Below are 576,716 nucleotides of genomic sequence, written 5' to 3' on the forward strand. Positions count from 1 at the left end.
CATTTCCTGAGTTGTTTTACAGATATGAAACCCCCCACCAAGTGGAAGATGTTAACTATTTAATGACTGTGAGCACATAGCCCCTAGACCTACTGGAGCCTAAGGATTCATAACGTCAACCCCTGTGACATTGCCCTGTTATTCACCATCAGCCAATCAGAGAATTGTGCAAGAGTTGACAACATACCCTGCGACCCTCCCTCAGCTTGCCTTTAAAAATGCTTTGCTGAAACCCTTTGGGGAGCTCAGGTTTTTTGAGCACTAGCTGTCCTGAACTCTGCTTGGTGCCCTGAAATAAACGCTGCACTTTCCTTCACCACAGTCCAGTGTCAGTAAATTGGCTTTACTGTGTGAGGGCGAGTGAACCCAAATTTACTTTGGTAACAATACTATAACATGTATGCATCTTAAAAAAATTATGCTGAGTAAAAAAGCAGAACCAAAGAAGAGAACATACTGTATGGTTCTATTTCTTTAAAATTTTAGAGAACACAAGCTAATTTTTGTTTACAAAAGCACATCAGCAATTGTCTGGACAGGAGGTGAGGTGGGAGTGGGGTGAGGGTACAGAGGGCAGGGGCAGGGGGCAGGGACTGTGGAAGGCAGGAAGGAACTTTCGGGGGTGATGGATATGTCCATTATCTTGATTGTGGTGATGGCTCCACTGTTACATACATAAAATTTACCAAACTGTACACTTTGAATATATGCAGTCTATTGGATGTCAATCATACTCAAGAAAGTTGTAGAAGAAAAGAAAAGAAAAAGAATCACCCTCATCTTCTACCTGCTGATTCTTAATAGATCTGGGCCTGAATTCCAGCATCAGTGTTTTTCCTCAGCTCCTAGGTGAGCCTGAGGCATGGTGAGGTTTAGGACCGCTGGATATCTGAGCTGCTTCCTGGTTCTCAGATTCTGTCTCTTTGGAATGGGAGGATTCCTTGGTGGATACTAGGAAAGTATTTTCTTGCCCGTGTGGAGTCTGGCACCTTGGTAAAACCAGGAAGGAACCCCTCCTTTGCTGCTGGTTACTCCTGCCTCTCTTCTCATGCTGGGACTCGGGGCTGATGAGGTCTATGTGGTTTGTTCTCCTGGAGGTTCCTGTCTGAGTTCCTTCTGCTGTCCCAACGTATGTGATGCTTGTTCTCAGGCCGTGTACTCTACCCCAACCCACTCTGGTCCCATGACACGATAAAGTGTCAAAAGGGGTCACCATATCTCCCCTCATCCCCATGCCTGTGCAGGCCATTTCAGGTATGTGCCACCTTGCTCAGATGGGGCAGTTCTCCAGGGCAGCCCATGGTTCCTTCTTCTAACCAGTACATTTTCAACAAAAGGAAGCAGTTCCTGTTTAGAGCTCTTCTGAAGGCTTCTAGCTGAATTTTCTGGTCATCCACACACCACACCACACTTCCCAGAGCATTTCCACGAGTGTCAGCTGCCTGCAAGTCCTAGTGAGAAGTGAACCCTCACTCAGTGTCAACTTCACATTTCGTGTGTGGTTCTCTTGGAATCTCTCAGCCTCCGAAGCTGCAGACCAGACTGGGTGACTCTGGCAGGGAACAAACCAAATGCTAGTCCGTAACTCCCAAGAACTTGGCTCTTCCCTACAAAACAAACTCCTCACCTCTCTCTAGACCTCTTCATGTGGAGAGCAGGGCAGGTTAACATTCAGATCTGGCAGCTGTGCCCTACTAGTAAACCCTGCTCTGGGTAGCTACTGCCATCTCTTCTCACGTAAGAGATGTTCTCTGACAGGCCCTGGTTCATCTCCACACATCAGATCAAGTCCTTCGGTCATTACATTTCTCATTTCCCCCCAGTTCAGATTCCTCCATCATAACACCTCACATTCCATGACAAATTGGGGATGGTAGGAGGAGGGTAAGAAGGAGGGGTAGGAGATACATTTTATTCTAGGGACAATGGGAAGCAAGCCATTGACATGTATTGAGTAAAGAAGTGACATGACTTAGTTTACCCTTTACAAGGAAGACTTTGGCAGCTAGCTGTGTTTCCACACTGGTTGAGGTAGGATTGAAGTCAGTGGTATGAGCAGCATGTGGAAAAGATCTTTCCAGACCAATATCTAAAGGTCTACCTCATTCTTTTTTAATTTCTGGGGGGAAACTAGGGGTCAGAAGGGATTATATTAACACCAGCAACAAAGGAATGAAAGGTCTAGGAACATGCCTAACGAGAAATAAGAAAGCCCAGGTAAAGTAGACTATGGGACTTTGGCGACAAGCATAAAACAACTTTATAAATTCAGAGATTATGTCTAAGTGGAAAGATTCAATATTGCACATTCTCTCACGGAATATCTTTGGCCTTTTTAAAAAAAAATATTTATTTATTTGGATGCATCAGGTCTTAGTTGCCGGGTGTGCGATCTAGTTCCCCTACCAGGGATATAACCGGGCCCCCTGCATTGGGAGCGGGAAGTCCCTATCTTCTGCCTAACTTTTAACCTCCCATCTGTTCAAAACTCTGTCCTGAGGGGTTCTGATGGGAGGCTTTAATAATTAAAGCTTTACTGCAGTTATAGAAAAGTCCAGACTGAGGGGCAAATAAGCAGCCGATTATCTGGTGTTAGGGGTGGGGGAAGTTAGGTGCTCGTGGCGTGCGTTGGGCAGTTTCTCTAAGTCCAGAGGCCGGAAGGAGACCGCGAGCCCCGCAAGCACGAAGCCCGAGTCCCGCTCCGCGCCTGGAAGAGTCCGGGGTTGGGCTGGGCGGGGAGGGCAGCTGGGGCGGGGCGGGGCGGGGCGGTGGTCGCTCTGGAGGCGGAGCCGGGGCGGAACACACAGTCAGCTGATTCTGTGGCGCGCGCGCGTGCGCGCGCGCACCACGCTCCCTGCTCTCCCGCCGGGGAAAAGACGTCCGGTAGCGGGGCGGCGGCTCGGGCATACCCGGCCGACCGCGGAAGAGAGCAGCTGAGCAGCCATGGAACATCGCGGGCTGGGGTGGCCGAGGCTCCCCAGGCTGCTGGAGCTGCTGGCGGCGCTGGCGGTGCAGGCAGTGCGCGCCTCCGCCATAGCCGCCGCCTCGCCGGACCTGAGTCTTTGGCCCATGCCTCTCTCCGTGCAGACCACCCCGCGCGTGCTGCACCTCTCTCCCGACAACTTCGTGTTCAGCCACAGCCCCACTTCCAAGGCCGGTCCCTCCTGCTCACTGCTGCAGGAGGCGTTTCGGCGGTGAGTGCGCCCGACGGGCGGCCGGGCGGGAAGGGGACCCGGAGACCCCGGGACGGGGAGGGACAGACCACCCTGGGACGCAGTGCAGGCGCGGGGTGGGGGGGAGAGAGGAGGAACACCTGAGCGCTTCTTACCACCTGCACAGCCATCCAGCCGCGCTGGCGCTCTAATCTCCATTTGACAGGGGAGGAAACAGTCTCCGAGTCGGCCAGTGACCGCACCAAAGTCACAGGTCTAGAAGATGGCAGAGCCGGCTCGAACCAACACGAACTGAAACCCAAGCTCCTTCCCTTCCCCTCCTGCCTCCTAAGGAACTTCCTGGGTGCTCTGCAACCCTGCTTTGAGTGCGGGATACTGAGTGGAAGGAGTACGTTGCTCAGAGGCAGTGGCCGTGTTCGCCTCGGAGGAAAGAATGGGGTAGACGGAGAGGAGGGAGGGAAATGGCAGTTTATTTGAAGGGAGTTCTGAGAGGAAGATGAGTGCTTAAAGCTTGGGGACCAGGGGTTCCCCAAAGTTGCTTGTCATTTATAGGCCATCTCTCCCCCTCCCCAAATCTGGTTACAATTCAGACGGCAGAAAGTCCGTAGGTTGGAGCACTGCCCAAACTTCCCCTTCCCTTCCCAAATCTCTATTCCATGCAAAATGCTGGATATTTTCACCTAACTACTTTGATATGGTCGCTTCGCTGCAGTATCTGCTTCTCTTTTTGTTTCCCAGAAACGCTTATGTGCTTGCTCTCCCAGCTTCTTGTTTAGATCTTTACCACCTCACGTTTCCACAGCCCTCATGTCTGTAAACCCGTTGGCCACAGGGTGAATTGTGTAGTGAGGAGGGAGCCCACAGTGCTAGCTTTTTGGGGTTTTTTTTGCTTTTTTAATGAAATTGATGTAAAGTTGATTTACAGTGTAGTGTCACAACGCTAGCTTTGCTAACTGCACCATGTACAAGACAGATTACACTTGGGGAGATGTTTCATTAAGGCTCACTCTGCGACCTGTGTGGGCAGGACAGTCCTGAAGGTGTTCAGTGCCCCGAAGGATTGTAATTTGGTGCTGGCAGTACTACCCCTTTTCTCCCTCAGATTTTGGTCTCTGTTCGTAGAGGTCGTTATAGTTTAATTGTGCCTGCAGGACACCAAGCAGCTGGTGGAGAGATGCAAAACTAGTTTAATAACACCTGCTGGCCCCAGGTAGGCCTGGAGCTTAGGCTTAGGCTGAAGAGGCTCAAGAAGTTGATGGCAGAGAAGGGGTTTCTTCTCCTTCAGTTGTGTACCATTAAAGGGACATTGTTACCCTCAGTTTAGATGCATACTCCAATGAGCCTTTGGTGTTGAATCTGCTAACAGGTCAGAATGGCTAGAGTCTGGATGAAGAAGTAAAATCAGGGTGGTTGGTTGCCTTGGGATATTGAGAAGGAAAAAGTACCTGCAGGCCATCTAATGGAAGGTCATGACTAGGAAATCTTTTAAAAACAAACACACCATATTTGCTTTGGGACTCAGTTCATAAAATTGGATTTTCCTTCTGTGCCATCCTGCTAGTAAAATAAGGACTCGGTAATAAGCTGAAGTGATTTGAGTACGCCAAGAAAGCGTGGAAGACTTAAGTTAACCATGGTTAGATAACCAGAACTTGAATCAGCTGTGAGATGGTTTAAAAACAAATCTTGGCATCTCAAGGCAGTGCAGGTAATTATCTGAGGATTGCCTAACTAATTCGTGCCATGTGTGTGAAGCAGCTATTAATTATACCCTGCATTGTTAGGAAGCAGGTTATAAAACATTAGCCCTATATGGGGATATATGTATAGCTGATTCACTTTGATATAAAGCAGAAACTAACGTAAAGCAATTATACTCCAATAAAGATGTTAAAAAAAATAAAACAGCCCTTATGGCTAGGACTTGAAAGCATTCAGGTGAGCATTCTAGGAACTCAGGAGGGGCAGTATCTGCGTCAGGGTAAAAGCATGATAGGGTTGTTCTAGAAGCTCTGGGGAGCACACAAGTTTGTTCAGATTCTCGTGGCTCCTGTCTCCTGAAGAGCCCAATTTCTATCTCAAACCCTGCTTTGAAACACTATTCATTTTGCAGGCAGAGTTCTGTCTGTTTGGTACATGGCTGCTTCCTCAGCTTCTAGAGCAAGATCTATCACATGCTAGTTACTCATTTTTTTAAAGAACAAATAGCTTTGCACCTTCAGTTCCTGAAAAGCTAAATTAACCCACATACCTTGCACACTACTGCGTCAGAACCCTTTGAGTTTTCTATTAGAGTTTTAATATCCAGAGCCAAGATTTTCCTTATTTGGGACAAGCCAGCACCTAAGTCACATCTCAAAGCCGCTGGCAGCTTTAATTTCCCTTAAAAGTTTTTTTAAAAAATTGTGGTAAAATATACATAAGATCACTATCTTAACCTTTTTTTTTTTTTTTGTGGTATTCAGGCCTCTCACTGTTGTTGTGGACTCTCCCGTTGCGGAGCACAGGCTCCGGACGCGCAGGCTTAGCAGCCATGGCTCACGGGCCCAGCCACTCCGCAGCATGTGGGATCTTCCCGGACCGGGGCACGAACCCGTGTCCCCTGCATCGGCAGGCGGACTCTTAACCACTGCGCCACCAGGGAAGCCCATTAACCATTTTTAAGTATACAGTTTAGTGATCTTAATTTCCTTTTGAATTTGTCAAGGTTTTCCTACGAAAAAGGTCCTCAGCATCTTCATCTGTTCCACTGTCTTACTGGTTAACTTCCATACACTTACTTCCCTGGAAAAACACAAGATGGTCTTACATATAAGTAGCATACACAGCCTTCTGGCTTATCAAAATCTATTAAATATCATAGGTTTTGAAGCCTGTGTGATATTTTATCTTCTAGCACCTTCAAATGTTTATTTAATATCCTCTTTCTCTGCTATTCGGGTACCAGCAGAAGGTAAGTTTTCAAGGCCCTAGTGAGAATTCTGTGGCGTTTGTGTATTAGCTAGGATACTTTTGTTAGAAGGTAACAGGAACCCTGACTCAATCTGGCTTGAGCAAAAAGAAAACCTATTATCTCATGCACTATGGAAATATAAAAGCAGGCAGGATTTCACGGCTAGTTGGCCAAGTGGCTCAACAGTATGATGAGGAAATCCGTATTCTTTCCACCTCTGCTCTGCCATCTTTGGTGTGGCTGCAACTGGTCTAGGTATCACATACAGAGAAAGTTTTCTTCTTGTGGCTCACTTAGGAGAGGAAGCATCCTCCCCCCGTCCTCCAGCCCCTGTCCCATCACTGGTCAGAATTGACTTGCACACCCAGGATTATTAGTTTGATAATTAGTTCTTAATGGGGACTTCATAGGAGTCACTTGGGATTGTGGCAGGGGGACTTTTAAAATGTTTGTGCCTGGATCATGCTCTCAGAGATTCTGATTCTGAAGGTCTGGACATCAATACTTGTCTGCAAAAAGCCCTCCATGTCATGCTAATGTGCAGCTTGGGGTGAGAGCCTCTAGTTGGACTGATATAGGGTAGCAGGGATTTGCGGAGTCAACGACAGTGTCTGCTACTACATATGTATTTAAAACTTTGCTACAGTGCTTTAAAATTTTGTTTGAATTTCTCTCTCACACAGATATTATGACTATATTTTTGGTTTCTACAAGTGGCATCATGGCTCTGCTGATCTTCGTGTTAGAGTGGAGTTGCAGCAACTTCAAGTCTCGGTTGTCCTGGACCCAGAGTGTGACACTTTCCCCAAGATCTCTTCAGATGAGTCCTGTGAGTACCTATGTCATGTGAATGTATTGTAAACAAAGCTGCTTGTTACAGACTCGAGTGCTAGAAGCTGGCTCCATGCCATGAACTATTGTGAGCCCTTGACCAGTGAGTTTATAACTCCTTTTTTTTTTGTGCGGTACGTGGGCCTCTCACTGTTGTGGCCTCTCCCGTTGCGGAGCACAGGCTCCGGACGCGCAGGCTCAGTGGCCATGGCTCACGGGCCCAGCAATTCCGCGGCATGTGGGATCTTTCCAGACTGGGGCACGAACCCGTGTCCCGTGCATCGGCAGGCAGACTCTCAACCACTGTGCCACCAGGGAAGCCCTATAACTCCTATTTTTAAAATTACCATTAGGGGACTTCCCTGGCGGTCCAGTGGTTAAGACTCTGTGCTTCCACTGCAGGGGGCCCAGGTTCGATCCCTGGTCGGCAAACTAAGATCCCACATGCCATGAGGTGTGGCGCAAAAAAAAAAAAATGAAAATTACCATTAAAGTCTGATGGCAAAACGAATGCATAATTGTTGTAGGAAATCTTTAAGTACAGTAAGTGAAGAGGAGGAAATAAATTACTCATAACCCCAGCACTCAGAGTTAACCACTGTTATTTCAGATTATTTTTTTTTGCAGAGTGATACATTTAAATATTTTACATAAATATAAGCATATGATAAACAATGGCGTGAAAAAGGGGTAGTTCTGTACCTGTGGCTTTTCTGTTTTGCATAACAATCCATTATAAACATATTTCACTAAATATTTTTCTGTGACAGCATTTTTAGCAACTGAATAATGATCTAGCAACTGTACGGATGTGTCAAAACTTACTTCGCTTATCCCTGATTTTTGGGCGTCTAGGTAGTTTATTTTGAAGACAAGTCTGTGCTTATAGGCATGCTCTCTTTTTTTGGTGGGGGGGGGGGCTGTGTTGCATGGCATGTGGGATCTTAGTTCCCTGACCAGGAGCTGAACCCCTGCCCCCTGTAGTAGAAGCATGGAGTCTTAACCACTGGACCGCCAGGGAAGTCCTGGCATAATCTCTATTTCTAATTTAATTTGACACAAAGATAATGCAGAACTGGGAGGGGTGAAGCGTTTCATTTTCTTTTATATTTATGTTGTATTATATATGTTTCATCTTCATTTATATTGATTGACAATGTAATCAACATTTAGCTACATGATTCTTTTTGTTTGCCTAAAACATTATTCTCTAAGGCTTTTTCTAAATTGTTCTAGAAGGAATAAACAAATGGGCAGCCCTTTTCCATAGAGTGTACTGACTGGGAATAATGTGGAATTATATCAAGGAATCAAAGAGCAATGGGTGATATAAGATTAGTGCAGACTGGTGCAGTGTCTGCTACCACCTATGTATTTAAAACTTGGCTACAGTGCTTTAAAATTTTGTTTGACTGGTGAGTCAGGTGTAAAAATAGAAAGGAAAATGCATATCTTAGAGAAAAGAGTGACTCCTTTGTTCTCAGACTGCCTCACAGACAGTTAAGTACATCTCTTCATCCTCTCAGTAGAGATGAGATTTCTTAATACATCTCTGAAAAATAACTTAATTTCTCTTCAATTCTGTAGCTGTCCTTAGAAGAGAAACAGGGTGATGTGCCAACATTAGCCATGTGATTTTACTTGACAGTCAGCACTCAGACACTTTATTAATTAGGTTTTGCAATCTGAATTGAGAAATGGTCATTAAATTACCAAGGAATCTTTGGTGACAGGCAATAAAGTGACATATTGTAAATTCCAAAAAAATGGAACATATCGAGGGTGGGGAGTTATAGCCTATCTTCCATTCAGCTTTGCAAACCCTCTTTATTCTGAAAGGGAAACTGCTGGAGACAAGCTGCCTGAAATTTTCTGGTTAAAGGATAAACTAGTTTTAAACTAGTTGATGATGATGATGATAAAAGTAATACACACAAATGGAAATAACAAGATATCAACCGTTGTCCAAGAGTATGAGGAAATCTTGGAGAAAGGGACAAGTGTTACAATATCATCATCAATTAAAATAAAAATATGCATACCCTCAGAACCAGAAATAGACTAATTTCTACCGTAGAGAAATAATTACATACATCAAGAATGTTCCATGCAGTTTGCCTGCAATGATGAAGATTTATAAGCAAAACTAAATGTTCATCACTAGAAGAATGGCTAAATATATCTTGTCAGTTGACACTAGAGAATACTATACAACAATTAAGAATAAAGCGGAGTTATAAAGAACAGATGTGGAGAACTTGCAAAGATAAATTGTTGAGTTGGACAAAGAAATTTATATAATGTGCACAGGAGGATGCCATTTATATACCAGCATACAAAAGAAGGCACACATAAAGCAATACTGTATTTTCTTGTTACATGTATGTGTATGAAAATGCCTAAGAAAAGGCCTGATATTTCCTCTGAGGAAAATAGGGGGAGTTGAGTGGGCATCTCAAAGGGGATTTTAGCCTTATCTCTAACATTTTACTATTTTAAAAAGAGGAATCCATTACTGTTATTTTTATGTATACCTTTCAAAACCACAGTGTGGTGCAAAAAGTACAGAAAGGGATAACTGAAAAAATAAGATGCCTCCTATCCTCCGTCAGGGAGGTAATCACTGTTAACACTAAGAATTTGGCTCTGAAATAAAAATTGAAATTCTTTAGCTTATTTGTCCATATATTTAGAAACCAAAATCTCCTTCTAACTGCTTTATATCTGCGGTTTTTTGCGTTGAATTGAATCAGAATCCTTTTAAATATCAGCCCGTCCTTAGCTATTGAAAATAATTGGCATCAGGTACATGCCACATGTTAATGTTTTTAGATAACTCTTTAGGCTGACTAATTCCAGGAGACCTCAAAACTGTAACTTGGCAAAAACTGGCTTTTAAACAGTGACCGGTGGAACGGTGAGCTCTGTCTAGGTAGCTAACTAAGAATTGGGTATAGAAGGGGAGAATTGTGGTCATAATAGCTATAGCATTCTTAGCCTGGCCTTTAGCTAACTCAAGACTCTCTTCTTCTGATGGCAAAGGCTACCTTGTCAGAAGACTGTCACCTGATTTCTGGCTGTTGATAGAACGGTTTTCCCTACCTGTAGCCAACTATCGTGGGACAGCCTGGGGTGGTCAGGGGGGTGGAGGAGGAGGATGCAGCCCAGATACGCTATTAAATCATTAACCTGCTGTCCTTGAGTGTCTTTACCGAGGCAAAGTCTGCATCTGTCACACCCCTTTAGCTTTCGATCTCTCTGTGCCTTCTGGTGCTTTCCTTTATCTGTGGATGATTCCATCCCAAACCTCTGCAAAGACTAAGATGACTATTGGGGCAACCTCAGGCAGAGTATGATTTCAAGGATTGAGAGATTAGTGCTCCCTTTGCCCAGAGGCAGCCAACTGAAGCCCCGTTATAGATGGATGTGAACTTTTTATTGAGTGGGACAAAGCTGAATTAAGCTATAGTGAGTTAAGAAGTGAGTCTTGGGGCTTCCCTGGTGGCGCAGTGGTTAAGAATCCACCTGCCAATGCAGGGGACACGGGTTTGAGCCCTGGTCCAGGAAGATCCCACATGCCTCGGAGAAGCTGGGCCCGTGCGTCACAACTACTGAGCCTGCGTGCCACAACTACTGAGCCCGCGCGCCTAGAGCCCATGCTCCACAACAAGAGAAGCCACCACAATGAGAAGCCTGCGCATGCACCAGAGTGGAAGAGTAGCCCCTGCTCCCCACAACTAGAGAAAGCCCACACGCAGCAACAAAGACCCAAAGCAGCCAAAAATAAATAAATAAATAAAATAAAAAAATAAATATTTGAAAAAAAAGAAATGAGTCTTAAGGAAGATTTAGGATAATATTGGGGGAAGGTAGGTACAGGGCAAGTAGGGGAGCACAGGGAGAGAAGGGACAGAGTAGAGAAGACTCTCTGGCCTTAGAGGGAGTGGAAGATTGAGTGATACTGGAGGCTTCACCAAGGAATTATGGGCACTGGGGAGTTTTGCACTTTTGACTTAAATTCTTAGGTTAAGTAGGACCCTACTCTGTAGAGGGGTAGTTGGAGAGAATAACTCTCCTGCAGGGGAAAATGAGGAATCATGGAGGTGACACCCAAGTTCCTGACTTGAGCAGATCAGCTGGTCGGAGTGGGGTGCGCGATGAGCCCAGAGCCCGACAGGTGAAAGAGGGAAGAGTTCAGAGGGGGGCATGTGGAGTTAAAGGAACCCATAGGACTCCTAAGTGAGGTTGTACAGGAGGCAGTTGGACAAACAGGTCTGGAGCTCAGGAGAAATGAATGATCCAGAAATACCAATTATGTTTAGGGAAATGTGTTATTGAGGGATTAAAAACAAACATTTTTTTCCTTCCAGTTTTATTGAGATATAATCGACGGCACTGTTTAAGGTGTACAGCATCATGATTTGACTTACACACATGAAATTATCACAGTAAATTTAGTGAGCATCCTCACCTCATATAGATACGAAGTTAAAGAAAGAAAAAAAATTGTTTTCCTTGTGATGAGAACTCTTAGGATTTACTGTCTTAACAGCTGTCATATACTGCATCCAGCCCTGTTTACTATATTCATCATGTTGTGCATTACAGCCCTAGTAACTTATTTATCTTATAACTGGGAGTTTGTACCTTTTGACTGCCTTCATCCAGTTCCCTCTCCCCGTACCACCCGCCTCTGGTAACCACAAACCTGATCTCTTTTTCTATGAGTTTGTTTGCTTTTGAAGTATAATTGACTTACAACACCATGTTAGCTCCTGTTACACAACATCGTGATTCGATATTTCTACACATTTCGAAATGATCACCATGATAAGTCTAGTTACCATCTGTCACCATACAAGAAACATTTTTTTTTCCCCAATACAGATACTTTACTTGTGAAAGGACCAGTGGCCTCGCTCACTGCCAACAGAGTTTGGGGAGTATTACGAGGTAAGTTCTATGTGGTTTCATTGTTATTTTCTAGTAAGGAAATATTTTCAGTGGCCGCTTTGGGAAATGAAGCACAGCAAAACTTTGCTTCCTTGGACCCTTTATAGAATGATTTGTTGGGTATTTCCAAAACAATTTCCATTAAATATATACCACTTAAAGCATATGGGAGAAAGATCATTTGACTTTTTAAAAATGCTTAAAGGTTATTACATTCATAACGTTGTAATTCATTGATGTTCTTGGGACTATAATTTTTTTTTTTTACTGGTTTTTTTTTTTTTTCGGTATGCGGGCCTCTCACTGTTGTGGCTGCTCCCGTTGCGGAGCACAGGCTCCGAACGCACAGGCTCAGAGGCCATGGCTCACGGGCCCAGCCGCATCGGGGCACGAACCCATGTCCCCTGCATCGGCAGGCGGATTCTCAACCACTGAGCCACCAGGGAAGCCCTATAATTTTTTAAAATTTGTTTATTTTATTCATTTATTTTTGGCTGCGTTGGGTCTTCATTGCCATGTGTGGGCTTTCTCTAGTTGCAGTGAGCAGGGGCTATTCTTCATTGCGGTACGTGGGCTTCTCATTGTGGTGGCTTCTTTTGTTGCAGAGCATGGGCTCTAGGTGCGCGGGCTTCAGTAGTTGTGGCACGCGGGCTCAGTAGTTGTGGCTTGCGGGCTCTAGAGTGTAGGCTCAGTAGTTGTGGCGCACGGGCTTAGTTGTTCCACGGCATGTGGGATCTTCCCGGACCAGGGCTGGTAAGTGGATTCTTAACCACTGCGCCACCAGGGAAGCCCCGGAACTATAATGTTTATAGAGTTATAAATGGCTCTGACCTGCTCTGATTAAGCAATTTTGTTTTATCATCAATTCTTGCTTCCTTCAGTAGTAAGCATTTCCCTTCTGCATTTGTTTACACATTCAAACAAAAGTATACTCACATATTTTTTTCTGAACCAACCTATTAGTGCAGAAGCGTAAAAACAAAGAGAATAATCATTTTCCCAATAAAACATGTCCAACTGTCCATGTAGTGGTGATGTTTTCAGCTTGATATGGTAAGATGCTAGTGATGTAGATGCAGCATAGATGCATGTGCCATCGCATGTGAGAGTCCTTATCAACTCAGCTTGGTTCTTCTCCACTGTCTCCTCATGGGAGTTGTACTTGATCTCATCACCAGCTTTCATCTGAAGCCACTGGGGAATGGGACGATTCTGCCTCTGTTTCTTGGCCAGGAATCATTTGATCCTGGGAGTCTTGTGAGAAGACAAGGTCAGGAGCAGAGTCAATCATACACACCATGATGGCTGAGAAAAGAAGAGAACCCTTCCCCCATTTTAAATTCCTGTGGATTTAGAAATATAACAAAGTTTGCAAGAATAGCATGAAAAGATAAAAATATACTCTAGAGTGATTGGAGGTAGTGGGCAGAGAGGAACCTTAAAAGCTTTTCCTGTGACTTTCAGTCTGAACTTCAAAGTTCAGGCATTGGGACATTTATTTTTGCTGTTCAAAAGCTGCTCTTACCTCTTCTTTTAAGTAGATAAGATTTTGTTGTACTGGCTTCCAAATTAGTATAGCTTTGAGAAAGGAAAGTAATTTTCTTTAATGTGAGCAAGCCAACCAAAGTTATTAAAAATAAAGAAGGCTTTGGATTTGACTCAGGTTGAGTGTTATCTAGAATAAAATGATCAATGTTACTGCTATATGTTTTGTAGTCATAATAATAATGGTATGATTATAATCATTGTTACTGCTATATGTATTATAGTCATAATAATAATGGTATGATTATGATCTTATTTCAAAATATGACATGAAAATAACTATAGATGTTTACCGCAAATGTAACTACAAACATTATCATGTAGATCATTTACATATAATGTTCTGTGATTTTAAGCTTTTGTCGGTCTGATGTGCCTGTCTTATCTGGGGCCTGTTAGGGAAAACAGAGCTTTATTGATGTTTGCCCTGATCCACATCAAAATAATAGGACTTTTGAGAGCATTTTGTGAATCTAGTCCAGGAAGGCCTTATTTTCTGTTTACTGTCACACTTTGAAAGTAACAAACGTGCTCTAAATAATAATTGAGTGTGTTGCCACTTAACAGAAAATTCCACAGTTATTCCTCCTGGTATGGGCCTGTATTGGGGGTGGGAGGGAGGCGTAGCAAAAATGACTTTGAACTTTTTATTCTTTCCTATTTCCTATTTTTTTTGAGGTATAATTGACATAACATTGTATTAATTTCAGGTATACAACACAATGATTTGATATTTGTATATAATGCAAAATTACCACCACAGTAAGTTAACATCGTCACCACACATAGTTAGAAAAATATTGTTTTTCTTATGATGAGAACTTCTAAGATGTTACTCTTTTTAGCAACTTGCAAATAGGCAACAATATTTTTTAACTATAGTCACCATGCTGTACCTTACATTCCCTAGGACTTATTTATAAATGAAAGGTTGTACTTTTTGACCCCCATCACCCATTTTGCCTACCCCCTAGCCCCCTCTCTAGTAACCACAAATCTGTTCTTTATATTTATGAGCTTGGTTTTTGTTTGTTTAAGATTCCACATCTAAGTGAGATCATTCAGTATTTCTCTTTCTCTGACTTATTTCATTTAGCATAATGCCCTCAAGTTCCATCCATGTTGTCCCAAATAGCAGGATTTCCTTCTTTCTATGGCTGAATAATATTCCATTGTATATATATGTATATATCACATCTTTATCCATACATCCATTGATGGACAGGTTGTTTCCATATCTCGGCTATGGTAATGCGGCAATGAACATAGAGGTGCATATATTTTGGGGCTTAGTGTTTTGTTTTCTTTAGATAAATATCTAGAAGTAGAATTGGTGGATCATGTGGTAGTTTTCTATTTTTAGTTTTTTTTTTTCTTTTTGCACGGGCCCCTCTCTCGGGGTAAACCCATTCCAAGGCGCCCTGCCCTTCACAAAGAAAAGAGAACTCTCCCCGGGGCTCCTGCTGGCTTCTCCGGGATCGGTTGCGTTACCACACTTATTTTTAGTTTTTTGAGGAACCTCCATACTGTTTTCTGTAGTGGCTGCACCAATTTACATTCCCATGAACAGTGCATGAGGGATCCTTTTACTCCACGTCCTCACCAACCCTTGTTACTTCTTGTGTTTTTGAGAATAGTCATTCTCACAGGTGTGAGGTGAAATGTTACTGTGGTTTTGATTTGCATTTCCCTGATAGTTAGTGATGTGGAACACCTTTTCATATATCTATTGGCTATTTATAGGTCTTCCTTGAAAAAATATCTGTTCACATCTTCTACCCATTTTTTAATTGGATTGTTTGGTTTTTTTTGCTATTGAGTTGTATGAGTTCTTTATATATGAACCCCTTAACGGATATATGATTTGCAAGTATCTTCATCCTTTGGTAGATTGCCTTTTCATTTTTCTTGGAGGGGGGAGATAAAGGGCTGTCCTTCCTTCCTTCCTTCCTTCATTCATTCATTCTGCACTGGGTCTTAGTTGCAGCACGTGGGATCCTCTTTTTGGCATGCGGGATCCTTAGTTGCAGCATGCACACTCTTAGTTGCAGCATGCATGTGGGATCTAGTTCCCCGACCAGGGATAGAACCTGGGCCCCTCTGCATTGGGAGCATGGAGTGTTACCCACTGGACTACCAGGGAAGTCCCAGATTGCCTTTTCATTTTGTTGATGATTTCCTTTGCTGTGCAGAAGCTTTTTACCTTGGTGTAGTCCCACTTGTTTATTTTTGCTTTCGTTTCCTTTGCTTTTGGTGTCACATCCAAAAAATTAAATCTTTTTAAAATGTTTGGTAGAATTCACCAGTGAAGCCTTCTGGTCCTAGACCTTTGTTTGTTGGGAGATTTTTGATTACTGATACAATCTCCTAGTAATCAGTTTGCTCAGATTTTCTGTTTCTTCATAATTCAGTCTTGGTTAAGTTTTCTCTCTCTAGGAATATATTCGTTTCTTCTGAGTTGTCAGATTTGTTGGCATATAGTTTGTCATAGTAGATTTAAAAATACTTTATTGCTAAAAAATATTGATCATCATCTGACAATGTAGAGTTGCCACAAACCTTTGATTTGTAAAAAATGCAGTATCTGTGAAGTGCAATAAAATGAGATATGCCTGTATTCTTTTTTTAAAAGTTTATATATTTTTAAATTTATGGCTGCATCGGGTCTTAGTTGCGGCACGCGGGATCTTCATTGTGGCATGCGGGATCTTTTGTTGCGGCGTGTTTGTTTCTCTCTAGTTGTGGCATGCAGGTTTTCTCTCTCTAGTTGAGGCACGCAGGCTCAGTAGTTGTGGCGCGCAGGCTTAGTTGCCCCGCAGCATGTGGGATCTTAGTTCCCTGGCCAGGCACTGAACCCGCATCCCCTGCATTGGTCCAGTGGATTCTTTACCACTGGACCACTGGGCAAGTCCCTATGCCTGTATTTTTAGGTTAAAATTTTCCTTGGCAATATAGTAGTCAGCTAGAATGATGAATTTTGGTAAAGTCAAGGCCAGATAGAGGAGTTGGCCTGTAATATAGAGAACAATCCACTTGAATAAAAAATAGTCAGGAGATAGTCTTTGCAGGTATAAATAAAACACTGTAAGTTGGGCCTTTATCTATAGTTTCATGGTGTTTTCTGAGCCTCTTTGCCCTCTGTTAAGTTTAGGTACCTTCTAAAGTGCCTATAATTTATGATAAAAATTCTTTCTTACAATGCTATAAATTTATTAAGGAACTGGCATTTTTAAAAATTTTAATTTAATTTAATTTAATTTTTTTAAACATCTTTATTGGAGTATAACTGTTTTACAATAGTGTGTTAGTTTTTCCTTTACAACAAAGTGAATCAGTTATACATATACATATGTTCCCATATCTCTTCCCTCTTGCATCACCCTCCCTCCCACCCTCCCTATCCCACCCCTCTAGGTGGTCACAAAGCACAGAGGTGATCTCCCTGTGCTATGCGGCAGCTTCCCACTAGCTATCTATTTTACATTTGGTAGTGTGTATATGTCCCTGCCACTCTCTCACATCGTCACCGCTTACCCTTCCCCCTCCCCATATCCTCAAGTCCATGCTCTAGTAGGTCTGTGTTTTATTCCCGTCCTACCACTAATCTCTTCATGACATTTTTTTTTCTTAGAGTCCATATATATGTGTTAGCATACGGTATTTGTTTTTCTCCTTCTGACTTACTTCACTCTGTATGACAATCTCTAGGTCCATCCACCTTGCTACAAATAACTCAATTTCATTTCTTTTTATGGCTGAGTAGTATTCCATTGTATTTATGTGCCACAACTTCTTTATCCAGTCATCTGTTGATGGACATTTAGGTTGCTTCCATGTCTGGGCTATTGTAAATAGAGCTGCAATAAACATTTTGGTACATGACTCTTTTTGAATTATGGTTTTCTCAGGGTATATGCCCAGTAGTGGGATTGCAGGGTTGTATGGTAGTTCTATTTGTAGTTTTTTAAGGAACCTCCATACTGTTCTCCATAGTGGCTGTATCAATTTACATTCCCAGCAGCAGTGCAAGAGGGTTCCCTTTTCTCCACACCCTCTCCAGCATTTGTTGTTTCTAGAGTTTTTGATGATGGCCAATTTGACTGGTGTGAGATGATATCTCATTGTAGTTTTGATTTGAATTTCTCTAATGATTAATGATGTTGAGCATTCTTTCATGTGTTTGTTAGCAATCTGTATATCTTCTTTGGAGAAATGTCTATTCTTCTGCCCATTTTTGGATTGGGTTGTTTGTTTTTTTGTTATTCAGCTGCATGAGTTGCTTATAAATTTTGGAGATTAATCCTTTGTCAATTGCTTCATTTGCAAATATTTTCTCCCATTCTGAGGGTTGTCTTTTGGTCTTGTTTATGGTATCCTTTGCTGTGCAAAAGCTTTTAAGTTTCATTAGGTCCCATTTGTTTATTTTTGTTTTTATTTCCATTTCTCTAGGAGATGGTTCAAAAAGGATCTTGCTGTGATTTATGTCATAGAGTGTTCTGCCTATGTTTTCCTCTAAGAGTTTGATAATGTCTGGCCTTACACTTAGGTCTTTAACCCATTTTGAGTTTATTTTTGTGTGTGGTGTTAGGGATTGTTCTAGTTTCATACTTTTACATGTAGCTGTCCAGTTTTCCCAGCACCACTTATTGAAGAGGCTGTCTTTTCTCCACTGTATATCCTTCCCTCCTTTATCAAAGATAAGGTGACCATATGTGTGTGGGTTTATCTCTGGGCTTTCTATCCTGTTTCATTGATCTATATTTCTGGTTTTGTGCCAGTACCATACTGTCTTGATTACTGTAGCCTTGTAGTATAGTCTGAAGTCAGGGAGCCTAATTCCTCCAGCTCCATTTTTCGTTCTCAAGATTGCTTTGGCTATTCGGGGTCTTTTGTGTTTCCATACAAATTGTGAAATTTTTTGTTCTAGTTCTGTAAAAAATGCCAGTGGTAGTTTGATAGGGATAGCATTGAATCTGTAGATTGCTTTGGGTAGTAGAGTCATTTTCACAATGTTGATTCTTCCAATCCAAGAACATGGTATATTTCTCCACCTATTTGTATCATCTTTAATTTCTTTCATCAGTGTCTTATAGTTTTCTTCATACAGGTCTTTTGTCTCCTTAGGTAGGTTTATTCCTAGATATTTTATTCTTTTTGTTGCAATGGTAAATGGGAGTGTTTTCTAATTTCACTCTCAGATTTTTCATCACGAGTGTATAAGAGTGCCAGAGATTTCTGTGCATTAATTTTGTATCCTGCTACTTTACCAAATTCATTGATTAGCTCTAGTAGTTTTCTGGTAGCATCCTTAGGATTCTCTATGTATAGTATCATGTCATCTGCAAACAGTGACAGCTCTACTTCCTCTTTTCCTATTTGGATTCCTTTTATTTCTTTTTTTTCTCTGATTGCTGTGGCTAGAACTTCCAAAACTATGTTGAATAAGAGTGGTGAGAATGGGCAGCCTTGTCTTGTTCCTGATCTTATTGGAAATGGTTTCAGTTTTTCACCATTGAGAACGATGCTGGCTGTGGGTTTGTCATATATGGCCTTTATTATGTTGAGGAAAGTTCCCTGTATGCCTACTTTCTGCAGGGTTTTTATCATAAATGAGTGTTGAATTTTGTCAAAAGCTTTCTGTGCATCTTTTGAGATGATCATATGGTTTTTCTCTTTCAGTTTGTTGATATGGTGTATCACGTTGATTGATTTGCGTATATTGAAGAATCCTTGCATTCCTGGAATAAACCCCACTTGATCATGGTGTATGATCCTTTTAATGTGGTGTTGGATTCTGTTTGCTAATATTTTGTTGAGGATTTTTGCATCTATGTTCATCAGTGATATTGGCCTGTAGTTTTCTTTCTTTGTGACGTCTTTGTCTGTTTTTGGTATCAGGGTGATGGTGGCCTCATAGAATGAGTTTGGGAGTGTTCCTCCCTCTGCTATCTTTTGGAAGAGTTTCAGAAGGATAGGTGTTAGCTCTTCTCTAAATGTTTGATAGAATTCGCCGGTGAAGCCATCTGGTCCTGGGCTTTTGTTTGTTGGAAGATTTTTAATCACAGTTTCAATTTCAGTGCTTGTGATTGGTCTGTTCATATTTTCTCTTTCTTCCTGGTTCAGTCTCGGCAGGTTGTGCATTTCTAAGAATTTGTCCATTTCTTCCAGGTTGTCCATTTTATTGCCATAGAGTTGCTTGTAGTAATCTCTAATAATCTTTTGTATTTCTGCAGTGTCAGTTGTTACATCTCCTTTTTCATTTCTAATTCTGTTGATTTGAGTCTTCTCCCTTTTATTCTTGATGAGTCTGGCTAATGGTTTATCAATTTTATTTATCTTCTCAAAGAACCAGCTTTTAGTTTTATTGATCTTTGCTATTGTTTCCTTCATTTCTTTTTCATTTATTTCTGATCTGATCTTTATGATTTCTTTCCTTCTGCTAAATTTGGGGTTTTTTTGTTCTTCTTTCTCTAATTGCTTTAAGTGCAAAGTTAGGTTGTTTATTTGAGATGTTTCCTGTTTTTTAAGGTATGATTGTATTGCTATAAACTTGCCTCTTAGAACTGCTTTTGCTGTATCCCATAGGTTTTGGGTCGTCGTGTCTCCATTGTCATTTGTTTCTAAGTATTTTTTGATTTCCTCTTTGATTTCTTCAGTGATCACTTCGTTATTAAGTAGTGTATTGTTTAGCCTCCATGTGTTTGTATTTTTTACAGATCTTTTCCTGTAATTGATATCTAGTCTCATAGCGTTGTCGTTGGAAAAGATACTTGATATGATTTCAATTTTCTTAAATTTGCCAAGGCTAGATTTGTGACCCGATATATGATCAATCCTGGAGAATGTTCCATGAGCACTTGAGAAAAATGTGTATTCTGTTGTTTTTGGGTGGAATGTCCTATAAATATCAATTAAGTCCATCTTGTGTAATGTATCATTTAAAGCTTGTGTTTCCTTATTTATTTTCATTTTGGATGATCTGTCCATTGGTGAAAGTGGGGTGTTAAAGTCCCGTACTATAATTGTGTTACTGTCGATTTCCCCTTTTAAGGCTGTTAGTATTTGCCCTATGTATTGAGGTGCTCCTATGTTGGGTGCATAAATATTTACAATTGTTACATCTTCTTCTTGGATTGATCCCTTGATCATTATGTAGTGTCCTTCATTGTCTCTTGTAATAGTCTTTATTTTAAAGTCTATTTTGTCTGATATGAGAATTGCTACTCCAGCTTTCTTCTGATTTCCATTTGCATGAAATATCTTTTTCCATCCCCTTACTTTCAGTCTGTATGTGTCCCTAGGTTTGAAGTGGGTCTCTTGTAGACAGCATATATATGGGTCTTGTTTTTGTATCCATTCAGCCAGTCTGTGTCTTTTGGTGGGAGCATTTAATCCATTTCCATTTAAGGTAATTATCGATATGTATGTTCCTATTACCATTTACTTAATTGATTCGGGTTGTTCTTGTAGGTCTTTTCATTCTCTTGTGTTTCTTGCCTAGAGAAGTTCCTTTAGCATTTGTTGTAGAGCTGGTTTGGTGGTGCTGAACTCTCTCAGCTTTTGCTTGTTTGTAAAGGTTTTAATTTCTCCATCAAATCTGAATGAGATCCTTGCTGAGTAGAGTAATCTTGGTTGTAGGTTTTTTTCCTTCATCACTTTAAATATGTCCTGCCACTCCCTTCTGGCTTGTAGAGTTTCTGCTGAAAGATCAGATGTTAACCTTATGGGGATTCCCTTGTGTGTTATTTGTTGTTTTTCCCTTGCTGCTTTTAATATGTTTTCTTTGTATTTAATTTTTGACAGTTTGATTATTATGTGTTTTGGCGTGTTTATCCTTGGGTTTATCCTGTATGGGACTCTCTGTGCTTCTTGGACTTGATTGACTATTTCCTTTCCTCTATTAGGGAAGTTTTCAACTATAATCTCTTCAAATCTTTTCTCAGTCCCTTTCTTTTTCTCTTCTTCTTCTGGGACCCCTATAATTCGAATGTTGGTGTGTTTAATGTTGTCCCAGAGGTCTCTGAGACTCTCCTCAGTTCTTTTCTTTCTTTTTTCTTTATTCTGCTCTGTAGTAGTTATTTCCACTATTTTATCTTGCAGGTCACTTATCTGTCCTTCTGCCTCAGTTATTCTGCTATTGGCCCCATCTAGAGTATTTTTCATTTCATTTATTGTGTTGCTCATCGTTGCTTGCTTCCTCTTTATTTCTTCTAGGTCCTTGTTAACTGTTTCTTGCAATTTGTCTATTCTATTTCCAAGATTTTGAATCATCTTTACTATCATTATTCTGAATTCTTTTTCAGGTAGACTTCCTATTTCCTCTTCATTTGTTAGGTCTGGTGTGTTTTAATCTTGCTCTTTCATCTGCTTTGTGGTTTTCTGTCTTCTCATTTCGCTTATCTTATTGTGTTTGGGGTCACCTTTTTGCATGCTGCATGTTCGTAGTTCCCGTTGTTTATGGTGGCTGTCCCCAGTGGGTTGAGTAGGTTTCCTGGTTGGGGGGACTAGTGCCTATGTTCTGGTGGATGAGGCTGGATCTTTTCTTTCTGGTGGGCCGGTCCACGTCTGGTGGTGTGTTTGGGGATGTTGGTAGCCTTATTATGATTTTAGGCAGCCTCTCTGCTAATGGATGGGGCTGTAGACCTGTCTTGTTCTTTGTTGGGGATAGGGTGTCCAGCACTGTTCGTTCCTGGTCCTTGAGTGAAGCTGGGTCTTGGTGTTGAGATGGAGATCTGTGGGAGATTTTCGCCGTTTGATATTGCGTGGAGCTGGGAGGTCTCTTGTGGACCAGTGTCCTGAGGTTGGTTCTCCCACCTCAGATACACAGCCCTGGTGCCTGGCCGGGGCGCCAAGAAGCTTTAATCCACACGGCTCAAAATAAAAGGGAGAAAATATAGAAAGGAAAGAAAAGGAAGGAAGGAAAGAAGGAAGGAAGGAAGGATGGAGGGAGGGAATGAAGGAAGGAAGAAAGGGAGGAAGGAAGGAAGGAGGGAAGAAAGGAGGTAAGAAATGAAGGAAGGAAGAAAGCAAGAAAGGAAGGAAGGAAGGAGGAGAGGACGAAAGGGAGGAAGGAGGGAAGAAAAAAGGAAGAAAGGAAGAAAGAAAGTGAGAAGACAAAGTAGGATAAAGTATAGTTATTAAAATAAAAAATAATTATTAAGAAGAAAAATTTCTATTAAAAAAAACCCAAAAAACGGGTCTGTCTAACCCTAGGATAAATGGTGAAAGCAAAGCTATACAGACAAAATCTCACACAGCAGCGCACACATACACACTCACAAAAAGAAAAAATGAGAATAATAGTATATCTTGCTCTCAAAGTCCACCTCCTCAACTTGGAATGATTCGTTGTCTATTCAGGTTTTCCACAGATGCAGGGCACTTCAGGTTGATTGCGAAGCTTTAATCCGCTGCTTCTGAGGCTGCTGGGAGAGACCTCCCCCTCTCCTCTTTGTTCGCACAGCTCCCGGGGTTCAGCTTTGGACTTGTCCCTACCTCTGCGTGTAGGTCGTCCGAGGACGTCTGCCCTTCGCTCAGACAGGACCAGGTTAAAGGAGCAGTTGATTGGGGGGCTCCGGCTCACTCAGGCTGGGGGGAGGGAGTGGCACGGGTGCGGGGCGAGTCCGCGGCGGCAGAGGCTGACGTGACGCCGGCAGTGGTGGGCTGCACGGTCTCCCGGGAGGGGCGGTGTGGAGAGTGACCTGTGCTCACCCACAGGCCCCTTGGTGGCTGCAGCAGCAACCTTAGCGTCCCACAGCCGTCTCTACTGTCCGTGCTTACAGCCGCGGCTCGCACCCGTTTCTGGAGCTCCTTTACGCGGTGCTCTTAATCCCCTCTCCTCGCGCCCGAGGAAGCAAAGAGGCAAGAAAAAGTCTCTTGTCTCTTCGGCAGCTCCGCGCCCGTTTCTGGGGCTCCTTTAAGCGGCGCGCTTAATCCCTTCTCCTCGCGCCCGGAAGCAAAGAGGGAAGAAAAGGTCTCTTGCCTCTTTGGCAGCTCCAGACTCCAACCGGACTCCCTCCCGGCCAGCCGTGGCGCACTAACCCCTTCAGGCTGTTTTCACTCTGCAAACTCCAGACCTTTCACTGGGATCCGACTGAAGCCGGAACCTCAGCTCCCGGCCCCCGCCCGCCCTGGCAGGGGAGCAGACAAGCCTCTCGGGCTGGTGAGTGCCGGTCGGCACCGATCCTCTGCGGGAATCTCTCTGCTTTGCCCTCCGCACCCTGTTGCTGCACTCTCCTCCACGGCTCCGGAGCTTCCCTCTCTGCCACCCGCAGTCTCCGCCCGCGAAGGGGCTTCTAGTGTGGGGGAGTCTTTCCTCCTTCACGGCTCCCTCCCACTGCTGTAGGTCCCGTCCCTATTCTTTGTCTCTGTTTATTCTTTTTTCTTTTGCCCTACCCAGGTACGTGGGGAGTTTCTTGCCTTTTGGGAGGTCTGAGGTCTTCTGCCAGCGTTCGGTGGTGGTTCTGTAGGAGAAGTTCCACGTGTAGATGTATTTCTGATGTCTGTGTGAGGAGGAAGGAGATCTCCACGTCTTACTCTTCTGCCATCTTTAAGCTGTCTGCCTGGCATTTTGTTTTATTAAATCACTATTCTATTTTGTGTTTATCATTCAGACAAAACCAAGGGTATGGATACAATGAAGTAAAGCATTTTTATTAGATGGCACAGGGATTTTTTTAAACTGAGCTTTGATTTTAGAAAATATGATACAGGGTATATGTATAACATTTAATTTTATTTGCCTTTTCTGGTTATGGTTCTGTGTATGGATAATACATCTTTTATTGTCTCTTTTATAAATGAATGCAATAAATTATAAATTTTACTTTCCCTAGGTTTAGAGACCTTTAGCCAGTTAATTTATCAAGATTTTTATGGAACTGTAAGTATGATTATTATGTTACTAACATTATTGGGTAGATGTAATACTACAGGAAAAATATAAACTTTTTAGCTACTTATTGCTTCTTGAATGTTTTTTCTCTCCAAGTGTGTACCTTATCTGGTAAATGTACATTTCACACTTTTTTTTTTTGGTTTTAAATTAATCTTTTATCCAATACTTGCGTAGATAGGTATAATTTATTTATTACATAAATAAAATGAGTTCACATTTTATCTAAGACAAAATAAATAAAATTTTTCTTTTGTCTTTTAGTTCACTGTCAATGAATCCAACATTGTAGATTCTCCAAGGTTTCCTCATAGAGGAATTTTAATTGATACATCCAGACACTTTCTGTCCGTTAAGAGTATTTTTAAAACTCTGGTAGGTAATTATTTTATTTTAATCCACTGTCTGTTCTGAAGATGTGTCCTTTAATGTTGTTACTTTACGTTGGTTACATATGCTGTTGTGCAGGTTGGAACAGGGGATTCATTTTCCATATACTAAGTATAAGTACTGGGCTTTCTTCCCTCCCTCCCCTGGGAAGTATATTTCCTCTGCTGAGAAGTGGAGGCTCCCTTAGGGAATCACTCTCTTGCTTTCATTGGGGTGGGAGAGGGGCTTAACCAGTGTTTATTCAGCATTGTTAAGAGAAAGACTCAAGTTTTAATAGTGCCCATTGGCCCTCTGTGAATCATTTGTCAAATTATGGGTCTAGACTTCTGGTTAGGAATATATATATGGTCATTGTACCTCTAGTTGGCTTTAATTTTGTGATCTCCACTTACTTTTTTTAAAGTGGCCTAGAAAGGAATCTGAGAGCAGCTTCATACCTAAGGAAGTGTTCCAAAGGAATATGGAACTTGAGGTGGTGGGAGCTTGGGGGCAAGGTGGACATTAACTATTTTCTCTTTTCATTGGTTCATCCCCACCATCACTGCCAGTTTGTAGGGCTCGGGAGGTTTTCTTGCCATGTTGTTCTGCACCTTCACCTGATCATTTATGAACACAGTATGTTATAATAAAATTATTTTTACGTTTACATTAAAACGCTGAATTTCTTTCTCCAAAGGACATTATTGTAATTTTTATGAAAGAAATATATGCTTAGTGTAAAAAGTTTGAGTATAGATATGCATAAAATAAGTAGCGATACCATAAGTTCATTTACCAAAGATTGACATAAATTTTTATGTCCCATTTATCTCATTTTAAACTTAAAAAATGAATATCTTAACGTATAATATGACTTCTTTGTTTTACTGAAATATAGTTGACATACGGCATTATGTTAGCTTCAGGTGTACTAAATCATGATTTGACATTAGCATACATTATGAAACAATCATCATAAGTCTAGTATCCATCTGTCCCCATACAGAGTTATTACAATATTATTACATCCCCATGACTTATTTATTGTATAGCTGGAGGTTTGTTCCTCTTAATCCCCTTCACCTATTTTCACCCACCCCCTTACCCTCCTCCCTGCTGCCAACCACTCTCTGTATTTATCAGTCTACTTTTGTTTCATTTTGATTTGTTTTTTAGATTTCACATGTAAGTGAGATCATTGATATTTGCCTTTCTCTGTCTGATATATTTCACTTAACATAGTATCCTCTAGATTTATCCATGTTGTCACAAAGGCAAGATTCCATTTTTTTATGGCTGAGTCTTCTCTGTGTGTTTTTTGTTTGTTTGTTTTTCGGTACGTGGGCCTCTCACTGTTGTGGCCTCTCCCATTGCAGAGTGCAGGCTCAGCGGCCGTGGCTCACGGGCCCAGCCGCTCTGCGGCATACGGGATTCTCCCGGACCGGGGCACCCCTGCATCGGCAGGTGGACTCTCAACCACTGCGCCACCAGGGAAGCCCCATAGTTCTTTTTTGTTCCTTTCATCATCTTTTGCTCTCTTCCCTTGCCATGTGATGACTATCTTTAGTGTTATGTTCAGATTCCTTTCTTTGTGTGTATACCTGTTAATAGGTTTTTGGTTTGTAGTTAACTCTGTGTGTGTGTGTATGTATGTGTATATATATATATATATATGTATATATATGTATAGTTTTATATACATGATTGTTATATATACATGATTATTGTAAGTTGACAATCTCTTAAGTTCAAACATTCTAACAACCCTACGTTTTTACTCCACCTCTCACATTTAATGTTTTTGACATCATATTTTACATCCTTTTGTTTTGTGTATCCCTATGCTACTTATTGTGGATATAGATGATTTTATTACTTTGGTTATTTAACCTTCCTACTAGCTTTTTAGATGATTGACCTACTACTTTTACTGTATGTTTGCCTTCAGCAATGATATTTTTCCTTTTGTAATTTTCATATTTCTAGTTGTGGTCTTTTCTGTTTAGAAAAGTCTTTTTAACATTTCTTAAAAGTTGGTTTCATGGTGCTGAACTCTTTTAGCTTTCACTTGTCTGTAGAACTCTCTCTCTCCTTCAACTCTGATAGTCTTGCTGGGTAGAATATTCCTGGTTGTAAGTTTTTTACCTTTCATCACTTTGAATGTGTCATGCCACTCCTGGCCTGCACAGCTTCTGCTAAAAAGTCAGCTGACAGTCTTATGGGAGTTCCCTGGGAAGTAACTAGTTGCTTTTCTCTGGTTGCTTTTCAGATGCTCTGTCTTTAATTTCTGCCATTTTAATTGCAATGTATCTCGGTGTGTTGTCTTTGGGTGACCCTGTTTGAGATTCTGTCTTCCTGGACTGTGTGTCTGTTGTGTTTTTTTTTTTTTTTCCCCCAAGATTAGGGAAGTTTTCAGCTATTATTTCTTTTTTTTTTTTTAATTAAAAAATTTTATTTTATTTTTTATACAGCAGGTTCTTATTAGTCATCAATTTTATACACATCAGTGTATCCATGTCAATCCCAATCTCCCAATTCATGACACCACCCCCACCCCCCTGCCGCTTTCCCCCTTTGGTGTCCATACATTTGTTATCTGCATCTGTGTCTCAATTTCTGCCCTGCAAACCGGTTCATCTGTACCATTTTTCTAGGTTCCACATATATGCGTTAATATATGATATTTGTTTTTCTCTTTCTGACTTACTTCACTCTGTATGACAGTCTCTAGATCCATCCACATCTCAACAAATTACCCAATTTCGTTCCTTTTTATGGCTGAGTAATATTCCATTGTATATATGTACCACATTTTCTTTATCCATTCATCTGTCAACGGACATTTAGGTTGCTTCCATGACCTGGCTATTGTAAATGAACATTGGGGTGCATGTGTCTTTTTTGAATTGTGGTTTTCTCTGGATATATGCCCAATAGTGGGGTTGCTGGGTCATATGGTAATTCTATTTTTAGTTTCTTAAGGAACCTCTATACTGTTCTCCATAGTGGCTGTATCAATTTACATTCCCACACATAGTACAAGAGGGTTCCCTTTTCTCCATACCCTCTCCAGCATTTGTTGTTTGTAGATTTTCTGATGAAGCCCATTCTAACTGGTGTGAGGTGATACCTCATTGTAGTTTTGATTTGCATTTCTCTAATAATTAGTGATGTTGAGCATATTTTCATGTGCTTCTTGGCCATTTGTATGTCTTCTTTGGAGAAATGTCTATTTAGGTCTTCTGCCCATTTTTGGATTGAGTCATGTGTTTTTCTATATTTGCAAATGAATCAATGGACAAAGGGTTAATCTCCAAAATATATAAACAGCTCATACAGCTCAACATTAAAAAATGTATGATACTGCTTTTTTTTTTTTTTTTAAACATCTTTATTGGAGTATAACTGTTTTACAATAGTGTGTTAGTTTTTCCTTTACAACAAAGTGAATCAGTTATACATATACATATGTTCCCATATCTCTTCCCTCTTGCATCACCCTCTCTCCCACCCTCCCTATCCCACCCCTCTAGGTGGTCACAAAGCACAGAGGTGATCTCCCTGTGCTATGTGGCAGCTTCCCACTAGCTATCTAATTTACATTTGGTAGTGTATATATGTCCCTGCCACTCTACCACTTCATCACAGCCCACCCTTCCCCCTCCCCATATCCTCAAGTCCATGCTCTAGTAAGTCTCTGTTTTATTCCCGTCCTACCACTAATCTCTTCATGACATTTTTTTTTTCTTAGAGTCCATATATATGTGTTAGCATACGGTATTTGTTTTTCTCCTTCTGACTTACTTCACTCTGTGTGACAGACTCCAGGTCTATCCACCTCATTACAAATAACTCAGTTTCATTTCTTTTTATGGCTGAGTAATATTCCATTGTATATATGTGCCACATCTTCTTTATCCAGTCATCTGTTGATGGACACTTAGGTTGCTTCCATGTCCTGGCTATTGTAAATAGAGCTGCAATGAACATTGTGGTACATGACTCTTTTTGAATTATGGTTTTCTCAGGGTATATGCCCAGTAGTGGGATTGCGAGGTCGTATGGTAGTTCTATTTGTAGTTTTTTAAGGAACCTCCATACTGTTCTCCATAGTGGCTGTATCAACTTAGATTCCCAGCAGCAGTGCAAGAGGGTTCCCTTTTCTCCACACCCTCTCCAGCATTTATTGTTTCTAGAGTTTTTGATGATGGCCAATCTGACCGGTGTGAGATGATATCTCATTGTAGTTTTGATTTGCATTTCTCCAATGATTAATGATGTTGAGCATTCTTTCATGTGTTTGTTAGCAATCTGTGTATCTTCTTTGGAGAAATGTCTATTTAGTTCTTCTGTCCATTTTTGGATTGGGTTGTTTGTTTTTTTGTTATTGAGCTGCATGAGTTGCCCATAAACTTTGGATATTAATCCTTTGTCAATTGCTTCACTTGCAAATATTTTCTCCCATTCTGAGAGTTGTCTTTTGGTCTTGTTTATAGTATCTTTGGCTGTGCAAAAGCTTTTAAGTTTCATTAGGTCCCATTTGTTTATTTGTGTTTTGATTTCCATTTCTCTAGGAGATGGTTCACAAAGGATCTTGCTGTGATTTATGTCGTAGAGTGTTCTGCCTATGTTTTCCTCTAAGAGTTTGATAGTGTCTGGCCTTACACTTAGGTCTTTAACCCATTTTGAGTTTATTTTTGTGTGTGGTGTTAGGGATTGTTCTAATTTCATACTTTTACATGTAGCTGTCCGGTTTTCCCAGCACCACTTATTGAAGAGGCTGTCTTTTCTCCACTGTATATCCTTCCCTCCTTTATCAAAGATAAGGTGACCATATGTGTGTGGGTTTATCTCTGGGCTTTCTATCCTGTTCCATTGATCTATATTTCTGGTTTTGTGCCAGTACCATACTGTCTTGATTACTGTAGCCTTGTAGTATAGTCTGAAGTCAGGGAGCCTAATTCCTCCAGCTCCATTTTTCGTTCTCAAGATTGCTTTGGCTATTCGGGGTCTTTTGTGTTTCCATACAAATTGTGAAATTTTTTGTTATAGTTCTGTAAAAAATGCCAGTGGTAGTTTGATAGGGATAGCATTGAATCTGTAGATTGCTTTGGGTAGTAGAGTCATTTTCACAATGTTGATTCTTCCAATCCAAGAACATGGTATATTTCTCCACTTATTTGTATCATCTTTAATTTCTTTCATAAGTGTCTTATAGTTTTCTGCATACAAGTCTTTTGTCTCCTTAGGTAGGTTTATTCCTAGATATGTTATTTTTGTTGCAATGGTAAATGGGAGTGTTTTCTTAATTTCACTCTCAGATTTTTCATCACGAGTGTATAAGAGTGCCAGAGATTTCTGTGCATTAATTTTGTATCCTGCAACTTTACCAAATTCATTGATTAGCTCTAGTAGTTTTCTGGTAGCATCCTTAGGATTCTCTATGTATAGTATCATGTCATCTGCAAACAGTGACAGCTCTACTTCCTCTTTTCCTATTTGGATTCCTTTTATTTCTTTTTTTTTCTCTGATTGCTGTGGCTAGAACTTCCAAAACTATGTTGAATAAGAGTGGTGATAGTGGGCAACCTTGTCTTGTTCCTGATCTTAGTGGAAATGGTTTCAGTTTTTCACCATTGAGAACGATGTTAGCTGTGGGTTTGTCATATATGGCCTTTATTATGTTGAGGAAAGTTCCCTGTATGCCTACTTTCTGCAGGGTTTTTATCATAAATGAGTGTTGAATTTTGTCAAAAGCTTTCTGTGCATCTTTTGAGATGATCATATGGTTTTTCTCTTTCAGTTTGTTGATATGGTGTATCACGTTGATTGATTTGCGTATATTGAAGAATCCTTGCATTCCTGGAATAAACCCCACTTGATCATGGTGTATGATCCTTTTAATGTGGTGTTGGATTCTGTTTGCTAATATTTTGTTGAGGATTTTTGCATCTATGTTCATCAGTGATATTGGCCTGTAGTTTTCTTTCTTTGTGACGTCTTTGTCTGTTTTTGGTATCAGGGTGATGGTGGCCTCATAGAATGAGTTTGGGAGTGTTCCTCCCTCTGCTATCTTTTGGAAGAGTTTCAGAAGGATAGGTGTTAGCTCTTCTCTAAATGTTTGATAGAATTCGCCGGTGAAGCCATCTGGTCCTGGGCTTTTGTTTGTTGGAAGATTTTTAATCACAGTTTCAATTTCAGTGCTTGTGATTGGTCTGTTCATATTTTCTCTTTCTTCCTGGTTCAGTCTCGGCAGGTTGTGCATTTCTAAGAATTTGTCCATTTCTTCCAGGTTGTCCATTTTATTGCCATAGAGTTGCTTGTAGTAATCTCTAATAATCTTTTGTATTTCTGCAGTGTCAGTTGTTACATCTCCTTTTTCATTTCTAATTCTGTTGATTTGAGTCTTCTCCCTTTTATTCTTGATGAGTCTGGCTAATGGTTTATCAATTTTATTTATCTTCTCAAAGAACCAGCTTTTAGTTTTATTGATCTTTGCTATTGTTTCCTTCACTTCTTTTTCATTTATTTCTGATCTGATCTTTATGATTTCTTTCCTTCTGCTAAATTTGGGGTTTTTTTGTTCTTCTTTCTCTAACTGCTTTAAGTGCAAAGTTAGGTTGTTTATTCGAGATGTTTCCTGTTTTTTAAGGTATGACTGTATTGCTATAAACTTGCCTCTTAGAACTGCTTTTGCTGTATCCCATAGGTTTTGGGTCGTCGTGTCTCCATTGTCATTTGTTTCTAAGTATTTTTTGATTTCCTCTTTGATTTCTTCAGTGATCACTTCGTTATTAAGTAGTGTATTGTTTAGCCTCCATGTGTTTGTATTTTTTACAGATCTTTTCCTGTAATTGATATCTAGTTTCATAGCGTTGTGGTCGGAAAAGATACTTGATACGATTTCAATTTGCTTAAATTTGCCAAGGCTAGATTTGTGACCCAATATATGATCGATCCTGGAGAATGTTCCATGAGCACTTGAGAAAAATGTGTATTCTGTTGTTTTTGGGTGGAATATCCTATAAATATCAATTAAGTCCATCTTGTGTAATGTATCATTTAAAGCTTGTGTTTCCTTATTTATTTTCATTTTGGATGATCTGTCCATTAGTGAAAGTGGGGTGTTAACGTCCCGTACTATAATTGTGTTACTGTCGATTTCCCCTTTTAAGGCTGTTAGTATTTGCCCTATGTATTGAGGTGCTCCTATGTTGGGTGCATAAATATTTACAATTGTTACATCTTCTTCTTGGATTGATCCCTTGATCATTATGTAGTGTCCTTCATTGTCTCTTGTAATAGTCTTTATTTTAAAGTCTATTTTGTCTGATATGAGAATTGCTACTCCAGCTTTCTTCTGATTTCCATTTGCATGGAATATCTTTTTCCATCCCCTTACTTTCAGTCTGTATGTGTCCCTAGGTTTGAAGTGGGTCTCTTGTAGACAGCATATATATGGGTGTTGTTTTTGTATCCATTCAGCCAGTCCGTGTCTTTTGGTGGGAGCATTTAATCCATTTCCATTTAAGGTAATTATCGATATGTATGTTCCTATTACCATTTACTTAATTGTTTCGGGTTGTTCTTGTAGGTCTTTTCCTTCTCTTGTGTTTCTTGCCTAGAGAAGTTCCTTTAGCATTTATTGTAGAGCTGGTTTGGTGGTGCTGAACTCTCTCAGCTTTTGCTTGTTTGTAAAGGTTTTAATTTCTCCATCAAATCTGAATGAGATCCTTGCTGAGTAGAGTAATCTTGGTTGTAGGTTTTTTTCCTTCATCACTTTAAATATGTCCTGCCACTCCCTTCTGGCTTGTAGAGTTTCTGCTGAAAGATCAGCTGTTAACCTTATGGGGATTCCCTTGTGTGTTATTTGTTGTTTTTCCCTTTCTGCTTTTAATATGTTTTCTTTGTATTTAATTTTTGACAGTTTGATTATTATGTGTCTTGGTGTGTTTATCCTTGGGTTTATCCTGTATGGGACTCTCTGTGCTTCCTGGACTTGATTGACTATTTCCTTTCCTCTATTAGGGAAGTTTTCAACTATAATCTCTTCAGATCTTTTCTCAGTCCCTTTCTTTTTCTCTTCTTCTTCTGGGACCCCTATAATTCGAATGTTGGTGCGTTTAATGTTGTCCCAGAGGTCTCTGAGACTGTCCTCAGTTCTTTTCATTCTTTTTTCTTTCTTCTGCTCTGCAGTAGTTATTTCCACTATTTTATCTTCCAGGTCACTTATCCGTCCTTCTGCCTCAGTTATTCTGCTATTGATCCCATCTAGAGTATTTTTCATTTCATTTATTGTGTTGCTCATCGTTGCTTGCTTCCTCTTTATTTCTTCTAGGTCCTTGTTAACTGTTTCTTGCAATTTGTTTATTCTATTTCCAAGATTTTGAATCATCTTTACTATCATTATTCTGAATTCTTTTTCAGGTAGACTTCCTATTTCCTCTTCATTTGTTAGGTCTGGTGTCTTTTCATCTTGCTTCTTCATGTGTTGTGTGTTTTTCTGTCTTCCCATTTCGCTTATCTTACTGTGTTTGGGGTCTCCTTTTTGCATGCTGCAGGTTCGTAGTTCCCGTTGTTTTTGGTGGCTGTCCCCAGTGGCTAAGGATGGTTCAGTGGGTTGAGTAGGTTTCCTGGTTGGGGGAACTAGTGCTTATGTTCTGGTGGATGAGGCTGGATCTTGTCTTTCTGGTGGGCCGGTCCATGTCTGGTGGTGTGTTTGGGGATGTTGGTAGCCTTATTATGATTTTAGGCAGCCTCTCTGCTAATGGATGGGGCTGTAGACCTGTCTTGTTCTTTGTTGGGGATAGGGTGTCCAGCACTGTTCGTTGCTGGTCCTTGAGTGAAGCTGGGTTTTGATGTTGAGATGGAGATCTTTGGGAGATTTTCGCCGTCCGATATTACGTGGAGCTGGGAGGTCTCTTGTGGACTAGTGTCCTGAGGTTGGTTCTCCCACCTCAGAGACACAAGCCTGGTGCCTGGCTGGGGCGCCAAGAGCCTTTAATCCACACAGCTCAAAATAAAAGGGAGAGAAAATAGAAAGGAAAGAAAAGGAATGATGGAAGGAAGGAGGGAGGGAGGGAATGAAGGAAGGAAGAAAGGAAGGAAGAAATGAAGGAAGGAAGAAAGCAAGAAAGGAAGGAAGGAAGGTGGAGAGGAGGAAAGGGAGGAAGGAAGAGAGGAGGGGAGGAAGGAAGGGAGGAAAGAAGGGGGGAAGGAAGGAAGAAGGGAGGGAAGGAGGGAAGAAAGGAAGAAAGAAAGGGAGAAAAAGTAGAATAAAGTATAGTTATTAAAATAAAAAATAATTATTAAGAAGAAAAATTTATATTAAAAAAAGAAAACAGAAAAACGGGTCGGTCTAACCCTAGGACAAATGGTGAAAGCAAAGCTATACAGACAAAATCTCACACAGCAGCACACAGATACACACTCACAAAAAGAAAAAAAGGGGAAAATAATAGTATATCTTGCTCCCAAAGTCCACCTCCTAAACTTGGGATGATTAGTTGTCTATTCAGATTTTCCACAGATGCAGGGCACTTCAAGTTAATTGTGGAGCTTTAATCCGCCGCTTCTGAGGCTGCTGGGAGAGACCTCCCCCTCTCCTCTCTGTTCGCACAGCTCCTGGGGTTCAGCTTTGGACTTGGTCCCGCCTCTGCGTGTAGGTCGTCTGAGGGCCTCTGCCCTTTGCTCAGACAGGACGGGGTTAAAGGAGCAGCTGATTGGGGGGCTCCGGCTCAACTCAGGCTGGGGGGAGGGAGTGGCGCGGGTACGGGGCAAGTCCGCGGCGGCAGAGGGCGGCGTGATGCTGCACAGGCCTGAGGCGCGCCGTGCGTTCTCTCGGGGAAGCTGTCCCTGGATCCCGGGACCCCGGCACTGGCGGGCTGCACAGGCTCCCAGGAGGGCCGGTGTGGAGAGTGACCTGTGCTCACACACAGGCCTCTTGGTGGTGGCAGCGGCAACCTTAGCGTCCCACACCCGTCTCTACTGTCTGTGCCGACAGGCGCGGCTCGCGCTCGTTTCTGGAGCTCCTTTACGCGGTGCTCTTAATCCCCTCTCCTCGCACCCGAGGAAGCAAAGAGGCAAGAAAAAGTCTCTTGTCTCTTCGGCAGCTCCGTGCCAGTTTCTGGGGCTCCTTTAAGCGGCGCGCTTAATCTCCTCTCCTCACGCCCAGGAAGCAAATAGGGAAGAAAAGGTCTCTTGCCTCTTTGGCAGCTCCAGACTCCAACCGGACTCCCTCCCGGCCAGCCGTGGCGCGCTAACACCTTCAGGCTGTTTTCACTCTGCCAACTCCAGACCTTTCCCTGCGATCCGACTGAAGCCCGAACCTCAGCTCCCGGCCCCACCCGCCCTGGCGGGGGAGCAGACAAGCCTCTCGGGCTGGTGAGTGCCGGTCGGTACAGATCCTCTGCGGGAATCTCTCCGCTTTGACCTCCGCACCCTGTGGCCGAGCTGTCCTCTGCGGCTCTGGAGCTTCCCCCTCCGCCACCCGCAGTCTCCGCCCGCGAAGGGGCTTCTAGTGTGGGGGAGTCTTTCCTCCTTCACGGCTCCCTCCCACTGGTGTAGGTCCCGTCCCTATTCTTTGTCTCTGTTTAGTCTTTTTTCTTTTGCCCTACCCAGGTATGTGGGGAGTTTCTTGCCTTTTGGGAGGTCTGAGGTCCTCTGCCAGTGTTCGGTGGGTGTTCTATAGGAGAAGTTCCACTTGTAGATGTATTTCTGATGTCTCTGTGAGAAGGAAGGTGATCTCTGCGTCTTACTCTTCCGCCAGCTTTAAGCCGTCTCCCAGCTCTTATTTCTTGAAATACATTCTCTGCCTCTGTCTCTCTTCTCCTTCTGGAACCCCTTTAGTGTGTATTTTATTATCCTTGATGTTGTCCCAGAGGTCTCTTACACTATCCTCATTTAAAAATTTTTTCTGTTCAACTTGGCTGATTTCCACTACTCTGTCTTCTAGTTTGCTGATCTGTTCCTCTCTATCTATAAATCTATTATTGATTCTTTCTAGTGTATTTTAAATTTCATTTACTATATTCTGCAGCTTTTTGGTTCATCTTTATATTTTCCAACTGTCTATTAAAATTCTGTGTTCATTCTTAGGTTCAGTGAGCATCTTTATGATCATTACCTTGAACTCTTTTTTGGGTAGATTGCTTATCTCTACTTCATTTAGTTCCTTTTCTGGAGTTTTGTCTTGTTCTTTTGTTTAGAACATATTCCTCTGTGTCCACATTTTGCCTAATTCTCTGTTTATTTCTATGTATTAGGTAGGTCAGCTACATTTCTCAATATTGCAGAAGTGGCCTTATGTAGGAGATGTCCTATGGGGCCCAGCAGTGCACTCCTCTGTGGTCACCAGAGCCACCTGTAGGGGTGTCCCCTATGTGGGCTGCGTGGGCCCTTTTGTTGTGGTACGGCTGACTACTGTGAGTACACTGGTAGGCAGGGCTGGCCCCTGGACCAGTTGGCTGCCAGACCCCGCCTCCTATGTTGACTGCTGCCCTGTGAGTGGGCAGAGCTGGGTCTTGGGGCAGCTGGCTATGGGGACCAGGGTTCCTGGGACTGGTGCTGGCCTGTTGGTGGGCAAGTAAGCCCCTGGTGCTGATAGTCTAGAGGGAGGACTCCAAAATAGCACTTGACAGCACCACTGTTCTCGTGGTACAACAAGCTCCCTGAAGTGGTTCCCTCCAGTGTCTTTGTTGCCAGGGGGAGTCCCAGTTGTCTCCTGCCTCTCTGAGAGGCTAAGATCAGCAAGTGGGTCTGACCCAGGCTCCTTACAAATTACTGCCTCTGACTTGGGACTCAGAGCCTGTAAGATTTTTTTTTTTTTTTTTTTTTTTTAACATCTTTATTGGAGTATAATTGTTTTACAATAGTGTGTTAGTTTTTCCTTTACAACAAACTGAATCAGTTATACATATACATATGTTCCCATATCTCTTCCCTCTTGCATCACCCTCTCTCCCACCCTCCCTATCCCACCCCTCTAGCTGGTCACAAAGCACAGAGGTGATCTCCCTGTGCTATGCAGCAGGTTAACCACTAGCTATCTAATTTAAATTTGATAGTGTGTATATGTCCCTGCCACTCTCTCACTTCATCTCAGCCCACCCTTCCCCCTCCCCATATCCTCAAGTCCATGCTCGAGTAAGTCTGTGTTTTATTCCCGTTCTACCACTAATCTCTTCATGACATTTTTTTCCCTTAGAGTCCATATATATGTGTTAGCATATGGTATTTGTTTTTCTCCTTCTGACTTACTTCACTCTGTATGACAGACTCCAGGTCCATCCACCTCATTATAAATAACTCAGTTTCATTTCTTTTTATGGCTGAGTAATATTCCATTGTATATATGTGCCACATCTTCTTTATCCATTCATCTGTTGATGGACACTTAGGTTGCTTCCATGTCCTGGCTATTGTAAATAGAGCTGCAATGAACATTTTGGTACATGAGTCTTTCTGAATTATGGTTTTCTCAGGGTATATGCCCAATAATGGGATTGCTGGGTCGTATGGTAGTTCTATTTGTAGTTTTTTAAGGAACCTCCATACTGTTCTCCATAGCGGCTGTATCAATTTACATTCGCACCAGCAGTGCAAGAGGGTTCCCTTTTCTCCACACCCTCTCCAGCATTTATTGTTTCTAGAGTTTTTGATGATGGCCAATCTGACCGGTGTGAGGTGATATCTCATTGTAGTTTTGATTTGCATTTCTCTAATGATTAATGAGGTTGAGCATTCTTTCATGTGTTTGTTAGCAATCTGTATATCTTCTTTGGAGAAATGTCTATTTAGTTCTTCTGCCCATTTTTGGATTGGGTTGTTTGTTTTTTTGTTATTGAGCTGCATGAGTTGCTTATAAATTTTGGAAATTAATCCTTTGTCAGTTGCTTCATTTGCAAATATTTTCTCCCATTCTGAGGGTTGTCTTTTGGTCTTGTTTATGGTATCCTTTGCTGTGCAAAAGCTTTTAAGTTTCATTAGGTCCCATTTGTTTATTTGTGTTTTTATTTCCATTTCTCTAGGAGATGGGTCAAAAAGGATCTTGCTGTGATTTATGTCGTATAGTGTTCTGCCTATGTTTTCCTCTAAGAGTTTGATAGTGTCTGGCCTTACATTTAGGTCTTTAACCCATTTTGAGTTTATTTTTGTGTGTGGTGTTAGGGAGTGTTCTAATTTCATACTTTTACATGTAGCTGTCCGGTTTTCCCAGCACCACTTATTGAAGAGGCTGTCTTTTCTCCACTGTATATCCTTCCCTCCTTTATCAAAGATAAGGTGACCATATGTGTGTGGGTTTATCTCTGGGCTCTCTATCCTGTTCCATTGATCTATATTTCTGTTTTTGTGCCAGTACCATATTGTCTTGATTACTGTAGCCTTGTAGTAGAGTCTGAAGTCAGGGAGCCTAATTCCTCCAGCTCCATTTCTCGTTCTCAAGATTGCTTTGGCTATTCGGGGTCTTTTGTGTTTCCATACAAATTGTGAAATTTTTTGTTCTAGTTCTGTAAAAAATGCCAGTGGTAATTTGATAGGGATTGCATTGAATCGGTAGATTGCTTTGGGTAGTATAGTCATTTTCACAATGTTGATTCTTCCAATCCAAGAACATGGTATATTTCTCCACCTATTTGTATCATCTTTAATCTCTTTCATAAGTGTCTTATAGTTTTCTGCATACAAGTCTTTTGTCTCCTTAGGTAGGTTTATTCCTAGATATTTTATTCTTTTTGTTGCAATGGTAAATGGGAGTGTTTTCTTAATTTCACTCTCAGATTTTTCATCATTAGTGTATAAGAATGCCAGAGATTTCTGTGCATTAATTTTGTATCCTGCAACTTTACCAAATTCATTGATTAGCTCTAGTAGTTTTCTGGTAGCATCCTTAGGATTCTCTATGTATAGTATCATGTCATCTGCAAACAGTGACAGCTTTACTTCTTCTTTTCCTATTTGGATTCCTTTTATTTCTTTTTCTTCTCTGATTGCTGTGGCTAGAACTTCCAAAACTATGTTGAATAAGAGTGGTGAGAGTGGGCAACCTTGTCTTGTTCCTGATCTTATTGGAAATGGTTGCAGTTTTTCACCATTGAGAACGATGCTAGCTGTGGGTTTGTCATATATGGCTTTTATTATGTTGAGGAAAGTTCCCTGTATGCCTACTTTCTGGAGGGTTTTTATCATAAATGGGTGTTGAATTTTGTCAAAAGCTTTCTCTGCATCTATTGAGATGATCATATGGTTTTTCTCCTTCAGTTTGTTGATATGGTGTATCACTTTGATTGATTTGCGTATATTGAAGAATCCTTGCATTCCTGGGATAAACCCCACTTGATCATGGTGTATGATCCTTTTAATGTGCTGTTGGATTCTGTTTGCTAATATTTTGTTGAGGATTTTTGCATCTATGTTCATCAATGATATTGGCCTGTAGTTTTCTTTCTTTGTGACGTCTTTGGCTTTGGTATCAGGGTGATGTTGGCCTCATAGAATGAGTTTGGGAGTGTTCCTCCCTCTGCTATCTGTTGGAAGAGTTTGAGAAGGATAGGTGTTAGCTCTTCTCTAAATGTTTGATAGAATTCGCCTGTGAAGCCATCTGGTCCTGGGCTTTTGTTTGCTGGAAGATTTTTAATCACAGTTTCAATTTCAGTGCTTGTGATTGGTCTGTTCAAATTTTCTATTTCTTCCTGGTTCAGTCTCGGCAGGTTGTGCATTTCTAAGAATTTGTCCATTTCTTCCAGGTTGTCCATTTTATTGCCATACAGTTGCTTGTAGTAATCTCTAATAATCTTTTGTATTTCTGCAGTGTCAGTTGTTACATTTCCTTTTTCCTTTCTAATTCTATTGATTTGAGTCTTCTCCCTTTTATTCTTGATGAGTCTGGCTAATGGTTTATCAATTTTATTTATCTTCTCAAAGAACCAGCTTTTAGTTTTATTGATCTTTGCTATTGTTTCCTTCACTTCTTTTTCATTTATTTCTGATCTGATCTTTATGATTTCTTTCCTTCTGCTAAATTTGGGGTTTTTTTGTTCTTCTTTCTCTAACTGCTTTAAGTGCAAAGTTAGGTTGTTTATTCGAGATGTTTCCTGTTTCTTAAGGTATGATTGTATTGCTATAAACTTCCCTCTTAGAACTGCTTTTGCTGTATCCCATAGGTTTTGGGTCGTCGTGTCTCCATTGTCATTTGTTTCTAAGTATTTTTTGATTTCCTCTTTGATTTCTTCAGTGATCACTTCGTTATTAAGTAGTGTATTGTTTAGCCTCCATGTGTTTGTATTTTTTACAGATCTTTTCCTATAATTGATATCTAGTCTCATAGCGTTGTGGTCGGAAAAGATACTTGATACGATTTCAATTTTCTTAAATTTGCCAAGGCTAGATTTGTGACCCAATATATGATCAATCCTGGAGAATGTTCCATGAGCACTTGAGAAAAAAGTGTATTCTGTTGTTTTTGGGTGGAATGTCCTATAAATATCAATTAAGTCCATCTTGTGTAATGTATCATTTAAAGCTTGTGTTTCCTTATTTATTTTCATTTTGGATGATCTGTCCATTGGTGAAAGTGGGCTGTTAAAGTCCCCCATTATAATTGTGTTACTGTCGATTTCCCCTTTTAAGGCTGTTAGTATTTGCCTTATGTATTGAGGTCCTCCTATGTTGGGTGCATAAATATTTACAATTGTTATATCTTCTTCATGGATCGATCCCTTCATCATTATGTAGTGTCCTTCTTTGTCTGTTGTAATAGTCTTTATTTTAAAGTCTATTTTGTCTGATATGAGAATTGCTACTCCATCTTTCTTCTGATTTCCATTTGCATGGAATATCTTTTTCCATCCCCTCACTTTCAGTCTGTATGTGTCCCTAGGTCTGAAGTGGGTCTCTTGTAGACAGCATATGTATGGGTCTTGTTTTTGTATCCATTCAGCCAGTCTGTGTCTTTTGGTGGGAGCATTTAATCCATTTACATTTAAGGTAATTATCGATATGTATGTTCCTATTACCATTTACTTAATTGTTTCGGGTTGTTCTTGTAGGTCTTTTCCTTCTCTTGTGTTTCTTGCCTAGAGAAGTTCCTTTAGCATTTGTTGTAGAGCTGGTTTGGTGGTGCTGAACTCTCTCAGCTTTTGCTTGTCTGTAAAGGTTTTAATTTCTCCATCAAATCTGAATGAGATCCTTGCTGGGTAGAGTAATCTTGGTTGTAGGTTTTTTTCCGTCATCACTTTAAATATGTCCTGCCACTCCCTTCTGGCTTGTAGAGTTTCTGCTGAAAGATCAGATGTTAATCTTATGGGGATTCCCTTGTGTGTTATTTGTTGTTTTTCCCTTGCTGCTTTTAATATGTTTTCTTTGTATTTAATTTTTGACAGTTTGATTATTATGTGTCTTGGTGTGTTTCTCTTTGGGTTTATCCTGTATGGAACTCTCTGTGCTTCCTGGACTTGATTGATTATTTCCTTTCCTATATTAGGGAAGTTTTCAACTATAATCTCTTCAAATATTTTCTCAGTCCCTTTCTTTTTCTCTTCTTCTTCTGGGACCCCTATAATTCGAATGTTGGTGCGTTTAATGTTGTCTCAGAGGTCTCTGAGACTGTCCTCAGTTCTTTTCATTCTTTTTTCTTTCTTCTGCTCTGCAGTAGTTATTTCCACTATTTTATCTTCCAGGTCACTTATCCGTCCTTCTGCCTCAGTTATTCTGCTATTGATCCCATCTAGAGTATTTTTAATTTCATTTATTGTGTTGCTCATCGTTTCTTGCTTCCTCTTTATTTCTTCTAGGTCCCTGTTAACTGTTTCTTGCAAATTGTCTATTCTATTTCCAAGATTTTGCATCATCTTCACCATCATTATTCTAAATTCTCTTTCAGGTAGATTGGCTATTACCTCTTCATCTGTTAGGTCTGGTGTGTTTTTATCTTGCTCCTTCATCTGTTGTGTGTTTTTCTGTCTTCTCATTTCGCTTATCTTACTGTGTTTGGGGTCTCCTTTTTGCATGCTGCAGGTTCGTAGTTCCTGTTGTTTTTGGTGGCTGTCCCCAGTGGCTAAGGTTGGTTCAGTGGGTTGAGTAGATTCCCTGGTTGGGGGGACTAGTGCCTCTGTTCTGGTGGATGAGGCTGGATCTTGTCTTTCTGATGGGCAGGTCCTCGTCTGGTGGTGTGTTTGGGGATGTTGGTTACCTTATTATGATTTTAGGCAGCCTCTCTGCTAATGGATGGGGCTGTAGACCTGTCTTGCTCTTTGTTGGGCATAGGGTGTCCAGCACTGTTCTTTGCTGGTCCTTGATTGAAGCTGGGTCTTGGTGTTGAGATGGAGATCTCTGGGAGATTTTTGCCGTCTGATATTACGTGGAGCTGGGAGGTCTCTTGTGGACTAGTGTCCTGAGGTTGGTTCTCCCACCTCAGAGACACAAGCCTGGTGCCTGGCTGGGGCGCCAAGAACCTTTAATCCACACGGCTCAAAATAAAAGGTAGAATAAATAGAGAGGAAAGAAAAGGAAGGAAGGAGGGAGGGAGGAAAGGAAGGAAGAAAGGAAGGAAGAAAGGAAGGAAGGAAGCAAGAAAGGAAGGAAGGAAGGTGCAGAGGAAGAAAGGGAGGAAGGAAGAGAGGAAGGGGAGGAAAGAAGGGGGGAAGGAAGGGAGAAAGGAGGGAAGGAGGGAAGAAAGGAAGGAAGAAAGGAAGAAAGAAAGGGAGAAGACAGAGTAGTATAAAGTATAGTTATTAAAATAAAAAATAATTATTAAGAAGAAAAATTTCCTTTTAAAAAAAAAAAAAAACAGGAAAATGGGTCGGTCTAACCCTAGGACAAATGGTGAAAGCAAAGCTATACAGACAAAATCTCACACAGCAGCACACACATACACACTCACAAAAAGAAAAAAAAAGGGAAAATAATAGTATATCTTGCTCCCAAAGTCCACCTCCTCAACTTGGGATGATTCGTTGTCTATTCAGGTTTTCAACAGCTGCAGGGCACTTAAAGTTGATTGTGGAGCTTTAATCCGCCGCTTCTGAGGCTGCTGGGAGAGACCTCCCCCTCTCCTCTCTGTTCGCACAGCTCCTGGGGTTCAGCTTTGGACTTGGTCCCGCCTCTAAGTGTAGGTTGTCCGAGTGCGACTGCCCTTCGCTCAGACAGGACGATGTTAAAGGAGCAGTTGATTCGGGAGCTCCAGCTCACTCAGGCTGGGGGGAGGGAGTGGCACAGGGGCGGGGCGAGTCCGCGGCGGCAGAGGGCGGCGTGACGCTGCACAGGCCCAAGGCGCGCTGTGCGTTCTCCGGGGAAGCTGTCCCTGGATCCCGGGACCCCGGCAGTGGCGGGCCGCACGGGCTCCCGGGAGGGCCAGTGTGGAGAGTGACCTGCGCTCACACACAGGCCTCTTGGTGGTGGCAGCAGCAACCTTAGTGTCCGACACCCGTCTCTACTGTCCGTGCCGACAGACGCGGCTCACGCCCGCCCGTTTCTGGAATTCCTCTACACGGTGCTCTTAATCCCCTCACCTCACACCGGAGGAAGCAAAGAGGCAAGAAAAAGTCTCTTGTCTCTTTGGCAGCTCCACGCCCGCCCCTGGGGCTCCTTCAAGCGGCGGGCCCAGGCAGCAAAGAGGGAGGAAGAGGTCTCTTGCCTCTTGGGCAGCTCCAGACTTCTCCCGAACCAGAGCCTGTAAGAGTTTAAATGTGTTTTGTTTTGTTTTTTAATTGGAGGATAATTGTTGTGTTAGCTTATGCTGTGCAACGAAGCAAATCAGCCACATGTATACCATATCCCCTCCCTCTTGGACCTCCCTCCTGCCCTCCACATCCCACCCATCTAGGACATCACAGAGCACTGAGCTGAGCTTCCTATGCTAAATAGCTGGTTCCCACTAGCTATCTATTTTACACATGGTAGTGTATTTATGTCAAACCTAATCTCCCAATTTGTTGCACCCTCCCTTTCCCTTCCCTATGTCCACATGTCTGTTCTCTGTCTATGACTCTATTCCTGCCCTACAAATGGGTTCATCTGTACCATTTTTTCTAGATTCCACATATTTGTGTTAATATATGATATATTAATATATATATATATATATATATAATATATGATATATATATGACATTGGTTTTCTCTTTCTGGCTTACTTCACTCTGTATCACAGACCCTAGGCCCATTCACATCTCTACAAATGACCCAATTTCTTTACTTTTTATGGCTGAGTAATATTCCATTGTGTATATGTACCACATCTTCTTTATCCGTTCATCTGTTGTTGGACATCTAGGTTGTTTCCATGTCCTGCCTATTGTAAATAGTGCTGCAGTGAACATTGGGGTACATGTGTCATTTTGAATTATGGTTTTCACAGGGTTTATGCCCAGTAGTGGGATTGCTGGGTCATATGGTAATTCTATTTTTAGTTTTTTAAGGAACCTCCATTATGTTCTCCATAGTGGCTATATCAATTTACATTCTCACCAGTGTGCAAAAGGGTTCCGTTTTCTCCACACCCTCTCCAGCATTTGATGATGGCCATTCTGACTGGTGTGAGGTGATACCTCATTGTAGTTTTGATTTGCATTTCTCTAATAATTAGTGATGTTGAGCATCTTTTCATGTGCCTCTTGGCCATCTGTATGTCTTCTTTGGAGAAATGTCTATTTAGGTCTTCCGCCCATTTTATTTATTTATTTATTTATTTTTTGCGCTACGCGGGCCTCTCACTGTTGTGGCCTCACCCATTTCAGAGCGCAGGCCCCAGACGTGCAGGCTCAGTGGCCATGGCTCATGGGCCTAGCCGCTCCGCGGCATGTGGGATATTCCCAGACCGGGGTACTAACCCGTGTCCCCAGCATTGGCAGGCGGACTCTCAACCACTGTGCCACCAAGGAAGCCCCCGCCCATTTTTTAATTGCATTGTTTGTTTTTTTGCTGTTGAGCTCCATGAGTTGTTTGTGTATTTTGGAGATTAATCCTTTGTCAGTTGCTTCATTTGCAAATATTTTCTCCCATTCTGACGGTTGTTTTTTCATCTCCTTTATGGTTTCCTTTGCTGTGCAAAAGCTTTTAATTTTCATTAGGTCCCATTTGTTTATTTTTGTTTTTACTTTCATTACTTTAGGAGGTGGGTCAAAGAAGATCTTGCTATGATTTATGTCAAAGAGTGTTTTTCCTGTGTCTGGTCTTACATTTAGGTCTTTAATCCATTTTGAGTTTATTTTTGTTTATGGTGTTAGGTAGAGTTCTAATTTCATTCTTTTACATGTAGTTGTTCAGTTTTCCCAGCACCATTTATTCAAGAGGCTGTCTTTTCTCCATCATATGTTCTTGCCCCCTTTGTCATAAATAAGGTGGCCATATGTGTGTGGGTTTATCTCTGGGCTTTCTATCCTGTTCCATTGATCTATATGTCTAATTTTGTGCCAGTACCACACTGTCTTGATTACTGAAGCTTTGTAGTATACTTTGAAATCAGGGAGCCTGATTCCTCTAGCTCCATTTTTCTGTCTCAAGATTGCTCTGGCTATTTGGTGTCTTTTGTGTTTCTATACAAATTGTAAAATTTTTTGTTCTAATTCTGTGAAGAATGCCATTGGTAGTTTGATAGGGATTGAGTTGAATCTGCAGATTTCTTTGGGTAGTATAGTCATTTTCACAATATTGATTCTTCCAATCCAAGAACATGGTATGTTTCTCTATCTGTTTATGTCATCTTTGATTTCTTTCATCAGTGTTTTATCATTTTCTGAGTATAAGTCTTTTGCCTCCTTTGGTAGGTTTTTTCCTAGGTATTTTGTTCTTTTTGTCATGATGGTAAATGGGATTGTTTCCTTAATTTCTTTTTCTTTTTTTTGGTAAGATGTTGGGGGTAGGAGTTTTATTAATTTATTAATTTATTTTCGCTGTGTTGGGTCTTCGTTTCTGTGTGAGGGCTTTCTCCAGTTGTGGCAAGCAGGGGCCACTCTTCATCGTGGTGCACAGGCCTCTCACCATCGCGGCCTCTCTTGTTGCGGAGCACAGGCTCCAGACGCACAGGCTCAGTAGTTGTGGCTCACGGGCCCAGTTGCTCTGCAGCATGTGGGATTCTCCCAGACCAGGGCTCAAACCCGTGTCCCCTGCATTAGCATGCAGATTTTCAACCACTGCGCCACCAGGGAAGCCCCCTTAATTTCTTTTTCTGATTTTTTTGTTAGTGTATGGGAATGCAAGAGATTTCTGTGCATTAATTTTGTATCCTGCAACCTTACCAAAATCATTGATTAGTTCTAGTAGTTTTCTGGTGGCATCTTTAGGATTTTCTATGTATAGTATCATGTCATCTGCAGTGAGAGTTTTATTTCTTCTTTTCCAATTTGTATCCCTTTTATTTCTTTTTCTTCTCTGATTGCCGTGGCTAGGACTTCCAAAACTACATTGAATGAGAGTGGTGAGAGTGGACATCCTTGTCTTGTTCCTGATCGTAGTGGAAATTCTTTCAGTTTTTCACCATTAAGAAAGGTGTTTGCTGTGGGTTTGTTATATATGGCTTTTACTATGTTGAGGTAGCTTCCCTCTATGCCCATTTTCTGGAGAGTTTTTTATCATAAATGCGTGTTAAATTTTGTCAAAAGCTTTTTCTACATTTATTGAGATGATCATATGGTTTTTATTCTTTAATTTACTAATATGGTGTATCACATGGATTGGTTTGTGTATATTGAAGAATCCTTGCATTCCTGGGATAAATCCCACTTGATCATGGTGTATGGTACTTTTAATGTGTTGTTGGATTCTGTTTGCTAGTATTTTGTTGAGTATTTTTGCATCTATGTTTCATCAGTGATGTTGGTCTGTAATTTTTAAAAATATCTTTGTCTGGGTTTGGTATCAGGGTGGTGGTGGCCTCGTAGAATAAATTTGGGAGTGTTCCTCCCTCTGCAGTTTTTTGAAGAGTTTGAGAAGGATAGGTGTTAGCTCTTCTGTAAATGTTTGGTAGAATTCACATGTGAATCCATCTGGTCCTGGACTTTGTTGGAAGATTTTTTATTTATTTATTTTTTTTTAGTTTTTATTTTTTTGTGTGTGGTATGTGGGCCTCTCAGTGTTGTGGCCTCTCCCGTTGTGGAGCACAGCCTCTGGATGCGCAGGCTCAGCGGCCATGGCTCATGGGCTCAGCTGCTCCACGGCTTGTGGGATCTTCCCGGACCGGGGCACGAACCCGTGTGCCCTGCATCGGCAGGTGGACTTTCAACCACTGCGCCACCAGGGAAGCCTGGAAGATTTTAAATTACAGTTTCAATTTCATTACTTGTGATAGATCTGTTTATATTTTCTAATTCTTCCTGGTTTAGTCTTGGAAAATTGTACCTTTCCAAGAATTTGTCCATTTCTTCAGTGTTGTCCATTTTATTAGCATATAGTTGTTTGTAGTAATCTCTTATAATCCTTTGTATTTCTGTGGTGTCAATTGTGATTTCTCCTTTTTCATTTCTAGTTTTATTGATTTGCATCCTCTCCTTTTTTTTCTTGATGAGTCTGGCTAAAGGTTTATCAATTTTGTTTGTCTTCTCAAAGAACCAACTTTTAGTTTTATTTTTCTGTGCTATTGTTATCTTTGTTTCTATTTCATTTATTTCTGCTCTGATCTTTATGATTTCTTTCCATCTACTGACTTTGGGTTTTCTTTGTTCTTTCTCTAGTTGCTTTAGGTGTAAGTTTAGATTGTTTATTTGGGATTTTTCTTGTTTCTTGAGGTGAGGTTGAATTGCTATAAACTTCCCTCTTGAAACTGCTTTTGCTGTGTCCCATAGGTTTTGGGTCGTCATGTTTTCATTGTCATTTATTCCTATGTATTTTTAAATTTCTCCTTTTATTTCTTCGGTGATCTCTTGGTTACTTAGTAGTGCACTGTTTAGCCTCCATGTGTTTGTGTTTTTTACAGTTTTTTTCTTGTAATTGATTTCCAGTCTCATAGCATTGTGGTCAGAAAAGATGCTTGATATGATTTCAATGTTCTTAAATTTCCTGAGGCTTGATTTGTGACCCAAGATGTGATCTATCCTGGAGAATGTTCTCTGTGCACTTGAGAAGAAAGTGTATTCTGCCACTTTCAGGTGGAATGTCCTATAGATATCAATTAAATCTGTCTGGTCTATTGTGTCATTTAAAGCTTGTGCTTCCTTATATATTTTGTTTGGACCATCTGTCCATTGGTGTAAGTGGGGTGTTAAGGTTCTCTACTATTATTGTGTTACTATTTCCCCTTTTATGCTTGTTGGCATTTGCCTTATGTATTGAGGTGCTCCTATGTTGGGTGCATAAATATTTATAATTGTTATATCTTCTTCTTGGATTGATCCCTTCCCTTGATCATTATGTAGTATCCTTCCTTATCTCTTGTAACAGTCTTTAAAGTCTGTTTTATCTGATAAGATTATTACTACTCCAGCTTTCTTTTGATTTCCATTTGCATGGATTATCTTTTCCATCCCTTTTGTTTCAGTCTATGAGTCCCTAGGTCTGAAGTGGGTCTCTTGTAGACAGCATATATATGGGTCTTGTTTTTGTATCCATTCAGCCAGTCTGTGTCTTTTGGTTGGAGCATTTAATCCATTTATATTCAAGGTTATTATCGATATGTATGTTCCTGTTACCATTTTCCTAATTGTTTTGGGTTTGTTTTCTGCATCTTTTTCTTCTCTTGTGTTTCTGGCCTAGAGAAGTTCCTTTAGCATTTGTTGTAAAGCTGGTTTGGTGGTGCTGAATTCTCTTAGTTTTTGCTTGTCTGTAAAGCTTTTGACTTCTCCGTCAAATTTGAATGAAATCCTTGCTGTGTAGAGTAATCTTGGCTCTAAGTTTTTGTCTTTCATCACTTTAAGTATATCCTGCCACTCCCTTCTGGCCTGCAGAGTTTCTCCTGAAAAATCAGCTGATAACTTTATGGGGATTCCTTTGTGCGTTATTTTTTGCTTTTCCCTTGCTGCTTTTAATATTTCTTCTTTGAATTTAATTTTTGTTTGTTTGATTACGTGTGTCTTGGTGTGTTTTTCCTAGGCTTTATCCTGTATGGGACTCTCTGTGCTTCCTGGACTTGGGTGATTATTTCCTTTCCCATTTTAGGAAAGTTTTCCACTATAATCTCTTTGAATATTTTCTCAGACCCTTACTTTTTCTCTTCTTTTTCTGGGACCCCTATAATTTGAATGTTGGTGTGTTCAGTGTTGTCCCAGAGGTCTCTGAGATTGTCTTCAATTCTTTTTATTCCTTTTTCTGTATTCTGCTCCTTGGCAGTTATTTCCACCATTCTGTCTTCCAGTTCACTTACTCGTTCTTTTGTCTCAGTTACTTTGTTATTGATGCCTTCTAGTGTATTTTTCATTTCAGTTATTGTGTTGTTCATATCTGTTTATTCTTTAGTTTTTCTAGATCTTTGTTAAACATTTCTTGTGTTTTCTCGATCCATGCCTCCATTCTGTTTCCGAGATTCTGGATCATCTTTACTATCAGTACTCTGAATTCTTTTTCAGGTCGGTTGCCTATTTCCTCTTCATTTATTTGGTCTTGTAGGTTTTTACCTTGCTCCTTCATCTGTGACATATTTTTTTATCATCTCATTTTTTTTTTTCTGTGGTGGGATTGTGTTCCTGTGTTACTTGGTTGTTTAGCCTGAGGCTTCCAGCACTGGAGTTTGTAGGCCGTTGGGTAGAGCTGAGTCCTTGTGCCAATATAAGGACCTCTGAGGGACCTCACTCCAGTGAGTTATTCCCTGGGTTCTGAGGTCCTCTGTTAGTCCAGTGGTTCAGACTTGTAGCTCCCACCACAGGAGCTCAGGCATGACCCCCAGCTCATGAACCAAGATCCTGCAAGCCATGCAGGGCGGCCAAAAGAAAAAAAATGTAGCTGAAGAATAACAAAGAGTAAAAAAGAAAATAACATTAGAAAACTAACAGATATGTTAGAAAAAAATAAAAATATAAAAATATGGACGAAACAACAACTGGAAGGTAAAAAAGCAAAAAAAGAGCAGGGAAAAAAAAGCTGGAAAAGGCCTTGGCTGTGGGAGGCAGGGTTTAGGTGGTGGGCGGGGCCTATGCTTAGGACTCATGGGGCTGAAAAGGCCCTTTCGGGGGTGAGGCTTAGGTTCAGTGCAGCAGGAGGGGCCCAGAAGTGCCTCTGGCCTTGAGGGCGGAGGACCAAGTCTGGGACTGCAGCAGGCTCCCTGGGCCCAAGTGGGCAGGGGAAATGCTAGACGCATTCCCCGTTATCCTCTGATCCCGAGGGTCCCCCTCTGTTGGCCTCTCTTCTTCTCCCCACCCACTCCTATGCCCCTAGGCCCCATGGCCACAGGGGGCCCTGGAAAGCAGGGGACCAGACCTGGAAGCCCAAGAGGCTTCCCGGGGCCAAGTGGGCAGGGGAAATGCCTGCGAGGCCTCCCCTGATCCTCCAGGCTTGGGGGTTCCCCCGCCACTATCTGCCTCTTCCTGGCTCCTCCCTCCATCCCACACCCCTAGGACCTGTGAGGCCCAAGGGGGCCCTGGAGAACAGAGGACCAGGCCCTGGACCCCAACAGGCTTCCCGGGGCCTGAGTGGGCGGGGGAAACGCCTTCCACATCTCCCCTAATCCTCTGATCCCAGAGGGCCCCTCCCTGTTCACCTCTCCTCTTCTACTCCCTGCCTCTGTCCTACACCCCTAGGAACCACGCAGCCTGGAGAGGGCCTCAGAGAGTGGAGGCCCTGGCCCAGTAGCCCAGCAGGCTTCCCTGAGCCTGATTGGGCAGGGAAACAGTAGGCATGCTCCCCACTGATCCTCCAAGCCCCTGAGGGTCCCTCCAGGTGTGGGGACCCCTCCCCTCTCCCACCCACCCCTTAGTGCCTGTCCTGTCCGGCCTCCACTTCTCCTCCCCCCCTCATTCCCATACATGTCCTACCTGGTTGCTCGGGGTTTCTCCCATCTCCTTGGGTATCGAGGTCCCCCACCAACATCTGCCAGGTGCCCTAGTTGTGGGGAGATGCGAACTCCTCGTCTTCCCACACTGGAGGAGGAATCTATATACGCTTTTTTTTTTAACATCTTTATTGGAGTATAACTTTTACAATAGTGTGTTAGTTTCTGCTTTACAACAAAGTAAATCAGCTATACATATATATATGTTCCCATATCTCTTCCCTCTTGCATCTCCCACCCTCCCTATCCCACCCCTCTAGGTGGTCACAAAGCACAGAGCTGATCTCCCTGTGCTATGCGGCTGCTTCCCTCTAGCTATCTATTTTACATTTGGTAGTGTGTATATGTCCATGCCACTCCTCACTTCGTCACAGCTTACTTACCCTTCCCCCTCCCTATATCCTCAGGTCCATGCTCTAGTAGGTCTGTGTTTTATTCCCGTCCTACCACTAATCTCTTCATGACATTTTTTTTTTCTTAGAGTCCATATATATGTGTTAGCATACGGTATTTGTTTTTCTCCTTCTGACTTACTTCACTCTGTGTGACAGACTCCAGGTCTATCCACCTCATTACAAATAACTCAGTTTCATTTCTTTTTATGGCTGAGTAATATTCCATTGTATATATGTGCCACATCTTCTTTATCCATTCATCTGTTGATGGACACTTAGGTTGCTTCCATGTCCTGGCTATTGTAAATAGAGCTGCAATGAACATTGTGGTACATGACTCTTTTTGAATTATGGTTTTCTCAGGGTATATGCCCAGTAGTGGGATTGCGAGGTCGTATGGTAGTTCTATTTGTAGTTTTTTAAGGAACCTCCATACTGTTCTCCATAGTGGCTGTATCAGTTTACATTCCCAGCAGCAGTGCAAGAGGGTTCCCTTTTCTCCACACCCTCTCCAGCATTTATTGTTTCTAGAGTTTTTGATGATAGCCAATCTGACCGGTGTGAGATGATATCTCATTGTAGTTTTGATTTGCATTTCTCTAATGATTAATAAGGTTGAGCATTCTTTTATGTGTTTGTTGGCAATCTGTATATCTTCTTTGGAGAAATGTCTATTTAGTTCTTCTGCCCATTTTTGGATTGGGTTGTTTGTGTTTTTTGTTATTGAGCTGCATGAGTTGCTTATAAATTTTGGATATTAATCCCTTGTCAGTTGCTTCGTTTGCAAGTATTTTCTCCCATTCTGAGGGTTGTCTTTTGGTCTTGTTTATGGTATCCTTTGCTGTGCAAAAGCTTTTAAGTTTCATTAGGTCCCATTTGTTTATTTGTGTTTTTATTTCCATTTCTCTAGGAGATGGTTCAAAAAGGATCTTGCTGTGATTTATGTCAGAGTGTTCTGCCTATGTTTTCCTCTAAGAGTTTGATAGTGTCTGGCCTTACGTTTAGGTCTTTAACCCATTTTGAGTTTATTTTTGTGTGTGGTGTTAGGGAGTGTTCTAATTTCATACTTTTACATGTAGCTGTCCAGTTTTCCCAGCACCACTTATTGAAGAGGTTGTCTTTTCTCCACTGTATATTTTTCCCTCCTTTATCAAAGATAAGGTGACCATATGTATGTGGGTTTATCTCTGGGCTCTCTATCCTGTTCCATTGATCTATATTTCTGTTTTTGTGCCAGTACCATACTGTCTTGATTACTGTAGCTCTGTAGTATAGTCTGAAGTCAGGGAGCCTGATTCCTCCAGCTCCATTTTTCGTTCTCTAGATTGATTTGGCTATTCGGGGTCTTTTGTGTTTCCATACAAATTGTGAAATTTTTTGTTCTAGTTCTGTAAAAAATGCCAGTGGTAGTTTGATAGGGATTGCATTGAATCTGTAGATTGCTTTGGGTAGTAGAGTCATTTTCACAATGTTGATTCTTCCAATCCAAGAACATGGTATATTTCTCCACTTGTTTGTATCATCTTTAATTTCTTTCATCAGTGTCTTATAGTTTTCTTCATACAGGTCTTTTGTCTCCTTAGGTAGGTTTATTCCTAGATATTTTATTCTTTTTGTTGCAATGGTAAATGGGAGTGTTTTCTTAATTTCACTCTCAGATTTTTCATCACGAGTGTATAAGAGTGCCAGAGATTTCTGTGCATTAATTTTGTATCCTGCTACTTTACCAAATTCATTGATTAGCTCTAGTAGTTTTCTGGTAGCATACTTAGGATTCTCTATGTATAGTATCATGTCATCTGCAAACAGTGACAGCTTTGCTTCTTTTCTGATTTGGATTCTTTTTATTTCTTTTTCTTCTCTGATTGCTGTGGCTAGAACTTTCAAAACTGTTGAATAAGAGTGGTGAGAGTGGGCATCCTTGTCTTGTTTCTAATCTTAGTGGAAATGGTTTCAGTTTTTCACCATTGAGAACGATGCTGGCTGTGGGTTTGTCATATATGGCCTTTATTATGTTGAGGAAAGTTCCCTGTATGCCTACTTTCTGCAGGGTTTTTATCATAAATGAGTGTTGAATTTTGTCAAAAGCTTTCTCTGCATCTATTGAGATGATCATATGGTTTTTCTTCTTCAGTTTGTTGATATGGTGTATCACGTTGATTGATTTGCATATATTGAAGAATCCTTGCATTCCTGGGATAAACCCCACTTGATCATGGTGTATGATCCTTTTAATGTGCTGTTGGATTCTGTTTGCTAGTATTTTGTTGAGGATTTTTGCATCTATGTTCATCAGTGATATTGGTCTGTAGTTTCTTTCTTTGTGACATCTTTGTCTGGTTTTGGTATCAGAGTTATGGTGGCCTCATAGAATGAGTTTGGAAGTGTTCCTCCCTATGGTATCTTTTGGAAGAGTTTGAGAAGGATAGGTGTGTTAGGTCTTCTCTAAATGTTTGATAAAATTCGCCGGTGAAGCCATCTGGTCCTGGGCTTTTGTTTGTTGGAAGATTTTTAATCACAGTTTCAATTTCAGTGCTTGTGATTGGTCTGTTCATATTTTCTATTTCTTCCGGTTTAGTCTCAGCAGGTTGTGCATTTCTAAGAATTTGTCCATTTCTTCCAGGTTGTCCATTTTTTTGGTATACAGTTGCTTGTAGTAATCTCTAATAATCTTTTGTATTTCTGCAGTGTCAGTTGTTACGTCTGCTTTTTCATTTCTAATTCTATTGATTTGAATCTTCTCCCTTTTTTTCTTGATGAGTCTGGGTAATGGTTTATCAATTTTGTTTATCTCTCAAAGAACCAGCTTTTAGTTTTATTGATCTTTGCTATTGTTTCCTTCATTTCTTTTTCATTTATTTCTGATCTGATCTTTCTGATTTCTTTCCTTCTGCTAACTTTGGGGGTTTTTTGTTCTTCTTTCTCTAACTGCTTTAGGTGTAAGGTTAGGTTGTTTATTTGAGATGTTTCCTGTTTCTTAAGGTAGGATCGTATTGCTATAAGCTTCCCTCTTAGAAATGCTTTTCCTGCATCCCATAGGTTTTGGATCATCGTGTCTCCATTGTCATTTGTTTCTAAGTATTTTTTGATTTCCTCTTTGATTTCTTCAGTGATCACTTCGTTATTAAGTAGTGTATTGTTTAGCCTCCATGTGTTTGTATTTTTTACAGATCTTTTCCTGTAATTGATATCTAGTCTCATAGTGTTGTCATTGGAAAAGATACTTGATATGATTTCAATTTTCTTAAATTTGCCAAGGCTAGATTTGTGACCCGATATATGATCGATCCTGGAGAATGTTCTATGAGCACTTGAGAAAAATGTGTATTCTGTTGTTTTTGTGTGGAATGTCCTATAAATATCAATTAAGTCCATCTTGTGTAATGTATCATTTAAAGCTTGTGTTTCTTTATTTACTTTCATATTGAATGATCTGTCCATTGGTGAAAGTCGGGTGTTATAGTCCCCTACTATGATTGTGTAACTGTCGATTTCCCCTTTTAAGGCTGTTAGTATTTGCCTTATGTATTGAGGTGCTCCTATGTTAGGGGCATAAATATTTATTACAATTGTTATATCTTCTTCATGGATTGATCCCTTGATTATTATGTTGTGTCCTTCTTTGTCTCTTGTAATAGTCTTTATTTTAAAGTCTATTTTGTCTGATATGAGAATTGCTACTCCAGCTTTCTTCTGATTTCCATTTGCATGGAATATCTTTTTCCATCCCCTCACTTTTAGTCTGTATGTGTCCCTGGGTCTGAAGTGGGTCTCTTGTAGACAGCATATGTATGGGTCTTGTTTTTGTTTCCATTCAGCCAGTCTGTGTCTTTTGGTGGGAGCATTTAATCCATTTACATTTAAGGTAATTATCGATATGTATGTTCCTATTACCATTTACTTAATTGTTTCGGGTTGTTCTTGTAGGTCTTTTCCTTCTCTTGTGTTTCTTGCCTAGAGAAGTTCCTTTAGCATTTGTTGTAGAGCTGGTTTGGTGGTGCTGAACTCTCTCAGCTTTTGCTTGTCTGTAAAGGTTTTAATTTCTCCATCAAATCTGAATGAGATCCTTGCTGGGTAGAGTAATCTTGGTTGTAGGTTTTTTTCCTTCATCACTTTAAATATGTCCTGCCACTCCCTTCTGGCTTGTAGAGTTTCTGCTGAAAGATCAGCTGTTAACCTTATGGGGATTCCCTTGTGTGTTATTTGTTGTTTTTCCCTTTCTGCTTTTAATATGTTTTCTTTGTATTTAATTTTTGACAGTTTGATTATTATGTGTCTTGGCGTGTTTATCCTTGGGTTTATCCTGTATGGGACTTTCTGTGCTTCCTGGACTTGATTGACTATTTCCTTTCCTATATTAGGGAAGTTTTCAACTATAATCTCTTCAAATCTTTTCTCAGTCCCTTTTTTCTCTTCTTCTTCTGGGACCCCTATAATTCGAATGTTGGTGCGTTTAATGTTGTCCCAGAGGTCTCTGAGACTGTCCTCAGTTCTTTTCATTCTTTTTTCTTTCTTCTGCTCTGCAGTAGTTATTTCCACTATTTTATGTTGCAGGTCACTTATCCGTTCTTCTGCCTCAGTTTTTCTGCTACTGATCCCATCTAGAGTATTTTAAATTTCATTTATTGTGTTGCTCATTGTTTCTTGCTTCCTCTTTTTTTCTTCCAGTTCCTTTCTAACTGTTGTTTGCTATTTGTCTATTCTATTTCCAAGATTTTGGATCATCTTTAGTTTCATTCTGAATTCTTTTTCAAGTAGACTGCCTATTTCCTCTTCATTTGTTAGGTCTGGTGTGTTTTTATCTTGCTCCTTCATCTGTTGTGTGTTTTTATGTCTTCTCTTTTTGCTTATCTCACTGTGTTTGGGGGTCTCCTTTCTTCAGGCTGCAGGTTCGTAGTTCCCGTTGTTTTTGGTGGCTGTCCCCAGTGGCTAAGGTTGGTTCAGTGGGTTGAGTAGGTTTCCTGGTTGGGGGGACTAGTGCCTATGTTCTGGTGGATGAGGGTGGATCTTGTCTTTCTGGTGGGCAGGTCCACGTCTGGTGGTGTGTTTGGGCATGTTGGTAGCCTTATTATAAGTTTAGGCAGCCTCTCTGCTAATGGATGGGGCTGTAGTCCTGTTTTGCTGTTTGTTGGGCATAGGGTGTCCAGCACTGTATGTTGCTGGTCCTTGAGTGAAGCTGGGTCTTGGTGTTGAGATGGAGATCTGTGGGAGATTTTCGCCGTTTGATGTTGCGTGGAGCTGGGAGGTCTCTTGTGGACCTGTGTCCTGAGGTTGGTTCTCCCACCTCAGAGACACAGCCCTGACGCCTGGCTGGAGTGCCAAGAGCCTTTAATCCACACAGCTCAAAATAAAAGGGAGAAATAATAGAAAGGGAAGGAAGCAAGCGAGGAAGGAATAAATGAAGGAAGGAGGAAAGCAAGAAAGGAAAGAAGGAAGAGAGGAAGAAAGGGAGGGAGGAAGGAAGAAAGGGAGGGAGGAAGGGAGGAAGGAAGAAAGGGAGGGAGAAAGGAAGGAAGAAAGCAAGGAAGGGAGGAAAGGAAGGAAGAAAGGACGAAAGAAAGGAAGAAGACAAAATGAAGTAGGATAAAATATAGTTATTAAAATAAAAAATTATTAAGAAGAAAAATTTTTTTAAAAATATGGGTTGGTCAGAACGCTAGGACAAATGGTGAAAGCAAAGCTATACAGACAAAATCTCTCAGCAGCACACACATACACACTCAGAAAAAGAAAAAAAGGGGAAAATAGTAATATATCTTACTCCCCACGCCCATCTCCTCAACTTGGGATATTTCGTTGTCTATTCAGGTTTTCCACAGATTCAGGGCACTTCAAGCTGATTGTGGAGCTTTAACCTGCTGCTTCTGAGGCTGCTGGGAGAGACCTCCCCCTCTCCTCTTTGTTCGCACAGCTCCCGGGGTTCAGCTTTGTATTTGGCCCCGCCTCTGTGCGTAGGTCATCCGAGGGCGTCTGCTCTTCGCTCAGACAGGACGGGGTTAAAGGAGCAGCTGATTCGGGGGCTCTGGCTCACTCAGGCTCGGGGTAGGGAGGGGCACGGATGCGGGGCGAGCCCGCGGCGGCAGAGGCCAGCGTGACGCAGCACCAGCCCAAGTCGCGCCACACGTTCTCCCAGGGAAGCTGTCCCTGGATCCCGGGACCCCGGTAGTGGCGGGTTGCACAGGCTCCCAGGAGGGGATGTGTGGAGAGTGACCTGTGCTCGCACACAGGCCTCTTGGTGGTGGCAGCAGCAACCCTAGCGTCCCACACCCGTCTCTGGTGTCCGTGCCGACAGCGTGGCTCACGCCCGTTTCTGGAGGTCCTTTACGCGGTGCTCTTAATCCCCTCTCCTCGCGCCCCAGGAAGCGAAGAGGCAAGAAAAAGTCTCTTGTCTCTTTGGCAGCTCCGCGCCCGTTTCTGGAGCTCCTTTAAGCGGCGCGCTTAAACCCCTCTCCTCGAGCAGCAGGAGGCAAAGAGGGAAGAAAAGGTCTCTTGCCTTTTAGGCAGCTCCAGACTTCTCCTGGACTCCCTCCCGGCCAGCCATGGCGCAGTAACCCCTTCAGGCTGTTTTCACTCTGCCAACTCCAGACCTTTCCCTGGGATCCGATTGCAGCCCGAGGCTCTGCTCCCAGCCCCGCCCGCCCCGGCCGGTGAGCAGACAAGCCTCGCGGGCTGGTGAGTGCCGGTCCGTGAGTGCCGGTCGGCACCGATCCTCTGTGTGGGAATCTCTCCGCTCTGCCCTCCGCACCCTGTTGCTGCGCTCTCCTCCGCGGCTCTGAAGCTTCCCCCTCTGCCACCCACAGTCTCTGCCCGCGAAGGGGCTTCTAGTGTGTGGACACCTTTCCTCCTTTGCGCCTCCCTCCCACTGGTGCAGGTCCCATCCCTATTCTTTGTCTCTGTTTATTCTTTTTTCTTTTGCCCTACCCAGGTACGTGGGGATTTCTTGCCTTTTGGGAGGTTCGAGGTCTTCTGCCAGCGTTCGGTGGGTGTTCTATAGGAGCAGTTCCACGTATAGATGAATTTCTGATGTATCTGTGAGGAGGAAGGTGATCTCCACATCTTACTCTTCCGCCATCTTCTCTTGATACTCTATATATGCTTTTTAAGAGCACAGTCTGTTTTCTGCAGCCTGCCAGCTCATCCATATGCAAGCCCTGCTGGCCTTCAAAGCCAGATGTTTTGGGTGGCTCGTTTTCCTGGTGTTGGACCCCAGGCTACAGAGCCTGATGTGGGCTCAGATTCCTCACCCCTTGGGGAGAACCTCTGCAACTGTGATACCCTCCCATTTGTGGGTCATGTAGTCTGGGGTGTGGGTCTTGACCCCCCCTACCTGTCTCCTCGTGGTTTCTTTTTTATACTGTTAGTTGTGGGAAAATCTTTTCTGCTAGTTTTCAGGTCATTCTCATCAATTGCTCCGTTAATAGTTGTAAGTTTGGTGTGTCTGTGGCAGGAGGTGAGCAGGAGGGTCTTCCTGCTCTGCCATCTTGGCCACATCGTAAGGAGAAGGGAGGCTATAAGTTTTGTTTCTCTGATAGGGCAAATCTCTCCCCTTATCATTTTTCATCTTCTTCATATAGCCTTTTATATTTTTTATACATATTGTTTATTTCTCGAGTGTACCTAAAATCAGTGTCAATTTCCCCCCAAATTTGAGATTTTTTTTTTTTTTTTTTTTTTTTGCGGTATGCGAGCCTCTCACTGTTGTGGCCTCTCCCATTGCGGGGCACAGGCTCCGGACGCGCAGGCCTAGCGGCCATGGCTCACGGGCTTAGTTGCTCCGCGGCATGTGGGATCTTCCCGGACCAGGGCATGAACCTGTGTCTCCTGCATCGGCAGGCGGATTCTCAACCACTGCGCCACCAGGGAAGCCCTGTTTAATTAGAATTGTACTGTTAGTACTGAATTTCTTTCATCTGTAAGGAAGGGTTGGCACTCAAATCTCAGAATTGTGGGAATTATAAGTCCCATTTTTCCTCTGCTGCATTCCCAAACACAGTAGTAGTGGTAGCCAAGAACTGTTTTCCATTCTTGGTTAACCCCTAAATACTTACTGGAAATCTGTAAGCTTGCTCCCTTCCCATAGGGCAAAGTTATAGCTTACTGTTTAGAATCAATAAGAATTCTGTGTAGGCTTTTTGAAAAGCAACATGCCATGTAAAGAATATAAGATAAGGAATTTATACTTCTTCACATCCTTCCTTTGTTTAAAAAGGGAAGTTTAAAAGGAAACAGACACATTGGAAACAATCCTGGATGCAGATAAGTAAATTGGATTGTATAATATAACTGTGATATGTAATTTTTTTTCCTCTCTCCCCACTGGGTTTGTTCTCTTTATCTGTGAATCTGCTTCCTTTTTTGTTATATTCACTAGTTATATTTTTTAGATTCCACATATAAGTGATATCATACATATCTTTCTGTCTGACTTACTTAGCATATGCCCTCCAAATCCATCCATCTTATTGCAGACAGCAAAATTTCTTTATTGCTGAGTAGTATTCCATCGTATATATATATACACCACATCTTTATCCGTTCATCTGTTGATGGATATGTAGCTTGCTTTCATATCTTGGCAATTGTAAATAATGCTGCTACGAACATTGGGGTGCATGTATCTTTTCAAATTAGTGTTTTTGTTTTTTTCAGGTATGTATACCCAGGAGTGAGTGGGGATTGCTGGGTCATATGGTAGCTTTATTTTTAGTTTTTTGAGAAACCTCCAAACTGTTTTCCACAGTGGCTACACCAATTTATATTCCCACTAACAGTGTACAAGTGTTTCCTTTTCTCCACACCCTCGCCAACATTTGTTGTGTTCATTTTGATGATAGCCATTCTGACAGCATGAGATGATAATCTCATTGTGGTTTTAAGGTATATAAATTTTTAACATGTTTGCTTGCAGGATGCCATGGCTTTTAATAAGTTTAATGTTCTCCACTGGCACATAGTAGATGACCCATCTTTCCCTTATCAGAGCATCACTTTTCCTGGATTAAGCAAAAAAGTGAGTAATTCATGTTGTTGTTGTTGGTATACAAAAAAAAATTGGGGTATAGTTTCATTAGTAGTTTGCAGCTTAAATGTTTCTTCTTATGGATAGAATTGAAGTATAAAAGTTAGATATTTGGGGGACCTCCCTGGTGGTCCAGTGGTTAAGACTCCATGCTTCCATTGCAGGGGGTGTGGGTTAGATCCCTGGTCAGTGTGGCCAAAAAAAAAAAAAGATATTTGTGGTCTTAAATGTTTTTAATAGGCTGCAGCTGAGCATTTGAGATCCACAAAACTGTTGTGGATTTGTAATTGTTATGTTATCGTAAATGTAAACAGTCTCTAGGGGCTATACAAATAAAAATTTAAAAACCTTAATGAATGTAGGAGACCTGAAGCATTTGTGATTAACATTAAGCTTAAGTAATTATATTTACCAAGTAGTCCTGTATATTTGTTTTAAACAGAATTGTTTTGAATTCTATAAATGACAACTTCTTTTCTCTCTGAAAAACTATATGAAACAGGGAATCTTACAGATAACGGCTCCTTCTTGGAAAATAATGGTGGTCTTAGGAGTGTTCAGATTCACTGTATTATAACCCAGTGAAGCTGGGAGTGAGCCTCGATACCATCTAGTTGACTCCCCCTCTAGTACAAGGCCAGTCACTGACAGCCAAGAGAAGCTGTATGTCTCATCCAAAGTTGTAGTTAGGAAGAGGCAGAGCAAAGACCTTAAATTTTGTCCTCTGGCCACAATTCCAAAACTTTCTCCAAGGTTTTGATGTAGTTTGGGTTGAAATCCTAGCAGCACTCCTGTTGTTTGCTTTTAATATGGAAAACTTCAAACATATACAGAAGTAGAATTTAATGAATTCCCATTTCCTTATCAGTCAGTCTCAGTAATCAAGTAATGGTCAGTCTTGTATCACCTATACCCCCTCCATTATTTTGAAGGTAATCCCAGACATCATATCTTATTGATAAAAAGACCTGTTTAAAAAGTTATAGTTCATTATCACAGCTAAAAAAAATAGCAATAATCCAGATAGCTAGTCATTATTCATGTCTCCCCAAGTGCCTTTTTCTTTTAAAAAAAATTTATTTGCATTCGGATGCAAATAAGTTCCGTACATTGTGGTCAGTTAATGTCTGTTCTCTTTTATATATAGCTGCCCATCCTTGCCCATCTCTTTTTTTTCCTTATAATTTATTATTTTCATTGAGGAAACTAAGCTCAGTTTGTCCTATAGTTTCCCACAGTCTGGGTTTTGCTGGTTGCATTCCCAGTGTCAATATGTTCTTCCGTCTCCTGTATTTACTGTAAACTGGTGGTTAGATCTAGTCTTGATTCAATACAAATTGGATGTTGAGGATGGGGTAGGGCAAGACTACTTTTTAGAAGTTGAGCATTTATTTATATTTATATATTTATACCTTGAGAAATATGCCATGGTAACACCTTTAATGTACCTTTATCTTTAGTTACCACCAATATTGAGTTCTAATTTTTCAAGGACCTATATAGTAGGACCAAGGGTAATCTTTAAAAAAAAAGAAAAGAAAAGAAACAGGTCACTTATCAGAGCATCTTGGGGAATTTTTAAAGCTGACAGTAATTAAAGTGACTTTGAAAGACAACAGCTATGCTTTGTAATAATGTGTGAATTTTGATTCTAAAACTGACAAGGGCAGTGTATTCAGAATTTTCACTTCAGAGTCGAACATTTCTGTTTTGTCATACAGTTACATGAGGTTGAAACAGCCTGACGGTAGACATTGCTGAAACGAGGTGCTGGTAGAGATACACAGTCCTATCGGTAAATCTGGAATTAACCCAAAGTGTGCTGAGAGCTTATTGATAAGATACAGTAAACAAATAATTTAAATGAGTCATCCAACATCACATAAGACTATTTTATACTTTGTAATACTTGAATAATCTGCCAGCAGATAATGAAGTACAAACAGAGCTGTAAACAGTTCATACATTTTAATTTTAAGAAATATGGCTTTTACAGGGAAGCTATTCTTCGTCTCATGTTTATACTCCAAACGATGTCCGTATGGTGATTGAATATGCCCGATTTCGAGGGATTCGGATCTTGCCAGAATTTGATAGCCCTGGACATACACAGTCTTGGGGAGAAGGTAAGGAGCGTGTTTTCTGAGTTGCAGAAAATGAACATTTGAGGTCCTGCATCTCATGACTTGGTGTTTGCTCATTTTGTTCTTACTTGTGATTTGCACAAAGGTTGTGCAAACTATTGATAGTTGTAATTCAGTAACTATTATGTGTCTATTGTGAGCAAGTCACTATCTAGGCATTGCCTAAAGTATAAACACAAGGGATAAAGGAAAACAAGAAATGATTACAACAAGTAGAATGCATAAGTGAATTAAATATTACATGAATGAAGTAACACTTAAAATGCTTTTGAGAGATCAAAGAATATATGCATGTTTCTGGTAGAGGGAATAACAGGAAAGGCAGTTTAGCTGGAGTACAGTGCAGCAGAGAGTAGTTGTACTGTCGGGTGGTTAAGAACTGGCTCTGGAGCTAGATTGCCTGGATTTGAATCCTGCTTCTAGTGTTTATAAACTGAGTGACCTTGGGCAAGTCAGAACATCTCATCCTCAGTTTTCCCATCTCTAAAATGGGAGTATTAGCAGTAGCTATCATGTAATTTCTTTTTTGAAGATTAAAGAATGAATGTAAAGCACATACACCACACCTAGCATTTATAATTGTGCAATAAGTATTATTAGAATAGACATGGAGTACAGTGGGAAATGAGTCTGAAATAGTAGTGTAGAGGGCCTTGGGTGAGAAATGTGGGATTCATCAGGACACATGGAAGCCAGTTAAAGTTACAGAGTAGAAGAGTGACATGATGGGAGCCACACTTCAGGGAATCCTATGTGAAAGTGACAGATTGGAAGGGGGAGGGGATTGAAGGTCCTAGACCAGAACGGTGATAGCAGGGATGGAAAATAATATACAGAACTGAGAGACGTTCTGGAAATACAACCCATAGAACTTGGGCAACTGACTGACTCCAGGAGGAGAGGGACAAGAGACTTAGGAGGATGGTGTCTCGCTTAGAAGGAGTTTGGGGAAGACCATTTGGTGTTTGTTAGATTATATTTGAAGCGAAGCTAGGATATCTAATTGTGTTCAGCAGGGACTTTGAAATGTGGTTTGAAGCTCAAGACAAAAGGGGGCAAGGTTTAGATTTGGGAGTCATTAATATTTGAGATATTTGAAATGGGTAAAATTTCAGGCTGATGGAAAGGGAAACAAAAGAGGTGTACAGGGATAGTATTCAGGAAACAATTCTTCTTCTTTGGAAGAAATTATCATAGTAACTCTTAGTAAACACATTTATCCTTTTCTGTATAAAATCTCTTTTGGCTTCAACAAAATAAAGTAATATAGTCATGTGCAAAGCCGTGTCTTTGTGACTGAAATACTTTAGAAAAGATTCTCCATGTTTCCTTCCAGGCCAGAAAGACCTCCTGACTCCATGTTATAATGGAAAAGAGCCATCTGGGGCTTTTGGACCTATAAACCCTATTTGGAATACAACTTACAGCTTCCTGTCTAAATTTTTCAAAGAAATTAGTACCGTGTTTCCAGATGAATTCATTCATTTGGGAGGAGATGAAGTAGATTTTGACTGTTGGTATGAAAATCTGTTAAAACCCCCCTATTTATAAAAATTTGCATTTGAAGTAGGTGTAGAGGTCTCCAAATGAAAAGGGAAGATTTGGGGTAACATCTCTGTACGGTTTTAACTTGGCAACACAACTCGTGAGATGGTGGATTTCTGTAGAATGTCCATATGGGTGGTATGACAAAGTAAAAGCTTTTAGGAAGAAGAATTAAGAGGCAGAAGGAAATGAGAATTAAAAAAAAAAAAAAGACTAGGGCTTCCCTGGTGGCACAGTGGTTGAGAGTCCACCTGCCGATGCAGGAGACACGGGTTCGTGCCCCGGTCTGGGAAGATCCCACATGCCGCGGAGCGGCTGGGCCCGTGAGCCATGGCCGCTGAGCCTGTGCGTCCAGAGCCTGTGCTCCGCCACAACAGTGAGAGGTCCGTGTACCACAAAAAAAAAAAAAAAAAAAAAAAAAAAAAAAAAAAAAAAAAGAGTGAATAAGAATAGCTTTAGTGAAAGAGGGTAATGATTAAGTGGGAGAGATTTTTCAAGTAAAAGTCTTCTTTGCAAATAGCCTCAGATGGAGGGGAGAGGTGGGAGGTTAGAGAAAACCATTTTTATAGGAAATGCAGTGGAAAGCTAAGATAACTCATAATTAAGTTTTTAGGTTTATTTTATTCTACAAAATTTAATAGTTTTACATGTGTGTAAGATGTTAGGGATATATGCTGCTTTAAAAAGATTGGGCAGGGACTTCCCTGGCAATCCAGGGGTTAAGACTCTGCGCTTCCAGTGCAAGGGGCGTGGGTTCAATCCCGGGTTGGGGAACTAAAATTCCACGTGCCACACGGCACCCCCCCAAAAAAAAAGATTGGGCATATTGAACTTATAATGAAATTTTGATCACTTTTTGTTTAAGGGCATCCAATCCAGAAATCCAGGATTTCATGAGGGACAAAGGCTTTGGCAGAGATTTTAAGAAACTAGAATCATTCTATATGCAAGCGTAAGTTACTTTAAAGCCTACTTCTGTTTTTATTTCATCAATGCCTTTTGTAAAAGCTTAAGCTGTTATTTAGTACTACTTTATTTTTCATTTTCTCTCCACTCCTTGCCAAAGTGTAGATGTTATATTCTTTGTTACACAAAGTATAGATGAAAAATCATAAAGGAGGGAGCAATAGCCACTGTTTTCTTTAAATCAATAACATGGTGACTCGTATCCTTTGCAGTAACTGTTGAAACACAGGATAACCGTCATCTGTTCTAAGAACTCAGCTCAGAGGCGTGGCTGCCCCGCGAAGTCTTCGTCACCATCCATCCCCTGGAATTCAGTCCCTTTTGTCAACACCAGAGCATTTCTTTTGCTTTATATCTGTGCTGTCTCGTGTGGTAGCCACAGCCACATGTGGCTGTTTGTATTTAAAGTAGAATTGAAGAAAATTTAAAATTCAGTTCCTCAGTCACATTAGCCACATTTCAGGTGTTCAACAGCTAGATGAGGCTACCATACTGGAAAGTGCATATATAGAACATTTCCATCACTTGCATAAAGTTCTAGTAGACAGTGCTGCTCTATGCTAGGGAGCAGGAAACTTGTTCTTTGAAGGGCCAGACAGTAAATATGGGAGACTTCGTGGGGCACATATGGTTGCATACTTTTTTCTTTTTGCATACTCTTACTTTTTAAACAATGCTTTACGAATGTAAAATCCATTCTCGGCTCAAGAGCCATACAAAAATAGGCTGCAGGCTGTAGCTTGCCAACTCCTGCATTGAGCAAGCCCAGATTCTAGCCTTTTCCTGTTCAGCTTTTTGTGTGATAGTCTAATTTTTTTTTTATCCTGTAGAGCACCTGCCATTGTCTGAACATCAGGAAATATTTGTGAATTGATTGTCAACACTGTTGGAAGTTATTTAGGTGATGTCACAGGCTAGTTTGTAGTTTCCTTTATTCTGAGATGCCCATGAATTTGCAAAGATTGCTGTTATACACTTCCCTATGAGTTGCCCAATCTTCCTATTTTTGGGGTATGCTTAGCTCATTCATTATGCAATTGACTGTTGAACCCCTGTGCTGTGTCAGGTTCTGAGCCACGTGCTAGAAAGAAGGAAGCACATGGGTCGCCACCCAGCTTTAGCTAGTTCTGCTGTAAAGCTGTGCTATACTGAGAGGCACCTCTCAGTGCTGGAGTTCTTGGGATAAAAATGTGCATTCTTTACACATATTGGTAAGCTTGTGATCTGAAATAACTTTGTAATTTTTTTCAATGGTAGGGTTTTGGATATGATCTCAGCCATAAACAAGAACTCCATAGTCTGGCAAGAAGTTTTTGATGATGCAAGGAAGGTGAGAAGTATTAAGACTGCATTTGGTTTTGATAATATGAGAGACTTAATACTTTAATACTTCCTTGGATGGAAGGAACCTAATGAAGCTTCCCTGTAATGCTGGGGAAATGAGTTTACCTTTCCATTTGAGCTGTAACACTGAGACCAATGATAATGGTATTGATCTGATTTCTTCCATTTACTTCATTCTTCAGTGTCACCTCCTCATCTCCCCCATCTCCCCTCCTCCCCCGCCATCTCATTTTTAATCACAAATTGAAGTACTTTGAAGACCGTTCCTTTTTTTCAGAAGGGCAGAACAAACATAAATAAGTCTTTACTGCTGTTAAGATAGTTTTAAGTAAAATTGTCAATGTACACTTTTTATTTTAAATGGCATTTCTCTCTGACATACTTAGAATTCTTTATTTTCCTTTGGAAGCAACTGAGAATTTGCAAGCCCAGCTACTAGTATTATCTTTCCAGAGAGGTTGGTGGCATCCTCAGAGTTCCAAAGTACAATAGTGTGGTAGAAATGGAATGAAAACCTTTAATTCATTACACCTATATGGTATCACATGTAGACAAAGGTTAAATATCCAACCTTAAGGTTAATGAAACTTCTAAGTCCCTACAACAAATAGCATTTGATATTAATTCTAAGGAGAAAGGGGAAAAAGAAGGAAATGCTGCCTTTTTCAAGGATCTTAAAAGTTATTTTCTTAGCTACAGTGCCTTGGACTTTTAATTTCATCTACTGTAGTTGCGAGACCTAATAATATATATTGTGATTTGTGACTTTAATAGCTCATGCCAGGCACAGTAATTCAAGTGTGGAAAGTGGAGGACTATGCTCAGGAACAAAGTAAAGTTACAGAAGCTGGCTTCCCTGTGATCCTTTCTGCTCCCTGGTACTTAGACTGGATCAGTTATGGACAAGACTGGAAACAATACTATGCCGTGGACCCTCTTAGTTTTGAGGGTAAGTGAAGCAACCATCATTACTTGATTTGTTAGGTTTTTGTTTCCTACCCTCCCTCCGGGGAATCCTTACCTAGGTAGCATCTACCAACTATCCTCCCTTTTTATGTTTGACCCTTGATTTTGTTTGTGTGTACTTAAACAGACCAACTACAATATCATTTTAAACTCTGTGACAGAAACCACATTCTTCCCTAAATGAAAGAACTTCAAAAGTAGATTCCCTTAGATTTTTCTCTCCATTTTCACTGATAAGACTTGTTATCACTATGCATTTAAAGATGCCTGACTGGGCTTCCCTGGTGGCGCAGTGGTTAAGAATCCACCTGCCGATGCAGGGGACACGGGTTTGTGCCCCGGTCCGGGAAGATCCCACATGCCGCAGAGCGGCTGGGCCCGTGAGCCATGGCCGCTGAGCCTGCGCGTCCGGAGCCTGTGCTCTGCAATGGGAGAGGCCACAGCAGTGAGAGGCCCGCGTACCACCACCAAAAAAAAAAAAAAAGATGTCTGACTGCATTAACCTTGTATCTCCTACTTTGTGCTGCCTCTCCAACGCAAGACCACCTAAGCAGGGATCCCGTCCCGTTCAGTGGCTTCTGGGTTCTGAGGAGGAGGCACCCTTGGGGGTGGGCATGTCTTAGTGGTGGGGCTCCAGACTCTCAAACCCCTTCATTAAGAACAGTTATACTTCCCATCAGACTTTAATATAAAATTTCCTTTGAGGAAAAGTATTTTGCTGTTTAAAAGAGTTTCAAAACTGTAGGTCTATTAGGAATTGACATAACTGTTGCTCTTTTCTGAGAATCAGTCATAATTACTATAGATAGTCTCTTTAATAAAATGGTATCTTTATTACCAGACTGCCACATTAGTTAACATATGCTAACAAATACTATGTGAACCATGGGGTCACCCGTGGCAATAAAGTTGGCCACCTTTTTTTGTGCCACAGCCATGAATGTCTCCCAAGGTCCTTCCTAACAGGAGAGAAATGTTGCCCTAAGATAACAACAGAAATCAGCATTGCCTCTGTATATAGGCCTCAAGTTGCAACTACCTAACTTACATCAATGATTTTAATCTAGGTTCTCAGGAACAGAAAAAACTTGTCATTGGTGGAGAAGCTTGTCTATGGGGAGAGTATGTGGATGCAACTAACCTTACTCCAAGATTATGGTATGGAATTTAAGTGATAACATTTGAATTAAGGTGCCTGAGTTTTCCTTCTGTACCCAAGTAGGAAACCACTAGGAACTTCCCCAAGCATGTGGTTTGCTTATTTAAGAAATCTACAGAAAACTACATTGGGGCACATGTGGTTTAAATTTTAGGCCTCGGGCAAGTGCTGTTGGTGAGAGACTCTGGAGTCACAAAGACGTCAGAGGCTTAGAGGATGCCTACAGGAGACTAACAATTCACCGCTGCCGGATGCTCAGGTAAGACAGATTTATTTTTCAAGCTAGGATACTATTAAGTACAGGGTGAGTTTTAACCTTTTTTAGTGTTAGATGGCTTATTGGGTTTTTTTTTTTTTCCTATAAATAGAAATGTATGTCATCTAAGAGGCTGTGATTTAATTAGGAGAAATTGGGAACTATTTCCAGTACTATAAGGAAAAGATATGCTTGGACTTTAAACTGTTTTATAGATAAATTTTGCTGTAACTTAGCCATTATGAATCTCTCTTTTCAATAATTAGTGGTATGGTTAAGTTCCTTAAGATGGAGATGAGTTACATCAATCTAAAACATTGTTTGTACTTTACCTGTCCTACAGACGAGGAATAGCTGCAGAACCTGTCTTTACTGGATATTGTGACCACGAGGACAGAATGTAAAAATGAGCTGAAACATAGGGGAAAATGCCCACAATCATCTATACCACAGTCAGCTTGATAAATCATGTTTTTGAATAAAATCTTTTTATTGATTGAACCTCCATCTTATCGGACATCTTTCCTGTGAGAGCAGCTTAAAATCAACCAACCAAAAACCTCATGATATCTATTACTCATTCTATTCCAAAAGACAATCTTGACTACCGACAGTAATAACTTCCTAGATACACAATACAGTTCAAGTACATTAACCTTCAACATCAAAGCATGTTTCTCATTCTATAATAGAATGGGCAGCACCAAGTGCCACTGTCTGTTTCAAGTTCTACCTTTTCAGTTGTTCTTACTGAAAATGAAGTAGGTAGGTGCTCCTGAGTTTCTCTCCAAGGACTTAGGACAAGCCACTTCTCTGGCTGAGCAGTGTACTTTGGTCTTGAGGATTCATGGCTTGATAATTAGACAGCTCTAAGGCAAAGGTAGCTGAGCCTGATGTTAACGTTCGAAGCACAGTTGAATAACCCTAATTAAAATAATTTTAAGTCAGTTATCTCTGCAAAGTTAAGCCTCGTCTCTTCCTGCAGAACCTTTGACCATTGTCAGGAAAAATTTGGTAAGTATTGTGGATGACAGAAAACCAGTAGTGTGGGTATGCTTCAGAAGTATTCCTTGGTCCCAACATTTGGTAAAAAGACTCTGCTGGCACTCACGTGCCTGTCCTACCTAGCAGGAGAGGCTGGTGGGGAGGAGAATGAAACTTGCCTGAAAGCTGGCAACAGAAGAAGTAAGATAAGTGCTTGGGATGGAAAAATGGTCATTTAGGCTGGTGACACATTTTGGTACAGCACACCTCTGTGGAGGAATGGAAAGGGACACCCCCCACCAGCAATTTACATAAAAATGTCTGTACATTTAGTCACAAAGTACCTACCATAATTTCTGCTAAGGGAACAAATCCAATAACAACTTTGTTGTCCTGACGAGTCTGGATTTCCTGAATGTTCCCTCTTCTTTGTGCCAGATCTGCTAGGACAGGACTGAGGTAATCTCCAGGCACTGTAACCTCAAGATTCATCAGGGGCTCCAAAATTTGCTTATCAGCTTTCTTCAGAGCCTAAAGAAATTAAAGAATATTAACTCCTCTTCCTTAAACTGCAGATCAGATTTCTGTTATGAAGGGAAGATTTCATAAAAACTTACTGTCCATACTCTTAGCCTAGAGCCTCTAGCAAAAAGACATAAGCCTGCTTTTAACACTCTTTATAAGAAGTCCACAATTTCAGTATTTGCTTGTACATGCATGACAACAGTATGTCTGAGACCTCTTGTATGGTGTGTTGCTAGGGAATGCTTGGTAAAGTCTCATTATGTAGAGTACCTGTGAACATGTGCCCAGAGACAGAGGGAAAAGAAAATGGTTTTCCCCCTTCAAAGACTTATTCATATTTAAACCTCTTGTTTTTGATACCTAAAGTTATAGTCCATGCTACAAGTCAGGGCAATCAAGGAGGGAAATGAAGGAGAGAGCTAAAAACACAGTAAGTTAGTAGAAACACATTCTCTATTTGAAATTCTGAACAGATAAAGGCCAAGAAGAACAAGCACATGGAAAGGAAAGAGCATGGAAACTATAAAAAGCTAAAACAGCATAGGGCAAATAGGAAGTGGACGAAAACTGGCGAAGTAGCAGAGGTATAAAGACTTACTGGAGTCCTAGTCAGACGCTGTCTTTAGAACATCATTCCATCAGGCAAATTGGTAAACGGATTTTGGAGGGTGTTTGCGAGCACCATAACTACTGAGGGGTTTAATGTTAAAAGCTAACTTACTTCTCCAGCCTGCCAGAGTTAAAAAATAACAAAACAATTTCCTATAAATTCTAAGCCTCTGGTTGTCAGGTGGGATGTAATAAACTTAGATTTAGCAGCAGAAACCAGATAAAAGAGCTAGGGCTCTGGAATGTACCTCTCACCTTTATTTGGCTATGGCTGATCATCTCTCTCTGCTCACCTGCCACCACTCACTTAGGACCAGGCAGTATCTTCACCTATATTGTCAAGTAATTCTCTTCTGTCCCCGATACCTCACCACCTCCCCGCCTCCCCCGCGCCTCCTACCTTCAGGATCATGAAAAATGGCCAGCAGTATATTCTCTTTATCATTAGAAATTTCAAAAAACAGCACACATATATAGTAAAAACATAGTCTCAGTTCTTCACAGCAGATTAAGCCTTTAAAATCACTAACTGAAACAACTACAGAAAAATAGTCCTTGAAAGAAAACATTACTAAAAAATGACAGTCAACAGCAAACAAATATATCCTCTGTATTTTTGCAATTCTTACCAAAAGCTTTGTGCCATTTCATGCAGTGTCTTTTAGAACAACATAATGGAGTGGGAAAAGGTTAAAAATTAAAGAGAAAAAATGCTACAACTAAGGAAAGGACTGAGTTCTGTGTAACTGAACAGGAAGTGCTGTGCTTGTGGGTCTGTCCTTAGTCCTCTTTTCTTTTCACAGCCTTTTCCTTGGCAACATTGCCTAGGTTCCAGAGCATCAAGAACAGCTTCTACATAGCTTCCTCAAAAATTCTAAACTTTATCCAAGCCACGGTCTCTGAGTGCTCCAGCCTTGTACTCCACTGGTCTGCTCTGGGATAGTGTCTAAATATCTTATAGCAACCCAATATGCCCCAAACGGAACTCATCATTTTCTTTTCCAAACACTCCTGTCTGCTCTTCCCTCTTTCTGTTGATGGCATCACTACTCTTCAGTTCACCAAGACATACATCTTTGATTTCCCTTTTTCCACAAGTAAACTGTAAGATTTCCACTCCTGTTGCTGGTATCCTGGTTCAGACCTAGGCAATTCCCTGTCCTAGACTCTCTTCCCTACTCCAGTCCCTTCTGTATTCTAATGATTATACTGCTCTCTTCAAAAACTTTAAATTATTCACCACTGTTCTCAAAACAAATCTCAAACTTCTAGATGTAGTTTTTAAAGGTTTCTCTACAGTCTGACTCTGTTTTACTTTTCCAACCCTAATTTCACTACTCCCCTGCCGCCTTTCATATCCCCCTTGTCTGGAATGCTGCCCACTGTGCCCACATCTTCCAAAACATCACAGCTCAACAATTAATGAAACCATGTTTTGAAATAAAATGCCGACTCGAGAGTTAATGATTGGGAAATGTGAAGATGCAGAAACAAAGAACAGCTGTTGGGCTAGGGAACTGGTAACAATTTAGACTGTAATGTTGCCACATGGTAGAATCACCGAACTCCCAGTTCCCTGAAAGGTATAAAGGCCTGACACACATTCCTAAGTTGTTTGTACAGGAAGCAGACCCCTGCCAGAGGAAAACTGCTGACCACAAGCACATAGACCCTAGACTGGTTGAAACCAGAAGGCTGACTGATGATGCTTGAAACTTCACCTTGATGCCAACCAATCCCAGAATTGTCCACGAGCTGATCACACCCTGCTCCTTGAACACTATGAAACTCCTAACCCCTCCAGCGTGGATCACACAGTCTTGAGGGTGTTAGCCCTCTGTGGCCCCCTTTGCCTGGCAAAGCAATAAAAGCTACTCTTCTCTACTTCACCCAAAACTGTCTCCACATTTGTTCGGCACCAGTGAAGAGGCCGAGTTTCGGCAACATAAGCTTCTTTCCAAGAACCCTGCCCCAATTCCCCACGTCTCGGCTTTTATGGACCTCAGTCCATTCTATCTAATATTCTGGTTATTTGGCTATTTATTTCCCTTCTAAATCATAAGCTCCTTTAGGTCAAGAGGAACGTATGCATCCTATTTGTGCCCCTCTCAGTGCCCAGTGCACTATAAGCACACCACCAATGGCTCAATAAATATATGAAGCATCACTAACTTCTCACAGCAGAGAGAAGGAGCTTCCCCACTAGATGAAGTTTAAAAAGGGCCAGAGTATTTCCATTAGTAGTATTTAAAGTAATGAATTAAAAGATTAAGTGTAAGCCCCATGAAGTTAATTCTTGTTCTCTACTATGATCTTAATAAAAAGGGTAACCAAGGCATATTAGATTTTGAAGGACTGGCCCATATACGGGGGCTTGGGGTTAATTAAGAAACATTATATCATCTTTCAGGTTACCATTATTTCAAAACTAAAACCAATGTCAGGATAAACTAAGAATTACTGGAAGGTAAATGTTCTCAACAATTTAATCATGACCACTTTACAGGTAATATTTCTAACTATATGCTTAGGCAAACATTTAAATTATTTTTGTAAGTGTAGTGTTTTTTCTTTTTAATCTAAAACTTTTAAAGAAGTATGAATTTGAACTTATATGAAAGAGCCATTAAAGTTCAGCCTTCCTAAGTCAGGGGCTTAGGGTATTTAACTTTATAATTATGGATTCAAATAAGACTATATAGAAAATCAGGTCTCAACCACAGTCCAAAACGTTAGAAAATGATTATAAAAGCAAGCGTTTTAATGCAAAATCAGTCACCAACAAAACTAGTATTGCCATAATGAGACGAATGCATGGAATCAGCATTCAGCACACTGAGGCCCTGGGGGTTAATCCAGCTCTGGTAGATTACTGGGGCAAGACACTCAAGGACATACCCCCAGGTAACCACAGAAGACCAGAGGGCTTTATGCTCTGAGAAGGAAAAATGCTTGTTTGATCTGTTATTCAACAGGACTTATCGGATTTCAATGATCCTTGATTAATCTTATTAGAACATGAACTCCAACATTGGAACCAATATTAGACCTTCAATGTCCTTTAGATTATAATCCATTTTGGGCCAAGCTGACCCCAGATATGTCTTTTACTCAAATCTACCAAGCTTGCCTCTATGGCTGTGTATCTGGGATGGGGAAAGCAGAGACACCACTTTAAAAAACTTGCCTCTTTGCCAAAATCAGAGGATATTTAATAACTATCTGTGTCAAACAGTAATTTCTTAGATCCTCTTTTGAATATAACCCTGGTGATTAAGAAATCAGAGATTCTCCATGGTAAATACTCTTGACTATAAGGCTCAGGATACAAAGACACAAGGTCAGGCACTGTGAGCACAGCTGTCTGTGGACTAGTGGTTCATTACTGTCCGGAGAGTCACCTTAAAGCAAAAAGGATTAGGACACTTCTATACCTTTTGTAGGCATCTTGAGACACAGGCGGAAATCATAGTTGTGGAGGTACCGGGATGAATTACCAATGAATGTAAAGTAATTGCTACATCCTGAATTGGGGATCCAAGCAATGGTCCTAGGTTAAGGGGGAAAAGATTTTATTAGGACTCAGTATACAGTGAGGGGTAAATGAAATGTGTAAAGAGATAGGCAGAGAACTTCTAGTTTCCAGTTCTGCATGTAAAAGAGCTTTGAAGTCATCACTTTGTTGTAAATAATAAGTAAAAAGCAACAATTCTTATTGAATTGGTAAGAGATGGGAGGACAAAGGGCAAACCACTGTCCCCAAGACTGGAGAGACAGGTGAGTGCAGGCAGTCACACCTGAACTGTAATTGATGAACTGCTTGAGGCTCGGTGTGGCCAAGTCAGAGTTAAAAACTCCAGGAGGACCCAGTCTTGGGGGTAGAGAGGGGCATAATTTTGTGAGCTCAAGCAGGTTCTCACAGTAAATATCAGATTCAGTGGGAGGGGGAACGAATCCATTCTGAAATACTCCAAGGCACTCTATTCTTAACAAGGCCTGCCCTCAGGGGAAACTAGTTAATTAGAGCAAAACCTGCAGGAATATTATCAGAGACTAACTGACTTGAGGGAAGTACCCAATTCCAGTCTACTGTAGTCATCCTGTCCCACCTAAGGGGGGTGAAAAAAACTGAGAAACACTTGTGCAACTCAGAGTCCAAAGGCACAGGCTGACTAGAAGACTGAGACCTAATCCTGGGACTACAGATGCTTCCCCTCCCCTTTACCTGACCACCACACACCGGTTTATAGCAATCCCTTACCCACTACATCACATCTGGCTATCAAGAAAAAATTATGGGATGAATTGGGAGATTGGGATTGACATATATGCACTAATATGTATAAAATAGATAAGTAATAAGAACCTTCTATATAAAAAAGAAAGAAAGAAAGAAAGAAAAACTTACAAGGCATATTTGAAAGGCAAAAAGCACAATTTGAATTTGAATACAGAGAGCAAGCATCAGAACCAGATGTGGCAGGGATGTTGAATGATCAGACTGAGAATATAAACAGCTATGACTAATATGCTAAGGGCTTAACAGGTAAAGTAAAGGGCATGCAAGAACAGATGGGCATGACAGCAGAGACAGAAGTCCTAAGAAAGAACCAAAAAGAAATGCTTCAGATGAAAAACACTGTAACAGAAAGGAAGAAGCCCACTGATGGTCTTATATGGGACACAGCTGAGGAAAGAGTCTGAGTTAGAAAATATATCAGTAGAAACCTCCAAAACTGAAAAGCAAAGTGAACAAAAGACTGAAAAAAATCAAAACAATATCCAAGGCTGTGGGACAACTATAAAGGTATGACATATGCGTGATGGGAAGAGATAGGGAGAAAACACCACCAAAGTTAGAAGAGAAGAATGAAACAATTTTTAATATTAGGAGGGATTAAATCGTTGAGTGTGATACTAACGCGTACTCTGATTGGAGTATCTTACCTTGGAGGCACGCACTGTGAAGGCCATTTTCAATGGCCTCTCGTGAGGCCTGTGAAAGGTCTTTGGCAACACTTGCTGCGTACTCGATGACTGGCAGAAGAGATGATGTTTCCAGTGATTTTGCTTCCAGTTCTACAGTCACAAGATGCCTTCTGTCTCCTAAAGTTCTATCTAAGGTGTCTGTAAACAAATCGAATATAGTACCTCAGAGATTTGTTCCAGAAAGATGTTAAGGTACCACAACTGGCAAAATTACAATCAGGAAGTTCAAGGTCTCATGGAAGGTAAAGCGGAAGAAAATATCAACAATGACACTAAATACAGTATAAAAATGTCAGAGTAAACAGTTCTACCAAGAAAGCAAGCACCTGCTGGGACTTTCCTGGTGGTCCAGTGGTTAAGAATCCACCTTCCAATGCAGGGGATGCGTGTTCGCTCCTTGGTTGGGGAACTAAGATCCCACATGCGGTGGGGCAACTAAACCCAAGCCCATGTGCTGCAACTACAGAGCCCACGCACTCTGGAGCCCGCATGCCACAACAAAATATCCTGGCGTGCCACAACTAAGACCAGACGCAGCAAAAAATAAATTAACTAATTTTTTTAAAAAAAGAAAAGAAAGCATCTGTTTCTGTGTTTACCAACGTTAAAAACTTGCTCTGAATCACCTACTAATATCGCTTTAGGACTTTCCTGGTGGTGCAATGGTTAAGAATCCGCCTGCCCACATATATACAATGGAATATTACTCAGCCATAAAAAGAAACGAAATTGAGATATTTGTAGTGGGGTGGATGGACCTAGAGACTGTCATACAGAGTGAAGTAAGTCAGAAAGAGAAAACCAAATACCGTATGCTAACACATATATATGGAATCTAAAAAAAAATAAATAAAATGGTTCTGAGGAACCTAAGGGCAGGACAGGAATAAAGATGCAGACATAGAGAATGGACTTGAGGACATGGGGAGTGGGAAGGGTAAGCTGGGACGAAGTGAGAGAGTAGCATGGACATATATATATATATACAGTACCAAGCGTAAAATAGATAGCTAGTGGGAAGCAGCCTCATAGCACAGGGGGATCAGCTCGGTGCTGTGTGACCACCTAGAGGGGTGGGATAGGGAGGGTGGGAGGGAGACGCAAGAGGGAGGGGATATCAGGATATATGTATACGTATAGCTGATTCACTTTATTATACAGCAGAAACTAACATGCCATTGTAAAGCAATTATACTCCAATATAGATGTTGAAAAAAAAGAATCCACCTGCCAACACAGGGGACACGGGTTTGATCCATAGTCTGGGAAGATCCCATATGCCGTGGAGCACTAAGCCTGTGCTCTAGAGCCCGTGAGCCATAACTACTGAGCCCATGCTCCACGACTACTGAAGCCCTTGCATTCTAGGGCCCACGTGCCTCAACTACTGAGCCCACATGCTGCAACTACTGAAGCCTGCATGCCTAGAGCCCATGCTCTGCAACAAGAGAAGCCACCGCAATGAGAAGCCTGTGCACCACAACGAAGAGTAGCCCCCGCTCGCCACAACTAGAGAAAACCCTCGCGCAGCAACGAAGACCTAGCGCAGCCAAAAAATTAAAAAAAAATTACTTCAGTGTTAGGGTGTGTTGAGGCAGGTGATCACACAAATTTTGTTATGCAGATTACACTTTTAAACATTTCTTATGTGACTGATATTCTTCTAAATACAAAATTTTTATTTAAAAGTAAAACAGTACAAACGGTTATCTAATGAAAATTAAAAGGCTTCACCCTGCCAACCAACAAACTTAAATTTCATACACTCTTCTAGCAATATTTTATGTATTGGGTTTGGCCAAAAAGTTTGTTTGGGTTTTTCCATAAGCTGGTACGGAAAAACCCAACAAACTTTTTTTTAAAAAAAGTATTTATTTATTTGGTTGCACTGGGTCTTAGTTGTGGCAAGCAGGCTCCTTAGCTGCGGCTCACCGGCTCCTTAGTTGTGGCATGAAAACTCTTAGTTGTGGCATGCACGTGGGGTCTAGCTCCCTGACCAGGGATCAAACCTGGGTCCCCTGCAATGGGAGTGCAGAATCTTATCCACTTGCACCCCCAGGGAAGTCCCTCGAATGAACTTTTTGGCCAACCCAACATTTAATGTTTATGATTCTTCCCCCAAAACTAGTGATCTGTTTTTAAAAATGAAAATAGACTCCCTCATTAGCTAACAACCAAGAGCTGTCAGTGAAACTGAGTGAGGCCCTGTGGCGCTCTGAGGCATGGAGGCCCTTTTGTCCCCCATTTTTTGAAGGCAAGACTCCAGCCTCCATGACCTTCCCTGAGTTCCAAAGGGCAGATTCAAACAGTTGCTAATCAAGGGAGGAAGCAGCCAAGAAACCACCTGAGGCAAGATTAAACGGACCAGAGAAGCTCCTCAAGATTAGGAGACCACCTGAGACGAGATGAAGGGAGTGGAAGCCCTATGTACACCCTGATGTTGTCAGAGACCCCACCTTTGAACCACTGTTATAAAACCCTCATCAAATCCTCCCAGGTTGGGACACATAGTTTTTCGAGGCAGGAGCCTGCTGTGTCCCCCTTTGCCTGGCAAAGTAATAAGGCTATCCTTTTCTACTTCACCCAAAACTCTGTCTCTGAGATTTGATTTGGCACCAGTATACAGAGAAGTTGAGCTTTCGGCAACATCACCAATCTCCAAGATTTTACTAAGACAAAACTGCTGCTGTATTTATGTGAGTGACCGTGGAACACTGACTCATGGCCCAAATTCAAAACTAAGAACTAATTATGCTCTATAATTCCTCTTCATAATTCCTTTAATATTATGAAATATAAAACTAACTTTTATATTATGAAATATTTTATACTTAAAAATACATGCATATGGGGCTTCCCTGGTGCCGCAGTGGTTGAGAGTCTGCCTGCCAATGCAGGCAACACGGGTTCATGCCCCAGTCCGGGAAGCTCCCACATGCCGCAGAGCGGCTGGGCCCGTGAGCCACGGCCGCTGAGCCTGCGCGTCTGGAGCCTGTGCTCTGCAATGGAGAGGCCACAACAGTGAGAGGCCCGTGTACCGCCAAAAAAACAAACAAAAAAATATGCGGAACCCAAAAACAAAATGAACATTCATGAAACCTAATACTACTAAAGAAACAGAATGTTACCAGTAACAGATGCAGGTATCCCTAAACAATATAGTTTACTTCTGCTTTGTTTTAAATATGTTATTATACTGCATGTGTTCAGAAACTTGCATTTTTCTGCTTCACATTTGTGGGTCATCTGGGCTGACACCTGGTGATGTAGTACATTATTTTTCACTATTATATAGTATTCTATGATATGAACAGAGTACAATTTATCCACTATGTCCACAAATATTTGGATTTATTTCACCTAAAGTTTTGTTTTATTACAATGCTATTATGAAGGTTCTTGTATCTGTCTCTCAATGTACATGGGTAAGATTTTCTCTAGGGCATATACCTACTAGTGGAACTGCTGAGTTAGTAAGGTCTGCACATAGTCAACTTCATAAGAAAGTTGCCAAACTGTTTTCATAGTAGTTATATAATTTACACTCCCACCAGAAGTTTTTGTAAAACTTTCCATTGCTCAACATCTCAGCAACACTTGGCATTGTCAGATTTGCATTCTTGCCAATTTTGTTGGTGTAAAATGCCATCTTGTCCTTTTAACTTGCATGATCCTAATCATTACTGAGATTGAGAATCTTTTTTTTTTTTTTTTGCGGTACACGGGCCTCTCACTGTTGTGGCCTCTCCCGTTGCAGAGCACAGGCTCCGGACGCACAGGCTCAGCGGCCGTGGCTCACGGGCCTAGCTGCTCCGCGGCATGTGGGATCTTCCCAGACCGGGGCACGAACCCGCGTCCTCTGCATCGGCAGGCGGACTCTCAACCACTGCGCCACCAGGAAAGCCTGAGAACCTTTTAATACGTTCACGGGCCTTTGGGGTATCCTCTTTTGTGAAATGTCTGTTAAATCTCTTTTGCTCACTTTTCTACTTGGTTGGTTGTCATGTTTTTAATGATTTTTTGAAGTTCTTTATATATATTCTGGATACTAATCTGTCAGTTTTACATGAAGCAAATATCTTCTCTCAGCTTTTGGCTTGTCTTTTTGCTTTCTTTATAGTGTATTCGAATAAATTCTTAATTTCAATAATATCAACTTTAGTGATCTTTTAGTTCATAGTTTCAACCTTATCTGGTTATAAAACAATTCTATATTGTCTCCTATATTCGAAGGTTTCCCTTTCATAAAGTTTTGGGGTTTTCTTTTTTTTTTCTTTTTTTGCATATATTAGCATTTATTCTATTTATTATTTTGTGCTCAAAGGGAGATTTCCAACTCTTCTTTCATATTTAGGCTTTTAAATTAACCCGGAATTGACTTCTGTACACAGTATGAGGTAGGAATCTAAATCTTTTTCCATATGAATAATTATCCCAGGCCCCTTTATTGAATATCAGTCCACCCTTTCTCACTGAGCTGCAATATCACTAATGTAAATCCAATTTCCACACAGATATGAGTCTGTTTCTAGGCTTTCTGGTTTGTTCCACTGGTATATTTGTCTATTCTTAGCTTGATTTGTGTCATCATGACTATGGCTTTATAATAAGTATTAATGTCTGATACACTTCTTTGGGTAGAACTGGTATCTTCATGATATTTAGTCTTCTTATCTACGAATAGTATGGTTTTCCATTTAACTTAGGTCTTCTTTAAATGTCTGTACATTTTTATAATTTTCTAGATGTACACAAATGGAATCTGCTCCTCATCAGGGACGTGATCATTAGTGATCTGACTGTCCAGTCAGGGTGTGGTCTGATTGCTGCAGCATCTGGTTACTAGTTTTCACCTTGTAACTAATAAGCAATCTAGAGTGAGACACTTGAAGACCATGCAAATATGCTGCTCAACAATGTACTCAATATTAAGCATTCACCATAATTACAAGATGATGATTTCTTATTCCAGCCCACCTCCTCAACATCTAACAGTCAGCATTTGGCACTTCAGTGTAAGGAAGAAGAGTCTCTTCTTCTTGTTGATCTATCATCAGTATGGACTCATGAATTCCAACTTTTTCTCAGTGGTCTATGATTATTGTTTGTAATTATTTTGGAGTTCAAATTAACCCAGATTAAGCCAGTGGAGCCTCTTCGGGTTGGTTCCTGTGTCCTTATGACACATCCCCATCATTTTTTTGAGTATTTCCTTTCTTTCTCAGATAACATGATGTTCTGTTGCTTATTTTTGATAGTCTCCTATTTCTTACTAATACTTTCTATCCCCTTTCTTATTTCTTCAAAAATAATTCTTATTTTATACTCAGCATATGATAATTCTAGTATCAGAAGCCTTTGCTGGTCTGCCTGTGATGTTTATTGCTGCCTGTGATGTTTATTGTTTCTGCTGCCTTTTTTGCTCCTTGTGCCTTTGCTCAAGGTTTTATGATTAAAAAAAAAATTTTTTTTGTTGGGGGGCTTCCCATGTGGCACAGTGGTTAAGAATCCGCTTGCCAATGCAGGGGACACGGGTTCAAGCCCTGGTCAGGGAAGATCCCACATACTGTGGAGCAACTAAGCCCGTGTGCCACAACTACTGAGCCCACGTACCACAACTACTGAAGCTCATGCACTTAGAGCCTGTGCTCTGCAACAAAGAGAAGCCACAGCAATGAGAAGCCCGTGCACCACAACAAAGAGTAGCCCCCACTTGCCGCAACTAGAGAAAGCCCGTGCACAGCAACGAAGACCCAACAGAGCCAAAAATACATAAATAAATAGACAGGTAAATTTATTAAAAAATTTTTTTAAATTGTGAGTTCATATTGCTTTGTGGGATTTTCTTTGAGGCCTGGATTGAGGATACATTTATCTAAAGAGGCCCTACATTTGTTTTCTCCAGGTTCCTTGGTATATTACCAATCCATGAGCACTTTACACTAAATTCTTCTCTGTTTGGAGTTTTTCAGGTCACACTGGTTCTATGAATTTAGGCTGAAAATGCTATCAGAAGCCTACAGTTACAAATTCTCAGAAATTTTGCCCCTTTGCCCCAGAGTCAGTCAGACAAGTTTCCTTGTCCTCTTCTTTTATGGAGAAGATTTTCCTCATTACTTCCATGAGAATGTGGCCCTCAAGTTCTAGGTTAGACATGACCACAGATTTCTCCAAGATAGCTAGTGGCTTAGGTGCTGGCTTATTTTCCAAGATTCCTGCTCTGGTTTCCTTTTTGGCCTCTGGAAATTTCCATTACATTCTAACCATCTCAGACATTAATTTAAAAGATGTTATTTATATTTTCCCAGAATTTTTGGGTTTTCCAGATATAAAGTCCAGAAAGAGAAATCATCATGTCATTCGCCCCTATATCCTGCTTGTTTAATTTTTCAAGTTTCAATGAAAAATAACCACCTGGCCTTTTTACAAATCGCTGAGTTGCTTAAAAGTTCCTAGTTATCCTAAACATATCTTTTCTATATTTTTTCACAAACCTGCTCATGTTTTCTCCTTGGGGGGGATAAGAATGATTGTCATGTTCTTTTGTTTAAGGGAACCAAATTGAAATTATCATATGTAGAAAAATCATGAATTCTTACATTTTGGGACAGAAATATAAAAAGTGCACTTTCTTAAGAATACCATCAGCACAGGATTACCATACTTATTAAATAGTGGAAATTATTTTCCACTGTTTTTTTTCTTTTAAAATTTTATGTCTTATTTTATTGAGATATAATTGACATACAGCACTGCAGGAGTTTAAGGTATACAACATGATTTAAGTTACACAGATCATGAAACGATTACCACAGAAAGTTTAGTGAACATCCATCATCTCATATAGACACAACATTAAAGAAATAGAAAAAATTTTTTTTTCTTTGTGATGACAACTCTTAGGATTTACTCTCTTTTTTTTTTTTTTTTTTTTGCGGTATGCGGGCCTCTCACTGCTGTGGCCTCTCCCGTTGCGGAGCACAGGCTCCGGACGCGCAGGCCTAGCAGCCATGGCTCACGGGCTTAGTTGCTCCGCGGCATGTGGGATCTTCCCGGACCAGGGCACGAACCCGTGTCCCCTGCATCGGCAGGCGGATTCTCAACCACTGCGCCACCAGGGAAGCCCAGGATTTACTCTCTTAACTTCCATTTATAACGTACAGCAGTATTAATTATCTTTATCATGTCATATATCATATCACTAGTACTTATTTATCTTATAACTGGAAGTTTGTACCCTTTGACTACCTTCATCTAATTCTACCTTCCCCACCCCCCATTTCCACTCACTTTATAGAGTAAAATTGACACACCAACTTCAAACTGTTATACTCCTTCTGGTAGTGAGGACTGGGATGAGCTGTCTACTTCAATGGCTGATCCCACTGCACACTTGCTTGATAAGTGGCTCAGCCAATATATGTAATAAATGAGTTGTAATGAAATAGAGCTATGTCTAAAACAAACAAATGCTAAAAAACAAAAAACACATACATAAAACCTGTCCCAACTGATGGAAGACACTAGTGACTATGAACCCTGCCTTATGCAACTAAACTAAGAGATTCAGAAAACAGATCCTGGAGAAAAAAAGAGCAACAGAACCAGCGAATTGTGAATGTTGTGAATTTGAAATGTTGTATTTTTTACCTGTGGCACGAACTGAATTTAGGATGGTCTCCCGGTATGCCACCTGGAGAGGCCCTAGATAGGTTTCCAGTCCATATTCCCTCTTGATTCGGTCATGAATTATCTCAATATGTAACTCCCCCATGCCACAAAGGATAGTCTGGTTAAAAGAGGAAGAAAACAAAGATCAAGGAAAAAATTGTTTATCACAAAATACTAATAAAGGTATATCAATATATTTTATTTTTCATTACTTACAAAATGAATTTCTTCTGTAATTTTTTTTGGTTCCTACATCAAAACACTGCTTTTAACTTTTCTGACTGAAATAATAAATCAATTAAAAGTAAATCACTAGGCCAACTTCTTATTCTTTGATGGTTGAATTATCAGCTGGTTAAGTGGTATCTAACTAGAACTATACTTCCCAACCACAAAGGTAAGTTCTGGCCAGTGAAATATAAGCATAAATGATGTTGGTAACTTCTGGGTTATGTCTTTAAGGGTAAATAAAGCCCTTCTCTTAATGAAGATATAGACAACTGTCTTGAAATGTGAATGAGGGCAACATCTTGTAAATGGGGGGAATAATCCCTCCCCCAAACACTCCCAACCACATGGCTATTTCCAACCATCCTGGGCACCTTACAGTTTTGTGGGCAGTTGAAACTTCCAAAGTAGCTTGGAACTTTACATGACAGAGAAATTGACTTTTATCTTCTTTGAACCAATGTTATTTTGGGTCCTTGTTAGAACAGTCAAATTTGCATCAAAACCAATCAAAACATGTTTTTGTTTTTAGAAAGCAACAAGGGTTATTCCTGAAGAAGGTCTTTGTGTATGAGAGAATATAGTGCAAGGAATCCACATTTGCCCCATTTTATTCATATATCATCTGTGTAGTGAGGCAGGTCTTTGTGTATGGGAGAATATAGTGCAAGGAATCCACATTTGCCCCATTTTATTCATATACCATCTGTGTAGTGAGGCATTAACTTTACCCTAAAGAGAGATCTGGCCCTTGCCTTCGACTACTGGGAAGTTATCTCTAGGCCAAGATGCTGCCTGATAGAAGTGTCTTTGCTTGTCTGGGGCCTTTGTCCACCAGATAGTCTAACAATGTGATTTATGATGTGGCTTTGGAATAGCTTTACCCATTTACAACCTAGAGAGTAAAGGTAGTAGCCCAAACCTACAGGAGGCACTAGAGATTAAATGTCAACCACATAGACAGTATGTGATTATGCCCTAATAAAAACTCTGGGCACGGAAGGCTTGGGTGAGCTTCCCTGACTGACAATACTCTATGCCAGGAGGATGAAGAAAAGCCTTGCATTTAGAACCCTCTCAGACTTTGCCCTAGGTGTCTCTTCCTTTGGCTGGTTCTGATTTGTTTCCTCACTATAATAAAAACTATAATTGTAAGCAACAACAACAAAAAACTATTTGGTATATGACTGCTATACTTTAATATAAAGTTAAAGAAGTAATTATTTGGAAAAAAGCCAGTTGTAGAATAATACAAATAGAATGACTTCTTATATATCTGTACATATATATTTGGAAACATAAATACTGTGTTTTATAACATTGCACAGCAGAAAAATGGATGTTTGGAAAAGTGTGAAAGGCTATTCACCAAGTTTTCACAGTGATTACCTATGTAGAATAGGATAGAGAGACTGAAAGGGAGACTTTAATTCTTTACTTTGTACACTTGAATGTTATTTGCTAATTAAAAAAATATATGTACTGGCATTTTTAAAATAAAAAGTTTCTGTTTTAATTGCTGTTGTAGCCTTCAGAATCAAACTAAATTGCTACCTCATTTAGCTGGCATTTGGGAAAATAAAGTACTCCATATTTTTCAGATTAACTAAATCAGTTTATCCTTTTTAAAGGCAAATTTATAATTTTTTAAGGAGATTTTTCTAGAATTTTATATAAACTCTACCCTGCCCCCCTAAAAAGAAGATGCAGAATGAATATGTGTTCTTCTACTGTACTATATAATATACAGCACAGTCCTGTACCTACTTTAGGACTCTATCTCCTCCCACATTGTTAGGCTGTAATCTATCACTTCTCACCCATTTTAGGTGTGCTATCATCATTAAAAGTATACCTTTGCATCCTCCCTTTAGAAAGCTGCTTCTATAAGTTTTTTAGCATAAGAGGCTCAAGGTTTTGTCTTGGGGTTGAACCTTATTTCAAAATTTCACAAAAGGCTGTCTTCTGGAAGGTAGAAATGTTGGAAAGTAGTTTATATAAGTAAGGTATAATCATACTGAGGAATTAGGAGAATTTAGCTTGACAGTCAAAATATAATCAGAAATTTATATTATGAGAGAACCAAAAAAGAAGGCTTTTTCTTTCAGGGGCATAGACCAATCAATGTTTTGGATATATGCACTTAAATACTCTCACACACACAAATGTTTTTACTGAAAGATTCTGGGGATTAAATAATAATATGCGTACTTGTCCAGAGTCAGGATCTAGCTTCACTTTCAAACTGGGATCTTCACGCTGAAGGCATTTCAATGCATGATCCAAATCTATAGGATAAACAATAACTATTATCTTTACGTTTCATTTTTTTTGATAAGGTACTATACATTCTAGTGGGAAAATAGATGAACAAGCAAATTTTGAAAAAGAAAATTTCAAACAGCCAGAAATGTTCTGTAGAGAATAAAACAAGGTGATGACATAGTGATGGGAGGTTACTTGAGATTGAGTGACCTGGAAAGACGTGTCCAGGATGATTTAGATAAAGACACAAACCAAGAAGAATGACATCACAAGTAAAATCCTGAAGAAAAAGAATTCCAGATATAGGAAATGGCTGTGCAAGGAATGGCTTCTATTGGAGAAACAAGGCGGCTACTGTAGCTGGATATTGGTGGACAAAAGGAAGAGTAGCATCAGATGAGGAGGGAGATGTGTGACAGGGAGCACACCATGTAAGGTATTGAAGGCCATGGTGAAGAGTTTGGATGTGCACTGGGAAGCCACTGAAGGGTTTAAATGGGACAGTAACATCATCTGATTATGTTCTGCAAAGGTTAAGGAACTGACAAAAAAAGCAAAAAAGACTTTAGAAACACAATAATAAGAAACTGGCAAAAGGAAGCTAAATTACATCATGAATAAAGAGATACTAATGTGATCACTCTATGATGAATTATCACACCAATGAGGAAGTAAGAATACAGCTAACCCTTGCACAACATGGGTCTGATGCGGGTCTGCTTATACGCGGATGCAGAATCAGAGGACCCAAGCATAGGGAGGGCTGACTGTAAGTTATACTGGGATTTTCAACTGTGTGGAGGGCTGGGACCCCAACCCTCTTGTTGTTCAAGGGTCAACTGTATGTTATTTGCATTAAATATGCCATCTAAAGTAAAGAGATACTTTGATACAATCAATTAACTGATATGCACATGCTCCCTCTTTAGACCTGCACTGTCCAAATGGTAGCCACAACCCATCTGTACAAGATATTACTAGTCTGAATTAACATTAGCTGTAAGTGTAAAATTCATACCAGGTTTCAAAGACTTCACATGGAAAAGAAAAAAGAAAGTAAAGTATCTCAATATTTTTTATATTGATTATGTTGAAATAATATTTTGATATACTGAGTTAAGTAAAATATATTACTAAATTAATTTTGCCATTTTAACTTTCTTTAAATGTAGCTATAAGGAAATTTTAAGAAGCGGGATGGAAAGACTGGAGCTTGGGTGCCTGATGACGTGTGGAGTCATCCTTGAACCCTGGGCTACCAATTCAAGACATATTTTATAAGAGAAAGAAGTGAACTTTTGTCATTAAAGCAACTGCTATTTGGGGGTTTTATGCTCTATGTAACCAAATCTAACAAGAAATGACAGCTGGAATCATGAGCTTTACTATATACTATACTAAGGAGTTTGGGTTTCTGCTATAAGTAATGAGAAAACACTGAAGTATTCTGAGCCAATATGCTAAAGAACAAACTATTTATCACTCAAAAAGGTCAAGTGACATTAAACATAGTATATAAATATCTTCACTGAGTTCTAGAAAAAAAATAAAGTTTGTAAAAATCAAAACAAATTTAAAAACTAGACCAATCATAAGAAATACTTACCAATAAATGTTCATAAAATTGAACTCAGTGACCTAAGAAACCTTTTGAGGTTAAAATTTTATCTAAATTATCAGAGCACTAATTAATTGATGCACCAAGATTATTTGTACCTGGCTGCTTAGCCACTGATGGAGGTTCTATGATACAGAAGAAAACAGGTTCTGGAATCTCCACCCCAGCCAACAAAAGCCTCTCTGCTTCATTGTTTTGTCTATGCTTCTTTTCTCCCTCCCTTTCTGCTCGACGACATGCAGCTAATGCACTGGACTTGGAGGAGACAATGGTGTCACCAGTGGCAGTCTGCAAGCAAAGAAGATGCCTTGGGACAAAACAGGCTATTGGCAAGCACTCAGCTTCCACTAAGGACCAGGAAAACCGAAGAAAAATTTTAAGGTAGCACTTCCCCTTCATCAGAACTTAAAAGAGAGACAAATTCATTAAGCTCATTATAACTCTGCATTGGTAAAGCTAATTTAAGTTGTAGAAGAATTCTGTCCAAAATATTGCTGTAATAAATTCTAACAATAAAACATTCATACACACAAAAAATACATTTAAAACTCATTTGGTAAAACAAATTTATCGTTGAACAAGAGACAAAAGAACGAAAGAGACAAAAATCCTTGCCCTTACAGAGCCTTCATTGGCAAAATATCTTCACTTTTTAACCTGATCAGTTATAAAGTTAGATTTAATTGTCTGCAATAATCAAGATAGGAAAAAAAACAATGAAAATAACATTATTTTACATAAACTTAAAACATAAGTATATATCCATAGTGTATTTATTTTACTTGGATTTAAACTTTATATGAATACAATCCATACTGTTCATAGTCTTCTGTAATTTACTTTTCTATTAAATGTTCGAGATTCAACTATGTTGATGAATATACTACAATATTCATTATTCCACTACTGATAGCTTTTGGATTGTCTATGGGCTTTTGCTATTACAAAATACCTACTTTTAATTAAACATTTAAGCTGTTATTTCCTAGAGAAACGATTTGGTCACTTACGTGTTTAAGCCCAACAGTCAAAGCAATGTTACCAGCAGTCAGTGAAGGGATTTCTACATGCTGGTCAGCAAATGGCAAAAGCAGACGACTTATTCTCTCCCTGTAAAACCATGATTTATATTAGTAAAAGTATATTTAAAGAAATGAGTGAAGTTTTAGAAAATAACCTAGGCTTCTACTTACGTGCAGTTTCCATTAATATTATGGATGGCCAATTGGGGTTTTATCATGCCTGAGTAAATGCGCAAAAATACCAGTGGGCCTCGCTGCTTGTCATGAAGAACTTTAAATGCCAGGGCACATAAGTCACCCTTATACCACTGCCTATAAAATTAAGGAGAAGTTCCAGAAAAGCCACTTTAAAATACAATTCCTATATATCTATACAGATCAGATCAGAATCACTGCACAAACCTAACCTTGATGTCCTCCAAAGTCTCCTCGTATCTTCTAGTTTAGCTACCAAGGCCAATTAAATAATGTATTATATACCTCTCTTCCTCCACCGGACTAAATTATTCATTGGAGATCGTACCATTAATTCCTCAAAACCAAAAACAATGGATTTTCTTCCAAATATTACCTCTATTAGCAAATAATTCTTGCCTAGATTTCCCTCCTCAAAAAATATACCTAGGAACATCACACCACTTCTTAAAACCCCATACAGGGTAAACAAATAGGTACTTCCTAATTACTGCTTTCACTCTCTCCTTCCACTTTTCTTCAGCTCATAGCCATATAAACCTACACTATAAACTTGAACTTGTCTACACAGCAAACACTTACAGAATGATGTCCTTAAATTGGGGTTCATTACTAGGTTTCAGAAAGTTTGTATCCCTCTCAAATTGCCACACTTTGCACATAGGTACATTTTTCTGAGGAAATATTTCTCCATATTTTCATTAGTTTCAAAGGAGTCCATGATTCAAAGTAGGTTAGACACTTCTATTATTAAACTTCTCTAATCTTATTCCTGTTCCCTCCAAATTTTAATTTAACAAATCCTTATATATAGAGTTGATCATATACTAGGCACTGTTTTATGTGCTTTATAAATATAGCTCATTTGATTCTTGTAACAATCCTATGAGGTAAGTCCTATTCTCTGAATCTTATAGATGAGAGGTTAAAGCAACTTGGAAGACCTGAGATTTAAATCCAGGCAGTACACAGTCTATGCTCATCAGCACATCCCCATAATGCCTCTCCAGTTGAGAGAGATGAAAAGTGACTCAGGTCCTAGTTAATAGGATCAAAGTTCACCTCTGTCTGCCATTTGGCACAAAACTCACTCAGATTTTAGAGGATTTATTACGAAGGACAAAGCTGTTAGTGACACAAGGAATAAAACAATGGACCTTTCCTTACAGTCACAAAATATTATGAAAAATCTTGAAATCCAGAATAAATATAAATGTATCTCTAGAATATTTATCAAACACCCCCAGTATACTACTTTTTTTTTTTTTAACTAAGATGGCAGGGTCAACACTTATACTTTTACACAGCAAAAAAGCCATAAATTCTTATTTAGCTCCATCTGTAAACACAGCAGGTTACAAGAGATGATGACAAATACCCCTTCCAAGTAAAAATTACTATGGCTCTATATTATATTATTTAGAATAATATTCTTCACCAATGTTATTCAAAAACTGTGATTCAACTACTCTCTGTGAAACATGACCTATTTGTCTACCTGTCTTTTCAAGGCTATACGATTTTAATCCATGCACTTGCATACTTACAGAAATTCATAGTTGCGTTCTTCAGGTGAAGGCAAGTACATAGTAATAGCATCTAACAAGGGCTGGACCCCTTTGTTTTTCAGGGCACTTCCACAAAGCACAGGCACTGCTGTCTGAGCCAGTGTTACTCTGTGTACTGCAGTTTGTAGCTGTAAAGCAGAGATATAAATGTTTTATGTGTAGTATTCTGGTCTCGACCGAAATATCCCAGAATTAGATGCCTTCCCTAACCAACCATGTAAAATATTATTCCTCAGCACACTTCCATCTTTCTTTATGGCCTCATTCTTCTTTATTTTTCATTGTAAATAACATTAATCACTACCTGGTATATTAGATATATATTTATTAGTTTATTATTGGTCTCCCCATTCACTAGAATGTAAAAATCTATATAAGCATTATAGTAAGTCCCATAAAGATACTGTAAATCACAAGAAACTAGAAAAGTACTTAAAATAAAGTAGATGCATAAAAATATTTCTTGAATAAGTGAATTAATATACTTGCAATTTAACCTCGATAGTCTACTAGAGGAACTAGTTAGAAATTAGAAATATAAATGAGTTAGAAAGTTAAATGAGTTAATTTAATAAATTAAATCCACATTAAATAAAATCCAAAGGAAGATGAAGTATCAAAGTAGAAACAATTTTTAAAAGACCTCAAAAACCAAGAAAAGCTTAGGTGTGCTTGCAAGCTATTGATAAGAGAAACGGTGGGTCAATTTAATTTTAGATTGTAAGCTCTTTGAAAGCAGAAATCATTTTATGTGACTATTGGGCACAATAAACACATTTAAGCATTCGAATACTAAACAAGAAAAAAATTCAAACTTACAGCATTTCATTCAAAAGAAAAGAAATAATTTTTTTCACCTATAACTTCAAATGGCTCAAAATTAATCTACAGATCTTGTGTTTTTCTTTACTTCTTTTCATGAAAAATAACCAAGTGAATTTGCTGGGTTCATCCTGGAGCCCACTTAAAACACTACCACTTAAAAACACTTTTCATGGGGGAAGGTTCCTGGCAGAAAAAATAAAAAATGCCTTGAATAAATCTGTCATAATTCAAATACTACCAGTATTTTACTGGCCCATTCTCTGGTTTAATATATTTCAAAAGAAAACCAAAAAAAGGGAAGACCTGGAATAAGTTTCCACTAACAATTAAAACAGATTCAGAAAAAATGTTCTGAGAAAAATGACCATTATAGTAGTCCGAAAGACCAGTAGATCAAAAAAAAAATTCTATCTGTGATTTCCCTAATACTACTTAGTGAAATGATCACAATGAAGGGAAAAGGCTGCAGTAAATGAACAATGTCTTCTAATTTTTAACAGTGTTCTCCTAATTTTTAAGTCCGCATTTTCTAATGATATGCAAAGTTGAAAAAAAAAACCCCACCTACAATAGAGTAATCAAACCACATCCAATTAGTAAAACTTGATCAAAGTAAATGAATAATAAAATTTACCTTTTCAGCTGGTAGCAAATCAAAATTCTCACTAAATTCTCCTAAAACCAAGTCAGCAAATTCATCATCCAAATCTGCAACCTATAAAGAAATGCTTTAGCTCTGTAACTTGCATTCATCATCACAACTATTAACTTAAGTCTATACACCATAAATATTCATTACCCAAATATTTCAAGACAGCTACATGATCTAACTTTATCCAGGCCAAGGAACTCTTCACATCTTCTAAAGAGATAAGGAGTTTTTCTTTCAAAGGAAAGGAGATTGAAAATTGAAGACACGCTCTCATGAGTTTCCTAAACTCATGGGAAGCCAGAGCCAGACAGAGCACCTCAATAAAGTGTGTTACCTACTCAGAGCGCTCAAAAGAAATAAAAAATTCACAGCTGATAGCCAGTGATAATATATACAATGAATTGCTGTTTTTAAATAGATTTGGGGGGGGCGTGTCTTAGTTCATAAAAAAGAGATTCATTTGGTAATCCTCTAATATTTTGAATGTTCACCAGATCTCCAAGACATTCAAAGTAAAAGGACTGAACTTGTTTATAATCCTTCACTGAGGGAATAAATTTAAGTTGAGGGGGTAGTGGTATCATTTCAATAGTAAAAATGTAATTATCTAATTCATGTTCATTTCATAATCATCTGCTTATATGACAGGAGAATTCAACTGACAATAAAATTAACAAGAGTTTCAAAAGTTTATAATAGTAAAAGGGAGCAAAACATTCAAACTTGGTGAGAAAACCACATTTTTAACAGCAAACTATAGCAGAAATGTACCCAACCATCTTTCCAAAAAGCAGCAAATATGATGGTTAAGCATAGCTTCTGGAATCAAACTGTCTGGAAATGGCTCCACTACTTACAAACTTGTTCAAAAAAACTTTGGTCAAGTTACATCACCTCTCTTTGTCTTGGTTACTCGTGGAGATAATACTAGTACTTATCCTATGGTGCTACTGTGAAGTTTAAATAACTAATTCCAATTATGCTTCCAGAATATATATCAAAGTTCACTGTATTACACTTTACATATTCCATATGTAATTTTAGATGAAATTTCACAATAAATAGTTTTTAAAGTTTCTAAATATTTACACAATTTTAAGCTCAAAGTATTTATTTTACTTGTTCAATTAAGGCATTCCTTGCTTCCGTTATCTCCTTCAGCAATTCAGGATCACTCATTTCCAAGAGGGGTTTTCTCTCAAAGTCTTTTCCATCGTCTGAATTGGGATTCCAAAGAAGTTTTTCTTTACTTACTACATCCACCACTCCTTTGAAAGTTTTGCCTTCACCAATTGGTAACTGTAAGTCAGAGTGAGATTAACATTTTGTTAAATGATCACTAGAACTCAATTAGAACTGCACTAGTGATAGAACTTATCTTTCCCCATCCCCCGCCAAATGTTTCTTATCATTATTGCCATAATCTATACCTATTTTTATTTATATCCTAACTCCTTCCAAAAGGATTTGCGATAGCTTCAAAAATGTATATAATATGCCACAATAAAATACACTGATGAGGAAACTGAGAAGGATCTGTTCATATTAATAAACCAAATATTAATCAACCAACCTGTAAAAGCAAAGGCTTTGCCTTTAACTTCTCTCTGATGCTTTCAACTGCATAGTTAAAACTGTAGAAAGTAAAATAATTTAAAATGTTAAGATACTTAAAACAGGATTTAAGAATGTACTCTAAAATTATAACCCTAAATTTTTCCTAACGTTCACCATTTAACAGTTTTCCACAGGACAACATCTTGTCTAATCTTTTAACATTAATTTCAGATAACAGTGATTGAGTATCTACCATAGTTCTGCCACACAGGTATTTAGGGTATTATTATTATTGTGAGCTTCATTTAACTAAAGTTTGAGGTTAAGTGACTTGATCAAGGTCACACATAATAAACTGGAGTTAAGATTCAAATGCAAGATTTGTGATTACAAGTCAAAGATTCTTTCTTCTAACAGTTATATTTGTTATCACACGACTACCCACTTTCTTCCAAGAGCCAGCCTGACTAATTTTTCTACACTTTTATCTTAGGCATTCTTCGTATCATATGCTATGCTGTTCATTTCTGTGCTAACACTAGGGCTGGCTACCTATGGAACGCATGACACATCTTTGGCACGCAGGCTGATCATTCTGGTCCCAATGTCTTTAAGAAGCAGCCTAGTATCCAGTCATCTCTTTCCCCATCATCACAGGTGCTGTCAGTCAGTATAGGCAGTATTTCCCTCAACCTCAAGGAACTCCAAACAGAAAAGGGTCAGAACCTAAGCCTAGCACATTTTGAAGGTTGCTGTGCTTTTACTAATCAAGACAAAAGTCCTCTAAACCAGCAGCCTTACAATTACTGTAGAGAGTTACAGAAATACAAAGCATACTGTGTGATATCAGGAGAGACACGGTTTATGTTTTCTTATTGCCACTCTCATACCACAGATCAGAATCTCTCCGTTTCACATTTCCCCAGCATCCTTTAATTCTTAATTCTTGCCCTTTCACATTTTCTCCAAATCCTTCATATATTCTTGATTGTCTGAATTCTGTGATCAGAACAACGTATCCATTTTGGATTACCACTCTGTAAGTCTGCAGTATTACCACTACATCTCAGCATTAACTCTTTTGCCCTATATGCAGGTCTCAAAACATCTACATTCTCCTCTCCTAGTTTCCTTTCACTGAGAGCATTTTGCCCATTAGCTAAAGAAAACCGGGGACAAGGAAGAACATCATTCTCTGAAGCAACTACAAGAAACAATTCTCTTCCCTCCCCCATTAGCAATGACAGGGAGCACCGTAACATTCAGCAATACAAGGACTCGACCATACAGCTCTAAATAGAAGCAATGGAATCAGCAAGACATCACTCTGTCAGGAGCCGAGAAAACAGGACAAAGCCTCTCTACATTAGAATCAGAACGATTCATCGTCTATCAGCTCTCTATTAATCCCACATTGTTACTTTACCTATGAATCAACTGCTCTGAAATTTTTTTAAAATGGGATTGAATTGGGATTCCATGGAATATTTACACTTTATAGGGAACAGCTGTTTATAAATTTAAGTTATAGTGCATTAAAAGCTCAAATCATATTCTTACTTAGATAAGCCAAAGAAACACACGTTAAATACCTTGCTCCAGTTTTGTCCATCTTGTTTAAAAAACAGATTCGAGGTATCTTGTGTTTATCAGCTTGCCTCCATACTGTAAGAGTTTGTGCCTAGAGCAAAGATAAGGAAATAAACCCATATTTGACAAAAATAACTATGTTACTACACATGGAATAAGCAGACCTAAGACTCTTATAACATAGAATTGGGCCCTATTCTAGCATAGAATTAGCGCCATTGCACACATACCTCTAGACCCACTCTTATGCTATCAGGTTAAAACAGTTAAGAAAATGATCACGCATGACTGAAGATTATGCTTCAAACTGAGAATACTTTGGGTGAACTAGGTTGCAACACAAAGGGAATAACAACTGGGAAGTACTGGGAGTCACAGAAAGAGGACTTAACCAAGAATTACAAGACCTACTTTTTGTTTGTCTTCACCTTACTTAGTAACGTCAAACAATACTGAACTCATCAGTTTTCTGATCTGTGAAATATGGACTTTTGCCTTAATTAATTCAGACAGTTGTGATGTAAAAAGAACAAATAGGAATGTACTATAAAACACCACTATGATAAAAATCGTGTATTTTTACTGTGAATGTCTGAACGTTCTTATAAACTGAAGAGGATTTAAGGGGGGAAAAGGAAGCCAATACCTGTAATTCTAAGTTACAAATCTCATATGCTTTTCTATTTGGCTTTTTTGTTGCGGTTAAACAAGTAATTTTAAATATTTGGCTTCTTTTAATTCTACTTTCTGTACATGTTAAATATAAACAGTTTGCCTAGTAGAGTCTAATAGCCCTGAAGCAGAGCATTAAAAGCCTAATGTGCTGACACTGTTAAAACAGAAGCCAGTTTGTCATTTGTTTTATTAAGTAAAATTTATATACAATAAAATACAGTTGACCCTTGAACAGTATAGGGACTAGGGGCACCAACCTCTGCAAAGTCAAAAACCACTTATAACTTTACAGCTGGCTCTCCCTATGTGCTGTTCCGCATCTGCAGATTCAACCAACCATGGATTACATAGTTCTGAAGCCCGTATTTAGTGGAAAAAATCCATATATAAGTGAACCCATGAAGTTTAAACCCATGTTATTCGAGGGTCAATACAGATTTACAGTTTATAGTTCAATGAATTTTAATAAATGCATATACTTGTATTAACTATTACCCCAATAAAGAGAAAGAACATATAGAACCTTAGAGATTTTTATGTCCCTCCCCCTATAGCAACCAGTTCTGATTTCTGCCACCATAGAGTCATTCTACCTATTATTGAACCTCATATAAATAGCATGGCTTCTTTCACCCAACATAATGTTTTTGACATTCATTCATGTAGTTGGGCATACTGGTTCAGTTTTACTGCTAAATTCCTTTGTATAAATGTACTAGTTTTTCTATCCACATGTGGATGTGCACTTGTGTTGTTTCTAACTTGGGACTGTTATGAATTTAGCTGCTATAAACATTCTGAACAAATCTTTGGTGAACAAATGTTTTCATTCCCTTGGATAAAGATGGAGGAGTAGACCTGCTGGGTTATAGGACAAGTGTATATTTACCTTTATAAGAAACTGCCAAATAGTCTTCCAAAATGGTTATAATATTTTACAGTCCCACCAACAATGTATAAGAGTTCCAGTTACTCCACATCCTCAACCACGATTTGCTATCATTCTTTTTAATTGTAGCCATTCTTGTGGGTATGAAATGGTCTCTGTTATTTTAATTTGCATTTCCCTAATGACCAATGAGACTGAACATCTTTTCATGTGCTTACTGGTCATTCACATGTCTTCTTTAGTGAAGTACCCATTCAAGTCCTTTGTCTTTTTTTTTTAAATTGGGTTGTTAAGTGTTTATTACTGATATGCAGTTCTTCATATATTCTGGATACAAGTCTTGGTCATATACATGTACTGTGAAAATTTCAGCACATACTCCCTAAGACAATAATATTCTCTACATAATCAACTGTTATTGCACTCTGGAAGTTTAACATTCATATAATATTTTATCTAACATTATAAATTTTCTCAAAGTCTAAGGCTTGCCTTTTTTTTTAAGTTTCAAGCACATAATTTTGAAGAGGTCCAATTAATCAACTTTTTGTTTTATGCTTCTTGAGTCTTCTCCAAGAAATTGTTACCTACCACCCCCTCCACCCATGCCAAAGTTGTTAAGATAATACTTTATTTTCCCTCTAGAAGGTATATGGATTTAGCTTAACACTATGATCCACTCCAAACTAATTTTTATGTGGGGGTGGGGTGATATATACTATAAATTTCCCAAGAAATAAACATATTAAAAAATAAAACAAAAATTCCCATCACCCCACCTGCCAGCTAAAAGTCCATCTACTGTTTTAGCAAACAGTAGCCTCCTGTATCACAAATTCAGAAACTTCCTATTACAGCATATTTCAATCTTGTAAATAATGCAATCTGAATGATTGTCAAATTTATGTAAAGAAGTTATAATGACAGGAAGGATGCAACCATTAGGAAATGAAACGACTCAAAGAAATAGAAATAATACGTGCATAATCAACCTCAGACATCAGTGTCAGGCTTTATATCAAGCAAATATCACTGTCTGTCAGGGGTCCTCAGGTGGGGCTTTCAATAACTGTATTATTTCCCCTCAAACTAGTACAATAAGTATCCACGTACTCTTCACCTAGATTCACCAAATATTAACATGTTACACTTGCCTTTTTTCTCTATATATAAAACATTATGTGTCTGGTGGCTGCGAAAATGTGCCACTTGGAACTACTATAAAGAGCATGATTAACTGATGGCTCCAACTGTTACCCTTCTAGATCTAACCACCGTGTATTCTCAAGGTGCACCTTCTTGGGGGCTGTTTCCAGCTAATGACTGAGCTCAGCAGAAGGACTAATGGAGGCCTATTCCCACAAGACATGGGCTCCTCTAACAGGTAACATTAGCTTGAGGACTCCCCATGAGTGTAGCCAAACCGTTCTGGAACTGTACTATAGCCTGAGACTCTTCCTGCCCCATCCCCCATCCTTTCCCCCCTCCTTCACAGGTGTCAGCCTGCCCTGTGGTCTGAATGTCCTCTCCCACTTCCCTCTTTTCTCCCTTATTCTTCGCAGGCATTTCCCCTCAATAAATCTCCTATACATCTAATCCGATCTTGGCATCTACTGATCAAAGTACCCAAACTAACACCATGTGTGTATGTGTGGGTGGATGGGAGCTGAACCATGAGAGCAAGTTGCAGACACCATGAGACTTCAATCCTAAATACTTCAGCATGTATTTCCTAAGAATAAGGACTTTTTCCTACATAATCAATTACAAAGACCACATTCAGGAAAATTTAAGTTGACACAATACTTTAATATATATATTACATATTCAAATTTCTGATTTTCCCAGTGATGTCCTTTGTAACTTTTTCTTTTTGATCCAGGATTCAGCCAAAGAGGATATATTACATTTAGTTTTCTTGTCTCTTTAGAATCCTTTAATCTAGAACAATTCCACAGCTTCACACCAATCCGAATTGTTCATTTTCCTTATGTTAAAACATTTTTTTTGAATTTCTGAAAAGTCTTGACCAGCTGTTTTACAGAATGTCTTTCAATTTAGATTTGTTTTTTTTCTCATGATTTGAGCCAAACATTTTTGCCAGGAATACAACATAGGTAATGTTGTATCCTTCTTAGTGCATCATATCAGGAGGCCCATGGTGTCAATTTGTCCCATTTTGGGGTATATTGATTTTGATCCCTTAATTAAGGCATCACTTTTAGTAATTTTAAGATTAGAAGAACTAATGTGGGTTCTATATTCAAGATAAAGCCAATCTTGAGATTATAAAACAAATGGAGTACCAGCTAAAGAGAGCATAACTGACCCCAGTAGCAAAAATTTTATTATAAACCCACTTTCAGGATTTATTCAAGGAGTTTTATATTAAGTTTTGGGAGAAAATCCTTCATAGGTCACTCACATTTCTGCATGTTTTGTCAGGAGAGGCACTGACTGCCTCTATTGTGGACTATCTTTTCAAAAATGTTTGTAAAGCGAACAGTTTAGAAAGATATTGTATCTCCCTTCAGAACAAAAGGTAGGTTGGCTTACAACCCTGGAAGATAATGTATCCCTTCAGAGCAAAGAGCAGGCACGTTTACTGCCCATTATAAAATACTTGCATTCTCTAAGCACAGGGTTCCACTGCAGCTGTCACCTGACTTCCCTTTGTCACCCTATGGGAATTAGGGCTTGAGGAACCAACACAAGGAAATGCTGATACTCTGGATATTGCTATTTTGGTGATTAATAAAGTCCTTCATCCCTGACTCAGAAATCTTGTGTCTTCTGCCAGAATCCATAAAACTATGGCACACTAACTTGTTAGCTTTAAAGTAAGAATCTGAGCCTCTTCACAGTTCTCAAAACTTTCATATTTCCCACAGAAAAGCAAACTTTACTTTCCCTTTTACTATGAAGTATATGAGATCATATATAGATCACATCTCAATATTAAATTCCAAATTCCTTTAATCATAATTGGATTTATATGAGCTTACCAAATAAAGGGTTATAGTTAAATCAATCTGATGCATTCTACTTTTTAAAAAAATGCTGTTCTATCTTCACTTTACTTTGACAATATTTTTTACCTCTACACCAGCAGAGGCATCAAACACAGCCACTGCACCATCTAACACTCTTAGGCAGCGCTCAACTTCCAAGGTAAAGTCCACATGACCTAAGAAAAAGATGAGAAATATAACACCTAAAATCTTTAAACCATCACCACCACCACCACCACCACGTGATCCAGCAATCCCAGTTTGGGTACATACCCAGAATAATTGAAAGGATAATCTCAAAGAGATATTTACGCCCCCATGTTCAGAACAGCACTATTCACAATAGCCAAGAGGCAGAAGCAACCCAAATATCCATCAATGGATAAATGGTGTGTGCGTATATATACATATATATATATATATATATATATATATATATAAATTTCTGTATATATACAAAATGTGTTACTTATGGGCAATGGAATACTATGCAGCCTTAAAAAGGAAGGAAATCCTGTCACAGGCTACAACATGGATGAAACCTGAAAAATTTTGCTAAGTGAAATAAGCCAGTCACAAAAGGACAAATAGAGTACGATTCTACTTATAAGAGGTATCTAAAGTAGTCAATCTCATAGATCTACAAAATAGATTGGTGGTTACCAGGATTCAGGGGAATCCTCTCTTTGTCCTCTCAGGGGAGAGGACAAAGAAGAAAAGTCGTTTTATGGGTATAGAGTTTCAGTTCAACAAAATGAAAAAGTTCTGGAGATCTATTTCACAATAATGCAAACATACTTAACACTACTGAACTGTACACTTAAAAATGGTTAAGACTATTTTATGATATATTTTACCACAATTAAAAAAACCCACACATACACAAACATAAAAGCCTCAAAATAATGCAGCGCCTCTGCATTGCTGAAAGAGCACTATACCTGGTGTATCAATTAGATTGATTCTGTACCCCTTCCAATCGAATGTAACAGCAGCTGATTGAATAGTTATGCCTCGTTCTCGCTCTTGAGCCATGAAATCTGTCACCGTGTCTCCATCATCAACATCTAACCAGGAAAAAAAATGACATAGTTAGGCTTAAAAGTATATTTTATAGGTCTTTGATATCTACCTGACATAATTTAATTTGCTTTAAGAAAAACTGTTCATAAAGTATTTGGTTTAATATTTAGAGCCCTTAATCATTCTGTAAATAAATCGTCATTCTAGAAAAAGATTTTTCAGATGAGTAATTTTTCCATAAAAATAATTTTTCTGTAATAACGAAGATTAAACTCTTTTAATATTTTAATTTTACTGAACCATATACTTCTTTCATTTTTTTTTCCTAGTTTAACTTTCATTATCCTGTCCTTATCTGACGTTCCTCACACCTGATGCCTTGACAGGAGGCAGAGTAATGCCATAAGAGCACAGACAGACCAAATTTAAATCCCAACTTTATCACTTCTCTACAATCTTGAGCAAGTTACTTAACCTAGTTTTAAAAATATGGCTAATAAAGCCAACCTTGCTGGATTGTTTTAAGAATGAAATGAGACTATATATATAAAGTACCTAGCTCAGTAAATGGTAGCTATATGGAATATGGTAGAGAAAAAAATTCCTCCAAAGTTAAATCATCTTTTACAAACCTTTCTCATTACTAAATTTTCCTTTTAGGATTTATTTATACAAATATAAAGTCTTCTATAGTATAAAGTCATGGATAAAATTTATCCTGACTACCAAAAAGGTCACTCAAATTACTCTGCAGTAAAATTCTTGAATTATGCCTTTTACTCTTACTCTTATTCAGTAAAAGAAATGACAAAGAGCTGATCTTTACCAATCAAAATTCAAGTTATCATGGACTTATACTATCACTGCTTATGTTAGCATTAAACCTCTAAAATGCTAGTTACTCCGTATCATTTTTGTGTGTGTACATGTGTGTATAAATATACATACACACACAAATGCACCAACAGAGGGGAAAATAGCAAGAAAAATGTATCTGTTAGCAACTCCAAATATCAATGTTAAAGAATTGTAGCAGTATTGCCAGTTATTCACAATATAACTAACCGAGAAAACAAGCATCATTAAGACAAAGACCAAATAACTAACCAGAGGTTCTAAATAAGGAGTAAGTTTCTAAGACACTCAAAAAATAAAAATTTGCACAAAGATAAAGATCTTTATTTCCTATTATTATTTTTAAATATAAATTATTTATTTATTTCTTGGCTGTGTTGGGTCTTTGTAGCTGCAAGTGGGCTTTCTCTAGATGCGGTGAGCGGGGGCTACTCTTCGTTGTGGTGCATGGGTTTCTCATTGCAGTGGCTTCTCTCTGCTGTGGAGAACGGGCTCTGGTCACGTGGGCTCAGTAGCTGTGGCTTGCAGGCTCTAGAGCACAGGCTCAGTTGTTGCAGCATACAGGCTTAGTTCCCCACGGCATGTGGGATCTTACTGGACCAGGGCTCAAACCCATGTTCCCTGCATTGGCAGGCAGATTCCCAACCACTGTGCCACCAGGGAAGTTCTCCTATTATTTCTTTATGATTACACATATGACTAATAAAATCAACCTTGGATCAACAAATTCTGCCACAAACTGGATAGTTTCTAGGCCTCTGGCCTGAACCAGAAAAGAACCTCAAAACACATCTAGTTTATGTGTGTGTGTGTGTATACATGTGTGTATATATATGTATCTCATATATATATATATATATATATATATTCCTAGAGAAGTCAGATTCATAGAAAAAGAAAGTATTAGGGTGGCTTCCAGGGGCTGGGCAGAGGGGGCAATGGGGAGTTGTTGTTCGATGGGCATACAGTTTGGGCTTTGCAAGATGAAAAAGTTCTATAGAATAGTTGCAAACAACGTGAATATACTCAACACTACGGTTAAGATGGTAAATTTTATGTTATGTGCTTTTTTAACACAATTTTTTAAAAAACTGTTTACTTGAAAATTGCCTGAACCCACCTCATCTGGACCCTCGACTCAAGGATACACTCAGGGGATATGAGGGAAGGATTCTAATCAGATCCGTGATACAAAAGAGGAAGCCTAACAATGTTCAGTGTTTTGCTGTTATTTCCCCATTTACACAACAATAAATTCTATGAGAAATTCATGTGCTTATACTTTTAGGAACCTATCATCATGAAGATTCTAATCGCGAGTGGTTTTCTCCTCTATAAATATTAAGTCTCAGCCAATTCCAAGGATCTAGAGAAATCGGTCTCAATAGAGTGCATTTCAAAATCACTGCAGAGCTTTTGAAAAAGACATTAATTTCTACTTCTGGTATTATGGACCTGATGACCTCCATGTCACATTTCAAAACAAACTGTTTCACCAGAGATAAAGAAAGGCACTTCATAATGATAAAAGGATTGATTCATCAGAGAAATATAACAATCATAAGTGTGTGTGAGTCAAATACAAGTTTCAAAATACGTGATGCAAAAATACAGACATCCAGGCCATACACAGATATGCTGAATCTTAATTTTCAGAGTGGAGCTAGGGCACTGTTATTTAAAAACAAAACAAAACAAAATCTTTAAAAGATACATGGGCATTAAATGTGCATGCCTGGTCAAGAACCACAGTTTTGGGACTTCCCTGGTGGTGCATGGGTTAAGACTCCATGCTCCCAATGCAGGGGGCCCGGGTTCAAACTCTGGTCAGGGAACTAGATCCCACATGCATGCTGCAACTAAGAGTTCCCATGCGACAACTAAGGAGCCCATCTGCCACAACTAAGGAGCCGGTAAGCTGCAACTAAGGAGCCCGCCTACCGCAACTAAGACCCAGCACAACCAAATAAATAATAAAATAAATAAAATTAAAGAAAAAAAAGAGAACCACACTTTTTGACATACTATAATAAAAAAGTAAATTCAAAACTTAGGTAAATTATACTATTACTGGGGGTTAAGGATTAACGAAATCTTTTCTTGTTCTGCATGGGAATTTGACCTCTGGTTAACTTTCTGGCTCTCTTCTCCTACAGCCCAGAAAACAAGTATGCCAACTGCATTGCTAGGCAACAACACACTTATGGAAAAAATAATTTCTGACTGGTAAACTACATCTGACCTGGGAAGAATTAATAATGAATTATAAATACCTGCTGAAGATACATAGCTTTAGGCTTCCCTGAGTGGGGTATGGCATGCCCCTTGTGGGAAACCAGGAAGATGACCTATGGAGCTGTAACAAGAGATGCTCGTTCCTACGGGGCATGAGTCTTCTAAGCTAGGGTGGCTCCTGTGAATCTTGTTACCTTGCAACTAAGCTATCGTTTTGGGGTGGCCAAAGAAGACAGTTCCCACATAGCTATGTGGACTGCTATAAGAACTTCTATAGAAAGAAACATTTATTGCTGGTCTGCTGGTAAGCTATGTTTCCTGTCTCACAGCTTTCTGAGTAGACCAGTGCCAATTATAGCCCAAGACAGTCTTGTGAGTCTGATTGTTTGATTGAACCTAAAAAGACCCTTTGGTGAGTACTGTAACTACCTTAACTTTATGCTGTGGTTTAGACAGCAGTGCCTCCATGCCATACTCAAGGTCTCTAGGTTGACTTCTTAATCAAAATATTTTCCGGCTTTCCCTGGTGGCGCAGTGGTTGAGGGTCCACCTGCTGATGCAGGGGACACGGGTTTGTGCCCCAGTCCGGGAAGATCCCACATGCCGTGGAACGGCTGGGCCCGTGAGTCATGGCTGCTGAGCCTGCGCGTCTGGAGCCTGTGCTCCGCAACGGGAGAGGCCACAACGGTGAGAGACCCGTGAACTGCAAAAAAAAAAAAAAAAAAAAAAAAAAAAAAAAATTTCCATTGATGTTTTTTCTAATGGGGGGGAAGGGTGAGAGGAGGAATCCATTCTAACCTCCCAGTGATCTTGTGTATCCAGAATAATACAATATTCTTTCTGTGGTGGTAGTTTTTCCTGCATCAATATGAGCCATAATTCCAATATTACGGATTCTGTTTAAAAGGGGAAAAATTAAAAAAAGACGTGTATTATAAGGTGGACATTACTAAAATTGTAAAACCAAAATATCTATGCTGCACAAATTTCAAAGCTGGTTGGTATTTCAACAATTTATATAATGGTGTAAAAACTAGAAAAATGGAAAACATCACTATCACATTACTCTGACAAAACAGCTAAGTAACAAAAGAGCTAACTACAATTTTGTGACTGTCTTATATTTACTTCTATGAAAAGTGTGCTGTTGCTACATTAAAAATTTTTAGCATTGAATTGAGACACAAAATAGCTTTTAAGATACATACCAATATCTATTTATAGTTAATTAGCTAGGGCAGGAAGTTACAGAAATTAGAGCATTCACTAAATGCTGAATTAAGCCTGTGTGAAAAACCTGTAACTTTTCATGGCAGCCTATGGAAAAAGACAATATCAATGACAGTACTTACTTAGCAATAGGAGGATTGATGATGGAATCAAGGGACTTGATATCATTTCCTATTAAACCTAATGGAAAGAGTGTTAAAATTGAACTGTTAAATTTAAAGAAAATTTCCTTTAATTTATAAATGAAAGAAATTAAAAGAATTTTAAGCAAATAGTAAAATTACTATTAAAGTAAATCCAATTAAAGTAAAATTCAAGCTAAATATAACACTCATTTACCTAAAATTTATTTTCTTGCAATCTCTAAAAAAACCTGTGGATGACAAAAAATCAAGATAAAGTTTTTAAACATCAATTTCTAGACTATATCCTTAGAAAAATATAGATTTACCCCAATCTCTGCCACCTGCTACAATTCTATAATGGAATTCTATAATAAACAGAATTTCAAAAGTAGAATTAATGTTCATAACAATAATCTTCAGGCACTAGTAGATCTTGAACCAAAAAAAAAAGCACAGTCCTGTAAACCTACATTGTCAAGGCTTGAAGAGCAAAGAGTGATACTCATATTAGCTGATAATGAGTTTTTGTACAACTTGAAACCTACCTTCCCTCAGCAATTCCAAGGACATGATACCTATAAAGACAGCCTGGGAGGTATCACTGAATAGAAGCTATAATAATCTAATACTTGTAGAAGGCCAACTTGTAAAAACTAACAGTATTTCTGGAAGAAAAAAAGTCCATAATGACTTACTCCATTCTTACCATTTATTCTATTAATACTAAAGAAACAATGCAGTTACATTTATAAATTTAATTTATACCTTCCTGCTATTTAAACCAGTTCTCCCAAATTTCTATAATAAATTATGATGACTTCTATTACATTTTGAAAACCTGATGGCAGTTTGAAGACTGAAAGATAATCTGTACTGCTATAGATAAATTTGTACAGCAAAAATATAGAAACCCAGATATACACCAATAAGGCAGAACATTAAATTCACATGCCTTTACAAGTCACACAGCCAACTGGTATTTTTACTCCATTATTCTCAATAACAAAGATGGTAAAGAGAACAGCTACAGAATGAAGCTACAGGTGACCCTTGAACAACACAGGTTTGAAATGTGTGGGCCCACTTATCCAAGGATCTTTTTCAATACATGCATGCTACAGTACACGATTTGCAGCTGGTTGAATCTGTGCACATGGAACTGCAGATGCGGTGGGCTGACTGCAAAGTTATATGTGATTTTCAACTGTTTGAGGCGTCAGCACCTGTAACCCCCTCATTGTTCAAGGGTCAACTGTAGTTTCTCTAAGTCTCCCACATGCTTGCTTACTTCAAACACAAGAAGCACATTCAGAATTACAGTAAAATTGACCTTTGAACAACCTGAAGATTAGAAGTGCCAACCCCTGTGCAGTCAAAAATCCGAGTATAACTTCACAGCCTGCCCTGTGCATACGTCGTTCCTCTGTATCCTCAGTTCCCCATGGGCAGATTCAACCAATTGTGGATCATGTAGTACTGCAGTACCCATTTAGTGAAAAAATTCTGCATATAAGTGGACTCTTACATGGTTGAACTTATATTGAAGTTCAAATCTGTGTTGTTCAAGGGGTAACTGTAGCCAGTTCCTCAGCCTTCAGGCTTTTAATAGCCATATTACCTAACCTGATCTATCCCAGATAAATATTAAACCAAACTACTCTTAAGAACCCTCAAAATAAATTATCCTGTTAAACCTCTATTAACAGACAATACTTTTGTATAAAAACCAGAAATGAACTAGGAAAATCAACATTTTACAGCAAGAGCACTCTACAAGTAGACTCACCTACTAAACCTCTGAGCCGACCCTTCTCTTTGCTCAGCTCATGAGGATGGACAGCAGATGAGGAACATAAGTCTACTGGTACCACCTCCTAGCATCTATCAGAATTCTCCAACTCCTAATAATCTCAAGGAAATAGCCAAGAAGTAAAAGGGAGCCACTGTTTTCAAAATGGTTGGAGACTCCTAATAAGGGAGAAGCTTGCAAATGAGAGACAAAGAGAGAGAGAGCGACAGAGAGAGAAAAGGGAGAAAGCAAGCAAGCAGTTTAAGTAAAATGAGAAGAATCTAACATTTGTACCTGGTAGGGAACTGTAATTTCTTCTAAGAAGCACATGTAGTCTTAATCTTTTTAGACTTGCTCTTATTTTAGAGGAACACATATTCTAGTGAGGAGAAAAAGAAACAATGTTAATTTTAGTTTAGCATAACTTACTACTGTAGTTTTAACATCATAATTATGCTTTGAATCTCCATATAGTAGTCTCAATTTATTAACTCCAATTCTTTTAAAAAGTGACAACACAAAATTACACTACAATAAAAAATAAGGATAAAAGTAATACTGCTTGCTCTTTTGAGCTGACCTTAGATGACGGCTCTCCTACACATGCAGCATTAGCATCACAGGGATCTTATCTGAAAGACAAATTCTCAGGACCCACTCCAGAGAAGAGAATCAGAAACTCTAGGGATGGTGTCCAACAATGTGTTTTAACAAGCCCTCCAGGTGATTCTGCCGGCTGCAGTCTGAGAACGACCCTAAAGTTTCCAGAGAGCCAGAAAGGTTAAATAAGGTTGCTAACCCTGGATACCTCTTGGTTCTCCTTTAAGACTATTAAGAGCTGGTGGGAGTCATGAACTCTGAAACCATTAGGTGTTTTCACCTAGATTTATAACAGCGGCTACATATTAGAATCACGTGGAGAGCTTTTAAAAAGGAAGGGAAGGGGCTTCCCTGGTGGCACAGTGGTTGAGAGTCCGCCTGCCGATGCAGCGGATACAGGTTCGTGCCCCGGTCCGGGAAGATCCCACATGCTGCCTGATGCAGCAGATACAGGTTCGTGCCCCGGTCCGGGAAGATCCCACATGCTGTGGAGAGGCTGGGCCCGTGAGCCATGGCTGCTGAGCCTGCGCGTCCAGAGCCTGTGCTCCGCAACGGGAGAGACCACAACAGTGAGAGGCCCATGTACCGCAAAAAAAAAAAAAAAAAAAAAAAAAGGGAAGTTGGAGTAACTATAGCATTTTTAAAAGCTCCCAAGGTATCTTCTCCTAATATTCCCACATAGAGGTTGAATGTTCTCCATCGATTTATCCCTGGACCACTAAATGCACATTTAACGGCTGTCAATATATTTGGAACTGTAGTTAACGTATGTAGTGATTTTGGGCTGCCACAATCTGCCTTTCATGATGTCACAGAATGCATACCTGTGCCTTCTGTATTATTTCTACATTAGTTACCAAGTTTCTGGCAATAAAACACTATTATTCTAAGCAAATATATTAAGAGTAGAAAAAAGACTCAGACTATTTAAATTTCTACTTCATAATGGCCAGGGTAAGACAGCATCACCTGTCACAGGGTGTACAGTCTGAAAGCATCAGAAATGAAAATACTGAAGAAAAACTGTGCAACTCCTTGGGCTGCTAATGACCTCAAAAATGGAATACAGATAGTCTCAAAATGTTGCACAGGTGATTTTAAAGTAGCAAAATGAATTTATAGACTAATGATAAGGCATACTTCTTGTTGATTACAGGTTCCCCCATACCTCCTGTTAAGAAACTGTTGATATACTAGTATATGAGATACACTAAACCTTTGGGGAAGTCTAGTAACTGAAGTTGTTGAAGTACATTTAATTTTACAAGAAAAACTTACGTTAATGTGCAAGCTGGATATTTTCTTATGATTCACTGCAAATATCCTCAGATTGGACATCTTGAACCTCTAAACTGTTATTCTCTGAAAAAGAAATATACAAAATTACAAAACTAAATTTATGTATTACATGTAAGACATATGTAAGTAAGGCAAATGTAATATATTAGGTAAAAATGTATTACTTTTAAAAAGTAGGAATAGTATTTTAGCTATCAAAAAGAAAATGCATAATTCAGAAAATGAAAGCTCAAACTAAACATGAGAATATGGTCCTTTATTCTTTCAACATCCTTTAACTCTTCAAAAAATTGTAAAGCAATATAAAACACTCTTCAAACAAAATCATTTTTGTTTTTGAAAATATAGATATTTTTCATAGAAGTATATTAATTACATTATTATTTAATGGTTTATTTTTAATGAATTATTAAAACATTTTAAAGATCTGTTTTCATTTCTAGTATCTGAATATCAATTATAACCCATACAAACAAAACTGTTCATTCTGACTCATTTTTAAGAGTGTGAAGGGTTCCTATAGACCAAAAATTTTTTAAACTTATTCCGGCACTGTGTTTCTTAAAGTGACTGCCCATGATTATTTTACGTTATAAGTAAAAAACAAAAACTAAACAAATGTTAGAAACAATAGCCAACAAAATCTGTGACCTTGTAGTGTTGCTTATGATGAAATTATTCACATAAAAATGTGAATTTAAGGAAAAATATTAAATAATTAATAGCGCAAGTAATTCAGTTGTCAGTCTTAAAAAAGTAGTACTCAGATCACTTAAGTGGGAAACACTGCTTGAATCCATTCTTGACACATACCTTTCAAGTAAACAACCTCATCTTGTCAATTCCCTACTTAAAAACCTGTAAAGGTTCTTTTTTTTTTTTTTTTTTTTTTTTGCTGTATGCGGGCCTCTCACTGCTGTGGCCTCTCCCGTTGCGGAGCACAGGCTCCGGACGCGTAGGCCCAGCGGCCATGGCTCACGGGCTTAGTTGCTCCGCGGCATGTGGGATCTTCCCGGACCAGGGCACGAACCCGTGACCCCTGCATCGGCAGGCGGATTCTCATTCACTGCGCCACCAGGGAAGCCCTGTAAAGGTTCTTAATACAACAAATTCTGTCCCTAACTACCTTCAAAGTCTTGTACTCTCCTACTCCCTACTCTATTCCAGGAACTCTAGTCAAAATTCCTCTAAAACACTGCGCTCTAACACCTTTGCATGTAATGGTGCCACTGTCTGAAAGCAGTCCTCAAATTCCCAAAGCCACACACCTGACAAATTTCTAGTCAGTATTCAAGCCCCCAACTTGGAAGTCTTTCCCAATCTCCTACAAAGTTTTAATACTACCTTGTCTGTGTTTTCGTAACACTTGGAACTTATATTTACTCATGACAAATATGTTATCTCCACTACTGGGAGCTCCCCAAAAGGTGGGATTTTCTACCAGCAGCCTAGCACAATTCCTCAAACATTTTTTGGACCTATAAAGTCATTTAGGGCCCGCCACTGATTTTCTTCTTCCCCATGGCTCAATGATTTTCAACAAAAATGGTTTCCTACTGGTACTATCAAGTGAGTTATTCTACAAGGCCCAGACCTCCTTAGGCCTTGGACAACACATGAGCGTAACCAAGCAGGGCCCTATGGGCCCTTCCCATAACAGACTCCTCTCCCATGTCCTCTGTCTGCCTCTTGTCTGTAGAAAAACTTTAGCCTCCCAAGTTCCAAAGAATAAATTTAATAAGAGAAGTGAGAAAGTGCAGAAATAAAACAGTCAAACAACACAAAATAATAATAGTTTAGCCATTAAACACAGTCAAGGACCTTTAGTTCCTCCTAAAGGGCTACAGAAAATACTCTGAGCCATGTCCTTTGAGTTATTTTGCAGATACTGAAATCCCCACCAGGTGGAAGAAGTTAACTATATGCTGCCCACAAGCATGTAGACCCCAGACCCGTTGGAACCAAAAGGTTGATGATGTTGACTCCCGACTATCTCACCACCAACCAGTCAGAAGAGTGTCCATGAGATGATCACACACCCCACAATCCCTGTCCCTCTCCCTATGTTTAAAACCTTTCCCTGAAAGCCTTTGGGGAGTTTAGGTCTTTTAAGCACCAGCTACCTACATTGCTTATTTGGTGCCCTGCAATAAGTGCTGCAGTTTCCTTCACCACAACCCGGTGTCAGTAGACTGGCTTTATTGTGCTCAGGCAAGTGGACCCAAGCCTGGTTTGGTAACATAAGTACTCACTAAAAACTGTGACACCTGATGGTATAAAAATGGCAAGTAATGAGAAAAAACAGGTAAATACCCATTCTACATTATCAACAAGTTACACGACCAATAAACAAAAGAATCCATGGACTTAAAAAAAAAATCAGTGGACTATCATGCCTGTAAGGCTTAATACACAAAAACAGGAATCACGGGACACTAAAGTACAATTACAATATACATTAGTATAAAAGCACAAATGAAGATGATGTTGCTGAGGATAAAGTAGGATAAAGTAATGTAGGAAAAGAGATTCTAAAGCATCAAGTTAAAATAGTCTGTTTGCATATGGTATTTGTTACTGTACTTAGTTAACTTCTCCTAAATTAGAAACTTCAATTTAGATTTGTGTCATATTCCCTGTTTCTTAAAAAAGTATCAAATATGAATTAGGCCAATATGTTCATTATTAATGTCAATCCCTAATGTCATCTTTGCTCTTTTTCTCTTTATATTGAATAGATCATCTCAAGCTATCTAAACATTCATTTTCACTACAGAATTTATGCCACACGTTCTAAAACAAGCTATTTATCTAAATTTTAAAAGTTAGTTCTAGCCTTTAACTTCATTCAAGAAAAAAGCTTGGCAAATCAGCTTTTACTTGCTAAAAAAAAATGCTCAGTAGTTAAAGATACTCTTAAATTTAGGTCAGCTGGACTGAAAAAGCTCCTTCCAATTCCCTGTTCATCTAACATTCATTGGAGCAACACAAGGAGTTGATTATTGGAAACATGAAAATGAGTAACACATGATCCCTATCCTCAAGAAAAATATTAGGTTTAACAATGCTGCATATCACAATAACAAACATTTCCTTCATAATACTTTCTGCATGGCTCTTACTACTACTGTACCTGTTCTTCCTCTTTAACACAAATAAGCTTCATTTTTTAACACCATGCAATTTATAAAGCAGCTCTCACATCTCCTGGCTTATTCTTCTAAACTATACCAATAAATACTGTCAAAGTTTCATACAGATCAAAGGAATACATTTTTATGCTTCTGACTGCCAAAATGCAAAGACTGGGTATCTAATATATACTTGTAGATGTACCAAAGTAGTGATGATACCCAACTTGGCTACTGCCAGTTACACAGGAAGACATTTTTTAAGAGACCTTTTTGCTGACATTGATCAGTTTAGGCCATTTTTATCCCACAATCACAGCTGAAAGAACAAATGATAACCAACATAGCGATAACTTTGCCTCGTCTATTTCACACAAATCAAAATGTGACTATTGCTTAACCTCTAAAACATTTATTTTCTATTTCTGATTCAGAAGGGAAAAGGGCATTATGGCTTTGAGAGTTGTAAATGAAAAAACATGAGTTCACAATTTAAACAAACCTATTAAAAATTTCTATAAACTGACAGGAAACAGGGTAAATCTCACACTGTTAAGCAAAAGAAATCAACACAAAAAAGTTCATACTATATGATTCCAATTATGTCAAGTTTAAAACAGGCAAAACTAATCCATTCTGTTAGAAGTCAGGACAGTGTGTACCCTTGGGAATGACAGTTACTAGAAAAAGGCACGAGGAGAGCTTCTCAGGTGCAGGTAATTTGATTTGAGTGCTGCTTATACAGGTATATTCAGGTTTTGAAGAATCCACTAAGAACGTTCATCTACAATATGCATTTGTCTGCCTGTCATAATTATAACACATCAATAAAGTCTTTTAAAGACTCTCTATAAACGTTTAATTATACCAGAAATGTCAAGTGGGCCCTTTATTTGTGGTGGAAAACGCCAGACTAGGCTTTACAGTCAGAGGACTTGCTGGAGCCCCAAGTCTTCTGTGATCTCTAACAAGTCAAGTCACTTCAAATCTGAGCCTGTCTTTTCATCTATCACATCACAGGATCCACATGAGAAGTAAATTCAATTATCAACAAGAATTTATTGTGTGTCTACCACTGCCTTCTAAGTAATGGGGTTAAAAGTAGTAAACAAAAAACAATCCAACAATCCCTTCCCTCATCCTGTCCCTATCCTAATCCGTGGATACAAACAATAAACAAAATAAATAAATAAAATACATAGCATCTCCTATGGTGATAGGTGCTACAGAGAAGAATTAAGCAGGAAAGGGGAACTGGGGCAGTAGTAACTATAAAAAAAGGAGCTCATGGAAGGTCTCAATAAAACAGTGATCTGAATCAGGTGAGGAAGGCAATACTAGGGAGAAGTGTATGCCAGGAAGAGAGATTACATAATTTACTATACTTGAAAATATACGAATGCTAGTTAGAATTAGTTCGGGTTTTAAAGGAAATAAGTCCCATTAGAAGATGAAGTCTTAAAAGAAAACGGCCTCAAATCCAAGCTCTAAGACTTAGGGAGACGAATAACAATGACGTTCCAGACCGTGAGGGTAATTAAGGGAACTTCAACGACCGTACATTAAAATGTAAAACCGACAGCTTTTCTCGGTACCACTAGAGGTCCACTAGATGCAAATCCACTCGGCACCGTCCTGGGCACCAAAAGGCCTAAGGAATTTGAGAAATTAGTCCGGAAAAACAAAGACATTGTCTTTCTTTTCTGGCAGCTGTTAAGGCCCAGTAATTTACTTTCCTCTACAGTAAGTTTTCATTCCTCTGCATCCTTCTCAATCGTGCACACATTACACACGGTGACAGGAACCAAGACCAGTCGCTTTCACCAAAGGCGCGAGAGAAAGGACCACACGTGGGCTGACACCGAGGTGAGGGGGCGGGAGGCCCTGCAGTCCTCGTGCTTGCCTGGCTGTAGCATCCTGTACGGTCGCCAGTGGCCATCGCGGGCCTAGGCACCCGGGAGTCACACGGCGCGGCCCCGTACCCACCTGGGACTTGGTCGCATTCCGGAGGCCGGCTTTTTCCCGCCGGGCTGGTGAGAGCCGAGGTGCGGGCTGCACCCTACAGTGCAAAGGCCTCACGTCAAGACGCCCTACCTCGAAGAACGACCTTACCCGTGAGCGGAACTTAGATCTTCTTCCCTCTGCCTCCGACGACGCCGCTTTTCACCACTTCCGGCGGTGCCCCACTCAAAAGCCGCCGGCCAGCAACTTCTGTCCTTCTAGCTGAAAGTTGAGAACGGAGGCTCGGAACGGTTGTGTGGCGCTTTCTCTGGAGTCGGTAGAGTTACAAGCGTCCCTTTCCTGTCGCGGGAGGAGCGGAGTCGGCTCGTGGGTCTCTAAGACCAGAAAATTGAAAGCTTCTTCGCGCCCCGGCTGCTGCACCCGGTGGCTCGGCGGCCGTCACCATGGTGAGGAGGTCGCCTCGGGAGCTCGCGACTTAGGGCGTCAGAGGTGGCGGGGCCTGGGGGCCCAGGGGCGCTGGGGTTAGCGGTGAGGGGTGGTAGGCGGAAGTGAGGTACAGTTGAGGGAATGAGAGTGGGGTGCGCTCCGAGGAGTGAAAACAACTTCAATTTCGGGCCATAGAGTGGGGTATTTGCCCGAGCACAGGCTTTTGGAGCCAGACAGGTTTCACTCTGTTAAATTCCTGGCTTCGCCCAAAGTTGTGTGACCATCAGTACCAGAGCCTAGTGATTAACTGTATACCGTAGGCTTTAATTCCGCATCAGTCCTAATCTCTGCCGAGGAAACCAAGGAATGCCCTGCCACCGGCCAAGCAGCTAATGAATTGCAGAGCCGGGCTTATAGCCCAGATCTGACTGCCAGACCCTTTGTCTTTCTTCTACACGTTTAATCTCTGTTTCTCTGCAAAGTGGCATTCCACATACCTTTTTCATGGTTGCTGCCAGGTGTTATGTGATAGCAGTTGAAAACACCACACATGATACCTAGTACCTTGTTTATTGTTACAAAGCGTTATTCTCCGTGCTGGAGTTGGCTTTACACCGTTGTTTTATTTTTGTAGTCTTAAAGTACAAATAGTCTGGGGCCGCGTGTTTAAAATAAAACAATATTGGTGTATAAAACAGGCACTTAAAAAGCAAAAGGGGATCCTATACATTGCTCATGAAACGCAAAATAGTACAGCCACCTTGAAAACAGTTTGGCATATGTCCACACAAAGACTTATATACAGATGTTTATTCACTAAGAACTGGAAACAACCCAAATATCCATCAACTGGTAAATGAATAAACAAACGGTGGTATATCCATAAAATGACTACTTGTCAAAAGAAATAAAGTATGGATACATGCAAGAACATAGGAGAATCTCAAAAGCCTTATGCTAAGTGAAAGGAGCTAAATGCAAAAGGCTGCATACTGTAGATTCCATTTACATTTCATTCTGGGAAAGGCAAAACTAGAACAATAGATATCAGATTGGACATGGAAAAAGAGGATTGACTTCAAAGGGGAACTTTCTGGGGTGTTGGAAATATTCTCGATTGTGGTGGTTACAGAGCTGTGTGGCTTGTCAAAACTTACAACTCTATATTTACACTTAAGACGGGCACATTTCATTGTATATATGTAAATTATACTTCACTAAAACTGAGTAAAATGTTAAATTTTTGAAAAGTATGATGATGATATTGAAAGACCAGATTATCGATGTTCAGAAGAGAGAGATCCTAGAATCAGATCGTCCCTTTTGTGGTCCAGTGGATTTTGGACAGTTCTCTTCAATGAACAGTAACTTTCACTGAGTTTATTACAGATGTAAATCCTGATGCCTCATATCATTCAGGATCAAAATTTATTTAACTTACATCATGTGATTAGGCTTAAGTGCAAGAGTTATTTAATCAAGTGAGCAGTGGATGACCTAGGACCTTCTATACTTTATATGCTACTCAAAAGAAAGTATTTTAGGATAATTCTGTCAGTGATTTTTTTAAAATTAAAGTAACACTTCTTGCCGTATTTTGTTATAGCCACAAAATGAATATATCGAGTTACACCGTAAGCGCTATGGATATCGTTTGGATTACCATGAGAAAAAGAGAAAGAAGGAAGGTCGAGAGGCTCATGAACGTTCAAAGAAGGCAAAAAAAATGATTGGTCTGAAAGCTAAGCTCTACCATAAACAGCGCCATGCTGAGAAAATACAAATGAAAAAGACGTAAGTGATCATTTATTTGTTGTACCAAGTTAGTCTTTTGAGTAATAATTATTAAAACCAATAATCCTGAATCTTTTTCATTCTTGGTAGTATTAAGATGCATGAAAAAAGAAACACCAAACAGAAGAATGATGAAAAGACTCCACAAGGAGCAGTACCCGCATATCTACTGGACAGAGAGGGACAGTCTCGAGCTAAAGTACTTTCCAATATGATCAAACAAAAACGAAAAGAGAAAGCGGTAAGCAATAAAAATTGAAGTCTTTATTTTTGTTGCCATTGTTCAGGAGAATTACTTAAATACATATTTGAGGTTCTTAGTTTGTTTCTTCAGTTAAATGGAAAAATGAAGTCCAACTATTCCCATTATTTAGATGTTGAAGTCTTTGTAAATTTCAGTTTATATAAAATGTTTAAGTAGTAAAAAAATGTGCTTTCTCACCATGAGAACATTCAACAGGATTTAAAATTTTTTTTAGAATGCCACACGTCTTTACTTTTAAAAAATTATTTAAAACAGCTTCTTATACTTGACAACTCCTAATGTTGTGCTGTTGTGGAGAAGGGTACAACTGCTTCCTGTTTTTGCTGCCCTGCAGTGCCAAAACTGGTTAAAAAGTAGAATAGTGGAAAGCATCCTAAGTGATTTGACTTAGGTAAAAATTAAGCAATTAAAAAAAATAAATACTTCTGGGTTGCACTTGGTGTCAAATTAAGTTAAATTCTGCTAAAAGCACAGAAAAAGACATAGATACTATTTTTAAACACCTGTGGATGGATTGACAGAAATCTAGGTATCAGCAGAATATGCAGTATCTGCATTTAAAGAACTTAGTCTCCAGATGGGATTTTTAAAATCTTATTGCTTATTTTTTGATATGTAAGTATCAAAATTAGAATGGTAGACTTTAGCACCAAAAGAAACTTTAGAGGTTATCTACTTAACCCCTCTTCATTTTACAGATGAAGAGACTGGGATCTAGGAGGTTGTAAATCACTCTTCACAGGCGCTTATCTGTGCAATGGTAGAGTTGCTTCTAGAACCTATGCCCTTAGTGATAGGTTCAGAATTCTTTCTACTGCCTTGCACTGCTTCCATTTTTTCATAGAATCTGCATTCTAGGGAGGTACAAAATATGGGGTGATGATTTCATCTTACTAGTAAATGTAATCTAAAAATCCCTTCAAGGTAGAAATATAAAGATATGTTAAGAGGTGGAGACAGTTTACAATAGTTAGGACGTGGAAGCAACCTAAGTGTCCATCGACCAATGAATGGATAAAGAAGATGTGGCACATATATACAATGGAATATTACTCAGCCATAAAAAGAAATGAAATTGAATTATTTGTAGTGAGGTGGATGGACATAGAGACTGTCATACAGAGTGAAGTAAGTCAGAAAGAGAAAAATAAATACCGTATACCAACACATATATATGGAATCTAAAAAAAAAAAAAAATGATTTGAAGAACCTAGGGGCAGGACAGGAATAAAGATGCAGACGTGGAGAGTGGACTTGAGGACACAGGATGGGAAAGTGGTGGGCTGGGACGAGGTGAGAGAGTGGCATGGACATATATACGCTACCAAATGTAGAATGGCTGGCTGGTGGGAAGCGGCCACCTAGCACAGGGAGATCAGCTTGGTGCTTTGTGACCACCTAGAGGGGTAGGGTAGGGAGGGAGATGCAAGAGGGAGGGGATATGGGGATATGTGTATACGTATGGCTGATTCACTTTGTTATACAGCAGAAGCTAATGCACCATTGTAGAGCAATTATACTCCAATAAAGATGTTAAAAACAAAAAAAAGGTGGAGACAGTCTTCCAGTTTTACCCTATTAACTATTTAGTAGTAAACTTAACTAGTTCCAATTAATTTCAGGCTTGTGAGGAGACAGTGCAGATCTCTAGGAAAAAATTGAGCCAAAATGTTGTTGGTTAAACAAAAAAGTGAATCTACTACTTCATACAACTAAAAAATATTTGACTTTTTATTCTCATTGTCTTTTACTAACAATATGCATTTTAACTGTGGTCTGTTTTAGGGAAAATGGGAAGTCCCTCTGCCCAAAGTTCGTGCCCAGGGAGAAACAGAAGTATTAAAAGTTATTAGAACGGGAAAGAGAAAGAAGAAAGCCTGGAAGAGGATGGTTACTAAAGTTTGCTTTGTTGGAGATGGCTTTACTCGAAAACCACCTAAATATGAACGATTCATTAGGCCAATGGTAAGACCCTGCTAGAGTACAGTGGCTTAAATATCAGTTCCCATGTTAAACTGGATAAAGTACTTGACAGTTTCCTGAAATTCCTAAAACTGATAGAAAAGAACAGGTTGAAAGATATTTTTAGGCTATTTTTGTTACTTTAAGTTATTAATGGAATTGGTTAGCACTCTTCCACTACTGTCAAGAATCTTGTCTTCAGCTTCATAGGAGATTTGAGATGAAAAAGAGTTTTCATTACAGAGATTGTCAGTGAATCTTGACTTTTAAATATGACATATTAGAATCTTCATTTTCCACAGTCATTTTACTCATTGAACAAGTGATCTACTGTGCGCCTGACACTTGTCTTTGAGAACAGTTAGAAAATGAGTACAATTGTTTTAAGAGTTAATTCCAGTTTAGTAAGGGAAGTATCTTAATGCTTTTGAAAATACTTAGTATGCAGTCATTGACAAAAGAGAATATTAAAATGGGACTTTAATTTCTGTTGACAGCAGTGATGGTCAAAACCAATCTCCTCTCCACCTCCCCAAATATAATTGAAGATATATTTCTGCAGAATCCCTTTAAACAGAATGAATTAATCTGCCCACCGGATACCAGCCTGCTTACAAAAACAGACAATCAGAGGGGAAAGTTGGCAGTGTTACTCTAGCTCCCAACCTGAATAATTTTCAATGAATTAAAATGTTGTCAAACAGCCTGCTTCTATAAAAAAAAAATAAGTTCTATTGGAACACAGCCGTGCCTGTTCATTTACATAGTCTATGGCTATTTTTTTCTACAAAGTTTGAGTACAGTATTTGTAACAGAGACCATGTGGCCTGCAAAGCCTAAAATAAGAGCTTCACTATATGGTTATCTACAGAAAATGTTCACCCATCCCTGGATTCCATCATGGACCCCTTATTTTGATTGTGTATTCATAATCTTCTAAATATATTTTGGTAATCTTAAGTTCTACAGGGAGAGAATATACTAGTCAAGCTGTTCTAGGCTTTCTGTAGTTTGGCAGATACGTTTCTTATTGTGAATTAATCATATGGCATTCTGAATGTTATGTAAGCTTGACTAATGAGTCTGTTACTAAGAATTTGATTTACTGTCATTTGCCCCCTTCCCCCCATACAGGGAAAAATCAAATTTAAGACATTGCAAAGTGTTGTGGCTCCTAAAGTGCCTTCACCCCAGAAGACTGTATCTAGGTGACTGGGTGAATCTGGTCTCTGTAACAGAGATCTCTCTGGGCTCTCTCCAGTTTTTGACCAGTATTAACCATCAACGCAAAGAAAGCTGACAAATCTTTCATCATGGAAGATGGCTGAAGTATATAGACTTGGAATCAAGATACTTAAATTTGATTCCATCCTCACACTATTTAGCCTGGGAACAAGTTATGTAACCTGCTGATGCTTGTTTTTATCGTTTAAAAAAAATAGGGAGAGTTGTTAAGGCTATCATGTTTAAATGGTGCTGTTTGTGAGCTCTAGCATAGTGCCTGGCATGTAACAAGTCCTCAGGAAGTATAGGTACCTGGACAGGAGAAAATCTGAATATGACGCTAGGTAGCTGTTCCATGGTGAAAACTTTTCAGAAGTACGTGTTTGGGTTTTTTCCCCACATACTTTTCCTGTAACTATTGGGTTTTTAGTCTGTAGAATTAATTCTGAGTATTTCTTTCGATGCCTTAAGATTAGACATTCAATCCTTTTCGGGCGGGGTGGGGAGATGATTGGAAAAGATAAGCAAAAAGGATCAATATTCATCATTAACATTTTCGACTCAAAACATTCTTGTGTTTGACTTACTAGGGATTACGTTTTAAGAAGGCCCACGTAACACATCCTGAACTGAAAGCCACCTTCTGCCTGCCAATACTTGGTGTGAAGAAGAATCCCTCATCCCCACTATATACAACTTTGGGTGTTATTACCAAAGGTACTGTCATTGAGGTGAACGTGAGCGAGTTGGGCCTAGTGACACAAGGAGGCAAGGTCATTTGGGGTAAGTACAATTTTGAATATGGGGCTGCTAATGTTATAATCCTTAGAAGTTTTTAAGTTGACAGTAAAGTACAGGGCAAATTTTAATGCAGTTAAACTCGATGTGAGTCAGATTTAAATCTTTAGGAAGAACACTGTAGAGTTATGAATGCAGTTCTTTAGTTTACTGGTTTCAGTTACGTAAGGTTTACTACATTGCTAGATATTTTTTTGATGCTTTTTATTTAAAAAGGTATGAGGAAAGCAGATGGGAAATTGTAATTGTAACTGAAAAATATTGGAAGAAAATAAACTGACCAAAAATGGGGGGAGGCAGACAGCAAACATTGTAGCCACAGTATTTCAGTAATAATTAAAACCTGAAATATGTCATGCAACAATTTTAAATTCTTTTTTCATTTTCTTAGTTTTCTGCTTTCAGTACCCAGATATTTCTAAACTTTAATGTTGTTTGAAACATTAATGTTGTTTGAAACTGTATAGCTTCTTGATTGAATCTTCAATATGAGTCATTGGCACATACTTCATGTTAGTTGACCTTGGTTGTTTGTTTTTTAAAAAATAAATTTATTTTTGGGCTGTGTTGGGTCTTTGTTGCTGCGGGCGGGCTTTCTCTAGTTGTGGTTAGCTGGGGTTACTCACTGCGGTGGCTTCTGTTGTGGAGCATGAGCTCCAGGCGCGCGGGCTTCGTTAGTTGGTAAACGCGGGCTCAGCAGTTGTGGCGCACAGGCTTAGTTGTTCTGCGGCATGTGGGATCTTCCCGGACCAGGGCTCAAACCCGTGTCCCCTGCATTGGTAGGCAAATCTCAACCACTGTGCCACCAGGTAAGTCCCTTGACCTCGGTTTTAAAATGGGTTAAATTGATCTGAAACTTAGTTAATACTTGATGCTTTTTCCAGTAAGAATTATGTGGAAAAGGAGCAATGCTCAGGTCAATCCATAAAGGCTTGTTAATATAACATAGTAACAGAATGGAGCTAGCCACCATTTATAAAAACAATATTGATATAAAAATTGTATGGAGAACTCAAGCTTGGTCTTGAGTGATTTCATTTTATAAAATCTCACTTATACTACTGTCGTCCAATTTTTCTTTCTTAAAAGTGTTAATTGTAAATAATTTGGGCAAAGATTATATGTATTCTTTAAAGGTAAATTTTATTAGCTAACATCCCTCCTTTCTGTTGTTTTCCTTAGGAAAATATGCCCAGGTTACCAACAATCCTGAAAATGACGGATGCATAAATGCAGTCTTACTGGTTTGACAGCAGATACATACAAATAACTCCTTATAATTATTGAAGACTACACACCAATCAGGAAACCATTACTCTGATATTTCTGAATACTACCAATCAGCCTTACATGTTTGCAGTCATCAAGAAAACTATTTATTCTACTGTTTAAAAAAAAAAAAAAGATTAAAATGGCCTAGTTTTACAAATTGGTCTTTTGTGTCTGTTTAGCGTTTAGATGTTCATAAAATTGCATGATTAAAAAATCAATTATAGAAATATCCTACTTCATCAGTATCTGCATTAATAAGTGGTACTAAGCAGTGTAGATCTGTCATTATTGGAAAAGCCAGTGCAGTCGAAAACACTTTTTTTTTTTTTTTTTTTTGCGGTACGCGGGCCCCTCACTGCTGTGGCCTCTCCTGTTGTGGAGCACAGGCTCTGGACGTGCAGGCTCAGCGGCCACAGCTCTAGGGCCCAGCTGCTCTGCGGCATGTGGGATCATCCCGGACTGGGGCGCGAACCTGTGTCCCCCGCATCGGCAGGCGGACTCTCAACCACTGTGCCACCAGGGAAGCCCCCAAAACACATTTTATCAAAGGTTTGTGCACACTTAACTGTGAGGAATAGGCCAAGAAACTTTTTGTCACATCTAAGACCTTACCTGAGGTCTCCTTCTCCTCACTGTAGATTATTAATCCTAAGAAATGTAGCATGAACACAGCATTTTAATGAAAATACTTTATAAAATATATGAGAAGGCATACTACACTATAAAGTTCAAAAGAACTTAGATAAAACTTTTTACCTCTAATTAATCCTTAACTTATTCCTATAGTAAGTCAGGAAATTAGTATTTTAAACATTTTTCCCCTCATTCATCATATATAATGCCATATACTTGGAACTGTATTTTCTACTCAAGATAGATACATGAAAAATATACCAACCAAAATGTTTATACTTTTAGCATTTCCTGTATTCTAAACTTAGGGTAGGGTATTTATATTTTTAGAGTGGTAAAAATTTAAGTAATTCCAGGTAAAATAGTTTTAAAAAGAAAAAGGCTGCACTGATGCCCTTAAAGAGAAATTTGCAGTTACTTAGATAATATTAAAAAGGTCATGTTTTAGTCAAAAGCACATTTGTGATTTATGTTTGTGACTTTGAGCTTTAGGGTGTCTATATATTATATTAATTTAAATCACATTGTTTTCAATTCTGTTTATTTTTTTAAGTCTGTCTTGAAAGTACAACCAGTGTGATTAATTGTGCCTTAAATGAAATCAGTGTCTAAACAAATTCAATATCTAAACACATCTTCACCAATGAACTTAGGGAAAAGGGAAGGAATTTCAAAACACAGACCAGGAAACAATCACAAAATATAAGTTTAATTACTACTGTTAAAAATTAAAAAAAAAAAAAAAATTAGAAAAAAACTACCAAGAAAACAAACGTAAGTACTTGAGTAAGTCTTGCTATTCTGAATAATGTAACATCTTTTCTAAATTGTATAAACACAGTAGAAGTTTTAGAACACACAGACACTAAGGAAAAGAAAGGCTAGTTCCTTGGAAATTACTATCCAGTAAGATACAATTACTTCAGGATAAAGGAAGCAGAATCTTCCTTACAATTAGATTTTAACAAATGATTTTGCCGCTCATAGAAATGGGGAATGTGTGAATGACAAGTTTTGGAGGGTGAAAGAAAATCTACTGAAGGTAAGCACTGGATACAGAACTGAGGTTTGCTTATTTTTCACAATCAAAAATAAGCAAGTTAAACTATCTGTACAAATAAAGCTTGATACTAAGTATGCAAACAGAAGCATAAACATTTGTAACTAATCACACCCATGAAAGACTGGGTAAACACTTCAAACACGGTATTGCTACTAGTGGACATACAAGGCAGAAATTTCTAAAGTACTGTTACACAGATGAGTAATGTTAGTATAAATTATTTACATTAAAATCTGTTTCAGTTTGCTGGTGTGACCAAACCTTAGAAGGTAATCCCTAAGGGTAAATCAGAATGTAAGAGCAGATATTTAGATACCAGGTTAAAGGCTCAATTCGATGCAATCATAAACCTTCAAGATATTTTTCTAAAGTCACTGAAACCATTTTAGGTGGTGTTCTGGTGGTCAGCTAAAAGTGAACCATTAATCACTAGTAGTTTTTATCCTTCCCTTGATAATTTTCTGTACTGAATGGAAACACCATGAATAGAGACACATTTTAAGTAGTAGAAGATTGACATTCTGTCATGCTATTTGATTTTATAAAAAATCATAATAGACCCTCTCACTGTTAAAAGTTGTAGAGGAACTTTACAATAAATTCTTAAATATATTTGTGATGTCTAGCAATTGAATAAACTTGAAAGTAGAACTAAAATTTTGCTAGTAACTGTCTCCTTTATATTACACAAGGAAATATATATGTATTTACACAAACTGAACTCCCTTCTCCACAAATAAGACTTCTAAACAAAAAAGTTCACAAAGGACTATAGAATGTGACTGGACACTTAACAAATAGACTACCTGGTTGAAATTGGATTTCAATCCTCTCATTCTCAGAGTTTTTCTAATGCCTTTTGCAAAAAGTACAAGTAATGTGATTAAGTTTCATTTAGATTCCTTACTGAGGATAAATTTTGTTATAAATTCTACACTCACTCACTGAGCATAGAACTCATTGTTACTGAACATGAAAGCTAGGTTTTTTTCATGGGACCTAACTTTTTTTCCTCTACCAACTATAAACTCCAAAATAACATTTTCTGTCAGAGATAACATGGACAAAAATTGGTGCTGAACAGAAAGTTTTGAAACTGCTTAAAATGCACCTACTGTTTAAACCAAACAAGTTTAACAAGTTTATACTGCGAGTCCTTAGTGGTCATATATGAATAAACATTTCTTTTTTATAAACCTCAGCAACTATATTCACACATCAAGAGTTGTCAGTGAGCTCAGTCTTAAACTACACCTTTTTAAAGAAAGTATTTTAAAGAGAACAATGAAGAATCCAAGTAATAAAAAAGTAAATGTTAGGTTTTAAAATCTATTTTAAATTAAAAATGGAAAGGTTAAGAATTTACTAAATCCTTATTTCCCTAATTGTGGTATTCACAAAATGTATAAAACAGCATAAACATTCAATAGATACACTAATATTAGGCATACTTATTCTTTCACTTGATTAGCATTTGTTGGGAAAACAAATGGCCAAAGTGCTTAATTTTTATTTAGAATGGAATAATCTGGCCTAACTGACCAAATAATTAAAGAAAATAGTAGAGGATACAAGTATTCAAAGTTTTACACGAATAAGGAGGGTTTGCTATTTTGTCTGCTAAAGATTTTTACCTCAACTTTAAATCTTCCTAAAATGCCAACATCCCAAAATAAAATTTAGTATCACCTGACTGTAGACTGAATAAACCTTCAACATGAATCCTTAGCACCTCAAATAATGACACAAAGTCATAACACATTTTTTTTCATGTAAGGACCAAGCAGTTTTAAAAACAATCTAAATGGCCTCAAAGCATTCTCAAACTTACATGAAAATTTGAGTACACATAATACTTCCAAAGAGTAGGACTGTTTTTAAGATTCTCTTTGGATACTAAGAATAACCATTTTGTTCATTTTTAAATAAATTATTATACAAAAATAAACGAGGATGTTTTTTGTTTTTAGTTTACCCAGGCAAAGGCAACCACAATGTACACACAGGCTAGACTGTAGCCTGTCCGCACAGAACAAATCAAGAGCGAGCAAGCCAAAAGGGACAAACGAAGCCTCCAATCTGATTTAAGCTCTTGTAACTATGGCTCCTAGGGCAGCTTATTCCTGCCATCTAGGTCTAAGATTGTGGGGCGCAGTTCCAAACCTACCAAAAATGGAAGCCAAGGGCATAAGCTGGCAGGCAGGCAAAAAGATCTTTGGACAGGAATCACTCCATGAGTTAGGGAAGTGAATGAAAGTGAGGGGAATATAATGAAGATTCCAGAATAAAGGCGGTGGCAGGCAGGATTAAGGAGAAGCCTTAGGAAGGGTTCTCACACTTCTAAAGTATACATGTTAACTGGGTGAGGACAAAAGTACAGTCCCCAGATTCAAATGAAATTTTAAATAATTATACGAGTGCCTACAGGCCAGAGTTAAATCCCTAGCAGTACTGTTAGTATCAGATGTTATCAAGAGTCAACTGGAAACAGATTTTGTTTGTGCCTTTCTACAGACACTGAAGTCAAAGGAAGAAATTGCACCTACAACTAAGAACTAAGAGGCCAAAATACCACCTTCATAAACCTTTGACCATAAATTTCCAAATTTGTGCTCTCATTTAGTTGAAGTTGCATTTATCTTAATTTACTGACATTTTTGTTTAAGCACGCCTACATTTTAAAAAATGGTGATTAGTTTTGAAATTTAAGATAAAACTTCTAGAACCTTCACCAAGATTACTATTAAAACCCTTAGTATAAAAGATTTCTGTGATCCTTACAATTGATGGAAGCCCTACTACTTTCACATTTTTAAATTTATATTTTCTGAAATATTAATGGTCAGATATCCCCAACTGCTAAAGAAAATACAGTATGACCTGGTTTCCCAAAATCGAAACATGGTTAATAAAAATTAAAAAAAATTGTATTTACACAAAATAGCCTGAAAAATTAAAAAGAACGGTGAATCCTAGGTCCTACAGGGGAGGGAAAAGCGGCATCATAAATAAGTTCAAATTGGAAATTTGGAGTTTTTGTCCTGTGCCCCATGCTATTTATTAACTACCATATTTTATGTTACAAAGAAGAGGATTTATCATCCGCATTTCTTCCTCATTCAGGTCAGCTTGGCTTTCTTCTTCGCAGGTCCTTTGTGCCCTTTGGCCTTTCTTCTTAAATTCCGCCTGTCGACCACAGGCACTTCCACTTCTATCTCCTCTGAACTGCTATCCACAGTCTTCTCTGTTGATTGTGTCAACTGATCCAGTTGCTCAGAAGAGGCTTCAGACTGCTCCTCTGACTGGTTCTTCTGTCCTGCATTCTGTGAAAATGGCACATCTTCAAGTTCAACCTCTATTAAAGAGCTCTGAGGAAGAGCTGGAGATGTTTCCTGGGTCTCAGCTACCCCCTCCTCACCCTGGTCTTCCAATGAGGCAGTAGTGTTGGGTGATACATTTTCAGGAATCGATTCTTCAGAAAATTCAGTTATCACGGAGTTTGGAAAACCACCGTCGGACCGTTCTTCATTTGGGATAGTAGCCACATTGTCTGAACTCCCAAAATGTGCTTTCTTTCTTGAAACTAGAGGCAGCCTCTCTTCAGTGTGCCCCTTGTCATCAGATGGGCCTTCATCTAGCAACATTTCTGAGTCAGTTACATGTGAGGGCTAAAAACAAAAAACCCGGTGAACAACTTTTGCAATATAGTTCTTACATAAATTATTCTCAGACACTAATATGCAATGACCCTGAACCACATTTTAAAGAATTCAGTACTCACTACTTTTGTTAATCATGTGCACATGTTCTGAATACAGCTCAATTTCTTCGAAACTGTCTTACATGATAATTTGGATTCATTACGTTCTTGCTTTAAAGATGCAATAAAAGTAATGATTTTACCTCAAAAAGTACTTAAGGCACAAACTTCATGTCAAGATTCTTCAAAACCATGAATCAACTCAGTTTTTAGTTTCCTGGTGTTACTGGAGCCAGAACCGAGAATCCTGGGACTTGACACTGTGCTTACCCCACTGAGTTTGACTATTAGGTGAAAGGTGAAGGCAGCGAAAATTTTATTCATGTAATTATGTGAGACACTAATAAAATAATGCTATACAAGAGTTTTTTACCCTTAAATTGGAATATTCAAAAGTAGAAATTAAATTTCCTTTTCGACATGGCATCTATATATACTATGGAATATTACTCATCCATTAAAAAAAGAATGAAATCTTGCCATTTGCAACAACATGGATGAACTTAGAGGGGATTATGCTTAGTGAAATAAGTCAGAGAAAGACAAAAACCATATGATCTCATTTATATGTGGAATCTAAAAAACAAAACAAAATGAAAACAGACTCAGATAAAAAGAACAAATGGGTGGTTGCCAGAAGGGAGGGAGTGAAGGGACTGAAAGAGGTAGGGGATTAAGAGGTACAAACTTCCAGTTACAAAATAAACCATGGGGATGTATGTAATATGTAGCATAAGGAATATGGTCAATAATATTGTAATAACTTTATATGGGGAACAGATGGTTACTGGACTTACAGTGGTGATCATTTCATAATGTATGCAAAATCAAATCACTATGTAGTACACATGAAATGAATATAATATTGTACATCAACTATATTTCAATAAAAATAATTAAATTTCTTTAAAAATATTCCATCAAGTTTCTCCCACTAATCTAATCTGTCTCCCTAATTAAAACAAAAAAATGACAGTACTGGTAACAGACTATGTAAGCAATAGGTATTCAAATACTTGGTAAATAATGCTTTATCCATTTTTCTAAGCATTTCCTAAATCTACAAAGTGAAACTCATTTTGTTACCGTAAGTCAGACGAATGAAGTTACAAAGATTTGAATTTAAAAAAACATTATTGATTGCATCTTCTTAAAACACCCAATGTAGTAAAATTTATTTTTCCTGAAGGACTGTACATGTTAAAGTAGAGGAAGATATATATCCCACACTGCCCTAGCCAAGTCACAACACTGGACACTACAACTATAAAAAATTTGGATATTTCTCCATTACCTTATCCTGTGCAACAGCCTCAGGAGATTTTGAAGATTCTACCACCAGTGGAACAAGATTCGTAGAGTCTTCACTGGAATTAAAAGACTGCAATTTTAATTCTTCACCTAAAACTTCGCTAGTGGAGTCCTCCTCTTCTGTTATAAGTGAAGTCTTAAGAGTATCATCCATTATCTCACCATTCATAGGCTCTGATTCAGATTCCTACACCATTGAGGGCAAAAAAAGTCAGGACAAAATTACAGATTAACTTACTTGTCATACAAGGTGGGTCTATTCTCAGTCGCCCTGTCATGCACCAGGACTCAAGATACATTCTACCATGTTACAGGACACAGGTTAAGGAACAGCAGAGTCAGTAAGAGACAAGAATCCGTAAGTACCCCAATTTCCCTCTGTTCTCATGGAGAAAAGACAGGACCAGGATGCTCTATGGACCCAGTGTGGGTCTGAGATTCAGCGAAGAAACCCTGCCTCCTTCTTCCTCTTCCTCCATATAGGGCAGTGACAGGAAGAACCTTTTCAGTAAAAAGCCACCAGAGAAAGTCTAGATTTGGTGCCAGCTCTTTACAGAACATCAGCTGTTCAGCACTTGGAATCCTTGGGGCCCCTGGGAAGTCACAGTTTAGCATGCCAGGGGGAGGAAGCACTAGCAGTCTTGTGGGAAGCTGAGTTTGGGTACAGCTTCTTGCTGGGAGGAGAGAGCCCTCAATCTTAGTGAGCTCATTCTCCAGTCAACAAAGGGTCATCTTTGAACAATCCTGCTCCTTAAATCACATTAAAATATGGAAAAGCGATTTGATAGCACTAAGTCTCCAATTTCTAAAACTCTTCCCCCAAGGTTTATCAATTTACAAGACTTTCATTAACATCTAATATTTCTAATTAATCCTAAAGACATTCTAATAATTAGAGATCATTTTATTTAATTATTATAAAAAAAATTAGAACACTGGGCTTCCCTGGTGGCGCAGTGGTGAAGAATCCGCCTGCCAATGCAAGGGACACAGGTTAGAGCCCTGGTCCGGGAGGATCCCACATGCTGCTGAGCCGCTAGGCCCGTGCAACCACAACTCTGAGCGTGCGCTCTAGAGCCCGCAAGCCACAACTACTGAGCCTGTGTGCCACAACTACTGAGCCCGCATGCTTAGAGCCCATTCTCCACAGCAAGAGAAGCCGCTGTAATGAGAAGCCCATGCACCGCAACAAAGAGTAGCCCCCGCTCACCGCAACTAGAGAAAGTCCACTAACAGCAACAAAGACCCAATGCAGCCAAAAATAAAATAAATAAAATAAATTTAAAATAATTAAAAATAAAATAAAAATTAGAACACTGATGCACTCAAATTTTAAGAAACAGACTTGGGCTTCCCTGGTGGCACAGTGGTTGAGAATCCGCCTGCCAATACAGGGGACACAGGTTCGAGCCTTGGTCTGGGAAGATCCTACATGCTGTAGAGCAACTGGGCCTGTGAGCCACAACTACTGAGCCTGCGCGTCTGGAGCCTGCACTCCGCAACAAGAGAGGCCGCGACGGCCTGTGCACCGGGATGAAGAGTGGCCCCCGCTTGCCACAACTACAGAAAGCCCTCACACAGAAACGAAGACCCAACACAGCCATAAATAAATAAATAAATTTATTTTTTAAAAAAAGAAATAGACTTGGCTGGATTATATAGAACCCCTGAAATCATATAATGAATGTTTTCCTAGGGGATACTGAAATCAAAGACTTAGAAAAATTAATCTGGCCAGAGAGTATAAAGAATAAACTGCACACAGAAGGTAATTATAATAAAACTCACAAAAGGACCAACTTTTGGTTGGTCCTTAAGAGAAATGTTATGAGAAATGTTAAAAGGAAGAAAATGAGAAAGATATAGCAAAAGTTTTTATTAAAAAAACCAGAATTTTGGTGAGTAACTACAAGTGAGAAGCAACAGAAGAGAAAAACTCAGTCCTTCAAGTTCTAGGTTTGGGAACAGAATGAAAAATAAGAAAAAGGAAAAAAGGCTCAATAGAGAAGTGATAGGAAAGAACAGAGATGTTAAAATTTAAGATGATAAAAGACATCTGTCTAAACAGAAATATTCAGAAGGCAAGTAATACTGAAGTCTGGATCAATATTGAAAGTCTGGAGTTATTGGTCAATCCCACAGAGATGACCATTCAGCCATTAGACTAGATGCATTTTCAAAAGAGAAGCATGAACAAAAGAGCAGAAAGTCAAGAACTGAGTCTTCTAGAATGTCCACAAATACAGGGGAAAAAACAGGAAGCAGAAGAGTCAAAAAGCAAATAAATAAAACCAAAACAAAACTTCAGAGAGAGGAAAACCAAGAAACCAAAAGACAACAGTGTTATAAAGCCAGGGGACTAGAGAATCCAGAGGAAGAGAGAGTAGTCAAACTCGGTAAGGAAAGCCACCAGAATTGAGTGAAAGTGTCACTGGTGACCTACAAGAGTAGGTACTCCCATGTATTGTTGGACAAAAGAAACAGGTTACATGAAGTATGTACAGTATAATCTTAAATTTAAAAAAAAAAAAACCACAAAAATATACATTCCCATAGACATCTAGAAGCATATAAATCCATTTTAAAAAATATGTGTTTCCCTAATTTTTACAAGAAGAGAAAAAATGCCATTTAAAAATACAATTTCATGAAGTAGAGGAAACAGGAGCTAAATTGGAGTAAGTTAAGGAAATAAAATCAGTAATGCAATTTCACTTGCTTAGCTCCTGGCTGGACTTGACGAACAGATAAAAGATTTTTAAAGAAACTTAAGTATGTTTGAAAGAAGAAATAAGGAACCTGTAAAAGAGGAAAAGATTGAAGATATTAAAGAAAAAGAAGGATAGGAAATAGATAAGATGAAAAAAGAAATGAAGCTAGATAAAGAGTTTTTTACTTAGTCACAAAGGATTTTCCTCCTTGTTTTCTAGTGGTAAAAAAAAATGAATTTAGTTATTTTTCTAGGAATTTGTAAATCAACTGTAGTAAAATACATGGTCTTTTCTGGACAACTAATTCTATCCTTCTAACCAAAATAGGGGTGCAATTTAGGTCTTGTTGGACATTAAGGCATTCTAACTGGTTTTATAAGGTAGACCTCTTATAGTCACATCATTTGTGTCACTCCTTAAGTATGTTTAATTCTACAAATTAATTTGTATTTTAAATACACTGAGGGATATTACTAAACAAACATCCTCTATTTATCTTTGCAATATGTCAAACTTTATAAACTCAGTTTGAAATATAAAATACTTGTAACTTTATCCTCTACCACCTGACCTTGCTTTAGACATATATGCTTTTTTTAAAAAAAATTTATTTTGGCTATGTTGGGCCTTCGTTGCTGCATGCAGGCTTTCTCTAGTTGCAGCAAGCAGGGGCTACTCTTCATTGCGATGTGCAGGCTTCTCATTGCGATGGCTTCTCTTGTTGCACAGCACGGGCTCTAGGCTCACGAGCTACAGTAGTTGCGGCACATGGGCTCAGCAGTTGTGGCTCGCTGGCTCTAGAGCGCAGGCTCAGTAGTGTGGCACACGGGCTTAGCTGCTCTGCAGCATGTGGGATATTCCTGGACCAGGGCTCGAACCCTGTGTCCCCTGCATTGGCAGGCGGATTCTTAACCACTGTGCCACCAAGGAAGTCCCGACATATATGCTTTTTAACATTAAATATAATTTCTACTAAGAGTCTAAAATACATCATTTTGCTTTTTTCTAACAATATATGACTAAGAAAGTTAAATTTTACTTCCATTCATTTTATTTAATAAGTGAATCTCCTACCTTTTCACCTTCTTGCTTTTCCAGGCCTGGCTGGGTTTCTGGTGCTGGTCGAACATTTTTATCACTACTTTCATCCTCAAATTCAGTCACACTCTGTTCAGGTTCTTCTTCCAAGAATTCTTCTGAGCTCTCTGATGTTCGTGCAGTAGACTCCAATCTACAAAACCAAAGAAAAACATTCTTACTTGTTTTATTAAAGATAAATATAAAATTTCAGGATTCCATTAATAAAGTAACACTTTAGAGAACCAACTAGGTGTTGTTCAGACAACAACTTCAAATTTTGCAGGCCCAAACCCAACCTCTTCATCTTCTTACAAGTTTGTTCTCTTTCCTACCTTGTTCTCCAGTTCGATCACCTTTTCAATTATGTAAACTAGACCTTTCTTTTACTCTGTCTATATTGATTGGATCTTATTCTCCTAGAATGAGCATACATCTCAGCTTACCTGGGACAGTCCAGTTTACAACTTTTGTCCCAGCACTGGCATAATTATGGGCATCCCTCATTTTATTGCACTTTGTTTTACTGCATTTTGAAGACACTATGTTTTTACTAATTGAAGGTTTGTGGCAATCCTGTGCTAAGCAAGTCCATTGAAGCCATTTTTCCAACAGTATTTGCTCACTTCATGTCTGTGTCACGTTTTGGTAATTCCCACAATACTCTGAACTTTTTTTGTTGTTATTATATTTGTTACAGTGATCTATGATTAGTGATGGTTGATGTTACAATTTTAATTGTTTCCAGGTGCCACAGGCTACACTCACATAAGATGACAAACTTTTTTTGTAATGAATTTTTTTTTATTGGAGTATAGTTTACTTACAATGTAGCATTAGTTTCTGCTGTACAGAAAAGTGAGTTGGTTATACATATACCTATGTCCACTCTTAAGATAGCAAACTTAACTGATAAATGTTGTGTATGTTCTGACTATTGCAACTGATTGGCCATTCCCCATCTCTCTCCCTCTCTTTGGGCCTCCCTATTCCCTGAGACACAACAATATTGAAATTAGGCCAATTAATAACCCTGCAATGGCTCTAAGTGTTCAAATGAAAGGAAGAGTCACACATCTCTCACTTTAAATCTAAAGCTAGAGATGATTAAACTTTGTGAGAAAGGCACATTGAAAGCTGAGATAGGTAGAAAGCTATGTCTCTTGTGCCAAATAGTTAGCCAAGCTGTGAATACAAAGCAAAAGTTCTTGAAAAAAATTAACGGTGCTACTCTAAGCAAACACACCAGTGATAAGAAAGCAAAACAGCCTTATTGCCGATATGGAGAAAAAGTTTTAGTGGTCTGACTAGAAGATCAAACCAGCCACAACATTCCCTTAAGCCAAAGCCTAATCCAGAACAAGGCCCTAACTCTCTTCAATTCTATGAAGGCTGAAAGAGGTGAGGATGCTACAGAAAGAGAGTCTGAAACTAGCAGAGGTTGGTTCATGAGGTTTAAGGAAAGAAGCTCTCTCCATAACAGTGCCAGGTGAAGTAGCTAGTGCTGATGTAGAAGCTGTATCAAGTTATCCAGAAGATCTAGCTAAGATTATGAATGAAGGTGGTGGCTACACTAAACAACAGATTTTCAATGCAGACAAAAAGTCCTACTGGAACAAGATGTCATCTTGGACTTTCAGAGCTAGAGAAGAGAAGCCAATTCCTGGCTTAAACTTTCAAAGGACATCCAAAATATATAAACAGCTCACAAAGCTTAATATTAAAAAAAAACAAACAACCCAATCAAACAATGGGCAGAAGACCTAAATAGACATTTCTTCAAAGAAGACATACAGATGGCCAAGAGACACATGAAAAGGTGCTCATGTGCTAATTATTAGAGAAATGCAAATCAAAACTACAATGAGGTAGCACCTCACACCAGTTAGAATGGGCATCATCAGAAAATCTACAAACAACAAATGCTGGAGAGGGTGTGCTGAAAAGGGAACCCTCTTGCATTGCTGGTGGGAATGTAAATTGATAGAGCCACTATGGAGAACAGTATGGAAGTTCCTTAAAAAACTAAAAATTGAATTACCATATAACCCAGCAATCCCACTACTGGGCATATACCCAGAGAAAACCATAATTCAAAAAGACACATGCACCCCAATGTTCACTGCAGAACTATTTACAATAACCAGGTCATGGAAGCAACCTAAATGCCCATTGATAGATGAATGGATAAAGAAGATGTGGTACATATACACAGTGGAATATCACTCAGCCATAAAAAGGAACAAAATTGGGTCATTTGTAGAGATGTGGATGGATCTAGAGACTGTCATACAGAGTGTAGTAAGTCAGAAAGAGAAAAACAAATATCGTATATTAACGCATATATGTGGAATCTAGAAAAATGGTACAGAGGAACCGGTTTGCAGGGCAGAAATAGAGACACAGATGTAGAGGACAAACGTATTGACACCAAGCGGGGGAAGCGGGGCTGGGGGGCGGCAGGGGGGATGAATTGGGCGATTGGGATTGACATGTATACACTGATGTGTATAAAATGGATGACTAACAAGAACCTGCTGTATATAAATAAATATATAAATGTAGCACAGCCACAGATATATCCACCCACTTAAAAAAAAAAGTTTCAAAGGACAAGCTGACTCTCTTGCTAGGCACTAATGCAGCTGGTGACTTGAAGTTGAAGCCAGCGTTCATTTACCATTCTGAAAATCCTAGGGCCATTAAGAATTATGCTAAATCTACTCCCTTGTCCTCCATAAATGGAACAACAAAGCCTGGATGACAGCACACCTGCTGACAACGTGGTTTACTGAATATTTTAAGCCCACTGTTAAGACCTATTGCTCAGGAAAAAAAAAATTTCTTTCAAAATGTGACTGCTCATTGACAATGTATCTGGTCACCCAAGAGCTCTGATGCAGATGTTCAATGAAATTCATGTTGTTTTCATACCTGCTAACACACCATCCATTCTGCAGCCCATGGATCAAGGAAGCATTTCGACTTTGAAGTCTTATTATTTAAGAATTACAGTTAATAAGGCTATAGTTGCCACAGATAAAGATTCCTCTGAGGGATCGGGGCAAAGTCAATTGAAAACCTTCTGAAAAAGATTAACCATTCTAGATGCCACTATGAACGTTCATGATTCATGGGAAGAGGTCAAATGTCAACATTACCAGGAGTTTGGAAGAAGTTGATTCAAACCCTCATGGATGACTTTGAGGGGTTCAAGAATTCAGTGGAGGAGGTCACTGCAGATGTGGTAGAAATAGCAAGAGAATCAGAATTAGAAGTGGAGCCTGAAGATGTGACTGAATTGCTGCAATCTCAAGATAAAACTTTAATGGATGAGGAGTTGCTTATTGTGTATGAGCAAAGAGAGTGATTTCCTGAGATGGAATCCATTCCTGCTGAAATGCTGTGAAGATTGTTGAAATGACAAAGGATTTAGACTATGACATAAACTTAGTAGACGAAGCCACATCAGGGTTTGAGAGGACTGACTCCAATTTTGAAAGAATTCCTACTGTGGGTAAAATGCTATCAAATGGCACTGCATGCTACAGAGAAACTGTCAGTGAAAGGAAGAAGTCAGCCAATCTATGTGGCAAAGTTCATGGCTGCCTTATTTAAGAAATGGCCACAGTCACCCCAACCTTCAGCAATCACCACCCTGATCAGTCATCAGCCACCAACATTGAGGCAAGACCCTCCACCAGCAAAACGATTACAACTCATTGAAGAAGGCTCAGATGACAGCATTTTTTTTAACCAATAACGTATTCTTAAATTAAGGTATGTACTTTTTTTTTAAACATAATGCTATCGCACACTTAACAGACTACAGGATTAGTGTAAAAAACTTTTATGTGCACTAGCAAACCAAAATATTAAGATTTATTGTGATGGTCACTGTATTGTGGTAGTCTGGAACTGAACCTACAACATCTCTGAGGTATGTGTGTATTAATAATGCCCCTTTCACTGGACAGGTACATGTAAAAGTATGAAATTAGAACACTCCCTAACACCATACACAAAAATAAACTCAAAATGGGTTAAAGACCTAAATGTAAGGCCAGACACTATCAAACTCTTAGAGGAAAACATAGGCAGAACACTCTATGACATAAATCACAGCAAGATCCTTATTGACCCACCTCCTAGAGAAATGGAAATAAAAACAAAAATAAACAAATGGGACCTAATGAAACTTAAAAGCTTTTACACAGCAAAGGACCATAAACAAGACCAAAAGACAACCCTCAGAATGGGAGAAAATATTTGCAAATGAAGCAACTGACAAAGGATTAATCTCCAAAATTTATAAGCAACTCATGCAGCTCAATAACAAAAAAACAAACAACCCAATCCAAAAATGGGCAGAAGGGGCTTCCCTCGTGGTGCAGTGGTTGAGAATCCGCCTGCCGATGCAGGGGACACGGGTTCGTGCCCCGGTCCGGGAAGATCCCACATGCCTCGGAGCAGCTGGGCCCGTGAGCCATGGCCGCTGAGCCTGCGTGTCTGGAGCCTGTGCTCTGCAACGGGAGAGGCCACAGCAGTGAGAGGCCCATGTACCACCAAAAAAAAAAAAAAAAAAAAAAAAAAAACAAAAATGGGCAGAAGAACTAAATAGACATTTCTTCAAAGAAGATATACAGATTGCCAACAAACACAAGAAAGAATGCTCAACACTATTAATCATTAGAGAAATGCAAATCAAAACTACAATGAGATATCATCTCACACCGGTCAGAATGGCCATCATCAAAAACTCTAGAAACAACAAATGCTGGAGAGGGTGTGGAGAAAAGGGAACCCTCTTGCACTGCTGGTGGGAATGTAAATTGATACAGCCACTATGGAGAACAGTATGGAGGTTCCTTAAAAAACTACAAATAGAACTACCATACGACCCTGCAATCCCACTACTGGGCATATACCCTAAGAAAACCATAATTCAAAAAAAGTCATGTACCAAAATGTTCATTGCAGCTCTATTTACAATAGCCAGGACATGGAAGCAACCTAAGCGTCCATCAACAGATGAATGGATAAAGAAGATGTGGCACATATATACAATGGAATATTACTCAGCCATAAAAAGAAATGAAACTGAGTTATTTGTAATGAGGTGGATAGACCTGGAGGCTGTCATACAGAGTGAAGTAAGTCAGAAGGAGAAAAACAAATACTGTATGCTAACACATATATATGGACTCTAAGAAAAAAAAAAGTCATGAAGAAATTAGTGGTAGGACGGGACTAAAACACAGACCTACTAGAGCATGGACTTGAGGATATGGGGAGGGGGAAGGGTAAGCTGTGACGAAGTGAGAGAGTGGCATGGACATGTATACACTACCAAATGTAAAATAGATAGCTAGTGGAAAGCAGCCGCATAGCACAGGGAGATCAGCTCTGTGCTTTGTGACCACCTAGAGGGATGGGATAGGGAGGGTGGGAGGGAGGAAGATGCAAGAGGGAAGAGATATGTATATGTATAAGTGATTCACTTTGTTGTAAAGCAGAAACTAACACACCATTGTAAAACAGTTATACTCCAATAAAGATGTTAAAAAAAAATAATGCCCCTTTCATTCTCAAAAATTTCAGTTCGGACAATAAATGATATAGTTTAGTTCTACCTGTGAAATGCCTTTCAAACAAATACGTAACTTTATTTCCATTCTCATCTTCCTACTTCAGGCCCAATTCTCTCTGGACGCTAACTTCCTCCCAACTCATGTTCAGACTTGCAATATATACATTCTTTAGTAAGGTTTTCAGAACTATGTTTCTTTCCTTTTTTTTTTTTTTTTTTTTTTTTGCCTGCATCCATGGCATGCAAGATCTTAGTTCCCCAAAGAGGGATCAAACCCATGCCCCCTGAAGTGGAAGTGCAGGGTCTTAACCACTGGACCGCCCGGTAAGTCACCAGAGTTATGTTTCTAATACACATATCTGTACCAGTGACAGTCCAACTCAGAAAATTCTGATGGTTCTCTATGGCTTGGAGAATAAAGCATACCTCCTTTCAAAGCCTAACATGACCAGACCCTTATACTTTTACCTCCTACTCGATGCTACCATTTACCTATACATCAGTTTTTCTTACCAACACTCCTCCCAGCTTTGTGCCTTTGCTCATGTTACTCCTGCAGTCTAGGACTGCACAGTGCAATACAGTAGCCACGAGACACTTGTCACTATTTACAGTAATTAAAGCTGAGTGAAATTTAAAACTCAGCTCCTCAGTTGCACTAGCCATACTTCAAGTGCTCGGTGATGAGCAAACTGAGTAGTGGCTGCCATGCTGGACAGGGAAGGGCAGACAAAGAACATGTCCACCATGACAGAAAGTTCTTTGAACAGCCCTGGTGTAGACCAGGGGTCAGCAAACTTTTCCTTTAGGTTTTGTGAGCCATATGGTCTCTGAACAACTATTCAACTCCGACAGGGTAAAGCAAAAGCAACCATAATAAACACATGAACTAATAAGCACAGATGTGTTACAATAAAATTTTATTTACAACAATAGGTGGTGGGCCAGATTTGGCCTATAGACCATAGTTTGTAGACCCTCGAACTAGAAAAGAAAGTCTTTTTTCCCAACTCTGCTTGTTGACTTTCTACTTATCTTTGAAGCCCTGGCACAAATGTCAAATTTCTCTATCCCCTCAATTAGAATCAATCACACCCTCCCCTTTGCATCCATAGAACTTTGCACTTCTATTATTATATCACAATCCACCTTGCAGTGCTCTTAACCTGTGTCACAGGTACAGATATGTGTATTAGAAACTAATAGTCGATTCTTCAAGGGCAAAGATGAAGTTTTGTTCTTCATAGTGTCTGAGCACTTAAGCATTTAGTCTCACTGTTACTATTTTATGAAAAGCAAAAAAAAATTCCACAATAATTCTGAGATGTTCAATTTAAAATGTACTGTTACATTCCCTTCTAAAAAGGGTATTACAACAAAATGTTGCTCAGTGAAAAAAACTATAATTATCTAAACTCATTACTCTTTTCACAAATTAAATATTTACTTAAATTTGACTTTAAAGTGATGAATTTTTCACTAAAATATAACATTTACATAATTATTCAAATTTAAAGTTACATACATAATGAAATTAGCAGAGCTACAGAATTCTCTACCTGAGTAGAATAATTTCACAACTAAAATGGCAACACTATGAATGGCTGACTCAGGAACAGTTAGCAGGACTATCAGAGCAAAAATCTAATTTAACTATAATATTGAAAATCTTGCTTTCTTTAAGATTCAAAGGAAGATGGAGAATAAGGTTTTGATCCAAGTGTTCTGTTGATTCAGCTGGCTATTAAGTTTCTGGAGGAGCTGACAGTACCGTTTATGGCTATCACTAATTTGTTATATTCTATAACCCAGTAAAATGAATTAGTTATAAAGTAAAATTGAGGGTTTTTTAAATTGACTAAACCTCAGCACTGCCAAAAACCATAGCTACTGTCAAATTCAAAGTTGACAATAATGACTCATTTGGGATAATATAATCACTAGAATATTTTCCTGGATTTTCACACAAGAGAATAAATCATGAGTTTATTCCACTCTCTTACTAGCAACTTCTCCCTATACCACTGTCAAAGTGACATTTACCAAGTGTAATCAATAATCTTGTGGAAGAACTCAAGTACAAAGTTCTACACCAAGGTCATTTACTACACAAACAATATAATAAACTTCACCTTAAAAACTAAATACTAATAATATGAAAATAAGAATGAACAAAATAGCAAGAGTAAAATAAACAATACTTCACTTGTTCACTGAAGCTGTAGGTGAAGTCTGGGGAGTCTTTTCATCTTCCCCTTGAGAACTACTAAATTCAGAATCCTGAAACCGTTTTCCAATCTTTGGTCGCTTTAGATGACTACTTCGAGTACGAGTGGAAACAGGTGTTTTACCGTGACCTGAGGAAAAAAATGGCAAAACTATAATTGATTGATTATGCATTCAAAGGATTACCTATTAAAATACACAGAAATGAAAAAAAAAAAAACAGAAATGCAAGAACTACGCTAGTTTACCTAAATCCCCAACATTACACACTTCCTCTCTGTCACTTCAGGTTAAGAAACCATGTCAGTGTCTTTTTCTAAATTATGAAATAACCTTGTCAGTATTCATTCCTCACATTTTTGTGTTACCTTGCTTGCGCTTTTTGCAAAGTGTTTCTGCATTTTCACTTAGACCCTCTTCCAATAATCTTGGGAAATAAACAAGGTAGACATTACTGTCCCTATTTTACAGGTAAGGAAATGAAAACAGAAAAGGCAAAACAGCTTACCTAACTGTTCACACAGCAAAATCAGTGGTAAAAGAACCCAGATCTAGATATTAGGGCTGGAGAAGTCTTCACTTTACTCTAAGGGACACACACACACAGACAGAGACATACACACTTAATTCTAACTGTCTCAAACACTTACTAATAGACCAGCTAAATTTCTTACCTTCAGAAGTACTTGCAAAGGCATCTTTTAGAGAATCCATCTAAAACAGAGATACAGATTAAAACCACAAGTTTTAGACCCTTTCTTCTCCCTATGGATCTACTTCATACAGTTACAAAGAAAATCTTTTTTTTTTTTTTTTTTTTTTTTTTTAGAAAATCTTTTTAATAGCACCTTTTGTACTCACTATTCATTAACTAAGAAACTTAGGAAGTAAAAAAGCTATATTATAGCTTCAGTTTATTATGAGCTTAAGAACTTAGGAAGCCATCTAATATGCTATAGTGATATACACGGGGGTTCTGAATGTTCTGTTCTTGGCTCCCTTCTCTTCTCAGTCCACATCCTCCTCCTATGTAACTGTATCTACCACCTTTACTTCAACAGCTATATGCTGATGAATCCAGATATACAATTTAATCTCCCCAACTTTTTCCCCAATTTTCAAAGCTCTATTTCCAGTGAAATCTCTCTCCAACGGATACTCCACCAATTTCACATTCAACCTGTCCCAAACTGAAATCTTACATTTTCCCAATATTATCCTCTATCTTGGTTAATGGCAAAAACAATTCAGTATGCCATGCCAACCAAAATCCTGTGAGGCAGTAATGCCTTCTTCTTGTCCCCCATTCAATCAACCACAAAGCCTGTCAACTTTGACTCTGAAGAATCTCTCAAAACTGCCCCCTCTTTTGTACTACCAATGCTTTAATTCAAGCATTTATCATCTTTATCATGAAGATGTACACCTTATATATGTACAATTTTTGTCAATTATACCTCAATAAAGCTAAAAAAAATTTATGTAGTTAAAATAAACAAACAAAACCACTTCCCCATGTGGTTACTGATTTCTAAAAAAAGATAAAATAAATAGTTTAATATGAAATATTTTCCTTGAATTAAAATATTAAAGTAATATAAGGAATATGAATTTCTAAAATGAAAAAAGTCTAATTTATATTGCCAACCTTATAATATGGTGAAATTTTAATACGTTCTCATTAAAATGACACATTTTAAATTATATGGCTTAATATAAAAGTAGATCATTGCTCTCACCACATGTATGAGAAGAGTAGATTTTTCTGCTTTCCCTGGTCTTATGATATCTGACCAGGACTAAAATGAATTTGAATATATCTGAGGAATTTGGAATGCAGTATAATAGAACTGGGGCTTATTCTGAAGTCTGAAATTCCAAAGGTAGAAAAAAAACCACAAAAAAACTGAACTCCTTATATATAGTTACTGTATCAATATTTATATTAGCCTTAAAAATGTTTTAGGGCTTCCCTGGTGGCGCAGTGGTTGAGAATCCGCCTGCCGATGCAGGGGTCACGGGTTCGTGCCCTGGTCCGGGAAGATCCCACATGCCGCGGAGCAACTGAGCCCGTGAGCCATGGCCGCTGGGCCTGCGCGTCCGGAGCCTGTGCTCCGCAACGGGAGAGGCCACAGCAGTGAGAGGCCCGCATACCACAAAAAAAAAAAAAAAAAAAAAAAAAAAAAAAAAATGTTTTAAAAAACTTTTACTCAAATAGTCAACGCTCATGCTAACTAAGACAGGAGAAAAGAGGCACAAATAATTCCCCAAAGCACTTGTGTCTTTGAAACGTACATGCATTTACATGGACATATTCAACACTCACTAAAAATATATTCAGATACCCGTGTACAAAACAAACATGACTGTATTAAATGCCACCAAAACAAAACACTGCATAAAAATAGACCTCTAGGATCCCATCAATGAACCTGTATTTTAAGTAATATCAAGTAGTTTCTAGAAAAGTACCTGGTAAGTCCTCTGGAATTCAGTAATGGGACCTGCCCTTCTACTTTCAGGTTACCTAGTATTTGCAAAGTATATTACATTCTACAAAGACCTAACATATATAGCCTCAGACTTCTCAAAATAACTTCATAACCTTTGACCTACTACTAATTCCACTTCTAGAAATTTATCTGTGCAAGGAAATAATTACATTTGCACAAAGATTCATGTATAAATGCGTTCATGGTTGGGTCACTTATAAATATAAAAAACTTAAGTATAAATATTAAGGAAACAAATGCTGATATTTATATATAATAGAATAGTGTACTATTTAACAACGATTTAAAGCAGTGATGACATAGAAAATGCTTACAATATTATGTTAATGGAGAAAAGCAGTTAGAAGCAGCATAAAAGAATTTTAAAAATGAAACATGCAGATACATGTTTCATAATATATATTAAGTACATATATAAAAATGTTAGTTGCTACATCTAAGGTAATAGAATTATAGCTTTTTATTTTCTTCTATATTATTTTATGTATTCCAAATTATTTTTCAAAGAAAATTAAATCTTAGAAACCAACTAACAGAAAATGCCAAGTAACTAATACAACAGAAGTTACATACGTCTGTTGAATGAACAATAACATTAAAAAGGTTAAATATTAGCTGAACCGCTTTTTTAAAAACAGCAAAATTATTATTTCCTGCAGTAAACAACAGTGTACCTACAGTTAGCTGCATCTCACTAGACAGACTGTCTTCAGCTCCTGCTTCATAGTCGGGAACAGATGCAAGACCGTATTCTCCAGACACAGGTCTTTTAGCTTCATTTTGAGAAACTGCTGTGTGTAAAAGAATTTTTAAAATTGTAAACCAGTTAGTGCCTGCTGTTAATTTTAACACTCTTTGTACTGATTTTTACAAAGCCCTAAAGAAGGGTGTTGAAAATCCAAGTGTGGGATATCCCCTTCACCAATATCTTATAATGAAGCCTTGCAATTGTAAAGAGTCTTAAACAGTTATCTGTATTTAGTGACTTCAAGGGGAGATGCATGAAACTGAGTACTACCTTTGATCCATGATGCCTATTCTATGCTGTTTGAGTAAACTATGTTTATTTCTTATCCACCAATTCCTACTGGACTACTGAGCTACATTCTACTGGACTACTCTAGGTCCTCTATTAGTGACTCAAATGTTTACATATAACAAAAATTCAAAGTTTAGAAAAGGTGGTCTGTTACTAGAGAGACCACATTACAATACACCACTACTCTGGACTACAAGACACAACCATCATTAGGCACTGCTTCTTTAAGTTGGACTTGTGTTCAAATTGAAAACATTCTTACCCGTAATTTTAAATGTTTCTCTTTGTAATGCTCTGGTGATTGGTATTCTCTGGTACCAGTGTCCAACACCTTCAACTTCCCAAAGCAGTTCATGGTCTCCTGGATATTTTTCAAAGTACTGGTTGCAAGCTGAAAAACACATTGAAAGTTTTCTAGAAATCCCCCAAATCAAATGTTTGGGCAAACAGAAGATGGAAAGTAAGCTGCCCAAGTCACTTAATGGGGCTAGCATAACTTTGATACCAGAAACACCAAGGAAACTCAAGAAAATTATACAGCAGTCTCATTTATGAATAAACAAAGTAAAGATGATAAACCTCACCAGTTGCGAAGGAAATATAAGATGAAACAGCAAGATTCCATTTTCACACCCATCAGATAATAACAAGCATCAGAAAAATAAGGGAAATGGAAACTCCCACGCTGCTCGTGTGAGAACAATTTTAAAGTGCTTAGGCAAGCTGAAGAAAAATATTTTATGATCCAATTCTACTTCTAGGTATATACTGTAATGACTTACACATATGTGGAAGAAGGCAGCTATAATGATCATTACAGGACTGTTTTAGGGAGCACAACCTCGGTGCCCATCATGAGGGGATATATGAATAAATTATGTATACAATAAAATACTATACAGCAACTACAACCAATGAACTACAGCTACATATACTCAACGCTGATAAATCTAAAAAAAAAGTCAATAAAAAAACAATATTACCTACAAAAGGATGTCATTTTAAAAGTTTAAAAACACATTAAACAAAATGATGCAGCATCTGAAAAAAACAAAATAATGCCATTTGCAGTGACACGGATGGACCTAGAGATTGTTATACTGAGTGAAGTAAGACAGAGAAAGACATCATATGATACCGCTTATATGTGGAATCTAAAAAAAGGTACAAATGAACTTATTTACGGAACAGAAATACGAGTCACAGATGTACATAACAAACTTACGGTTACCAAGGGGGAAAGGGGTGGGGGAACGGATAAACTGGGAGACTGGGTAGTGTACACTACTATATATAAAATAGATGATAAGAACATACTGTCTAGCACAGGAAACTCTACTCAGTACTCTGTAATGACCTAAATGGGGAAAACAATCTAAAAAAGAGTGGGTATATGTATAACTGACTCACTTTGCTGTACAGCAGAAACGAACACAACATTGTAAATCAACTATACTCCAATAAAAATTAATTTTAAAAATAAAAAATAATAAAATAATTTTTAAAATGATGCAGCCTCTGTGGAAAATGGTTTGACAATTCTTCAAAAAGTTAAACATAGAATTATAACCCAGCAATTCCACTCTTAGGTTTATATCCAAAAGAACTGGAAGCAGGGACTCAGATATCTGCACACCCATGTCCACAGCACCATTATTCATAGAAACACAGAAACACCATTATTCACAGAAACACAGAAAGGTAGAAACAACCCAAGCATTTATCAGTAGATAAATGGATAAACAAAATGTCACATACTCACACAATAAAAATCTACTCAGCCATAAGAAGGAATGAAATTTTGATATATGCTACAAGAAGGATGGAACTTAAACATTATGCTACGTGAAATAAGGCACAGAAGGGCAAATATTGTATGAATCCACTTATGTGAGGTACCTAGAATATGCAAATTCATGACAGACAGCAGAAAAGAAGTTAGAGAATGAGGGGAGAGGAGAAGGGGGATTATTGTTTGAAGGGTACAGAGTTTAGATTGGGGATGATGAAAAAGTTTTGGGTATAGACAGTGGTGATGGGGACATAGTACTGGGAATGTGGTTAATGCCACTGAATTGTACCCCTACAAATGGTTAAAATGATAAATACTATGTTATGTATATTTTATGACCAAAAACTGTTGAGGAGACACTGCTCTGGAAAAGACCCCCAGTGTTCTCCTTACTTACTGCAAGGGGTAAGTTCTCCCACTCTTTGGCTTGGTGTGACTTCTGGCTCAACAATCACCAAGAGGCGAACCCAGTTTCTGGGCAACACCTCTAACAAGGCAAATGAGGGAAACTTCAGTGCTATTTAAATTATATTTTGGGAAGTGTGAAAATCTAAAGTAACTGTTTAAATAAGAATATATAAAAAATAAATCTAAAATTATTTTTAAAAACTGTTTAAACTTCTTAAAATAAAAAAGGACAAGAAATAATGGTTTATAGTGTTTATAGACATAGACTTATGTGTGAAAACATGGGCAGGAAGGATATACACCAACTTGAGGAACCCAATTATCTCTGGGGAGGAAAGAAGAAAGGGGAATGGGATTAGGGAGTGGTCCAAAGAGAACATCAACTGTATCTACGTTTTGTTTAGGTCTCCCCAAAAATAAATGAAAACAAATATGGCAAAATCTTAACATCTGTTAATCTGGACACTGGATATGTGGATACAAGGATACCATTTGCTCACTTTTTCCCCACATATTTGACAATATTTCTCATGTTTTCTGGTTGTAGTTCCTATACTTATTAGGAAGGGAAAAGCTGGAGAAAACCAACAGACCACACTGAGTCCTTTGCCTGAATTTAAATAACTAAAATAGCAGAGAATACCTTACATAATACATAAACACCTATAATTCATTTGGTATTCAATTTTTTTATCATGAGAATCCTAAAAAAGGGTAATAAGAGAGTCTGCCTGCAGTAGATGTGTTTGCATTCCTCCCCAAATTTAGTAAAGCAATAATTAGACTTTAAGAGGAAAATCCATTTTCATATTATCCAAGGGTATACAGGGTTCGTTCCATTCTCATGTATGGGTCTACTGAGAAACTGTGATTCAAGATGGACATGCAACACTTGGCTCTTGTTTTATGGATTTCTGGTATTAAAAGGGGGGAAAGAAACTTAGAACAAAAATATTTTTTCAGTGGAAATAAATATCTGATGTTAGGTTAAAATCAATGGTAAATTATATTTTATAAAAGTTTTCTAATAAATTACTTTCCAGGTTAAATATTACTTCATTAAGAAAAGAGTAGTGCTATGGACTTTACACAAATGCAAATATAAATCCACTAATTGCTTTTAAAACACCACAACACAATATAATATATCCACACAATGAAATACTAAACAGCATTAAAAAAGAATAAATAGAACTACATGAATCCAAAGGAATGAATCTCATAATGATAAAGATGAATAGAAAAAGCAAACTACAGAAGAATTCACACAGTACATATTATTTATATAAATATAAATTTTATATAAAGTTTTTTATATATAAAAAGTTTATATAAAGTTTTTTATTTTTTTTGCTGTACTGCGCAGCTTGTGTGATCTTAGTTCTCCAACCAGGGATTGAAACCTGGGCCCTCGGCAGTGAAAGCACAAAGTCCTAACTACTGGACTGCCAGGGAACCCCCTAAACTTTTTAAATATGTAAAACAATATGTCATTGTTGGAGGATGTATACATATGTATTAAAAGTCTAAGAAATGCATGGGGAAAATAAATGCCAAATTGAGGATAGTGCTTATTTCAGGGAAGGAAGTAAGCTAATTGGATAGGACAGAAGTTCAACTTATATTGGCAACGACAGAAGTTCAACTTATATTGGCAATGATCCACTTCTCATGGATGGTACATGCTGGATGATACATGAGTATTTGTTACCTTATTCTTTATATTTTTTTGTATATCTGAAATTTCTTTTTTTTTTTTTAAATTTAAAAAGCCACCACAGACAACCCAAAGAAAGAATGGTTAAAGGATCTAAACAGACATTTTTCCAAAGGAGATACATAAATGACCAATAAGCACATGAAAAGATGCTCAACGTCAAATGCAAATCCAAACTACAATGAGATGCCACTCCACATCCACTGAGATGGCTCTAATAAAAAAGACAAATAATAATGAGTGTTGGCGAGGATATGGAGAAATTGCAAAGTTCATACAACGTTTATGAGAACGTAAAATGGTGCGGTTGCTTTGGGAAACAGTCTGGCAGTTCCTCAAAAGGTTATGACCAAGCAATTTCATCCATGCCTAGGTATGTACACCAGAGTAATGTCCACACAAAAACTACAAATGTTCAAAGTAACACTATTTGTAATATCTAAAAAGTGGAAACAATCCTAAAGTCCATCAACTGATGGTGGATAAACAAAATGTGGCATATCCACACAAGGGAAAATTCTTCAGCCATTAAAAGAAAAAAATGAAGCACTGATTCATGCTACAACATGGATGAACCTTGAAAACATTTATGCAAAATGAAAGAAGCTAGACACAAAGGGCTTACAGTGTAATTATATCATATAATTCCATTCATATGAAATGTCCAGAACAGGTAAATCCATAAACACAGAAAATAGATTAGTGGTTGATTGCTAGGGGATAAATGAATGGAGGAACAGAAGAGTAACTGCTAATTGGCACAGGTTTTCTTTTTGGCGTGATGAGAATGTCCTGGAATTAGACAGTGGTTATGGTTGCATAGCTGTGAGTATAATAAAAAACCACTGAACTGTACACTTTAAGAGGGTGAATTTTATAGTATGTGAATTATATTTCAACTTTTTAAAAGTTACCACACCCCCCAAATGCCATTTATGTGGAGGTAAGGGCACATTTGCAAAATTAAGCCCTACAGAGCCAAGGAATGTAATTTACTTAATATTGATATATGCACATTTAAAATATCCTGCAGAAACAAGTCAGAAGTGACACTGAGACAAGTTTAACTTTCTAAAAACTTAATCCAATTACCTATGTACATGAGAGAGGTCAGTGGATACCGCAAGCCAAGTGCATCTTCTGTAAAGGAATCAACAAAGTCCTCCAGCATATGAAGCCCAAAGTCTTTGCCTCTATACTTCTTTCTTACGAACATTGTATCAAGTACTGGCAGTTGGTAGCTTTGGGTAAGAAACGAGGCACATATGCTTCCTGCAGTCATAAAACAGAAATCCAACAATTTTTCACATTTAAAAGGCCACATATGTATATACATTTAGAGAACATGAGTTAAATCTAAAATTGGTTAGTTTTTCTTACATCAAGAAGAATGTTAAAGACACACGTAAGTTTTATAATATAAAATGCTTTCCAGCTATTACATATCATAATGTATACGAGATGATGAGAAGAGCTATTTATTTTACGTTTGCCAACAGTATCTCATTACAAGATAAACAACTATTACCATTTGATGAACTATATACTAGAATACATATCACTGTCCATAGACTTGCACAGCTTTAAAACTTATCAACTATTAAATTTTCAAATTTAAAGAGTATTTGGTGATTGTTTATAGTTTATATTATAATACATGAGGTATCTAATTCCAACCTTAGTATGTGAATATTCATCTTTTCCCTTTACTTTTTGCCTAGTGATTACAGTCTCATTTGTATCTATTTAATGATGGCAAAGAAATGAATTAGTTCTCCAAATTTTTAAGGACTATGGATTAGGACTAAATGGAAACATCTGTTTTAGAAATGGCTAAGTCAGCAATCTTTCTGCTGTGAATATACGTTTTAAAATATCTTGTACGTTTAAGGTTTAACAGGAGAAATGTTTGTAGTAGTAATTAAATGTCTCTCCTTGTTACATTACAGAGCTATTCTGATTTGTCTTTTAAGAACCCTGATTTGGGTTTTGACCCTCCAAATAAATGTGTAAGCTCCTGTAATGTATCTTAAGATAGTTTATAAGTTGAAGGCATCATGGTGGGGTGGCCCACTTTCTATTAATTTTAGTATTAATTCATAGTTAGCTATCAGTCAACATTCTACTTTTTTGTGCCTCAAATAAAACAATCTATTATTCTCAGTTACATTATTCACATGATTTTGGATAATTATAATAACGTAGTTCAAGAAAGTAACAAAATTTCAGGTAACAAACACCTCACAAATTAACTTTTACCAATCATATCATTTGATGAGTGGGTCAATATAACAAGGCTTTTTTTAGTTCAACCAAATAATGAATTACTTATGATTAAATTGGAGAACTTCAATCACTTTTTGCAATAGACTCTAAGACTATCAACTAATTTAAATTAAGAATAGTTAACGCACATTGCTACATACTTAGATCTTAATTGCTGACATTCAGTTCGGATACTGCTAAGGGTCAAAATGTCTTATATAGTGATTTAGTTAACAACATTGTATTATATACTTTAAATTTACTAAAAAGGTAGATCTTAAGCGTTAGCACCTCAAGAAAAAAAAAAAAGAAAGAAAATGGTAACCATATGAAGCAATAAATACATTAATTATCTTGATTTTGGTGAATATTTCACAATGTACATCAGATCATCAAGTTGTACACATTAAACATATACAACTTCAAATTATCAATTATATTCAGTAAAGCCAAAATAAATAAATAAAATTTTAAAGAATCTAACAGGTAGTCTTACCAACAAGCTACTGTGACCCTTATCAGTTTTTAATGCCTTAAAATCAGGGTTTTCTCCTAGTAACTGCTAGAAGTGTTAATGAAATCAAAGGAGACATTACTTTATAAGTAGCAGTAATTCAAAGGACAAAGCAAAAATGAGAAGAGAAAGCACTATCTAGTTCTCAATACCATCTGAGGATCTGTTGCTATTTACTATTGTGCGTGCCTCAGAATACCAACTATATGAAGTAAATGTCCCACAAATTAATTTTTTTGTTCTGTTTTCACACAAACATTCCTTTAAGTAGAGAAAAGGTAAAGTCCAGCATCTAATAGTGTTCAAATGGTCAATTTATGGAATAGTGCTCACAAAGTTTAAAGGTCTACCATTTACTCACCATGTACATATTCAATTCAAAAAAAATCATGCTAATTCTCTTTTGCCTACACCTTCAATACTTATTTTTGTATTTGTATCAGGTTCTACCCTGATACAAAAGCAATCAAATAAAGGGCAGAAAACCTCTGCCCTGTTACCAGAGGTTCTTCAGACACATCAACAGCTGTAGATAATAGCACAATTACTTAGTAAAGTAAAAACCACAACCTCCTAACTTAGATGAAGTTTTCATTAAAATAAATCTACTAATTGAAATAAAATTAAATTTAGCATTGCATATGGCAGCTTGAATATTTATATTCCTCAGAGTACCATCTTTGGCCACCTTCTTTTCCTACATGCTCTCTCTGGGTAATCTCACCTACTCTAAAGCCTTCTACCATTTATCCAAATGCTCATGACCACTAAACTGTTATTTCTGTAATACATGAGACTTACTACAAGATGAATGGAAGAGCTCATATAAATACAACAAAAAACACATGATCATCTCCAAAGACAAAATTCAGTACATTCATGATAAAAATACTCAACATCCTCAACCTGATAAGGGATCTATGAAAAACCCACAGCTAACAAACATCACACGTAATGGTGAAAGACTGGATGTTTCTCCCTAAGATCAGGAACAAGATAAAAATGTTTATCCTCGCCACTTCTACTCAACATGGTAAGGAGGTTCTAGCCAGGGCAATTAGGCAAGGGAAATTAAAGGCACCCAGATTGGAAAGAAAGAAGTAAAACCACATTTACAGATGACACGATCTTGTATATAGACCTTAAGATTTTCATCGTAAGAAATGCACTAAAAAATTATTATTTTAAAAATATTTATTTATTTATTTGGCTGCACTGGGTCTTAGTTATGGCACGTGGGATCTTTGTTGCCAAGTGCACGATCTTTTAGTTGAGGCATACAGGATCTAGTGCCCTGACCAGGGATCACACGTGGGCCCCCTGCACTGGAAGCACGAAGTCTTAACCACTGGATCACCAGCGAAGTCCCAGAAATCCACTAAAAAATTATCAAAGCTGATTTTTTTTAAAAGTTCAGCAAGGTTACAGGATATAAGATCAATATACAAAAATCAGTTGGGGACCTCCCTGGCAGTCCAGTGGTTAAGACCCCAGGCTTCCACTGCAGGGGGCACAGGTTCGAACCCTGGAACCCACATGCTACGCAGGACAGCCGAAAAAGAAAAATCAATTGTATTTCTATACACCAGCAATGAACAATCTGAAAATGAAATTAAGAATTCCACTTACAATAGCATCAACAAATAATAAAATTCTTAGGAATAAATTTAACAAAATACAAAACTTGTATACCGAAAACTACAAACATTTAAAAGAAATTAAAGAACACTTAAATAGGACTTCCCTGGTGGCACAGTGGTTAAGAATCTACATGCCAATTCAAGGGACACGGGTTCGAGCCCTGGCCCAGGAAGACCCCACATGCCGCGGAGCAACTAAGCCCATGCGCCGCAACTACTGAAGCCTGTGCTCTAGAGCCCATGCGCCACAACTATTGAAGCCCATGCGTCTAGAGCCCATGCTCTGACAACAAGAGAAGCCACCACAACGAGAAGCCCGCGCACTGCAACGAAGAGTAGCCCCTGCTTGCCGCAACTACAGAAACCCCAGGCACAGCAACAAAGATCCAACGCAGCCAAAGACAAATAAAATTTTAAAAAAAAGAACACTTAAATAAATGGAAAGACATCCCATGTTCATGGTTCAGAAAACAACATTGTTAAGATGTCAATATTCCCCAAATGGACCTACAGGTTCAAAATCCCAGCTGGATTTTTTGCAGAAATTGACAAAGTAATCCTAAAAATCATATGGAAATGCAAAAAAAAAAACAAAACACAAACAGCCAAAACAATCTTAACAAAGAAGAACAAAATTGGAAGACTCACATTTCCCAGTTTAAAACTTACAAAGCTACATACAGTAATCAAGCCAGTGTGATATTGGCACAAGAATAAACAGAGACTAACAGAATAGAGGTTCCAGAAACAAAACCTCTTATTTTGGTCAACTGATTTTCAACAGGAGTCCCAAGGCATTTCTATGGGAACAGAATAGTCTTTTTAAATGAATGGTGCTGGGACAACTCAATATCCCTCCCTATACGTAAAAAAATGATGTTGGACCCATCCCCCTTTCCTCAGACCATATACAAAAATTAACTGCAAATGGATCATAAACATAACTTTAAGTGCTAAAACTATAAAATCTTAGAAGAAAACATAGCAGTAAATCTTCATCACCTTGGGGTAGGAAAAGCCTTCTTAGCTATAACACCAAAAGCACTATACACCACCAAAAGCAAAAGTGACACATAAAAAGAAGATAATTGGATTTTATCAAAACTAGTGCTTCAAAGGATACCATCAAGAAAGTAAAAAGACAACCCAAAAAATGAGAGAAAATACTTTCAAATTATATATCTGATAAGGGACTTGTATCTAGAATGTATGAAAAATGCTTACAACTCAATAATAAAAACAAATAAAACCCAATTTAAAAATGGGTTAAGGATTTAATAGACATTTCTCCAAAGACATACAAATGGCCAACAGGTACATAAAAAATGTTCAATGTCACTAATCATCAGGGAAATGGCAAATCAAATGAGGTATCACCTCATACCTGTCAGGATTGCTATTATCAAAAAAATAAAAACAACAAAGACAACAAATGCTGGCAAAGATGTGGAAAACTGGAACCCTTGTATACTGTTAATGGGAATGCAAAATGGTGCAGCCACTATGAAAAACAGTACAGAGGTTCCTCAAAATATTAAAAATACAACTACCACATGATCCAGCAATCCCACTTCTGGGTATATATCCAAAAATAATAGAAATCAGGATCTCAAAGAGATTAACAATCCAGTGTTCACTGCAGCACTATGCACAATAGCCAAGATGTGGTAACAACCTAAATGTCCACTGATGGATGATGGATAAAAAAAATATGGTAGGGTTTCCCTGGTGGCACAGTGGTTGAGAGCCCGCCTGCTGATGCAGGGGACACGGGTTCATGCCCCAGTCTGAAAAAAAAAAAACAAGGTACACATATGTACAACAGACTAATACTCAGCCTCAAAAAACAAGTAAATCCTGCTATATATAACACGGATCAACCTTGAGGACATTATGCTAAGTGAAATAAGCCAGTCACAGGACAAATACTGCATGATTCCAATTATATGAGGCATTTAAAATAGTCAAACTCACAGAAGCAGAGAGAAGAACAACGGTTGCCAAGGTCAGGGTGAGGGGGAATTGGGGAGCTGTTAATCTATGGGTTTAAAGCTTCAGTAAGGCAAGTTCTAGAGACCTGCTGTATAACATTACATCTATAGTCAACAGTGTTGTAATCTACAGTTAAAAATCTGTTGAGAGTAGATCTTATGTTAAGTGTGCTTACCACAATAAAGATTACAAAACATTTTTTAAGATATATAATCTAGACAGAAAGGAGATTAGTGGTTTCCAGGAATTTCAGGGTAAAGGAAATGAGGAGTGATAGCTAATGGGTACAGAAATTCCTGAGGTGATGAAAATGTTCTCAAATTAGACAGTAGTGATGGTTGTACAACTCTGTGAATATACTAAGAATCACTTCAGGGTGAATTTGATGATATATGAATTATAGTAGGATGGATCTCAAAATAACTATTCTGAAAGAACCCAGACTAAAAAAAAATGTATATACTGTATGATTCCATTCCATAAAATTCCAGAAAAAGCAGGCTAATATATAATAATAGACAGCAGATAACTGTTTGCTTGGGGTCAAACAGGGGGGAAGGAAGGATGGTTACAAATAGCCACAAAGAAACTTTTGGGGATAACAGATACGTTCATTATCTTGATTGTGGTGATAGTATCACAGCTGTATAAATAAGTAAAAATACAACAAATTGTAAACTTTAAATATGGTCAAGTTTTTGTATGTCACTTATACCACAATAAAGCTGGTGAGGGGGAAGATTTTTTTTTAAAAGGCCAATTCGATTTAAAAATGGGTAAAAGGGCTTCCCTGGTGGCGCAGTGGTTGAGAATCCGCCTGCCGATGCAGGAGACACGGGTTCGTGCCCCGGTCCGGGAAGATCCCACATGCCGCGGAGTGGCTGGGCCCGTGAGCCATGGCCGCTGAGCCGGCGCGTCCGGAGCCTGTGCTCCGCAACGGGAGAGGCCACAAAAGTGGGAGGCCCGCGTACCGCAAAAAAAAAAAAAAAAAAAAAAAAAAAAAAAAAAAAAAAAATGGGTAAAGGATTTGAATAGACATCCCAAAGAAGACATATAAACAGCAAATACACACATGAAAAGATGCTCAACCTCCTTAGCCATTTAGGAAATGCAAATCAAAATGACAATGCCATGCCACTTCACACCTACCAGGCTGGCTATAGTCAAAAACAGATAAAAATAAGTGCTGGCTCACAATGCAACGCTTAAATGAAATGCTTATTTTTTCACTATTTTCTGTGCATCTATATACTTTTGCTGAACAAAAAGAATCATTGCTTTATATCATGTTTACTTTTTCTTAAATAGTTTATTTTCCCATGTCATTAAATATTCTCTGAAAACATTTTAAAAAGTATTGGCAAGGATGTAGAGAAACTGCAGTCCTGGTACATCGCTGGTGGGAATGTAAAACGGTGCAGTTGCTTTAGAAAACAGTCTGACAGTTCCTCAAAAGGCTAAATTTAGAGTTACCATATGAACCTGGAATTCCACTCTTAGGTATATGACCATGAGAAATAAAAACCTGTACACAAATCTTCATAGCAGCATTATTCATAATGGCAAAATCACAAAAACAACTCAAAAGTCCATCAAATGATAAAAGACAATATTAGAATATCCATACAAGGGAATATTATTTGGCCATAAAAAGGAATGAAGTGTTGATTCAAGAATGGATGAAACCTGAAAACAGTAGGCTAAACAAAAGAAGTCAGATGCAAAAAACTATTCTGATTGTATGATTTCATTTACATGAAGTGTCCAGAATAGGCAAATCTACAGGGACAGAAATCTATAAGCAGATTAGTGGTCACCTAGGGCCAGGTACCAAGGGAGGGGAGGGAATGGAGAGTGACTGTTAACAAGTACAGGGCAGGGTTTTTTTTGTGGTGACGAAAGTGATCGAAAATTGGTTACGGTGAAAGTTGTACAATTCTGTGAATATACTAAAAAAAATTGAATTGTATACTTTACATGTGTGAATTGTATGCTATATAAATAAACCTTAATAAAGTTGTAAAAATGTAAATAAACAACATAATTTATACATGTGACTCCAATAAACCATTTATAATTAGATTTTTCATATACTCCCCAAACCTGCTCTTCCTCCTGTTTACTAATTTTTCAGTAAATCTCATCACCATTATACCAGTGGCTCAGAGCAAAACATGAGATCTCATCCTTGACTCTTCCTTCATAGGCCATGTACAATCCATCAGAAACACAGCAGCAATAACTTCATAATTTATCTCGATTATGATGACTTCTACCCCCTTCTTCCTTGCCCAAGCCACCATCACCTCTCACCAGGGTTTTCTGCAATAATAGCCTCTTAACTAAAATAGCTCCTAACCCTGCCACCTCTCTTTCTGGTTTTCTACACAACAGAGCTACCTTTTTTAAAAGGCCAATCAGATTGTGTCACACCCATGCTTAAAATCCTCCACCGGATTCCTATCACCCACAGAGTGAAATTCAGACTCTTTCCTTGGCCTACTGGACGGGTCAGGATATGCGCCAGTCTCTCTCTGTCCTCGTATCACTCACTCCCTCTACTCTGGCCGCACTGGGCTTCTTGTTCTTTCTGAAACACCCTGAACTTTCTTCTGCCTCATGGCCTTTGCCTTTCAGTTCTTTGCCTGAATATCTCTTCTCCTGAAACTTCACATATCTCATCATTCCCTCACTTCCTTCAGAGGTGCTTCCCTGACTGCTCTATTTAAGACAGTACCCCCCAACACACACTCTATTCTTTTAATCTACTTTTTCTTCACAGACCTGAGAGCATATCGTCTATTTGTCTATTCACTGCTATCTCTTCCTCTTAAATGTAAGTTCTGTGATGACAGTTTATTTACAAAAATTGTATTACTATCTCTCAATTTCTCCCTCTTGCCCTTTCTCCTATTCACCCTCCTCCCCTTTCCCTCTCCTCCTTCCCTACCAATATGGCACAAAAAATAACTTTTGAATAAATGAATAAATTTCAACAGTACCATTCAGGATCTATGCATCACATTCAAGAACAGCTATTCTGCCACAACTGAATGACTCTCTCTTTTCATGGAATTACCATTTCTTCTTTGTCCAACCAGGAATCTGTCTTTCCTGACCTTCATAACACCTTCATAAAGCCATCAATGTGTGACTGTCTCCACAGAACACAACATAAAGTGAATTCTACACAAATAATGTGATTATCTTTACAGGAGAGATCTTGTCACACACCCCTAGGCAAGTACTCTCATTAGTCTTCATGCTTTATAAATTGGTTAACGTAATGTTAGCTGTTATAACAAACCAAATCTGGAAAGCTTAACATTAAAAAGTTTCATTTTTGTTTAAGTAACAGTCCCACATAGTTGTTGCTGGGTAGTGGACAGCTCTCTGACTCACAATCATCCAAGAACTTTTTCAGTTACCTATTGTTGCCTAACAAAACAGCCCACAATGTACTGGCTTAAAACAAAATTTATTATTTCATTATTTATCACAACCCTCATATGGTATCAGATGGGCCACTGGCACAGCTAAAGGTCCAAATGGCTTCACTCCCACAGCAGTAGCTAGCCGGCTGCTGACTGGAATTGCAGCTGGCCTTGCCAGCTGGGCACCTCAGTTCAATGTAGTTGCTTGAGCTTCCTCACCACATGGCGGTTTTGAGGTAGATGTGTTTCTTACATGGCAACTAGTCTCTAAGAGTACCAAAGTGGAAACTACCAGGCTTCTTAAGGTTTAGGACAGTGTCACTTGTGCTGCAGTCTCCTGGTTAAAGCAAGTCACAGGGCCAACACAGATTCAAGCAGGCTACACAAGGACATAAATACTGGAAGCACGGTTCACTGGGGGCCCTCACAGTAACACAGGAACTCACGTTCCTTCTATCTTGTGGCTTCTCCATCCCCTAGCTCTTCAGAATCTTTTGCGTTTAGCAGACAGATGAGGAAAAGGAATGCATCTTAACCACTCTGCTCTGATGTCATACATATCATTTCTCTCATTACCATGGGGAGAATTAGTCACACAGCCCCACCTACTTGTGAAAGCAACTGAAAAACATAATCCCTGACTGGACAGTTGCTGGCCAATGACAAGAATACAGAAGAGGAAGCACAAATATTTGGTAGGCAGCTAGCAGCCTCAGCTAACTTTCTGCTTTCTCTTATCTCCCAGTAGATTAATATTTCCTTTTCAACTTTCAGGAAATCAACTTTGCATCTCAGCAGATAGTACCTTTTGCTGGCAGACTCCTTTCAGTTATGTTTGCTTATCTCAGGCTATTTTCAGTAACTTATAGCCTAACACCAATATTCACAAATACACATACTCATGTTATACAATAGTTTTGACTGATCTCATTCACATTTTAAGATTACACTAACTTCTGTGGCCCACACAAATATCCACATCTCCCCCATGTGGTCCACCTTACATTTCTAACTATGTATCTCTACTTATATGTCCCATAGGAACACTGAACTTTACATATCAAAACTGAACTCAAGTATTACCAAATCCACTCCTCGTATATTCCCAATTTTAGTTAACAGCTTCCCACCTAGGCACCCAAGTCAAAACCCTCAAGATTCATCACTGGTTCCTCTCCTCCCTCCCCACCCCCCACTCTGTCCATCCAGAAATCTCCCTCAAATCTGTTCCCTTCTTTATCCCTATTGCCTCTTTCCTAGCATTGGTCCTTCCTTCACCTGGATGACTGAAATAGCTCTTTTAATCAAAGTCCCTGACTTCAGAACACAATTTCTTTATCTATCACCAAGTGCTACAAAAATTATCTCCCTAAAATATTTAACCATGATGCCCCCTAAATAAAATTCTTCGATCACTTTGTGCCAATAAGATGAAGTTCCAATGTTTAGTATGGCATTTAAGAACCTTCACCTCTCCCCACCCTACAAACCTTTTGGTCCCACCAGCTTGCTCAAGGTGGTATTATAAATACACTTTGAACTTTCATGATTCTGCTCCTTCTTTCACATTTATATTCCATTCATCTGTTTACTAAGAATTTTCCTTTTCTTTCCCCTTCTCTGCCTACTGACATCCTACTTATCCTTCAAACCCACTTTTAAATCTCTCTTTCTCAGAGACACCTTCCTCCAGGCAAAATTAACTGCTCCATTCTTCTGTGACTACTACTGTTGATACCTCAAATAAAGTACTTATCAAACTGAATTTTGATTAGGTAACTAGCTTTCTGTTTCATCCACTAGATTTTTGGTGCTTTGAAGACTGACCCCATGACCAGTCATCTTTGTGTCTCTACTGAGAATGGAATCAGCCCTACCTCCCCAATAAACAGAAACCTTATTGGGAAGTATATGCTTTTTAAGATGGTTAAAACTTGGCCTGAAAACAAAGTACCCACCTCATTTCCCAATGATATATTTCAGGCAGCCACAGAGTACAGTGGGACTCCCCCATGCCTTTGCTTACCATCTTAAGGATTAAGCCTAGACAGTCTCAAGGCCCTAAAATATAACCTCAACCCTTCTCAAACACAAATTTCCACTATGTTTTGCCTTTAGCTATATGTATTATCAATACCTATCATTTTATACCACAGTTTTGTTATTCCTTAAATAATCTTAAAACAGAAGGGCCAGATATCTGAATTTCAGTGAACAGAAAGTGAGTGATCTGCCCAAGAGGAGGTAAGATCATAGCTATAGCTCTCAGTAAAAACGTTGGAAAGTCATAAGGAAAGGAAGAGAGGAAAGAATGCTTCCACTATAAATTATTTCAAATGGAAATTACAAAAACCAAAACTATGTCTCCTGGTATTGATCATAATTCCCTTTAGAAGTGAATCAACAAACTGATTTTAAAGTAGCTGTTGATTAGATTCTGCTTCTCCCATATGGTTCTTGTGCTTTTCCAAAACATGAGTCTTCAAACTGGATCAAGGTGATTCACAGTTGAGGCCAAATAATATTTCCAAAATAGCACCTAATGGGGCTTCCCTGGTGGCGCAGTGGTTGGGAGTCCGCCTGCCGATGTGGGGGACACGGATTCGTGCCCCGGTCCGGGAGGATCCCACGTGCCGTGGAGCGGCTGGGCCCGTGGGCCACGGCCGCTGGGCCTGCGTGTCCAGAGCCTGTGCTCCACAGTGGGAGAGGCTGCAACAGTGAGAGGGCCGTGTACCGCAAAAACAAAACAAAACAAAATAAAAAAAAAACCAAAAAAAAACAAAATAGCACCTAATGATAGTGTCCTCCATTTTGTTTTTTTTTCAGCTTGTCTACACTAAAATGTGATATCTGATTTATACACATTTATATCTTTTGTATTTCTTTACATACGACAGTTAACAGAACTTCCACTGAATTAGCAAGTGGTTTTGTCTTATTTTTCATACCTGTATGAGATTTTTTTTCCTTAGCAGTTTTCTAGTTAGCACAGCCCTTTTAACAGGGGGACCTGATCATCACAGGCCCTGTGAGGATTTATAAACTTCATCTAGTTTTGTGGTAGACACTGATTAGACTCTGGGAATAGTTCCTTCTCTGATCATGTTCACTTCTTACTTTTAATCAGTTTTACATGTACATTGTTAGCGTACAACAGTCCTCTAAGATTGTTGGGAAAAAAACCGTCCTGTGACTGCTTCCCTGATCCACACATACAAACACACTTCCCATCCCCCAGAAACACACACTTTGGTCTTTTTTGGTATTTACCCCCATATCTCTAAGTAACTTACTACTTCTTGCTTTTTCCATTTTAGGCATAATCAACTGGCTTCCCAGTATGGAAGATGAGAATTTAGCTTTTATAAATTATAAATTTTGCACATACCCTACTCCTAATACACCATCACCAAAATTCCTGTACGTACCCTGCCCTATTACCCCAATACAGTAATTTATAATTTTGGCTAGGTCAATTTTCAGCATTTACATTATACACACATACACACACACACACACACACACTTTTGATAACTGAGCCATGTAGTATATCATGATTGTTTTCCTTTTCCTGCACTGCCTTTTTTTCCCTGCACTGCTTTTTGATTTGCCTTAATAATGGTTTATCACTCATTATTTAGTATTTTCCTCTAACTTACCCCCCAAAGTCTCCCACAACTGTAACATTTATCTTGATAAGTGCAAACACATCAGGTATTCCATATTCTTGAATCAATGACCCAGAGCTTTCTGACTTACTACAATCTAGATTAGTCAATCTCTAGAAAAGTGCTGTCCAAAAAAGAACTTTCTGCAATGATGGAAATGTTCTATATCTCTTCTGTTCAGTGTGGTAGCCACTAGCCACATGCAGCTACCGAACACTTACACAGTGGCTAGTATGACTGAGAAACTGAATTTTAAATTTTATTTCATTTTAATTAATTTTCATTTAAATAGTCACATAAAGCTAGTGGCTACCAATCTGGACAGAGCAGCCTCAGAACTATCAAAGAGCTGTGTTGTGGGGATATTTCTCTCCTTAGTTTCCTGATCTGGTATCATTCTTTCCTGATTTACTTCCTTATTTTAGTAGAGCATAAATTCTGTTAGCTTCCTGAAAAATGATGCATGAGAGGTAAAAAAATATATATAGATATATATATTTTTTGTAATTAACCACGTAGAAATTTCCTTCTGTTACTCTCATACTTCATTCATAATTTGGGTACAGAATTATATTGGAAATCACTTTCTCCCAGTATCTTAAAGGCATTGTTCCACTTCTAGTGTTCAGTGCAGTGCTGCTTTTGAGAAATCTAATCATTATGATTCTTGATCCTTTGTATAAATTCCCCCTCTCACTCTGTAGAGGCTTACAAAATCTTTTCTCTGTCCCAGATGTTCTGAAATTTTGCAATAATCTACCTCAGCATGGGCCTATTTTAATTCATTCATTGTGATGGATGTTCAATGGGCCTTTTTAACTTGGAAATACATGTTCTATAATTCTGAGACTTTTCTTGAACTACTCCATTGGTGATTTCTTCCCCTCCAGTTTCTCTGTTCTCTCCTTCTGAAACATCTAGTATGCAGACTGTTCCTCTAATTTTATCTTTTCTTTCCTATTTTGCATCATTTAGGGTTTGCTGTTGTTGTTGTTATGGTTGCTCTCCCTTCTAATCAACATCAACTTTATCTCCCTTTTACTGAGTTTTTAATTTTCAAGAGCTCTATGGACATTCTTTTAATATATCTTGTTCCCATTTATGAATGTACTAACTACTCTTACGTTCCACAAATATTGAGTTGTTTTGTTTGTTTCTGCATTGTCTGTCTCTTCCAAATTGCTTTCATTCTTTTTTGGTTTTGATCTCCATCTTTCATATCAGTGACTTTTCCTAACTAAGCTATTTGTTCATAGTTAAGAATGAGACATTAGAGACTTTCCCGATGGTCCAGTGGTTAAGAATCTGCCTTCCAATGCAGGTGTTACGGGTTCAATCCCCAGTTGGGGAACTAAGATCCCACATACTACAGGGCAACTAAGTCCGCACACCACAACTACTGAGCCCACGCACCACAACTAGAGAGCCCATGTGCTGCAACTACTGAGCCTGCGCACCATACTAGACAGCCCAAGTGCCGCAACTACTGAGCCTGTGCACCACAACTACTGGGCCTGCACACCGCAACTAGAGAGCCTGCGCGCCACAACTGCTGAGCCCATGCACCACAACTAGAGAGCCCTGCGCCACAACTACTGAGCCCACAAGCCGCAACTACTGAGTCCGCAAGCCACAACTACTAAGCCCACGCACCACAAGTAGAGAGACTGTGTGTTGCAACTACTGAGCCCACACGCTGCAACTAGAGAGAGCCTGCATGCCGCAACTAGAGAAGTCCATGCACTGCAACAAAAGATTTCACGTGCTGCAACAAAGATCCCATGTGCTGCAACTAAGACCTGACTCAGCCAAATAAATAAATGAATATTTTTTAAAAAAGAACGAGATATTAAAAAGTTGATCAGTGTGCAAGGTGGGGATTGCTGACAAAGACTGGCACCTTTCCCAGGGGAACCATTTAAACTGGTATTTTTAGAATATTTTTTCTCTTGGCCCAGTCATATTCCTCAAAGGGAACTTTTTTGCTCATGGAACCATTAAATAATATTGAAATAGATGGCATGTATTCACACATTTTGGTAACATCTAAAATTTCCATCTTAACTTTCAATAATTACAAAGAATGTAATTTCTAACATCTTATAACTAACTTTTTAACAACTATTTATCATAAAAATAACTTTAGACTTACAGAAAAGTTGCAAAAATATACAAAGAGTTCCCACATGCCCTTCACCCAGACTCCCCTAATGTTAACATCTTACGTAGCCAGAATACTATTATCAAAACCAGAAAATCAACATTGATAAAATACTATTAGCTAAACTACATACAGGCCTTATTCAAATTCTGCCAGTTTTTCTACTAATTTTTCTGTTTCAGAATCCAAGCAAAGATTCCATATAGTATTTAATGTTTAATGTCCCAACTCTGATCTTCAATAATTCCTCCACCTTTCCCTGTCTTTCATGATCTTGATACTTTTGGAGGTTACTGATCAGTTATATTGTAAAATAACCTTCAATTTGGCTTTGTCTAATGTTTTCTCATGATAAAATTGAGGTTATGCATTTTGGGCAAAAATACCTCAGAAATGACGTTATGTCCTTCTCACTACATCATAAATTGGGGTCTCTGATGGTGATGTGTCTCAATGTTGGTGATGTTAACTTAACCATGATCTATTAGTTTACATGGTGTCTGCCAGGATTTGCTATGTAAATTTACTATGTTTCCCTTTTCAATTAAACAATATTGATTAAAGAAAAAAACTATATCACTACTTTTTTAAATGTATCAAATGGACCCTAAAAACTATTATCAGGGGCTTCCCTGGTGGCGTCGTGGTTGAGAGTCTGCCTGCCGATGCAGGGGACACGGGTGCGTGCCCCGGTCCGGGAGGATCCCACATGCTGCGGAGCGGCTGGGCCTGTGAGCCATGGCCGCTGAGCCTGTGTGTCTGGAGGCTGTGCTCCGCAACGGGAGAGGCCACAACAATGAGAGGCCCGCATACCTCAAAAAAAAAAAAAAAAAAAAAAACCCAAACTATTATCAATTTGATAACTGTCATCATCCATTGAACAAACTGTTCCTTTACTATTGAACTAACCATTCTTAACACTCAAAAAGCTTACATTGTTCCTTCCCCACCCCTGACTTTCTATTTCTATTATATTTATACTACAGACTATTACCCTAATGTAATATATTTTTATACTTGGATTATATATTGATTATCTAATCATTCTTCTCTGCAAAAACATATCTGTATATAAAAATATATATTTTTTAAGTTTCTTGTGACCATAAGATTCTAAGCATCAATTCAAAAGAAATTCTGAGTTATCATTATAATAACAGTATATGATGGATCAAAACACAAGTATATTATACACTTGGGAAACTATTATACATTGGGAAAACTAATTATTCAGCAAAAAATAAAGTTTTATTGAAAATACATCTCAACGAAATACATGGAGCTTACCTTTTTTTTTTTCAGTTTATGAGTCCATGAACAAATATTACTTACTATCAGAATATGACAAGGTTCAGCATTACTCCTGTTCCTATTTTTTATTTTTATAGATTAAAATGCTTAATAACCATAGAACGGACCATAAAATATTATAGCGATGTTACTCAATTCTGCAAGTTCCCTTTAGAGTAATGTACCAGATATTACACAATGATCTATTGTTAAAAACTATTTTTAATGATCTGACATCTACCTAACCCAAGAAACAAACAAACTATACAGCCCTCATAGTAATCTCTTTATTTCAGGCAAAAAAAAAATTTATATACTTTCTTTAATTTCATTATACTGTAATAGGATTTGACCTCATAAACAAAGTCCCCTCTTATATATCAAGGTTATTTTTATGTTCCAATATCCCTATATACTGATTTGCTATTTTATTTTTAAAAATCATAAATAATAAGTGATATCATAAGGCTTTTATTCAACTACAAATATATTTAATAAAGATTTTATCTTTTTGCTACTGGTACAGTTTTTTCCTGGTATGTACATTAGGAATACTTCTATCACAAAGTGTTTCAGTATTTGTTTTGGACAGTTTTTTTTCAAATTATTTTATGTTTGGGTTTCCTTTGTAGAAAAAACGCTTCCAGACTGAATTAGATGGTTACTGATCCAAAGGCTAGCATAAGCACATCTAATTCCACTGTTCTCTGGCAGATGAGAGCCAGAGCTTAAAGCAGGAAAACACTGAAATAAATAGTAAGGAAGTAAGGCAATTAGTAGATAAGTACAGAAGGTGCTAAAAGGGGTAGACAAGTAGTACTTGGAAGCTCCAGCATATAAAACTGAGTTAACTACCAGAAAAAAGTAAAAATAGAAGCCAGGTCCCAAAGGAGTGGAGGAGCCCCCAAAACACAGAAAACAAAGAGGAGCCAATGCCTGGAATCAAATACTGATCAGAAATACTGAGGGGGGAATGCTATGCCCTTTCTTAACTGTATGTCTTTCATCTACAGATGCTCTAAATGAGAAAGTGTAAACTCTTATGTACTTCAAATGTCTATGAACTAGTTTCAAGTAGGAAATCCCGCTGCAGCCAGCGTGAGCAGCAAAAAGCCTCCAATTCCCATAGAAATTACTTGTATAAAATAAAGCATAAAGTAATTAAAACATATTCCAGCCCCAAACTTATGAAAACATTTTAAAAACAATAAAGTGATGCCTTTCATGCAATGCAGCACTAAGCTTCCATTTAACAAACATTATTATTCTGCCTCTGTATGATGATACCTTTCTGGAATTACATAAATTATTGGTTCTACTTCAAATTTATACAAGAATAAAATAGCATATTAAGGGAGAGTTAAAGTATTTACTAAACAGCAAAAACATTTAAAACTATAGATCTCAGTTTTTTTTATTGAGAAAAAGTGACATTCCTTTTACTGACTATATGTACTCAACATACTCATAATGACTGATGTTCTCATCATAAATGTGTACTAATTATACAATTAAGGTATTAGTCACAACTGTCCTTCAAATTAGCAGGAAATTTGGTATTATATTTAGACTGCAACTGACCACAAGAGCTAAATTTGGCAAGTGTGAAATATAAAAAGGACAGAAAAATAATGTGAGTATTCTGTGAAAGGTCTTTTGGCCAAGGTACAGAACAAGGCTGCCTTTGTTGTGTAGTGGTTGTAAGGTGTGGGATACATGTGTACATGGAGTAAGCAGGTTTGATTTTTCTGGCTCCACTAGCTCTAGGGAACTGAATGAACAGGAAAACAGGTAAAGCAAGATGAAGCTGCACTAGTGTTTCAGGAAAAGGGTATAGTTGGGTCTTAGGATCAGAAATCCAAACTTTACAAGATTGACTATTTCAAAGCTGTTTGGATTCTCTAAATATATTAAAGTACTTTGCTTTAGCTGCTTTACTATATCAGGCTGAATCAGCTACACTAGAAGAAAAAGGCTATGCATTTATTTGGTCCACAGGTAGACAGGGGATTTAAAATGAGCCACTAATAGTGATAGCAGCAGGAATCAAAGTAAAACAAGGACCTTTAAATAAAGGGAAGTAAATGAGAGGGAAAGAAGACAAATCTGAGGCTCAACATACAACTCTCTGTCCACATATGGGGAGAAATTTTCCACTCTGTCAAATGTTTACTTTTTTTTTCAAAAGACTTTCCTAACAATCCTCACTTATATAGAATCAAAGTACTCCCAAGAAATACTGAGTAAAATCTCAATTCATACTCTAGATACTAATTTAAAAGGGACATTGATATAGCTGGGGTCCAAAACGTGGGTTTACATAATATATATTTTAAATAACTTTTAAAGACTCACCTGTAGGCTTAACTGAATAAAACCCAATGGCCTCTCCTTTCTTCCACAGAATCTTAGCATAATCAGTACTGCTATGACACAGGAATGGGATCTCATTTCTCTCCATTTCCTGCTTTCTATAAATAATTCGATTCAGAACATACAGAACCACTCTCTCCCCAAGAGTTCTCACCTACAAAGAGATGAGACACCAGGCACAACAGTTAGCATCAACTCAGAGATGCAATTTACCTTGCTCCCTGCTTCCATACCTTGTACTGACATTCAAAGCACTTTGAATACATTCAGAATGATTTGTAAACCATTTTATTATCACAAAGATGAGACCAGTCATTCATACCAATAACAATCCATTTCTATGGACACAAATTATGCATGAAATAATGCCTCTCAGCAAAATTCTAAAACAGGCCAAACAGGTTTCCAATATACCAATCCCCAGCAGCATCTCCACGTTAGCAGTCAGTGCTCTCTTTCTGCTTCCAGCTGCCCAGATCCCAGGTCTCCCCCACTCTAATTGCTGCCCCCCACCATTTCTAGTGCTTCTTTTCACCCCATTCCAGCCTACACATTAAAAAAAAAAAAAGAAAGAAGGAAAAGAAAGTGAAAAAAGCTTAGTGTTACGCCCTGAAGACTTTAAAAACAATGATCATTTCATTTGATGAGCAAAGCCATAATTATGCTCTTGGGAAAGGAATCTCTCTCATCTTTTCTAGGTAAAATGGTCATTTAACAGTCATGTCTTTGTGGTCTAACTATAAGGAATACCTGTCTCCCCCTACACACATACACACATACCCCTCTGCCAGACCAGATGGGCAATGACAGGGGCACCAGGGCAGTCTGATGAAAACAAAACTTGGGGCAATCACAGAATGGAAACAGAACCTCACCTCCTACAGGCAGAGCTGCATGGTCACAGGGACACCCTCACCAATTGCCTGACATTGAACAGTGGGGTTTTCCCCATAGACATCTGCCACTGCTAAAAACAAGAGTCTATCCATGAAATCTATCCCCCCATACCCCACCCCAAGTCTCCTTAAAGAAAAACAAGAATGCCCTCTAATTAGGTGAGAGGTGAGAAAAAGCATTAGGCATACACACACTACTCTCAAAAACCTCCTCCGTAAGGAGTTTCCAATACCAAACATCACATGAAATGACAAAGCTCTCCAGCTTACAGGATATCCCATGCCTTCCTTGAATAGCTCTGACCAGAATGAAATTCCTTCTGATACTGAGCTGAAATCTCTTTCCCAAAGACTATACTTTGATATTCTGGATCACACAGTCTACAAATATTTGAAGACAGCCATGATATTCTCTTAAATTTCCTATCAAAGCTAAACAGAGGAAAAGACTAATCTAATATGATTTGGGATACTCTTGCCATTTCAGACTTCTCCCTTCAAATTGCTTCAGATCCCTAACATTTTTTTTTCTCTTCATGTTGGGCATGCAGATATTACAGGTATAAACATTGAAGATATTGATAAGATAATGGGGCTTTTCTGTATAAACTTAAGGTTTGTATTAGCTTTTCTGCTTTCCTTGATTTTACTTCTAATCAACTGAAGCCCAATCTTTTTCATATGTGCTGCTGTTTTAGTATGGTCTTCTTGGTATACAGTAGTTACATTTTTGAACCCATAGATACTACTTTACCTTTCTCACTAATTTATTTTCATCATGTTAGATCTTTCTTTGTTTCTTAATTCTGCCTTTATGGATTAGTTCTCCCATTCAGCACTGTGGCATGCAGAATTGATAAGTATGCCAACTATGTCTTCTTCTAAGTAACTGATAAAATGGTGACTAAGACAGAATAAAGGACCCAGTTTTACAGCATGCTACTGAGGACCTCCCTTCCACTACACTGTTTGGAACACTGAATAGACCACCCCAAATGGCCCTACTGATAAGCAAATTTACTGGTCAGTCTCTCCTAGAGACTGAGAACTTAAGCAACCACACCGAGATAATAAGCTTTTTCCCACCCGAAAAGAAAAATCAGAAACTAAAGTTGATATGGGTAACTACAGCTTAAGTAAACCACAGGTACTCATTTTTCCTCCCCCAATTCTCAGACACTTTCACATAAAATCAAGGAAGCCCAATCTAAGTGCCAGTTTCACCGTTAACGATGGAACTCTAAGGGTTTAATATAACCTGGTATACTAAAATGGAGAAAAGCTCAATAACTTCAAAAACTATCACTGTTTATGGGAAACATATTGTGAAATGGCCTCCTAAACACTTAAAATTACAGGATCTTGTTACCTGCTTAAGTCCCTCTCTAGAAGGGACAGATGTTTTCACAATATCATCAATAGCCCACCACTGATCAGCAAGGTAAAGTGCCACAGCTAAAAGAAAATAAATGATTGTTAACATTTAAGTCTTAAAGTACACAATATTACTATTTGGTAAGGTTTTCAAGGATACCCTTAAATATATCCATAGTTTACAATACAATGTGGCAGCCCCATTTATACCATTTTTATTGTATTTCACTCACTACACATTTAATTATAAGCAACTGAGAATTTTATTTTCCTGAATTTACAGTTTGAAATAAGTTTTCTTTTCAAAAATTCCTTCATGTAGCTATCTTTCAATAAATTTCTAATTGTTTGAAAAAAAATTCCTCAATTTACAAATATTAAACAAAACAGAGACCTGTGAGTGAGTCCTCGGGTGCAAAAAGAGCAAGAACTTTCTGGGTCTGATCTCCACCATAGAGAGGTACAAAGCCTACATTTGACAGGCTAATAGGAATCTGAAATGACAATTGATTAAAGATTAGCAAAGAGTCGGTAAGAAAACATCAGACAAAAACACCATGCTTCTACAAAAGTTTCAAACGTACGTTAATGCTAATTATATAATTTCATTTCATAGGAGATATTTCTAGTCTTTAAAAAAAAAAGAGCAAATCAGATAGACTTCCCTTTTGCAAGAGTTTTATTAACTTGGGGGAAAAAATGAAAGTCTATTTCAATAAATATTATTGCACTCTATGCATATGAATAAAAACAAAAGCATGATATATATGATCCATAAAGTTGTTAAATTTATCATCTGTTATTTAGACCACTTGAGGGGGAAAAAAATTCCATTTTCTAGTAAAAACCACTAGGGTAAATTCATTTTTCCAGTGAGATATATGCAATACTTTAAATTTTTTATGCTTTCATTAATCCAACGCTAATTCCCTACTTACACACAATATTGCCATTCAGAGAATTATAAAATACTGATGTTGGAAGAAACTTTAAAGAATTCTTTAAATAAACATCATCTTCCAGAAGAAAAAACTGAGGCCTAAAGAGGTTAGAGAATTTGCCTATCATCAAATTCACACTAGAATTCTAATAATTTCATGTCTAATGATCTATCAAAATATATCTCAGTTTACTAATTAGAAATTTTATTTTAATATTTTGGGAAAAGGAAGATTTGTGACACAAAAATGTGTAATGTAGTGTTTTGCTGATTTTTTTTAATTAAAAAAATTTCTAAAACAATTTCCAAATCTAAAGTAGACTTAATTGGGTTAGCTCAAATATGGTGATCAGTCTTAGCAAAACTAGTAAACTACTTACTTATAATTTTAAAGGCACAATACAAATAATAAGCAACTGCCTGCAAAGTTAGTCTTTTAAAAACTATCATGCTGCTGTACTAATCAATATTTATCCATTTTACTAAAAAGTCTTCTGATAAAATTTTCAAAAGTGATTAGTTAACACTTTAAAAGATAATAAAAGCATACTGATTTCATGTATAAGCTCAACTGAAAAGATTGATAAATCACTGCAGGATGCCTTACCGTAATATTGAGAAGAGAAAAACATTCAGGATTTTCAGGGTCCCCACACCTGAGATCTGACATGTAATCTTCAGCAGAATTTTCCATTTCCTCATGACTGCAATTATCCAGCATATCCACAGGGAACGCCATCCTCTTTAACAAACAACATGGGACAAAATGTTTCAGAATATGAAAGGCTATCTTCCAGTACTGAGAAAAAAATTTTTATTGTAATAGCACAGCATTTTATTGTAAGGAGACTTCTTTTTCTCTGTGCCAAGACAGATTACAACTTAAGCCTGCTAATCTAAATGTATGTCAGAAAGAAAACTTAAACACTCACTTGTAGTAAAAACAAGCAATGAAATAAGAATTAATGCCCATGCACCTATGGTCAATTAGTCTATGACAAAGGAGACAAGAATATACAATGGACAAAAGACAGTCTCTTCAATAAGTAGTGCTGGGAAAACCGAACAACTACATGTGAAAAATGAAATTAGAACATTTTTCTCACACCATTTACAAAAATAAACTCCAAATGGATTAAAGACCTAAATGTAAGACTGCAAACCATAAAAGTCCTAGAAGAAAACATAGACAGAATACTCTTTGACATAAACTGTAGAAATATTTTCTTGGATCTGTCTACTAGGGCAAAGGAAACAAAAGCCAAAAATAAAAAAAAAATAATAAAATAAAATAAATAAATAAATAAAATAAAATAAATTAATTAAATAAAATAAATTAAAAAAATAAAAAAATTAGGGCAAAGGAAACAAAAGCCAAAAATTAAAAAAATAAATAAAATAAAATAAAATAAATAAAATAAATTTAAAAATTAGGTCCCATAAAAAATGGGACCTAATTAAACTGAAAAGTTTTTTCACTGCAAAGGAAACCATCAACAAAATTCAAAGACAACCTACTGAATGGGAGAAAATATTTGCAAATTATATGACTGATAAGGGGTTAATATCCAAAATATATAAACAGCTCATACAACTCAATATCAAAAAAAACCAACCAATTAAAACACGGGCAGAAGACCTGAATAGTCATTTTTCCAAAGAAGACATACAGATGGCCAACAGGCACATGGAAAGATGCTTCACATCATTAATCATCAGAGAAATGCAAGTCAAAACCACAATGAGATATTACCTCACACCTGTCAGAATGGTTATCATCAAAAAAACCCACAAATAACAAATGTTGGAGAGGGTGTGGAAAAAAGGGAACCCTTGAACACTGTTGGTGGGAATGTAAATTGGTGCAGCCAATGTGGAAAACAGTATGGAAGTTTCTCAAAAAACGAAAAATAGGGAATTCCCTAGTGGTCCACTGGTTAGGACTTGGCACTTTCACTGCCGTGGGCCTGGGTTCAATCCCTGGTCGGGGAACTAGGATCCCACATGCTTTGCGGCACAGCCCCCCAAAAAATTTTTTTTAATTTAAAAATAAAAATAGGAGTAACATATGATCCAGCAATTCCACTCCTGGGTATATATCCAAAGAAAACAAAAACAGTAATTCAAAAAGATTCATGCACCCCACTGTTCATAGCAGCACTACTTACAATAGCTAAGATATAGAAGTAAACTAAGTGTCCATCAACAGATGAATGGATAAAGAAGATGTGGTAATATATACACAATGGAATACTACGCAGCCATTAAAAAGAATGAAATTTTTTCTTTTAAAGAATAAAAGAAAAAGAACAACATGGATAGACCTAGAAGGTATTATGCTTAGTGAAAGAAGTCAGACAAACACTGTACATTATTACTTTTACGTGGAATCTAAAAAATAAAATAAATGAATATAACAAAACAAACTCACAGATATAGAGAACAGATTGTTTGTTACCAGTGGGGAGAGAGAAACAGAGAGGAGCAAGACAAGGGCAGGGGATTAAGAAGTACAAACTACTATGTACAAAATAAGCTACAAGGATATATTGTTCAGCACAGGGAAATATAACCATTATTTTATAACTTTAAATGGCATATAATCTATAAAAGCAATGAATCACTATGTTGTACACCTGAAACTAATATTGTAAATCCACTATACTTCAATTTTAAAAAATGAATAATTCCTTAAATTATAAAAATAAATATGTATAAGGTATAGGATATAAACACACATACATACAAATATATCCTCATATACCTCCCACATAAAAGTCACTGTAAAAGAACACAACGGAACTTTTCAGAATGATAGAAATGTTTACAACTACATTGTAGTGATGGCTGCACAACCCTATAAATTTACTAAAAAAACCACGGAATTGTACAGCTGTAATCGGTAAATGTTACAGTATGTAAACTGTATCTTTCATGTAAACAGCTGTTAAAAAAAAAAAAAAGCCAGCACCTTAATGGGGAAAACTCTAAAGACTTTTTCACTAAAGTCAAAAAAAATAAGGACTTAAACAAAAATAAGAAAAGTTAAGACCTTTCTATTCAAATAGTTGAAATAAAAACTTTGTTTAAAAAAAAAAAGAAAGAAAAAGAAGGACTTAACTAATAAATAACATTAGATAGGTACTTGCTAATGCAATTAGACAAAAGAAAGCAATCAGAGGTATAACAATTGGGGATGTGCATGGCTTGGGGCAAGGGGAGACTATCTCAACCTCAATTCGCAAATAATAAATTTAATTGAAAAACCCAAAAGAATCAATGGAAAAGTTATTCCAAACAATAAGAAAATGCAGTAAAATGGTAGGACATAAAATTACATACAGAAATCAAGCCCTCATATATATAATAATCAGTAAGGAGAAGTAATAAATGGAAAAAAATGAAGTAAAAATAGAAAAGATAACCCCATTAACAATGGCAAAGATAAAAATAGACTTAAATTTAACAATAAACAATATATAACTTATATAAAGAAAACTATAAAACAGCATGCCTGAAGGAAGCAAAATGAACAACAGGGAAGACAAACCATGTTCTTGGAAAGGAAGATTCTCCATCATTAAGGTAGCAGTTTCCTCTAAGATATCTGTTAATTTAATGCAATCCTAATTAAAACATCTTCAGGATTGACAAGCTGATTATAAAGTGAATTTGAAAGAATAAATAAGAATAGCTAGAAAAATCCTAAAAAGGCAGAGCAATGATTGGAGAAAAGTTCAAACTCTCTAAGATATTAAAGCATGTTATGAAACTTCTATGATACAAGCATATATAAAACTTCTATGCAATACAGGCATATAAATAGACAGACCAATGGAGCAAGATAAAGAAATATACCCTAATGCCTATAGAAATTGCGTACATGATTACAGAGCTATTTCAATCAATGGGAGAAAGAAGCACTTTTTAATAGGTAGCATTGTTTCACTGGCCTTACAATATGTTTAAAAGAGAAACTAATTTTGCCTATTTTTTAACTTCTTATATCTGAAATCATATAGTATGCTCTCTATTGCATCAACTCTTTTCACTCAACATTATTTCTTTGAGAGATATAAGCAGTGCTGCATCTATCATTTAATTTGTTCCCTTTTATTGCTATGTAGTATTCCACAATACACATATACAGTTTATTTACCAATCTACTGCTGATGGGCATTTGGGCTGCCATGAGCATTCCTGCAGGAGTATTTCGGTAGATATACGTACTCACTTCTGTTTTTTTTCCAAGGTATAAAATATTTAATAATGCTTCGTTGATTTATGTTTTTTTAAAATGCACTCCTCTGTGATAGGCCTGCATACCCAGACTACCAATCTTACTAAAAGTAAGACAAGCAGATATTGTATGTAGTTTGATGTAATGCAACAAGAAAACTGGATCCAAATCTACCTAAGCCATTAGACAAACATGTGAAATGATGTTTCAAGTATGCAGCCGGCCAAACTTAGAATAACTCAGTTTCTTCAATATATATACAGAATAGAGTTTAAAGAAAAGAATGGAAACTAATGTAAATTAAAAGAAACTTAAGAGACATATTGATCAAATGCACTGTAGAGAGCATCCTGATTTGTGTATTCTTGAAAATTTCCATGAGAAAAAGCTAAAAAAAAAAAAACTTATGAGCTATGTCAACTGATCTACTAGTTCTTAAAGGAGGTACAAATAAAGCTGGTAAAGATTATCTTGTCTTAAAAGTTACCTGTTTTGTATTTACCCACAATAAAAATTGCAGAGCCGAACAGCTATATCTGTCAAAAACCTCAATTTTAATTTTTTAAAATTAATTAATTTATTTATTTATTTTTGGCTGTGTTGGGTCTTCGTTTCTGTGCGAGGGCTTTCTCTAGTTGCGGCGAGCCGGGGCCACTGTTCATCGTGGTGCGCGGGCCTCTCACTATCGTGGCCTCTCGTTGCAGAGCACAGGCTCCAGACGCACAGGCTCAGTAGTTGTGGCTCACGGGCCACATCTGGGATATTCCCAGACCAGGGCTCGAACCCGTCTCCCCTGCATTGGCAGGCAGATTCTCAACCACTGTGCCATCAGGGAAGCCCCCTCAATTTTATTTTATTTTTTTGCGGTACGCAGGCCTCTCACTGTTGTGGCCTCTCCCGTTGCGGAGCACAGGCTCCGGATGCGCAGACTCAGCGGCCACGGCTCACGCGCCCAGCCGCTCCGTGGCATGTGGTATCTTCCCGGACCGGGGCACGAACCCACGTCCCCTGAATTGGCAGGCGGACTCTCAACCACTGTGCCACCAGGGAAGCCCTCAATTTTAATTTAAAAAAAAATTTATAAATGGAAAGGCAGGAGAAAATAAATTGAAAAAATAAAAGTTACTCTTCTCAAAGGCGACCTTCATCAAATCTATTTTTTTTTTTTTTTTTTTTTTTTTTTTTTTTTTGTGGTACGCGGGCCTCTCAACTGTTGTGGCCTCTCCCGCCGCGGAGCACAGGCTCCGGACGCACAGGCGCAGCGGCCATGGCTCACGGGCCCAGCCGCTCCGCGGCACGTGGGATCTTCCCGGACCGGGGCACGAACCCGTGTCCCCTGCATCGGCAGGCGGACTCTCAACCACTGCGCCACCAGGGAAGCCCTCAAATCTATTTTAACACAACAAAAGTATTAGTAGGCAAGAAACTGAAAATCTAATGGAAATAGGAGATAAACACAAAAAAGACAGGACATATATTCTAACAGTTATACACAGTTAAACATATTTTTATGAATTCTGAAGATATGATAATGAGAGGAAGTTACTTTTTTACCATAATCTGAAATCTTGATGCTAAGAACTTTAAAACTTGATATACATATGATTGGGGCCCTGATTTGTATATATAAATTTATATACATACAAATATGTATTTCTAATTACATTGATTTTTAATTTTAAAAAATCAAAACCTAGAAACAGAACACATAAATTCAGTCCATCTGTTAGTAAATGTAAATGTCTAAATAAAAGGAGAAAGCAAGAAAAATTTGTGAACGATTTATGAAAGCAATACCGCAGAACTTCCAGCCAACTTACAAAAAGGAGGAAAAAAAAGACTGAATTTCAAGAGAGAACCATCAGGAGCTTATCTAAAAAAGATGTTATACTTAGAAAAGGATCATAAAATAAAACAGTAGCTCTGCATTGAAGGACGCTTATTTGTTAGTGTGGCAAATCTTTATAGCTCTATCAAAGTCAATATGCAAAAGCAAACTAAGGAAATACAACATTATGTTCTATAGTCAGATCTAACAATTATAGTGAAGATTAAAATTTAGACAAAACTAAAAACATGAAACAAATGGTCAATAGTGGGTGAAAGAAGCATAATGAGGACGCTAGTTAAAAGAATGTTAGTAACTGTTTTTGCTCTTTTGTAGACAAGCTCCCAGCTTTGTATCCAAGTAAAACATTCAAAAACATTTAATATACTATAGAAGCTCAAAAAGTATTAATATAAAAGCATTTCTGGGACTTCCCTGGTAGTCCACTTCAGTGGACTACCACTGCAGGAGGCGCAGGTTCAATCCCTGGGTGGGGGTGGGGGTGGGGCAGGGGACTAAGATCCCGCATGCCACAGCCCCCCCGCAAAAAAGTATTCCTCTTAAACCAACTCAAAAGACTCTAGAATATTAGCTACCAAAACAAGGTATGAATGAAACATTTAAAATTTTCATTTGCTAAGAGTAATCATGATTTAAAGGATAAACTGTAAATTAATATTTGAAGATTGCTGCCAAAAACTTGGTCTACAAAAGCATAGTTGATTACAATCACATAAAAATAATACAGTATTCTAGACAACGAATACAAAATGGACCCACAAGGAAGAGACTGACAGAATAGCAAGTTTATGGGGGATTGGTTTTTTTAATCTATTACTAAATTAACTTTCTTAGGGACTTCCCTGGTGGTGCAGTGGTTAAGAATCCGCCTGCCAATGCAGGGGACATGGTTTTGAGTCCTGGTCTAGGAAGATCCCACATGCCGTAGAGCAACTAAGCCCGTGTGCCACAACTACTGAGCTTGTGCTCTAGAGCCTGCGAGCCACAACTACTGAGCCCATATGCCACAACTACTGAAGCCTGCGCACCTAGAGCCCGTGCTCCGCAACAAGAGAATCCACCGCAATGAGAAGCCTGTGCACTGCAAGGAAGAGTAGCCCCCACTTGCCACAAGAGAAAGCCCACACGCAACAACAAAGACCCATCGCAGCCAAAAATAAAAATAAATAATAAATAAAAATTTAAAAAGAAGACACTGCTACAGATCAAAGGCAATATAACATGACTAAACTCAAGTGTAAAAAGAGAAAGTCATTATCCTTCATTCTTAAATCTTTTTAGGTTGAGGTTTTTAAATAGAAAAATAATCTCTTCTGGGCTAATTTTTATTATTTAAGATTACATATACAAACACAAAATGAAACAATACTATTTTCCTGAAATCCAATCATTTAAATACTCTGAAATTTACATAAAGAGCGTTACTGGAGGGAAAAAACTTCACTTAGTTAGAGGTTGTGATTTTTAACAATTAACTTTTATTAAGTGCCAGAACGTGTCAGAACTGTGCTAAAAGAATGCCATTCACTCTCATTCAAGCCTTGTAGCAAAGATATGTGGTGGACCCGACTAATATTCTTATTTTATAGAAAAGTAAACCACCTTGGAGAGGTTAATCATTTCCCCAAAGTCACATGGAGAGCAGGTGGCAAACCTGAGATCCAAAAATGGATCTGACATCCAAGCCCATCCTTACAGACAGAGTTAAATACTGGGGTACTGCATCACATTCAAGGCCCTTTAAGAGCATATTTTATAGTGAAAAACTTTAGACTTGGAGCACTAGAAATCTGGCAATTTCCAGATACATCTGACTTGATTTTAATATTGTTGATCTACAGGACTTTTTAAAAATCTTTTTTTTTTTGAGATTTGGAAGCGTAACTAAACAAATCCTTAAATCCATCATTTTTGTGGCAGCAAAGCCAGTTTAAAATGAATGTATTTCTTCTTCACTATAGAAGGAATTATTTCACTCTTTTCTCTCTCATCTCACCTCCAGGGCATCTCCCAACAAACTTAAAAGTTGTGATTTCTGGAGTTTCCCTGGTGGCGCAGTGGTTAAGAATTCACCTGCCAATGCACCGGACACGGGTTCGAGCCCTGGTCTGGGAAGATTCCACATGCCGCGGAGCAACTAAGCCCATGCACCACTACTACTGAGCCTGTGCTCTAGAGGCCGCGAGCCACAACTACTGAGCCCGCGCACCTAGAGCCCGTGCTCTGCAACAAGAGAAGCCACCGCAATGAGAAGCCCGCGCACTGCAATGCAGAGTAGCCCCTGCTCACCACAACCAGAGAGAGCCCGTGTGCAGCAGCAAAGACCCAATGCAGCCAAAAATAAGTAAATAAAATAAATAAATTTATTTTTTAAAAAGTTGTGATTTCTGAATATAGTTTAAAAACTACAGCATCAGTTTTTCATATGAAAAAAATTAGAAAATGTTTCCCCAATTCCAAAAGCCCAGATACACACACCTCTTCTAAAATATTTTTGTGTTTTCAAATCTGTCCTTAAATCTGTTACATTTATTACTGGTCATTCTCAGTGCTAAATTTTATTGGCTAAACAATCACCAATTAGTATCTAAGGAAGATGAAAGAACTAGAAATTATTATAAATTGGTAATAGCAGGTAACAATATGAATCCAATCAAATATACATTCCAATATAATTATTTGTACTCAATATGCAAAATCAAATATCACAGTCTTTGTCACGGTTATATGAAACTTCCTTTTGCAAAATATCACAATAATTACCTTGTTATTAAATATTCTATTCACATATTACACCAGAAAAAGTACTCGCATTGGAATCCTGTGACCTTGATTCCCAGGTCAGCTGTGCTAACCAGCTCTGTGACCCTAGGCAAGTTACTTACCCTCTTTAGGCTTCTGTATTCTCATTGGTAATGTGATGCAACTGGACAGGATAATCCTAAGGACCTTTCACCTCTAAATGTTTATAACTGTTTATTTAAAAATATAGCGGTTACTTAAGACTGTGTAAACTACTAGCCTTAAGCTGGTTCCGCTAGTTCATGGAGGCAAGAGAAGGGTAGTAAGGTTCTGGAGAGTAAAATATAGGTTGCTGTGAAAAAAATCAGTCACTTCTCTCTCTTTTTTGTTGTTTTTAAGCTTCTGTTCTATGTTACATAACTGTAAAGCTGTCAGATCAAATTCTGTCAAGTACTTTATGCTCTGCCCATGAGATGAACCAAAAGGCCTAACTAGATTCTACATGAATGAGAAAGCTTAATGTCGCCTTAAGCGAACTAACTCATCAAAAAATTTACGCAGAATGGACAATGAAGTGTAAAAAGTGTCCAAATTAATTTATAAATTAAGCAAATGGCATGCTCATTAATCCTGGATAACCTGTAAAAAAAATTAACGCTCACACCTCTTACATAAGAACTCTAAGATGCCCACCAGCTATTTTACACCCATCTTTTAATAATTTCATTTTTCCTGAAAAATTATCTATTTGCAAGAATGAATGTTCTTAACAAGAAAATATAACAGTTAAAAACCATATTCCTATTATTGTGATTTTTTTTCCCTATTTAGGGTTAATTACTGGATATCAACTATACTCTTAAAACAGGGAAATATATTTTTTTAACTTTAGTTCCTAAATAATTTCAAGATTCTTATAGATTATTGCTATTATCTGGGGGCTTTAGGAGGAGGAGAAGATCCAAAAAATTACGGAAATTTTAGAGCTGAAAGAGTTCTTAGAGAAAAAACAATTATCTCAACCAATCCAAGGCATGATCCTACCTCTCCCCAACACCGAAAATAGCTTAGGTGTCCCAGCAACATAATCCGCAAAGCTCTCAACCTTTTTACACAGAAGTCCTGTTTCTGGACATTATGATTCTCCTCTTGATTCTTTCCTTGTCTCTAACATCATAACCTTCCCTAACGAACCTAGCCCATGTACTACATCAGCTCAACTGAACTCTCTCCCCTACTCACCTTTTATCCTTCTATCCCTCCTACCCACACAAGGCCCTAATTCCTAGATTAACCCTTCTCTGCTCGTAGAGCTGAGTATTTAAGTATGACAAAAATGAAACCACTGAACAGATTGCTACAACTATCAACTCTCAGGTGGGCTCACTGCTCAGAAATCCTTTTCTATCTTCTGAGAGAGGAAAAAGATTTGATACAGGTAAAGACTACCTATAAGTTTATGGGTAATGGGGCAGGAAGTTAAATGCGGTTCATACCTGTTACCTCTTTTTATTTCAAGTAGAAAACAAAATCATCTTTTGAAGTAATAATCACTGAGCCAACAGTGGACTACACACCTGGTTCTATGTGAAACATTTCACATGTATCCCTGATAGAGTTTTTATCCCAAACCCATGAAGCAGATAATTTAATTATCTCATTTGTCAGCTGAGGAAATTAAAACACATAGCAGCAGAGTAACTTGTTCAAGGCACACTATAGTAAATGGCAAAGCTAGAATCTGAACCCAGGCAGTCTAGCTGTGAGGCCTATCCTTTTAGTTACCATGCTATGTCTGAAAGCACAGAGCCTTAGGACCCTAAGATGGTATAAGATTGCTTACACATATCAAGAGAAATCTTACCAGTTTTCTTTCCTCTCCATATCCAGAAAAATGGTCCTAGATCTAAGAAATCATTTAAAGATGAAGGTACTGGGTATCTGGTATGTTATAGGGCTTACAAAAGCAAAACCCAGTCATATGTCATAGAATTTTGTACACGTGAAAGGTAGAATATGTAGAATACTAGTTAAGGGGAGTGTGTTCTTGAGCCAAACTGCCAGGATTACTAGCTGTGTGACCATAGGCAAATTACTTGAACAGACAGAGAAAAAGGAACTCTGAGGAAGGAATAAACTGCAAGGGTAAAACTAATAACTTTGAATACATATTAAAATTTTTACATCTAAAAACAAAAAATTCAGAGGCAAACGTTATATAACCAGTATGACCCGCAAGAGTTAGGTTGCTTAATACAAATACAATGGTTTTTAAACTAAGATGCAAATAAACAAACAAGTGGCATGGACAATTCATAAAACAGGACAAACACCAAAAATGCTCAACTCTTAATTTTTTTAAAAAAGCCTATTGCATGTACTTTTAAAACTAATTTATGAAAAACATTGGTATATACTTACATGTTTATACAGAAGATGATGTGGAAGGGCATACATTATATTGTTATTGTTAACAGTAGTTTTTTGTTTTGTTTTTGTTTTTTTGCGGTATGCGGGCCTCTCACTGTTGTGATAAAAAAAATGTGGCACATATATACAATGGAATATTACTCAGCCATAAAAAGAAACAAAATTGAGTTATTTGTAGTGAGGTGGATGGACCTAGAGACTATCACACAGAGTGAAGTAAGTCAGAAAGAGAAAAATAAATACCGTATGCTAATACATATATATGGAATCTAAGAAAAAAAATGGTTCTGAAGAACCCAGGGGCAGGACAGGAATAAAGATGCAGATGTAGAGAATGGACTTGAGGATGCGGGGAGGGGGAAGGGTAAGCTGGGACGAAGGGAGAGTGTGGCATGGACTTATATACACTCCCAAATGTTAAATAGGTAGCTAGTGGGAAGCAGGCACATAGCACAGGGAGATCAGCTCAGCTCAGGTGCTTTGTGACCACCCAGAGGGGTGGGATAGGGAGGGTGGGAGGGAGACGCAAGAGGGAGGAGATATGGGGATATATGTATAGCTGATTCACTTTGTTGTAAAGCAGAAACTAACACACCATTGTAAAGCAATTATATTCTAATAAAGATGTTAAAAAAATTTTTTTAAGTTATACAAAAAAAAAAAAAAAGTGCTTATAACTGAAGCTTCCACTTGACTGACTACATATAGTACTACAGAATACATGCGCCTCTAGAACATGTCAGCTACTCTAGCCCTTCATGACCCAGCTTACTAACACTGTTTATCTCACAGGAACGGTCTACAAACACTAGGAAGGGCAAAATAAGAACTACTTAAATGAATACACCATAAAGTTTTGTCCTTCATTTCAACATTAGACAATCTAAATTTATTTTTTTTAACCTGGTTTCCTTACCATGTCACAGGTCTGATTTTATAGTGCTTAAAGTGAACAGGGGTTTGGTAGGAAACCTCAAGGACACAGGCAATTTTTAAAGACAGGAGTCCAAACAACATGCATACTGTTGTAGATATCTTTAACATAAAATACCACAGGTTTGTCTCATTTAGAACCACGAAGATGGATATTTTCATTTTAAAGGAAATACTCAGAACAAAAGGCAAAAACAAAACAAAACTTGGTGCTTAATTTTGGCATATGATTTATGAAATATTCTGCTGAGTCACAATCACCACCACCAAAACCACCCCACCCCATCCCCTAGTATTTTCACTGCACAAATAAATGTAACCAAGGGCTGCTGCTATCTGCAGAGTATCACCCCAACTTGGAAAAACAGCAGCCTCCAAACCACAGGCTAACCCTTCCAGGCTTCTGGAAGAAGACTCAGGGCCCCACACACCTGCTCTTGCAATCCTCATGCAAACTCAGGTGTGTATGCTTACCCAGGTCAAGTGAAATTGTTTTCTTACCTTTCACTGGCAGCAGTCCCGGGGGGAAAAAAGATAGTAGTAGCCTTCCTCTCTGGCTTCAATACATATTTACTACATAAATGAATGACTGAACAAAGGTTTGTATAAATAAACCACACACTGGTGCTAGGAGCAAGAGCTGCCACAGATGAAACACGTGAAATTCTGCTGCTAAAGAAGGAGCAATGGATAGTCTCTCAACAGGCAGAGACAGAAATGAAGACCCTCTAGTAAAGCAACTATACTCCAACAAAAATTAATTTAAAAAAAAATAAAATAAGAAAGGAAGACCCTCTAAGCAGATGGGAATGCTAAATGGAAGCCAGAAAGCATGCTGAGAATGGCAAGTAGTTGGATTCACCAACAGAGTTAAGGTATATAAAAAGTAGTGGTAGGTACACTAGGAAAATAAATTGACGATAGAACATAACAGGCCAAGAACACCAGACTAAAGAGTTTGGACTTTATTTGGCACACAGAAGGAGGCAATTTAAAGATCCTGAGCAAAAAAGAGACATCCAAGGCTATGCTTTAAGACAATTTATCTAGCAGCTGTGTGTAGGATGGATTAATAGGTAGAAATGAAGGCAGACAAGTTGAGAAACTCATGAGTTTCTCATAAGTTCCTTGTGCATAGTTCTTTTAACATACATATTACATGAGAGTGTGATTTACTTTTCTTCGTCTATTCTACCAGGCTCAGAACTCCAGAGAAGCATAATCCATTTTTCCAAACATATAAAAAGTAGGGATGAATCAAATGATCTCTGATGTCCTTTCTAACTAGTAACTTAGGTGTCTATGTTTGATTACTTAAAGAATGAAGATAGGAAATAATTTACAAAGGGGTGGATCATCAAAATTCATTTATAGCCACTTTTTATAATTCAAAATGTTTTCTGATGATGAAAGATCATTCACTGCTTGCTTACCTTGCACGAGGCATTATGTTCAACACCCTACACATATTATATCACTTATTCCTCAAAATGACCCTATGAGGCAGGTATTCATACATTCTTCCAACGAGGAGCCTCAGGTGTGAAAAGGTTGAGTAAGTTGCCCAAGTTCACACAGCTAGTAAGCGGCAGAGTCAGTCTCTAAACCCAGACAATCTCTCTCCAGAACCTGGATTTAACCAGGTTCCCAGGTCAAGACAAAAGGTCAGTATAACCCATAATGTATCTAATCATACAGTTATCATAGAATATATCAAGCATATTGTTCAGTCACTCTTTAAGTGTTAGATTTTTAAAAAATCTTGCAATATCCTCTCTTCAGACTTTAGATACTTGTTCTAATCACTATGATCCATCTTCGTCAGAATTTTTAAATGTTTACTACATCATAAATAGAAAGCCAACTGTTCTAAAATAAAAGGGAAACTTGAAAGCTGACAAAGTAAAATGCTTACCAAATATTTCTTTAACAAATTACTACAAAATAGAGCTAAGGGAAAAAACCGAAATTACAGTTTTTTATTATCCATTGCTTGAGATTCAGTTGATACTGGACTCAATATAAATTATGAGCAAGTTTTTTTTTTTTTAAGTTAAAGCAAAATGACCCTAGAATAGGGCATCATTATTAGGGTTCTGACTGTCCAGATGCAGAGATGGAATAGAATCCCTGCCCTCTTCATGCATCAGACAATGAACATCCACATTTTAAGAAAACCACACTGAAAAACTGGAATGCCTCCAGTGGAAAACAACCAGGATGGCAAAGGATCTGGAATCCACGGTACAGTAAATGAGGAACAGGAATTGGAAGAAATCAGTGAGGGCATGTCTTGCTGGGGAAGTCTTGGAAGGGAGGCAAGAAAGTTCCCTTCAAATATATGAAGAGTCAATACGCAGATGAAAACTTAAGACTTTTTCAACATATCTCTAAAGAGTAAAATAAATGGGCCTTCCCAACAATAAATTCTACCCACAAATGTATCACGCCGCATGAACACACAGACCAACCAATTAGCTGATCAAAGAGTACTGTTAGTACAGCTGATACATTCCAACTCTGGTTGGCGTAACATCTCTCTCTGCCCCATTGTAAATAAAGGCACAAGAACATCCTTGAGCCAGTTCTAGAAAGGAGAGCCAAGAGCTTCTAGACTTCAGTTGAGTGGTTATTTGTGTATGAAATTGTAAAATCATATGAATCATTTTATAAAATAAAACTATGCTTTTTGTTGTTGTTGTCACCATTCTGAGAAGCTACTCAGATATAAAAAGTTAGTATTCTCCAAACAAAATTTACTCAGAATCACTTCAATTTCTTTTTTCATGGTTTAGAAAATTTTATCAAGAAATCTCCTCAGCCTTGAAATTAATTTCAAAGACTTTTCGATATGCATTAACTTACAAAGCTAAATATCAAGACTTCTAACATGTGGTTGTTTTTTGCTAAATATAGCTCTATTTTCCACTCATATGATTAAGTAATTAATAGAAAACAGATTCTTAGTCTGGGATCCACAAAAGCTATAAAGGGGACTACATGAATTACTTTCAATTTTTCAAAAAACACGTATTTCCCCTACATAATACACAAAATAATGAAAACCAAAGATATTCTTGGTTTTAACTAGAATTCTACCAACTCAACTCATTTTGGTTATACTTTATCTCAGGTAAAGCAAAAGCTCCGACAAGTGGTAGAGAAATCACAATTTTAAAAATTTAAAAGTAAATCAGTGCTTTGAAATGTACCTCAAAAAAGTGTTGTACATGGCACGATGTGGGAAGAAGATAATAAAAAGGAGAAAAAGATTAGAAACACTGAACTAGATACCAAAAACAAACAAAAAAAAACCCAAAAACTATCCTAATCTCATTGATGATAACATTAGTTGTAGCTCACCTTTAGGAACATTATCACATTTACCTCCGCCAACATTTTGAGATAAGCCCTGAAAGCACTGTTAATATGTATAAGACTTTAGAGGGACTTCCCTGGTGGTCCAGCGGTTAAGACTCCGTGCTTCCACTGCAGGGGGCTCGGGATAGATCCCTGGTGGGGGAACTAAGATTCCACATGCCTTCCCATGTGGCCAAAAAGTAAAAAAAAAAAAAGACTTCAGACTAAAAAGTTCCTTATCAGTACAGTTTATTACTTTATCAATCATTGTACAACAGAGTCAAGCTCATTGACTTTTTCTTCACAGCTATTCATTCTTAAATTGGCTTCTCCCCTTATCGCTATACTTATATTACTTCTCTTAAGGCCTCCAATAACCTCTCAATTCCCAAATTCAAGGGATTATTTTCATTCTCACCCCTCCTGTCCTTATGACAGACCAGACCCAACTGACTATTTTCTGCCACTTAAAAGTTTCCCTCCTTCCTTGGACAACACTCTCTCTCAATTCTATTTTTTAGCTTCTTTCCCTCAGTTTCCTTCAACAACTGAACCCTCTCTCTCCTCTGCACAATCCATAAATGCAGGGGTCCCCCAACATGCAGTCTGGCACTTTCTTAAAGAATACAATTTACTAAGTTGATTTGTTCCCTATTTGCAAAAATCTTTGTGCATTTAGATTTTAAGGAATTTTTAACATTTTAATCTACAATACTTCACTAAACTACAAACACCATGACGGTGGGGTCTATTTGGTTTTGTGGTCCATAATATAAGACACTCAGTGTTTGCTGAATACTTGAAAGCTACGTTTGGTGTAACCTAAAACTAACATCTCATTGGAGCAGCCTGTAACTAAAATCATGCTTTTTTTTTTTTCTAAAGTATGTGCTAAGTCACAAACTTTCTGGCCCCCAAAATAGGTTGGCCTAGATGAGTAGATCCCTCCTACAGAGCAGAAAAACCCTAAGGTTTCACATACCAGCTCTAAAATTCAATGAGTCTAATAATTATCAGCTGTTCCCAGATTATCTTTAAGTCATCACACCTCTTCCTTAATAAATACAACCTTGAGTAATTTTGTTGTTGTCCTACTAAAGAATTGTGAAATACCCCTACTACCCATGAAACATGCCAAATTTAGTACTTTAATTTCAGGGTTAAACATACAAAGGATCAGAAGCCTAATGGTGTGGGATAAGAAAATCACTGTAAACACAATAATCGTGCAATTCTTTTTTTCAATTTAGAATCATAAAATCTTAGAAATGGAAATAAACATGGAAGTTTTAACTTCCTACTCAACCAGTGATCCTTTCTACAGAATCCTTGATATTTTTTGAAAACCAGCCCGAATACTCAATCCTTTTGTATTCTAATTAACTCTAAAAAGTAAATCTGGGCTTCCCTGGTGGCGCAGTGAATGGGAGTCCACCTGCCGATGCAGGAGACGCGGGTTCGTGCCCCGGCCCGAGAAGATCCCACATGCCGCGGGGTGGCTGGAGCCTGCGAGTCCGGAGCCTGTGCTCCGCAACGCGAAAGGCCACACTGAGAGGCCCGCATACCGCAAAAAAAAAAAAGTAAATCTTGGGCATATGACTGAACCTAACACACACTGAAGGCTTAACAAGGGTTAGTTAGGTAGGAGATAAGTAGAAAAATGTTAGAGGGGTTTTTTTTCTCTTTTCAATTTCTCAACCATTGGTATAATAATGTTCAAAATCTCAAGCCACATTAAAGATAAAAAAGCACACCAAGATCACTTCCAAACTCAGGTTAATTAAATACAAGAGTACCAATTCAGTGAACCTCTCTGACACGTGTATTAAGAGAATCAGTGTAAAGATATAAGGATTGTGTCTGACTACGTGCTGAACTTGCCGGCAGGAACAATCTCAATCCCTTGGGACCTAGCACAGGCCCAGTCAGGGCACAAGCAATCCTTAGCAGGCAATCTTTACTTCCTTAAGTTCTCTGAAACAAGACATCTCTCAGCTCATCTCTTGATGTCCAAGGTCCCTTTCACCTCCATAATTCTTCCCACAGAACATGTCATTAAGGAGTGGCATGACACTTCTACTAAGGATGGTACATGATATGGAATCATGTGTTTGCAGAGATGCTAAGTGAAAGAGTCTTCAACTAATCAGAAAAAAAGTTTAGAGTAATTTAATAAAGAGGATGACTCTCAAAAGCATGTAACTATAAAATATTTTGTTTTCTCCAAATCAAAGTTAAGCCTTTTGTTTGATGTATATTGTATCTTTATTAGAGAAATGATACCAGTTGTAATGATTCGAATACTATTTCAAAGGTCAGTCTCATTTGGAACTTGTTAGAACCTAAAATCCACAGGTAAAGCATGTTAGGTTATAATCACTCAAGCAGCAGACCAATGTTGCTACTCATATAAGCTAAGTTCCCTAAGCCAATCCTCATCATAAATTCAAAGAGAGGAGTTCACTGTGACAGCTACAAGCTTTCCGTGAAAGGCTGTGATAGTTTACCTTTACTTGTACTGGAAGTCTTATCACAAATGGACTTTTCCCAGGTTCCTCTCACCACCACATTCCCTGGTCTCCCCCCACCAGAAAAACCAAACAACAAACAAGCAAAGGTTTTTAAAAACCAAAAACTTAGTCTCATCTACATACCAAAAACTTAATCTTGTCCATGTTAGTCACTAAAAATCGTTCCTCTTGAGGGAGAAAAGCTAAATACAGTTTGCAAAAATAACCTGTACATCTTTTGTACATACATACATAAATGCAAGCAAACGATACAACGCACATCAAACCCAGATCCATTTTAGTGAATTCCCTCCAGGGCCCAAATGTGTGTATTATGCAACTGCCACCATTCCAGACTTTAATCCCTGTCTGTGATGCAGTGATAAAATAAAGATGACCGGAGTATAATCTACTAGGTACGTACGTATGTTTGCGAGGAGACAAGTTAAAACAAGAATTACCAAATTCTCTGGAACCGTGAAAATGACGGAAGGTGTAACAGTTCTAAATCACAACTTTTCCTTTGGGTAGTCTTTTAGCAACCTGTCCCTACCCCCCTCAAAATCCTCACACGAGAGCGTTTTCATTGAGGTTTTGAAACGATATCCCAAAGGAGGAAGGGATAGTGGTTATTTTAGAAGCTACTCCAGGTAGAACACTCATACCACTTTCCAGAAGCTGAAAAGCTAGTGAGATACTTCACCCCCTCTCCCAAAGGGCGATAATGGGAGTAAATGTAATCCAGATCCCTGAGCCATAAACAATCCAAAGCTTCACCCACTGATTTCCTAGGGCACAGGCCTCGAAACATTGCATAATGGGCAGCTAAGAATCAGAAAAAAAATGTAATGACCTACATTCTAGAACGGAATCTATACAATACCTATTCCAAAAGTGGTTAAAGGTAAGAGAGGCGGTCAGAGCATCCGTGGCTGAACCCGAGTCCAAACGCTTCCGCCCCACCAGCCACCAGGTCCGCTTCCCCCACGCCGAGGCGACCGACCGGGCGAACAGGCTCCAGGTGGGAGAGGTGGGAGGGGAGGGGAGTAGAGCAGGCACAACAAGCTGCAGCTGGGGAGCGGGCCGCGGCGGGCGGAGGAAGGAGAAGGAGGCATTCCCTCACACAAAATGGTGGCTCTGGAGTGGAGGCCGACGCACCTGGGGCGCGCCACACGCCCCTCGGGGAAGCAGGCCAGTCGCCCGCAGCTGGACGCGCGCCCCGGGCCCGGGTGGCCAGGCGTGGGCCTGCGCCGCGCCCGAGTCCTCGGGGCAGCCCGCAGCTTGTGGTCCGCGTCACCGCCCGCAGGCGGGGGTGCGGGGCCGGGGCCGGCGGGGCGCGAGGCCGGACCGGGCAGCCTCGGCCTGGGCCCGCGGCCCCCGCCCGAGACGGGCCGCGCACTCACCTTGGACGCGCCGCCGGAGCCCGGGAAAGGAGGCGGAGCCGCGGGAATGAATGAAGCCGGCGGCGGCTCGCTGGCGACCCCCGGCCGGGCCCGGGCCGCGCCGCTCGCGGCTTCCGGGGCCGGTACAGCCGCCTGCCCCTCGCCCGGGACGCCCGGCTCCTGGTCGGCGGGTCGGCCGCAGCCCACCGTGCCCTCCGCCAGCGTGACGCACTCGCGCCGCAGCGCCTCCAGCCTTTGCAGCCGCGCGGCGCCCGCGCCCACCGCGAATCCCCCCGCCCGCCCGCGCCGCGCGGCCCCTCCTCAAAGCCTGGGACGCCGCCCTGCCTCCCACCGGGCTCGCTGGTTAGGCGGGCTCCGGGCAGGTGCGGGCTAGGCCGGCCGGAGGGCGCCACGCGGCCGCCGCCCCGCCACCCGCGCCCCCTCTCCCCGCTCCCGCCGCCGTCGCTAGTCAGAGCGCGACGCCCCAACTCAGGCAATGGCCGGGTATTAAAGAGTGACCTTGGCTTAGGTATAAAAATAGGTACGGGTAAGCTGCGGGGACCACGACGCTGAATTTGCGTATTCCCTTAATGTCAACATTCGCAGGATCCCGTTTGCACGCCCCAAGGAGTTCTCCTCTAGCGAGGGGCGGGACCTCCGGGCATTTACCCAGGGTGGGCGAGGCCTCCCGGCCTCGGACAGGGATGCGGAGGGTGCGGACGAGGTCCACAGGCCCCCACCGGCCACCTCCCTCCGAAACCCACTGCCACACTGGAGGATGGAAGGCGAAAGGAAGTCGAGAGGCCCCTTCACAATTTGGACAAGCCCAAGTGCCCAGACTTCCATCTTGAGATTACAAGGAACCACCAGATTCCTGCGTTGAGCCTTTCTCTTGCAGAAACTAGCACACGCAAAACTATCCCCAACCCAGAAGGACCGCGCTCCACCCTCCTTTCCTCCGCTTCCTCTTCCAATTCATTTCCCTTGCCTTAGCGCCCAGGGCCCTTTTGCTAATTACACTCCCACGGAAGAAAGATAAACTCTCAAGTATTTAAAGCATGGTAGGTTTCTTCAAAGTAATGCATGCCATGGTTTAAATATGTTTAATAAATGTACTGAGGAATAGTATTGTATTTGAGTAATTTTAATACTTCCTATTATCCATAAACTCTGGAAAATAAACTGATCATTCAAGAGCTGTGGCACTGTTTTTAGCCCATCCAGTACCTTTGAAATTGCTTCTTTAATTCCTCAGAAATATTTAGCAATCATAGTACCGACCTTTCATGAAGTTACTAACGATCAATGAGATCAGTAGATACTTAAAAGTATACTTGTTGATGCAGAGATATTTGGCTCAGATTTTTTTCATAAAATAGACTTTTCTACCTTCAGTTGCTCGTAAGAATCAACCTCACATCTGTAATTTTTTTATTTGTAATATTTAATTAGCAGAAATCTTAAATGTTATACATAAAGTAGTTACCATTTTTGTGGACCTTAACAATGAACTAGATTTAATTGAGCAGGAAATTTGAATAGTTGGGGTTTGTTTTTTTTTTAATTTTTTAATTTTATTTTTTTATACAGCAGGTTCTTATTAGTCATCCATTTTATACACATCAGTGTATACATGTCAATCCCAATCGCCCAATTCATCACACCACCATCCCCACCCGCTGCGGCTTTCCCCGCTTGGTGTCCATACGTTTGTTCTCTACATCTGTCTCAATTTCTGCCCTGCAAACTGGTCCATCTGTACCATTTTTCTAGGTTCCACATATATGCGTTAATATGCGATATTTGTTTTTCTCTTTCTGACTTACTTCACTCTGTATGACAGTCTCTAGATTCATCCACGTCTCTACAAATGACCCAATTTCGTTCCTTTTTATGGCTGAATAATATTCCATTGTACCAGATGTACCACATCTTATTTATCCATTCATCTGTTGATGGACATTAAGGTTGCTTCCACGTCCTTGCTATTGTAAATAGTGCTGCAATGAACATTGGGGTGCATGTGTTTTATCCACAGCAAATGTTGAATGAATGAAGTTATATAACTCTGGAATTTATATTTCTAGGGCTGTATGTAAGTCGGAGTTCCCAGGGCAATTCCAAGCAATTGCCACTTGGGAAGATGTTCTTTTGGCTACCAAACTACTGGTGTTGAAGCCTTGGGCCATAGAGTAAAGCTAGCTAATGCAACTTTTTATGTTTGAAATGCATGAGTGTGATTGGCTTTTAGCTATTATTGTAGTCAGTGGCTGCTTGTGCCTGGGAAGCCTGTCTTTCAAATGTCTGGCCACTCTGTTAGGAATCAAAGCCACACTCACCTAGCCCCATAAAAGAGAGGGTCCAGTGGCCCCTCATTCAAGCAGCTAAACCCAGCTCTCTTCCTGCAGCAAGGATCTTTCCTGCAGAGACCTGCTAAAGAAGTGCTGTCTCCTACCTATGAGGAGTGTCGTGTGAGGAAGCTCTGGCTTCGTTCTCTTTACCTGCAACATGATAAGGCTTTGAGTGTTTTAAGAAAAAAAAATCACCATTTACATTCCTCTATGGCTGAGATACATGAAATCTTACTTCTGTGTTTACCCATATTCTGAAGATCCATGTGCTCTTAGTGTGCAAAGAATTAAAAAAACAAGTCTTGGGCTTCCTTGGTGGCGCAGTGGTTGAGGGTCTGCCTACCGATACAGGGGACGCGGGTTCGTGCCCCGGTCCGGGGGGATCCCACGTGCCGCGGAGCGGCTGGGCCCGTGAGCAATGGCCGTTGAGCCTGCGCGTCCACAGCCTGCACTCCACAACAGGAGAGGCCACAGTAGTGAGAGGCCCACGTACCACAAAAAAAAAAAAAAAAAAAAAAAAAGTCTTTATCAGATTAATACATGCTGTAAATCACTACCAAATATTGTGAAATATGCTTTGACGCTTTTGTCTAAAAAGTTTTGTAGCAAGTAAAAGGATTATTGCTTTGATTTCTGTTGTTGCATATGCTTGCTTTATTATTTTGTTAAGTTATAAGCAGAAAGAAATTGTTGAGTTCTTACTGCATTGTTAGTATGAAACCATGTTAAGAGAGACTTGTTACAACACTGGACTTTGGAGATTGCTGATACAAATGACCCAGAAAAAAGTCCTTAAACTGTACTGGAAAAGAGAAATTCCTAATGGCTAAAATAATGGCTAATGTTTTTGATTGTTAACAAATTGCAAGGCACTCTACTAACTTCTTTGTGGAGATTAACTCATTTAATTATAATAACCATCCTTTGAGGTACATACCAATGTTATCCCCAGTTTACCTACAAGGAAATTGAGGCACACAGAGAAGCTAAATAATTTGCTCAGGGTCACAGAGCTAATAATCCTGGCAATTTGGCTCAAGAGCACACTCCCTTAACCAGTGTCCTATACCGCCTTTCATGGACACAAAATGTTATGCCATATGATTGAATTTCACTTTTGAAGCCCTAAAACATACCAAATACCAGTGCCTTCATGTTTAAATGATATCTTAGATCCAGTAGTATTTTCCTGGACATGAAGAGGGAATTAAACCCTTAGTTAGAAAGAAAATTTGTAAGATTTCCTCACATATATATTAAGCAAAATTATATAATCTGTTAGTTTTTTAAAAGTGAAAAAACCCAAACAACAAAAAAACCCACAAACTTTTAAGGTTAATTGCTCTCCAGGATTTTTTTTTTTTCAGGTTCCAGAGAGCAGTTATAAGTTTTATTTATACATTCATTTAGTGAATGGAAGAAACACATTTCCTGAGAAAAGATTCATCACCACCTTTGACCCTCCATTAGACTTAGATGGGTAGAATTAGGGTCCAATGTATACAACACACATGTTTTAAATTCATAAAATTACAATGAAAAGGTTTTCATGACTGAGGTAGCCCAGGGACTTCTAGATCTAAAATATTAGCCAGTTAGTTAACTAGTTAGCTAATAGTGTCAGCCATGGAAAATGGGAAGCGAGAAGGTAATCATTCCTATTCACCCTAGAAGAATGCTTTATTTTTTCCTCAGGTATATAAAATATGTCACAGGAATGCTTTAATTATTAAAAGCAGTATTTTGTTGGGGTTTTCTTTGTCAAACACTACTACTATCTGAGGATTTCAAATGCCTGAATGGTACTATGCACTGAGAAAAAGAAGAAAAAAGAACCTGAAGAACAAGAGCAATAACAGGTTTGAGAAGACCAGTTACATTTGTTCTTTTGCTTTGGTTTGATCTAATATGAGATACAAGTTTTTTTTTTTTTTTTGGTGGTATGCGGGCCTCACTGTTGTGGCCTCTCCCGTTGCGGAGCACAGGCTCCGGACGCGCAGGCTCAGCGGCCATGGCTCACGGGCCCAGCCGCTCCGCGGCATGTGGGATCTTCCCGGACCGGGGCACGAACCCGTGTCCCCTGCATCGGCAGGCGGATTCTCAACCACTGCGCCACCAGGGAAGCCCGAGATACAAGTTTAAGCACAGAGTATTTGGTAAGTTTAGGCTCAGTTTAACAGAAAGAAGATGTGGTATTTTTCATATTACTAAAGAAAAATTACATATTTACATCCATATATAGCAAGATGCCTAGTTAATATCCATTTTCCCCTTCTCTCTGCCAGACCCAATTTTGTTCAGGGTGGCAATGTGTCCAACCAAAACTATTTTCCTTCCCAGACTCATCTTGCAGCTTATGATCATTTTGGTCAATGAAATGTAAGCAGAAGATTATTTGGTATGGCTTTCCAAGAAAGATTTTTTTTTTCCTGATAAAAGACACGCTGAGCTATCCCTTTGTCTTTTGCCATTTGTGCTTTTTTCTCCTTCCTGCCTGGAAGAAGGCCTTACCTCTAGGATCAGAGCAGCCATCTTGTAACCATGAGCTGACCATGAGAATGAAACCCATGTATTAACTATGCCAGAGTCAAGATATAGTAACATGGGACAATCATGACGTGATGGAGCTACCACACCAATTCCAGACTGCCTACCACCAGTCTTCTTGGTCACTTGCCAACAAATGCAGTCCTCACTAAAATTCAAAGTTAAACACTGCCTCCTTGCTATGGCTAGAAAAAAAGAACACTCTTCTATAATATGTATACTATACTTTATAGATGCTCTTCTATGATTTTGCTGCTGTCTTAAGGAACTGCATTTTGCAGAAATCAGTGCTCTCTGTGACTTACCTACCTAGTATGTGATGAAGAAAACACACTACTCCCTGACCATGAAAAGAATATATTATACTTGATCATTTAGTGCACTTGATTTTAAACATTTCACACATGACCTCAGTGAGTCTCAAATATTACTGTGAGGAAGGATAAGAAGTGGCTGTAGTAGTCTAGAAACAAGTTACTGGCCAAAGTAATCGCCATGCCAAGTGTATAAGGAATATACAGAAAAGTATAATTATGTTTTTCATTTTTAATTAAAAACAAGTAGAAGAATCAAGGCATCAAGAGGGATCCTAAAATGAGAATAAGTAGTCTGTACTTCATAGAAAGCCACCTGTCAATACATATCAAAAGTGATGAAAGTGTGAATGTTCCCCTTAATACTTAAGGAAACTTTTAAAAAGAAGAAAAAATTAACTACAATCTAATGTTTTTTATTGAGTGTATTTCCTAAAGTGGCTATTGAATAAATGACAAGAAAATAAGTAAAAATTTCAAAACAGTGGGAAAAAAAAGTTTTGTGCATGAAGATGTCACTAAAGCATTTTTTTTAAAGCCAAAATGTATAAATAATACCATGAACGTCTAAAGAGGTATATTACTATTAATCAAAGAAATACAAAAACGTTTGCCTATCTTATTGCAGGCAATAAGAGGTATTATTTTTAATCACTTATTGAAACAGCTACTCACTCTATAATAGGTCGAAATGCAAATGGACCGCCCATCTGGGGGCAAAGTATCATGGTCACCGTTTGTCGTTGTTGCCAGGTTACATTTATTAAACACTTATGTACCAAACATTGTACTAAATGTTTTACTTAAGTTGTCTTGTTTAATCCTCACACTATCTATTTCAGGTAGATACTATACCCTTATTTCAAAGATGATGAAACTGAGGTTTACAGAGGTGAAGAAATTGACCCAAGGTGGTAGAGCAGGAATTTGACCATTGTCCTGAATTATACTAGACTTTAAATGCTAGACTTTAGACTTAACTATACTGCTTCTCAGTTAGTATATATCCAAGCTTCTAGAAAATATTTATATTAACACCCTCTCACCCAATATTATATATTTATTAACTGAACATGTGTCTTTCGAAGTCTGTTATGCCAGGCACTGTGCTGTATAGACCCTGTGATGTGCCAAAGTGACAAATGGGACAGGCAGAGCCAACAAGAAATGTGGATGTGCCCGTAGAACAATGGTTTGCTGGCAGGACTGAGAAGACAACTAGTGCTTTTAGCAGAGTGCAGGGTGTCAAGAAATGAGACCAGAGAAACAGGCAGGACCAGTTATTCCTCTAAAAAGCCCTGGTCAGCCATGGTCAGTATGGACTCCCTCCCAAAGGCAAGGGAGAGCTGTTTAAGAAGTTTAAGTTTCGCAGTGACACATGTTAGCAAATTTTCTCAGGCTGCAATGGGGAAAATGAATTGAAGAAAATATGACTGAGGCAGGGAACCAGTTATGGAGCTGATTAATTAATCTGGGTGAGAGATGGCAGTCTGGTCTGGAGGTCACAGAGAGAATGAAGAGAAGTAAATGAATTCTAAAGCTCAAAGGTGGGAAGTGGAATCAACAGGACTTGGCAAAATGTGCAAAGTAATAGAGAAGAGAAGCACAACCACCAGGCTTCTGGCTTCAACCAGGGTAGATGTTGGTGCTGCTTACTAAAATAGGCATCACTAGAGAAGGAGAATTTAGGAGGTAAAATCATGAATTCCATTTTGGCTATGTTGAGTTTTCTGTGCTGTGAGACATTCAAGTGGGAACATCTGAAACAGAACTTTAGGAACTGGAGCTCAGGGTTTGTTGGGGACAGGGGGGTAATTTCCCTCTCTACTCCTCTTGAGTTCTTGTGGTGTAACCAAGCAGGATCCTATGGGGTCTTCCCAGAACAGACTGCGCCCTCCCGTTCCCTCTGCTTTAGTTCCTCCCTGAAGTACCTAGATAACAGTATCTGATGCACATTTCCTCAGTTGTTTTACTGAGATGCTAAAACCTCCACCAAATGGAAGAAGTTGACTATTTCATGACCCGACCATGACCCGACCTCAGGGAGGTCTAGGAGGCTGAAGCCTTTATCCTGCAAATAAGAAGCGGACACGGGACATGGAAAGTCTTTTGCACCTGGGAGGGCCCCCCTGCAGGGTTTCAGTGTCAGTAGACTGGCTTTACTGGGCACAGGCAAGCAGACCCGTGTTTGGATCAGTAACAGTGGCTGGACTAATATACAAGACAGATGAACAAGAGAAAAACCAATTAAATTTCATGCACATAGGAGATCATAAAATGATGCTCAGAGAGTGACCAAAGGTGGGTAGCTTTTATATTTTTTCACACAAAGAAACAATAAATTTGTGAGGATTTGACAGGACAAAGAACCTTAGGTTTGGATGCTTAATTAGTAAGGAATTTAAGCAAAGTGTGGGCTTGGATAGTAAATTAGTAAAGGAGGAACAAGGTTTATTTATACAGGCTTCTCAGCCCCAAATTCCCTACCTCTGGTGATAAGGATATCTTTCTACCTCCTGGCACAGGGAAGGAGATTTACTTCCCGCTTTCAGGGAGACAGAGAGGAGGGTCAAAGTGTCTCTACTGCATTGGCAGTTTTTTAAGTTTCTTTTTTTTTTGGCTGTGCCTCACAGCTTGCTCCTCAGCCAGGTGGGGATTGAACCCAGGCCCCTGGCAGTGAAAGCGTGGAGTCCCAACCACTAGACTGACAGGGAATTCCCTCAGGTAACTTTCATTCAAAATAATCAATATGCCACTGAGGCTTGTTGACTATTGAGGCGGCCTGCCCTGGGCCCCAACAGGGGAGACATCTAGACAGAAGGTATAGATGGGGAGTCATTGCATAGGGATGGAAGTTGGAGGAGCCATGGGATGAGTGAGCTTACTGTGGGAGACTGGGAGGAAAAAGCACAGGCACAGGCAAAACCTAAGAGAGACCAGAAGAAGATCCTACATGGGAAGCAGAGACGTAGCCAGAGAGGAAAGGGCGAATGTGGGGTATTGAGGCCCAAAGAAAGGAGTTGAGTTCATCAGTGGAGTTAAATGCTCCCTTCAGAATTTATCCAAAGGAACTTGTTAAGGGTGAGCACAAAGAGTTGCAAACAAGATGATTTCAATATTGTTTGTAACAGGAAAATACTGGTGGTGGGGAAGCCCACCAAAGAGTTGTTACTGAAAATGTTGGTACCTCCATACAGTGGAATGTGCTGTAGTCTTTACATTGCCTTTCTGAACAATATTTATGGACATAGGAAAATGTTGAGTAGCAAAGACATCTGTAAGAGTAGGATACCACTTTTGCTTTTAAAATTATGCTCAATTATACAGATATATTCAGAGAATGTATAAACCATAAGGATATATATTGAAATGTTAACACCAGGTTAACAGGTCGGCTGCTGGAAAATGAATTCAAAAGGGGAAAAACTGGGTAGTGGCATTACTGAATAGGTAATTTATATTTTTTTATATTATTTTTTCATGATAAACATATAGTCCTTTTATAATAAGAACAAATTTAGTGGGGTTTTCGTTAAGAAATGTGTGGCACATAACCCATAACATGCAGTGATTAAATATTATATTTATAGAAACTAGATATCAACATGGAAAAATAAGTGTGCTAGAACATTAAGGGACGGCAAGTTAAATTACTTTTATAGAAAGGAGCAGGATAAGAATTGGTAGAACCATCAAAGACAAAGCCACACACTAGTTAAAGGGGTTAAAGACAGATTTTATTCAGTAACTACTGCCGCAGGGGAAAGAGCCGAACTCAATGAACTCAATTCTGATTTGCGAAGATGTGAATGGGCATTTTAAAAGGAGAATTAGGGATTAGGGAGGGGGAGCAAAGCAGGGAGGGAGGGGTGGGCAAAATTAGAAAAGGGAAAAGTCACAAAAAGCGGGTAAGGGGGTTGGTTAACGTGAATGTGAATGTGATTAGGGCTTCTGTGTCTGCTAAGTGGAATTCGTCCAAGTTAGGCATCTGGTGTTTCCCAGAGACTGGGAGGCAGAGGCCCTATCATCCTGATGATTAAGCTTCAAAGAAATGGCTTTCAGGTCTTTGAAAAAGACATTCTTGGGTTGTAGAAGACTCAAATATATTTCAAAGGGACAGAAGAGGAATTTACAACTGTAAGTTTTTTCAATAAATGCTCTGAGAATGGGAGGTCAAGGGCCTATGGTCCGGTGTTGGCTGGAACAAACAGTAATTCTTTTGTCAGCTGAGAGCTTTTCCAGATAGGAATTTAAGGGGGGGTGGACGGTGGGTCATGCCAGGGCCTTCGGCTGCTGGAAGCAGGCTAGAGTTTGGTCAAGTCTCTTAGGACGAGGGTTTGGATGGAGTTATTCGTACCCAGAGTTTTTGCAGTTTTCAGGACCAACGTGTCCAAGATCAAAAAGAGGGGACAAAAAAAAAAAAAGAGGTGACAGATCGAGGAGAGGCTGTGTAGGTCCTCTTCCTACACAACTGGGTAAAGGCCTCTGCCCCATCAGTCTTGTAATAAATGAGTACCATACTTTAATCCTTGCCCACTCCCCAGCAGAGTCGATTCCTAGCTGAAGAGGGACCCTGAGAATAAACACTATAATGTCCTTGCTCCATGGTCTTTATACATGCTGGGCCTGGCACAAGGCCACACACCAGAGGGCACGAGAAAAGGCTAAAATCCTACCTGGGCTCTGTGTGCCATACCAAGTGCCCTAACTCCATCAGCCAGAGGATGGGGCACCTTTTTCTTTTCTCTTTTTTTTTAAAAATTAATTTTTATTGGAGTATAGTTGCTTTACAATATTGTATTAGCTTCTACTTCACAGCAAAGTGAATCAACCATACATGTACATATATTCCCCCCCCCGCCCCCATTTAGGACACTACAGTGCATTAAGCAGAGTTCCCTGTGCTATACAGTGTGTTCCCATTTAGGCAGGAGATAGATGCTCTCCAGGCTAGGCATTTACAACTGGCCTCCTGTTCACACTTCCTGGGGTGAGAAGAAGATGAGCTCCAGGCTCATTACCTGCCCCCTGTTTACACTTCCTGAAGCAGGAGACAAATGGGCTCCAGGACTACATAGTTATGACCGGACTCCTGTCTATATTTCAAGATCTTTACCTTGATATAAAAACCAGCAACAGGAATAGGGTAAATAACCGGACATTGGGCATTTTTATGGCAGGGACAGAGTGGGACTAAACCCTGTTAAAAGATCAAGAGGTCACACATTTCCCATCCTTGGAGCAAGGGAGGCGCTACACATGCGCAAAAGCCTTCACAGGGTCAAAAACGCAGGAGATGCCAGACCGCAGTAAGTCCTACTATCTCCTCCCAGGGGCCTTTGCAGTGGGATCCATCTTAACCGAGGGGTGTGTGCGCACCCAGGGGAGGGTCCAGAGGCAAATTAGCCATGGGGTCAAAAGGAAGACAAAGACCCGGAAGGCTGCCCCCTTATAAAGGATTTAAACTCCCCAGAAGGGAGACTCTGGGGACTCCCTCTCCTTGAGTTTGCCCATGTATCTTTCCACAGGTACTTTGCTTTCCCAATAAACTGTTCTACTTTTCTCTTTACCTTCTGTCTCCTTGCCTGAATTCATTTTTGACAAGGTGGGCAAGAACTAGGGATCCAGACCCTAGCTGCTGGCCCCTGTGGTGCAGTGGTTACAACTCCCGGCCCGGGAACTAAGATCTTGCTTGCTGCTACTACTCCCTGCTGCTGGCTGCAAGCTGACACTTACTGATACCTGCAGCTGAAATCACTGTCAGTTGTCTGTGTTATACATACTATCAGTAGTGTATATGTGTCAATCCCAATCTCCCAATTCCTCCCACCCCACCCCTTTCCCCCTTGGTTTCCATACATTTGTTCTCTACTTCTGTGTCTCTATTTCTGCTTGGCAATTAAGGTCATCTATATCATTTTTCTAGATTCCACATATATGCGTTAATATACTATATTTGTTTTTCTCTTTCTGACTTACTTCACTCTGTATGACAGACTCTAGGTCCATCCACATCTCTACAAATGGCCCAACTGCATTCCTTTTTATGGCTGAATAATATTCCACTGTATATATTTACCACATCTTCTTTATCCATTCCTCTGGTGATGGACATTTAGGTTGCTTCCATGTCCTGGCTATTGTAAATAGTGCTGCTATGAACATTGGGGTGTACATATCTTTTCAAATCAAGAGTTTTCTCTGGGTATATGCCCAGTAGTGGGATTGCTGGGTCATATGGTAGTTCTATTTTTACTTTTTTTAAGGAACCTCCATACTGTTCTCCATAGTAGCTGTATCAATTTACATTCCCACGACCAGTGCAAGAGGTTTCCCTTTTCTCCACACTCTCTCCAGCATTATTGTTTGTAGATTTTTTTTTAACATCTTTATTGGAGTATAACTGTTTTACAATGGTGTGTTAGTTTCTGCTTTACAACAAAGTGAATCAGTTATACATATACATATGTTCCCATATCTCTTCCCTCTTGCATCTCCCTCCCTCCCCCCCTCCCCTTTCCACCCTTCTAGGTGGTCACAAAGCACAGAGCTGATCTCCCTGTGCTATGCAGCTGCTTCCCACTAGCTATCTATTTTACGCTTGGTAGTGTATATATATATGTCCATGCTACTCTCTCACTTCGTCCCAGCTTACCCTTCCCACTCCCCATGTCCTCAAGTCCATTCTCTATGTCTGCATCTTTATTCCTGTCCTGCCCTTAGGTTCCTCAGAACCATTTTATTTTATTTTTTTAGATTCCATATATATGTGTTAGGATACAGTATTTGTTTTTCTCTTTCTGACTTACATCACTCTGTATGACAGACTCTAGGTCCATCCACCTCACTACAAATAACTCAATTTTGTTTCTTTTTATGGCTGAGGAATATTCCATTGTATATACGTGCCACATCTTCTTTATCCATTCTTCTGTCGATGGACACTTAGGTTGCTTCCATGTCCTGGCTATTGTAAATAGAGCTGCAATGAACATTGTGGTACATGACTCTTTTTTTTTTTTTTTTTTCGGTATGCGGGCCTCTCACTGTTGTGGCCTCTCCCGTTGCGGAGCACAGGCTCCGGACGCACAGGCTCAGCGGCCATGGCTCACGGGCCTAGTTGCTCCGCGGCATGTGGGATCTTCCCGGACCAGGGCACGAACCCGTGTCTCCTGCATCGGCAGGCGGATTCTCAACCACTGCGCCACCAGGGAAGCCCCATGACTCTTTTTTGAATTATGGTTTTCTCAGGGTATCTGTCTGGTAGCTGGACTGTATGGTAGTTCTATTTTTAGTTTTTTAAGGAACCTCCATACTGCTCTCCATAGTGGCTGTATCAATTTACCTTCCCACCAACAGTATAGGAGGGTTCCCTTTTCTCCACACCCTCTCCAGCATTTATTGTTTGTAGAGTTTTTGATGATGGCTTTTCTGACCAGTGTGAGGTGATACCTCACCGTAGTTTTGATTTGCATTTCTCTAATGACTAGTGATGTTGAGCATCCTTTCATGTGTTGTTGGCAATCTGTATATCTTCTTTGGAGAAATGTTTCTTTAGGTCTTCTGCCCATTTTTGGATTGGATTGTTTGTTTTTTTGATATTGAGCTGCATGAGCTGCTTATAAATTTTGGAGATTAATCCTTTGTCAGTTGCTTCATTTGCAGATATTTTCTCCCATTCTGAAGGTTGTCTTTTCATCTTGTTTATCAGTTGCTTTGCTGTGCAAAAGCTTTTAAGTTTCATTAGGTCCCATTTGTTTATTTTTGTTTTTATTTCCATTTCTCTAGGAGGTGGGTCAAAAAGGATCTTGCTGTGATTTATGTCATATAGTGTTCTGCCTATGTCTTCCTCTAAGAGTTTTATAGTGTCTGGCCTTACATTTAGGTCTTTAATCCATTTTGAGAAAGACATAACTAATTTTAAATGAAAATGAATTATAGCACATTATTTTGAGTTTTGGTGGCACATTCCACACTCTGAGTACACTGTTTTGCAAACACTCTACTAACCAAAATGTATAAAGTACCTACACTTGTGTTTACTAAAGATGGAGAGGCATTACAATCCCACCCTGCCATTCACCCTCCTCCCCACCCCTCCAATAACCCCCAGCCCCATTGTAACCAAGCAAGACCCTATAGGGCCTTCCCAGGACAGACCTCCTCCCTGATGCTGCTTTAGCTCCTCTCTGAAGTACCTAGATAATAGTATCTTATGCACATTTCCCAAGATGTTTTACAGGTGCTAAGACCCCCACCAGTTGGAAGAAATTAACACATCCCCTCTGGAACCAGGAATTATGTGCAACAACTTATCGCCTTTTACTTTACCTCACCATCAACCAATCAGAGGTTGCAGAAGCTGACCACACACCCTGGGACCGACCTCCCTCTCCTTGCCTTTAAAATCGCTTTGCTGAAACCCACTGGGGAGTTCAGGCTTCTTGAGTATTAGCTGTCCGAACTCCTTATATGGTGCCTTACAATAAACACTGCACATTCCCTCACCACAACCCAGTGTCAGTGGATTGGCTTTACTACACGTGGGCAAGCGGACCCAAGTTTTTTTTCGCTAACACCACTGCCAGCTTCATTTACTGATTTTTAAAAATATTGCAGAGCAGAAGGTAGCAATATTACCAATTGGCTTTTTTTCATATCAGCTTAGTTACCAGAACGAGGAATTTGCTCAACAGCTAAATTCTTTCCTACAGGTAATGCTGGAACTAAAAATGCTTTCAAAGTAAAAATTTGCATGTGGAAGCAATAGATGTTGTAATCAAGAAAACATAAAGCAAAGACTCCTTTACCCCAACTTCAAAACCAAAAATCAATCAATAAAACAAACAAACAAAACCCCATGAAACTCTGAACTAGGATGACTAGGAAAAAAATAGATCAGGCAAAACTCTTGATTTCTTTTATATATTGGAAAGGAGCAAAAAGAAATGAACTTTCAATCCAAACAAAGGCACATCCGGCTGTGAAAGGCATGTCCTGCCAAGGATTAGAAGAGGGACAGTCTTCTGCTTCCCCCACATCAAGGCTAAACAATGCTCAGTGTCTCTCAATTTTTCAGCTTAGCCTTAGTTTGAAAATGCTACAGTGGAACTGATCAGCACCAGGGTGTGGGCTGGGCTGGAACTAGGGCTTCAGTGTGCAGGCTCCCCATGCTCACCAGCTTCAGGGTTAAAATGCAGAATCCTGAGTCTCTTCTCTCTAAAGATTCCAATCCAGGACGTCTAGAATGGTACCAAAGAATCTGCATTTTGAATAAGTATCATGGGTATCACCTTTATTAAAACTCTGAAGAGGGTGAGATTATTCACGCAACAGAGAAACTGAGATGAGACAAAGTGAAGGGATTTAAACTTCTGATATTTAAGCTTGAACTAAGGCATCACATTTATAGGAAAGGGCATAAGTTCTCTAATGCTATTCGTACAGTTCAATGAATTTTTAATATGTGGGCACCTAGATAACTACCACCCAAATCAAGACAGGGAACATTTCCAACATGTCAGCAGGCTCCCCCATTCCCCCTCCCAGTCAATACCTCTCCCCAGAGGTAATCATCATTCTGACACCTGACGTCATAGATGCCTCTTGTTGAAATTCATGTAAATGGAATAATGTAGTATGATCTTTTTTTGCCTGGCTTTTTTTTTTTTTTTTTTTTTTTTTTTTTTTGCGGTACGCGGGCCTCACACTGTCGTGGCCTCTCCCGTTGCAGAGCACAGGCTCCGGGCGCGCAGGCTCAGCGGCCACAGCTCACGGGCCCAGCCGCTCCGCGGCATGTGGGATCTTCCCGGACCGGGGCACGAACCCGTGTCCCCTGCATCGGCAGGCAGACTCTCAACCACTGCGCCACCAAGGAAGCCCCTGTCTGACCTTTTTGCTCAGCATTATGTGTGTGAGACTCATCCATGTTGTTGAGTGTAGAAGTAGCGTCTTCTTTTTGATTTCTGTGTACTGTTCCATTGGATAAAAATGCCATGATGTATTTGCCCCTGCTCCTGTTGATGGACATCAGTCATTTCAAGTCTGGCATTTCCATCTTATTGTGTAGTGGTTTGATGTGATTTCAAATCCACTTGTTTATGACAAAAATGAAATTGTTGTTATGAGTGAAGTTATTTTGATATCAAAGTGAAATCATATGTCAGTATGTCATCATCCACATCTGGGGCTGCTGATAAACAGTAACTCAGCTGCTGAGGGGACCCACTGGAGGCTGATTAATAAGAACATATGAAGAAGCAACTATTATGAGAGGATATTTAGCCTGAAATACCTACAGTTTGTGAGGACTATCCAAGAGTGTTAGGTATGGGTAAGGCTACCCTTTGCTGATCTAAATAGCCTTTGAAGATCTTAGGGCATTAGCTCCTGCCATGGTAAAGGTAACTGTTTTATCCACAGTGGCAAAAGCCATGCAGTGACCCAAAGAAGAAGATCATCTTGCCTGCCAACACCAGCGCCATGGTTCCCTAGCAATGTGTTCTAGCAACAGGGGACTTTTCACTTTTGTTTTGCTGGGAGCTGGATGTCAGCTCACTGTTGGCTAAGCTGCCCCTCCCGAGAACCAACTTGTATAAAGGTATACCTTGAACTAAATTTGGACTTTATTTCTTTTATCTCCCTTGCCTGGAACATAGTATCTTTGATCTATCATTTGTTTGGAGTATGTTATTTCTTATCTTTTTTCTTTCTTTCTTTTTTTTTTGATGTGGACCATTTTTAAAGTCTTTATTGAATTTGTTACAATGTTGCTTCTGTTTTATGTTTTGGTTTTTTGGCCACAAGGCATGTGGGATCTTAGCTCCCCAACCAGGGATGGAAGCTGCACCCCCTGCATTGGAAGGTGATGTCTTATCCCCTGGACCTCCAGGGGAGTCCCTGGAGTATGTTATTACTTTACTGACTTATTAAGAGACATTATCCTGTATACTATGGGCTTGCAAAATTATTATAATTCCTACAGTAAACATGTGTCAAATAGATACAAAAATATGGGCAAAGACAATCTCAGTCTCTGAGCATAGTTTGCCCCTACCCCCAAACAAAACACATATGAATTTTAGAATCATTTTGTCCATTTCTGTAAAAGAGGCAATTGAATTCTTGATACAGATTGCATTGAATCTGTAGGTCAATTTGAGGAGTACTGTTATCTTAATATTATGTGTTTCAGTATGTATACACTGTATATCTTTTCATTTCTTTAGATCTTAACTTTTTTTTTAAACATTGTTATAGTTTTCAGTGTACAAGTCCTATACTTCCTTAGAGAAATTTATTTTATTCTTTCGGATGCTACTGTACATGAAATTGTTTTCTTAATTCAGTTTTCAGATTGTTCACTGCTAGTGTATAGAAATAAAACTGATTTTTGTGTACTGATCTTATATACTGCAACTTTTTTTTTTTGCTATGTGGCTTGCAGAATCTTAATTCTCAGGGATTGAACCCGGGCCATGGCCTTGAAAGTGCCAAGTCCTAACCACTGGACCACCAGGGAATTCCCTCCTGCAACTTTAATTTGTTTATCAGCTCTATTATTTTTCTGGATTTTTTTAAGGTTTTCTATGTATAAGATCATGTCATCTCAAATAAAAATAATTTTACTTCCTCCCTTCCAATCTTGATTCCTTTTTTTTTTCTTTTTCTCACCTAGTTGCCCTAGCTAGAACCTGCAGGACAACACTGAAGAGAAGTGATGACACCAGATATCTCTGTCTTGTTCTTAATCTTAGGGGGAAGTTTTCAGTCTTTTATCATTGAATATGATGTTAGCTGTGGGTTTTTCATGGGTGCCCTTTATCAGGCTGAGGAAGTTCCCTTCTATTTTGCTGAGTTTTTTTAATCATGAAAGGGTGTTGGATTTTGTCAAATGTTTTTTCTTTGTCTGTTGAGATAATTCTGTGGTTTTCCTTTATTTTATTAATATCATGTATTATGCTGATTGACTTTCATATGTTGAAACAACCTTGCATTCTTGGGATAAATCCTATTTTTGCACCTATGATCATAGGTGATATTGGTCTGCAGTTTTCTTGTGATATCTTTGTCTGGCTGAACTCATAGAATGAGTTATGAAGTATTCTCTCTTCTATTTTTTGGCAGTGTATGAAAAGAATTATTGTTAATTCTTAAAATGTTTCATAGAAGTCAGCTGTGAAGATGGTGCTTGGGCTTTTTGTGTGTGTGTGTGTGAGTAGATGTTGATTACTAATTCAATCTCTTTACTTGTTATTGGTCGATTCTATGTCTATTTTTTTTCTTGAGTTGGTTTTGATAGTATGCTTTTAGGAATTTGTTGATTTCATCTAGGTTACCTAATTTGTTGGCATACACTTGTTCATAGTATTCCTTTATAATCCTTTTTATTTCTGAAAGGTCAGTAGTAATGATCCCCTTTCATTCATGATTTAAGTAATTTGAGCCTTCTCTTTTTATGGTCAGTCTATCTAAAAGCTTTTAAAGGATTTCAGTCTAAAATGGACCAGGGGGGACTTTCCTGGAGGTACAGTGGATAAGACTTCACGCTTCCAAGGCAGGGTGCACAGGTTCCATCCCTGGTCAGGGAACTAAGATCCCACATGCTGTGCGGTGTGGCCAAAAACAAACAAACAAACAATAAAATGGACCAGAGGTATGAAATGGAGACTCTCACTCATACACCCTCAGAAGAATGAAACATAAGAACTGAGTGACTACAAAATATTGGCTATATTCCCCCCTGTTGTACAATATATCCTCGGAGCTTATTTTATAAATAATAGTTTGTATCTTTTTTTTTTTTAGTTTGTGTCTTTTAATCCCCTACTCCTACCCTGCCTCTCCCACTTTCCCTCTCCCCACTGAAACCACTAGTTTGTTCTCTATTTTTGTAAATCTGCCTCTTTTTTTTGTTATATTCACTATTTTGCAGTATTTTTTAGCTTCTACATATAAATGATATCATACAGTATTTGTCTTTCTCTGTCAGACTTATTTCACTTAGCATAATACCAATCAAGTCCATTCATGTTGTTGCAAATGGCACAATTTCATTCTTTTTTAACTGCTGAGTAGTCTTCCACTGTGTGTGTGTGTGTGTGTGTGTGTATACACTGTGTGTGTGTGTGTATATACACTGTGTGTATCCCATCTTCTTTATCTATTCATCTGTTGATGGACATTTAGGTTACTTCCATATCTTGGTAATTGCAAATAATGTTGCTATGAACATTGAGGTGCATGTGTCTTTTATAATTAGTATTTATTTTTTTTTCAGTTATATACCCAGGAGTAGAATTGTTGGGTCATATGGTAGTTCTATTTTTAGTTTTTTGAGAAACCTCCATACTGTTTTCCACACTGGCTGCACCAATTTACATTCCTACCAACAGTGTAGGAGGGTTCCCTTTTCTCCACATCCTGTTCAACATTTGTTATTTGTGTTCTTTTTGGTGATAGATCTTTCTTATTTTTTAATGTACATATTTGTTTTATAGGCTAAAATATAGTTTATCCTGGAGAATATTCTATGTGCACCTAAGAAGAATGTGTACTCTGCTGTTGTTGGATGAACTATTGGGTGACCCATTCTGTATATGTCTGTTAAGTCTAGTGGATAAGTAGTGTAGTTGAAGTCTTCTATTTCCTTGCTGATTTTCTTTTTAGTTACTCTACCCATTATTGAAAGTTGGGTGTTCAAGTCTATTATCACTAATTGTTTAATTCTCCACTTAATTCTGTCAAGTTTCGCTTCATGTATTTTGGGGCTTAGTTTTAGGTAAGTATTATGTGTATAACTGTTACATCTTCCTAATGCTTTTATCATGATAAAATGTGACTTTTTAACTCTAGTAACTTTTTTTGGTATTAAGGTCTACTTTGATATTTATATAGCCATTCCAGTTCTCTTTTGCTGTTTGCATGGTATATTTTTTCCCTCCTTTTACTTTCAACCTATTCATGTCTTTGATGAACAATATCTTTTTATATGCTTATTGGCCACTTGACTATCCTCTTTTGTGCTTCAAGTCTTTGCCTAATTTTTTAGTTTACCTTTTTTTCTTTTCCTTATTGATTTGTAGTTCTTTTTTTGTTCTGGATATAAGTCCTTTGTAGGATGTATTATTGTAAAAGTCTTTTCCTAGTTTGTAGATTCTCTTTTCACCCTTTTAATAGTGTTAATAAATAGTTAATGAAGTTCAATTTATCAAAGTTTTCTTTAACTTCTTTTCATTTTTCTTTTGTATCCTTTTAAAGAAATCTTTGCTTATTTGGAGTGGTTTTTTTACAGAGCATTATTATGGCTATGGATGACTAATACACAAAATACTGCCAACTTGCTCTCCAAAGCAGTTGTACTAACTTATCCTCAAATTAGCAGTATTTTAGCACTGCATTGCTCCACATCTTCCTCTTGTCAGACTTTTAAACTCTTGACAGGATGATAGATGTAAACTGTATTCTTACTGTAGTTTGAATGTGCGTTTTCGTAATTAAAATGAGACTGAGAATATTTCCATATGTTTATTGGCCATTTGGATTTATACTTCTATTTATTGACTACTTCTTACAAATATTCTTCTGTATGTTTGAAAGATCTCAGAATAAACTAAAAAAAAAGGAAGGTGCAGAACAATAGATATAGGTATACACACGTGTGTGTGTGTGTGTGCTTACATATATGCAATACACATATATCTGTATTTTTTTTGTTTGCTTGTTTGTTCTGTTTTTTTTTGTTTGGCCGTGTCACGTGGCATGTGGGATGGGATCTTAGTTCTCCGACCAAGGATTGAAGCTGTGCCCCCTGCAGTGGAAATGCAGAGTCCTAACTACTGGACTGCCAGGGAATTCCCAGTATGTTTTTATATAAATAGTATATTTTTGAAAAATAGGAAGCAATAAAGTTGGAAGAATTATTTAAAAGACATTTATAGTGAACTGTAAAAGCAAAATGACAAAATGCATTATAATCTGTCAAACTTATGGCAAAGTTTTTTAAAAAGTGAAATGAGAATAAAGCTCCTGACCTGTGTGTATGGTAAGCAGGTAAAAGGATGGGGGTGGTGGGGCTTAAACATTGTTAGAATCTTGGTGGAAATGAGGAAGACCCAGAGAGTCAGCCAGATGGCCAAGTGAAATTGATCTCAAGTGAATCCATGTGAAGTCTTTGATCTCTCTCTGGTAAAGGAGTTCAAAGGAAATCCTCTGGGGATGGACTAGCTCAGTAAAACTTCAACCCTGGCTGCATGCTAAGATCACGGGAGGAGATTTAAAATAAGGGCCTTAGCCTCCACCTCAGAACAATTGAATCAAAATCTCTGAAAGTAGCTCTGGAAACTTTTTTTTTCTTAATTGAGGTATAATTGACATATAACATTATATTAGTTTCAGGTGTACAACACAATGATTCATTGTTTGTATATACTGAGAAATGATCACCACAATAAGTCTAGTTAACATCCATTACCATACATAGTTACACATTTTTTTTTTCTTGTGATGAAAACTTTTAAGATCTATTTTAAAGATCCAAGTAACTTTCAAATATACAGCACATGGGAACTGTATTTAAAAAAAATTTCCCCTGGTGATTCTTATGGGCAGGCAAGGTTGAAGTTCCATAAAGTAGACACCAATACGCAGAACATCAAATTACACTGTTTAGAGGCACATGAGAAGATGCTCAATGTTGCTAATTATTAGAGAAATGCAAATCAAAACTACAGTGTGGGGGCTTCCCTGGTGGCACAGTGGTTAAGAATTTGCCTGCCAATGCAGGGGACGTGGGTTCAAACCCCAGTCTGGGAAGAACCCACATGCCACGGAGCAACTAAGCCCACACGCCACAACTACTGAGCCTGTGCCCTAGAGCCTGCGAGCCACAACTATCGAGGCTGTGTGCCACAACTACTGAAGCCCACATGCCTAGAGCCCATGCTCCAAAACAAGAGAGGACACTGTAGTGAGAATCCCGTGTGCTGCAACAAAGAGTAGCTCCCATTCGCCACAACTAGAAAAAGCCCACGCACAGCAACAAAGACCCAATGCAGCCAAAAATAAATAAATAAAATAAATAAATTTATTAAAAAAAAAACTACAGTTCAGTACCACCTCACACTGGTCAAAATGGCCATCATTAAAGTCTACAAATAACAAACGCTAGAAAGGGTATGGAGAAAAGGGAACCCTCCTATGCTGTTGGTGGGACTGTAAGTTGGTGCAACCACTGTGGAAAACAGTATGGAGGTTTGTCAAAAAACTAAAAATAGAGTTGCCATATGATCCAGAAATCCCACTCTGGCGCATATATGCAGACAACTCTAATTCAAAAATACATGCACCCCTACATTCATAGCAACACTATTCACAATAGCCAAGACCTGGAAACAACCTAAATGTCCATCAATAGATGAATAGATAAAGAAGATGTAGTACATAAATACAATGGAATACTACTCAGCCATAAAAAAGAATGAAATAATGCCATTTGCAGCAACATGGATGGACATAGAGATTATCATTACCAAGTGAAGTCAGACAGGGAAAGACAAATATCATATGATATCACTTATATGTGGAATCTAAAATATGACACAAATGAACTTATCTATGAAACAGAAACTTGTGGTTGCCAAGGCAGGGGGGTGTGGGAAGGGATGGGTTGGGAGTTTGGGATTAGCAGATGCAAACTATTATATATTGAATGGATAAACAACAAGGTCCTACTATATAGCACAGGGAACTATATTCAATTATCTATATTATCAGTTATCTATATTATCTATATTATTATATTCAATTAACTATATTATCCTGTGATAAACCATAATTGCAAAGAATATGAAAAAGAATGTATATATAACTAATCACTTTGCTGTACAGTAGAAATTAATACAACACTGTAAATCAACCAGACTTCAATCAAATTTTTTCAAAAGCTGAAAAAAAATTACACTGTTTAGGAAAATAAGCTTTTATTTTTTGCTATGTGGTCATTACAGTCAGGTTTTTTTTAAATTGAAGAGTAATGAAATTAGGAAAAAATTGTAGGTTTATCATAAGCTACATCAACAGAAGGAAAGAAGGAAAATATCGCTTTAAAATGGTTTCTATCTCAAGACCTTGTTCTTTTGAATGATTTTCATTCAAAGAGCATTTATTGAGAATCTATGACATGCAAAGCCCTGTGCTAGAATTGTGAGTTGTTTTTTTTTTTAATGGCTAGAGAAATGGCTCTGGCCTTTAAAGTTGTTACAGTCTGGTTCAGAGATATAAATAACTAGTGATAGAACAAGGCAGAAAGAAATGTCATCCTTGAAGAAATAAAGTGCCATGGAAACATTGAGGAGGTGACTCTGGAAAGGAGACTGGGATTGGGGAGGCTTTATGAAGAAACCAGGATTTGAACTCGTCCTTGGAGGATGAGCAGAATCTCAGTAGGTAGAGAAGTTGTGGTGGGAGACAGATTTCTGATTTGGGGAGGAGCAGAGCAAAGGCTCAGCAGTGAAAGAGTGCATATAATCCACACATCATCCTCTCCTGGATCTGCTGCAAAGGCCTCCTGACTGATCTCCGCCTGTACCCGCTCCACCCTCTGCAGCCCCCCATCCCTACCTCACACCACTGCCACAGCCCTTATTTCCATAGAACACTGGGCATTTATTCTAAAATGTTCATTATTAGCCTATATCATAATCCTTAAATTTTTATGCTTTTGAGATTTTTATATTACAAAATCAATGTATGTTCTTGTATCAAATTCAAATAATCATAAAAGGTATAAACAGGAAGTGAAAATCCCCCTTCCAATCTGCCTTCAGAGGTAACCATTGTTAGTAGTGTAGGTAGGTATCCATCCAGTTTCTCCATCTCTCTACCTCTCTCTCTCCAACTGTTTGTTTCTCCCTCTATACAGTATATAGATACGTATACACACATTGCATACATACCTATAAATATCATATTCTTTATATATACATACCAGATGGTATATATGTATATACATACAATGTATGTATATATATGTATAACACACCATATGTGTGTGAATATAGTAAACTAAGCAATTATGTATACATTTATATACATATGTGATACATTTATAGAGAATCTATCTAATGCTTCTAAATAGTGTGTCTATTTATCTATACATGCACATATGTGTATGTGTGTGTAGGAGTGTGTGTTTGCTCTCAGATGTGTAGGTTTTTTTGGACTAATCCTTTGCCTAAAACCTTTTGCTGGGCACATCACAGACCAGGTTAAGTCCCAGAGATTAGCAGGTTTTCCCAAGTCCCATGTGGTCAGGTCACTGTCTACCTCACTCTGCAGCCACTTTTCAGAGGGATGTACAGTAGGGAGCAAAAGGAAGAGTGCTCCTCCTGAGCACCTTCTTCAAAACTGGGGTCCTTTCAGCAATTATTTTTCAAGATTAATATGTTAACATGACTTGTTATGGCAAGAATGAAAAAAGCTTAGGGGAAGCAGTGTGAAAGCAAAGGGGTAAACGTGCAGAAAGGAAGTGACATGCCTGTTTAATGTGCTCCCTCGCTCCTCCCAAGACACAGAGGCTTCCCCCTCCAATATGACACCTCCGTGTTCGGGCTTGCTCTTGACACTACTGCAGTCACACTGAGAGCTCTAGAAACTGCTCATAGGTCCTTCAACAACCCAGCTGTTTCCCATCTCTGTGTTTTCACGTATTTTCATTCCTCCACCTGGAATGCCCTTACCTGCCACAGTCTGCCAGGAAAACTCTAATCATCTTTCAAAACTCAGCACACGCAAGGGTGTTTTTTCTATCTCGAGGCCACAGTGAGATGTCCCTTACCCAGTGATTTAGAAATAAGGCTGCCACAGAATAAAACAAGCAAACGTGTGGATGTGATTAGCCCTCTGGAGGTAAAGCAAGCAATTGTTCATAAATATGTGACTGAAGGATTTAAAGACTCTCCAATTAAAAAAAAAAAGTGTTGGGTAATCTGAGGGAGAAAATATGGGAGAAAAACCCCATAATTTAATAAACAGAAAGACAATTAATTGTATTTGCCCGGTTCACAGTAAGACCATGTGAAGAGAAGGGTCTGGTAAACCCAGGAAGCAATGAGGAGAGGGTTGGGGGAGGTTCACAGAGACACAGTCTGGCAGGTGCCCATCACTAATGTTCACTGCTGTGAGTTAGTCTAGCAGGTGAATCAATTATAGTTTATCTCCTATCAGTAGAAATTAAGATGGTTTCCAATAACTAGCCATTATAAATATGGCTCAGTGGGCATTCTTACCCATGTCGCCTTATGCTCATGGGCTTGTATTTTCAAGAATATATATTTTGGAGTGGGATTACTGAATCTTAACAGTTGAGCCTGTTCAAGCTTACTGGATAAGGTCGTACTGTTCTTCACAGTGGTTGTGCGAATTTCTGCTGCTACCACCAGCATAATGATGTTCCAGTTCTTCTACATTCTTACCAGCACTCAGTATTGTCAGTCTTGTTTGCAGGTTGGATGCCCTGGGAATGCTGTCTCATCACTGTTCAACTATGCATTTCTCTGATTACTACTGAGATTGTGCATCGCTGGGGCTCCTCTTCTGTTCATCCCCTTTGCCCATTTTTCCATTGGGTCATTTTTATTCTGTTTATTGTTTTGCAGATATTCTGTGTGTGTGTGTGTGTGTGTGTGTGTGTGTGTGTGTGTGTGTGTGTGTGTGTGTGATATTCTCCTGGTCCATGGCTTGTTTTTCACTTTAAAAAAATCCTTTTTGCCTCAATTTCCTCATTTGTTAAATGAAGGTAATATTGTTAAGCAAGTATGTATTATTGTTTTTAAGTAATAATATTAAGTATTATTAAGCAAATATGTAACACATTTAGAACAGTGCCGCACATCTAGGAAGCACTATATTAATATTTATTATTATTATCTGTCTTTTGATGAAAAGTTTAAATTATTTTTATAGTATCTTTTGATGAAGAGACATTTTTAGTTTTAATGTCTAAATTTACTAATCTTTTCTGCTATGGTTTGTGCTTTTTGTGCCTATCACTAGCTTTTTATAGTTGTTCTCTGTTTTGCCCATTCTATGAGTATTTTTGCAGTTGAAGTTTTCCCTAAAACACTCTGGAACCCATTATAATTGGGAGAATAAAGAGAACACTTAAATCATTGTCTTTTTGTTTTAAGGGTTAGTGGGTTTTCCTTCTAGACACTATCATGAATACCAAAAACATGCTTCAGTTCACTTAGTTCACTCTATAAAAGAAAACTTTTATCATGGCATCTTATTGAGCATATATTAGTGGTTCTTGCAAGGTATTTACATTTAAATTTTTTATTTTTTGTGATTTTTTTTCCATTTTCTTTCCTATGGTTGCTATTTTTCCTCAAATGTTAATATTTTACATATATGCCAGAATTATTCTTTCACTCTTATAAAACTTATTAGACTCCAACAAATACATGAATGCTTTACCAACCATGTCTGTTCAGTGAACTGAGTTGATTTGCTGTTCTGTGAAAGAAAACCCTACATATCACATCAGCTAGGTATTGTAGTCATCTTGCAGAGTCATTCTCCATGATTAAAATCACTTCCAGGCCCCTTTGTGGTCGATTATTCCCTTCTGCTCTATTGAAGACATTATAATACTTGTTGGGAAAGTTTCATAGCCACAAAAGTAGTAGCAGTCACTATTCAGTGGAGATGCTGGCAAATACAGAGCAGCACTGTCCAAACTTGTGATCAAGATGGGCGATAAGCCACAAAATGTAACTTCACAGGACAACTTAGATAGCGGAAATAAATGCTGGGAAAGTTCCAAAGCTGCTTCCTGGAGAAAAGTCTGCTTTGCCTAGATACCCCTGGGATTCTCTTCCATTTGGAGTTCCTCAGAGACTATATATTGAATTTTCTGTCATTCAGTTTGTATCAGAACTCTAGCCCAAAGAAATGATACTCAGGAAAGATCACCTCTAGTTTTCCAAATTTTGGGGGGGTCATGAAATTCTTTCTCTAAGACCATATTATTCAGAAGCTACTCTGGTTGAAGTGGGAGGAGAACATTCAGAACTTTACTTTCTTGAAAGAAAGGAATTGATATACTTATTTCTTTCCAATAGTGAGAGTTATATATTAGAACATGTGGCCTTTGTTTCCCTGGCAGGAAGCTTAATGCCCAATTTAAATTTCAATCATATGTTAAAATGGCCACAATACCCAAAGCAACCTACAGATTTTATTTTTGGCTGTGCCATGCGGTTTATGGGATCTTAGTTCCCTGACCAGGGATTGAACCTGGGCCCATGGCAAAGAAAGCACAGAGTCCTAACCACTGGACTGCCATGGAATTCCCAATCTACAGATTTAATGCAATCCCTAAAAAATTACCCAAGACATTTTTCAAATAACTGAACAAATAATCCTAAAATTTATATTGAACCATAAAAGAACTAGACCCACAATTGCAAAAGCAATCTTGAGGAAAAAGAACAAAGCTGGAGGCATAACCCTCCCAGACTTCAGACAATACTACAAAGCTACAGTAATCAAAACAGCATGATATTGGCACAAAAACAGACAAATGGATCAATGGAACAGAACAGAGAGCCCAGAAATAAACCCACACACCTATGGTCAATTAATCTTCAACAAAGGAGGCGAGAATATACAACAGAGGAAAGACAATCTCTTCATCAAGTGGTGTTGGGAAAACTGGAGAGCCACATGTAAATCAGTGAAGTTAGAACACACCCTCACATCATACACAAAGATAAACCCAAAATGGCTTAAAGGTTTAAACATAAGACATGACACCATAAAACTCCTAGAAAAGAACATAGGCAAAACATTCTCTGACATAAACTGTAGCGATGTTTTCTTAGGTCAGTCTCCCAAGGTAATACAAAAATAAACAAATGAGACCTAATCAAACGTACAAGCTTTTACATAGCAAAAGAAACCATAAACGAAATGAAAAGACAACCTGGGAGAAAATATTTTTGAACAATGAGACTAACAAGGGCTTAATTTCCAAAACATAAAAACAGCTCATATAACTCAATAACAACAAGAACCCCCCCAACACAAAACCCAGTCAAAAAATGGGTAGAAGTTCTAAAGAGACATTTCTCCAAAGAAGACATACAGATGGTCAATAGGTACATGAAAATACACTCATCATCACTAATTATAAGAGAATTGCAAATCCAAACTACAACGAGGTACCACCTCACACCAGTCAGAATGGCCATCAGTAAAAAGTCTACAAATAAATGCTGGAGAGGGTGTGGAGAAAAGGGAGTCTTCCTACATTGTTGGCGGGAATTAAACTGGTGCAGGCACTATGGAAATCAGTATGGAGATTCCTTAAAAAGTTGCCATATGATCCAGCCATCCCACTCCTGGACACATATCTGGACAAAATTATAATTTGAAAGGATACATGCAACCCAGAGTTCACAGCAGCACTGTTTACAATAGCCAAGATATGGAACATGGAGACAAACTAAATGTTCATTGACCGATGAACGGATAAAGAAGATGTAGTGTGTATATACATATATACACATGTATATATGTATATATATATACACACACATATATATGTGTATATATATACACACACATATATGTGTGTGTGTATATATATATATATATGTGTGTGTGTGTGTGTGTGTATACACACACACACACACACACAGGAATATTATCCAGCCATAAAAAAAAATGAAATCTTGACATTTGCAGCAACATGTATGGACTTATTATCATACTAAGTGAATTAAGTCAGAAAGAGAAAGACAAACAGCATATATCACTTATATGTGGAATCTAAAAAATGATACAAATGAAGTTATTTATGAAACAGAAACAGACTCACAGACATAGAAAATAAGCTTATGGTTACAAAAGGGGAAAGGGGTAAATTAGGAGTTTGGGATTAACAGATACAAATTACTATATATAAAACAGATAAACAAAGAAGGCAGACAGCAGAAGAAAGAAGAACTACAATCCTGCAGCCTGTGGAACAAAAACCACATTCACAGAAAGAGAGATAAGATGAAATGGCAGAGGGCTATGTACCAGATGAAGGAACAAGATAAAACCCCAGAAAAACAACTAAATGAAGTGGAGATAGACAACCTGCCAGAAAAAGAATTCAGAATAATGATAGTGAAGATGATCCAGGACCTCAGAAAAAGAATGGAGGCAAAGATTGAGAAGGTGCAAGAAATGTTTAACAAAGACCTAGAAGAATTAAAGAACAAACAAACAGAGATGAACAATACAATAACTGAAATGAAAATTACACTAGGAGGAATCAATAGCAGAATAACTGAGGCAGAAGAATGGATAAGTGACCTGGAAGACAGAACTGTGGAATTCACTGCTGTGGAACTGAATAAAGAAAAAAGAATGAAAAGAAATGACGACAGCCTAAGAGACACTAGGACAACATTAAATGCAACAACATTCGCATTATAGGGGTCCCAGAAGGAGAAGAGAGAGAGAAAGGACCCAAGAAAATATTTGAAGAGATTATAGTCGAAAACTTCCCTAACATGGGAAAGGAAATAGCCACCCAACTCCAGGAAGCGCAGAGAGTCCCAGGCAGGAGAAACGCAAGGAGAAACACGCTGAGACACATAGTAATCAAACTGGCAAAAATTAAAGACAAAGAAAAATTATTAAAAGCAGCAAGGGAGAAACAGCAAATAATTTACAAGGGAACTCCCATAAAGTTAAAAGCTGATTTCTCAGCAGAAACTCTACAAGCCAGAAGGGAGTGGCATGATACACTTAAAGTGATGAAAGGGAAGAACCCACAACCAAGATTACTCTACCTGGCAAGGATCTCATTCAGATTTGATGGAGAAGTCAAAAGTTGTACAGACAAGCAAAAGCAAAGAGAATTCAGCACTACCAAACCAGCTCTACAACAAATGCTAAAGGAACTTCTCTAAGTGGGAAACACAAGAGAAGAAAAGGACCTACAAAAACAAACCCAAGGGCTTCCCTGGTGGCGCAGTGGTTGGGAGTCCGCCTGCCGATGCAGGGGATGTGGGTTCGTGCCCTGGTCCGGGGAGATCCCACATACCGCGGAGTGGCTGGACCCGTGAGCCATGGCTGCTGAGCCTGTGCGTCTGGAGCCTGTGCTCCGCAATGGGAGAGGCCACAGCAGTGAGAGGCCTGCGTACTGCAAAAAAACAAAACAAAACAAAACAAAAACAAACAAACAAAAAACCCAAAACAATTAAGAAAATGGTCATAGGAACATACATACCAATAATTACCTTAAACGTGAATGGATAAATGCTCCAACCAAAAGACACAGGCTTGCTGAATGGATACAAAAACAAGACCCATCTATATGCTGTCTACAAGAAACCCACTTCAGATCTAGGGACACATACAGACTGAAAGTGAGGGGATGGAAAAAGATATTTCATGCAAATGGAAATCAAAAGAAAGCTGGAGTAGCAATACTCATATCAGATAAAATAGACTTTAGAATAAAGAATGTTACAAAAGACAAGGAAGGACACTACATAATGATCAAGGGATCAATCCAAGAAGAAGATATAACAATTATAAATATATATGCACCCAACATAGGAGCACCTCAATACATAAAGCAACTGCTAACAGTTCTAAAAGAGGAAATTGACAGTAACACAATAATAGTGGGGGACTTTAACACCTCACTTACACCAATGGACAGATCATCCAAAATGAAAATAAATATGGAAAAGAAGCTTTAAATGACACATTAGACCAGATAGATTTAATTGATATTTATAGGACATTCCATCCAAAAACAGCAGATTACACTTTCTTCTCAAGTGCACACAGAACATTCTCCAGGATAGATCACATCTTGGGTCACAACTCAAGCCTCAGTAAATTTAAGAAAATTGAAATCATATCAAGCATCTTTTCTGACCACAACACTATGAGATTAGAAATGAATTACAGGGAAAAAAATGTAAAAAACACAAACACATGGAGGCTTAACAATACGTTACTAAATAACCAAGAGATCACTGAAGAAATCAAAGAGGAAATAAAAAAATACCTAGAGACAAATGACAATGAAAACATCATGATCCAAAACCTATGGGATGCAGCAAAAGCAGTTCTAAGAGGGAAGTTTATAGTTATACAAGCCTACCTCAAGAAACAAGAAAAACCTCAAACAAACAATCTAACCTTACACCTAAAGGAACTAGAGAAAGAAGAGTAAACAGAACCCAAAGTTAGCAGAAGGAAAGAAATCAGAAAGTTCAGAGCAGAAATAAATGAAATAGAAGCAAAGATCAATAAAACTAAAAGCTGGTTCTTTGAGAAGATAAACAAAATTGATAAACCATTAGCCAGACTCATCAAGAAAAAGGGAGAGGACTCAAATCAATAATATTAGAAATGAAAAAGGAGAAGCTACATCAGACACCACAGAAATACAAAGCATCCTAAGAGACTACTACAAGCAACTCTATGCCAATAAAATGGACAACCTGGAAGAAATGGACAAATTCTTAAAAAGGTATAACCTTCCAAGACTGAACCAGGAAGATATAGAAAATATGAACAGACCAATCACAAGTAATGAAATTGAAACTGTGATTAAAAATCTTCCAACAGGGCTTCCCTGGTGGCGCAGTGGTTGAGAGTCTGCCTGCCGATGCAGGGGATACGCGTTTGTGCCCCGGTCTGGGAAGATCCCACATGCCGCGGAGCAGCTGGGCCTGTAAGCCATGGCCGCTGAGCCTGTGTGTCCGGAGCCTGTGCTCCACAACAGGAGAGGCCACAGCAGTGAGAGGCCCGCGTACAGCAAAAAAAAATTAAAAAAAAACAAAATAATAAAAATCTTCCAACAAACAAAAGTCCAGGAGCAGATGGCTTCACAGGTGAATTCTATCAAACATTTAGAAAAGAGCTAACACCCATCCTTCTCAAACTCTTCCAAAAAATTGTGGAGGAAGGAACACTCCCAAATTCATTCTATGAGGCCACCTTCACTCTGATACCAAAACCAGACAAAGATACTACAAAAAAAGAAAATTACAGACCAATATCACTGATGAATATAGATGCAAAAATCCTCAACAAAATACTAGCAAACAGAATCCAACAACACATTAAAATCCCACTTGATCATACAACATGATCAAGTGGGATTTAGCCCAGGGATGCAAGAATTCTTCAATATATGCAAATCAATCAATGTGATATAGCATATTAACAAATTGAAGAATAAAAACCATATGAGCATCTCAATAGATGTAGAAAAACCCTTTGACAAAATTCAATACCCATTTATGATAAAAACTCTCCAGAAAGTGGGCATAGAGGGAAACTACCTCAACATAATAAAGGCCATATATGACAAACCCACAGCAAACATCATTCTCAACTGTAAAAAACTGAAAGCATTTCCTCTAAGATCAGGAACAAGACAAGGATGTCCACTCTCACCACTCTTATTCAACATAGTTTTGGAAGTCCTAGCCATGGCAATCAGAGAAGAAAAAGAAATAAAAGGAATACAAATTGGAAAAGAAGAAGTAAAACTGTCACTGTTTGCAGATGACATGATACTATACATAAAGAATCCTAAAGATGCTACCAGAAAACTACTAGAGCTAATCAATGAATTTGATAAAGTTGCAGGATACAAAATTAATGCACAGAAATCTCTTGCATTCCTATACACTAATGATGAAAAATCTGAAAGAGAAATTAAGGAAATACTCTCATTTACCATTGCAACAAAAAGAATAAAATACCTAGGAATAAACCTACCTAGGGAGACAAAAGACCAGTATGCAGAAAACTATGAGACACTGATGAAAGAAATTAAAGATGATACCAACAGATGGAGAGATATACCATGTTCCTGGACTGGAAGAATCAATATTGTGAAAATGACTATACTACCCAAAGCAATCTACAGATTCAATGCAATCCCTATCAAATTACCAATGGCATTTTTTACGGAACTAGAACAAAAAATCTTAAAATTTGTCTGGAGACACAAAAGACCCCAAATAGGCAAAGCAGTCTTGAGGGAAAAAATGGAGCTGGAGGAATCAGACTCCCTGACTTCAGACTATACTATAAAGCTACAGTAATCAAGACAATATGGTACTGGCAGAAAAATAGAAACATACATCAATGGAACAAGATAGAAAGTCCAGAGATAAACACACACACTTATGGTCAACTAATCTATGACAAAGGAGGTAAAGATATACAATGGAGAAAAGACAGTCTCTTCAATAAGTGGTGCTGGGAAAACTGGACAGCTACATGTAAAAGAATGAAATTAGAACACTCCCTAATACTGTACACAAAAATAAACTCAAAATGGATTAGAGACCTAAATGTAAAACCAGACACTATAAAACTCTTAGGAAGAATACTCTTTGACATAAATCACAGCAAGATGTTTTTTGATCCACCTCCTAGAGTAATGGACATAAAAACAAAAATAAACAAATGGGTCCTAATGAAACTTCAAAGCTTTTGCACAGCAAAGGAAACCATAAACAAGAAGAAAAGAGAACCCTCAGCATGGTAGAAAATATTTGCAAACAAATCAATGGACAAAGGATTAATCTCCAAAATATATAAACAGCTCATGCAGCTCAACATTAAAAAAACAAACAACCTAATCCAAAAATGGGCAGAAGACCTAAATAGACATTTCTCCAAAGAAGACATACAGATTGCCAACAAACACGTGAAAGGATACTCAACATCACTAATCATTAGAGAAATGCAAATCAAAACTGCAATGAGGTATCACCTCACACCAGTTAGAATGGGCATCATCAGAAAATCTACAAACAACAAATGCTGGAGAGGGTATGTAGAAAAGGGAACCCTCTTGCACTGTTGGTGGGAATGTAAATTGATACAGCCAATATGGAGAACAGTATGGAGGTTCCTTACAAAACTAAAAATAGAATTACCATATGATCCAGCAATCCCACTACTGGGCATATACCCACAGAAAACAATAATTCAAAAAGACACATGCACCCCACTGTTCATGGCAGCACTATTTACAATAGCCAGATCGTGGAAACAACCTAAATGCCCATAGACAAACAAATGGATAAAGAAGTTGTAGTACATATATACAATGGAATATAACTCAGCCATAAAAAGGAACGAAATTGGGTCATTTGTTTAGACATGGATGGATCTAGAGACTGTCATACAGAATGAAGTAAGTCAGAAAGAGAAAAACAAATATTGTATATTAACACATATATGTGGAACCTAGAAAAATGGTATAGATGAACCGGTTTGCAGGGCAGAAATTGAGACACAGATGTAGAGAACAAATGTATGGACACCAAGTGGGGAAAGCAGCAGGGAGGTGTGGGGGGGTGGGATGAACTGGGCGATTGGGATTGACATGTATACACTGATGTGCATAAAATGGATGACAATTAAGAACCTGCTGTGGCTTCCCTGGTGGCGCAGTGGTTGAGAATCCGCCTGCCGATGCAGGAGACACGGGTTCGTGCCCTGGTCCGGGAAGATCCCACATGCCGCGGAGCACCTAAGCCCGTGAGCCATGGCCGCTAGGCCTGCGCGTCCGGAGCCTGTGCTCTGCAACGGGAGAGGCCACAACAGTGAGAGGCCCGCATACCGCAAAAAAAAAAAAAAAAAAAAAAAAAAAAAAAAAAAAAAAAAGAACCTGCTGTATAAAAAAATAAAATAAAATTCAAAAATGAACAAAAAGACAAACAATAAGTTCCTACTATATAGCATAGGGAACTATATTCAATATACTATGATAAACCATAATGAAAAAGAATATGAACAAGAATACATATATATACTCTGAATCAGTTTGCTGTATACCAGAAACTAACACAATATTGTAAATCAACTATACTTCAATTTAAAACAAATTTTTAATGTCAATCATAGCATCTGTGTTCATGTTTATCATCAGCACCTATGCAATTCTATTTTCCCTTGGTCCTGATTTTATATTTCTATTTTCCTAAATTATTACTTATGTCCCAAATAGCTGTCTCCAGCTCAGATCACTTTCCAGAGATTCAGAACCAGTCTTCTCAATATCTCACTTTAGATTGCCACAAGAATCTCAAACTCAAAAATGTCTAAAACTGCACTTAATTCTCCACCTAAAAAACCGAAAAAAAAAAAAAAAATCCAGCTCTTCCTCCTTGTTTTTCTGAAGCTCAAAGAATGTTAACCCCATCCATCTAATAGCCCGAGTCAGAAATCTTAGTCATCCTTGATTCTTCTCTTTTTCTCACTCTCTATATCTGTCAAGATGTGCTAAGTTGTATTGCTGTATAGCAAATAAACCCCCAACTCTCAGTGGCTTAACACAATGCAAGTTGATTTCTCCCTCTGACTACTGAATCAGAGCTGGGGCTCTGCTCCACTTTGTCACACTGCCTCTAGGTCCCAGGCTGAGAGATAAGCCACTATCTCAGCATTCTTGGTTACCACAATGAAGGGAAAAGAGCTCTGAAGGGTTTCATCTTGGCGATTTCATGCTCAGCCCAGAAGCAACACACATCACCTCTGCTAGAGCTGGTAACTTGGCCCCAACACCCAACCACAGAAGGCCAGGAAGTATAGCCCTACCACGTGCCCAGAGGCAGAGGGCAGAAAAATTAATAAGCAACATTAATGACTACCACACTGTCTTAGGATGGACTCCCCAGAAGCAGACTCTGAGATGAAGATTCATGTGAAAGCAACAAATTAGGAAGTGCCACTAGGAAGAAACAGTAAGTGAGTGAGGAAGAGAGACATGGAAGAGAAGGAAGTCAAGCAAGTGTTTGATATCAAACAAAGTCCTGACTATGGTGGCTGCGGAGCTCGAGGTGCCTGTAGCTGCGGCGCTGAGGTCGGAGTGTCTGCATGTGTGCTGGTTGCTTTTGTAGCAGCTGCTGCTGGAGGTGGAACATTTCCCGAACAAAAGACTAAACGTACAGAAGAATGCAATCAAGTGATGGCTTTTTCTTCAGAATCTGAATAGGAAGGCCACAAGAACAGATGAAGTTGACAAGCTAAAAACTAAATTTATATCTGCTTGGAACAGCGTGAAATATAGTTGGGTGTTGAAATCAAAGACATATTTTAGTAAAAATTCACCTGTATTATTGCTTGGAAAGTGTTACCATTTTAAATATGAAGTTGTTTAGACTACAGGCATACCTCAGAGATATTGCGGGTTTGGTTCCAGACCACTCCAATAAAGTAAATATTTCAATAAAATGAAAATGAACTGTTACCTGCAAGATCAGGATGTACAATAGAAGATCATGTAATTGAGGGAAATGTGGAAGAATTTCGTAAAGGTTTCATTTCAATAATATGGCTTATCCACAGGGAAGAATTTCCTCAAACAGAAGGCTCAATTTTGACAACAGACTGTGCTTGGAGCTGTGCATTAAGAACTGGCCAGATGCTACTGGCTCAAGGACTCATACTACACTTTCTTCATAGAGCTTAGACCTGGCTGGCCTGATGCTTTTAACACTGAAAATTCAGACTGAATCATGGACTTCTAACACTGTAAAAAAATTTACTGCATCTTTCAAAGCATTGCTTTCAGGGGAAAGAGAACTCAAAACCCCAACAATTTCTCTGAAGGAAACAATCGGGAGATATTCTGATGATCATGAAATGCAAAATGAAATTTATCACAGGAAAATCATCCCTTGGTTTGGTGATTCCCCTTTGGCTCTCTTTGGTTTACACCAACTAATAGAATATGGAAAGAAGTCTGGGGAAAAAGCTAGAGATTGTTATGGACCAGCTGTGGTTGCTCACATTTTAAGAAAAGCAGTTGAAGAAACAAGACACCCAGATTTACAAGGAATAACTATTTATGCTGTGCAACATTGTACAGTTTACAGTTCTGATGTAACTGATAAACAGTGCGCTTCCATGGCCTCTGATAATACAGATGACAAAGCTGTTATTATTCTAGTTCCCGTTAGACTTGGTGGAGAAAGAAACAATGCCGACTATTTAGATTTTGTAAAGGGTATTTTAAGCCTTGAATACTGTGTGGGTATTATTGGTGGCAAACCTAAACAGTCATATTACTTTGCTGGATTTCAGGGTGACACTTTGATTTACATGAATCCTCATTACTGCCAATCTTTTGTAGATGTCAGCATAAAGGATTTCCCTCTTGAGACATTCCACTGCCCTTCTCCCAAAAAGATGTCATTTCGAAAAATGGATCTTAGCTGTACCGTAGGATTTTACTGTCGAAATGTTCAGGACTTCAAACGAGCTTCTGAAGAAATCACTAAGATGCTGAAAATTTCTTCTAAGGAGAAATATCCCTTATTTAGTTTTGTAAATGGTCATTCCAGAGACTATGATTTTACATTTACTACAACCAATGAAGAAGACCTTTTCTCAGAGGATAAAAAGAAAAGATTAAAAAGATTTAGCACAGAAGAGTTTGTCTTGCTGTAAAGATTAGCACATTTGTGCTTGATGAGAAGAAATCCTTTGAAGGAGCAAAAGGAAGAGAAACAAGCACACTTGAAACTGGTTTTATTTTCACAAATATCTTAACTTTATATGTTCTTTTAAAAAAGAACATTTGAAAATACACAAGTTTTAAAGCTATTTTTCTGAAAGAGAAATGATTTAGTAAATCTTGATTTCTAATAAATATCAAGTGATTCTGGCCGCATTCCTATTTCCCCAAGATCTGCTAGTGATAACTCTACCTTAACTGGTCTTCCAGTCTTCAAATTCTTCCACCTGGGTCCACTATTCTCCTGAAGGTTTTGTGATATTGGGCCCCCAAATGGGATCACCAAATAATTTCAAAAGCTTCAGTTTATACTAATGACCAGAAGACCAGAGAATGAATCTTCAGCGCTGCCTAAGCCTCCTGATATTAATTCAACCAAAGGATGCTTTTGGATGTATCTTGATATTTTAAATAGTAATTTTTAGCTGTGATATAATACAATTATATAAGCAGAATTTTGAGTTAAGGTAATACTTAGCAATATGATTTTACAATGGCTCCTCATTTTGCTTGCTGTTGAGCCTTCTCTGGCGAGTGAAGGTAAAGAATTGGTTTTCCCCACAGATTTAAAGTTTATGTTATTAATAATAACTACATCCAATCTAACAGATAAAGGCAAAATTGTTTGTTTCCTATCTCAAAAATGAAATTTTATGGAAACTCTACTTATTATGCAGTTTTAAAAGCTAAAGATAAGGGCTTCCCTGGCGCTGCAGTGGTTAAGAATCTGCCTGCCAATGCAGGGGACACGGGTTCAAGCCCTGGTCTGGGAAGATCCCACATGCCGCGGAGCAACTAAGCCCGTGAGCCACAACTACTGAGCCTGCTCTCTAGAAGCCACCAGCCACAACTACTGAGCTCACGTGCCACAACTACTGAAGCCCGCATGCCTAGAGCCCGTGCTCTGCAACAAAAGAAGCCACTGCAGCGAGAAACCCATGCACTGCGACGAAGAGTGGCCCCTGCTCGCCGCAAGTCTAGAGAAAGCCTGCTGCAACTAGAGAAAGCCCGCCCACAGCAACGAAGACCCAACACAGCCAAAAATAAATAAATAAAAATAAATTTAAGGGGCTTCCCTGGTGGCGCAGTGGTTGAGAGTCCGCCTGCCGATGCAGGGGACACGGGTTCGTGCCCCGGTCCGGGAAGATCTCACATGCTGTGGAGTGACTAGGCCCGTGAGCCATGGCCGCTGAGCCTGCACGTCCCGAGCCTGTGCTCCGCAACGGGAGAGGCCACAACAGTGAGAGGCCCACGTACCGCAAAAATAAATAAATAAATAAAATTTTTTTAAAAAGCTAAAGATAAGTACCAAGAAAGATATCAGTAGATTCTCCTCCATGTGATTTTTGCTATTTGTATAAATCAGTGCAGTGGTGAGGCCATCTAATCTGCCTTAAGTGTATTATGTATTATTTAAAGGCAAATTTGTGATGTAAAAGTATGAGTTATCATTGAGCCAGGTTTATAAAGTACTTGAATAAAGATACATGAACATTAAAACAAACAAACAAACGAAAAAACAACAAAGTCCCTAGGAGGGCAATTTAGGCTTCAGTCCACGGAAGAGCCTGGAGACAGTCGTACCTGAGAGCTGTCTGGACCAGGGGCAAGGAAGCTGGAGGAGGTATACATCCACGCCAGGAGTCATTTGCTCGGGCTCTCCCCTGGGAGATGTAATCCCAGAGAGTTCTGGCTCTCCTCGCAGGTGTTGGCTGCTTCAAGTGAAAGCACAGCATGAAAATGGTAGAGGGATCCAAAAGCACACACGTGGAGCACTGACATCATCTGCCACAATCCCGCCTCCCAAACCGGTAAATCACAACATCCTAAGAGTTCTACCTCCAGAGCATTTCCTAAATTGTCCCAACTCTCTCTACCCTTGGTTGCCCCCTCCCTCGAGTACATCTCTAGCCCGTTATCCTTGATCTTCTGCACTACTGCAAAAAGAATATGACCTTCAGTCCTGACATCTCCAATCTAGATGTCACACTACAGTCAATAAGAATCAAGTTCTTTTTTTTTTGGCTGCGTTGGGTCTTTGTTGCTGTGCTGCAGGCTTTCTCTAGTTGCGGCGAGTTGGGGCTACTTTTCGTTGCAGTGCGCAGGCTTCTCATTGCGGTGGCTTCTCTTGTTGCGGAGCACAGGCTCTAGGTGCGCGGGCTTCAGGAGTGTGGCTTGCGGGCTCAGTAGTTGTGGCTCGTGGGCTCTAGAGCACAGGCTCAGTAGTTGTGGCACACGGGCTTAGTTGCTCCGTGGCATGTGGGATCTTCCCAGACTAGGGATCGAACCCGTGTGCCCTGCATTGGCAAATGGAAAGAATCACGTTCTGATTGCCTGGTGACATCTCAAATTTGTCATGCCTGCTTTCTAATCAAGATACAATCCCTATTTTGCAGATGAGAACGTTGAGCCTCAGAGCAGTGACTTGCCAATTCAGTTAGTAACTGGCAGAGCCAGAATATGAATCTAGTATATATTAACTCCAAAACCTTTCCCATTATATTTCACTGTTTCAGGATCATGATTAACTGTCCACCTTACCCTGATTAATACCCAATTCTATAAGCTTCAAACTCAATGTTTTAAACCAAATTTATCATATTCCTTACCTCTCTCACCAAATGTCCTGCTATTGAGTTCCCAATGTCGATAATGACCCTGCCATCTTTTGGTGTCATCCTTTACTCTTCTCTTTCCTTTTTGTTTTTCCATTTACTGTACTTCTGACTTCTCAGTGCTACAGGTAGGGCCGGCATTATGTGCCTGGCAAGTACCCATTATGTGGGAGGTCCTGGAGCTGGGCCCAATGAGGGCTCATTAGTAGTGGATATCATTCCAACGATATTCTGTGCCAAGAAATGAGAACAGAATCCAGGGAATGAAGCCAAAGTTGGCCAGTCAGTTTGCCAAGCTGGAAGTTCTTGGACACAGTTATAAGCAAAGGGAAAGAAACCAGTGGAGAGGAGGAAGAGACTGACTGATGATGGAAATGAAAAAAACAGTGATGGATGGAGCAGGGTCCTGGGGGAGGCAACGAAAGGGTCACCATATGGCTCTTTGGTAGTGGACTGACTTTGAAGATTGGGATCTTGAGGAGAAGGAGGTATATGCCTTGCATATACTAGGTGCTCAAAATGATATTGAAAGGTCTTAATGAAAATATCTGTTCCCTATTCCCTGGAGGCACATATTTTGAACTAATTTAGCTTTTTTTTCTAAAGCTGGCATTTATCTTCATATTTCTAAGTAATATATTTATACTGCGATTTTCTGATTTATCATTTTGAAACTATTAACTTCCTATTAAGTAGATGCTAATATAGTGTGTTGTATTACCACCTCCTACTTCCTTTCTCCTTCTCCAGGATAAAAAATTCTAGCTAAATCAGTAGTCAATATATTATTTTGGCTACACAAATATAGTTTAGTGACGATCCAGTTAGTTTTATACTGTATCTCATACAAATTTTTATTTTTCCTGGAATTAATAATTTTTAAAATTCTGTTTGCTCTGTACTGATCTTTAATATTTTCCCAGGTGGTCCATCTGTTCTGTCAAATACTCTCAGTAGGTTTTTGTTTGTTTGTTTGTTTTTGCGGTACGCGGGCCCCTCACTGTTGCGGCCTCTCCCGCTGCGGAGCACAGGCTCCGGACACGCAGGCTCAGCGGCCACGGCTCACGGGCCCAGCCGCCCCGCGGCATGTGGAATCTTCCCAGACCGGGGCACGAACCCGTGTCCCCTGCATCGGCAGGCGGACTCTCAACCACTGCGCCACCAGGGAAGCCCAGCCCTCTCAGTAGGTTTTTTCTTTCCCCACAATGCTCAAGCGTATTTCTCCATAATTTATTTCCATTTTTTTCTCTGAGGCCTCCCTCCCATAGCACTCTACCTTCCTACAGCAGTCTGGATGGGTTGCTCTTAAGCCCTTCTGCGCAGCTGTAATCCTGAGAATTCCCTTCTCCATCAAACAGTTTCTCTTGCGTTGGGCTTCCTTTTCCTGGATCCAATGATATTGTTTCCCTTGGTTTGTTTGCTCTCCGCATTTGCTGAAGCACAGCTTTCAGCAGGCTCTAAGGAAGGAGAGTGTCTTAATCAACCCCTACACTTGATTCATGGTTTGGCTGGGTAATTTTAAAGGTATAACTACATTATCATCTACTATCCAGTGGTGCTGAGAAGTCTTATGGCATGATTGTCATTATTTTATATGTAACCTGTTTTGTCTCTCTGAAACTTTTCATATTGCCTCTTTAAGTCAGATGTTCTGAAATGTCAGGGATGTGCCCCCTCATGGATGTTTTGCTATTCATGTTGTTAGCACTTAGAGGGCCCTTTCAGTTTGGAGGCTCTGTGTTCTTCATGTGTTGGAAATTTTCTTGTACTTTTCCTTGAGAAAATTTCTGTCTTCCATTTTTTTTTCTTTCTATGATTTCTGATCTCTCTGATGGATGCTCTATGTCCATGTCACCAGCCCCTTTCTGTTCTATTTTCCTTTTCTCTTTTTGTTCCTCTTGCTGGACAATAACCTTGACTTGACTTTCCAACTCTTCTATCACAATGTTTTATTTCAGCTTTCATATTTTTCAAATTTCCAAATGTTCATTGTTAGTGTTTCATAGTACACCATCCTTATCTGATGGATGCAAAATCTTCTATTATTTTCCCAAGGATATTATTTATTGGTTGGTTTTCTTTTCTTCTGTTCCTGTTTGCTTCCATCAGGTTCCTTTTTTTTCTGTTTGTTTTTCCGCATCTTTTCATGTTGGAGTTTTTATCAAATGTTTATTGTTTCTGGTATGCAATATGCAGAATCCAGACAAATGCTATTTAAATATCTACATGAATTGTGACCCGAAAAACAGGGAAAAAATGCAATGATCATGTTCAAAGAGGACTAATAAGAATAAGATATATGTAGAAAGAATCATATGCAGTGTCATTAAAACAACATTTAAGTCATGCAGAAAGACATCATAATAGCTTTTAAAAGCCAAATAAACACACATCTAAACAAGGAGCAAATAATGGACTATAATTTATGGAGAGGGCAGGGTACGGTAGAAGATTCAAATCAGACAGAAGAATAGGTAATGTGTGATTTGAATCTAGGAGATGTGTTAGCCCAAGACCATCCCTTTTAAGGTATAGAACTGTATTAAATGGCTCATAATATCCCATTAGCAAAGTATAAAAAAATCAAATCCCAAGTCCCAGTTAAAGAAAAATCCCTCTGGCTGATATACAACCACAATTGGCTGAAATAAAATAAGAATCCCAATTTGCATAGATGATATAATTGTTTTATAGACATCTTTTGACTAAAAGAAGATTAGAATTAGTAGAAAAAAGAAAGTAAATCACATCCATAACATTAGTACTTTTGTGTTAAGATTAATAATATATTAGTTTTCTATTGTTGTGTAAGAAATTACTACAAACATAGTGGCTTAAAACAACACACGTTTATTATCTCACAGTTTCTGAGGATCAGGAGTCCTGGCTGGTCTTCAGCTCAGGCTCTCACCAGGCTTCCATCAAGGTGCTGTCTGACTGCATTTTCATCTGGAGGCTTGTCTGAGGAAAAAATCCACTTCCAAGTGCATTCAGGCTGTTGGCAGAAGGTACTTCCTTTCTGCTATGTGACTGAGGACCCTGACTTTTTGCCGGCTGTTGGCTGGAGGGCTCCCTCAGATTCTAGAGGTGTCCACATTCCTAAATGAGTCCACAGTGCTACGTGGGCTTTTTCTTAGTCCATTTGGGCTGCTATAGCAAGGTATTACAGACTGAGTGGCTTATAAACAGCAGCAATTTATTTCTCCCAGTTCTGGAGACTGGATATCAGATAGCAGCATAGCCAAGTTCCAGTGAGAGCCCTCTTCTGGGTTGCAGAATGTCAGCTTGTAGTTGTGTTCTCATGTGGCAGAAAAAGGGCACCAGTGCTCTCTGGGGCCTCCTCTCTAAGGGTATTAACTCCATTCATGAAGTTAATGAGGTCACCCTCATGACCTAATTACTTCCAAAGGCCCCACCTCCTAATTCCATCACTTTGGGGGTTAGGATTTCCACGTATGAATTTTGGAGGAATACAAACATTCAGCCCACAGCAGGCTTTCCCAACATGGCTGCTTAGTTCATCAAGTAAGATGAAGTAAGAGATGCTTACATCTCCCACAAGGAGAATCTCTCACTCCAGTCTGCTAAAACAGAGTCTTTTACAACATAACATAATCCTGGGCGTAATGTCTGGTCATTTTTCCATATAACACAATCTAACCAAGGAACTGATTTCACACCACCTTTGCCATATTCTATTGTCTAGAAGCAAGTCACAGGTCCTGCCTGCACTCAAGGGGAGGGAATTACACAAAAGTATGGACACTGGGACAAGGGAAATCATTGGGGATCATCTTAGGGTCTGTCTGCCACGAGGAACAATCTTTATTTGCTTGGTGTTTAAAGTATTTGTAATGTTAAGAAAATTTGGCAAATTATAGCATCTAACAGGTTAGCTTTGTGATTCCAATTTAAAATGAGTACATAAATGCTTTAGATTTGGAATTTGAGCTAAGAGGTATAAGAGAATTTTTAATGTTTGAAAATTATATTGAACCATTTAAAATATCTTAACATCCACCATACTTGTTTAATGTATTATAAATATTAGAATTATTAAAGTACTTGAAAGGGTGACAGCCCATCTCTAAAGATAGCCAAGTCCAATTCATGCCCTCCCTGTATGTGCATTTTGCTCTTCATAACAAGAGGAGCTCATTTACCCTCCCCTTCAATCTGGGCTGGGCATGTCACTAACTCTAATCAAGAGAATGTGGCAGAAGTGACATTCTGGACTTAAGCCCAGGCTGTACAAGGACTGGCAGCTTCTACTTTTTGCCTCTGAAAAGGCTCTTTCTTAGAACCCAGCTGCTATGCTGTGAGGAAGCAAATCATATGTCCGATTGCAGAATATATAAAGAACTCTTAAAACTCAATAATAAGATGACACAATCCAATTTAAAAATGGGCAAATTTTTGAACAGATATGTCACCAAAGAAGATATAGGAAAAGCCAATAAGCACATGAAAATAGGTTATACATCAGTTATTAGAGAAATGCAAATTAAACTACAAGCTAACACCTCACACCTGTTAAAATGTAAAATGGCTATAATAAAAAAGACAGGTCATCTCTAGTGCTGGTGAAATTATAGAGAAAGTGGAACCTTCGTACATTGCTGAGATGAATGTAAAATGGCATAGACGCTCTGGAAAACAGTTTGGCAGTTTCTCAAAAAGTGAAACATGTGTATTAAGCATGTCTTTTCATTCTAATGTTTGACATCTGGAGCCTTACAGATACTAAGTGGGGGGCTTCCCTGGTGGCGCAGTGGTTGGGAGTCCGCCTGCCGATGCAGGGGACACGGGCTCGTGCCCTGGTCCAGGAGGATCCCACATGCCCGTGGAGCGGCTGGGCCCGTGAGCCATGGCCGCTGAGCCTGCGCGTCCGGACCCTGTGCTCCGCAACGCGAGAGGCCGCAGCAGTGAGAGGCACGCGTATCGCAAAAAACAAAACAAAACAAAACAAAACAAAAAAACCCAACAGATACTAGGTGGGGAGTCTGCCCTCCCAGGTCCAGCTAGAGAGTAAACAACTCTCCAGGAGGGCGCCTTTCATATGCAAACCAACCAACCCCAAACCCAACCCCACTGCCTTCTTTATGGAGCTCTGCACACAGAGCCACTATCCTCCGGCTTGAATCACCTAAGGGCCAGATACCAGACAACTAGGGGCAGCCTCTATACACCATAACTTACTGAAATTATTTAAACCAGACAATCGTAAATCCACGTACCCTGCATTGCCGGTACCTTTTTGCAGAAACCAAAATAAGGTCCTTTGCTCACATTTTCCCTTTCTGTCTCCAGACCAACCCAGTGCTTCCCGATACAGCCTTGCCTGGCCGGGCATGCCCCTTTCTCCTGGGAACTGTGAGTAACAGACTATCTTTTCAAAGAAAATCATCTCTTGATCTTTTGGCCTCACTATACATGAATAAAAATAAGACCAACATTTTAAAACAATATGTTTGCCATATGATCCAGCAATTCCATTCCTAGGTATTTACTCAAGTGAAATGAAACTATTTTCACACAAAGATTTGTACATGAATGTTCATAGCAGCATTATTCATGATAGTCAAAAAGTGGAAACAACCCAAATGTCCATCAGCTGATGAATGGATAGACAAAATGTGCTATATCCATACAATGGAATACTCATTCAGAAATACAAACATTTGAATTACTGATAGATGCTAAATCATGGACAAACTTAAAAATAATTATCTAAGTGAAAGAAGCCAGGCATGAAAGACCACATACTATATGATTTCCCTTTGTAGAAATGTTCAGAGGATTTCTCTGGTTGCCTAGTGGTTAGGATTCTGGGCTTCACTGCCATCGCCCAGGTTCAATCCCTGGTTGGGGGACCGAGATCCCATTAGAGGGATGGTGCAGCCAAAAAAAAAAGAAAGTCTGAATAAGGAAGTCAATACCTTGCTTCTGCCCAGGGGATGAATTTAATGTTTCAGAAGAAATGTCAGGACGTGGTTCAATCTTCCTACAGCTACCAGATCATGTGAGGTGGAAGTTCTTTGGTTCACCCGTGAAGCAATCCTCACCGGACTAAACAAAGTCTGTGCAGACACAGTGGATTCTCAGCATGGAGTCATACAGTCTTAATGGTTTATTGTATGCATGTGTAGGGAAAATGTGTGCTTCAAAGGCAAACGATAGCACACCCTTCCACAGTCCAGATGCTAATTCTATGGGAACCAGTTCTGTACCCCATAGATAACAGAAAAGCAAGTTGATCTTTCTAGGCATGCAAATGTCTACAGGCACACAAATTCTATTCTGTCCAACAGATGTTCAGTTGACTTCCCTCCCCCACTGAGGAAGAAGTTCATTTGCCTCCATTGGCACATTCATCACTATATTCCCACTGTATGAACGTGTCTGTTCTTTGACTTTTCCTTTGAACCAGTTTTAACATCTGCCTGATTCCCTAACTCTGAGTAAAACGTAATCTTCAACATGCTCGTTTTGCTTCTGAATGAGAATCACAATTTTATCTTTTTGGGTAAGTTATCTTTAACATATTGTTTTTAATAGACTTTTTTCTTGAGAGCAGTTTTCGGTTCACAGTAATATTGAGCAGAAGGTACAGAAAGTCCCCATACACCCACCCTGGTCTCCCGCCACTGCAGCCTCCTCCACTATAGACATCAAGCTCAGAGTGATACTTTTTTTTTTTTTTTTGCAGTACGCGGGCCTCTCACTGCTGCGGCCTCTCCCGTTGCGAAGCACAGGCTCCGGACGTACGGGCTCAGTGGCCATGGCTCACGGGCCCAGCCGCTCCGCAGCATGTGGGATCTTCCCGGACCGGGGCATGAACCCGCGTCCCCTGCATCAGCAGGCAGACCCTCAACCACTGAACCACCAGGGAAGCCCAGAGTGGTACATTTTTACAATCAATAATTTTTTAAAAATTGGGGTATAGTTGCTTTACAACGTTATGTTAGTTTCTGCTGTACAACAAAGTGAATCAGCTATATGTATACATATATCCCCTCCCTCTTGGACCTCCCTCCCACCCCAGCCCCCATCCCATTCATCTAGGTCACCACAGAGCACCAAGGTGAGCTCCCTGCGCTATACAGCAGGTTCCCACTAGCTATCTGTTTTACACATGGCAGTGCACATATGTCAATCCCAATCTCCCAATACATCCCCCTCTCCCCACCGTGTCCACACATCCATTATCTCTGTGTCTCTATTCCTGTCCTGCAAATAGGTTCATCTGTACCATTTTTCTAGATTCCACATATATGTGTTAATATACAATACTTGTTTTTCTCTTTCTGACTTACTTCACTCTGTATGACAGACTCTAGGTCCATCCATGTCTCTGCAAATGACCCAATTCCGTTCCTTTTTATGGCTGAGTAATATTCCATTGTATATATGTACACATCTTCTTTTTCCATTCCTCTGTTGATGGACATTTAGGTTGCTTCCATGACCTGGCTATTGTAAATAGAGCTGCAATGAACATTTTGGTACATGACTCTTTTTGAATTATGGTTTTCTCAGGGTATATGCCCAGTAGTGGGATTGCTGGGTCACATGGTAGTTCTATTTTTAGTTTCTTAAGGAACCTCCATACTGTTCTCCATAGTGGCTGTACCGATTTACATTCCTACCAATGGTGCAAGAGGGTTCCCTTTTCTCCACACCCTCTCCAGCATTTATTGTTTGTAGATTTTTTGATGATGGCCATTCTGACCACTGTGAGGTGATACATCCTTGTAGTTTTGATTTGCATTTCTCTGATAATTAGTGATATTGAACCCACACTGAAACATCATTATCTTCCAAAGTCCATATAACACATGCTTTGTAATTATCAATGTTTTTTAATTTATTAATTTATTTTATTTATTTTTGGCTGCACTGGGTCTTCGTTGCTGCACGTGGGCTTTTCTCTAGTTGCTGTGAGCAGGGGCTACTCTTTGTTATGGTACGTGGGCTTATTGCTGTGGCTTCTCTTGCTGCGGAGCATGGGCACTAGGTGCGCATACTTCAGTAGTTGCAGCATGAGGGCTCAGTAGTTGTGGCTCACGGGCTCTAGAGCGCAGGCTCGGTAGTTGTGGTGCACGGGCTTAGTTGCTCCATGGTATGTGGGATCTTCCTGGGCCAGGGCTCGAACCGGTGTCCCCTGCATTGGCAGGCAGATTCTTAACCACTGTGCCACCAGGGAAGCCCCTATCAATAAGTTTTTTGTCATCCTCATGAAATCTCAAGATGACCTTTCGAGGAATCAGCCTAGATAGATCCTCTGAAGGAGTAAATTCAGCCTGCCCTTTCAGAATTCTGTCTTAACGCGGTTCGTTTCCTCTTTGGCATGCTACGTGTTGTAATAGGATGGTGTTGACTGAAAAAACATGCACAACCTAAAAGTTGAGAGCTATGTTTTATTTGGCAGACAAAACTGAGGATTTTAGCCCAGGACACAGCATATCAGATCACTCTGAGAAACCACTCCAAAGATGCAAGGGGTGAGCCAGGATACGTAGGAGTTTTTGCAACAAAGACCAGGTAGTCGGAACATCAAAAGATTACTGTTAATGAAAGAAAACCAGCCATCTCAAGTTAAGGAATGTAGTACTTTTCTATGTATGGGAAGATGCAAGAGTCTGGGCTCCCTGAAATCATTCCTTTGATATGCACATCAGCTCTCTGGGGCCAGTATCCTGTGATTTGTCACCTTGAGTCTCCTCAGGGTGCACTGTCTGGGGGTGGCTACAGTGTCTGATGATTCGATGGCAGGCATCCTGCCTCCATCCTGAGTTCCCTCAGGGCTCACTCTTGGGGCGGCTGTACTGTGATGGTTTGATGGCTGCAACATCCTTCGTTTATTGATATGACAGGCAATATTTTTCATTCACAATGGCAAATTCCATCCACAGAGAAGCCTGAGACTCCTCAGAGAAGCAGAGGAGAATGTACCTCTTCCAGCTCTCTTTATCATAAATGCACATATCTTTGTGCTTTATTTCATAAGAGAATTAAATGGAATTGAGCTGAGTTGAATTTCACAATCCACCTAGGTGCTTTTGCCAGAAGCCTGATATTCATTCTAGAGTCCCTCTTTCTTCCTCTATGTTTTTGTATTCAACAAATAGCCATCAAACACCCACTCTAGGCAGGCACACTACCAGATCCTGGAGAGACAATGATAAGTGGGGTCGCTACTCCATGGAACTTATGACACATAGGTAATCACACAAGTTTATACTGAAAATGTGCTATGAAAGACACCCATGCCTTAAAATCAGGGCCCCTGATTTAGTTGGGCAGTGGGGTGGAATCAGGTTAGGCTTCTCTGAGAAAATGACATTTGGGCTGAAACCTGAAGCTGAAAATAAGTTAGCTAGGATGTGTGTGTCTGTGTGTATCCCTGTGTGTGTGTGTGTGCGTGTGTGTGTTTGCAGGTGGGTGTGGCAGTTAAGTAGACCTGACCGGGCAGGTGAAGAGGCTAGGATAAAGTCTTTGGGGAGAGAAAGAACATTCTAGTTGCTGCAAGGTCACCATGGTGGGAGTTTGGGCAGTGAGTCAGGGGTGGAGCGATGAGGCTGGTGATCGAGACAGAGGCCAGTATTTGGAAGATATGTTTTTTTTTTTTTTTTAATTTTAAGGGCAAAGGGAAGCCATTGCAATATCTGTACCCTTCTTAAAATATTCCACATTTGAAAAGATCATTTTATGGACTATGGTCAGGTGACACACTGGATATTGCAGCAGTTTAGGGTTAAAATAATGTTTTATGAATTAGGATTGTGACAATGAAGTTGGAAAGAAATGAAGAGATGCAGGAGATACTTTGGTAAAACAGAAAGGTCTAGGTGATGGCTAAATATGAGAGGCAATGCAGGAGAGGTTCTAGTGAAGGGTGAGTCCTAGGTTAGTGGCTTGCACTACTAAATGGGACCCTTCTCTCAGGCAGGGAACATCAGAGGAGACTGCAGCTCGACATGCCCTGTTTTAGTCTCAGGAAATCTCTCCAGCTGCTCTCACTGGGTTTCGTTCCTTGCATGGAAGGCCGTGAGTGGTCAGTCTCCTTTCCCTGGAAAGTGATCAGTGTGACCCCAAATGAACCTAGATTTTACAAAACAAAAGCCAGGAAAGGGGGCTGTCTTATGCAACATCTCTTTTTTTTTTTTTTTTTTTTTTTTTTTTGTGGTATGCGGGCCTCACTGTTGTGGCCTCTCCCTTGCGGAGCACAGGCTCCGGACGCGCAGGCTCAGCGGCCATGGCTCACGGGCCCAGCCGCTCCGCGGCATGTGGGATCTTCCCAGACCGGGGCACGAACCCGTGTCCCCTGCATCGGCAGGCGGATTCTCAACCACTGAGCCACCAGGGAAGCCCATGCAACATCTCTTTTTGGTCTACTACACAAATGCCTCTGAACAAGGACACATAAAACCTTTTCTAAATGGGGAAGGGAAAATGCTGGGAGAAAAAAAGACACTGGGTAGGAAAAAATAAGTAGGAGGACTGTGGGATACATGGTCCTTGAACTCAGAGGAAAAGTCATCTCTCTGATGATAATTCCCAATAGGTCACATCAAATTAATCACAAGTCCTATTGATCCTGCTTCCTTTATAGTTTATAAGTTAATCCTGTCACCCATAACTTCATTTCACTGTCTTAGTTCAGACGGGTGGTGCGGTTCTCATTATGTCATTACCTGAATTGCTGTAGTAACAATCGTATCAGGATTGTGTTTGGCTGCGTGTAAAAGAAACCCAAACACAGAGTCTTAACCAAAGAGAAATTAACAGCACAGAGCTGGTGCAACAGCCCAAGGAAGTTACCAAGGACCGACCAACAGCCTCCTAACTGCATTGCCAGTGGGAGGAGTAGTGAGAATGGAGGGCAGCATCTTATCAGGAAAGTAAAACATTTCTAGAAATTCCCAGCAGAATTCTACTTTTGCCAGAACTGTTGTCACAGCAGTTTCAAGGGAAGAGAGAAGTAATAGATACTTAGCAGTTTTCTTTTCATTTTTTAAAATAAGGAATGGATAAAGATGGATAAAGAATAGGTCACTGATAGCATTTGCCACAGAGGCCTAACCGGTTTCACTGTTGCTAATCCTGCCCCTTTGGGCAAACCTTCTCCCTGTGACTGCTAGAGGCATCATTCTCAAGTCAGACTGCATCATTCTCTTGCTTAAAATACTTCAGTGGTAATCCATGGCTTTCAGGATAAAATTCCAACTCCTGGCTTAGCACACAAGGCCCTCAGGATCTGGCCCCCGCCCCTCTCACTGCATCTCCCCTTTCTCTTCTGCAGGCCTCACTGCTCCGGCTACTCCTGCACCTCCCGGAATTGACGATGCCATTAAAAATTCACACATTTGTATGCTCATCACTGTCTCTCCAGCGTCTAGTAGTGTGCCTGCCCAGAGTGTGCGTTTGGCAGCTATTTGTTGAATACAAAAAATAATTAAAATAAAATAAAATAAAGGAAGGAAAGAGGTAGCTTAGACTGAATAACAGGCTTCTGGCACAAGCAGCTAGGTGAATTGCAAAATTCAATTCAGCTTAATTCAGTTTAATTCTTTTATGAAATAAAGCACAGGGATATGTGTATGCATGCTAAAGAGATTTGGAGGAGGTACATTCTCCTTTCCTCGGTTTTCTGAGGATTCCCACAGGCTTCTCTGGGGATGTAATTTGCCATCTTACTATAACATATGTTTTTTAATTAACAATAAGGTTTTTGCCATCTTGATAAAAATCTCAAGGTAACCTTCTGAGGGATCATCCTACCTAGAGACAGTCTAGATTGGTCCCCTAGATGAGCACATTCAGCCTGCCCTTTCAGAATTCAGCCTTGACATACAATTCATCTGCCCAAGTGGGCTACTATTATAGCCTTACCTGGATTACCTTTCCCCTTTCCTTCCAAGCTCAATCCTAGTTTTCTTCAGACTTCAGTGGGGGTGTAATTTCTTCCCAGAACTCTTTCTGGGTCTCCTTTTTCTCTCCTAGTGTTTCCCGAGTTTACCTCTTTCTTAGATGGCACTTCTCACACTACCTTCTCATCACTGGCTTACTGGATAGTGAGCTCCTCAAGGGTAGAGACCGTGTTTCACTCTTCTCTGTTCTCAGCGGTGTGTGTTGTCAGCCATCGTATTCTGAAGGAGTGAATCCAGCCCCACTTGGAATCATTGCTCCTCTGTAGAGTAGATGGATGTAGATAGAGAGCTGTCCGTGTTGTATACATTTAACAACCTCCTTTCCTAGAGGAGAAGCCAGAAAGTGAGAGACGATGCTTCAGTGGGGATCTTTGGAGTAGTTAAGAGCTTAAAACCTCCTGTTCCAGAGAGTGTTTTCCAAACCAAGTGGGAAATAAAATTTTCTTGAATCTCACTTTCTCTCCTTACCTTGTATATCCAGCCTTGGTAGAAATTCCAAAAGATAATAAAATAAATAAAGCACAAAGAGACAGAAACAGAGTTTGTGCCATGAATTCCTACATTAGTGAGAAGTGGGCAAACATTGTGCCTCATTCATCTGTAAAGACTTCACAGCCTGTTATGGGCTGAATGCTTGTGTTTCCTCTCCTCAATTCATAAGTTGAAGCCCTAACCCCCAGCGTGGCTATATTTGGAGTGAGGAAGTAATTAAGGTTAAATGAGGTCATAAGTGTTGGCCCCGATCAAATAGAATTAGTGTCCTCCTAAGAAGAGACACCAGAGAGCTCCCCCTGCCCACTTGCACAGAGGAAAGCCCACGTGAACACAAAGAGAGAGGGTAGCCATTTGCAAGCCAGAAAGAGGAGTCTCAGCAGACACCAGACTGACTGGACTTGTAGCCCACAGAACTGTGAGAAACTAAATTTCTGTTGTTTAAGCCACCTAGTCTATGATATTTTGTTATGACAGCCCAAGCAGACTAAGACACAGCCCTTGGAATATACTTTCTCCACAGTGAGTATTCAATAAGTATTTGTCAAATGTGCACATATATAATGATATACCTATAAAAAAGTTTAAAAATAGCTATATGTGGGAACTCCCTGGTCGGGGAACTAAGATCTTGCAAGCCATGTGGTGTGGCAAAAAAAAAAAAAAGGGATCTGTGAAGATTGTGACTATGGGTGATTTTCATTTTTGTTATTTATATTTATATAATTTGAATTCTTTATGGGGTAGATATATTACACTGTAAAATTTTTTAAAAGCAATTTAAAAGTCGTAGCTAGCTGGTTTGATATGCAGAACAGAGCGGGATGTAATCATGGGTCTTGGAGACAGTGTTCTGGACCTTGGAGCAGCAGACACTTCCTGTGTGGGCTGCACACGATGTCTCCCATCAAGGCAAAAGCATCTGTGGGGGTGAATTTCCCGAGAGTCTGCTTAGAGGTACTAGGAAGGAGAGCAAAGGTGTGAGCTCTGCAAGGCTGGGGTCAGTGTATATTCCCAGCAGCTAGGATAGTGGCACGTGGTAGTGAATATTTATTTGCTGAGTTAAAAAAATGTCCATCGTTCTTCTGGTTAAATATGAAAAGAGTAATAAATATTTGCAGGACGATCAAATGAATGACTCAAAGGCATCTTAGGCTGAAAGTGATTATATTTCTTTTGAAATTTGAGAGTGACTATATCTAACAAAAAGAGTCAAGTTATAGGGGATTTTGATAGGGAAACGAAGGAGAGTAGGGTGTGGAGTGCACAGTTCAACCTAGCTTTCTGAATTACTGAGCTACTGTCTCTTGTTCTCTTCAATAAGTTTTGTCGATGTCCAAAGGCCTGTTCTTATGAGGCCAGGACAATTGTTTGGAGGCTCTAAGATTGAAATTAATGAAACTGTCCACTCCAGAAGATGCTGACTTGTTGAAACTTGAGCCCAATAGACTTCAGATTTTGATATAATATGTGTGCTAGGAACCTCTTGTGGTAACTCTGTGTACTTCATCTTTCAGCACCTAGAAAACACACACACACACACACACACACACACACACACACACTCAGAAGTGAAATGATTACTGTTATTTAGGGAATAAGCACACATATATTTTTTAACATCTTTATTGGAGTATAATTGTTTTATAGTGTGTGTTAGTTTCTGCTTTATAACAAAGTGAATCATCTATACATATACATATATCCCCATATCTCTTCCTTCTTGAGTCTCCCTCCCTCCCACCCTCCTTATCCCACCCCTCTAGGTGGTCACAAAGCACCGAGCTGATCCCCCTGAAAGCACAAATGTTACATGTTAAAAATGTAGAAGTACAGATGGTCAGTAAACATCTAAATTTTTTTCAATATCTTTATTAATTAAAGAAATGTAAAGGGTGTGTACATGGGCATGGGCATGTGTGTGTGTGTGTGTGTGTGTGCGTGTGTGTGTGTTTAGTACTGAGTTTTAAAGAGAGTCATACCCAGTACTGGGATGAGGAAAATAGGCATTAGGCATTCCTATAGGCTTGGTGGGAGTGTACACTGACATAACAATTAGTAAATTAGGTCTTAAAATTGCTTTAAAATGTTCACATTCCTAACCCAGTAGGTCTACTTCTAGAAAATTTTCCAGTGGAAATGCCTGACGGAGTTCCTTGGCAGTCCAGTGCTTAGGGCTCCGAGCTTTCACCATAGCCCTGGATTCAATCCCGGGTCAGGGAACTAAGATCCTGTAAGCCAAGCAGTGCAGCCAAAAAAAAAAAGAAATGTTGAAGACACAAGCAAGTTTTTCATATTTTTACACTGCATGGCAGAAAGGGGGAAATGTGCAAAAATAGGAATATGGTTAAATAAATGATATTTCTGCATAAAGGAATATTACTTAACATTTAAAATTGTGTTTCCAAGTAATATTTATTGACATGGAAGCATATAATGCTTATAATATTATGCTAAGAGAAAATTCTAATTCGAAAAGATACATGCACCCCAATGTTCAAAGCAGCACAATTCACACTAGCCAAGACGTGAAAGTAGTCTAAATGTCCATCAACAGATGAATGGATAAAGAAGATGTAATATATGTATATATATACGTATAAATACACAATAGAATATTAGTCATGAAAAGAATGAAATTATGCCACTTGCAGCATGGATGTACCTAGAGATTACCATACTAAGTGAAGTAAGTCAGACAGAGAAAGACAAATATTATACGATATCACTTATATGTGGTATCTAAAAAATGATACAAATGAACTTATTTACAAACAGAAACAGACACACAGACATAGAAAACAAACTTATGGTTACCAAAGGGGAAAGGGGTGGGGGGAAGGATGAATTAGGGGTTTGGGATTAGCAGATACAAACTACTATATGTAAAAGAGATAAATAACAAGGTCCTACAGTATAGCACAGGGAGCTATATACTCAATATCTTATATTAAACTATAATTGAAGAGAATATGAAAAGAATATACATATATATAACTGAATCACCTTGCTGTACACCAGAAACTAACACAATACTATAAATTTTTTTACTTCAATAAAAAATACAGTGCTATGAGAGTAAAGCAGAATTACAACTGTAATACGTATATCTCTATACATACACACATATGACGCAGACAGATGAAAGTGAGACAGAGAGACGGAGAAATAGACAGAGAAGCTGGAAGGAAATCCACCAATATGTTAATAGGAATTATTTCTGTTGGGAAGTGTTATGATTCATTTTCAAATTCCCTTCCTAAACCTTTCTGTATTTACCAAAATCTAGACAATGAACATTATATTAAAGAATTATGCAAGTCATACACATATATTCTTATTACAAAACATTAGTTTGACTTTAAATTTTTTTTAACTTATAGCGGTACTATATATATTGTTCTAAAACCAGTTTTTTCATTGTATGCTTTGGAGCTATTTCTATGCTAGTACTAATAGTTCAAACTCACTTTAATGAATATAAATTTTTATTTACAGAAAAAGATATCAATTAAAACTGCAACTGTATTCATTGCTATCAGTTCAGTTTCAGGTACATCCTTTAGGGTGGAATATCTAGTTCCACCAAAGAGGATGTGAGAGATTTGATGAGGTCATCCATTTCCTCTCTAATGAGAATCTAAGATTCTATCTTAGAAAGAGCTGCACTGCCTAGTGAGCAGATAAAGTACTTAAAAGCAGGCATCTCTGCTGTGACTTGGATAAGCGCTCAGCACGATGTTTAGGCTCCTTTGTGAAGCTGGAAGGTTAGAGTTTGCAGTTACATGAGTTCCATAAAGGAGAAGGTTGTATGAACCTAAAGCAGTTTGGTTGCAGCTTGCAACAAAAGGTATATTATTTAATGTAGCAGAAACTAGAAGTAAGAGCCCCTCTCAAAAAACATAGGTAGATTTTTTAAATTAAACACACGCACACAGAGTAAAATATTCAAGCAATATAAAAACATCCTCCTACCTCAGATCCCCAGTCCACTCTCCAGAAGGAACTGTTAGCAGTTATTGATGTATCATTCTAGAAGTATTTTATTTTATATCAAAGTAGTGAATACAAACATATATCTCTCCCTCTTTACTAAAACACAAGTGGAAGCATACTATATAAATACTCTTTGGCATCATGCAATTTAAAAAAATCTAACAATATATCTGGTAAATGTTTTATACGTGTGTGTGTGTGTGTGTGTGTGTGTGTGTGTGTTTTAAAAACATAATGGGACTTCAGTAGAATTTAAAAAGATAAGTTGGGGAAATTTACATTTCTGGCAATACAATAGATATCCTGGAAAATGCTTCTGCTATTGAATACCTATGAATGCTAAATAAAATGCTATATATATCTATATCTATATCTATATATATATATGGATCCAGAGAGATGAGTGAGTGCTGAAGGGTGCTGCCCTAAGGCATCTGCTCACCCTGTATGCCACCTAGTCCATGATGCATGGATGCAGTACTTAAGACTGCTTGCTGTTATTAATATAGTGGAATAGTTGATGCTGTCAGAAAGTTTGAAACTCAGGCAAAATAGAGATTGACCTGTTCCTACTGAATTAGAGTTTCACATCTTTTACAATTGCTTGAAAAAAATTACTAGAAGTATACATAGTTTGTCAGATTAATTTTAGTGCATGGTAGTATTTGATGTAGTTGTGTTTTCCTTAAGCATTTTGATTTCCTTTGTCATCAGGTGGATTTATGATTCATTCCATATTTCTCTTGTTAAAGTGTCTTTTTTTTCTGTATTATACTCTACTACAGCAGGTAGTTTTAAGAAACATAAATGCCACTCTTGTTATAAAATCTTTTTTGTTTGGTTTGGTTTTTTTGGGGGGGGGTAAAATTCAGCTTTTATTGTTAGAATTTGACAGTTTCAAACCCTTGTGGTGGTGGGATGACCATCATCATACAATATTCCACCTAGTAAAGTTTTAGGTGACCAGTGACCTTGTCAATTAGGTCTACTGGTCCTGGCCCAATTCCTAGAACAGTTTGAGAGCCTGGTGCAATCTGAGTAAGTCCTGCATCTTGGATTAAACTTACAGTCAGTCCCAGCATTTTTGCATGGGTCAGTAATTCAACTAGAGTTTCTTCATCAGGAGCTCTGACCACCACTTTGGTCTGGCCACAGTATTCCCATCGTTTGAGTAATTCAGGGTTTCTCCTTTGAATTTGCTTGTAGGCAGAAACAGCAGCATGAGAACACCGGGCAGCCACTTTCCCTTTTCCCATCTTTAAGTCATTTCGAACCACAAGAATCATTTTGTACTCCCCACCCTCTCCTAAGATGCTTGCTTCTGTTCTGGTGTCAGTGTCTGTCTCGCTCACCGAGCTCCTGGGGACCATTCCAAAGCGTACTCGGAGTCCCCAGCCCAGGCACATGCCACAAGCAACTCTGGCAGCCAAGCTGAGTACACCAGGATTAGTCAAATATTCCATAACCAAGGGTTTGGAGAGCATCTGTGAGAGGATAACCTACCGAGAGGACCTCTCCTCCATCTCAGTCGTGACTTTGGTTTGGTTTTTAATTGTAGTAAAACATACATATATGAAGTTTACCACTTCACCATTTTACCTTTTTTTTTTTGCTGCGCCACGCGGCTTGTGGGATCTTAGTTCCCCTACCAGGAATCAAACCCAGGCCCTCAGCAGTGAAAGTGCAGAGTCCTAACCACTGGACCGCCAGCGGATTCCCTCATTTCACCAGTTTTAAGTGTACAATTCAGTGGCATTAAGTACATTCACAATGTTGTGTAACTATCAACACTATCACCCAAACTTTATCACCTAAAACATAAACTTTAACATGCAAACATAAACGCTAGTCATAAGCAATAGATCCTCATTCCTCTTTACCCCCAGCCCCTGGTAATCACCATTCTACTTTCTGTCCCTATGGATTTACCCATTCTAGATACCTCATATAAGTGGAATCATGTAACCTTTGTCCTTTTGTGTCCGGCTTTTTAACTTAGCATGGATGTTTATTTACCCTTATCGCAGCATATATAATCCACACATTCATCCATGATGAAGCAAGCAAGGTTCATCCGTGTTGTAGCACGTATCAGAACTTCAGTCCTTTTTATGGCTAAGTAAAATTCCACTGTTTGTATATACCTCATTTTGTTTATCCATTCATCTGCTGACGGACACTTCAGTTGTTTCCATATTTTGGTTATTGTGAATGATGCTGCTATAAACACTGACATAAAGTATCTGTTTGAATCCCCGTCTTCAGATCTTTTGGGTACGTACCTGGGAGTGGAATTGCTGAGTCATATGAAAATTCTGTTTAACTTTTTGAGGAACTGCTAAACTTTGTGAGTGACTGCACCATTTTACATTCCAACCAACAATGCACAAGTGTTTTAATTCCGCCACATCTGTCAATATTTGCTGTGTTCTGTTTTTTTTTTTCTTTTTGTTAAGTAATAGCCATCCTAGTGAGTGCGAAGTGATATCTCATGTGGTTTTGATTTGCATTTCCTCAATGATTAATGATGCTAAGTATCTTATTGGCCATTTGTATTATATTTTCTTCAGAGAAATTCAAATCCTTTGACCATCTTTTGGTTTTTGTTTGTTTGTTTGGCTGCACCACATGGCTTGCAGGATTTTAGTTCCCTGACCAGGGATTGAACCCAGGACCCCTGCAGTGGAAACATGGAGTTCTAACCACTGGACCACCAGGGAATTTGTTCCTTTGATGATTTTTAAATTAGGTTGTTGTTTTTTGTTGTTGTTGAGTTTTAGGAGTTCTTTATATGTTCTAGATATTAACCTCTTACTAGATATATGATTTGCAAATATCTTTCTCCCATTCTATGGGTTGTTTTTGCACTCTCTTGATCATGTCCTTTGATGAACAAAAGTTTAAAATTTTGATATAGTCTAAATTATCTATTTTTTCTTTTGTTGCCTGTGCTTTTAGTGTCATATCCAAAAAACCATTGCCAAATCCAATGTCACAAAGGTTTTCCCCTGTGTTTTCTTCTAAGAGTTTTATAGTTTTATGTCTTATGTCTTTGATTTATTTTCAGTTAATTTTTTGTATGTAGTATAAGGGTCCAACTTCATTCTTTTTTTTTTTTAATTAAAAATTTTTTTGGCTGCGTTGGGTCTTCATTGCTGTGAGCAGGCTTTCTCTAGTTGAGGCAAGTGGGGTCTACTCTTTGCTGTGGTGTGTGGGCTTCTCACTGTGGTGACTTCTCTTGTTGTGGAGCATGGGCTCTAGGCGCACAGGCTTCAGTAGTTGCAGCATGCAGGCTCAGCAGTTGTAGCACATGGGCCCTAGAGCATGTGGGCTTCAGTAGTTGTAGCACTCGGGCTTAGTTGCTCTGCAGCATGTAGGATCTTCCCGGACCAGGGATCGAACCTGTGTTCCTTGCATTAGCAGGTGGATTCTTAACCACTGCGCCACCAGGCAAGTCCCAACTTCATTCTTTTGTATGTCAATATCCAGTTTTCCCAGCACCATTTGTTAAAAAGACTGTCCATTCCTCATTGAATGCTTTTGGCATCCTTGTTGAAAATCAATTGCCCATACATGTGAGTGTTTATTTCTGGGCTCTCTATTCTAGTCCATTGGTCTATGCATCTGTCTATATGCTTGTAGCATACTGTTTTGATTACTGTAGCTTTGTAGTAAGTTTTGCAATCAGGAAGTGTGAGCCCTCCAACTTTGTTCTTGAGCTCCTGTTTTAATCACTGTGTAGGTGACAAGACACAAAGTCTAGTATCCTCAGGGCATATACGATGCAGGGAACAGGAGGCAGCATTCTTAGTGAAAGGGCAAACTAGGACAACACCTGCCCCCCCCAAACACACATACACACACACCAGTAAGAAAACTCATATTCGTGGAGGAGGAAAGTCCCCCATGAAACTGTTCATAACCATTTTTAAAGAATCATTGCCATAAATAATGTTCCTGTCAACTTAAATGCAAAAGCCTCCACCCTATCTTCATCATATTCAGTCTTTCCCAAACAATTGTCACAACTAGACCTGAGTACATGCCCTTCAGATGGTCTGTCTTTCGGGTCAATGTAAATCTGTTTTGAATGTTCCTTAGATGCTTTAAGAAAACTCATTGACATAAAGCAGAATCTCTTTGGCTCAAAACACTTGAAGATCTCTCATGTCAGGTAGTGCTAGATGCCACCAGGCTTGACGTAAATGAAAAGTGTGCTTATTGTTGGCCATGATCCAAGAAAGCTGAGATGAGGAACAGAACTACTGCTGTGGGTGTGGGTGTTGGTGAACCTAACATCATGATTCTGGATTCATATACACCTAGTAATATGACTTAAAACATACATAAAGCTAAAATTAACATCAGTACACAGATCAATTGAAAAACTCATAGTGGAAGATTTTTCTTTTTCAAAGAAAAATATTGAATTTTATTTTGCACTTGAGGTTCCATTGTGTCTTTAATGAATTTCTAAAGTTATAATACCTAAATAAAATTCCATGAGGCACTGGGATATTTAATATAAAACTAAATTTACTTTCTTCTTTCTTACAGTGGAGGATTTTAATATACTGCTCAATAATTCTTTTTTTAAAAAATAAATCTATTTATTTATTTTTGGCTGTGTTGGGTCTTTGTTGCTGTGCACAGGTTTTCTTTAGTTGCAGTGAGAGGGGGCTACTCTTTGTTGTGGTGTGTGGGCTTCTCATTGCAGTGGTTTCTCCTGTTGTGGAGCATGAGCTCTAGGCGCACAGGCTTCAGTAGTTGTGGCACGTGGGCTCCATAGTTGTGGCTCACGGGCTCTAGAGCACAGGCTTAGTAGTTGTGGCACACAGGCTTAGTTGCTCCATGGCATGTGGGATCTTCCCGGACCAGGGCTGGAACCCCTGTCCCCTGCATTGGCAGATGGATTCTTAACCACTGTGCCACCAGGGAAGTCCCTCTCAATAATTCTTAAATCAAGTATACAAAAAAAAAAAGATCAATGAATGTATAGAAGAAGATCTGAAGAACACAAATAAGTAAGTCAATATAAATATAAACTCAATGCCCATGATTTGGAGAATATGCATTTTAAAAAAACATCTTTATTGGAGTATAATTGCTTTACAATGGTGTGTTAGGTTCTGCTTTATAACAAAGTGAATCAGTTATACATATACATATGTCACCATATTTCTTCCCTCTTGCTTCTCCCTCCCTCCCACCCTCCCTATCCCACCCCTCTAGGTGGTCACAAAGCACTGAGCTGATCTCCCTGTGCTATGCGGCTGCTTCCCACTAGCTATCTATTTTACATTTATACATCCATGCCACTCTCTCACTTTGTCCCAGCTTCCCCTTCCCCCTCCCCATATCCTCAAGTCCAGAGAATATGAATTTTTAACACAAATGAAGCAGTTATGTTCTAGATCAGGGTTTGGTAAACCTTTTCTGTAAACAGATAATAAATATTTTGGCTTGGAATACCATATGGTCCCTCTCTCAACTACTCAATTCTTGCTTTTGTGGACATATACAATATGTAAACAAATGAGTGTGGCTGTATAACAATAAAACTTTATTTATGAAAACAAGCAGCAGGACTTCCCTGGTGGTGCAGTGGTTAAGAATCTGCCTGCCAATGCAGGGGACACAGGTTCAATCCCTGGTCTGGGAAGATCCCACATGCCGTGGAGCAACTAAACCCACGTGCCACAACTACTGAAGCCCGTGTGCTGCAACTACTGAGACCTGTGCTGCAACTACTGAAGTCTGTGCCCCTAGAGCCCGTGCTCCGCAATAAGAGAAGCCACCACAATGAGAAGCCCGTGCACCGCAACAAAGAGTAGCCCCCGCTTGCTGCAACTAGAGAAAGCCCACACACAGCAATGAAGATCCAACGCTGCCAAAAAAAAAAAAAGCAGAAACAAAAAAAAAACAAGCAGCAAGGGAATTCCCCGGAAGTCCAGTGGTTAGGACTCCGGGTTTCCACTGCAAGGGGCACAAGTTCAATCCCTGGTCAGGGGACTAAGATCCCACAAGACATGCAGTGCAGCCAAAACAAACCAACAAACAAAAAACAAGCAGCAAGCCACATTTGGCCCATAAGTTGCAGTTTGACAACTCCCATTCTAGACCATAAAGCAAGTGTCAATCTATTTCAAAGACTCAGTCTCATGAAAACTATGCCATTTGACTATAATAAAATCAAAATTTAAATCAATAACAGGGACTTCCCTGGTGGTCCAGTGGTTAAGAATCTGCCTTCCAGTGCAGGGGACGCGGGTTCGATCCCTGGTCAGGGAACTAAGATCCAACATGCTGCAGAGCAACTAAGCCTGTGTGCCACAACTACTGAGCCTGCGCTCTAGAGCCCGCAAGCCACAACTACTGAGCCCACATGCCACAACTACTGAAGCCCGCGCGCCTAGAGCCCATGCTCCACAACAAGAGAAGCCACCGCAATGAGAAGCCCACTCACCGCAATGAAGAGTAGCCCCCGCTCGCCACAACTAGAGAAAGCCCACGTGCAGCAACGAAGACCCAATGCAGCCAAAAATAAATGAATTAAATAAATAATTTTTTTATAAAAGTAATTGTTCACTATATCTTCAGAAGAATAGGTGAAAACAATAGTGGGCTTTTAATGAAGCTTCTTTGAAACTCTTAGGATAGTTCAATGAAATGTAAGCATTTTCAAGAGTTCAAATATTTTCCTAGACCTTCCCGGGGCTGTCACTGGAGCTGAGTTTTAAAAAAAAGGGAAGGGATTCCCTGGTGGCGCAGTGGTTGAGAGTCCTCCTGCCGATGCAGGGGACACGGGTTCGTGCCCCGGTCCGGGAAGATCCCACATGCCGCGGAGCGGCTGGGCCCGTGAGCCATGGCCGCTGAGCCTGCGCGTCCGGAGCCTGTGTTCTGCAACGGGAGAGGCCACAACAGTGAGAGGCCCGCATACCCCCCCCCGCCAAAAAAAAGGCAAATACCACCCCTAGAGAAGAGGGATAAATTGGTTATGGTTAAAGAGGGGGAGGTGGAAGGGAGGGTATCAAAAGAGTTAAGTGTTGGCTAGAATTGGGTCATAAATAGAATAAGACAACTCTTATAACATCTATTTTTGGATCAACAATATTAAAAAAACTTTGCTTTTCAGTTGTACAACATAAGGAAATCAGCCTAAAACAATGAAATTATGTTAGACGTTTTCAAAATTCTCTTTCTGTAGCCAAAAAAAAACCTCACAAAGGGATTATAGCTAGTCCATACAAATGGGTGATCTATTTCATTGTATCAATACAAATGATCATCTTGTTTGTGCATAAATATATATTTTTAATAGTAGCATTCAAGTACAAAATAACTTGGAGAATGCACATATGGGTTATTATAAAAATCGTACAAAGAAGTCTTTACCTACAATGAAGGTACTTGTTCAGATTAGACAAAGATGTTCAAACACATATACACAAGGATGTCCAAAACTTACACCCTTCAGTTCTTTCAGGATGAGCCAAAAGGAGGCTTTCAGGTTTAAAAGAAAAAAAAAAAAAAGTTTATTTTGACTGAATGTCACATATGAAAGTAAGTGACTAAATAACAGAAGCATGAAAATCTAAGCACCATGAAGACCACTGTTAGAAAAATCCTTCTATTCAGAAGTTCCTTTTGATGATGTGCTAGGCATTGTTGTTGCCAGTGAGCACCAACCTCCCCCCACCTCTCCCTCATAGACATAAAACAGACCTCAAATGACGAAGGCAGGGCACTACTGCCTTTCTACTCTGGTAAGGTATGTATGCAATCACATTTTTCATCTCTAGATGGTGCAAGCTGAAAGTAATTTCTCTTTTTCAGGGTTTAGCTACATGAGATGATTTGTAATAGCTTCAGGTTTACTTTTTCTGCATAACCATAGAAAAGGCATTTCTGACCTTATTTACTACAGTTTGCTTAGTCTATTTCTTATATATATATGTTTTCATAGTCTTTTTTCATTATGGTTTATTACAGGATATTGAATAGAGTTCCCTCTGCTATACAATAGGACCTTGTTGTTTATCTGCTTAGTCTATTTCTTAACACACTTATCTATGATCTACAGAGGTCAATAAATACAGAAAAGAAACTTTACTAAATGTGTCCTAACAGCCATTTCCTATCAGATTCTACTGAGCTAAATTTCTAACGTACAATAATTATTTTAAACGGTCTAAAATATTCTGGGGGAAAAAAGTTTTTTTACTTAAAATAATTTGACATTAAAATCTAGTAGAATCTTCTTAGAACATAATTCAACACAACAGATTCAGATCTGCTAAAGGTCAAAATATTACCACGGCTGGCAGACTTTTTCTGTAAAGGGCAAGATAGTAAATATTCGAAGCTCCATTGTAGCCTAAAAGCAGCACCGACAAGATGCAAACAAGTGGGTGTGGCTGTGTCCTGGGATTCCTCTGGGCTTTAGTTTGCTGATTCCTGTTATTTACGGCAAAAGCCTGATTTCTTACGATAAGTCACCATGGTTTTTAACCGCCCCCACCCCCAAAACTGGATGCCTGTGCTCTCTTCAGCAGCACGTATACTAAAATTGGAACAATACAGAGAAGATTAGCATGGCCCCTGTGCAAGGATGACACGCAAATTCATGAAGCATTCCATATTTTTGTAAAGCAATTATACTCCAATAAAGATGAAATTAATTAATTAATTAATTATTTTAAAAAACAACTGGATGCCTGAGTCTGTTACAGATTATATTTAGTTTGGGTCATGATATGAAAAATAGTTGAGTTCACATAAAAATCCAGATTTCCATCTTCTCTTGGGAAAAAAAAACCCTGAGGACCTAGAAACACTGAGCCCAGAAAATGAGCTGAGGTTGAATATTCTGTCTCCTTGGAGGGATCAGGTGCTCTCCAGCTACTGCTGTTCCCACAGGCTGGCTTGTTCACCACCCACCTTTCCACAGCGCTGGGCACTTGGGACTGAGACCTCTTAGAACTGGAAAACCCCCATCAACTCTGTCCCCTAATGTTCTTCCTTATGCCCTTTCACTGACTACCCATTTATCTCCTCCTACTCTGGCCTACATTCTTCTATATTTCAGCTCTCATTGTTTTCATTTAAATGCATCAAAACACCTAGTAATAATAACATGATAGCAATGAGCGATTAATTACGACACACTTTTGCTGCAAATATGAAAACAAGAGTTTGTATTAGTAAAAAAATCTTCATTTTGATTAACTCTCCTCATATACATCATAAGAATGAAATAATATTACTATGTCTCAGCTACAAACCTGGAAACATTCCAATTTTTAAAAATCTTTATATAAAAAATAATCATTTTTCAATTTAAAAAGTAATCTTTTTATAGTAGTCTATATTTTTTCAAAAAAAGCTATTATATACATTAATTAACTTTAACATCCATGGATTTCTAGAATTGGAATTGAATAATAAGTCTGAATAACTTATTGAATTACTCAGATTGTATTATTACCTCATTCACAGATTTTTGCTTTATATCCATCAATACAAGTCTGAATCAATGTGAGAGACGATTTCCAGATCAATGCCCTCATGAGAAAGACACTAAGCCCTGCACTGTGTGGACTTCTCACATTTTTACCTTATTTACTCCTGTATTTTCCTCTTTCTGTATTTCTCTCCTCTTTCAATGTTGAGGAGAAAATGCAAATATTTTCCTTTCTTCACAGCATTTTCCTAGGTTTATGCTTAGGTTTAAGGTTCCCGTGTGCCTGACATCATTTGTCCTTCTTTACTTTCAAAATGAGATGCAGTTTAAAAAGTCCTTTGATTTTTAAACCTTTTGATTTTGTTGTAGGTCGATTATTCCTGAGCCTTTGTTAGACACAACTAACATGGCTTGGTCTCACTGGTGCCTAGTTCGCATCCTGAAGCTAGCCAGGAACCCAGCAAGAGTAGCCTTATTAGAACAAAAGACACTCCTATCACCCAGGAAATTGCAAGGGATTTAGGAGCTCTGTATCAGGGACCAGAGTCAAAGACCAAATATTAGAACAAAAGATGCTCCTAGCACATTTATCACATAGGAAATTACAAAGGCTTTAGGAGCTCTGGCCAGGAGCCAGGGACAAAGACCAAAATATATATTAATATTTCTTATTACATCAAAATATCAGACTACCTTTAACAATTTTATCATATGTATGTACCATCTGAACCACTATTTAAATTTTAATGGATTTATCTTTATATACATTATTTTAAAAAGAAAAATTGCTATTTAAAAAGGAAACATTTGATAGGAAACAAAAACCAGGATTGCTGACGATGACTAGAAGATAACCATAGGCGTAAGTATGAGACTATAAAAATTAAGATATTCTGGGCTTCCCTGGTGGCGCAGTGGTTGAGAGTCCGCCTGCTGATGCAGGGGACACGGGTTCGTGCCCCGGTCCGGGAAGATCCCACATGCCGCGGAGCGGCTGGGCCCGTGAGCCATGGCCGCTGAGCCTGCGCGTCCCGAGCCTGCGCTCCGCAAAGGGAGAGGCCACAACAGTGAGAGGCCCGTGTACCACAAAAAAAAAAAAAAAAAAAAAGAAAAATTAAGATATTCTTCAAATATACCACCAATATATTTGAGAAATGCTCTTAGGGTTCACCAGCTTCTAGACGTAGTGTGAGAAGACTTCCAAGTGCTACTTGGGCACAGGTAGTTTGATGGAAACGTTTCCATTAACCCTTTGCTACAATGCATCTGCCTGAGAATGTGCCCATGAGAGGGTCAGGGTCTCCTTTCCCTCCTCCTTTTTCAAAATCTCACTTCTCCTACTTCAAAAAAGACAGATAATTGTTCTACGGTTCTTCACCTGGGAGACATGGGTGTTATTGGGCTAGAAAACAAAATGGCAGTTTGAAATATTTGTGTCAGTTTTTTAAAAAACAATTTATTTGGCTGTATAGGGTCTTAGTTGCAGCATGAGGGATCCTCGTTGCAGCACGCAGGATCCTTCGTTGAGGCACGTGGGCTTCTCTCTAGTTGCGGCAGGTGGGCTCCAGAGCCCTTGGGCTCAGTAGCTGTGGCATGCGGGCTCTCTAGTTGTGTGCGTGGGCTTAGTTGCCCCACGGCGTGTGGGATCTTAGTTCCCTGACCAGGGATAGAACCCGAGTCCCCTGCATTGGAAGGCAGACTCTTAACCACTGGACCCCCAGGGAAGTCCCTTGTGTCAGTTCTGAAAAAAATAAATGAGTCCAAGACCAGATTTTAAAATCCTTTTGTCAGTCCGGTGGTTTCTCGTTTTTTACTTTCAACAAAATAGATGGATATAATTTACAACAACTTTCAATGATAGCTTACTATATACATTTTGGCATAAAACTCAGGAGTTCACAGAGTTGAGTGATATTGCTTTAAAAAAAAAAATCTCTTCAGCATTTTAAACACATTTGTGTGAATAAGGTTTCTCAGTGCTTATAATGGATAATGGTGGATATCATTTTGTTATGATATTCAGATTCCATTGGCTACTTTAAAAACTGTAAAGGGATAGTTTTATTTTTAAAACTCAGTATATACCATGTTGGAAAACACATCTTTTGTAGCTATTTAAACTTACGATATAAACTTTCATATGTCAATTTTAAAATGTGTGACAGGGACACTGTTTTACAAAATTCTTTTTGAGATTATGGAAGCAAAATAATTTGAAAACCAGGAAATCTTAAATATGTCAGAGATTTTTAAATCTACTAATTGTGAAATAAAGAATGTTACCCATCATCCAGTTCTACAAGAATCAAGTCACTAGCCACTACAGTTGCTGACCTACAATACACCCTGAAAGGAATTCAGGGTGAAGGTCAGGATGAGGTACTCTGTGCTCTGGGGAAACAGGCAAAACAGGCCCTTAGTTAGAAATATCTCAGGAGAAATTTTTTATGAACCTGGATTCTTGCATCTTCCATACTTAGAAAAGCACTAAAATCATTAACTGAGCTGTCTGTTCCTTGTGACTAGCAGCAACCTTCTACCAAGATGTGTGCTTGAGTGCATGTACCCCTTTGCCCAAATCACATATATACTGACCTACCTCTTCAGAGCAGTTCCTCAGAGCTGAGAGGCTCTCTCCCAGGCTATAGTCCTTAGTAAGCCCCCAAATAAAACTGAAACTCACAGCTCTCACGTTGTGTGTTTTTATTTCAGTCCACATATTCATGAATCCTTACTGCAGACATTACTCAAATACAAATTCCAACTGCCAGAGTAATACTCAAAATCAAGAACTCAAGACTGGAAAAGTCAGAGTAAGGAAAAAGAAGTGGAACATCGAAAACAATTCACCTCACAAAATTTAGTATAAATAGCTGTGTTATAATTTGTTTTCAAATTTAAAATTTTTCAAAAGTGAGCTCCAAATGAATGCAAACGTTAAAGCCAATTCTTGGCGGGTGGGACCAGGAAAAGCCTGATGGATGGCAGGTACAGGAGGTGGGCCAGAAGCCGGTTGGAGCCTGAAACATCTTGTAGTTGTCTGAAGACTCTTCAGTCACTATGTCAAGCGATACAGATGTTTCTTCTTCTCCATATGATGAAGATCAGGGATCTAAACTTATTAGAAAACCTAGAGAGAGGCACCATTTGTCCCCCTTGGAATGGCATGTTTTGTAGCAATCATTGCGCATGGATTACATATTTAAATTGAAGAGTAGGGGAAATACTAAAATGTCTGTTCACCTGATCCACATGCACATGGCAGCCCAAGGCTTTGTTGTGGGAACAATGATTCTTGGTATGGGCTATTCCATGTATTAAGAATTCTGGGTAAAACCTAAACCTTAGAAGAGGAGATGCTCTCTTGGTCTTGTTAGTGGTACTCGCTTTAGTTAGACATCTCATATTGAGGTTATATGTTTATGTTGAAAATAAATTGGGTCAGACAATAACATGGTAATTTGAATACTGCCTTCCTTTCTTGCAGGCTTGATTTGCCTGGTGACCAAGTTACTGGTGACTAGTTCACTAGCTAGGTCATTCAGGGGAGTCAAATGAGCACAAAAGAAACATGTCACTTTAAAATGCACTTGATAGTGGTACAATGTCCACCTGCTTAAACTCTTCTGATGAAATTAGTTCTAAAGAGGACAACATGCCAATCCTGAAATGCTCGCAGTTGCTGCAGAATATCATATACTTTTGATGTAATATAGGAATCCTATTTACCCCAGTTAATTTAACTCTTTCTGACTGCCTTGTGGAATGAGTACTGTTTTAAGTGCTGGTTAGCTCTTGAGGAACGCTTTCAGGACAGCACATGGAATACAACATTATAAACATCCTGGCAAGTATGTATGTGTGTTTTAAACCAAACCTGAAAAGCTGATAACAGAGCTGCTTAGAAGTAATATTTTTTTTTTTTTTTTTTCTTTTTTTGATATGTGGGCCTCTCACTGTTGTGGCCTCTCCCGTTGCGGAGCACAGGCTCCGGACGCGCAGGCTCAGCGGCCATGGCTCACGGGCCCAGCCGCTCCGCGGCATGTGGGATCTTCCCGGACCAGGGCACGAACCCGTGTCCCCTGCATCGGCAGGCGGATTCTCAACCACTGCGCCACCAGGGAAGCCCAGAAGTAATATTTATTTCAGAATCATAGTTGTAAATTTGTCGATGTCATTTTGAAGTAGAAATGTGTATTTTAAGTGCTAATGCAAAGGTAAATGAAAAACAATTTTCATTTATTTTTAAAAATTTATTTTATTTTTTCATTTTTGGCTGTGTAGGGTCTTCGTTGCGGTGTGCGAGCTGCTCATTGCAGTGGCTTCTCTTGTTGCATGCAGAGCACAGGCTCTAGGTGCGCAGCCTTCGGTAGCTGTGGCACATGGGCTCAGTAGTTGTGGCACATGGGCTCAGTAGTTGTGGCGCACGGGCTCTAGAGCTCCGGCTCAGTAGTTGTGGCGCACGGGCTTAGTTGCTCCGGCATGTGGGATCTTCCCAGACCAGGGATCGAACCCGCGTCCCCTGCACTGGCAGGCGGATTCTCAACCACTGCGCCACCAGGGAAGCCCCCAAAACAGTTTTTAAATGTCTGCAGGGCTTCCCTGGTGGCGCAGTGGTTGAGAATCCGCCTGCCGATGCAGGGGACGCGGGTTCATACCCCGGTCCGGGAAGATCCCACATGCCGCGGAGCGGCTGGGCCCGTGAGCCATGGCCGCTGAGCCTGCGCGTCCGGAGCCTACGCTCTGCAACGGGAGAGGCCACAACAGTGAGAGGCCCGCGTAACCCCCCCCCAAAAAAGTCAAAGATCCCCACCCTTGCAGAATTTAGAACTTTCTTCTTGTAGATGTAATGTATGGCTTGGGGAAAGGGAAGTAAATAAAAGTTATTTTGTTTTTGACTATCCTAATTCGAGATATTGAGTTTTAAGTTGGTATTTAATAAATGAACTTGACTTTCAGCTGAAGAAATACATAATCTAAAAAGGAACACCACATGAAAGGAGTGATTTCAGTGAGCCCAGAAAAGCGCTAAATTCCTTAACTTGAGATATCTAGTTTTCTTAAATGAACAATAATCTTTTGATGTTCAGACTACTTTTCCTTTGTTGCAAAATTCCTGTATATCCTCGCTCCCCCTGTGTCTCCTTGGAGCAGATTTCTCACAGTTACTTGAGATGCTGCCTCCCAGGCTTGAAGTCCTAAAAATTTCTGCCGAATAAAACATAATTCTCAACTTTAAAAGAAAAACCATGAAGCAAACAAACAAAAAGAAACACCAAGTAATGCAGCGAAAAGGAAATGCTAAAAAAAAACCCCAAACTCAACTATATGAGTATATAAATATTACTCTGTGAAATGCAGGATATCTGAATGCTTGGAGAATATTCCTCCTTACCCACCAGATGCTCTCTTTTTTCCCCTCTAGTTTTATTGATATATAATTGACACACAGCACTGTGTAAGTTTAAGGTGTATAGCATCATGATTGGACCTACACACATCATGAAATGAAATGATGACCACAATAAGTTTAGTGAACATCCCTCATCTCATATAGATACAAAATTAGAGACATAGAAAAAAAATCTTTTTCCTTGTGATGAGAATTCTTAGGATTTACTCTTTTAACAATTTTGATATATAACATAGAGCAGTGTTAATTATATTTATCATGTTGTACATTACAGCCCTAGTACTTATTTATCCTATAACTGGAAGTTTGTACCTTTTGACAGCCTTCATTGAATTCCCCATCCTCCTACCTCTGCCTCTGGTGGGGTGTGTGTTTGTTTTTGAAGTATAATTTATCTACAACACTATGTTAGTTCGTGTTACACAACACAGTGATTCAATACATAAACAAAAAATGTTGCCTGCCATTCCAGTTCTACAAAGATCAAGTCATTAACTGCTGCCATTACAGACCTACAGTACAACCTGAAAGGAATTCACGGTGAAGCTTTCTGTGTTGTGGCTATATGAGCCCCTAGATAGTTAAGATGCATATCTAAGGAAGAATTTCAATGACCCAAGATTGTTGCATCTTCCCATCCATAAAGAAGCATTAAAATTATTAACTTGTGATATGTTTTTTTTGTGATTGGCTGTAATCTTTTAGCAAGATGTATGCTCAATTACATGTATTTCTCAGCAAAACATTCATCTATACCCTGGCCCCTCCCCTACCTCTTTGGAGCAGTTCTTTGGAGCTATCTGAGAGGCTGTCTTCTGGTCTCTAGTCCTCAGTAAGACACGGAATAAAACTCAACTCAAAGCCCTTACGGTGTGCGCTTATTTTTCCAGTCAACAAATACTTCTATACATTTCAAAACGATCACCATAAGTCTAGTTACCATCCACCAGCTGCTCTCTGAATCCAGTCATTTAGGGTTTTTATGAAGGTTCTACCATGCTGCCATGTTTGATTAAATCATTAGCCATTGGTGATTAACTCAGTCCTCAGCCCTTCTCCCCTCCCTGGAGGTCAGGGAGTAGGGCTAAACGTTCCAACATTTCAATCTGTGGTTGGTTCCTCTGGCAACCAGCCCCCATCCTCATTAGCATAAACTCAGGTATGGGCTTATTATGAATAACAAAAGAAGCTCCACTCAGCCCTGCCACTCAGGAATTTAGAAGGGTTTTTAAAGCTTTGTGCCAGGAACCAGAATGAAGACCAAATATATATTTCTTATGATATCAAAAGATCACTGTGTGTGTGTGTGTGTGTGTGTGTGTGTGTGTGTGTGAAGACGGGAAGATAAGGAGGAGAGAGACAGACAGACAGACAGACAGACAGACAAAGGGGGAAGAGGGAGGAAATTGTTCCCTTTCTCCTACTCCATCTGAGGAGGTGGCACGGGACCCAGGGGAAAGGCAGGGTCCCCCACAGGCCAGAAACCTGCTCTACTTGAGGGCTCTGGCCGATGGGGTCAGGAGGTCAAGAGGACCTAAGAGTTAGCTGTCCTGAAGAGGGTGGATGGACACCACCCAGATGGGGCTAAGAGGAAGGAGATTCCTGTCCTAGAAGGCATCCTTCCCTCTCCAACAGCCTTCCTTCCCCTGGTAACAAAGAAGCAACCCAGTGAGGTACTGGAAACCACGCTCATAATGAACAGAGGGGTTCTGGTGTTCTGGAAGCCCTGCTGGGCTCAAACAGAGCTGCGAGTGGTTGCATCTTGTTTTTGTGAAGACTCACCTGTGATCAGAGCTGTCTGGGGCAGCCCCAAACTAGGAAAAGCAGCAGGGGGTTTGTTTTTCTCTTTTGTGAAGGAAGCCATCAAGTCATGTATATGCACCAGTTCTGAGCTTATGCTGAGGAAACAGAGGAAATCCACCAGTTTATATTGACACGACTTTATGAGGAAGGCAGACACTGCATTTCCACTCACCGACACAGACTTGCATGTGGGAAACTCTAACTCTTGGAAATGAGTGCTTTGCCTGTCGTGCCTGACTGTGAGGCTTGAAGTCTTCATAATCAGAATATAATGGCATTTTCCTGGACCATACTAACCGAGTTGCTTTACTGTACATACAAATTCATGAGGAATTAGATGCAATAGAGTGTAGGTGCTGCTAGAGCGTGCTTCTATTTAAGGAAACAAAACTTTTCTGGGTTTCAAATAAGTAGACTTACAACATCAAGGTTGATTCTTATTATCGGTTCCATAGCAATTGTCTTCTTTCCTTGGAATGAAAGTGTGGAAGATGAGAAAACGCATTTTAAGTCAATGGCTTAAATGGTGGATGTTTTCTAGTCAAATCACATTTTTCCTTTTCTGGCTTGATGCCATTGTTGGTGATGTTTGAACTCCGTCTGTAGTTATCAAAGGTTTAGTACACCCTCCTCCCACCCGAGCTCACCAATCACATTCCTGCTGAACAACAATGGTGGCTGGTTCTCAGAACCAGGTGGCTTTCCAAAAGTGATGCCAGGAGCATTTGTCTGGCATGTGGCATAGAGTCAAGTGGGAGCTACTTCCTCACCCATCTTCTTCTATTGTTGTTTGTTGTCTTTCTTTTCTGTACATCCTTTTTCCCCTTGACCATGTCTCTGTTTCACATGGTATCCCTTCGCTTATACTGTTAGGTGACTTCCAGAGCTCTGATGTCTTTTTTTTTGGACTTTTTTTTTTTTTTTTAACATCTTTATTGGAGTATAATTGCTTTACAATGGTGTGTTAGTTTCTGCTTTATAACAAAGTGAATCAGTTATACATATACACATGTTCCTATTTCTCTTCCCTCCTGCATCTCCCTCCCTCCCACCGTCCCTATCCCACCCCTCTAGGCGGTCACAAACCACTTAGCTGATCTCCCTGTGCTATGCAGCTGCTTCCTACTAGCTATCCCTTTTACGCTTGGTAGTGTATATATGTCCATGCCACTCTCTCACCTCGTCACAGCCTACCCTTGATGTCTTCTTGATGTTGTTTGTTGTTGTTTGCTTGTTTTTTGTTTGCTTCCAGGTCTAGACATTCAACATTATGTGACTCTCTTGCCTATCAGTTGAAGATGATGGGTTCATTGCCCAAGAAACTGACATGCACAAACTCAAATCACAAGAAACCAGCATGATTTTTTATTATTTCTACTTGAGTTTTCATCTTTGGGATTTAAGGCACCGTGGCCCTACAGGAGTCAGAGCTTATCCTAAATCCCTCACTTTCTTTATTAAAAACGTACAGAATTTAAAGATAAAAGTTGAACTAGTATGCCATTGTGGAGAAAAGACTGAACAAAAACAGCTTTTCCATGTCCATTTGATGCTGGTCAAAACACATCATTGGCCATTTACTTAAAAAAAAAAAACCAACAAAAAACCAAATGCGGGGCTTCCCTGGTGGCGCAGTGGTTGAGAATCCGCCTGCCGATTCAGGGGTCACGGGTTCGTGCCCTGGTCCGGGAAGATCCCACATGCCGTGGAGCAACTAAGCCCGTGAGCCATGGCCGCTAGGCCTGCGCGTCCGGAGCCTGTGCTCTGCAACGGGAGAGGCCACAGCAGTGAGAGGCCCGCATACCACAAAAAAAAAAAACAAAAAAAAAAACCAAATGCAATATGCTTGTACACAGACACATAAAAAAATAGGAGGGCTTCCCTGGTGGCGCAGTGGTTGAGAGTCTGCCTGTCCATGCAGGGGACACAGGTTCGTGCCCCGGTCTGGGAAGATCCCACATGCCACGGAGCGGCTGGGCCCGTGAGCCATGGCCGCTGAGCCTGCGCATCCGGAGCCTGTGCTCCGCAACGGGTGAGGCCACAACAGTAAGAGGCCCTCGTACCGCAAGAAAAAAAAAAGGGGAAAAGGGAAAATAAAAGATTAGAGAAAATGACACTCTAGTTGCTAGGAAGTGATGGGACAAAGTTATAGCTTTCTAACTGAGAATGTATCCTTGTTTGTAGAACCGAGTTCTGGGTCAAGTAGCAGGTATTCTTTTTAGTAGGCACCTCATTTTTGCTGCCGAACACATCCAACTGTATCTTCTTCCTCCATTTTCAATTGTTTAGGTATCTGTTTCACTGATTGGCTGCTCATCAAATGGGGGTCTGACCTGCCTAACTGACAAAATCTATCATTCACAACAGGTTCCAGCATTTGAAGGCTTGACTGGGGCTAGGATTCACTTCCAAAGTGACTCACACGTAAGCCTGGCACGTCAGTGCTGGTTGTTGGTGGGAGACCTCAGTTCCTCAACCACAGGGCTGCTTGAGAGTCTTATAACTGGCAGCTGGCTTCCCCTTGAGCAAGTGATCCAGGCCTCAGGTTTTGCTGCAGAGAAAGGAATTCCTGCTAGAGTAATTCTTCTGGCCTATTTCATTACCTCTCACCTATTCTTGCCCATGGGAGGAGGTGGGACTTCTGATTGGTGAATTTGGTGCAAGGAACTAAGCATGGTCCATCAGCTTCTCTGGGGTTATTTTATTTTGGAGCAAGCATGTTTCCAGGCTGCAGGCATTCTAATCTGTTTTTGGCCAGACCAGAGTCAAGGGCCAGCACTTTGGGGTGTCCCTGACTTGTCCAGCTATGCCAGGGTCTGGGTAAGTAAGTTCATCTCATTGGGGTGAATTGATGGTAAACCCACATGGTTGTAGATCTAAAGTCATGATCTCGCATCAGCATTGCCAGTGATATTTTGAGTTCTCTTTGTATGACTCGTATCAATTAGTTCTGAACACTGGAGGGGAAGATGGAGCCTCTTCAAAAACCTCAAACTTTGTGGGAAGAGAATACAATTAGAGTAACTCAGCCAGGTATCTGAAGAACTAAATTGCTTCCCTGTTGGCTTAATTTTAGCATCTTCAAGACTGAGGGTGTTGGGACTTCCCTGGTGGTCCAGTGGTTAGGACTCTGCGCTCCCAATGCAGGGGGCCCAGGTTTGATCCCTGGTCGGGAACTAGATCCCACATGCATGCCACAACTAAAAAGTCCGCATGCCACAACTAAGAAGTCCGCATGCCACAACTAAAGATCCTGAATGCTGCAACTAAGACCCAGCACAGCCAAAATGAATAAATAAATAAATATTAAAAAAAAAAAAAAAGACTGAGGGTGTTACTGTGTTCAGTTTTTTTCCCTTAGAGCCTAAGAAGGTTCTTGCAAGACTTCTTCTAGATGGGTGTCTCGGCACAGGGAGTGGGAAAGAGAGAGTCATTTTTGTACATTATTCTTGCCCTCAAGCTCTCTCCCCTGGTTGGGTCAAATGTCTAGTGGTTGTAACAGTGTGAGAAATTTTCCTGGAAGACTTGACTCCAATTTTCATTTCCTTTTCGAATGATGATAATAATAATAATAGCAATAATGGCACTGACTATTTTGAGCACGAGCCAACCAGTATACTGTAAGCTTTACATATATTGTGTCTAGTCTTTACATCAACCCTGAGGCAGACAGTTTCATTTTACAGAAACATTACGCAATCTGCTCCAAGTTGCACAGAGTGGAGGCTCGAACCCCATTCTGTCTGACTCCCAAGCCCAGGCTCCTTCAGTTTTCCCACATTTCTCTGAGCCTCTACTCCATCTCAGCTTTTCAGGGTCGAGAGGGCAGTTAAGAAAGAGGATGTTCTTATTTTTCAAGGCTGGCTGACTTCTCCCTAGGGGGGCTTTCCAAATAACCTAGCAACTCCGGAGACAGTAAAGCTAAGCATTCTACTCAGAGGCTATTTTACCTTTCAAACACCCCCTTCCTACCCTGCACTCCCAGCACGCCCTCCCTCCCCCAGCTTCCCAACCATGAAACTGTTATTGTACCTATCTCAGCTCAGAGGCCATCTGTTCAACCAGGGGGTGCCGTTATCTTTATGGTCCTTTAACATGGCCATTTCCTGAAGTTGCATTTGATAATGGAAAATGGGTTTCTGTGTCCCTGAGGGACCATATCTACGTTGCTATTTTGTCTTCTCATGGCAGAAGGAATTTGAAACAGCTCTAATATTGAGAAAGAAAAGAAGCAATTCCCTTAATAGGTGTGGTAGGCAGAATAATGCTTCCCCAAAGATGTCCACATCCTTTTCCCTGGAACCTGCAAATATGTTATTTTACATGGCAAAGAGAACTTGCAGATATGTTTAAATTAAGAATCTTGCAATGTGGGAGATTATCGAGCATTATTTCGTGGGTCTAATGTAATCACAAGGGTCCTTTTAAGGAAAAGAAGGCAGAAGAGTCAGAGAAGGAGATACGACAACATAAGAAGCTGGAGTGATGGGACTGCTAGCTGGAGGCCATGAGCCAAAGAATGCTAGCAGCCTCTAGACTAGAAAAAGCAAGGAAACAGGTACTTCCCTAGAGTTCCCAGAAGCAACAGAACCCTGCCAACACCTTGATTTTAGCTCCATAAGACCTGTTTCAGACTTCTGACCTCCAGAACTGTAGGATAACGTTACCGAGCTGAACTCGTGTCTGCTCACCCACCACACAGCAAAGACAATTTACTGACAGCAGTTTGTGGTGAAGGGAAGTACAGCAGTTATTGCAGGCATCAAGCAAGAACAGGCAGCTCATGCTCAAAAGACCCAAACTTCCTGATGGCTTTCAGGGAAGGGTTTTTCAAGGCAACATTTGGGATGAAGGTTGCAGCTTGTGGACTTCCTTCTGATTGGTTGGTGGTGAGGTCACAGGGTGATGTTTTGGGAAGCTTAATCATCCACCTTCTGGTTCCAACCAGTCTGGGGTCTAGTGCTTGTGGTCAGCATGCAGTCACTATCCTCCATCTGGGTGAAGATCTTAGTCTCTGCAGAATAACTCAAAGATGTGCATCAGGGCTTCCCTGGTGGCGCAGTGGTTAAGAATCAGCCTGCCAATGCAGGAGACACGGGTTTGAGCCCTGGTCTGGAAAGATCCCACGTGCCGCGGAGCAATTAAACCTGTGCACTACAACTACTGAGTCCGTGTGCCACAACTACTGAAGCCTGCGCACCTAGAGCCTGTGTTCCACAGCAAGAACAGCCACTGCAATGAGAAGCCCATGCACCACAACGAAGAGTCACCCCCGCTGGCCGCGACTAGAGAAAACCTGCGTACAGCAACGAAGACCCAATGCAGCCAAAAAAAAAAAAAATTATTAACTGCTTGAGTCTGCTCTTTGGAACTCAGAAAAGGTACAGGAGACTAAAGCCCTTTTTTTCTACAAACAAGAAACAGGGGACACGGAGGGCCTTTTGTACCCAAGAAGGAAGGCCCCAATGGGTCCTGCTCAGTTTCAGTCACCCATTTTCTTTTTTACTCCTCCATCCTGAGGGGAACAGGGGGCTGGACAAGAAAGATAATAGAGTTTTGGATAGAGAGGTAAATCATAAACTCAGGCAGGGAAACTTTGTTTTCGGGGGACTTGGTTTCAATAATAAATTTATGTTGCTTTAAGGCACTAAGTTTGTGGTAATTTGTTACAGTAGCAACAGGAAGCTAAGACAATGCAATACACTCCACCTTTCTCTGCTTAATCATTTATGCAATAGGCCACTAAACATCCTGGTCAGAAACTCCATGTCAACTAGTGACCCTGCCATTTAAATTTTTCTCACAAAACAAGAGGCACCATGGAATAGTATGTCTGGTGTACCCTTTCATTATTGCCTTTTTTCATAACAGCCTTTTGGAAAAATGAGTTTACACAATCCTTTTTCATGGTGATAAGACAAGAAATCTTTATAGACCAAGACCATATTGGTGGAGACTACCACCAGAGGCCCCTGCATATCCTCTTACTTACTCTGAGGTATCATAGATACAAATTAGCAACAATGTAGCTAACAGATGTCACATGACCATTTATTGCTTATGCCCCTGGAAAACAAGGCATGCCTTATCACCACTGGAAAATGCCACTGGGTTTCAGTGCTATAGGAACTGACATGAAAGAGCCAATGACTCCTAATCAGGCTCCGAAGGAAATTGTGCAGCTAATGCGAGCTCCATGGAAGCTGACCCAGTCTGTCCGTGTGGAAGGTTAATGGCCCTGAGTTGGGTCACCATTAGAGAGCAGGACAAGGAGGGTCTTAACTCTGGTTTCAGCTGAACACTTTTTTTTTTTTGTGGTACGCGGGCCTCTCACTGTTGTGGCCTCTCCCATTGCGGAGCGTAGGCTCCGGACGCGCAGGCTCAGCGGCCATGGCTCACGGGCCCAGCCGCTCCGCTGCACGTGGGATCTTCCTGGACCGGGGCACGAACCCGCGTCCCCTGCATCGGCAGGCGGACTCTCAACCACTGCGCCACCAGGGAAGCCCTCAGCTGAACACTTTTGAAACTGCCTTGCTGATTCAGGGCATCCACTGTTTCAATGCCAGTCAGCAGGATAATGATTTAATTAACCTTCCTGCTGAAGCTGGTGGGAACCCAAAGCAGTCATTCCCCAGCAGAAACTTTCACCACAAAACAAATTCAATTGATTTCTGCCTGCTCTTCCCATTCTCTGTGGAGATCTGAAAGAGCAAACCAGTTCTAGCTGGTTAAACCAATGATCCCTCCAGGAGGGCTTCAATTGGCCAATACTTCCGGGGTCCAGAAGGTGCTTAGTCCCAATAAATTCCGTGTGGCTATGGTGCCAGGTGTCAGGTCACTTCTGGATTCTTGTACCCTCTGTGCTCTGGGATGTCTCCTCCATTCACACTAGGGGGAAGGCTCCCATTCATTGATTAAAGGCTGCATCTTTCCTTAATTGGTGTTTCCGCAATGACCACATCGTGAGGAGGATCGTACAGCCTTAATAATTTGTACATGGGAGGATAGCCATATAAGACCAAGCATGGTATACTCCTATGGAACTTTTTATCCGTGCCACATTACACTAACAGCTCATAAGTGTGGTCAACTCAGATCTCAAGATCTTCAGATAAGCTGATACTGAGAGAAGAGAAATGGGACAGATAAACATACATGAAAGAGGGAAGTGGCTCTGAAAGCTTGAGAACTAGGGGAGAGAAAAATACATAAAAAGAGGTCTAGGAAACGGCATGAGGTTGCTAAGTGCTTAGCCACAGAAAGGAATGGTGCCAAAGGGGAGAGGTTCTAATAAGAAAGTGGATAATTCAGTTTAAAAATTCTACTTAGGGAGACCTTCATTTACATTCTGCTTCCATCATTAAACGTAGTTTAAAAAAACAAATCTGGTTTATCATTTTGTTTAATATTTCAATTGGTAAATTCTGAGGTTGGCAAAGATGGAACATAAGATGATGTTGATTGGTTGCCTCCCTGCAGGCTCAATGAACTGCCTTTGCAACCAGGACTTGAGTATAGGGAGCTTCAAAGGGTTGAAAGATAGCAAGAATGTACTCAATAGGAAAAGGGGGTGAATGAAGGAAGATGTGAAGCACCAGCTCTGAAAGGTGACCACCCTGTACTACCTATTCCTTTCTTTCCTTGCTCCCCTAGGAGGTCTTCTAGGCTGGGTCAGAGATGACATAAAGTGGGTATATTTGCAGGTTGGCAATTTAACTTGATCCAATAACACTCCAGAGATTGTAGTTCATGCCTTTACTTTAACAGAGGACCTGAGTGAGTGTAACTTCCTCAAACTGTAAAGAAATCCATATATAACGGCCAACTGTTATCTACAAATCGAAATCAGTTACAGCTAAGTGGAACACAAAGTCCATAGATTGTACCCAATGAAAAAATATTACTGCTAATGTCCAACTAATCATCAGCAAATTAGTCTGGATCTGACAAAGATTAAACACAAATACAATTTATTACTTTTGAGGTTTGACAATGCTGCTGAACTATGAATCCTCAGGGAAGACAGAATGATCTGTTACCTAACATAAGACTTAGGAGCAATAGTTTCCTATGATTTGTCAGCTAGCTGAAGAACTGAGTTTTGAAGACTGACACTAGCAAACTGATGAAAGATACATAAATATTTTAAGAGAATTGAAAAACAAATATGAGAATAGAAGAAAATTATGGCAAAAGAAACAAACACTACGAAACACTGATATCTTTCAGTGTTGGGCTTTATTTGCAATTGTTGATTGGGTTTATTTGCAATCTTCTTTTTGAATGACTTAAGAAAGTAAAAAATTAATAAGATCATAAGAAGAATTTACCAACATTTTCAAAAGCTCTAGTAGCTAAACTTTTAACTAGATATAGCAATGATCACTGTAAAAACTTGCACTACTTTTATACAAATAATATATAGTTATTAGATATTTTTAAAATTACTTATAATCTCACCATCCAGAGAAAATCTGTTAACATTTTGGTGTCTGTCTTTCAGACTGTTTCCTATATAGTAATGGCTTTGGGGCAGAGAAAAGAAATGAAGTAGCAGAGATGAAGTAAAGTATTGAGATGTTTTGAGGATCTGTTGAGGAATTTTTAAAGGTGTATAAATATTGACAAGCTATTTTCAAATAATTGACAAATGTGAAAATTTGCACAAGAAATAGTAAAACCTAGAAGACAATGAGAACATCCCAGAGAATGAGTGGAAGTAGATAGTCCAAGTGTGCATGTGATTAGTGCTTTTCAAGACGTGAGTGGTGATCCATTTGTAAGTTACAAAATTAATAGAGTAGTCTTGACCAGCATTAAAATGAAAAAGGAGCAGGAGGAAGAAAAATCGAATAAAATTGGAAGTATCCCTATGCAGTTTTGAAGCTTTTGCTTCACGTGTGTGTCTCTGTGCGTGTGGCATGTGCATGAGCTGAGTTGCTACAAATAATGCACTTTCTACCCTGAGTTGAGGTAAAACAATATATGAATGCCACAGCAGTAGACTGAAATCTTACCAACTGAGTCCTCAGAGAATAGAACAATGAGTGAGTGGAGAAAGGATTCCATCTCCAGGTGATAATACTGTCCAGCCCCAAAGGGTATAAGAACGGAGAAAATCACTGTACCCAATGAGAACCTTATGCTCTGATGCCAAGCTTATCCTGCCCAGCTAATGGGGACAGACTGACCTGTTGACCTGCTGGATAAACCATTAACAATTTAGAGGTTCATCACTGTCCCTCTCATAAAAGAACTGCACTCCATCAGTCTGCTTCTGATGCTTCAGTCCCTGCTCCAGTAGCAGTTGAAAGATTACGCTTCTTCTGCCTGGTGTGCCTATGCCTTGCAGCCCTGACTAAAAACCCCCTCAGGCTTAAGGGATTGGATGGGCCACCGCCCTGGGCAAAGATTGGAGCCAGTGGTTCTCAATTACATTAAATCACAGCAAGAACGACAATGCTGTGGAGGGAGAAGACTGCCAGCGGTTTGGAACGTAACGCCACTGTGCTGTTAAAATGCCCAGGGCAGCAGTATGATGTGCTGTCTAGATGAGTTGTCGAAATACTGCCAGCAAACACAAACACAGGCTTGCTAGAGGGCTGAGGTCAGAGTGAGCATAAGTCATTGACTCCTGGACACCTCAGGCCATCAGCTGTAGTCAAATGTTAGCCCTGCCAATCACTCCTAACTGATGACCCAGGACACTGCGCCGAGTCCTCTTGTGAAAGCTAGCCATGTGTCAGCCATCACACTGTCTGAGAGCATCATTTGGTGACCATATTGAGAGGACCGGGTGTCAGGGCTCATGTGAGAAGTAAAAGATGGCAGAGTTCACACACACAATTATGAAATTCATCACTGCACTGTAGGGGAGCTCAAGTTTGGTCTGTATTTTATCATTTTTTGAAAAAGAAATGGCAAATACAGAATCGCTGTCTTGGTAAATTTTCCTCTTCACATGAGATCACAGTGAGGGAAAACAAGCCTCAGCCAGTGCCCGTGATTGTTATCAGTCTTTAGGGGTTACAAAAGAATAGAAAAATGCATCCAGCTGGAGACATCATACATGATTTCAAACATCTGCAGACCAAGTAAAAAGTCCATGTTGCAGCATGGACTTTATTCACATGGCTATTTTCCACCCACATCTTCTTTCTATTGGTTGATAGTTGCCACGAAGGAGGCTAGGACAACTGCCTCTTACTCCCCAAATGCTCTGTTTCTCCTCAACTCTTGTCTGCGTCCCAGTCCTCCCCTGTACCTCCAATTCTGCAGAGTCATCTGGAATCGTAGAAGCATCCAGTTCTTTCTTTTTTCTTTTTGGATCAAAGGCACTCAAGAGAACCTGAGTACGGAGAGGCAAGGGAATCCTAAACATAAATGATTCCTTCAAATCCTCTAAACGTTGTCTTTCTTTCCCTTCCTCCTTCTCTCTCCCATCTATTTACAGGTTCTGAACTCCTTTCTTGGAAGCACTGTCAGAAAAAAGCTTTGCTGTTGACTATGTTCTAATCCTGGCTGGATCCCTATTTGGCACTTAATGGGTTGGAGAATTTGAAAGATCAGGGAAAATCCTAAACTGGACAGAACCTAGATGCTTACAAGACCTCCTCCCTTGTTCTTAGAGTGACAATGACATTATTCAATAAATATTGATTGAATCCCTATGGCATTGCAAGGCTTTGCATGTAGGGGACACAAACATTTTTTGTTTCAGTGATGATGTTAGTCATATGATAATCAAACCCCCATATCTTCTTTTTTTAACTATTAAAAAATTTTTTTAAATTTATTTTTGGCTGCGTTGGGTCTTCGTTGCTGTACGCAGGCTTTCTCTAGTTGCGGCGAGCGGAGGCTACCCTTGGCTTCTCATTGCGGTGGCTTCTCTTGCTGTGGAGCACGGGCTCAAGGCATATGGGCTTCAGTAGTTGTGGCGCGCAGGCTTAGTAGTTGTGGCTCGTGGGCTCTAGAGCACAGGCTCAGTAGTTGTGGTGCACAGGCTTAGTTGCTCCGCGGCATGTGGGTTCTTCTCGGACCAGGGCTGGAACCCAGATCCCCCGCACTGGCAGGTGGATTCTTAACACTGTGCCACCAGGGAAGTACCCCCCCACCGCGTACCTTCTAAGACTATATTTCTTCTGCCCCGATTCCTGATGAAATGGGCTATTCTTGGCTTCATGTGAGCCCCTTCTCCAAAGCTGGGCTGGCAAACTTCAGTGACCACCCATTGCCAAACCTCTCACTTATCACTCTAATATGAGAGCATGGAATGGGAGCCCTGAGGCTCTCAGCCCCCATGAAGGTGAATGCTGGGCCCTGAGAGAGCCTGCAGGCAGCTAAATTGCACACACAGCATCGTGCCTGAAACAGCTTCTGAGTGCTCTGAAAACACTTGGGTCTTATGACGCCTCTATTCTGTAAAAGGATCATTGCTGAGGTCAAATGACTTGCCCCAGTATCACTTGGCAACTCAGCAGCTACACCAGAAATAGAATCCTGCCCAGTGTTCCTGACTGCCTGGCAGGAGCTTAAAACACTGCCAACCTTTGGGGCAGGAGAAAGAAGTCACCCGTGGAGTCCCTGTCCCTGAAAAAATACAGAAGCTCACCTGGCCTCTGAGGTCATAATGGCCCTTGAAACTTGGGGTGTGTTAGCATCCCCCCCAAACCCAGCTCAGTTCTGAAAGCAACCCAAGGAAGGTGGTGCCCGCTGAGCAGCTGGCAGCGCAGGCTGGCGCATCTGCTCTGCTGGAGCACGGAGCGGTGTTCCAAGAGGGAATTGAAACTGCTGGTGGGGGCAGGGCTCCCCAAGCATGCACTCAGGCTGCGGGAAGAAGGTGAGAGATGCTACCTTGCAGTTCTGTCCAGTCACTGAATGGTTCATGGTGCAGAGGTGCTGGCTTCAGAGGGTGCTGCCCAGCTGTTGGCTGGAGCAGAGGTACAAAGCAGTTGGGTATGGTAAAGGCTAAGATGCTGCAGTAAGAGTTCAAATCCCAGCTCTCGGGCTTGCTCCCCCTTATTACCAGTGGGACAGTGGGCAATTTACTACTACTTTCTGCCAGAGTTTCTTCATCTGCAAAATGTGGATGATAATAGCACCTACCTGATAGGTTCTGCTGCTAGGATTAAATGGCTAAATGAATAAGGTGCTCAGTACCTGGTATGTAATAAGTATCATATAACTGCTTACTATCATGTATTTACTCAAAGAGCTATTCGGTGACCATTAAAAATAATGGTTATAAACTGTGATATGCTGGTAAATCTTTACTGGCTCCCTTGGAGAAAAAAAAGTTCTGATTTGTATTGTTTGCTGACTTCCATGGTTTAAATATTTCCATCATGAATGATTTCAAGAACCTAGAATTAGGAAGAAGTGCTCATGGCCAGCTCTCAAGAACTGGCATGTCGCTGGTTATAAAGCCCAAGTAAAAACATGAAAGATGCTATGATATATTATGTGAAAAATAAGAATTAAAATTGAAATACAAAATGATTATTAACTATGTAAAAATCTAGTGTGTTCAAAGAAAAAAAATGCAAGGAAATATAATGAATACTGACCATGTTAAGAGTGGTGGGAATGTAGTTAACTCTTTTGTATATATATTTTTTGTTTTCCTTAAAGTGCTTATGTTAATTTTAGAGTGTAAAAGCAAGTGGAGTTCTAGGGAGAGTGGCCAAGATGGTGATGTTGAAAGATCCTGAGCTCACCTCCTTTCATGGGCACACCAAAATTACAGAACACCTACCAATGAAAAAGACCAGAACCTACCAGAAAAGATCTTCTACAACTAAAGATAGAAAGAAGAAGCCACAAAAAGACAGGTAGGAAGGGTGGAGTTGCAGGATAGTCAAGACCCATAAGCCCAGGTGGGTGACCCACAAACAGAAGAATAATTACAATTGCAGCGGTTCTCCCTAAGGAGTGAGGAGTCTGAGTCCCACATCAGGCTCCCCAGCCTAGGACTCCTGTGCCAGGAAGATGAGCTCCCAGAACATATTCTTTGAAGGCCATCGGGGCTTACTATTGGGAGCGCCAGAGGGCTGTGGGAAACAGACTCTACTCGTAAGTGGCGCACACAAAATCTCAGATGCTTTGGGACCCAGCACAGAAGCAGTAATTTGAAAGGAGTCTGGGTCAGACCCACTTGCTGATCCTGGAGAGCCTTCCAAAGAGGCAGGAGGCCACTGGAGCTCACCCTGGGGACACAGTCACTGGCAGCAGCCGTTATGGGGAACTCATTCTACCACATGCTGGCAAAGCGCCATTCTGTAATCCTCCCTCTACCTTACCAGCCTCAGGGCCCAGCTCCACCCACCAGTCTGCTGGTCCCAGGACTGGGACGCAGCCACAGTCCCTGGGACCCAGCTCCGCTCAACAGTGGGAAGGCACCAGCCCAGGAATCCCCAGTCCTGCTCACCAGCAAGCCTGATCTAGCCTTGGGACCAGCCTCACCCACCAGTGGGCAGACACCAGCCCCAGGAAAACCTCAGCCCCACAGCCTATGGACCCAGCCCACCCACCAGCAGGCCAGCACCAGCTCTGAGACCAGCTGGGCCCTAGCAGGCCAACACAAACTTTGGGACACCCCAGACCCCACAGCCAGCTGTGTCAGGAAGCAGCCACATCGACCAGTGGCCCAACACTAGGTCTGGGACCCATGGGCCCTGCAGCCAGACCCTAGGACCTGGCTCTGCCTGCCAGTGGGCTGGCAAGAGCCCCAGGACCTGGCTTCACCCACCAGTAAGCCAGCACTAGGCCCAGGCCTCCCACAAAGCTAGTTATCAAAATGGTATGGTACTCACACAAAAACAGACATACAGGTTAATGGAACAGAGTAGAGAACCCAGAAATTAGCACATGCACTTCTGGTCAATTACTCTACAAAGGAGGCAAGAACATACAATGCAGAAAAGACAGTCTCTTTAATAAGTGGTGCTGGGAAAACTGGACAGCTACATGCAAAAGAATGAAATTAGAACATTTGCTCACACCACATCAAAAATCAACTCAAAATGGATTAAAGACCTAAATGTGAGACTGGAAACCATAAAACTCGTGGAAGAAAACATAGGCAGAACACTCTTTGACATAAATCGTAGCAATATTTTTTTGGATCTGTCTCCTAAGGCAAAGGAAACAAAAGAAAAAATAAATAAATGGGACCTAGTTAAACTGAAAAGCTTTTTCACAGCAAGGGGAACCATCAACAAAATGAGAAGACAATCTACTAAATGGGAGAAAATATTTGCAAATGATAAGACTGATAAGGGTTTAATATCCAAAATATATAAACATCTCATACAACTCAGTATCAAAAACCACAAACAACCTGATTGAGAAATGGGCAGAAGACCCAGATGGATGATTTTCCAATGAAGATATACAGATGGCCAACAGGCATATGAAAAGATGTTTAACATTGTTAACTGTCAGAAATACAAATCACAACCACAATGAGATATCACCTCACACCTGTCATAAGGGTTATCATCAAAAAGAACACAAATAACAAATATTGGTGAGGATGTGGAAAAATGGGAACCCTCGTACACTGTTGGGGGAATGTAAATTGGTGCAGCCACTGTGGAAAACAGTATGGAGTTTCCTCAAAATATTAAAAATAGAACTACCATATGATCCAGCAATTCCATAACTGGTATATATCCAAAGAAAATGAAAACATTAATTCAAAAAGATACATGTACCCCAATGTTCACAGCAGCATTATTTACAAGAGCCAAGATATGGAAGCAACCTAAGTGTCCATCAGCAGAAGAATGGAATACACACATATATATAATAGAATACTACTCAGCCATAAAAAAGAATGAAATTTTATCATTTGTCACAACATGGATGAACCTGGAGGGTATCATGCCTAATGTAATAAGTCAGAGAAAGACAAATACTGTATGTCATCACTTATATGTGGAATCTAAAAAATAAAACAAACTAGTCAATATAATAAAAATAAACACTCACAGATATAGAGAACAAATTAGTGGTTACCAGTGGGGAGGGGGACAGGGAAAGGGGCAAGATGGGGTAGGGGACTAAGAGGTACAAACTACTATATACAAAATAAATAAGCTACAAGGATATATTATAAAGCACAGTGAATATAGCCAATATTTTATAATAACTAAAAATATAGTATAATTTATAAAAATTTTGAGTCACTATGTGGTACAACTGAAACCAATATAATATTATAAATCGACTGTCTCAATTTTTAAAAATCTAAAAAAAAAGCAAGCAGAGTTAACTAAAACACACACACACAACCTTTTTATTATGGAAAATTGCAAATATGCAAAACGATAGTATAATTTACTTTAGGTGCTCATTAACCAACAACTATCAACACTTTGCTAATCTTCTTTCATTTTAATTAAATGAAATTTCTTTCATTTCATTTATTCCAGAGATCATGTTTATTTACTTGGAACACTCCAATATAATACATAGGACATTTTTAAAAAAACATAAACATCACACCATTAATCACATCTAACCAAAGTAATAATTCCTCAATATCATTCCCAACTGGGAAAGATGTCTTTTATAGTTTGTTTCTTTTTTCTTTTTTTTGTGGTACGCAGGCCTCTCACTGCTGTGGCCTCTCCTGTTGCGGAGCACAGGCTCCAGACGCGCAGGTTCAATGGCCATGGCTCACGGGCCCAGCCGCTCCGTGGCATGTGGGATCTTCCCATACCGGGGCACGAACCCATGTCCCCTGCATCAGCAGGCGGACTCTCAACCACTGCGCCACCAGGGAAGCCCTACAGTTTGTTTCTTTGAATCATGGTTCAGACATGGCATTGGGTTGTTATTCTTTTGTCTCTTTAATTCCATAGTAATTATCCTTTCTTTTTATCTTTTATGCCACTAATTTATTGAAGAAGCTGATAATTTGTCCTGTAGAATGTCCCACATTATAGATTTGGCCAAATATTTCCTTATGGTTACTTGTACCTCTGGTCCCCATATTTACCATAAGCTGATGGTTACATCTAGAGAGTGATTCAGACAAGAAACCTTCATGGGTGGTGCCATGGACTTCCTATTGCATCACATTGAGACGTACATGATGTTTTCTTGTGCCACTTTTAGTGATGCTAAGATAGATCCATGGATTTAGAAGTGTAACACATTTAAAAACAAAATTAAATAGGAGAAAACAATTGGAAGATTTCACTTAGGCAGGTAATAAGTAAGTACACGCTCTGGATTAGTCAAGAGAAGGCATCATGCTATTTGTGTGTCAAGATTTGCAGACAGAAAGACTCAACCCAGGAGTTCTCAGTCTCCTATAATTTTGTGATAGCACAGCCCATCTGAATGAGTTTGGTGACTCCTTTTTTTAAAAAAAATTATTTATTTATTTATTTTATTTATTTTGGCTGCGTTGGACCTTCGTTGCTGCGTGTGGGCTTTCTCTCATTGTCGCGAGCGGGGGCTACTCTTCGTTGCAGTGTGCAGGCTTCTCATTGCGGTGGCTTCTCTTGTTGTGGAGCACAACAGGCTCTAGGCATGCGGGTTTCAGTAGTTGTGGCTCGCAGGCTCTAGAGCACAGGCTCAGTAGTTGTGGCACATGGGCTTAGTTGCTCCGCGGCATGTGGGATCTTTCCGGCCCAAGGCTCGAACCCGTGTCCCCTGCACTGGCAGGCGGATTCTTTTTTTTTTTTTTTGCATTACGCAGGCTTCTCACTGTTGTGGTCTCTCCCGTTGTGGAGCGCAGGCTCCGGACGCGCAGGCTCAGCGGCCCTGGCTCACAGGCCCAGCCGCTCCGCGGCACATGGGATCCTCCCGGACGGGGGCACAAACCCGCATCCCCTGCATCGGCAGGCGGGTTCTCAACCACTGCGCCACCAGGGAAGCCCAGGCAGGCGGATTCTTAACCACTGTGCCACCAGGGAAGCCCTTGGTGACTCCTTTTGATGACACATGTTCTCATATTATTTGGGAGGATATGACAATTTAATATCGGTTCAGTTAATTCTTTGCAAAACCATTCTCTTGTTTGAGTCCACCACAGAAATGCCAGACACAGAATAAACCGATTTCACCAAAACATTAGGCAAGGTCCCTAAACTCCTTCAGCCTTATTGAGAGCCCCTTGCTCCCTATGACAGCCAGAATGGCCTCCCTACCCGGAATCCCACATCCAAGTCATCCTTCACACCCCACCTGCCAGAGTTCTAAAGTGCAAATCAGACCATCTCTCTGTGCTGGTTAGACTTTTCCAATAGCTTTCCGTGGCCTGCTGGAAAAACTTGTAATTCTTTAGTTTGTCACTTAAGGACCTTTCCCACCTTCTCACCCATACTTCCTTTTCTTCTCTCTTTCTGTAGGTCATGCTTTCATCCAGTGCCCTAACTTCATCCAGTTCCATGTTGTTCTCTGGATACAATGCTCCTTCACAACTCTGGGTCTTTTTTAAATTTAAATTTAAATTTTTTATTATTTTTACAACTCTGGGTCTTGATGTGCTTATCCCCTTGCCTAGAATGCCTTTCCTTTGGTCAGCTTGGCAGTTTCCCACCCACCCCTGAGACTCCTGTACCAAGCTGCCTTCATCTCCCCAGTGTGGTTTGAAAGCCCCTCTCTGTTTCTCTCTTGCCTCAGAGGTCATATCATCATTCTGGCCCAGCAGACTCTCCTGGGCCTGGCATGTTACAGGCACTCAGGAAACATTTGTTGAATGCATTAATGTAAAATGAAGCCCAGTAGGAAGAATGAAGAAAGTGCCGGGTGAATCTGCCATTGGTTGAACAAGCACACTCAAGATTAACTAAGTGCTAAAAAAAAAGAAGATTAAGTGCTAACTGACCACATCTGCACAGGAGCACCCCTGGCTTTGTCCTTATTTCTATCTGCTCAACATTTTTATCCCTTAAGAACTTGGGTTCAAATACAGACTATACCCCTTTCTAGCTGTGTGGTCGTAGGCACTTATCAGTTTCATCATCATAAACTGGAGATGATAGAATCCACCATAAAGCTTGTTCTGAGGATTAAGTGAGTTAATATACATAAGGTGCTTAGAGTGGTGCCTGGAACATAGTTCTATTGGAATGGTTGTTATTAATATTTCTGCATAGGTCTTAACATCTCTACTTGATGATAGTTGGTTCTTCAAATGCATAATTTGTGTCAGATTGAGTTGTATTTTCTCCATAGCATTTGGTGTAAACTGTTGGAGGATGAATGAATATTACAGAAGCAACTGGGGAGATTGTTCAGGGTGGTAGTAAAGAGGGTGGACTTTGAGGCCAGGCTGCCTGGGTGTCCATCCTGGCTCCTCCACTGAACACTGTATGATCTTTAGCACACAGACTTAAGCCGTTTGTGCCTCTGTCTCCTTGTCTGTAAAATGATGATAGTCATGGGTCTGTTGTGAGGGCTATGTGAGATCATTTGTGTAAAGCTCTTAGCACATGTGCCTGGCACATGGGAACTGCTCAATAAATGTAAATTAATATTATTATTTATTTTCCTTTTGGGGAATATTTACATTTTTGCATGAACGTAATAGGGGACCTATTTTGGGGCAAGTTAGCATTTTGGACCTATCCCAATAATCCATCCTCTTTGGTTATTTTTTTCATTCTAGAGTCTTTGAATATCATGCCAATTCTGCTTGTACGTGCACAGACAAGGTAGTTGGAATCCTGTCTGTTCATTTGAATGACTTCCATGTCTGTCATTGGTTGTGTTCAGCACAGCCCCTCCCAGTAACGCAAAGTAAAAAAGAAAAGAGCAACCAGACCATTCAGGTCTAAGGATGGGACCAATCCAGGGAACTCAGGACAAATGTGGTTCTTCAGCAGTCCACATATCTGTCAGGAGTGGGTGAGAATTCCCAAAGGTCTATGACTTCATGGCTACGATACCTTGGGCTAAAACAGGCCCAAATGGAGATTAAATCATAATTCAGGGATTGCTCCAACATCTCAGCACTGGGCTTGAGCTGAACTGACCATCCTTCTGGGAGTGTTCCTTAATGGGGAACAAGACCCATTTAGCAGGCAAGATGGTGGACAGTGGCCTGGATCCCAGCTTCCTCATAGGCTAAGAGCCCCAGGGAAATGGACAGAGGAAGGAATTGACTAGCGGTCACCTCACAATGGCTTTTGTATTCGAGATATACCATATTTTTCTCCTGAAAGTTTATCTGGAGATGTTGTGAACATAACTTCTTTGCTTTTTAACCCAAGTTCAAATGTCCTTTACCTGTGACTACAGGTTAAAAATACCTTTCTTTGGGCTTCCCTGGTGGCCCAGTGGTTGAGAGTCCGCCTGCCGATGCAGGGGACGCGGGTTCGTGCCCTGGTCCGGAAAGATCCCACATGCCGCGGAGCGGCTGGGCCCATGAGCCATGGCCGCTGAGCCTGCGCGTCAGGAGCCTGTGTTCTGCGGCGGGAGAGGCCATGGCAGTGAGAGGCCCGCGTACCGCCAAAAAAAAAAAAAAAAAAAAAAAAAAAAAAAACCCCCTTTCTTTCTTAAATCTCACTCCTCATTAAATCCTATACATTACTAATGCCAAAAAATCCTTATGATAAGCTATCAGATGATTCTAAAATATCTTCAGGATGCCAGGTGAAGTGATCTACACAATTTACAGTGCTCAAGGAGGAAGAGGGTTTTGAGGATCCGGGGTCTTTCCTATAATAATAACAGCAGCTAACATTTACTGAGCATTTACCATGTGCCATACATGTTCCCGCACTATCTCATGTAGCCTCATCCGTGATAGGATTAGGTACCAGCATCAACCTCATTTTACATATCAGAAAACTAAGGAAACAGAGTTGAAGTAGCTTGTCCAGGGTTGTATAGTTAGCAAGTGACAAAACTACATTTCAGACCAGGAGTGTCTGACCTGGGGGCTGAGCTTCTAACATGTAGTGTATGTATACCTCTCCTCTTTTTCCACCACTTCCATAGTTAGTACAGATCTTCCTTGACTTATGATGGAGTTACATCCTGATTAATTTCATCATAAGTTGAAAATATTTACGTTGAAAACGTGTCTAATACACCTAACCTACTGAACATCATAGGGTTCTCAGGACACTTAACATTAGCTTATAGTTGGGCAAAATCATCTATCATAAATCCTATTTTATAATAAAGCATTGAATAACCCATGTAATTTATTGAATACCGTACTAAAGGGAAAAACAGAATGATTGTATGTGTACAGAATGGTTTTAAGTGTATCAGTTATTTACTGGTCATGAGAGAGTATCATAACACATATCACTAGCCCAAGAAAAGATCAAGATTCAAAATTCCAAGTACAGTTTCTACCTGAAGGCATATCACCTTCACAACATCAAAAAGTTGAAAACTCAGGAATTCCCCGGTGGTCCAGTGGTTAGGACTTTGTACTTTCACTGCCAAGGGCCTGGGTTCAATCCCTGGTCAAGGAACTAAGATCCCACAAGCCACATGGCATGGCCAAAAAAAAAAGAGTTGAAAAATCATAAGTCAAACCATAGTAGACACTGTCTGTATACTCTACAGTCCAAATGTTCACATCCCTCTAAATTCATATGCTGAAATTGTAAGTCCCAAGGTGATGGTATTAGGAAGTTGTGCATTTGAGAGGTGATTAGGTGGTGAGGGTGGAGCCCTCATAACTGGGATTAGTGGCCTTATAAAAGATACCCCAAAGAGCTCCCTAGTCCCTTCTGCCATGTGAGGACACAATCAGAAGTTGGCAGTCTGCAACCAGGAAGAGGACGCTCACTGGAACCTGACCATGCTGTCACCCTGACCTCCGATCTCCAGCCTCCAGAACTGTGAGTAATATATTTCTGCTGTTTATAAGCCACCCCGACTATTGTATTTTGTTATAGCAACCTGAACAGACTAAGACAGTATATATGCATAGGGCAACATCACAGGGTTTGGAGCTCATGGTGATCATACCCTTCCTCAGTTCCCTGAGGTCACAACTTTCTCCCCACTTGCCATTTATCCTTTCAATATGCATTCAGTGAATGTTTGAAACTGAGCACCGACACATGCCACACCGAGAACGAGCTCTGGGGATACAGAGGTGATCAGTACCTGCTGTGGCCCGGCTCTCATGCAACCTACAGTTTACACGGGACATCAACACAGATGGAGTAATTACACACACAAGTGAAATTGCAGCTGCGACAAGAGCTACAAGACAAAGGAATGAGATGCTGTGAGAATGTGTTAAGGGGAAAGTGCACTGGTTTGGGAGGTCAGGGAAGGCTTCTGTGACTCAGTGACAAAAGAGGTGATAGCTAAAGAAAGAGGAGAGAGGAAATTACACCAGTGGGAAGAACAGCATGGGAGGAGGCCCTGTGACAGGAAGGGAGTGTTACACATCCTGGGACTGAAAATTGACCAGTGGCTGGAGGACGCCCTGCTGTGCTAAGGACTTGGTCTTGATCATAAGGGTAATGGGAGTCCTCTGAATCCCAACTTTAGACCCCATTCTTAAAAAGTTGCTCAGGGCCCACAGTGCCTCTACAGCCAGTATCCGCGTCTGTCTGGTACACATGGAGCATCAAGGAGGCAGGTCTCTGTAGAATCAGCATCCCTAGAATTCACCTAAGTCATGGTGATGGCCAACTTGGGAAGAGGAGAACTAGGCTTTGGCAGCTTCCTGCCCTGCCTGTAAACTCACATCCCTTGGCCTGGTAGGGAATGACAATTCCAGGAAAATGAAGTGTCAGAAGGTAGAGACAGTAATTATGGAATTTGTTCAGGACAAAGTCTACCCATACTTCTTTGCAAGAAAATTGCCCATAATAAGGAGTAATTTTAGTGTACTCGGTGAACAGAATTCCACAAATTGTACCCTCTATCTCTGCCTTTTCTCTCATATAACTCTAAAAATTCTCTCCTTGAGAAATGTGATGATATGTAGTTTTCTGGTACAAAGCTCCCTGCTGGTATTCCATGAGTATAAAAGAGTAATGATTATGGTGACTCATTTATTACTCTTGTTACTTAAACAGTATTCACTAAACTTTGTTAACAATAAAGAGTTACTATAAAACAACTTCTCTGCCTCACCAGATACAATTTTCCCTTTGCCTTCAGATGCTATTTCCAATGCCATCTAAGAAAACTCACTTTTCTGAAAGGTCTCCTTGGGGGAGGGGGTGTTATATACTTATTTATTACCTATCTTTCAAGTTACCCCAAGTGAACGGTTCTGATATGAGCATATGCACAATCCCCTTCTACAGACTCAAAGCTCCTTAGGATGATGCAGAGTTGAGCCTCATCAAAATAATTTCCAAAAGACTGACACTTTTTTCCAGAATCATACATTTTTAGATTTCAAAGCTGGAAGTGTCACCTAGATGTCTTTTACATAATCCTTTTAACTCTAAAGAAGAAAACCCAAACCATCCTTGACTGAGGGGTCTGCATTTGTTGATTGAAAGCTTATTTGGATTTGCATTTGCACAGGTTGGATTGGAGGGGGAAGCCCAATTTGTGGCCTGTGTCAAGTGAGGTCTGCTCCAGGTAAAATCTGCCATCTTAGCCCATGCCCAGGGACAGGAGATGTCAGTTGGAGAGATACTCTGGAGAAAATAGGGGAGATGGTGAATTTTATATGTCAATTTGGCTGGGACAGCAGGTGCCCAGATATTAAGTGAAACATTATTCTGGGTGTTTCTTTTTGGATAAGTTTAACATTTAAATCAGAAGACTGAGTAAAGCCGATTGCCCTCCCTAATGTAGATGGGAACAATCCAATCTGCTGAAGACTTGAATAGAATAGAAAGTTGACCTTCCTCTAAATAAGAGAGAATTTCTCCTGCCTGATTGTCTTCGAGTTGGGACATTGGGTATTTTCTTGCCCTCAGACTCAAACTGAAACACTGATTCTTCACGGGTCTCGAGGCTGCTGGCCTTCAGACTAGAACCACACCACTGACTCTCCATCTTGCCGACTGCAGATCTTGAGATTTGTAGCCTCCATAATCATGGGAATCAATTTATTATAATAAATTTCTCTCTATAAATATGCACATTCTATTGATTCTGTTTCTCTGGAGAACTCTGACTAATACAGCGGGAGAGTTGGCTCATACCCCCCAAAGAGTAGGTTAGAGTTGCTGGTAGGCTTGACAAATGAACCACCTCCATTCTCTCCTTCTAAGTCCCAGATTTCTCTGTGAGGGTTCATCATTTTCTGTATTTCAGTATCAGAGGATGGGGCAGGTGACAAAGTAAGAGAAACAGAGGTTTTGGCTTAGAAAGTTCAGATTCTTGGTTAGGTGGGAAGGAGGTGGGAGGCTGGAGGTCATCTAATCCAACCTCCTGCTGTAGGGCTTTCCACATGGTGCTGGGCATGCTTAAGCATGCAGTCCTATGGTTTAGGCCTGAACATTGCTGTGTTCAGAGAGACATTGCTGTGTGTTGCTTAAGAGCAGGGCTCTGGAATCTGACGCCTTGGGTCCTACCTGGCCTCCACCTCTCAGTAGCTGTCTGACCCTGGGCACCTACTAGGTCTTACTTGACTCATTTCTAAAATTGGGATAATAATAACACACATCTCATGGCTTGTTAGGATATGTTAGAAGTGCAGAACTCAGGCTCTGAGCAAAACACAGGCACCTTAAGGTTTGGTCTAACGCTCTGACCAAAATGATGAGGAGCATAGGGCTTAGTGCTAGAGTCCTATGATAGTGCCCTAGAGGCCCTCTGCAATTTAATCCTGTTAATGTTCAACTCTGGCCAACATAATAAAGTCAGATTTATAGGAAGGTTTCTGAATAGTAGAAAGAGCAGAACTAGGGGAGGGCAGGACCAGGGCAGCAGTTGGAGCTCCTGTATTCTTCCATGGCACTGGCATTAGATACCTCAACTCCACTTGCCTGTATATTCAAGGCAAATTCTCTTTCATTGGCCAAGTCTGACTCAGTGTCTTCTACTCTTGGATCAATCGGCCCTGCCCAGGTTGAGGGGGCGACTGGGAAGGTGCTGAGCCAGGAGTCACCCCAGTTTGTCTCCACGACAAAGACCATCTTCCCGAAAGATAGATGAGTCCAGATATTTGCTCCAAACAGCCTTCACAGATGTCCATTTAAATGAGCTATATCAGTTGACAATGGATTCCAGACACAGTTGATATAATGTAAGGCATCTCAAACTTGCCTCAAGGAAGAAACGGTGAAGGCAACCTGACTCAGAAAAAAAGTTATTTTTGGAGAATAGCAGTATATTTACCCAATTAAACCATTGAAAACAACTGCTAGCACATTTGGTGTGTGTTCTTAGTAGAGATTTCATTTGAGGAGTTTAATCAGACAGAGGATTCTTTGGGGATTGTAGCTTTCTCTGAAAGCACCATTGCCACCAATGGCTGCTGAATCTGGAAAATAGAGCCTGAATTTCCCAGAGGGCCATATCTGGGCACTGACGTTAGAACTGGGCTATGGTAATCTGAGGGAGAAGATAAGAATTATTTCCACACCTTTATCTGAACCATTGTTTAATCTCTGACAAAAGTATGCATGTTGATAAAATCCCAACCATCTGGAACTCAGGTCAAGAAAAGGACAGACACATTTTTGTTCCCAGTCAGCTAATGCATTAAAGGTGTATTGTTGGCCACATCTTCAAAAGGAATAAATCCGCTGTTCTTTTTTAAAAAAAATAAATTTATTTATTTTATTTTTGGCTGAGTTGGGTCTTTGTTGTTGTGCGTGGGCTTTTCTCTAGTTGCAGCAAGCAGGGGCTACTCTTCATTGCAGTGCATGGCCTTCTTATTGCTGTGGCTTCTCTTGTGGCGTAGCACAGGCTCTAGGTAAGCGGGCTTCAGTAGCTATGGCACACGGGCTCAGTAGTTGTGGTGCACGGGCTTAGTTGCTCCGCCGCATGTGGGATCTTCCCAGACCAGGGCTCGAACCCGTGTCCCCTGCATTGGCAGGCGGATTCCTAACCACTGCATCACCAGGCAAATCCATAAACCTATTGTTCTTTGAATCAGTTTAAGCCATACCTGGGGCATTTTCAAGTATGTGTGCTACATTCTTAGAAGGGCATTGGAAGCCAGAGGATTCCAGGTAAAGAGCATCAGAAAAATGGAGAAAAGTTCTGGATATCAAATTACACAAAGAACCATATAATATAGAACCAAGAATTGGGAACCATGGAATTTAGGCAGAAGCAGCATCTTTAGCCAGGGTGGCCATGTGGACGAGACAGACCACAGACATGTTTTCCTCTGCTCCTAAGGGGCAAACTGAGATCATCGAGTGGCAGTTATGGAGAAAGGGATTTTCAATGAATACAAACATATTTCTTTATTTCTGGCATAGAATTTCTCTCATGGAGAAGATTGTCTATGATTGGGGGAAACTCCTTGATACAATGTCTAATTTGTGTTGGAGAGATTTCTGGAGCTGAAATGTTGTCAGATTTTAAAGGATTAGAGGAGGTGAGGGAGACTCCTATCAAGAGGCAAGGAGAGGGGAATGTTGATAATGGGGGAGACTATGCAAGGGGTGTAGGGGAAACCTCTGAAACTTTAGCTCAATTTTGCTGTGAAGCTAAAACTGCTCTAAGAAATAAAGTCTGCTTTAAAAAGAGAGAGAAGGAAGAAGAGGAGTCTGTTGTGTTCCTGAGAGGGAGGAGTGAGTAGAAAAGGGAGAGGGGGAGAGAGTAAAGCCAGCAAGAAGTGGGAAGCTAGGAGAATGGCACAGAGGCAGACCTGGGGAAGACAGAATGGATTTGGGAGAACCGAAACATCTCTTCCTTCCTTCCTTCCTTCCTTCCCTCATCAGTCTATATCTATATATCTGTATCTATATACTTTAAAAATTTTATTGAAGTATAGTTGATTTATAATATCATGTAAGTTTCAGGCGTACAGTGCAGGAATCCAGAGAAAACCATCATTTGAAAGGATACATGTACCCCAAATGTTCATAGCAGCACTATTCACAATAGTCAAGACATGGAAGCAACCTAAATGTCCATCGATGGATGAATGGATAAAGAAGATGTGGTGTATGTGTGTATATGTATATATATACCCACACACATATATATACACATATATACACACACATACATGCACAATGGGATATTACTTAGCCACAAAAAAGTGAAATAATGCCATTTGCAGCAACATGGATGGACCTAGAGATTATTATACTCAGTGAAGTAAGCCAGACAGAGAAAGACCAATATCAATATATATTTTTGAGTGCTCAAACCTCTGTGCTAGGTGCTGTCATAGCCATTGGGAACAGGGCAATGAATACAGCAGACACACGGAGTGCCTACTCCCAGCGCACGTTCCAGTGGGGGGATAACAATAGACCAACACACAAATAAGCACACGGTACATCAGCCCATGGGAAGTGCCACGAGGAAAAACAAAGCCAAGGAAAGCAACTGGGTGAACAGAGTGGTCGGGGAAGGCCTTTCTGAGAAGATGACATTTAAGCAGGAAACTGAATGAGGTGAGGGATTGAGCCTCGGGAGTATCTGTGGGAAAACTTGGGCAGAAAAGACTGTAAAGTCTACAGGACTGGAGTAGATGGTGGGATGGAGGGGAAGTTGTTGGTTGTTTTTCAGTTGTTGGCTGTCTTGTGAATGCCCACCAGTGCCCCATCCCCCAAACCCAATGCTTGCAGAGGTAGAGGTTGTACAGGACTGAGGCAGTATGTGAAGACACAGGAGCCTAGAGCCTGAGATGGAGGTCCAAACCCCATCACAATACAAGGCACCCGCACCCTCTCTGAAACTTGCAAATGTCTTGGGGAAGAATTTGAACTTGAACATGCTATAAAATTGTTAGGGTTGGAATAAATTTTACCCAGACTTGGCAGGGACAAGGAAGTCCCACCTACACCTGATCAATGAAACATGGAATCTTCTCTCTAGAAGTTTCTCACAGGTGTAATAAATGTTCGTCTCTGAAGTAATCTACATCAAGGTTTCCAGAGGAGGGTTACTGCATTGGGTAGGAGGTTGAAATAAATAGTTCTTATGTTTGGCTTAGTACCAGAGTCACCTGGAGATTGTTTTAAAAATAGGTTTCTCAGCCTCACCCCCAAAATTCTGAATCATAGTCTCTGGAAGGGTTCGTGTCCCGGTCCGGGAAGATCCCACATGTCGTGGAGCGGCTGGGCCCGTGAGCCATGGCCGCTGAGCCTGTGCGTCCGGAGCCTGTGCTCCGCAACGGGAGAGGCCGCAACAGTGAGCGGCCCGAGTACCAAAAAAAAAAAAGTTTCCCTAGTGCTTCTGATGCAATTAGAATACAGCTTGCATTTGAAAACCACAAAATTAGATGACTTTTAAAGTTTTCTTCAGCTCCGAGTCTTTGATGGCATGAAATGTCAGCTCTTCAAAGAGGTCAACCCTAAAGCTTCCAACTGGAGGGGTTTTTTTTCTTTTTATATCTATTTATTTATTTATTTGGCTGTGCCGGGTCTTAGTTGCAGCACGCGAATCTTTGTTGCAGCATGCAAGATCTTTATTTAGTTGCGGCATGCAGGATCTTTCAGTTGCGGCATGAGAACTCTTAGTTGTAGCATGTGGGATCTAGTTCCCTGACCAGGGATAAATCCCGGCCCCCTGCATTGGGAGAGCAGAGTCTTGGCCACTGGACCACCAGGGAAGTCCTCAACTGGAGTTTTAAAAACATCTTTTTAGGGGCTTCCCTGGTGGCGCAGTGGTTGAGAATCCGCCTGCCGATGCAGGAGACACGGGTTCGTGCCCTGGTCCGGGAAGATCCCACATGCCGCGGAGCGACTAAGCCCGTGAGCCATGGCCGCTAGGCCTGCGCGTCCGGAGCCTGTGCTCCGCAATGGGAGAGGCCACAACAGTGAGAGGCCCGCATACCGCAAAAAAAAAAAAAAAAAAACAAAAAACATCTTTTTATGGTTTTAAAGGAATATAGGTTTGTTGTAAAAAAATTTGAATGATGTAGGATTATAGGCTGTACATCCTCAGAAATAACCATATTAATGTTTGGTGTCTATTATACCAGATTTTTCCATATATGTGTGTGTATACACATACATACATGTGTATATATACATATACACACATATAATAAAATCATTAACCCTTTGGTTCATAAAAATATGACCATAATTTACTGCAATTTGCTTGTATACTTGATATATCTTAAAGATCTTTCTGTTGTTCCATTGTATGGCTGTGTCATAATACATTGGATATTTGGGCTGTTTTCAGTTTTTACTATTACAAACATTGCTGCAATAAACACTATTGCAGTATACTTCTTGGTTTTCACTGTAAGTGTATTTGGCATAAATTCTTAGATTTGGAATTTTGAAGATATTCCTACAAGGCTCTACCAATTTATACTCATACCAACAGTTGTATTAAAAAGTTCCTGTTTCCCCATCTTCTCACCCTTCACTGATATCATCTATCTTTTAAATTTAAGATAATCAGGTTCATGAAAAATATCTTATTGTTTTAATTTGAATTTTTTTGTTCCTGCTGAGAATGGTATCATTATGTATGTTTATTGTTGTTTGTCTTCTATAAATTACGTGTTCATGTCTGTGATATTGTGATTTATAATAAGAAATTTGATGTTTGTCCATTTCTGGCACAGAGCTCCTAAAACCTTTGGAATTTCCTAAGTGATAAGAGCAATAAAGGTGCCTTTTGTTCATAACAAGCCCCTTTCAACCACCCCTGAGTTTATGTTAATGAGGTGACTTTTGGAAAGCCCATAAGGATGGGGGCTGGTTGCCAGGGGAACCAACCTTATAATTAGAGGGCTGGAGACTGACTTAATCACCAACTTGTGAATGGCATCTGAAGTGTGTGGGGGGGGGTGGGGTGGGGTGGGGTGCAGTACTGTGGAACTGAACACTTACCCTATGGGATCTGATGCTATCTTCAGGTAGACAGTGTCAGGATTGAGTTTATTGTATGACACCCAGCTGGTGTTGTAGAATTTCTTAGTGTAGAAAAAACGACTACACATTTGGTGATCAGAAATGCCAGATGTATAATACTGAGGGTAGCGGAGACAAACAGAAGTGTATTTTTCTATGAGTCTCCTTTGGTAATTTTTCTATCAGATTGAAATTTCTTATTGATTTGTGTGAACATTTTATTTATCATGGCATCTCTTAGTCAGTTTGAGCTGCTATAAGATGGGGTGGCTTAAACAACAAGTATTCACTTCCTACAGTTGTGGAGGCCAGGAAGTCCAAGATCAAGGTGCTGGCAGATCTGGTGTCTGGTGAGGTCTGCTTCCTGGTTTGCAGATGGCTGACTTCTCATTGTGTCCTCTTATGGCAGAGACAGAGAGAGAGCACAGCTCTAGTGTCTCTTCTTATCAGGGCACTAATCCCATCATGAGGGTTCCACCCTCATGACCTAATTACCTCCCAAAGGCCCTACTTCCTAATACAAGCACATTGAGGGTTAGGATTTCAACATATGAATCTTGGGAGGACAAAAACATATAATCCACAACATTCCAGGACACAAATATTCAGTCCATAACATGGCTATTAAACCTTTATGTAGGGACTTCCCTGGTGGCACAGTGGCTAAGAATCTGCCTGCCAATGCAGGGGACACGGGTTCGAGCCCTAGTCCAGGAAGATCCCACCTGCTTTGGAGCAACTAAGCCCCTGAACCACAACTACTGAGCCTGCACTCTAGGGCCCACGAGCCACAACTACTGAGCCCACAACTATTGAGACTGTGTGCCACAACTACTGAAGCCCGCTTGTCTAGAGCCGATGCTCTGCAACAAGAGAAGCCATGGCAATGAGAAGCCTGCACACCGCAACAAAGAGTAGCCCCCGCTCAACACAACTAGAGAAAGCCTGCATGCAGCAACAAAGACCCAATGCAGCGAAAAATAAATAAATAAATTTATGTTAAAAAAAAACCCTTTATGTACTTCCCCTAGAATGTCATTTTTCTTTCTAATTTAATTTAAAATTTTAATAGACACTATATTTTACAAGATTCACAAGTCAAAACTATACAGAAAGGTAAACACAGAAAAGTCTCATCTCTACCACTATCCCTCCATTTTGTTTCTCCCCATCTCCTATAGGAAACCATTTTTCCTCTTCTTCACTTTGTAAACATAAGTAAAAATGTCTCTATAGTCTTTTCTCTCCTTTTCTTACATAAAATGCAGCAAACAATAAAAAGATGTTCTGACCTTAGTTTTTTTCACTTACTATTTCACTTAATATACATTGTAGATCTGCAGGTAATCACACCATATCAATACATAGGGGTCTTCCTCATTCTGTTTTCCGTCGCCCAATACTCTATTGTGTGGATGTTCCACAGTTCACGCTGGACAATTGAGTGGTTTCCAATTATTTTATAATTATAAACAACACTTAAGTGAATAACATTTTACATATATCTGCGAAGTGTATTTATAGGATAGATTCCTAGAAACAAAATTGCTGGGTCAAAGAACTGTCATTTATCTCTGAACTTTATGATGTCTTTCATTGTAAAGAAATTTTAAGTTCTTATGTTAATTTTTTTTCTATTTTAATATGTTTGGATTTTGTTATGCCTTCCTTGGGAAGACCTACTCTGACCCAAATTATAAAGGCATTTTATCTTCTCCCAAGGTGTGCATGGACACATTTAAAAACACACACATATCTTTATTATATGTGGATATTATGTTGTCTGGGATGTAGGGATCTAATTATTTTCTTCCATGAGGATATCCTGTGACACTTTATGCCTCATTCATGGAACTAACCTCCTTTCTCCTTCTTCCTGAAAAGATAAATTTGTGTCAAATATTAACGTCCTACTGGACTATGAGTTCCTGGATAGTAAATATTGTTCCTTATTCATCTTTATATACCTGATAGCTCCTACCACAGTCTTGGCTTGTGATAGGTGTTACATACTTCCTTGATGAATTCAATAGAAACCACAGAATGGTGGCCAGGTTTTCAATTTCAGGCATGATAGAGTGAGAGAGAAAAAACTTATGCTGCCATTAGAGACAGTGGAATTTGTGTTGGGATAAACTTCTAAAACCCTAGCAATATGAGACACTAGTGTAAATGGTAAACAAGACAGGAATTCTTGGAGGTCTCTTACAGTCTATGAAAATTCTGCATGAAACAAGTCAGAAATGGTAGGAACAATTTTACAATATTTGGAGTGTGTTTCCATGACTTCTTTAGAAATCAATACCTTAGGGGAGAAATCTCATCTGTTCAACAAGTATTAGACTGAACCAGATGAAACTGTTAATATTCAACTATTTTTACCTATGAAAGCTGCAGTTTCATATGGTACCACCCAATATTTATTGAACTCCAATTGTGCCTCAGGTAGTATGTAAATATAGTAAGCGATGGATGATATTTCAGTGAAAAAAAACCAACTCTGGTCCCTGTCCTAACAGAGCTGAAAATTTAGTGAGCAAGACAGACAATAAATAAGAAAGTAAGAAAAGAAGTATAAGTAATTATAAATCTCTAGATTAGTATGTCTTTCTAATACTTTTTCAATCATTCAAAATATGTTGAAGTTGCTACATACAGTTTAAAAGAAAATATAACTTTTTTATTATTCTTTGCTTCACTCTTAACCTTTATATCCTTCCTCTGTACTTTCTAATCTTATACGTATTCGACTAAATTGTTTAATTAATGTATGATTTGAAAGTTAGTTTTATTGAGGTACAATTTATATTCACAAGAAAATTTACTTTTTTTTTTTTGGAACTTTTCAGCTGCGCGGCATGTGGGATCTCAGTTCCCTGTCCAGGGATCGATCCTGCACAGCCTGCAGTGGAAGCGTGGAGTCTTAACCTCTGTACCAGCAGGGAAGTCCCCAAATTTATTCTTTTTAAGTGTACGGTTCCATCACTTTTGACAAATGGATCTGGCTGTGTAACCACCACCTCAATCAAGATACAGAATATTTCTATCACCTCAGAATGCCCCCTCATGCCCTTTGTAGTCTATTGTTGAGTTGATTAACTTAACTACCAGTTAGTAGACGGGGGCCCTCTGGATACCTAGTCTTATTTCAGACAGCCTAGTCTTCTAGGTGTGAGGAGAGACGTATGGCATCGAGAGACGAAGTTTCAGGGACCTTCGTCATGCCCAGGAGACCTAGCGTTTATCTGAAGCACCTAACTGGTTGTTCAGTTTGGCTGGGATCAACCAGCCTGCAACCACAACCCACAACGTGCCAAACATGTCTGGGGACATTTGCTCTCAACCAGAAAGCTCAGCCTATCGGTGTATGTCTCCCTGTTAGCACACCCATTCTCTTCTGTTTGCCCACATATTGCTTATCTCAGCCTTTCTGAACCCTTGAACTTCCTCTGAGGCCTTGAACTTTTTAGGTGTGGAATTCATGGTCTGTGGAGGTCTGTGGAGGATAGGTGTACATGCTATAAGCTTGTCCTTCGTTTGAAGGGTCTGAACATTGTACAAAGGGAAAGGTGATTCTAGCTATGAAGACCTCCGAGGAAAAAGGTTCGGGGACTTTGGCTCTGATTCACAGGGAATTGTAATAAGAGACAAAGCTCATGATTCATATGTGGATTCAGCAGCTCTGCAGAGGTGGCGATGAAACATTAGTTGTTGCTTTATCCCTTTGCTAAGTATAACTGGATGAAGAATAAATATTGCCAAGCAGTCACGACCATGTCACTAACTTTTCAGACAAAGGAACGCCAGCCACTGGAGTACAATTCTGGTCTTCAGGATTTGCAGTCACATGCAGGCTATTTATTTTGACAAACAATGCTTACAATAATCAAAGTAGCAGTGATGTCTAAACAAACTCTTATTAATATATGCAGTATTAGATAAACAATAAATTGATAAGAACCTATGAATGGTTTTTAATCAACTTATTGGTTATCTAATGCTACATATATTACTCTAGTGAAGTAAATCCAAATACGACGGATTCTTGGAATTATCTTTAGAACTTGTTGAAAATACAGATTCCCCGGAGATTCTGGTGAAGTCCTAGAAATCTGCATGTTCATCAAACTCCCCAGTTGGTTCTGATGCCACTTATCCAGGGTCTATCCTTTTAGAGGATCACATTTAAAATGAGCAGGCCTGGGTTCTGGAGTTCCAGGATTCCAGGGTTCCATCCACAGGTTTGTGTAGCCTTGGTTTCAACATGTCATGCTCTGGGCCTCGGGAATCTCACTTGGGAAATGGATCATAAGCAGTTTCTGAGCAGGGCAGAAACAAGGTAAGAGGTAGGCCTTGGGGAGGTCAAGCTGGTGGCTCTTTGGGGATGCGTTGAGGCCGGAGACATGGGAGCAGGAGGCGAGTTAGGAGGTAGCTGTTGCAGTGTAGGCAGAGCTGTGACAAGGGATGATGGAAGGAAAGGCAAAGGGGGTCAGAGAGGAGAGCTGGTGCACAGCATGAGTCAGAGGACTCAGTGAGTAATCCACTCTGGAGGGTGAGGAAAAGGGGCCCCGGGTTGGGTAAACCCCATCAGTAGTAGCCATGGCTCAGCTTGGACTCATGAAGAGTTTTAAAATTTTCACTATTTTTAGCATATTAAGATAAATAAGTATAGCATTTTCACATATTCTGACATTTAAAAAACCAACTTTGCAGAGAAAAAAGTCAGTTATTATCATTACAACCCTAAAGAGGTGGGTAGAGTATAACACAATAGCTTCTTCCTATAGTAGAAGCATACAGTTTGATTTTTTTTTTTTTTTTTGGTACACAGGCCCCTCACTGTTGTGGCCTCTCCCGTTGCGGAGCACAGGCTCCGGACGCGCAGGCTCAGCAGCCATGGCTCACGGGCCCAGCTGCTCCGCGGCATGTGGGATCTTCCCGGACCGGGGCACGAACCCGTATCCCCTGCATCGGCAGGCGGACTCTCAACCACTGTGCCACCAGGGAAGTCCACAGTTTGGTTCTTGTATGTTGGTGTTATCTATTCTTTCTGAATCTATAGGTAAAATCTCCAGAGATAAAATGTAAGGTGTCACCATTGGGGCCCCTGAATCCCGTACCCTACTCAGAGGAACAGTGTGAAAAAGATCTGTTAATGAGATTTAGGATATCTGTTCTTTTGCTTATCTTAGAGCACAGACCCACTTTGAAATTATGTTAAGTGAAATCAATGAAAATAAAGTTTTCTGTAAATTAAAAAAAAAAGTCACCTGGGTGACTAGGTCAATGGAGGCTTCCTTTATAAAAATAAGGGAGTCAGTTGCAAACGAATCAACAGACAAAGGATTAATCTTCAAAATATATAAACAGCTCATGCAGCTCAATATTAGAGAAACAAACAACTCAGTCCAAAAATGGGCAGAAGACCTAAATAGACATTTCTCCAAAGGAGACATACAGATGGCCAAGAAGCACATGAAAAGCTGCTCAACATCACTAATTATTAGAGAAATGCAAATCAAAACTAGAATGAGGTATCACCTCACACCAGTTAGAATGGGCATCATCAGAAAATCTACAAACAACAAATGCTGGAGAGGGTGTGGAGAAAAGGGAACCCTCCTGCACTGTTGGTGGGAATGTAAATTGATACAGCCACTATGGAGAACAGTACGGAGGTTCCTTAAAAAAATAAAAATAGAATTATCATATGACCCAGCAATCCCACTACTGTGCATATACCCTGTGAAAACCATAATTCAAAAAGATGCATGCACCCCAACGTTCATTGCAGCACTATTTACAATAGCCAGGTCAGAGAAGCAACTAAATGCCCATCGACAGACAAATGCATAAAGATGTGGTACATATATACAATGGAATATTACTCAACCATAAAAAGGAACGAAATTGAGTTATTTGTAGTGAGGTGGATGGACCTAGAGTCTGTCATACAGAGTGAAGTAAATCAGAAAGAGAAAAATAAATATCATATATTAATGCATGTTTGTGGAACCTAGAAAAATGGTACAGATGAACTGGTTTGCAGGGCAGAAGTTGAGACACAGATGTAGAGAACAAACGTATGGACACCAAGGGGGAAAACCACGGTGGGGTGGGGATGGTGGTGTGCGGAATTGGGCGACTGGGACTGACATGTATACACTGATGTGTGTAAAACTGATGACTAATAAGAACCTGCAGTATAAACAAACAAAACAACTAATACTAAACTTTCTTTGGGTTATTTCTATGGAAATATGTTAATATAAATGTTTCAGACATTACATAAAATTTCTAAAAATCTTATATGTTCTGGTATAATGTTATAAGTCATAATTCTAGTTATTACTTTAAAATGTATATCTCAGAAATAACTAAATTTCCTTGTCAATTGCATTATTATGAACTTTCATCAAATCTTTAACCGTGGTCATTTTAAAATCTTTTGTCATTTACAGACAGCTCTGGGTGTACTCTGATGTTTTTGCAAAAATGTTCCTATAAAAGGGTTTCATCCTCAAGGAATTCATGGAAAAGACTCTGACAAGTACCAGTTTCTGGTAACTGACTATACTGCTGAACTGAATGAATAAGCATTTTCAGAATTCTAATGGAAAACTGATGAATTCATAAAAGTGCTAACAAAAGATCAAGACGAAAACAAATTAATTACATGGGACTGAGTGAACTGATGAGGATGATTATAATTTTTGTGACTTTCTGTTTGAATGAAAAATAAATAAATCCCACAAGGACTCAGAGAAAAAAAAAAACAAATCAATTTTCACTGCAAAGTAAAGGAGCTGTTACAGTGGAGGATTACTGGACTGAATGTCAATATTATGACATAGTATGAGTGTGTTTCATGTTTGGTAATTGCAATCATTGCTGCTTTTGTTGTGGCCATCGTTTACAATGCTTGGTGTCAGTTTATTTATCTCTTGTAAAAATAAAATACAGTGTGTGTGAAAAAAAAAAAAGAAATAAGGGAGTCAGGAAGAAGAGATATATAAAACGCCTCGCAGCCCCTTTAGCGGATGCTCACAATGGCACTGTGTTCCCTTCTGGGATTTGCCCACCTTTCTGGTTGAAGGATTGGTGAATGTGCTGCAGGAGAAGCAGACAGCAGCTCTCCCATCACAGACTCCTTCCATCACCTCTGGCAAATCCTCTCACCTCCTGGAACTTAGTTTCCTCATTTGTAAATTAAAGAGGAAGGACTAGAATCCACGGATTCTTGTATGTGGTATGCAAGATATTCATGAATGACCTATCTAAATTTTCTATGGAAAGGGCTCTGAACTTTCACCAAATTCTCAAAGGAGTGAGTGGCCCAAGAGGAGCTAATAACTTTTATAACAACTTGTTTAAAAAAAAATCTTTCTATCATGGGAAATTTCAAACACATAAAAGAGGATAAATGAGAGTTATGCCCTTATTACTCACTTGACTTTAATAATTGAAATGATCTCTTAAGTCCTTTTTGAAGTGTTAATATTTCATTGTATGGAGGTACCATTACTTTAAGCTTGACTTTTTTTTTTTTCATGTATTACCTCTAAGTGGGCTTGCCTCTAAAAAGGGAGTGTTCCCTGTCAAAATGGCTATCTTGAAAAAGAACACAGGGCTTCCCTGGTGGCGCAGTGGTTGAGAGTCCACCTGCCGATGCAGGGGACGCGGGTTCGTGCCCCGGTCCGGGAAGATCCCACATGCCGCGGTGCGGCTGGGCCCGTGAGCCATGGCCGCTGAGCCTGCGCGTCCGGAGCCTGAGCTCCGCAACGGGAGAGGCCACAACAGTGGGAGGCCCGCGTACTGCAAAAAAAAAAGAAAAGAAAAGAACACAAATAACAAATGTTGGTGAGGATGTGGAGAAAAGGGAACCCTCATACACTGGTAGGAATGTAAATTGGTGTAACCACTGTGGAAAACAGTATGGAGGTCCCTCAAAAAACTAAAAATAAAACTACCATATGACCCAGCAATTCCACTCCTGGGTATATATCTGAAAAAAATCCAACACTAATTCAAAAAGATACATGCACCCCAATGTTCATAGCAGCATCATTTACAATAGGCAAGATATGGAAGCAACCTAAGGGTCTGTCAACAGATGAATGGATAAAGAAGATGTGGTATATATATATATATATATATATATATATATATGTAATATAAGTATATATATGTAAATGTTACTCAGCCATAAAAAAATAATGAAATTTTGCCATTTGCAGCAACATGGATGGACTTGGAGGGCATTATGCTAAGTGAAATAAGTCAGAGAATGACAAATACTGTATGATAGCACTTATTTGTGGAATCTAAAAAATACAAATTAGTGAGTATAATAAAAAGAAGCAGAGTCACAGATATAGAGAACAAACTAGTGGTTACCAGTGGGGAGAGGGACGTGGGGAGGAGAAATATAGGGGTAAGGGATTAAGAGGTGCAAACTATTGGGTATAAACTACGCTACAAGGAAATACTGTACAACATAGAGAAAATAGCCAATATTTTATAATAACTATAAATGGAGTATAACCTTTAAAAATTGGGAATCACTTTTATACCTGTAACTTAATAATATTGTATAGCAACTGTACTTCAATTAAAGAAGAAAAGAAAAAGCAGGTGTTCAAAAGAGGGGATGGTAAAGTTCACACCCTCCAAATAAGCCACTCACCACTCAAGATTTCCTCTGTAAAACAATTCCCTCTGAATATCCTGGCCTCTCTCCACAGCACTTGAGGTCTTCCCCTGCCACTAATTTAATTGTATGCTTACCAAGAGTCAGTTGTAACTGTTTCCAAAACTGCTTGTGCCTGTTTCACTAAGTATTAAAATTATGTAACGTCATTAAATATGTACCCAATGTACTGAATAAGGATTCAGAGTGTGCAAACTGAAGAAAAAAAAAAAACCCCAAACCAACTTTTTCTTTCTCAAATATGCAGTACTGAATTTTTTTCCCCTGCCATTGGATGGTCTCTCCAACAGATCCCATAACACTTCTACCCACTTTCAGACCTTAATAAATAATCTGACTTTTTATACAAAAGTGCAGGCTAGTTTAATATCAAAGCTTCACCTCGTCCTCCAGCGTGGGCCTGACTGAGGCTCAGAATCCCATCAGGGGCATGGCCGGCTTCTTACTATCATCTACTCTTCCGTGCCTGCTTCCCCACTCACTGTGCTGTGTCTGGATATACAGGGCTAAAACTAGGCAGAGAAAGAGAAAGGAATGTGTGTGACCAGTGGCTGTAATCTGGTACCAGTGCCCCTGAGTGGCAGATGCCCAGCGGTTTGCTCTTTCTCTCCGGGGCACTTCTGTGGGTTCCACCATCACCAGCACCGCCTAGACCTCCCACTTCCCCATGCCTTGGCACAGGCAAATGCTTCCCTAGTTGGCCATTTACTACTCTCCACTCAGCTCCTAACTTCTTCTTTTTTTTTTTTTTTTTTGTGATATGCGGGCCTCTCACCGTTGTGGCCTCTCCCGTTGAGAAGCACAGGCTCCGGACGCGCAGGCCCAGCGGCCATGGCTCACGGGCCCAGCCGCTCCGCGGCATGTGGGATCTTCCCGGACCGGGGCACGAACCGGTGTCCCCTGCATCGGCAGGCGGACTCTCAACCACTGCGCCACCAGGGAAGCCCCTCAGCTCCTAACTTCTGATGAGAACATTGCTCTGGTGGGGAGATGTCCTGGGAGAGGCCCTTTCAAGGTGGTCGGGTTCTGTGTCCTTCGGTGACGTCCACTCTGGCAACTGGGAAACATACTTGCCTGGCGCCGGTGGAAGCACAGGATGTTGGAAGCACAGTTGTGTTCACTGTACCACTACCTCCCCCTTCTGCGGCCCAGGGCATCTTCTGGCCTTTAAACTTTTCCAGGCACGACGCCAGTTTCCCGTCTTGGTGACCTTCAGCTCCAAGGAGTCACATCATGCTCTTCTAGAAGTTCACTTTGAAGATGTCCCCAATCCCAGCTTCAAAGAAATTCCTTCTATCAACCTTCTTCAATAGCTCTACCTTTCTCTTGCACAGCCTGGAAGTTGGGGTTGAGCTAAGTTATGGTGGAAACGTTTGGCCACAGCTTGGCATATCCTCCAAGAATGATCTGGGCCCTTTCTTTAAAATGTGTGGATACTTAATACTCTTTGTTCTCAGTTTCAGGGCCTCAGCCAAAATCAAGAAAATGGAAATGTTCCATTTTGACATTGTCCTTAGACAACACTTAAATGGGAAAAATGTGAGCATAACAGGGCATTGTTTCTATGAAAGCTAATTTAAGTAGTTAGGAAAGACAGCAAACAAAGCCAAACCCCCAAACCCCAAGTCCAAAACCCAAATCATTAAAAAGATCCTGTAGAATTAGGTGTGGATGAGACAACTATAGATTGGGAGTATTATAGAAATCTATAGGATCATGTCCTTAGAGTGTTTAAGGTCTTTAAGTTCCTGCTTCTCTCTCTTTCTCTTTTCTTCCCCCAAAGAGAAGAATTTGTTATTTGCTGCCACAGTAAGTACAAAATATTACTTAAACATGCTTTGTACCCATGAAGATGAAGGCAAACCAGACAGTTACACTTTGAAAGCAAAGAAACAAGAGAATACCCCTGTACTTTCACTTTTTAGCTTATAAGCATTTAACTCTATTATCTAAAAGAGTCATATATTCCTTAATCTGTATTTATCAATCTTCAAACACTTGTAATTTCACAGATTATGGATGAAAAATCCATGAAACAGATCCAAAAATTCAGATATTTGGATGGAGGGTTCATTCACAACTAAGGTGCGTCACTAGTAGACTTCAAAATCAGCTTGTCGCCCTTCTTTCAACCTCAAAACCCATTTTATTAAAAGTAGGGAGATACTTCTGGCTATTGTCTCTTGTAGGGTTTCTGATGCCATGTACCACCCACTGGGTCAGAAAGGGGTTACTGTCACTGACGCTGCAGCTGTTCAGAATCAAGGAACTGTCATCCAGCGCATTTACCTTGTCCTAGCTATCTTTATTCTTATAGAACAGTTTTCCAATCAGACAAATGAAATGAGACTTAAACCCCTCAGCCATATTTGAGATGTCATCTTCTGCTCTTATGCAACCAGAGGTACTGAAGATGTTTGTGGTGTTTTTTCCAGCTATATGAATCAATTATAAAAGACTGGATTGCAGGCTTTTAATAAAAGAATATAACTCAGGAACAGCCATATGGAGGAGATGCACAGGACAAAGTACGGGGAAAGGGCGTGGAGCTTCCATGCCCTCTCCAAGCTCACCACTCTCCCTGAATCTCCATGTACTCAGCAACCTGGAAGCTCTCTCCTTCTTTTTCAAGAAGCCAAAGTGACAGCTCCTCAGAAAAATGCAAGACTGACTATCATCAGCAGCCTCGTAGTTAAAGAAAGTGATGAATGGACATACTTGATATGGTAGAATTTGTAAGGAACATTTACAGTAAATATCATTAATGTGTAAGTCTCTTTTTGGTGATTCCCTGCTTTAACTGACTTTTTCAATTACCAAAAACACACACCAGTTTTAATAGAGTTGGCCAAGAGGTTTGCAGAGAATACTGTTTCCCCCTCACTATTCGTTCTTCCCTTCTTCCGTATTAATAGAGTTCCCATTTTTAACTGCGCTCTAGCCCCCCAGAATAAAAATATTTCTCTTAGTCCCTTGAAGCTCAGCATAACCATGTGACTAAAGCCTGGTTAACATATGTTGAAATACCTTTTGGCAGCTTTGGGGAATGTTCTTTAAGCAAAAGCTACCATGTGCCCTTTGCTCCTCTCTTCTTTGCCTGTCTTCCATCCTGCTACCTGGAATGCAGATGTGATGGCTGGAGCTCTAGCCACCAACTTGGGTTATAAGGAAAAAATGGAAGGATCCTGGGTCTCTGAGGAATTTATGCAGTCTAGCTGCCAGAATAACATGGAAATTTTATGTCTGCCTTCTTTAAACTGTTGTTATTTTAGGTCTCTGTGATTCACAGTCAAGCTTAATTATAAATGATATAGAGAGTTTGGGTCTTATTATGTTTTCTGAACAGAGATACAACCTGCCCTATATATTCTGTTAAGAAACTTATAGGCAACCAATAGTTATGTAGACATTATTACAATACTCAGGGGCTTAATAGAAGTGATACTGAAATTAGGAAGAGAACCCTCCTCAGGTCTTTTAGACTCAAAGATTCCACAGTGCTCCAATTTACTTGAAGACCCTTTGTTTTTTAATTATCAGAAAGTGTATGCTGTGTCCTGAGATAATTTTATTAAAATCAGTGATTTAGCTCAGTGGTTTTGGTAAATATTTCTATCTGCAAAATTTCCCCAGGCCATATTGATTTATTTTCCCTTGTCTAACTTGAGAAATGGCCACACATTTTTAGAGCCAGGACCAGGCCACACATTTTTAGAGCCAGGACCAGTATGTTAACACATATTGATGACAGAAGTACCATGTTCCCTCAATTCTGAGATGCGTCAATAGAAGATGCATCACTGGTTTCATAACAGCTTTTGAGAAAAAAGAAAAACATATTAAATGAACTCCTTTTTTTTCTTAGTAAATGTTAATAGCCATATATATATATATATTCACTACTTTTTTCTTTGGTACCACAATCAAAGTTTGAATTTAAATGTTTTCCTCATCCAGTCTGAAGATTCTTTTGAATTACAGCACACTGTGTTTTACAGCACACTGACTCTCTGCTTTATTGAACCAGTTCTTGTGTTTTGGGGGCTTTTGCAACTTTGTTATTAGTCCTGTGAATAGTTAATGCTATATGCTCCTATTTAATTGTCTTTAGGTAAAGTTCTTTTCATCCCTTTCTCCATTTTTTCTTTTTCCTAATAGAATTGGTCTTTAGGACTGATTAGTGTTTTGAAAGTTAATGAAATTCTAGAATCTGGCTTTAAAATGCAACTCCTCATAATGAACAAAAAGAGATTCAGAAAAAGATGGAATTGTGTCTCCCCCTTAAGCTTCAGAGGAAGAGGGAGGTCATTTTTGTCACAGATCAGTTTAACGAATCATACTGATAAGGAATAGATGGAGAACCCTCACAAGAACATTTATCTGGTTTTCCTGCGCACAGAGCCTTATATGAAGATGTATAGTTGTAATCAATCATCCTTGGCGGTATAATTTGAATAAAAGAGTTTTGTAAGACGCTAAAGTCTTCAGAAAATGTTGCGTGTACTGTGGAAAATAATCTCCCAAAGAAACCTGCAATTCTGATTTGTTGTCTTACTTGATCATTTGCTTCCTTGGTACTAGTGTTGTATTAACATCTCTGTGTCCTTAACTGTATAAATACTTGTAAGACTGTTCTGTCAGGTCAGAAAAGAATTATTAGCACTTTTCTATCGCATACATAATAGACAAAATAAATGCTTACAACTCATTTTAACAATGAGATGGAGAGTCTTGCCTCATTTAAATTTACATGATAATTTCAAGGTGCATTTAAAAAAAAGTCAAGGTTCTAGATATCCTGGTAAGATTTTTTAAAAACGTCAATTGTGAGACTGTAGTCTGATTTCAGGAATGCAGATATTTGCAGAAATACAGATTTTTAAACAGAACTTAAAATCAAGAAATCTTGGTATCTTTGTAATGTAATTCTTGTCGTTTTATTTCTGTGTGCCACTGGATATTTAATTGTCAGAATTTTCTTTCTGTATTTGTGAGGCCTTTTTTTTTTTTTTTTTTAACAATGTATAAGGTTTAGAAGAAATCACAGTGAGTCTCCTCCCTATTTTGTGCTGGGGAGATCTGTTTAAAATAATTATCAAGAGCAACTGAAAAGGTAAAGCAAAGTACAGCACCCTAAAGAGGCCATGACTAGCATCTGAATGGTGTGTGGAAGGTGCTAGGAGCCTCAGTGCTTCCTGGCCATCAGTTAGGTGACCCATGAGGTGAGGGATATTCTGTGCTACCTTTATGTGGACACTTGGGCTTTTAGAACAACACCAGGCAGAGTCACATCTGCCTCTTTCTCTAGGCGGCTGCCTTCTCAAATCCTCGGCAAAGTACTGGGCATCTGGTCTCCTAAGCATATTGGGATGCAAACAGATTGTTCCATTTTGCTCTGCCCGAGAGCAGTGTTTCTCTAACTTTAGTCATTCAGGTACCAACTTTATGGTTTTAGCCATATCTATATTATTCACTCAATATTTTTATAAGTCTTTACTCTGTTTCCTTAAATACATTTACTTTAAAAGGAAACTTCACATTATCTTAAATTGAAAAACTAGTATCACACGAAAAATGGAAGGCAACTGTAGGCCAGAGACAGGCCCACATCAGAAAAACCAGAATATTCAACCATGTGCTTCTGATTAAGACAGCCAGTGTCTTCTGAATGCCTGTCCCAGCTGACAAAGTTCCACATGATCAGATCTCCTCCAAATAACCCTTCGCATCCTACAGTCCTGGCTCACTGATCTTCTGCCCAGACCCTTGACTCACCAAGCTCACTCTTCCTCTGCATTTGGCATGACCAGCTTTTTCTTATCATTCCAATGGCACCATGGGTCCCATTTGCTTATTTTTGCTTTTATTTCTATCGCCTTGGGAAACTGACCTAAGAAAACATTGGTACGATTTATGTCGGAGAATGTTTTGCCTATATTCTCTTCTAGGAGTTTTACGGTGTCATGTCTTATCTTTAAGTCTTTAAGCCATCTTGAGTTTATTTTTGTGTGTGGTGTGAGAGTGTGTTCTAACTTCATTGATTTACATGCGGCTGTCCAACTTTCCCACCACCACTTGCCGAAGAGACTGTCTTTTCTCTATTGTATATTCTCGCCTCCTTTGTTGATGATTAATCAATTGTAGGTGTGTAGGTTTATTTCTGGGCTCTCTATTCTGTTCCATTGATCCATGTCTGTTTTTGTGCCAATATCATGCTGTTTTGACTACTGTAGCTTTGTAGTATTGTCCGAAGTCTGTGAGGATTGTGCCTCCAGCTTTGTTCTTTTTCCTTAGGATTGCTTTGGCAATTCTGGGTCTTTTGTGGTTCCGTATAAGTTTTAGGATTATTTGTTCTAGTTCTTTGAAAAATGTCATGGGTAATTTCATAGGGATCACGTTAAATCTGTAGTTGCTTTGGGTAGTATGGCCACTCCAATGGCAGCTTAAATGTCACCTCCTAAAGTGGTCACTGTTGGTGTCCTGTCCAGAAACCCCTGGATATCTTTTACTAGCTCTGTTTATCACCCTCTTTTTTCTAAAATCCCCCAAGGCACCAACAGAATATTTTACATATATTTTATTGAGTAGAAGGGGAACATAGAGAAATGGATGGATGAATATATTTAAAGAATTAAAATTAATTGAGTTAATAATTCATTAATTGATAAGGCAGAAAACTTGTTAATTATTCTCCATTTGCAAGAATAGTTTTCAGAATAATAGAGATTTAGCTAAGGGAATGACACTAAGGCAGGAAGATTTATTCTCTTCTCCTGTGATTTGATGACTATCTTTAGTGTTGTGTCTGGATTCCTTTTTCTTTTTTGTGAGTATATCTATTATAGATTTTTAGTTTGTGATTACCGTGAGATTTTGTATAGCAGCCTATCTATCTATCTATATATATATGTGATTGTTTTAAGTTGCTGATCTCTTAATTTCAAATGCTTTTAAAATATCCTGCATCTGTATTCTCCTCCCCTCATGATTACTCTCTTTGATACCATATTTTACATCTAATTGTTTTGTGTATTCCTTAACTGAAAAAATATGGAACACTTCATGAATTTGCATGTCATCCTTGTGCAGGGGCCATGCTAATCTTATCTGTATCGTTCCAATTTTAGTATATGTGCTGCTGAAGTGAGCACTAAGAGAGGAACATTTAAGGAGAAATTTCCAAGACTGGGCATGATAACCAGAGAGGGCTGTCCTGGGTGAGTTAACATAGAGGAGAAGGGAAGATCTGCTTATCTGGGGACTAGCACAAAAGGAACACAAAAGACAACTTTATTTGCTCTTCATTTCCCTTAGGCAGACCCATAATATATCACTATTTTGTGTGCAAGGCCAGCTGAGCCTTGAGAGGACAAAGCACAACACCAACATCTGGTTATCATATCTGGTAGGGTCAGAAAATGGCTGAGATACCACTGGGAGGGCCAATGTGGCCGTATAGGATGATAAAACTCTCACTGTCCCTGGCACCTCTGTGATTTGATTTGATTCCCTAGACTGATAAGAACCTCCCAAGGTGGAGGGGCTGTGAGTCATCTGGCTGCACATCTTCCTGTCTGCCCTCCTCCCAGCTCATTGACTGGGTTGAGTGCTTAACCATCACAGTCCCGCTGAGAAAACTGCATGCTACTCTCTGTTCTCCTGCTCTTTCCAGCACAAACACACAGACCCACTCCTAATAGGAGATGAGCTCCAAGAGTTGCAGCAGTAATCTAATCTATTGATTGCACTTTTCCAGTGGTCTTTCCTGAGAAGACACATTACTGGGATAGCAAGGTGTGGAACTGCTGATGTTTACAGGAAACAGAGGTTGGGACAAGGTATAAGCACAGACTGAAGGGCCATGTTGTGGAAGCCAGCGTCTCATGGGTGCCTACACCACTTCCCTGGGCCTCCCTGCCCATGAGGGCCCATTGGTGACCTGCCCTTTGGGGGTTTTGACTGGTACCAAATGCACACATGCTCACTGCATTATACTTAAAGCACTTGGAGCTCGGGCACTTAAGTGACAAGGCAGGGGAGAGAGAAAGTGGTGGGATTGGGGGATTTTGCTCACTCACAGCCTCCACCAGCATCCTCCAAAGTTGCCTCAAATAAATGTTCAATCTATATAGTTGTTTCTGGCTTTGTAAATGCAGTTTCAAAATAAGTCCCTTAAAACTTCTTCCAACCATAAGGCTGACCCTGAACCCCTTCTGGAAAGAAATTCTAAACTGGGGGACAACTTGGGACAGAATTCTTCTCTAAGAGAAGTTTTCCAAATTAGAGTAGTCTATTTGATATCACTCTATCTACCAATATCTGATTCCTTTTGTATTCCAGGCATACGAAAGACTGCACTTCTCAGTTTTTATATTCCTTGCAGTTGGACAGGGCCACATGACTAGTTGTGATGGCCAATGTAATGTTGCACATCATTTCCAGGCTGAGACAGTGAAACGCCCATGTGTGATTCTCCAGGCTCTTTCCTCTACCACTGAGGCAATCATGGAGAAGGCTGTAAGTTGAGATGGAAGGTCCAAAAAATTGAAACAGCCTGGACAACACAGTCACCATGCAGAGGACAACCACCCTAGACATCTGCCTGGGCCCACAAAGGTCTTTGCATGAGAGAGAAATAAACTTTTGTTGCATAAAGCCTTTGAGATTTTGGGGTTGTTTGTCATTGCAGCATAACTTAGCTCATCCTTACTAATATAAGAAGTAATGTTCAATGGAGTACCTGTTAATTCTCCTCTGATCCCATCTTTCCCCTCCTCCAGCCGGGTACTATCCTCCAAGCTGGACCTCTCTCCTCCAGTCCTCTCTAAGCCAGATACCCCTCCCAGGCCTTTCTTCCACAGACCCTGCTCAGTTGTAGAGTTTATGCTTAACCACCCAAATCTTAGGACACTGCAGACCCAAGAATCTTTCTCAGCCAGACTGGCCTAAGCAGGATATTCTGCTGAACACTCATGCAACTGTTTCATGAAATAAACAATTTTAAACTCCATGGAGAATTAGTTTGGGTATCCAGGAAAGAGACACTATTTGACTCTCTTCACTTAATAAGTATCTTTACTTGACTCAGTTGGAAAGTAGGTCAAGTCTGTCTTTACTAGGTAAAGATAAGAACTACTTTCCCTATTTCCTGACACCTATAAGTCAGTCTTAGGACGTAAAATGTTGGTGTAAAAATAATTGCTTTTTTGGGCTTCCCTGGTGGCACAGTGGTTAACAATCCACGTGCCAATGCAGGGGACACGGGTTCGAGCCCCGGTCCAGGAAGATCCCACATGTCACAGAGCAACTAAGCCTGTGCGCCACAACTACTGAGCCTGCGCTCTAGAGCTCGTGCTCTGCAACAAGAGAAGCCACCTCAGAGAGAAACCTGTGCACCGCAAAGAAGAGTAGCCCCCGCTCGCCGCAACTAGAGAAAGCCCGTGCACAGCAACAAAGACCCAACACAGCCATAAATTAATTAATTAAAAAATAATAATAATTGCTTTTTCTTTTTCTGTAAAGTTAACATCTAAGCGCCTGGAGGCTCTGCCAGTGACCCAAACATGAAAGCTCAAGCATTCGCACAGAAGGATGTCTCCCTGGCCAAATAAGATGCCTCCTTGGCCCAAAAGTCAGGCTTGCAGGCTTGTGAACTGCTTTATCAATTTGTCTGGAACTTGGCACTCCTGTACCATGACTGCTGGGAAGAATGCTAGGAACTAACTGGCTCTCTGTTCTCCCTGATTACCTCTGAGCTGAGCCAAACAGGATAAACAAAACAATGGATCCTCAGATGGGCTGTAAGAAATCTTCTGAGGTCGCCTTTGAAGTTAGTGAAGTAGGCATCACTTGGATGGTATGTCTACTTGCTATTTTAACTTATTTAGAGGCAAGTAACAGAAAATCTCACCACAGAGGCTTGAACAAGTAGCAGCTTAATTGATAATTTCTCTTTGGTTTGATGTTTTAGAGCTTCAAAGTCCTTCTTGAAGGTAAGAAGTAGCCCTCAGAGAGCACTAGAATGTTATCCCTGGTTCTCAGGACATAGGACCTTTTTATCAGCTATAGAGAGGTTGGAAAGCAGCTGTCAGAAAAGTCTCTGTGGATTATGTGCAAGGCAATGATGCTGATTTTACTTTCTGTAACACACTGGTAGTTGCCTCAGTGCCAGAACCTGCTAGTTATCTATCCAATATCCTATGTTCCTCTTTCCTTCCTTCTGCAATTCTTTAGGAGTGGCAATATGTCTAGTGATAAATCATGCCTAGCTTAAGCCAATCATGACAACACTGTTTCCTGCTTTCTCAGACCCACAGATAAGGATGGTCTCATTATGACCAATGAGGTATAAGGATAAGTTTGCTAGGGAACTTTTGGGAAAATATTTGTATTTGTAATGAAATGGACAAGCATGGCTGGCGCTAAATCCTGCCTTAAATGTAAAGATAATACTTAGTGATATAGTAATCATTTTGTGATCATCAGGCTCCAAGCAGGAGGGAAGTTCCAAGAAAAAGACTAAGATGCTAGCTAGCTTCCCCACCCCCACAAACTTCTGCTTCTGGCTCAGATGGAATAACAGGGATCAGGTTTGCCCTTCTACCTGAAATGAACATAAAAGAGGACAAAAGATATGAAATGACAGATTTCAAGACACTGGGACATCAGCAAATGAAAAAGAGTGGTATATAAGAGACTGGGGAAAAAAATGTGAGCCCTATGATTGCCCCAGATTCCTGCCTTGACAAGAGTTTCTAGGCTGTGGAACAGGGAGCAGGAATCCAGGCAAAGCCCAGTAGACTTCCTGAATTGAAATGATAGAGGAAGAATCTGAGGAATGGCAGCTAGGTTTGCAGGACAGGGTACCAGAGAAGAGAGAGCTATACAAAGAGAGAAATCCAGAGATCTGCAGAGGGTTCTCCTTGAGTTTCAGCCAAATACTGATCAACACACGCATGTAAGAAAATTACCTAAGTCTGGGCAGAAAAACTAAATGGATTATGGTATGTTGCCTGACCACAGGGAAGTAAATTAGAAATTAATATCAGAAAGATCTGCGGAAAATCCCTAAATATTTGGAAATTAAACATGTCTCTAAATAACTATTATCAAATAACTCAAAAGGAAAATGAGAAAGTAGTTTGAATTGAAGAAAAAAAAACATCAAATTTTATGGGATGCCACTAAAACAGTACTTAGGGGGAAAGTCATATCACTAAGTATCTATATTAGCAAAGAAGAAAGATTTTAAAATAAATGATCTCAAATCAGTGTTCTAAGCTTCCATCTCAAACAAAACAAAACAAAACAAAAACCTAGAAAAAGAGCCAGTGAGACCCCAAATAAGCAGCAGAAAGGAAATAATAAACATAAGAGCAGAAATCAATTAAACAGAACACAGAAAAAAGAGATCAATGAAACCAAAAGCCAGTCCTCGGGGCAGATCAATATATGTAACTGAAAAATGTTAATAGGAAAAAAAGAAAGAAGACAAAAGTTACCAATGTCAGGAATAATAAAAGTAATATCACCACAGATTCTACAGATATTAAAAGGATAAAAGTGGAATATTATGAATAATTTTATGGAGTAAGCTTGATATCTTAGATGAAATGGAAAAATTCTTTGAAAGACCCACAGAAAAGCTCACTCAAAAAGAAATAGAGGGCTTCCCTGGTGGCGCAGTGGTTGAGAGTCTGCCTACCGATGCAGGGGACATGGGTTTGTGCCCTGGTCCGGGAGGATCCCACATGTTGAGGAGCGGCTGGGCCCGTGAGCCATGGCTGTTGAGCCTGCATGTCTGGAGCCTGTGCTCCACAATGGGAGAGGCCACAACAGTGAGAGGCCCGCGTACAAAGAAAAGAAAAGAAATAGAAAGGCTTCCCTGGTGGCGCAGTAGTTAAGAACCTGCCTACCAATGCAGTGGACACGGGTTCGAGCCCTGGTCCGGGAAGATCCCACATGCTGTGGAGCAACTAAGCCCGTGTGCCACAACTACTGAGCCTGTGCTCTAGAGCCCACGAGCCACACCTACTGAAGCCTGCATGCATAAAGCTCATGCTCTGCAACAAGAGAAGCCACCGCAATGAGAAGCCCGTGCACCACCACAAAGGGTAGCCCCTGCTTGCTGCAACTAAAGCCCGCACGCAGCAACAGAGACCCAAGTCAGCCAAAAATAAGTAAATAAATTTATTTTAAAAAAAGAGAAATAGATAACCTGAATAGCTCTATATCAAGAAATTGAATTTATAGTTAAACATGGTCCACATGGCATTGCTCATAAATTCTACCATTTAAGGAATATTAATCCTAGATAATGTTACTATAACTCTAAGAAAACTAATCCTACAGAAACTCTTCCCCCAAAATTGAAGATGAGGAAAATACTTCCTAACTCCGTTTATGAGGCCATATTACCCTGAGACTAAAACCAGATAAAGACATTACAAGAAAAGAAAACTAAAGTCTAATATCCCCGCTGAATATAGATGCAAAAATTCTAAACAGACATTAGAAATGCAAGATTAGTTTAACATTTGAAAAATCTGTCAATGTAATTCACCATATAAACAAACAAAAAACCAAACAACTTTATATCATCATCTCAATAAATGAAGAAAACATTTAACAAAATTCAGCATCCATTCCTGATATAAACTCTCAGCAAACTAGGAATAGAAGGAATTTTCCTTAACTTGATAAAAGACATTTACAAAAATGTACAGCTAACATCATACTTGATGAAAGACTCAATGCTTTCTTCCTAAGATCAGGAACAGGACAAAGAAGACAACTCTCAACACTTCTATTCAACATTGCCCTTGAGGGCAGTGCAATCAGGCAAAAACAAACAAATCAAACAGAAAAGAAATGAAAAGCATCCCGATTGGAAAGAAAGAAATAAAACTCTCTATTTACATACAACATGATCTGTAGAAAACCCAGTGTAATCTACAAAAAAGCTTCTAAAATGAGTAAGTGAGTTTGGCAAGGTTGCAAGATACATGCACACCCTATAAAAGTCAGCTGTATTTCTATATACTAGCAATGGACAACCAGATATTGAAAATTTAAAAAATAATACCAATTACAATAGCATAAAATTTACAAAATACTTAAAGATTAATCTAACAAAAATGTTCAACATCTGTACACTGCAAACATTATTGAAAGAAAATTTAAGACACAAATAAATGGATGGATCAACTGTGTTTATGGGTCTGTTACAATGCCATTCCTCCCCAATCTGTGGATTTCATGAATCTCAACCAAAATCCAGGAAGCTTTTTTGTAGAAATTGACAAACTGATTCTAAAATTCATATTGTACTGCAAAGGACCAAAACTAGCCAACTGTCTTTGAAAAAAAATTGTTGGAATTAAATTACCTGATTTCAAGACATTACAAAGCTATAATAATCAAGACAGGGTGATACTGGACTTCCCTGGTGGTCCAGTGGTTAACACTCTGTGCTTCCACTGCAGGGGGTGTGCGTTCGATCCCTGATTGGGGAACTAAGATCCCACATGCTGTACAGTGTGGCCAAAAAAAATCAATAAATTATAAAAAGACAGCATGATACTGACACAGATAAAGACATGAATGAAATTGGATAGAGATACCAGAAATAAGTCCACACATATATTGACAACTTATTTTTCACAAAATTGCAAAATCAGTTCACTATAGAAGGATAATCTTTTCAACAAATAATGCAGACTCCTAGGCATATACCTGGAGAAAACCATAATTCCAGAAGATACATGCACCCCAATGTTCATTGCAGCGCTATATACAATAACCCAGACATGAAAGAAACCTAAATGTCTATCAACAGAGGAATGGATAAAAAAGATGTGGTACATATATACAATGGAATATTACTCAGCCATAAAAAGGAACAAAATTGTGCCATTTGCAGAGACGTGGATGGATCTAGAGACAGTCATACAAAGTGAAGCAAGTCAGAAAGAGCAAAACAAATATTGTATATTAACACGTATATGTGGAATCTAGAAAAATAGTACAGACGAACCTATTTGCAAAGCAGAAATAGAGACGCAGATGTAGAACAAACATATGGACACCAAGGGGGAAAAGAGGGGGTGGGATAAATTGGGAGATTGGGATTGACATATATACACTACTATGTATAAAATAGATAACTAATGAGAACCTACTGTATAGCACAGGGCAAAAAAAAAGTAAAAGAAAGTACAATCTGGTTGTAGGACATGTATTAAGTTAACCTTAAAAATGCATTCCAAAAAATATGCATTCCAATATACAGTAGGTACAGACAAATACTGTTTGATTCCACTTATATGAGGTACATAGAATAGTCAAATTCATAGAGTCAGAAAGTACATTGGTAGATGCCGGGGGCCCGGTGGTAGAAGGAGGTGGGGAGGGGGAATAGGGAGTTAGTGTTTAATGGGGGCAGAGTTTCAGTTTAGGAAGGTGAGAAATTCAGGAGATGGACGATGGTGAGAGTTGCACAACAATGTGAATGTACTTAGTGCCACTGAACTGCACAGTTAAATATGGTTAAAATAGTATGTTTTATATTATGTGACTTCTACCACAGTAAAAAACATTAAACAAATTATGCTGTAATAATTGAATATCCATATACAAAATGAAAAAAAAAAGTGGAGTCTGAGCCATACCTCATACTATATACAAAATTAATTAACTCAAAATAGATCATAGATCTAAATGTAAAATCTAAAGCTACATTAAAAAAAAAAAACTTCTAGAAGAAAGTGTAGAAAATCTTTGTGACTTTGGGTTACACAAAGATTTCTAGATACGACACTAAAAGCACAATTCATAAAAGAAATAATTTATAAATTGAATCTTATCAAAATAAAAAATGTCTGCTTTTTGAACAACACAGTCAAGAGAATGAATAGGTAAGCCACATACTGGGAGAAGATATGTGCAAATCACATATCTGATAAAAAAACTTGTTTCCAGAATAGAGAAAGAACTTTCGAAACTTGATAAAAAGAAAACAAAAATCCAATAAAGAAATGGGCAACATTTTGGACAGACACTTCACCAAGAAAATACACGGAAATAGACACATAAAGAGAACACTGTTAGGGAAATGCAAATTAAAACCACAGTGTGATACCACTATACAGCTATTAGGAAGGCTAAGATTTAAAAAAAAAAAAAATGACCATACCGAGTGTTGGCTTAAAGGATGAAGAACTGGAACTCTCATACTGTGCTGGTGAGAAGGTAAACTGGTGGAGCCATGTTGGAAACAGCTTGGCAACTTCCTTAAAAAAAAAAAAAAAAATTTAAACATTTACTTACCATATGATCCAGCCATTCTATTTCTAGGTATTTACCCAAGAGAAAGAGAAATATATGTCCACACAGAGACTTTTACACAAAGATTCAGAGCAACTTTATTTGTAAGAGTCAAAAACTGGCACCACACCAAATGCCCTTCAGTAAGTACATGGATAAACAATCTGTGATGCCTCCATACGATGGAATGCTACTCAGAAATGAAAGGAATGAACTATTGATATAATGCTACAACATGGATGGATCTCAAAATAATTATGCGGAGTGAAAGAAGTCAGATGAAAAGAGTACATACTGTTGATTCTATTTATATAAAATTCTAGAAAATACAAACTAATCTATATGGACAGAAAGCAGATTAATGGTTGCCTGAGGAGAGTGGGGAGAGACAGGAAGGAAGGATTACACAGGGGAAGGAGGAAACTTTTGAGGGTGATGGACATGTTCACTATCTTGAGAGTTGTGATGGTTTCATGGATGTATACAAATGTCAAAATTCATCATATTGTACACTTAAATTATGTGGACTCTAGGTCAATTATACCTCTAGAAAGCTGGGGGAAAAAAAAGATGCTATCCCTGATGTTGATAAGCTATTTGGTCAATGGTCGCTTATCTCCAAATCATTGATTATGAAAAAAATCTAAATAATTAACCCCAAATAAGTAATTTTTCCTGTATTTGAAGCTGGAAGTAAAATTTACTACTATATCTACCCAACACCTTGGCTTACATAATAAAAATCACAGCATATTAAAGCTTGAAGGATTTTGGGGATTAGCCATTAATTAGCCAACAACCAGCCCCCTTTTTTTTCGGCTAAAGGAATTAGAAACCCAGAAACATAGAGGGACTTGCTCAGATCTGTTAGGAGATCCATGACAAAAACCACAGTATTCTGAGTCCCAAATTGAGGCTCTTTCCAGGATGCCATACTGTGGTCTGCCGTTTCAATTTTTTACTTTCTAAATTTTCTTTCCTTAAAACCACAAAGAGGGAAAAAACAAGAGTGGAATTTAATGCTTACAAGTGGAATTACCTAAAGGAACGGTTGTATGTTTTATAAATGAGGCAACAGAGCCTTGTGGAACAGGAGAGAAAGGTGATATTTTCTCCTAGAGTCACAGAGCAAACATTAATTAAACACTGGTCTCTTGAAGCAAGTAAAGGAAAATGACATCACTTGCCCCAACAGTAATTCTCAAGTGCAGACTCACTTCCAGGAGTCAGCGTCTGCCTCGGCTAACTGCCCCTCTGAGCTCGCCTGGCTGGAATAGCATCAGACATTTCAGTCCTGGGGTTTCCAAGGGTACTCACATGTTAAAAGTGAAGTGTAAAAATTCAGTCATTTTGTGTTAGTTGACATTTTTTAAATGGCATGGCTTTTTTTTTTTTTGTAACTTAAAACTAAATTTGTTTTAGATTAGGCTTACTCATGAAGAGTGGAAAGTTTATTTTATTCCTTAGATGTTCCCATCTTTGAGCAAAGGCCAAACAATGAAAATTCTAACTGAGGTAGAAGAGGAACATGAGTATTTCACCAAATCTTGGGCGACTGAGAACCTTCCTGGCTCCACGTGCTATTAATATCCTATGTCTCAAACAAAAGTTAGGAAGCTTAGCCTAACTATCTGTGTGGTTGACTTTATTTCTCTAGAGCATAGCACCAATGCCCATATTGCATAGAACTTCCCAGTGGAGGGAGGATGATTTCTACTCACTATTCTTCCTTTACCAGAAAAGTGACTTGAAATCTGGGCTCACAGGAGATGTTGGGGAGGCATAGTGACTTGGGGAAAAGTTATTTGAATGATTAAATTTCGAAAAGTATAAATGAACTCTGAGGAAGGATGAAAGGAATTGCAATCACTCAGCCTCCATGACCAGTTCAGAGGATATTGAATCTCCACCTGGTATTATTTCCCAGGCTTCCTGTCCAACTCCTCCTAGAACTGCTCATGACATTAATTACACCGTATAGTGGACACTGATATTCGCCCACTTGACATCCATTCCAGTTTCTTCCTCATAAATAGAATCGCCGTTCTGTTAAGGCATGGCAATGTGCCCAGCAAAATTACTCTTCACATTCCCTTGCAGCAAAGGGTACCCATGTGACCCTCATTTGACTAACAAGACCTGAGCTGGGAGTTTCTGGGAAAGCTTTTTTCCCTATCCTCCACACCTGCTTTTATGACACATGGACAGGAAGGCTGGAGGCACAGCCGCTACCTGGAGATACAGGTAACAAGCAGAAGGGAGACATATCAGGTAGCCAACTGCCTTCCTGAAATTCTGCTAAGATGTTTCTCAGGCATCTCAATCTCAACGTGCCCAAAGGGGAACTCGGGATCTTTCCATTTTGACCTTTAGGATTTCCTATTTTGGTAAATGGCATCACCACTCCTGTTATGATTGTCAAAAACCTGGATGTTATCCTTGACTCACTCCCCTCAAGCCCAAGTCCCCACAATTCTACCAACCAAACATTTTCTTTTTTTTTTTTTTTGCGGGATCCTAGTTCCCCAACCAAAGATTGAACCTGGGCCCCCCGGCAATGAAAGCGCCAAGTCCTAACCACTGGACGGCCAGGGAATTCCCCCAACCAAACATTTTCTAACGGGGTCCTTGCTTTCAATTGTTTTTCTCATTGTGACAAAGTACACATAAAATTTACCATTTTAACCATTTTAAAGTGTAAGTTCAGTGACATTTAGCACATTCACAGAGTTGTGCAAGCATCATCCTTATCTGGTTCTAGAAAGTTTCCATCACCCCCATCCCTAAAGAAACCGCAGGCTCATTAGGCAACAATTCTTATTCTCCCCAACCCTTGGCTCCTGGCAACCACTTATCTATGGTCTCTATGAATTTGTCTATTCTGAATATTTCATATAAATGAAATCATACAATATATGGCTTTTTGTATGTGGCTTCTTTCACTCAGCTTAATGTTTTCAAGGTCCATCCATGTTGCAGCATGTATCAGTACTGTATTCCTTTTCATGGCCAGATAAATTCAAGTGTGTACATATACCACATTTTGGTTGACCATTCATCAGTTGAAGGACATTTGGATTGTTTCTACCTTTGGCTACTGTGAATAGTGCTGCTATGAACACTTATGTACAAGTGTTATAACACCTGTTTTCAACTTGGGGCGGCATATATTCCTAAGAGTGGAATTGCTGGCTCATGTGGTAATCTATGTTTAACTTACTGAGGAACTGCCAAAATTTTTTTAATAGTGGCTGTATAATTTTACATTCCCACCAGAAACTCGAGGGTTCCAATTTCTCCACATCCTCATCACACATGTTATTTTCTGTTTTGTTTTAATTATAGCCATCCTAATGATTGTGAAGTGTTATCTCACTTTAGTTTCGATTTATATTTTCCTAGTGACTAATGACATTGAGCATCTTTTCAAGTGCTTGTTGGCCATTTGTATACCTTCTTGGGGAAATGTCTATTCAAGCCATTTGCCCAATTTTTCATTGGCTTGTTTGGTTTCTTGTTGATGAGCTGTGAGAGTCCTTTATATATTCTGGATACTGGGCCCTTACCAGATATATGACTTTTGAGTATTTTCTCCTTTCTGTGAGTTGTCTCTTCACTCTCTTGGCAGCTTCCTTTGATGGACAAAAGTTGTTAATTTTGATGAAGACCAATTGATCTATGTTTTCCTTTTGTCCCTTGTGCTTTTTGTGTCTTTCATCCACTCTTGAGTCCTTTAACCCATGCCCAGAGAAGAATAATATTTTAAATGCTTAAATCTGATTTTCACTCCCCTGCTTAAACCTTCAATAATTTCCCATTGCACTTAGGATAAAGTCCAAAATCCTCTCCATGGGCTACAAGGTTCTGCATCATTGGGTCCCTGTCTTTCTCTTTAATCTCATTTTTCCACATTTTTCCTCACTTTCTTTGCCTTCTGTTTCTCAAGTATGACAGGCCCTCTTTAGTCCCAGGACTTTCTTACATGCTAACGTTCCTGCCTGGAGCAGGTATCCTCATCCCTTCTGTATAGCTAATTTTGCTAATTCCAATTCATCCTTCAGGTTCAATGTCACCTCCTCAGGAAAGCCTTCCTTAACCCCTTGGCCCCAAACTTGTTCCAGCCTGTGAGAGGTGGAGTTTTGCAAGCCGGTTGTTAAACAGCCATGATTAGAAAGGGAATTACGTAAACACAATTAAATAACTTATATTAAAAACAAATGTAATACACACTTGGAACTCATTACATCCTAATTTCTTTTTACATTTACTATTATCTATATGCTCTTGAGGAAATTCTCTACATGGAAATAGAATGTAGTGGTCTGCTATTGTTCATCCTCTCCCAACTTTTCCTTGATGACAGGGATAGCTTGACTCTCATGGTGGGAGTATTTGAGCAAAGGCTACAGATCAGGTTTTATTTTTGGAGTGCCGGTGTTGTTAACATTTACCAGCACACTGTCACCAGTCAAATCTGAGGTTCTGTGATCCAATTTCACGTTATGTAGAGGCTTAAGATAAATTATACATTGTGAACTCTGAGCAGGAGAACCGTTATCATACTCCGTGCTAGTACTCCTAAATCCCAGGGGCCACACAGCTCACATTCTACACTCCTGTGAAGGTAATTGATTGGAAGTGATTACCATAATTATGTACTCTGATTTTTAAAAAAAGACTCTGGAAAATTTCTGGTTTAACTTTGTAGATTCCACACTTGGTTTTATCTCCACTGTCTTCTGAAATCCCACTAAAATAATAGTAAAGGAGGAAAAAAAGCCATAAATGAGAGCCATAAATCTCTTGATTGCCATTCAAGAGAATGGAAATGGAGATAACTGAGACAAGATAAATCAAAAGAAAAAAGTTTGGGGGAGCTGGAGTATGTTAACTGACTTATCAGACCAAAGAAAACAGAAACCAAAACCGGCAGTGGGGGAAGCCAGCAAGAAAGAAGTTCATTTGCTCAGAACCCTGAAAAGCCTTAGGAATCTGAAAGCAGGGGTGAAGAATAGGGCTGAAACTGGAAGATTGATTGAATACACAGGACCAGTGAGGCTCCTAGATTCCCTTCCCCACCCAGCACAGCCAGATGACTGGCCTCTCTGCAACTTGGCAGGAAACTCAAGATTGACTCCTGAAACTGAATCAGAGAGGACCTGGCTTAGGGGACCCAAGTAGGGCTGAGACACCATATTGAAATTGGGTGAAGGTCTGCAGATGAAATGGGAGAGATCCCAGCCTCCTTCTCCTGCTTCACTCTTAGAACACCAGCAGCCAGACACATATAATCCATGCAAGAGATTAGAGGTTTCTAATCCAGAGACTCTGACCAGCCCAAGATGGATACTGACAAGTGTATGATAGGGTAGGGCCTTGCTTGATCTCTCAGCCGTGGCTCTCAAACTTGGCTGCACACTGGAATCACTTGGAACCTTTAATATATACAGATACCTAGGTTCCACTTCCAGAGGTCTAATGTAATTGGTCAGAAGTACAGCCCAGGATCAGAGCTTTTTTACGTTCCCCCAGGGGACTTTAATGCTCAGCCAAGACACAAACACCAATGAAACCTATGGGTCAATAGCTTCTTCTAAGTGCTTCATTTCTGATCGTTTCACAAACCAAGTTTTAGGTTTGATTTTCTCTATTCTTTGCCCATTTCCTATTTATTTCATCGATTTCTCATCTTATTTCCTTTCTTCTGCTTATTTTGGGTTTAACTTGCCCTTCTTTTTCTAGTTTCTTAAGTGGAAATGTAGAGCACTGATTTTAGACCTTTCTTTTTCCTCAAAGAAGCATTTAATGCTATAAATTTCCCTTAAAGCACTGCTATAGCTGTGTCCCACGAATGTTGATATATGGGTTTTCATTTTCATTCTGTTCAAAATATTTCCAATTTCTCTTGTGATTTCTTCTTTGACTTCTTATTTAGAAATATGCTGCTTAATTTTCAACTATTTGGGTTTTTTTTCCAGGTACCTTTCTGCTACTGATTTTAAATTTAATTCTATTGAGCAGAGAATATGCTTTGTGGCATTTTGATCCTTTTAAATCCATTGAGACTTGTCTTATGGCCCACAATATGTTCTACTTTGGTGAATATTCTATGTTCATTTGAAAAGAATGTGTACTCTGTTGTCGGGTGGAACATTCCATAAATGTCAATTAGGTTAAATCAGTTGAGAGTATTATAAAATTGTTTATACGCTGACTCATTTTCTGTCAACTTCAACTATTCATTATTGAGAAAGTATTAAAATCTTCAACAAAAATTTTAACTTTGTCTACTTCTCCTTGAAGTTCCAAAAGTCTTTGTTTCATGTATTTTGAAGCTATGTTATTGTGTGCCTACATGCTTGGAATTGTTATGTCTTCTTGACAAACTGTTCCCTTTATCATTATGAAATATATATTTTTGTCCTTAATATTCTTTGTTCAAAAGATATTATTTTATCTGAATATACTCCAATACAGCCCCCCACAGCTTTCTTATGATTAGTAATTGCATGGCCTAACTTTTTCCATGATTTTACTTTTAAAAAAGAATTAATTAATTAATTAATTTTGGCTGTGTTTGGTCTTCGTTGCTGCGTGTGGGCTTTCTCTAGTTGCGGTGAGCAGGGGCTGCTCTTTGTTGTGGTGCGCAGGCTTCTCATTGCAGTGACTTCTCTTGTTGCGGAGCATGGGCTCTAGGCACATGGGCTTCAGTAGTTGTGGCACACGAGCTCAGAAGTTGTGGCTCATGGACTCCAGAGCGCAGTCTCAGTAGTTGCGGTGCATGGGCTTAGTTGCTCCATGGCATGTGGGATCTTCCCGGACCGGGGCTCAAACCTGTGTCCCCTGCACTGGCAGGAGGATTCTTAACCACTGCGCCACCAGGGAAGCCCTCCCATGATTTTACTTTTAACCTATTTGTTTTTATACTGTAAGTAGGTTTCTTATAGACAGCATATAGATGGGTTGTTTTATAAGATTTAAAGATTCTTTTGATGGCATGACAACACAGTGACACTCAGATAGCCGAGAGGCATAACTCTGTTACTTACAGGTCCAAAGGAGAGCAGACTGCCAGTCAGTGCCACACAAGGATCTGCACCAGGGGTAACAGCAAGCTGGAGCTGTAGAAGACAGTTTACGTATGATAAGTTGCATGGGGTTAGCTAGGGTTTTCAGGTTCCTGGTGGATTGGCTACTTGAAATAATTTCAAGGGCTCTGGGGCACAGGGGCTGTCCCAAGTTGTCTGGTGTCTGGCTGCTGGTCAATTAGAGCTGGCGTATGGTGTCCATACGGGAGTGTGAAAGCCCCTAAAAAGGAAGTGATTGGGGTGTGGATTTTATCAGCTGCTCAAGAAGGGGAGCTGACTGGCCTCTAGCCAGGGTCTCAAGATTGGGCCAAGACAGCATTAAAAAAAAAAAAAGCTATATGACATGGATTTTTCTTCCTCTCCCCACAATCAAGTGTGATAATGTCTACATTTAATTGGAGTGTTTAGCTAATTTTCATGCAATTTGATTATTATTATGATTTGGTTTAAATCTATTATCTTGTCATTTGTTTTCTTTTTTTTTTTTTAAAGATTTTTTGATGTGGACCATTTTAAAATTCTTTATTGAATTTGTTACAATAATGCTTCTGTTTTTATGTTTTGGTTTTTTGGCCACCAGGCATGTGGGATCTTAGCTCCTGACCAGGGATTGAACCTGCACCCCCGGCATTGCAAGGCAAAGTCTTAACCACTGGACCTCCAGGGAAGTCCCTTGTCATTTGTTTTCTACATTGTTATTTGTTCCCTTTTCCCTCTTTTCCTGCCTCCTTTTAAGTTAATTTACTATGTTCTATGATTCCATTTAATCTCCAACATTGGTTTAATAGATATACCTCGGGCTTCCCTGGTGGCTCAGTGGTTGCGAATCCGCCTGCCGATGCAGGGGACGCGGGTTCGTGCCCTGGTCCGGGAAGATCCCACATGCCGCGGAGCAGCTGGGCCCGTGAGCCATGGCCGCTGAGCCTGTGCGTGTGGAGCCTGTGCTCCGCAACGGGAGAGCCCACAACGGTGAGAGGTCCGTGTACCACACCAAAAAAAAAAAAAAAAAAAGATATACCTCTTTGTTGTTTTTAATTTTTATTTATTTATTATTTTTGGCTGTGTTGGGTCTTCGTTTCTGTGCAAGGGCTTTCTCTAGTTGCAGCAAGTGGGGGCCACTCTTCATCGCAGTGCGCGGGCCTCTCACTGTCGCGGCCTCTCATTGCGGAGTACAGGCTCCAGACGCGCAGGCTCAGTAGCTGTGGCTCACGGGTCCAGTTGCGCTGCGGCATGTGGGATCTTCCCAGACCAGGGCTCAAACCTGTGTCCCATTCATTGGCAGGCAGATTCTCAACCACTGCGCCACGAGGGAAGCCCTTTAATTTATAAATATTTGCCCTAGGGTTTACAGTTTATGTCTTTAACCTATCACAGCCTCCATTCAAATAAAAGTATATTTTAAGAAACTTAAAACAGAATACTTCCATTCTCCAGAAAACCACCCATTCTTTATGCTACTGTCATAGATTCTACTTTAATGATGTTTTAAACCCCACAATGTTTCAATTTTTAGAAATTTAAATAATTATCTTTTAAAGAAAAATTTTAAATAAGGAAACCATGTCTTCTATAATTATCTATGTATTTACAGTTTCCAGCATTCTTCATTCTTTTGTGTAAATCCAAATTTTCATTTGGTGTCAGTTTACTTCTACTTGAAGATCTTCCTTTAACATTCTTTTTTTTTTTTTTTTTTTGGTGGTACGCGGGCCTCTCACTGTTGTGGCCTCTCCTATTGCAGGGCACAGGCTCCGGACGCGCAGACTCAGTGGCCATGGCTCACGGGCCCAGCTGCTCCGCGGCATATGGGATCTTCCCGGACCGGGGCACGAACCCGTGTCCCCTGCATCGGCAGGCGGATTCTCAACCACTGCCCCACCAGGGAAGCCCAACATTCTTTTTTATTGCAGGTCTGCTGGCAATGAATTCTCTCAGCTTTTGGTTGTTTGAAAAGCCTTTATTTTAAAAAGGTATTTCTGATAGATGTAAAATTCTAGGTTGAACTTTTCTTTCTTTCAGTGTGGCTTGTGCAGTTTCTAATGAGAATTCTGCTTTAAATTTTATCGTCATTCTGTGTGTACAGTTTGCTTTTTTCCTCTGGCTGCTTTGAAGATTCTCTCTTTTTTATTGGTTTTTGGCAATTTGATTATGATTTTCTTTGTTTCTTTTACTTAGATTTCATTGAGATTCTTGGATCAGTGTGTTTATAGTTTTAATCAAATCTGAAACTTTTTGGACTATTCTTTCCTCAAATATTTCTCTTGTAACCCTTTCCCCCATTGTATGTATGTTAGCTTGATATTGTCCCATGGTTCACTGAGGCTCTGTTCAATGTTTTCTTTTTTTTTTTTTCTACTCTGTGTTTCAATTTGGGTTATTTCGATTGCTACATCCTCAAGTTCGTTGATCTTTTCTTTTGCAGTATCTAATCAGTTAATCCCAACAAGTATATTTTTTATTTCAGATATTTTTCATCTCTAAAAAACTCCTGCTGACCTTTATATATCTTTCATTTCTCTTCCCATCAGGTCCAGATTTTCTGTTATATCCTTGAGCATATGGAATGTATTTATAACAACTGTTTTAATGTAATTGCTATTCATTCAATCACCTCTATCATTTCTTAGTCTGTTTTTAATAACTGATTTTTCTTCTAGCTAAGGGCCCCATTTTCCTGCTCCTTCATATGGCTAGTCATTTTTGACAGGATGCCAAACATTGTGAATTTTTACATCACCAAGTGCTGGTTTTATTTTCTTTCAAAGCATGTTGAACTTTTTCTGGTAGGCAGTTTAAGTTATTTGTGGATTAGTTTGATCCCTTTGAAATTTGTTTTTTCGCTCTTTTAAGGGAGTTCTAGAGTAACCATTATCCTAAAGCCAATTTAGCCCCACTTTTAAGTCAAGGTCCTTTTGGGATTGCTACTGAAAGCTCCAGGTAGGTATTCAATGAGACTTCTCCACTCTGGTGGGTACTTGAAAGGATTTCAGCCCTGTGAGATCTGAGATTTATCTCATAGTTCTATTTCAATTATTCTTTCCCATTGTTGTCCAGTGGAATTTCACCATATGCATAAGCAGATTGGTGCTCAGCCTATCAAGAGAGACCCTATGCAGATTTCTGGATGTCTGTATAATTCCTGCCTTTTAAGTACTCTGCCTGAAAATTTTAGCCACCTTGACCTCTCCAGACTCCAGTCTCTGTTTAGGTTTCTCCCTCCTGTCCCACAGTCTGGGCATTGTCTCCAGGCAGAAAACCAAGATGGTAGTGAGGCTTACCCCACTTGTTCCCCTTTCCACAGCGATCACGTTTCTGTGCTGCCTGTTGTCCAATGCCTGAAAGCAGTTTTTTCCTATTTTTTTTTCCAGTTTTCTAATTGTTTTGGTGGGAAGGTACTTCTGGATCATCTTCCTTTATTATTCCTTCTTATCAAAAGATAAGAACTATGGACTTCCCTGGTGGCGCAGTGGTTGAGAGTCCACCTGCCGATGCAGGGGACACGGGTTCGTGCCCCGGGCCGGGAGAATCCCACGTTCCACCCAGCGGCTGGGCCCGTGAGCCATGGCCACCGAGCCTGCGCGTCTGGAGCCTGTGCTCCGCAACGGGAGAGGCCACAACAGTGAAAGGCCCGCGTACCAGAAAAAAAAAAGATAAGAACTAGTAGTTGCCTCACTCTTAAGTTTGAGTTTCCAGCAATGGATTACCAGATTGAGGGAACCTCCACTATGAAACAGAGACTAAAACAAAGGGAGAAAAGGAACCAAAGAAAGCACACAATGCAGGGAACAGAAGAAAACGTTTAAAAATTTATAATTAAAACCCTCAAAGGGATCTGAGAAGATACTCCATTGCTGAAACCACAGAATGACATAAAATCTTTTTTTAATTCAGAGAATAAGGTTTTTATTTTTTTATTTTTATAAGGAGTTGATTTCTTTTCTTTCTTTCTTTCTTTCTTTTTGGCTGCATTGGGTCTTCGATGCTGTGCACAGGCTTTCTCTAGTTGCGGCATGTGGGGGCTGCTCTTCGTTGCGTGGGCTCTGGGTGTGAGGGCTTCAGTAATTGTGGCACATGGGCTTAGCAGTTGTGGCTTGCAGGCTCTAGAGCGCAGGCTCAGTAGTTGTGGCGCACGGGCTTAGTTGCTCTGCTGCATGTGGGATCTTCCCAGACCACGGCTCGAACCCATGTCCCCTGCATTGGCAGGTGGATTCTTAACCACTGTGCCACCCGGGAAGCCCGAGAATAAGGTTTTTAGAATTAAAAACATGCTAGCAGAAATAAGAATGTCACTAGAAGGTGACAAGTATTGTATCAAAAATAGAATAGAGGAAATGTTTCAGACAGCTGAACAAAAAGACAAGGAGATAGAAAATATAAGAGACAAAACTGTTACAATATTGATCAAGAGAGCCCAAATTTTCAATCAAGAGGACCTCCAGAAAAAGAATTTTTAAAAAAAGGACAGGAAATTATGAAAAAGGAAAGGAAAATTTCCCAAACTGAGGCGTATGGACCTCTAGATTTAAAAGGACCACTAACTGCCCAGTTCAATGAATTAAAAAAAGATCCACACCAATGTAAATTGTGACAAAATTTCAGGACACCTGAGCGAAAGAGAAGCCCTCAAAAGCATACAAAAGATCAGGAATTAGAATGGCACAGAGACACAGGAATTTAGAGGACAATGGGCAAATGCCTACAGCTTTTGAGAGGACAGGATTGTCACCTGGAATTTCATACCCTGACAAACTACCAGTCACACATGAGAGTATAATGAAGACTTTTTCAAACAGGCAAAGCAACAAAAATTTTATCTTCTATTCATTCTTTCTCATGAAGCAACAGAAGGATGTGCTCCATCAACTCAGAGTGAAAACACACAGGGTCTAGAAAATGGGAAACTCAAACAGGAGACTGTAGGAAGCCGCCAAACAATGCGGAACGGAAGCTGCAGGGTTACAGTTTTTACAGAAGCCGAGAGATCAGTCAGTGCAGGTCACAGAGTAGGACAACTCCAAGGGATGGTTTAAAAAAAAGGGGGGGACCCGTTATTTACTTGATATGACTGTCCTGCAAAGAGCATGATTTAGCCTGCTATTTAGAATTATGAAGGCAAATATGAAAAAATACAATGAGAACATTTGAAAACTGTTCTTCTGGGTAGTGGGAATTGGAGATCAGGAGGACCTTGGGGAGGTGACTATTATTTTTGTTTTAATCCTGTATTTCTATTTGATTTTTGAAATTGTATTCATGTAATTACTTCAATACAGCCAAAAAAAAAAAAAATGTAAAAGGTAAGAGGCCTAGAAATTGAAGTTCACAAATACCAAACGTACTCCTGGCTCAAATTCTTCCCTGATACGCTAAGAGATGTGAGTGTGATTGCTGTGTGAGGTCAGAGCGTAGGGCTCGGACTCCGAGGGGTCACCTCAGGTCCAGAGCCAGCCCTGCAGGTCTGGACCTAATGTAAAGGGATGCTAGATCCCTTGAAAACTGGTGTACTGTGTGAATTTATGAGAGACTGTGGCAGAAGCCCAGTTTAGTAGTTTACAGTGAGAAATACAACTGTCCAGGATGTTTGGAAATCCATGTAGGAAGTCTGCACATCCTCTTTCTTTAATAGAGAAACATACTCCAGAAGTCCAATTACATTCAGAACGTTGCTTGATAAAGAGGGACTCAAAGTGAAGGGCATTACACAGTCCTCAGAAATATTTCAGTAAGATCACGATAGCCTGGTAAGTCACGCTGCTCCTTTAATAGCTACCGAAGATCAGCGAACTTTTTCTGTAGAGGGCCAGATATTCAATGTTTTCAGCTTTGCAGACCATCTCTGCTGCAAACAGTTAACACGACGGTTACAGAGAGGCCACAGATGGCACGTAAACAACAGCGTGGCTGTGGCCCAACTTTATCTGGATCCATGCAGACGAGAGCTTGGTTAGCACTGCCTGTCAGACCTCTGTCCCCTGACAGTCTGAGAGACTTACAAATTCTTTTTCTTTATTTTTTACTTTTATTTGCATTTATTTTTTGCGGCATTTATTCCTGGGCCATAAGGTTTAGTTTCTTCAGGGATATCTTTTTCTTCTGGGCAACCTCCTCTTCTGGTTTAGTAACAATCTGTTCTTTTTCAGTAAGGATCATCTCAGTGTGGCAGGGAGAGCTCATGTATGGGTTGATCCGACCACGGGCTCTGGAAGTCCTGTGCAGCATTTTGGGGGCTTTATTCACCTGGATGTGCTCAATGACCAGAGAATCTACATCTAAGCCCTTAAGTTCATCATTACTCTGCATTTTTGAGCATGTGCAGTAAAAATTCAGCACTCTTTTTGGGCCACTGACCCCTACGTCCAGCCCCAGTGTTTGGCCTGGGCACACCTACCAACCCCACCATTGTAAGGACGGAATGGCACGAGTTGCTTCTTTAAAGTGACATCCTTCACATACTTGGTGGCTTTTCAGATATGCACACCCTTAATGGCCTGGGCAGTTTCACGAGTGTTCTTAAAGTGAACATGAAGATTTGAACCTCTTGACTTGCATGATTTTGTGGGGTTTTCTGGGTCAAGTGAATAGCGAACCATTTTTAGAGGTAACCTCAGGGCACTTACCGGAAAAAGGAGACTTACAAATTCTTATTCTCTGACTCTTTCTTTAACTTTCTTCATTTCAATAATCTCATAATGTCTTTAACCTCTAAGACTAGAGAAAAATTGATCTAGTTTTAGTTCTAAATGATAGCATCTGGGTTAGGTAAAGGAAACATCTTAAGGTCAATAGTGGATCAGCCTCCATATCAGCTTGCATCAAAGTTATTTGGGGGACTTTTTTCACAGAGGCAATGGGGCATACCAGTGAGAATGTAAGTTCTCCTGTCTTTCAATTAGCAATAATCGCGCCTCGGATAAACCTCATTGGCTACGATACTGCCACTGCGCAAAGCTTCTCCTGTCTTTCAGAGAGCAGAAATCCCTTCCTTCCTCTCTTCCCTCCACCTCCCCTCCCTTGTTTTAAGCCTCTATAGTTTTGGTCACCATTGCTAGACTTCTCTTTACCTACATGGTATACAGATCTTTTTGACATACATCATTATAAGCATCGTGTGATATGCAGCTTTCCTCTGAAATGTGTTTGCAGTGTTTGTCCTCATTGGGAGAAAAGGCTGCCAGTATCAAGTGTGAACCAGTGTTGAGATGAGTTGTACAACTGGTGAGCTGCATTCACAGTCATTTAGGCTCCTTCTGGAGGGAAAGCACACAGCACACACTGAAGGGTGTCTGGGCCAACCCTTGCTAAGATGCTTCCTAGACCCTGCTTCAACCTCATGAGAGGGCATGATGCTATAACTAAAATGATAAAGTACTTTCCTTAACCCCTCAGAGTTACTGAGAGCCCATAACCCAATGCCAGACACATTTTCAGAGGAATGGCAGAGGGCCAGATAATTCCAGAATGGTAATTGCTCACTTGTCCTATAACCCCCAGTATTAATTCCACAAACCAGCTTGCTTGGGGTTTTATCCTGCGATTACCCAGGATATGTTTTTGAAGCACTTACTCCCTTTTAGAAATTCATGTCTTATTGATCCAGAGCACTGGCTTCTCACGGATCTCCAGGCCCAATAAGAGTTATAAATTTGAAGGAGATTTCGGCCATTCATGTACTCATTAACAGGCCAGCTGCTCTGGAAAAATAAAATTTCATCATTTAGGAAATATTTTACACCCTCTGTGTGCCAGGCACCGTTCTAACTGGTAGGAACTTCGCTGTTAACAAAACAAAAATCTGTGCCTCACTCTAGTAAAACTTAAGTTCTATGTGGTGCAGAGTGAGGGAACATACAAAATAAACAAGTCAGGTGGTGATGAGAGCTATTAACAAAAATAAAGTAGGACAAAAGGATAGACATCTAGGGACTTCCCTGGTGGTCCAGTGGTTAATAATCCTCCTTCCAGTGCAGGGGATGCAGGTTTGATCCCTAGTCAGGGGATCTTGGAACTTTTCTGTTCCAAGTCCAAGGGATTAATGGATGCCAAATAGACAAATACAGAATCTGAGAACTAAGATCCCACATGCCCATGCACCACAACTAGAGAGAAGCCTGCAGTGAAGAGCCCGTGCGCCCTAACGACGACCCGGTGCAGCCAAAAAAAAAAAAAAGGAGGGGTTGGACTTCCCTGGTGGCGCAGTGGTTAAGAATCCGCCTGCCAATGCAGGGGACATGGGTTGGAGCCCTGGTCCGGGAAGATCCCACATGCCACGGAGCAACTAAGCCTGTGCACCACAATTGCTGAGCCTGTGTGCCACAACTACTGAAGCCCACGTGCCTAGAGCCCGTGCTCCACAACAAAGAGAAGCCACTGCAATGAGAAGCCCATGCACTGCAACAAAGAATAGCCCCCACTCACCACAACTGGAGATAGCCCGCGTGCAGCAATGAAGACCCAACACAGCCAAAAATAAATAAATAAATTAATTAAAAAGACAAAAAACAAAACAAAGAACAGGATAGACAGCTAGAGTTGGGAGGGGTCGGCATGCTAGTTAGATGCGTGCTCAGGGAAGCCTTGCTTGGATGTCGTGATGTCTGAGCAGAGACTTCAATGTAGTGAGAGAGGAGCCATGTGGACACAGGGGAAGAGGGCTCCTGGCAGAGGAAACAGTGACTGTAAAAGGCCCCAAGGGCTGATCAGTCTGTCTCAGTTGTACACATGGGATTTCAATTTATGTAGGTGACCGACTGATGACGTGGAAATGCTAATGCCATTGAAAGAAAAATGTATTGCTTACAGTTCCTGGGGGCATGGTGCATGCCGTGCCACACAGGGCCACTTCGGGAGGAACCGGGTTCGGTCACAAGGCAGAAGTGGAGTGAGGGGAAAGCCTCCCTGCCAGATCCTTGAATGGGGTTTCCACAGCAAAGGCAGAGGAAGCAGCAGAGGCATGGTTAGTATGAATAATGTAGGAGGGCTCTGGCTATAGAGGTGGGCACTGCCCTGGGGTGATTTAGGGCAGAGGAAACATCGGCTTGGTGTGTGAGAGTTAGACAAGGAAGTGGTTCAGAGCGTGGGCTCCGGATCACAGCGAAGGGTAAGCAACTTTGAGCCTTAGTTTGGTGCTGTGATTAATGGATGCCAAATAGACAAATACAGAATCTGAGAAGACACAGAACATTATCATGTAGGGTCTTGCAGATCATGTTCAAATTCCTACAGTGGGAAAGATAGATGCATCTGGGAGAGTCAGGAGTCCTTCCAATCACTAGTGACCTGTGTGAGAGTGACAAAGGTGAGTGCCAACTGCTTATACTCAGTTTTTAAGATTCTTACTACCTCCTGACTTACTTTAGGCTCTATCCCTACGCTCATTTGTACAGCCGCTTACAAGTTTTAGCTAACCATTCTTGGTATTATTTAGCACATTTTGCTTTTTCTTTCTGTTTTTTTTTTTTTTTTCTGTTCCAAGTCCTATTTTTGTTTCTGTTCCAAGAAAAGTAACAGCAGAATTTGTACCCATGCACTTTCTAGAACACGACGGATGATGGTAAAGATGCCAGGGAGAGCCTATGCTTTGTGATTTGTCACTAAGCTTTCATTTCATGGAAGACTGTATCATGAGATTCACACTCACATACAAGGACAATTTAAAGTTCATTTGTGAACTTACAGATGCTTCTTAAAAAAATTAAAGACGTCTCTCAAAGCCTGGCTGTCTGACCAGCTTTGTCTTTTGTTCATTTGTTTTCACCACAATTAAAAACCACAGCAATTATTCAAATGCAAAGAACCGTAATGGCAAGAACTGAGGTTTGAGCCTTGGAAAATGAACATTTTGCTTCCCACTTGCTGCATGCTGGCTTATTTCATCTGCTGAGAGCAAAATGGCTAAATAATGTCTTCCTAGAGCTGCCTCAGTTCAGATGACAAAGAAACGTCAGTTGTAGATTCAGTCACAGAAAGCTCAGAATTTGGTTCATTTGGCAGGTATTGGTTGGGCAATTACTGTGTGCCTGGTACACACAGGACGTAGTGTTGAATGAAACAAACATGGTCCCTGGCCTCATGGAACTTAGGTCTAGTGGGGGAGACATTTAAAAAGGAAAAACAGGACTTCCCTTGTGGCGCAGTGGTTAAGAATCCGCCTGCCAATGCAGGGGACACGGGTTCAAGCCCTGGTCCCAGAAGATCCCACATGCCGTGGAGCAACAAAGCCCGTGTGCCACAACTACTGAACCTGCGCTCTAGAGCCTACAAGCCACAACTACTAAGCCCACGTGCCACAATTACTGAAGCCCGCGCGCCTAGAGCCCATGCACCGCAACAAAGAGCAACCCCTGCTCACCACAACTAGAGAAAGCCTGAGCACAGCAACGAAGACCCAATGCAGCCAAAAATTTAAAAAATCAAAAAAAAGGAAAAACACCTACCGACATTTATAACTATAAATTGTGATATGTGCCAGAAAGGCAAAGTAAAGAGAGGAATGTAATTTAGACTTGGAGGAGGTATCTAAGGAGGCCTCTTTGAAGAAATGTTAATTAGGCCCTTAAAAGATGAACAGGAATTTCCAGTTATCTATCACTGTATGATTAAACCATCCCAAACTCAGTGACTTAGAATACCATTTTATTATGCTCAGAAGTTCTATAGGTCAGGATTTCAAATAAGGCATGGTGATTGTGGCTTATGTCTGCTCTACAGTGTTTAGGGTCTGAGCCAGGAAAATGTGAGTGTCTGGCAGTAACTCAAACTGGGGGCTGGAATCATCTCTAGGCCACCTCATGCACATGGCTGGGGCTGTATTGGGCTGAATAGTGGTTCCCAAAGAGATATGTCAAGTCCTATTCCCCAGTACCTGTGAATTTGGCCTTATTTGGAAAAAGGGTCTTTGAAGATGTAATCACAGTTAAGGATCTTGAAATGCTATCATCCTGGGTTTAGGGTGGGCTCTAAAGCCAATAACTGTTGTCCTTTAAGAGAAAGGAGAGAATTGAGAAGAGGAGAAACATGGGGGCAAGTGATGTGGAGGTGGAGGCAGAGATTGGGCTGATGTGTCCACAAGCCAGGGAATGGCAAGGATTGTCAGATACCACCAGAAATTAGGGGACAGGAATGGAACAGATTCTCTCTTAGAGACTCAGAGCGTGGCAACACCTGCCGACACCTTGATTTCAGATTTCTGGCAGATTTCAGAACTGCAAGGGAGTGGATTTCTGTTGTTTTAAGCCCCCAAGTTGGTGGTAATTCATTATGGCAGCCACAGGAAACTAGTATGGTGCCTAGGCTGCAATGACACAAGGGATGAAGCAGCTACACGTGGCCTCTTTATGTGGCTTTGGCTTCTCATAGGATAGTGACTAGGTTCTGTGATGGAGCTTCCTGAAAGCAAGTGTCCTAGGACCATGACCTTAAAGAGACCAGGGCAGAAGCTGCAAGCTTTCTTCTTACCTAGCCTCAGAAGTCACATTAAAATCACTTCTATCATATAGTCACAAGCCCAACCAGATTCAAAGAGAGGGGATCTAGACCCCATCTCTCAGTTGGAGGTGTGTCAAAGAATCAGTGACCACGTTCTAAAACCACCTCAAGGAGTAAGTTATGTGTCCCAGGGAGTAGAGTGGTCGAGACCTGTATTGTCCATCCTGGCAGCTGCTAGTCACGTGTGGCTGTTTAAAACATAAATTAATCTAAAATTAAGTAAAATTAACTATTTATATTCTCAGACATACCAGCCACATTTCAAGTATTCGATACTTGTGGCTAGTGGTTATCATATGGGACAACACAGATAAGAACATTTCCATCATTCAGGAGGTGCTATTGGACAGCCCTGCCCTAGACTGAGAGAAGAGCATGGGTCAAGGCTCTGAGTTGGAAAATAAATTAGCTTATAAGCAAAATAGAAAAAAAGTAGGCTGTAAGGGCTAGGTCTGCTGCTGTGTGCCCACTGCACACGTAGCTCATAGTAGGTCCTCACAAGGTATATGTGTTATGAAGGAACACAGGCATAACGCTGCAGTATCCCCTGTGCCAGGCCAGAGAAGGGTGGTATGAGATTGGACAAGTAGACACGGGTCAGATCGCACTGGGGCCTTTCTGACCATTTAAAGGAGTCTATATTTTATTCTAAGTGAAATAGAACTTGCCCAATATATTGCTTTGTATTTTGAATATTTATGAGAGGCCTAAAAAGAAGCAGATTTAGTGTGGTTAGTTGGTATATTTGTTAGTAAAAGGTTCTGCTACAAGAGACAGAAATCCAAAAGTCACAAAGGCTTCACCAAATTAGAAATCTATTTTTCTCTTAGTTTACGTAAAGGTCGGGTGCTGTCGTTACTGGAGCTGCTCCAGGTATCTGCTCACAACCCCCTCGACCCTCACCTTTAGCAGGAGTGTCCTTGCTCAAAACCTGCCAACTCCCACCTTGGGCAGCAGTTAACATAAATCTTCAAGTTAAAGTGTCCAGAGATAAGAAGGGAAGCTACAGACAGGAAACCAGGTGGAACCAATTGGGACTAACATGGCAACGAATCTGACCTCTAACAGACCCCGAGTCTCATTACACCTTGATTTTACTACATTTGCATATTAAATGACATACCGACGAGCGACCATGAGCAGACATTAAGGACCGAAAAAGGATAAAAACGTGGTGGCAACCCACTCCCTTGGAAGAAGCCTTTCCCGGTAAACTAATTCATATGCTTACCCATCATTAGCCTCACTCCTCCTCCTCTTTAAAATTAAATCCCTCTCACCAGCGGGGTGAGAAGTTGATCTGAACTTAGTTCCCGTTTCTCCACTCTTTGGTCACTGAATAAAGCTTGTGCCGTGTTGATCTCAGCTTCCGTCGTTATTTGGCGGCTCGAACACGAAAGGAAAAAGAACTCTCCCCCCGCCAAGGCAGAGAGCTTCAGCTCTCGGGCTAGGGCCCGAGCAGGGTCCATAAGACTTAATTCGGTAACACTATGGTGACGCTTCAGTCATCAGGAACCCAGGCTATCGGTTGAGGCTTCCACCTCATTGTCTAAGATGTCTACTTTGATCCAGCTATTATGTCTGCTTTCCAGCCAGTAGACAAGAGAAAAGGGGAGATGGAGAGCCGCTGCCCCTCATATCCAGGGCGAGCTCACAGCCAGATCCTACTTGCTCAATTTTAAGGTTGTTTACTAATTCCAACATCTTTCTCAGAAAGATTTATTTCCTAGGAGCCACACCTTCTTTTCCCCTCTACTTGCTGGAAGTATAAGGGGACTTTTCTCTAGTCTTCACCCTGAGAATCTGATGCAGCTTCAGGAAATAAACAAAAGAGTAGAGGTCCCCTAGAAGTACCCCCATCTCCAGCCCCATTCCCACCCCCACCCTTGGAATTTTTAACTCTCAAGCTAGTCCACCCTGAGCCTCCAGCAATTTGTCACTTACATTGAAGTGTTCCCACTGGTACTGGCTCCAGCTGAGGACTTGTGCTCCTGGTAGGTTCTGATTCTCTGTATTCTCTTGTCTCTCCAATTTTCAGGGTGATGGTTGCCTTGTGACCTCAGTTTTCTAAGGGATGGAGGAAGAGTTGTTGATTTTCAGTTTGTTTAGCTTTTTTCCTTTTGAGATGAGGATTTGGGAAGTGGAAGGATTGGTAGGAGGAAAATAAAAGAGAGAGGAAACGCAAGTGACAGCAGGGAGAGGCAGGAAGCACAAGGAAGGAAGATGCTTACAAGCCAGGAGCCCCACCTTCCTGTGGCCGCCTCACTTCCTCCATCTGGCCAGGGATTCATGCAACTGACCACCCCTGCTGCTGCTTCAGCCTCCAAAGTAGTATTTTTCAACTCTGACTGTTCATGAGAATCAGCTGGGGAGCTTTTATAACTCCCTGCACCTAGGTCTCCCGTAATTAGAAGCACCTTAGGGGGTTTTAATGTGCAATTGGTTTTGAGAACCAGTGATCTAGATTCTTGCTACTCAAAGGGTGGTCCAACAGGATTGGCACCACCTGTTAGCTTATTAGAAAAGGCAGCATCTTGGGACCTACCCTAGACCTACTGAATCAGAATTTGCATTTTAACAAGATCCATGTGGGATTTGTATGCATGTTTGAGAAGAAATGACGAGGTGATCCTCCTATACCTCCACTTCTGGTTGTCCTCATGAAGCAGCCAGCTCCCTGCGAAGTGCTATGTGAACGAGGCATCCTGCTGATCGTATCACAGCAGTGGAGAAGTCCAAAGCAGCCAGTATCGATGGTGTGCCTGCTGTGATTCCCCAAGGCTAATATACTTGAAACGGAGAGAATTAGATCACCCAGCAGCAGGAGGGGCTCGGGCCCTTTAGTCTGAAACACCAATGCTGGGTTCATTAACTTCTGGGTCCATCAGAGTCAAATCGTTCTAATTGAATATGTTATAGTTGAAGCGTTGGGCTTAGCTTGGAGGCGGGAGTTGGAAGCAGGCAAAAGGGACTGAGCAGAAAAGCAAATAGAGCAGGAGGCCTAGAGGAATGACCACTGGGACAAGGAGGTGAGGGAAGGAAGACTAGAGGTCATCAGTTTCTGGGGGAGGAGGAGCTCAGCAGTGAGGCTGGTGGACTCAAACAGGAAAGCCTGGGAGTGGATGATAAGAGAGGGGAAATGCAACAGATGGTCCCACATCCCGACTCTACCTGAGCCACCTGGATGTAGTCCTTCAACCGCTTACTCCATAAGCTCTTGTTGCCTTCTTCCCTACAGGAGCTCAGTACTTTGTGGAATAAAATAATTATAGGCATGTGTCTGGCGCTTTACTGCTCACAAGGACTGGAGTGTAAAGTACAGGTAGGGTGCAGGGGCTAAGAGCTTAGACTTTGGAGCCATATGGCCTGAATTCCAACATCAGCTCTGCTACTTACTAGCTGATGATATTGGGCAAGTCAGCTGACTTCCTTGGGGGCGCTTCCTCATCTACAAAATAAGGGTGATAATGGCAACCAATCTTTTTTTTAAAAATTTTTTTTGGCGGTACGCGGGCCTCTCCCTGTTGTGGCCTCTCCCGTTGCGGAGCACAGGCTCCGGACGCGCAGGCTCAGCGGCCATGGCTCACGGGCCCAGCCGCTCCGCGGCATGTGGGATCTTCCCGGACCGGGGCACGAACCCGCGTCCCCTGCATCGGCAGGCGGACTCTCAACCACTGTGCCACCAGGGAAGCCCAGCCCACCATTTTGTGTCACCTCTGTAGGTTCCTTCAAGAGTGCTAAATGAGAGAACGCTTAAAAAGTTATTTTAACCAAATCACTGTGCAGACCTTGTTTGGATCCTGATTTTAAACAAACGTGGATACAAATATTTGATACAACTGGGAAATTTTGAAAATGGACTTAGTGTTAGATATTATGGAATTATTCTTAATTTTGTTAGGTATGATAATGGCGTGGAGGTTATGTCAAAAAAAAGATCCTTAGCAGTTAGATTATATTCATATCCAAGTATTAGATCAAGCCATTTAATATTGCCAATATTTGACCATATAGCTTAAATATGGACAAAACAGGCATTTGTCTGGCACCTTACTTTTTACCAGGACCAGTGCATAAAGCACAGGGGCTAAGTGAAATAATATAACGTCCGGGATTTTCTTTTGAAATATTTCTAAGGAAAAAACGGTGGAGAGCTAGACAGATGAAACAAAGATAGTCAAAATGTTAATAATTGTGAGGCTGGGTGATGGACTGTGGGAATTCATTATGGCAGACTCTCTACTTTTGTGTTTGTTTGCAACTTTCCATAATAAAATTATTTTAAAGTTTTGTTTGATGGCTTCTGTTTTGTTGTTGTTTGTTTGACGGTTTTCGACTGTGTATTAGTATTTTTGACTACAATGGAAAGAAACCCAGTTTAATCTTGCTTAAACAAAAGAAGGGATTTAACTGGGCTGGGATTTAACTGACCAGAGGGCAGCATAGAGCTGGTCTCAGGGAAGACTGGATTCACTGCCTTGAATACCTTGAGGACCCTCTTTGTCCTTCTCTATTTCTTCTCTATTGCTTTTGGCACATTAACTTCGTTGGCTGTACAAACTTGGCCAGGTGGTGGGGTGGAGAACTGCCCTTGAGGTATATCCTTGGGTTTTGGGATCAGAGAGGAACAAGAGGTTCTTATCCCTGGGCAGGAATTTGAAAAGTCCCAGGAGCCCCGATTGGCTTAGTTTAGGTCATGTGCCCACTCAGACCACTCACTGTGGCTGTGAGGGACTATAATTGGCCCACCCTGGGTCACCTGACCACCTGTGTAGCCAGGAGGGCTGTTTTCTGAAGACTTGGGAGGGATGGGTGGAGGCATTAGGGCTGAGCAGACAGAAACAGTAGCTACCTTTCTAAGGTTTCTGGTTATTTGCACTAGCTTTTAGATTACAATCTGCCTTTGATCACAGATCATGTCTTTTTCCTTTCCAGTGTCTGTCTCTCCCACCCCCAGTTTTTATTTTAAGGTTTATGGAGCTGGTTGCAAGGCTGGTTGAAAAAAATATCAGCAGTTTCCATCTCTTCCCCCGTTTCCCTTCCTCGGAGGAGACTAGTTTCAGTTCTCTGAACTGGTTCTTTAGCTTTACTTGCACGTTTCTGAATGACATCCTTATACTCCTACACTTGATGTTTCAGTCTTAGGCATTACCTATTGATCACCACCGTGGGAGATAATTTTGATATCTTTCACACACACCCACACTCCCCACCCCATGTGTTCACACTTTTTATCTCCCCAAGTTCCCAATAAATTACATCAGCATCATGTTGATTAGATCAATATTTAAATAGTACATGATTAACATTATATGATTATGACTATGAAAAGAGTACCTCCAGTTAAGCTACAGCTGTACCACTCATTGTTCTCCTTTGACTTCGCAATTTTTTCCCACAGACATTTTATTCAGTCCTTAATTCTCAATGGTCTAATTTGCTTCTAAATAAATACACTCAGATTTACGACGTATTCATTATATTCATCATCCTGAAGAAATCTCTAAAGCTTTCTGACCTACTCCGGTCTGAACTGGTTGCCATTTCCATTGGTGCCCACCTTTCATCCTAGGATGTCCCTTCACCATCATCCTAGGGATCCCTTTCACCTCTTTCCATATTGGATTCCATATTTCCTGCACAAGTAAGTGGTATTCTCAACAACAGTGAGTGAAACTACCTGTAAAACTGGATTAATAATAACCCTGAATAAAAAAATAATTAGTAGCCATTACAACAAAATTAAATAATGGGTGAATGATTGCAATGTCCTAGAAAAACATTGTTTAAGTTAGGGATCATGTTCTGCTGTTAGTAATAGAGAAGTGAGGTAACAGTAGCTTAAAGTACATGTCAGTTTTTTTCTCCCATAAAAAAATACTGGAGGTAGGTAGTTTTGGGTGGTTCAAGTGGCATATTTTTATTCTATCCTTGCCTTATAACTTACACCCTCATGGTTTTAAAATGGCTGCTGAAATTCCAGCTATTACAAACACATTCCAGGGAGTATGAAAAAGTAAGGGAGGTAGGGGGAAGGCAAGCTAGGTAACCCATCTTTCAAGTGTGTTTTCAGCTGCCCTGTGCAATGGCTTCTGCTTTTTCTCATTTGCCACCATTAGTTGAAAGTGACTACATATTAAAGTTCATTTAAAGATCAAAAAAGAGTAACTATGGTTCAGGCATCCAAAATGGAGCTGGATGGCCATTTTGGATGTGGTTTCAGACACTTTCCTACATCACTGAGAATTTGAATCTTCTCTGAATTATATCAAACTCAAGGACACCACCAACCATTTTAAAAACAGTATCTGGGCTTCCCTGGTGGCGTAGTGGTTGAGAATCCGCCTGCCGATGCAGGGGACGCGGGTTCGTGCCCCGGTCCGGGAAGATCCCACATGCTGCGGAGCGGCTGGGCCCGTGAGCCATGGCCGCTGAGCCTGCGCGCCCGGAGCCTGCGCTCCGCAACGGGAGAGGCCACGACAGTGAGAGGCCCGCATAACGCAAAAAAAAAAAAAAAAAAAACAGTATCTGCTCGCTGCAAACATGTAGCCTCAAAGTTCCCTCCCTCTTCACAACTGTGTAATCATTTCAGATCCCCAACCCTTGCTTAACAAACACTCTTACTTCTTGCCAGCTTCAATCCTAATTCATGACAATTTATCTAACTTTGTGGGGTTTTGCCTTTAGAAGCCTCTCCCATTTTGTAGTCCCAGGGAACATAATTCAAGTGCTTCTTGAAACTGCGTCTCCCTGGCTGCAGTCTTAACAACTCCCCAGTAAATGCCTCCTTATTTCAGTCAGGTCTCCTTTTCTGAAATGTTGGTTAACAAAAGGAAGGCTGGGAATTAACAGCTGGTCATATTGTTGCTCAGAATTAAACCACAGGAGCCAGGGAGAATGGATACTAGAAGGAACTAGCAGCCTTTAGATCCTTCCTGGAATGGAGCAGTCATCAAAATGTAAACTTTGAGAATAATACTGTTCTGAAAGAGATCTTTACGAACCATACATTAAACACCTTCTTTGATCTGTTAGAGGACTGGCTGCATCCTTGCTTTAGGCAAAGGTCTTTGCTTACCTTTGAGAATCAGACTAGCCATTCATCAGAATAAATAAATACAATTTATTTCACACAGGTTGAGGCTGTAGTTGATATACACCAACCGAGTGTCCTATACAATTCCTGAGAGGGAGATTTGCAACATTTATCAAAACCAATAATTTTTCTTTTTTTGCGGTACGCGGGCCTCTCACCGTTGTGGCCTCTCCCGTTGCGGAGCACAGGCTCCGGACGCGCAGGCTCAGCGGCCATGGCTCACGGGCCCAGCCGCTCCGCGGCATGTGGGATCTTCCCAGACCGGGGCACGAACCCGCGTCCCCTGCATCGGCAGGCGGATTCTCAACCACTGCGCCACCACGGAAGCCCAACCAATAAATTTTTAAAAATCCATTCTCTGAGCGAGGATTGTCATTCCTCGCTCAGAAATAAGGAAGTGATTCAAGGAAAGAAAAAGATTTATGTATAAAGCTGTTCACAGCACCCTTATTTATGACAGAAAGAAAAAAATAGTTTACAATCCAAATGTCCTACAATAAAGGAAGGCCTGAGTGAATTAGGGTATGACCATTAGATAGCCATAAAGATCATGCAGCAACATGGGAAAGTGATTGAAAATATACTGGCAGTGAGAAGAAACAAAAAATGGATATGGGTATGGATTAGATTAGAAGGGCACCACTCAGAGACCTAGAATGGTTCTGTCAGGATGTTAGAATTATGAATACGAATGATTTCTGTTTAAATTTCATTTATTGTTCTATAGAAAACAACAGCAATATCAACAACAAAAAAGTAAAATAAATTTACCCAGGTCACTGACCAAGATTTTTCCTCCGATTCTTTCCTATTTGTCCTCTGCGTGATTTTGTCCACGATGTTCCCAGGAAGGACAGTGCTACTCTACGTGAAGGCCATACCTGAGGTCAGGTGAATTAGTCTTCCTGTGGCTTTTATACATCTTCGTGGGTTGACACGCTGATCATCTGTCTCTGAAGCACAGCTCAAGCTGTTTATCATGCATCATCATAGAAATTTTTTTCCAAGTAGTAGGAATAAATTTGCAATCATCTACTTTCCCTTGCCAAGGTTTCTTCATAATCGTTTTCATGAAACTGGAAGCCAGTTGTCCTAGTTTAGATGCAGATTTGTAGGCACCAAAGGGAATTTAAAATATATGGAATTGCTAATCTAGCAATCAAGCCTGTGGGTCTTCAATATGATGCTGTATACCTACCCATCCTACCACTGCCACTACCAAAAGCAGTCCAAATTCTTTCATGGGATTACATAGTTGTCCAGTCTGGCAAGACCTAGAATTAACCTTAGGTTAAAGTAGATGTTAATTTTTTTTTATCTTGACGTTTCCTAAAACGGCCCTACTCCTTGAGATGGATTGTGATTTATGAGTGTGACAATGCATACTCCTTGTCAGCTCGGGAGGCTGGGGACTGTTACAGCTTTAGAAAATGCGATAGAGGAAAACTAACTGACCAGGGGGATTTTCAGAACAGGGGTGGGAGCGCGGGGGTCAGTGATGACAAATGCTCCGCAGCTCAGTAGAGCTGGAAAAGATGGTGTTATTCAGGACACAGGGAAACTCATCCAGAAGCACTCACCAACCGAGCCTGAGGATAGGGTCCTCATGTTCATGGGGCGTACAGCCAAGGCAGGCATGCTTGTGCAGAGAGAAAGAGTTGATTTTCCAGGGATTGAGGGATATGAGATAAAGAGCTCAACCTACTCTATTGAGAATAAACTTCCATAAAGTAATCAAGGAAACAAGAATATTTATCTAGAGAGTTAATCTTAGAGGAGAAACCAACCTGAAGGAGAATGAAAACAGAGAAATTCTGAAACATTCTTTGAGATTTTGCCAAATTAAATTCAAGTTTGTGTGCCTATGTTCTGTGTATAGTGCACACACTGAATTTTTTTACTCTGACGTGAAATTAACTGTGCTCTTCAAATATTGGGCAAGTGTCATCAACTGAAAGAATCTTTGTGGGGAACAAGCACAACCTGAAAAAGGAAACATCAGAGATTCCAGGGCCTTGGTTTTGGAGGCACATTTTATTTGACAGTGCTGGAGAATTAACATCTAGTAGCAGCATAATACAAAAATGTAACACCAATCTACTTAAAACTCATACAATGTGAAATATGTCTTTCAAACAAACAACCCCCCAAAAAACAAAAAAAAAAGTTAGGAGATTTAGAGACCAGTTGATAAAAATGTTAACAAAAATCAAAACTCATTCCATCATCAACAAGTTATAACATACATGGAGTACATTCACTTTACATTCTCAAAAAAGATTGTCATTTTGTTTTCTCTGCAATATGTCAATATATATATATTTATGTATAATATTCACATTCTGGAAGGCAAGAAAAATCTTCAAATTTAATACCCTAAGTTTAAAACATTACATATATTTCACTTAAAATAATCAAAACATTAAAAATAGCAGCAACACTGGTCTTTAAATATTATTACAGTAGATTATTCACATAATGTAGATATATTTGGGTAGCTCTTTCACTATTAATATTATCTAATATAATTTATAAACTCCAAGGTCCCGGTCTCATTGCCAAATAATAATCTAGATTCAATAAATACTATGCAAAGAATAATTATAAAACACAGATTGCAGAACATTCTCCAGACTAGAGAGAATCATACCAAAATGTTTTAGGGAAGAATCAGGTTTGATGGAGGTTTGAAGGCATGCAGGGAATCTGCAGGATTTCCAAAGCAAGAGAGAATGATCTGACAAGCTCCCTGGAATGTCAGAAATTGAATCCTGAGAAATATGTCCATGTGGAGAAGGCACTGCCACCTCTTCTTGGTGCCATGTTTCATTTGAATATGGCATTAAAGTGATTAACCACTGGAAAATTTCCCAATAAACAAAGGATAGAATTATTTCTCACCAGGAGGCAAGACACCAGACCAGGAGGTCGATATTTATTTTTCATCATTTTCACTTATTCTGACGACCAAAGGCATAGAAAACAAGATTTCAACAGGGCTTTGTGTATTTAAGCATGGAGAGTAGGAAAAGTATTTCTACTCCTACTCCTGATCTAAGCCACTGGACCAATTTGCTAATCCTATTCGTTTAAAAGGAGCCCCAGATGTGGTGACAGGGGTTTCTTAGTACCTGGATTCTGTTGCAAAAGTTGCCCCTGCAATTGTGGCTTCTTTTTGTATTTCGAAGGTTTTTTAGAAAAGGTAAATGGTTAGGTGTCACAATGGGGTTAGACCTATGTTTGCCTCACAGTAAGACTGCTTGCTGATATTTCAATAGTTTGTCCTCATTTTCAAACCACTTTATATACTATTTCAATTGATTCTCACACAGAAATGTGTGAGGAAGCCAAGGACACATCCAACTCTTCACTTTATAGACCAAGAAAACTGAGGCTTATGGAGATCATAGTGATTAGACTGTCACGGTCACACACATGGACAAACTGGTAATTTGAAAGGGGTAGGGGAAAAAAAAGGGAAAACAAGCAAGTTCAGGAGAAAAAGAAAGGGAGAGAGAGATGGTGCCACTTGGCAGATCGTATCATAAACTTTAAAACAAGCAAAAGGCATTTCACATGTAGAACACAGACATCTAAAAACATTTAAATACTTGTCTTCCAACAGCCTCATACTGGTCTTGATTACTACATCTTTATGTAGTTATTGAGGCTGACATTGAAACATAAGATCATGGGGAATTTCTTACATGAGTTCCATTATTTCCCAGGAGACATTAAAATATTATAGCCTGTTCTGAGGACCCCACTCCTGACCCATTTCACCTCCAGCACAATAGTTACATGAAAATATATGTATATTTTGACTGATTTTGGTAGTTTTCTAAGGTGTAGGTTTCATAAAATTATCATTAGTGAACATTCTTGCTATGTCCTTAGGAAAATTAGCTTTTTCTCTCTTGGATTGAAGCTGAGAAGACTGCAATGAACTTAGAGCTTTCATAAGATTACGTTTGGACTCCACTTGACAGTTGCTGGAGAAGTAAGAACATTTTTTTAATGACTAATAGTTAATTTAGTAAGCTGTCATATTTCACACAACCTTTTCAAGAGAGTTTAGTGATTCTTAGCTTGACGGTTCCACAAAACAAAATTATACTATTCCATTGTAAAAAAACCTTACATATAAGGATAATCTATGAACAGAAAGGCTTAGGTTCAATGCTCTGGAGAGTGACACTTTGAACTGTTAATCAGTTTTTAAATTTAATCAGTAACTGTATTAAAGAAACAGTTGAATTACAAAGGAGGTCATTCATGACACCACTGCGTAACATGATGGAAAAGTCACACAAATCCCTTTGTTTCTCCTCAGGCACCACCCGTCCCAATCCTCTGGCTTAACTTCACCACCTCCCTAACATCCATACACTAGAAATGCCCCCCCAACAGAGTCACCCAACCCTGAATTGAATAAACGAGGTACTATAGGGTAAGTTATGCTTTTGGCAAGCGGGAAATTGGACAATTCTCTTAGTTCTTCTGAGGTAGTAGAGTCTCTCCTTCTAATATTCTAATGGTTAAGAAAAGTCTAGGGAGCTGAATTAAGAGGCAAGTGGAATGTTGGTCACTGTACGTCAACACTGCTCTGAAACTGGTGGTTATTATGGTTATATAATTACTGCACACTCCACAACTTCGTCAGCGGGACCCTGACTGTTATGTGTACAACTTAAGATATTAAGGTTGCTGTGTGATCGGGGTAAGCCACAGCTCCTTGAGGGCACTGTATAACTCATCACAACTTGGATGCAATTCCTACATGTTTCTAAAAAAGTGCCTGGCATATAGCAGGAACTCAATAGATACCAGATTACTCACTGTTGAAAATCTCCCATTTAGCTCAGTGAGATTACAAGCAAAAACATACATAAAAACACCCAACCAACCACAGACTAATTGTCACTAAAGGCCAGGTCACTTTCCCTTGTGTGTGGAATTGTAGACACCTTTCGGACTATGGGAAGGTTAAACGCAAACGGTACTGGCCATGGTATAGCATGCAATTCCATATTAACCTTATTTCCATCAGGACTTTATCATAATGTGGTTGTGGCTGTTTTAGCCATAAATAACTTTTCTGAAGATAAAGTGATCCACTCTCTCTGCTGTTCTTCAAGCTTTTCTGCCAAGCATTTAATCAAGACAGGGTCCACCTTAGAATCAAATTTATTAGCAAACCAATGTCCATCTTTCATAAGCCACCTTAGTTCTGCTGTTCCATAGATACACACACTTCGGAGGTGAGAGCCAGTACAACTGGGATAGAAAAGGCCTTCTAGATAATTCCATTTGACCAGGCGGGTCTTACTCTGTAGGTCAGACACATCCTGGGCTGTCCTAGAAATCTCCCCGGGGATTCCTGGTACCCGAATTAAGGTAGCCCAAAAGTGCTCATCAGGCGAGTACGTATCTTTAGACCAGGCAAAAAAGTCTTTAACGAGGGAGTTGTTGAGAACATATTTAACAAATGCTCGACTTAAAACAAAATAAGCACTGCCGACAAATATCTCAATGTTATGAGGGGGGGCTTCCTTGGAGATGTTTGTCCTCACTGGTAGTTTCACATATTCATAAGACACCTGTCTGAGTTCATGGTGATAAGTGAATCTTTCCATCTTAGTGTTAGGGGGTTTCACTGTCTCTAACATATTTGATCCATTGAGTTTCTTCAACTCTGACACTAATTCAAAGTTTGATTTCAAAGGAAAATCCTGCCCACACAGGTTGATAACATATTTCCACTGAACTGAAGACTTGAGAAGGTCTGACAAGCAATTTAAATCAGCCTGGAGTCTGGAAATGTGTGCATATTGCACAATCTCTAATTTAGAAGCAATGAAAATATTGGAGAAGCACTTAGCTAAATTGTTCATGGCAACTTTGAAGGTATCAGATGATTTACGGTCATAATGGATGCAATAAATATTGTGCTGGTTGTATATAGCATGGATTAGCCTTTCAACCATAATCGCATCTTTGTGAACAACCAAAGAATAGGCGATTGGGAAGCTTTTCTCCTCCCTCGAAACAAGCTTTTCATGGTAGCTTCGTAGGGCCTGATAAATGTCACAATCACTGGTCATTGCCACGACATCATCATCATCCAAGTCGATAATGGTTCTTCTTCTTATTTCCAGACTCTTGCCAATTTCCAAAGGTTCCTGTTCATAGACACCTGAACAGTTAATCTCATACCCGATTTCATTCTTAACATGGGTATATCTGTTCTTTACAAAAGGCGAGGTACTTAGGGAGTACTCAACCAAGTAAATGCCTCTTTCAGGGAAGAGGAGGCGTTTCACATTTAGAAGCTTCAACAAGGAGAACAGCCATAGGGTTAGAAACAGGATGAAAACTTTCTGCTTTAGGTGGTATTTAAAACAACATTTGAATGTCTTCATTCTGTAAGAGAACAAAGGAATAATTCAGTTGAAATATGAAGAGAAAATTAGTTCAGTTCAACCAACATCCACTGGGTGCCTACCACACACCAGGCAGAATGCTGGGCCCAAAGATGATTAAAACAAGATTCTTGTCCTTAAAAGAATCCAGAGAGCTTCCCTGGTGGCGCAGTGGTTGAGAGTCCGCCTGCTGATGCAGGGGACACGGGTTCGTGCCCCGGTCTGGGAAGATCCCACATGCCGCGGAGCGGCTGGGCCCGTGAGCCATGGCCGCTGAGCCTGCGCATCCGGAGCCTGTGCTCCGCAAAGGGAGAGGCCACAACAGTGAGAGGCCCGCGTACCGGAAAGAAAAAAAAAATAATCCAGAAACAAGGAAGTGAAAATATGTACAATGGTTGTATTTTGTCGTTATCTGTGTTAACTATACCTAATTTTGAGAGATGTTGGTTACCAAATAGAATGAAAAATAATGTTAACTCCTAAAATATAGGTATTAAGTATCTTAACTGTCTGTATTTGTGCTTAGCATATTGGGGGAGGGATTGCTCTGGTTTGGACAGAGGCCTAGAGAATTGGATGTTGTCAAGAGGTCACTAGAAGTGCAAATGACCCACCTGAGGCTAAAAGGAATATCCATCTTGATTCTACCTTCTAGATCTGATGTCAAGTGGGGAAAGCCCAGTGAATCACTGCTATAAACTGAATGTCTGCACCCCCCCCCCAACCCCTGCCTCAAATTTTAAGTTGAAACCTAATTGCCAATGTGATTGTATAAGGAGGTGGGGCTTTTGGGTAAGTTTTTAGGTCATGAGGGTGGAGTCCGCAAAAATAGGATTGGTGTCCTTATAAAAGAGAACCCAGGAAGTTCCCTTGCCCCTTCCACCATGTGAGGACACGGTGGGAAGCTTGTTGTCTATGAACCAGGAAGCAAGTTTTCATCAGGCACGGAATCTGCTGGAGCCTTGATCTTGGATTTCCCAGCCACTAGAACTGTGAGAAATACATTTCTGTTGTTGATAAGCCTCCCAGTCTGTGGTATTTTATCATAGCTGCCTGTGTGGACTAAGACACCCACCTTCAGAAATAAGAGCAGTAGGCAGACCCCCAAAGGAGCTATAGTAAATATTAGACACTAAAATTTTATATACATTATATAAATTTGGTAAACTTGCACATTTCACTTATTTATTTTGTTAGGCCCCATTTCCTCACAGGGATTAGAAATTTAGCCCTTAAAATGAAAAGAACCTGATGCATTGAGAGAAGGTGGGGGGCCAGGAGCCAGTCTGGCAGAATCTGTCAGTTTTACGAACCCATCCAGAAGAGCTCATGTGCGTGCAAAAAAGGTGTGTAATGAGAAGCTTCCCTGAAGTTAAGGCTGAAGACTGAAAAGCACTAAAATGCCCTACGGGGCATTGATTAATTACACCCACACGGTGTGAAAAAGCCTGAGAAGAATCTGCACATATCCCCGTGGAACAGTCCCCACTGTAGACTGTGAAACAGAAATAAGGAACAGTGTAGAGTGAGCTCACATATGTGTCCAAAAAAGAGTATATACACCCAGAAGCCTAGACACAAAGAGCACACGTTGCCAAACGTTTTCTTTCCCTGTCACAACTACTCACCTCTGCGGCTGTAGTGGGAAAGCAGCCATAGACTGTGTGTAAATGACTGGGTGTGGCTGGGCTCCAATAAAACTTTATTTACAAAAGCAGGCAGCTGGCTGGATCCGGCCCACAGGCCAATACTTCCAGAAGGACTAAGGATCTGGAGCCTGGGGAGGAGGGGGATTTACTTATCACTGAATAGCCTTTTGGACTATTAGAATGTTGAAAATGATTTTATTACTTTATCAGATAAAAATGGGCTACCCAACAGAAGGGCATTACATGTGCTTATTTGGGGAGCAGCAGGAAATGGAGAAATGCAGGGAGTATTACCCAGAGGCTCGAGGACAGGAGGGCTGACCAAGCTCCTAGGCCTGCTTCCAGGAGGTTCAATTACTGAGAACTGGGGAGGTCTGAGGAGCCCACATACAATTTCCTTACACATCTCAATAAATCTTAAACGAGGACATAATCATTGTACCCAATTTCCTTAGAAGAGGTAGCAAGGCATTTGAACCTGATTTACTTTTGTAGTTTTCTTTTATACAGATTGATTGAAAAAGCTCTCCTAGGAATGCCATACTCTCATTCACCCTCACTTGAATTACCCTCCTTTAAAGAACCATACCTTATTTATCAACGCCGAACTGTCCTGTAGAATCTGGGTCCTCCCCACCACACCTCAGTCTCTCCTCTGGGGGTTTCTCCGGGGTCCTATTCTTAGCTTCCTGCTCTTCTCACAAACACTCTTCCTTGCTTTCGGGATTTCCATGTATACCTTCCATGTATATACATTGCCAACACCTTTATCTTCAGCACCTACGTCTGGCCCAAGCTTCTGACGTGAACATCCAAATGCTTGATAGACATCTCCACTAGATAGCCCACGGGCACTCAACATCAGTGAGTCCATAACCGAACAGGACACCTTCACCTCTCCTGTGTTTTCTGTCTCAGTTTATCCACTCAATGACCCAAGCTCGAAACTCGAGAGCCGCCCGACTCTTCCATCTCCTGTACACCCACAGAATCATCTCACAAATACGCCTCAAATTCATCCCTTCTTCTCCTTCTCCGTTACCGAGTCCAGACAACATCTTTGCTGACCAGCATCACACTTACATAAAAGGGCAAAGGCTTCAGTGCCTGGGGATAACCTGATGACATCTCCCCAGACTGGGAAAAGGTCAAAAGCCCCTTTCAAGATTTGATAAAAGCTCATTCTCATCAAAAGGCTTGCACCTCCACCCCTTGTTCCTTCTAACTTGGGGGAAAGGAATGCTTTCGGTCAGAGGCAATTCTGGTGTGGTGAGTAGGTGAAGGGGCTTTACTTGGACTTAGGACAGGGCAGAATAGGGAAGGCTGCTTGTTTCGCCTGATGTTAAAGGCTGTCCCGGAGACAGATGAGCTCTCCCGCTTAAAGATGTCTGGCGTGGGAAGAAAGTCAGAAAGCAAGGCCTCTGGGCTGGCCCGATTCCCTCCTCTTCTTCCTTTAGAATCAATTCTTGTCCCTGGCTGGAGAAGCTCAGACACAGGGCCCAGAGCTAGCTCCCCCAGGACTCCTCAGTGTGCCTGCCGCCTCTCCTTCCCTGGTGCCCTGTGACCTGACCCTCCCTCTCTGGGCAAGCAGCCATGGCCTCCTGGCTCAACTCAGACTGTCGACGCACTAGCTGGAGTTGGGAAGTGTGTGCTCCAGGCCTTCTCAGGAAGGGCAGGGAAGCGCGGGTGCAGGAGGTCGGAGATCACAGTTCTCAACCTTAGCTTTTCTCAGGACACAACCTCTGCGTGATACCCACAGCCCCTCCCAGCACAGACGATGTTGACATACATACAATGCTGTAGAATGAATGCCTGCAAGCTTCCATGTAATGCTCTTTGTTAATTTAATAACATCATTATTATTAATTCAGAGTCACTCAGTAAAGAGTTGTTGGAACTCCCCTGGTGGTCCAGTGGTTAAGTTCGCCTTCTAATGCAGGGGGTGCGGGTTCAATCCCTAGGATCCCAGGTCGGGGAGCTAAGACCCCACATTCGTCACGGCCAAAAAGCCAAAGCATAAAACAGAAGCAATATTGTAACAAATTCAATAAAGACTTTTTAAAAGGTCCACATCGAAAAAAATCTTTTAAAAAACCCCCCCAAAACAGTTGTTACTTGGGGTGCTGTTCTACCAGGGGCCAGGGATGGAGGGATGGGAATGATTTCCAGAGGCGTGACCCAGGTCTGACTGGAGCTGCCTGGGCTAAGGCTGGCAATTACGCGGCCATGTCTTTCCTAGGAAACCAGGGCAGCGAGGTCTCCTACAAACACCCCACCCACTCTTTCCCCCCTTAAAAGTTCATGGGCAGAGAGCAGGCAGGTGTTTTGCTGCCACGAGGTAGTCTTACATTAAGAATAATTCCCCACCCCTGGCAGAAGGGGTATTTCTCTCCCACCCACCCAAGCAGACGAGGAAGCTGACCTGCTTAGGGAGTTATCACCACACGGGCGCGAGTGCCTAGTGATGACGCAGAATGGAGAAGGAAATGGCAGTAAGGGTTGATTGCTACATCAAATGAGGTCTATTTGGATAATTCAATAAAACCCCAACAGGGATGTGGAATGAAGCATTTTCCCCAAACCATCTTCTTTTCCTCTACCCTCCCAGGCATTGTTTACAGTCTTAAAGGAAACAGCAGGCGCACCAAGGTACACCCCAGCTAAGTGGCTATAATTGCGTTCAGGGCTAAATGGCCACAGCCATTAGCAGCTTTTCAACCAACTCTCCTTCGTCAGCAATTCGACAGCAATTTAAAACCCAGGGCTGTCACTGAAGTATGTGACTCCTAACCCAGGGCAAGAGGGCGAATGGTAAATCACCAACGAACTGGAGGAAGGGTTGTGCATGTGGTTTAGCTTAGGCACCAAGAATGCGGGGCCCACCGTGCATGTTGCAGATGAGGTCGCCTCTGCCCCCTCCGCACCCCGCCCCCGCGCCCGTCCTGCCCCCTCCCTGCACACCTGCACGTCTTCCCAGGAGCTCACACAGGTGTGTATGTGTGTGTGGGTGGGCGCATCGGGAGGAGAAGAGAAAGTTGTGCAAGGGCTTCAGGATGCCGCAGACCCGGACATGGATTCCTGGAGAAGCAGTGGCTTTAAGACCAATCAAACTACGCCTGGTTTTCTGGTCTCAAATTGGGGATTAGAAGTGCCCCCGCTGGGGCTGTGAGAGCTCTGGAGCCTGGGTGAAAGGAGTTGCCCGCAGAGGTCCTCAGGGCACATTATACAGGTCTTTTCTTTCCCGGCACCCAGATTGCCTGACTCCAAATCTTAGAGGTTTTCCAGTGTATTACACAGGACGTGCTGGTGTTTTTGTTTCGTTTGTTTTTAAGAAAAGAATCCACTAAACAATTTTAGGCAATGTGAAGGAAATGACCTTCACTTTTATGACCAAAGGAGGAGGTGGAAAGGGCAGGAGGAAAGATAAAGCGGCTGGGAGCTAATAAGACCTTGCTCCGGGCTGAGCTGGAGAAGAGGCAACCGCACGTGGTCCTGGCGGCACAGCCTGGCTTCAGCTTGCGGGAGGCCCCTGCGCTGGACCCTGGATGAGCCCCTCAACCTCTCCACACCTCTGTGTCCCCATCAGTAAAAAGACGTTAATACTAGTAACTATCTCAAAGGGCCTTTGACGTTAAGTGAGGTAATGCATGCGAAGTGCTTTGGCACAGTCCAGATCTTGACTGCCTGGTTAATGCAGGTGTGACTTCAATACTTTAGAACCAATGCTTGAATGTGTCCACGTAATGCTCGTTATTTAGTAATATCATTATTCTTAATGTAGAATCACTCAATAAAGGGTTGTTACTCGGGGCATTGTTCTAGGTACTCCGTATGTAATAACTCAGTTCCCTCCACAGACCAATGAGGTAGATACTACCTCTCCCTCTTTTACAAGACGGGAAACTGAGGCACGTGGAGATAAAGAAATTGCCCAAGGTTATAAAGAATTAGAAAGTGCTTAAAAAAAAAAAAAAAAGTGCTTTAGTTGGAACTTGAACCCAGAGAGTCTTTCTCCAGGGATGAACCCTCTAGGCAATGCTGTCTCTTGGAATATAAATCTAAAAATACTCCTTATTTTCCACAACAGTTTTAGTCCTTGATTAAAATTTCTCATTACTGTGTCTTATCTAGCTGTCCTAAAGTTGGAACAGAAGTAAACATGAAACAACGTTTGAAGTCCTCAGAACTTCCACCCAGTTTAAGGGCTTATTTAGACAGAGAATCAGCCTGGAGGAATGCTGGCTGATGAACACGTTCTGTTCCCGCAATCAGAGGCTGGCGCCAATCCACATGCCAGTGAAGAGATCCGTCAATCTCCCAGCCAGTGGAATCCACTAAAGGAAAAGAAAGCCAGCTCCTCCTAAGAAATTCTGCCATCAGTCACACTTGTATCCTGTCACTGACTATTCACTGATTCACTTGTACTTGTTGTGACCAGTGACACAGATTGGGCTCTCTGAGAATTACTAATTGTTTTAGAAAACTGCCTGGGTGCAATCTCTCTCTACGTGGTGAATATTTCCTCTATGGGTCACCTGTAAATTCTTAAAGTTTGTATCATTATATGTCAGTGTAAAAAATAGGCTTTGAAGAGTTTATGGATTTGGAAATGTCAGCATTTTGTTTCTTTCTAAAGTCTTACAAAGAGGAATCACTTAAGAACACTAATATAAAGATGAGCTCCCTCAAAAAAAAAAAAAAAAAAAAATCCTGATCTAGTTGAATAAGCCAAGGTCCTCCTACTGCACCTCTTTGATTTCAATAAAGCCATTGATCCTCCCCTTGGTGACATGCTCATCACCAAACCCAAGGAAAGTTTTGGAGTAAGACCATTAGTGGGAGGATGACTCAGCTGAGATGCCCCCATAGCACCTGAAGTCAGCAAAGGGGCAGAAAGGCAAGTTTCTTGCTCTGATGACCTTACGTCTTCATTGTTCTAGAGGGAAGATTGCAAAAGGCAAATAATTGTCAGACTGTGTGCAGCTAAACAGTAAGAATGGTCTCACTGGGTCATCAATACCATATAATATAAATTGAGGACAAACATCCTCGAATAATAAGAGGTTATAGTCTCAAAAAGGAAAAAAAAAAAAGGTTTTCCATTCTCTGTTTGTAAAAGTAAACTTTCTTCTTTATTTGCTTAAATCAGCAAGTCAAAATAGTCTAAAAAAGAAAACAAAGCTCACCAGTAATCTGCCACCTGGCCATAGCATTCTGTGGCAGTATGTCCATCCAGACTGTTTTGCCTTCCTTTCTTTTTTCCTTTGGTAAAAACAAAAAATTTTTTAAATTACAAAAAGTTTTTTTTGGGTTTCCCTGGTGGCGCAGTCGTTGAGAGTCCGTCCCCAATGCAGGGGACGCGGGTTCGTGCTCTGGTCCGGGAAGATCCCACATACCCCTAAGCGGCTAGGCCCGTGAGCCATGGCCGCTGAGCCTGCGCGTCCGGAGCCTGCGCTCCGCGGCGGGAGAGGCCACAACAGTGAGAGGCCTACGTGCCGCAAAAATAAATAAATAAAGCTCTCTTTAAAAAAAAAAAAAAAAAAAAAGTTTTTTTTAGGTTTCTTTTTTAAATTAATTTTTATTGGAATATAGCTGATTTACAATATTGTATTAGTTTCAGGTGTATGGCAAAGTGAATCAGTTATACATATACATATCTCCACTCTTTTTTAGATTCTATTCCCATAAGGTATTGAGTATTGAGTTCCCTGTGCTATACAGTAGGTTCTTATTAGTTATCTGTTTTATACAGTAGTTTGTATATGTCAACCCCAGTCTCCCAATTTATCTCCCCCACCCCCGGCTTGCTTTTTTTTTTTTTTTTTTTTTTTTTTTTCTGCGGTACGCGGGCCTCTCACTGCTGTGGCCTCTCCCGTTGCGGAGCACAGGCTCCGGACGCGCAGGCTCAGCGGCCATGGCTCACGGGCCCAGCCGCTCCGCGGCATGTGGGATCTTCCCGGACCGGGGCACGAACCCGTGTCCCCTGCATCGGCAGGCGGACTCTCAACCACTGCGCCACCAGGGAAGCCCCCGGCTTGCTTTTTAACAAGAAGGCTCACTCCTTAGGCACTGTCTTGGCTGTTTCTTTCATTTCACAATATACTGTGAATGAGTCCTCTTCTAAACTGGGTCTGTGAACTGTTAGAAAGTAAACAATTTCTGAGGTCAACATAATTTTCTATAGGAAAAAAACAACTGAAATAATAGAATTGACTTTTCTGGGCCTTCCCCACCAAAGCTGAATTAATTATCCCATAATTCTTGAAGAAGCTTAGAAGGAAAATCCTAAAGCTGACAAGAACTTCAATGGTGATTGAGTCCAAATTCCTCCTTCTCTAAATGAGGAAGCAGAGACCTACCCATCATTAGACCCTGTTTCACTCTCGGGATGCCGGGAACACGTTCCCCCATTATATACATGTTTGTATATCCAGCTGCTCCCCCTTAAGGGAGTGGACAGAGGGGGACGTCTACTCTACTCCCCCTACCCAGGCCTCCTCAGGTGGTACTCAGTCCAGCTTGGCTCCACTGCCCCCTCAGCTGAGGCTGTTCTGGTCAAAGTCAACAAAAATCTTCATGCTGCCAGAGTCAGAGGACACAGACCTGTTGCTCTCTAATGATCTATGCTGAGCTCCAGTACCATTTACATTATCTTATGAATTCCATTCAATAAACCTGTGAGGGAGGTACCATCATTGTCTCCATTTTTCAGATTAGGAAACTGAGTCACAGAGGATAAGCAGCTAGTATGTGAAGGAGTCAGGATTTTCAACTGCGGCCCGATTTCACAGCCTACGCTGTTAACCATAATGCGAGGTTGCCATTCCAATCTCTTGGCAGTAGAAAAACCCTGCTGGTTCTGCATCCAAAATGTAGGGGATGTAGGGGAATCCACCCATCCCTTTCCACTCTAACCCAAACCAGCATCAACTCTTGCCTGTATATGAAATAACTTCCTCACTAGCCTCCCTGGCTTCCCTCTAACCCAGGGGTCCCCAACCCCAGGTCCGTGAGCCGCACAGCAGGAGGTAGGCGGCGGGACAGCGAGGGAAGCTTCATCTGCAGCTCCCCATCACTCACATTACTTCCTGAGCCTTCCCCCACCCCTCCACTCTAGTCCATGGAAAAACTGTCTTCCACGAAACCAGTCCCTGGTGCCAAAAATGTTGGGGACCGCTGCTCTAACCCACTCTCTGTACTGTAGCCAAAAGGGTCTTTTAAACCCATCAATCATATCACTCCCCCTCCCTACCCTACTTCTTACACTTAGACCACCTTCACTTGGGTTTCATTGCACTTACAGTAAAATCAGAAATCCTTTCCACGGACAGAGGCCCAGCCTGTTCCTGCCCCTGCCTTCCTCTCCAACATCATGTTTTGTTTTTTTTTTTTGACATCCTTGTGTGGAGGTTCTGCATGATGTTTATTGGCTAGTTTCTCAGGGGGTTGACAGTAACATTAACACTTCATACATGGCTGAGAAAAAAAAATGTGCTTTTTTCTTTAAAAACAAAAAAATTAAAATACCCAGCATCATAAATAAAGTAGGTTATCGTATTCTCTCTCTCTTTTTTTTTTTTTGCAGTACGTGGGCCTCTCACTGCTGTGGCCTCTCCCGTCGCAGAGCACAGGCTCCGGACACGCAGGCCCAGCGGCCGTGGCCCACGGACCCAGCTGCTTCGCGGCACGTGGGATCCTCCTGGACCGGGGCACGAACCCGTGTCCCCTGCATCGGTAGGCAGATTCCCAACCACTGCGCCACCAGGGAAGCCCCGTATTCTCTTATTTTTGATCCCCCCGACTTTCTGCTTCAAACACAATAACGGTCCTAGTAGTGCTGGAGCCCGGGGGCTTGAGGTGAGAGGGTGAGGGTCTGCTTCCACAGTTTGCACTGAATTCTCTCCAACTTCATGTTATTCTGCTTTTTTCTTGCTCATTAAGCTCTAAGCAATACCAGCCTTTCTGCAAGTTCCTAGAACACCACAGTCTCTTTCCTGCCTCAGGACCTTTGCACTTGCTCTTCCCATGTTGAGATCATTTTTCCCCGAATCCCGGCCTGACTGGCCCTTCCATATCCCTCAAGCCATAGGAGAAATATCTTTTCCTCTGATCATCCCTGATCACCCTTCTCGAATCTCTTTCCTCACTGTCACACTCTTTGTTTTCTTCTCAGCACTCATCACAGCAGCAGTTACTTTGTTTACTTGTTTATTTCGATCTCTGGGATAGGCCTCATTTACGCTCTACCCCCTGCCCCATGTACATACCTACCTGGCACAGGGTGGTTGCTCAGCAGAACAAAATCAGAACACCCAAGTTCTATGTAGGCTCCGCCACCAAAAATGCCTCAAGTGTCCCTGGCAAGTCATTTAATGTTGGGTAAGTCTTTACTTCCCAAATGTTGAAGGGGATAATGGTTTTGCTATCCCACAATGCTGTTATGAAAGTCTTATGATACAATGCATGTGAAATAGCTATGGAAGGAAAACTGTGGTATGCAGAAGTCAGGTACTAGAACCTTTACAAGATGAATGATTTTTTGGGAAACCAACATATTGACTTTTTCCCAGTTTTCTAAATAGTACATTCATTATATTTCTAAAATAGTATATTCATTATTCTCTTCATTCTGACATTCTAATTATTATTTGTTTTTCACTTCCTGACAACATTCTTTTTTGTTAATGTCTGAAGTGTATTGTTCCCGAAGATGTACATACACCTATCTTTGATTTTTGAAAGGTAGGAAGATGGTTACTCTAGTTAAACTTCAGAATTTTTTCCCCAGTCTGCTCAATTTTTTGAAAGATCGAGAGCCAAAGAATTCCTTTAAAAGATATCCAAGAAGAGCAAATGGAACTAGTTCTGCGCAGTTACAACCAGATAAACTGTTACTGTAACTTTATGCATTGCAGAAGCTGTAAACTTTTCCCCTGAGTTATCTTCAGGGGCAATTCTCTAGAAAGTACAAAACTGCAATGACTTGTTCTAGCATCCCTGGCAGGCAAAGCCATCCCCAGGGACCACGTAAGAAAGTGGTCCTGAGGAATCTGCAGCAATGCGAGTACACAAAACATACCCTCAAACAGGGCCTCCAACGGCTCAGTTTCTCAGATCATATGTCCAGTTAAAACTGTCTCACTCAGGGAAACAAGATGCCCTCTTCCAAAGGGGCTCTGGTTGAGGTCCCTGTGGACCATGTCACAACTGATAGCTTCCTCTACAGGCAGCAGGCTTCTCTTTACAAGCACAAAGACTATGGTCACCGCTTTCCTTAAACGAAGGTCTACCTAACCTGCAAGATTTGAGAACAGAGGTCTGAATAAAAATCCTGGACGGTAATATCAGTCTATCAACCACCTCTTTAGATTACAATTCTTCCAAATAGTAACTTGGCTGGAGCCTCTCCGGTTTGGGGAGATTTATAGGGTCATTTAAGGTCACGTGGAAAACAGCAACCCACATTAGGATGTATTTACCCCACGGTGGTCCCTCAAGGTCATCGCAAATCTGGGCTTGCAGCAGTAGAGGAAAAAAAGTGCCAAATTCAGCCAGTTTTTTTATAGTCACACCAATTAGGAGACAGCCAACGATTCTGGCTTTGTTGCATCTGGTCCACAGGGCAAAACTCAAAAGCTGATTGTGTATCATGCTGGGAAAACTATATGGCTAAGAAGTCTTTAGTAGGAAGTCAGAAGGACCAGAAATGATCCTACTGAATGAAAAGTTTTTTATTTTGTAACAATTTATGACCCTCATTATGTTGCAAAACATTGTTTTTCCATAGAAACAAAAAACAAAAACAAAAATGCTGGTGGGGGGTGAGGTCGGTTCAAAAATACCTATGCCCTCAAATTTCAGCTCTAATGGCAACAGCTTAAATCAAATGTTTCCTTCTTTGTAGATATAAAAGGTTACAAAAAAGGTGCTCATTGAGGTATTCAATCTTTATCTTCCAAGCTTTATAAACAGAGATGTTACATTCCTTTCTCCAGTTCTCTTCTCTGCCTTCCACACTTAGCTAGCCCAATACAGAACCAATATATAGTTTATGTTTTACGTTCTAACTTAAAAATATGGCTTTATTTTGGCTTCTTTTTCTATAAAGAGGAAAAACTGCATTGAAAAACATTTAACTCCTTAAAAAAAACCAAACAATCACATGTTTAGTGCACTAGAAAGAAAAAAGAACTTTCTCTGCCCAGGGTCTACATGATGTGATTTCCACCCCATCTCACCCCACCCCAGAAATTTCTGGAAGCACTTCTTTGGTATTATATATGGCTAACTCTCTATTTTACACTGCCGAAATTAATTTATCAAAGGTTATGCAGCAACTGAAGAGACGCAGTAACTGATTTCTACACCTGCATTTAAAGTAGAATTTCCAATGCTGTAACTGCATCAGAGGGAGCACAGGGACCCACAGAGGTGAATCAAGGGTACAAACAGCAAAAATGGCTTAAAGCCAGGCCACACTCTCCATGAATGGATTAGATACACTCAGTTTTAAATCATCAGAAAGGCTCCTTTGTTTACCTTCTGTGTTCTGCCACTGTGGTGGGGAGCTGAGCCAGAGGTTTCAATATGCTTCTACCCTTCCCCTAAAAAATTCTAGACTGGCATCCCTGTCTAGATGTTACCATTGAGTCAAGATCTGTATTGCTTGGTTTAAAATGGAGATATTGTCCCAAGAGCTTGTGTGCACAGAGACACAATAAAGTTAAGACCCAGGAACTTAAGTTAAAGGTTCTGCCAAAATAGGAATTTCAAAAGCAGAGGTTTCATGTAAAGCCAGCTGGCATCTCCTACAAGGAGACATTCTAGTAATGGTTTTTATTATTATTTGTATTTTTATTGAGGCACTGTTGATTTCCAACATAAGTTTCAGGTGTACAACATAGTGATTCACAATTTTTAAAGGTTATACTCCATTTATAGTTATTATAAAATATTGGTTATATTATCTGTGTTGTACTATATATCCATGTTAACTTATTTATTTTATACATAGTAGTTTGTACCTCTTAATCCTCTACCCATATTTTGCTTCTCCCCCTTCCCTCTCTCCACTGGTAACCCATAGTCTGTTATTTATATCTGTGAATCTGTTTCTTTTTTGTTATATTCTCTAGTAATGCTTTTTTCTTTTTTAAAAATAAATTTATTTATTTATTTTATTTTTGGCTGTGTTGGGTCTTCGTTGCTACGCATGGGCTTTCTCTAGTTGCAGCGAGCGGGGGCTACTCTTCGTTGCCGTGTGCGGGCTTTGGAGCACGGGCTCTAGGCGTGCAGGCTTCCGTAGTTGCAGCACACGGGCTCAGAAGTTGTGGCTCGCGGGCTCTAGAGTGCAGGCTCAGTAGTTGTGGCACACGGGCTTAGTTGCTCTGCGGCATGTGGGATCTTCCTGGCCCAGGGCACGAACCTGTGTCCCCTGCATTGGCAGGAGTATTCTCAACCACTGTGCCACCAGGGAAGTCCCTCTAGTAATGGTTTTAATTAAGATAACAGGTCTCAACATGTAGGTTTTATTTTCGGCTAATATAATAAAAACTTAAAAAGATTATTTAGTTAAAAACTAAACATCTGGGCTTCCCTGGTGGCGCAGTGGTTGAGAGTCCGCCTGCTGATGCAGGGGACATGGGTTCGTGCCCCGGTCCAGGAAGATCCCACATGCCGCGGAGCGTCTTGGCCCGTGAGCCATGGCCACTGAGCCTGCGTGTCCAGAGCCTGTGCTCCGCAACGGGAGAGGCCACAGCAGTGAGAGGCCTGCGTATTGCAAAAAACAAAACAAAACAAAACAAACCCTAAACATCTCAGCAAATTTATATGCCAACTGTACAGAATACAAAAGTAAAAGACTCTTCAGATCTCCAAATGTATTATAATGTTATAATCATTGAAACAGTGTGGCCAGAATAGACAGAGTTCGGTGGGATGAAATTCAGAAACAGAGTTAGTAGGTAAGGATTGTATGTATGGCTCTAGTAGAGATGGCAAATGCCTCCCTATCTTCTTTACTAAGAGAATCTCTATATTGCTGGTGGCAGTAACATACCCCTCTAAAAGACTTTCTCCCCAGCCTCCATTGTAGAGGAGCAGTCAATGAAATACAATGTGGGGTATCTGGGAAAGTTCTTCAAAAGAACCTGATTCACGGTGGAAAGTATGCCATTTTTTTTTCCCTTCATCCACTTTTCTGCCTTGAACTCCAACATGATGGCTCACATTGTAGCAGCCACCTTGGGACCATGAAGAACAGACCAGGAGAATATTAGCAACCTCAGCCCCCAAATCCTCAAACCACTGAACCACCAGCAGCAAATGCCCACTCTGCATTCTTATTATGTGAGAAGAAGAAGCCTTTATATGTGTAAGCAATTATGCAAACATGCACTTTGAAAGATGACAATATGAAGATGGAAATGCTTCTCTCTCTCTCTCTCTCTCTCTCTCTCTCTCTCTCTCTCTCTCACTCACACACACACACACACACACACACACACGCAAAATAAAGCTTAAACCAGGTTAAAGTGTCTACTTGAACAATAGTATAATCCTGTATATTGTCAAGTGCAAATGTGTCTCACATGATGCTGAAATTCTCATCTGTCTGGATTTAGAGGCAGATGGTGGCTTTAGATAAACCTCTGAAGAAAAGCAAACTCCAAGAGTTACCAATTTAACTCTGATATTGGCATGAACAGAGCAGCCTGCTCACCAGGCCTCAGGTAAGCACCACTCAGCTTACGGCACACATCCTCTTGGTTTTGGCCAGGAGCCCCATATAATCTCTAAAGGTCACCTTGCAGGTTGGCTGCCTTCTTTTTTTTTTTGGCGGTACGCGGGCGTCTCACTGCTGTGGCCTCTCCCGTTGCGGAGCACAGGCTCTGGACGCGCAGGCTCAGCGGCCATGGCTCACGGGCCCAGCCACTCCGCGGCATGTGGGATCCTCCCGGACCGGGGCACGAACCCGGACTCTCAACCACTGCGCCACCAGGGAAGCCCTTGGCTGCCTTTTTGAGAACTTGTTTGGTTACAAACTTGTTATACATCAAGAGAAAGATATCACTACCATGTAGGGTGAACTGTGTGGAGTAGTTCCTCCCTCCTCTCCTTCCTGCCACACCCTCGGCTCCCTCCATCTCACCCTCCTGCTTTACCTTTGTATACAGCATAATGGTTTGGAACTTAAAGCCAAGGTTTCTGAATTAAGTTCTGACTACACTAACAAGCTGTCACTAATCTAGTTAGCCCTCTGCCTCCTCATCTGTGAAAGAGGCAGGGGCACTCACTCACATGGATGCGGTGACAACTAACTCAGCTCATGCTCTGGGTATATTTTGGCAGGAAAAGCCAATGGGCACTTGGGGTGCATCGATGGTAAGGGGTCAAGAGCATTTAAACAGGCAACAGCCAGGGAGGAGCATCAGATAACACAGACCAGGGGCTACTCTGCAAACATGGACTGCGCTTTGTCCGCCACGTGGCAGCCCCACTCCTGCACCCAGAGACCACCTCCAGAGGCAGCAGCAGGGGGTCTCCATCGGGCAGGATGGTACAGAGGCCACATGAAAACCTTCCACAGTCTCGTGGTCAAGAGGGAATCAGACAGGGGCTCACTGTAATATTCTTACAACTTTTCCATAGGTTTGAAAATTTTCCAAAATAAAGTTGTTGTCTTTTAAAGAGAGAATCATAGGGGCAACAGGGAGCCGGCAGGACGAAAAGCCTCTGAAAGTCCCTGCCTTATATGAGGATTCAGGCAACACATTTTTAGTAGCATGGTTTTGTTTTGTTTTGTTTTTGCAGTACGCGGGCCTCTCACTGCTGTGGACTCTCCCGTTGTGGAGCACAGCCTCCGGATGCACAGGCTCAGCGGCCATGGCTCACGGGCCCAGCCGCTCCGCGGCATGTGGGATCTTCCCCGACCGGGGCACGAACCCGTGTCCCCTGCATCGGCAGGCGGACTCTCAACCACTGCGCCACCAGGGAAGCCCAGCAGCATGGTTTTAAACATCTTTTGAAGTCTAGTGTCATCGCTGTCTTCTCTCTATAATCTATACTTTCAAAGTGTTACCCCGTTCACTTCTTTGTTATAAAAATAACTTTTCTTTTGTTGTTCCATATTTAGGAAATAGTTGATGATCATAAAAATGTTCCTTTATTCTATGGTGGTAAAATATACATAATATAAATTTTACCATTTTAACCATTTAAACAAAATCAGTAGTGTTAAAAAGTCTCTGTTCCTTAGCCTATCCTAGAAAAGCTGTTCCATAAATGTTAGAGAGATCATGGGTGGGCGAGTGGTTAGATAGATGGAAAGATGGGTGGTTGGATGGATGCAGAGGTAGATGGACATGGATGGATCCATGGTTAAAATTTTAACCATTTTTAAGTGCACAGTTCAGTGGCGTTAAGCGCATTCACACTGTTGTGCAACCATCACCACCATCCATCCGCGGAACTTGTTCATCCTCCCCAAATGAAACTCTGTGTCCATTAAACACTAAACACTAAATATGGATTCCCCTCTCCATGGCCCCTGGCAAGCACCATTGTACTTTATCTTCCTATGATCTCGACTCCTCTAGGAACCTCCCATTAGAGGAATCATGCAATATTTGTCATTTCATGGCTGGTTTATTTCACTTAACATCATGTCTTTAAGTTTCATCCATGTTACAGCATGTGTCAAAATTTCCTTTCTTTTAAGGTGCTGTAAAACTCCATTGTATGTATTATCATATTTTGTTTTTCCATTTGTCTGTGGATGGATACTTACATTGCTTCTATATCTTGGCTACTGTGAGTGCTGCTGCTATGGACATGGGTGGACAAATGTTCATGTCCCTGCTTTCACTTCTTTTGTGTACAGATCTTATATATGCCTTTATTTTTATATATCCTATTTATGTCCCCCTTCATTTGGCCACCTATCCAGGAAACATTAGCTGTGTGTCTACCACATGCAAGGCAGGCACTGTGTTAGATTCTGGGGAGATACACCTAGAAACTGCTGCCTGGGGGAATGAATACAGAGGGAAAGAAATAGTGAGGTCTTAGGAGACTTGACAACACAATCTGAGAAATCCCAGTTATTCTGTTACATTTGAATTTTATCATCTAGAGATAATTTCCCCCAACCGGTAAGTCACTAGCTAGCGTTTGGAAAAGTTTCTGTTCTTTAGGGATTCTCTTGCCGTCGTGTTCCTTTCATGTTCCTCCTTCCTTAGCATCTCTCCTCTGGTTCCTCCAGCTCCACAATCTCCATTTCCCCCTAGTAGTATTTTCCCACTATCTAGCCTTCGCGACTTCATTTGTGCCTACCTTGTGTGTCACTCCGCTTCTCTCTCCTGACCCATCTGATACAACATCTTTCTGTCTCCGCCTGCCTGAGAGTAGGGCAGGGTGGTGGCTATAAAGGCTGAAGTAAGGGAGAACCCGGAAAAGGTGATGGCGGGCAGAGAGAGCCCCCCTTGTTGCCCCCAGGCGGAACGTGGGCAGCTCGGGAAAGGCCGCCACAGTGCAAATAGTCCAGCTATGCCACAGTGATGCAGAGAAGCAAGAGAAAAGGAACTCTGGCAAGCACAGGAGCTAGGCTAGGCCTTGTTCCTCCTGGTCCTGGGCACACGCTTGCCCTCTGCTGCCGTCTGGTAGATGACCAGGACAAATACCAAGGTTTGCAGAGCCTTTGGAAACAAGTCCAACCTATCCAAGAGCAGAGAGGCCGACTGCCTGAGTCTGAACATAGCCAGGAAGCCCTCCTGCAAAGGGACAACCTCATCTATTCTCCCCTGATGTAGATTAGAAAAACAGAGGGGGTGGGGGAGAAGGAAAAGCAATCAAAGAGCCAGAAGTACAGGGTGTTCATGGAGATTTACCAGAAATTACAAATTTTATAAATTATAAAAATAAGTGCCCTTATCACCTGGCACTTTTTTTTTTTTTTTGCTTGCCATGGTAAGGGAGAATGTCACATCAAAAGCGTCTTGGTAGCATCCTGGAGGAGAAAAGTAGGCTTGGATTTTATTGGGATTTTTTGCAGTTTGGTTTAACCCTGGTCTTTCAAACCAGGGCGAGGGAGGAGGGAGAGGGCTTGTGTAGGATTGGCTAAGGATCACGAATGATGGAAAAAGTGCAGGATTCCAGGCACTTTTTCATGCCCTAGCAATCATGGCTCAAAAGCATTCTTGCCATAAAATTGTTTTGCTTTTTGACTTTTTAAACGTTTTTGGTGTGATTATATTATCTAAGTGTACTCCTTTAAGAATCATGTATGAGCATCATTTTACATTAAAAAAAAAATTAAATAACCCAAATCTCTTGGTGAAATATGGACTTGAGCACAAAATTCTTAAGTTCTAGAGCCTGGGTGGGAAGGGCTGTGAGGCAGAGAGGAACGACAAGGCACAATTTTTGCTTCCTATTATTTGGAAATTTCTGAATTCACCTTAATCTGACCATAAATAAGCTGAAACTTACCTTTGTGTCACCTACGAAAAAAAACCCAAGCTGATGGTATAAACATAACAGAAAGAAGCAATCGTCACAGTCCAACTGCCCCTGCCGACATGCTACGGAGATTGTTCCGTGAGGGGTGCTGAGGATGGAATTAGAGAACACGGCGCCACACGGGGAAACCATGCGAGGGGCACATCAGAACAGCAGTAATTTAAATGCAAACAACGATGGGACTGATGATAATTAGTCTTCTGATTTTAGCCCCACAAGGTCTGCAAAAGATGCCAAGTTTTTAAGCCTCATTAACTGTGACGAAGGCCTCTAACGAAGAAGCTCATATTGTTATTAATTCCTCAGGCCAGGACATCAGCAGACAAATTGGCAGAGGACTCAAAGGTTTATGTGAAAAAGGACAGAAATGGGACTCAAAAAGATCTGGACAGACTTGGATCTAGTGAGACGAAATTTAACAGAGATAAATACAAAGGCTAACACTTAGGTCCAAGAAATTAACTGCGTCATACCAGATGGAGAAATGTGATTTAACAGGAGCATCTATCTGGAGAGAACAGTTCAGTGTTTTGGCAGACCATGCTCAGGAGAGGTCCCGGTTCGTTTGGTATGAGACTGCCAAAAGATTTTTAAAAGGCAGAAAAACTAAACCAGAAACCAAACGAGTGTGGTCCTGGACAGCAAGAGAACCACAGAGCTGCAGAACGTGAGAGCTTAAAGGGATCTTAGAGAGCATCTTCTATCAGTGTAGACTGTGGGACAGAGGACCAGATGGGCCTGTGTCTGGGTACAACCCTCTACTAGGATACTGTCTCATAGAAGGTAAGCAGCACAGTGAGAAGCTAGTGACCACAGGAGGGAAATGGAAGTTTAAGACAAAAGAAGTGAAAACTCAACAGGAATGAAAGCTGGCTCCAAATAGTAAATCGTGGGCTGCTGGGCCCCATCCCCAGAGGTTCTGTTTCAGCTGGTCTGATGGTCGCAGAATTTGCATTTCTAACAAGTTCCCAGGTGACATGCAGCTTGGTCCAGGGACCACACTTTGAGAATCACTGTTCTAAGTAACAAAATCATTGTTTTTTGTTTTGTAATATATATATATATTTCTAAGATTTTACTAAGATACAATGGCTCATTTCCCAGTAAGTCCAAATTAGGGTGAATTTATTGGTTTTAAAACACCACATATTTGTATTTAAGATTATGCTTCTTTTAAAATTCCATATTGTTTAGCAGAAGTTCCACCTTTACTTTCTGTCCCTTAGTGTTTCTTATTTGTTCAGCTTCATAAAGCAGCCTTCTGCTTCTGCTTCCATTTCTGGCATTTTATTTAATAGGTAGTTTCCCTCTGGTCTTCTTCCACTTTTCCTGTATTTTTCTATTGTGTTCAGCAAATCAAGCTTCATTACATATTAAGATGTGACCTGCTTTTATCAAATGGTATCTGGTTTCCCACATCTTCTAAAATAGTAAATATTGACCCAATCCTTTCCCCCAAAGCCCACCTGAGCACACTGTGCCCAGGGGCCCATTAGATTTTGAAGCAGCTGCATTCAATTCCTGATTAATTTAATTTGATCTTATGTACGTGAAGCTTCAGCCTTTAGATCCCTCTAGGAAAATTACCAGCATATGGAAATGCATATAAAATGACATGCAAAGCAATGCAAATTAATATAAAACATACATCTCTAAATTGCTTGGGAAAAGTCTGTAAGCCTTGACATTGATATTATCTGTTTTGCTTCTTTTACTCTGACAAGCAGTGACTGGATTCTTTTTTTTTTTTTTTTTTTGTGGTACGCGGGCCTCTCACTGTGTGGCCTCTCACAGGCTCCGCACGCGCAGGCTCAGCGGCCATGGCTCACAGGCCTAGCCGCTCTGCGTCATGTGGGATCTTCCCGGACCGGGGCACGAACCCGTGTCTCCTACACCGGCAGGTGGACTCTCAACCACTGCGCCACCAGGGAAGCCCACCAACTGGATCCTTTTACTACAGTTAATTTCATGCAGCATCCAGCACCTGACACTTGTTGACATGCTAAGTGGGAAGTGACCCTGTCTGTGAGTCAGGCAAATGGGATCCTGGCCTTAACTTTGCCACTATTTGGCTCTAAGGCCTTGGACAGGTTTTCAAAATTCTGAGTCTCAGATTCTGCATCTGGAAATGATGGAAATGACATCATCATCATAAAACCACCAGCACTAAGGCTTACTGAGCACTCATTATGTGCCAGGTAAAATGCACACAGGCACACACTGTACATAGATGATGCACACACACCTTGTGCATACATCATGCACACAGGCAATCCTCACAACTGCTCACAAGAAGGTACCATAGAACGTGTACCCCTTAGATGTGGTGCCATTTCAGAGACTAGAAAACCAAGGCAGAAAGGTCAGGAAACTTGCACAAGGTCATAAGCTAGGGAGTGGCAGGGCCAGAGCCAGGGGCCCTCGGCAGTCACACTCCAGGGGCTACTCTTAGCTACACTGCAGCTCTGTTTCATGATTTCCATCTATGTTTCTCCTAATCATTAAATTTGCATGATCTACAAAGTAAAACTTCAAATTTCACCGCCATATGGGTTTCAAAATATTGTTTCAGTGGATGGTGATGGTTTATGTTACTTGAGTTTGATATCAGAATGGAAGCGCAATCAGACTTGTTTTGTACCTACTACTCCAAGAGTGGGAGGGGGGGTCCAGTGATATCCTGCATGTTCCACCTCTCCTCCCAACTTGCTCCATCCCATTCACATATAAATATGCATGAGGCTCTCTCATCTTCAAAAAGCCATCCCTCCATCCCACTTCTCACTGGAGAAGTTGCTTCCAGAGCGTTAAGTGCAGTGGCCACTGTTAGTCCTCAGCTCCCCCAGCACACACACCCTGGCATCATGCAAGGTGCTCACTCCCACTACGGTTTAGGTGGAGACTCAGCACCGCTGCCCTGGTTTCCCTCTCCCCATAAAGATAGGGGCTCTTTACCAGGTCACCCCCCCCCAATTTACCCCAGCCTTAAAATAACACCCCAATACAGATGACCCCCAGCTTCTTTGGAGGGTCTGCTTTCTCCAGCCACTTATTAAGTATTTTCACTCAGGAGCCTCAAAAGCAGCTCACGGGCTTCCCTGGTGGCGCAGTGGTTGAGAGTCCACCTGCTGATGCAGGGGACACGGGTTTGTGCCCCGGTCCGGGAAGATCCCACATGCCGCGGAGCGGCTGGACCCGTGAGCCATGGCCGCTGTGCCTGCGCGTCCGGAGCCTGCGCTCCGCAACGGGAGAGGCCACAACAGTGAGAGGCCGGCGTACCGCAAAAAAAAAAAAAAAAGCAGCTCAGACTCAACAAAAGCAAATGTGTCTTTCCTCCCCAAATCTGCACCTCTTCCACATTCCTTTGTAAATGGCAGCACCCATCTACCCAAATGCTGAAGTCCAAACTTAGAGGGCGTCCCCCTGCACTCTCATACCTTACAGTAAACTACTCAAGTCACTCCAGAGTCTATCCTGAATCTACCCACTTGTGTCATCCTCACTGCCACTGCCTCAGATAGACCTCCAGGCCCCTCATACGCCCCACCCAAGCTAGCCGTGTCTACTTCAGGGGCTCCTCAAATCCATTCTTCACACAGCACCTGGAGTTTTGTTTTGAATCTAAATCTCATCAGGATACTTTCAAGTGTGAAACTGTCTTAAGAATCAAGCCCACAAAATGGCGCCAAGGCTTGGCATCATCCAGTCCTGGCACCTGCTGACCTCACCTGGCGCCATTCTCCCCTCAGGTCACATTGGACCTCTCCTTTCCTTGGACTCTCTCTGCTCTGCCCTCCTCTGGTCTTAGGGTGCCCTCTTTCCTGGGGTGAGAATACTTGCCCTTTCTCCTCCTCCTCCTCCTGCTTAGTTTATGCAGCTCCTATTCATCCTTCGGGTCCACCTTAAATCTCCCCAAGAAGCTTCCTGCCTCTGCCCAGACCAGTGAGCTACCTCTGTGCTCTCACTGCACCCTAGTAAGGGCCTGGCACACAGTAAGTGCTCACTAAATTTGGATTGATGGATTGACTTTTCAACCTCACATCATACAATCTGTCTTATTGCTTTCTTCCTGCATTCAAACCTAAAAAGGCCCAGGTCACCAAGTCATACTCCCAACAGTGGTGGCTCTGCTGTCAGTCATTCTCAAGGGAGCAGATACTGGGCACTGCCACGTACAGTCTCCACCTGCCCCTGCCCCCATGACCGAGCTCATTCAAAGTCAGGATGATAACTATTTATTGTCTGCCTATCCCAAGGGTACTGAATGTGATGCCATCAAGTGCCAACTTGACTCATTGCCCAACTCCGCCATTCACTCCTATACCCCTCTGGGCAGACATTGCAGTATTTAGTACATTTGCTTCTCAGAGGAACACTTCTCACCAACCCCCTTCCCCCAAGGAAACTCTCCTTTCACTCAGTGCCACACAACCTGATTCTATGGCTATTGTTTCTCTGCAAATACAAGTTAGATATAAGATATGACTCAATAGCATCTTAATCAGTCATTTCTCAAAGACAATTGATTCTTAGAAAGTGCAACAGAGGAACTGCTCTCTGCAACAACCCACTTACTTTTAAAGATTTTACTTCCTCAAGACACCATCAACAAAAGCTATCAAAACACACAGCTAGGTTCTAGATGGTCTTAGACTGATAGGTGGTTTAATAATAAGAGCATGCTCTGGAAGATCAGAAGGGGTGACTCCTGTCTACCAAATCACATGGACACTTAATTTAATATCATCCCCAACTCCCTTAATCTTTTGGTTTGCTGATTTTCAGTTTAAAGGACGAGAGGAGGAAAAGACAAGTGCCTAAGGGCTAAGGCCACCTCTCCCTTACCCAGCGAGGGAAATACAAGGTTACCAGCTACAACAAGGAAAACCTCCCCCAGTCAGGAAAGCTTAGTTCTGAAATTTACAAAACAATACCCACCCACTAGCACTTTTAGCCTGTTATAATGGTAAACTGACTCAAGAGCCCAGACCTCGTGGCTGGGATCCTCGGAGGCTTCCAGCTCGATGGAGGGGGTGCCGCCACCCCACAGGGGGACGATGCGGGCCAGCTCTGCGGCACGAAAACTTGACCTTAAAAAGCGCAGAAGCTCGTCCCAGCGGAAGGCGCGGCCGTGGGTACTGCTCCGCAGCTTCTGATCCCCAAACTATTAAGAGACACCCCACTCCCACTTGGCCTTAAAGGAGAAGCCACGCCAGCAGCCCGTTCCCGCGCTACGCGGCCGGCTCCCGCACACTCGCCTCCGCCGCCCACAGGCAGCGTGGCCCGGCCCCGCGGGTGCAGGACTGCGGAGAAGCAGGCTTCGCGATTCCGGCTCGGCACGTTCCTCGCGGAGCCCGCCCCTCTGCGCCCCTCACCTGGGCGGCTCCAAGTGGCCAGGAGACCGAGACAGCGGGACCCCTGACACCGGAAAGGGCGCGTCCGGGAGCCGCGTTCTCACCGCTCGGGGAAAGTCCCGGGGAAACCCTCGTGCGGACGCGCCCCGCTGCTCCCGGCCTCCCCGCCGGCCCTGCCCCGGGAGCCCAGGATGCGGGCGCCGTGGCTCCGTCTCCCAGGACACCCTCACGCTGACACGCGCTGGTCGCCCCGCAGCCCGCGGACCTCGGAGAACTTTCCAGCGTCCGGCCGCCGGCGGGGCCCCGAAGTCAAAGCGGGCGTGCAGCCAGGCCAAGGCTCAGCCCGCTATCTCTCTGCGGCTGCCCCGGGCAGCCTCCCTCCGTCCTTCCCTCCCCCCTCCCCTCCCCTCCCCCGCCTCGCGAGGGACGCGGCGCCCGTCTTCCCCCGCTGGAAAGTGAAAGTCGCGAGCAGGGGGTCCGGGAGTCCCGGCCATCCGCGGCTGGGCCCGGAGCCCCGGCCCCGCGCGTTCCTCGCTGGACTGCGTGGCCAAGTGGACTTACGAAAGGGAGCGGGGGGAGCCCCGAGCGCGGGGTCCCCGCGGGTGCAGGAGCCGCTGCGGCGGGGCCGCGAGCTGCGCCGCGGACTCCTGGTCCCGCGGCGGCGGCGGCGGCGGCAGCGACTGGCTCCCGCCTCCTCCTCCTGGTCCTCCGCAGCCACCTCGGCGGCGCGCCCTGCTACAGAGTTTCTCTCCCTCGGCCGGGGACGGGAGAGCGCCGAGCGGCCCCCGTGACGTGGAGGGGAAGGAAGAGCGCCTCCGCCGTGCTCCCGCAGAGGGAGCTCCCGCCCCTGCACTCGGGGGTCCAGGCTTCGCGCTCGAGACAAAGTTCCCAGGCGCGCGCGGCGCGCTCCGCTCTCTGCCGCTTCCCTGAGCGTCAGCCAGGTTCAGTTCCCTCCCCACATTAAACAGCAAGAAAGCCGAGGTCTGGAGAGCTAAGTGACTTGCCCAGAGATGCTCAGGGGGCGGTGACAAAGCAAACACATCTGCGACTCCTTGCTTTTCCCTCTGCGAGGCTCTGGTCCTGCGGGAATCGCCTCGCTCTCATTGGTAAGACCAGGATAGTGTCCCACGCAGCCTGGAGAAATATCATCTAGGAGCAGCGTGGGAAGGGGGAGCTGTATGTCCAATAGTACGAAGTTGTGTTTCAGTCTGTGCCTACATTTCAAATAGACATTCTAAAGCTTCCTCTTTACCCTCAAGCGGGGGTGAAGGTGGCGGGCCGTGCCGGCGCGGCATCCGGTCCCAATTCTGCGCACCCAATAATTGCCTGAAAGCAAGCACACGCCTACTTAACCAGCTGGGCAATATCTACGCCTCAGCCTTGGTAGCGGGCTCTTGGGACTATACTAACTCTGTGAAGTGGATGCCCTACGCTGTGCTTGTAATTCCCAACCTTCCAGACGTGTCCCGTGGCGCTCCAAGTCCTTGGGGGCCAGAGGCTCCTGGGCCCCGCTTCACAATCAGGGGATGCGCCAGGGAAGTCAATCCCAGCCGGTTGCTTCCTTCCGTCCTCAGTCAACTCATGCTGGCTGAGAGCCTGCTATATGCCAGATGGCGTTGGTGAGGAGTCAGAGAGGACCAGGTAAAACGGGTTAGGCCTTGAGACCCAGGGGATCCCAAAGAGGCAGCGCTGCATGGGACCCCATATCCTTTACTCCCAGGATCTGGAGTCTGCCCACAGTAATAGAGACTCTGAGACCACCCTGCCTTTAAAAAAGTCCCTTGTGTTCGGGAAAGCAAGTATTTTAATATCCACCTTGCAGCCTTATTTTCAAGCAAATGACCAGCTTTGCATTCATCTCCTTCTCTCTAGTGTGACCTTCTCTTTCTGGAAGAGTCATTAAAGGTCACATTATTCACCCTTCTGGTCTCCCTCATGATGATGATGATGATAAAAACAACTAAGGATTCTGTTATCCACTGTGAGCACTGTTCTAAGCAGTATATGCAGATTCGTCTTTCAATCCTCACAACTTTATGAGGGAGACGCCATTTCTATTCTGATTTTACAGAGGACCAGAGAGAGGTAAGTGAGGTGTAATAACGTACCTGTAAGGGACAGAGCCAGAACTCAGACCCGGGTCGTCTATCTCAGTGTCCATGCCATCAACAGCTGAGGAAATGGAGGCTTCCAGGGCTGGAATCCAAATGATCCACCGGCCATCATCAGCCTGGCTCACACCATAGATTCCAGTTACCTAAGCAAGGGGTGCTATGAAATCCACACACACACAATTCCTCCCGAGTTGGTCAATTAAAAAATTCCAATATATCATATCATAAAGTAGTTGTCCGTTCATTTACTTGCTCCCCTGTTTCCAACTCCCAGATCAACCTTTTTGTCATAAAGCAAACTGTTTCTATGATGGGACCTTAAAAAAATACCTTTATCATAAAGTTTGTAAATTTTTTTTTTTTTTCTACTCAGACCATATTCAGCTCATTCCCTGTCTTCTTCAGTTACTCTCTTCCCTTAAAACCTTGCACTGATCAGCATCCCAGGTCTTCAGAAAGGATGCCTCCAGGCTGGATGGTGGCCCCCTAAGGCCTCTGCTACGCTCTACAGTGTGCTTAGCGTCCCCAGGGGATTAGTTTCCCACGGCTGCCTAACAAATTACCACAAACTGGGTGACTTAAAACAGCAGAAATTTATTCTTTCACAATTTGGAGGATAAAAGCCTGGAATCAAGGCATTGGCAAGGCTGTGATCCCTCTGAAGGATCTAGGAAAGAATCCTTCTCTGCCTCTTCCTAGGTTCTGGTGGTTGCTGGCAATCCTTGGCATTCCTTGGCTTATAGCTGCATCACTCCAATCTCTGCCCTGTCATTATATGAGCTTCTTTTCCTGTGTCTCCTCTGTGTCCAAGTTTCTCTCTTCTTTAAGGACACCAGGCATTGGATTTAGGGTCACTTAAGTCCAGTATGACCTCATCTTAACTTGATTACAATACATATGCAAAGACATGAACTTTGAGGGGACACTAGTCAACCCAGTACAATCCCCCAAAGTCATCATCAATGAAAATGTATTGCTTGAGCTGAGGACGCCAAGAGGCATAAATCATAGACCTTGCCCTCAAAGAAAGACACTGTGGTTACAGAGGTAGTCCCTGCACTCGGAACATAAATCACCAACAAGTTAGGGGATGCTTAGAGGCAACTGACTGGGGCCAAATGGCAGCCATGCCAGAGGAATTCAGCCAAGGGGACACAGTCACTGAGGTCACCACTAAAAGATTTCACTCAGAGTGGCGGGGTGGGCTGGTGGTGAGTTCCAAGTACATCCTTGAAGGAAAAGTAGGAAAAGCAAAGATAAGTAAGGAGGCCTTATCAAAAGCACAGCTCCAAGGGGGAAGGTGTGCCTGGCAGAATCTTACTTCTGAAGTTTCACTGTAGAAATGAGAGGCTGAAAGGATGCAAATAACTTCCATATGGAGTAGAAGAACATGGTGAATTAACTTTGGCTATAATAATAGTATGCTGTAATGCTGCAGCAATTAGCATGTTGTGAAGTGGTCTCTCGTTCATTAATTTTATCTGGTCTTCAAAATGACAATCCTGAGTGTTATCATATAACCAAGGATCCTGCGGCTCAAAGGTCAAGTAACTTGTCCAGGTCAATCAGCAAATCAGTTGTAGAACTGGTAGCAAACACACTGGTCTCACTATTCCTCGTTCAGGAATTTCCCCACAAAATGATGTTGCCTCCTGGGTCAACCTTCCAGTACTGATTGTGTTGTTCTTGGCCCAAGGAAAGCATTTGAAGAACAGAGTAATCCTGCAAGAAATAGAAAGGCTCCTAAAAACCATATAAATCCCAAATTGGAATTGTGAAAAACCCTCCCAAGCCATCTGAATTGGTTTCACGAAACCTTCTGAGGAATTTCTAATGTAGTAAAAAGTCTTCTCTGGCCTTCAGAAACATTATATGATCCAGTGGCCTTCTGCAGAACCCAGCTGTTTATCTTAAGGAAATAGGGGCTGAATGGAACTTGAAGGCATGCAGAGACATTGGTAAGAAGTTGAGGGAAAGTTGAGTACAAAAGACAAGAAACTACCACACAAGGTGGTAAGGCAGCAGAAACTGATAATCGAAGCTCTGGGTCTGGGCTCACCAGCGTGGAGTCATACACAGATGACCAGATCTCGGTGTGTTTTGGAGCCTTTCTAATAAGAATTTGTAACTATGGCTACCAACTGGAAGCAAGCAGGAAGTCTAGCCTTGGGCTGAATGTCTGATGCTTAATATGTTTCCCTGGATTTTCCTTTACTTAGCAAGCAGGTAACTTGCCAAATTCTCTTCTGGCTGAATCTTTAAAGGTATATTTAAGGATGAAATCCTTTTGCGACTGGTGTGATTCACTGAATTCTTGCTTGTGCAAAATGCCGCACTGGTTGCTATGGAAGAATACAAAAATATAAGACAGTCCCTGACCTTGAAGAAAATCCCATTTAATTTAGGAGACATGAGACATATAGAGTAAACATGGTATAAGTGAGACTACAAATGAAATTTGTAAGCAGTTTCTCATCACTCAGTTGTCTGTTCAGATGCAACTTTTCAAAACCAGGCCTTCCTGGCTCCCCTTTTAAAAACAATGGCTTGCCCCACCTCCATATCACCTTCTAGTCCTTTATCCTGATATGTGGGCTTTATGACATTTATCACTATCTGAAATTAAATTTTTCTGAATTTAATTATTAAATTAAATGTTTGCTTGTTTACTCTAGACATACTCAAGACATAATAACCATGAGGACATGGAATTTGTCATGTTCTTTGCTGTATTCCTAGCACCTAAAACAATGTTGAACACACATTAGGTGCTCATTAAATATTTGTTAAATAGATGAATAAAATACATATTAATCAACTGAAAAGGGGCTAAGATAACTTGGATTGATGTAGTGTTTCCCACATTTGCCTTTTAAGAATCATCTAAGCAGCTGTCAAAAAAATTCCCTGGAGGTTTTGATTCAGTAAGCCTGGGGTAGGGCCCAGGAATCTGTATTTTAAAGAAGCATCCCAAGTGACTCTTTTAATGGGGCAGCATGGGAAACACAAGGTTAATGCAGTGATTGATGGGGGGTGAAAGAGAAAAATGAAGTGATAAGAGCAGGTGCCAGAGGTCAGTGGCTGCTCCTTGGAATCATCGGGGGGAGATTTTAAAAGTACTGACGCATAGATGCACAGATTCCAGATCAATGAAATTAGAATCTCTGCCAGTGGGTCCTGGATTTGGGCCAGTTTTAAAGTTCCTCAGGTGATTCTCATGATCAGCCAAGGCTGAAAACCCCCTAAGGTCTGTGGAAATATTTTATCAGTACTCCAAGTGTATTGCTAGGTTGTGCTCCAGTGGTGTCCAGGCTCCTTGGATCCCTCAGCTGCAACCCTTGATCTCCTAGTCTGGAAGGGACATGTGTAACTCGATTTGTGGTGAACTATAGTAGCTTTTTGCTCTTGTTTTTTAAAAAAATGTCATTTAAAGCAACAACTGAATGTAATCTCTTATACTTCATGGCTGGAGTGGAAAACACCTACAAGAATATTTTTATGGTGAGAAAGTCAAGGCGCCCTGAGCAGAGCCTAGATGGGCAGAAATGAGTCACAGAGCCCAAATGCTATGCTTCTAATACAATGAGGAAAGCATAGGAGAACACTGAGTTTCTCTCATGGGCCTGGAGAAAGGTGATAGGTGGCTCAGGAAAGAAAGCCAAGGGGAAGATGTAGAAAGAGTCTATAGATGTAGTTCTCAGCCTGGCTGCGTATTATAATCACTTGGGGAGCTTAAGTCATTACTGACAGACATTCTCAAAGATTCTGCTCTTATGGATATAGGGGTGTAGTGTGAGTGTGTGTGTGTGAGTGTGTGTGTGAGTGTGTGTGTGTGTGTGTGTGTGTGTGTGTGTGTGTGTGATGCAGCAGGGTTGTTAATCAGAGGTTTACAGAGAAAGCAGGGAGCCTGGTAACTTACTCCTCACAGAAACAAAAGCTACTATGTGCCAGCCACCAGGATGCCCGCTTTGCACAGATTATCTCATTTAATCCTCAGGGACATCTCAGGAGGGAGGCACCTTAGTAGCTCCATTTCAGACATGGAATGAGACCTAGGGAGGGTCACAAGGTTCCATAACCAGTGAGTGGTGGAGCCAGGATGTCAGGTGAGTCTGTGCTCATATCCACTGTCCTATACTGCTTCAGCCAGAGCAGGGTCTAAAGAGAACGTCCTTGGGGAGAAATTCCCTGTGGTAGGGGTCATGTCCAGTCAACTTTAGGTTGTTTGCTGTGCTGTGCTATCACTCCTTTCCCTTTACCACCAAGCCTTCAGTGAAGCCTGCCCCACGAGAGTGGGGGCAGGTGGCGCTTTGGGGGAAGGACCAGGGGGGTGAGATCAGCATTCGGTAGAGAGATGTGAGGGTGAGGACAGCACTAGTGGCTGAGAGCAATGCCCAGGTACCAAGCTGACCGGCTTGCTGATGGAATTTCATAGAAAAGCAGCTACAGGGACTTCCCTGGCAGGCCAGTGGTTGCGACTTCCCCTTCCAAAGCATGGGATGCGGGTTTGATCCCTGGTTGGGGAGCTAAGATCCCACATGCCTCAGGGGCCAAAAAACGAAAACATAAAATAGAAGCAATATTGTAACAAATTCAATAAAGACTTTAAAAATGGTCCACGTCAAAAAAAATCTGAAAAAAAAAAAAAAAAAAAAAAAGGAAAAGTAGCTACAATGGGAGAGCCTATTCTTGGGATAATGTAGAGCAAAAGTCAGGGAGGTGGTGGACTTTGCCCTGTACGTTGACTGAGGGACTCAAGTCACTCTACTTGGCTTCTAAAGTAAAAGGAGATGCACCAGTACAGAGATTTAGGGCTCTCTGGTTTACATTACTACACATAATCATTCGTGGCACAGAGCTAAGCTCTTCCAAATTTCACTGTTTACTCCTTTTTTCACCCTGGTTTTTTATTTGGCTGAGAACCAACATTTTTTTTTCTTTCCTTTTTTAAAAAATTGAAGTATAGTTGATTTATAGTGGTGTATTAGTTTCAAGGAATTATATATATATAATATATATGATATATATGTATATATATTCTTTTTTAGATTCTTTTCCATTATAGGTTATTACAAGATACTGAGAACCAATATTTTCTTAAACCTCTTCATTTCCATCACCAGCATTGCTTTTGGGGCCATTTTTACCCAAGAAACATAGTTTTTGTTTTGTTTAATCATTTCACGACAGTTAATGAGTAGGCAGTAATGAACAGAGAACAAAAAAGCTGTGCTGAGATGGATATGCTGGGGGATTGGTGAGGCTCACCCACCAGCTAGGTAACTTGCCTTACCACTTCCTTGCCTCCAGCTTTGAAGGACATGAGCCAACTTCATATCTCAGCCACAATGCCAGGTGCCATTGAACTTCAAGGTGTCTTGTGAACAGCGCAAAACAGAAATGTTAACTGCTTTTACCTTTAGAAGTACCACTCTTTACATTACAGCTTCAAATGTTTGTATCTACTGTTCCTACTTTAAAGTCCCTGGCAAAGTAGCCTAAATGAAAGAATATGAACTTACAAATATGTCCAAGGAATTTAGAAGTTAACTATGCAGCTTTTACTCAGGACTTTAAATGGAGGCGACTTGATTTGACATGGCCTCAAATTCTGTTCCTCTTCTTTAGGTGGTACGAGAACTGGGGACATGAGAACATTATGATTAAGTTTAAGCAGATAACACATATATATAGAATCTAAAAAAAAGGGGGGGGGTTCTGATGAACCTAGGGGCAGGACGGGAATAAAGATGCAGATGTAGAGAATGGACTTGAGGACATGGGGAGGGGGAAGGGTAAGCTGGGACAAAGTGAGGGAGTGACATGGACATATACACACTACCAAATGTAAAATTGATAGCTAGCGCGAAGCAGCTGCATAGCACAGGGAGATCAGCTCTGTGTTTTGTGACCACCTGGAGGGGTGGGATAGGGAGGGTGGGAGGGAGATGCAAGAGGGAGGGGATATGGGGATATATGTATACATATAGCTGATGCACTTTGTTATACAGCAGAAACTAACACACCATTGTAAAGCAATTATACTCCAATAAAGATGTTTAAAAAAAATGTAACTACAAAGAAAAGTAAATAATTGTAAATACATTTCTGTGATTGCATTAAAAAAAAAGTTTAAGCAGAAACTTACCACATGAGATGAGAAGAAATAGAAGACGAGGGAGTCCAAAGAAATACATGTGCAGGTTACGTGCTATCAGCCCTCACAGTCTTGAGAATCCAAAGGGACTTAAAATACAAGTCCTATGGGCACATGCATTCAATTAACAAGGTAGTTTTCTGTGAAAATTGAGTTTGAGCAATATCTCAGATGAATAAACTTTACACATTCTTTATGCCTGCAACTCCCTAGATTGAAAAAGAGAGCCCAAGAGCAGATACCAATGTATTCATATTGAAACTCTTCCAGTAAGACTTCTGCATTCCATTTTCTATCAAAGTATCTCCGTCTGTCCTGCCTGTCATCCACCAGAGTGAGCAAACACTGACACCTCAGAATGTGTAGGTGGCAGAAGTAGGGTCACTGTCACTCAGAGTGATGTTCACAGTTTTAATCATAACATATATTTTCAGGCAGATAATTTTGGTTGAGACAGAGGAAATATATGATACCTAACAGCATGAGTTGTGAAGCCAAATTACCAGGTTCGAATCCCAGCTCTACCACTTGGTAGCTGTGTGACTTTGGGCCAAGTTACTTCATCCTATACCTCAGTTTCCTCATCTATAAAATGTGGATAATATTTCCTACCTCAAAAGGTGTGGTGAATATTAAATGAGTTAACACATCGGAAGTGCTTATAACAATGACTGGTATATGTTAAGTGCTCAATAAATATTAGCTCTTACCCCACCCCTGCCCTACAGTTTTTTTTTAAAAAAATTTTATTTTATTTAGTTATTTTTGGCTGTGTTGGGTCTTCGTTGCTGCACGTGGGCTTTCTCTAGTGGCGAGCAGGGCCTACCCTTTGTTGTGGTGCACGAGCTTCTCACTGCGGTGGCTTCTCTTGTTGCGGAGCACGGGCTCTAGGTGCATGGGCTTCAGTAGTTGAGGCACGCGGGCTCAGTAGCTGTGGCTCTTGGGCTCTGGGGCACAGGCTCAGTAGTTGTGGTGCACAGGCTTAGTTGCATGTGGGATCTTCCTGGACCAGGGCTCAAACCCATGTCCCCTGCATTGGCAGGTGGATTCTTAACCACTGAACTGCCAGGGAAGCCCCAGGTTTTTTTTTTAACTGGCAGTGTGGAGTTTGTACATCTGACTACTTTCCCGCACATGGGCATGTACTTACTTCTCGCAGCCAGTCAAGGTAACCCCACTTCCCTGGCTAGTGACTGCTTTGGAACAAGCAGATGGCACAATTTTGTCTAATGACATACAATTTCCTGGGGTGGTGGTGTTCAGGGAAGGTTTCTTCCCAAAAGATGTGCATTGGAAGAAAATTTTCCTTCTTTCTTCTAATAATGCTGTTTCTGCATGTACACCTGCCTATAACAGCAGAGCCATCTTGGCACTGTGAAGGGAGCTGGAAGAAAGATGGAAAAAATCATGATATTGTTGAATTAAAGAATTAACCAACACCCAAATTCCCACCTCTGGACTTAATAAATGAAATAATAAATTTTCCATTATGAGTATGGTTTTCTGTCATCATAATCGAAAACACCCTGACTGATACCTCTTAAATATCTAGTACGTTTGAGATATTTTATTAGAAACACAAAGTGCAAGACCCTAAACGTGACCTCGACAAGGTTTCCAGCTACTTGAGGGAGATGAGCCATTGAAAGAAAACTAATAATACCAACAGTAAATATTAAGTACTTGGCCTGAGAAAGCAACACAGGTCATATATGAGGAGAGGGCTCAAAGATGGACATAGATGGACAGATGGGAGAGGGAACATTTCCGGTAGTATAAACAAAATGTTGGGTAGAGTTAGGGATTGTATTAGTTTGCCAGGGCTGCCATAATGAAATACTACAAACTGGGTGGCTTAAACAACAGAAAATTCTCAAAGTTCTGGAGGGTAGAAGTCCAAGATCAAAGCGTCATCAGGGCTGATTTCATTCTGAGTCCTCTTTCCTTTGTTTGCAGATGGCTGCGTTTTTGCTGTGTTCCTTATTGTCTTTTGTCTGTTCACATGCACCCCCGGTATCCCTTTGTATATCCAAAGTTTTTTCATGTAAGGACACCAGTCAGACTGCATTAGGACCTACTTTAACTGCCTTATTTTAATTTAATAGTGTCTTTAAAGGTCTTATCTCTAAATACAGTCACATTCTGAGGTACTGAGGGTTAGGACCTCAACATATGAATTTTGAGAGGGCACAAATTCAGTCTATAAAAGGGACGAAGAAGGAGCTTAAGAGTGAGTAAAAGGTTAGAGATGGCTGGAGATGAAGCTGGAAGGTTACATCAGGACCAGAGAGCTAGGGGCCTCAAATGTTGGACCTAGATTTTACTCTCGCAGTAGCAGCAGGGAAGTAAAACAGACCCTTAGGAAGAATAATTTGCCAGAGTGTGCTGCAGGTTTTTATAAGGCAAAGAACTGGGGTGAGGTTGCACATAGTCTAGTCCTGATAAAGGACTGAGCTCAGGAGGGGAATTCGAAGTGACTGACTGAAAGAGAAATGGAGGATGAAAGGACAAGAGGTATGCTTGGACATTCCCAGCAATCAGGCCAGGGGAGGCTTATGCTGTAAATTCAAGTCTTAAAACAAGTGTTTTGAGTCCTGGGACATTGGGGTTCCAGCTTTCTAATATTTAGGAGTACCTATCTGAAAGGGAATAGGCTTCCTTGTTGGGTATGGAGTATCCTGGAGATATTCAGGAACTTAGTTTTATAGAAAGGATACAAATATCAGAGAAGACTGCATTATTAGATATTCTTGGAAGTCCCTCGTATGGCTTAGGGTCCGGAAGCTTGTTTCATTTAGAACACAGAATAGGCAAAATATCTAGCCAATACCCCAAATCACCCAATCATCTCACAGGGAAGATCTGAGGTAAGGTAGCTCTCCGGACCCCAACACTGCTTGAAGTAGACCCTTTTGTTTAGTTTGGGCAATACTCAACATGCCTCCACTAGGTGTTAAGTCAGTTGCCAGCTGGTATACTTAATGTTAAATGGGCTTGGAAAACTAAGTTTAAGAATTTGATCACTAAAATGAAAACTCAGAATTGCAAGATTTCTTATACTATAAACTTAGAATGTATGACTTTTGTAAATTGTAATCACTAAACAAAATACCTGCTTTTAAGTTATTTTTTAAAAAATATTTTTAAATTACAAAAGAAATATGTGTGTGGCTTTTTTTTAAAGTTGAAAGTAAACTGTAATATATCCTTCCAACTTCCCCAGTCCAACTCCCTTAGGGACAGGCACTGCAATTTTATTTGTAGCATTCCAGATCTTTTACTTGATATCTCCCACACCACACACACACTTATACATACAAATACAAATTTCATAGCTTATAAAGTAGATATACCACGCATAATATAAAAATATGTATTATATTTATATGGCTATATATATTATAGATGCACTCAAAGGCATATAATTTTCTTTAAACTTTTTATTTTATATTGGAGTATAGCCGATTGATAATGTTGTGACAGTTTCAGGTGCACAGCAAAGGGACTCAGCAGCACATATACATGTATCCATTCTCCCCCAAACTTCCCTCCCACAGAGGCAGAAAGGCATATAATTTTTATTTAACACAACCAGGATTTGTACTAAATACTAACAATTTGCATTTTTCAGTTACTTATATATATAATATATATAAGTATATTGTTTTTCTTTTTTTTTTTTTTCTTAGTATATTGTATACTTATATATATTGTATATATTTCTCACGTTAGTACATATATTCCCAAATGGCCCATGTTTTAAATATCTCCTTAAGTAATGAAAGCCAAATAGACCACCTCAGGTATATTATTCAAAAATTAGAAAAATAGGGTAGTCTAAGAAAATGATAATGGAACAATAAAATTCTTATCAGTTCTCAAACATTACACCATGTAGGGTTCACTTTATCCTGAACATTTTCAATGGAATCTCAAAGGAAGAAAAATAAAATGATCTGTCTTTACACTTTTATGAATAGGCATTTTCAGGTGCTATCTTTTCAGATATTTAAAATTTTTATCTGAATACAAAGAATAAACACAGAGTACCAATTTCAAAGTTGCCAAAGGGTGCATGTAGTTAAAAGTCTTCCTTTCCCCTTAGTTCCCCAGTCCCATAATTCTTCTCTCCACAAGCAACTGTTGACAAGTTTCTTGTGTATTCTAAAGATATTTAAGATTCTGTACATTTAAAATAAGAAAATATCAAAAAGCAACACCATATCGCTCCTCCCCATCCCCCCCCCAAGTTCTAGCACTTGCTAGGGTAATTTTTATTGCAATTTTGACCTCTCTACCCAAATGAGAGAGAAGTGACAGAATTAGGCCACAGAGTTAAAAAGCGTATTTGGGAGCCTGGGGTAATGACAGATAAGAATAAGATGGCTATCAAAGGATTAAGACAGACTGGTAGAAAGAAAGCTTATAAAAACTTATAAAGCTCTTGAATATAGCTCTTTTTAAAAAAATCTTCATGACAGTGTAGCGAACGTTAAAGATGAAATATATCCTATTTAAAATACTCAGCCCCCAAATCAACAATTGATTCATTTTTTGTTCTCAGACTTAGCACAGCTACAATTCTATCTACACTAAATTTTGTGAAACTTAAGACAAACCTCTTTCATAATTTTACATTTTGATTTCAACATAAATTCCAAAGTAGATGGGGGAAGGTAGTGGGACTTTAAGTTCTTTTTTTAAGTAGATTTACTTTACCAGGGACTTTTCAGAACCAACAGTCACTCCTATTTGTATTCTTACTTCCCATAAGGAACAACAGTTATTTATGCAAAGGTAGAGGTGTTGATTTAAAGATCTGTTTAAAGTTTATTTTAGTAAAAAGAAAGCCAGAGAGTCAATATTGTTTATGTCAAAAATGTCTTTATTTTAATTGCAAAAAACTATTAATCTTACTACAATAGTTGAAGACTTATATTTTTTCTTAAAACAGTAAACACATCTTAAGTAGTAACTAATAAAGTGTGTATTAAAAAGGCCCACCAGCCCACACATGACAAAATATGAACATTGGTTAATAATATGAACAAATACCTAATAAATTATTAAGAAAACAAGGCTTTAGAATGTTAGCTCCTCACATTCCACATAGAACTTCCAATGCTCATCCATTATATGGCATGGGAGAAATTCTTGATCGCTGATTAACAGTATTTCATTTATTTGAAGATAATGTGGGATGCTTTGGATTGACTCTTTGGAAGTTCCTGTTTAAAGAAGAGTCAACAAATTAAAAACTGTCTTTAAAAAAATAAGATTTAAAGATGATACAAACATATGGAGAGATATTCTTGGATTGGAAGAATCAACATTGTGAAAATGACTATACTACCCAAAGCAATCTACAAATTCAATGCAATCCCTATCAAACTACCAATGGCATTTTTCACAGAATTAGAACAAAAAATTTCACAATTTGTATGGAAACACAAAAGACCCCAAACAGCCAAAGCAATCTTGAGAAAGAAAAACGGAGCTGGAGGAATCAGGCTCCCTGACTTCAGACTACACTACACAGTTACAGTAATCAAGACAGTATGGTACTGGCACAAAAACAGAAATATCGATCAATGGAACAGGATAGAAAACCCAGAAACAAACCCATGCATGTATGCTCACCTTAATTTTGATAAAGGAGGCAAGAATATACAATGGAGAAAAGATAGCCTCTTCAATAAGTGGTGCTGGGAAAACTGGACAGCTACATGTAAAAGAATTAAATTAGAACACTCCCTAACACCGTACACAAAAATAAACTCAAAATGGATTAAGGACCTAAATGTAAGGCCAGACACTATCAAACTCTTAGAGGAAAACATAGGCAGAACACTCTGTGACATAAATCACAGCAAGATCCTTTTTGACCCACCTCCTAGAGAAATGGAAATAAAAACAGAAATAAACAAATGGGACCTAATGAAACTTAAAAGCTTTTGCACAGCAAAGGAAACCATAAGACGAAAAGGCAGCCCTCAGAACGGGAGAAAATCTTTGCAAACGAAGGAACTGACAAAGGATTGATCTCCAAAATTTACAAGCAGCTCATGCAGCTCAATATCAACAAACAACCCAATCCAAAAATGGGCAGAAGACCTAAATAGATATTTCTCCAAAGAAGATATACAGATTGCCAACAAACACATGGAAGGATGCTCAACATCACTAATCATTAGAGAAATGCAAATCAAAATTACAATGAGGTATCACCTCACACCGGTCAGAATGGCCATCATCAAAAAATCTACAAATAATAAATGCTGGAGAGGGTGTGGAGAAGAGAACCCTCTTACACTGTTGGTGGGAATGTAAATTGATACAGCCACTATGGAGAACAGTATGGAGGTTCCTTAAAAAACTAAAGATAGAACTACCATACGACCCAGCAATCTGCCTTACTCAAAGTCCACTGATTTAAATGTAAATCTTATCCAAAACCACCTCACAGGGCTTCCCTGGTGGCGAAGTGGTTAAGAGTCCGCCTGCCAATGCAGCGGACACAGGTTCGTGCCCCGGTCTGGGAAGATCCCACATGCCGCAGAGCGGCTAGGCCGGTAAGCCATGGCTGCTGAGCCTGCGCTCTGCAACGGCAGGGGCCACAACGGTGAGAGGCCCGCGTACCGCAAAAAACAAAACAAAACAAAAACAACAACAACAACAAAAAAAACAAAACCACCTCACAGAAACATCAGAATAATGCTGGATCACATTCTGGTCACTGTAGTCAGTCAAGTTACACATCAACAACAATCAGAGCCTCATGAGCCTGCAGAACAAAAACAGATAATTCAATATTTGTGTTATCAGAGTTCCAGAATAAAGTACAAAGAAAGTGGGACTGAGAGATTATTCAAGGAAATAATGGATAAAACTTCCCGAATTTGGTAAAGGACAAAACCCTACAGATTGAAGAACCTGAGCAAATGAGAAACACAATAAACCAAAGAAATCCATGCCAATACACACTGTAATTAAACTTCAGAGAAGTAAAAACAAACAAAAACAAATCTTAAAAGCAGTCAGAGAGAAACATAATCTAGAGAGGAACTCCACTTATAAAGACAGTGGATTTCTCATCTGAAACAACGGAGGCCAGAAGGAAGTAGCATTTTATTTTAAATGCTTGCTTATTGTACGTTGAGATATAATTGACGTATCACAAGAAAAAAAAAAACTAAAAATAGAACTACCATATGACCCAGCAATCCCACTACTGGGCATATACCCTGAGAAAACCATAATTCAAAAAGAGTCATGTACCACAATGTTCACTGCAGGTCTATTTGCAAGAGCCAGGACATGGAAGCAACCTAAGTATCCATCAACAGATGAATGGATAAAGGAGATGTGACACATATATACAATGGATTATTATTCAGCCATAAAAAGAAACGAAATTGAGTTATTTGTAGTGAGGTGGATGGACCTAGAGTCTGTCATACAGAGTGAACTAAGTCAGAAAGAGAAAAACAAATAGGCTAACACATATATATGGAATCTAAAAAAAAAAAAGGTTATGAAGAACCTAGGGGCAGGACAGGAATAAAGACACAGACGTAGAGAATGGACCTGAGGACACCGGGAGGGGCAAGGGTAAGCTGGGACTAAGTGAGAGAGTGGCACTGACATATACACTAGCAAATGTAAAATCGATAGCTAGTGGGAAGCAGCCGCATAGCACAGGGAGATGAGCCCGGGGCTTTGTGACCACCTAGAGGGGTGGGATAGGGAGGGTGGGAGGGAGGGAGACGATCTGAAGAGATATGGGAACATATGTATATGTATGGCTGATTCACTTTGTTATAAAGTAGAAACAAACATCCCATCGTAGAGCAATTACACTCCAATAAAGATGTTAAAAAATAATAAATTTTAAAAAGTAAAAAATAAGATTTATATTTACTTATTATGAACCTTAGACCCTAGTCAAGTCTATGAGCACATATAACAGGTTTTCTGACTAGGTCATTCTTCACTCACTCCATTTTGTATACCCAAGATAAAGCTGTAAATCAGCACTGACCTATCTTGGAAGAAAAAAACCTGTTTGCAGTCTAAAACACCAAGGCAAAAAAAGGATAACTGAAGCTTCTGAAGGTAGTTATACAAAGCCCCTCTGTGCCTCAATTTCCAGTGAATTGAGAATAAAACAGATGTAAAGATTAAATGAGATACTGCATGTGAAATGCCTGTCTACTGCCTAATACAGAGCAAACACTCAATAAATAGTAGCTGTTATTATTATAGCAGGTATTTATTACTAAAAAGAGTCTTAGGCTGGAAGATGGATGATCAATTTTCTAGGTCACCAAACTTGGTTGTGATCTCAAGCAAGTTATATGGCTTACCTAGATTTCCATCTCCTCTGAGAGGTGAGAGAGTTGATGATCAGAAGGGTCCCTTTTAGCTCTGCCAGTTTAAGAGCCAATGATGCTAAAACTGGCTTCTTTAAGCTCCCTGACAGTCTCAGAGATTCCCTTCTTGGAGATTGGCTATATGAGCTATATGTCATTCAACTAATTGAATCTTATTCCAAGGTTAGCACCAACATGCTATCTGTGTGACCTCAGCCAGGCAGTTTCAGAGAGACATATCGTATAGTACAAGTGCTTTGTTCATAATTCTAAGCAGTACAAACGTTTACATAGTTACACATCTGCATGGATATCTGGCGCTCCTGATAAAGTACCCATTTATCCTTCTAATGGTGATCCCACCCTAATTTGCCTCTGGAGGACCATCCCTTTCCCCACACTTGGTCCAGGTGCTTCTGGTGAAATTGTTCTCAACTGTGTGGCTGAACCACACTGACTCCATTTTGTCAGCTCCATCTTAGGTCTGCAGTCCTACCCCTTCCCTTTCTGCATGACTGTACTTTAGCCTACTCACAAGGAATGCGCCCAAGCCAGCTTTTACCTTTGTCTTCATCTGATACGAAAACTGGAAGAATGCCTTTGCTGACGCAGATAGTTAATAGTTCTCTATCAGCTTACCCTTGTCTTCAACTGATACGAAAACTGGAAGAATGCCTTTTGCTGACGCAGGTAGTTAACAGTCATGAGACCCCTCAGGGAAGGGCAGGGAGGAAAAACAGGGGTTCCTGTCAGTGTGGACCAACCATGATTCTCCCAAGTAGTCAGATTCTATTTTTAGCTTTGGTCCCTTTAAATCCTCCTTACCTTTTTCAGAGGCAGAGTACGGCTATGAATGCTTCTGGATCATCTCCTCCTGATCCTTCCTACCCCTATGTAAGTTACCCACAATAAACTTCACAATTACCCTTTATGGAGTTGCCTGCTTAGTTTTTTGGTCTTAAAGTTCTTGCTCAGTTCAGAGGATATAATTCAATATCTCTTCCTTCCAACATTAATCTCCTGATTTGTTTAGATCTAGGCCAATCAGTGAACAGGCATTGATTCAGGGTAAGAACACGACCCATTTAGAGTGAAGTTACACGCAATGAGATCTTTGTTTCCCCTTCTGGGAAAGAGTCACATCCAAATTCTTTCCCTCTAGACTTGAATCTGGAAGCATGTAGCTCTGGGATGATGAGAGGAGAGGCTGCTACCATGCAGGTGAGAAATGGAAAGCAAGAAAAACTGGGTGCTCAGTCATGCTCTTTGAACGCTGGCTTAAGCCTGAAGAACCTACTCCTGGTCTTTCATGTAAAATTCAATAAAATTCCTTTTTATGGGGGGTGTAAGCCAGTCTGATTTGGGTTTTAAACTGTTACTTACAACCCAAAGAATTTAAACCGTTTTACATGTGGTCCATATGTAAACAAAATAATCCCCTTATTAGCAGGCTTGTTTTATAGACTATCTGAAGCAAGGTATCTCACAAAAGTTGGGAGTGGAGAGCATTCATCCTTCAGGAAAAGCCCATGGAAATACGGCTTTAAATATTAATTTAAATTAATTTTGCTAATATTAGCTTAGTTTCATTAGAGCAAGGATGGGCCTGTATGCACAAAAAACCTATTCTCTTTCCAGTGAATGGACCTTGCCTTAAAAGTCACAGACCCAGGGCTTCCCTGGTGGCGCAGTGGTTGAGAGTCCGCCTGCCGATGCAGGGGACACGGGTTCGTGCCCCGATCCGGGAAGATCCCACATGCCGCGGAGCAGCTGGGCCCGTGAGCCATGGCCGCTGGGCCTGCGTGTCCGGAGCCTGTGCTCCGCAACGGGAGGGGCCACAACAGTGAGAGGCCCGTGTACCACAAAAAAAAAAAAAAAAAAAAAAGTCACAGACCCAAACATGGGCACTTGTAAGAGATGGCCAAGAGCACCTGAATAGCTTCATCTTGTTTGTAACCAGAAATTATGACCATAGGGCTCACATAGAGAAGGTCACCAACAAAAGTGCAGAATGATAAGCAGTAGATCCACAGGAAGCAACCTGCCCATCTTCCCAATTGACATGCTGGAAACAGAGTGGCCCAAACTTGGGATGCTGAGATGATATAACAAAAATGTTTGAAAAACAGCATTTTCGGATGGACATCTGTTAACCTATTAACCCACAGAAATGGAGTTTGGAGTTTTCAATAAAGTAATGCTAATGTTAAACCTTTTTTTCCTTTTTCCTTACTATTCCCATCATTCACCTTTGTCAAATGAGAAAATAACACCTATGTGAAAGTTTTCTGTAAAACTGTAGTGTTATTCAATACTGCTTTGCACTCTAAACTAGCTTTGCTTGGAGCTGATCTGGCTCTCTCTCTCTCCCTTACATGCTGTAATAAATTAAGATAAAGGGACCATTTTAGGCCCACGTTCTTCTTTTTTTTTTTAGCAGGGTTGACTTTATCACTAAAGTCAGTAGGGTGTGATGGTTTTGATTTATAACTTTCTCAACAGGTTAGCCATGATAGATCCACAAAAGTTATTTGGTTGATATTCTGTCTAGTGGCTATTCACATGGCTTCTCTTTCAAAGGAACAGAGGTCATGGCAGCCAAAATCCCACCCCCAGATCCACTCAATTTCACTGTCAGCATAATACACTCCTGGCTTTCCTGTACTCTGCAGGACTTTAGGAAAACTGCGAGTGGCTCTGTGGTAACAGAAGGTGCCACTTCCTGGGTAAGCCCATGGACATGAAATTCGGGGAACATACACATATCACACTACAAAACTTAGTATTAAGACCATCCCCTAGTTTCTCACAGAATAGCCTGTTTTCCATAATGATCAGACTGGAAGAAACAAAGACCATTCCTTACAAAACACCTGTTCTCATCTCCTTTACCTCTCATCTTCTGCTGCCTTTTCTTTCTCCTCTACCACCTCTTCTGCAACAGGTATCTCTGAACTCCATCTACCACTGCATTCCCACCCATTTCATTCCAGCCCGTGCTACCAGGTCCGGCACCTTTGGCTGACCACAACTTCTAGCTTCCAGATTTCTTTGTTGTTATCCACAATTCCCAATATATTGGGATGGGGTGGGCAACAAAACAAAAAACACATTCATACAGAAAACTGAGCTAAACAGGGTAATCCTCATATAAGAACATGTAAGAATACAGCAAACTGATTTCAAATGTATGATCCCAGTTTGAATTGTGTTAAGTAACTATAAAATTGCTATGTTATCTTATTACATAATAGTACAAGCTTCAAAATTATTTGAATCATTCCAGGCAAATAACATTCAGGAAAGTTAAAGACAAAGAACTTCACTAACTTTTCTTCTTTTGAAGTTGACTAAACCTTTTCTCTACGTCTACATATGGAAAGCATACCTGAAAGCATCAATGCCAGTATGTAATATTTTAAAAACTCTGCTTTTTCTTTTCATAAAAAATTAAACATACATGCAGTGTACTACAGCTACTTAAAATAAGTAAAAATATATTGTGGTTTGTATTATCAATCTTCTGAGAAATAAATAATAACCTGTTACTACAGTAGCTGAGAACACAGTTCTAGAATTGAGATTCTCTTCTGTGGGCCCTAGTCTGGGCTCACTCCGCATGCATCCTGCTTTCAGGGCTTTTAGAACTGTTTTCAGTGCTTTACTTTTGTATATACTCTAAATTTGGCCCGAAGGTATGGTTTTCCGGCAATCCTCTCCCTGCCCCAACTCCCCTGCTGCCCAGGTAGCCAACGATAACAACCCAGGGTATATCATATCCTTCTATAGTTTGTTTCTGTGCTCTGACAGTCATATCACACATTTGTCCATCACTTTTCAATACTTTAATCCTTGCACAACCATGTGAGACAAGAAAGGAAAGAATCCAAGTAGTTACGAAGCTCAGATTTAGATTTAATTTTTTTGATTTAATAATTCATTTATAGTACTCAATATAATCACTGTTACTTAATAGGAACTTAATAGGTTGCACAAAATACAGGCACTTAAATATAAAAGAACAGTGAACTAAAGTTTCCTCACCAATGCAGCCTATACTCTTACTACAATACTTACTACTCCCACCAAGCTTTGGGCCAATTAGCATAGGAACAAATAATGGGACTGCAGGAAGCACACACTTAAAAGACCTGCTTCCAAACTGGAAGCTCCCAAACACTGGAGTTTTGCTTCCACTCTAGCCCTGACAGTCATGTTGGAGGTAGATAGCTAAGAGGGAATGAAGCAGCAAGATTGAGATATTGGATGTAAAATGTTTAAATTTAATATACTTTACAGGAAATGATTTTACTTTGGGTCCATTAGTAAATTGTTACTGTTCCATGGAAAGATCTTAGAAAAACTAAGCTGTTGTGATCTGCAGCAGTATGAACTGACAGGTACCGCACTGTAATACTCGGAGCAAACACACACATAGTCTTAAGCAGTCTGACAACAATACCTACTATTCATTTTTCCCATTCCTCACTGTGGGGAGGATTAAGTGGACTAGTGCTTGGAAGTTCAGTTCTGCTTAAGAGGCCAGACACCTGGGGCTCTGGAGCCTCAAAGAAACAAAGAGGAATAGGAGGATTTTAAAAAGTTCTATCACTGAAAGAATTTTTTGAATGAGGTAAAGAGAAATTAGAACCCTGAGAGATAGTAACTTAATCTGTTATTTGGTCAAATAATTACCATCTTCTATGCAATGATAACTAAGGACATCTACTTGTAGCTTTGTGACAAAGAATTTTTCCATCAGAACTGTGAAAACCACCAATTCACCCCATTAGCAGGTAGAAGCCCTTCTCCCTTTAATTTTCACTTTTACTTGGGGTAGATTCCCTAGGCAAAGTCAGTGCCCTCTGAGATCTATAAATAAAATTTCTAAACATTAGCACATTTAGCAGCCCAGTACAACTAGGAAGATAGCTATTTAATCAGACATTTGTCTTTTCTTGTTGTCCCTAAGCCCCAACAGGAAATGCACAGCTAAGGAACCATTCTGCTTATGGACAAGGTAGGGAGAAATAAATCTCCCTCAAGTAATATCACCAGACTTTAGATATTCTGCATAAGTCTGCTTAAACTGAATTGATAGATTCATTAGTAGGCAAAAGAATGGGCTCATGCAACTATTCATGTTATCTAGTGGCCAAAACTGGCACTTCCAAATGACATACTAGTTAGGTTAAAAATAATTTAACTTTTACTGTTCTTTTTCCTCTTTTTTTTGGTTTTTTTTTTTTTTTACAGTAAAAGAGAACCTTTAATGTATGTCATGAAAACGTCTTTTATACCAGATTTCAATGACCATTGAAAAATGCAATAAATAATGTAAGATAAAATAATTTTTAGACAAAGTAGAGAGAGTTTATGAATGAAGGAAATTCTAAAGGATGTAACACAGGAAGGAAACTTGTCCTAGATGGAAAGTTTGAGAAGTGAAATAGAACGGAGAGCAAATAAAGTAGTAAATATGTAGATAAATCCAAATGAACATTGACACTTAAAAACAATACACAATACAAATACTACATATGATAATACACAATTATGTAAGGCTGATGAATTTTTTTTAAACATCTTTATTGGAGCACAATTGCTTTACAATGGTATGTTAGTTTCTGCTGTATAACAAAGTGAATCAGTATACATATATCCCCATATCTCCTCCCTCTTGCATCTCCCTCCCTCCCACCCTCCCTATCCCACCCCTCTAGGTGGAAACAAAGCACGGGGCTGATCTCCCTGTGCTATGCAGCTGCTTCCCACTAGCTATCTATTTTACATTTGGTAGTGTATGTATGTCCATGACACTCTCTCACTTCGTCCCAGCTTACCCTTCCCGCTCCCTGTGCCCTCAAGTCCATTCCCTACGTCTGCGTCTTTATTCCTGTCCTGCCCCTAGGTTCTTCATAACCTTTTTTTTTAGATTCCATATATATGTGTTAGCATATTTGTTTTTCTCTTTCTGACTTACTTCACTCTGTATAACAGTCTCTAGGTCCATCCACCTCACTACAAATAATTCAATTTTGTTTCTTTTTATTTTCCTCTGTTTCTGAAAAAAATTCCCTTAATATATCTAAAGCAAAAATAATCAGATTCATTATTTTAACTGATGGTTCACTTCTGACACATCCCTAACCCATTTTACTCCTCTGGTTCTCAGTTTCATCATCTGTAAAACAGGTCCAAGACTAGCTAATCTATTAGGTTCACTTCTAACTTGAAAATTATTGAACTCAGACTTCCAGAACTTGTGCTTACAAACTAAGCATTCTACACTTCATTACGATTATGGAATGAAACATCACTTGCTCTAGTTATAAATAAAAATGAACATACTTATGTATACGTTCTCATCCTGAATCAGAAATGTAATTCCAATCAAAGGCAAAATGATTAAGAATAATTTTAATGAATTGTAAAAATACATCTGCTCTAGTCATGATGGGGAAAAATTCTACTATGGCTATTTAAATACAAAGTTCAGGGACTTCCCTGGTGGCACAGTGGTTAAGAATCCACCTGCCAATGCAGGGGACACGGGTTCAAGCCTTGGTCCGGAAAGATCCCACATGCCACGGAGCAACTAAGCCCACGTGCCACAACTATTGAGCCTGTGCTCTAGAGCCCACGAGCCTCAACTGCTGAGCCCATGCACTGCAACTACTGAAGCCTGTGTGCCTAGAGCCCATGCTCCACAACAAGAGAAGCCACTGCAATAGAAGCCCGTGCACCGCAATGAAGAGTAGCCCCCGCTCACCGCAACAAGAGAAAGCCCATGCGCAGCAAAGAAGACCCAATGCAGCCAAAGAAAAAAAAATAAAGTTCAGTGTCTTCTGATAAATGAAGGATCCTAAAGGATAAATATGGTGATAGAGTATTACATGATTGGATATCTAAAACTAAATTAATAATTTGGCACAGATTTACATTGATAATATCAAAAGCCATCTGTGAAACTGTACTGGAATCGAGAAATAGACTTTATTATATTTAGAAGTTTAAAACTATTTAGGCCCTCATTGTTCAGGTGAAAATTGAAAATTAATAGGTGGTTCTTTAAGCTGAATTGGGTTTGAGGTACTTGATTTTATACGTAAAGTGTTCAGGTTTTCTGTGTCTCTGTTGTACAGACGTGAACCTTGGAGTTCTACTAAAAAGAAGCTCCTAAATGTCCTAATGTATGTAAAATAATCTGGCAGGGGGTCTGGCACATGGCAAATGCTCAACAGGTAATTTGTTTTCTTCTCTTTCCTCCCCTATCAGTAGATACAAAATACCAGTATGAAAAAAAATACGATTAAAATAATGAAAAAGGATCAGAAGTTTAAACAGGAGCTGAAATAAACACCCTCTGCTCTGTTATCAGGCACCCATCTTCCTTGGCTGTTTAAGAAGTTCTTAACCACATAAAACAGAAGCACCTGTGAATGTGTTCTATTACATATACTTTTACAGAGAAATGAAGCACAATAACAGCACTGAAATGAAGAAAACTCTCTCTTTAAAGTCATTTATTCACAACAGATTATAACTAGGTCAAAGACCATTTTCATTAAAAACAAAAAAAAATCTTTTTTTTACTGAAAAAGCATGTTCTATTTTCAAATGAACAAGTGATGTTAGATCTTCCCGAGAGAAAATTAAAAATTATATAATCAGTGTGCATTAAATGATAGCCTGGGAAAAGAAAGGCCTCAGGAGATACTCTTTTTTTGTTTGTTTTGCTTAGATGAATACATTCAGCTTCATGTGTTTTGAGTGTCTTGGTACTATGGTGACAGGGGACATAAACATATAAAACTGGCTTTCCAGGTAAATAATGAAATGTGATCTATATTAACAGAATGTTTTTCTAAAGAACTTTGTGAAAAATATGTCAGTATGTTTACACATAATGTTCACATTATGTAATAGAAGTTTTGGGAATGTTCATTTTTCCCATTCCAACATATACTGAAATATCAATGAAGATTCCCTCAATAACACAAAGGAAGAACTACAGCCAAGTAGGCAGAGGGGAGAGAGGCTTGGGAGGAAGCTGTGAAATTTTAAGGGAAAATGCATCATAGACTCACTCCATTTTAAAGCTTATAAAGGACTTTAGAGATAGATACTTCAGGGATTTCATCAACATTTCATCAACAGAACTTCATTTTTAAAGATTAGCATTGGTATGTTTACAATCTTCATTAGAAACAACATATATCCTCAAATGTGTTAATATACCACATTTTAACATCCTGGAGTCCATCAATACATTGCCTCAAGTTGCCAAATTAACTAGTTTTTGTGTAGAACTCAAATAAATAAAAAGCTCTTCCATTATTATCTCTGACTTACTGAAGCAAGTAATTTTATCACTTATCTTCAGGACTCATGATTTTCTTGATACCATGAATCCAAAATGATATGTAGAAGTAAACTTGATGAGGGGAAAGGAGAAATAGTTCTCTTTTAAATTTCTGGTTGAGAAAATGTGGAGGGCCATCATTCCTTATTCTTTCTTTCTTTTTTTTTTTTTTTTCTTTTGCGGTACGCGGGTGGCCTCTCCACCGCGGAGCACAGGCTCCGGACGTGCAGGCTCAGCGGCCACGGCTCACGGGCCCAGCCGCTCCGCGGCATGTGGCATCCTCCTAGACTGTGGAACGAACCCGTGTCCCCTGCATCGGCAGGCGGACTCTCAACCACTGCACCACCAGGGAAGCCCCCTTTTTTTTTGAAGTATAGTTGATTTACAATGTTGTGTTAGTTTCTGGTATACAGCAAAGTGATTCAGTTATACATATATATATATTCTTTTTCACCTTCTTTTCCATTATGGTTTATTAAAGGATACTGAATATAGTTCCCCATGCTATACAGTAGGACCTTGTTTATCTATTTTACATATAGCAGTTTGTATCTGCTAGTCCCAAAATCCTAATTCATCCCTCTCCCACCACCCCCTTTCCCCTTGGGTAACTCTAAGTTTGTTCCCTGTTAGTCTGTTTCTGTTTCACAAATAAGTTCATTTGTGTCATATTTTAGATTCTACATATAAGTGATATCAGGTGGCACATGTCTTTCTCTTTCTGACTTACTTCACTTAGTATGATAATCTCTAGGTCAATTCATGTTGCCGCAAATGGCATTATTTCATTCTTTTTTATGGCTGAGTATTAGTTGTGTATATATACTACATCTTCTTTATCCATTCATCTGTTGCCGATAGACATTTAGGTTGCTTCCATGTCTTGGCTATTGTAAATAGTGCTGCTGTGAACATACGGATGCATGTATCTTTTCGGATTATAGCTTTGTCCAAATGTATGCCCAGGAGTGGGATTGCTGGATCATATGGCAACTCTATTTTTAGTTTTTTAAGGAACCTCCATACTGTTCTCCATAGTGGCTGCACCAATTTACATTCTCACCAACAGTGTAGGAGGGTTCCCTTTTTTCCACACCCTCTCCAGCATTTGTTATTTGTAAACTTTTTAATGATGGCCATTCTGACAGGTGTGAGGTGATACCTCATTGTGGTTTTGATTTGCATTTCTCTAATAATTAGCAATGTTGAGCATCTTTTCATGTGCCTACTGGCCATCGGTATGTCTTCTTTGGTGAAATGTCTATTTAGGTCTTCAGCCCATTTTTTGATTGGGTTGTTTGTTTTTTTTGTTGTTGAGTTGTATGAGCTGTTTGTATATTCTGGAAATTAAGCCTGAAGGGCTATCATTCTTCTACCTCACAGTTAGACAGAAAATTCAGATAAGGGAGATTAATTCAGATAAAGGAGATAGTATTAACTAACCAAAATCCCATTTACCATTTGTTGAATTCTTCACCACAAATTCTGTTATAGCCTGTGAGATCTAGGAATGTCCACCTATGAGGACAGTCAACCATAAGTAAATTCAGTTTTAAAATAAGCAGTACTTTGGGGCTTCCCTGGTGGCGCAGTGGTTGGGAGCCCGCCTGCCGATGCAGGGGACACAGGTTCGTGTCCCGGTCCGGGAGGATCCCACGTGCCACGGAGCGGCTGGGCCCGTGAGCCATGGCCGCTGAGCCTGCGCGTCCGGAGCCTGTGCTCCGCAATGGGAGAGGCCACAACAGTGAGAGGCCCGCGTACCGCAAAAAAAAAAAAAAAAAAAAAGCAGTACTTTGGATCATATTCATGCTTCCATTCACTCATTCATTTATTCAATGAACATTTTACTTGGAAGCTACTATATGCCAGGCATTGGGAATATAATAGGAAGCAAGAGCCCACAGAAATCTCTCTGAACTCAAAGATCTTCTCAGTCTATCAGGGGGTTAAGATTAGGTAACCAGCAATTATTTATAATATAGAGTGATATACATAAGAATTAACCAACTATTTACACAATAGTATGCTAGAAACTATACAGTTAAAAACTTAAATAAAACTGAAAGTTTCTCTCTCTCTCTTTTTTTTCAACTTGTCCAAATTTCATTTTGTCCAACAGTTATTTGCTTGGTTCCTGTACTAGGTCATCTAAACAAGGCATGTCTGAAAGTGAAAGGGAGTGGTACTAATAATTTTGCTGGATAGAGACTTCTCCGGTCAAATGGGGATACATGGTCATCTTAGTTATGGGAAATGTAAATATCTCTTCCTAGTCCACTATTTCCAAAAAACAGTATTCTGAAGAGTGTGATCATCAAAAAGCATAAGAGAACAGATATGCTCATGATCTGAAGTAGGCTAATTAAATCCATGTGGGCATGTTTTTTCCTTTAGACTTTATGATCTCTATGGTGTTGAAGCCACAACTTCCATGACCACATTTTGATATGCAGAAGAGGGGAAAAGATTCTCTCCAGAATGCTTTGCTTGTAATAAGGTTAGAGACTTTACATTTTTCTAACTTACCAGGTCTTTGGATTTGTCAGGTGCCACAAAACCAGGTACAAAAGAATCCTAAATCAAGGATGTTCAAACAAAACTTCAACAGCAGCCTACGGATGCCTGCAGGGACCTGTCTATAGATTCCTAGGTCCAGATCAAGGTAGCAAGATGCTGGTTGGCATACTGGTGCCTCCACAGTTCTCAAATTAGCACTATCATTTTCTGAAATATCTAAAGGAAAGAAAATTCAGGATTTCTGGACAGAAATTAGTAACAAGAAACTGTTTATACTGCAGGCAACAGAAGCAGCAATTCAGAACCCATTTTTTATTTCCTGCTCATTTAGCAGAGGAACTGTGAGCCCTCTGAGGAAGAAGATGCATGGCTAGGGCTGGAAATACGTGCCTGGAGCTAGAAAATCTGAGGAGCAGATATCCTTTCTGATATGAGGAAGAACCTATGTTTCTGCTTTGACTCTTAAGGATAGAAACTAGGAGAAAGAGTTTGCTTGACTTTCCTTCAAGTGTGTGTGTGCGCACGCACACGAGACAGACGAGAGGGACAAGAGAGACAGAGCGCTTGAGTGTACAAGCACAAGAGTGGGTGTGCTTTGGAATCAAAGTGAAGGGCTGAATATTAAGAATTTTCAAATTATTACCTGCATAAGAAATCAGATACTACTAGTCATTCAAAGTCAAGAGTCAGGCTGGCTGCATAAGAATCACTCCTAAAAACTCAGGTTCCTTGGCCTATCTCTAAGATTAGATTAGGTAAGGAACCAAAGACCATGAATTACTACAACTCCTTCCAGTTTCTTAAGCCCTTTAACTTCCCCACAATTGTTTTATTTTATGTGTTTCCCCAAAATGATGAAAAATACTTTTGAGGCTATCCTTAGAAAACTGGGGAAAATGCATCTTATTCTGAAGCCAGTTTTTGAGACAAAGGTTAGAGTGAATTCAGTATAAAGTTAGGAAAGTACCTTGAATTATTGGGATTTGTTATAAGGAAAGGAGTAACCCTCGGAAACCCCTGGTTAGGGGCTTGTGATAGTAATCCTGTTTGGTTCTTGACTCTGGTTGTCACAGAATTATCATTTTTTGTTTTGTACCTCCTCTCCTCATATATTGTCCCCAACTGGTCTAAGACAGGGAAACTGGGGGAAAAAGAGGGTACACTGCAGCAGAGAAGGGTAATATAACATTAGTTATGTCTGCTTTTCATAAATGTGTGCTGCCCTTTCCAATAACTTCAAAATCGGCTGCTGATTGGTGAAGACCACATTCTCTTCAGTTTTCTGAAGGTTTATTCCATTAGATGAAGTGTATTAGTGTACCCTAACAAGCAAAGACTTAATTCTAGTATCTAGGATCTATTTTTAGAAAATATGGAAAACTAACCAAATCATGCCTGCAGGAAGGGAAAAAATACCATTTTCCCCTTTTACATGACACTTAAAAAAAATCTACCTAAAGTAAGCACATCACAGATTCAGAGAAAGGAATTGTGAGGGAAGGTGTCATTCTTCTAGAATTTAAGTTAAATGGTGTTTAAACGGAGTGCTGTAAACAAACAAACAGAAAATAACAAGTTTGGGCAGAGATGTGGGGAAACTGGAACCCTTGTGCATTGCTGGTAGGAATGTAAAATGATTCAGTTGCTGTGGAAAACAGTAATGGCTGCTCCCTCAAAAGTTAAACATGTAATAATTATATAATATAGCAATTCCACTCCTTGGTATACACCCAAAAGAACTGAAAACAGGTATCCAAACAAATATATGTATACACCTGTTAATAGCAGCACTATGTCCAATAGCCAGAAAGTGGAAACCCAAATGTCCATCAAAGGATGAATAAATAAGTAAATTGTGGTTTATATATATATATATATATATATGCAATGGAAGCCATAAAAAGGAATGAAGTACTGACAGATGTTACAATGTAGATAATCCTTAAAAGCATTATGCTAAGTGAAAGGTGCCATACACAAAAGGTCATATATTGTAGGATTCCATTTATATAATATATTCAGACTAGGCAAATCCACGCAGACAGGAAGCAGACTGGTAGTTCCCAGGGACTAGAGGGAGTGGGGAATGGGAAGTAACTACTGAATGGGTATGGGTTTCTTTTTGGAGTGATGAAACTGTTTTGGAACTACACAGAGCTGGTGGTTGTAAAACACTGTTGATGTACTAAATGTCACTGAATTGTTCACTTTAAAATGTTTATTTGAATGTCATGTGAATTTAACCTAAATGGAAAAAAAAAAAAGACAAGTGCAATGCCTTCTCAGCAGATGTGGGTGTGTTTTTCCCACAACTAAGTAATAGGTGTTGGTCTGCACATACCTGGAAGACAAGGTTGATGTTGCTGAGGTACCAAGTTTGGGTCTGGAGGCAAGGGTAATTCCTCAGAGATATACTTTAAAAGTTCCTTCCCCCGGTATGTTACCTGCACATAATTAAACACAGAACTTCAAAATCATATATTTTATAAGAAGCAAATACACCTTTCTCCTGCAAATTGTAACTCCAGTAAAGTATTGATTGTTGTACATTATGTATTGGCAAACTAGTGCACAGCCAAATCTGGGCTGCCATCTTTTTTGTAAATAAAGTTTTACTAGAACACAGTGATACTCATTCATTTACTTAACATCTATGGCTGCTTTTATGCCACAACAGGATGGAGTAGTTTTGATAGAGACCATATGCTTACAAAGCCTGAAATATGTATTATCTGGCCCTTTACAGAAAAAATTGCTGATCCCTGATATGTATCCTTAATTCTCTCATATGTTCACTTATTCAACAAATATTAATCAAGCACCTGCTACTTTATAACTTTAAAAAATTAATGTTGCATTAATAAAATTAAGTCATAAAAGTAAAATGGTACTTTTCAAGAAATCAGATACACAACTGGTTAGATTAACTGCATTTTAGGTCATCAAAGTTTTTTTGTTTTTCTTGGTTTGTTTTTGAACTTATTGTTTATCAGCCCAAAAGGTCAGAGCTTAGAAATATGTACATACAAATGGGCTGGACTGAGGTAGACTGGCAAACACCTGCCAGAAATGTTCTGAGTCCAAAGGTCTTTGCGTCCTCCGGACTTAGTTCTAGAGCAGTCTAATAGTATACTCCCAGAAGCTAGGTTCACTATGGTTAAACCAGCAAGTCTCAACTTGGACATCCCTTCCTCCAGGATGCCTTCCTATAACTGCTAAGCTCAAGTAATGACCCTCCTCTAGGATCCCATAAAGTCTGTGCTCATATTCTGTCAAGGTACTTATTCCACTTAAAGGAAATTATGTATTAATGTGTCCATTTCCACTAAACTATAAGCTCCTTGAAGAAGGATCTGTATAATATTAATTTTTATTCTCTAGCTCTTCATATAGTGCCTGACAATACTAGGAAAAAACTCTTAAGTCCCAGCTCTTAAGCAAAATTCTTCAATTCTCTGAGCCTGAGTTTGTGCATCTGTTAAATGAGTATCTCCAGATTTTTAAGTTGTGAGGAGTAAAGGAGATAATATATATGATACTATATACTTTTAGCATGCTGTCTAGCACATCCTGAGTGCTCAGTAAATGCTTGTTACTGAACAGAGCGAGGAAGGCCTAAGGAATACAGAATGGTTAGGCAGCCTTTTAGCTCAATCCTATGACTAAACAAAGCTTGGTAATGTTAATGGAACAGACCTGGCCTACTCAGTATGCTAAACCCTCCTCACTTGCCAGGGAAAAAGAGTGGTGAGGCCACCGAATGCCACCTGTCATTTCTCCAAACAACTAACAGTTAACAACAATGGATTTTTAACATTCATCCAAAAACAGCAGAATACACATTCTTTTCAAGTGCACATGGGACATTTTCCAGGATAGATCACATACTAGGCCACAAAACAAGCCTCAATAAATTTAAGAAGAGTAAAATCATATCAAGCATCTTTTCCAACCACAACACTATGTGACTAGAAATCAACTACAAGAAAAAAACTGCAAAATATCCTCACAAACACATGGAGGCTAAACAATATGCTACTAAACAACCAATTGTTCACTGAAGAAAGCAAAGAAGAAAAAAATATACCTAGAGACAAATGAAAACAAAATCATGATGATCCAAAATCTATGGGATGCAGCAAAAGCAGTTGTAAGAGGGAAGTATATAGTGACACAAGCTTACCTCAGGAAACAAGAAAAAAATCTCAAATAAATGACCTAATCTTACACCTAAAGGAACTAGAGAAAGAAGAACAGACAAAACCTAAAGTTTGTAGAAGGAAAGAAATCATAAGGATCAGAGCAGAAATAAATGACACAGAGACTAAAAAAAAAAAAAAAAAAAAAAAAAAACAGAAAAAGTCAATGAAACTAAAATCTGTTTCTTTGAAAAGATAAAATTGAAAAATTGATAAACCTTTAGTCAGACTTATCAAGAAAAAAAGGGAGAGGGCCTAAGTCAATAAAATTATAAATGAAAAGGAGAAGTTACAACCAACACCACAGAAATACCAAGGATCTTAAGAAACTACTACAGCTACATGCCAATAAAATGGACAATCTAGAAGAAATGGACAAATTCTTAGAAATGTACAATCTCCCCACACTAAACTAGGAAGAAACAGAAAATCTGAATAGACCAATTACCAATGAAATTGAATCAGTAATTTAAAAACTCCCAACAAACAAAAGTAAAGGACCAGATGGCATCACAAGGTGAATTCTACCAAACATTTAGAGAAGAGTTAACACCTATCCTTCTCAAACTATTCCAAAAAACTGCAGAGGGGCTTCCCTGGTGGCGCAGTGGTTGAGAATCCGCCTGCCGATGCAGGGGTCACGGGTTCGTGCCCTGGTCCGGGAAGATCCCACATGCCGCGGAGCAACTAAGCCCGTGAGCCATGGCCGCTAGGCCTGCGCGTCCGGAGCCTGTGCTCCGCAACGGGAGAGGCCACAGCAGTGAGAGGCCCGCATACCACAAAAAAAAAAAAAAAAAAAAAAACAAAAAAAACAAAAAACTGCAGAGGAAGGAACACTTTTGAACTCATTCTAGAAGGCCAGCATCACACTGATACCAAAACCAGATAAGATATCACAAGAAAACCTCATAAAATTACAGCTAATATCACTGATAAACATAGACACAAAAATCCTCACAAAATATTAGCAAACAGAATCCAACAGTACATTAAGAGGACCATACACCATGATCAAGTGGGATTTATCCTAGGGATGCAAGGATTTTTTGATGTCTACAAATCGATCAATGTGATATACTACATTAACAAACTGAAGAATAAAAATCATATGATCATCTCAATAGATGCAGAAAAAGCTTTGACCAAATTCAACATCCATTTATAATAAAAACACTCCAGAAAGTGGGCATAGAGGGACTATACCTCAACATAATAAAGATCACATATGACAAACCCATAGTTAACATCATACTCATGGTGAAAAGCTGAAAGCATTTCCTCTAAGATCAGAAACAAGACAAAGATGCCCACTCTTGCTACTTTTATTCACATAGTATTGCAAGTCTTAGCCACAATAATCAGGCAAGAAAAAGAAATAAAAGGCATCCAAATTGGAAACACATAAGTAAAACTGTCACTGTTTGCAGACGACATGATACTATACATAGAAAATATTAAAAACACCACCAGAAAACTACCAGAGCTCATCAGTGAATTCAGAAAAGCTGCAGGATACAAAATTAATATATAGAAATTTGTTGCCTTTCTATACATTAATAATGAACTATGTATGCATGCTGATTCACTTTGTTGTACAACAGAAATTAACATAGCATTATGAAGCAATTATACTTCAATAACAATGTATTTAAAAAAAACAATGAACCATCAGAAAGAGATTAAGGAAACAATCCTGTTTACCATTCCATCAAAAAGAATAAAATACCTAGGAATAAACCTACCTAAGGAGGTAAAAGTCCTGTACTTGGGAAACTGTAAGACACTGATAAAAGAAACTGAAAATGAAACAAACAAATGGAAAGAAAAACATGTTGTTGGACTGGAAGAATTAATATTGTTAAAATGACCATACTACCCAAGGCAATCTACAGATTCAATGCAACCCCTATCAAAATACCAATGGCATTTTGCACAGAACTAGAACAAATAATTTAAAAATTTGTATAAAAACACAAAAGACCTGAATAGCCAAAACAATCTTGAGAAAGAACAGAGCTGGAGGAATCATACTCCCTGATTTCAGATTATACTACAAAGCTACTGTAATCAAAACAGTATGGGCACAAAAAACACACACACAGATCAACAGAACAGAATAGAGAGCCCAGAAGTAAACCTATGCACTTATGGTCAATTAATCTATGACAAAGGAGGCAAGAATATACAGTGGAGAAAAGACAGTCTCTTCAATAAGTGGTGCTGGGAAAACTAGATAGCTACATATAAAAAAATGAAATTAGAACATTTCTCATACCATATACCAATCTAAATGGATTAAAGACATAAATGTAAGACTGGAAATCATAAAATTCCCAGAAGAAAACATAGGCAGAACACGCTTTGATATAAATCAGAGCAATATTGTTTTGGATCTGTCTCCTAAGGCAAAGGAAACAAAATAAAAAATAAACAAATGGGACCTACTTAAACTTAAAAGCTTTTGTACAGCAAAAGAAACCGTTGACAAAATGAAAACAAGCTACTGAAGGGGAGAAAATACTCACAAATGATATAACTATTTGCAAGTATTAAGGGGTTAATATCCAAAATGTATAAACAGCTCATACAACTCAATAGTAAAAAACAAACAGCCTGGTCAAAAAACGGGCAGAAGACCTGAAAAGAAATTTTTCCAAAGAAGACATACAGATGGCGACAGTCACATGAAAAGATGTTCAACACTGCTAATCATCAGAAAAATGCAAATCAAAACTACAATGAGGTATCACCTCACACCTGTCAGAACGGCTATCATCAAAAAGAATACAAATAACAAATGTTGGCAAGGCTGTGGAGAAAGGGGAACCCTTTCGTGTGCTGTTGGTGGGAATGTATATTGGTGCAGCCACAGTGGAAAACAGTATGGAGGTTTCTCAAAAAACTAAAAATAGAAATTCAGCAATTCCAGTCCTGGGTATATATCTGAAAAAAAACCAAAAACACTAATTTGAAAAGGTACATGCACCCAATGTTCATAGAAGCATTATTTACAGTTGCCAAGATATGAAAGCAACCGAAGCGCCCATCAACAGATGAATGGATAAAGAAGATGTGGTATATATGTACAATGGAATATCACTCAGTCATTAAAAAAATGTAAACTTGCCATCTGTAACAACATGGATGGACCTGGAGGGTATTATGCTACATGAAATAAATCAGACAGAGAAAGACAAATACTCTGTTATCACTTATATGTGGAATCTAAAAAATGAATGAATATAATGAAACAGAAACAGACACAGATAGAGAAAATAAACTAGTGGTTACCAGAGTGGAGAGGGAAGAAGGGAGGGGAAAGATAGTGGTAGGAGATTAAGAGGTACAAACTACTATGTATAAAATAAATAAGCTATGAGGATATATTGTACAGCACAGGGAATATAGCCAATATTTTATAATAAATTTAAGTATAATCTATAAAGATTCTGAATGACTATGTTGTACAGCTGAAATCAGCTATACCTCAGAAATAATAAAGTTTACCTGCAAGTATATAAAAAGAAGAAAGAATGGTTTTGTTTACATTATCACCCTGACAGTATCCAACACACCTTATGCACTCATCAATGTGTAGGCTCAGTATGTTTTCACCTATGTCTCAGATTTAAAGTATATTTTTATAAGTCAGTGCTGGGTAAAATTTTACCTCAGTAGCCTTAGAGGTCATGAGTCCCCATAGGTCCCAGACATATCACTAGGGATAATTCACACATTCAAAGAACACAGCTTTAAGAAAATCCACTGAGTTAAAAATCTATTATCCACAAGGTAGGAGTGATTTAATGAACAAGGATAACAGTGAACAGGCCTCAAACTGAACAGGCACTAGGTCACTTCAGGAGACTCAAGCGGCAAGAGGAGTGAGTGATGTCCAGTGGAGTACGCATGAGGATTCCCTTGGCAAAGCTGTACAGCAGCTCAGCTGCTTGGGTACGAGGTATGAGTCATCTCCGTGTCTAGTGGCTGTGTCATTCTGTCTGATGTAGGACAAGACCTAGTTTTCTGGCATTTCTTGCCTGACAACCAACCAGCCCTGGCTGTATAGCCCCCACCACTGTACTAGGAACTAGTCGGTAGAAATGTTCACATTTACCAAGGTAGCAAAAAGCTCCTATCAAGAAGTGACTGTGAATTCAGGAGTTACCCCAAGACAAGAGGGGTAGGTTACTGTGGTAAATTTTAAAAGAGGCTTTTAAAAATTGTAAACTAACTCACTGGGGCAGTGTTTCTCAGCTTGTGGTATTTACTAGAAGTACATGAGTGTCCTACAGTAATTTTGAAACTATTTCCATTTTTAGGATAATTTTTTAAAAAATCTAAGCTTGCTCAGATAATCTGTATGAGTATCTTATATCCAAGAACTGCCCTAATTCTAGTGCCCATATTTGTATTTGGCTTCACTATCACATAGATGTTAAACAGTATGACTCCAATTGACATGGCTAATAAGAAAAGACCAGAGGCAATGTGATATGTAAATGAGGCATGTAAGTACAGAGTGAGAGCCAAATGATATCATAGCCAGCTATTCAAAAGTAGAAAATGCAGTAGTCCAACAGAGAAAAAGAATGGGAGGACTGAGTCATCATCAGTGGGCCACAGGCATGTTAAGCTCAAAGGAACCTAAGCTACCGCAATTAGTACCATATTCACACTGTGAGCATAGATTCAGTTTCAGCAAAACAATATCATCTATCATGAATTTAAGAAATTTTGTAATAAAAAGGGATTTCCATGGGTAAAATGTTAATTACTAACATGCAAATATGATTTATGAATCCATGGAAAGGATTAGACAGGTTGAATTGAAAGCAGATGGCCTGGTGACTCCAGTGGTGGGAAATAAAAAATAATAGTAATACAGGAAAAAAGGAACACAGAGAGACTATAATATAAAGCAGAGAAAATTTAAAATGTGCTCATGTAAGTGAAGGAACTGAAACACTGTTCTGGAAGCACCTGCAACAGAGGTCTAGGAGACCAGAATGCAGAGTTTAGGGACTAAGACTGAGATAGAAGCTAGGAAGGAGAGTGGGCAGAGCTGAGTTGGACAAACAACGAGAGAGGAAACCACTTTCTATTACTGGTGCACTGAGATTTACTGTAATGGCTAGTGGAGGTTGAAGGTATTTGCAATTCTGTGAAACAGTAATGGTGACTGTCTGATGACTCACACTTTCCTGGGTGAATCATTGCAATACTGTTCCCTGAAGGGGTGCCATGGACATCTGGAGGTGGCTGATCACTGGACCTCAAGGGTGTCAGTCACTGATCCTCTTCAAATTGGTTATTAAACTGGGTTTATAATTCAGAAGTCAGAACTGAGGGGGAGACCACTAAGTCTGGGAAGTCTGAATAAAAATTCAGAAATATTTTTTTGGGAGGCTAGCAATTCATGGATAAGACTATGTTCAAACATAAAAGTGCACCATAACTTCTGTGTGTCTTAGGCCCCTTTATCATAACTTTCGTCTTTAGGGGAAGATTTTGCTTTATTTTATCAGAATACTAGTAACATATTAATTAAATTATCAATTCACCAGTGGTTCCAAATTTTCTATGTGGAGTCACCTGCAATCACTGTGGAGGTGAGTTGGCAGGGACAAGAGGGGAAGATCAGGGGCATTCAATTTTCTGAGACTAGGTGAGGAACAAGGAAGGAGAGGCTCAGTTAGCTGTGCAATCCTGCTGTGGGGAATTCTGGCAAATAGGAATTGTGGGAGAAAGCATGTAGCATACTGAAGAGGACATGCATGAGGACAAAACTAATTTGGAGAACTTTCAAATTCCTTAAAAAAACAAAATAGTTTTATCATCAAAAAATATGTACCGGGCTTCCCTGGTGGCGCAGTGGTTGAGAGTCCGCCTGCCGATGCAGGGCACACAGGTTCATGCCCCAGTCGGGGAAGATCCCACATGCCGCGGAGTGGCTGGGCCCGTGAGCCATGGCTGCTGAGCCTGCGCGTCCGGAGCCTGTGCTCCGCAACGGGAGAGGCCACAACAGTGAGAGGCCTGCGTACCATAAAAAAAAAAAAAAAAAAAAAAAAAAAAAAAAAAAAACCTTTCCACTTGAATGTGAAGTTAAAGATAAACTTAAGAATGACCCACCTTACTCCAAGCATAATTCCAGGTCACATAACTGTCAGCTCCTAGAAGATCCTTGAGCCAGATGACGGGGTTTTTATAAATCTGACCATTTTCTACCTTAATTTTGCCATTCAATAAAACACTGGCTTTATGGGTAGTCTCCTGAGGTGAAAAATAAAACAAAAATTAGGATTAAAAAATATCTGAAATATGTGAACTTCTGCTTCTGTCCATGATGAAGTAACAGGGACCAGATTTACCCTAACACATGACACAACCAAAAAAAAAGGAAAACTAAATATATGAAACAATGGTTTCCAAGATACCAAATATCAGGGAACAAAGTATAGTGATCCTGAGAAATAAGAAACTAATGAGGTGAGCCCTACAATTGTCCCAACTCACTGCCTTGAGAGTTTCCAGGTCATGGTACAGGGAGAGGGCATCCAGGCAAAACCTGTGGATTCTCTGAGTTGAATAGACATAGTCTAGGGAGGCATGATGACTAGAGTTTGCAGGACAGAGTACTGAAGAAGAGAGAAATATATATAGAGAGAACTCTGCAGATCTTCAGGGGGTCCTTTTTAAGTATTCCACTGAGCCACGTGTGTGAGGAAATTACCCAAGCCTGGGAAAAGAACTACTTGAAAGAATTGGAGGTAATGGCATTCTCTGGCATTCTCAAAGGGCAGAAATAGCACCTGTTCCCAATATTAAGACTAGAAAAACCTCAAAACTGATGGACATTGGGAGGTACACAGAAGAGTCTTGCCTCTGTAGTGGATATAATTAGCCTTAGACTGAACACTGCTCCAATCCTGCCTAACAAATTGTAAAAGCAAGACCCAAAAAGATCAAACTGTTTCTGTGTAAATTAACTATATTCTAGAACAAATATCCAAAATATTTTTAAGAATACAAACATAGCTGGCATCCAACAAGATAAATTTCACAATTCTGGGATCCAATGAAAAATTAACAGGCTTAGAAACAGGTAGGAAAATAAATCCATATGGAGGAGATAAAGCAATCAATTGAAAATGACTGAGAACTCTCAAAGATGTTAGAATTAGCAGATAAGGACATTAAATAGTTATTATAATCATATTCCACATGTTCCAAAAGTTACATGGAGACATGGAAGATATAAAAGAAGACTCAAATCAAACTTCTAGAGATGAAAATTACAACATATGAAATGAAAAATACACTGGATGATATTAACAGATTAGACACTGCAAACAAAAAGATTAGTTAATTCAAAGACACAGGAATAGGAATGGCATAAAAAACCCACAGAGAAAAGAGAATTTAAAAATAAGATCATCACAGTGAGTTGCGGAATGATTTTAAGCAGCCTAATATGTATGTAATGGGAATTCAAAAATGAGGGGAGGGAAGAAAAAATATTTGAAGAAATAATGCCTGAAATTTTTCCAAGTTTGAGGCAATGATAAAACCAGAGATTCAAGAAGTTCAACAAACCCTGGAGCATTGTCCAACGAGAAATCTCCAGCACGAAACTTCACAAACCACTTTCGACGCATTTGATCAGTCACAGTACCTTCTCCATACACGGCACAAACCTTTGTATGCATTTCAGTTGTGTTTTAACCCTTCTTGAAATAATAAAGCATAATATGCTGAAAATGTTGCTTTTTTTCTTCCACCTTCAATATTAAAATGGCTACACAAAAATTCACCAGTTTTGATAAGTCTTTTTTTTTTTTTTTTTTGCGGCCCGCGGGCCCCTCACTGCCGTGGCCCCTCCCATCGTGGAGCACAGGCTCCAGATGTGCAGGCCCAGCGGCCATGGCTCACGGGCCCAGCCGCTCCGTGGCACGTGGGATCCTCCCGGACCGGGGCACGAACCCACGTCCCTGCATCAGCAGGCGGACTCTCAATCACTGAGCCACCAGGGAAGCCTGATAAGTCTTTTTTTAAATGCACACTGATATGACAGCTGTCACATACAATCTAACAAAATTGTTTCAAATGAAGTTAAAGACAACTAAGTGCTACTAGAGCCATCTTAAGGAAAAAAATGAACAAACCTTTTGGCCCACCGAACAGTACACATGAAGTGGTAAAAATATCACTTAAAGGTAGATTGTGAGAAGTTAAAAACAGATGCCATAAACTCTAAAGGCAGAACTAAAATAGAAAGTTATAGCTGGGAGTTCCCTGGTGGTCCAGTGGTTGAGACTCGGCTCTTTCACTGCTGCGGCCCGGGTTCAATCCCTGGTTGGGGAACTAAGATCCCACAAGATGCACAGTGTGGTCAAAAAAAAAAAAAAGAGAAACTTATAGCTCATAAACGAACAAAGGGGATAAAGCATAAAAAGATGAAAAAAGGAACAAAGAGAGATAAGAGAAATAGAAAACAAATACCATACCACATGACAGATTTAAACTAACTATATAAAAAGTCACATTGAATGTAGTATTCTAGAATTGACTTCTGGCACGATGGTATGAGGATCCACTTCCAGGTAAAAACTACTAAAAAAATTTTAAGTTGCTGAAAATAAATGGTCATAAGGGCATGCAGTAAGTGAAGACACATCTATTCAACAAAATCTATGAAAATTAGGTTTAAGAAAATGTGAGAAACAGTGATATTTGAACCAAGACTGCTTCCTTCCTCCCCCCACAGTGAGGTGGAGACTCCCCTTGACTGCTACAGCCAAGAGCACAGGGCTCCCTCTCCCTAAAACTGCCAGTCAGAGGGCTACCTTCTTGGTAGGAGTAAGACATAAATATTTCTCATCCTGCCTCAGCTATCTGTTGCTAAGTCCAAGTTGTGGGCAAGTGAAGCCAAGAGGTGGGGGTTCTTTTCTTCTGTTTAACCTGTACTGGTGAGACAGAGTCTCTACCTTTGGCAGGGTGCTACTGAGACTATTGGGGTCCTGCTCACACTTGCCCTGGCTTGTAAGGTGGTGGTTTCATGTCAGGAGAGGCAAATTGAAAAATCAAGAGGCTAGTGTGCCCCTTTCCACTAAATGCTCAGATTCTAAAGCAGGGGTATCATTCAGAGAGAAGCTGCCATGTTCCTGCCCTAAGCTCCAGAGCCATGGCACAGATATTTTGCCTGGGAACAATAACAAATGTATGAGAAGATGGGGATCAATATACAGACTTGCTACAATACATTACCTACTCTAAAATATCTAAAATGTCAAGTTCCAACAAAAAATTATGAGACATGTGAAGAAACAGGAAGTATGACACATACAGCAAAATAAACAAAAAAGCAACATAAACTGCCTGTGAAAATGACCGGGTGTTAGATTTAACAAAGACTTCAAAACAGCCATTTATATACATGTTCAAAGAACTAAAGGAAACCATAATTAAGACGGAAAGCAAAGTATGATAACAATATCACATCAAACAGAAAAGTATCAATAAAGAAACAATTTATTAAGAAACAAAAAGAAGTTATGGAGTTGAAAAGTACAATAACTAAAATGAAAAATTTAATAAAGAGGCTCAACAGATTTTCAATGTCAGAAGAAAGAATTAGTAAGCTTGAAGAGAGATCAATAGAGATTATGTTAAGCTGAAGAAAAAGAAAAAAAGAGTGAAGAAAAGTGAAAAGCTTCAGAGACGTGTGGGACACCATTAAGCACATCAACATATGCATAATGGGAGTACCAAAAGGATAGGAGAAAGGAGCAGAGAAAATATTTGAAGTAATAATGGCTAAAAATTTCCCAAATTTATTGAAAAACATTAATCTACATATTCAGGAAGCTCAATGACTTCCAATAAGGATAAACACAAAGAGAGCCATAAATAGATACATAGTAAAAATACTTAAAGTCAAAGACAATAAGAAATTATTGAAAGAAGCAAGTGAAAAATGACTCATTACTTACAAGGTAAACACCCAAAGATTAACAACTGACTTCTTATCAGAAGCAATGAAATCCAGAAGCAGTGGAGTAACACACTCAAAGTACACAAAGAAAAACCTGTAACCAAGAATCCTATTTTCAGCAAATCTTTCAAAAATAAAGGTGATGTAAAGAACTCTCTTGAGAAAATTTGTTGCTAGCAGACCTGCCTTACAAAAAATACTAAAGGAAGTTCTTCAGGTTGAAATCAAGTGACCCCCAAATGGTAATATGAATCCACATGGAAAAACAAAGAGCATCAGTAAAAGTAATCACATATTGTAAAAGACAGTATAAATGCACATTTCTTCTTTCTTTGCTTAACTAATTTTTAAAACAATTGTACAAAACAATAGGGATATAATACATATATATTTGCAAAAGCACAAAGGAGGTGGGTGGAAGAAGTTTTACTGGGCTAAGAAAATGACTCCATATGGTAACTCAAATCCACAGGAACAAATGAAGAGAATCAGCAAGGATAAATAAGAAGGTTAATATATCAAAAGTTATAAATATAAACTTGCTCTCCTTTCTTCTCCTCAGCTTCTTTAAAAGTCACAAAATTTTATAAATAATTATAGCAATGAATTATGGGGTTTATAACATTTACAGATATATCAATAATATATGTAATAATAATACCACAAAGGGAAAGAGAAAACTTGAGCAACACTACAAACTAACTAGACTGAACAGGCATCTACAGAAAACTTCTCCTAATGATAGGAGAATATATACATTCTTCTCAAGTACACATGGGACATTCTCTAGCATAGGTTATAACTATTTAAGCCACAAAATAAGTCTCAGAAAATTTAAAAGGACCAAAATAATACAAAGTATGTTCTCTAAGAGTAATGGAATGAAATTAGAAATTAATAACAAAAAAAATGAGAAACTCACAATTATGTGGAACTCAAACAACATACTCCTAAATAACCAATGGGTTAAAGAAGTAATCAAAAGGTAAATGAGAAAATACTTTGAGATAAATGAAAATGAAGGCAAAACATACTGAAACATATGGGATGCAGTAAAAGCAGTGGGTTGGAGGGAAGTTTATAGGTGTAAATGCCTATATTGAAAAAGAAGAAAGATCTCACATCAATAACCTAAGCTTACACGAAAGACACTGGAAAGAGAACAGCAAACTAAACCTAAAGCAAGCAGAAGGAAGGAAATAGTAAATATTAAAGTGGAAAAAAGTAAAACATGCAATAGAAAAATAGAGAAAATCAAAAAAATCAAAATTGGTTCTTTGAAAAGATTAATAAAATTGACAAACCTTTAGCTAGATTAACCAAGAAGAGCAAGAGGGAAGACTCAAATTACTAAGAGCAAAAGTAAAAATGTGGACATTACTACTGACCTTATAGAAATAAAAAGGACTATAAGAGACACTACGAACAACTGTATGCCAATAAATTAGATGAAATGAGCAAATTCCTAGAAAGATAAAAACTACCAAAACTGACTCAAGAATAGACAATCTGAAAAAAAACTATAAAAAGTAGACACTGAATTAATAATCAAAAAACTATCAACAACAAAAAAGCCCAGGTACAGATGGTTTTACTGCTGATTACTAGAAAACATTTTAAAAAGACTTAATACCAATTCACAAACTCTTCCAAAAAATAAAAGAGAAGGAAACACTTTGGAATTCATTCTGTGAGACCAGTATTACTCTGAGACCAAAACCAAAGACAACACTAGAAAACTCAGACCAATATGCTTAAATGACTCTATGGACACCCTGTAGGAAGAAAGAGGAAAAAATACAAAAACAGTAGAAAACTTTTTTTTTTTAGCAATCATTTAGATTTTATATTTTGTGTATGTACATACGTCAAAACTTGTCAAATTAGGGCTTCCCTGGTGGCACAGTGGTTGACAATCCGCCTGCCGATGCAGGGGACACGGGTTCGTGCCCTGGTCCGGGAAGATCCCATATGCCGCGGAGCGGCTGGGCCCGTGAGCCATGGCCGCTGGGCCTGCGCGTCCGGAGCCTGTGCTCCGCAGCGGGAGAGGCCGCAACAGTGAGAGGCTCGCGTACCGCAAAAAAAAAACCCAAAACAAACAAACAAACAAAACTTGTCAAATTATATACTTTAAATACGGGTAGTGTATTGTATATCAATTATATCTCAAGAAAGCTATTAAAAATAGCTGAAATACAAAAAATCATATTAGAATTTTATCATTGCTGATCCAGAGAAGTAACCACAGCTGTCAAAATTTTAATGTAACCAATTAATAACTGAAATTTGAGTTGCTTTGGCTAATGTGAAGTAGGTACTACTTAGCAATAAATTGGTTGACAGGCAAGCAAACAGGAACATCAAGGAGATCTCTGAGATCAAGCTGCTAATTTAGTGTTTAAACTATAGTTTGGAGCTTTAAAATTAAACTTTTTTGCTCCTAACTTATAAATAAAGCTTTTTAACTAGGCAAAGTCTTATAATCCAGAAGTGGAAAGGGTTGAAAAAAGGGGTCATTTAAATTCTAATTAGCTTGGATTGGTTTTCTGTTGGATTGGTGCACAAGCAAAGCAGCATTCCAGGATCCTGAAATCTCTGCCACTCTTATATCCTCTTTCAAAAAATGAATGGGGGCAAAAGGGAAAGGAAGCCTCCTTTGTAGGCATTTCTAGCAGAACTTTTTTTTCCCTCTTCTGTTATTATGCATATGTGATATTGTTTTAATTGAGTTATATTTACCCAAACTCCAAGTCACTTTCTGTTTCTAAATTGAGCTACTATGGAAGATGAGTTTATACTTAACCCTTATTAGTGGAAGCTTTAGTAGTACACACTGGTAGTTCCCAAAACTTTGGAACCAAACACAGCTCCAATTTATTATTTTTATTTTGTTCTTAAATCCTTCCTGCTGCAGTAAAACTGACTAATTCTGGTCTGAGAACCTAAAGGTGCTTGTGACTAAAATGTACAGGGAAAGTTTAGAAGCATGATTTCATTTGCTAAGATATAATGATTAAGTCTCTCCATTCAAGAAGCCCAGCCAAACTCTATTCCCCTAATTAGAGCTAAACACTGACACTGTGACAGCAACATTTACTCACTTATAAAATTTACATAATTTTAGAGAAAAAAAAAGGATACCTGTGTTTTGAATTCCAGAATATTATTTCCCGGATTAATTCTTCCTAGCAATATCAGATCCTTTATCTGCATACATTTCTTTTTAGGAGTTGTGCTGTATTTTGAAGGATTTTTTACAGTATGTTGACGGCCAGACCCAGAGGAGGAGGAGCTCTGACTATCATTTGCATGTGGAACAGCAAGAGCTGATTTTTTAAGATAAGGTTTCACCTGATGCCCCGTATTACTGCCAAAGATATCAATCCCTTGATGTACCAGGGATTCTGATGTCCCCTTGTGTGGTTGCTGGGAAACTGTTTTCCTGTTTCCTTTTTTTGGATCACAATTGGAAAGAGTCTGATCACAAATAACAGTTGATGGATTGGCATCATTGTCGGCAAATACACTTGGGGTTTCTGAAATCTTTAATGTGCCAGTTACTGCTGAAGGACTAAAGGACTCATGCCCTTTGGCTGTAGTATCTGTAAGATCATTTTCTTTTTGTGAATATTCTGCTTGGGCAATAAAAGAAATAGGTTGGGATTGTAATTTAATCTTCTTAGTGCCATCTGAAAGTCTGGATTCTGATAATCTATCTAAGGTACAGTCACTGACACTTTGTTTAGAATTCAGTTCATTTCCAGAAAATTCTTCCCTTCTCACTGTCTTTGAATTTAGACAAGTGTTGGTATTTTGGTTGTCATGCCAGATTTCCCAAGACAACTGTGTTTCCTGCATGCTTCCACAAACAAGACTGCCAGGAGAAAGTGAACCTGACTGGGGCTGTACTGAATTTTCCAGACTAGTAAACTCTTGGCTGTCCTTTTCATTAGAGATTTCTGAGCTCAATGGCAGCTTCTTGAAACTAAGACCAGAGAAAGATGTAACATTCTTATAGTTCTGAATTTTCTGGCTTATTTTTTTCTGTTTTTTTGCTACAAGTAAAAGGCTCTTCTGCCTTGTGGCCAAGTTAGCTAGTTGTTCTCTCAGGACTCCATGCTTAAATGACTCTATGGACACCCTGTAGGAAGAAGCAGAAAGAGGAAAAAATACAAAAACAGTAGAAAACTTTTTTTTAGCAGTCATTTAGATTTTATACTTTGTGTCAATTTAATCAGCTCAAAGTACACGAGTCTATCTTTGCAAAGTATATTCTTTGAGAGGAAACTGTTGCTTTATTTGAGGTAAGTAAGTTTGCCTTTTTTAGGAGGTGACAGTGTGGTTATCCACATTTATATTCACATCATTACTTATCAGTTGTAAGTCAGCCCTAAAAGAGAAACAAAACTTGGGTTGTTTATCTAGATATCTAATAGTCCTTTAGTTGGAAGGTATAAATTGATGGCCAAGGAGAAACACCATTTTTTAAGTTTGGAATTCACTTACCTGTTTACAGTGAAATGGTGTATCAAGAAGTAAAATTTGGGAGTAAGTTCCACCCAAATTCCCTTAGTTATGGAGGACTGAGATTATTTTGTGAATAATTATAAGTAAGATACACCTGAGAAATGTCAATTCATCAAGTGCTTATTGTATTGGGTTGGCCAAAAAGCTCATTTGGGTTTTTCCGCAAGATGTTACGGAAAAACCCCAATGAACTTTTTGGCCAACCCAATAATTGTACTTTGAATCTGTAGTGAGGTACTTTGAAGTGACTACCCAGATAAGCATTATCCTGTGTGCCCTCCTTAAACCAAGTCTCTCAGGGCCTTGAAGACTGAATGGGAGGAAACTGGCTCATCCACACCTGTCTTTTGGTTATACTCACCTATTCCACACTTATCTTCAGGGTATTGGAAACTTTGTTTCCAGTAGCTCTCAAACTTTTTGGTTTCAGGACTTTTTTATACACTTAAAAAATATTGAGGAATGCAAAGAGCTTTTGTTTATTTGAGTTATATCTATCAATATTTATTGTATTAGAAAATAAGATAGAAAATTTTAAAACACAAGACTACACAAGTGCACATTCCATTAGCTATTAGAGTGATGATATCATCACACTCCAAGTGGCCTCTAGAAAATTCCATTGTACACTTATGAGAAAATGAGAGCAAAAGAGGGCAAATAACATCTTAATGTTATTATAAAAATGTTTTTGACTTCTTAGACCCCTTGATATGGTCTCAGGGACCCTCGGGGACCATCTTTTTAGAGCAGCTGTTTTAAGAGAAAGCAATAGTATAGATACTTGTCTCTCCGAACACAGTTTAGAGTTGCTGGTACCGAACTCCAAACCAACTGGATGTCAAAGCAAGTAGTAGATGTAAGTGGAAGAAGCATCAAGAAGAAATCAGATTAGCAAATAACTGGTAGTATAAAATGCAAGAAGCTGGATAGAGGAGAAGAAAGAAGAAATTAATATCACATTTAAAACTATGTGAAACAAAGAGTTCAGACAGAAAATACAAATGCTCTTTAGATTACAAGATTTTAAGGCTAATAGCAACATTAGTATGAAGACACACATATATAAAGGAATATTATTCAGCCATAAAGAAGAAATAAATCCTGCCATTTGTGACAACATGGATGGATCTTGAGCGCTATGCTAAATGAAAAAAGTCAGACGACATACTGTATGATCTCACTGATATTTAGAAGCTAAAACAAAAACAAAAAAGGCATAGATACAGAGAACAGACTGGTGGTTGGTGGAGGTGGCAGGTGGGTGAAATGGGTGAAGGTAATCAAAGGTATAAATTTCCAGTTATGAAATAAATAAGGCATGGGAGTGTAATATATAGCATGGTGACTATAGTTGATAATACTGTATTACATATTTGCAAGTTGCTAAGAGAGTAGACCTTAAAAGTTCTCATCACAAGAAAAAAAAAGAATAGAAAAACTAAAAAAAAATAATGCTCAAAACAAGAAAAAATATATAACAAATTTCTCAAAAAAAAAGATGATAAGAGGTGAATAATCAATATAATCAGGATAAAACTCTTTAAGGACCCTGAGAGTTTAGAAATACACAAAACCACAAAATATACATGATTAAACTGCTTAGAAGAACAACATTTATGATAGCATAAAAGAAAAAAAATTTAATATAAAAAATGTGAGTTTACTAAGGAAAGAAATTTACTTATGGGATTCATGACCAGAAAGGCTTTCATAAAATTCATGGCTGTAGACAACTTTTTAAGATAGTAAAATGTCCTTTTCTGAACATTTCAAGTAATAAAGTAGAAAAACATCTTTCTAGGAAGTATAATTCCTCATGGAGATAATAGATTAGATGACCTCATAAAGTCCTTTTCTGGTCCTAAGCAACATTTGTACTCTTAAGAAATTCTAGGCCTACTGTAGATAAAAACAGATAAATTCTGAAAACTCTAAAGTATTCCTATTTATTTTTTCACTCACCTGTATTTTTTAGCTAAATCATCCCTTTCTGCCTTCTGTTTGGCAAGCACGTTGTCCATAACCTCCTTTATCTCTAACATTTTATCAATGTATTGTTCTAGAAACATGGCAATAAAATAAAAAGTCAGTTAATTGAGAGATAACAAATGTTAAATTTGGTCACACAGGACTTAGCCTTACTGTTAATTAAAAAGCCATTATTTCCCTAGGAATTATATCACTCTATGGAAGTACTCTGAAGTGTATAAGTAAGAACATGGTATCAAGAAGAAGCAGGCCAGACTGAATTCTAATCCTGCTACCCCACTGACTAAGCTTTGTGAACCTGGACAAGTCACTGACCTCTCTGGTCAGCTTCCTTACCTGTGAAATGAGGGTAGTAAAGGAAAATAAATAGGAAGATAAATATTTTGTCTGTTAAAATTATTTATTTTTTAAAATACAAAAGGAGGGCTTCCCTGGTGGCGCAGTGGTTGGGAGTCCGCCTACCGATGCAGGGGACGCGGGTTCGTGCCCCGGTCTGGGAGGATCCCACATGCCGCGGGGTGGCTGGGCTCGTGAGCCGTGGCCGCTGAGCCTGCGTGTCCGGAGCCTGTGCTCCGCAACGGGAGAGGCCACAACAGTGAGAGGCCCGCGTACCGCAAAAAAAAAAAACAAAAAAAAAAACAAAAGGAATACACTGTCAATGTAAAGAAAATTTGCAAATAATATGAATGTTTATAGAGAAGAGAAGTCAAAGAGTATCCCACTCAACCACTCCTTCTCCTCAATATTTCACTCCATGAAAGAGATTGCTGTTAACACTTTGGTAAGGGTGTGTGTGTGTGTGTGTGTAAACTTTAAAATATATTTATATATTGTTCTATATTATATTTGTACTATATGTAACTATTATACGTACTGAAAAAAAAGAGTCACACTATCAGTTCTTTTTTTTAAATTAATTTATTTTTTATTTTATTTATTTTTGGCTGCATTGAGTCTTCACTGCTACACACGGGCTTTCTCTAGTTGTGGTGAGTGGGGGCTACTCTTCCTTGCAGTATGCAGGCCTCTCATTGCGGTGGCTTCTCTTGTTGCATAGCATGGGCTCTAGGCATGCAGGCTTCAGTAGTTGTGGCACGCAAGCTCAGTAGTTGTGGCTTGTTGGCTCTAGAGCACAGGCTCAGCAGTCGTGGTGCATGGGCTTAGTTGCTCTGTGGCACCTTCATGGACCAGGGCTCGAACCCATGTCCCCTGCACTGGCAGGAGGATTCTTAACCTCTGCACCACCAGGGAAGTCCCACACTGTCAGTTTTTGTTCTTTACACTTAATACTTAGATAGGGCTATATGATATCTACAGTCACTTATTGATCTATATAAAATTACTTTTATAATAATTAAATTTTTCCTACTTTCTTCGATTGCTTCCCAAGGCATCATGACCTCCCCCATCACAGATTCACAGGATTTACATGTAAATGTCAGTTATGTCCAAACCCAGATTCCCAAATAGGAAATTTCGCTTAGACGAATACATTGTATTTCTTTTAAGCCTACTTGCTATTCATTTCATTTTTGGCTTTGTTTCTTAAGCTTCTTCCTAATTTTTTTAGACCAACGCATATTTTTCTAGATAATTTAACTAGAAAAAATCAGTGGTGAAAAATGACATGAAGTTCATAGTTGGAATTGACCCCAGAACCTCCCTCTGCAAATCAGACAAATGATTTGATAAGTATAGAGTCTGTTCCCAGACTAGTTTCTATCTCCCTATTATCATGGCAAAGGATTAGTTTCACGATGTGATGCATATGCTAACAAAGGGGAGAAACTTGTATGATAATTAAGAATTTAGATATAAATTTTTTAGCAGATTTGACACTTTAATGAAAAACATTTACATTATCTATGTCTCCTGTTACATTTGGGTTTTCCAACTGAATTGTAAACCACTGGTAAAAATAACATTATCATAGTAACCTAAAAGATTCTATATATTTCTATAAGAATGGATATAAAGATGTTCTACATGTAACTTGATACTATATACTTATTTATCAAAGAGACAAAATTAATCAATGGTATCTTAGAGAAAACCTAGAAATTGCCCTAATATGTGTAAGATTTTAATATGTGATAATAAGGCTTTGTAAACAATGAAGATGAGAGGAAGTATTCAACAAATAAGAGTAGGCATATGGGGTAGTAATATGGGGGAAAGCCCTATTCTATCATTATACTGTATGTGGCAGAGAAATTTCAGTTGAATTACAGAGTTAAGATGCTTAGGAAAAAAAACATATAAAATGTTTAAAATGAACATTTTTTTCTGCCTCAATTCAGTTGAGGCACTAAAAATATTTGACATCAAAGTGTATATAAAACATCAATAAGAAAAATTTACAAAGAAATGTACAAAAAAATTCATTACTCTTGGATCCCTCAACCAGATCAAAGATACAAAAGATGTCAGAATATGGAGGTGGTGACTTTGTAAAACTGTTTCTTTAGAGAGCTGTAGCTTAACTGGGTGGGATTCTCTACGCTGAGCAGCAAAAGTGAAAGGCGAGGGCATTTCTCCCCTTTACCTCAAGCCTAAAGGGGTAGTTTCTCAAAGGACTATAAAGAGTGTAACGACTTTCTATTGAGGTGACAATGGACTCATATCTGACTTCCTCTTTGACCTTGAACATCTAGAGGTTGAGATCCTGAAAAGCAGGGAGCTTCCACAGCAGGGCAAGGAGAAAGTTGCTTCTGTGCTAGGAATTAATTGTCCTTCCTTCTAACAGTGGGTCCAAGGAGCCAGGAACTTGAAGACAGTGTGGAGACTGCCCTGTGGCCCTGCTTATGAGGGTTTGTACCTGAGGGTGACAATCTGTGTAAGGTGGACCACCAGGAAAAAAAAAAGAAGCTGAGAGGAGACTGAGAGGGCCCTGGGAAAGAAAAATGTGCACTGTCACATTATGGGAGCTATGTAGAAGTTTCAGAACAGCCTCAGAAATTTTGTTTTGAAGAAACTTAGTTTTAAACAACTGCAAAAGAGTGATGGCGCCAACCACAGTCAGGACTTGATCACCAGCCAAGAACTCTAGAGTCCTACTGCCTTACCTCTCCTCCCCTAAAGGGGCAATGAGACCAAAAATAGGGATCATGATTAGAATAATCATGGGGATAACAGAATAAAATTAAGTTACAAAGCCTGGGGGTGGGGAGGGGAGGAAAGTTTCTAATCTTAGAAGCATTAAAAGAAACAGCAAAGAGGCTGATACACTGTACTATACAGAATTTGAGAATTTCTGTATTTAAGCATACACTAACATGTTATGAATAAAAAGACAGTTAAGGGGTGAAAAAAGTATTTCCTGCAGTTATGGCAGAAAAGGTGTCAATAACTTTTGATTACATAAAATGGCTCCAATTTATTAACAAACAGGAACAGTCAGTTTACGAAACAGAAAATAAAACTAGTGAAAAAGTACCACTAATAAAATCAATAAGGCAGATGAAAATACGATACATATTTTTTATTAAACTAGTAAAATTTTTTTCCATAAAATTATTTAAAATGAAAATACTGATGCTATTAGCAGCGTAAAGGCAAACAAACACGAATGTGTGTTGGTGGAAGTGCAAATTATTATGTAATAATTTAGGAAATCAATTTATCAATATGAACCAATAGATTTTAAAATGTTTATATATTTTTGACCCAATAATTTCAATTATGTTAATTTTTCCTAAGAAGATAATCCTAAATCCAGAAAAAACTATGTGTTGTAGTGTAATAGCAAAAAATTACAAAAATCTAAATGCTCATGGTGAAGTGAGAGAGTGGCATGGACATATATACACTACCAAACGTAGGGTGGATAGCTAGTGGGAAGCAGCCACATGGCACAGGGAGATCAGCTAGGTGGTTTGTGACCACCTAGAGGGGTAGGATAGGGAGGGTGGGAGGGAGGGAGATGCAAGAGGGAAGAGATATGGGAACATATGTATATGTATAACTGATTCACTTTGTTGCAAAGCAGAAACTAACACACCATTGTAAAGCAATTATATTCCAATAAAGATGTTAAAAATACAAAAATAAAAAAATAAATGCTCAATAAAAAGGGGAATATTAAGTAAACCATGGAACATTTATTGAACATTTACTATGTAACCACTAAGAATGATGACTATGACAAAAAAGAATGTAAAAACAGCACTTCTAGCATACCTACCAAAAAAGATATCCTACATCCAAAGACAAAGAAACCACAATGAGACAGTAGGAGGGGCGCAATCGCGATAAAATCAAATGCCATACCCGCCAGGTGGGCAACCCACAAACTGCAAAATAACTATACCACAGAAGTTCTCCCACAGGAGTGAAAGTTCTGAGCCCCACGTCAGGCTCCCCAGTCTGGGGGTTTGGCAATGGGAGGAGGAGGCCCCAGAGAATCCGGCTTTGAAGGCCAGCAGGGTTTGATCGCAGGAATTCCACAGCACTGCGGGAAACAGAAACTCCACTCTTGGAGGGTGCACACAAGGTCTCATGTGCACCAGGAGCCAGGGAAAAAAGCAATGACTTCAGGAGAGCCTGGGCCAGACCTACCTGCTAGTATTGGAGGGTCTCCTGCAGAGGTGGGGGGTGGCTGTGCCTCACTGCAGGGACAAAGACACTGGTGGCAGTAGTTCTGGGTAGTACTCATTGGCATGAGCCCTCCTGGAGGGCGCCATTTTCTCACCAAGACCTGGCCCCACCCAACAGCCTGTGGGCTCCAGTGCTGGGACACCTTGGGCCAAACAACCAACAGGGCAGGAACACAGCTCCACCCATCAGCAGACAGGCTACTTAAAGTCTTCCTGAGCACACAGCTGCTGGCTAAACACTCCCCTTGATATGGCCCGCCAACCAGAGGGACAACACCCAGCTCCACCCACCAGTGGGCAGGAACCAGTCCCTCCCACCAGGAAGCCTGCACAAGCCTCTTATACAGCCTGATCCACTGAGGGGGCAGACAGCAGAAGCAAAAAGAACTATAACCCTGCAGCCTGCAGAATGGAAACAGCAATCTCAGAAAGTTAGACAAAATGAGATAGCAAAGGAATATGTCCCAGATGAAGGAACAAGACAAAACACCAGAAGAACAATGAAGTGAAGTGGAAATGGGAAATCCATCTGAAAAAGAATTCAGAGTAATGATAGTAAAGATGATCCAAGACCTTGAAAAAATAATGTAGGCACAGATCGAGAAGATACAAGAAATGTTTAACAAAGACCTAGAAGAATTAAAGAACAAACAAACAGAGATGAAAAGTACAATAACTGAAATAAAAAAGTACACTAGAAGGAATCAATAGCAGAATAACTGAGGCAGAAGAACGGATATGTGACCTGGAAGACAGATGGAGGAAATCACTGCTGCAGAACAGAATAAAGAAAAAAGAATGAAAAGAAATGAGGACAGCCTAAGAGACCTCTGGGACAACACTAAATGCACCAACATTCACATACAGGGGTCTCAGAAGGAGAAGAGAGAGAGGAAGAACCTGAGAAAATATTTAAAGAGATAATAGCTGAAAACTTCCCTAACATGGGAAAGGAAATAGTCACCCAAGTCCAGGAAGCACAGATAGTCCCAGGCAGGATAAACCTAAGGAGAAACATGCTGAGACACACAGTAATCAAACTGACAAAAAATAAAAACAAAGACAAAATATTAAAAGCTACAAGGGAAAAACAACAAATAACATACAAGGGAATTCCCATAAGGTTATCAGCTGCTTTCTCAGCAGAAACCCTGCAGGCCAGAAGGGAGTGGCACAAAATACTTAAAGTGATAAAAGGAAAGAACCTGCGACCAAGAATACTCTATCCAGCAAGGCTCTCATTCAGATTCGACGGAGAAATCAAAAGCTTTACAGACAAGCAAAAGCTAAGAGAATTCAGCACCATCAGACCAGCTTTTCAACAAATGCTGAAGGAAATTCTCTAGGTGGAAAAGAAAAGGCCACAACTAGGAATGAGAAAATGATGAATGGAATAGCTCACCAGTAAAGGCAAACATATAGTAAAGGTAGGAAATCATCCACAGGCAAATATGATATCAAAACCAGCAATCGTGAGAAGAGGAGAGTACAAATTCAGGATACTGGAAATGCATTTGGAATTTAAAAAAAACAGCATTTAAAACAATCTTGTATATATATATATATATATATATATATATATATATATATATATATATATATATATATATATATATAAACTGCTATATTAAAACCTCATGGTAACTGCAAACCAAAAATCTACAACAGATACACACACACAAAAGAAAAAGGAATCCAAACAAATCACTAAAGTTAATCATCAAATCACAAGAAAAGAGAACAAAAGAGTAAGGAAGGAAAAAAGACCTAGAAAACCAAATCTGAAACAATTAACAAAATGGCAATAAGAACATACATGTTGATAATTATCTTAAATGAAAACGGATTAAATGGCCCAACCAAAAGATGTAAACTGGCTGAATGGATACAAAAACAAGACCCATATATATGCTGTCTACAAGAGACCCACTTCAGATCTAGGGACATACAGACTGAAAGTGAGGGGATGAAAAAAGGTATTCCATTCAAACAGAAATCAAATGAAAGCCAGAGTAGCAATACTCATATTAGACAAAATAGACTTTAAAATAAAGACTGTCACAAGAGACAAAAAAGGACACTACATAATGATCAAGGGATCAATCCAAGAAGAAGATATAACAATTGTAAATATATATGTACCCAACATAGGAGCACCTCAATATATAAGGCAAATACTAACAGCCATAAAAGGAGCAACTGACAATAACACAATAATAGTGGGGGACTTTAACACTCCACTTTCATCAATGAACAGATAATCCAGACAGAAAATCAGTAAGAAAACACAGGTCTCAGATGACACATTAGACCAGATGGACTTAATTGATATTTATGGAGCATTCCATCCCAAAGCAGCAGAATACGCATTCTTCTCAAGGGCACATGGAACATTCTCCAGGATTGATCACATGCTGGGCCACAAAGTGAGCCTTGGTAAACTTAAGAAAATGGAAATCCTATCAAGCATCTTTTCTGACTACAACACTATGAGATTAGAAATAAACTACAAGAAAAGAACTGTAAAAAACACGAACATGTGGAAGCTAAACAATATACTACTAAACAACCAATGGATCACTGAAGAAATCAAAGAGGAAATAAAAAAATACCTAGAGACAAATGAAAACAAAAGCACGATGATCCAAAACCTATGGGACACAGCAAAAGCAGTTCTAAGAGGGAAGTTTATAGCAATACAATCTTACCTCAGGAAACAAGAAAAATCTCAAATAAACAACCTAAGCTTACACCTAAAGTAACCAGGGAAAGAACAAAGAAAACTCAAAGTTAGTAGAAGGAAAGAAATCATAAAGATCTGAGCAGAAATAAATGAAATAGAGATGAAGAAAACAATAGAAAAGATCAATGAAACCAAAAAGTTCTTTAAAAAGATAAACAAAACTGATAAACCTTTAGCTGGACTGATCAAGAAAAAAAGGGAGAGGGTTCAAATCAATAAAATTAGAAATATAAAAGGAGAAGTTACGATGGACACCCCAGAGAAACAAAGGATCACAAAAGACTACTACAATAAACTATATGCCAATAAAATGGACAACCTAGAAGAAATGGACAAATTCTTAGAAAGGTACAATCTCCCAAGACTGAACCAGGAAGAAATAGAAAATATGAACAGACCAATCACAAGTACTGAAATTGAAATTGTGATTTAAAAGCTCCCAACAAACGAAAGTCCAGGACCAGATGGCTTCACAGGCAAATTCTATCAAACATTTAGAGAAGAGTAAACACCCACCCTTCTGAAACTATTCCAAAAAACTGCAGAGGAATGAACACTCCCAAACTCATTCTGTGAGGACACTATCACCCTGATACCAAAACCAGACAAAGATACCACAAAAAGAAAGAAAATTACTAGCCAATATCACTGATGAACATAGATGTAAAAATCCTCAACAAAATACTAGCACATTGAATCCAACAATACATTAAAAGGATCATACACCATGATTAAGTGAGATTTATCCCAGGGATGCAAGGATTTTAAAATAACCACAAATCAGTCAGTGTGATACCACACCACATCAACAAATTGAAGAATAAAAACCATATGATCATCTCAGCAGATGCAGAAAAAGCTGGACAAAATTCAACACCCATTTATGATAAAAACTCTCCAGAAAGTGGGCAGAGAGGGAACATTCCTCAACATAATAAAGGCCATATAAGACAAACCTACAGCTAGCATCATACTCAATGGGGAAAAGCGAAAAGCATTTCTTCTAAGATTGGGAACAAGACAAGGATGTCCACTCTCATCACTTTTATTCAACATAGTATTGGAAGTCCTAGCCACAGCAATCAAAGAAGAAAAAGAAATAAAAGGAATCCAAATTGGAGAAGAAGTAAAACTGTCACCATCTGCAGATGACATGATACTATACAACATTTCTATACACTAACAATGAAAGATCAGAAAGAGAAATTACAGAAACAATCCCACTTACCATCACATCAAAAAGAATAAAATACCTAGGAATAAACCTACCTAAGGAGGCAAAAGACCTGTACTCTGAAAACTGTAAGATGCTGATGAAAGAAATCAAATATGACACAAACAGATGGAAAGATACACCATGTTCTTGGATTGTAAGAATCAGTATTGTTAAAATGACTATACAACCCAAGGCAATCTACAGATTCAATGAAATCCCTATCAAATTACCAATGGCATTTTTCACAGAACTAGAAAAATGGAGACACAAAAGATCCCGAATAGCCAAAGTGACCTTGAGAAAGAAAAATGGAGCTGGAAGAATCAGGTTCCCAGGATTCAGACTATACTACAAAGCTATGGTCATCAAAACAGTATGGTACTGGCACAAAAACAGAAATATAGATCAATGGAAAAAGACAGAAAGCCCAGAAATAAACCTATACTCCTATGGTCAATTAATCTAAGACAAAGGAGGAAAGACTATACAGTGGAGAAAAGACAGTCTCTTCAATAAATTGTTCTAGGAAAACTGGACAGCTACATGTAAAAAAATTAAATTAGAACATTCTTTAACACCATAAAGATAAAATAACTCAAAATGGATTAAAGACCTAAATGTAAGATTTGATACTATAAAACTCTTAGAGGAAAACACAGGCAGAACACTCTTTGACATAAATCGCAGCATTTTCTTTTTAGATCCATCTCCTAGAGTAATGGAAATAAAAACAAAAATAAACAAATGGGACCTAATTAAATTCAAAAGCTTCTGCACAGCAAAGGAAACCATAAACAAAACAAAAACTCACAGAATGGGAGAAGATATTTGCAAACAATGTGACCGAAAAGGGATTAATCTTCAAAATTTACAAACAGCTCATGAGGCTCTATATCAAAAAAATAACCCAATCAAAAAATGGGCAGAATAACTAAATAAAAAGAACATTTCTCTGAAGGATATATACAGATGGCCAAGAGGCACATGAAAAGAGATGGTCAATATTGTTAATTATTAGAGAAATGCAAATCACATCTACAATGAGACATCACCTCACATCAGTCAGAATGGCCATCACCAGAAAGTGTACAAACAATAAATGCTGGAGAGGGTGTGGAGAAAAGAGAACCCTCCAACACTGTTGGTGGGATGTAAACTTGTGCAGCCACTAAGGAGAACAGTACTGAGGTTCCTTAAAAAACTAAATATAGAGCTACCATATGATCCAGTAATCCTACTCCTGGGCATATATCTGGAGAAAACCATGGTTCAAAGGGATACATGCAACCCAATATTCACTGCAGTGCTGTGTACAACAGCCAAGACATGGCAGCAACCTAAAGTCCGACAGATGAATGATAAAGAAGATGTGGTACATGTATACAATGGAATATTACTCAGCCATTAAAAAGAATGAAATAATGCTGCCATTTGCAGCAATGTGGATGGACCTGGAGATTATAATACTAAGTGAAGTAGGTTAGACAGAGAAAGACAAATATCATATGATATTGCTTATATGCAGAATCTAAAAAAATGATACAAATGAACTTATTTACAATACAGAAAAAGACTCACATACTTAGAGAACAAACTTATGGTTACCAGTGGGAGAGGGTGGGGGAGAGGGATACACTGGGAGTTTGGGATTGACATATACACACTGCTATATTTCAAACAGATAACCAACAAGGACCTACTTACTGTATATAGCACAGGGAACTCTGCTCAATATTCTGTAATAACCTAAATGGGAAAGGAACTTGAAAAAGAATAGATATGTGTATATGTATAACTGAATCACTATGCTATACATCTGAAAGTAACATAACATTGGTAATCAACTATACTCCAATATGAAATAAAAATTTAAAAATAAAGTAGCATATGGGAGAAAAATTAAATATAGACCATCCATTGTTTAATTAATACTATCTAATACATTATTTCTCACACATCTAATACATTATTTCTGGTAATGCCTTAAATTTTTGAAATTTTGTGAGTTTCAACTCTAAAATTTAGATGTTTTAGTAAATTAATGCCCCCCAAAAAGAAGAAAAAAGGTTATAAATCAAAGATCTTCCCAAGGTGTCTGATTTTATCTCAAAGCGTACTTTTATCTTATGAGCAGAATATGGGAAATTTCATGCAGGATAAAAGAAGCAAACAAACAAGTCTTCAAATAAATCCTACTCAGGACAAACAATAATTTGGCTTATGGCTTAGCAATTATCATCAAATTGCAACACGACAAACATGGAATGTATAGTCAAGTCACAAACGATTCAGAACTGGTTCCCTCTGACATGAAGTTTTTCTAGTGCATTTGAAGATGTGTAATTATATTTAAAAAAATTCTTCCTAGCATAACCATTTTATAAAGAGAAACTTGCCCTAAATACTTCTATGAGAAGATACTTAGTCTACTCAGTAACTTAGAATTAACTTTGAGGATTGATTATCACTTTAAAATTCAGGGCTTCCCTGGTGGCGCAGTGGTTGAGAGTCCGCCTGCCGATGCAGGGGACATGGGTTCATGCCTCGGTCCGGGAGGATCCCACGTGCCGCGGAGCGGCTGGGCCCGTGAGCCATGGCCGCTGAGCCTGCGCGTCCAGAGCCTGTGCTCTGCGGTGGGAGAGGCCACAGCGGTGAGAGGCCCCCGTACCACACACACACACACACACAAAAAAAAAAGTGATTTCATTTTATATTATTTTACTTTGGTTTCAAGGGATATCATACTCCTGCAAAGAGTGAGGTCCAAAATTAAGGTACTGACAGTACTGTACTCCCTCTGAAGGCTCTAGGGGGGGAAACTTCCTTGCCTCTTCTAATCTCTGGTGGCTCCAGGCATTTCTTGGCTTGTGGTTGCATCACTCCAGTCTCTGCCTCCACCTTCACATGGCCTTCTCCTTCTCTCTGTGTCTCTCTCTTGTGTGTCTCTTATATGGACACTTGTCATTGGATTTAGAGACCATTTGGAAAATCCAAGATAAATCTCATTTCAAGATCTCTAATTATATCTGTAAAGACTCTTCCCCCTGCAAAAAGTCACATTCACAGATTCTGGGGCTTAGAATGTGGACATATTTTCGGGGGAGGGCACCTTCAACTCCACTGCACTTCTATTTTGAATTCTACCAAAAGTTAATTTGGCCTGTTCTTGAACTTTATAAAAATGGAGTCATACTTATACCCCACCCCCCAAAAAAGAAGATGAGATAACAATACCTTGGATGATTGAAATAATCAGACTTGAGTATGAGTATATATTTACCTGCATCTTCAGGGGTTCTTATTTCAAACGTTAATAAATTTTCTTGTTTTTCTTCTAAATCTTGTAGAATGGCACTGATGGTCTGATGCTATCAGATAAAATATTAAAAACTTCATTACAAGAAGGTAGATGTTTTTCTCTGATATGCAATTGACAAATGCACAGTAAAAGTGCTAAAGAAAGTGCCACTAAAAATGCTCATTACCCTTTACGTTCCAAATGTACTCAGGCTTTGTTTAAACTTAATTGTATATATATTGCATATTTGGGGAAAAATTAAACTTAAATATATCTTGATTTATGTAGCAGATCTGCTCCAGGAAAACAGAATGTAAGAGTAGCAAGCATACAAAGAATCACAATTTCTCAATGACTTCTGTTATAGGCATAGGAGAAAAAGAACAACTCAGCACATAATATTTAAAGACCATATATATGCAACAAGTTCACTTTAAGGCTTTATGACTATCATTGCACACTACTGAAATTTCACAGTCTTACAAATACAAAACACCCTCAAAAACTCACAAAGGGGATTTAAAACCACCTCTTTATATACTTGTCAGTATTAATATTCCTGACTCAAATGCCTTCTGTGTATTCTGCCCAGAACTTTCTCTTTCTTATGAGAGATGGAATTGTGGAGTGGACTCTGGAACTGGACTGCCTGGGTTTGAATTCCGGCTTCATCTCTTCCTAGCTGGTGACTACAGCAAGTTAATTATTCTCTCCTTGTCTGAACTGAGTAACACATATAAAATGTTTAGGACAGTGTCAGCACAAAGTAAAAGCTCAATAAATACTGCTTATTATTATTACATTAAACCAATCTCACACACAAAACCCGACTAATCTAATCCATACTGATTTATTCTTTCTCAGAATTACTTACGAATTTTAGGGCTACAGAAATTAGCATTAACATGTATAATGTCTTATATATTATATTTCCTCCATCAAAACAATGAGATCTTGTAGGCAAGAGCATGGCTTTTATATTTGTACAGGTTTCCACACTGCTGGATATACAGCTGTTGCTCAATAAATGACAACTGATGGACTGACTCATACTATGTATCCTTTAATATATTCTCAAAACACATTCATTTTTAAAAGATGTATGTCCTCAGAGCCTTGTGAAGTTCGTTGCTCTAAAGTTTTACTTTGGTGCCCACAAGGGATATGGAAAATGCACATAATAAAACCATCCAGTTATGTGGTAAAGCAAACTAAAGGTCTAAATCTGTGACCAGACTAAGCCTGTACCTACAGGTTGGGATAAAGAAAACATCTTTTGGTGCTGACTTCCCCTTTTGTTTTGTCTCATATTGTAGATGCACTCAGTCTTGTCCACCATGGGCCATAACTTTTCACTCCATACCAGCTCCACATTTTACCATGGAGGGCCCATTAAAACTTTCCCTCCAAGATCCCCCTTCTTAGTCCTTCATTACTATTTGTTTATCTTACCAAAAAAACCCCACAAAAAAACACCCACTCCTAACCTATGATCTGTCTTTGGAATAAGCAACTTATAGACAGTTTACACCCTACTTACTGTAAAGCTTCACTATGATTTTATTCCAGATTTACAACTTTTACTATGGCAGGATCATCTTTGCCTCTGACATCTCTTTTACAGTTTTGAATGTTAAAACACAGTGGTTAAGAGCACAGGCTCTGGAGTTAGATTGCCTGGAGTTTAATTCTGCCATTGCTACTTAATAGAAATGTAATTCTGGATTGTTACTTACCCTCTCTTACTTTAGCTTCCTTATCTGTAATAAGGAAGGTAATGATATTAATAGAAACTACCTAGAAGAATTATTATAAGGACTAAATGAGTTAATATAAAGCACTCAGAGGAGAGCTTACCATATAATAAATACTCAGTGAATGCAAACTATTATCATTATTATTTTTTATTACTTCTGTACTCATTCTATACGGAGGTAGAGAAGGAGGCTGCCTACACATGCTGTGACCTGAAGGTGTTAGAGGGTAGCACCAAACTAAAATCATCTCATTTCCTTTGCACCTGGCCATAGAGTCGCCCCCGCCCATCCTCAATTTGGTTTGGAAATTTCAACATTCAAAACCAATTTTACATTTACAAAAGTCAAACCCTTGATGATTTTAATGTCTGCATATTTAAGTTTTTTTTTCTTTTTTTTAAAGTTGGTTTTCATTAAACTCCTGTATCTCCACTATATTCCACTGTGGCTCAGCATCTAAAATGATATACATTATTCCTGAAGCAAATACCCATACAGTTAATAACAATAGGGTGATTTTTTTCCATAATGTTTTAATCTTTACATGAAAATACACCTTAAAGATACTAATGGTCAATATGGTGAACTGAGCTGATACAGAAGGACTCCAGTCTACTTCAAACAGTTGGAAAAACACATTAGACAAAATACAATAAACTTTAACCACCTGTCCCCAGCTAAGATTGGAAAAAGGAAGAGAAATAAAATGAAGCTAGTAGCAGCCCATGAGGGATCTGGAACAAACATAGATATTAGGGATTAGGGTCCTACAAAGGAACAGAAGATAAGGCCTCAGGGCCACATGAAGAAGGAGTTAGAATGGAATCCCCTCATAAAGCTAGTGACCTTAAGTGGGTGTCCTTTAGCTTAAATAAGGATTAGAGAAAAAAAAAAGGATTAGAAAAATTCTTAGAAATTCTTAGAAAAATTAGAAAATTGGAGATCAAAGGCTACTGCCCAGAATATAGTGCAAAGAGTTAAAGAGATGGAAAATATGAAAAAGACATATGGAGACTGGTCTAACAGCCATCTAAATATGAGTTCCAAAAAAGGAGATACTGAGAATGGGACAGAGGTAATATTCAAAAGTATAAGGGCTGAGAGTTTCCAAAATACAAATGAGAAATGTGTATTCCGATTAAAGGAGCATGTCTAGTCCTTAGAATAATTAATTAAAAACACATCCACATTTAGACATAACCTAGTGAAACTGCAGAATATAAAAGAAAAATCTTAAAAACTGTAAGCTTAAAAGAATTATCTACAAGGGAATGACAAGTAGATTGACAATTAACTTTTCATTCATTACAAGAGATACCAGGAACAATGTAAAATGTTTTTTAAAGGCTGAGGCAAATACAATTTAGTTTGAATACCATTAAAAATATTTAAGGTATAAAATAGTTGATTAATCATAGTTTAGGTTCAATGAATAATATTTTCCCCTCTATACTAACAAAAAATATGTAAGGGAAATCTAATCAACATGCATAATCTTATTCAAAATAATATTTCATTGAGGATGCTACTTTGCTTAAGAAGTTAGTGTCTAGTAAGCTGTATGTTTTAATCAAACTAAGAATATCGGGCTTCCCTGGTGGCGCAGTGGTTGAGAAATCCGCCTGCCGATGCAGGGGACACAGGTTCATGCACCGGTCCGGGAAGATCCCACATGCCACGGAGCAGCTGGGCCCGTGAGCCATGGCCACTAAGCCTGTGAGTCCGGAGCCTGTGCTCCGCAACGGGAGAGGCCACAACAGTGAGAGGCCCGTGTACCACAAAAAAAAAAAAAAAAGATATCCATCTTATATATTAATATATATGCGACTACTATGTTGTTTTTTTTTGCAAAAATATACGTTTACATGAGGGATTTCACATATAGCAAACACTATCACTATAAAACATGTGGGATCCACATTGGTTAAACCAGGTTTTTTTTCTCTTCTCTGTCTGGGTTCCAGGGTCTTTTCTACCTAGTATGTATCCTAGATACTTTTTAGAAGAGGGTGGGTGAAGACACACTATGACAGTGGCACTGTCTGTCGGATGAGAAGTAGCCAAAACCCAATCTAGGTGTAAAGGATAGCAGCTAAACTATAATTCTGTGTTCAATGCAGATAATGGAGAGTTAACTATATACCATATTTTCTTGGTTCATTCTGTTCAATTATGCTGTATTATTTTCTTATGACAAAAAACATTTTCAACCTGTATGTCCTTAAAATGGAAAGAGTGCTGCCAACAGCCAATGGCTGGCTGGCCCAAAGAATGGCATTTTCTAGGCTGAAGAACAAAAGGATTTCAACTTCACTCACCATGGCAAGGTTTTCTTTTGTTTGTTCTTGGTGTGAAATAGAACGTGTATCAACAGTTTTGCAGTCATCACATTGTTTACGTCTTTTTGCCCGGATAGCAGGAATTTTTACTTTAAAACATAAAATTAGAAAATATAAGAATGTGTAAAAATTTAGCATCATTTTATCAATTGTAATGGTGACAGGAATGGGAAGGATAAATTAAGTCTATAATTACTATGATATCTTAATGTTGGTCAGCACCTCATTATTTATTATCAATTGACTAACTACAGCTAACATTTGCTGAATACTTATCACATCCTGGACATCGAACTCTTTTCCTGAATCATCTTATTTAATCTTCATATGAGCCCATAAGGTAGGTAATTAATTACATCTATTTTACAGAAGAGGAACGTGAAGCTTAGAGGGATTCAAGAAGTTGCCTAAAGTCACACAGCTAGTACTGAAACCAGATCTGACTTCAAGTCCATGCTCTTAAATACTATGACTATAATTTATTGTCTCTCTTTTTTTTTTTTTTTTTTTTTTGGTACGCGGGCCTCTCACTGCCGTGACCTCTCCCGTTGCGGAGCACAGGCTCTGGACGTGCAGGCTCAGCAGCCATGGCTCATAGGCCCAGCCGCTCCGCAGCATGGGATCCTCCCGGATAGGGGCACGAACCCGTGTCCCCTGCATTGGCAGGCGGACTCTCAACCACTGCGCCACCAGGGAAGCCCTATTGTCTCTTTAAAATTCTCTCTGAACCTTATCCCATTTTGGATCCTCTTTCTCCATATATGGGTACCCTATATCCCTCATTCTGTTGGGGAGCCTGATGAAGGAAAGGTATATACAAGAAACAACAGAAAAGTGGGAATAGATATAGCACTTTATAACAAGAGTGCCCAATAACTCCAAATATGGCTGTGAAGAGGGAAAGAGACATGCCTGGGGCTCTAAGAAAGTCCCTGACCCTACGGACTTAGCATATGGTAGCAGGCAAAGAAAAGAAGATTTGTGTGTCCGTCTCTTGACTTTGACCAACATGTGATATAGCTCACTAGTAAAATAGGACACAATGATTATCCTTGCCTCTCACCAATCATATCAGTAATAATGATTCCTCCCTTGAAAACAAACAGTTGGTAAGGACTGTGGTAGGCTGGGGGAAAAGTGAGTCACAGGGGTTCTCTTGCCAATATTCTCCCTCATAGGACAGAAAAATTCCCGGCTTTCTTCTTCTATGAGTCAAGGCTCAAGCATGAAGGAAAAGGAAGAACAATTCTCTCTCCTCAACACTCCCAAAATTGTGTTTAACTGCCTGTTTTCTGGTTTATCTCCTCACAAGACTGGAAGCTCTTCTTGGGCAAGTGCCTGGTTTGTATAGCAGGTGCTCAACAAATGTATGTTTTCTCAATTAGTGTTCACTAAATGCTTTCTTTTTTTTTTTTTTAACACATCCATCACCTGACATTATTACTGTGTGTGTGTGTGTGTGTGTGTGTGTGTGTGTGTGTGTGTGTGTATGTTTGTGTGTGGTTGTGTGTGTGTTGGTGAGAACATTTAAGATTTACTCTCTTGGCAAATTTTAAGTATACAATTTATTATTATAAACTATAATCATCATTTATATATTAGCTCCCCAGAACTAATTCATCTTGTAAGTCAAAGTCTGTATTCTTTGACCAACATTTCCCCATCTCCCCCCCCATCATCCCCTCCCCTCCAAGCCCTTGGCAACCACCATTCAACTACCTACCTGGTTCTTTAAGCTTGACTTTTTTTAGGTTCCACATATAAGTGACACCATAAAGAGTTTGCCTTTCTGTGTCTTTCTATGCTTATTTCACTTAGCATAACATCCTCCAGGTTCACCCATGTTGCCACAAATGGCAGGATTATATGCTTATTTCTTATAGATAACTCATTATATTATTTAAGTGCAAACTACTGCTAAAAATGGTTCACAAAATTTTACCTGACTATATATTCCCTTGAAATATTCTTTCCATTGTAATATATTACACATACGCTCACATACATATATAAGCATAATATATTTGCTTAACAAATTCATATTCTAGCATTAGAAAGCTTGCCTTGAAAAATTGGCATCATTACAAATTTTGAAGTAATGGAATCTTAGTTTCAAAGACTTTGGTATAATGTCATTCTTTTCTAGCCCCACTACAAGTAAACCAATCTGCATAGTTTCAGTAACATCTCTATCTCAGATCCAATGTTATGAGATTAATGTTTGTTTAATGAATGATATGTGTTTTGTTCCAACATATAATTCCAATACAACAGGACCATATAATCTATAAATTAAACCAAGTTTGGAAATGCTATTTCTAAAAATAAATGATGCTTTTCAAGAGTTTAATAAACATACAAAACATTTATCCCTAGTTATGAAACAATTTACACAAATCTTAAGATTTTCTTTTTCTAAGCAGAGGTATACACCCTTATAAAATAGCAAGCACCACTGACATACATACCAGTGACTACAGCATTACTCTCATCTCTATTGTCAGTCTCAATAGCACCATAAGATTTTAGCAGCTCTTTCATGTTTTTATCATCTGCTTCATCCAAAGCAGTCTTTTGCTTTTGATCCTTTTGATTAGGGTTTGCTCCATGTTGTAGTAGAATCTCAGCTGCCTAAAAGGTATTTTTCCAAAGTTATCTCTACAGACACCTAAGATTAATAATTCCTGCTTTCATTACAAGACACCACTGTCAAGTATTAAAAGTTATCAAAAAAAAGTTTTCAGGGGCTTCCCTGGTGGCTCAGTGGTTGAGAATCTGCCTGCCAATGCAGGTGACACGGGTTCGAGCCCTGTCTAGGGAAGATCCCACATGCCGCAGAGCAACTAGGCCCGTGAGCCACAACTACTGAGCCTGCGTGGCTGGAGCCTGTGCTCCGCAACAAGAGAGGCTGCGACAGTGAGAGGCCCACGCACCGTGATGAAGAGTGGCCTCCGCTTGCCACAACTAGAGAAAACCCTCGCACAGCAAGGAAGACCCAACACAGCCAAAAATAAATAAATAAAATTAATTTTTAAAAAAAGTTTTCAAACTCTGATCAAGAAAATCTTGATTAAATTTGATATGACAACTGTAAACTGCTCCACTGATTTGGCCTGATCTGTCCTCACAGAAGAACCAAACACGATGACATGAAAAGTACCAGATATGCTGCCTTCATTGCTGAAGAGGCAGACTTTGGTAGACTGAAGTGCAAAAGGATTTACTCTATCTCTTTAACACAGCCCTTTGTCCTCCCCTAAGCTGCTGGAAGATAGGGTGGAGAAGGGAGCAGGGATCATTTCAGGATTATATTAAATTATACACTGTTATTAAAACTGAGGTCAAAGATAAATGTTGTGATATTTGGGGGGCAAAAGTTTCTAATATAAATAATGCTTCCCTGAATAACTCAAATAACTCAAATTTGTGTTTAAAAAATTTGAATAACTCAAAGTTGTGTATTAGAAGTAAGTTTATAATTCATCCAAGTTAAAGATTGTCACTAATTAGTTGACAGTTTAAGTCAACTAGTAAAAAACAATCAAAACAATCAGTGATTCCATCTGCACAAGGCAAGTGACTCAAACCATTGAAAAACCTTTTGTTTAGGAAAAATGGTCGGTATTTTGTTAAAGATATGCATATGTGCTAGTAGCTTTTACCTTTCAACTTGTGTCCAGGTATGGAAAAGCAGAAAAACTTAGGAGCAAATGGGCCAGTAGAAATAATAAGGATAGCTCCTTATTTGTTCTATCAGCCCAGAGTTAGCCCAGCCTAAAGGAAAATATATTTGTTTTAAAGTCAAGCATACAAAACTCACTACTGCTACTTACTAGCTATGTCCTTGGGCAAGTTATTTACCATCTGAACCTCATTTCTCTCACCTATGAGGCTTAAATGTGAACCCGTGTAAAGTATTTGGCACATGGTGGGGCTTAAGGAAAACACTCCCCTATTTAGCCCTGTGTAATCTCCAGCCTGCTGGCTCTTTGCCTAATCTCATGTAGTTTCCTTACGCACATTTGTAGATCAGCCAAGGAATTGAAGGGATTCCCCTTTAAATCTCTGGAGAATTCTCTCAGTGCAGATATATTCTGTCTGGTATTTTGCCCCATAAATTTTAGCTGTTGGAGTTTTAAATGCCAAACAACCTTCTCAACTCATTGAGATCATAAGGCTATTTGCTTTCTTCCTCCCTAGGCTTCTGCCTGAAAACTCCTCCTAGTCCATGAGGTGGGGCGATCATACGGCTCGTCTCATTTGTTTCCATCCTCTCAGGGATCACTGCCCTCTGCTGAATGTTGTCTAATGTCTCAAAACTGTTATTTCATATATTTTGCTCACTTTTCTAGTTTTTAAGGTGGGAAGAAATATCTTATCCCTGCTATCCCATCTTGTACAAAAGTGGGTACCCATTCCCATCCACATTTTATCTTTTAAAAAAATCTTTTCCTCTTATTCTTCTTTTCCTTATCTTTTTATTCTCCACATTTTACAATGTAGAATACATGACCATCTTGGAAGATAACTTAAAGAAATTAAGATTTTTTTAAAATTAAAAGTTGAAAAAGAAAATAAGATGTTGAATAACTTTGCATGTAGTTATGCCGGAGAGAAAATTAGGAATTAAATATACAGGGTGTTACAGAATTGATACTTAGTAGGTCTAAGTACCATATATTTACCTTTCTTGCTCCCCCTTATTAATCTTTCTGGATCATCTATCCATATCCTACCTCAAAATAAAGAAATAGGGACAAAAGGGGAGAAAGTGAGTCAGAAATAAAATGAGTCAATGATAGAAGAACTGTCACATGGAGGGAAAGTTAATGAAGATACAAAGAAAGATGCTGGCAATATATCAGTATCAAAGGAATTGATATTTAAAATATCATTAAAAATACTACCTCCTTCTTTTTAAATAGAATATTTCTCCTTAAAGTAAAGGCAACAGAGATGTAGAAGGTTATTCCAAAAGCAAACTTTGTCTTTATCACCACTTAGGTAAAAGAAAGTCAGTAATTCTCTAGATCAAGCAATAGCAAACTATGGCACATGGGCCAAATCCAGTCTGCTGCCTGACTTTTTTGGGGTTTTTTTTTTTTTTTTGTCTTACGCGGGCCTCTCACTGTTGTGGCCTCTCCCGTTGCGGAGCACAGGCTCCGGACTCACAGGCTCACCGGCCATGGCTCACAGGCCCAGCTACTCTGTGGCATGTGGGATCTTCCCGGACCGGGGCACGAACCCGTGTCCCCTGCATCGGCAGGCGGACTCTCAACCACTGAGCCACCAGGGAAGCCCTGCTGCCTGACTTTTTAAATTAAGTTTTATTGGCACACTGTCAAACCCACTAATTTACATGTTGTCTAGGGTTGCTTTTGCACTAGAACAGCAGTTGAGTAGTTGCAATAGAGACTGTGTGGCCCGGAAAACCTAAACTGTTGATTATCTAGCCCTCTGTAGGAAATATTTACCAATCCTTGCTCTAGACCAGAGCTGTTCAACAGAGTTTTCTGTTATGATGGAAATGTTCTAATCTATACTGCCTAATACGGGAGACACTGCCACATGTAGCTATTGAGTACTTCAAATGTGACTAATGCAACCGAAGAATTGAAACTTCCCCCGCCAAAATTTATTTATTTATTTATTTAGGCTGCTCCTGGTCTTAGTTGCGGCACTAGGGTTCTTTGTTGCTGCGGGCTGGACCTTCATTGCAGCGTGTGGGATCTTTTAGTTTGTGGCATGAGGACTCTTAGTCGTGGCATGCAAAGTCTTAGCTGTGGCATGCATGCGGGATCTAGTTCCCTGACAAGGGATCAAACCCAGGCCCCCTGCATTGGGAGGGCAGAATCTTAACCCACTGGACCACCAGAGAAGTCCCTGAATTTTTTTTTTGAGATTTTTTTTTTTTGATGCAGACCATTTTAAAAGTCTTTATTGAATGTTACAGTATTGCTTCTGTTTTATGTTTTGGTTTTTTGGCCACAAGGCACGTGGGATCTTACCTCCCCGACCAGCCCTGCAACCCCTACATTGGAAGGTAAAGTCTTAACCAATGGACTGCCAGGGAAGTCCAAGAATTGAATTTTTAAAATTTAATTAATTTTAAGTAATTTAAATTTAAATAGCCCCATGTGGTTAGTGGCTACAGTATAGGACAGTACAGCTCTAGATCAAATTCCTTATTTCAGGGATAAAGATATCTATCTTTTTCAAGCAGCAGAACTAGGCCTAGAACTCAAGTTCTCTAAAATCCAGTTTGGTGCTTTGTCAAGCTCCTTTTCTGCTATTTCCTGTGGTGAATTTTCAGTTCTTGGAATTTATCTTTACAGAAGACCCTCTACATCTGAGTTATCATTTTCTCTAACCCTTGAAGTTACCAAATTTCTATGAGGCAAGCTACAGTCTTCAAAATAGGAAAATTATCACTTATGAAGGCTACTTAAAAAATCTGATCTAATCAAACATCCCTCTCTGCTCAATAACATGGCATTTTTTTCCATCCATCAAGTCAACATCTTTATCTTGAGTTTTGGTCAATTTACCACTGGTCCCTGATATTGTAAATAGGCAACAATAAAATGGAAATACACTACAAATTGATTACAAAGTCAAAATTAAAGATGTAGGATTTCCTGAAGTCATATATTAAAATAATATTGTAGAAATGCTTGAAGCACCTTTGAAGCAACTGATAAATGAGAAACTTAGAGGTAAAACTGTTAACCTAAAAAAAAGAAAAAATTTGAATATGAATGGATTAATACAGGACCTAGGGAAAACTTGTGGTACCTCTCAAAATTTTTCGAAAAAAGACCTTACCTGAGGTCATGATGCAAAAAACCAACTGTGAGATAAAGGATGTCCTATGTGCTGTCATACTATTTTGCCAGAAAAGCTAGGCCAAGAAAACATACATTATTCTGTTTTTGCTATTCCAGAAATCAGTATGTATTTCAATTAGAAACTAAATATAATATTATTTAGAAAGGAGCTAACATAGCAGGCCTAAAACTGCTATCTAGAAAGGCTGCTTGCTAGGTTGGTCTATAGCTGGCATCTGTGAACTTGGCTGGTAAACAGTGCCCTACACTGATTTAAAACTTTCCCTAATTGATAAGAGTGGCTCTCTGTGCTTAAACTGTCTACACAAGCAATGTGGTTTATGCTTCCGGGAGTATGGAATCTTGCTATGTGTTAGGCAGATGGTGCCTACATGACCAGCCCTCAATATAAATCTTGAACACTGAGTTTCTAATGAGCTTCCCTGGACAGAAGCATTGCACTTTCGTTGCTACATTTTCACTGCTGAGGGAAAAACAAACTGTATGTGACCTCTCATAAGGAAAAGTGCATAGTACAGACTGCACATGGATACCTCAGACTCCACCTTTTTCTCTGATGATCCCCCTGTGTATCCTTACTATACTGCTGTAATAAATCTTAGTTATGAATACAATCATACGCTGAGCTCTGTAGCACCTTCTAACAAATTTCCAAGTATAGGGGTGGTATTGGGAAACCCCTTATTTTGTTTATATTGCATTTTTCAGGATAATGTCTAAATTCCTGATTTTCCCACTATGAAATTTTGGCCCTTATTTAAGTGGTTTCACTTTAAGTAACCTTTTCCCTGTACATATAACCAGTAAGTTCATCACTTCAATGACCCTTCCTGTTTGCTTTCTTCCATTGCATGAGGACATAACTTTGAGACTTTGTCAATTCTTTTTTAGTTTAAATATCTTAAAGGTCAAAGAGCTTCTTTGATCAAAAGAAGCCTCCCTGGACATTAGCCCACCCATTTGGTATTATTCTTAATCATTAGTTTATGTCTCTTATCTCTGCAAATCATAAATTCAATACTATTCTTTCACAGGACTATAGACTGAAAACAGTCTATATGAAAATTTTTATGAAAATTTTTTTTATGAAAAATTTTTTTTTATGAAAATTTTTTTAATGAAAATTTTATTTTCATAAAATTAAATAAAATTACCAAGCTACTAAAAATACCTAGAGACAGATAAAGTAGTTTTAGTGAGCGATCCAAGGAATTTTTTATATGAACCTTGGTTTTTTTTTGTTGTTGTTGTTTTTTGCGGTATGCAGGCCTCTCACTGCTGTGGCCTCTCCCGTGGCGAAGCACAGTTTCCGGACGCACAGGCCCAGCGGCCATGGCTCACGGGCCCAGAGGCTCTGCGGCATGCGGGATCCTCCCGGACCGGGGCACGAACCTGTGTCCCCTGCATCGGCAGGCGGACTCTCAACCACTGCGCCACCAGGGAAGCCCTGAACCTTGGTTTTTTATTGTTGTTGTTGCTGGTAGTTTCCTTAACTATTTTTCAAAGCCAATAATTATTCCTGAAGTTTATATTGCCTACTGACAAATCTTCTCCTAAGGCTTGTCAAACAAAAAAGATGAGTTTAAAAATCTGGAGAATTTTAAAGTCTAGATTTGAAATTGAGTGTTACTGAAATAATTACCCTGGTAATTTTCTCTTGTGATATTTTTACCATAGCTATCTGATTAAAAAAAAAAACAAAACAAAGGAGAAAAAATATAAGAACCCCCAAGGAAACAAGCAACTTGAGCTTTTACCCATTTCTTTGAAACTTCAAATCCACTGAGAAATTTCAAGTTTAAAAAACATCTGGCTGTCACATATATCATCACTATATAGTGATGGCTGTCACTATATATCATCACTCTTTTATACACAACAACAAAGCATTTAATGCAATTAAAATTGGAATGTATTATATTAATAGGCTGTGTTTACTTCTAGCCCTTTCATTTTATTCTCACTTACATGATTACATGATGAAGAGACAATGGAAAAATGATTCATTAGGAAATACACTGGTTTTCTAATCTATATGTAATATCATATTCATTTGTACTTTTAAGCAGTTTTTAAAAATCATTTGTTTTAAGGAATCATTTTAGTTTGCAATTTAAAATATCTTCACTGTCTTCACTCACTTTTTAAAGAAAAAGAAATAGGAACCTAATCTGATGTGTACTATACCTTTAAATGGTTGTTTGCAACAGCATCATGTAAGGGCAGAATTCCATGTACATTTTCACAATTAACATTAGCACTAGCTTTTAACAACTCTACAATTATATCATTACATCCCGTACTAGCTGCCTCATGAAGTGGTGTCCAACCTAAAAAAGGAAAAAAGAAAAAAACAAAACAAGCTGCTTATAAATCAGTATTCAAGTAGTATGTTCATTACTAAGTTTATTTTTGCACTAATGGAATTATTAACTTTATTGATCCAAATGTATGTACTAAGTACTGGACAAGAAATAATATTGAAAACAAGCTACCTTAAGATCCCTGAGCCCAGAGCTGTCCCTGGACATGGCCCTGTCCACCAGAGGGCCCAGGATCCAGACTCGCCCACCAGTGCACAAACACTAGACCCAGGACGCACACGGTCCCAAAGCCAGGGACGCTGGCACCCAGTTCCACCCACCAGTGGGCAGGCACCAGCTGAGAAACCCTTGGGCCCCAGGTCTGTGTACCAGCAAGGCTGCTCTAGCCTCAGGAACAGCCTCACCCACAGTGGGTGGACACCAGCCCCAGGACAACTACAGCCCCACAGCCTACTGTGGCAGGAGTCAGCCAACCCACGGGCAGGCCAGCACCAACCCTAGGACCAGCTGGGTCCAAGCTCTGCCTAGCAGTAGGCCAACACAAACTTTAGGACACACTGAACCCCACAGCCACCTGTATCAGGAACTGGCCCCACTCACCAGCAGTCCAACACGAGCTCTGGGACGCCTGGGTCTTGAAGCCAGACCCCAGGACCTGGCTCTGCTTGCCAGTGGGCTGGCACTGGTCCCAAGAACTAGCTTCACCCACTGGCAGATGGGTACTAGCCCTGGGATCTCCTATATCCAGACCCTGCCCATCAGTGAGCCAGCACTAGCCCTGGGGTCCCCTGGGGTTTAGCAGCCAGCCACCTTGTGACCTAGCCCCACCAACCAGGGGCCAGCAGCCTCCACACAAAGCAGGGCCTGGCAACCAACTGTACTGGGGGCCAGCCAAGCCCACAAGACCACACACAGTAGTCAGCCTACCAGAACAGGAGGACCCATGCAGCCCACCTAGGGGGCACCCCTAGAACATACAGCTCTAGTGATCAGAGGGGAGTGAATTCCTGGAAGCTTAAGACATTTCCTATAAAAGGCTACTTCTCCAAGACTGCAATATGTAACAAGCCTACCAGATACATAGAAATAACGAGTTAAGCAAAATGAGGCAATAGAGGAGCATGTTCAAAACAAAGGAACAAGATAAAACCTCAGAAGAAGAACTAAGTGGAGATAGGAAATCTACCTGAGAAAGAATTCAAGGTAATGACTGTAAGGATAACAAAAGAACTTTGGAAAAGACCGGATGAACAGAGAAGTTAGAAGTTTTTAACGAAGAGTTAGAAAACATAAAGAACAGCCAAACAGATGAAGAATACAATAACTGAAATGAAAAATACATTAAAAAGAATTAACAGTACACTAAATGATGTATATAGGAACGAATCAGCAAGCTGGAATACAGAGTAGTGGAAATCAAGAAGTGAGGACAGTTTAAGAGCTCTCTGGAACAATATCAAGTGTACCAACATTTTCATTATAGGAGTCCCAGAAGAAGAAGGAGAGAGAGAAAGGGATGGAAAGCATATTTTAAAACATGATAATCTGAAAACTCCCCTAATCTGGGAAAGGAAAGAGACATCCAGGTCCAGGAAGCACAGACAGTCCCAAACAGGATCAACATAAAGAGGACCACATTAAGATACACTGTGATTTAAATGGAAAAATTAAAAGATAAAGAGAGAATATCAAGAGCAGGAAGGGAAAAGCAACAAATAACATACAAGGGAACACCTATAAGGCTTTCAGCTGACTTTGCAACAGAACTATGCAGCTCAGAAGGTACTGGCAGCATATATTTAAAGTGATGAAAGGGAAAAATGTACAACAAAAAATACTCTACCGGGCTTCCCTGGTGGCGCAGTGGTTGAGAGTCCGCCTGCCGATGCAGGGGACGCGGGTTCGTGCCCCGGTCCGGGAAGATCCCACATGCCGCGGAGCGGCTGGGCCCGTGAGCCATGGCCGCTGAGCCTGCGCGTCCGGAGCCTGTGCTCCACCACGGGAGAGGCCACAACAGAGAGAGGCCCGCGTACCGCAAAAAAAAAAAAAAAAAAAAAAAACTCTACCCAGCCAGGCTCTTATTCAAATTTGATGATGATATCAAAAGTTGTACAGACAAGCAAGAGCTAAGAGTTCAGCACCACCAAACCAGCTTTATGTGAAATGTTAAAGGAACTCCTCTAAGCAAAAAGGAAAAGGTCACAACTGGAAACATGAATATCACAAAAGAAAAAGTTCATCAGTAAAGGCAAATATACAGTAAAGGTAGTAAGTCAACTGGGTACAAAACTATTAGGAAGGTTAAAGGACAAAAGTAGTAAAACCATCTATATCCACAATAAGCAATTAAGGAATACACAAAACAAATACATGAAAAATACGATGTTGAAAACAATAATTGTGAGGTGAGGAGAGTAAAAATGCAGGGTTGTTAAAATGTATCTGAAATTAAGAGATCAGCAAGTTAAAATAATCATATATATATATATATATATATATATATATATATATACACACACACGCATATATAAATAAAACTCATGGTAACCACAAATCAAAAATCTATAATAAAGCCACATGCAAAAAAGAGAATGGAAACCAAACATAACATTAAAGATAATCATAAAATCACAAGAGAACAAAAGAAGAAAGGAATAAAAAAGAATTACAAAAATAACTCCCAAACCATGAATACAATGGCAATAAGTACATACATATCAACAATTACTTTAAATGTAAATGGACTAAATGCTCCAATGAAAAGACACAGAGTGCCTGAATGGATACAAGAACAAGACCCATATATATGCTGCCTACAAGAGACTCACTTGATATCTAAAGACACACACAGACTGAAAGTGAGGGGATGGAAAAAGGTATTCCATGAAAATGGAAACAAAAAGCAAACTGGGGTAATAATATCTGTATCAGACACTAAATAGACTTTAAAACAAAAACTGTTAACAGAGACAAAGAAGGACATTACATAATGATCAAGGAATCAATCCAAGATGAAGGTATAATGATTTTAAATATATTTCCACCCAATATAGGGCCACCTAAATACATAAAGCAAATATTAACAGACATAAAAGGAGAAATTGACAGGAACACAGTAGGGGACTTTAAGACCCCACTTTCATCAATGGACAGATCATCCATGAAAAACTGGCCTTAAATGACACATTATACCAAATGAACTTAACTGATATATATAAAACATTCCATCCAAAAGCAGCAGAATACACATTCTTTTCAAGTGCATAAGGAACAGTCTCCAGGATAGGTCACATGCTAGGCCACAAAACAAGAACTGGTAAATATAAGAAAATTGAAATCGTGTTGAGCATCTTTTCTGACCACAACACTATGAGACTAGAAAATCAACTAAAAGAACAAAACTGCAAAAAACACAAACACATGGAAGCTAAACAACATACTACTAAACAACCAACGGATCACTGAAGAAATCAAAGGAAAAAGCAACAAATACCTAGAGACAAATGAAAATGAGAACACAATGATCCAAAATCTATGGGATGCAGGAACAGCAGTTCTAAGAGAGAAGTTTACAATGATACAAGATTTCCTTAGGAGTGAAGTAAGTCAGAAACAGGAAAACAAATACCATACACTAACACATATATATGGATTCCCAAAAAAAAAAAGGTTGTGAAGAACCTAGGGGTAGGACAGGAATAAAGAGGCAGACATAGAGAATGGGCTTGAGGACATGGGGAGGGGGAACGTTAAGCTGGGATGAAGTGAGAGTGGCATGGACATATATACACTACCAAATGTAACATAGATAGCTAGTGGGAAGCAGCCGCATAGCACAGGGAGATCAGCTCAGTGCTTTGTGTCCACCTAGAGGGGTGGGATAGGGAGGGTGGAAGGGAGATGCAAGAGGGAGGAGATATGGGGATATATGTTTATGTATAGCTGATGCAATTTGTTATACAGCAGAAACTAACACACCGTTGTAAAGCAATTAAACTCCAATAAAGATGTTAAAAAAAAAAGATTACCTCAGGAAACAAGAAAAATCTCAAATGAACAATCTAAACTTACACCCAAAGGAACTAGAGAAAAAGAACAAAAAACCTGAAAGTTAGTAGAAGGAAAGAAATCATAAAGATCACAGCAGAAATAAATTAAATAGAGGCTAAAAAAACAGAAAAGATCAATGAAACTAAGAGCTGGTTCTTTGAAAAATAAAATTGACAACACTTTGGCCATACTCACCAACAAAAAAAGAGAGAGGGCCCAAATCAATAAAATCAGAAATGAAAAAGAAGTTACAATGGACACCACAGAAATACAAAGGATCATAAAAGATTACTACAAACAACTATATGCCAATAAAAAGGACAACCTACAAGAAATGGACAAATTCCTAGAAATGTATAGTATCCTAAGACTGAATCAGGAAGAAATAGAAAATAGGAACAGATAACTTACCAGTAATGAAATTGAATCAGTAATGAAAAACCCCAAATGAACCAAAGTCCAGATGGCTTCACAGGTGAATTCTACCAAATATTTAGAGAAGAATTAACACCTATCCTGCTCAAACTATTCCAAAAATTGCAGAGGAAGAAACACTTCCAAATTCATTCTACAAGGCCAGCATCTCCTTGACACCAAAGAAAGATATCACACAAAAGAAGAAAATTACAGGCCAATATCACTGATGAACATAGATGCAAAAATCTTCAACAAAATATTAGCAAACAGAATCCAACAATACATTAAAAACATCATACACCATGATTAAGTGGGATTTATCCCAGGGATGCAAGGATGACTCAATATCCACAAATCATTCAATGTGATACATAATGTTAACAAACTGAAGAATAAAAATCATATGATCATCTCCACAGACACAGAAAAAGCTTTGGATAAAATCCAATATCCATTTTGAAAAAAACTCTCCACAAACCAGATATAGAGCGAAAATACTTCCACATATAAAGACCATATATGATAAGCCCACAGCTAAAATCATGTTCAATGTGAAAAGCTGGAAGCATTTCCTCTAATATCAGGAACAAGACAAGGATGCCCACTCTTGTCACTTTTACTCAACACAGTATTAGAAGGCCTAGCCACACCAATGAGACAAGAAAAAGAAATAAAAGGAATCCAAATTGGAAAGGAAGAAGTAAAACTGTCACTCTTTGCAGATGACATGGTACTATACATAGAAAAATCCTAAAGATACCACCAAAAAACTACTAGAGCATATCAATAAATTCAGTTAAGTTGCAAGATATAAAATTAACATACAGAAATCTGTTGTATTTCTATACACTAACAACAAATTATCAGAAAGCGAAATTAAGGAACCTTCTCATTTTCAACTCCATCAAAAAGACTAAAATACCTGGGGATAAATCTACCTAAGGAGGTAAAAGAGCTGTACTCAGAAAATTATAAGACAGTGATAAAAAAAAAAAACTGAAGATGACACACACACATGGACAGACAAGATATACTGTGTTCATGGATTAGAAGAATATTGTTAAAATGACCGTACTACCCAAGGCAATCTACAGATTCAATGTAGTTACTATCATAATACCAATGGCATTTTACACAGAACTAGAATAAATAATTTTAAAACTTGTACTGTAGCACAAAAGACCTCAAATAGCCTAAACAATCTCAAGAAAGAAGACCAGAGCTGGAGGAATCACACTCCCTGATTTCAGACTATACTACAAAGCTACAGTAATCAAAACAGTCTCATACTGGCACACAGATCAATGGAACAGGATAGAGAGCCCAGAAATAAATCTACACATTTATGTCAATTAATCTATGACAAAGGAGGCAAGAATAAACAATGGAGAAAAGACAGTTTCTTCAATAAGTTGTGCTGGGAAAACTGAAGAGCTACATGTAAAAGAAAGAAATTAGAACATTTCTCACATCTATACAAACATAAACTCAAAATGGACTAAAGAACTAAATGTAAGACTGGAAACAATAAAACTCCTAGAAGAAAACATAGACAGAATACTCTGACATAAATCATAGCAACATTGTATTGGATCTGTCTCCTATGGCAAAGGAAACAAAATAAAAAATAAACAAATGGGACCCAGTTAAACTTAAACGCTTTTGCACAGCAAAGGAAACCACTGACAAAACGAAAAGAAAATCTACTGAATATGGGAGGAAATATTTGCAAATGACATGACCAATAAGGGGTTAATATCCAAAATACATAAACAGCTCATAGAATTCAAAACCAATAAAAGAAACATGCCAGTCAAAAAATGGGCACACGGGGCTTCCCTGGTGGCGCAGTGGTTGAGAGTCCGCCTGCCGATGCAGGAGACACGGGTTCGTGCCCTGATCCAGGAAGCACTCATGCCATGGAGTGGCTGGGCCCCGTGAGCCATGGCCACTGAGCCTGCGCGTCTGGAGCCTGTGCTCCGCAATGGGAGAGGCCACAACAGTGAGAGGCCCGCGTACCGCCAAAAAAAAAAAAAAAAAAAAAAGGGCAGAAGACCTGAATAGACATTTTTCCAAAGACATACAGATGGCCAACAGGCACATGAAAAGATGCTCAACATTGCTAATCATCAAAAAAGTGTAAATCAAAGCCACAATGAGATATTACCCTACTTCTGTCAGAATGATTATCATTTAAAAAAAACACCATTAACAAATATTGGTGAGGATATGTAAAAAAGGGAGCCCTTGCACACTGTTGGGCATGTAAATTGGTGCAGCAACTGTAGAAAACAGTATGGAGGTTTTTCAAAAAACTAAAAACAGAACTATCATAGGATCCAGCAATTCCACTGCTGGGTATATATCTGAAGAAAACAAAGACACTAATTCAAAAAGATACATGCACCCCAGTGTTCACAGCAACATTATTTACAATAGCCAAGACATATAAGCAACCTAAGTGTCCATCAACAGATGAATGGATAAAGATGTGGTGTGTATGTGTGTGTGTGTGTGTGTGTATGCCATGAATACTACTTGGTCATAAAAAGAATGAAATTTTGCCTTGTGCAAAAACATGGATGGACCTGAAGGGTATTATGCTTAGTGAAATAAGTCAGACAGAGAAAGATACTCTATGTTATCACTTACCTGTGGAATCTAAAAAATAAAAGAAACAAGCAAATTCAGCAAAACAGAAACAGATTCATGGATATAGACAATAAACTAGTGGTTACCAGTAGGGAGAGGGAAGAGGGGAGGGGTAAGATAGGGGTAGGGGATTAAAAGGTACAAACTACTATGTATAAAATAAATAAGCTACAAGGATATATTGTACAGCACAGGGAATATAGCCAATATTTTACAATAACTAAGTGGAATATAATCTATCAACTTTGGGTTTTTTGTTTGTTTGTTTTTTAGTTTTATTTTTAATTAAAATTTTTTTGAGGTATAGTTGTACAATATTACAACTTTGAATCACTATGTTGTACACCTGAAACTAATATATCAACTATACCTCAATTTAAAAGTATGCTTCATTTTTTTAAACAAACTAATCTCATCAAAAATATTTGTTGATACAAGTGCCAAAAGACTCAAAGAGCATCATAAGATATAATGGGACCAGAGTAAATATGAATCATGTCAAATGTTTCAAGTCAGATATTAAAATAGAGTAAGATCATCTGACCTTCCTATTCATATCTTGTATTGTCACATTTCTCTTTGAAATGACATTTGATCAGAGTTTTTTCCCTCTGGAGTTCCTTATACAAGTTTCTTTTGTGCTTGAGAAAAATGTTAGAAGATCAATTTTAAAATGGAGGTTTAAGATAAAAACAAGACATGGGAGAAAAAAGGAACAGTATTAATAGACAAGGAAAGAAAAGAAGGGACAGGGAAATGGGAAAATTTGGCATTCTCTACAAAGTTAGATAATGATATTAAGGCCTCCAAGGAAAAGGTCTAAATAAAGCTTCTTTCCCTTCCAATTCTGTATACTCCCTCTGAATGCTCCCAAACATATGTTAAAAACTGTTTCAAAGGAGAAGGTTATTTTAGCAATTGGTGTGAACCAAGATAAATCTTACTATTCAACTAAATAATAATATATTATAAAAAAGGTTTTCAAAGTGAGCAGCTATATATCAGCCAAGATCAAAATGGGGGAGGGTAGATGAAATGTGTATATCAGTGAGTTCAAATTATAAAGACAACTACAATTTAAAATTGAAACCTGCGTTATCTTTTAGATTCACATCTGTTCCAGATTCTATTAGAGCTTTCACCAGAGACAAGTTTCCTCTTCTGGCAGCCAAATGAAGCCGGCTTTCTCCTCTGGCATTCCTCTTATTGATCCCAGCTGTTTTCATTTCTGTAAATTTGCCAAGCAAAACTGAGTATTCTTTTCTGCCAAGTGTTGATTATTATGAAGGATCTTAGAAAATACAAAGCAACTTCCTCAAAACATCCTAAGTAGGATGCACTACACAGAAACATACCTCAATTAATATCATCGCTGTTACTATTTAAAAATATAACTTGTAAAGAACTGATACAGCATCTGATCACATTACTTCAAATTCTCTAGCAGTTGTTCACTCTATCATATGCTTGATTAAAACAAATAATAACTTGCTTCATTTCTACACTCACTTCATTCTCAGTAGTCCTCTATCAATGGATAAAAATGTACTTAAACCAAATTGTGATTTTATAAAAATCCTCTTTTGGGCTTCCCTGGTGGCGCAGTGGTTGAGAGTCTGCGTGCCTATGCAGGGGATATGGGTTTGTGCCCTGGTCCGGGAAGATCCCACATGCCACGGAGCGGCTGGGCCCGTGAGCCATGGCTGCTGAGCCTGCACGTCCGGAGCCTGTGCTCCACAACGGGAGAGGCCACAACAGTGAGAGGCCTGCGTACTGCAAAAAAAAAAAAAAAAAAAAAAAAAAATCCTCTTTCTATAACTATTCTTATATCTCAATGGGTGTTTCTGATCACAAAAGATGCCAAGAACCAAACTATGGCCTATTGGGTATTTCATTTTCTTTCATAGAAAATGTAGTACAATATCATTATCTGAAGATTTAAAAATCTTTTCCTTGCATCACAAGTAAGACTTGAGTTGGAAAACAGTGAATAGTTTTTTTCCCAAACTATGCTAAAATGATGTACTAAAAAATTTTTTGTAACATCATATAAAGAAAATAGAAGACACTATCTCTTCTCCAAGTGGCCTACAGTATAGTGGAATGACAGACATGTAAAAAATTACATTAAAATATGATTCATTGCTGCTAGAGAAATGTATTAGTTTCCTGTGGTAGCTGTAACAAATGACCACAAACTGGCTGGTTGTGTTGTGCTTAACACAACACAAATATATTATCTCTCAGTTCTGGAGACCAGAAGTCCAAAACCAAGGTGTCAGCAGGGATGCACTCTCTCTGGAAGCTCTAAGGAAGAATCCTTCCTTGCTTCCTCTAACTTCTGATGGATACCAGCATTCCTTAGCTTCCTTGGCTTTTGACCACATTGTTTCCTTGCCTGGCTCTTCACATTATCTTCTCCTTTCCTGTGTGTCTCAAAGCTCTCTCCATTTTTCTTTTATAAGGATACTTGTTGTAAGATTTGGGTCCCATTTGGAAAATCCAAGACAACCTCCTCACCTCAAGATCCTTAACTACATCTGCAAAGATTCTTTTTCTAAACAAGGTAATGTTCACTCTTTAATTGAGATAGTATCACAGATTCCAGGGATTAGGACATGGACATATGTTTTGGGGGACCACTATTCAACCCACTATAGGAGGTATGTATAAGAAGGGCTTTAGTTTACATGACAGGCGGACAATGGGGGAAGGTTCAAAGAGTATACCTAATATTCCTACCTCTTACTATATCAACTTTTTCTTACTAAATCAACGTTTTGGTGCTTAACATTTAACCTGAAGTAGTCCAGCCTATTGTTCACACAGAACTAGCTCTAAGAACTATCAAAGAATAGTCAGCTATCCATGCTGCCAAATACATACAGTCCATGCATCTGACACAAAGAAACTAGTGGCTATGCTTCTTTAATTTCCCATGTGTTAAAAGGGCTCAGTGGAAGTACCTAAGGGATCTGACACAATTCAGATGTGCTGCCCCCACTCAACATTCTTGCTGTCTCTACTGTTTATCTTATCTCCTCTAACATAACAAATTAGAAGTCATCGGCAAAAATATGACAATATATTGGAAGACTAAGAGATTCTCAAGTGGTGGACTACAGTAAAACCATCTGACAAATATAGCTGAAATAACTTTATAAATTAGTGAATGACTAAAAAAAAACAGTAAATATGAAAGTGTATAATTCTTTGAAGGAGAGTGGATTGCTAGGCTTGATCATGCAAACCTTTCCCTATATAAAAATAGGAATACAAACCTTGGCTGCAGGTAGCTTTCAAGAAATTTTGCCTTTTTCTGAAATTCTGACCTTTTTTGTGTTCCTGGATGTTAGTAGGCATGTGAATTTCTGAATCTGTTTTATCTTTCTTCTCCTCACAATTTCTTATAGTGTTTTCATCACCATTGACATTATTAGTTAATTCCTCACCTGAAAAACAAACATTTTGCAATATCAGTGCTGTAGTTCTCCTTACCGGTTACAAGACTAAAAAAGAGTCTAGTCATGTTAATTGTTCCAAGTTTCTGTTCCTAGCTGGACTGCTTATTTTAAAGGAGTGGAAGTCTTTAAAAATGTTTTCATACAACAAACATAAATTAGTTTTCTGTATGCAATTTCAACTGTGAATCACTGAAATCAATGGAGCTAACAATTTCCTGCTATGAAAATGTTGTTCGGTTTCTTGATACTAAGTAGCTGCTATATTTAAAAAACTCATAGAAACATAAAAACTCATAGAAATACTGTTTATTATCTCCTGTCAATATCAATTTAGCACCTTCTTTCAAAGTAAATACCATCACTTAACTAATTAACAGTATCTCCAAATTATGGTCCACATGCCCTCATTCTTATCAGTTTGGGCATAGGTTGAGTGAAATTCAGTTAGAAATTTCTGTGAAATAAGTAAATCTATAGGAAATGTGTACAAATTGAGCAATACTACTAATACCTGGTTTGTGAGAAATTTCCTTCTCTTCTCCTTGACTAAGTTGTGAGACAGTCAATTCTTTACTGATATTGTCAGTGGACTGAAAGCCTATACTATGTATAGTTTTGATCTCTTGTCTTTTTTTTTCAACTTTAGTTGTTTCTATTACTTGAGAATGAACAACTCTGGATAAAGGCCTATTTGAAGAACTTGGTTTTTGGCCTTTGTCAGCGTAATTCCTTTTAGTGTCTCCTTCCTTATTCACCTTTTCCACAATATGTGTATCTGTTTGATTCATTAAAGGAGTTGGTATTCTGGGGCTACAATCCTGAGGCCTCTCCAATAGTTCCACATGACTAGTCAACTTTGAAACTTCACGTGTTGCGAGTGTCCTCGTACAAGCCAGGGAAGTATGTTCAGGACTGCCATGTGAGTGATCAAAAGAAGTTCCACATGTACATTGTTCATAATTTGAAACATGTTCAGAAACTATTATATTATCTGAATTAGAAAAATTAACAGCTTCCTGTTGTGGAAATATGGTTAGGCTGCCTGCTTTTATTAACTCATTTTCCTGTGAAAAATGGTCTTGAGAAGGTAAAAATTGTTGAAAATCCATTTCTTCTCTATTTGTTTTATTCTCTTTATAATTATCGTGGTTTTTGCAACCTGAAGAACTTATCACCTTTTTAAATGTTATAGTCTCCTCAGGAGCACAGGAATCACCATCATCATCATTATTAAAATTTTCCTTTATAAAGGATGGGGAAAAGTTTTCCCACTTATTAGGGCTCTCATCTTTTTGACCTGAGTTACTGTTTTCATGAGATTTATAAGGGCTAATGTGCTGCTGTTCTTGGTGAGTATGAGGCTTCTGATCTGTAGTAACAAGTGGTAACTCAGTTTTTTTATGTAAAGAAAGTCCTGAGAAAGAAACGGCTTCAGCTTGGTCAGTGGATTCTAATTCCAAAAATTTTATTTCTTGACTATCTGATAAATCCAGGCTTTGGGTATGTGTCTCTTTGGGAAATGAACAAGTCTCAACATCGTTACTTAAACCATTTTTCAGTCCTGACAGAGATGGGCTAAAAGGTTTATGTGACTTTTCTGGAAGGTCATCAAGGGTTTGGAGAGTATGTTGTTGACAAGTAACCAATCTGTTTATTTTTCTGGAAGAAGACACAGCTATTGTCTCTCTTGGATTGCTTTCTTGGATTGCATCATCCACTTGAGTCCTTTTACGTCGTGTATTTCTTCTTCCTTTATCTTTAGACACATTTGTGCTGGGATCCTCAACACCATGGAGATTGTCCTTTCTAAGTCCTGTTGAGTATATTTGGTTAAGAGTTGATCGTTTATGCTTGGATTTACCAAATTTCGTGTTTTGGGAATCTTTTTGGTAATGTTCATATAAATCTTCTTTATTTATAAATAAACACTCTTTGCTTCCTTTATTGACTTTTACATGTTCTGGCTTCTGTCTCTTGGAATTTTCATCACAAACAAACCCACTGTGATTTTTAGAACTGAATTTTGGTTTCTATAGAAACAAAATACATAGTTAGCTTTAATTTTCAACTATAGTTCTACACTTAATTCATTCTGGATTGGAGATAAAGCAAACTAATATTCCATTTAATGTTATAATTTGATCTAACCACAGGGCCTGCTGGGATATATACAACCTGATTTGTATTTCAGGAAAGTAGACTAACAGAAGAAAGACAAAAGTAATAGACTCAGTATGTGTACTAATCTTTATTTTCTCCTGTACATTTTAATGTACAGGAGAATTTCTTTTTGCCAGTATTTTAGCACTATCAATCTTACTAAACATAATGAAAAATTTTAATCTACCTAATTTTTATAGGATTTTAAAACAATCAGATAATTCCTTTACAAGGAATCTTTACAAGAATACTGTAGAAACACTCTCCTCTCCCATTTGTTATATAGATAGACCTAGAATTAAGAGAGTTTCTTCCTCTGGTATCTGTGAGAGACCACAGGTAGGGCAGTGGAAGAAGGGATTTAAAAACAAAAAGATAGATATACAACCAAGTTGGCCTGTATGGAAGGATTACTGTGGGCTGCCAAGATTAAAACAGGGACAGTGCTTCCTCTCACATATCACAACACAAGCACCAGATGAAAAGTAACTGCCCACCATGTGAAGTTTGAACGGATGGATTGACACCTTTGACTCTTATACTGTGCTCACGCCAGAGGAAATTTGTCATTGTTGATAACCCTCATGGCTCCATAAAGAGGAGAAAGGAAATGAAAATGGCTACCAATACATTAGTGTGCCCACATATACTCTATTTACTCAATTGCTTCCCAAACTTACAGGCCAGAACCTTCTGATTCTTATGTAATTATTCCAAAGTGACTTAAAAGCAAAGGTGAAGTCACTGTTCCTGGTGAATGCTTCAGTAGTCTTTCTTTCCCCTCTGATGATCTATAAAATAACCAGCAGGTGTGCTCTATAAAAATGTTCAATGCTGAACAGAGATATACCTTGTGGTGGTGTGTGTCCTCTAAGTCTGAAGGGTCAGTGATATTTGTCTGCGCTATAAGCAAAAAGAGAAAAATCAAAGAAAAGAGCTTCCAGCAGTCAGACTCTAGACTTCTAAAACCACAACTCCTTTGCCATGAGAAAACCAAGTGGAAAAACTGAAATTATGCAATACTTTCTATTAAAATTGGCACATATAACATTCCATAATTTATAATTTCCATATTTATTAGAAATCAAACACTATCTTGAGAGCTGAAAACATTTCTCTAGGAAAAGCAAAACAGACCCAACAAAATTATGCTAAAGATGGGCACTGAACTCAGTATTTTTATATTAACCACAGTTATACTCAGATATGCAACTGTGTACAAGCTTTTATAAGGCAAAAAATCTTTCATAATTAATTGTATTATCATCATTTCCTAATATGTCTGCTTCATAAAGTTTCAGGATACATGAGTAATATACAGAAATCTGTTGCTTTTCTATATACTAATAGTGAACTATCAGAAAGAGAAAGCAAGAAAAAAATCCCATTTACATTTACAATCTCATCAAAAAGAAAAAAATACCTAGGAATAAACTTAACCAAAGAGGTGAAAGACCTATACTCTGAAAACTATAAAACACTGATGAAGGAAACTGAAGATGATACAAAGCAATGGGAAGATATACTGTGTTCTTGGACTGGAAGAATACTGTTAAAATTTCCATACTACCCAAAGCAATCTACAGATTTAATGCAATCCCTATCAAAATAGCCATAACATTTTTCACAGAACTAGAACAAATAATCCCAAAATTTATATGGAACCACAAAAGACCCTGAACTGCCAAAGCAATTTAGAGAAAGTTGAACAGAGCTGGAGGTATCGTGCTCCCTACTTCAGACTATACAATACTACAGTAGTCAAAATAGCACAGTAATGGCACAAAAACAGACACATAGATCAATGGAACAGAACAGAGAGTCCAGAAATAAACCAACACACCTATCTTCAATTAGTCTATGACAAAGGAGGCAAAAACATACAATGGAGAAAAGAAAGTCTCTTCAACAAATGGTGCCTTCAGTAAGTGGTAAAACTGGACAGCTACATGTAAAAGAATGAAATTAGACCATTTTCTCACACCACATACAAAAATAAACTCAAATGGATTAAAGACATATATTTAAGACCAGAAACCATAAAACTCCTAAAAGAGAACATAGGCAGAACATTCTGACATAAATCATACTAATATTGTTTGGGATTTGTTTCCTAAGGCAGGGAAACAAAAAATAAACAAATGGGACCTCATAAAACTGAAAAGCTTTTACAAATAGGAAACCATTGACAAAACAAAAAGATGATGTACTGAATGGGAAAAAATATTTGTAAAAGATACGACCAATAAGGGGTTAATATCCAAAATTTATAAACAGCTCATACAGCCCAATATAAAAAAAAAAATCCAATCAAAAAAATGGACAGAAGACCTGAAAGATATTTTTCCAAATAAGATAACACAGATGGCTAACAGGCACATGAAAAGATGCTCAACATTGATAATCATCAGAGAAATGCAAATTAAAACAACGAGCTATTACCTCACACCTGTCAAAATGGCTATCATCAAAAAGTCTACAGATGGCTGCAGCATAGCACAGGGAGTTCACCTCTGTGCTTTGTGACCACCTAGAGGGGTGGGATAGGGAGGGTGGGAGGGAGGGTGACACAAGAGGGAAGAGTTATGGGAACATATGTATATGTATAACTGATTCACTTTGTTGTAAAGGAGAAACTAACACACTATTGTAAAACAGTTATACTCAAATAAAGATGTTAAAAAAAAAAAAAAAAGTCTACAGATGGGCTTCCCTGGTGGCGCAGTGGTTGAGAGTCCACCTGCCAATGCAGAGGACGTGGGTTCGTGCCCCGGTCCAGGAAGATCCCACATGCCGTGGAGCGGCTAGGCCTGCGAGCCATGGCCGCTGAGCCTGTGCGTCTGGAGCCTGTGCTCCGCAATGGGAAAGGCCACAACAGTGAGAGTGAGAGGCCCGCGTACCACAAAAAAAAAAAAAAAAAAAAAAAAGTCTACAGGTAACAAAGATTGTTAAGGATTTGTAGAAAAAGGAGCCCTTGTATACAGTTGGTGGGAATGCAAACTGGTAAAGCCACTATGGAAAACAGAATGGAGGTTTCTCAAAAAACTAAAAGTAGAACTACCATATGATCCAGCAATTCCACTGCTGGGTATACATCCAAAGAAAATGAAAACACTAATTCAAAAAGATACACACACCCCAATGTTCATAGCAGCACTACTATTTACAATAGCCAAGACATGGAAGCAACCTAACTGTCCATAGCAGATGAATGGATAAAAAAGATACAGTATTTTATATATACAATGAAATATTACTCAATCATAAAAAAGAATGAAGTGCTGCCATTTGCAACAACATGGATACCTAGAGGGTATTATTCTTGGCGAGATAAGTCAGAGAAAGACAAATACTCTGTTATCACATATATAGAATCTAAAAAAATAAAACAAACCAATGTATGTAACAAACCAATGTATAAACAGAAACAGATTCACTGATATAGAGAACAAAGTAATGGTTACCAGTGGGGAGAGGGAAGGGGGAGGGGCAAAATAGCAGCTTGGAATTAAGAGATACAAACTACTATGTATAAAATAAATAAGCAACAAGGATATATTGTACAGCCCAGGGAATATAACCACTATTTTGTAATAACTTTAGATGGAGTATAATCTATAAAAATACTGAATAGGGGGCTTCCCTGGTGGCACAGTGATTGAGAGTCTGCCTGCCGATGCAGGGGACACGGGTTCGTGCCCCGGTCCAGGAAGATCCCACATGCCGCGGAGCGGCTGGGCCCGTGAGCCATGGCCGCTGAGCCTGCGCGTCCGGAGCCTGTGCTCCGCAACGGGAGAGGCCACAACACTGAGAGGCCCACGTACCACAAAAAAACAAAAAACCAAAAAACCAAAAAACCAAAAAAAACTGAATCACTACATTGTACACCTGAAACTAATACAATATTATAAATCAATTATACTTCAATAAAAAAAATAAACAGTTCTTATATAATCTTGAAACTGCAGATCAAGTTCTTTTGTAGTTCAACTTAGTGCAGTGATGAATGACAAGGCAAAAGTACAGCTATAAGAAAATATTCTTAAGGAATGAAGGTAAACAATCCTGACCATATTCATGGAAAATGATACAGCCAAATATAAGTTACATCACCTCATGTTATTCAGACAACAGATTATGGGGAAAAGACCCAGAACTTTACAAAAGTTTTCTTAACTGTTCCCAATATATATTCTTTGGGAAAGTACATTTATATAATCTTTCTTTGTTCTTTTAGAGTTCTTCCATTTGGTGCATTTTCAAACAAGTCAGTGTGCTCAACTAAAGGAATGGAGCAAGGACACCACAGGATGGATTTTCTCAAAATTTATGAGGAAAATCAATTTAATTTCTATAATTCCAAGTTTGATTTCTATAACTCTCTACTGACATGATGAACAGATATAATAGGGCAGTTTAATGTTACCTGATATAAGATGTTTTTGATGTTTAGGAACATATCTCTCAAGGAGACGCTTCATACATGAGTCTTTGGCTTCATCCAAAGCACATTTTCCACTGTCATTTCTAAATAAAGGATCTGCTCCATTCAAAAGAAGTAACTGTGCCACCTAGAGGAAGATTGTGTGAGGGAGCCCAGACAAAAGGTGTATTATTATAAATGTGTGCTAGCATACAACTCTAAGCAACATAAAATATTTCTTTCAACAATACAGTTTGGGTTTCCTGTAACATTACTGCCCAAAACCAAAAATAAATGTAACTGCTACTGAATCATAATTTATTGATATACATATGCCTTCTCTTACACACACACAAAAAATAGGCGAGAGGAAGTAAGGAAGGGGGAGGAAAGGAGGAACGGAGGGAGGGGCAGAAATGTTTGTGGTTCAGTTGCTGATGAAATGGAGCTAGCAGATTTACCAGGAATTAGGATTACATTCTGTAGTAGTAAACGTAATTTTAACAGGTTCCAGGAAATAGCTGTATCTTCTGTATAGACCTGTGCTCCCCCTCAGTATCAGAGAGAAACGGGTAAATCCTTAATCTGTTACTGTTACTTAGGTAACCTCCTCCATGAAGCTCTCCCTGACCTCCTCACCCACTGATCCCCTAGAGAAAAATGACCTCTTCCTTCTTGTATGAACATATTTTATGTCCAATATGCTCTATATTATACTTATTTCTTATATATTTCTCTCTCCTGCAACTCCAAGTTTTTTGAGGGTAGGACTCTGTTTTCTTTTAAAATTAATTTATTATTTTTGAATAGGAAATTAATAAATATGGTTCAAAATACAGAAGGCTCAGAGAAGTAGACAATGAAAAATAAGTTTCCCTCCTCAACCCTTGTCCTCTAGTCATCTAATTATTTTTTCTAAGTCAGCTCTGGTTACAGTTTCTTCTGAATTTTTCCAGAGTTAGTCTAGTCCAACAGGTATATATGTACGTATCATAACTGTACACATACTTTTTTCTTACACAAGTGGTCATATACTATATACATTCCTCTATATCTTAGCTGCCCACCCCACCCTGCAACAGACTGTTTCAAATCAGTATGGACTGAACTTCATCATTCTTTTTAGCAGCTGAGTAATAAATAGTTTACTTTTGAATGTACTATAATTTACTTAACCATTACCCTACTGATGCATGTTTAAGCTGCTTCCAAGTTTTTGCAACAGATATATCTTAATCATCTTTATATTCCCAGTGTCTATTTCAGTATCTGGCATAGACTATATATTTAATAAATGTTGTTTAATAAAAGAATGAATGTTGACCAAGGAGGATGTGGGTAACAGGCTTTAAATAACATTATACTAAATGAAGCCTAGATTTCCATGTTAATGCCTGGAATGAGAGAAAGGATCTGAATTTCTGTAAATTTTATGCATCTGAAGATTAAAGATATATACATTTTTCCTTTTATAAGAAAGCATTCTAGGAGAGACAAATGCCCCACCACACACAGGGAGAATATGAGCCAAATCTTCTAAAAATTATTAAGACTCAGCAATTTGATTCTGCTTCTCAAATGGCTTTATTGTGGGAGTTAAATGATAGATAGGGGGACTGAAAGTAATAGTAGATATAATTAAATTTATAATTCATATTCTTGGAGCTTCACATTTTGTTTAGTAATACAAATAGAGAGTGTACCACTTTCTTTCAGGAAAAGTAGTTTCATAAGTGGGTTGCCAAAGGAGCTGTGCTGCTTATCTCTGGAGGTTTTATGTCAAGTAATAAGCCATGCAGTATGAAAGTAACTTGGGATCAACAAGCATGAGAAAGAAGACGGGAGGAAGGGAAAAGGCAAGGGCTAGAGCTTCACTTTTCTGGAAATCTGGGTTGGTGATCCCAAGGGAGTGAATACATTACTTTGGCAGTCTCTGTTTTAGACTCTGGATACTCTGCTTCACCAACTATTCACATTTACCAATTCTCTCTATAGCTTGGTATCAGGAATTCTGAAGCCTAACTAATATATCCTCTTCAAAAAACTCTTCTTACCAAATGGTAAGAAGTAAATCAGTTATTTCCACTGAGTTTTTTACCCCGATTTTAAATCTGCATTAGTGTTTTGTATTAGTTATCTGTTGCTACCTAACAAGTTACCCCAAAACTTAGTAGCTTAAAACAATAATAAATATTTATAATCTCATAGTTTCTGTGGGTCAGGAATTTGGGAGTGGCCACAGGTGGATGGTTCTGCCTCAGGGTCTCTCGTGAGGTTACAGTCAAGAGGTTGGCTGTAGATACAATCACCTAAAAGCTTGCCTGGGGACTTCCCTGGTGGTGCAGTAGTTAAGAATCTGCCTGCCAAGGCAGGGGACACGGTTCAAGCCCTGGTCCGGGAAGATCCCACATACCGTGGAGCAACTAAGCCCATGAGGCACAACGACTGAGCCTGCACTCTAGAGCCCGCGAGCCACAACTACTGAGCCTGCGCGCCTAGAGCCCATGCTGCGCAACAAGAGAAGCCATCACGATGAGAAGGAAGCCTGTGCACCGCAACAAAGAGTAGCCCCAGCTCACTGCAACTAGAGAAAGCCCACGTGCAGCAATGAAGACCCAACACAGCCAAAAATAAATAAATAAATAATAAACCTTTAAAAAAAACACACACACTTAAGAGACATAACAAACATATGTAATGTACAGACATTGATAGATCCTGACTCAAACAAAAACTTGTAATAAAAAACATTTTTTGATAATTTTGGGAAATTTAAAATATGGACTAGATATTATTAAATGGTATTTAAAATTTTAATTTTTATTAGGTAAGATGATAAAAAAATGTGGGTGTGGAAAAAATGTCCTTATCTGTTAGAGATACAGGTATAAGTATTTATGGATAAAATGGTATGATGTCTGGGATTTTAAAAAAATACTCCCAAACAACAACAAAACACCATCCATGCTCTGGTCTGTTGATGTGGTATGACTTTTTAAAGTGTAATAGAATATACAATCAAACTTTATAAGAAAGCTCACTCCAGACACAAATGGAATGCGTAATCACCATGTCTGAGGGATATCTTTTCAATATCTGTGAATCCCAGTAACATTGTCAATGAACCTCCAATTCAACATCTCAAATATTTATATACCACAGGATACTTCAGGAGTTAGAGGCCTGTGTCTTTGGTCCCTTTTACTTCACTAAGGGTACAAGAGAAGGCTACATATCTGCAAAGGCCAGAAAGAAGACTGTCAGTTATAGCCTGTGAGGCAGAAGTTAATTGGAGCCAAGTTATCAGGAGGGGCAAAGGAAGAACTGAGAAAGAAAAGAAAAAAAGGTATAAAGCACCCACGGCTCATATTTCCCAAAGGGAGAAAAGATTCTTGACCAGGACAGGTCAGTCCTGGCAAGTTGGAGAGCGGATGGGTCATGGAGAGAGAGAAGAAATGCTTTGGCATGAGGTTTCTCTGCTAGAGGCCAGTTTTGAAGAGCAGATAAAAGACAGAGAGAAGGCTCACACCATCACTTGTTCTAGCATTCTTCTGGCCATTAAATTAGGTCCAAGGCAGAATTCTCTCCCCCAAGCCCTCTACAAAATGTGCAGGAATGACCACCTACCATCAGGTGATACATTATCCAAAAAAAGGAAAACCACCTAAACCCTCCAAACTAGGAAGGGATATGTCCTATTTGTCTATGCCCATGGTTCCTGGCAGCCTTCCCCAGCTCTACCTGTGGTAGGCATTTCTTCTGGAGGAACACTGAACAGATCTTCCTGAGCCTAGTTGATTAGCCCCCTTTCCTACCCTAGAGGTTTTAAACCCAGAGGCAACTTCCAATACTTGAAATAAATAATAAGCTATTTTCAGCAAGTGCCTCAGACCAATGCAGTTCCTGGACCAGAAAAATGTCTAGGAAGCTCAGAACATATATGATAAAGCAAGTGTGCTGGAATTCATAATCTTAATTAATATTACCATTATTGAAGTTACTATTAACCAACTTGTATAGAATTATAGTATTTTGATACTATAAACACTGGTACCTCTGTGCTGGTGTGTACTGGCTGATCATTAAAACCTGGGAGGTTCTCATGTCTTAGTCTGACTCTGAAAGTAACACTGCACTACAAAAAGCTGTAAGCCTGCTATCAGGGCTGGACATCACTGTGTAACACTCTAAGAAGGAAATGTTCTCCTAAAGACTATAAAGTACCATACAAAAAGAGTCTAAAGAAATTTTTAAAATACTGTGTATAACCAAAATACACATTCTGTAGTTATTAAAAGTAACATGTAAAATGGGATCTACCACATTAGGCACAACCGATCCATCACACAGTAAAATTTTATTATGAATTCTGAGTATTGATTAGCAGAATGTACTGAAACTGGATCCCTATCTGTTTTTCTATTGCTTGGTCCCAGAGGTTTTTAATACTTGCAGAATGTAGTGTTTGTTCTGCACACAAAAGAATCACAGTACCTTATAATGTCCATTCATCACAGCATCATGTAGGGGAGTGATCTGGTACATTCCTCTGATATTTACATCTGCTCCACCCTTTAATAGTTCACTTGCTGTCTGATAAAATCCTCCTACACTAGCTTCATGAAGTGCTGTCCAACCTGTTACACAAAAAAGAAATGGTGTTTGTTTATATCTGGCATCTTAATAATGTTTGTGCTTGTCCTTAAAATAAGAACTCTAATTCTAAGTTGTTGCTTTAAAAATATTTTGGTTATATGAGACAAGATAATCTCACCATGAAAGCAACCTGTGTTATTTGTGGATTCAATAAATCTGATGGACAAATAAAATTCCTACCCCTAATTCTGTTGGTGTTAACATGGAAAAATATGAAAATAAGTAAAATATTTGAAACTATTTTTGCCCCCCTCAAATAAAAAGGCTGTAGGGGGGGGTCATTATTAGCTCATAGAGAATGCTGGTTGCAGGCTACTTTTCTGCAGAGAAGAGGGGGAAAAGCCTTATCTGTAACTTAAGGTACTTCCATTAAAATAACCCACCCAGCCAGCAAGACTACGCAGAAGTCAGTTCAAAAGTATACAGTCAACTCGTGAACAACATGGGTTTGAACTGTGCAGGTTCACCTTATACACAGATTTTTTTCCAACAGTAAATACTACAGTACTATACAATCTGAGGTTAGCTGAAGGAGTAACCATGGATACGGAGGGCTAATTGTAACTTATTCTCAGATTTTTGACCATACAGAGGGTTGGCACCCTTAACTCCCAGGTTGTTCATGGATCAACTGTATATTTCTTTTCTCCCTATTTGCAAAAAGTTAGTTACAGTAAATTCAACAAACATACCACAAACTGCTCCAAGAAAACCAGTCATCCAAATAAATATGTTCTTCCTTTGCTAGCCAGATATAATATAATATAAGTCAAAGATATCTAAACTCAAAAAAAACCATACGATTGATGTAAGAAAACATAAAAAGTTACAAGTTAAAGTGTGCTTCATTCTTTCCTTCCATAAACCAGAGTTTCTCAGTCTTGGCACTAACATTTTCAGAACCTTCTCCATAATCCAGTTTCTCAATCTTGGCACTGACATCTTGGGCTAAATGTTCTGGTCACTGTAGGATGTTTAGCAGTATCCCTGGTCTTAATCCATCAGATGCCAGTAGTACCCTGCTGCCTATTCCAGTTGTAAAAACTAAAAATGTTTCCAGAAACTACCAAATGTCCCCTTTGAGGGGACACTCCAGTTAAGAACATCTATAGAAGGAGTTTCTCCAATAGTATTAATTAGAAAGCCTTGAGGAAGAAATGAAGAGCACCAAAACTGGTAAATATATAGTTAATAGAATTTATTTGCTATAAAGTTCCTTAAAATACACAAGGCTACTTAAAGCAAAAATTATAACTTTATGTTTTGGAGTTTATCCTGTATATACATGTAATATATGCAACAGACATAACATAAAGGATAAGGGAGGGGCTTCCCTGGTGGCACAGTGGTTAAGAATCCGCCTGCCAATGCAGGGGACACAGGTTCAAGCCTTGAGCCAGGAAGATTCCACATGCCACAGAGCAACTAAGCCCATGTGCCACAACTACTAAGCCTGTGCTCTAGAGCCCACGAGCCACAACTACTGAGCCTGTGTGCCACAAGTACTGAAGCCTGTGTGCCTAGAGCCCGCGCTCCACAACACGAGAAGCCACTGCAATGAGAAGCTTGCACACAGCAACGAAGAGTAGCCCCCACTCACTGCAACTAGGAAAAGACCACGCACAGCAACGAAGACCCAATGTAGCCAAAAATAAATAAATAAATTTATTAAAATAAAAAAGGGAGATGTATTCAATGTTCTTACATTTTATATGAAGTATTACAATATTAGCTCTAAGACAACTATAAAACATTAAAAATGTATATTGTAATCCCTAGAGTAATCACTACAAAATAATGCAAAGACAAAGAAAGAAACAAATAGATGAAGACACAAGAAACACGAGTAAAATGGCAGTAAATCCAACTATTCATATTAAATGAAAATCGACTAATTACCCCAATTAGACAGGTAGAGGTTGTCAGAATGAAATCAGAACATTTTCTCACACCACATACAAAAATAAACTCAAAAAGGATTGAAGATGTAAATGTAAGATGGAAAATCATAAAACTCCCAGAAGAAAACACAGGCAGAACACACTTTGACATAAATCACAGCAATACTTTTTTGGATCTGTCTCTTAAGATGAAGAAAACAAAAGCAAAAATAAACGAATGGGACCTAGTTAAACTGAAAAGCTTTTGCACAGCAAAGGAAACCATAGACAAAACAAAAAGACAATGTACTGGATGGGAGAAAACATTTGCAAATGATGTGACCAATAAGAGGTTAATATCCAAAATACATAAACAGCTCATACAACTCAATATCAAAAAACCAAAAAGGCCAATCAAAAAATAGGCAGAAGACCTGAACAGACATTTTTCCAAAGAAGACATACAGCTGGCTAACTGGCACATGAAAAGATGCCCAACATGAAAAATTATCAGAGAAATACAAATCAAAACCACAATGAGATATCACCTCACATCTGTCAAAATGGCTATCATCAAAAAGTCTGCAAATAACAAAGGCTGGTGAGGATGCAGAGAAAAGAGAACCCTTGTACACTGTTGGTGGAAATGTAAATTGGTACAGCCACTATGGAAAACTGTATGGAGGTTCCTCAAAAACCAAAAAACAGAACTACGTTATGATCCAGCAATTCTACTGCTGGGTATGTATCTGAAGAAAATGAAAACACTAATTTGAAGATACATGCACCCCAATGTTCACAGCAGCATTATTTACAAATAGTCAAGATCTGGAAGCAACTTAAGTGCCCAACAATGATGAACAGAAAAAGAAGATGTGGTACACACACACACACACACACACACACACACACACACACACACACACACAAACACACACACAATGGAATATTACTCAGCCATAAAAAAGAATGAAATCTGTCATTTGCAACAATGTGGATGGACCTAGAGAGTACTGTGCTTAGCGAAATATGACAGAGGAAGACAAATACTATGTGTTATGACGTGTGCAATCTAAAAAATAAAACAAACAAACAAATGTATATAACAAAACAGAAACAGACTTACACATATAGAGTAAAAACTAATGGTTACCAGTGGATAGAGGGAAGTGGGGAGGGGCAAGAAAGGGGTAGGGAATTAAGAGACACAATCTACTATGTACAAAATACATAAGCAATATGGAAATATTGTACAGGACTGGGAAATATAGCCATTATTTTGTATTAACTTTAAATGGAGTATAACATATAAAAATATTGCATCACTATGTTGTATACCTGAAACTAATATAATATTGTAAATAAACTAAACTTCAATTTTTAAAAATAATAAACAAATAAATGTTTGAGAAAGCCATGCTGGAGTTGAAAGAATAATTGAAAAAATAAAAAATATGTATACTGGCCTCTGCCCCCTGGTTCCTAACACAGAGCTCCTAAAACCCTTGTAAACAGGGGTGGCAGGAGAACCTTTCGTCCTTATAGTCTCTGACCCTAGTTCCTGATACAGAATTTCCAAGACCTTTGTAATTTCCTGAATGATAGGAGAATCTGTCTCAGAGCTCCTAAAATCCCTTGGAATTTCCTGGGAGATAGAAGTGTATTTTGTTCCAATGAGGCAAGTTTTGGTGGTCTCATAGATGAGGCTGGTCACCACAAAGATCAAGTCATAATTAGAAGCTGAAACTTTCAGGTCTGCCTCTGTACTTCAGAAAGGAGAGAGGGCTAGAAATGGATTTAATAAATGATCATGCCTATGTGATGAAGTCCCCATAAAAATCCCCAAAGTATGGGGTTTGGAGAGCTTATCCAGGTTGGTGAACATATCTGCATGCTCAAAGGACAGCACACCCCAATTCCATGGAGACATAATTTCCTGTGTTTCGGACCCTTCCAGACCTCACCTTATGTACCCTCTTCATCTGGCTTTTCAACTGTATCCTTAATCATATGCTTTATTATATAATAAACTGGTAAATATAAGTTAAGTGTTTCCCTGAGTCCATGAGCTGTTCTAGGAAATGATCAAATCCAAGAAATGGGTCATGGTAACTCCCAGTTTGTAGCCAAGGTGAATGAAAGCTGTGGGTAACCTGGTGATCTATTTGTGATTGGCATCTGAAGTGGGGGTGAGCCTCATGGGACTGATTTCTTAATCTGTGGAGTCTATACTAACAATGTTTAGTGTCATAATTGAATTGAATTTCAGGATACCCAGCTGGTATGGAAGAATTGTTCAATGTGTGGAAAACCCACATATCTGGGTGTGAGTAGAGGAGAAACACATGAGTGTCTGCCTTTACATTAAGTATGTAACAAAAACAAATAAGGAGAATCTAGGAATTAGGTATATGGATGTTCACTGTTCAATTCTTTCAACTTTTCTGTATGTTTGAAATATTTCATAATTTCATAAAAATTTTCAAATAAGCATGAACTTTTGGAAGATAACTATTTAAGAACTATCTATTTAAAAAAATAATAATATAAAAACTCTCTTCCCCCAAAGTACTGTCTCCAATAAATAGCGTGAACTAATTGCTATATAGGTTCTGGGACATGTAAACCAGTAGAAATTTGCTTCCTGATAATGTACACTGGTTAACTTGATTATTTGCCACACTCTAGGTTTGGTGGGATGAAAAATGAAGTATCAGAAATCCAAAAGTTATTAACTTTGGAATGCAGATGATGATTTTCCTTCTAGGAAACTTCCTTTCCTTATTTAGGTTTTGCTTAAACTACAATAAAAATTAGTTTCCTAAAGGGGACAGAAATGGCTGCTACAGGAATGAGAAAATAACCGTAACAAAATGTTTGTTTTCCCTGAGCTCAGAATGACTAAAAGATAAGGTAAATGTAAAGCAACTATCTGGCTTCCAAGAAAAAGCCAGTCTCGTACACTAAATTTACTTCAGAAAATTCCCAAAGAAAACAAAGTACATGTGAGCAATTTATAGTAAATGATGGGGTCTTGGGGATGGAAACTGAAAATGAATGCTACTTTAAGTGTGACCTAAGTAAGCAAGGATGACCCAGTGATGAACAGTATCAGTTCCAGGGTTGAAAGAAATTCCCAGCAGCAACAAAGCCAGAGGGACCTTTATTCTGCAGAGAGCTACTCTAGACCACAGAAAGGGCTACATATTCCAGAAAGAAATCATATGTAACAAAGAATTTCCCTTCTCCTAAGGCTTACTCCTACTGTGTTGTAAAACCACTCCTCTTAAATAAAGATGGAGTACATTTTATAACAGATCTTTTATTATCTCCCAAAATTGCAGGTTGGGAGATCCTTAAGCAACATCATTTTTTCTTTTTAAAAATGTAACTATGGGGCTTCCCTGGTGGCGCAGTGGTTGAGAGTCTGCCTGCCGATGCAGGGTACAAGGGTTCGTGCCCCGGTCCGGGAAGATCCCACATGCCGCAGGGCGGCTGGGCCCGTGAGCCATGGCCGCTGAGCCTGCGCGTCCGGAGCCTGTGCTCCGCAACGGGCCACAACAGTGAGAGGCCCGCGTACCGCAAAAAAAAAAAAACAAAAAAAAAACTGTAACTATGGAGAAAATTTCTTTAAAGGTTTATAAAAGTGTAAATTTCCTATGAAGACAATATAATTTAATGCATTTGTTTAAAAAGATTCAAGATCATAATAATATTAGTTATATGATCTAATGCAGCAATTGTTAACACCTACAGAGATATAAAGTGCACTCTCTTCATTACAGTCCTCAACAATTTTGCCTCTCATTTTTTTTTGTTTTGTTTTGTTTTTTGGTGGTACACGGGCCTCTCACTGTTGTGGCCTCTCTCGTTGCCGAGCACAGGCTCCGGACGCGCAGGCTCAGCGGCCATGGCTCACTGGCCCAGCCACTCTGCGGCATGTGGGATCTTCCCGGACCGGGGCACGAACCCGTGTCCCCTGCATCGGCAGGTGGATTCTCAACCACTGCGCCACCAGGGAAGCCCTTGCCTCTCATTTTTTATCTGTCTCTTGCCTTGCTGTTGGCTTAAACTTCCTGCTATTATCAATATCCTGGCCTAGGCCAACCTTTCTTTTCAGTTCTAATGTGTCATAGGCTTAGGAATCAGATAGGATTCTGTGTAAAATAATGCTCAAGTCATTGATCTGAGAGGGTTTTAGCAAAGAAGCTTTATTAGATCTATTTTAGGTATTCAGAATTTATTTTCAGGCTACTTCATGGTTGTCACCCTTGGTTTTGATAGGTAAAGAATTATTGAAATTGGTTTTTTAAATCAAAGATATCACAAAATGTAAATGAGGACTTATAAAATGCAAATGTTACCTATAAAAAGACCATTGGTCTGTTACTATAACATTTTGTTAATTCCTCAAAAGGCACTTAAGCCTTTATTGGATTATCTCACAAAATAAATTTATTTAAACCTTCCTAGTAGATACTGTTTATCTTTTTGTTTTCATAGTATCTGGCACAGAGGAGGCATACGGTAAAATCTCACTACATTGTATTAGATGGAGGCCATATACCTCTTGTCCGTAGTTCTTGAACATTAATGAGAATAAAAATCATCTAGGGAACTTGATTTCCAGATTTTAACCTATAGATTTTGATTGTGATTTTGACTGATTTTGTGTGTGTGTGCTTTGGGGGGGTGAAATAAAGGTTGCATTTTGAACAAATATTTTAAGTGACTCTTACGAAAATGGCTTATGGACAACCCTTTGCAAACACTGCTCTCTGCAATTCTGTAGGATGTGGTAGCCAGAAGTAGTAAAGGTCAGATTAAGATGCAAATTGAGAAGGAAAAATAGAAAACAAGAGAGTTCAAAAAGTCCAGAAAATATGGAAGGATAAAGAATTCATGAAGGTCACAGAAGTACCTAGGGAAGTGAGGAGAAGGTCACTGCCTGGCCAAAGACAAGCAGGGAATAGCAACTGGGGATGTTAGTGATGGCACAGAAAAAAAGGTTAATGAAAAGAAACATGTTAAGACTGATGCTTGGGAAATCCATAAAGTCCAGTTAGTGGCATGCAGAACTACTCCTGAACTTAAGGAGCACATAGAGACTAAGAGAAAGAACCATATATTTCTCAAAATCAAGGGAGCAAGTGCTCTGGCTAGCAAGTAAGGATCCAAGGTTGAGGGCTATAAGACCATAATGGATGAACTGGGTGTGAGACTTAGAATAATAGTCTTTAAAACCCTGATTATAGGATAAACCCAGGTGCTGCTAAAGTAAGTACTGGGGGTGCACTTTTAATCACCTGCTTGTCCATGGATTGTGCTGCTGATGTCTGTGTACCATAAGACTTTGTGCATTGTTTCATACACCGAGAAAGTCTAGAAACAATAGTAAAAAGTATGGACACAGTGCTGCTCAGTGTTTTAAGTACTTAAGTGCCTTTAAGGAATCATTTCTCTCCAGGAGAATGTATCAGGTTCTCCCCACAGGAAGACTGTACCAGAGACCTAGCCTTGCAGAAAGACTGTTCTTTCTGAGCTTCCTGCCCCACCCTCTCTACCTCATAGTCTGTTCTCTTCATTTCCCTGGCAATTGTCCTTGCTGTACATCTACCATTTTATCATCAATTTTCCCTGAAGTTCAGTGTACCATCAGCTTCTTTCAGCTGTGAACCTCATTTCTCTTCCATTAAAAGCTGAGTCTCATAGTAAAAATGCCCACACAAAGCCAGCAAGCCAGCCCCAGGAACCCCATCCTTCTGTGTAATGCCACTGCACATGGCCCACCTGGTGCAGTGGGCCTTTGAAGGCATAACCTTTGAAGGCAGGCATAATCTTTGAAGGTGAAATGTAATGTTCTTCTCTTGCCTCTCCCCCCCTATCTTACCACTTCCCTGGGAAATGATGGTGAAGCACTGCCTAAGCAGAAAAATTACCTGGAAGCTTTCTGTTTGAGACTTGCCTTAGGTCTACTTTGCTATACTTTCATAGTAGTGACTCAGCTGAAACTACAAACCACTCTTAAGATAACTGTAAGTGGTAACCACAACCTACCAGCATAACTTGGTTGATTAACATTTCCACCTTTCTTCAGATAATGATGAACAAGATTAGCATCATTGTTCAGAGCAGCTTTATACAGTAAGTTCTCTCCAAACATGTTTCTCCGGTTAATGTTACAAGATACTTTATTCATCTTCATTTTTTCTTAAATGAGGGCATGAACAAAAGAAAACAAAAAAATTAATAATCCTTATTTGAAAATCAAGAGGAATATAAGTAATAGAATGAATCCAGTCAACATTCTGGAATAGAGTACATTACATTATGGAGGAGTATTTCATCCATTAACCCATCTATAATGGTATCTACATGCAAAAAGGTGAAAAAGACAAATGACATTAGTTTGAAATATTTGAGTAAATTATAAATCATGTAAGCAGTTTATATTGATTGAAAGAAACTCCAGGAAAGGTGCATATATGAGAAGACTAATGGATTATTTTCCTAAAAGTTCTGGTGAAAGGGATTATTTAAATCCAGAATTAGATGTTATTAAACCTAACAAAATATTACAATACCAAAATGTCTTATAAAACCATGAGGAGAAAATCTCAGAAGTGTATAAGGAAGATATAAAAATTAACCCCAGCAAGACCAGAAAAGAGAATGCTAAATTTTCTTTCTTTACTAAAAATAATTGTCATGAAATTAAATAAAGCTTGGTCTTGAGCAGTATAATAGTTTTGACTTCCTAAGCTGGGAAATACACAAGTTATTATCCAGGTTATATATACCAAGTATCGTTTTTCCCCTGTGCCTCCTAAACTCCTCATCTAGATAATCCACATCCTGTCAATTTTTACAGATAATACTCATTTGGTTTCCTGAATTTCAGAATAGCTTTTTTTTCCTTTGGCACACCGCCCAGCTTGTGGGATTGAACCCGGGCCCTCAGCAGTGAGAGCAGAGTCCTAACCACCGGACCGCCAGGGAATTCCCTCAGAGTAACTTTGGTGATAGCTTTTCCAGTTTCATCTAAATAACTTGCCCCATCCTAAAACCTCAGAAAGGTAATTGAGTACTGCAAAAGATTTCTTAATGGACCACAATTTAACTGCTTTGTTTTTATTTGATTCTCTCCATTCAGTTCCACTGTAAAACAAACCAACTGCTGAACACCTGAGCCTGCCTTCCCCCACCCCAGACTACAAAGCATTCTGCTCCCACCAGATAAACTATATGCAAAAATCAGTAGTCTTTACTCCCAGATCTGTCTTTTCCAGTTGTACCTCTATTATAAATATGCAATTTATTCAAAATAACAAATTAAGAATACAAAAATTTTCAATGAACACTAAGTTGTGAAAGACATTCACTTCCAATCATGACTATGTGACTTGCCCTCCCATTGTAAACAACTAGAATATTAAGCAAAATATATGGAGGGAAAAGACCCTTTATTCAGACATTGGAAAACAGGTAGTTCTGACCTATTTGACTCCCCTGAGTGAAGACAAACAATGAAGTGAGCCCTAAGGTCACTCACTCCAGCTTCTTGTCTGGAGGCTTTTCAGAGTATAGCACAAGCACAGCAAGGTGATTCTGCTGAGCTAAGGAGACAGAGGTCAGAGTCTGGGGAGGCTGGTGTGAACAGAACTTACAGGGCAGGGCACCAGAGATGAGAGCATAGAGAAAAGGCACCAGAAATCTGTAAGAAGGGCTCCTTAAGTCGTTATCTGAATACTGAACTGCTCATGCGTGGGGTGAATCTTCATGAGGCTGGGCAAGAACAATTACCCAGGAACTATAAATTAACAACCATCAGAGATCACACAGGCTGGGAGACATTCACATTCCTGCCAGGCTGAGGAGAGAGACCTTGCTCAACTACTGGAACATTCAGAGAGACCTTTAATGGGTCATGTCCTAGTAGCAGAGCTAAACTAGTCCTAGAGTAAAGCCTACACTAGACCTGCCTAACAAGGTTTTAAAAAAACTGTTGAAAGGATCAAACTGATCTTCAAGTAACTTGTTGGCCAAAACAAAAATCAACACTCTTAAAATACACAGAATGACACTGAAGAACATTCTGCTGCATATGGATATCCAATTATTCTCCACTACAAAGGCCTTGTGCCTTTGTCAAAACTCAGGGTTTATTTCTGAACTCCCTTCTCCTTCCATGGACCTATTTCCCTATCTTGATGCCAATATCATGCTGTTTTGATTATACCATATAATAATTCTTGAAATCAGGTAGTGTTAGCCCTTTAACTTTGTTCTTTATCAGAGTTGTCTTACTATTCTAGATTCTTTGCATTCCATATGAATTTTAGAACCAGCTTTGGAATTTCTGTAAGAAAATCCTACAGGAATTTTTATTGAGATTGTGTAGAATCCATAAATATACCTGAGTAGAAATAACATCTTAATAATATTGTCTTCTGACTCAATCTCTCTCCATTTCTCTCCATCAAATTTTCTGTGTTGGGCTTCCCTGGTGGCGCAGTGGTTGAGAGTCTGCCTGCCGATGAAGGGGATACAGGTTCGTGCCCCGGTCCGGGAAGATCCCACATGCCACGGAGCGGCTGGGCTTGTGAGCCGTGGCTGCTGAGCCTGCGCGTCTGGAGCCTGTGCTCCGCAATGGGAGAGGCCACAGCAGTGAGAGGCCCGCGTACGGGAAAAAAAAAAAATTTCCGTGTTTTCTCTGTTTAATATTTTGTAGGTTTCAGTGTACCTGTCTTTTACATCTTTTGCTAAATTTTATCTGTATTTCACATTTTTTGAAACTGCGGCATAAATTTCACTTCCTAATTGTTTGGTTTTCATATTTCACTTTCTAATTGTTGCTATAATACAGAAATATAATTAATATTTGTATATTGATCTTGTATCTTGCAACTTTGCTAAACTCACTTACAGTTGTTTTTATTGTAGATTCCATCAGATTTTCTATACAGATGATTATGTCACTTGTGACTAAAGACTGTTTTACTTCTTCTTTTCCAACACGGATGCCTTTTATTTGTTTATCTTCTTGACTGTACTGGCTAGGACCTCCAATACAATGAGCAAGTGGTGGGAACAGACATCCCTGTCTTATTTCTGATCTTAGGGGGAAAGCATTCAGTCTTTCACCATTAAGTATGACAGCTGTGTATTTTTTTTTGTAGATGCCCTTTGTCAGATTAACCAAGTTCCCCTCTATTCTGAGTTTGCTGAGTTTTCATCAGTAATGGATGTTAGGTGTTGTCAAAATCTTTCTCTGCATCATCTACTAAGATGATCATATGGTTTTTCATTTTTAGCTTATTAATATAACAAATCACAGTGACTGATTTTCAAATGTAATGTAATGTAAATTTTTTGTTCTAGTTCCGTAAAAAATGCCATTGGTAATTTAATAGGGATTGCATTGAATCTGTAGATTGCTTTGGGTAGTATAGTCATTTTCACAATATTGATTCTTCCAATCCAAGAACATGGTATATCTCTCCATCTGTTGGTATTATCTTTAATTTCTTTAATCAGTGTCTTATAGTTTTCTGCATACAGGTCTTTTGTCTCCCTAGGTAGGTTTATTCTTAGGTATTTTATTCTTTTTGTTGCAATGGTAAATGGGAGTGTTTCCTTAATTTTTCTTTCAGATTTTTCATCATTAGTGTATAGGAATGCAAGAGATTTCTGTGCATTAATTTTGTATCCTGCTACTTTAACAAATTCATTGATTAGCTCTAGTAGTTTTCTGGTGGCATCTTTAGGATTATCTATGTATAGTATCATGTCATCTGCAAACAGTGAGTTTTACTTCTTCTTTTCCAATTTGTATTCCTTTTATTTCTTTTTCTTCTCTGATTGCCATGGCTAGGACTTCCAAAACTATGTTGAATAACAGTTGTGAGAGTGGAAATCCCTGTCTTCTTCCTGATCTTAGAGGAAATGCTTTCAGTTTTTCACCATTGAGAACGATGTTTGCTGTGGGTTTGTCGTATATGGCCTTTATTATGTTGAGGTAGGTTCCCTCTATGCCCACTTTCTGGAGAGTTTTTGTCCTAAATGGGTGTTGAATTTTGTCAAAAGCTTTTTCTGCATCTATTGAGATGATCATATGGTTTTTATTCTTCAATTTTTTAATATGGTGTATCACATTGATTGATTTGCATATATTGAAGAATCCTTGCATCCCTGGGATAAATCACACTTGATCATGGTGTATGATCCTTTTAATGTGTTGTTGGATTATGTTTGCTAGTATTTTGTTGAGGATTTTGGCATCGATATTCATCAGTGATATTGGTCTGTAATTTTCTTTTCTGGTAGTATCTTTGTCTGGTTTTGGTATCAGGGTGATGTTGGCCCCATAAAATGAGTTTGGGAGTGTTCCTTCCTCCGCAATTTTTGGAAAGAGTTTGAGAAGGATGGGTGTTAGCTCTTCTCTAAATGTTTGATAGAATTCACCTGTGAAGCCATTTGGTCCTGGACTTCTGTTTGTTGGAAGATTTTTATCACAGTTTCAGTTTCATTGCTTGTGATTGTTCTGTTCATATTTTCTATATCTTCCTGGTTCAGTCTTGGAAGGTTATACCTTTCTAAGAATTTGTCCATTTCTTCCAGGTTGTCCTGTTTATTGGCATAGTTGCTTGTAGTAGTCTCTTGGGATGCTTTGTATTTCTATGGTATGTGTTGAAACTTCTCCTTTTTCATTGCTAATTTTACTGATTTGAGTCCTCTCCCTCTTTTTCTTGTTGAGTCTGGCTAATGGTTTATCAATTTTGTTTATCTTCTCAAAGAACCAACTTTTAGTTTTCTTGATCTTTGCTATTGTTTTCTTTGTTTCTATTTCATTTATTTCTGCTCTGAACTTTCTGATTTTTTCCTTCTGCTAACTTTGGGTTTTGTTTACTCTTCTTTCTCTAGTTCCTTTAGGTGTAAGGTTAGATTGTTTGTTTGAGGTTTTTCTTGTTTCTTGAGGTAGCCTTGTATAGCTATAAACTTCCCTCTTAGAACTGCATTTGCTGCATCCCATAGGTTTTGGACCATCATGGTTTCATTATCATTTGTCTCTAGGTATTTTTTATTTCCTCTTTGATTTCTTCAGTGATCTCTTGGTTATTTAGTAACGTATTGTTTAGCCTCCATGTGTTTGTGTTTTTTACATTTTTTTCCCTGTAATTCATTTCTAATCTCATAGTGTTGTGGTCAGAAAAGATGCTTGATATGATTTCAATTTTCTTAAATTTACTGAGGCTTGATTTGTGACCCAAGATGTGATTTATCCTGGAGAATGTTCCCTGTGCACTTGAGAAGAAAGTGTAATCTGTTTTTGGATGGAATGTCCTATAAATATCAATTAAATCTATCTGGTCTATTGTGTCATTTAAAGCTTCTTTTCCGTATTTATTTTCATTTTGGATGATCTGTCCATTGGTGTAAGCAAGGTGTTATTAAAGTCCCCCACTATTATTGTGTTACTGTCGATTTCCTCTTTTAGAGCTGTTAGCAGTTGCCTTATGTATTGAGGTGCTCCTATGTTGGGTGCATATATATATTTATAATTGTTATATCTTCTTCTTGGATTGATCCCTTGATCATTATGTAGTGTTCTTGTCTCTTGTAACATTCTATATTTTAAAGTCTATTTTATCTGATATGAGTATTGCTATTCCAGCTTTCTTTTGATTTCCATTTGCATGGAATATCTTTTTCCATCCCCTCACTTTCAGTCTGTATGTGTCCCTAGGTCTGAACTGCGTCTTTTGTAGACAGCATATAGATGGGTCTTGTTTTTGTATCCATTCAGTGAGCCTGTGTCTTTTGGTTGTAGCATTTAATCCATTCATGTTTAAGGTAATTATTGATATGTATGTTCCTATGACCATTTTCTTAATTGTTTTGAGTTTGTTTTTGTAGTTCCTTTTCTTCTCTTGTTTTTCCCACTTAGAGAAGTTCCTTTAGCATTTGTTGTAAAGCTGGTTTGGTGGTGCTGAATTCTCTTAGCTTTCGGTTGTCTGTAAAGCTTTTGATTTCTCCATCAAATCTGAATGAGATCCGTGCCGGGTAGAGTAATCTTGGTTGTAGGTTCTTCCCTTTTATCAGTTTAAGTATATCATGCCACTCCCTTCTGGCTTGTAGAGTTTCTGCTGAGAAATCAGCTGTTAATCTTATGGGAGTTCCCATAACAAAGTATGTTATTTGTCATTTTTCCCTTGCTGCTTTCAATAATTTTTCTTTGCCTTTAATTTTTCTCAATTTCATTACTGTGTGTCTCAGAGTGTTTCTCCTTGGGTTTATCCTGTATGGGACTTGCTGCATTTCCTGGACTTGGGTGGTTATTTCCTTTCCCATGTTAGGGAAGTTTTTGACTATAATCTCTTCTAATTTTCTCGGGTCCTTTCTCTCTCTCTTCTCCTTCTGGGACCCCTATAATGTGAATGTTGTTGTGTTTAATGGTGTCCCAGAGGTCTCTTAGGCTGTCTTCCTTTCTTTTCATTCTTTTTTCTTTATTCTGTTCCACAGCAGTGAATTCCACCATTCTGTCTTCCAGGTCACTTATCCGTTCTTCTACCTCAGTTATTTTGCTATTGATTCCTTCTAGTGTAGTTTTCATTTCAGTTATTGTATTGTTCATCTCTGTTTATTTGTTCTTTAATTCTTCTAGGTCTTTGTTAAACATTTCTTGCATCTTCTCCATCTTTGCCTCCATTCTTTTTCCAAGGTCCTGGATCATCTTCACTATCATTATTCTGAATTCTTTTTCTGGCAGGTTGCCTATCTCCACTTCATTTAGTTGTTTTTCTGGAGTTTTATCTTGTTCCTTCATCTGGTACATAGCCCTCTGCTTTTTCATCTTGTCTATCTTTCTGTGAATGTGGTTTTTGTTCCACAGGCTGCAGGATTGTAGGACTTCTTGCTTCTATTGTCTGCTCTCTGGTGGATGAGGCTATCTAAGAGGCCTGTGTTAAGTTTCTTGATGGGAGGGACTGATGGTGGGTAGAGCTGATTGTTGCTCTGTTGGGCAGAGCTCAGTAAAACTTTATCTGCTTGACTGGTGATGGGTGGGGCTGGGTTCCCTCCCTGTTGGTTGTTTGGCCTGAGGCAACCCAACACTGAAGCCTACTTGGGCTCTTTGGTGGGGCTAATGACAGACTCTGGGAGGGCTCACACCAAGGAGTACTTCCCAGAACTTCTGCTGCCAGTGTCCCTGTCCTAACGGTGACACATAGCCCCACCCCTGCCTCTGCAGGAGACCCCCCAACACCAGCAGGTAGGTCTGGTTCAGTCTCCCCTGGGGTCACTGCTCCTTCCCCTGGGTCCCTATGCACACACTACTTTGTGTGTGTCCTCCAGGAGTGGAGTCTCTGTTTCCCCCAGTCCTGTCGAAGCGCTGCAATCAAATCCCACTAGGCTTCAAAGTCTGACTCTGTAGGAATTCCTCCTCCCGTTGCCAGATCCCCAGGTTGGGAAGCCTGACGTGGGGCTCAGAACCTTCATTCCAGTGGGTGGACTTCTGTGGTATAAGTGTTTTCCAGTCTATGAGTTACCCACCCAGCAGTTATGGGATTTGATTTTACTATGACTGCGCCCCTCCTACCGTCTCATTGTGGCTTCTCCTTTGTGTTTGGATGTAGGGTATCTTTTTTGGTGAGTTCCAGTGTCTTCCTGTCAATGATTGTCCAGCAGCTAGTTGTGATTCTGGTGTTCTCACAAGAGGAAGTGAGAGCACGTCCTTCTACTCCGCCATCTTGGTTCCTCTCCCCTCACCTTCATTTTTAAAAGATATTTTTCTAGGTATAGAATTTAGGTTCTAGTTATAGAATTCTATAGAATTTCTTTTAGTACTTTAAAGCTGCTGCTCCACTGTCTTCTTGCTTGCATTGTTTCCAACAAGAAATTTGATATTACCCTTATGACATGAAAAAAAAAAAATGGCCTTTTTTTCCTTATCAACACATACATATTCTTCTGACTTCTTAAATGACTGAATATTATTTCATTGGTTACATTATAATTTGTTAACTATTCACTTAATTTAGATTGTTTCTAGTCATTTTATTATAATAAACAATGCTGTAATGAACAACTTTATAAAATATATTTACATATTATATTTTATAAAGCCATAGAATAAATTCCTTTAAACAGAATTGCTGATTCAAAAGAACTGTGATTTAAAATTCTGATGAATGTAAATAAACTGCCCTATAAAAAGACTGAAAAAACTTTTACCAAAAACATATGAGATTGTTTACTTTTTCCACATTCTTGCCACTGGGAATTCTCAAATGTTTATTGGCATTCTCTTAGTTGAAAATTGTACTTGTTAATTTGCATTTCTTTAAGTATAAGTGAGATGTTAATCTTCTCAGGTATTTACATTTTTTTTCCTGTGAACTCCTATTTTTCTTTATCCTTACTGTTTTGTAAGAGCTCTTTGCATACTAGTATAATTAACCCCTTGTCATGTGTTATTAATATTTCTTCTGTGTTTGATGATGGTTTTCTTTACGATATCTTTCCATATAATTTTTAAAAAATGTATATAGTCAATTTTATCATTCTTTTCCCTCCTGACTTCTGGTTTTGAATTGTTCTTTACAAAGGGTTTTTCCAAGATTATAAAAAGATTCACTTGTCTTTTCTCCTAGAACTTTTTTTTTCCTTTAACTCTGGCCAGACTGGAATTAAATTTGGTATGAGGAATGTTATAGGGATCCAACTGTTTGTGTTTTTCACTATTTATTATTTAGTCCTTCTTTCTGCCATCAATTTGAGATGCCATATTTATCATAGACCTACGCCCATATTCCCATTGTATCTGGCTTCTACATCTAAACCCTTTATTCTGTTTCGCTGATTTATCTGTCCATTCCTGTGCCAATACCAACTTATTTTAAGTTCTATTGTTTTCTAATTGCTTTCACATTATGTAGAGCAGGTTCCTGCCTCTCTACTCTCCCTTTGTTTTATTTTTCAGAATTTTCTTGGTTAGTATTTTATATTTAGTTTTCCAGCTGAAATTCTATATCATTCTCATAGCTAATCTCCAGCCCTATAAAGCAAAATAAAACAAAACAATTAACAAATACACAAAAAACTGTTTTTGATTGAGCTCTCATGCATTTACAGAATAATTTAGGGAGAAGTAAGTTTCTTACAATACTGAATCTTTATGGTCAAGAATAAGGCTCTTCTTTCCATTTATTCAAGTCTTTTTTTATGTCCCTTAGCATAATTTTTACACTTTCTTCTTACAGGTATGGCAATTTCTTATTAGGTATATAAGCAGGTATTTTCTCTCTTTTGTAACTATTATAAATGGGATCTTCTCTTATATTTTGTAAGTGGGTAGTACTTATATGAAAGGTATTTACTTTTGTCTTCTTTTGGTTTATTGAATTTTAAAAACTTTTTAGCTGGAAATAATTTCCAATTTATAAAAAAGTTATAAAAATAAAACAAAGGATTCCCCCATTGTTAACATTTTGCTGCCACTTAAATCATTCTATCTCCCTCTTTATATATACATATACATGCACACAGACACATATACACATAATGAATAACTTGCATACACCATGCCTCTTTACTTACTAATACTTAAGAACATATTCTCTAAAAGGAAGGACACTATCTTACATAACCAAATTATTAAATTAAGAAAATTTAACATTGATACAATATTATTCTTTGATCTACAGTCCATATTTCAATTCTGCCAACTGTCACGCTATCTATTATTTTGTAACCTGTACTCCTAGGTTCTTATTATTTCTGATAGTTTTTTAGTTCATTCTTTGGGGTTTTATATATAGGAACGAAGAAATAACACCTAAATATATAATAATTTCTTTTATTTATTCTTCTGGTTATAATTTCCCAAAGCCTATGCTAGGTTAGTCACACCACAAATAGGTCAGATATCTAAATTTCAAAAGGGTTCTGAAACTATTCTCTTAAAAGTACAAGTACAGGAAATATACCAGCCTATTAGGCAGAAGTTCAGGATCCTAGTTATACTACTAATGAGCTATGCAGTGCTGGGGAAAATCCTTAACCTCTCTGAACTTCCTCATCAGTAGAATGAGAAAGTTGAGACATATAATCTCTAAATCCTTTTTTAGTACCAGGATTCTATATTTTTGTAAGTTACTTATTAAAGAAATAAAGAAATAAAATACACCTCACCATTTTTCCCTGCAAGTTTTCTGTTTTTCCTGATCTGTTCTCCACTCTTGAGTCTGGATGAATGCATAGTCTTCTCTTTACCTTCAATCCTTAAAGCAGGATTCTGCATTCTTGAAAAATAAATGTGCTTTTAAAATTACTATCATGTTCTCCACAACCATTCAAAAAGAATCATAACGAATTTTTGACTAATTTTTTTTTTAAACTCAAAAACATATTTTACTGAGCTGTTGTCAAGCAGGATGGCAGTTTTAAATATGGAGATGGCTCCTGAGTAAACTGCAGATAATTCTGTGACAGACATGCCAGTCATCATGGTTTCTTTGTCTTTGTGCCACCTATGGGTTTCTCTCCTTTAGGGATAGTCACCTATAAGTGAGTATTTTGAGGCTCCTGTCCCTCACTCCCCACGCTGGCATGCCACTATCCACTCTATTCACAACTTCTAGGAAAAAAGAGGCAGGCAAAAAAAAAGGACTTGCCCTGTGGTATGGCACTGATCAAAAAACTGTAAAATACTGGCATAAAAGCATATATGGGTAGGTTTATTTTGGTTCTCTCTATTCTGAGAGCCCCCAAATAAAGCTACCAATATATGGTTAATTAATCTATGACAAAGGAGCCAAGAGTATACAATGGGGAAAGGACAGTCTCTTCAATAAATGGTGTTGAGAAAACTGGACAGCCAAATGCAAAAGAATAAAGCTGGATCACAGTCTCACACCATATACAAAAATCAACTCAAAATGGATTGAAGACTTGAAAGTAATACTTGAAACCACAGAACTCCTAGGAAAAAACATAAGTAAGCACCTTGACATCAGTCTTGGCAATGATTTTTTGGATTTGACACCAAAAGCAAAAATAAAGAAGTGAGACTACATCAACCTAAAAAGTTTCTGTACAGCAAATGAAACTATCAACAAAATGAAAAGACAACCTACCAAATGGGAGAAAATATTTGCAAATCATGTACTTGAAAAGGGATTAATATCTAAAACATATAAAGAACTCAAACAACTCAATAGCAAAAAGGAAAGCAATCCGATTTAAAAATGTGAGAGGAACTAAAAAGACATTTCCAAAGAAGGCATCCAGATGGCTAGCAGGTACATGAAAAGGTGCTTAGCATCAATGATCATCAGGGAAATGTAAATCAAAACCACAATGAGATATCACACCACACCAGTCAGAATGGCCATCATCAAAAAGTCTACAAATAATAAATGCTGGAGAGGGTGTGGAGAAAAGGGAACCCTCTTGCACCGTTTGTAGGAATGTAAATTGGTGCAACCACGACAGAAAACAGTATGGAGATTCCTCAAAAATTAAAAATAGAACTACCATATGATCCAGAAATTCCACTCCTGGGTATTTATCCAAAGGAAACAAAATCACTATCTCAAAATAATGTCTGCAGTCCCATTTTTACTGTGGCTTTTTTCTGTTTTTTGTTTTTTGTTTTTTGTGTTTTTTGCAGTACACGGGTCTCTCACTGCTGTGGCCTCTCCCACCATGGAGCACAGGCTCCGGACACACGGGCCCAGCGGCCATGGTCCACGGGTCCAGCCGCTCCACGGCACGTGGGAATCTCCAGGACCGAGGCACGAACCCGCATCCCCCACATCGGCAGGCAGACTCCCAACCACTGCACCACCAGGGAAGCCCATGGCTTTACTTACAATAGTCAAGACATGGAAGCAACCTAAATATCCATCAATGGATGAATAAATAAAGAAAATGTGATACACACACACACACACACACTGGAATGGTATTCAGCCATAGAAAAGAAAAAATCCTGCCATTTGCTAGAACATGAATGGGACTTGAGAGCATCATGATAAGTGAAATAAGTCAGAGAAAGACAAATACTATATGATCTCACTTACATGTGGAATCTAAAACAAAAAAACAAAAACCCTAAACTAATAGATACAGAGAACAGACTGGTTCTGGAGGTAGGAGACGGTGTGGGTGGGTGAAATGGGTGAAGGTGGTCAAAAGGTACAAACTTCCAGTTATAAGATAAATAAGTCCAGGGGATGTAATGCACAGCATGGTGACTATAGTTAATAATACTGTATGGTATATTTGAGAAGTTGCTAAGAGAGTAGACCTTGAAAGTTCTCATCACAAGAAAAAAAATTTGTAACTATGTGTGGTGAGAGATGTTAAAGAAAGAACATTAGCATTAAGCTAAAATACAACAATTTCCCATTACTTTGTCTTAAAAAAAGAAAGTAAAAGAGTTTTCTGGGGGGGTTTTAAATTGCAAAATAAATAAAATAACAACACTGAAAAATAAAGTTCTTTACTTAGAGGTAAACTGACTCTAATGTCCCAAACACAGAATTATCTATTAGGTTGGTAGCATACCTGAAATTCTCAGTTGAAGAGTTACTATTTGTTTGATCCTCACAGCCAAGTATTTTGGGTAAAATCTTTTCTGGCATCTTATATATGTCATCTGTGGGCTTTGCATCTCTGCCTACTTTCAGTCTGGACGATCTCCTTAACACACATGGAGTGTCCTGGTCAGAGCTATTTTCCACCGGATTTGAATTTCCCTTATTATTTAGTGGATCACAAGAGGTGACATTTTGATGAACCAAAGTTTGCAATCCAAATGAATTTGGGTCTTCTAGACTCTGTAATAAGATGTAAATACATAACAAATAATTACAACAATGCAAAAAAATAAAATAAAATTGGAAGAAATTAAGTTTTATCTTGTCCTTTGATTACACAAAAATACCTTATAAGATGGAAATACAAAAACCCATAGACATATGTGAACATAATGAAAATTTTATCATAATTAATTAACAAATGACAATGCAGATTTAAAAGCCTAAGACAAGAAAAGCATAAGTAAATATTATTTTTATCAATATTCATCCTTAAAACTCAAGGATAAACCTAAGGTCACTCTGGGTGCTTTAATTTCACAGGAAATGGGTAGCACGAAATGATGAGAGACACCTAAAAACAGTAGTACTGTTATGCCAGGCCAGATCAGTGTTCTATTCAGCCTAGTATTTTGTTATTTGATAGCAAGAGTAAGTGCTATTTGTGGGACGAGACACTATATAACTTCCATTATATTGATTTTAAAAGGTTAGCAGTATATCATGAATGGCTCTAAACTTCCCCTTAATAATCCATTATAGATTTAACTTTCATGGGGATACATATTTTTATACATATCACATAAACCTTTCTTGAGCTTATTTATATATCCAGCTTGCAAAGCTTCTCAAGGTAACAAGTTTCATATTTTTTAAAAAATATTTATTTATTTATTTAAATTCACTGCACCAGGTCTTAGCTGCAGCCCACGGGGTCTTTGTTGCCACATGTGGGATCTTCGTTGCAGCATACGGGATCTTTAGTTGTGGCATGCGGGATCTAGTTCCCTGACCAGGGATCAAACCCGGGCCCCCCTGCATTGGGAGCGCAGAGTCTTAACAACTAGACCACCGGGGAAGTCCCACAAGTTTCATATTTTTTTATAGCTAAGTAAAAGAGTATTTAATTTGATTTGTTCTAAATCAATCTCTTTTCTACTTCTAAGTAGACTTTTTTTTGAAGACCTCCTAAGTTCATGCTCACTCTATCAATACCAGTCATAATTTCCTACACTTTACTCATATTACCTCTTTTTAGATTAGAATCCTGGAATGTTTAACTTAATCTTCATGCCCTATCCCCATGATTAGTTTCTCTTTTACTGGATTTTTAAACATATCGTCATGTCTGTTTTGAAATTTTTTTACCAGAATTACATGCAGTATTATTCCAGGTGTGTATGTTATAACCTGAGCTTAGTATCATGTTATTTAAATCTTCCAAGAAATGTTCACAGGAGCATTTTGGTAATAGCCAGAAGGAGAATAGAAAAGAAAAAAAATCCAAATGACCATCATTAGTGAACTGGTTAAATAAATTATATTATTACACACACACACACACACACACACACACACACACACACACACACACACAAACATACTCATAGAATGGAATACCATTCAACAAGTAGAAAGATTTAAGTAGTGCTACATTTGCTGACACTGAAAGATAACCACGATGTATTATTAAATTTTAAAAACAAGTTGCAAAGCATTACGTATAATATAATCCTATTTATATAAAATAAACTTACATAGAATATGCATAGAAAAAATGGAGACATGCAGCAAACTGTTAACAATGATTATCTCTGGAAATTGGAATTGTGGGAGACTTCCTCTTACTGTAATATTTGATTTTTTTAAAATAATGAGGATATGTCACTATTATAATCAGGAAAAAATAAAGATTATTTTTAAAAAGAAAAAAATTGTCAATATGAAAAAGGAACTTGGCAAGTGATAGGCCACTCCAGGGTCTCCAAGCATAACAGTCCAGGAATTCTAAACCCAAGAACTGTGTCACCTGACAGTATCCTCAGACACAGTATGCAAAGTTGTACTGAAGCCAGGCATAATTTTCTCCCTCTCCTGGCAGTCCAATTGCATATATTTTACTTCCAACTAGAAACTGATGTGGGGTATCTTATCTCTACTCTGCACCCAGGCAGACATAGTGATTTTCTGAGCTAATCGGGAAAATTCTGGTACCAAATTTTTTCCTTTTTCTATATAAGCAATGTAATAATGATATATCTTCTCAGGTTTTCAGAGGAGAAACTTATCTATTTTAACTTTTAACCACTTGAAAACTCTATCCCGGGAACCTTGAAAAAGGTAACTATATGCTTCAAAGTCAAAAAGTATCTTCTGAGTGTTGGTATTTGGGTAGAAGGTTTGAATTTAAAATAAAGTATATGGGCAATGAAGACTTCTTAAAGGTCACTATAAAAGGCAAAATCATAGACTCATACTTGCACTTACTTGCTGCACTGAAAGATGCTTGTCCTGTAGCTCACCTAACTTGGAATCCTGTTCAAATGGTTGAGTAGAACAAAGAGTCTCAAAATTCACCTCTGCTATTTGTGTACAATCTTCATCAGTCTGAGACATATTGGGCTCCACTCCTAAACATTCATTTCCAGCACTGAGACTGATATCTCCCTCTTTTCTGTGACAGATGAGTTCCACCTTGGCTTCTGACAACGAGTTTAAGGCTGCTAATGACTCAGCTGGCAATGCATCATCCTTTGAGTTTTCTAGTAAATATCTGTGACATGTCAAAGGTATTGATATGGAACTCGAAGAATTGCTCAATGGGCTCATCAACTCTCTACGTTCAAAATCACTCATTATTTTAATCGGTCTTTCCTCCTGGGTGATTTCTGGTGATGTCAGTAACTTTTCTAAGGCAGACACAAAAGTTTCGAGAGAGCTTTCTTCATCTTTGGTTTCTTCAGAAGTCATGGTCAACATGACTTCCTTGCTAGGCTCCTTCTCTGGCTCTATTAACGAGTTCTCCTTAACAGCAAATGTATCAAATTCTTTAATAGTAGTACTTGAGAGAAGGCTTATTTCAGGAGAGTCTCTGTCTCTACTTAGTTCCTGTATATTCCAAATAGAATTTACATCATTATTACATATACAAAAAAGTGTTTAAAATGAAAATGTTATAGTTTTCTAGTTCATCAGCCCAGACTGAATGTGGGAATGCAGGGAAAATTTTTTTGCAACTCACAAAAAAACCTGTGAACAGTGAAAGCCTGCTTTATTCCAAAGACAGATTTACAAGAGTTTATGAGAAAAGTACTGGAAAATTATTCCCCTTAAAAAAAAAACAAAAACACTGAAATGGGTTTTTATATAATTCTATCTATTGAAATGGTTTCGTCATATTCCTGCCTAGGGGAAAACTTAAATGAGCTTGATACTTTAATCAATATAATGTTTAAAAAAAAATCTAAACCCAAGATTTGAATAGCTAATTTCTATTATACAGACCAACCTTTTCTGGGTATGTTAACACTTTAGGATCTTCAGCCTCAGGTCCTAGAAGATAACATTATATGTTTTCATTCCAGTTTTATTAAAGCATTAAAACATATTGTCTCACTCAGCATTTCTTAATCATATAACTTGAAATGATTCCCTCATTCATGTGATATATCAAATATTTAATAAATATTATACCAATTTATTGATACAAAAGTATGTTGGCAATAAAATTATGGAATTCTTCCATTCCTTAAAAAATATTTCACATGAATCCAGGTAATATTATAACTGTTTGGAATTAGTTTAGTTAAAAACCAGCCTCTCTACTTTGGCTGAGTTATCCTAAGTATTCGCAATCTACATGGAAAAATCATATCTACTTTCTCTGTGTCATTACCATCTCCATTATAGGTAACAGAATTTAAATGAATTCATGCTGTTGAGTTAGGCATAAAAAGGAACATTCATGTAGTGGCCAAAAGGAATCAGGAGATGTCCTAAAGGTACATGTATCAACAAGTCTCTGTTTCTTAAAGTCATTAAAAATTTTTCAACATTCTACTTAAGTTGCTTTTTTTTCCTGTATTGAGACTACCTTTTGAACACTACTAACATTTTTTGAGTATCATTATGAACTCATGGTTTTTTTTTCACAAACTTAACTTATTTCCATGAACCAAAATCATGTTAGTTTTTTTCCCCAGCTAATTTGTCACAGGTTGGCCAGTGGGAGCACAACTGACCTAGCTCTTTATCCTTTTAGCACTGCCCCCTGACATCCTTGAAAGCATTTTTGTTTTCCAACAATGGTAAGATTTTCAGATCCATCCTAATATCTTCAAGCTCCAAGACAGATCAGCTATCCTTTTAGGATCCCTGGTTTGCTTGGTATTTGTACACCCATAGCACCCATACACCTGGCACTTAGCAGGCTCAATAAATATTTGTTAAAATAATGAATAAATAATATTACAGACCAAAATCCAGGCACTAGGAGTGCATGCAAGAGTTGGTGATGGCGTTAAGCAGTACTGTTATTGTTGTAGTAGTAACAGATCAGGAGAAGACAGAGATTTTAAAACTTAGCTTTTAAACTTCAAGTATCATGTCCTTGTGCCTTTTCTTATAAGGTGTTTTTTTTTTTGCGTTATGCAGGCCTCTCACTGTTGTGGCCTCTCCCGTTGTCGAGCACAGGCTCCACGGCATGTGGGATCTTCCCGGTCCGGGGCACGAACCCGTGTCCCCTGCATCGGCAGGCAGGCCCTCAACCACTGCGCCACCAGGGAAGCCCCTGCCTTTTCTTATAATACAAAGTTTCAATGACCACAAAGAATATTTACTACACTGTCATACAACATACACAGGTGGCACTTCAAAGTGAAAGACAGCTGCTACCCTCTAATACAGCTGAAATCAAGTAAATGGCCTGCCTAACTGCCAGTCAAGAAAGACATGACATACATATTAAGAATGCTATGAATAGAGAAAACAAACATGTTTTCAAACTTGAGCCCCCAAATTACAAGTCAAAAAAGTAGATGTGGAGGAGTAGGTATTGACTCCACCTGAGCTCTTCGCATATGGGCAACTTTAAGCAGCATAATTCCAAGGTCAACAGCAACACTGATTTCATATGGAAAAATGTATGGTAGCAATGTACAGTAGATCAGCCTAGTTGTAAATAAATCCATATCTAACTAAGCTTTCTATTTTTAGGCAAAGACAAATTCACTTTATAAGACTCTACTCATAAAACTGTACCTTGAATACTCTGGTGGTTCAGTGAAAGTTCAGCCTGGGGAAATGACACTGTGAACACTGGACAACTTTTTCTAATCCTAAAAGAAAAAATAAATCAATTAATTAATAAATACATATAAATTGTCAAATGGAAAAAAACCCACTATTTCTCATTCAGATACAATTTAAACTTCTTATTAATTTAAAGGAATTTCAAATAGGATCATCTTTTTTTGCTCCAGTTACTAGCAATTTGTTAACATTTAAATTTCAAATGGCTGCAAAAATGGAGAGAGCCAAAAAAATTAAGGAATGAACTTTAGGAGTGTAGACAAGCTAAACTACATTTAGGTCTGAAAGTAATTTTGGAGATGACTGTCTACCAAATAGAAAGGTGTAGTGTGAGAGAAAAATTGGTCCTAATTTATGAAGCTTGACTACTTAAATCCTCAAATACACTGAAAGTTTGTCATTATAGCTTGAGATGTAAGTGAAAGTCACTCATGAGAAAATTCTCAGACATTATTTACCTTTCTTGTATTTCACAGCAGGGGAAAAAAAGGTAGGAACTACTGAAGGGAAGAGGTTGCGAGCAAAATAAAGGTCATGCCTAATCTACAATTTTGATCATCTACCCTGGGATAATTAAAAGTTGACTGTAAGCTGGGACGAAGTAAGAAAGTAGCATTGGCATATATACACTACCAAATGTAAAATAGATAGCTAGTGGGAAGCAGCTGCATGGCACAGGGAGATCAGCTCGGTGCTTTGCAACCACCTAGAGGGGTGGGATAAGGAGGGTGGGAGGGAGACGCAATAGGGAGGGGATATGGGGATATATGTATATGTATAGATGATTCACTTTGTTATACAGCAGAAACTAACACAACACTGTAAAGCAATTATACTTCAATAAGGATGTTTAAAAAAAAGTTGATTGAAGAAAAGCAATCAGTTAACTATTTTTTTCCGCAATCTAATTTACTATACAAATGCAATCAAGTTATCTTCCTTTAAAAAAAAAAGCTTCTTGTTCCAGTTGTTTTAAGAACAGTTTTTATGAACCAGGCATAGCTACTTGAATCCTAAGCAAGAATAATAAATTGAACATTCTCTCCTGCCTAAAGAAATAGAAGTGATCAGTATAAGCTATCTTGAAAATGAAACTGCTCAAATAGAATAATTTCTTTGAGGTAAATAGAAAAGAATGCCATTTTATTCCCCAAAACATGATTCTTTGGGTGCAAGCTGATTTAAAACAAAACAGAATCGTAGTTTGAATCAACAGCAGAATTTTTTCCTTAATTATAAAAGAGAATTTAACACAGAAGTTTTGAAAATAGAGCAAACTTTCATCTAAGTTACTAAAAAAAAAATTATTTATATTAAGCAAGACTGCAAACAACATACATGTCCAATATTAGAGAAATGATTAAATGAATTACAGTATAGTAAGTTATACAATGAAATATTATGAGGTCATTAAAATTCATGTTTTTAAAAAATATTAATGATGTGAAATAATAATTATGATAAACACGACTTAAAATTTGAAAACAGGGGGAATTCCCTGGCGGTCCAGTGGTTAGGAGGCTGGGCTTCCACTGCAGGGGGCATGGATTCGATCCCTGGTCAGGGAACCAAGATCCCACAAGCTGCATGGTGTGACAAAAAAAAAGAAAGAAAGAAAAAAAAAAACAGGAAACAAAAGTATCTGCAGAATAATCCCAATTTTGTAGAAAATATGAACAAAACAAAAATATATAGAAAGCTTAAAATAAAATGTACCAAAATGTTAACAGTGGTTCTCTCCAGGCTCTGAGACCGTGGATGCTGCATTAGTCTTTCTTAGTCTTTTCTCTTTTTTTCATTTCTGTAGATGAACTTATACTGCTGATATATTCAGTGAAAGGATTATTTTAAAATAGTGATTCTCAAACTTTTGGTCTTTGGACTCCTTTACACTCTTAAAACTTAGTGAGGAACTCAAAGAGCTTTTGTTCATGTGGCTTCTACTTATTTATATTTACATATTAGAAATTAAAATGGAGAAAAATGTTAAATAATCATTAATTTTTAAGTAACAGTAATAATCCAATATATTAATATATTATGAAACATTTTTGCATTTTCCAAAATGAAAAAAAATTTAGTGAGAAAGTGGCACTGTTTCACATTTAAAAAAATCTCTTTAATGTATGGCTTAATGCAAGACAGCTGCCATCTGAACTGCTACAACACATTCAATCTTTTGTGATATATTTTTTTATTTGAAATATATTACAAAAATCTGGCCTCATACAGATATGCAGTTGGAAAAGGAAGGAGTACTTTAGCAGCCTTTTTGGATAATACTTCATATTCCTTTTAGATAACATACCAAAACTCTAAAAGCAGTAATTTCCTTAAAGGTTACTGGAAATGTGAAAATTGAAACAAAATCAATGAACTTTTTATATTGGTCTATGCTGCACTTTGAATGGATCTTTTACTCTGTGGGTGATGCTGTGACATTATGCATTGGTCTTTCAAAAATACTGATTTGCTGAGTTATGCAGGTCTTCCTTATATTGATCTATTTCATCATAAAAATCTCAAAAAGGTCACCTTTGTAAATATTTCCACTGATCTTACCAGAAAGTTCAAGAAAATGTCTGCCATATACTCCACTGTGAATAACCAGTTTGTCAGTTATTTTTCCAAGTTAAAAAAAAAGGTGAAACTAGTTTTTGTTTTACAAATCTTATAACTCAAACAAGTGCACAAGTGCTCTTCTTAAGACAACTATCACACTTTACACAGAAGTGTAAAAAGATATATATTCAAGGGTAGAAATTTAATAAAACTAATAAATTTTCTGCTTCATCAAATGCACTAAGTAAAACTGGTCTTTTTTTTTTTTTTTAAACCGCTAGTACATGGCTGTGAAAAATACAGTGACTACTAGTCCTATCTGGTGCCACTGCCCTGATGCCTACTAAGGCTCCAGCTTTTTATCCACCATTTGCTTTAGCACTGTTAAATGCAAATGTCAATACCATGAAATAGGCAAATAATGTGTTCGCATTATTATGAAAATAGTTTTGACCTCACAGATCCTCTGGGAAGAGCCTCAGGGACTCCCAGGGGGTCCACAGGCTTTACTTTGAGAACCATTGTTTTAAAAAAATTGAAAGGATAAGGTCTCTTTAAGTATAATAGTTCTATGAAAGTCTAATTTCAATAAGCTCTAAAAATTCTTCCCTCATGCTATGCTATAAATTTGCTTTTTAAGTAATGTTAGAGACTCAACTTAATCTGATTCAGTCTTTCTCATGAAATGAAACTTATCTACAATGTTTGTAAAATAACATATTTATGTTGCTAAAGGCACAATTATTCAAAAATATACAATAACTCCAAAACTCTTAAGAAAAAGAACACTTATTTTATATGTGTAAAATGACAAAAAATATCTATAATATAATAGTGCCAAAAATCATTATACTTACTGTAACGGAGCTTCATTTTGTTCCATTTCATCTTGAGGTTGCTAGAAAGAAAAAACAGTAGTTTTTTCCAACTGAGGAATACTAAGCTAATGCAACAAGCTAAAAATTTAACATTTAAGATAATTCTTATGTTATTCTTTCTTAGTATCTTTTTTTATTGCGGTAAAATATATATAACATAAAATTTACCGTTTTGACCATTTAAAAATGTACAGTTCTGTGGCATTATGTACATTCCCATTGATGTACAATCAACACCAACATCCATTTCCAGAACTTTTTCATTTTCCCTAACTGAAAGTCCATACCTATTTAAACACAAACTCCCCATTTACTCCTCTCACAACCTTTCTGTCTCCGTTTTGACTACTCTAAGTGCCTCATACAAAAGGAATCATACAATATTTGTCCTTTTGTGACTGGCTTATTTCACTTAGTAATGATGTCTTCAAGGTTCATCCTTGTTATAGCATGTATCAGCATTTCTTTCCTTTCTCAGGCTAAATAATATTCCATTGTATGTGTACCACATTTGATTTATCTACTCATCTATTAATGGACACCTGGGTTGCTTCCACCTTTTGGCTATTGTGAGTAATGCGTCTATGAGTGTGGGTGTACAAATATATTTTTGAGTCCTTACTTTCACTTATTTTGGGTATATGACCAGAAGTGGAATTTCTGGATCATATGGTAATTATATGTTTAATTTTTTGAGGAATCACCATACCATTTTCCACAGCAGCTGTACCGTTTCATTCTACATTTCCTACCAGCAATGAGCAAGAATTCCAATTTTTCCATATTCTCATCAATACTTGTTATTTTGTTTTGGTAATATCCATCCTGATGAGTGTGAAATGGTATCTCATCATGGTTCTGATGTGCATTTCCATAATGGTTAAAGATGCTGAGAATCTTTTCATGTGCTTATTAGCCATTTGTATGTCTCTTTTTTTTTGGCCATGCTGTGTGGCTTGTGGGATTTTAGTTCCCTAACCAAGCATCGAACCTGGATCCCAGCAGTGAAAGCGCCAAGTCCTAACCACTGGACCACCAGGGAATTCCCTACATCTTCTTTACTAAATGTCGATTTATGTCCTTTGCCCATTTTTTAATCAATTGTTTGTTGTTGTTGAGTTATAAGAGTCTCCATATAATCTGTGTATCAATCCTTTATCAGATATATGATTTACAAATAATATTTTCTCCCTTCCTTTGAGTTATCTTTTCACTCTGTTGATAGTGTCCTTTGATATACACAGGTTTTTAATTTTCATGAAGTCTAGCTTATCTATTTTTTATTTTGTTGCTTATGGTTTCATAGCCAAGAAATCATTGCCAAATTGAATGTCATGATACTTTCCCCCTATGTTTTCTTCTAAGAGTTTTATATTTTGGCTCTTATGTTTAGTATTTTGTTTTAATTTCTTTCTGTAAAAGAATTTGTGGAACTTAGGTAAAGAGAAAGGGAGTGTTCCCTCTTTTTATTCCTAATTTCCCTTTTCTTAGTTCATTAATCCATAATGGTTCTGATGAGCCACTCTTGTCAGGTTCTGAATTCTAGTATTTCTCCTGAGGGCCAAAAATCATACAACCTTTGTGTTACAGCATTAAATGCTTAATGGATTCTGCCTAATTCTCAAGTCATGCCAGAAAATCTGAAGTTGTTGTGTCCCTTTCAAAAAAGATTAAAATGTTCTGATAAAATGTTTTCATTTTAAGATTTCACAGCACACTGGCTTTCATCGCTTTAAAAGGAATTCTTACCTTAAATACCTTAATAGTATCAAAGAAGATCTTTACAAAAAGATCTCTCTTTGGAGGACCCTTTATGTTTGTTTTTATGATCAATAATAAAGCTTTCTGAAAATATAAAGCCATTAGCCTGAACTTCCAAGCATTTCTGATCACTGAAACAGCCATAATAACAAGAAAACACAAAGTAATTTGAGAACTTAAATCCTCTCCAATTAATAATGTTCATTGTTATTTATTGATAGTGCATCCTTATAGTGCTCAAGGTTATCACATTAGTTCCACATATACATACTTCCTAAGCAGACTTTACAAAAAGCTCAGAGGTCCAGAGTGAAGAAGGAATTGCAAGAAGTAAACCTAGGGGCTTCCCTGGTGGCGCAGTGGTTAAGAGTCTGCCTGCCAATGCAGGGGACACGGGTTCGAGCCCTGATCCGGGAAGACCCCATATGCCTCAAAGCAACTAAACCCATGCGCCACAACTACTGAAGCCTGCGTGCCTAGAGCCCGTGCTCTGCAACTAGAGAGGCCACTGCAGTGAGAAGCCCGTGCACTGCAACAAAGAGTAGCCCCCGCTCACCGCAACTAGAGAAAACCTGCGCACAGCAATGAATACAATAAATACAATAAATAAATAAGTTTATTAAAAAAAAAAAGAAAGAAGTAAACCTAGATATTCCCAAGGATTAATTAAACAGGGTACACTTATGTACTTACTTGGTATTTCTGAGTCTTCACAAAGCAATTCATTCAAGTATCTGTAACATTCATTTCATTCATCTTACTAAAGGACCCGTGAATTTTCCCATTGAGGGCTAATTTTTCATTTGACCCTACCCACGTAAGGAAAATACAAAAGATAAGAGAGCAAGTAAGAAGAAAGTTTGCTCCTGACAGCTGATTTGTTTTTCCTCTTCCATAGGCAGAAATACCCCTCAAGAGGTAATGCCTCGGAATTTAATGGGGGTTGGAGCTGTTCATTTGTTGATTAACAAAATATAAGGATACACTTCAATCAATTCTTTCTTAATGGGTACAAATTGCTATCTATGCTTCTGATACACGTGATATTTTTCTCCTGCCCCTACGAGGGCACTGAAGTGCAGACAGTAAAAATAAAAAAATCTGTTCGGGATAGGGTGTGAGAGGTGAAAGAAGGTTTAAATTAACTGTATTAATTTAGAGGATCTGGAAAAGGAGCAAATCTGTTTATATATCCTTAACCAGAAAACAATACTCCACTATCTGAGATCATTTTCTTCAACTCAATCATGAATTACTGGGAGAGAAATGGAAGCCTGGCCAACCTGATCAGCCTGACCAACCTTGGCTCTCCATGAGGCATGAGATGTCTCACACAAACTATCCTCACATTCACAAAACAGAATACACATTCCTGATATTCAGCGTTTTAGTGATCTTGATGAGAATTATTGATAATGTTTGCTTAAAATACCTTTCTCTCAGACTGAGGTAGCCAAATTTGGTTATCTATACAAATATTTTTTATTATTTCCAAATATCCATATGATTGTCTTTTAGACAGTTTGATCTGGACATATGGTACCATCTCTACATTGCTTCAGTGTTAGTAAATGCTAAAATGATCATTTTAAACTCCACTGAATAGTATCTAAATACAACTTAAACACGAAGTTACTTAACCACTGAATGAGAAATATCTTTACTCTGGCTGAGTCAGGTGCCAAAGACCTGTTTTCATCCATTCCTTCCCAAAATATTCCTAAGCAATTGCAACTCTGGGCAGAGACAGCAATTCTAGGACCTTAAGAATTTAAAGCAGGTTAGGATGGGTTAGAGTCAGGAAAAGGATATCAATGACATTAATGATCAGCATAGTAGAGTCAAGGCGTTCCCTACTTTTAGAAAACTCATCCTGAATTTGAGTGGTCCAGCTATTCATGAATCAGAGAGGTAGCTAGTAAGAGAGAATATTATCTGCCTACTGGGGTTTAAAAAGACCCTGCAGAATGCAAATTACTACATATAGAATGGATAAACAACAAGGTCCTACTATATAGCACAGGGAACTATATTCAATATCCTGTGATAAACCATAATGGAAAAGATTATGAAAAAGAATATGTATGTGCGTGTGTGTGTGTGTATATATATAATTGAATCACTTTGCTGTACAGCAGAAATTAACAACATTGTAAATCAACAGTTCTTCAATAAAATAAATTTAAAAAGAAAAAAGACCCTGCAGTATATATATACATAATCTCTCCATGAGCTCTGGTCTTGCCAATCATGAACCTTTTTCCATTACACAGTTGTCGAACAAGCCTGTGCTTGTTTGTTTCCCTTTCAAGGTTCTCTTAAATGTTCATTTTAACTGATTTCACCACTACATACGAATAAGGGTGGAAGGTGGAAGCTGCTTAATGGAGAGGGAAAGTGAATTCAACCTGGATTCATACCTCTTAGCATTTCAGAGAGTAGAAGATGGAAGAAGCAGCCCGATGGTAATAATCATAAGATTGAATTAATCATTATTCCCTGTCAAACAAGTATTTTCCAGTATTCAAAAACTGATTATAGTAAGATCAATGATGCCTGCTGTATTAGTCAGGGTTCTCCAGAGAAACAGAACTAACAGGATATGTTTATACATAGAAAGAGATTTATTGTAAGGAGCAGGATCATATAACTATGGAAACTGGAAAGTCCAGATCTGCACTGTGGGCCATCAGGCTCCAGACCCAAGAAAGCTGATGGTATAGATAAAGTCCAAAGGCCGTCTGCTGGATAATTCTCTCTTGCTCAGGGAAGCTGGTCTTTTTGTTCTATATCGGCCTTCAACTGGTTGGATGAGGCCCACCCACATGATGGAGGGCAATCTGCTTTACCCAAATCCACTGATTTAAACGTTAACGTCATCCAAAACATCCTCAAAGAAATTCCCAGAATAATGTTTGACCAACTATATGGGCACCTGATGGCCCAGACAAGTTGACATATAAAATTAACTATGATACCTCCTATTTTTGATAGTAATGTCTCCAATTATCGCTCCATACATACTACTAAACTCTCCAAACAAAATTTTTAAAATTTCTATGTAAAGTTTAAAAACTGCTTGCCATAGCACCTATAAAGAACAAGAAAAGGTACTTCAAGACCCAATAAAAATGATGAGTATGAAATATTTTAAAAGACTGCTCCTTATGTTTTTAAAAATTAGCATAGTGCATGTCAAACCAAAGATCCTCTATTTCTTCATAGTTTGCCCTTACTTGTAATGTTCCATCATTTAAAAAAAATTTTATTGCAGTATAGTTGCTTTACAATGTTGTGTTAGTTTTTGCTGTACAGTAAACTGAATCAGTTATAGATATACATATATCCACTCTTTTTTAGATTTCCTTCCCATTTAGGTCACCACAGATCATTGAGTAGCACTCCTGTGCTAAACAGGAGGTTCTCATTAGTTATCTATTTTACACATAGTAGTGTATATGTGTCAATCCCAATCTCATCACTTCTAAAATTGTTTTGAAGTTGAATATCAACATTATATCTGAGTTTTAAGGAAAATTTATTTAGAAATCTGTTTAGTAACTGAATTATGTAGAATTTACTTAAAATCAGGTTGAGGTTCTGAAACAATATATATTTTTTTCTTTAAATAACTCTGGGAAAGCACCTTTTCTGGTCTCTCTATTTATTTGACAAAATCAATTTTCCTCATATAGTTAAATTTCTAAAGGTTTATTTTCAAAGAATAAAATTTAAAACTGTGAAAGCAGCATCTGTCAATTTAAAAACTAATATCAATTAAAATTTGCTACCGATGTTTAACACTTTGGTAACATGGTCTAACTCTTACTGTAAACAAAAACAGTGTGGGGGGGTGGGTATTGGAAAGTTAAAGGAGGTATCTATTTTACTACCAATGAATTCCCATGAAGGCAAAAAAGAGGGACAAATACCAAGTACTTCATTTATCCTTCTTATCTTAATTTTACAACAAGCCCATAACCTGCAGATGGCTGAGTTACAATCTCATGAAAAATCTTTGAAAGATACATTAACTCTTCAAGTCCTCTATGGCAATTGTTCCAACAGCTGATCATCAGCAATTACTTGGGAGGCTTTTGAAAAATGGACAGTCCTAGGTTCTACTCAAATACGGGTCTGGGAGTCTATATTTTTAAAAAGCTACTGATAAATGGAAATATTTATAAATGGAATGGAATATTTATAAATGGAATATTTCCTGCCATATCCATAAACAAAGGATGTCACAGTCATCAACGATTGCAACCATCCAACGTGAGCCGGTGAGTCCTGAGGAAACTCAGGGCTGAAAAAATTACCTGCCATCTAGCAGCCATCAGACTGCAGCCACTCCCTGCAGGGAGCCCTGAGGAAACTCAGGATGTGAAAATACAGGATACCCGCCCCAGAGAGCTGAGGTTCACATCGAAGGAATGATTTCAACGAGCCCAGACTCTTGCATTTTCCCATACACAGAAAAGCTCTAAATTCCTTAACTTGAGATATCTGGTTTTCTTTCATTAACAATAATCTTCTGCCTTTCCGATTACCTGCCCTTTGCTGCAAAACTCCTAATTTATCCTGGCTCCTCCCCTTGCCTCCTTAGAGCAGTTTCTCAGAGTTATCTGAAACGCTGTCTCCCGGGCTGCAGTGCTCATTTTGCCCCAAATAAAACTTACCTCGTAACTCTCACATTGTGCAATTTTTAAGTCAACACTATCCAAATAAGTTTGGTAATCAAGCTTTCAAAATCACCATTCTGAGGTACAATCTAGAGCCTAGTACAACATTCACATGGTTAACGTTTCTCAGATAAATTGAAAAAAGTTAATTTTTATTTCCCATTTCACAGTTACTGAAGCTAAAGGGAAAAAAATTCTTTTTCTTAAATCAGAAGTTACAAAAATGACTTTTCAACGAATTACTAGAAGCTAAATATGGACATCTCAGCTTTAAAAAAATATTTGGTGTTGAATTTTACTCTTTTGACTAGATATAATTCAAGTGATACACCTTCCTAGGTACAATATTAAATAAACCTGCATGGTCACTCTTTTGGAATTGCTGTCAGTTTCTGCTATTAAAACACATGTATTTTCCGTTCTATTCCTTAAGACTCTGTAGTTATCTCTGGTTAGCTAACTTATTGATGCCAAGGTGCTAAATGAATCATCCCTTGCCTTTCCCCATGGTGACTGCATTAAATAAAAACAAGTGAAAATTTATGTATCTAAGTGTGTGCCCACACACACGCACACACACACACGACAATAGAAGGGTCTTTCAGTGGCCCATATCTCAAATTATACTACACAGACTAGTATCTTCCTCACAAATTTAAGGTGACCTCTGACACACAATGGAGATGAAACCGTAATTATTATATCCTATTTTAGCCTATTTTAACCTTCTCAATTCCACATCTCTACCAGAAAAAGAAATAAATAAAGGAAAGAGGGCCTAAAACATTTGGCTTTTACTGAAGTTGCAGTGAAGAAACAGAATAACTGGCAAAGAAAAGGGAAAACACTGAGTAAGAAAAGAAAGAAGTAAAATAATAGACAAATAGAATGAATCATTAGTAATTTTCCCCCATTTCAAACAGCATTACCAATTTTTAATAAGTATGTATTTAATCAATATACTACATACCTGTAAGACTGCATCCTCACTAAGAATAGGCATCATCTGATTTTTATTCATTTGCTCTTGTGGATCCTCTCTGAGTTTGAATCCAAGTTGAATCTCTGGAGGTGTGCCTAGAATGAAATATAATCATAAATCATTTGCAATAGTTTTATTGCTCTGCTTTAACAATGACCTAAGGATTTTATAGACACTGCAAAATGTCATTAAAAATCATTTTGTAGGCCCGCCTGCTGATGCAGGGGACATGGGTTTGTGCCCCGGTCCGGGAGGATCCCACATGCCGCGGAGCGGCTGGGCCCGTGAGCCATGGCCGCTGGGCCTGCGTGTCCGGAGCCTGTGCTCTGCAATGGGAGAGGCCACAGCAGTGAGAGGTCCACATACCACAAAAGAAAAAAAAAAATCATCTTGTACAGGACTTCCCTGGTGGTGCAGTGGTTAAGAATACGCCTGCCAATGCAGGGGACACAGGTTTGAGCCCTGGTCTGGGAGGATCCCACAGGCCGCAGATCAACTAAGCCCAGTGTGCCACAACCACTGAGCCTGCGCCACAACCACTGAGCCTGCACTCCAGAGCCCACGAGCCACAACTACTGAGCCCATGTGTCACAACTACTGAAGCCCACATGCCTAGAGCCCGTGCTCTGCAACAAGAGAAGCCACGACAAAGAGAAGCTCACGCACCACAAGAGTAGCCCCTGCTAGCCACAACTAGAGAAAGTCTGCACACAGAAACAAAGACCCAATGCAGCCAGAAAAAAATAATAAATAAATAAATTTGAAAAATCATTTTGTAAATGATAATTTCCTAACTGCCACTTTTATGTGTCAAGGTTTTTAAATTTACAAAGAAACGTATACACAACACTGAATGAAATACTTAATTATTTCTTTGATCCAGGATGAATGAATGCAAAGGATATATAAAGAAAGTTGTATAGACTTAAACCCTGCTAGAAAGAACACTTTATTTTTTCATTTTAAGTCATTTTTTAAAACTCATAATGCCAATATATTATTCAAGAAGAGTCAGAATTTTCAAGACGGCAAATTTAGCCCATATTTAACTTTTCTTCCCTTCCCAGTTCCCCCAAAGAATCCAAAGAAATTAGTTTTTTAAAAAAATCTGAAGCAGCAATGGGAAAAAGGAAATATAAAATAAAAAAATATATAAAATAAAAAATATAGAAGATAGGAATGGATTAAAGGGAAACCAAACCCTGGTTAGCAGCTTGTCACTCATAATTGGAAAAGGAGGGACTCCCTCAGAGGTAACCAGTATATGGAATTCTTCCATCAGAATCCCAGAAAACCACCTAGCTCAGAGCAAATCCCACAGACAAAATATGAAGGAGGGTAAGCTGGAAGCTCACAGTGGCTGAAGTCTCATACTATCTGTACCAAAGAGCTTGCTGTTTGTACCAAAGAAGCTTAGGATGTATGCTGCAGCCAACTACTCTGTGTAGGAGAATATGTTCCCTCCAAGATACGGAAATGTACTAAAATCTAAGGCTGAGAAAATAATGTAGTGATGGCACAGAAGTAGAAATAATCAAATAAATCAGTGAAACAAAAAAAAAAGTGGGAAAAAGACCTATAATATATTTGGGAATTTAATATATAACAATAATAGTATTTTTAACAGTGGCAACAAGGTGACATTCAATAAATAATACTGGGGCAATTAGTTAATCATTTGAAAAAAATGAAGTTAGAGACCTACCCTACCTACCCTCCATATGCTAAATTACTCTAAAAATATTAAAAACATAAAAGTAAAAACAATAAATTTAATAAATGGAAAAAAAGATAAAGAAAATATTTTTATGGTCTTGAGATAGGTAAAATATTTCTAAGTTTGAAAAAAGAAACCTTGAAAGAAAAGACTGACAGATTTTACTATATAAAAATTTTTAATTTCTGTACTACAAAATATATCATATAACATTAAATGATAACTAGGAAACTGGGTAAAACTATTTACAACGTACATATGACAAAGCTTTGCTATCCTTAATATATAAAATGCTCTTATAAATTAACAATAAAATGAGAATAATTAAGAGACATTAAGGCAATTCACACACACACAAAAACTATAAATGGTCAATATTAAAACATGCCTAGCCTTGGTATTCTTCAAAAATGCAAATTAAAATAATCAGATATGTTTTATTCACCAGTTTGGCAAAGACTGCATATGTCCTGTGTTGGATCTAGAGAGAAAAAGTCATCTATTTCAGGAGGCAATGTATGTCAAGGTCTGACATGTGCTCATCCTTTAAAGCAAATATAACTTTAGTTAGTTACTCTAAGGAAATAATCAGAAAAGTAGGCAAAGATATAATACTGAGAAACATCAAACATAATCAAATCATTATATACGGGTACATTCATACAATGGAATAAAAGTAGCAATTTAACAGGCTGAGGTAGATCAATATAACAAAGAAATAATACATGTATTGTAATACTAATTATGAAAAAAGATATATATATTGGTATGCAAAAGTCTAGAAAGAAACACAAATACTAAACACTGCCAATTGTTGGGAGTGGAATGACAGGGAAGAGAAGGGGATGGGATCTTTCACTTTCTACACTATATAATTTTACATTTTAAAAATATACTTTTAAAAATTAGCAAAAATAATTAAGGTCTATCCATTTGGGGAAGGGAAGGGAAAAAACTTGGTTGGAATAGTGAAACAAGATCTCTAACTTCTTCCTAGTGTCATTTTATATATCATAAGAACACATTCTGGAGACCAATATTACACACTATCCCTTCCAATTACATGTAGGAAAAACTACTCCAAGATGAAACTGTAATTTGCCACCGGGGTATCAGGTGAGAGGAAGTACTGTGAAGACTTTGTGAACTATAGTGGGCTTGAACTACGCAGGTCCACTTAAACGAGGATTTTTTTTTTTTTTTTTTTTTTTTTTTTGCGGTACACGGGCCTCTCTGTTGTGGCCTCTCCCGTTGCAGGGCACAGGCTCCGGACGTGCAGGCTCAGCGGCCATGGCTCACGGGCCTAGCCGCTCCGCGGCATGTGGGATCTTCCCGGACCGGGGCACGAACCCATGTCCCCTGCGTCGGCAGGCGGACTCTCAACCACTGTGCCACCAGGGAAGCCCTAAACGAGGATTTTTTTTTAATAGACATACATCTGGTCCTCCATATCCATGGGTATGGCGTCCACAGATTCCACCAACCGCAGACCATATCGCGTACTATGTTTACAATCTGCGGCTGGTGGAATTTGTGGATGTGCAATCCACAGATAGGGAGGGCCAACTATGGGACTTGAGAATCTGAGGATCTGGGTGTATACAGGGGTTCCTGGAATCAATCCTCCATCGATACCAAGGGACAAGTGTATACACACAAGAATATGTTCATGATGTTTAGAAGATTTTCCTTCCATTCTACACCTATTTCCAGACATCCTCCAATAAAAAGTGGCTCACAGGAAGAAATCATAAAAGGAAATAACCTACAATTTGAACAGCTACTGCAGAATTGATCTTTTTGAACTATAACAATTAGTGACAGATTTTTCCAGAAGTGCTTAAATTGATCTAGAAGTGGACTTAGGAGGTTTGGAGAATTTGTAAGTGAAAGGCTCTTTTTAAAAAAATATATACCAAGGATATTTGTACCTTAATTTTAGTCAGAAAGAATCAGACTGATTATTAAAAAGTATTATTTACTTTTGCAAATAGGAAAGTTCAGGGTTAAGCAGGAGATTTTGGGGGGCAGAATTGCTATTCGAGTGCCACTTCCAAAACTCAGTAGTCCTCTCTAAGAGTCGTAAACATCTTCCAGAAGTTACAATCCCCATTGCTATCCTTATAAAATAACAGATTTTAAGGTCTATTACAGATGCCTGTAAGAAACTAACTCCGTGTAAAGTTAAAGAATAAGACTAAATATAAAGGAGAAGTTAATGGAATAATCATACTTGGAAAATTAAAGGAACTACTTAGAGAAAAGAATTATTTCTCACCTTTGCATGTTCTACTTATACCAGGATGGAGACTGAACTCAGATCTACGAGATGTGTCTTGATTAAAGATCAACCTTTCAAACATAAGAAAAGAAGGTACAGATGTTATGATGTTTCCTAAACAAAGACTAACAAATCAACTGTCATCTTTTGGAAATTTTTTTCCAGCTTTATCGAGATATAATTGACATACAACATTGTGCAAGTTTAAGGTGTACAATATGATGATATATTGCATATACTGCAAAATGATTAAGTGGATAAACTTTTAACATGGTTCAATGTAAACTACTCATAAAAATTATAATTTGTTAAAATTCTTAGTTACACCACTATTATATTCTATTTCAAAGTATTTTTTTTCAGAAATGTAGCCTTTAATTTAAAACTTATCCAAGATGAAAAATAAAGACTTATTCATGTGGTCATGTTCATTTTTACAAATATTCTGTTATTTTTGGATATTTTGGAGTAAGGGACAAATATCAATATAGTTTTTGAACATAAGTGAAATGAGATTTGAAGGACCAGTGCTGTTGGGTTTTTTCCTTCACCTTTCTCTATACCACAGAGAATATAAGATTAAAATCCCAGGGTTAAGTCTGAGTGTATATTTTCAGAACATACAATTACAGAACTTTATTTTGGATTCACTTCTTACTATGCTCTTGGCAGCACCAAGGTAAAGAGAGAAGACAGTCCTTCTCAAGAAGCTTCAAATCTGGCGAGGGATACAAATAGCAATGATATAGCATGGTGAGTATGCTACTAGGCAGACCTAAGTGTTTATTTCTTCTGCCTAAAAAACCTTTACAGAATGAAAAAACAGGCAAAGGACTTGAATAGGCATTTCTCCAAAGAGGATATACAAATAGCCAGTAAGTACATGAAAAGATGTTCAACAGGGCTTCCCTGGTGGCGCAGTGGTTGAGAATCTGCCTGCTGATGCAGGCGACATGGGTTCGTGCCCCGGTCTGGGAAGATCCCACATGCCGCGGAGCGGCTGGGCCCGTGAGCCATGGCCGCTGGGTTGCGCGTCTGGAGCCTGTGCTCCGCAACGGGAGAGGCCACAACAGTGAGAGGCCCGCGTACCACAAAAAAAAAAAAAAAAAAAAAAAAAAAAAAGATGCTCAGCAATACTAAACATTAGGGAAATGTAAATCAAAACCACAATGAGATACTACTTCACACCAGCCAAAAAACAAAACAAAAAACAGAAAATAACAAGTGTGGCAAGGATATAGAGAAACTGGAACTCTTGTACATTCTACTGGGAATATAAAATGATACAGCCACTGTGAAAAACAGTTTGGTGGGTTCTCAAAAATTAGACATAAAACTACCATTTGATCCAGTAATTCCATTTCTGGGTATGTACACAAAATAACTGAAATCAGGGACCTAATTTGTACACCCATATTCATAGAAACATTATTCACAATAGCTAAAAGGTGGAATTAACAAGTATCCATCGACAGATGAGTGGATAAACAAAATGTGGTACAGACATACAGTGGACTGTTTTTCAGCCTTAAAAAGGAAGGAACTACTGATAACATGCTACAACATGGATAGACCTTAGAGACATCATACTAAGTGAAATAAGCCAGACACAAAAGAACAAAAATGGTATAATTCCACTTACATGAGGTATCTAGAGGAGTCAGATTCATAGAAAGTAGAATGGTATTTGCCAGAGGCTGAAGGCACGAAAGAATGGGGAGCTATTATTATTTAAAGGGTACACAGAGTGTCAGCCTGGGAAGATGAAAAAATTCTAGAGATAACTAGTAGTGATGGTTGTATAACAATGTGAATATACTTAATGCCATTGAATTATACACTTAAAAATGGTAAAAATGCTAAATTCTATGTTATATATAACTTACCACAATAAAAAAATGTTTAAAAATCTTTCCAGAATCCAGGAATGTAACAATGTACTAAGGCATAAATATATGATTTGGAACTAGGGGTTTTTTGGTTTATTTACTTACTCATTTTGCTTTTTACTTTTTTAAATGGAAAATTACAAACATCAACAAATAACAGAGACAACAGTATACTCATCGTCTAGGTGCAACAATTAGCAGTACACAGCCAACCCTGCGTCCTCTGTGATCTCTCTGCCATCCTCTCTACCCACTGTGAGTCTCCCACTGGATTATTTTTAAAGCAAATCCTGGACATATTATTCCATTTCATCTGGAAATATTTCAGTATTCAACTTTAAAAGATAAGGACTCTTCAAACGTAACCGTAATAATCACACCTTTAAAAAAACAGCCAAAATTTCATACCTAAAAAAAAGTCAATAATTCCTTAATATTATTAAATTTACAGTCTATAGTAAGCAGCTTCTATAATGGCTCCTGGTATTTATGCCCTTGTATATGGTATTTATCCTTGAGTATGGACTGGATCCAGTGACTCTTCTTTTTTTTTTTTTTTTTTTTTAATTTTTATTCGTTTATTTATTTATTTATTTTTTAACATCTTTGAGTATAACTGTTTTACAATAGTGTGTTAGTTTCTCCTTTACAACAAAGTGAATCAGTTATACATATACATATGTTCCCATAACTCTTCCCTCTTGTGTCACCCTCCCTCCCACCCTCCCTATCCCACCCCTCTAGGTGGTCAAAAAGCACAGAGGTGAACTCCCTGTGCTATGCTGCAGCTTCCCACTACCTATCTAATTTACATTTGGTAGTGTGTATATGTCCCTGCCACTCTCTCACATCATCACAGCTTACCCTTCCCCCTCCCCATATCCTCAAGTCCATGCTCTAGTAGGTCTGTGTTTTATTCCCATCCTACCACTAATCTCTTCGACTCTTCTAACGAACAAAATACAGCAAATAGGTTGACATGTTCCTTCTGAAATTAGGTTACAAAAAGATAGTGGCTTCCATCTTACTCTTATTCTCTTGCTTCTTCCCTCTCATGGAAGCCAGCTTGCCATGTTGTGAAAGCCATTTGCAGAAGCCTATGTAGCAAGAAACTAAGGGAGGCCCCCAGTCAACAAAGAGGAACTAAGGACTCAGTTCAATAGCCAGAGAAGGAACTGAATCCTACAGTCACCATTTGGGAAGAAGATCTTTCTGAAGCCTTGAGATGAATGCAGCCTTCTGAGTCCTTGAAGCTGATGATCCAGTTAAGCCACTCCTGGATTCCTGAACTATAGAAACTACACAGTATGTTTATTGTTTTAAGCTGCTAGTAAGTTTTGGAGTAAGCTGTTACACAGCAATGTAAACTAATAAACAGATTATAGTCAGATTTCCCTGTCTCTTCTTACAGTTGTTTTATTCATATCAGGCTCCAAACAAGATGCACACATTGCATTTGGTTGTATGTCTCTTAAGTCTCTTTTAAAATCTATAAGTTATCCCCTTCCCTGCCCCTTACAATTTATTTGTTGAAGAAACTGAGTTGTTTTTCCTATAGAGTTTCCCACATTTTGGATTTGAAGACTGCATGTCATTTAACATGTTCCTCTGTCCTGTATATTTCCTGTAAACTGGTTATCATATATAGAGGTTTGATCTGATTCGAGTTCAATTTGGGAAGGCAATGTGTGTACTTCCTACAGGAGATAACAAAGAATGTGCTGAGAAAGGCAGTCTTGTGCATACAGTCTTTCAACCCCTGCTAGGGCTTGGGTCTGGAACACCTTCTTTTTTTTTTTTTTTTCAGTACATGGGCCCCTCACTGTTGTGGCCTCTCCCGTTGCGGAGCACAGGCTCCGGATGCACAGGCCCCGGATGCACAGGCCCAGCAGCCATGGCTCACGGGCCCAGCCGCTCCGCGGCATATGGGATCCTCCCGGACCGGGGCATGAACCCGTGTCCCCTGCATCGGCAGGCAGACTCTCAACCACTGCGCCACCAGGGAAGCCCTGGAACACCTTCTTACTAAAAGATAGTGTCCTCCCAGACTGTACTGGACTTACCACCTTGTATGGGAATCCCTTTCCCTGTTTAGACTCAGCGTGTACTCCTTTGTTCTGTTTAAATGTGTGTGTCATATGGCACCTGGCCAACACCACTGCTGTATATCCTTTGTGGGGAGAGGATGAAGTCCTTCGTTCTGTGGCACAAGAGGGGTGTTGGCAGGCCAATGGCCCAGCGTCAGCTGCAGAGAGTGACTGCTGGCCACGGGGGACTGATGCCCACTACTGAAGCTAATCTTGCTCTGTCTCTTCTCTTCTCTCCGTTTAACAGTTTTAAAAATAGTACTTGGCACCATTCTGTTTTAATCATTGGAGGAGCCCCTATTTGCCATATATTCTGACCAAAAATGTTGCTTTCTTTAGCTAATTTAATGTGATTATTAATTCTTTGTCTCCTTGTATTTTGCTATTTTCCCCTCTGCAACTGTATCCTTTAAAACAGGTATTTTCCATCTAGACAATTCACATGAAAATAGTGCTAGTCTATCTTAAGGGAAAGAATTAACACTCATCTTGCAGGGTAATTATGTTCAATTAGCCTTTTACTATATGCACTTATAATGTTCAGAGGACATGATTTGACCCGAACATATACCTAAATCCTGGTAATAATGAACTATCTTGTAAGGTGGTTCTGTTTAAATGTATTGAACAGGATTAGTTTGCGATATATCCCTTAATGTTATTGAGCAGTTAACATTTACAGGAGGCTGGGACAGAAATTAAGGATTAGTAAAAGGTTCCCAGGGCACATATAAGAAAAATGAATCCTGCCTCTTAGTAAACAAATCACAAGCAAACAAAACCTCACTAATCAGCAACTTATTTCTTACAGATTGGTAGCAACACTTACCAAGCCAAAAAAGGGACTGGATGCATTTTACAGTTTCAAGAGGGCTAGGACCAAGTCCAGGTCCTCAAAGTATTTTTCAGACACAGTTAACACCTGGCATCCTCATTCTTTGAAAGCCTTGCTTTATCTAATCCCAGTGGTCATCAAACCCTTTCTCAGATCTTAGCAAAAGCACCTTAATAGCTGCAACATTTAAGGATTATTTATGTATAACATTTTGCCTGTTGGGAGTCTCTGCTCTACTAGGACCTGTGCTCCTCATTCCAGTCAAAGTTGAGAGCTTGTGCATGAAAAACAGAATAAACTGCACATAAGCAAGCAAAGAAGATGGGTGGGAGGGAAGCAATGGTATTCAGCTCCAGCCATGCTTAGACTTTGTATTTCCATACCAATAAAAAGAACACTAAATTTTAACCTTGAGCTATATGAGATCTGAAAGAATGATGTTTCTCTGGCACTGCAGAGAAGCATTTAAAAGTGAATTAGGGGGAAAAAGAAGATTGGTCAGTCAAGATAGAGTAAGCCATCTATAGCCTAGTTCTCCACTCATTACAACTAAAAACTCTGGTAGATGGGACTTCTCTGGTGGCACAGTGGTTAAGACTACATGCTCCCAATGTAGGGGGCCCGGGTTTGATCCCTGATCAGGGAACTAGATCCCACATGCATGCCACAACTAAGGAGCCGATGAGCTGCAACTAAGGAGCCCGCGAGCCACAACTAAGGAGCCTGCCTGCTGCAACTAAGACCCAGTGCTACCAAATAAATAAATAAATAAATAAATAAATAAATAAAAGAAGACAGTGCCATCTATTAAAAAAATAAAAATAAAAACTCTGGTAGAATTTTTTCTTAAAAGCTACCTGAGCAATCTAAAAAGTAAACAATAGCAGGTAAACTGGGGACTGAAATTGAAATCTAAATAACAACTCTGGAGTAGGTGAGTCTCATGGTTTGCTTGGTTTTTTTGTTTTGTTTTTTGCTCCTTTTTTCTTTTTTTTGTCTCCAGCTTTGATCCTAGGCCTAAACCTAGAAGTGTACAGTGGACACAGACAGCAAAAACCTCTCCTATCTTTATCCAGAGAACTAGGGAAAGGGATCCCTGAATGCCGGAAGGTGTGGGGGGAATGTGCCTGAGTTTTCTTGTTTTCTCTCTTTAGCTTCAGAGCTATACTGCTACCAATCATGGTAGCTTGGGCACTTAAAACTCAAGAGAAAACCTGTCTCTCTCCTACTAGAGGAACCATACTCCCAAGAGTATGAAAAGAACCTCTTTTATTTTCTTCTCTTTTTCTTTCACTTTGCCCTGAAGGTGGCCCCAAGTGCAGGGAACTACTCTACAGTGAGAAGGCTAACACTGAAAGAAATCCATCTTTCTGGTCATACGAATCAACATGTGGGCATGGGGAGGGAAGGGTGCATGAGAATCCTAGAGAAAAGAGAGCAAGAAGGGGAATCACCTACTTCTGTATACGATCCAACGTAAGTGTGAGGCTCAACCCTGAGCTGTCCACATGTGGAGCAGATTCAGAAAGGTGTAACAAAGTCTTAGAGAATTGAACTATGATATTAACTACTGTCCAAATTCCAGATTAATCCCTGAGTGGTACATGAGTCAGACAGACTCAAACAGTAAAGTAAAGGCTTTACTCAAATAGTAAAGGCTTTGAAAATTGGACTGATGTAACCACCACCCACAGAAGGCAAAACAGAACATGCAGTCAGAACCTAATCAGATTGACTGCCTGTTACAACAAACAAAAATCAACTCCCTCTAGAGGATTTTAACAGGAACAAGAGTCCAAAACATAACATTCAAAATATACAGGATATAATCCAGAATTACTCAACATGCAAAGAAAAGGAAAATCTGACTAATTCTTGAGAGAAAAAATAACAGATGCCAATGCCCCAACCTCCCAAGCCCACATGTTGGAATTACAAGACAAAGACCTTAAAGCAGCTATTATAATAATTCTCTATTACATAAAGGTGAACATTTATCAATGGATGAAAACAATGAAGTTCTCAGCAGAGAAATAAAAACTGTAAAAGAGAATCTGATGGAAATTTTAGGAGATATAATTATAATATCTGAAATTTAAAATTCACTGGATGGTCTCAACAACAGAATGGAGATGACACAGGAAAAACTAAGTGAATCTTAAGATAAAGCAATAGAAATTATACAGTCTGAAGAACTAAGGGAGAAAAAACTCGAAAAAGTTATTAGAGCCTCAAGGATCTGGAGACTATCAAAAGGTCTACCATTCATGTCATTTAAAACCCCAGAAAGAGAGGAGAAAAAGATTGGTACATAAAAATATATATGAAGAAATCATGACAGAAAACTTCCCAAATTTGGTGAAAGATATGTTTATAGATTCGAGAAGCAGTGAACTCCGAACAGGAAAGACACAAATAAAATCATTACCAGAAACATCATAATCAAACTGCTGAAAACGAAAGACAGTGGGGGAAATGAAAGCAGACAGATTAAAAAAGGATGATATATCACACAAATGGAAATAGTGATTTAAATGGGGAGGGAGGGGCTTGACTACAAGGAACAGGGCAGCACAAAGGAGTTTTTTTTGTTTTTTTGGCATAACAGAACTGTTCTGGATATTGAGTGTAGTGGTTGTTATAAGACTCCAGGTACCAGTCAAAATGGTCCCTGTACACCAATAAGAGCAAATATTACTGTTTCTATATATAAAAGAGCCAAAAATCTGGATATCATCCTTTACTGCTGCCCGCCCTCATCCTCCATATCTCATGAATCACCATCTCCTGCCAAATTTACTTTCTAAAGACTTCTCAGATTTGTCCTTTTCCCTCTATTTCCACTGTTTCTGCCTAGTTGAGCTCTCATCATCCCAGTCTGTTACTACTTTGATCCCAAAGCTAACCCCTATAGCCTTGCTTTGCAAAAGGTGATCCCTGGTCTAATAGTACCAACTTTAACCTGGACACTTGCTAGAAATGCAGAATCTCAAAACCCCAGCCTCGAACTCCTGAGTTGGAATCCACCTTGTAACAGAATTCTGAAGTGATTTATAAGGAATTCCTAACTTTCATTAAAATTTGCAAAGCCCTACTCTAGGGCTTGCGTGAGTGAATGAAAATCTGATTATGCTGCTCCTCCACTTAACATCTTACAAGCTCCCTACCGGGACACACACAGGATGTAAGAGGCCTCACGTGACCTTACTGTACCTTCCTATCCAGGCTCATCTTTCACCACACCCATCTCACCATTTAACACTTCAGTAACACCCAACTGTTTGCACATTCCAACACACATAACACGATGCTATGTCCCACCATTACACCTTTACCCATGCATGCAGTTCCCTTGGCCTGAAAACCTCCTCTCCTTCATCTGACAAATTCCTACCCACCTTCGAGCCTCTACCGAGAAGTCAACCCTGGCAAACTCTGATGACCACCTAGGTTGAGGTAAGCATCCTTCTGGGCTCCTAAACCAGCCTGGGCATCCTTCCTACCCTGACTTCCCACATTACATTGAAATTATCTGTTTACGTCTTTCCTGGCCTGTAGGTTTCTCAGAGTCAGTGGCCTCATCTCTTTTATCTTCTCCGTGTCCAGCACAGGGAACGAGATATGTTTTGATGAACGGAACTACCATCTTCTCTTGATTCTTATAAAACTATCCGTTTCCAGTTTGGTAGTAACCAGTTCCCCCTTCACACATTCTCTTCCTCAGAGAAAGTATACTAACCGTCTCCTGGACCTGAGCTACGAGTCGCTGGAAGCAAAATGGACTTGAGGGGTTTAGCCCCACGACTGTTTTGCCAGGCTTCCCCGGTGGCGCAGTAGTTGAGAGTCCGCCTGCCGATGCAGGAGACATGGGTTCGTGCCCTGGTTCGGGAGTATCCCACATGCCGCGGAGCGGCTGGGCCCGTGAGCCATGGCCGCTGAGCCTGCGCGTCCGGAGCCTGTGCTCCGCAACGGGAGAGGCCACAACAGTGAGAGGCCCGCGTAATGGGGGAGGGGGGGAGAGACCGTTTTGCCTATGCAAAAAAGCCCCAGGCTAAGAAAGAAGGCTTTTAAAAAATGTCAGAAAGCCACCTGCTATACAGCTCATTCAGTGCTAAGCTGGGGAAGGGCTGGGGGGCAGTTGCGGTCTTCTGTATCTGCGAAATTCTGAGCTCAGGCCTGGCTGCCCACGAAGCCCTATTCCCGTCCGCACGCAGACGTTCGGCTGGTAACAAGTTCTCCTCAACCCTCAGAGGGCCACCCGCCGCCAGAGCCCAGGCACAATGGCGGTCACCTTCTCCAGGGCAACTCTTCTTCTTCCTGGTCGCTCTCCGTCACCGATGCCTCGATCACCGTTTCATCACTGTCCCAGTCTGGGGCCTGGGCACCTTCCTCCATCTCCGCCTCGAACTCGAAGTCTTTTTTATCCTCTTTCTCTAACTCCTCCATTCCCCAAAAAATAAAAAAATAAAAATAAAAATAATTGTTAAATTTGCTGTGAGGGCCAGGAGAAATTGTGAATTCAGAACAAAACTGGTGACGGGAGCCCGGTGCGCTACGCGGGCACACACCGCGGGGCCGGAGAGCGTCGCGGGGAAGGCGGGCCAGCGCGGAGGCCTGACCCCACGCCGCCGGCAGGGGGAGCCGCGCGCCGCTTGTCTGACCCGCGCGCCGCACGTCGGCCCAGCCACCCCGCTCTCGTGGCCGGAAGTGGCCCGAAGTGGCCGGGCGCGCACTGGCGCGCCCAGGGTTTCCGGGCGATCTGGGGTGTGGCCGGCTACCACACCCGCCTTCCGCACTTTTGCTTTGTGGCTGGGCGGTGGGGGGACTAGAGCTGCGGCCGCGGGGATCGGAAAGGAAGCGTTGCCGCAGACGGACTGAAAGCCGAGCCCACCTAACGCTTCCGGCAGCGAGGGAGAGCTGGGTCACGTGCCGTTCAGCTAGCTCATCTCGGGCTTGTGAGACGCAGACCGGGAAAGAACTGTCAGCTCTGCTAGACATTTCTGAAACCAGAATGTGGTCTTAGCCCCGAAGAGTGTTTTTGAGTCCGCCAAGTGCTGCCTTTGTCCTTAATCCCTTTGACATCCCTTCCCCAAGAGTCCCCCTGAGGTAAGCAAAACAAAAATGTTAATCAGAAGTTTTTAGATGATCTAACTGGTATGTTTTATACTTGTTTTTTCCTCAACTCTTTGGTTACGCTGGAATACAGATTGTGTTGGAAAGGCAGGTTAAATGCCTTATATTTTCCCTTTATTACTTTTTATAATAATATTGGTGCCTAGCAGCCTCCTACAGTAACCAAATATTATTTTTAAATGAAGTGACTACATTCTTATATATTTGATTTCAGTCTCTTTGCAAGTTTTAAATTCAAACACATTCGAAACAAAGCCAAGTGAGCTCCACCTCCAAAGTGAGAGGACGATTCCAATAAGACAGACCCTTTCTGCATAGCAAGTTTTTAGTACTCACTTTGGAATCTACAGGGTCCAAGCACATATTGGGTCTTTAATGGTTTGTCAAATAAATGGAAGAAACTAGGGTTTTCTGACTCCTCAATTTACTGTCCTTTTCAGTACATGGAGTGACTTTGCCATACTTATTATTATTTTACTATTTTTAAAATTTTAACTTTGTATTGGAGTAGAGTTGATTAACAATGTTAGTTTCAGGTGTACAGCAATGTGATTCAGTTATACATATGCATGTATCTGTTCTTTTTCAAATTCTTTTCCCATTTATGTTATTACAGAGTATTGAGCAGAGTTCCCTGTGCACTTTACTATTTAGACCATATTTAAGCCACTGCTGTTTAAAACACTTGGTTCGTGGTTGTCTTTTAAACTTACTTGATTCTGGGTGTGGAGGAAAGGAAACCCTCCTACAACTGTTGATGGGAATGTAAATTGGTGCAGCCACTATGGGAAACAGTGTGGAGGTTCCTTAAAAAACTAAAACTAGAGCTACCATATGATCCAGCAGTCCCACTCCTGGGCGTATATCTGGAAAAGACAAAAACTCTAATTTAGAAAGAGTCATGTACCCCAGTGTTCATAGCAGCACTATTTATAATAGCCAAGACATGGAAGCAACTGAAGTGTCCATCCACAGATAAATGGATAAAGATGTGGTGTATATATATGATGGAATATTACTAAGTCATAAAAAATGAAGTATGTATAACTGATTCACTTTGTTGTAAAGCAGAAACTAACACACCATTATAAAGCAATTATACTCCAATAAAGATGTTAAAAAAAAGAATGAAGTATTGCCATTTGCAGCATCATGGATGGACCTAAAAAATATCACACTAAGCGAAGTAAGCCGGAGAAAGACAAATATTATATATCACTTATATGTGGAAAAATAATACAAATGAATTTATTTACAAAACAGAAACAGACTCATAGACATAGAAAACAAACTTACTGTTACCAAAGGGGCAGGGGGGGTAAATTAGGATTATGGGATTAACAGATACACACTATGATATATAAAGTAGATAAACAACAAGGATTTGCTGTATAGCATGAGGAACTATATTCAATATCCTGTAATAACCTACAATGGAAAAGAATCTGAAAAAATATATATATATAACTGAATCACTCTGCTGTACACCTGAAACTAACACAATATTATAAATCAACTATACTTCAATAAAAATAAAAAAACCTACAGTTAATATACAAAAAATAAAAAATAAACTTATTTGAATATTCCTCACCTCAACTCTATAAATGAGGCAGAACAGTAATAAATATGCAAAGAACTAGACCTCTGTGTTTTTTACACCTCTCCACCTATATATCCTCAAAAAAAAAAAAAAAGAATGGACTGTTTAAAATTTAGGACTGTTTAAAACAGTCCTAAGTTCCCAGGTGAAAAGCTGATGGGGAATTTTGTAACAGGTAGATCAGGCTGACAACATTACATCCACTGATAATCTTAACATATCACTAAAAGTGAGACAACCAATTACGTTCCTCCAGCATGATGCAATAGGAATAAATGGTGCTACCTATGAAGTGTTCTAAGCCCCCATGAAAGTTAAAAACCTGAATCTAATCAAGACTCTAGATCTAACTATCAGTTATTTATAGGAGGGGGGAAGGTGGAAAAGCAGAGAAATGTGTTAACACCAGGAATATAAAATTAACCAAATCTAGAATGTGGGAAATTCAATAGGACAAATGACCTGGTTTCTTTCAACAATTTAATACCATGGGGTAAAAAAGAGGGAATGGGAACTCTTTTAGATTTAAAGAGTCCCTAAGAATAGGGGAGAAATTCAAGTAGTTAAAAAGGAAAATTGATTGTTAGTATAAATACTAACACATAGTGAATTAGTCAGAAAACCTTGAGAAGAGCATTATATTCTTTTTAAACCAACAAATATCTGTAAAAAATTGATGAATATGAGGCAGAATACAATTAAGTTAGATTATATCAAAATTTGAATCTTTGAGGAATAATATTGTGTAGTAAATTATAAAATGAAACCAAGTAATCCTTCAGAACTATAATTAAATTTTCATTGCTTGATTTCCATTTAGACTTTAAGTCTTTCAAGAAAAAGTTCTATTTGGGAATTCTTTACTTGTTTTAAAGGTGAATTAAAAGTAGAAGGCCAGCTTTGCCACCTCAGATTTTCATTAGGAAGGAAAATGCTAAAATCATACCAATAGCCCATATGCTATACCACAAATGCTCGTGAGGCTCAGTGCCCTGAAGGAGGGCTGGGAATTAGGGCCCTTCCCTTTCTGGCCTCGCCTTCTAATGGATGAGGCAGACAACAAACAAGTACATAAATAAATGAGATAATTCAGAGAGTGATGTGTGCCTGAAAGAAATAAAGAGGCTACTGATTAGAGAACATGGTCAGAGATCACCTCTCTGAAGAGGTGACATTTGACCTAAGACTTAAAGAATTTACATAAGTGCACAGGCCCTGAGACATCCCAGGAGGCTTCTGTGCCAGAAACTGGGGAGTCAGAGGAGAGTGGTGTAAGATGAGGACTCAGGCACTAAGCAGGAAGTGGAGTATGTACAAGGTGTACTATAATGAGACTTGTTTGGAAGTGTGGATTTTGAAAAAGAAGTCTCAGGATTTTTGTGGTTACACAATACATTTGGCTTTTATAATTTACATTTTTTCCTGCCTATATAGCTTCATAGCATTTCCATTCTATCCAGGTTACTTTAGATCCCAGAACTGTAAGAGATGAGACTTTCATGGAAGATTTGCTTGATCATAAATATAACACAACATGAATATCTAAGAGAGTAAACCCACTTTTCACCTTATTACTTTATTTCCCCCCAAAATAAAGGTATATAAAGTATTTCACTGAGTATTTTATGATGAGTATTTTAAAATGCATTTTCTAAAAAGAACATTCATTTTCTCAAAGATTTGGATTTTTAAAAAAGAGAGATTGCCATCCATCACCGCAAATTATTCACATGGACTTTAGCACAAATAAGAACTATTTTGTGAATTTAAAAATGAATGAGAATATGCATGTAATCTGAAAAATCAGTATATGTGAGACCCTTTCTCAAAAACTGCAGAATGTGGGAAAACACAGAGACAGGTTTACACAGGATTAGGTGTTGGTTCAATACCTAAATTTGTTTTGTAGTCATCGTTATAGTTCATTCACTTGTGTAGGAATATGCTGACCCAACTCCTACAGGCTATGTCCCTACTTAGTGCAGAATTTAATATAGAAGCTCAATTTTACTTTAAAATAGCATACATAAAATAGATATGAAAATACTTCAAAAAGTTAAAAGTACTATGAAACTTAAGGTAGTAGCCTAATAAGCAATTAATATTTCATTTTAAAAAACCCTCTGAAGAATAATTAATAGCATGTGTTATTCTGGTGATTGACAAAAAGATATATTACAATGAAGCCCATAAAATCAGCAAAGGATGATTGCAAAAATTCAGCTTTTCAAAAATGAGAATCAGAGGACTAGGCATGCCTAGTGGTAACTTATAACAACGCTCCCTGACCCATTGCCCCAGGATGCCTACAAGACGTCGCTATTCTGTATGATCTCTAAAATCATAATTATTCATTGTTTAGCTCTATTAGATCATGAATAATATATCCCTTTAGAAGTGAAAATGCAAAATGACCTAGTTAGGGGGCAACAGTTATAAACTGATCATCTGTCTCAGAAGGAGAAATATATTACAACATTTTATAATTTATGATGACATGAAAAAAGCAACAGATGTTAAACATGATTATCAGGGTTTTGTAAGGATTCTTAAATTATTTTCCCCCTATAAACACAGTATATGTTGGTATAAAAAATTGGCAATGAAAGTGACAGATAAAGTCATGATAGGCTGTCAAAGAATTAGAAACTCAAATGCAACAGCCTGGTGAAAATGATGATTTTGTCAACTAGTTTTGACAAGTTGAAAAGATTCCAACAGTAATTTTGAAAAGTTTGGGACAACCTAAATGTCCATCAGTAGGGGATTATCAGTGGAATACTATGTTGTCATTAAGAAGAATGAAAAGCAGATATGTACATAGACATGTATAGCTTCTCATAGTATACTATTTACAGAATAAAGCAAAGAGCTGAACAGTGACAGCTCTGGAATTTCATATAGGAAAGGTGTCAGGGTGATAATCTTTTTGAAGTGAGAGCTATGAAACTTCAACAAAGGTTGTGTTTGAATAGCAAGCACAGTTGTCACTTAGCTGCTTACACAGCAAATTCACGCCTTTATCTTAGAGTGTATGTTTATTTGGGGCTGTTTAGGGGGATTGAGGAAGTAAGAGGTTATCAAGCCTACCAAGCCACCCCCTGACTCTGCTACTAAAGAACTGTATAATCTGTTTTTTATTGCTTCTCTTCATTAAGGAATAATTTGCATATAATGACATATATGGACCTCAGTGTTCAGTTCAATGTGTGGTGGATTTTTTTTTTTAAACTGTTGTAAGTTTCTGTATTTCTTACACCAGCATACACAACCTACAGGAGGAAAATTGGAGTTGTAAGTGGAAAAACGGTAATCTTAAAAGTTCAAATCTTAAAAGTATAATTTACATAAATGATTAATACATAAAAAATAATAAATTTTAATTGATTTTTGGACTCACAAAATTGCCAAATTTACACATCGTAATGGGATATTCTTTGGGTATAACTGAAACAGTCATGTAAACTAATTTAGACTAATATATTAGCAGGTCTGCCAAAGTAGAAAGACACAAAAATGCCAGCCATGAAAGGTTAACCAGAATTTTGATGTAGTAAAATGATGCAGTTCAATGGTTTTGAATACACACACACACACACACACACACACACACACACACACACACACACACACACACACACACTCAGGTAACCACTGCTTAAAACAGGATAAAGAATATTTCCATTGCTTCTGCCCTTTCCTCAATACCTACCCCCAAGCAAACACTTTCTGATTTCTATCATGTAGTTTCTCTAGCACCACAGAGTAGCCTTTCATGTAAATGGAATCATATTGTATGTATCTTTTTAAACTGGATTCTTTTCGTAGGTTTAATGTTTTTAAGATTCATTGATATGGTTTATATCAATGCATTCATCTTTATTGCTGAGTACTATTATGCTGTATGAACATACCAAATTTGTTTATTTAGTCCATTCGCCTGTTGACAAACATTTATTTCCACTTTGGAGGCTATTATAGAGAGGCTGCTGGTAATATTCTCATTGAAATCTTTTTGTGGTTGTATGTTTTCATTTCTCTTAGGTAAATATCTAAGAGTACAATTGCTGGGGTATATGGTGGGTATATGTTTAACTTTATAAGAAACTGCCTTTCTATACTCCTACCAGCCATGTATGAAAGCTCCCTTTGCTCCATATCTTCACCAGCATTTGATAGTCTCCTACGTATTACCTATTCTGGTGGGCGTGAAATAGTATCTCATTGTGGTTTTAATTTGCATTTCCCTAATGGCTAAGGACACTAAGCACCTTCTATGTGCTTTTTGACTGTTTGTACCTTTTGTGAAGTTTCTATGCAAATTTTTTGCCCACTTGTCAATTGGGCTGTTTGTATTTTTACTTTTGGTTTGTAGGAGTCCTTTACACAGTCTGGACGTGAGGCCTTTGTCAGATTTATGCATCATGAATACTTTTTATTTGTCTCTGGCTTGCTTATTCATTTTTTTTTCTTTTTTTGAATTTTATTTTTTTTAATACAGAAGGTTCTGATTAGTTATCTATTTTATGCATATTAGTGTATACATGTCAATCTCAATCTCCCAGTTCATCCCACCACCACCACCACCCGCCCCCCTACCCCCCGCTTTCCCCCCTTCGTGTCCATACGTTTGTTCTCTACATCTGTGTCTCTATTTCTGCCTTATGAACCGGTTCATCTGTACCATTTTTCTAGATTGCCACATATATGCTTTAATATATGATATTTGTTTTTCTCTTTCTGACTTGCTTCACTCTGTATGAGTCTCTAGGTCCATCCACATCTCTACAAATGACCCAATTTCATTCCATTTTATGGATGAGTACTATTCCATTGTATATATGTACCACATCTTCTTTATCATTCATCTGTTGATCAGCATTTAGGTTGCTTCCATGACCTGGCTACTGTAAATAGTGCTGCAGTGAACATTGGGGTGCATGTGTCTTTTTGAATTATGGTTTTCTCTGGGTATATGCCCAGTAGTGGGATTGCTGGGTCATATGATAATTCTATTTTTAGTTTTTTAAGGAACCTCCATACTGTTGTATCAATAGTGGCTGTATCAATTTACATTCCCACCAACAGTGCAAGAGGGTTCCCTTTTCTCCACACCCTCTCCAGCATTTGTTGTCTTAGATTTTCTGATGATGGCCATTCTGACCGGTGTGAGGTGCTACCTCATTGTAGTTTTGATTTGCATTTCTCTAATAATTAGTGAGCACGTGAGCAGCTTTTCATGTGCCTCTTGGCCATCTGTATGTTTCTTTGGAGAAATGTCTATTTAGGTCTTCTGCCCAATTTTTGATTGGGTTGTTTGGTGTTTTTTGTTTTTTTGCGGTACGCGGGCCTCTCACTGTTGTGGCCTCTCCCGTTGAGGAGCACAGGCTCTGGACGTGCAGCCTCAGCGGCCATGGCTCATGGGCCCAGCTGTTCCATGGCATGTGGGATCTTCCTGGACCGGGGCACGAACCCGTGTTCCCTGCATCAGCAGGCGGACTCTCAACCACTGTGCCACCAGGGAAGCCCTGGGTTGTTTGTTTTTTAATATTAAGCTGCATGAGCAGTTTATATATTTTGGAGATTAATCCTTTCTCCATTGATTTGTTCCCAAATATTTTCTCCCATTCTGAGGGTTGTCTTTTCATCTTGTTTATAGTTTCTTTAGCTGTGCAAAAGCTTTTAAGTTTCATTAGGTCCCATTTGTTTATCTTTGTTTTTATTTCCATTACTCTAGGAGGTGGGTCAAAAAAGATCTTGCTGTGATTTATGTCAAAGAGTGTTCTTCGTGTATTTTCCTCTAAAAGTTTTATAGTGTCCGGTCTTACATTTTGGTCTTTAATCCATTTTGAGTTTATTTTTGTGTATGGTGTTAGGGAGTGTTCTAATTTCATTCTTTTACATGTAGTTGTCCACTTTTTTACATGTAACTATCCACCCAGCACCACTTATTGAAGAGACTGTCTTTTCTCCATTGTATATCCTTGCCTCCTTTGTCATAGATTAGTTGACCATAGGTGCGTGGGTTTATCTCTGGGCTTTCTATCCTGTTCCATTGCTGTACATTTCTGTTTTTGTGCCAGTACCATATTGTCTTGAGTATGGTAGCTTTGTAGTATAGTCTGAAGTCAGGGAGTCTGATTCCTCCAGCTCCATTTTTTTTCCCTCAAGATTGCTTTGGCTATTCAGGGTCTTTTGTGTCTCCATACAAATTAAAAATTTTTTATTCTAGTTCTGTAAAAAATGTCATCGGTAATTTGATGGGGATTGCATTGAATCTGTAGATTGGGTAGTATAGTCATTTTCACAATACTGATTCTTCCAATCCAAGAACATGATATATCTCTCCATCTGTTTGCGTCATCTTTGATTTCTTTGATCAGTGACTTATAGCTTCTGAGTACAGGTCTTTTACCTCCTTAGGTAGGTTTATTCCTAGGTATTTTATTTTTGTTGCAATGGTGAATAGGGTTGTTTCCTTAATTTCTCTTTCTGATCTTTTGTTGTTAGTGTATAGAAATGCAAGAGATTTTTGTGCATTAATGTATCCTGCTACTTTACCAAATTCATTGATTAGCTCTAGTAGTTTTCTGGTGGCATCTTTAGGATTATCTATGTATAGGTATCATGTCATCTGCAAACAGTGACAGTTTTACTTCTTCTTTTCCAATTTGTATTCTTTTTTTTTCTTTTTCTTTTATGATTGCTGTGAATAGGACTTCCAAAACTATGTTGAATAAGAGTGGTGAGAGTGGACATCCTTGTCTTGTTTCTGATCTTAGAGGAAATGCTTTCAGTTTTTCACCATTGAGAGTGATGTTTGCTATGGGTTTGTCATATATGGCCTTTATTATGATGAGGTAGGTTCCCTCTGTGCCTACTTTCTGGAGATTTTTTGTCCTAAATGGGTATTGAATTTTGTCAAAAGCTTTTTCTGCGTCTATTGAGATGATCATATGGTTTTTATTCTTCAATTTGTTAATATGGTGTATCACAGTGATTGATTTGTGTATATTGAAGAATCCTTGCATCCCTGGATAAATCCCACTTGATCATGGTGTATGATCCTTTTAATGTGTTGTTGGATTCTGTTTGCTAGTATTTTGTTGAGGGTTTTTACATCTATAATCATCAGTGATATTGGTCTGTAGTTTTCTTTTTTGGTAGTATCTTTGTCTGGTTATGGTATCAGGGTGATGGTGGCCTCGTAGAATGAGTTTGGGAATGTTCCTCCCTCTGCTATATTTTGGAAGAGTTTGAGACAGATGGGTGTTAGTGCTTCTCTAAGTGTTTGATAGAATTCACCTGTGAAGCCATCTGGTCCTGGACTTTTGTTTGTTGGAAAATCTGTAATCACAGTTTCAACTTCATTACTTGTGATTTGTCTCTTCATATTTTCTATTTCTTCCTGTTTCTGTCTTGGAAGGTTATCCCTTTATAAGAATTTGTCCATTTCTTCCAGGTTGTCCATTTTATTGGCATACAGTTACTTGTAGTAGTCTCTTATGATGCTTTGTATTTCTGTGGTGTCTGTTGTAACTTCTCTTTTTTCATTTCTGATTTTATTGATTTGAGTCCTCTCCCTCTTTTTCTTGATGAGTCTGGCTAGTGGTTTATCAATTTTGTTTATCTTTTCAAAGAACCAGCTTTTAGTTTTCTTGATCTTTGCTATTGTTTTCTTTGTTTCTATTTCTGCTCTAATCTTTATGAATTCTTTCCTTCTACTAACTTTGGGTTTTGTTTCTTCTTCTTTCTCTAAGGTTCCTTTAGGTGTAAGGTTAGATTGTTTATTTGAGATTTTTCTTGTTTCTTGAGGTAGGCTTGTATTGCTATAAATTTCCCTCTTAGAACTGCTTTTACTGAATCCCATAGGTTTTGGATTGTCGTGTTTTCATTGTCATTTGTCTCTAAGTATTTTTTAATTTCCTCTTTGATTTCTTCAGTGATCTCTTGGTTATTTAGTAATGTATTGTTTCGCCTCCATGTGTTTCTGTTTTTTACGTTTTTTTCCCTGTAATTGATTTCTACCCTCATAGTGTTGTGGTTAGAAATGATGCTTGATGTGATTTCAATTTTCTTAAATTTACCAAGGCTTGATTTGTAACCCAAGATGTGACCTTTCCTGGAGAATGTTCCATGTGCACTTGAGAAGAAAGTGTTTTTGCTGTTTTTGGATGGAATGTCCTATAAATATCAATTAAATCTGTCTAGTCTGTTGTGTCATTTAAAGCTTTTGTTTCCTTATTAATTTTCTGTCTGGATGATCTGTCCATTGGTGTAACTGAGGTGTTAAAGTCCCCCACTATTACTGTGTTACTGTTGGTTTCGTCTTTTATAGCTGTTAGCATTTGCCTTATGTATGAGATGCTCCTGTGTTGGGTGCATATATATTTATAATTGTTATGTCTTCTTGGATTGATCCCTTGATCATTATGTAGTGCCCTTCCTTGTCTCTTGTAACATTCTATATTTTAAAGTCTATTTTATCTGATATGAGAATTGCTACTCCAGCTTTCTTTTGATTTCCATTTGCGTGGAATATCTTTTTCCATCCCCTCACTTTCAGTCTGTATGTGTCCCTAGGTCTGAACTGGGTCTCCTGTAGACAGTATGTATATGGGTCTTGTTTTTGTATCCATTCAGTGAGCCTGTGTCTTTTAGTTGGAGCATTTAATCCATTCACATTTAAGGTAATTATCAATAAGTATGTTCCTGTTACCATTTTCTTAATTGCTTTGGGGTATTTTTTGGTAAGTCCTTTTCTTCTCTTGTGTTTCCCACTTAGAGAAGTTCCTTTAGCATTTGTTGTAAAGCTGGTTTGGTGGCGCTGAATTCTCTTAGCTCTTGCTTGTCTGTAAAGCTTTTGATTTCTCTGTCAAATCTGAATGCGAACCTTGCCGGTTAGAGTAATCTTGGTTGTATGTTCTTCCCTTTCATCCCTTTAAATATATCATGCCACTCCCTCCTGGCTTGTAGAGTTTCTGCTGAGAAATCAGCTGTTAACCTTATGGGAGTTCCCTTGTATGTTATTTGTTGTTTTTCCCTTGTTGCTTTTAATAATTTTTCTTTGTCTTAATTTTTGCCAATTTGATTACTATGTGTCTTGGCATGTTTATGCTTGGGTTTTTCCTGTATGGGACTCTCTGCTCTTCCTGGATTTGGGTGGCTATTTCCTTTCCCATGTTAGGGAAGTTTTTGACTATAATCTCTTCAAATATTTACTTGGGTCCTTTCTCTCTCTCTTCTCCTTCTGGGACCCCTATGAATGCAAACCTTGGTGCATTTCATGTTGTCCCAGAGGTCTTTTAGGCTGTCTTCATTTCTTTTCATTCTTTTTTCTTTATTCTGTTCTGTGGCAGTGAATTCTACCATTCTGTCTTCCAGGTCACTTATCCGTTCTTCTGCCTCGGTTAATCTGCTATTGATTCCTTTTAGTGTATTTTTCATTTCAGTTACTGTATTGTTCATCTCTGTTTGTTTGTCCTTTAATTCTTCTAGGTGTTTGTTCTTTAATTCTTCTAGGTCTTTGTGAAACATTTCTTTCATCTTCTTGATCTTTGCCGCCATTCTTTTTCTGAGGTCCTGGCTCATTTTCACTATCATTATTCTGAATTCTTTTTCTGGAAGGTTGCTTATCTCCACTTCATTTAGTTGTTTTTCTTGGGTTTTATCTTCTTTCATGTGGTACATAGCCCTCTGCCTTTTCATCTTGTCTATCTTTCTGTGAATGTAGTTTTCGTTCCACAGGCTGCAGGATTGTAGTTCTTGCTTCTGCTGTCTGCCCTCTGGTGAATGAGGCTATCTAAGAGGCTTGTGCAAGCTTCCTGATGGGAGGGTCTGGTGGTGGGTAGAGCTGGGTGTTGCTCTGTTGGGCAGAGCTCAGTAAAACTTTAATCTGCTTGTCTGCTAATGGGTGGGGCTGAGTTCCCTCCCTGTTGGTTGTTTGGCCTGAGGCGATGCAGGACTGGAACCTACAGGCTCTTTGGTGGGGCTAATTGTGGACTCTGGGAGGGCTCACACCAAGAAGTACTTCTCAACTTCTGCTGCCGGTGTCCTTCCTTGTCCCCGTGGTGAGCCACAGCCATGCCCCCACCTCTGCAGGAGACTCTCCAACACTAGTAGGCAGGTCTGGTTCAGTTTCCTGTGGAGTCACTGCTCCTTCCCCTGGGTCCTGATGTGCACACTACTTTGTGTGTGCCCTCCGAGAGTGGAGTCTCTGTTTCCCCCAGTCCTGTCGAAGTCCTGCAGTCAAATCCCAGGAGGCTTCAAAGTCTGATTCTCTGGGAATTCCCCCTCCCATTGCTGGACCCCCAGGTTGGGAAGCCTGACATGGGGCTCAGAAGCTTCACTCCAGTGGGTGGACTTCTGTGGTTTAATTGTTCTCCAGTTTGTGAGGCACCCACCCAGCAGTTATGGGATTTGATTTTATTGTGATTGCGCCCATCCTACCATCTCATTGCAGCTTCTCCTTTGTCTTTGGATGTGGGGTATCTTTTTTGGTGAGTTCCAGTGTCTTCCTGTCAATGATGGTTTACCAGTTAGTTGTGATTCCAGTGCTCTCTCGAGAGGGAGTGAGCACACACTCAGTTCAGTAATTCAGAAGCTTTGGATGAAACTGAAGACTGTTTTTCCCACAGCTCTTTAGCAACATCTAGTGGGTATTTAAAGACAGGACAAGACAGAGCAGCAGTTTTGATGGCAAATGTGACTTAGCCAAAAAAAAAAAAAAAAGCCTTAAATCCTCAAGACAAATAGAATCTCTCCTGTGATTAAATAACTACATACATTGGTGTGTATGTAACACTTAACATAAAACATAGCTGACCTTTCCTCATCTAGCCTGCTGTGAACTTCAACAGTATTTGTTACTATGTTATATAATGGGCATTATCATGAAGAACCATATGAGAGGTTCCTAAGCAAGAGTACCAGAGCAGTGTAAAAACCTCCAAAAGCAAAAAGGAAGAATTTGTGTAGAATGGCATCTGAAAGGAACAGAAGTGTCCAGGAGTATAAGCAGAGAGTACGAGAGAAGAGACAACAGGAGGAAAGGGGTAGAAAGGAAGCCAAGGAAGAAGAGAAAACTAAAGCAAAATCATGGGAACTGGTAAGTTTACAGAATCCAGATTTATCCTAAGATAACTGCAGTCCAGTCATTGTTCTCTTAACCAAAAGGTAGGTGTTTCTTAACCCCTCAAGCCTGTTCGAGTCCCCCAAAGATCTTTGCCATGTTTCCCTTTGACTTGATGCATTACCTTTCCCATCTCACTTTCACTAGAAGTTCAGGACCTAGGTAGGTGATGGGTGGCAGCTGATGAGTGAGGAAAAAAAGTTACCGTAGAAACTTTCTCTAATCTCTCTCTGCCTTAACTTCTCTAGTTGAAAATTAGAGAATAATTTGGTCCCTGTAATTTTCATAGACATTTTTCCATAATCATCAATTATTTATGAAAATGCTATTACTCATAGAAAAAAATCCATAAAGCTTAGACACTAGTGTTAGCATTCCTATGCGTACCTAAGAAACAAATACCTGCTTATGGCTGTCAACATGTGGGGCTGGGCTGAACTCCACACGAGTTAGGAAACCTCGTTCTGCAATCTGGGACCATTTTTCTAATATGGCTTGTTGAAGAGGGAAATAAATAGAGGCATTATTGAGGAATTATTGAGGCAGTATTATGAGGAGGCAAAAAATATGAGATTGGGGAAAGGGAAGACTTGTCCTATCAGATATCAAAATGTATTTTAAGACTATGAATTATAATATTATATATACTGGAGCAGATATAGACAAATAGTTCAGTGAAAGAGTATAACCACATAACTAGATCCATGCATGTATGAAATGCTTGGCAATGAAGATCAATAGGGAAAGGGGGACATATTTAAGAAATGGTATTGGAACAGTTCTTCGTGTACAAAATACTAAATTTGGATCCATACCTCAACCTTTACACAAAAATGAATTCGATATGGATCAATGAAGAAGCCAAATTTTTAAACATTTAGAAGAAAATATATCTTTATAATCTCAAGGTAGGGAAGGATTTCATAAACAAAACACAAAAAGCAAAATTCATTTTAAAAAGGTTGATACAGTATATAGCATAGAAATTAAGAATTATATTCTTGGAAAAGACAAGGAGAGCCCAAAACCAGAAATGCACAAACCAGGAAAAAAATATTTGTAGAACATATAACCAGGAAATTATTAACATCCAGAGTATATAAAAAGCTCTTTTAAATCAATAAGAAAAAAAAATCAAACAATCCATAGAAAAATGTGCAAAGGTCACAAACAGGGATTTCATATAAGAGGAGACTTGGTTGGTGGGTAAACATGAAAAGATGCTCAACTTCTTTTGTAATCAGGAAAATGCAAATTGAAATTAAAAGTAATACCATTTCATATCTACCTAGGCACACTTCCTCGGAAGATCTTACACATGTGCGTTACAAGACAAGTATAGAACTTGCCTGGTGGCGCGGTGGTTAAGAAGCCACCTGCCAATGCAGGGGACACAGGTTTGAGCCCTGGTCCAGGAAGATCCCACATGCCACAGAGCAACAAAGCCCGTGCACCACAACTCCTGAGCCTGTGCTCTAGAGCCCGTGAGCCACAGCTACTGAGCCTGTGCGCCACAGCTACTGAAGCCCGCGTGCCTAGAGCCCATGCACCACAACAAGAGAAGCCACCGCAATGAGAAGCCCGCGCGCGCACCACAATGAAGATAGCTCCCGCTCACCACAACTAAAGAAAGCCCGTGCAGCAATGAAGACCTAACGCAGCCAAAATATAAATAATTAATTAATTTTTAAAAAGACAAGTATAGAATATTCATCAGAGCCTTATTTATGATTAGCAAAAATCTGAAAAAAATATTAACAGGAGAATGGATTAATAAATTATAAATTGTGATATATAGTCATATAATGTAAATACAGCAGCAAAAATGAATGAATATAGTTATAAGTATCAACACAAGTGACTCAAAAACATAAAATTTGGCCAAAAAAGGAAGGTATGGCAGAACATACCAATTTATATAATTTTCAAAGGAGGAAAAAAACTATCCAAAATATACTGCTTAAAGATACACAGATTGTGTAACATTATAAAGAAAGTCAAGGTGAAAGTGGCAGTGACAGTAGCACAGGTTTTTAATCTTTTCAAATTCCCACATAAAAACAGAGAAACTAAGTGGCAAAACCAAAAACTCGTGGACATTTACAACATGACCATTTGCCAAGGTCTCTCCATGGACCTGAAAATACAAATGGATGGAGATAAACATCCATGGTCCCAAGAGCTGTGTGTACCTGGGGCTGTGCAGGAGGAAGCAGAGAGGAACAGGGGCATGTCTGACAGACCTGAGAACAGGGAAGCCCCAAACAACCGACAGATGGTCCCTGGAAAGCATGATGCGCCCACTTCAGAACAGCTGCTGAGATTGACAAGGGTGTTGTCCAGTGCAATAGGGTGAGTACAGGGGTCCTTGTTAAAGTCTGAAAAGGGTGCAAGCAGCCTGGGCTGCATGAACTTGTAAAGACAACCAGGCAAAGCTGCCTTTCAAGACAACTGCTGAAAATAGGATAGAAAAGAGTAGAGACACGGTGTGCACGTCATAATACAAGAATAGACTTTTTAGAAAGTGTATTTCCATTTTTTACATGCATGTAGTTTGAAAACCATATTGCAATAGCTATCCCAAGTTTTAACTCCAGTCTTTCCTACTCTGCCTTCTGAATTATGTTCCTAAAACTCTTATGTGGTCTTTTTGCTTATCTACATATAGACATTTAGGCCTGTATTCCTCTAAGTGAGATCCATCGATCCCGTGCACTAAAATCACTTGGGATACTTTTTTTAAAACGCAAATTACCCAGGCCCCTTCCTAGACCTGTGAAATCAACATCCGGAAGTGAGGCTCAGGAATCTGCATATTAAACAACTCTCCCCCACCATATTCTTGGGTGCACTAAAGTTGGAGAAGGTTTCAGTCCTGTGAACTTAGGCATGACCCAAATAGGCCTGCATCTCCACCCACCTGAAAAGCAGACACCATAAGATGCAGGACAAGGATGTTTCTGTGGGAGGTGACTGGGCAGATAGGAAGAATGGTAAGGGGGCTATTTTCTGGCCTTCTAAACCTAATGTGGGGTACGTAGGTTTAAAATGGATCATGATCATATATGAAATCTTAAAAAAACGGTACTGATGAACCTAGTAGCAAGGCAGGAATAAAGACGCAGATGTAGAGAAAGGACTTGAGGTCACAGCAGGGGAAAGGGGAAGCTGGGATGAAGGGAGAGAGTGGCATGGACATATATACACTAAATGTAAAATAAATAGCTAGTGGGAAGCAGCCGCATAGCACAGGGAGATCAGCTTGATGCTTTGTGACCACCTAGAGGGGTGGGATAGGGAGGGTGGGAGGGAGACACAAGAGGGAGGGGATATGGGGATATATGTATACATATAGCTGATTCACTTTGTTGTACAGCAGAAACTAACACAACATTGTAAAGCAATTATACTCCAATAAAGATATAAAAAATTTTTTTTAATAAAATAAAATGGATCATGGTCAGGCCAAACACAGGAGCTTTTTCGTTTCAAGCAATAAATCCAGATGGCAATGGCAATTCAGTTTGTTTGTTTGTTTTCTTAAATTTATTTATTTATTTATTTATTTATTATTTTTGGCTGTGTTGGGTCTTCGTTTCTGTGCAAGGCCTTTCTCCAGTTGCGGCGAGTGGGGGCCGCTCCTCATTGCGGTGCGCGGACCTCTCACTGTCGCGGCCTCTTGTTGCGGAGCACAGGCTCCAGACGCGCAGGCTCAGTAATTGTGGCTCACAGGCCCAGTTGCTCCGTGGCATGTGGGATCCTCCCAGACCAGGGCTCAAACCCGTGTCCCCTGCATTGGCAGGCAGACTCACAACCACTGTGCCACCAGGGAAGCCCCAGCAATTCAGTTTCTATTTGTTCTGGCTTACATCTATTGTACTTGTAGACACCATAACATATACGTTCAATTTGGCCTCTTTAGGTAGGAGTTCTGTGACAACCAAGAGCCCCAAATCTGGAATAAATAGAGGTTAAAGGAACCAATGCAGAAATGCCAAGTAGCTTTTTGATATATTGGCTAAGAAAAGATGTAGAGAACAGTGAACAATGCCACCCTAGGACAAAAAGAGATAAAAACTTCCCTTCTCCCTCTTCCCATGTGTACACAACACATGACCGAATGTAATTTTGAGTCTTTGAGCAGAGGGTGAAGGTGGGGAATGGTATTTTCCTTGAGTCCTTTCATTGGGTTCCTGGTGCCTTGTATCAGTGCAGCTTTCATGACCCACCTCACTTATAGCACACATCTTAGTTTTTCAGCAAAGCAATTAAAAATGTACAGTTAGCTCTCACCTGTTGACTAATACGGCCTAATCAGCCAGAAGAAGGGCTCAATAATGTGTATTTTCAGTAAGCATCCCATAGAGTTTTGTAGGAAACTCTAGCCTAAACATGGAAAAGCTGCTGAGGAGAATAAGCAATAAATTTTTTAAAATTTCAACATTTACTCAGGTCAAAGTGAAGCCAGGTGTCCAAGCTGCCCTTGCACCATTCATTTGTACAGTTTGTGTGAATTTTGCAGGTCAAATGGTTCATGATAAAGGAATTTCTATGATAGGGTAATTTTTATTTGTGCTTTTATCTTGTGCCAGCTGATGATGAAACCCACTTTTTCCAAGTCACACCAGCTGGGAGCAGGGCTAAAATAATTTCAAAAAGGAGTCCTCCACTCAGCTGGCCCTGGCAAATTGGGTGAACAACCTCCTCCATTATTACTTTTTATAACAATATTGGTGCCTAGCAGCCTCCTACAGTAACCAATTATTATTTTTAAATGAAGTGACCTCCTCCATTAAATCCCTTTCAAATAATACAGGAGGTCATCCTGGGTGCCTCACTGGTCTCTTTATCTGCCTGTGCTGTTGGTGGAAGGATCCTAGGCCATTCCTTGCCATCGCCTGCCACTGGGGGGTTCCACTCCAGGTTTCTGATGCCTTCTGAGGCTCCTCGTGTTGACTACACAGATCCCCCAACCACAACTGGCATATCCTCTGTCCTCAACACTTCACCCTACTTAAATTGCATACATTCCAGAATGGCACTGAGGTTAAAGTGGCACAGTTTTTTTTTTCCTGCTTTGCTCGTCCTTAAGTCCTTGGAAAAGGTAAGGTCAGTGCATATCCTGCTGACTTCAGAATTGCCCCTTCCCAAGACACCTAATCCTTTCAGACCAAGCTTTGGTGCCCTTGCTCCTTAGGTTGAGGATGAGTTTTTTCCTAAGAATTCCTGCAGTTCTCAAGGCCCTCTGCTCCACTGCACTAAGACTTGTTTAAACTTGCAGGATAAATATGGTTTATGCTCCCAGACTGGGGCTACCACTGCATGGAATATTCTGAACAAGTTAAAGCAAAGAGTGGAAATATAGTTTGTCTGAAAGCTGTCAAATGGCTAGATTGTAGAAAGTCCAGAAGAAATCTTTTGGGAAAGTCCAGAAGAAATCTTTTGGGAATATTCTAAGACAATTACAGCCATCACCATTTACTGAGTGATGACATAACAGGTATTATGCATGTATTCAACTTTACAACCCCCCTGTGAGATAAATCATTGGATACTACAGGTGAGGAAAGGGCCTCAGAGAAGTCAAACAACTTGTCCCAATCAGAGAGATAGTAAGTCAGGGAGGAGAGGTCAGGGCAAGGGGATTAGGTTTGCTCCCAGGTCCAGGTCCAAGTCTGTGCCCTTACAAGCTCAGTACCACCAGATCAAGACCTTTTGAAGTGAAAGGGCTCCGAGAGACCAAATCAGTTGAGATCAAGATTGTGCTCTATTGTGTTGTTTGAGGAAAGGCAGGTGTATAAACATAAATAAGACAGGTGGGTTACTCAAAAAGAAATTGAAGACACAGATATTTCCCATTGGTTGATTGCCATCAGATCAGTGAAATCACAGACCTTGGTACAGCAGAGCTATTTGATGGAAATTAACTTACCAGTTCTGAAAATCCAGAAATCAGGTATTGATGAGTACGGATCATGATTTAAGTTTCTATAACTGTGGAGTGCAGAGTTTTCCAATAAGTTTAAACTGATATGAAATCAAATTATATTAAGTGAGAGAAACAGCTTTCCTGGAATGGTGAGCATTAGTATACAATTAGTAAAACGACCTTGAAATTCCATGCTGAAGCAGGCTTCAGTACCCAAGGTCACGTTGGGTCCATCTAACAGTGAAAGAACATTTTCTTTGATAAAACTGTTAATCTAAAGGCTGGGATACACTTCTCCTAAAAATATTTATAGCAGTGAGAATTGAGTATATCAAAATTGAGAAGAGTCCTGAATTAATATAATCCAAGGTTCTGATGAACCTTAAAATATCATGTGGCAATATATTGAAGGGAACAGAATATGCCACCCCCAAATATTCCACATTGGCATAAGAATTTTTTGAGCTGAAGGCAATTGAGAAAAAGTAAATACAAGAAAAGCTCTCTGCCCCACCTCATTTGCCTAAAAGTAAGACATATATTTATAAAGGTGTCTCCCCTTTCCTCTTGAAAAGGAAAACTCTCATGTTGCTTTATTCTTACACTCTACTCTCAGAACACTGACACCAGAAGTTTGGGGGATTTTCCAACCAAGCAATTCTAAGACACCAGCTAGGTGTCCTACAGTTTAACTCAGTTCTGATACTATCTACCTAGAGGTAGCATCCGATCCCAAAAGTTAAGGGCACAGTCCCACAACATTGCCCCACTTCACATGTCAATCACAAGACCAGGTTGTCCTCTGTGCTTCTGACCGATAGGCTATAAATCGGAGGTTCCCATGACCCCCTCCTCAGGTTTGATCATGTGCTAGTATGGCTCACAGAACTCAGGGAAACAGTTAAATTACTAGATTATTGTTTGCTATATGAGAATACAACTCAGGAACAGCCAGGTAGAAGAGATGCACAGGGCAGGGTATATGGGAAGGGGCTGAGCTTCCATGCCCTGTTCAGGCACTGCTAGCCTCCCAAGCACCTCCATGTATTCACCAACCTGGAAGTTCTCTGAACGCCATCATTTAGGACTTTTATGAAAGCTTCATTACATGGGCATCATTGATTAAATCATTGGTAGTTGGTGACTGATTCAACCCCTAGCCCCTCTCCCCTCCCTGTAGGTCAGGGGATGGGGCTGAAATTTCCAAATTTCACATGGTTGGTTTCCCCCCACCAATCATCCCCCATCCTGTGGTTACCTAAGGGCTTTCCAAAAGTCACTTCATTAACATAATCTCATCAGTAGTTGAAGGGGCTTTTTACAAATAATTAGACAGTTTCACCTTCATCACTCTGGAACCATTTGAGGACGAAAGACCAAGCATTATAACAAAAATGCTCGCATTGCTCTAATAACTTAAAAATTACAAGGATTTGGGGAGCTGTGATCCAGGAACTGTGGACAAAGACCAAAATATATATTTTTCATTATATCACAGTATCACACCTCTCTAGCAGGAAGAAGAGAAGTTTATCACCAGAGACAACTCTAGACCCTTATCAGTCCAGAGACTGAAGAGGAATTACATAACAAACTTTACTAACTAGCTCTTATCTTCCATTAGCTCCCCCAAAGTTTGCCTTCTCTCAATTTGCCACACCAGAAACTCACAATTTTTTCTCCTTTGTCTTGTCTCTAAAAATTTATTGCCCTTTTGCTAAGATGCTATGTCAGCTCAAGCTCTAACCACCCCTTTGAGGTACTCATCACTGAGTTCTCCTGTGTGTATGTACAATGCACATGTTAATAAAATTCTGTTTGTTTTTCTGTTGATAATCTGTCTTCTGTCAGTCTAATGTACAGGGCCTCAGAGAACCTAGGAGGGTAGAGGGGAAAGGTTTCTTCCCTCCCCTGCAACATGGATCTTCAGACTGTTTTAAATATGGAAATGTAATTTTTGTATTTTTTTCCCTTTGTGCACAAGGAAAATGAAATTCAAATATTTACATCTCACCTCTTGGAAAGATTTGAAGATTAGGCCACCAACCACACTTACCCAGTTCTCAAGGAAAGGGAGATTATTTTTTAGTTACTAATGATCTGAGTTCTAGGTTTTAGAAGATAATGAGGAGGATTTCCCAAAGTCTGAAAAGGAAAAGCAGTATAAAGTGAGGTAGGATGCTCCGTGAGTATAGACATGTGGCCTTATTTCCAAGGACAACCCTGACATGCCTTGCTTAAGAACATCAGTCATTAAAATCTACTAAGCGGGTAGATATTGTGTTAAGTATTCTTATCACAAAATAATAATAAAGAGGGCAGGGCAGGAGGAAACTTTTGAAGGTGATGGATGTACTTACGGCATAGATTATGGTATGGTTTCATGGGTATATACTTATTTTCAAATTTATTGAGTTGTATACATTAAATACATATAGCTTTTTATATTTCAGTAATAGCTCAATAAAGTAGTTTTAAAAAAAAGAACAATAATCATTATATGGTAGTGGCAGCAGTCTCAAGTCCCATTTAGAGAGTTGTTCCACTGGTGTCTGATAACATTCTAAGGGGGCAACCTGCCTGTTCCCCAACCCTCAACAATGCCCCAGGATATATGGAAGTCCAAAGAAAGGCGGGGGGAGGGCAACTAGAAACCCAGTTGGGTAGGAATTTCTTATATATACCTGTACTTGTCAGAAGAGAATGAACTGAAAGATCCTGAAAGCTATGGGCGGGGCAATATTAATAATACCATTTAACATTAACATTGGAAAACAGTATAGAGGTGCCTCGAAAAGTTAAAAATAGAACTACCATACACAATCCAGCAATTCCACTCCTGGGTATTTTTTCAAAGAAACCAAAAATATTAACTCAAAAATACATATGCACCCCTATGTTCACTGTAGCATTATTTACAATAGGCAAGATTTGGAAGCAACCTAAGGGTCCATCAATAGATGAATGGATAAAGAAGATGTGATATATATGTGGAATACTACTCAGCCATAAAAAAAGAATGGAATTCTGGGAGTTCTCTAGTGGCCTAGTGGTTAGGGTTCTGGGCTTTCACTGCCATGACCCAGGTTCAATTCCCAGTCAGGGAACTGAGATCCTGCAAGCCTCACGACATGGCCAAAGCATGAAATTCTGTCATTTGCAACAACATAGATGGACCTAGAGGGTATTATGCTAAGTGAAATAAGTCAGACAGAGAAAGAAAAATACTGTATGATTTCACTTACACAGAGAATCTAAAAAGCAGAACAAGTGAACAAACATAACAGAGTCATAGATTCAGAGGACAAATAGGTGGTTCCAGAGGGGAGGGGGTAAGGGAAGAAAAAAAAAAACAGGTGAGGGAGATTAAGAGGTACAAACTTCCAGTTACAGAATAAATGGGCCACAGGGATGAAAGATACAGCATGGAGAATATAGTCAATAATAACGTAATATCTTTGTGTGGTGAAAGATTGCAACTAGACTTGTCAAACTTATCATTTGGTAACGTACAGATATACTGAATCACTACGTTGTACACCTGGAACTAACATAGGGTCATAGGTCAATTATACTTCAATAAAATCAATTAATTACTTTTAAAAAACATTAGCATTGCCGCAACCTGGTAAGAACTTGACCAGTGACCACCACTGCGGTGGTAACTGGGGTGGTCATTGGTCAATTAAACTGATTGGATTTTCTTTTTCTCTTCCCTACTGCCTTTATATTATGTTGGGGGAAAAAAATCTCACGTATCATATTTTTATCATTTTTATCAATAAGAAAATTTTATGATACGTGATAGTGTTGCTCACAATTGAAATAATATGGTTAATGGAGTTTAAATGACCAGGATGAAGGTCAGTGGAGAGGACACCAGGGTCTGGGTGCTTGGGGCTTACAGTATACTCAAGGGAAAGAGACAAAAGACCTAGGCCATCATACCTTCCTCCAGATTTTGTCCAACACAGGGCAGCAGGGTTAGCAAGGAGGCAGGAACCCACAGCAACAGCACTGTCTTGGGGGGGAAAAAATCATGCATTTGGCTGAGTGCCTCAGAGAAAAGGAGAAAATGTTGAGACCTGGGCTTGAATCTTTGTTCTAATCAAAGTAAAACAACAAGAAGCAAAAGAAAAGAAAGTCATAACCCAAATAAGCATGCAGTTGAAACTGCTAAAGGCCAAATAGCTGCTCCTTTGCCCCAAACTTAAATCAAAATGATTATGAGAAAGAGCTAATGGAGTTTTTGAAGCCAGTTATCTCTCACCTGAAACCAGAGAGAACAGTGAGCAGATCCAGAGGCAAATGCTTAGGAGAATATAGGACTGCTTGACCCACTGTCCCTGCTAGAAATGGCCAGCATCTGGCAGTGGATGAGAGCACAATTCACTGTTTACTTCTTCTTAGCCCACCTATTATTTTGAAAGCTCCAGTTGGCAAAACTATTTTCGAAGTAAATGAAGCTCTGATACTACTTACCCCAAGCCTCCTCTCAGTTCTCCCCAAATGTGACCTTGTTTTTGACCTGAGAGATAGTGAATTGTCCAGCATAGCATCTCAAAGCCTGAAAGATGGACTGATTTTGGTAGGACTAAAAGCCACTTCAGGAATCTATGCAATCCTAGTATTTTTCTGTTGACTTATTTTAAATGTGTTATTCAGGAAAGTAAGCAATACACAAGATGAACAGAGAAAAGTGTAACACAAATAATTGCGCTGTCCAATAGGGTACTTCCTGTCTTAGGCCTCCAGAGTGAGGTTCTTTGCTATTTATTTAATTCTATATTTGCCTCTCTGACTGCCTGCTTCCACTGGTTCTAAGGGGAAAAGTATTCCATTAGACCATGGGCTTTACATCTTTGGGTCTCAGTTTTCTCATCTATAAATTGGGCATTAAATGCATCCCTGACCACCTCACAAAATGGCTGTGAGACTTAAAGAGAGATAAACTCAACGTTGGAATTGAGGAGGCCCAATTAAAGACATTCCTGTTTTCCTTAGTCATGTTCTAATGTTCTGAATAATTGCGGAGTAAGACAAAAGAATATATCAGACCCAAAACTATAATGTCACTTTTATTAGCGATAAAGCTAATATTGGAAAAATGGTTTATATCTGCAAGCAAACAGAATTCCAAATATAGAACTCAAGAATTAAAAAGACTTACCCACCCAGCCCTGGAGTAATTGAGTGCCCCTTACCACCTCCTTCCTCCCTTCCCAGTAAACACCTGGAATGGAGGAAAAGGGCAGAATTTATGCTTCTGCTGGGTAGCTTGCTCCCAAGAAAAAGATGGTGTAACTCAGTTGAACATGGCCAGTTTACACTTCCAATCCTACCAATCTATTGGGTCATCCCTTCTTTTCTGGGGAAGTGCAAAAAAAAGGGACAGAAAGAATCAGGAGTGCCGTACAAGTAAAGCCATCTCCATATGGAAGGGCACATCGGGAATGGAGAAAAAAAAATGCCTTCACCTTCCCAAGAAACAGATCTTATCACACCATACACACATTATATTTGTATTCAAAAGCTACACTTTATAGCTTTATAGCTACAGAGTGCTTTATAGCTACAAATAACAAATGCTGGAGAGGGTGTGGAGAAAAGGGAACCCTCCTACACTGTTGGTGGGAATATAAGTTGGTGCAGCCACTATGGAAAACAGTATGGAGTTTCCTTAAAAAACTAAAAATAGAGTTGCCATATGATCTAGCAATCCCACTCCTGGGCATACCTCCAGACAAAACTATAATTCAAAAAGATACATGTACCCTTATGTTCAGAGCAGCACTACTCACAATAGCCAAGACATGGAAACAACTTAAATGTTCACTGACAAGATGAGTGGATAAAGAAGATGTGGTACATATATACAATGGAATATTACTCAGCCATAAAAAAGAATGAAATAATGTGATTTGCAGCAACACAGATGGACCTAGAGATCATCATACTAAGTGAAGTAAGTCAGAAAGAGAGAGACAAATATGATATCACTTATATGTGGAATCTAAAATATGACACAACTGAACTTATCTATGAAACAGAAACAGATTCACAGACATAGAGAACAGACTTGTGGTTGCCAAGGGGGAGGGGTTGGGGAGGGATGGACTGGGAGTTTGGGATTAGCAGATGCAAACTATTATATATAGAATGGATAAACAGCAAGGTCCTACTGTATGGCACAAAGAACTATATTCAATATCCTGTGATAAACTATAATGGAAAAGAATATGAAAAAGAATGTATATATATCTGCATAACTGAATCACTTTGCTGTACACCTGAAACTAACACAACATTGTAAATCAACTATACTGCAATAAAAATTATTTTAAAAAAAGAAAATGAGGAAACCACACACACACACACACACACACGTAAGAGAGAGTCCCTTTCTCTAGTCTGCTACAACAGTCTCATACAACATAATGTAATCATCACCTCACCTTTGGCACATTCTACTGGTTAAAAGCAAATGACAGATTTCACTGTTACGCAGGGCAAGAAATTATAAAATGGTGTAACTCATGGGAGGTAGGGACCACCTTACAGTGTGTCTACCACACATTGTATGCAATGGTACCGCAGTTCATCACATCACCTATGGTTGCTACTGTTACAGCAGTATGTGTTAGCTCTTTCTCTTAATGAGGACTATATGGTTGTGGTGATAAACAGATTTTTCTGAGTGCAGAGGAGCAATTACAGAAGAAAAGGAGCTCAGGCCTTTAAACTCTCAGCTTCAGTCATCATCATAGAACCAGAGAGTTTCTACGGTAGTCCTAAGTTTTTCAATGTTTTGTAGCCGCGAAATCTCTCCTATAAAAGTTAGGATAGGGCTTCCCTGGTGGCGCAGTGGTTTAGAGTCCGCCTGCCGATGCGGGGGACACGGCTTCGTGCCCCGGTCCGAGAGGATCCCACATGCCGCCGAGCGGCTGGGCCCGTGAGCCATGGCCGCTGAGCCTGCGCGTCCGGAGCCTGTGCTCCGCAACGGGAGAGGTCACAACAGTGCGAGGCCTGCGTACCGCAAAAAAAAAAAAAAAAAAAAGGATATTGGGAAGGAGTGGGACCCTGAAACATCACAGGAGTACATCTGTTTGGAATAAGATAAAGCTGAGATTCTTGATTCTTTAGACGCCCCCTTGCAGTGTGGGGAGCTTGCTCTCCTTGTTTGAGTAGGCTAGCCTCAACGTGCTTGGAAGCCTGTACCGACTTTGCCTGAAGCAGGTGCCCTGTAGTGGGGCCCAGGCCCCTTGATATCCACCCCCCACGACCCTGTCTTGCCACAAAACCGATATACAGAAGGGAATAGCTTAGTCTCTAAAGTAATGGGAAAATTTTGCGAATTTATATTGGCCAGAGACGTGGTGAACATGTTGGATGAGTGGGTCTGACCAAGGAGGATAACAGGTAACACTGGATTGGCCAAATGTTATTGCTGTGGGTGTACTTGCCAGCGATTCTGGATTTAATGAGTCAGCAGCAGTACACCTTTGTTTTTATCTGGCAGAGCCAGCAGTCCACTGTCACAGTCTTGCCCAAGGGATATGTCAGCTTACCTGCTGTCTGCCCAAATTAGCAGAGATCTTGATTGTCTTGAATTCTATGAAGCATCACACTGGTCCATCACACTAGGTATCTCTACTGGCCTAATGAACAATAATTTGCAAGTTTTTAGATGCCTTAATAAGGGCTCTTTGAACCCCATGAATATTTAGGGGCCTGCCATCTCAGTAAAGTTTCTGGGGATCCAATGGTCTGGAGCATGTCAAGATATTCTCTCAAAGGTGAAATACAAGTTACTGCCCCTTACAGTGCCTACCCTTTAAACAGGCAGAACGCTTGGTGGGCCTCTTTTACACTGGAGGCAATATTACCACATTAAGATGTTGCAAAGAGCTATTCACTAAATAACTGGACAGATTTCCAGGCTTTCTTAACTTTATTTCTCTGTAATTTAAGTTGACTTAGCTCTCAAGCCCCCATTTCCACTGAGAGTAGAAAACTTAAGCTTGGTAACTCAAGTTTCTTAGTTTCATCTGGATTACATTTCTTGTAGAAACAGAGACAGGAAACAAGGCACAGGTATCCTCTGCTCTTGTGTTCCCAAGCTCATCTAGTTTTTCATTTGTTTGTTTTATATTTTAGTTGACAGTTTTGAGTGGGTAGAAATGTCAGGCTGCAGTGCAAGTTGCTCTTGTACTTAAGCCCTATGACCAAAATACCAATGACCAATTATATTCAAAGTGTCTAGGGCATGTCCGTCTGGAGACTCTCACGAGCACCAGTAGGAAATTCCCAGCAGATACCTTTAGGGTTTGGAAGCAGTTTATTATCGTCTCTTTTTTCAACAACATTAACCTGAAGTTAAATAACTTGTCTAAGAACAGACAGCTGGGAGGTGGTAGAGCCATTTGAATTAGCCAGCACGCTATGTTGCTTTCGGTAATAAACACACAGTACTTCAGTTATGGCACTTATCTTGATCTAATCTATGCCTCGTCTTCCCACTAAACTGTAAATTAGGTAACATGAAGTCATTGCTTCTTGATATCCCTGCACCACCCTGTAGAGTGCCATGCACAGAAGGGATACTGCATTAAATGTCTGTAGGATTTGACAGCTACATCCATGCTCATGAGAGGGAACACTTACATGGTCATATGATGAGTTTACTGGCAATCAGTGAGTATCATAGTAGCCTTTTTCCTTTCAAACCCAAAGCCAAGGAGTCTTCTAAGTTACATTAGAATCATGGCATCTGTGTACCCATGCCTATTATCCTTCTCTCTTGCTCAGTGTTTTCCTTATGGCATCTGCTTTATAACCCGCCAAAATTAAGGATGCTTCTCTTCTATGGGCAAAATCATATTCTGAGTATTTTGACCACAATAAAACAGATATTGTACAACCAAAAAACAGAGATCCGTTATGGGGTTTCATTCTTCTGGCCTATCAAATGCAGTGCCAAGCAGTACCCAGATATTATTCACATTGTTCTTGCCCTTGACCGAAGGCATAATTCTTCCATTTCTGACCTCAGACTGCAAAGTTAGTGGTGATATCACTCTGTGGGCATAATCTGGCAACCACATACAAGAGCAATAAGCATGCAATAACAAAGTTTCACTCAGGGTGTAAACTGTGGGCCCAGGTGACACCCAAACATAATCCTCTTTTACCTTATTCAGGATCCTGAGAGTCAACCTCCTCCCTAATTTTTGTAGCAATAAAGAAAGGACAAGGCATGACTTTTCAACCAAGGGGTATTTAGCAGGGGATTTGCAGGCATTACTGCTTACGAAAAGCAACATAGGCTTTGACATGCTTTGCTAAAGAACAATAGACAATGTCAATCCATTTGCTCCTCAGGAGACAGTAAAATGACAAATTGATATCAGGAGGTCTTAGGCTCCATGGGATTGATTTTTCTGAGAGTCTTCCACTACATTTGTCAACTATACTGTGGAATTTGTATATCTTGTGAAATTTTTCTTAAATGCCAACTCCTAAGAATGAGAGCACGTGTCTCAGGACCTTAAGAATGTCTTTTGGGTCTCTGTGTAGGTATCACTTGATGGGATATTCAGCACTCTGTACCACCTATCTGACTTTACCAAAATCTTTGGGAAATTCTAGAGACATGCTTGGCTCATTCATTCATTCAACACATAGTTTTTGAGAGCTTAGACTATGGAAAACACTAAATCCTAGGGAGTAAAGTGGAATATGAATGATAGACAAAACAGGGACAAAGGTCCCTTTCCTCAAGGAATGTAGAGTTTAGTAGCAGAGGTAGGAAATTAGACAAGGAACTGCACTACTGTGTGAAAAGTGCTATAATAAAGGAGGTTCAGGGATATAGGAGTTAATCAGGGGAAGGGAAGGATACCCAGTAGAGGTGACATCTAAATGGACACCTGAAGGATGAGTTAGACTTTGCCCTATGATAAGGAGATGGTGGAGCTAGGAGGTGTGGGAACACTGTTTTAGGTGGAAATAACAGAATATTTAAAGATAAGGAAGTATGGGAGAGGAAAGAAAATAGTGGGACTGGGCCACAGTGTGCAAGGACATATATGGTGAGAAAATGAGGCTAAAGAGGGAGACTGAGTCAACAGGATCCAATGCTGCCAAAGTGTTGTAAAGTGCCTGTTGGGTTCTTTTTATACAAAATATAACATACTATATAGAGTTTTCTGCAATTTTTTTTCCATGTATATCTTGGAGCTTTTTTTCTACCAGCACATAGTGGACTTACCCATTTTTTTTCAAGTTGCATAGTATTCCATTGTATAGATGCACCAAATTTATTTAATTAGAAATATTGATGAGCATCTTTCATGACTGTGAATGATGCTGCGGGGTATCATTTCGCCCACGAGAGCACAGCCCCTGCGTGGCCATAAGTGCTGTCTCAGTTATCCCCCATCATCTCATTCCCCACTCCATAGAGGCTTAGGTGCAGTTAGTCTATTGAAATGTGATCCCAGGAAACAGGAGAAGGGGAGTAGGGAGAGGGAGATGTGGGGAAGGAAAAGCCAATATTAGAGTGTGTTTTAGAAGTTGCCAGGACCTCCTGAGACATGTACAGAGCACCCCCAGAATTGTTCATGTAGGGACAAAAGGCTGGAGCATTTATCCACTGCCTCACTTCCCCCACTAGATGAAGGTTTCCCCTAGATGCATTAGTTCTTCCACTGTGCCAGGCCAAATTTCCCCCACAAAAAGCTCATGGAACGCTACTGTCAGCTGAGATGTGTCTGAGAAACCATAAAACTGTCCACAGCAAGGTGGCTGAGGTATGTGGTGGGGTCATAGAAACATCCGTTATATTTGCCTGTGTGAAATTTAGAAAAAAGGCACTCTATCTAAGCAGAGCCAATCCTACATTCTCCTTGCTTGGTGAGTAGATAGCATCTCTGTTTTAATTTGAAAAAGGCTTATTTTTCTAGGCTCTTCTCATCCCCGCCCCAGAGCCAGGGTGTGCAGCTAGAAAGGAGAACAGACTGGATTTCAGCCCCTTGGCCAAAGGCACTCAAGCAGTGAACAATTTGCACAGCTATACTGTGTGCCATGGATATGTCTGTATGAGTAGGGTAAATTCCTAAAAGTGGGCCAGAGGTATGTTCATGGTTCTTTCCCTAGCTCAGTGGTTTCCTCACACATTTGCAGATCTCTGGGCACTCTCTCTGTGCGTCTTCCTCTCTAGTGCTCTATTCACAAATTCTACCTGCCCTGGTCTCCCCATGTTCCAAACTCTATTTCTCAACTCAGGAAGACTACTTGGGCTTCCCTTGCCTGTGTCAAGCTTGGAACCTCTCTGTCAGCAGTGATCTTAGACACTCAAAGCATTCACCTTGCTTGTTTCCTATCTCTCTCAGACCACTGTTCTTGGCTTCCTGATGGCCAATATTTTGAAAGTCATGATTTCATATATTTGGTCTGAATTTACAGTTAAGTATGAAGGTAAATTGAGTACCAATTACACTTTCTTGGCCAGAAATGGGAATCTCTGTATATACATTTTAAAATAAAAATTTTTTAACATCTTTATTGGAGTATAATTGCTTTACAATGGTGTGTTAGTTTCTGCTTTATAACAAAGTGAATCAAAAATATGGAATGCTTTTCTAATTTGCATGTCATCCTTGCACAGGGGCCATGCTAATCTTCTCTGTATCGTTCCAATTTTAGTATATGTGCTGCGGAAGCGAGCACTGTGTATGCATTTTTAATTTTGATAAATACTCCCCAAATTATTTCCACACTGGAGGTATAAATTTGTACTCCAACTAGCAGCAAGGCGTAAGGCCTATGTCTTCATGTGTCAGCCACAAGAGAATGTTTTCAAAATGTGTTTACCTTTGCCAGACTGCTGGGTGAAAATGGTGTCTTTATGATAGCTTTAATATGCATTATCTTGCTGTGAGTGATATTGAGACTCTTTTAGGATATTTAAGAACCATTTGCCTTTCCTTTCCTGTGATCTCTTTATTCACATCCTTTGTCCATTTTTTCTGGGTTGTTGGTATTCTTCTTTTTGACATATACTGAGGTTCATTACTTCAGAGGGTCACATTATCAGTTGAAGGTACACCAAGTCAGAGGATAATGCTGACATTATAGTGCATCTTATGCCACTGCTGTTTCATTTATGAAGTACCATCATATTTTAGATTTTATCTTCGTATTTCTCAAGCAAAATGTGAAACTGTAGTAGCTAAAATAATGGTCTCAATACAAGAGAACACACATGTAAACACATTTTGAAGCAGGAACTTTGAAGACAGGTACATTTATTACTATGTAAGTGCCTTGAGGGAAGGGATCAGGTCTTTTTTTTTTTTTTTTTTTTTTTTTTTGCGGTACGCGGGCCTCTCACTGCTGTGGCCTCTCCCGTTGCAGAGCACAGGCTCCGGACACGCAGGCTCAGCGGCCATGGCTCACGGGCCCAGCCGCTCCGCGGTACGTGGGATCTTCCCGGACCGGGGCACGAACCCGTGCCCCTTGCATCGGCAGGCGGGCTCTCAACCACTGCGCCACCAGGGAAGCCCTCAGGTCTTATTTTTATAGTTTAATATATTTTAGTCTCTCTCTCTCTCTCTCTCTCTCTCTCTCTCTCTCTCTCTCGATAGGTAGATAGATAGATAGATATAGATATAGATTGACATATACTCTCTCAAGGGGATTCTCTGATATGCTACCTAGCAACTGATATAAAGGCAGAAATCCTAAGCTTTCCTTTTATTTTTATAACTTTATCTTCTGGCCTCCATTTTTAGACTGTATTTTCTTCCTTTGTATATGCCCATTTTCCTTGTTTTCAATCTGTGTATTTTTAACCCCTTGAGGAAAGATTTAATATGTCTTCACTTTCATCACAAAGAACTGTTTTACCAAAGCTTTGGAAAGCAATGCACTTTTTAAAAACATAATTTTTGTTATTGAGATAAAATTTAAATATACTGAAATGCATACATCTTAAAGGTATAATTTGTTAAGTGTAAATCCATATACAGGATCCTGGATGTCCACATCATGGTGGTGTGAGTTGTTACCTTTTTCTCTTCCCTTTGACTTCAATTAATTGGACATCCATAATTTTAAAACTGCCTCTACACAGCATGCTAGGACACCCGAAAGATCCATCCATCTGTGCACCAGAACAGTGGGTGGATTGGACCACAGAGAAGATAGCAGAGCGAGAGAAATGGTGGTGGAGCCTGCGGCAGCAAAGACAGAGAAGGCAGAGAAGGTAGTGGCTGCTCCAGCAGCAAGCTAGCACGACTTTTCCGGCAGGGGAGGTGGAAGGTGAAGGTGTTAAGTGGTAGTGTGCCTGGCCATGCATGCTGGAGGGCTGGAGGGACCAGCTGCCCTCTGAGGAGAGACCACAGTGACTAGGGGGACAGAAAGCAGTAGGCAGACAAAGAGAACTGAAGGAAAGCAAGGAGACTGCTCATGGACCTCTGGGACCATCCCCCCACACACACACACACACCTTGAGGATCCCCCTACTAGGCCGTAGGCACATTCAAGTGCTAAGTACACACATTCCTCCCTTTCCCACCCCGAAAAAGGCACACACTCTGCCACCACTCTGCTGTTTTTTTTTTTTTAATGCACCTTGGGTCCGCTGCACTGCGAGAAACCAAAAACTTGTGCTGTAGCGCCACCTTCTGGAAAGCAAAAGGAAGACTCCTAACTACCAACGTGTTGAATCAGAATCAAAGTAAACAAAGCCTTTGCCTACATAATAAGAAAGGTGTTCACTATTTCAGTTGCAGCAGTAGAAGCTCTTTTTACCAAACACCATAAAAAGTCATGGTAATATGTTATCACAAAAATAAAATGACAGTTTTCCTGCAACCAAACCCAAAGACATGGAATATTGAGATGTAACCCATAAAGAATTTTAAACAGCTGTTATGAAGAAATTCAATGAGCTATAAGAAGACTCAGAAAGGCAATTCAGTGAACTTCAGAATAGAATTAATGAGCAAAATGAGTACTTTACCAAAGAGACTGAAATTCTAAAAAAGAACCAAATAGAAATTTTGGAGCTGAAGAACCCAATAAATGAGATGAAGAGTGAACTAGAATGCATTGGAAATAGAACAGATCATATGGAAGAGAGAAATAGTGAGCTTGAAGGTAGAAATATAGAAATGATTAGGGTGGAAGAGGAGAGAGAACAAAGATTTTTTAAAAGTGAAGAGACCCTGACTCCATTAGAAGAGCCAACATAAGGGAATTCCCTGGAGGTCCAGTGGTTAGGAATCCATGCTTTCACTGCCAGGGCCGGGGTTTGAGCCCTGGTCGTGGAACTAAGATCCTACAAGCTGTGCAGCATGGCCCAAAAAAAGCGTGCCAACATAAGAATAATGGGTGTCCCAGAAGGAGGAGAAAGTGAGAAGGGATCAGAGTGTATTTAAAGAAATAATAATTGAGAACATCCCCAAATTGGGGAAGGAACTAGATATTCAAGTCCACAATGCTCATAGAACACCTTATTATCTCAAAAAAAAAGACCTTCTCAAAGACATATTATAATAAAATTGTCAAAAGACAACAATAAAGGAAGAATTTTAAAGACAGCCAGGGAAAAAAAAGACAGTAACATACAAAGTTACCCCCATTAGGCTATCAGCAGATTTCTCAGCAGAAACTCTACAGTCCAGGAGAGAGTGAAATAAAATATTCAAATATTGAAAGATAAAAACTGCCAGCCAATAATACTCTATCCAGCAAAGTTATCCTTCAGATATGAAGGAGAAATAAAGGCTTTCCCTGATAAACAAAAGCTGAGGGAGTTCATCACCACTAGAACTGCCTTACAAGAAATGTTGGAAGGAGCTCTTCTAGCAAAGATAAAAGTACACAAAACTCTAACTAAGGTGATAAATAGTCAAAATTAGAATACTGTAATTTTTTAGAACAGTATATTAAACTTTTATCTATAGCATAAAGTTTAAAGTAAAAGAATAATTAAAAATAACTATAGCTACTACAATTTGGTAATGAAATCACATAAAAAGAGATAATCTATGACATCTCAAATACATAAAAGGGGAAGAATAAAAAGATTGAACCTTTATAGGCAAATAGAGATCAAATGCTATCAGCAGAAAAAAGACTATTTTATCTGTGAGATGTCTTATATAAACTTCAGGGTAACCACAAAGCAAAAATCTATAGCAGAGACACAACACATAAAAAGAGGGGAAACTGAGAAGATCACCATGGAAAACTACCAAGCTACAGAGGTAGACAAAAACAGTGGAGAGACAAAATAACCAAAAGGCAAAAGATAAGGTGGCAGTAGTAAATCCTTACATATCAATAATCATGCTAAATATAAATGGATTGAACTTACCAATCAAAAGGCACAGAGTGACTAGTTGGATTAAAAAATAAGACCCAGCTTTATGCAGCCTGCAGGAGACTTGTTTTAGCTCTAAAGACACATGTAAAAGTGAAAAAAGTGAAAGGATGGAAGATGATATTCCAAGCAAATGGAAATGGAAAGAAGGCAGGTGTAGCCATACTTATATCAGACAAAATAGACTTCAAACCAAAAAGAGTAACTAACAAGAAACAAAGAATGTCATTATATAATGATAAAGGGATCAATACATCAAGAAGATGTAATAATTGTAAATATATACACTCCCAACACCTGAGCACTGAAATATATTAAGCAATTAGTAACAGTTATTAAGGGACAAATAGACAACAATACAATAACTGTACAAAACTTCAGTACTCCACTATCAGCAATCAATAAATTGTCTAGACAGAAAATCAACAAGGAAACTTTGGAACCATACTTTAGAACAAACGAATTTAATAGACATATGAAAAGCATCCCATCCAGTAGCAGCAGAATACACATTCTTCTCTAGTGTACATGAAACATTCTCCAGGATAGATCATATGATAGGCCACAAAACAAATCTTAGCAAATTTAAGAAGACTGAAATCACACCAGCTATCTTCTCTGGCCACAGTGGTATGACACTAGAAATCAACAATAAAAGGAAAGTGAGAAGATCTACAAATATGTGGAAACTAAGCAACACACTTCTAAACAACCACTGGGGTCAAAGAAAAAATCAAAAGGGGAATAAAAAATTATCTCAAAACAAATGAACATGAAAACATATCAAATATTGTGGGATGCAAGAAAAGCATTTCTGAGAGGAAAGGTTATAGTAATAAATGCTCATATTAAGAAATTAGAAAGGTCTCAAATAAACAACCCAACTTTACACAAGGAAAAAGAGAAAGAACAAACTAAGCCTAAAGTTAGCAGAAGGAAGGAAATAATAAGAATCAGAGCAGAAATAAATAAAATAGAGACCAGGGGCTTCCCTGGTGACACAGTGGTTGAGAGTCCGCCTGCTGATGCAGGGGACATGGGTTCGTGCCCCGGTCCGGGAAGATCCCACATGCCGCGGAGCGGCTAGGCCTGTGAGCCATGGCCGCTGAGCCTGCACGTCCGGAGCCTGTGCTCCGCCACGGGAGAGGCCACAACAGTGAGAGGCCCGCGTACCGCAAAAAAAAAATAAAATAAAAATAAAAAGCAGAACTTTCAAGCTGAACACTGGGTTCTACTCATTTCTCTATAGAACTGAAGGGGAGAAGGGAGAGTCCTTCGGGGGCTGCATGCACCTGTTATTATGGTACCTGGGATTTGCTCTATTTTCTGAGATTTCTTATAACCAGGAAGCCTCTACCGGGTTGGAGCAGCATCTATTCCTGTGGCTTCAGATCAAGTCCCTAATTCAGCATGAAACCAAGAAAATGATGAGCCCAGGCAGTTCTTCCTGTCTCTGTTGACATCCTGTGGTGATAGTGGCTTCTCTCTAGGGTTCCCTGGTCTATCTACTGACCACCTCAGTCCATTTCTCTCCTAATTGAAAGTTATTAAGAAATATTGGATCAAATAAACTAATTCCTCCGTCTTGCATAATTGGGATGGACTGGGATAGGAATGAAGAGGGGGTGTTAGAGGTAAAAATCTTCTCTTTGGTTCCTTGGTCACTACTTTTCAAAATCTATGACCTAAAGTTGTTTCCTTGCTTTATTGCTACTGGTGAAATTTTTTCATCTCTCTTTCTCTCTCTATCTTGTGAAGATTTTGTCAGGTAGTAAGAAAAGGAGATTTTTGTGTTCTGCCCATCCTCTTTCTCCCCAGTTTTCCTACTATAGCAATAGGCATTAAGATATCCCAGACCCAATATTTTATTATCCTGATATTACTTTAGTTTTGATCTTGGCTGGCTACAAAACCAGGCCAACCAGGAAGCACTAGGTCTGGGCCCTGGGTGGCAGTAAGGAGCTTTATAAGCAAGGAATCATGATCATTTGAAACCTTTTCTAGAAAAGTTTTGTAAATGCCATCGAACCAGAAAGAGAGAAAAGAAATCAATTTTGAAACACACAGGTCAGATGGGATTCTTTTCCAAGAAATCAGGCAAATCTGGCTGAGAAATAGCAATAGGGTCCTCAGGGGTTGACCCTCAGACAATAGGTGCTCAAGAGACTGCTTTCCTCACATACCTTTAATAAGTCTTTCTTTCCTTTGGGGCATGTAATACCTCTGTCTCTAATCTGGTCTGCTTCAAAGATTGTCCCAGTCTAATTCCACCAAGCTTTCTTAGGTATTTATAGAACAAGGACACTGGATGGGAGGACGGAAAGAGATGTCTGAATCTCTGTTTTTTTGAAAGCGCAGCTTTCCCACCCTGATCCTAGTTAGGTTTTCTCTATTTCTGTGCTCTGCCTTCCCGACTCCCAGCTTGCTGTGTTTTCTTCTTCTGAGCAACAAATCAATATACTCACTTCTCAACTATAGTTTTCAAAACATATGGAAGAATCCACAAACTCTGTGCCTCGGAATCCAATCTTTCTGCCCTCAGACATGCATGGCACACAGCTGTGCAGACAGCGTGTTCTGATCATTGGCGAGAGCTTTGTACCTTCCACGGATTACCTTCGCTAACAGTCATTCCCTGAGAAAGGCAGCTTGAGGGTACCATCTGTCAACAGATGCAGTCTTCCCACCTGTACAATGCCCCAGGGAAAAAGGCTGAGGGAAGAGGTGTCTCCACACAGACAGCCCAGTCAAGAGCCAAAACACCCCGGCAGGATTTTGGGCCACAAAACCACTTACGTTCCCTATAAGCGCTGCATCTGGAACATCTCGGCAATTTGTCAGACTCAAGTCAATACAGAGATAGCAGCCGGACATAAATATCCATTTCTCACAGCCAGGAGAGGGTCAGCTCCACAAGTCCTTTTTATATGTGCCTTTGGCTTACTGGCTTCACTTCCGCAGCTACAGTTCATGAGAGATCATAAAGCTGGCCTAAAGCAGGTGGGAGATATTTCTGGCAGTGTGGGCCAAGAGAGCGGAAAGAGGCAAGAAATGCTGTAGCACCTTTATCCCCAGCTGCCTCCCAAACACTGATGTTGCTGGAAGGCCCTGAAAAATTCAGGGAATTCTGAGAATTTCTCCATCTGTTTAATTCCATATCTATATGAGCTACCATAAATTGGTAGGAAAATAATTTTGCAATTATGTGTTTCTTGGAATTCAACCAGTAGCTAACCCACTTGGGGTAAGCGGAAGAGATGTGACCAAATCAGGTTGTCAGACCCTCATCATCCCTGGAGTGTCCTCTGGTTTCTGAAAGGTGGGAAACTGACTCTGTTGCAGGCTCATGTAAGGTGTTTGGCAGCTTTTAGCAAATTGGTTAATTGGTAAATTGGCTTCTGAAGAAATTATTTTCAGGGACATGACCTAGAGCCCACTTCTCTCCCAGACACTGGTCCCTCATCACCCACTCCGGCCCTTAGCATGTCGCCCATTCCGGGCTCTTGACACTGACAACCTGCTCCAGCTCCTAGTGTGCTTTCCAGGCCTTTGACCTCAGCTCACAGCTGGTCAAAACCAGCCACCTCAACTTAATCAACTTGCCTGACTTGCATTAGGCCCTTCTAAACTCCTTTTCATCCTTAGCTATCATCCTTGATCTCTCAGAATCACTGTCTCTGACTTTCTCAAAGCTGGTTGTTGTTTTTAATTCCACCAACACCTGGTCTTGTTGACTTATTCTTCCAGTTCAAGGCTGCTACCTTCTGGCAGAGGAAGCTGGCCCTCCATTTTCATAGTGGGAAGCCTTCAGAGTCATTCTAACTCATCCTCTCCATTTTTTGTCCTATTGGTGTCTCTGAGCTGTTTTTACTCACAACACTCTGACACCAAATGTGCAGTCTTTTCTGACACCACTTCTCCAACTCTCCTATACCAGCTGGCTGACCTGCAATTCAATTTAATTCTGATGCTATCTACCTGAAATTAGAATCAGAGCCCACAAGCTAAGGGCTCAGTCCCACAAGACAGCCCCATTTCAAACGCTAGTCTCAAGTCCCAGGTTGTCACAGGTGCTTCTGATCGACTGGTTATAAATTTGTGGGTTCCCATAAACTCTTCCTCAGGTTCGATAATTCACTAGAATGACTCACAGGATGCAGGAAAGCACATTTATTTGTCTATTATAAAGGATACAACTCAGGAATAGTCGAATGGAAGATATGCATAGGGCAGGGTTTGTGGGAGAGGGGGCCCAGAACTTCCACTTCCATGCCCTCTCTGGGCGCACCACCCTCCTAGCACCTTGATGTGTTCAGCAACCCGGAAGTTCTCTGAGCCCCATCGTTTAGGGATTTTTATGGAGGTTTCATTACATAGATATGCTTGATTAAATCATTGGCCATTGGTGATTAACTCAATGTCTAGCCCCTCTTCCCTCCCTGGGGTGGGGAGGACAGGGCATTGGGGGAGGGGATGTTGAGGTGAAAATTCCAACCCTCTAATCATGCCTTGGTCTTTCTGGTGACCAGCCCTCATCCTGACACTATCTAGGGACCCCAGCCACTAGTCATCTAATTAGCATACAAAAGACATTCTCATCACTCTGCAGATTCTAAAGCTTTTAGTAGCTGTGTGCCAGGAACCAAGGACAAAGACCAAATATTTATTTATTTTGATTATATCATAGTATCCCAAACAAAACAAAAACTAACAAACTTGCCTGCTAAATTTCTGAAACTGGAAATCAAGACATTTCTACTTAAGAGCAGGCATAATTACCCTACTTAAAGGGCAGTTGTCTTCTTTGGGTTTCTGAATCTGACAACATACCACCAATTATCACATACCAACATACTAAGTTGTTTAGATTTTTACATAATTTATACTTACAGATATTAAAATATGCTGTCCCTTTGCCCCCAGCATCTCCAGGGATAATCCCTCAGTGGTCAGGCTTTCTCTCCATGACTTGCCCCCTGCCTGTGACCTCAGTAAGGTTGGGCAGCCAGTTCAACCTGGTCCAACCAACCTCTTCCGTCTGAATTTGAATTGTGAGGCATAGAGACTAGGAGTTGGGAGATGCATGCCATCCATAGCAGAGCTTTAAGCAGATCTCTCAACTCATGCTGTTGAGATTCCTACCTTCTGCTTGTTTAAATTTTACTTAGATTGCATAAGATCTGGTACTGCGTTTTCATACCTGCATCATACCAGACATTGTTTTCAGCAAGCAGAAATGAGATATTTCAATGTGGTCGATCCATTGGTTGGTTAAGTAGCCTTTCCCAGTCCCCTCTCCCTTGCTGTTTCCCCCAAAAGAGATTACAAAACTTAAATATTTTATTTCCCTGCTTCTCTTGCATTTAAGGGTGGCCATGTGATAGTTCTGGCCAAAGAAACATAAGTAGAAGTCTTCTGAAGAACTTTGGAGAAATTTTTTTTCTGATAAAAGAGACAGATGCAGTATGCCCCTTCACCTTATTTCTCCTTTGAACTATAGGGGAAGCAAAACTTTTCCTCATCCCTCTTAGAGTCTCTGGCTGGGCCTGAGAATTAAGTTGACATAAGACAGGTTAACAAGAGAAACGTGTACAAATTTCATTTTTTACATCTACGTGAGAGACTTCACAGAAAAATGAAGACCCAAAAAGCAGTTACACCTAAGTGCTTATATACCACGTTGAACAAAGAGTACTAATTGTGGGAAAGTAACTAAAATACATGGGGAGGCTAAAGGAAGATAAGGGTTGATTTAACAAGATCTGTTTGTACAGGTTTCCCTTAGCCTTGACTCCCGATCTCTGGTGATAAGAATATTCTTTCCTTCCTGGTGTAGAGAGTGCATCTTCCACATGAAAGAAAAAGCACTTTCAGGAAGAAAAAGGGAGGTCACAGTGCCTTTCCTGAATCTGCTATTTTTCAAGTGCCTGTAGCTCAAAATTATCCTTATGCCAAAGCGGTGTATTTGGGGATGGCACATTCTACTACTATTCAGAACCCAGATGTAACACCTGGAGCTTCAACAGCCATCTTGGAACCATGTGTCAAAGGCCAACAGAATTGTAGAGGTGCTATTCCTGACACTGTTGAGCTACTGGACCAATGCTAGTAACCACCTACCTCCAGATTTCTTGATGTGAGAGGAGGAAGAATGTTTAAACCTCTGTTAGTTAGGTTCTCCATTATCTGCAGCTGAAAAGAATAATTCAAAAGCAACTCATTTGTAAAGACTAACTACCCTATATATATCTGAAGAAAACAGAAACACTAATCTGAAAAGATACATTCACCCCAAAGTTCATAGCAGCATTATTTACAATAGCTAAGAGATGGAAGCAACCTAAGTGTCCATCAACAGATGAATGGATAAAGAAAATGTGATACACACACACACACACACACACACACAATGGAGTACTACTCAGCCATAAAAAGAACTTTGGGGCTTCCCTGGTGGCACAGTGGTTGAGAGTCCACCTGCCAATGCAGGGGACACGGGTTCATGCCCCGGTCCAGGAAGATCCCACATGCCGTGGAGTGGCTGGGCCCGTGAGCCATGGCCGCTGAGCCTGCACGTCCGGAGCCTGTGCTCCACAGCAGGAGAGGCCACAGCAGTGAGAGGCCCACGTACTGAAAAAAAAAAAAAAAAAAAAAGAACTTGCAACAACATGAATGGACTTGGAGGTATCATGCTTAGTGAAATAGGTCAGAGAAAGACAAATGCTGTATGTTATCACTTACATGTGGAGTCTAAAAAATAAACTAATGAATATAACAAAAAAGAAACAGACTCACAGATAACAGAAAACAAACTAGTCCAATGGGGAGAGGGAAGGAGGGAGGGACAAATAGGGGTAGGAGATTAAGAGATACAACCTACTATGTAAAAAATAAATAAGCTACAAGGATATATTGTACATCACAGGGAATATACCCAATATTTAATAATAACTATAAATGAAGTATAATCTTTAAAGATTGTGAATCACCATGTTGAAACTAATAGAACATTGTAAATCAACTACATCTCAATTTTTTAAAAAATTAGATGTACTACTTTCCCTGCTAGTGCAGGGAAAGTACTTCCTGCTATTGAGACAGTAAGCCAAAATGTAAATTTCATTAGTTCTATGCAGGCTTCAATTGTTTTCTAATCACTCTACATATACTCCTTAATTATGGGAACCATATCATCCACCTTATTTAAAATACCCACAATCCTTGAGCAGGGCTGGACCATCAGAAAAGTGTTTTTTAAATACAATATTCTTTTCATGAAGCCCTAGGGCTCCAGATAAGGTACATCCTAGAATCTGTAAACAGTTTCAGAAAATAGTACCCTTTGGAACCAAGGCTACTGTTTGTTTTGTTGGAACCAAACAAAAAAACTAATATGATTCAGTACAGGCAGAAGTGACTCATCCTAAGAGGGAGTTATAGATGTGGCTGCAGAGAATACAGTGTTCTGTGTATAAGAAAACTGGAATACAGCCACTTGGCAAAAGACAAAATTGGATCTACACCTCACACCATGAACAAAAATAGACTCCAAAGGAATCAGAGATCTTAATGTAAAGAACAAAACCCAACAAGTACTAAAAGAAAACACAGATGGATTCCTTTATAATCTGGGTGTAGGGAGAGGCTTTTGAATTATAATTCAAAATCCAGATATAATAAAAGACTACATTAAAAAAAAAACCCAAAACTTTTGCATGGCAAAAATCACTATAAGCAAAGTCAAAAGACAAACTGGAAGAAAACATTTGCAAAATATGTCACAAATAATGGGCTAATTCTCGTAACAAGAAGTACATCTCAAATCTAACAGCAAATAGAAGGGTAACACTGACACAGATTAGAGCAACTCGGTAGGCAAGCAGGGATATATTACCATTCACTAGCTAGTTCTCATCCATATTAGGACTTCATAGTTAAATCTTACAGGCAGAAAGGTTCAAATGCTTACCTATCTCTGATAGACTCTTTCAGTAGTCAGGTGGTGTCAAATCTAGTGTGCAGAAGAATTTCTGTCAAATCTGTAAAAACAAAATATGCACCCTATATTTTAAGAAATACAAGGAGAATTCAAGGATACTTTTGACTCGGACATTTTCCCTCCTCACATGGTTTTTAAAAAATTAAAAAGCCTTGGGATTCTGCTGGAGTTCTGATTTTTGCACTGATTTTAGAAAATAACTCCCACAAATAATATGCTTCCTCTGTCCAACAAAGATAAGATTTTACATATTGGACTCATAGTAACTCCACCTGTATGTAGAAGCTTCATGAATTCCTGCTTAACCAGCCATCAGCCCTCTTGTCCTTTCTTTGAAATACTCAGGGCAAAAAATGTTTGTTGACTTCACTTGACTGGGCAAGTTCCTGCTTAACAGTATTTATAACCAGAGTAATAGTTTCACTATTGTTAGAGTCATCAACAAATATATATTGATCACTTTCCATGTGTAAACTAGAGTACTTGCAAGCTTAAAAATATTGACATCCACCAGTTACGGGGACCAGGTCTACCCAGAGGCCAAGAACAACCAAAGTGAGGCAATAAGAGGCCTTCAGAATGTGGTTTGTGAATGGAATACTATTGCCCAGGCATTAGGAAGGAATTATAACAATTTCGGGGGGAACGGGGCCAGCTTCTGAAATGGCTTAGGGCTTGTAGTCAAAAGAGGCCCAGTAGGAATATAAAAGGAATGAAAAGCCTGGCATGGCAACCCATGATGCAGTCCTCACAGCTATGAGGTACCTCTTGCCACATCTCCTGCTCATGTGTCATCATCAGCTGCAATTCCTGGCAGGCTGATGACTTCTACCTTCAAGTGTCAACCATCAAGTCTTCCAACTTTTTTGTCTCAAGGCTTTTTCCAAAGCCTCAGTATCTCTGCTCTGCATACATGTAGCTGGAAGTATGCCCCAGAAGGCATTCTCAACCAAAGAGTGAGGGACAAGTGATCCCACCTCACCACCACTCTGCCACCCCGGCTCCGCCATCCTTCAGAGGGGCATTCTACAGAGGGTCCCCAGCAGAACTGAGCCCCAGTTGCCCACAGTGGTGGCTAGCTGGATACTGGCCTTTCCTTCTTCCCTGTTATTCTTTGCATTCTTTTTCTGACCTCCTGGGGTCATCCCCCAAATGAGTTATTGCACTAGGGTTTATGACCCAGTCTTTGCCTTTGGGGGAACCCAAACCAACACAGTCCTACTCTCGGTGAAGGAGGAATAGGATCAACTGAAAAAGCAGGTTGAAGTTTTAGACTCAGTCAGGCCTGCTTGGAAAGGATAGGGTACCAGAGAGAAGTGGGTCTATCATATGTGTTCAGGGGAGAGTGGAAAGAAATGCTTCTGTTATATTTAAGGCCTACCCAAATGAGAATGCCTTCCTTCTCTGTACTTGACTATACTTTTATCTTTTTCTTTTTACTGGAATGAGAAAGGCACCTAAAAGCAGAGACCAAACAATTTCACTCTCACTTTATTCCCTATTAAATGCAGTGTCACACAACGGCCAGATATTACAATCTGAGCTTTAAGCTCTTTACCAAAATTGAGATTATTTGGTGGTCCAACCAGTCCTAGATTCCAAATTAAAGATGGCTCCTCTTGTGAGGAATAAAGTAGAGGAGATGAGGCTTTGTCCACAGCCTGTAATCAAGCTCCTGGAGAGTTTCCAGAGCAACTGTTTCAATAAAGGATTGGGCAAGGGTCTGTTCTGGCTACTTGCATTACCTTCTTTAGGGCAAAAGTTATTAGCCCAACTATAATTATCTTAACTTTCCTTGGTGTACGTGGGTCAAATTTCTTCCTAAACGAGTATTTCAAAAGAACAAGCAAGCGGGAGTTCTGAACAGAGAGGCATTGAGCAGTCTTTTTGGATGTTTTATGTTCTCCCTTGGGAAAGATAAACAGCCCATCTTTCTAGAGGAAGCACAGAGACCTTGGCAATACCATTCTTTTTTTTTTTTTTTTTTAACATCTTTATTGGAGTATAATTGCTTTACAATGGTGTGTTAGTTTCTGCTTTATAACAAAGTGAATCAGCTATACATATACATATATCCCCATATCTCCTCCCTCTTGCATCTCCCTCCCACCCTCCCTATCCCACCCCTCTAGGTGGTCACAAAGCAGGCAATACCTTTCTTGAGAACAGAGGTTAGTTTGCTAATTCTACTCATTCTCCAGGAGAAGGGAAAAATTAGCTTAAGGGATGTTTGGACCCAGCTAGGGAGATTTTATCAAGAACACCTCATAAAATACTGTCATTCAAGAAGCACAAATTCTTCAAAGCCTGGAAAGTGCAAAGTCAAACGGAAAAAGTAAGATTTCAGGGATGAGACAAGGTCAGGAGACTTACCAGTGCTCATCGGGGCCCCCAAGACATGGGCTTTGAAAGCATCAATAACTAGTTTCAGTTCAGTCCAGCTGAAACAAATGTGGAAAGAACTGGAAACCTTCTCAGGGAGGCAGGAGTCACAGGTCTAAGAAATTTCAGAGAAGGAGGCAGCCATTGTGGTAAAAAAGCATGGAGATCATGGTAGGTATTAAACAATGCAGAGGAAAAAGCAGGGAAATCAAGACCACACACTGGTTGAAAGTTGCTGGTAACTATTCATTCAGTGTTACAGGTGTTAAAGCAATGAATAAGACCAGTGAGGCCCTTTATTCTTTTATTCTTTTTCTTTTTTTTTTCTTTTGGCTGTGCCACTTGGCTCACGGGATCTTAGTTCCCTGACCAGGGACTGAACCTGAGCCCTTGGCAGTGAAAGCGCAGTCCTAACCACTGGACCACCAGGGGATTCCCAAGGCCCTTTGTTCTGAAAAGAGAGAAAGAGAGCCCTCTTTGCTAGTTTCACAGATTACCTTTTTATGTTCAACCATTTGTAATATTATACATTTTTGGTGGATTTAACTGAAACTCAAGGCTAGATGTTAATTAAAATTCCATTGACATTTCAAGCTAATGTTTATAAAATAACAGATCTTTGATCTTAGGTTTATATCTTTCGCTTTGCCCCTAAAATCTTGATAGTAAAATTGTTTCTTGGTTTTTGTGTTTTTTTTAACATCTTTATTGGAGTATAATTGCTTTACAATGGTGTGTTAGTTTCTGCTTTATAACAAAGTGAATCAGTTATACATATACATATGTTCCCATATCTCTTCCCTCTTGCGTCTCCCACCCTCCCTATCCCACCCCTCTAGGTGGTCACAAAGCATCGAGCTGACCTCCCTGCGTTATGTGGCTGCTTCCCAGTAGCTATCTATTTTACGTTTGGTAGTGTATATATGTCCATGCCACTCTCTCACTTTGTCACAGCTTACCCTTCCCCCTACCCATATCCTCAAGTCCATTCTCTAGTAGGTCTGTGTCTTTATTCCCGTCTTACCCCTAGGTTCTTCATGACATTTTTTTTTCTTAGATTCCATATATATGTGTTAGCATACGGTATTTGTCTTTCTCTTTCTGACTTACTTCACTCCGTATGACAGACTCTAGGTCCATCCACCTCACTACAAATAACTCAATTTCATTTCTTTTTATGGCTGAGTAATATTCCATTGTATATATGTGCCACATCTTTTTATCCATTCATCTGTCGATGGAAACTTAGGTTGCTTCCATGTCCTGGCTATCGTAAATAGAGTGCAATGAACATTGTGGTACATGACTCTTTTTGAATTATGGTTTTCTCAGGGTATATGCCCAGTAGTGGGATTGCTGGGTCATATGGTAGTTCTATCTGTAGTTTTTTAAGGAACCTCCATACTGTTCTCCATAGTGGCTGTTCAATTTACATTGCCACCAGCAGTGCAAGAGGGTTCCCTTTTCTCCACACCCTCTCCAGCATTTATTGTTTCTCGATTTTTTGATGATGGCCATTCTGACAAGTGTGAGATGATATCTCATTGTAGTTTTGATTTGCATTTCTCTAATGTTTAATGATGTTGAGCATTCTTTCATGTGTTTGTTGGCAATCTGTAGATCTTCTTTGGAGAAATGTCTGTTTAGCTCTTCTGCCCATTTTTGGATTGGGTTGTTTGTTTTTTTGTTATTGAGCTGCATGAGCTGCTTGTAAATTTTGGAGATTAATCCTTTGTCAGGTGCTTCATTTGCAAATATTTTCTCCCATTCTGAGGGTTGTCTTTTGGTCTTGTTTATGGTTTCCTTTGCTGTGCAAAAGCTTTTAAGTTTCATTAGGTCCCATTTGTTTATTTTTGTCTTTATTTCCATTTCTCTAGGAGGTGAGTCAAAAAGGATCTTGCTGTGATTTATGTCATAGAGTGTTCTGCCTCTGTTTTCCTCTAAGAGTTTGATAGTTTCTGGCCTTACATTTAGGTCTTTAATTCATCTTGAGCTTATTTTTGTGTATGGTGTTAGGGAGTGTTGTAATCTCATACTTTTACATGTACCTGTCCAGTTTTCCCAGCACCACTTATTGAAGAGGCTGTTATTTCTCCACTGTACATTCCTACCTCCTTTATCAAAGATAAGGTAACCATATGTGCGTGGGTTTATCTCTGGGCTTTCTATCCTGTTCCATTGATCTATATTTCTGTTTTTGTGCCAGTACCATACTGTCTTGATTACTGTAGCTAGGCTGTATACTCTAAAGTCAGGGAGCCTGATTCCTCCAGCTCCATTTTTCGTTCTCAAGATTGCTTTGGCTATTCGGGGTCTTTTGTGTTTCCATACAAATTGTGAAATTTTTTGCTCTAGTTCTGTGAAAAATGCCAGTGGTAGTTTGATACGGATTGCATTGAATCTGTAGATTGCTTTGGGTAGTAGAGTCATTTTCACAATGTTGATTCTTCCAATCCAAGAACATGGTATAACTCTCCATCTATTTGTATCATCTTTAATTTCTTTTATCAGTGTCTTATAATATTCTGTATACAGGTCTTTGTCTCCTTAGGTAGGTTTATTCCTAGATATTTTATTCTTTTTGTTGCAATGGTAAATGGGAGTGTTTTCTTAATTTCACTCTCAGATTTTTCATCGTTAGTGTATAGGAATGCCAGAGATTTCTGTGCGTTAATTTTGTATCCTGCTACTTTACCAAATTCATTGATTAGCTCTAGTAGTTTTCTGGTAGCATCCTTAGGATTCTCTATGCATAGTATCATGTCATCTGCAAACAGTGACAGCTTTACTTCTTCTTTTCCTATTTGGATTCCTTTTATTTCTTTTTCTTCTCTGACTGCTGTGGCTAAAACTTCCCAAACTATGTTGAATAAGAGTGGTGAGAGTGGGCAACCTTGTCTTGTTCCTGATCTTAGTGGAAATGGTTTCAGTTTTTCATCATTGAGAACGATGCTGGCTGTGGGTTTGTCATGTATGGCCTTTATTATGTTGAGGAAAGTTCCCTCTATGCCTATTTACTGCAGGGTTTTTATCATAAATGGGTGTTGAATTTTGTCGAAAGCTTTCTCTGCATCTATTGAGATGATCATATGTTTTTTCTTCTTCAATTTGTTAATATGGTGTATCACGTTGATTTATTTGCATATATTGAAGAATCCTTGCATTCCTGGAATAAACCCCACTTGATCATGATGTATGATCCTTTTAATGTGCTGTTGGATTCTGTTTGCTAGTAGTTTGTTGAGGATTTTTGTATCTATGTTCATCAGTGATATTGGCCTGTAGTTTTCTTTCTTTGTGACATCTTTATCTGGTTTGGGTATCAGGGTGATGGTGGCCTTGTAGAATGAGTTTGGGAGTATTCTTCCCTCTGCTATATTTTGAAAGAGTTTGAGAAGGATAGGTGTTAGCTCTTCTCTAAATGTTTGATAGAATTTGCCTGTGAAGCCATGTGGTCCTGGGCTTTTGTTTGTTGGAAGATTTTTAATCACAGTTTCAATTTCAGTGCTTGTGATTGATCTGTTCATATTTTCTATTTCTTCCTGATTTAGTCTTGGCAGGTTGTGCTTTTCTAAGAATTTGTCCATTTCTTCCAGGTTGTCTATTTTATTGGCATATAGTTGTTTGTAGTAATCTCTCATGATCTTTTGTATTTCTGCAATGTCAGTTGTTACTTCTCCTTTTTCATTTCTAATTTTGTTGATTTGAGTCTTCTCCCTTTTTTTCTTGATGAGTTTGGCTAATGGTTTATCAATTTTGTTTATCTTCTCAAAGAACCAGCTTTTAATTTTATTGATCTTTGCTATTGTTTCCTTCATTTCTTTTTCATTTATTTCTGATCTGATCTTTATGATTTCTTTCCTTCTGCTAACTTTGGGTTCTTTTTGTTCTTCTTTCTCTAATTGCTTTAGGTGCAAGGTTAGGTTGTTTATTTGAGGTGTTTACTGTTTCTTAAGGTAGGTCTGTATTGCTATAAACTTCCCTCTTAGAACTGCTTTTGCTGCATCCCATAAGTTTTGGGTCATCATTTCTCCATTGTCATTTGTTTCTAGGTATTTTTTGATTTCCTCAGTGATCACTTCATTATTAAGTAGTGTATTGTCTAGCCTCCACATGATTGTATTTTTTACAGACCTTTTCCTGTAATTGATATCTAGTCTTGTAGTGTTGTGGTCGGAAAAGATACTTGATACAATTTCAATTTTCTTAAATTTACCAAGGCTAGATTTGTGACCCAAGATATGATCTATCCTGTAGAGTGTTACATGAGCACTTGAGAAAAATGTGTATTCTGTTGTTTTTGGATGGAATGTCCTATAAATATCAATTAAGTCCATCTTGTTTAATGTATCATTTAAAGCTTGTGTTTCCTTATTTATTTTCATTTTGGATGATCTGTCCATTGGTGAAATTGGGGTGTTAAAGTCCCCTACTGTGAATGTGTTACTGTTGGTTTCCCTTTTTATGGCTGTTAGTATTTGCCTTATGTATTGAGGTGCTCCTATGTTGGGTGCATAAATATTTACAATTGTTATATCTTCTTCTTGGATTGCTCCCTTGATCAATCCCTTGATCATTATGTAGTGTCCTTCTTTGTCTCTTGTAATAGTTTTTATTTTAAAGTCTATTTTGTCTGATATGAGAATTGCTACTCCAGCTTTCTTCTGATTTCCATTTGCATGGAATATCTTTTTCCATCCCCTTCCTTTCAGTCTGTATGTGTCTCTAGGTTTGAAGTGGGTCTCTTGTAGACAGCATATATATGGGTCTTGTTTTTGTATCCATTCAGCCAGTCCTTGTCTTTTGGTGGGAGCATTTAATCCATTTACATTTAATGTAATTATCGATATGTATGTTCCTATTACCATTTACTTAATTGATTCGGGTTGTTCTTGTAGGTCTTTTCCTTCTCTTGTGTTTCTTGCCTAGAGAAGTTCCTTTAGCATTTGTTGTAGAGCTGGTTTGGTGGTGCTGAACTCTCTCAGCTTTTGCTTGTCTGTAAAGGTTTTAATTTCTCCATCAAATCTGAATGAGACCCTTGCTGGGTAGAGTAATCTTGGTTGTAGGTTTTTCTCCTTCATCACTTTAAATATGTCCTGCCACTCCCTTCTGGCTTGTAGAGTTTCTGCTGAAAGATCAGATGTTAACCTTATGGGGATTCCCTTGTGTGTTATTTGTTGTTTTTCCCTTTCTGCTTTTAATATGTTTTCTTTGTATTTAATTTTTGATAGTCTGATTTATATGTGTCTTGGTGTGTTTCTCCTTGGATTTATCCTGTATGGGACTCTCTGTGCTTCCTGGACTTGATTAACTATTTCCTTTCCCATATTAGGGAAGTTTTCAACTATAATCTCTTCAAATATTTTCTCAGTCCCTTTCTTTTTCTCTTCTTCTTCTGGGACCCCTATAATTCCAATGTTGGTGCATTTAATGTTGTCCCAGAGGTCTCTGAGACTGTCCTCAGTTCTTTTCATTCTTTTCTTTCTTCTGCTCTGCAGTAGTTATTTCCACTATTTTATCTTCCAGGTCACTGATCCGTCCTTCTGCCTCAGTTATTCTGCTATTGATCCCCTCTAGAGTATTTTTAGTTTCATTTATTGTGTTGTTCATCATTGCTTGTTTCCTCTATAGTTCTTCTAGGTCCTTGTTAAATGTTTCTTGCATTTTCTCTATTCTATTTCCAAGATTTAGGATCATCTTTACTATCATTATTCTGAATTCTTTTTCAGGTAGACTGCATATTTCCTCTTCATTTGTTAGGTCTGGTGGGTTTTTATCTTGCTCCTTCATCTGCTGTGTGTTTTTCTGTCTTCTCATTTTGCTTATCTTATTGTGTTTGGGGTCTCCTTTTTGCAGGCTGCAGGTTCGTAGTTCCCGTTATTTTTGGTGTCTGTCCCCAGTGGCTAAAGTTGGTTCAGTGGGTTGTGTAGACTTCCTGGTGGAGGGGACTAGTACCTGTGTTCTGGTGGATGAGGCTGGATCTTGTCTTTCGGGTGGGCAGGTCCACGTCCGGTGGTGTGTTTTGGGGTGTCTGTGGCCTTATTATGATTTTAGGCAGCCTCTCTGCTAATGGGTGGGGTTGTGTTCCTGTCTTGCTAGTTGTTTGGCATAGGGTGTCCAGCACTGTAGCTTGCTGGTCGTTGAGTGAAGCTGGGTGTTGGTGTTGAGATGGAGATCTCTGGGAGATTTTCGCCGTTTGTTATTACGTGGAGCTGGGAGGTCTCTTGTGGACCAGTGTCCTGAAGTTGGCTCTCCCACGTCAGAGGCACAGCACTGACTCCTGGCTGCAGCACCAAGAGCCTTTCATCTATGCGGGGCTCAGAATAAAAGGGAGAAAAAGTCTTTTGCGCTGCCCTAGTCTCGAAGCTCCCGCTCCTGCTTCTCAGGCCGCATCCCCATGGGAGGTGGGGCTGCATGTGGACCTGTTTCCTGTTTTTGAGTTAAGTGATCAGCAACTGGTTTGGGTACTTACTGTATGCTCACCCAGTGTGGGAACAATATGGAAGATTTAGAGGTGGGAGCCTTTCTTCAGTTTTGAGCTGGGCACATTGTTGCTGAAAGAAAGGTTACATTCCCCAGTTCCCTTGTTGCTAGGTATGGCCTTGTAGTTCTGTCCACTGAGATATAAACCGTGAAAAGGAGCTGACTCGGCTGGGAGGGGCCCTTTTTCTGCCCTTTTGTTTTTATTCTGCTCCTTCCAGAAGGATTGAAATGCAGATATGAAAATGGAGCTCCAGTTGCCATCTTGGACCATAAGGTGACCCTGAGGATGGAAAACACAGGCTGAGAATGGTGAAGCAGAGAGAGAGAAGGGTCCCTGAAAGCATCTTGTGCTTCCATGTTAATCCTAGCTGAACTATTTCCAGTTTTCTTTACCCAAGAAAAAAAAAGAAACGCTTATCTTGTTGAAGCCACTTCTAGTTTAGGCTTTCTGTTACTTGTAGCCAAATTCATTGCAATTTGTAGCAGATACAGTTAGGGTGCTATACACTTTTGGGGCCATATTTACGTATGAGCGACAGTACTTTCATATTAAAAGATGGCCTACTATTTGCAGGCCTGGGCAATTGTTCTTTGTCTTTTCTTTCAATGGAGTTGCTCAAGGAAGCTGCAGAGAGCCCCCTTGCGCCACTATTCTTCTTTATTTTCTTTTACACTTGCCTTGTTTTTTCTCCCAGCATCATAATTTCCTCCCTCAACTGGGAGCAAATACAAAGCTGAAGGAAGAGGTTGGGATTGGAAGAATGAAGGTGAACAGGAGGAAGATACTGGGGACTTGACAACTGAGCTTGATACAGATTTTATAGTAAATAGCTCACTCCACTCTTACCAACTGAGACCAGGACCAGGTTTGTTATTGAAGGAGAAAAAGTGGTGCTCACACTTGGGTCAAAATGTGTTCTTTTTCTTTCCCCCTTTTATTGGTCTTTCATTGACTTCTTTGGGAACCAGTCACCCTAGCCAAGAATCCCTAAGTATCTCGGGAATAGATGTTTACTCTTCATTATAGATATGCTGTTTCTATTGATAGGCTGTCTAAGCATTCTTTTTATCCTGAGGAGTGTAAATTCCTTTAAAAGGAAAAATATATATATTCCAATATATCTCATACCCACTCTCCAACCCAACTGATTCTACAAAGCTGGGGAAGGGCCTAAAGAGAGGAATGGGGAAACTGTAAAGAAAACAAAGAAAATCACTGTTAAACAGTGAAAGCAGGTTTGGTGGACAGAAGAAATCTTTAACTGTGGGCACCCTCTCCTGCAGAGACCTTTGCTTCTAACTTCAAGAGAGGCTCCAGCTATTGATTTCTGTTTAGAAAGTTTTAGAAACAAAGAAGAAGCAGAATTCTAAGTTTTGCTACTGAAGTAAAATAGCAAAAAAAAAGAGGAGTAGCCAAGACTTTGGTCTACGTGAGATGCTACCAGTAGAAACTTGAGATCAGCCAACCTGCTCATGACTTCCTCACCTTTTAAATATCTCATATCCTACAGTACTTCAAGATTTCTGCCTAATTAAATATTCTGCTCCTGTATCTGTCACCTCCATTCTCATGCTCACAATCTTGACTCTAGTGCCTACAGTAGCCTTCCTTCAAACCACTTCCTCCCCTTGTTCAAAACATCCTGCACCCCAACTCCATGCCCTACCTTTTTTCTCAGTGGACCCTTGGCATACCTCACTCCGAACCCTTACCATGTTATATGGAAGGATCCATTTGTGTATGTTTTCTTATTTAAATCTGCACCTTGAGGGACTTCCCTGGCGGTCCAGTGGCTAAGCCTCCCCGCTCCCAATGCAGGGGGCCCGGGTTCGATCCCTAGTCAGGGAACTAGATCCCACACGCCACAACTAAAAGATCCTGCATGCCGCAACTAAGACCCGTGCAGCCAAATAAATAGATAAATAATAATAATTTTTAAAAAAGACTCTGCGCTTCCACTGCAGGGGGCGTGGGTTCATTCCCTGGTTGGGGAACTAAGATCCCACATGCCATGTGGCACAGGTAAAAAATATAAATACATATAAAAATCTGTACTTTGAGTGCCTAGCCCTTTGCCTAGCATAGAGTAGCTCCTCTGTGAATATTTCTTGACCTTGAGCAGGAGTGATAATCAATCACAACATCTGCCAAAAGCTAAGTGACCAGTTATCAGTTGTAATGTACTAGTTAAAAAAGTCATCCTTGAAATTAAAAAAAAAAAAAATTTGTGCAAGACAAAGAGAGAAAATTACCCAAAGCTGGAAGATATAAATTTGAACACAGCTGGGAACTGTGAATGGGAAATAAATATGTAAAACTCTTTGTTGATGTTATGAAAGGTCTTTCACAATGGATCATCAGAAGCTTCAACAATCATGACATGTGCTAATACTAAAGATAGCACAGTGGAGTGGTTTAGAGCATGTGCTCAGGAAATGGACTTCAAAGTTCATATTCCAGCTGTGTAAACCTAGGCAGATTACTTAACTTCTCTGTTTCTGTAGCTCCATCATTTGTAAAATGCAGTCTACTAATGCTTTCCGAATGTTATGAGAATTAAAGGAGTTAATATAAATAAAGCACTTAGAAAAGTGGCTAGTGCATAGAAAGAGCTATATAAAATTTTACTACTATTGTTATTATTGTTCCTGTTATAATTCCTCATCCTAAAGCATGGCCTATGACAACAAGAAGAAGGAAAAGTGATGGAGGGCTAACATATAAGTAAATACTAAGAGCTATGTGGATAAAAATGGCAATGTGGGCCATTCACTACTTTAAATTTAGATCTCTTAAAATTGTAGTTTTATAAACTCTTTGCTGTGAGGGTAAACCCACAAAAGAAGAAAGCACAGATTCCTTTGTCCCCACCCCCCCACTTTCCCCTTCTATGTGTGTCCTTGCCAAATTTTGTGATTTATCATTAAGTACAAATTATTATTTAAGTGCATAAAGATTCTTTTGACATAAATTGGGAATCATATAGAAGTTGTTTTAAGAACATAAAACTAGACAATTAGAGTTTCTTTATTACTTGCTTTTGAACTCATAATCTCATTGGAGTTCTTAATTAAGCCGAGTTTGGGAATACAGTTTCCAGATCTTGGTCTAAAGACTTTTTGTTGAAACACCTTCATAATCCTTATTTGAATTTATATTAGTAAGCATTTGTATAATCTGTAACTTATAATTCTGAGATAGCTGGTCCTTTTGACTTCTGGGGACATTAAAAGTACGACAAAGTTTCTAGCTCTGAGTACTTACAGATCTTTTTTCTTTCTTCTTCTTCCTTTTGATAAGACTCATAATAGGATACTTTAATTTTTGGTTAGTTCCCCTTAGTCATCTTCACTGTGAAAACTCTTTCCTTCCATTATGATCAATTCAACAAATATTTAACAGTCATCTAATTTTATGAAGGGGTATAAGGTTCATAAAGGAAGTTTCCATGTCTGTCATGTGGCTGCTATAACTCCCGTGCCAACCAAGGTGCATTGCACATAATGGGTGCTCGAAAAGTATTTCATAAAGAGATATGGATAAAGATCCTATACTGAAGCAGTGGAGGATAGTAGAACCAGTATAAGTTTTAGATCTGGGTTCAAATCTCAGTTTTCCAAATTATTATCTATGTGATCTAAAGCAAGTTGTTTAACAAACTCATTTTTCCTTGTAAATGGAAATAATATCTATTTCATAAGGATTATGAGAATTTATCAAAATAATAGTATATTAAAACTCCTCCTGAGCATATAGTGGGTATCAGGGACTGCGTTTCAAAATATAGGTCTTTAAAAGTTGAGGGGATTGCAATTCCTGTTCTTAAGAAAGTTCCACATAATAATAACAACACAGGTCACAGAATATGGACAGGTTATGGGTGTTCAGAGTAGGGAGAGATGACTGTATTTGAGGGAATCAGGAAACAAGGTGACATATGAAATAGTCCTTGAAGGAGAGTTAGGATTTCAACAGTTGAAATGTGCAGGCATGTCCAGATTAAACAGAGAACATAAACAGGGAGCAAAAAAGGTACTGAGTGTGACTGAAAAAAGGTCAGTTACTCTTTTGGCTGAAATGTAGGGTTGACACAGGAAGTAGTGAGAGATAAGAAATGTGGGGTAGGGCCATATTGGGGTTGCCAGTTTCTTTAATTCGATAGACAATGAGCAACTCTTGGTAGTTTGGGGGCAGGCCAACGGAATAATAGGATTGGAAGGTGGAAGCACCTAAGAGTGGAGACACCAGTTAGGAGAGGCTATTGCATTATTTCAGGCAAGAGATAATAAAGGTCTGCAGCAGGGCGGGATCAGAGGGAAAGCAGACACGACGAAGGAGGCACATTTCAGAGCGAATCGACAGTCTGTGTCTAGTGCCTTGTGCTGTAGGGAGAGAGGGAGAGAAGGAGGGAGGGGGGAAGAGAAGGAGGGAGAGAGGGAGGGAGAGAGAAACCCCATGACTGAAGCCATTTACACTATTTACAGGAATGGGTAAATCACAGGAAAGTGTCGGTTTGGGTTTCGGAAATGGGTAAGCTTGAGGTTTGGATTGCTCCTTGCTGCCACCTTCCCTTTTGTACATCCTGGTTTTCAGGGCCACCTCCACCTCTCTCCACTAAGTAATTGTGCATTCTATCCTTGACCTGACCCTGCGTTTATCTTCACGCCCCTATTCTGCTCCCTACTATTCCTTGCCATTTTACTCTCACAGCCACAATGACCCCAGCTCAGGTCCTGGGCTGTAGGACACTCCACCCGCCAGATCCCCTATCGTCTTCGCCTAGGCAGCTTCCATGCGTGCGCCCCCACGGCTCTGTGACCAATAGGCAGGCCCTAGTGCTGGGATTCGACTGGCTATTGGTTGGCTGAGCCATGGTGAGAGATGGTGCGGTGCCCGTTCTCAGCACGGGTGAGAGCTGTGGGCGGTTGTTAAGGCGACCGTTCGTGACGTAGCGCCGTCAGGCCGAGCAACCCCCAGATGATTGGCTAGACGATCGGACGATCCTTCCTTATTGGTCACAGGCTCGTCCGGCTCCGAGCGTGCGTAGAAGCAAACGTTTCTTCCGCTCCGCGTCTTCGTTGACTGGAGACGCGTGGACCGCCAGTTCCCGGGGACTGTGGCCTCTGGTGAGATCGGGAGGTGAGGAGGGCGGCGGTGGGCGGGAGCGGGTTAGGGTCGTGTAGGTGGCGGTTCTCGAGCTCCGTCCGGCCGTGGAAAGGGGCAACCGGCACCTCCTGCCGACCCGGGGGGAGCTGCGCTGGCGGCTTTGCCCGGGGTGCCGCCCCGGTCCCACGGGGACTGCGAGGAGACGTCCTTGACGCGCGGCCGGCCGAGTGGCGGCCCGCATCTATGCCGGGGAGCCCGCGGGCCAGGCTGGGCCAGAGAGGCGGGCTGCGGGCCGGCCTCTTCTGGGCTCCCGTCGCCATCGGTGGGCTGGCGGGGCGTCGCCGCGTTCGCTGGCCCTGTCCGAAGTCGGCGGTGCTGGCCAAGCAGTCACGATAGTCGGGGCGGAAAGGGTGCCAGGCAGGGTGATCTCGGAGTCCCCTTGATTCGAGGAATGCTGGTGGGCTGTGGGGCAGCCAGGCCCGCAGGTCGGGGAGGGAACGCGAGAAGGTCTATCAGGTGTGGGCGTTCACGCCCAGGCTTGCTGTTCTCACTGGGCTCACGCCCTGACGCTGCTGTTCGTCAGCACCTTAAATGCTGCTGACTAGCTCAGAGTCGTGAAAGAACCGTGGATCTGCATAGATACGTCCGGTTATTTTCAGGAGAAACGGATTGAGAGGATGCAGAGCCCAAGGTATAGACTTGCCCGAAGACTTAAACGATTCTTCTTCTCCTTCCTCTCCTTCTCCTCCTTTTTTTTTTTTTTTTTTTTTTTTTTTTTTGTTCAGGGGGCGAAGTCTCCTTGGTGCTGATTGCTGATCTCCTTTAGTCTAAACCTTGTAGGTTTTTCGGAATATTTGGTTTTGGTATTTTGATAAGGAAAAACGTACCTTGGAGATTCACAAATAGAACAGTCAGTTTTTGTAGTAGGAGGAGGTTGATGTACTTCATCTTAAATGGTCGTTTGAAATTTTTCAGGTCTTTGAGGACATGCCTTCTTAGACTTGGTCCTGAAAAGTCATGGGAAACATCTGTTTCCAGGCCATCCTAAGTAATCGTGTAAAATTTTAGCATCACGCAAAGTAGAGAATGTATTTTTTTGTTTGCTTGTGAATTAATTTTTTTCTCCCTGCAATGAAAGACATGTTTTGATTTAGAGGTAATCTAGCAAAGGCCCAGAGTGTACTTTGGGGATAGACTGGATTGTGAGGGCCTGCTTGGTGGTAGTGTCTTTCCAATTTGTGATAAACTTGGCAGTAAAGACAGTGGGAGTTAGTAATATGAGGGCTTAAAAGATGTGCAAAGATTACATCATTAACATGTGAAAACTATTGTGTGTGTGGCATAAGCATTTCAAGATGAAGTGTGTGTGCACGCACGTGCATGTGCTCTTTTTATTCTTATATGATCCAGTTTCTAGGCCATGGATAGATAACCACATCTATATCACTATTTAGGTTGACCATATGAAATTGCTGGTATTTGACATTTGACCATTTTTCCCATACAAAAAATAGCAGTTTCATATGGATCACGTAATACTTGCCTTTGTTAAAGAACTTTGGAGCTCTAGCTTCATAAATGAATAAAAAGATATGTGACTTAACACAGAGGCACACCATGTCATAGAATTGGGTGTAGAATACAGGTTTCCTGATTCCAGTGTGAGAATTTTTTTTTTCCATAGGGTACTGGGTTGAGCAGCAGAATTCTCAATCCTGTTGGAATTAAAAATGACTCAGTACAAGACATGGTTTATTTATTTGTTTATTTATTTATTTTTGGCTGCGTTGGGTCCTCGTTGCTACGTGCGGGCTTTCTCTAGTTGCGGTTGAGTGGGAGCTGCTCTTCATTGGCGGTACGTGGGCTTCTCATTGCGGTGGCTTCTCTTGTTGCAGAGCATAGGCTCTAGGTGCGCGGGCTTCAGTAGTTGTGGCTCACGGGCTTCAGTAGTTCTGGCACACGGGCTTAGTTGCTCCGCGGCATGTGGGATCTTCCCGGACCAGGGCTCGAACCCGTGTCCCCTGCATTGGCAGGCGGATTCTTAACCACTGCGCCACCAGGGAAGCCCCCTACATGGTTCTTGCCTTCAAAGAGACAAAACGTACACAGCAATTAATATGAGAACAGTGTAAGATAGTGTATAATCAAATACTGGAATGTGTAGCACAGTAAGAGTGCTGAGTGGGAGGAAAGAATCAGAGGAGGATGCCAAAGCATCTTTTTCTGCAATTGGCCATAGTAGGTGGGTTTTGTAGCATACTGAATTAGAGTTTGGGGATTCAGTTTAATTTAAATTATTCATTCTTTTGAATAATTATGAAATGTTTGCAGCATACTTCAGTCTGAATAAGCAAGGCATACATTGTCTAACTTGATTTTTTAAACTAAAATTTATTTTTATTGTAGCATGGCCTAAATGCTGTACTTTGAATTGGCATGAGCTGTCTATTGCCTGCTAGTGCCACTTGCAACTAATGATGAAGTTGGAAGATTGGATTCCATGGCATTTAAATGATTTGCATAATCACAGGGAAATGGGGAGGGTGCTATTGGGAAATGTGCAATTATAGTTACTTTTGACACACCTTTGTACATTTGGTTACTCATTTTGTATTTCCAAATAGGTGAGGTTCTCTGTGTTTGGGGATGGGTTATGGGATCATGTGTAAGTCTTTTCGGGAATGTTGCAAAGATGACTTTACACCTAGGAAAGAAATGTTCCAGAATTGACAGTGCTACCATGAAGCTTTTGAGGGAAAACATAATGTCCCTAATATATAATTATAGATTAATAATGCTAAACCTATTTGTGATCAAATTGGGGTGCCTTCCTGCTAGCAGCTCAGATTTTAATTCAACCAAATTAACTTTTTAATAGTGAAAAATACATTTTCTTGATAAGGGAATATTCTAAATTGAGAGGGCTTGGGGGAGAGAGTGTTAGAAACTTTGACCTAGTTTCAAAATGTGTTTTTAGTTAATTCATTTTCTGCAACACTGATGCTAGTTGATCCTTTTGACTAGTTTATAGGGTTTTGTCTTTTTGTTTTTAAATATAAGGAAGTTATGTGATAGAAGGCTGTCATGAAATCTAGGCTCTTATGAGGCTTTTAGTTGAAATGAAGTAGAGTTCAAATCTAAGATATGATTTATATTCTCCAATACTTTAAGTCCAAGTCCCTGCTAATTTAATAGAAAGTATGTTTGTTATTGTTGTTCATTTTCAGGATAGTATAGGAAATGTATAGCCTCTCTTCCCCACCCCATCCTCCCTTAATATGTTCTCTGAATGCAGAGAACTGAGGGGCTTGAAGTGGGGGAGTTATATCCATATCTTTAAAAAAGTCATCTTTAGGTCTGTTTCAAGATGTGTCAATAAAATGCATGCTACTGTAGCTTAAGAATTTATTTTTAATTAGCAGGTATTTGTTGAGCAACTGCTATGTATGAATGCAATGTGCTGGAGGATGAAATGATCAGTAGGCCTCAGGGAGGAGGAAGGTTGAAAAAGCCTGAATAAACACAGGCAGATGCATGCCACTTTTATACATTTCAGTGACCCGCCCGCCTTTTAAAATTGAGACCCACAGTAAAAAAATACATGTTATGTTGGAAGCCAGTACAAACACTCATATGTATAATTTCATGAAACATAATGTTTCAAAAAATAATATCTACCCATACCACATGTCTTAACCACAGCTTTTTTCTCTTTTTCCTTTTATTTTAAAATATTTGTTCTGACTCATAAAGTTGATTTCATGATCTCATCGATCCAGTGAAGGGTTGTAACCTGCAGTTTGGAAACCAGGTATCTATTTGGTGGCCTGGTGTGGCTGAAATGTAGAGAATAGAGAACATTGAGTGATGCAGTGAGAGGTGATGATTAGTAATTGCTTTGGTTTGTAAAAGCATCTCTTATTTTCTTTTCCCTAACACTTTAAATAGATTAATGCTTTATTTTCCTTAATTTGGTGCCTTTTTATTTTCTTTCTTCAGTAAATGAATCACTTTCTTAATTATTACCATAAATGTGAGATTCATTTGAATTCTTGATAGTCTGTCAATCAGTGGCCTTAAAATTAAATCTTAATTGATTTTTATGGGTAGTTAATATGCTTTACCATAAGCATTAATTTTAGTGTAAGAAGTAAGGCTTGCAAATTCCTATGTTAGAGATTAATGACTATCCTAGATTTTTTTAAAAATCAGAATATCAAAATTATTATTACTATTATTTAGCCAGCAAACATGGAAAAGTTTTGCCATGGTAGTCATTACGTCAAAATAACCCATATTCTGTTGGGAATTTTTCAGTTCTGTAGATGTCTACTTTGGCCAGCAATCCTCTTATTCTAATACTGTTCCAGCATTTTTAGTAAATGCTGTTAAAGTTTGGGAAAAGACCTCTGGTGACAGCAACATTAGGAAGTTTTATTAAACATTTTGCTAGTGACATATTATGCCATGTGTTTTATGGAATGGAAAAGTCTAATGGACTCCTGCCCTTGAAGAGCTTTATAAAACTAGGATAATGATTTACAGGAGGACACTGAACAAGTAGATTGTTTGGTATTTACCTTTTGCATAACTAGAATGTAGAGAATGAAGAGGGTGCTTATATGCATTTTGTGTCAAGGTAATCAGAAAATAAATGTGAATGGTTGTTTCTCACTTGTTTTGTGTTTTATTGCTCTCCTCCTTGCCTCAGATAATAATCGGGCTGAGGTATTATTTGGTTTGATCTTA

The 576,716-nt window shown here is 39.5% G+C and overlaps 9 protein-coding genes, 3 non-coding genes and 3 pseudogenes across 36 annotated transcripts in view; 6 read left to right on the forward strand and 9 right to left on the reverse strand.

Annotated features, from left to right (window-relative positions):
- Window positions 1-2,775: 2,775 nt before the first annotated feature.
- Window positions 2,776-87,842, forward strand: HEXB (hexosaminidase subunit beta). Of its 6 annotated transcripts, none has more exons than XM_067031151.1 (14): window positions 2,776-3,194; window positions 6,810-6,955; window positions 11,845-11,910; window positions 24,291-24,337; window positions 24,614-24,724; window positions 59,931-60,032; window positions 62,038-62,167; window positions 63,522-63,702; window positions 64,596-64,682; window positions 65,954-66,026; window positions 66,815-66,989; window positions 68,074-68,164; window positions 68,320-68,424; window positions 87,553-87,842. In XM_067031151.1, the coding sequence occupies exons 1-14, from the start codon at window positions 2,944-2,946 to the stop codon at window positions 87,554-87,556; spliced, it is 1,569 nt and encodes a 522-aa protein (XP_066887252.1). In that variant the 5' UTR covers window positions 2,776-2,943; the 3' UTR covers window positions 87,557-87,842. The 6 variants fall into 6 exon arrangements, with proteins under 6 accessions (XP_066887252.1, XP_066887251.1, XP_058918749.1 ...); XM_067031150.1 differs by lacking the exon at window positions 87,553-87,842 and adding an exon at window positions 71,343-72,427; XM_059062766.2 differs by lacking the exon at window positions 87,553-87,842 and adding an exon at window positions 68,765-68,922.
- Window positions 68,891-113,777, reverse strand: GFM2 (GTP dependent ribosome recycling factor mitochondrial 2). Of its 7 annotated transcripts, none has more exons than XM_067031146.1 (21): window positions 113,694-113,777; window positions 108,430-108,513; window positions 106,846-106,930; window positions 104,760-104,817; window positions 104,206-104,303; window positions 100,236-100,361; window positions 99,382-99,470; window positions 94,722-94,810; window positions 93,146-93,206; window positions 92,692-92,871; window positions 91,555-91,635; window positions 90,075-90,223; window positions 88,504-88,644; window positions 88,321-88,420; window positions 87,409-87,598; window positions 85,639-85,715; window positions 83,179-83,317; window positions 75,487-75,666; window positions 73,974-74,089; window positions 69,754-69,936; window positions 68,891-69,345 (listed from the first exon to the last, which is right to left on the reverse strand). In XM_067031146.1, the coding sequence occupies exons 2-21, from the start codon at window positions 108,487-108,489 to the stop codon at window positions 69,217-69,219; spliced, it is 2,331 nt and encodes a 776-aa protein (XP_066887247.1). In that variant the 5' UTR covers window positions 108,490-108,513; window positions 113,694-113,777; the 3' UTR covers window positions 68,891-69,216. The 7 variants fall into 7 exon arrangements, with proteins under 7 accessions (XP_066887247.1, XP_058918731.1, XP_066887248.1 ...); XM_059062748.2 differs by having other exon boundaries at window positions 113,568-113,769; XM_067031147.1 differs by lacking the exon at window positions 104,206-104,303 and having other exon boundaries at window positions 113,568-113,750.
- An 86-nt stretch (window positions 113,778-113,863) lies between these two features.
- Window positions 113,864-121,442, forward strand: NSA2 (NSA2 ribosome biogenesis factor). Its single transcript, XM_059062771.1, has 6 exons — window positions 113,864-113,989; window positions 115,576-115,763; window positions 115,854-116,004; window positions 117,815-117,994; window positions 119,806-119,998; window positions 121,196-121,442. The coding sequence occupies exons 1-6, from the start codon at window positions 113,987-113,989 to the stop codon at window positions 121,261-121,263; spliced, it is 783 nt and encodes a 260-aa protein (XP_058918754.1). The 5' UTR covers window positions 113,864-113,986; the 3' UTR covers window positions 121,264-121,442.
- Window positions 121,443-126,014: 4,572 nt separating this feature from the next.
- On the reverse strand, window positions 126,015-227,501 carry FAM169A (family with sequence similarity 169 member A). Of its 6 annotated transcripts, none has more exons than XM_067031158.1 (13): window positions 227,482-227,501; window positions 170,280-170,414; window positions 169,127-169,226; window positions 168,728-168,813; window positions 166,445-166,616; window positions 148,218-148,397; window positions 143,471-143,599; window positions 142,848-142,960; window positions 140,331-140,370; window positions 139,637-139,787; window positions 131,838-131,994; window positions 128,036-128,239; window positions 126,015-126,649 (listed from the first exon to the last, which is right to left on the reverse strand). In XM_067031158.1, the coding sequence occupies exons 2-13, from the start codon at window positions 170,409-170,411 to the stop codon at window positions 126,101-126,103; spliced, it is 2,013 nt and encodes a 670-aa protein (XP_066887259.1). In that variant the 5' UTR covers window positions 170,412-170,414; window positions 227,482-227,501; the 3' UTR covers window positions 126,015-126,100. The 6 variants fall into 6 exon arrangements, with proteins under 6 accessions (XP_066887259.1, XP_066887258.1, XP_058918739.1 ...); XM_067031157.1 differs by lacking the exon at window positions 227,482-227,501 and adding an exon at window positions 189,638-189,723; XM_059062756.2 differs by lacking the exon at window positions 227,482-227,501 and adding an exon at window positions 189,140-189,267.
- LOC131755679 (cysteine protease ATG4C-like) lies at window positions 224,146-225,830 on the forward strand. Its single transcript, XM_059062342.1, is given in 5 exon segments — window positions 224,146-224,241; window positions 224,363-224,531; window positions 224,612-224,853; window positions 224,855-224,889; window positions 224,891-225,830. Coding segments are annotated over 5 exon segments (1,482 nt in total).
- A 15,417-nt stretch (window positions 227,502-242,918) lies between the features above and the next one.
- GCNT4 (glucosaminyl (N-acetyl) transferase 4) lies at window positions 242,919-371,111 on the reverse strand. Of its 5 annotated transcripts, none has more exons than XR_010840168.1 (6): window positions 370,726-371,111; window positions 341,006-346,644; window positions 335,070-335,192; window positions 321,603-321,674; window positions 314,423-314,519; window positions 242,919-243,168 (listed from the first exon to the last, which is right to left on the reverse strand). XR_010840168.1 is itself a non-coding variant. In XM_059062769.2 (2 exons), exon 2 carries the CDS (start codon window positions 346,641-346,643, stop codon window positions 345,279-345,281), a length of 1,365 nt encoding a protein of 454 aa, XP_058918752.1. In that variant the 5' UTR covers window position 346,644; window positions 370,726-371,111; the 3' UTR covers window positions 340,926-345,278. The 5 variants fall into 5 exon arrangements, 2 of the variants coding, with proteins under 2 accessions (XP_058918752.1, XP_066887262.1); XR_010840169.1 differs by lacking the exon at window positions 370,726-371,111 and adding an exon at window positions 370,186-370,514; XR_010840170.1 differs by lacking the exon at window positions 370,726-371,111 and adding an exon at window positions 370,430-370,476.
- LOC131756022 (peptidyl-tRNA hydrolase 2, mitochondrial-like) lies at window positions 245,808-246,439 on the reverse strand. The gene has a single exon (XM_059062772.2). The coding sequence runs from the start codon at window positions 246,415-246,417 to the stop codon at window positions 245,878-245,880; it is 540 nt and encodes a 179-aa protein (XP_058918755.1). The 5' UTR covers window positions 246,418-246,439; the 3' UTR covers window positions 245,808-245,877.
- On the forward strand, window positions 253,473-253,579 carry LOC131756547 (U6 spliceosomal RNA). Its single transcript, XR_009335705.1, has one exon. It is a non-coding gene; the product is annotated as a U6 spliceosomal RNA (small nuclear RNA).
- Window positions 257,457-257,744, forward strand: LOC131756024 (HIG1 domain family member 1A, mitochondrial pseudogene; annotated as a pseudogene).
- LOC131756550 (U6 spliceosomal RNA) lies at window positions 306,274-306,380 on the reverse strand. Its single transcript, XR_009335708.1, has one exon. It is a non-coding gene; the product is annotated as a U6 spliceosomal RNA (small nuclear RNA).
- On the reverse strand, window positions 327,687-328,231 carry LOC131756021 (large ribosomal subunit protein uL22-like; annotated as a pseudogene).
- LOC131756534 (U4 spliceosomal RNA) lies at window positions 328,523-328,591 on the reverse strand (annotated as a pseudogene).
- Window positions 371,112-383,517: 12,406 nt separating the features above from the next.
- On the reverse strand, window positions 383,518-515,246 carry ANKRD31 (ankyrin repeat domain 31). The gene is made up of 25 exons (XM_059062738.2): window positions 515,101-515,246; window positions 505,996-506,069; window positions 501,989-502,095; window positions 494,555-494,595; window positions 491,085-491,161; window positions 489,334-489,377; window positions 488,313-488,933; window positions 485,794-486,065; window positions 483,415-483,524; window positions 473,281-473,433; window positions 465,182-465,324; window positions 460,691-460,835; window positions 457,115-457,167; window positions 454,616-456,134; window positions 453,922-454,092; window positions 451,731-451,868; window positions 443,385-443,527; window positions 436,818-436,980; window positions 434,329-434,438; window positions 430,236-430,323; window positions 418,375-418,471; window positions 415,024-416,023; window positions 408,021-408,161; window positions 400,031-400,133; window positions 383,518-383,663 (listed from the first exon to the last, which is right to left on the reverse strand). The coding sequence occupies exons 1-25, from the start codon at window positions 515,202-515,204 to the stop codon at window positions 383,518-383,520; spliced, it is 5,763 nt and encodes a 1,920-aa protein (XP_058918721.1). The 5' UTR covers window positions 515,205-515,246.
- A 260-nt stretch (window positions 515,247-515,506) lies between these two features.
- The window catches only part of HMGCR (3-hydroxy-3-methylglutaryl-CoA reductase), a 77,611-nt gene continuing 16,401 nt past the window's right edge, over window positions 515,507-576,716 (forward strand). The window contains exons 1-2 of one of the 5 annotated variants that reach the window (XM_067031162.1): window positions 571,920-572,000; window positions 575,721-575,778. The gene's annotated coding sequence lies outside the window, so the exon portion shown is untranslated. Of the gene's footprint in view, window positions 515,916-571,887; window positions 572,001-572,072; window positions 572,659-575,720; window positions 575,779-576,716 lie in introns of those variants that run through there. The other 4 variants (XM_059062741.2, XM_059062740.2, XM_059062742.2 and 1 more) reach the window with 4 other exon arrangements.
- On the reverse strand, window positions 546,229-546,335 carry LOC131756542 (U6 spliceosomal RNA). Its single transcript, XR_009335701.1, has one exon. It is a non-coding gene; the product is annotated as a U6 spliceosomal RNA (small nuclear RNA).

The sequence above is a fragment of the Kogia breviceps genome, chromosome 4 (assembly GCF_026419965.1).
Source record: "Kogia breviceps isolate mKogBre1 chromosome 4, mKogBre1 haplotype 1, whole genome shotgun sequence".
In the NCBI taxonomy this organism is placed as follows: Eukaryota; Metazoa; Chordata; class Mammalia; order Artiodactyla; family Physeteridae; genus Kogia; species Kogia breviceps.

Bases quoted from the DNA above. Each gene is read 5' to 3' on its own strand.
- ANKRD31 (XM_059062738.2), bottom strand. From the start codon at position 515,204: ATGGAGGAAGGTGCCCAGGCCCCAGACTGGGACAGTGATGAAACGGTG. The intron at 451,869-453,921 runs GTTTGTATTCCT...GCAAATTTACAG, and splicing joins GAAAGCTACCTGCAGCCAAG to AAATGAAAACAGCTGGGATC. The intron at 434,439-436,817 runs GTATGTATGTCA...TATGTTTTAAAG, and splicing joins GAGTAATGCTGTAGTCACTG to TAAAAATTCCTGCTATCCGG.
- LOC131756022 (XM_059062772.2), bottom strand. From the start codon at position 246,417: ATGCTCTCCAAACCCTTGGTTATGGAATATTTGACTAATCCTGGTGTA.
- FAM169A (XM_067031158.1), bottom strand. From the start codon at position 170,411: ATGGCGTTCCCTGTGGATATGCTGGATAATTGCAGTCATGAGGAAATG. The intron at 142,961-143,470 runs GTAAGAATGTTT...TTTTACACACAG, and splicing joins AGAAACATTTAAAATTACGG to CAGTTTCTCAAAATGAAGCT. The intron at 139,788-140,330 runs GTAAGAAATTTA...TTTTTTCCTCAG, and splicing joins CTTTGCAAGTACTTCTGAAG to GTCACGGTAAAACACCTGTT.
- GCNT4 (XM_067031161.1), bottom strand. From the start codon at position 348,300: ATGGCTGCTTTCCCACTACAGCCGCAGAG. The intron at 346,645-348,271 runs GTGAGTAGTTGT...GTTCTCTTACAG, and splicing joins TTCCCACTACAGCCGCAGAG to AATGAAGACATTCAAATGTT.
- NSA2 (XM_059062771.1), top strand. The intron at 116,005-117,814 runs GTAAGCAATAAA...GGTCTGTTTTAG, and splicing joins AAAAACGAAAAGAGAAAGCG to GGAAAATGGGAAGTCCCTCT. The intron at 117,995-119,805 runs GTAAGACCCTGC...TTGACTTACTAG, and splicing joins AACGATTCATTAGGCCAATG to GGATTACGTTTTAAGAAGGC.
- HEXB (XM_059062766.2), top strand. From the start codon at position 2,944: ATGGAACATCGCGGGCTGGGGTGGCCGAGGCTCCCCAGGCTGCTGGAG. The intron at 60,033-62,037 runs GTGAGTAATTCA...TGGCTTTTACAG, and splicing joins TTCCTGGATTAAGCAAAAAA to GGAAGCTATTCTTCGTCTCA. The intron at 68,425-68,764 runs GTAAGACAGATT...CCTGTCCTACAG, and splicing joins CACCGCTGCCGGATGCTCAG to ACGAGGAATAGCTGCAGAAC.
- GFM2 (XM_067031146.1), bottom strand. From the start codon at position 108,489: ATGTCCAATCTGAGGATATTTGCAGTGAATCATAAGAAAATATCCAGC. The intron at 100,362-104,205 runs GTTAGAATGGAT...TTTCCTGGTTAG, and splicing joins ATACACAAGATCACTGGGAG to ATGTTGATGATGGAGACACG. The intron at 92,872-93,145 runs GTTGGTTGATTA...TCTGACTTACAG, and splicing joins CAAAGCCTTTGCTTTTACAG to TTACCAATTGGTGAAGGCAA.